Genomic DNA, 567,454 nt, shown 5'->3' with positions numbered 1-567,454 from the left:
ACAACAAGGCTTATCAGCCTATGAGCGGCTCGAACCATTGAGGCATTGAGCAAATTGCACGAGTGAAGTGCACTGCTTTCTCTTTTATCCATTCAGTGCAAGACTTCATTCTTACAGTAAAAGCAAGTGTAGATACAGGGGGGATATCCATTGAATGAAAACAGTAAAAGTCATGTCTCTATTTTGTATAACTAACTTATAAAGTATAAAACATATGTTTGGATAAACCCTTTATAAAACTAAGGACCCAAACCTTTTATGGACAAATAGAAACAAAAGCTAATTCAATTGTTATTATTTCTACATTATTTGTAGTCATCATAGATTGCAAGATAAAAACAAAATACTATACAGGTGCATTCTGGTCCAAAAAGTTGAAAGATAGACTCAATTATGGCTCCAACTCACTTAGATGGATATCAGGCATTTCTTTAGTAACCCTTCAGTGGTTTGGTGTAAATATATGTGTAAGTATACAAGCTGAGACATTGTACAAAGGGTTTTGTACAGTTTCTGTGAGGCAGTTATGCACTATAAAAACAAATATTGAAACAAATGTTTTCTTTTATTGTATACCACTTCCTTGTTTTGTACAGACAAATAGTAAGTGTTGCACATCTGATAAATTAGAAAGAGGGCACAAAGGTCTAATGACCAAGTGTTCTCTTAGAAATCAAATTGACTGCACTATACTCCCTATTCAAAATGGTGTACCTATTACTCTGTTTAGTATACTTATAAATGACAGACAGGGTTAGGGTAAGTTGACAAATTCCCTTAGCTTTTCATTGTCTTGGATCAAGAAGTCTGGTACTAACAGCAGGATGGCACCAGAGAAAGGACCCAAGGTAATGACCACCTTAGATAATGTAATATCAAAGTTTCACTTGCACACTCCTGGATACCGCTGAAATATCTTATGAAAATGGGGTCAGTTGCCGAATGCTGATCATGGTAAACATGGATTGATCAACTATTAAATTGGGTAAAAAGATAATAAAAACAAATTGACTTTCTCTCAAATAAGAAAGAGAAGTCAACTGGGGGCTGAACATCCCCTTACCTGCCCACCACACCAAATTTTCTTCCTGCTCAGGTAAATGTCAAAACACTTTATGGATTTTTGGTTAATTCTTGAACAGATGTACAACAGCAAATAGGCACCTGATGGTTTCTGCTTATGTTTAGTTCTAATGTCCTGCTTTGTTGTGTGCTATTTTTCAGTACAGAACTTACAAAAACATATTATTTTCTGCAATGTCTTTTCTTACTGTCTTCCTTTCCTCTTCTCCCCATTTTAGGTGCTTCTTTCCAGAGTACAATGCTCTTCATATTTCCCCGAATGTCTGATTGAAATACGAATCATGTTACCGGCCAAGAAAACTGCGAAGAAATGAGGCAAAATCGCTCCACGAAACATGTTTTCTAATAATAAATATGCTGACGTCATCAAAATACAAAAAATATTTCATTAAAAAAGACATCGTGTGACAACAAAACTCGGTAGGTGTGATGTATGTCTCAAGTGGGTGCAATGAGATGATCACGTGACGTCATCGATGACGTCAATAAATTAAGAGTACGTACCCTGACGCCGGAACATCGTATTACAACTACACTTGTTATGTGTCATGTAGATGTGGGGGGAAGGGGGCATAACAAGCTGGTCGCGTGATCTGTGAAATCGTTGACGTCGTCCAAAAACAGAAATCTCATTGTACCCCACTTGAAACATATTTTTTTGATGACGTCAGCATATTTTTGCTTCTAGTGACGTCAGTTTGATGACTTCACAATCACGTGACCATATTGGTGCACTTCCTTGACACCTTCATGACATATACCAAGATTGGTTGTTATATGATGTTTTTTTTCATGAGATATGGATATTTTTCTTCTTAATGAAATCGAAATAGTTTTGATTTTAGTGACGTCCTCGATAACGTCACAAATCACGTGACCACTCACTCACCTACCGAGTTTGGTTGCCATATTATGCTTCCTTCGTGAAATATAAATATTTCTTTAATTTCGTCAGCATATTTTTGCTTCTAGTGGCGTTATCGATGACGTCACAAATCACGTGACCACAGTTTTGCACCTCCCTTGACATACATAACACCTGCCAAATTTGGTTTATAAACTTCCGCGAGCGCTGTTTCTTAGCGGAGCTAAGCGAGCGCCGCATGAGCGGAGCCCCATACCTAAGAAAAAGTGGTAACAAATATTGGTAACCCATCGACTCGAGTTTTCATGACGCGACGTCCGTCCGTCCCTTAAAAGCATCGTAAGGGACGGACGGACATCGCGTCACGAGAACTCGAGTCGATGGGTTACCAATATTTGTTACCACTTTTTCTTAGGTATGGGGCTCCGCTCATGCGGCGCTCGCTTAGCTCCGCTAAGAAACAGCGTTCGCGGAAGTTAATAAATGAAATTATTGCCCGAAGGCCGAACTGTCATATTATAGCTGGTTGATAAAATGTCGCTATAGCTGAAACGCTCTCTGACCTTCACCATATAAAAGAAGATGCAATAGCCAGAGCTCAGCCAATTCTTCATAGAATTAGCGGGCACAAAAAACTTTCAGGTAAGAGCGATTAATGTTGACAAACCATGCAATTTGTGTGATGCAAAATTTTAAATCGAAATCTTAGTTGAGTAAAATTATCAAATATTTTTTTTAAAGAATTCATTTGATTAAAGAAGAATGCTTACACTATGTCTATGAAATCCTAAATAGTATACTATTTAGATTTACTTTCATGGAAGAAGTGTTACATCGATATAATTTTTACCTTCGCGCTGATCAAAGTTGTCTTAGACTGGTCTTTATATTAGACGGCATAAAACAGACAGACTCGGCTTTATATTAGACGGCATAAATAACAGACAGTAAAGAACTTACAACGGAAGCATTATCCAGCTGAATCGGCGAGACGAGTTTCTAGTTAATGAAATTTTTGGTTTCAGAAATAATAAACATTGCAAGTCGCTTTAATTTCGACCTCGCACAGCGTGAGAACTTTGTCTAGGGCCTAGTTTAAAGGCCGCATTAACGTCGCGCCGTATAAAATTCGAATTTTAGTCGACGTAAATATAGCGGTGGTTTAAGACGCCGTTTAAATTAGGCGTAGGTAAATAATTTAGTTGTAGCGGCTAGCGATTAGTGCCTGCGCTATTACAATGACAGCGGTACATGGCTCGTTTGGCGGGTTGAAACTTCATGTAGCCATCAATATAGTAGGAAAGCAGGCATGCAAATTGGCAAAAACGAAATAAGTGTTCTGTGTGCTTGAATATAAAATTGCGAGTTTATCGAGACCTGGGTTTCTGGTACGTCGCCATTTGATTTCGAAAAAAAGAAGAGGACCAATAAATAAAATGTTCAATACGATGTCGTAAAGCGCACATGCGAAAGGTTTTAGCTAAAACCACAGGCTTCCCACCCGCGTAAGTGAAGGATTTCTAAGGACATACGAATTCACGCAAATAAACACATCTATGAGTTATATTCTCGTGCTCTATTCATGAAATAAACTTAGTTGGGATGTGAATGGATCCGTCTGTGGTATTTTTTCTTCCCAAGAAGCTCAATTTTACGAGTTTAGAGCGATATAACTTTGTCTCGCATTTTGAGTCGATACTAAGTTTAATATTATTTGTATTTATTATAATAACTTTATGCATTCTATACGGCGCATGGATAATACGGCGTCTAAAACCAATCTGACTAAAGCCGTACTATGCACCTGGACCAGGCGTATTATCTCGCAGACCCGTATTTAATTCGACCGGCCGTATAAAATGGTTTTAGACGCCGCATTAACCATGTATAAAATTGTAAAAAGTTAATACGGCTGAATTTAATGCGACGTAAATGTGGCCTTTAAACTAGGCCTAAGAAGATAGCTGAGTTAGATTTTAAGAGGGAGCTTACTCTAAATCATTCCTCCTCTTTTTAGTTGGAGGACAAGCGATGAAGGTTGACTTGAAGCTGGTAATTGTTGTGACCGTCCTGATAATGACGGTCGGCAATGGCGACGGGTGTGGATCGGGATCAGGGGGCGGCGGTCACCGGTAAGCCTGACATTGCCTGAGAGGAGGGGTAGGGGAAAAGAGTTGAGGGGGGTGGGGGCGAATAGGATTGCAAAACAAAGTTGTTTAGAAGGGCTAGATAGCTAAAAGATGAAAAAGGGATGGTACTGTGTAGACTGTTCCTGCGTGGAAGTGGTCAAGGAAGGAATGGGAGTGGACTGAGTTGAAAGGCCAAGGGGGGATGGGAGGGGGAGGTTAAGGGTGTTCTATATGGATAGGAGGGTTTCTAACTAGAGACTAGGGAAAAGGCCTATAAAGTTTGAGAGGAGGGGCTAGTGGTGAGGATTTGTTGCTCAAGGGTAGATAGTTGAGCTGATCTGCTTTTTGCGTGAGATGAAGAACTGGGCTGTCACTCGAAAAATTACTTATCGTTTTCAATTTAAATACCACCACCTAGCCTCCTTCACAGGCATCTAAAAGAGCAGAAAGAGAGAAAAAAGTGGTTGGGTTTCCTGTGGGAACAAAACGGGAGTGACAAACCGTCTTAGTCTCCCCCCTCCGCAATTTCCCCACAGGTAACCTGTCCCCTTCTTTTCTTCACGAGTTGCCCCCGGAGGAGGCTAACCACCACCATATCTCCGCCAAGCTCACACACTCTTTATACTCAATGAATTCATGGATAATACAATAGGCGAAGCTACCCACATGACGTCAGAAGCAGAGAGAGACTCACTCCGATCTATAACGAGCCTGTTGTCAAGGTGACGGAATACGAGCGACCTTTGAACGGCTGGAAGAGAAAATACGGACCTCTGAAACACAGCGGAGTCGTCGTTCAAACAAAAGACGGTTAGGAGATATGTTTGTTTTAGCCAAGCTAATGCGCCATGTGACATGCGTACGTGTGTGCTCACCAAGAAACATTCGTGCCTATCAGCCTCTACCGCAAGAATCTCATGCTGAGGGACGGTTTGTCGTTTTTCGCAGAAAAACCACATTAAAGATGGTTTTGCTCGTTCTTTCCACGCTAGCCCTCTTCCGGTCAATTTTCTACACTTTCGTTTAGTGGAAAATTTGTCTTGCGTTCACCTTTTCGAATCCTCGTTAAATTCTTATTAAAAACACCGTATTGCCATTATAAAATCTACGGGCAATTTCACTACCAGAAACCTTGTTTATGAGGATGTTCAGAATGGGGAGAATTTAAAATGTAAGACCCTTCTCATTATTTCTTATAGGAAAAACCCATCTTGTCCATAAAGGGAACGATTATGGCAGGTCTAGTAATACTGTCGTCGTAGACACAAAGCATATGAGCTCAAAGTGGGAGAGAACAGGAAAGAGTAAGTAAGGGAATGTCAATAAACGGGACAGCACTATTTCAAAAATTGAAATATTTCAATTTTTTTGTTTCTTTTTACTTTTACAACGCAACCAGTAGAACCGAGAACACCTAAAATATGTGTGGAATGTTTATTATCTTCTGACGAATCAGACACAGGAATTCAGACACCCAGATTTGTTGAGACATGTTTCTAGTTGACTGTTTGAATATCTCGCGAGTGATTGGTCGCAACAAACAATCGATACATTCTGTGTGGAACTCTGGACAATGTTCGTTAACGTGAGACTGTCTAATAGCAGTTCTACACAATATTGTTGACATGAATTGTTTTCTTTTGGCTATAGGCCGAGCAGGGCGACCGGGAGAGACTGTTGGCGATTTCGTGAAGCGAGGCGGGAAGGATTACAACGCGATGAATGACAACTGTCATGATGCTACCAAGAACAACATGGACCCGAAGGGAAAGACACCATAGCCCCCAGAAGCACGAGAAACGTGACGCCATAGACCCCTAAAACATTAACAAAAGTGTTTTTTTTCGCTCATTTCCCAATTTTTCCCCAATCCTCAACAAATTCCCTTAAAACTCTTCGGAACCTCACAATATACTACAAGTGTTGACAGACGCGGATAACGGAGACCAGGCACTTTTTTCTTTTTTTTTTCCTATTGTAATATGTTAAGTGATAATTTCTGTGATCTAAAGTTAAAATAAATGAGTAATCAAAGCAATAAATGGTCAGAAGCATTCAAAATACGTTTCTCGTGTCCATTATGTGTTCATAGGGGATACTACATTCAACAAAAAAATGAAGCAGGACCCGCGGTATAAAAGGCGCTGACCTGGTCCAAGTCGTCATTCCCGCTACTCCACGTCAAGTCCAGAGCTCCGTAAATATCTAAAAAGCAGAGCCGTAGATTAACTTTGATCATTTCGAAGTTGAAAATAACGTTCTGTATACACAAGGCAATAACGGCGAGCTTCTTGGGAGCAGTTTTCTACGGCAACAACGACAAAAACTGTGATTGAAAATTTAATTAAAATTCAGCGCGCGCCTGAAAATAACGAAACCTGAAAACTTTTTTGCTTTAAAATCGCTCTATTCTCTATTTCTTATCTGTCCAGTCACCAGAGAAGATTAAAAATATAGTTGTCTTCGCACCATTGATGTTTAAGACATTATTTCGAACTTTATCATATCTCTTTTGCTTCTTTTTATGGAGCTCTGCTCTCGACAAAGTCTAGTGGGAATGACGACTTGGACCAGGCGCGCGCCTTTTATACCGCAGGTCCTTGTGTACCCATGATTGGCTGACGGGCGCGGAGGGGGGGGGGGGGGGGGGCGCAGTCATAGGTTTCACATGGAAAAAGCATAGGATTTTATGATTCCTTAATACGAAATGACCCACTTTCTGGCCGCCAATGGGGCCCCTTGTATACGCGCCTGATACATAATGATAATCATCATAACAGACCCAGGCCGAAAATCGTATATACGAAAGCGACCCTTATAGAAGTTACCTTTGTAGCGTTTCTTGTATTGTACGGAAGCGGAATACTAATAAATCTTGCTATTGCAGTAAGATTTGGGAGAAATGATTTTTTTTTACGCGATAGCTTATATTATTTCTCGTCTTAATTCTGCATATATGACTCCTAAGTTAAACATATTATTTTGTATGTCATTTTTCTACTACAACTAATTTGAATGATACAGATCTTCGATTGGTAAACGGCTGGTGTTTTGGGGAGTTTTAGCGCTGCTCTGTGAAAATTGAATTTCCCGTAGGGAGTAATAGGGGATAAACAGGAGACCCACCGAAGGAATGCACTGCGTTGATGCACTTCACAATTTTACACTAGCGATCGCTAATTTAGAAGCGCTGCAGGCGAACTGACGAACTGTAAAATAGGGGGATGAGGACGAAATCCGCTTTTTTTTAGTTGTTTTTTGTTGGTGGGGGGGGGGGGGGGTGGGGGTTGCGGACAAAATACGCTATCGGTCATCAATCAACTATGATTACGCCACAACCATGTGTGTGTTTTCCTAGATTCGCTCCCTGTTGTAGGGACGCATTTCACTGGCGTATTTGGTCTATCCAAAAGATTTTGGAGTGATTTTGTGTGCTGTTAGCGTGAGAGCTTTGTGCAATTTAGGATGATGATATTTTCTACAGTGGGAGAGAGGAGAAGTGGATATGTTTGGTTTGTATTTTCTTTAAGCGGAAAGACGCCCCAAAAGATAATCAAGTAATAGTATAGCTGCTTTAATGAATGATAGAAGGGTCATAACAACCAGCGCTGTTGGTAACACAAACAACATACAATACAGTGCAAAATAATAACAAAAATTTAGAAAACTGTTAATAACTCAAAAAGGAGTTAAGCAATGGTCCGAAACGTTGATTGAGATTCTTGTATTTTTTTTCTTTTCTGAAGAAAATATTTTAGCAGTTGCCTTCTCTTGCGCTTGCGATTGCGTTCTATAGTGAGAATCGGAAAATTACGTGCGTTGCGCTTGCGCTTAAGTCCGAGTGAGAACCAACCTTTAAAAATACTTCGCTAGCATTCATACGTGAAAAGCTTTTTAACGATTGCGGACTAGAAAAATAAACCCTTTTCCTCGATGGCTAATAATGCATGTCGCAAAGTCACGTGATGCGTAAACACTGTCGGTATCTTTTATTCAAACACAAAAAACTATGAATTAAGGACAGTTCCTTTTATTTTGTTTAAACTGATTTTTACTCGATGAGCTATAAATGAGAAGTTTTCATGATAACAACTTGTAAGGAAATTAAGACTAAAATCTAGACAAAACTTAAAAGAAAAACTTACTAGAAAAAAATTAAGCACTTCTACAAAAACACATGCTTTGTTAGAATGGAGTGCTAATTCCCAAACATATGTTTGTTTCAATTTAATGAAACTTGCATCAATTAAAACATCTTAAATCGAGCCCCCATGGAGTACTATATTTTGCTCAGTACAGGTGTGGTTTCTTAGTTCTTCGCTTCGCCAATGATACAAAACCACAGGCTTTGCTAGCATGGAGTGCTAATTCCCCAACATATGTTTGTTTCAATTTAATAAAACTTGCATCAATTAAAACATCTTAAATCGAGCCCCCATGGAGTACTGTATTTTGCTCAGTACAGGCGGGGTTTCTTAGTTCTTCGCTTCGCCAATGATATGATTATCAGGTATGTTTCTGTTTGAGATCCAATTAAGTGACCACAAGTGATGTATCCTCAACCTATGGATACTGAGCCTGATAAATGTTACCTTGGAAACCGCTAACCCAAAAGATGCATGTTCGCTATTAAATTCTAAAATGTTTTCGAATTGTTGCGTGAGAGCTTTAATATGAATCTTTAGTTCATCCTCTGCAAAGAACGGGAGTCACTTCTCCAGTCTTTATCACAAGTCAGTACAGTCCCTAGTGTTTATTTTTACTGTTCGTATTCTTTCGCTTTATTAATTCCCGTTAAGGAATTCATCGTAACACAAGAACTTATGGTTTGCGGATAGGGATGTTGTTTGAATTGTCATTTAACTAATTCAATCAAAACATTAATGCCTAATTCTAACAAAGAACTGAGAGATTTAGAAACAAAGTATTGATACAAGGCTGAAGAGGTTAACAATTTCGTTAGGATATGTCGTCAGGGAAAGATTCAGCCGACGAAGGGTTTGCTGAGGTGCCTACTGTGGAAAACATTCGGCTTATGATACGCCAGCAGTTCAGGCAGTCGAACGATAACCACTGGGAACGCTTACAGGAGAAGGTAGCAGCAAGAAGGGCTTCTGAGCGAGCAAATGCCCCAACTATCGAGGTTCCCGAGGAAGAAGACCAAATGAGCCGACCGATGACAACATCGCTTGCATCCTCCAGGAGCGCATCCAGGGACGCTTCCCCTTCCCCTGATGTTCTAGGGTTAAAGAGTAAGACTCTACCGGTTATGGGCCCAGGTAGTGCGCTTTCAGTTGGCGGGTCCCGCGAAGCCTCGAGGAGTACAACTCCAGTAAATGATCAGGATATGACAGACGTCCCGAAGAAGTCTTATACCTTTACATCTACGAATGTTCACAGTACGATCCTGAACAGGAGACTTTCCATGGCAGAGAACGTGAAGAAGAATTATGGCAAATACATACGAGACCAGGATCTGGAGAACAACCAAGAAACAAAGGAGGACAGGACTGCAAAGAGTGGGCGCCCGAGAGGTGAGGGCGTGTCGCTGCCATCAACCAATCGGACTAAGGCGCATGTGTCCATCCCTATTCGCGATATCAGTCTTACTCCACTGTTCAAAGAGAACTCCTCTTTAGAAATTAGTTTGCCGCAAATGGAACGCACGCGGTCCGTTCCAGATTCCGTGCACATCCTCATTCCCGATTCCCCAAAAAGACCACGGTCCACCGAACTTCAATACCAAGGTTCAAAAACTGAGAAAAAGTTGTTACCTAAATCTGCGGAGCGCAGTCGACAAGCCAAAGGAAAGCAAATAACAAAGGAAGAACTTAAAAGCCTAATGGAAAACGAAACTTCAACCATTCGATTCATCGCACGCAAGGTAAAATCAGGAATGGAAAATACAGAGCTGGAACGACTGGAATTCTCCCGGAGAGTGGAACAAGCACGAAAAGACGTCAAGTGGTTTTATTCAGAGGAAGGGATAGAAAGGCGCAAAAGGGCGATGCAGATGTTCTCCTCAGACATGGACAAGATTATGAGACAGTTGCATGAAATCAACATGCGCTTGGATGAGAGGCTCAGGTGCCTGGATGGACTCGAGACGCTACCGCCTGGAAAAGCCCGCAAGCCACAACGAGGCTACTAGATTGTCAATCACCCTATGAGTGGCCTATCACAGTGCTCTTAAAAAACCTATGAGCCACAAAGAGGCTACTAGACTGTCAATCACTTTAAATCCACAGCTCAATGGAGAATGGGTTGTTCTTGAAAGCTACTAGACTGTCTATCAACCATCTAATGGGGTTGGGCTAGTCTCATTGCATCTGAGTTTCAAAGCAGTCTTTTAACCGATAAGCTCTTTCTAAAGGCCTGAGCGCGCGCTAGTTTGACACCCAAAAATGTCAGGTTTATCCTTAGGGTTATCACAGGGTTATCCGGAACAATGTATATAAGGATACAATATGTACATAAGCTGCAACTATAAGTCTTTTTTTTGTATTTTTAATATTGTATTTATTACTGTAATAGCTATTTACAGAGATATCTATATAGAATGCCATCTGGATAAACACATTTTCAAAATTATATACAAATTCTAGAAGAAATTGTCTATACCAAAATGTATCTTATTATTCAGATAATGTACCTAAATATTTCATAATGATTGTAATCGGGACCGTTTGTAGCTAACATTTTTTGCCTGCCCCCTCTCCGCTTCCCTATCAATATCGTCCTAAAGCCTTAAACCTCTGTTGGTCACAGGTGCTCGATGGTGGTCGCAAATGGTTGAAAACAGCCTGGGGCGAGCGAGCGCGGGATACCTATGATAATCCATAACGTTAGCGTCCAGACCTCTTTTTCAGGACCGCGGCTAGCAGTAAACAACAATTCCGTGGTAACTCTCAACTTACACTGTTGTTATATTGATAATAAGCATTATAGTAAACTCCCAAATATGGTATGTAGTGTCCTAATAAGGAATGGGCCGAGAAGTACGTAACATGTTGTTTTCGAATCCAGAATTGCTGGAGTTTGATTACAAACTGCTCTTTGTAAACTCAAGCCAGCTTCGCTCAAGGATCTGGAACAAGGAAACCGTTTCTCACACTTGACTGGAAAAGCTCAAAGGTGTTTTTATGTATCATTGCATTCTCTTTTCAATACGTCACCACGATTCAAAAGGTGCCGGGGACCAAGTGAGGCGCTTGTTTGCACTTGTTGATCAGTCGGTTTTACTAACATTCAGATGATGAATTTCCAGCGAGCTACTAGGCCGTTTTTTTTTTCAAAGAGAACAGTTTATTCGTGGAGAATTGATGCTTTTCCGTATAATTGAAGGCTAATGCAGTCCATTAATCTACTAGAAGGTCTGATATTTAAAATAGTTTTTCTATTTACAAAACATCAAAAAAGACTAAGAACGATGTTAGGAACTGCGTGCGTAGAGCTCCTTTGTTTGTAGACCCAGCGAGACTATCACAAACTGTGTACATGAAAATATTAGTAAGAAGACGATTACTGTTCTTTTCTTACTTCTTCCCCGGCTTTCCTTTCAATAGCCCGGGTTTGGAATGCCAATAAAGAACTTGGAACGAGGGCATGGAAATTAGACTTTCAAATGAATGGTTTGCTTCCCAGCAAAAGCACTTTAGCAGCTGTGTTTTCGCGGTTTATGCGACAGTTATGTACCCAGCGCCTCCTGTATAACTCATATTCCTAGTAAAAATCACTTTTGTCCGAATAAGAAGATACCCTGCGAACGATATTGCTTAAATTGCCTTGGGTTTAATGAAAGGATAGGTTTACAGGCCCACTACTCAATAAGCAAATGATTTACCGCATCACTATGTGACGGTAGTATCACTTTGTTATAGATCGGTTAAACAATCTCTCTTCATTTTCTTGCTGGTGCGACAAAGGTGTTGGTCATTTTAAGCTGACGCTTTTTCCAGTCCCCCTCCTGTATCAGTGACTAACTGACGTGCTCGGAGGCTCGTTATAATGTGGTTGAATGTCTGAGGTATTTGATATCACTGTCGTCGGACGAGATGTGGTTGAACGTGTTCCGCTTGGTGTCGCTCGGGATCTTCAGCACGTTCAACGGGTTCTCCACCAAGCTCAAGTTACTCCCATGATTCAGAGTACCCCTACTGCCCCTATCACTTCCAGTGCTACCATACCCAACTGACCTATCACTTCCCCTGTGATCGCAGATGGCATCTTTTGCTAAAGCGTTGTCATATCCGGTGTCTGTTTCATTATCTTTGTTATGGTTTTCGTAGATAAGCTTGTATTGTGTTTTGACGGGTCCAGCTATTGTATCACACTTGTTTCCGGAAATACTCCCTTCTGTATGCTTATGACCGCCGCACGCATTTGGCCTCGATCTGCTCGATAAAGAGGACAGTCCAGTGTCCAGAGAGTTTGTCCGCTGACCCATCTCCTCTGGCGGCGGAATAATGGCAATAGCCGGTCCGCCCGTGGAAAGCGGTGACTCCGGTTGAGGCGGGGCCAGGCTCTGCGTACTAGTGCATATTTTGATCGTTGGGTTATTCAACACATATGGCAGCATGTCGCACACGACTGGAGTCAGCGCTGCAGAGTCATCTGCGCTGTGGATGTGCACCTCTGATTTCATGGAGGTGCACGAGCAAGCCAGTGAGGGGTCTATGTGGTTAAGCGTTTTTAAGTTCTGCATACTGAGACTATGGCGTGAAAGGAATAAGATTGGTCGCCGTAGGTTCAGTCCGTCGTTTGATATGTTTTTCAGCAAGTGATTAATACTGGAGTTTGTGGAATTGCTTTTCAAGCTCATGGATGCAGGGGTGACTGCTCCGCGTCTGAGGTAAAGCGGATATGTCGAGGTGATCTGTAATGAGATGTTACTTGCTTGAAGCTTGCTGCCTTTTTCAGGGACGGTTAGAAAGAAGTCCTCAAAGCTGTCATTATTCCGGCTAGTGACCTCTGAAGCGGATGATGCGCGTTTAACTGGCGGGGCCAGCTCATGTTGGTCTTCCACTGATGGATATTGAAACGCTGTGGCTCCGAATTCCGGGCAAAGTGCGTTTGGTGATTTGGTTTCTGTGTTGCTTTTAGGTGTGTCCATCTGAGGGAGGGAGCTATAAGAGTTGAGTGATTTGCGCGACATGGCAGGGGATGCGGGTTGACTGGATGCAAAGTTGAATGACAGCTCGGAGGCATTAAGTGTGCGCTGTGTGTTTCGCCTTTCCATGCTTGAGAAAGAGTTGTGATTAATGCTCGGGTATCCCGCGGGACGGGAAGTACGCGGGATTTGCATGGATGTCAAGGCATGCGATAGGGCCACACGCCTCGTCTTGGTGGGGAGATTAAGCCTCGCCTTGGCGTAGGTGTAGAAAATGCTGAAGTTGCTGGCCACAACTGAAACCGGAAGTGCAATGACGAGGACACCGCATATTGCGCATGCGCTTCCAACGACTTTTCCCATCCACGTCTTTGGCGACACATCTCCATAGCCTACCTGTGAAAAGCGCATGCGTGAGTCAGTTGACACTGCACTTTACATACTCTATTAACAGCCATGATTTGTACAGTAGAAGTAATTATTTTTTTTTTGGGGGGGGGGGGTGGCATTTATATTTCATCGACATTTTTTATGCGTACGTCTCTGTGTGTGAAACCTTTCTAAATTTCTCAAATCAGTCATCAGTCAATGGCTGTCGTTTTCTATTTACTTATAAAAAAGAATGAGGCGAGCGCGCGAGAAACCTGGGACGTTCTAGAACGCCAGGCACTTGGCCTGTTTTTAACAATGGTGCCTTGCAAAATCGTAGTTAGTGAAGACCTGGGCTTGTTGTAAACACGAATTCCTGCAAGTTTACGAGAAAATTATCGACGTACACATTTCAAGGGCGATAAAAAAAAGCGAAAAACCCAGCGGACTTAAGCCGATTTCCAAAAATTGGTATGTTAAATCCTAATGAGCAACTGACCGATCGAGAAGAATGACAGTTATCAAAAACAAGATTGATTTATATGTTGAAAATGGATCCATTTTAAAACAACCACAATGAATGAATTCTTGTAATTTAATATCATAAGAAGCTTAAAGTTAACCGCACTTCCTTGAAACAAGATTCGGACTTTGTATCACCATGGTGAGATTTGACGTACCGTTGTCATGGTGATAATGGCCCACCACATGCTACTGGGTACGCTGTGGAAATCTGTGTCAGGCTGACGGCGCTCTATAAAGTACAAAATACTGGAGAAGACTGCCGTCTGGAATGCCATGACAATCAGCAGCATCGCTAGTTCTCGTAGGCTTGCCGTCAGGGTATTAGTCAGGACCTGCAGACAAAAAAAGCCAGAGAAAACGATGTAAAAAAGAAACGCGTCAGTGGGAATTGTGTCAAAATGAATTGTGTATTGACGTAGGTAATGTGGGATAATTTGGTTCACATTTCGTCGATAAAGCAGAAACAAGCCACTTACCTATAATGCGTAGGAATGGTTTACCTGTAGTAAGTAGATAAGGTTTACCTGTAGTGCGTAGATAAGGTTTACCTGTAGTACGTAGATAAGGTTTATCTAGTACGTAGATATGGTTTACCTGTAGTACGTAGATATGGTTTACCTGTAGTACGTAGATATGGTTTACCTGTAGTACGTAGATATGGTTTATCTGTAGTACGTAGATAAGGTTTACCTGTAGTACGTAGATAAGGTTTACCTGTAGTACGTAGATATGGTTTACCTGTAGTACGTAGATATGGTTCACCTGTAGTACGTAGATATGGTTTATCTGTAGTAAGTAGATATGGTTTACCTGTAATACGTAGATAAGGTTTACCTGTAGTACGTAGGAAAGGTTTACCTGTAGTACGTAGATATGGTTTACCTGTAGTACGTAGATATGGTTTACCTGTAGTAGGTAGATATGGTTTACCTGTAGTACGTAGATATGGTTTACCTGTAGTACGTAGATATGGTTTAGCTGTAGTACGTAGGAAAGGTTTACCTGTAGTACGTAGATATGGTTTACCTGTAGTACGTAGATATGGTTTACCTGTAGTACGTAGATAAGGTTTACCTGTAGTACGTAGATATGGTTTACCTGTAGTACGTAGATATGGTTTACCTGTAATACGTAGATAAGGTTTACCTGTAGTACGTAGGAAAGGTTTACCTGTAGTACGTAGATATGGTTTACCTGTAGTACGTAGATATGGTTCACCTGTAGTACGTAGATATGGTTTACCTGTAGTACGTAGATAAGGTTTACCTGTAGGGCGTAGGTAAGGTTTACCTGTAGTACGTAGATATGGTTTACCTGTAGTACGTAGATATGGTTTACCTGTAGTACGTAGATATGGTTTACCTGTAGTACGTAGATATGGTTTACCTGTAGTACGTAGATATGGTTTACCTGTAGTACGTAGGAAAGGTTTACCTGTAGTACGTAGATATGGTTTACCTGTAGTACATAGATATGGTTTACCTGTAGTACGTAGATAAGGTTTACCTGTAGTACGTAGGAAAGGTTTACCTGTAGTACGTAGATATGGTTTACCTGTAGTACGTAGATATGGTTTACCTGTAGTACGTAGATAAGGTTTACCTGTAGTACGTAGATATGGTTTACCTGTAGTACGTAGATATGGTTTACCTGTAGTACGTAGATATGGTTTACCTGTAGTACGTAGGAAAGGTTTACCTGTAGTACGTAGATATGGTTTACCTGTAGTACGTAGATATGGTTTACCTGTAGTACGTAGGAAAGGTTTACCTGTAGTACGTAGATATGGTTTACCTGTAGTACGTAGATATGGTTTACCTGTATTACGTAGATAAGGTTTATCTGTAGTACGTAGATAAGGTTTACCTGTAGTACGTAGATATGGTTTACCTGTAGTACGTAGATATGGTTTAGCTGTAGTACGTAGATATGGTTTACCTGTATTACTTAGATATGGTTTACCTGTAGTACGTAGATATGGTTTACCTGTAGTACGTATATATGGTTTAGCTGTAGTACGTAGATATGGTTTACCTGTAGTACGTAGATATGGTTTACCTGTAGTACGTAGATATGGTTTACCTGTAGTACGTAGATATGGTTTACCTGTAATACGTAGATAAGGTTTAGCTGTAGTACGTAGATAAGGTTTACCTGTAGTACGTAGGAAAGGTTTACCTGTAGTACGTAGTAAAGGTTTACCTGTATTACGTAGATAAGGTTTATCTGTAGTACGTAGATAAGGTTTATCTAGTACGTAGATAAGGTTTACCTGTAGTACGTAGATAAGGTTTACCTGTAGTACGTAGGAAAGGTTTACCTGTCGTACGTAGATATGGTTTACCTGTAGTACGTAGATATGGTTTACCTGTAGTACGTAGATAAGGTTTATCTGTAGTACGTAGATAAGGTTTACCTGTAGTACGTAGATATGGTTTACCTGTAGTACGTAGATATGGTTTACCTGTAGTACGTAGATATGGTTTACCTGTAGTTCGTAGATAAGGTTTATCTGTAGTACGTAGATAACGTTTACCTTTAGTACGTAGGAAAGGTTTACCTGTAGTACGTAGATATGGTTTACCTGTAGTACGTAGATATGGTTTACCTGTAGTACGTAGATATGGTTTACCTGTAGTACGTAGATAAGGTTTACCTGTAACTACGTAGATATGGTATACCTGTAGTACGTAGATATGGTTTACCTGTAGTACGTAGATAAGGTTTATCTGTAGTACGTAGATAAGGTTTACCTGTAGTACGTAGATATGGTTTACCTGTAGTACGTAGATATGGTTTACCTGTAGTACGTAGATATGGTTTACCTGTAGTTCGTAGATAAGGTTTATCTGTAGTACGTAGATAACGTTTACCTTTAGTACGTAGGAAAGGTTTACCTGTAGTACGTAGATATGGTTTACCTGTAGTACGTAGATATGGTTTACCTGTAGTACGTAGATATGGTTTACCTGTAGTACGTAGATAAGGTTTACCTGTAACTACGTAGATATGGTATACCTGTAGTACGTAGATAAGGTTTACCTGTAGTACGTAGGTATGGTTTACCTGTAGTACGTAGATATGGTTTACCTGTAGTACGTAGATATGGTTTACCTGTAGTACGTAGATATGGTTTATCTGTAGTACGTAGATATGGTTTACCTGTAGTACGTAGATATGGTTTACCTGTAGTACGTAGATATGGTTTACCTGTAGTACGTAGATATGGTTTACCTGTAGTACGGAGATATGGTTTACCTGTAGTACGTAGATAAGGTTTACCTGTAGTACGTAGATATGGTTTACCTTTATGACGTAGATATGGTTTACCTGTAGTACGTAGATATGGTTTACCTGTAGTACGTAGATATGGTTTAGCTGTAGTACGTAGATATGGTTTACCTGTAGTACGTAGATAAGGTTTAGCTGTAGTACGTAGATAAGGTTTAGCTGTAGTACGTAGGAAAGGTTCACCTGTAGTACGTAGATAAGGTTTACCTGTAGTACGTAGATATGGTTTATCTGTAGTAGGTAGGAAAGGTTTACCTGTAGTACGTAGATATGGTTTACCTGTAGTACGTAGATATGGTTTACCTGTATTACGTAGATATGGTTTACCTGTAGTACGTAGGAAAGTGTTACCTGTAGTACGTAGGAGAGTTTGAATAGCTGGAATATCCTAACGGCTTTCAGCATGACTAGCATTTCCAGGTATTGAAGCGAAGGTGAGTCCGGGAAGAACAGGAATACGTAGAGTGGGAATAAAGACATGAAGTCTGTCCAGGTGGGAACGCTCTTGAGGAAGGCACGCTTGTTGGGCGAGAACACGACTCTGAGGGCAAAGTCCATTGTGAACCAGGCGAGGCACACCATGTGAATGATAGAGAGGGCCATGAAGGCACGCGATGAACGATCCTCGAAAAACTTGAGGGTGGAGAGGGAGAACTTGATGATGTAGATTGAGAACATGACGAACGAGATGATACCGATAACCTGCAACGGAAAGACACGATAATGGTGATGATGATGATGACGATGATGATAATGACGACGACGATGATGATGATGATAATTAACTAATCTCTATCCAGGATAGCCCCTTTAGCTTTGCTGATATCAGTGGAAGTTCTGGTTGTTACATTAATTAAAAATAGCTGCAACATGCGCTGCATAAATGTGAGAGTGGACTTAGTTTCCTTTGCACCGCAAATTGCCATTGAGCTTCCTCGAAATTAAGCATTAGGGATGGCGAACTAGATGACGCTGATAATCTACAATAAAAAGTCTCTATAATGATTATGATTATTAGTGATTAGGGATGGTTTTGAGGAGGATAATCATGATTAACGGCACAGATGTTTACACAGAGAAGTGTAACAAGCTAAATTTTTGGTTTAGACCAACAATGACCACTCTGACCACTTGTTACAAAACCACTATGACCCGCTTGGCTGGGGGAGGTACCGGTTTTTACTTGTTCGCTGTTACAAAGTCTTTACAAGATCTTTCTCTGTCTGTTCTCATTCTCATATGTCATATATGTGTTGTTTAAGTGTTAATGTGAGTCTTACAAGTGTTTTCACATGTGGGTTTCTTCAAGTTCCTTAGTGTCTTTTAAGACTTAAAAGTGATGAGTTGGGGCTTCGGTACGCACCCATATTTATATGCTACTAAGACGGCATGTCCTTTAGGATAATCGACCCTGACATCCCAAAGGGCTTTAAGCGCTGTTTGGACAAGGGTTTAACCAATGGGTGTACGAGGGACGACCTTGCTACGTGGGTGTGCCAGTCGCTTACCCTTGGGCTACCGTGACTTACGTAATGTTTACAATGTTGCTACTGACTACGGATGTCACACACTAACCTGTTACACTGCTAGTACGCATGACAAGCTACACACGTGATTAATATGATTGACAGCATTCTAATCATTTTTGCACTCAAACTCTTTAAATGTACTATAAAAACCTAGTTTCACCGACGGCTAGGTCTGAAGCTTACTTAGGGTGAACTCAGACCTAACTTTCCGTATGTAGCTAACGGATACAGGACTAAAACAAATGCTCAAAACTCTGTTCTCCAGTACCACTTGAAAAGGGACGCGGTACGCCTATAAGTTTCCCGAACAAAAGGTCAATCTGCTAAAAATATGAACTGCTTGGCTAAGCAATTCCCATTCGAGCGTTTTATATTTCCCTGTCAAACGCGATAGGTTAACTAAACAAAATGCTTTTAGTTGTTCCGTGGACTTCAATATGCTGACAGCCGATCAGTATATAATTTCTAGATGCTAAATGTCACTTCACTACATGTGTGACTTATTCCTGCGTGACAGAAGCCATGATAAACAACACAACACCAGCGAAACGATACTTGTCTTGGTAGTGTAGTCGTACTGTTAAAAAATGCATTTTTTAATAAAAAAAACTTTTAAATTAGAGGCAGCTGACAATAAATGGCGAGATAATAAAACCATGGCGAACATTTGTGTTTATCTCTAGTACCACTTGAAAAGGGACGCGGTACGCCTATAAGTTTCCCGAACAAAAGGTCAATCTGCTAAAAATATGAACTGCTTGGCTAAGCAATTTCCATGCGAGCGTTTTATATTTCCCTGTCAAACGCGATAGGTTAACTAAACAAAATGCTTTTAGTTGTTCCGTGGACTTCAACATGCTGACAGCCGATCAGTATATAATTTCTAGATGCTAAATATCACTTCACTACATGTGTGACCTATTCCTGCGTGGCAGAAGCCATGATAAACAACACAACACCAGCGAAACGATACTTGTCTTGGTAGTGTAGTCGTACTGTTAAAAATGAATTTTTTAATAAAAAAAACTTTTAAATTAGAGGCAGCTGACAATAAATGGCGGGATATTAAAAACATGGTGAACATTTGTGTTTATTGATTGGCTTTTACCAAATAACTCAGGTTGTTTTGTCTTCGCTTGATTAAAACTTCCCGAAAACAAACTGTAATCTGCCAACAAGGAAAAAAAAACCGGACTCCGGAAGTCTTAATTTTGTTTTTTGCTGCAAGCGTCTATCGTTTATTGCTTTTTAGTAATTTTCTCAAGCCTTTGTTGTGTCAGTTTTTAATGTTGTGTTATAATATTAGGGGACTGGTGTTTTCCAGTTTTAATTGTTAGCCCGAGGGCCAGCACAACAAATAGAACTAGTAAGAATAAACGGGAATAACTAAAATACAGATCTAGACTTGCTGTATTTATTATACGCTAGGACCAGACAGTTCAAGAAGGAACGGGGAGCATTGGATACATTTGACAAAAAGAAACCAATTAGCCAAAAGCGTAAGGGCGTGAAATCACAAAGTTGTTCTCTCGTCCCTGCGTATTTACAATATAATTAATGAAGTCAAGATAACTATAAAATAGAACTAAGCAACTATGACTAAGCAGCTTAACTAGAATGCGCATGCTCAAACAGCGCAACTACAACAATTTCCCCTAAATGAAATTACGATACAAATACACGACGTCTTAACCAAGAGGTGAAGGTGGCATACAGTTTAGAAAGAAGTCAAGAATTTAACTTCTCAAACAACAAAATTTCCGAAACAAGAAGGAGAAACCAAAGATTTCGCCACGTATAAGAAACTGGACACTCCCTGGACACAAAAGGTCATCGAAGTGGAGGGTCCACGGGCGTGCTACAAGTTAGACTGAGGAAACCATCAATTGTAAACAAAATCTAAATTTTCCTTAAAAGTATTTTCCTGTTTATATGAGAAACACAAATTGCATAGGAAATCGCAGGCTTCTTGATTCAAGCATATGATTAGCGGTCAAGGCACTATATAGCTTATTACGTTTCATCCAGCTTGATAGGAGGTGTTTAGACATAACCATATACTTAAAGCAACCTGCGCAAAAATAACAAATACTATTGGCAACCACGTGTACATCTGCGCCTAACGAGCGCCACCGGTAACCACTTGTAGACCGCACCTACCTTAGCTAGCGTCACCGGCAACAACTTGTAGACCGCACCTACCTTAGCTAGCGTCACCGGCAACAACTTCTAGACCGCACCTACCTTAGCTAGCGTCACCGGCAACAACTTGTAGACCGCACCCACCTTAGCTAGCGTCACCGGCAACAACTTGTAGACCGCACCCACCTTAGCTAGCGTCACCGGCAACCGCTTATATACCGCACCTACCTTAGCTAGCGTCACCGGTAACTACTTGTAGACCGCACCCACCTTAGCTAGCGTCACCGGCAACAGCTTATATACCGCACCTACCTTAGCTAGCGTCACCGGCAACAACTTGTAGACCGCACCCACCTTAGCTAGCGTCACCGGCAACCGCTTATATACCGCACCTACCTTAGCTAGCGTCACCGGCAACCGCTTATATACCGCACCTACCTTAGCTAGCGTCACCGGCAACAACTTGTAGACCGCACCTACCTTAGCTAGCGTCACCGGCAACCGCTTATATACCGCACCTACCTTAGCTAGCGTCACCGGCAACAACTTGTAGACCGCACCTACCTTAGCTAGCTTTAACGCTAAACACGTGTATAACCCTCCCACCTTAGCTAGCGTCAACGGTAAACATGTGTACAACCGCACCCACCTTAGCTAGCGTCAACGGTAAACACGTGTACAACCCTCCCACCTTAGCTAGCGTCAACGCTAAACATGTGTACAACCGCACCCGCCTTAGCTAGCGTCAACGGTAAACACGTGTACAACCGCACCCACCTTAGCTAGTTAAACGGTAAACACGTGTACAACCGCACCCACCTTAGCTAGTTAAACGGTAAACACGTGTACAACCGCACCCACCTTAGCTAGTTTAACGGTAAACATGTGTACAACCGCACCCACCTTAGCTAGCGTCAACGGTAAACACGTGTACAACCGCACCCACCTTAGCTAGCGTCAACGGTAAATAAGTATAAAACCGCACCCACCTTAGCTAGCGTCAACGGTAAACACGTGTACAACCCTCCCACCTTAGCTAGCGTCAACGGTAAACACGTGTACAACCGCACCCACCTTAGCTAGTTAAACGGTAAACATGTGTACAACCGCACCCACCTAAGCTAGCGTAAACGGTAAACACGTGTACAACCGCACCCACCTTAGCTAGCGTCAACGGTAAACACGTGTACAACCGCACCCACCTTAGCTAGTTGAGAGGAGTGCGGTTCCTCTAGACTCTTCCAGATCTTGGGTTGCACGCGAGACCACCAGGAGATCACGTCCTCTGCTTCGAAGAGCCCAGAGTCTTGAGACGTCAGCAAGGGGCTCTCTTCTGTGTCGTCGAATCCGGGGAGTTTAAAGCACTTGAGTTTTTCTTGTTTTTCCCTGTGCTGCTTGTAAAGTTCCCAGCAACACGTCTCCACCTGGTGAATATACAGTTTTGGCTTATTTTGAATTTAAGATTTAGATTATAATTACAGTAGACAAAACAAGACATTAAATTAAATACCTAAATAGATGTCAAAATGTGTACAAATCTTTCTGTACTCTACTTTTCCATGGAATTATTATTTTCATTCATTTCATTTTCAATTTTGACCGTTTTGCCATTGGAAAAGATGAATGATATACGAGAACCTAATGAACACCTCTTCTTTTATCTAAGACCTCAATTATATATACATTTTGAAATCGAAATTAAAAAGAAATCGGAAGTAATCCATCTTCTTTGAGTTCATGTTTTTCTTGTTTTCGTACGTGTTCAGTCGCTGCCATTGGGATATAAACAAAATAATTCCTTTCCGGCTTTCTGGGATATTGCTGATATATTCATTATCCATAATATGGTCTTTAATATTTCAAGCCACACTCGCGGCTTCGCTTATCTACCACCTGCTTATTCCAGTTCATTTTCCATCCATGGGCAATTATCAGCCGATATTAAAAGGGTTGATTTTATAAATGCCACGCCAATTGTTAAAAAAGATATCAGTAAAAAGTCAATAAAAATACCAGTAATAAGTCAATAAAAACAAGCGCGCTAAAGGCATAGATAAACACGAAAAGGTATGTTGTATGAAAAGGGTTCCACTTTGATTGACCAGTTTTGTACGGAGATGTACATTCATCATAAGGACTTCGTTAGTGTAAAGAAACCAATTAAAACTATTTCAAATTTCACACAAAAAAACATACATTTTACAAAACAATACCATACAAAGTATAGAGGCGAATATGTAGTAAGTAAGTTCTGATAAGAAGGTAGGATATACTTAATCTGAGAATCGAATAAAGTAACGTCTGCAGGGTCGTAGCAGGGGGTGGGACACTCAGGGCATGTACCCCCCAATATTTTTAAAAGATTTTACAGAAATGACCAGTAGGGGCGTGACTGTGCTCTACCCCAATATTTTCTTAATGTTTCTGTATTGTGCCCGCCATGATTTCTAGGCGGCACTTGTCTGGATAGTATAAAAAACATCTGGTTTTAAAGGTAGATAGAGTGGATTTGTTAGCGGAAATTATTCCTATTTACTGAAACCGTTTATATTGTAAGAACGCAATAGCATGTTGCAGCTTGCTGTTCTCGATAAACTAGCCCAAGCCCTATTTTGTCTTCCCGTTTTTGGAATTAATAAATAATCATATTTACCCGAGCAAGTTCTCTTTTAATAATACACTATCATGAAATGGCCTTATGTAACTCAAATTAATTTTATATTAATATTATGGGTTACTATATTTTCTTCTATTTTGATAATCATTTTTTTATTAAATAAATAAAAAATGCTGGATGATTGCACGCGATCAAATAGTAATCGGCCCCCTTGAGACCTTACAAGAGTAATTTGCATCGTTCCTGAAAATCCAATGCGATCTGACTCGCGAAAAGTGCTTTTCGTAATAATTGTCCTTGACTTCATAATAGGCTTCCTGCGTTTCGCCATTTTAATACAATATACAAAGCGGAAGTTACCCTCGTGTGTGATGTTTTCGTTCAATTAGGAACTCACCATCGTGCAACAAACATCTAATATAACCATTTAAAACACCCTTTGTTACAGAGGCTTCGGCTATGGTGCTTCGTGGGGTTTTCGGAACTACATGATAATATTTTCACTCCTCTAGAGATATTTGAATTATAGTGGTCAATTCTTAGTTTTACGTTATGACGTCATTAACCCCTAGTCATAAAATGTAATTGATTTTTTCGCAAATTTGTTACAAGTGATAAGTGCTTGTTGAAGTATATTTAATGAATTTATTGCAGTGTTTTTAAAACAATTAAATGATTTTTCTCACTTTTGTAAACATTTTACCATCAATGTGGAAGATGTTTACAGTAGAAAAAAACCTTTTTGTAATGATGTGAATTTGTCAAATAAAAGATTAAATTTCCTTAATGGAATTTCGCGCTTAACCTTTATTTGTTTTTTGATATGTCGGCAATTTTTTGACAACTTACGCACAAACTTTGGGCGAGCGATGTCAAATTGAAAATTACATAGCAGCCATCCAGGCGAAACATTTAACCAAACGAGACTTAAATATGGTCTATTTTAAATTGAAGTGTTTCAGATGACTATTTTGATATAATAGATAAAACACGTCAAGGTTTTTCGAACGTAGACAATTTTACGGAAACACGTCCAAGCGGTGTTTGGCTGAAGAGGAGAAAGGTTTGAAATACAAGACATCTCAATAATTGATTTGATCTAAATACGTAGTTTTGATGAGAGCAATGCCGGGTTTATTTGACGAATTAAATCCATTATTTAAAAGCATCGATAAATCTTAAAGATATGAAAAAAGAAAAAAATGTTAAAGATATAAAAATGTTATTTTTTTGGCATTTATGATAAATCCTTGATTAGAAGATGATGTAACAGAACAGCTGTTAAGAAATAGATAAAAAAGAATACAAATTAATTCATGTAAAAGTTCGGGTTTCCCTTCTTACATGTTTGCCCATCATTCTTGCACTAGCCGCTTTTCATTTCCCAGATGGCAATAAATATTGCAAGAAAGTCAAAATTGCGTGTTATTCATTAAATGCATTCATTCTTGTATTTCAAACTTTGCTATGTATATATACTGCTTTGAAGAGGCATTAAATATTGCATATCATTATAACTATTTTTTTCAATTCCCCTGTCAATTGTGCAAATTAGCGGTGAGAGGGCAGAATCAAAGTGTGGAGAACCCTTTTTTCCGCAATTTTGAAAATAGAAAATATTATCATTTATTTGCATTCATTAATTTTTTATTGCCTTTTTGAGTTGCTGTTTAACTTTTATTTACTTATTTACTTTTATTTACCATTTACTCTATTCACTTGTTCCATATATATGCCATTCTGTTTAATTATGACTTTAGTCCTGAAGTAGAGACCCCGTTTTGAATTAGCATTTTGCCTGAACTAAACATTTATTTGATTTATTGCCAAAGCCAAGCCTCCCACTTTTAAATAACGCAAAAAGAAATAGATGAGAAAGTCTGATCGTGAAAGCACTTGCCTACGTAAAATACAGTCATCCAGATACCTGCTTATACACCCTAGCCTGGTCACACATGAAGGATAAATCTTCCATGAATTAGTTATCAATCGATGTCTATCAAATCGATGAAGTCTAGCTCAAACTCCCCTGAAAACAGCGATATAGCTGGCAAAGATAGCCCGTAGTTTGCCCAGTAATGCTGCCGCTATTTGCTACTTGGTTCTGCAAAGTAGCCCGCCAATAAATCTTCTGACTTGTGGTCAGCTAAAAGAAGCGATGAAAGCAATTCTGCCTTGAGTTGTGGCATTCTCGAGGCTCTCCCTCAGACCATATCCCATATCACTCCAATAAATATTCTGCCTTGTGGTCAGCTTATCGAGGCGATGAAAGCAATTCTGCCTTAAGTTACACGGAGTTGTGGCATTCTCGAGACTATCCCTCAGACCATATCACTCCATGACCATTTCTCTGGCTCTATAGTGTTGCTTTTATCCCTAGCAACTTGCTCCAGTAATTGCTTGGCGCGGTTTTCCCGCCATTTACGTTGGAGTTCGCGCATGCTTTTCTCCGCGTATAATTCACACCACGACCTCCTAAACAACATTAAAGCTTTAAAAGCTAAACGGGCTCCGCGGCGGGTGTGAAATAAAGAAAATCACCTGCTAACTCGGTGTATTGTTTTTGTATTTATTTTGCTCTGCACATATAACAATGTTTCGCTAAGTTATTCCAATGTTTTCATTTTATCGGAATGTTTTTGTTGAATTATTTACGAAGGCTATTAGTCATTCTTGAGGTAATTTCGGTCGTGTTCCACCAAAAATTTTACCGACTTGGAACATTTATATCAAACACCTTCCATTGGATGATAATAAAAAATGGTTATTTGACAAATCCAATGTAATTCTAAAGCTGGCGGCTTTTCTACAAAAAAACATAAAGCAATAGTTGTGGGTGTATTACCCTTTTCTCTCTCTTTAACCTCCAAGACAGTATACTCATAAGAGCATAACATCAAATGTATTATGTATAAGTACTTTTGTTTTTCATTAACCACTAAAAACCCCTTAAGCTATAATGCTTAGCTACCACTTTCTTTATACTTGCTTGGGTACCTGAGCCGTTATGGAAGGAAACCAGGAAAATAGAAATTAATTTGCAAAGAATTATAACGCCTGTAAAGTAAAAAGATATTCTGCCTACGGCAAAGCCGGATCAATAACAGAAATATAAAAAGAGAAAAAAAACCTCGAATTATAACCAAGGCTGTAGCGAAATCGAATCGACAATGTGTTTCTTGAAGGATAAAGTATTGTAGAATCGAACATAGTTTACCGCCTTTTTTTCCGCTTCGCTACGATAAGGTCATTAACTGATTACTATGTTTAAGATAAGGAGGGTTGAGGTTAAGGAAACGTAGGTTTTAGAAATGTTAGTCAATGTTATGTTTTACCGCGTATTTGATAACGCGTGTTTAAAAGCTGGAACATGTAAAACAATGACAGCCATACTAGTTATATGTGTATTAAGTGAAAACAACAGGTGCACGATCGACGCATTATTATTATTATTATTATTTCCTTTTAGCATGGATCTCTGCCTGGATTCGAAGATTTCTCATTTTATATAAATGTAACTGTTTAAAAGAAAAAGAAAAAAACTAGAGTTCTCATCGGAAAAAGGATGTGCTAGAGTCAACATTTAAGGAAAACATTATTTAAACTCGCCCAATTGTCTATGGAACATGAATTACGCATACCGAAAATAGAGAGTTAAGAAACTCTATAGTGCCACACTAAATGGGAATTTGTTAAGAGGAAATATAAGTAGAATCTAGAAATTTGAATGAGTGGATGTGTGCCTATTCTTGATATTTGCTCCTTCTTTTTATCAACTTCGATAACATTTAACCAAAAATATTGGCCTTCGAAATTACACTTTAATTAAAAGCGTATTCCAAGATGCGGAAACCAGTAGCATCTTTGCATGAGAAAGAACGACAACAACTTCAAATTGTGTATTGCTCCTCTTATTATAAAACCACCTTAAAGTGGAGATCTCTGGATGATTATTCAGGCAATACGTACCTGCTCCTCGTCAATACCCCAGTACTGAAGCTCTTCCTCAAAGACAGGACCGCAGACGTCATTCGGGCAATGTAACTTGCCCGTGCGATAATAGTTTAATATATGCGCAAAAACTCCTGGATGGCGGTCAAAAAAGTATTCGTTCTTGTTGGCGTCGTATTCCGAAGCCTTGTTCATGCTCTGGTGTCTTTCACCTAGGTTACAAAGCCTTGAGTCAGGGATGTTACGTAGCGTGCTGATATAGGTCTCATGTTTGAAGCCTCCAACGTTTAGTACTATTTTACTCGATGAGCTGGTCTTTTTAGTCTTTGAAGACGGCATTTCCCATTCAACAACCTGCGGATGAAATAGAATAGCACTGGGAACTTTTGCAAACGCATATATGGCAATTAATCTAAGGGGCACTCAACTATTCTATTTCAAGTCTATTCGCTGTCTGAGACTTAAATGAATCTCAATTTCGGTTAACTCAATGCGAAATCTCATTATAACTGCGGACGTTTCAATCCTTGCTTGCGCATGTCGAGAGCTTTGAAGCTGCCAATAAAGCGCGCGATTAAATGTCTCGGTGTGTCATGAGGTTGTTTTGCTCATCCGTGTCTGCTCTCGCGAGAAAGCACCGCTACTTAGTCTGCTTTTAGCCAATCAGAGCTCTGGAAAACTGGCATACCGCGCGCCGGAAACTATTGCAGCTGGCGAGAAATGCTGCGGGTGTTTTGATGCGATGGTGAGCGGTGTGTCTGCAACTCAACGGGATTCCGGGAGATTCGGATTCATACTGCTCGCATGCCGCGCATTATATTTGAATTTAGCAAGTATTAATCTAGCAGATTACTTGTCATAATCGTGTAAAAGATGCATAGACACATTCAGTTGGCAACCTGTTGGGAAAGAAGAGCATCGGAGATATAATATCCTCCCAATATGACTTCAATGTGACCATTCAAAGTACAAGTAGAGAATACTTGAATATCTAGTGGCAATATGGACTCACATTTGGCCAGGCCGTGATCCTGCTGCTTAATATGCTCAGTAAAAGCAATGCTTGTCGTTTGTTATTAATGGCTTAGTGTGTCCCCTTTTATTCGCTGCCTGCTGCTTCCTCGCATACTAATAACCGCTTCTCAAGTCGCGTTTTACTCTGCTTCTCACTCAGCCTTCCGCAATCTCGCGTTAGAGAACCTAACCTAATGTTGAAGATGATGCTTTTCAACAATACTCGTTATTCTTGCATTTCCGTATCCCGGCCCGTTTCTTGCTTTCTGACATCAACAGCCCTATTTGAATATCATTGAAAATAGTTTCTTAAAACCTTCAAAAATAGAATAATGAATTCCGAGAGACATATTTTTTGGCAGTTACTCGATTGGAAGTCACTTTCATTTTCTTTTTTTGGTCTGAAAAGTAAAGTCTGCTCAATTGACTGAATGTAAATGCTAGTTCCAACATTGAATGATTAAGAAATATTTTACCGTTTCTCTACTTTTCTCGTGTTAGAGAACCTAACCTAATGTTGAAGATGATGCTTTTCAACAATACTCGTTATTCTTGCATTTCCGTATCCCGGCCCGTTTCTTGCTTTCTGACATCAACAGCCCTATTTGAATATCATTGAAAATAGTTTCTTTAAACCTTCAAAAATAGAATAATGAATTCCGAGAGACATATCTTTTGACAGTTACTCGATTGAAAGTCACTTTCATGTTCTTTTTTTGGTCTGAAAAGTAAAGTCTGCTCAATTGACTGAATGTAAATGCTAGTTCCAACATTGAATGATTAAGAAATATTTTACCGTTTCTCTACTTTTCGAACATTGGTTTGCTTTCCTTAGCGGAAGTTCTATCAACGGGCACTGGTTGACCACCCCCACCCTACCCCAGACAGAGCCAAGCTATACCATAATAGTTCTTTGTCTATTGGACCGCCCTACCCTACCCCAGACAGAGCCAAGCCGTACCATAATAGATCTTTGTCCAGTGGACCGCCCCCACCCTACCCCAGACAGAGCCAAGCTATACCATAATAGTTCTTTGTCTATTGGACCGCCCTACCCTACCCCAGACAGAGCCAAGCCGTACCATAATAGATCTTTGTCCAGTGGACCGCCCCCACCCTACCCCAGACAGAGCAAAGCTATACCAAAATAGTTCTTTGGCTTATGGGCCCCCTTCCCAGCCCTCACTGTAATGACATTTACAAGCAATAACTATTCAATGCCAATAATATCCCTCCCCCTCCACTAGCAGTGCAATGCTTTGTACACTGGGTTTTGACGACACCAACCCAGTTCAAAGCTACTCGACCCCCTACCCCCTCCTCCTATACATATCAAACTATTTCGTTTTGAATGTCGTTTTTCCAGCTCGCGCGGTCAATTCCTCATTACTACAATACATACAATCTATGTCCAGTCAGCTTTGATGTTTCATTTTTTTCACTTTTGTCCTCTCTCTAAGAACAGGGTAAGTCGAGAAATTCCGCGTACACTTGCTGAAATTCATGCTTACTTTCAGGCCTCCATTTTGAAAAAGACCCAGACCCTAAAGTTTGAGTTGTCACGTTATCCCTGTCACGAAATCCCTGTCACGCTATCTCTGTCACGTTATCCCTGTCATTTTATCACTGTCACGTATCACTGTCATGTATTTACAGACCTTTGGGTTCGAGGGAATCTTCTAGAAGCCCTAAAATGAGCTGATTATCACGTTTCCCACGCGCTTGCCCCAGGCTCTCCTAGACCATTTAGATAATTACACAGCCATACCGATCGTACAAGGGACCGACCATTTGATATCTGGCGGGAAGTTAGCTGTTTTTCCTGCTTTATAATATATAATTATCTATGTGTCGTAACCGGCGGTGCTCCATGGGTATCAAATAAATCATAAAATAAGCATAAATAATTACAAAGACAGGTTTAGAAAGCTTTAGCATTCTTGTTTATGTAATTCTAAACGTTCACACGGCGTTAAGAGACCAGGAATTAGCCATTTATGCGTTACCAAGAACCGCGGGTTACGATACATTGATTGCAAGTTGAAGTTATAGAATTGTTCATTTAAATTTATATACATTGGTAATAGAATTGTTCATATAATAAACATACAGAATGTATAGACTCCTTTTAAGTGCCTCATTGGAAAACAAACATTAAATTTTTTTTATTTGTCAAATGTGGATAGAACTCACTTCATTAGCAGGTTTTGAGTTCGAGTGAATTCGAGTTATCAGGGTTTTGAACTCGTGTGATCAGGGTTTTGATTTCGAGTGATCAGGGTTTTGAGTTCGAGTTACCAGGGTTTTGAGTTCGAGAGATCAGGGTTTTGAGTTCGAGTTGTCCGTGTTTTGAGTTCGAGTGATCAGGGTTTTGAGTTCGAGTGACCAGGATTTCGAGTTCGAATTATCAGGGTTTTTAGCTCGAGGGATCGGGGTTTTAGTTAGAGTTATCAGGGTTTTGAGTTCGAGTTAACAGGGTTTTGAGCTCGAGGAATCAGGGTTTTGAGTTCGAGTGATTAGGGTTTTGAGCTCGAGTGATTAGGGTTTTGAGCTCGAGTGATTAGAGTTTTGAGTTCGAGTGATCAGGGTTTTGAGTTCGAGTTATCAGGGTTTTGAGTTCGAGTTATCAGGGTTTTTAGTTCGAGTGATCAGGGTTTTGAGGTCGAGTAATCAGGGTTTTGAGTTCGAGTGATCAGAGTTTTGAGTTTCTTAACGTTTTTAATCGCATTTCGAAACATGCCAATGACTCGGTCAGCAAGGGATTAGATAGGCGAGAGTACGAGTAAAAAAGACAGCGTTAGAGTGCTCAGCTTCTTTACGAGTGTTTTCTAAACCTCAGCGGACGACAACGTAACTAAGCAACACAACACAACCTTACATCTCTAATGACAATATGATTAAATGAAAACATAAGGCAATGATCCGCTACTCCTTCCAACGTCAAACCGTAATCTCTGAATTTCCGTAGATCCGTACGGTACATGGAAAACAAGAGTTCTTAATGAAACGGCTGCACTAAATGTCAAATGAAAAAAAGATGTTATAGCTCATTAAGAAAAATAACTATTGGAAAAGTGTTTAGATTCAGGCCCGTAGCAGGGGAAGTTCGAAGGGTTCTTAAGAACTCCCCCGCTCGACTGGAAGGTCCGCTCTAATAAACGAAAATTAACACTGCGAGGTAGGACGAGCTGCCTAAGAGAAAATGGTCCGTTTTATGGGTAAACGAAACCCCCCGCTCAAAATCCTGGCTACGGGCTTGAGATTGTTCCCTCTGTAAATAAACGCTACTCTAATTTATTGTCAGGTCCGCACAACATAAAAAAGAAAACCTGCTATAGAAAAACAGTTTCTAAAACTGTGGAATAAATACGAGGTGTTTTATCCCGTTTTCCCAAAAAATAAATATGGTAACCGAACTATCCTCTTATTCAAGAATTGAATAGCTCGAGAGCTGTTGTTTCCATATTTGCTCTACAGGGCACAAAGAAGTACGTGTCGCGTCGCATTAGGCATGCTTAATCTAAAAGCAAATCTTTTAAGTATAAATATAAACAGATAATAGAGTAGCGCATCTAAACGCTCATCTGCTTCCATTTTTTTAAAGTATTTTTACGATAGAGTATTTTCAACTTTGATACATAACCATGGTTTACGTTATAATGTCCGAATCGTTATAATATTCCAAGTGTAAGTCGTAATAATTGCGATGGTTGACTCGTACCTTGGAGAGGTTTTTTTTGTTCCTGAAGCATCCCTTGGACCTATGGAAGAGCGCTTCCGATTTCCCAGTATGTTTCTGAGCTATTACAAAAGGCTAGATCAACAAAATTGTGATTGATCGACATTAATTCTACATTTACGGTTTTTGCTCCGAAAAAGAAAAACAAACTAATTATTTATACTTCTCGAGTGCGGTTTTTTATCGTAATTTCTTTAAACAAATCACAAGTGTGAATAATCTCCTAGATTTTCGTATCTGTTTATTGGCAAGCTACTTATCGGTATATTTTCTGATTCTCTCAGCATGCTAATTGAATTATTCACTCAAAGTGCAATTCGAAAACGGAAACTATAGCTTAGCCAATTGTGTGCGCGTCTAATGTTTTGCATTATCAAAACAAATGTTGTGAGAATAGTAAATATAAAAAAATATAAAAAATAGACTTGCTGCAGTAGATATGATGGTAAGTGCGAGTGATCGGGGCATTAACATATTGAAAATACTTAAGGGAATAATTGGGGCGGTAACATACATGGCAAAGAGGACTTGTAAAGGAGATTTCGAGTTATCGATTGCTACGGGTAGAAAATTACCGAAAACGTATGTGGTAAATCTGAAGACATTTATGTTCAAATTAACGGGATGTTTAAGTTTTAGATTTAATGGTGAACTGTATTTGACTAATTTCTTCATCACTTGTAGGTCCAATTTATCGAAAGTCAACGCTAACCTTTAAAAATTATTTCACAACAACGCAAAGACAGGGGCGTGGTCCCTAACGAAAGACCTTGAAATGTATTCACGGTACATTTTTGTTACATAATCTCATACAAAACCTGTTAAGTGCCTTTTATTTGTGCGGTCTTTAATGTACGTTCCGTATAGTGTATTCCTCACGCTTGAAAGGTGAGATTTTCAAATGACTACGAAAATATTATTACCAACTATATTTGTGGTCTAACGCACCGGCTGCAATAACGACTTACAACACGCGCGTTTGGCTAGGCAGCCAATTAATTGACTAAATATCGCTAACCTTGCGAAGAATCATGAGTTACATAGCTCTAATAACTAACTTACTTACATAAAAAGCTAATTAACTAAAATCTACTAGCCTAGATAGCTAACCAAGCTAAATCTAGAACCCTATATAGTTTAATTAGTTAAAAATAGCATGCAGCAATTTGGGTAGTGACGGGTTGAGCAAACACGCTAATCATACTCCTCATCTCAAACTAATGCATAGTAACGAGATCGAGTATCAATTTATTTATGCTCTATTTATCCGAAAGAGACAACTATCGCTAAACTTCTTCCCGCGCTCTCACTAAGCAAGTGGAACTCGCTTTTGTCGCATATACGGCGAACGAAAGGGACGGAAGGGACTGTAAGGGACGGAACCATTAGAAAAGTGAAAGGGGGGGAAGTGGTTCCCGTCGTGCACTGTTTAATATTGTCTCCAAGACGTGCATGCTTTTTTAATCGTTGTATATTCATTTTTTTCTGTCTTTTCATCGTGTATGATTTTTTTTGTTCTTAAGCCCAGCCCCCCACCCCCCCCTCACTTTTCTAACTACTCAATGTTTTATTGAACAAGCTTGGTAAACTTGGTACGACTACTGAAGCGACAAATTGACAAAACGCTATGAAGAATTTTTCAGATCGATAATCATACAAATGTATTATCTACTATTGTTATGAGCTAGAAGTTATCGAAAAGAAGTCTAACACTTTTGCAAAGAACTGTAGATACTACGTTGGCAAAACCGAATTTGTTGCAGGAAACAAGATTATTGATTTACATTTTAAACAGTAGCAGATCGAGGAAGGTGATGTTTGAGCCACGTCTGGGGAAAATTTTTATAACATGCGGAAATTTGATTATTTTTTTCCCGAAAATATATATTTTTGTGCAATCTAGCTATATACCAAATATTGATAGAAAGGCCGATCTAAATATTAAATTTCTAGACTTACTGGTTATTGGAAATCGGTTAACAGCTCAAATACACACAGATATACGATGTGCCCTGAAGTAACGCTTGAAGCTATCACTTACCCAATGATTTATGGCCGCTTTATTATCATTAAAGATACTCTTTTTCACCTTTGATTATAACTATATTTTAGTTGCTAAGTAACCAGGACTTTGGTCAAATCTCGTGAACAGGGAAACAGTAGTCATAATTTTCATTTTATTTTACTTTTGTCTCGATTCTCAGATCAAATTGGTCAAGACAGGTCTTTATAAATAAAAAATAAACTTGCCAAAAACATCAAAGACTGATATCTCTACAAGTTAGCCTATTTTAATGCCTTAGAATACCAAATGATTTGTTTCAAGTCATCTTCTATAAAACATTCGTAAGGTTTAAGAAAAAATGACTTAACAGCCATCAAAATTTCCTCTATTCTATCACACAAGAAGAACTAAGCATCTAAGCTTGCAAACATTGACCACAAATAGCTTCGAATTGACAGCCTTTCGGCTCATTGAGTTAAAAGTGACTATTTCTCTCTCAAAGGGCGACTGGTGATGCAAAACTACACATTATATTCTGTGTAAACTTTTGCTGTAAAACGCATATGAATATTGGCTAGGATACTTACAATATTAAAGTTGTCTTACAAAACTCTTCTCCTCGTTTCCTTTTTCGCAAAAAAAAACTCGCTTTTGATTCAAGGTTATTACGGTGTGACGTTTTGCCTCTCAGTTAATTGGCTTCACAAGTGTAGCAAAATAATTATGACTTTATCTCACATCCGAAAATAACTGCAAAATGACATTCTAAGTGCATCGAGAAGATTAAAAATATGTGTACTCCCCTAGGACATTTAATCTTCAAAGAAAACAACGATTTTCCAAATAAACGGGAGCAAAATCAAATGATTTGCTGAATATCAGCTGTCAGTGCTATTAAAACATTATTATTGTTAGGCAGTAGCAGGAGGTGGGGCACGTGACCCCCCCCCCCCAATATTTAAAAAAAATTAAAAATTAGAAGGAAATGACAAGTTGGGGGGGGGGGGGGGGGCTATGCCCCCCATCGTTTATGTATCGTGCTCCCCCCTAATAATTCAAGGCCTGCTTCGGCTATGGTTGTGCATATTATCACACATGTGATTGGCCAGTTTGAAGTCTCGTCTTTCATTACGACGCTAAAAAAAGTACGTTTCTACATTTCAAAACACAGGGTTTGTCAGAGTTCATATCTACTGCAGGTGCAATTGTATGACTCAATGGAGCATAAGATAGCTAGCTCTCTTAAAATTTCATGATTGGTGCAGACAACCCCCAGCATGCATTTCTCTCCCGGTGACCCTTCCTCCAACTCCTTCTGGATACCCCGGACACACTTCCCTCCCCCTCCCCCTAAGTGATAAGATATCTCATGCTCTCTTGGTATTTTCTTTTCTTTTACGAACACTAAAATCTCAGAACACCGTTAAGAACATATACAAATATAAGAACGTAGCCTGCATACAGGCTGTCCATTTTTTTTTCCGGAAATAGGGATTTCGGGTTTGGGATTCCTATGGCGCGCGGGAAATCTGATCTTCATCGCCTCTGTTTGCTCGCGCAACTAATATTGGCTATTCTAGCTGGGCTAACTAACCTCGGCTTCTCTGTTTTTCACGCAAATAGGGCCTGTTTAGCAGGCTAATAAAAAAACGGCGTAGTACGTAACTGAGATCGCTCGGGCTACCTGTTGCAAAGTTGATACAATAAATAACGGAGTTTCTTATTGGCTGGCATAAGATAAACCAATCAAAACCGTTTGATCATTTTGTCGTTTCCCATGATCCCCTTCGTTATTCCCATGGTGATCGCCATCTTGGATCTACACAAGACCAGTAACAACTTTGTTTTTGTCAAACTAAAGCTGAAAGTTCCTTCATTTTAACCGACAAAACAACAATGGTGAGTGAGGTTGTGTAACTGCATTTTTTTCTAATTTGCTAAGTTTTTTTTTTCATCTAAAAGCTAACATTTTTTCGTGAATCCTTTGTTTAGTCCAAAGGGACTACAATCAAGGATGCCCTGAGCAAATGGGTAAGTTATGGTTTGTTTTGTCGCCATTTATTATTTTGTTATATTATATCTATCAACAACTACTTTTATTCTTCCGACAGTAAGGGACCAATTTTGCCAAAATAAATAATTCCTTTTTATATTATTCTGCAAACATCGCAGATTAAATCGTAAACTGAAGTTCCGTTGTTAACCTTCGATAATCAAGTAAATTTACCGGAGTTACCGATTTTCTAATAACGAAAACAAAATGTTGGTGTTGTTTATTGATATTCTTAGGAGGAAAAAAATGGAGCGAAGGCGTCAGAGTCAAAAGAGATCAAACTTATTGCCCAAATGCCTCCTGTAGAAAAGATGGATGCCTCCCTGTCTACTTTGTCAAATTGCGAGTAAGTTTGAAAAAAAAACCCTGCAGTTATATGTCACGTCAACAGGCCTGGATTGGTAGAACATGATTTACACCTATTTCAGAAAACTCTATTAGTGCAAATGGCGAATGACAGTTCTAAGATAGATAAAAACCTGACATTTACCATTGGCCATTTGCACTTGTTTATTTTTTTTCTAAAAAAAGTGCAGGGGTTTTATTAAGTTTCAGAGTAGGCAGTGCAGATTGGTGAGTAGGGGATGGAAGATATTTTTTATTAGTTCAAATAAAACTTAAATCAAAATTTAAAAAAATAGTGGAAAGAATGGTGGTTCCGCCGGCCAGGGGCCAAATGAAACTTAGATCAACTAAGATTCAAAGTAGTCCCTACTATAGCTCTCTATTATGATAGGACTGCTTGATATTCCTGGCAGTGTCACATCAATTTCAGCATGACATTTCATCATTTCATCATTTGAATGTGTGCACTGCAATTGTGTTGGTGCAATCTTAGGTCTAAATTACCCTATCATATATATCATATATATCAGTATTAGCAGTATTGTGGGGTGTAAAGAATCGGCCAGCAACATTGGCTGGTAGTCTTATTTTCAATGACACAGTGTTTACATGTTTACATGCTATAATATAAATTTTGTTGAGCACTCTTGAACAAGACTTGCAGGGAGCTGCATGTGAAACCCATTTGATAATGTCATATGTTTAAATATGCTACTAATTGTAACATTCAATTTTACATTTTGTAAAGTTGTTTGTGATAATGTTAAGTTACTTCAAAAGGACTTAAGAGTGGTCTTGGCCCCATGTCATGCTACTAGAAGTCAATTTTGCAAATCTTGCACCCTTCTCTTTGACATCTTGTAAAATATGGGATTGAACTATGTGTGAAGTCTGTTTTTCCTTCCATCATATGTAGTCAGTGGTAGTTCTTAAGCAAGAAATATAAGTAAAATGTCCATGTTTCACTTATACTCTCCACTTTTTCAGAAAGCTATCACTCTCAACCAATTGCATTGAAAAGATTGCAAATCTCAATGGTCTAAGTAAGTGAATAACATCATCCACCGCTAAAGATATATTCCAACTAACCAGTAGATTTTTTTAACAGTAAAGCCAGTAGATAGTATTTAATTTAGATTATTATTCTATGTTTGTCAAAGGTTGTCCCAATCCCCCCATCTCTCTTTCCTTTTTTGTACTTCAAGTCTTTTGTACTGTGTCTAGTTGAATAACCTAAATCTCACTTTTGCTTCATAGAAAATCTGAAAGTCCTATCATTAGGACGAAACAACATTAAAAATCTTAACGGCCTGGTGGGTGCTACTAGCTTACATTACTGAATTGAGATGTATTTGAATCATACAATTAGTTTCCAGTATTTTCTGTAGTAATCTTTATTGTAACCTCCTAGGAAGCTGTAGCTGACACTCTTGAAGAGCTGTGGATTTCTTACAACAATATAGAGAAACTCAAGGGAGTTGGTGTGTTGAAAAAACTCAAGGTATTCAAATTTTTCATTAGAATACCTGCAAAGCAGATACAGGTTCTCACTTCATGTTCGTAAATCAGTGCAAAGGAGAATTACAACAGTTCCTTTCTGGCATTACATGTTTCTTTCTGCATTTTGGAACCAGCACATTTTGAATGCAGTGGTGGAATGTGGTATAGGGGTAGCGATGTTATACAAGGATTATAATTTATTTTCAAAAATAATCTATCGAAAAATACATTAAAATTTTTTTTGTTTCTTTCTCTGTTCTAAACAGACTGGTAGTTTGCCTTAATACTTTTCAAAAGGTACAGGCGATCAGTTAAAACCACTCATTCTGTTGTGACTTGCTAAAACAACATCACTAAGGCTAAGTTGAAACGTCGTATCATCCATGAGCTGTATTCAATGCAAATGTATGCAAAGAAGTGAATTAATCGACTCAATTCATTTGCATACATTTGCATTGAACTTAACCTAAGCGCAAATGTGCTACGTTATTTAACACACATTTGACCCTCGGTCATGATGCATTTTGTATCAAATTTCCGTTAAACGTTCCAGATAAGTCACAAAAAACATACTGTAAAACATCGCTCTCAGTTTTATCGTGCAGAGGGTGTGTGATTTTAACGTGTCCTTCTTGTGTACCTGTGTAGACAAATAAAAAATAAAAAAAAGAACAAAGTATTTTACAACTTATGAACCTATTACCCATTTAACACTTTTTCTGTGTGTGTGTAAACTTGCAGTCATCCTGGACTTGTCACGCTATGTGGCGATTGATGGGGCTACTTCTAGCGTGACGAGTCCAGACGACCATGAGGTTACGAAGCTGGCGCTGTTGTGTATTTGTAACTGTAATTGTATTTGCTCGCTTAGATGCAGCCTTATACGGTGAGGATAAATCTTAAAGAACAGGACTTTTTGGAGTATAAACAATTAGAGAAGTAGTCATTTGCTCTTGACTTATTCGATATCGCTACTGAAAAAAACAAACAGATTTTTTGAAAATAATTTGTAATCCTTGTATTACATCCTTACCCCCCCCCCCCCCCCCCCCCCTATATCCACCTTCACCCCTGGTTTTGCCAGTTCTGCTGGTTCCGCCAGTTCCTCCTTTTAGTAATGCCGGTTCCTTCCCCTCTCTGCTTTGATTTTCACCTGCACATAAGCTCTATTACATATACATCAGCCTGCTTCTCTGTATCCATCTCTTTCTCGGCTAGGAGGGTTTTCATACCTGTCAACTCTCCCGCATTAGGCGGGAGTCTCAAGATTTTGGACTTCTTCTCCCGCTTTCCCGCATTGAGCACCAAATCTCCCGCTTTTTAGCGTTTTTTATCACATCCGAAAAATTATTCTATAGAAAATCGTCATTTTGCCTATTTTCTATTAAAATATTTAAAACAATTCCCTTGCGCAGCGCAATTTATCTAACACCTTCATGAGATCTATAAGTGGATTTGTTCGCAAAAGCTTTCTTTACGGCAAACACCTGCAAAGTATATGCCCACCCCTCCCCCAAAAAAATGAATATACCCCACCCCTCCCCCCAAAAAGTTCTCAAGCCTTGAGATTTTCGGAGGTTGGGTTTTGGATGAATTAATTTTTGGTTTCTTAAGGAATCAACTGATAATCATGTATCGTACCAATTTCCTTTTTCAGGTTTTGTACATGTCTAATAATTCTGTCAAGGCTTGGGAAGAGTTTACAAAACTGGTATGTCAATAGAATATTTGTTTTTTTATGATCATTTCATTGCCTAAGCTTAGTACTAATGAAACACAGTGATGAAAGATTTCTGTAACAATAGTGTTATCCTTCAGATTCACCAGGAAAAAAGGCATTTTGAAATTTAAAAAAAATGGATTTACTAATGAATCTATATAAATAGATATGTAAAACGCAATATGTATTTTACAGCACCATATGCTTGACATTTAAAAATTCCTTTCTAGGGTGAACTCCCTGCACTTGAGGATTTGCTTTTTATTGGTAAGTGATTGTTATGCCTAGTGCACACTAGCAACATAACAACATAACGACATGGGCACGCGCACTATGTTTAGCCCTACATAACGACATGGACATAATGACATTATGTCGCTATGTCCATGTCGTTATGTCGAAGTTAAGAGTGCGCGCGCCCATGTCGTTATGTTCATATGTCAGTAGTGTGCACTAGGCATTAGAGAAAAAAATGGTATAAGTATATTGCTAAAGTTGTTTATTGCTCGTTTGATACTCATAAAGCTCTATGGGGTAATGAATGGACACATGGATTCTATGAGTGCAACCCTCTTAAAATAGTTGTATTTAGAAATAATATGACCATCATTGAATAGCAGCCGCAGTAATATTTTTCTCATTTAGGAGTCACTTTTACCTTGGAAAGCATGTTCACAAATCAAAAATAGACCCTTGTGACCCTATGCAGTATTTATCATATGTGTTTGTACACAGGTAACCCACTTGAAGAGAAACATTCATCTGATGGAGACTGGCGTGGGGAAGCTACTAAGAGGCTCCCGAAATTGAAGAAGTTAGATGGTGGGTGGCTTGTTAAAATAATTGATTTACACTCCTTATTAGGCAATCTTAGAGGAAAAAGACATAGTTGAGGCTGAGGCATTTTATTGGGTGTACTTAAATACATGGCCGAAATTATTTTGTTGTGGGGCTTTCAATAAATATTTTTTAATAAAACCACTGCACATGGCCACTATGTTCACCTTCTTTAATACACTCAAAGTATAACCGTTAGGCTTCCAGCATTCCTGTTACAATATTATTTTTGCAGCAATAGAAAGAAATCTCTATTTTGTTGTTGCTTTAAGGTGTGCCAATCGTCAAGGAGGAGGAAGGGGATGAGGAGGAAGACTCCTGATAGGTGGGGCAATCCCCCTACACCCTTCATGTAATATAGTGTACCATAGAAGAACTTTTGCAGACCGCTAGGTGCCATTTAAGCCATTATTCGATGGCCTGGCATGCTCTAATCTGCAAACCATTTGATAAGAAACATCACAACATGGATTGCTAAATTGTATGAATCCTTAAACACTCTTATTAATGATAGAGTAGTAAATGATTTTTTAAAAATAAACGTTGTTCTTGAAAGTGATACTGGTACATTTAGATATACCATCATTGCACGTGGTACAGGATACCAAAGCCTAATTTGTAACCTAAGGAGATCTCACCCAGGGCTTGAGATGATAGGTGGATTTGCTTGGATCTGCTGTAATTTAGGCGACTGCTGCTCTACATTTGTCCTTATGATCCTCTGGTGCCCAGGGGGCGTACGTACATCCTCCCTCGGCTGCCCAAAATGTGGGTCTTTTTAAGGCCTCTCGCAGGTAGCCTGCGTAGCTGCTCAAGGGAAGGGGAAGGCCGTGCGCACGCTTTTTCTTCTTTCACCCTCTGTCCCTCTCCATTGAACCGCTACGCAGGCCATCTTGCGTGTAATTGTTTTAAAAAAATTTGTTTAAATATCAAGCCTGTTTAGTAGCCCATAGTTTTAGGGGTTTAGTACATAATCGAAAAAACTATAGTTGTAAACCATAGGTAGCCCAAGCATGATGTTAGTGAACTGCAATGTACTTTAGGGCTTGTTACATATTATTGTTATTATTATTGTAGTGCTTACTTGTATCTCTGACTCACCTGTAATCCAGTCTATACTGCGAAAGGTTGAATTAAACTTATTATTATTATTATTATTATTATTATAGGGGATTTTTATACCTCAAACTTTATAAGAAATTCTCACTAAAATTGTACGAAACAGATCATGCGGTTATTCCGTGTTGTCCTTGATGCTAATGTGAAGTTTAAAGAATCTACCTTCAATCCACTGGAGAGGTGAATTGGAGGTAGATTTCGTGAGTTTCGGGCAGTTTTATTGAGAATTTCTTATAAATTTTGAAGTATAAAAATCCCCTATATAATAAGCCCTAACTATAGTATATTGCAGTCCACTAACATGCTTGGGCTACCTGTGTGTCAACCCCCCCAATTGCCATATATGTGGTCAGTCCCTCCTTCTCATATACCCCTAACTACTGTAAACACTTTTTTTGAAGCCAAACTTTTAATTACCGCCCCTCCTGACACAAAATACAGCTCATGAAATATTATTAGATTCTTTATTAAGATCTTGGTCAGTATATGTACATACATATTTTATAAGTTTAATAACTTGATTGAATATTTTCATGGTTCAAATATAGTTGCCACTTAATTTGTATTCTTTCATTCTTCTATAATGACAAAGATACTTAAATGGGTCCCTACTAAATTAATATCACAATTAACATGAGTGCATCAAACACAGCCAAATTTGTTGTTGCTTGTTCCGTCTCGTTTGGGAATAGCACGTAGTCAATCGACCGTCTAAACCAATCATGGCTTTTGTCGTGTGATGAGCCATTTGACTGCACACAGCAAGGGAATTGATTGGTCACGGTGGTAAACACCACTAAAACAATCATACAACCTTGGGATCGCCCCATGACAGGTTCTCCAATAGGGTTCTGGATTCCGGATTCCATGTGGGTTTTTTCTCGTGGATTCCGGATTCCAGCAGCATGGATTCCGGATTCCATATCTCATTTTTTAATGGATTCCGGATTCCATATCTCATTTTTTCATGGATTCCGGATTCCATATCTCATTTTTTCATGGATTCCGGATCCCATATCCCATTTTTTCATGGATTCCGGATTCCGGATTACCTGTCATGGGGCGATTGGGAGCACCTGCAAAGTACGCTGGATCCTCGAGCATGCTTATCAGGTACCAAAAGGGTTCTTGTGTATCCCCTGTTGGGATTCCTGTTGAGATGTCTGCTTCGTCCAGCCAAACGATCCCACAATCCACCGCCCTAGACCCATTCTCCCACTCGTTTTGCAAATGGTGAACCACCTATCGTTCTTGTAACTGTCTTTCAAGGGATGACAAGGGATGACAAAATGCTGTTGTCTGCTGGCTTTATTAATATTGCAGGCGTTTGTCAGGCCTACAATTGCATCGTTTTTGTATCATGTCGTATATAAATTAAACTGGCTAAGACGCCCACATTTCGTTTTAGTCTCCTTGGTTAAACAAAGACACGTAAAACTCTGGTATAGACATCTCGCGGCGGTATTTCTTGACAATGTCTTGTATCTTCAATTTACGACAGACTTTGGGAGGGGAGTATCTGTAGAGAAAAGATTTTGAAATGCGTTCAGTGTTCGACCTAAGGATACATTTAGTTCTTCCAGTGCGCAACCCAGGCTCCTAGATAGCTTTGGAGTGTATTGTTACTCACGTGTCAATTTCTAGTCGTCTGCGGTGAAAGATGTTGATTGCCGTCTGACGAACCATACTCCCCAAAGCACGACGACTTACGACCATACCGTCCACGAGGGGACCCCCCACGGGAGACCTACACAATATACATACATAAGTACATAAATAAGAGCAATTCACCAAATACATATTTTAACTCCGACCGCCCATAAGAAGCTATAAGACCAGGCATACTCAGCTGATAAAGATTCTCAAGAAAATACATTTCTGAGTGACGACAACCGAAAGTGGATTATTTTTTATGGTATTGCAATGCTATCAGGCAATATGTTTTAAAGCTGCATTGTCACCAGTTTACTTCCGGTCGATTACGGAAACTGAATTTTTTTTTTTTTTACGGAGACGGAAAAATATTTCAAAATAGTGAAAGCAGTGTGTCTATTGGAAGTTTCTTTGAGGATGTGATTGATAATTGAGAACGGATGGCCTGTTAAATAGCGGGGATTCTAATAGATTTTATTGTCTTTTAACGGTTGGGGTTTCTGCGGACCTCCGGAAGTAAACCTGGTGATAATGCGGCTTTGAGTATGCGTGCTGGAGCTCCAGCCCATTCCTCCCGCAGTATTACTGATTGCGCCTGAGCTGAGCTTTTTAGTGTGTGGCTTACTTACCTAATGGTAGAGCGGATGTGGACGCGGTAAAGACCGCTCTTGAGCGAATTAAGAAAGATGACTACAGTGTCCTTTTCTACCAGGCCTGTTGACGAGGTTCCAAAGTCCATCTCCATCAACAGGTCGTCCACAGGCAAGCAGGCGTGGTCGCTGAACTGCTCCAGCCACGTGACAATGACGTTTACTTCCGCTGAAGTATTGTGCGGGCTTACCTTGGTGGGTTTGCTGTAAAGAAAGGTCATGTGCTCAGTGTCGTGTTTTTATTGTGCGGGCCTTTAGCCCTGTGCAAACAGCGCCAATATTGCTGGCCAAAACGCTGTTTTAAAGGGGCAGTGTCATAGTAAGAGCTTTGCAATATCTTTTTGGCCCGGATACAATGAATTTCAGTCAAATTCTAATATTGACTTAACAATGAGCCTTTGGTACACGTGGAAGACTTAAATTCAAAGGAAATGACCACAAACTGTCAATAAACATAGTTTTCAATAAAAAAAATTGCATATTATTTTAACAAGGCATTGACAGCTTGAAGTTCAACTGTTAATATACAATTAAAAGCCTACAATAAACACTGACTCCAGACATGCGCAGTACCATGACGCTGACCCTTTAAGTACGTTTAGATAATAAAGCATAAGCGACTCGTTGTCAATAGAGATGACATTTCATGTTTCACCGTATTACTGTCATAACACCTTTTACTTGCGTGCGATATCATTGTTCGCCAAGCTGAGGGAAAGAACAAACTGCACTTCAATTTTGATCTCCAACATGAGGGGATGATTGCAAGTGAACAATAAAAAACAGCCTTGGCACGGAAATACTGCCACATCAACGTCAATCACCTTCTCCACCGCCGCCACAAACCCTACAGCACAACTTATTTTATTTGTTTTTTAAAAAAATCATACCTTTCGCTTATGTCCGAAAATCGCCCAGTCCGACCCTCAAACGCGGCGAATCCGTCGGACGACTGACGAGCCAGAGGTTGTCTTAGCTCCATACTACTAGTACTGCTACTCTTAATCTCCAAGCTCCCCATACTGCCCGAGCGCGCACGCCGATGACCAGTCGGGGGCTCATCGGCTTCCTCCGTCTCCTCCTCGGATGTCTCCGCCTTAACAATCATTCTACGAAACCGCTGATACTGCGGTAGCAGTGCAGGCGCGACGAAGGCGACCTCGCTGCGAATGTCTGCGTAATAGAGAATCTGATTCACCTCCTTGTCGACGCTTTCCGGCTCCACGATCGCGACGTTTTCGTCCAGGGACTGTGGTCGCGCGAGTTCTGGGTGACTTACGGCTGTAATAGACGCGGCTCGAGTTGCAGTCACGTCATCTTCGGAGCTTATTCGTGCCATTAAACGGTCTCGGACGAATATGCCCTCGTCGTCGGAGCTCGGAGTGTACTCGTCGTGTCCCATGGTGGAAGTGCTGCTTGTGATCGTTGACATGCTGCTAGCGCCAAGACCTGCACCACCCCTCCCCACCAAATGGCTTCTTTCGCGCGTCGAGGTTCGTACCCAGGCTCTCTCTACGTTCCCAGTCCACCCAGGGTGCGTCTCGATATCTACAGGCCACCCAAGTGAGAGTAGGAACTCGACAAATACTTTGCCGTGTTTACAGGTGTTGAGCTGAAAGGTGAGGCACTGATTTGACAGTCTGTTCAATTAGTATAAATGTTAAATAGGGCCAAACATAGAGAAGGGTTGAGTGTTGGGTGGTGAAATCAATTCGTTCCCATCAAATTTAATACCCGTATAATACCCTTATAAACCAGGTTGTATTCCTCGACTAGTAATCGCAAGTTCTCAATAAAATCACAAGGTTTTTTTACGTATCGTGAAATCAATTCAAAAGAACTTACTATATAATCTGAGCTGACGTTCGCACACAAATACAAAAAAGTCCCGAAGAACTAATGGATGTGAAAAGATCCCTTCTTTGAAGGACATTCTGTATGAAAAAACTCACTGATAGAAAAGCAGGGGTTACACAGCTCGAGTACCTCGTTTTCGAGAATAGCATCAGCCTCGTTCTGATCAGCCTTGACGTAAAACACAAAGACAGTATCCTGGACTCGCGTTGGAAGCCTGTCTAGATCACGAAGAGCGGCCTGGAACCCAGCTCGTGACGAGTCGAGTGCTACGAGTGACGCGTCGTCGAATGAGTTGTTCGGGTTACCCTGCAACGCGAGACACAAAAACAAACGGTTCGGGTTCAGCAGCCTGGGTAAGGTAAGGGCCCCAATTCTAGCAGCCGAAAACAGCTAATGTACGGGATATAAGAAATAAGATAAAGTGTTCTTTGATTCGCCTCTGGCATATGAATATGTAGCCTCTTCCGCAGGCGTCTCGAGTGGAAAAAGGTTCTTTTCGAATTCGGGCTTCCTGTGGCGTATTCAAGAAGGGCCTGGGTTAGTGTTCATTTCTCCCCCTCCCCTCTTCCGGTTCCGGTTCAACTCGCCACAGGAACCCAATTCATAAAAATACTGTAAAATTAGAAAATCACTCGAGATGCCTGCGGAGGAGGCTAATGTGTATGGTTGAGTTTGAAAAAGCTTTGACTGCGACTTTGAGTACTGGACAAACAGTAGACGGGGGTGCTCGACCTATCTTTTAGGGTATAAAATTCTTACCAACTGCTATCTCTTAGGGGGTGTTTTAGGATTTTTCCGATTCTGCTATTTTTAAGGGGTTTTCATGCCCGGGGAAGAATATTACCGATTCTGCTATCTTTTAAGGTGTTTACAATAAAACACCTGTCAACTGTCAACTGATCGGTTGATACTTCTGGACTTATTGTCGGTAACATAATCATACAGGATCCGTCAGCCAATTAAAACGGGCATTGTTTTTTTAAAGCTATTTCTTCTTAAACCACACCCAATGTGCTATTACTTAAGGCAAAGAATCGTTGTTTACCACGCCCTTAGTGCCTTTAGGGTTAAAATTGATTTTGCTGTCGAGCACCTCCGTCTGTTTTTCTCGAAGTCCCGTCCTCCCACCCCGGGATCGCTCGACTGCAAAAAAGCGCCAGTACTTTACCGCTGACACAATGGCCTGTGAACGAGATTGAGCGAATCCTGGCTATGCGCTTGATTAATAATCATAATATTCTCCTCACCTCCAGAGCATCTAGTGTAAGTAAACCAAGGTGTGACAGCAGCAGGCGAGAGGCGTAGAAGTTTTCAACAGGTCTGTGCGACAGAAACAATATCACACAATATTACTGTGAATTCCAATCCACCTACAATAACATCACAGATCCATTCTATTCTGGAGCATGAAATAGTGCACCATTTCAGAATGAAACAAAACGGACGTCACTGCAGTTTAAAATTTTCTACGAATTCTGCCGGCGATTTCGAGTAACTAAACCATTTTCTGACTTCCGTCATTCAAAGTCCTTGAAGCGTTTCCATTGGCTAGCACTGAAATGGTTTCAAATCACGCCACCTCTCCGCAAAGCGCTGACCAATCAAAAGCACCAAATGCAATTCCGTTAGTTTGAATGACGGAAGCCAGAGAGCGGTTTGGGAATTGACGGGAATTCAGAGAATATAAAAAATCGCGGCAAAACTGTGCATAATGAGGGCCGCAGGACATGTTAAAGCCGCATTGTCACCAGTTTACTTCCGGTCGATAACATAAAGCCGCACTGTCACCAGTTTACTTCCGGTCGATTAAGTAAAGCCGAATTATCACCAGTTTACTTCCGGTCGATTACATAAAGCCGAATTATCACCAGTTTACTTCCGGTCGATTACGTAAAGCCGAATTATCACCAGTTTACTTCCGGTCGGTTACTTAAAGCCGCATTGTCACCAGTTTACTTCCGGTCGATTACTTAAAGCCGCATTATCACCAGTTTACTTCCGGTAGATTACGTAAAGCCGCATTATTACCAGTTTACTACCGGTCGATTACGTAAAGCCGCATTATCACCAGTTTACTTCCGGTCGATTACTTAAAGCCGCATTGTCATCAGTTTACTTCCGGTCAATTACGTAAAGCCGCATTATCACCAGTTTACTTCCGGTCGATTACTAAAAGCCGCATTGTCACCAGTTTACTTCCGGTCGATTACGTAATAATCTCCGATAATTTTTAACGGAAAACGCGAAAAATATTTCAAAATATTGAAGGCAGTGTGTTTATTGGAAGTTTCTTTGAGGATGTGATTGATAATTTAGATCGGATGGCCTGTTAAATATCTCGGATTCTAATAGATTCTTTTGTTTTTTAACGGTTGAGGTTTCCGTCGGACCTTCGGAAGTAAACTGGTGACAATGCGGCTTTAAGTACCTTGGGGGCTTGCTCTCGGTGTCTGCGCTTGGGTACTTCAGCTCGGACATCTCTTTCTCTGCCTTGGCCTGGACAACACTCTCATGCTCGGCCTAAACAGGAATCAACTTGTCAATCAAAACAACAATGGGTTTGATGGGCTGTCAATCTAAGAAAAAATACCCAAGCGAATTTCACATAGGACATCTGTCAATCAGGTACGTTATTGAATGAGCCAAGTGCAATACGACAAACTTGAAACAAATTATAATTAAACAGAAAGCGTCAGAAATCACTTGACTTGTCGGTCGGCAAATTCGTCGCCCATTTTACTTTCGGGTCATAGCGTTCTTATTTTCCCATTTTCTCATGTACCCGCTGATGTAAAAAGTATTAAAAAGACAATTCTAAGTCAAGAAGGACGATGGTGTATCGGGGACGCATTTCTGTTCAACTCACAGTGATTTGCAGACCTGAAAAATTTGCACTAATTGACAAAATTTGTACTAATTGTCAATCAACATGTCGAACACGTGTACCTGTTTTTGCATCAGCGTGCGCATGTGGTCCTGAACTTCACACAGTTTCTCGTCCAAGATGTTATCAAGCTCTGGAATACTGCGATCACTGCGGCAAACAAACAAACCGGTCAACATAACATATCAGCTTCCTAACATATCCGAACAACAACAATATGTAGTACACTAAAACTATGTTGATTTCCTTTTCACCCCGTATATTTGAACTGAACCCTGACCAACAACAACACCCAGGCAACACTCAGGCAACATCCAGGCACATAGGTAGACGCTAGGATTGCGCGAATCTCGAGAAAACGGGGTATTTGGGTATCGAAAGATAAAACACTATCAGACCCCCCTCCGTATAGGATAACACAGGATACCCACGCTTGTGCAAGTGGCACAGCCTCGGCGGATACCGGGAAGTTTCGGTGCTTGGTGTTCATGCGAGCCTGTGGTGGGTGGGCAAGGGGCGAGGGTCTGCCTGGATTTTCAAGGTGTGCAGCTACGAGATCCTATAACAGAAAGACACGTAAAACCGTAAACAACGTGAAACGTGACGACGTGGACGCGTGAAGCGTGACATTGTTATGTACTAAAGATGACACCCTGAAAAGGGACTGAAATAAAAGTAAAAATGGAGGCTGACACTTGACTGGTAGGTACTGCCCGTGCTCAAAAACACAAGACTAGTTCCAGTACCGCGCGGTTAAACCAGCCATTTTGTTTTGAAATGGCGGCTTTTTACCGGCGAACTGTCACATTTTGGCAAATGCTAAGAAGAAAACTTTATGAATCCCTCATTATCAAAGAAATCTGTCATCTTTTGTACGGTATGGTTTTAATGCTGTTCACATAGTAAAGTCAGCCTTTCGTCTGTTTACTCAAACAATTCAACGATTCTGGTTTTTGCCAGAGCACGCGCTTGCGCATGAGAAGTGTCTGAGTTGCATGAGACGTGCGTGTTTGTTGCGAGAGAAGTGTCTGAGTTGCATAAGATGTACGTATGTTGCATGAGAAGTGTCTGAGTTGCATGAGACGTGCGTGTTTGTTGCGAGAGAAGTGTCTGAGTTGCATGAGACGTGTGTGTTTGTTGCATGAGAAGTGTCTGAGTTGCATGAGACGTGCGTGTTTGTTGCGAGAGAAGTGTCTGAGTTGCATGAGACGTACGTGTTTGTTGCGAGAGAAGTGTCTGAGTTGCATGAGACGTATGTGTTTGTTGCATGAGAAGTGTCTGAGTTGCATGAGACGTACGTGTTTGTTGCAAGAGAAGTGTCTAAGTTGCATGAGACGTACGTGTTTGTTGCGCGAGAAGTGTCTGAGTTGCATGAGACGTACGTGTTTGTTGCGAGAGAAGTGTCTGAGTTGCATGAGAAGTACGTGTTTCTTGCGAGAGAAGTGTCTGAGTTGCATGAGACGTACGTGTTTCTTGCGAGAGAAGTGTCTGAGTTGCATGAGACGTGCGTGTTTGTTGCAAAAGAAGTGTCTGAGTTGCATGAGACGTACGTGTTTCTTGCGAGAGAAGTGTCTGAGTTGCATGAGACGTACGTGTTTCTTGCGAGAGAAGTATCTGAGTTGCATGAGACGTACGTGTTTGTTGCGAGAGAAGTATCTGAGTTGCATGAGACGTACGTGTTTGTTACGGGAGAAGTGTCTGAGTTGCATGAGACGTACGTGTTTGTTGCGAGAGAAGTGTCTGAGTTGCATGAGACGTACGTGTTTGTTGCGAGAGAAGTGTCTGAGTTTCATGAGACGTACGTGTTTCTTGCGAGAGAAGTGTCTGAGTTGCATGAGACGTGCGTGTTTGTTGCGAGAGAAGTGTCTGAGTTTCAAGAGAAGTACGTGTTTCTTGCGAGAGAAGTGTCTAAGTTGCATGAGACGTGCGTGTTTGTTGCGAGAGAAGTGTCTGAGTTGCATGAGACGTACGTGTTCGTTGCGAGAGAAGTATCTATGTTGCATGAGACGTACGTGTTTGTTGCGAGAGAAGTGTCTGAGTTGCATAAGAAGTAAGTGTTTCTTGCGAGAGAAGTGTCTTAGTTGCATGAGACGTACGTGTTTGTTGCAAGAGAAGTGTCTAAGTTGCATGAGACGTACGTGTTTGTTGCAAGAGAAGTGTCTAAGTTTCAAGAGACGTACGTGTTTGTTGCATGAGAAGTGTCTGAGTTGCATGAGACGTACGTGTTTCTTGCGAGAGAAGTGTCTGAGTTGCATGAGACGTACGTGTTTGTTGCATGAGAAGTGTCTAAGTTTCAAGGGAAGTACGTGTTTGTTGCGCGAGAAGTATCTGAGTTGCATGAGAAGTACGTGTTTGTTGCGAGAGAAGTATCTATGTTACATGATACGTACGTGTTTGTTGCATGAAAAGTGTCTGAGTTGCATAAGACGTACGTATGTTACATGATAAGTATCTGAGTTGTATGAGAAGTACGTGTTTCTTGCGAGAGAAGTGTCTGAGTTGCATGAGACGTACGTGTTTGTTGCATGAAAAGTGTCTGAGTTGCATAAGACGTACGTATGTTGCATGATAAGTATCTGAGTTGTATGAGAAGTACGTGTTTCTTGCGAGAGAAGTGTCTGAGTTGCATAAGACGTACGTGTTTGTTGCATGAGAAGTGTCTGAGTTGCATAAGACGTACGTGTTTGTTGCGAGAGAAGTGTCTGAGTTGTATGAGAGGTACGTGTTTGTTGCATGAGAAGTGTCTGAGTTGCATGAGACGTACGTGTTTGTTGCAAGAGAAGTGTCTAAGTTGCATGAGACGTACGTGTTTGTTGCGCGAGAAGTGTCTGAGTTTCATGAGATGTACGTGTTTGTTGCATGAGAAGTGTCTGAGTTGCATGAGACGTACGTGTTTGTTGCGCGAGAAGTGTCTGAGTTTCATGAGACGTACGTGTTTCTTGCGAGAGAAGTGTCTGAGTTGCATGAGACGTGCGTGTTTGTTGCGAGGGAAGTGTCTGAGTCTCAAGAGAAGTACGTGTTTCTTGCGAGAGAAGTGTCTGAGTTGTATGAGAAGTACGTGTTTCTTGCGAGAGAAGTGTCTGAGTTGCATAAGATGTACGTGTTTCTTGCGAGAGAAGTGTCTGAGTCGCAGGAGACGTACATGTTTGTTACGAGAGAAGTGTCTGAGTTGCATGGTCCACACGTGACGACCTGACGGAGACCGCACGATCGCAGAGACTGTGGGAAGAACATCTGCGACAATACATAAACAAACGTAAGTAAACTTGAAGCACTTGGGAATATCACAGAACGGTGTCCCTTTCATGACATCAATGCCACGCTATGCTAGTCATGCTATTCGTGTCACACAATCCGTGTCACGTTTCTCCTATCACATGATTCCTATCACAACATTCCTGTCACGTTATCCCGGTCAACTGATTATGTCACGCAAACTTGTCACATTATCAGTGTCACGTTATCTTAGTCACGGTACTCCCGTCAATACTATATCCCTGGCTCGTCGAGGATTTATAGACTACGAGTTTATGGTATATAATATTCCTGTCACATTATCCCTGTCACGACATCTCTGTCACGTTATCTCTGTCACGTTATTCCTATCATGTTATCACTGTCACGTATCACTGTCAATGTATTTACAGACCTTTGGGTTCGAGGGAATCTTCTAGAAGCCCTAAAATGAGCTGGTTATCTCGCAAGACGAAGTAACGAAAGCGGCGCTCGCTCTGCAAGCGAAAATACCAAATGTTACTAGGTAACAGGGCCACTAGGTCTTCTAATTTAAACGCTACATACTAAAGAAATGCCAGACAAAAACCTATCAACGCTTTTGAGTGTGCTATCCGTGGAACATTCTTCTGTAAAATCTGAGCCTTAAGAGTTCCTTGCATTCTTTTACGTATGTTATGTGAATATTATATGCACGCCCTTTGAATTGAGTTTAATCAGGATGATCCCAGAACGTGGAGTTCTGTGTCCTGAGTGCAACGCTTTCTAATATGGCAATGTTTTACATGTTCTTAATGTATTGGATTACTGTGAGTTGTTTATTGGTGTAACAAATAAATAAGTCCATCTCTACTCACGTGCACAAGTCCTTTGTTTGCACGTGAATATGCAAGCAGAGCTTCCTCGTCAAGTAACGACGACAGAGCAACCGGACCACAGGGTGGGGGGAACGCTCCCTGGATGGACGACAAAATATAAATCGTTTAGAACTCAGTAAAAATACAGGATTTGTTATGCCACACTTTATCACCAGCCAAGTTCATCGATATTCAAGATTCTTAGATACTTTCAGGCAGCTCGCACAAACACTCCAAACCTCAACATTTGTGTTTGAGCTCGGAAAGATAAGTGTTAAAGGCCCATAAACAACCAAGCCTACATCAGATTGAGGCTCTATTTAAGCGCTGCGCTAAAATAGAAAGTCTACAAATTGTTTCAAACTTTTAAGCAAACTCTATTGTCAAAATCGTCGAAATGCGGCTCAAAGTTTAAAATAGTTATTACTTTATCGTTTTACAACAATACCTGGCAAATAATTCTAAGATTTATCTATATGCTGGCATTTATGCGATGTCTTATGAAAGCGGTTTTACCACCTCGAGCCGAAGGTCAGGGGAAATTGAAGTATGTAAAAAGGTTCGTGAAACTTGTATTAACCGTTCACTGACGTCCAAGAACAATACACAATTTCTTTTGCATTTTATGAATTTTTTAACACAAGATAAGAACAGTCTTTTTTTTGCGTTCGTGTCGATGCCAGTATCTTGCACGCATTGCGTGATAACAATCACAACGACTACAAAGGAATTTCCAGTTACATGATCCTTGGAGTCCACTTGAGTAGTGACCTCACGTGGAACGTGCATGTAGAGTACGTTATTAAGAAGGCCAGCAAACGGTTATATGCCTTAAGATCACTAAAAAAATCCGGTGTTCAGTCTAATGACTTAGTCCGCATATACTGTGCGTTGATAAGATCGGTACTAGAATATGCAGCACCAGTGTGGGCAGGTCTACCAGTTTTCCTATCAGATTTTCTGGAAGCGGTGCAAAGGAGAGCGATGCGCATTATTTTCACGCATACTGATTATTGCACGGCTCTTACTAATGCAGGGCTCATGTCCTTATCTGCTCGTCGTGATAGCCTCTGTGAGAGTTTTGTCACCAAAGCGAAAATATCGCCTCTAAACTATATCATTCCTAAAGCTACAGAAGTCAACCATAGCTACTCACTCCGGTCTGGCTACATGCGTACCGATAGGTTTCAAGGAAATACAGACAGGTTTAATAATTTTGTTAGTGTGCGATTTCAGTAATATTGCGTAAAGTAGTGGCGTGCATGACCCTTCACTGTAATTCAGACTTTTGTCTGCGAGAGTGTCGTAATAAACTATTATTTTTATTATTATTATCATTATTATACCCAAACAGCGCCTTTGCTGTCTTTGTGGATTGTTACGCAATAGTCACGATCAACTCTTTTGCGTGACGCCAACAAAGTTCGCGTGGGAACCTGGGACAAGGCTCACTTACCACGTGTTCCATGATGCAGGTCAGAAGCCCTTCAGCTGCTGCTCGTACACGGAATGACACCGGCTTCAGCTCCTTGTCGCCTGGGGCAATCAATCAATCAATCAATCAACTAATTAATCAATCAATCAACCACGTTATAATTGTCACGCTATCCCTGTCACGTTACCCCTGTCACGATATCCGGGTCACGTTACTCCTGACACGATATCAATGCCACGTTATCCGTCACGTCACCCCTGTCGCGATATCCCTGCCACGTTACCCCTGTCACGATATCTCCGTCTTGTTACCCCTGATACAATATCTGTCAGGTTGTTCACACTGTGACGTTTGTACAGTATGTCGTCTCTCACCTTTCAGCATTGGTTCCTCATTATCAGATCCGGGATCCTGCAGCACAAATTAAAAACCGTATATGAGAACCTAGTAAAACCTGTATAGGAGAAACTAGTATAACAATGAGAACAAGTACTACTTCCTGTTGGCAGTCAATAGCGGTCAGATAGTCATTAAAGACGCGAAGAAGAGCAGTCTCTGTGCTGTGGAAGGGGCGATAAGCAGATTGTAATTTAGCCAGTAAGCCGTTGGGGATGAGATAGTTCATCGTCTGGTTAGCAGCGACACGTTCAAGTGTTTTTGATAGGAAGGCAACGTTTGTAATCGGTCGGTAGCTTGGATATGCTTCGCGGTCAAGACTGCTTCTTGATGGAAGGGTTGATCACTCCACCCTTGAGAGAGGTAGGGAAAACACCAGATGACAAAGATGCGTTGACAATGGAAGTGATGGCCGGGGCAATAGCATCAATGGATTGTTTTAGTACACTTGTCGGCACAGGATCTAATATGCACGATTTAGGCTTGGGTTGTTGTAAAATTTCACGTATATAACTCACTGATACAGCAGAGAACTCAGGGAATGACGCCACACATTGTGGCTGAGCTGGCATCACTGACATCTCCATCGTTTACAGGGGCGATGATCGTAGGTTATCCTTTAAATGCTGAATCTTGGTAGTGAAAAATGAGATGAAATCTTCTGCAAGAACTTGAGGGGATTCATATGATGGTAGCAACGGAACCGGCTTCACCCTGAAAAGGCCCTCAATTAAACGAAATAACTGCGTCTGATTGGAACCAGATATTTGATCCTTGTAGAAGTTCCGCTTAGCTACATTCAGTGCAGTGCTGTCAGCTCTACACTTCTCTTAGTACATCTGGCGGTGGATTTCTAATCTCGATGAAACGTATCTCCGTTCTGCTTTGCGTTTCTGTCTTTTCAATAACCTAAGACTATCATCATACCAAGGTGAATAGGGTCGCAGTGTAACTGAAAAAGTGCGAACAGGAGCATGTTTCTCGATGAAGTGGTTTAGCACAGTGTTATACTGGTCACATAAGACGTTGCAGTCAGAGTCATCACTCGGAGCAGAACTGTAGATGGCGGAATCCCTGATGCCATTGCACCAAGAGTCGAAGTTAATTTTCCGTAACGGACGCCGATGCAGTATTTTCCTGGAGGCACATGGCTTTGGCATGTCAACATCACAAATAATGGCACTATGGTCAGATACAGAGTTAGGGAATGCAATTATTTCAGGACGTCCGCGCACTGACAAGTCGCCGTCCCGCACAACAACTAGGTCAAGGGTGTGGTCTTTTCTGTGCGTAGGGCCTACTACCTTTTGCTCGAATCCAGCTGCATCGAGGATATCCAACATTCTGACAGCATCAGCGTCACCAGGGCGATCAATGTGAAAATTAAAGTCACCTGTTATAATTAATTTCAAAGAACATTCGAGTAAGCTTGTTTACTTTAGACGGTGGAGGTCTATAAACGGTGACTAGACGCATCGATGAGCTCGATGCAGTTATAGAGAGATCAACATATTCCAGAGCCTTAAAGACAGTCGACGTATTAGGTTTAACATTTAAAGCCTTTCTAAGAAAGAAACCAATGCCGCGACCTCGTCCAGCACGCGGTAGGTGAATGAAGTCGAGGTCCCGTAGAGTGTTTATTACATCGGCAACAGTGGGATCTGAGCAGTTAGGAACAGGCAACCGGGTACCTGTGTCATCAACCACGGTAGACTTAGAGTTGTTTTCAGCAGTCAGCCAAGTCTCCACAAGGGCTAAGACATCAATTCGTTTGGACATGACAAGATCACAGATAGATGCAGCTTTCCTGTTCATGGCACGAATATTCCAAGTAGCTAAGTGTAATCGAGGCGCACTGTCCGGTGTTATTTTTCAAGTATTTATTTTTAAGAGATTAGATGAGTTCCTGGCATTATGAGTGTTGGCGCTGGTCGAATAATAATGGCGTGTGGTGATTAACACAGGTAGGTGTTGGCTATTGTTCTCGCAAAGCTTAGTTCCATGAACAATAGAATGGTTGTGGCCAGGATCACTTGAGATCGCGGTGTTGACATGAAGTTGTAACTCAAGTTGTAAATTAGCTTCAGATCTCTTCCTCTTTCCAGCTCTTTTCCCTCTGAATCTGAATATACCCAGGTGCTTTAGTGTGCGAAATAATGAGATATTAACAGGTTTCAGAAACAGATTCCTTGTTCTCATTTGGCGGCGAATACTGTAGAGGGGCTCACGAGAGAATGTTGGTGTTGTTTTAGTGTACGAAGCTGTATGCAAATCCATAGCAGGTCTCGAAGAATAATCTAAGTGAATTTCTGGGCCAGGATTTATAGAAATGTCCATAAATATTGTAACATCTATCGGAGGATCATGTCCTGGGATTGCTAGGGATGTCTAGCCATGTTTTGATATCTTGGTGACGGAACGCGTCGATCGGTGAAATCGGTGATTTATAGAAATGTCCATAAATATTGTAACATCTATCGGAGGATCATGTCCTGGGATTGCTAGGGATGTGTAGCCATGTTTTGATATCTTGGTGACGGAACGCGTCGATCGGTGAAATCCTGATGGCGCCAAGCGCAATAAGACTGACAAAGGCTTTAAAACAGTGCAAAAAAACCCGAACTGGTGTTGGCTTGGGCGTTTCGGCGAAGACGAATCCATTTCATTGATTGAGAGATTTTCATGAGGAACAGTACCGATCATACACAAAATTAAACACAGCGCAAAAAACATCGTGGCAGCCATGATCGGCGCCTGCGCAAGTGCTTAAGGGCCCTTAAGTACTTACCGCTCGCGGGCCCTCAAGTACTTATCGCTCAAGGGCTTTTAAGTATTTAGTGCTCACAGGCCCTTAAGTACTAACCGCTTGAGGGCCCTTGGACTTGCTCCCAGATATTCCAAGCTCTACAACCTCCATCACCGCTTGTAAACAGTCCTTAAAAACACACAATAAACTAATTGACACACACGGAGAACTTATTGGTTAAGGGTACTTGATTGACAACAATACATTTCATGCAGAAATAAGGATTGTTGGTGGCAGGGATGCAACAAACTTGTAAACAAATGTAAACAGCAAATCTTCAGGGACAAGATCCCCCTTGTTACACCATAAATTCACTTTCTGTAACCAAATGTTTCTTGGAAAATACCTCTGACATTTCTGCAAACTCTGCATAGTAGAGGAATGGGGATGGGGTGGGTGGGGGAATGGCAAAGTGGGGATGGGAAGGCAGGCATGCAGGGAAAGCAGGAAACTCTGGAGGCCACTCTAGCAATGTCTACAACACTTGAGGTACAATTTTTACCTCTGCATCCATTAGCCATGCGTGAGACATGATCCATGTCTTGATGCAATGAAAGGCGGCCACTATCATGGAGTGTAGGTCACGTGAGTGGTGCGTGGCTGGCTTGTTGGCTTGATATGTCACATAATCACACAACCAGTGAATGGTGCTTTTACATTCGGTTTTATCTGCATCAGAGAACCAGGTATTGTAATATTATCCCTGAAATGTCTGTACCATCTTCCCTATCTTTTCCCATCACATTATCCCTTTCACAGCCAGAATATGTGTTACATTATCACGGTACCCCTGCACGTTATCCCTGTCACGATATTCCTGTCACGCTATGATTGTCATGCTATCCCTGTCACATTACCCCTATCATGTTATCCCTGTCACATTACCCCTTTCATGTTATTCCTGTAACGTTATCCCTATCACATTACCCCTGTCACGCTATGATTATCATGCTATCCCTGTCACATTACCCCTGTCATGTTATTCCTGTAACGTAATCCCTGTCACGATATCCCTGTCACGCTATGATTGTCATGCTATCCCTGTCACATTACCCCTGTCATGTTATTCCTGTAACGTTATCCCTGTCACGATATCCCTGTCACATTACCCCTGTCATGTTATTCCTGTAACGTTATCCCTGTCACGATATCCCTGTCACGCTATGATTGTCATGCTATCCCTGCCACAAGATCCCTGTCATGTTATTCCTGTAACATTATCCCTGTCACATTACCCCTGTCACGCTATGATTGTCATGCTATCCTTGTCACATTACCCCTGTCATGTTATTCCTGTAACGTTATCCCTGTCACGATATCCCTGTCACGCTATGATTGTCATGCTATCCCTGTCACATTACCCCTGTCATGTTATTCCTGTAACGTTATCCCTTAGTGACATTACTGTACCTGTCGTGTTATTCCAGTCACGATATCCCTGTCAAGTTATTCCTGTTACATTATCCCTACCACGATATCCCTGTCACGCTATGATTGTCACGCTATCTCTGTCACGATGCCCCTGTCACGATATCCCTGTCACGCTACGATTGTCACGCTATCCCAGTCACATCACCTGTCGTGTTATTCCTGTCAGGCTATCCCTGTCAAGGCATCACTGCTGAAAACTTATTTACTGTTGTAAATTCACCTACCCAGATGCTGGGTGCTTAGTTGTGCCAGCCCAGACAACACCTCAAAGGCAGCCAAGGTGACATGGACATCCGGCTTCCACTTACTGCTACGTGTGACGACAAGTTTGTTACAAAGGATGTGGGTGAGCTGCACAAACAGCCCGCACACAGTCGAGGGGTCTGGTAACAAGTAACATAATCAGCAATAATAAAAACAGCCTGCACACAGTCAAGGGGTCTGGTAACAAGTAACATAATCAGCAATAATAAAAACAGCCTGCACACAGTCAAGGGGTCTGGTAACAAGTAAACAATCATAGAAAAGGCTCTTTCCAAGAAAAATTCAACTTAAATGCTAATCATTTTGCCATTGCATGATTTAAATGTTCAACATAAAACAACAACCCTGTGTTGATGACTTATTTCCGTTCAAAAGCATCTAAAGACCAAAAGTCTTTAGTCTCTCTGGTAATCTCAAGTTTATAATGTAATGATGTGAGAAATAGAGGGTTCTTTGTATTTCTTGGTGTGTAAATGCGTTACATGTACTATAACAGTGCACACAAAGTTTATCTCACCATATGACTGGGTTGACACCTTTGCAAAAGTGAGCTTAGCTTCTGTTTCTGCCTCCAATTGTGAGAAGCTTCCCTCTGAAATCAGACTGCTTCCTCCAGTGCTACAGCGCACCCTTCCCTTAGTGGCAGCATCCACCAAGTCTGTCTCAGTACTGCTGCTTCCTACTGATCCTCCATGGCAAGGGTGGGATATCCCGAGAGAGTCTGCCGTCTCACAGTCTTGTATCAGTAGCAGTATTCCTACAGTTTTTTAAAATAATTTGTGCGTATCAATTTATATGCCAAACTAGCCAGTGCATAGTTATTTATTTTGTGCCCAGTTCTAATTGCCAATTGTCCCTGATCTGTTAATGAATCATTTTTTAACAAACTGTGTAATATAATGTTGGAAAACAGATCTCTATGCAGCTCTTATTTCACATTACAAAATCTTGTTACTGTATACATGAATCATTTTGCACAGCATGGAATTATGTGACTGTACCTCCAAGAAGGATTTGCACATTAAAGGAATCTGATTCAAACTGCAGGGCTTCCAGAAGAAGGCGTGTCATGCGCGGCTTAAGTGACAAAAAGGTCAATGGGGAAGGAATGGTGGATCCTTCCTCACATGTCTTGTTCTGGTAATAACCTGTCATATCTAAGTAAAGAATGTTGAAAAAACCCTTGGTTACAGTAAATGCTGGGGTACTAATGGGGCAATGAATTAAGGAACATTTACAAAAGCCCTTTTCAAAATTGAATTCTATAAAATAGTTGTGACATGCTTTTTATTTGTTGGACTACTGTAATTTAATGGCATGTCTTAATTTGATAAAGTTACAGTGGCTATTAAAGCTTAGACTATTTGATTTCCTTTCAAATTCAACAAACAATCAGGGTTAAAAACAGTTCATGTTAAACACAATATAGTGTAGTATTTATCATGATTGGGGAAACATAGTATGGGTTTGAAAGGGAGGGGAATTTTTACTAAGGTCTTAAGTAGTTTTTTTCAATGAGGAAAAAAATATTAAGCAGCCAGGGAGCCAATGTGAAGTGTGTAGGTGTGTGTGGGGGATTGTATGCCCCTATGAACTCACCCAGGGACTAAAGTGGGACCATCAATGACAAAATATCACCACAGAAGAGGTTTATGCATGAGCCAATCTCTTCCAGTGGCAGATCCAGGGGGTCCTTGGATGGTGACCCCTCTTCCCTATGGGAGCTAATACCCATACATTCCCTTTCTCCCAACATGTTGGTGCAGGATGCCCCCCCCCCTCTTCAAGAAACCATTCATAGCTACGGTAATGCACTTGACATTATGCACAGAGTAAATATGTCTGGCTATGGATATCGACCCCGGCCTCTCTTACATGATGCACTTGACATTATGCACAGAGTAAATATGTCTGGCTATGGATATTGACCCCTGCCTCTCTTACATGATGCACTTGACATTATGCACAGAGTAAATATGTCTGACTATGGATACTGACCCTGGATTGGCAGAGACTGGAAATGCAGGGGTAAACACAACATGGAGAGCAGCAGGTGAATGGCAGAACGTCTTAGCTCTGTCGTGGAAACAGTACACCTGATAACAGCCAAAATAGTCAGTCAAAAACCCGGAATTGCTAACCAAATGTTGCAAATTCAATACATAAGAAAAAGAAGAGGTCTGGTGACTCTAATTCAAGCTTTATTATCTGTTAGTGACACAAGGGTAATTTTTTTGGCAATTCTGATTTGTATAAATTACAGTATTTCTTTTATTTCTGGCTAAGTTACAAACAACAAAATCTCTTCTGAACCATTGCAAATCAGTTTTGATTGGATTTCAGCAGAACCCCTTTTGCCTTTCTGAACCTCATTTGCATCTATAATTGAATAGCCAAAATCATATAATAAAAAATAAGCTACTGTTAGTTAATTTGCTTCTGTTTGCTTTACCCTAATTCCTCCCCCTCCCCCCTCTTTAACTCAAACTCATTTTTGCTACTGCAGTTTCCTGTTTCCTAGTTTCCTGTGTTCATACAAACCTTAGCTGAATCTGTCGCTTGGGAAGCACTATTTCCAGGGCTGACAGCAGGTGTGGAAGAAGGATCTGGACACCTTGAAGATTCACTCGAAGCAAGTCTGGCGAGTTTAGTAGGATGCTACAGAGCACATGACCTGTGCAATTCTAGAACAGTGCAAATAAAATATTGGCAAGTTTAGTAGGATGCTACAGAGCATGTCGATGCAAGCCCAGGGCTTCTTGAATTACGCGGAAAAAAACTCAAAATTACGTGGGATTCTTTGCTAAATTACAGGCTAAATTACGCAGAAAATCAATCATTACGCGCTAAATTACTCGGGATTTTGCAATACATTTTTATTTAAAAATCAAAATTTTGCGGGATTCTTTTACTGAATTACACACTAAATTACACGGAATATTAACTGTTACAAACTAAATTTTGTAACGAGGGAAAGCACGAAATAACTTGAAAAGGTTAATTTTTTGCACAAAAATATCTTAGGCGAGTTTTTATTGGCTCCTAGCCACCAGCCAATTAAAAAAGGTATTTTATTATTAGTCATAGGCCTTTCTGGTTTAGCAAAGAACAGTTAGTCACTTTATTTGTTTTAGAAATTCAGTTCGAAATATCACACTCTTACGAAGAATATCTCTCTATTTTTTTACGAAAAATAGAGGTAAGAACCCTAAAAGAACACATCAGCTGGGCACTTAAATGTTTTGTCTTTCAAAATTTAGCCAAATTACGCTGGGTTCGAGGAAAATTTGTGGATTACGCAGATTATGCGGATTAAGCGGAGCAAGCCAAATTACATGCTTCAGCACAAGCGCGTAATTCAAGAAGCTCTGAAGCCAGGACATTTGGATCAATGAAGAAACTAACCTTTTATCATTGGTGTTTTGTTCTAGTCTTTAATTTTTTTCGAAATTATGCAGTGTCTATTATTATGTGTCTTTTATGGGCCAAATTAGCAATAGGGTCTACAGAATAATGTGTGTTGTACATCCTACCTCATTATATAGCAGTCCAGTGGCAATAGACAGGTAAAACCTCGACAGATATACTGGTCTTATTTCCTGGCCAGAAGGCTGACTGCAAAAGATACGGCACAAGGCACCATACGCTTCTGCCCTACCAGGCTCAAAGCTTTCTTCGTCCATTATCTCACGCTTGGAAAGGCTGCTTGTGCTTCCAGTACTGCAAGTTTCAAGAAGGCACAAGGAAGTCATATTGGCATTGAAGGTAAACAAATCACATTGTAGTTTAAACACAAGTAAGCTCCCCTAATAAACCGATATGTACAACTGTCATATGTACAAGAGACAATTAACCATGCAAGTGTATTTTTTTTGTTATCTAATTAAATGATTTTCCCATGTCACATTTTTTAATATTCTTAACATTTGGTAAAAAAAGCTTTTCCCTGCATTTCACTGTACAAACCTCATTCGCCTTGTCATGGAGTCCCCTGTCGTATTAGCAGTGATGCAGAAGCTCTCATACACCTCTGCCAATGCAGTGTAACTTGACTTCATATCAGTCTTAGCAAAAGCTGCCTCGAATAACCATGCACCAAACAAATCCAACAAGCTGTCGACAGAGGGAAGATTTGAAGAGACCGGAGATTTAGAGAACAGGGAAGAGGCTGGTGGTGTTTTAGGGGTGGCAGTCACTCCATTGTCTTTTAGAGACTCAAAATTAGTCATGGGGGAACTTCCACTGCTGTGTCGAGAAGGCATTGTCTGGGACCTCATGCCGATCCCTCGATAATCCCCCAAGCCCAAAGCCAAGCCAATACTCAGTGACTTATGCTCACGCTTCTTAGCAACAGATGGGCTGGAGGATTTGATTGGCGCACTGATTGGCGTGTGCTTCACAGGTTGCTCCTGTGTTATTGTGACACCAAGGAAGTTATTGACTAATACTGATACACCCTTCATTGCATGCAGAAATATCTGAGGTAGCCCATCCAAGCAAGGGTGCGCAGAAGGGTTCATAACTTCTTCAGAGGCGAGCGCAAATTCTTTAAACTTTGGAGTATCGCTTATTAATTCCCTATTACATAGATCAACAGGGTTTCCAATTATGTGCAAAATCCTAAACCAGCTTTGTAGAAGAGTATCCTTGTTTGTAATGACAGGCACTTGCACATCATTCTTCTTCTTGTCGACAGGTGGCAGGGAAAAAGTTGAGCCATAGAGATATTTGATAACTTTCCTTGTAAGTGACAAGGATGTGCTACTCCAGTACTCAATCATTGAGTTGTGGTGCCGCCAGGCCATGCATAGTTCTTGCAATGTTTTCCACATTGATGGAGCTGGGAAATACTGCACACATGCATTAAGCCAAATCTCAAGTAAACTATTAATCAAAATATCACACAAATGCTGTGACAGCCCCCCTGGGGAGTAGGGTGTGGATAACAGCTGTTCATTGATTGACATCAAGACACACAGTAATGTCTCCCACGTGTCAGGCTCTAGTTCTCCTTCTGACGTCAAATGCTTGAGAAACTGAAGTACCCGTATACATAATGAAGCCTGCATTGCAAGATTACTGCCATCATCGACTCTTATTTTAAACAGATTTCTTAAATGATGGAAAACTCTCTGTGAGTATTTGTCTGGTTCATGGATTAATGGATCTGGGATGCTTTTTCCTGGGTTGGACTTCAGCAGCACTGATAACCACTCGGTGTACACATTGACGCAGCCCTTAATGATCTCACCATCAGCCTCTGTCATGGGTAGAGTCAGACCATAACAGAAAACCTCCATTGCCCAGTCAACCTCAGATGGAGTTGAGAGAACTTTCTGTTGTGGCATTCCTTGCTCATGAATAAGTGTCTGGACAACTGAGTGTGCAACATCACGCCCGACAAGTGTTGGGAAATGATTCAAAACACTTTTGTTTCCTTTATTGGAGTGTAAAGAATGGCGCAATGAAACCCACTCAGAATACATGACCCTGCAAAATTAAAAAGAAATTTTCATTTACACTCAAGAAAGATATGTATTAAATGTACCCTTGTATGACAATATAGGTTGGTTAAGAAACCTGGTGAACTTCAAAGAACATAAACAATTGGGTGCTCTCTGGTGTTGAACCACCCTATAATGTCATCACAACCCTGCACAAGAGTACAAAACAAGAAAACATTTGGACAAAATTTATTAATATTCATATTCCAACACATATTGCTTATTGACGTTTGAAACTTTGCAATTTTATTCACTGTCTTTTAATCTTCGTTTCTATCACTATCATCACCACTGCTTCCTGAGCTCTACAGCCCTGGAAAATTAGTTTATACAGCCAAGTTTGCTTTCTACAAGTTCTGAGCAGCAGCTCTATCTCAGTGATCTTACACAGCAAGCATAATAGCATTTGTACAAATCTGCACCAATTCTGTGGAGTTTAAAAAAATGAAAGAGTGGTATTGATGAACGAATGACTATTCTTATAATCTCTTGCACTATTTGTCTGATCTGTGCACAGTCAGTATCACACATTGTCACATCTACTGTAAAAAAACTCATCTAACTAGATTGATTTTTAATCTTAGAAACAAAGAAAAAATACATTTATACAGGGTAAGGGAGGGGTGGGATCCCGGGGTGGTTCCTCCCATGTCAACATTATAGGGATGCTCGTAATAATTTTTTTGGGTCAAAATCAGGCATCAGGTACTTTTTAGGGGGTATCCAAGAAAAAAAGTGCTTTTTTCTTAGAAATGGTATTTTATGGCTTCTAAGGTATTTTAAGGATAGTAATTCTTGGTTTTGCAGGTATTTTTTTTCGAATTTCTTGTCAAGCACCCCTATCACTTTTACCCTAAAGACCCCCCCCCCCCCCCCCCCCCCGGGGGTGTGATGCAGAGAAATAGTAATGATGAGGCTGTATTTTATGCTGACACAGATATGGCACAGGATATGGTTATCCAAACGAATTTTAATTTGCTTTCGACAGTAATACCTCAGATAATTGGCTCAAATAAGTATTACGTGGTTTGGCTAATGAGTACAGTATATGATCTTATTGAGAGAGCTGTTTGATACCCGAAGTGCATAAGTTATATGAATAGCATACGAAAAGAAACTTTGACTCTATTTGTAAGCTTCCAAAGGAGCCGCTTGTATACCAAGTCAATGTAACGCAACGCATACGATAACGGTTCAATGAAGTGCTTTAAATCCTCTAGAATTCTCGCGGCTTGGATCTAGCAACAACACAAATGGAATAAAACACGAAACTTGCTTCGTATTTTGACAAACAAAACTCGAAAATCTCTTCCGATCTTTATGTAATCGACACTTACCCGCCTTTACTTTAGTAGCATCATTCAAACAGTTGCTCTTTCCCCTTTTGAGACAAGAAGCGTCTTATTTAGAGGCATTGTTTCCGTAGTCTCTTCGGTTATCCTGCCACAACCCTTCAGTGCCAAGAGATGTATGTGTTATCGTTATCGAAATCCAGTTAGCATGGAGACTGGGTCTAGTTTCGCGGGTTACCTGTGTTCCTCGAATTTCAGCTGATAGAGACAAAAGGACATTTAGATATTTCAAAGTTTAGGTATGATATCATGGAAATATTTTTAAGAATTTAGTTTTAGTTTATTTTCATTAGAAAATGCTTTGGTTTCTTAGTTCATTCATATGCTCTTTGGGAGAAACCACAGGTATCCCATCTCTAGAAGAAGTTATTCAAAGTGGGTTTGAGAACCAAAATGTCGGAACAGAGATTAGCGTACAAAAATTGATTGTGTTTTGTTACCAAATTACGTTGTTGTGGGCAGAAACAAAACCTGGTGCAGCAATCATGAGTTTTGCAAGGCTGCTTTCTCGATGTGCCTCTTCTGTGGGTAACAGTTATAACAATATAAATTTTCTTTACAATGTTGGCTCAAAACGTTTTCTTTTTGGCTTGTCGAAGTCTTGTAGATGTCGTTTATACTCACCTAAAATCCCAGGAAGTATTTCAATGAATGAATTTGATCAGAGAAACGCCGTAAAGCTGAGAACAAACGAGCACCCGGGAAAAAAACTGCGAGATAAGATGAGCAACACCTATACCTCAAGGGAATTGCTGGAACTGTACAAGCGATTTAACAGCGGTGTCGCGGTTTCTGATCGTGTAAAGATTCTTGTACGCTTAGCGAAATTTAAATATGATGCTCAGCTACAGAAAAACGATCCATCGGAGATTGAAATACTAGATTTACTTCTTGAAGAAATCAAGCATAACGCCTCAGAGCTGAAACCATTTGAAGTTGCAGATGTTATTTGGTGTCTAGGAAAACTCGAAGTTTTTCCTGACACCTTTTACTATTTTAGCAGTCTGCTAGACTCAATGGAAATTGAATCATTTTCAAACACCGACCTTGCTATGATAATGTGGGGTCATGGTAGATTTGCTGGAATTTCGCCCATTCTTTACAGCCGTTTAAAGAGAGAGATCCTCACCAGGGGTGTTGAGAATTTCCAGACACGAGAACTCTGCCAGATTGTATGGTCTGTGGCAAGGACGCTGAAAGGGAGTGCTAAGCTGCTGGCTGCCATTCGGGATGAAATCCAACAGCAAGATATCTCAAAATTTAATAAGCAAGATCTCTTGATGTTCATGTGGGCTTACTCTGAAGCAGGGTTGAATGTCAAACCACTGTTCCGTTATTTCAAAGCAGAGCTCCTAAGTGGCAATCACCTTGAAGTGTTCAGCCTTCGGGACATTTCCCAGGTAGTTTGGGCTTTTGCTAATCAAGGAATTAAAGCTCCAGAGTTATTTGCCAAGGTTGAAAGGGAACTTTTGCTAAGGAGGGAAGTTCACTTTGATGCTCAGAGTTTTGTTGTAATTGCATGGGCATTTGCCCACACTGATAATGCAACACCAAGACTTTTCAAGTTCTTAGAAGGCAAACTGATAAATATAAACTTGAGAAACTGGTCATTGCATAGGCTTTCAAGGGTTCTATGGGCATTTGTGAAAACAGGGCATTTGACCATGAAAATACTAGAACAGATTTCCTTGGCAATGCTTGGACATGATTTTGCGGAATTCAGTCAGTCTTCCCTGGAAGAGCTAGTCTATGCCTTGCAAGAGACATCATTACGACTCCCGCCTCAACTTGTATCTGTAGTTGAGGCTGAATTGGTAAGGAGAGCTAATGGCCAAAAGTCAGGTTGATGTTGTGTTTGTTGTATTTTTAGCAACATCATGAATATTGGAAGGAGTCTGTAAGAAAATACTGCTTGTCTGACTAATTGCTTTTAAAAAGATTACAAGTGAAAACTTGTGAAATTTAATGGATGTAGAAAAATCATATATTTTTTTGTGCTTTTAAGGGCCCTGCAACAAATTTTAATCAATGTTTGTACAAGCCTCGGTACAAGGAGCCATCATATCATTTTTTTAGATTTAAGACTGATAAGGCATAGAGAATGTTATCAAAACAACAGAAACAAACAGTGACAAGTGATAAATATAAGTAAAATTTAGTCACTAATGCTATTCAGAATCTCTGATTCTTAAAAATGATATTGCATCAATTTTTATTTTGAACGGAGCTTGAAATAACTTGTCTTATAGCTTCGTAAGCGGAGCCCCATAGGTATAGAAATGGTCTATAACTAGGCGACTCAGTTTTTTTGGTCGATGACGTCATTGTCACAAGCTGCCAGCCAGCCAGCCGCGATCTGCCTCGGCACAGGCCACCAGAGCACGCAAAACATTATATGGCGAGTGAGTATTTTTGCCCCTCTCATAAACACACGAAAACTGACTGCAGAAAAGCCAAGAATTGTCGAAAAAGAAGTGCTTGAAAAAAATCATTCGTGGGAATGCTAACCTCTGATATGAACTTGTCTAATTATGTGCAAAAGACTGTGTAAAAGCATGGTTGAAAGTTTTGAAGAGTCAAGACTCAAAATATATTAAAATATATTAAGAAAGTACTATATAAAAGTTATGCAACATTTTGGAGAACCCAGGCACAGTTAAATCAAAATAGTGGAAAGCTACGCACTTATTGCAAGATCAAGACAAATTTTAAACTAGAAAAATATTTATCAGAAGCTAATGTTAGATGCCGACAATCTATGACTAGATTGCGTGTCTCGGCACACAAACTAGCAATTTAAACAGGCTGCTATTAAAATTTACCTTATGAATTAAGGATTTGTGAAAAATGTACCATACCTTAATGGTATGCGACTATGTCAATGATATACGTCAAGTATTTTTTAATGATCAATTTGCAATCAATAACTCTTTCAAACTGTTAAGGCCAAAAGACCTTTTTTTGTATATTATGAGCTTAACAGATGACTCCATTACGAGCCTAGTCCTGAAATTAAAATTGAGAAGTAATTAAATATTATGAATAGAGGATAGGCATATAAGCCAACCTACTTTGTATATTATCCTAATATACCTGTATTGGTATTTATTGGAATAAAGTTATTATTATTATAGTCTTGTGCTTGAGTCAAGGTCAGCTGAAATGTCAAAGTAAGCCACAAGAAAGAAAAAACAAGCTAATTTTATGGACACCTTCTCCGACAAGTGCTCCTATGTATTTGTCTTTGCACTGGCAGATGTAGGTAAGTTAGCGTATTGTATTAAAGTACTTAGCGGAACGATCTTTCGGAGTTGTTTTGTTTTCAAACTTTGAACACCTTTTTCATTGTTGAATTTAATTTACTTTAAGGAACTTACTTACCTCAGGGAATAAATATTCTAGGCTGTATGTATCAAATTCGATCTCTAAATCTGCCATTCACCATCTATCATGGAAAAATTATAACTACTATTCATGAATGAATTGAATAAAAGTTACCAGAGCCGTCAACTTTGTCACAAGATTTTTGAACTCATCATAAACCTAATTTTTGTGAGAATGTTCATACATTCTCTGTATTCATCCGCATTGGCTCTCTTGTTCTTCCCCCCCCCCCCCCCCCCCCCCCACACACACACACATATTTGCTGTATTTCATCCGATTTCAGGCTTAAATGAATTACTTGGGTAAACTCCAGCTTTCTTTGGAGAAAGAAATAGAGAACCGGTTTCCTAAAACCTTAAAGAAATTGAGAGCTGGTCTCCTAAAACCCTAAGTATTAGTAATTTGTGAAAAACAGCATATATTTGATAAACACTTGAAATTTAAATCAACTATTCTAGAGTTCTGTTTTGATTTAAAAAAAAGTGCACATACATAGGACCTTGAGGATCTGTTATTACCTAAAAAATATGCCTTGTTGTTATACCACCTACAATATTTTCAATTACCCTGGGTACCTCAATGTTATCTTACAAACCTTGAAAAACTTTTTTTTTTCTCGTGTCACAATATAATGTGGTCCAAAAGTAAAATTCATGTTTCATATAAAGCCAAGACAGCTTTTTTGCAGAGGAACATTTGCTCAAAGGCAATGTTTTTTTTCCCTCTGCAGCTTCTCCTTTAAAAGCTCTTTCAACCTCTGGCTCATCAGATCATAGAGCTTTATGAGACAGCAAAGTGCATATGTTCATTTTCTGTAATTGGTAAATCATTTTAGAAAATTTTAATTGGGACTATTTTTAGGTTTTTTGAATTAGGTTTTTGTGGTATAATATTTGTATCCTATTTTTAGTTTTAGGTTTTATGAATTAGGTTTTTGTGGTATAATATTTGTATCGTAAGCAAATTACCAGTTTTTTCTTTTTTAATGCTTTTAATGCTTTTCTCCAAACTTCTTCAGGTTAATCTCAGCCAGAGATTATGAAATCAAGCTGAGACACAAGCTGCTGGATAAGAGGCATGACCCAGGGCAGGATGTACATATAAGGCATTGGTATTTAATGTACGTCACCAAAAATAAACACAATATAAAGTAACAAAAAGTAAGATAATATTTTTTTTCCAGTTTTTTCCCAAGTTAGCCTGACAGGTTCTTGTATAATGTGTGGTTAGTGACATTTTGACTATTATAAATAGTCTCTTGCTATTACAATGACTCATGGTGAAGTAATTGAGGTAGTAAGTTAATCATAAAAAACAAAAACAGGTCTCCTATATGATCCCTTAAGATCATATTTAAAACTATTTAGAAATCAATTTTCCTATTTCAACCTATTTCAAATATAGGCTAAATAGATGCTTTATAAAAAGGATTCTAATTTGATAATTTTAGGTTAACAAGACTGTTTATTGTAGGTTCTTATATGTGGTTCTTAACTGTATAATAAAATAATGTACTCAGAAGTTGTTTAAATATGTTGGAGTGCTTTTAATCCACCCTTAGCAAAGTTACATTTTAAAGCACAAGAGAGAAGGAAAAATATATTTTTCCAATATTTGAATTGCTTACTTTAAAACGTACGCAAGAATAAGAAAATGATGAAGCCCTATATTTGCAAGTTAAGTAAAGTAATTTAAAGAAGTAAAAGGAATTGGTACAGTACAGGCAGGGAATGAGTACTTTTACCTCAAATCCACTATAATAGTGTGATTTGCTGATATACTTTATGTATAGGAATTTGATATGTATTAGTTTATTGTTTTAAATTTTGAAGAGAATAAAATAGCACCCAGGAACTTTAATTGTTCTTCATTTTAAAATAAATATGACCTCCCTTCACACCTGAAAGCCTTAATCCCTGTTAATCAAAGCATAAATTTATTTTGCTAATTTTGCTGTATCAGTTGTCTATTAAGTATAGTTTAGTTAATGATATCCTTAGTAATGTAAATAAACACTTTTTTTACCTAGAACAAAAAACATATTTGTTCTAGGTATTCCCTAGGAGGATTGGGAGGACACTTTTAAGGTACTAGAACCGGCTATTTTTGGGGTATTTTGGGCTTGTTTTAAAATTGAACTGCCATGGAATTGATCAAAACTGACTACAGATATAGAAAGAATAGATACTAAAGATCAGTTTGGAAAAGGGTTGTTGACGAGATTGACAGCTGAAGGTGTTAATTGAATTAAATAGCGTGTGTCCTTTTTTCACTATATTTGCATTTTTTACCTACGCTTTTGATAATAAAAAGAATTTTTTTAGCAATATTCAATTACTATGATAAAACAAAGAATCTAGCGGGAGTTTTTTTAAACATTTTTTTGCGGAGAAAATAGAGCAATTAAAAAAATTCAAAATATCAGAAAACATCATGCATTTGTTTTATTGAATTTTGGAAAAAAACTCCTGCTTGTCTCTTTCTTATTAGCTCTACTACACACATGGCAAGTTTTATCGCAAAGCCATTTTTCTTCTTGGAGCAAAATGTGTTTGACCTTTCCTGTATAGAAAATGATATTATAAATCTGCCAAAAAAAATTATAATCGCTCAACGAAACAGGGTTTCAAAACTCTTTACTTGTTTACCTCAATGCCCCTAGCAGTAACTGCAAATTTTGGCTCAAATACTTTATTTATCCTGTAGATAAACAACAAAGAATATAGCTCGAATCCTTATAATTCAATTATTTTGCCGAATAAGCATGCATTTTGCACAAAATTCCACTAAAACTCCAGCAAAACTACAAGCTAGCATCACCTCAAGAGTATTTTTGGTGACTACTTCATGTTACCATATTATAGTATATCATAATGGTATTATATTATAGTATTCTAATTAATTTGCATATCTTCTCCTTTATTTTCCTGTATTTCCCTATATTTCCCTGGTTTACCATGTTTTCTCATGTATTTCTCTGTATTATCCTGTATTTCCTTGTATTCTCCTGTATTTCCCTGTATTGCCCTGTATTCTCCTGTATTACAAGCATGACCTTATCTAAGTGTTGACAGATGTGCAAAGCTATTGATGATTCACATCCACAAAACAGCTTTATATTTTACTTGCTTCTAGAGTGAGAACTTTTTGATGTAAAGAAAAATAAATAGCAGATATGAAAAATAGATGGTTATCCAAAACCACTCGAGTAGGATTTTTTTTTTAATTGCACGCCATCATTTTTTGCCGGTGCAAGAATTTATAGAACATGCATTCTTTATATGTTTTACATATGGTGCCATTTTTGAGGGTGGTGGAACATGATGCATAATGAAAGTGCAGGGAAGGGGGGTTCTACACAAGTTTATGCTGAAAAAAGTCATGCTGGCTCCGCTTTTAGGCAGTGCCTAAATCTATATATTAGCTCGCTTTATTGTAAGCACTGTTTTACGTTGAGTAAAGCCTTACTGTGGTTACTACAATATGCACCCCCACTTCCCCCACACACAAGTTTTTCTAGCTCCGACTATTGACGTTGTAACTTCTTGAACACAATATTAGTCGATTAAGAAACCGTGGGTTGAGAAAATTTTTTCGCAGTGAGTGGGCGTAGAGGGTTGAAGTGACGATTGATGAACGCAGCTAAGATTATTAAGATGCAGTATTAGAAATTAAAGGTGGAAAAGACAAAGAAGGGGTGGATGGCTATGAAGTCTCTTTAATTGTATCAAGATTATATCATCTCTTTATTTTTATTAAGCACATGGCACACTTGATTTTCTTCCACAAAAGTGAAATGAAACAGAAAAAAAATGCAAGACTAGAGGCAGTAATCAAAGACTAATACAATTCATTATCACACCGATCTAATTGTATTGTTTTGATGAAGGTGAATTCTGTTTCCTGACATTCTATTAAATGTATTCTCTCTAAAACACACGTCCTTATAAACAGTTAATGTCAACGCGCTAAAAAAGTAGGACGTCAATTTTCCATTGACCAAGCACGTGATCTATCATCTTTGCTTCGTTACCGCGTCTGATTCGAGAGCTTTACGCGCCGTGGCGCTTAAAATGGCTTTTAACGTTCTTGAATGTTTTTCTGTTACACTTCGCTGCCGTGTATTTCCTGTGTGTTTTTCTGTTACACTTCACTACCGTGTATTTCCTGTGTGTTTTTCTGTTACACTTCACTACCGTGTCTTTCCTGTGTGTTTTTCTGTTACACTTCGCTACCGTGTATTTCCTGTGTGTTTTTCTGTTACACTTCGCTACCGTGTATTTCCTGTGTGTTGTTCTGTTACACTTCGCTACCGTGTATTTCCTGTGTGTTTTTCTGTTACACTTCGCTACCGTGTATTTCCTGTGTGTTTTTCTGTTACACTTCGCTACCGTGTATTTCCTGTGTGTTTTTCTGTTACACTTCGCTACCGTGTATTTCCTGTGTGTTTTTCTGTTACACTTCGCTACAAAACAAAAAAACAAAAACATCTTTTATTTGCACACAAAATTAAGTGTTACATAGGTTGTTTTTTTTTTTTTTTTTTTTTTTTTTTTTTTTTTTTTTTTTTTATATATTCATATATTTATTGATAGGGAGAGGAGAGAAAAAAAAAAGAAAAAAAAAACCCTAGAGTTGCATACCAAGGGGGGACAATACTTCGGTGCGGGCACCCTAGAATAGCTTGAGAGCTAAACGGGCTAGGGTGCACTTAAATGTTAGGGAAAAATCCTAGTTTGGAGATCTGGAGGCTGTGTGCATAAGCAAGAATGTACGAGAAAAACACAGATATAGAGACACGACAAGGATACAACAAGGATACGACAAGAATACAAGCTGGTACAAGCAGAGCGGAAACAAAAACAAAAGGAAGGAATATATGGCCAAGAATTAGGTGATAGTATGGGTTACAGGTGAAGATGTGGGTGGGTTAATAGGTGGCGATTAGGTCGTCTGATAATTTTTTTTTGAAGGATTTCATATTTAGGTCTTTGTCATTTTGGGTGAGTTCGTTCCAAATTTGTACACCTCTAAATCGGATGTTGAATTTCCCGTAGTTGGTGCGTGCTTTGGGTAGGGTGTAACTAGATTTGGCAGAAAGTCGGGTGTTGTATTTGTGGGAAATTATATGAAAGAAAGAGTCAAAAGTTGTGGGGAGAGTTCCAGAGTGGTGTTGGTACATAAATAGCGCTGTGTGGAAGTAAACTATATCTTTAACCTTGAGAAGTCCTAGTTGTTTGAAGATGGGGGAAGATGGGGCATCGAATTTAGAAAAAGTCATAATTCGTATCGCACGTTTTTGCATTAAAAAGAGAGGTTTTAGTGTTGTACTATAGGTGTTGCCCCATACTAAAATTCCGTAAGTTATATGGGGGAAAACAAGTGAATAATATAGTTGTTTCAAAATGTTAATATTGACAAAGTAACGTATCTTTGAGAGTGCTCCTAGATTACGTTTAAGTTTTTTGCAAAGCTCCGTTATGTGGCATTTCCAGTTAAGATGTGAATCAATCATTATTCCTAAATATTTTATGTATTTTTCTGATTTGATTGGTTTATTGTTTATCTTCAGTTTTATAGGATGAGTTACTTTTTTCTGAGGGGGATGGAATAACACAAAGTTAGTTTTATCTATATTTAGAGAGAGTTTATTGGCACAGAGCCACGTATATATATGTTTTAATTCGTAATTCACGGTAGATTCTAAATTGGTTAGGTTTTTGTTTGAATAGAACAAATTGGAATCATCTGCAAATATGTTAAAGTCTAGGGTTTGGGAGGAGTTGTTAAAGTCGTTAATGTATAGTAGAAAAAGAACCGGACCAAGCACAGACCCTAGGGGAACTCCGTAGGAGATGGAGCTCAGTGAAGATTTGCTGCTTCCAATTTGTGTGAACTGTTTTCGATTTGTAAGGTAGGAAGAAAACCAGTCATACGCGATGCCACGAATTCCATAATGTTCGAGTTTGCGTAAAAGAATCGAGTGGTCTACAGTATCAAAAGCTTTACTAAGGTCAAGGAAAAGTCCGCACGAAAATTGGCCCAATTCTATGGCTTTCTGTATTTTGTTGCTACCGTGTATTTCCTGTGTGTTGTTCTGTTACACTTCGCTACCGTGTATTTCCTGTGTGTTTTTCTGTTACACTTCGCTACCGTGTATTTCCTGTGTGTTGTTCTGTTACACTTCGCTACCGTGTATTTCCTGTGTGTTTGTCTGTTACACTTCGCTACCGTGTATTTCCTGTGTGTTTTTCTGTGTGTGTGTCTTTTTCCCGTAAAGTACATATGTGGAACTATCCACCAAGAATGGAAATAATGAAACTTCTATGCCTTTCTATTCAACCTAATATCTATGTCTATAGTGCCATCTATATTATGAATGCATATTGTATATAATTGAAATTAAATATGTAAAGACTCGTGCCTAAGGGAAAGTTCATTAAATACACCCAGGGGGGGGGGGGGGGGGGGGGGAAGGCTCCGAAAATTTTGGGGATTTTGAAAGTGGGGGCACCGAAACAAATTTACAATGAAAGGGCGGCCTCCGAAATTTAAAGGTGTCTCGAGTAAAAATCTTCCCTCCTCCCCCCTCGGCGTATTTAATGAACACTCCCTAATGGAGCTTGGAAAAACATGTCAAGAGTCAGGGTTTACAAAGGACACATGGGCCAAAATGGCGTCTGCCCCCTGACTTTTTAAATGTATTCTAAGACCCCACATCGTTTTAAGACAGTTTTAAATCGACCTTGTAAAAAGTCTTTTTTATGCCAAAATGGCCCTGTATATGAGGGGGTTCCACTGCACGTCGCAGTGAACACAGTTGTGACGTCTCTTGAATGCCATTAGCCCCCGCCTATTAACGATGATAAAATTAAGGTAGTGGCTGATAGAACCAGTACATGCCAAAGACGAAACCTGCGACAAACATGAGGTCATGGTTTCTGTGCCTCGCTTTATTAGCGGGCACAACAAAATACTCAAGATGAACAGACCCTGGAAATGGAGGACGATTTTCATAAGCTGATGAGACAATTGTCCTTAGAACTTTCGGGTGAGCCTTTGTTAGTTTTCTTTATTTGCGTTTTTGTTCATAGTGTTTTTAAGACAAGCCTAAACATTGAGCATTATGGCATAGGATGGTACCTGACTTTTCTTATTAAAATTTTGACAAACCTAAAAAAAAAAGGTTTTCGTGCTTTTGGTCTTTTTTAAAGGCATGTTCCAATAGAATATCGAATATCAGTTTTCGTCAATGTCATCAAAAATCTTGTAACCAGATAATTTAAAAGCATGCTGCTTTCGTTTTGGTGTCTTTTTTAGAGGTAAACATGTCAGTAGGTATTTGTAGTTCGATAGGTATAGACTATAGTCAAATTACTTTATGAAATTATAGAGGGAAAGCTATAGAGTTGAACTGTGCTTTTGAAGATTTTAAAATAGCAAAATAGGTGCCTTTTTCTGTCCCAATATTTAAACAAATATAAGCATGGATCACTTTTCAATTGGTCCCTAATAAGCGATATCTTTTATAGTAAAGAAAGAATCTAGCTGAAGAGAATACAGTAAGACGAATACCGATATATGGCATAAGTTAAAGTCCTATTTACGTTCTGCACTTTGGGCATACCTTTCGGGTGCACGCCCAACTGGACTCGGTAGGTAACAAAGCATTCTTCTGTTATGTTCACCAACCCAGATCTAACCCACCCGCCATGTCCACCAACCCTGATCTAGCCCACCCTATGTCCACCAACCCTGATCTAACCCATCCGCCATGTACACCAACCCTGATCTATCCCATCCGCCATGTACACCAACCCTGATCTTACCCATCCGCCACGTCCACCAACCCTGATCTAACCCATCCGCCATGTCCACCAACTCTGATCTAACCCATCCGCCATGTACACCAACCCTGATCTAGCACATCCGCCATGTACACCAACCCTGATCTATCCCATCCGCCATGTACACCAACCCTGATCTAACCCACCCACCATGTTCACCAACCCTGATCTAACCCATCCGCCATGTACACCAACCCTGATCTATCCCATCCGCCATGTACACCAACCCTGATCTATCCCATCCGCCATGTACACCAACCCTGATCTATCCCATCCGCCATGTACACCAACCCTGATCTAACCCATCCGCTATGTACACCAACCCTGATCTAACCCATCCGCCATGTACACAAACCCTGATCTAACCCATCCACCATGTACACCAACCCTGATCTAACCCATCCGCCATGTACACCAACCCTGATCTAACCCATCCGCCATGTACACAAACCCTGATCTAACCCATCCGCCATGTACACCAACCCTGATCTAACCCATCCGCCATGTACACCAACCCTGATCTAACCCATCCGCCATGTACACCAACCCTGATCTATCCCCTCCGCCATGTACACAAACCCTGATCTAACCCATCCGCCATGTACACCAACCCTGATCTATCCCATCCGCCATGTACACCAACCCTGATCTAACCCATCCGCCATGTACACCAACCCTGATCTATCCCATCCGCCATGTACACCAACCCTGATCTATCCCATCCGCCATGTACACCAACTCTGATCTAACCCATCCGCCATGTACACCAACCCTGATCTAACCCATCCGCCATGTACACCAACCCTGATCTAACCCATCCGCCATGTACACCAACCCTGATCTAACCCATCCGCCATGTACACCAACCCTGATCTATCCCATCCGCTATGTACACCAACCCTGATCTATCCCATCCGCCATGTACACCAACCCTGATCTATCCCATCCGCCATGTACACCAACCCTGATCTAACCCATCCGCCATGTTCACCAACCCTGATCTAGCACATCCGCCATGTACACCAACCCTGATCTAACCCATCCGCCGTGTACACCAACCCTGATCTAGCACATCCGCCGTGTACACCAACCCTGATCTAACCCATCCGCCGTGTACACAAACCCTGATCTAGCACATCCGCCATGTACACCAACCCTGATCTATCCCATCCGCCATGTTCACCAACCCTGATCTAGCACATCCGCCATGTACACCAACCCTGATCTAACCCATCCGCCGTGTACACCAACCCTGATCTAACCCATCCGCCGTCTTGACTTACCCTGTTCTAACCCATCCGCCATGTACACAAACCCTGATCTAACCCATCCGCGATGTACGCCAACCCTGATCTAACCCATCCGCCATGTCCACCAACTCTGATCTAACCCATCCGCCATGTACACCAACCCTGATCTAACCCATCCGCCGTGTACACAAACCCTGATCTAACCCATCCGCCATGTTCACCAACCCTGATCTAACCCATCCGCCGTGTACACCAACCCTGATCTAACCCATCCGCCGTCTTGACTTACCCTGTTCTAACCCAACCTACAATTAGACTGAAACCTGTCTAGTTTATCCGCCGTTTAGACTAACCCTGATCTAACTCATCCGCCATCTATACCAACACTTATCTAACGCATTCGGCATTTAGACTAGCCCTGATCTAACCCATCCGCCATATATACAAACCCTAATCTAACCCATCCGCCATTTAGACAAACCCTGATCCAATCGCTATTAAGCTGTCCCTTTGCTCGGTTCGTGGGGTGGCCGCTAAATTCCTCTAGCTCTTTTAGTTCTTTTATATGAATATCGCTCGAATTAAAGCCGCATTGTCACCAGTTTACTTCCGGAGGGTCGTGGGAAACCTCAACCGACAAGAGACAAACAAACTATTAGAATCCGCGCTATTTAACAGGCCACCCGCTCTAAATCATCAGTCACATCCTCAAAGAAACTTCCAAAAGATAAACTGCCTTTACAATTTTGAAACATTTTACACGTTAAAAATCAACGGATATTGTTACGTATTCGGCCGGAAATAAACTGGTGACAATGCGGCTTTAATGGATAGTACATTGATGATGAATTTTATTTTCTTTGCAGAAAAGACAAGAACGACCAAGGAAACGAATAAGCGATTTTTTATAACATGTTTAACGTAAAACATTTGCCAATGAATAATTACCGAATGATTCCTAATATTCCTAGAATTAGAGCCCTTGCTTCTGCACCCCCCCCTCCCCGACAACGCCCTCTTGTTTTCTTAGAAACAAAGGTATCCAGTAGAATAAGAAAGTATCCATCAAAATGTAAAAGAATTGAATCGGGTTTCGGATAGCGTTTAAGCTTGTCATCAACCCGTAACTTATTTTTGTTAAGAATAAAGAGCATCATCATTTCGTTGTTGGGTCAAAGTGAAATTTGTTAAAGAAGACCAGATTTAAATAGCCTGGTTGAAACTTGTAGGATAACAGATGTATTTCAATTAATTTATAAGAGTCTTCAACCCGTTGACACCTCAACCGGCCTGTACCGGCCTTGAGAAATACCCACAATCAGAACAATTCATCAATGCAAAATAAACAAAACGAGATGAAGATACTCAGGCATCAGTCTAAGGGATAAATATGGTATTGAAAATATGCATCCAACCAAGGTGATAGCAAGTACTCTATAGCCAATAATAACTCAGGTTCTTTGACAAATTTCAAATCGAAAATACAAAATACAACACAAGGGAAATAGATCAATAAGCACAGCTCAAGACACAAATAGATACCTTTATTCTGATCCTCCATTTCAATGGCTCAAAACCTTTATTCTGATCCTCCATTTCAATGGCCTCAAAACACAATGCCCACTCCTTGAAGACCTCTAAAATCATCACACTGCAGAGCCAGCCAACACTCCTCTCCCAAAAGTCAGACAGTCTTTTCACCCAAAGCCAAACAAATCAATTTCAGGTCACACAGACCCAGAATAGAAGTGTAAACAATTTTGCAATCAATTTGGTTTGCAGAAAAGACAGCATTCAGGAGAGCTGTCGGTGACTCATTAGAAAATCATTTTCACAAATCTCTACCCCCAATATGCTAATATCTGCCAATATGAATCATAATAATGACAAAAGCTAGGATGAATTGTACTCTTTAATAAGATGTGACCTTTGAAACAAACCCGATAGCTAGTGCCTTTACATCTCTTAAGATTAACATTCATTATTACAAAAACTTGTAAATTAGGTATAAGAACAACATTATCCGGGGAACTAGCAAAGTATCTCTAGGTATCTTACCCTGTACAAGTATCTCAGCTACTGTGGACAAGACTGTAAAACAGTGAGTTCTGATTGGCCATTAGCGTGTCGGGCTTTTCAAACTCGGTAACAGTCCCTTTGTTCATCACCAGCACACGGTCGCTGTCCATAACTGTGTCGATTCTGAGAGAAAAGAGTCTATGTTAGCCGCCATTTTTGTCAACCTGGCAAAATCTGTGAACGTCTATTACCATCGGCTGAAGCTAATGCAAACGTCGCAACTGAAGCATTTAACTTCGTTATCGCGTTATAAAATAATGTGTCACTAAATATTGGACGAGAAGAAGTACAAAGGTCGTCACGTCACGCCAATGAAACCAATGAACCTGTTTTTTTTTCAGGGTGTGATAGACTCTAACACTTAGACTTACTCTAACACTTAGACTTACTCTAACACTTAGACTTACTCTAACACTTAGACTTACTCTAACACTTAGACTTACTCTAACACCTAGACTTACTCTAACACTTAGACTCACTCTAACACTTAGACTCACTCTAACACTTAGACTCACTCTAACACTTAGACTTACTCTAACACTTAGACTTACTCTAACACTTAGACTTACTCTAACACTTAGACTCACTCTAACACTTAGACTCACTCTAACACTTAGACTTACTCTAACACTTAGACTTACTCTAACACTTAGACTTACTCTAACACTTAGACTTACTCTAACACCTAGACTTACTCTAACACTTAGACTCACTCTAACACTTAGACTCACTCTAACACTTAGACTCACTCTAACACTTAGACTCACTCTAACACTTAGACTTACTCTAACATTTAGACTTACTCTAACACCTAGACTTACTCTAACACCTAGACTTACTCTAACACTTAGACTTACTCTAACATTTAGACTTACTCTAACACTTAGACTCACTCTAACACTTAGACTCACTCTAACACTTAGACTCACTCTAACACTTAGACTCACTCTAACACTTAGACTCACTCTAACACTTAGACTCACTCTAACACTTAGACTCACTCTAACACTTAGACTCACTCTAACACTTAGACTCACTCTAACACTTAGACTCACTCTAACACTTAGACTCACTCTAACACTTAGACTCACTCTAACACTTAGACTCACTCTAACACTTAGACTCACTCTAACACTTAGACTCACTCTAACACTTAGACTCACTCTAACACTTAGACTCACTCTAACACTTAGACTCACTCTAACACTTAGACTCACTCTAACACTTAGACTCACTCTAGCACTTAGACTCACTCTAGCACTTAGACTCACTCTAGCACTTAGACTCACTCTAACACTTAGACTCACTCTAACACTTAGACTCACTCTAACACTTAGACTCACTCTAACACTTAGACTCACTCTAACACTTAGACTCACTCTAACACTTAGACTCACTCTAACACTTAGACTCACTCTAACACTTAGACTCACTCTAACACTTAGACTCACTCTAACACTTAGACTCACTCTAACACTTAGACTCACTCTAACACTTAGACTTACTCTAACACTTAGACTTACTCTAACACTTAGACTTACTCTAACACTTAGACTTACTCTAACACTTAGACTTACTCTAACACTTCTTTCATTCCTGCAGACCCACAAAAAGTATTAAATTTTAATGAATCGACCAATCAGTTAATCACCCACTTCTTTGTTATTGTTTATCATTTAAAGTATAGCGGTTTATTCGCAAGGAAACTTCAAAATTCCAATCTACGAATGAAGTCTGATATGTTATTGGCGATATTTGATTTAAAATACCTTGGTTACTTGCTTGAATTAGCCAATGGAAATGTATGCTTTGTGTGACTCTCCACTGAGCGGGAGCATCAATGGCTTCACATCAGTTATGTCAACAGTTCTTTGAAAATAGGTTTGATGAGCTAGTCCCTAACGCGGGTATCGGGGTTTCTGTGGTCATAGATGATCAGGAAGCGCAGGGTCTTGTGCGAGCTCATTTTTGTGACGTCATTTCAAATTACCCACCACAGGGAGCCCGTTCAAGGGAACAAAGCTTCTATTACCTGTGTGCTATTGTTAGCACTGTGCTCGTCCTGAATGCCTCCCGTATGGTCCGCTGGATAAACCGGTCTGTCTCCATGTCCACGCTAGCGGTCGCCTCGTCAATACAGAGAATCTTGAAAAGTCAAACTGGTTTTAAGACAAAGGTCTGATCGCCCGAAATAAGTTCCAAATAAGTTTGAACAGGTTAGAAGGGCTCTGAAGTGGTACTTACGGTAGGTAATAAGTTTTTTTATTTGCATCATATGAAGGCAATAATATAGTAGTTTGTACACCTTATAAGGGATAAATGACATTTTGATTTAAATTATCAATTGAGGTGCGCCAAGGCGGATTTGTGTGAAGGTAGCCAGGACACTTTGTTATCAAGGCAGTTTCCTTAAACGCCCCAAAACAAAAGCTACATCCATATTCTGTTCAATATCACAGTTGATTCCCAAAATCAGCCGGCGAAAATGAATGCTTTATCGCACTTGGATTTTGGTAGGGAGTTGGCGACTGACAGAAACCCAACGATGTCCTTATTGGAAGGGTTCCACTGTTTCTTGTTTCATAATAGAGTCCTCTCCGATAATTGGATTGGCCTTACCTTTGCACGAGTTAGCATAGCTCTTGCGAGACACACTAGCTGGCGCTGACCAGCGGAGAAATTACGCCCGCGCTCACCAACTTCAGCATCAAGGCCACCTGGATGTTCAGAAGGGATTAAAGATTATACAGGGTATTCGTCAAGACACCACCTAGGGGTCAACAGGGATAGGCAAGTTATGAATACAGGGCATTCATCAAGACACCACCTAGGGGTCACCAGGGATAAGCAAGTTATGTATACAGGGTATCAGGGCATTCATCAGGACACCACCTAGGGGTCAACAGGGATAAGCAAGTTATGTAAACAGGGCATTCATCAAGACACCACCTAGGGGTCACCAGGGATAAGCAAGTTATGTATACAGGGTATCAGGGCATTCATCAGGACACCACCTAGGGGTCAACAGGGATAAGCAAGTTATGTAAACAGGGCATTCATCAAGACACCACCTAGGGGTCACCAGGGATAAGCAAGTTATGTATACAGGGTATCAGGGCATTCATCAGGACACCACCTAGGGGTCAACAGGGATAAGCAAGTTATGTAAACAGGGCATTCATCAAGACACCACCTAGGGGTCACCAGGGATAAGCAAGTTATGTATACAGGGTATCAGGGCATTCATCAAGACACCACCTAGGGGTAGGCAAGTTATGAATACAGGGCATTCATCAGGACACCACCTAGGGGTCAACACGGATTACAGGTCATGTATAAAGTTGCCTTCACCAGAAGCGTAACGCTCGCACAAAAAGTCACCAGGTGGACCATCATGGCCACGAAATAGGATATAAAATTGGCAGCTTTGGTGCTTAATTACGAGAGTGCAAATACAGCATGGTCGATTCGAAGGTGTCTCAAGTATACGACTTATGTCTGGCTACGGGGCACAGCTTGGATCCATTTATTTTTCATTTTGTGGAGGAAGGGAAACCGGAGAATCCGGGAAAAGACCCATAAAAATAAAAGATTAACGGTTAAAATATTCTCTCCCATGCCGGTAGTGCTTCGTACCTAGATCGCTGACTGGTTGCTGGAGATGGCATCGCTCAAGTGTCATCCATAGGTCTCTGTCCGAACACTGAGGATATGGAAATAACTATTAGAATAGAATCAAAAAGCCCAAACTGTCGCGATCTCGTACCAGAACAATGAATACGATACACCAAAAACTGGAAATCGACAGACTCTGTCTGCCCTGAAGAAGTCTTATTAAAGACGAAAATTTGGCAGAGTCGATTTCCAAAAAGCCCAAACTGTCGCGATCTCGTACCAGAACAATGAATACAATACACCAAAAACTGGAAATCGGCAGACTCTGTCTGCCCTGAAGAAGTCTTATTAAAGACGAAAATTTGGCAGAGTCGATTTCCAGTTTTTGGTGTATTGGAATAACTATTAGAAGGTATTTGCACGAATACTGAGTATAAAAGAAAACTAAACATCAAATGCATGAATCCGCTAAAAGAATTTTCAGTGACGTACAAGGAGATATAGCTGCTGGGAATCCTAGTCGATAAAGATTTCGCAAAATACTAAAAGTTTCAGGCAGCAAGGAAGCAACTAAGGAACAGGAAACCTTTTGTAGTACTTTCCCCCAAACTCTACTCCCTCTTAACCCTTATTTTCCAAGACTCACTATCTCTTTAACACCCAACCATTGGACTTTTCCTACTACGAATGATAGGCAGTCGTTCTACCAATAATAACAACAAATTAACAGTAAAGACTAGATAGATAGACTTTATTTAAGACACGCTTGGTTTTTTGTAAGGAAAAATCTTACCTTTCCCCACGGGTCGATGTTGTCGCGTACGGATCCACTGAAAAGAAACGGATCTTGTGGAATGATGGCTAGTCGAGACCTGCAAACAGGTCATAGCTTATAGTTGGCATAGGGTGAGAAGCCTGGAGTTCTCGTAACATGGTATACAGTTATAATTAGTATAGGGTAGGGCGCCTGGCTTTCTCTTAACACGGTATATAGTTATAGTTGGCATAGGACAGGAAGCCTGGCTTTCACTTAACACGGTATATAGTTATAGCGGAGCCAAGCGCGGCCGCAGGCCGCGCGCGTAGCTCCATAGGCATAGAAATATGGTATAGGTACGCGACTTGGTTTTTGTGGTCATCGCGCGGGTACCCTGTGGTGTCACTCGCCAGCCAGTCAGTCAGCCGCGCAACTCCCAGGTCCCACTCGGCCCCGGAATGGCGACTAAATACAAGCACGGAGCAAGGGAAAAAGTTCTTGTCGATTATGCGATGATTATTTATTTTGCCTCAAATTTTGTGACTTAAGGATAAAGTCAACTAGAGGAGATCTACTGACATTCATTAACGCCAAGATTTATCTGGTTTTAGCTAGTAAATTTAAGCAAGTAGCAGTTCACATTAAAAAGCGAGCACAACCACAAGAAAGCGAAAAAAAAAACAATGCAAGGTGAGTTTCGGACGACGATTTGTATTGTCTATTGAGGATATGACAGTTATTGGGCTTTTGTTGTCCTTTTTGTTTGCTTTAAGAATGCGAGTACTTATTTAGTAATCAAATTATTTGAGCATAACAGCTTTTGTTTTGGCATTCTTCGTTTCTATCTTGGTTGTGTTGAATAAAATACAATACACCAAAAGAAGATACATATCCTTAGAAGATACAGCAACTTATTCAACTTACAAGAGAAATTTTCCTTACCGAGGATAAAAAAAATCAAGCCCTATTGTCAATATGTATTGTTGTTATTGTCTGCATCTTGCATCTCATGTGTTTATTTTTTTCGAATAGTTGTGGAAAATTGGTTAGATTATAAATGGCTTGATGAAAAGATTGTTATGAAAGATATAATAAATAATTGTTTTCACTCTTTCATGAACAACCTGAGGGCCAAGATGAATGCTAAAGACTGGAAGACATGGGAATTAAAAACCATGTCTTGAAGAGAACAGTAGAGAGTTCTTATTCACTAGTCATTTGGTACCCCCACATCCATGGTTCCAGGAAAGGGTGGGGGATTAGACTTTTTTAAAAGCATGTTTCCAAGTTAAGAGTAAAAAAAAGTCAATACCACCACCCCTCTTGACATATTCTGGTTAAAAAGTGGTCTAAAACCCCACATTAACCCCTGGCTTCCGCGGGACCATGAGGGAGGGGGCTCAAATGACTAGTTCATTACTATGTGATTCAGCAGTACACACTCAATATGTTTTTTTTTTTTTAGAACAAGATACTTATATAATATAAAACTAAAAACAAACTTTTGCTTTTTAAATAATAAATCTGTAAAGAAAACAGTTTTTATCAACCTAAAGATAATGGGAAAGGGGATATTTTAGGAAAGTACTGAATATAATTATCATATAATTTTTGTTGTTATATTTTTTTTTCAAACATTTAAAGAAGAGTAATATTTCTTCCTTTTACTTCTCCTACTTCTCCTATTTTTATGCAATTGATGCTATTTGCTATTTCCCCTCTACACAAAAAATAAATTAATGAACAAATTTGATTTTTAAATTAGAAATTTTCATTTAGTACTTTCACTTATATCTTTTTTTTTAGGATTTCCTTTCCAAGTCAGTCTCTTTCCCATTACATTTATTTTAGAGGTTTAGTTTTATTTTACTGGAATGGTTGGATCCAGGGTTTCTAAAAACACCAAAATATAATGCTTTACTGGATGTATATTTGTAGATGATATTAATTCCCATGAGGATAGGAAATCACCACATGGAAACTTCAGTATTGCATCTCATCTAAAACTGTGTTTGACACTATATAATATCTTTGGAATCCTGTTTAATCCATTACTTGTTCTTAAGGACAAAGCTTGTCAGAATGTAGCTTTACAAATGTACATTAATGGGACTTTTATGAGGGGAAGGGTTTTTTAGGACAAGATACTTAAACTATATAACACTAAGCAACAACCATGTTCTTTTTCAATAATAGAATTCGAAGCTATGTTCATATAGCTTGGATAGCATAGGTTTGGCCTCTTTAGAGGCCTGTGGTTGTGAAAGGGTTAAGATAATGGGAAAGGGGAAATGTCAATAAATGCCCATTCAAATTATTTTCATTATTCTCATATTTTTTTTACCAAACCTTTCAAGTTGAGTAGATTTCCTTTATTTCTCCTCTCCCGTCGACTATTTTTTGGTCAATTGATATTCTTTGCTGTTCCTCTCTACCCCAAATATAGATCAATGAAAGGGTTTGGTTTGAAATTAAAAGTTAGCATTTTAGCACTGTCAGTGATGTCTTAGATCTATTTTTTTAGGGTTTGCTTCCAAAATCAATCTGTTTTTTTCTCCATTGCATTCATTTTGGAGTAGGCCAACAACAACAAGGCCACTATATGGTAAGGGTGGGTGCACCAATATGTAATGCATTGTTTGTGGATTTTAATTTCCAGACATTTTTCTGGATATTCAGTCCAATAAAGGAGAGAATCACCACTAAATTGATACCTTCAAATTACAGTATGGCATTTAAACAGTCTAAATATATTATTTGGAATCTTTGAAATTCTGTTACATCCGTAGCAGGGGGTGGGGCACTGGGGGCATGTGCCCCCCAATATTTTCAAAAATTATGAGAAAATGACAAGTTGGGGCGTGACTGTGCCCCCTTTGTTTTCTTAATATATCTGTATCGTGCAAAGTATGTATACATGCCATTCATCAAGACCTAGGAGTCAACAGGGATTACAGGTTATGAATAAAGTTGCCTTCACCAGAAGCGTAACGCTCGCACAAAAAGTCGGTAGACCATCATGACTGCGAAATAGGATATAAAATTGCCAGCTTTGGTGCTAAATTACGAGAATGCAAATACATCATAATTTGAGGCCTGCCACGGCTATGCAGGATGAGATACAGGAAAATTCTGTAGCGGTGCGCAAATCGCAATGTTTCTTTTAGTCAAGCATGATGCATTAAGATTTTTTTGCGAGATTTTGGGGTTTGAGGTGGAGATTATGCCTCAGCATTGTTACACAGTACAGCCAAGCTCGAATTCTGAGCGGAACGTGCGAGGAAAGTTACACAAATAAAAGTAAAAAAAAAAATGCAGTTTAAAGACCATTAAATTGACGCCTTTTAGCAAAGATTCTCGCAAATTGACGCAAAAAGTACGAAATACAATGTAGTTCCTCGTCTTCCTCGTCATTGCATTTTTTGGCAAAAAAAAACATGTATGCTTAGTACCACTTTCGTGATGTCACACAAACCTTCTAGTTACAGGCCCGACATGGGAAGACTCACCTCAGCTTGTCCAGCGGAAGCGACGCGATATTAACCCCATCCAGTATGACCGCACCCTCAGCCACCTCCACCATGCGGAACAAGACCAGGAAGAGACTTGACTTACCAGATCCAGTCCGGCCCACAATACCAACCTAGGAGGAGGGCAGTCAGGTATCATACAAAGCAATGGCAAGGAGAGGATTAGATAGTGTCGCCAAGATCAATAGCTTAATACTTTCTAGACACCTATTCTAAAACACGGCTGCACTGTGGGATCAACGGTCATGTCATCTGGGATCAATCCAGGTTGTGAAATTGTAGTAATACAACATCCTTTTATATATATATATTTTATGCTTCTGTTGAATTCAGATACGTTGGTTTTGTTATCTTTTTGTTGCCCATGAGACAACGAGCCTAACAAACGGGTTTGTACTCTTTTTTATACGTCATTGTTTACACAAAAAGGGAAATTTATGTTAGACAAGAACTGTTCGCATACCTTTTCTCCAGCGTGGATTTCTAAAGACACGTTACGCAATGCCGGGGGGAGCCCAGGTCTAGTAAAGATAATATTCAAATATGAATATACCACAAAAAGCAAAAAGTGTTGGCTTCCTCTTCTCTTTTTATGAATTTAAATTATATACAAAGATTAGAATATAAAAAGCTCTTTCTCACCTATAGACAAGAACTATGTTATGGAAGCGAATACGTCCATGGGTGGGCCATGACGAAGATAACTGTAAAGTAAACAGCTAGCATCAGGCATGGGTACTAGACGGTGGTGATATGGTTTGGTATGATAAATTCATAATAAGACTATTGAGACACTAACCGGGAAATATCGCTTAAACTCGAGAGCAGCAAGCTGTAAGATTAGCTAGGGGTGTGGTTTTGTGGGGTGAGAGAAAAATATTAGGCATTTGTGAGTTTTTCAAAGCAAAGTATCAATAGCTCTGTGATTATATAAAGTAGTCAAATCAAATCATTTGAATGGAAAGCGTAGCTTGGTTGAATGGAAAACGTTGCTTGGCTTCCCGAGGGGGAGGCGGACCATGTGGCTATGCGAGTGTGGATGCTTTTTTGTTTTTTTAACCTTACCCCATGAGTGACTCGTGATTCAAAGGAACAGACTTCGCAATCAATGGAATAAATTTAACGAGACAGTGGTATCTCTTTAAGTATTTATATAAGTGGTATCTCTATAAGTATTTATATAAGTGGTATCTCTATAAGTATTAATATAAGTGGTATCTCTATAAGTATTTATATAAGTGGTATTTCAATAGGGTGGTCACCCTCTGGACCGTGGCTGCTTAATAATTAAGTTCAAATGAAAAGCAATGAGGTAAAATAAGGTATACAGTACCATACGACAAGAGCCGTCGCACAATTTACATTTGTTAATTATATACTCGTTTTACATCACATATCTATCTCCATCTTCACTCTTATCTTTTTTTTGCCAAAAAAACTCCGAGCTCTGTTAAAGAGATTTTAACAGAAAGATCGTAACAGTTAAAATACGTTTGGAGCTGGAAAATGCCTGTACTTTTATAGGCGTATAATGTTTGAGTGACCAATATTGCAGGATTTAGGAAGTGGTCGGTTAATAGATGGTCTCCATTGAATAGTTGGCCGCCTAATAGAGGTACCACTTTATTTTGGTATGGTTACTATGGCTACACCAATATATCCCAGGCGAGATTTCTTTACTATTGACGTCGAACAAGGTGAATAGATTACATTTAGCGAGGCGTAACTGTAGACAATAAGAGCAACCCAGTGTCACCATGAATCAGCTGATACACATGAGCATGACAAACCTTCGAACCACCAGGCTTTTCCACAGGTATCCTGGTAATGTACTGCTCGGCACGTTCGACGCTGACCATTTGTTTCTCTGTCTCAGCGAAAGAGTTTACCATGTCGGCAATACTCTGGGTGACTGACAGAGCATAAGACATGGCCAGCCCAACAAGCCCTGAAAGATGGAGGTATCAGTATGGTATTTGAGGAGGGGTGTTATAGACAGGAGAGTCAGTGTGGTAGGAAAATGGAAACGTAATAAATGACCAGCCCATTATGACACCTGAAGAAAGAAAAAAACATCATTATGATACAGGGAGGGAATATATGGCATGTACACCAAGCCCTGCAGGAGAAAATATGAGAAGTACGATAAGGCAGAGGAAAGGAGAGAGCATATAACACTTGCATTCATAAGGGCTTCCTGCTTGTATTAAGATAGCTTTTTGCTGTTTAATGGCTATGGACTTTTTCAGGTTACCTGGATCAACTGTGTGGAAATGATGTTCGAGCACAGCAAGGAATGCCACGCCCGCGTTGATGGCGACACCAATGCCCTGTAGACGCAGCACCAGCCACACATACACCACCATCTCTATATAGGGCAATTACAAAGAATTGATAGCCACACATACGCCACCATCTCTATATAGGCAATTACAACGAATTGATAGCCACACATACGCCACCATCTATATATAGGGCAATCACAAGGAATTGATAGCCACACATACGCCACCATCTCTATACAAAGCAAAAACAAAGAATTGATAGCCACACATAAGCCACCATCTCTATATAGGGCAATTACAAAGAATTGATAGCCACACATACGCCACCATCTATATACAAAGCAAAAACAAAGAATTGATAGCCACACATAAGCCACCATCTCTATATAGGGCAATCACAAGGAATTGATAGCCACACATACGCCACCATCTCTATATAGGGAAATCACAAAGAATTGATAGCCACAAATACGCCACCATCTCTATACAGAGCAATAACAAAGAACTGATAGCCACACATACGCCACCGACTCTATACAGAGCAATAACAAACTAATAGCCACACCTATTTCACCATCTCTATACAGAGCAATAACAAAAATTGATAGCCACACAACTTCTATCATCTCTATGATAGCCAAACTGATCCCAATTTTTTTTTAAAACATTTACGGTGATAGACACACATATCCCCCCCCCCCCCCCCATCGGCAACCCATCTGCTCTTCACCTACCACAGTAATTAGCTCGTTGGTTCACCTCCAAGCGCTCTTCATTCTCAGTGCGAAATCTTTGGGTGTGGCGCAGAGCACGAATGGTACTTAGCCCTGTTAGGGTCTCGGAGAAGTGCGCGTATATGGGAGACTCGGTGACGGTAATAATACGCTTTAACTCTCTACAAGCAACAGAAAGAGAGGTAAGAACAATCAGCTACACACAAGTAGGCAAGAAAGATGGCATGCTTCGACAAAGAGAAAACATGGGGTGAAAACATGACAACACAATACTTCAAATACCCAGACATGAAAAAGAACGAAATAGGACATGAAAATTCAATGTCCGTCTAAACAGATATAACAACTGTTGCCCTTTGGGACAACACCTCGCCCAATGTTGCCTTTAAAATTCCTGAATCCTGCACGTGATGACACGTGCCTTTCTCACAAGCAATCCGTAGTTAGTCACCTGGAGGTCTTCCTATAGTAACCCTGTAGATAATAGTAGATGATCATGAGAGGCGCCACCAACAGCGCCATCCAGGGAAGCCCATAACACGTGATCACCATAGAAGCTACTACAAAGTACGCCTGGGCCAGGAAAATGTTGAGCATGAAGGGCAGGCTGTCATCAATGGAGTACTACAAACGGGAGAAAGGTTAAAGGTTAGAGGTATTAGATTAAGAGAAGAACAGGAAGTCGTGTTGTTTGTGAAAATGATATTTATAAAGATGATAGCACAACTACTGATGAGGAAGAGAGGGAGATGATGAGGACAATGCGTAGGTGACACCATTACACTGTCAGCACAATCCAAAGTATTAATACAACTGATGAATAATGGTGATAATATAGGGCCTTGTGCAAACCGCTCCAGCTGCTCTTGCAAAAACAATAAGCACCATTGGCCAGGTTTGTGAACATGTTGGAGGATAGTAGGGCCCTGTGCAAACCGCTCCAGCTGCTCTTGCAAAAACAATAAGCACCATTGGCCAGGTTTGTGAACATGTTGGAGGATAGTAGTTTGCAAACATTTCCTATGTCTTGCAGTCAGCCAATAAGATGGTCACAAACATTCTTTTTATCTTGTAGTCATCTAATGAAATGGTCGCAAATATTTCCCTTGTCTTGTAGTCAGCCAATGAGATGGTCGAAAACATCCCCTTTATCTTGCAGTCAGCCAATGAGATGGTCGCAAAGATTTCCCGTCTTGGAGTCAGCCAATTAGATGGTCGCAAACATCCCCTTTATCTTGCAGTCAGCCAATGAGATGGTCGCAAAGTTTTTCCGTCTTGGAGTCAGCCAATGAGATGGTCGCAAACATCCCCTTTATCTTGGAGTCAGCCAATGAGATGGTCGCAAACATTCCCAGGTCCTGTGTGCACTGGGCTGGGGCTCAGCATGCAGGTAATGACTATTGTCAACTTACAACAGCCTAGTGATATTCACCCACTTACCACGTCAGAGGAGAATCTATTGATAATTCTTCCAATCTGAAAAACAATAGCAACATGTATTTACCAACTGACAAATTAACACAACATTTCTCAAGCTGTGTCCATGTTAGGAATCTAATCAAGTGGCTGCTTGATAAAGGCTCGCAAAAAAAAACTAAAAAGAGGTAAAAATGCCGTTAAAATTGCACTCCGATTCTCCGATTCATAGAATTATAAAACCCAGTGATTGAGTGGCCAATATTTACAGCCCTGGGAAAGTAGGTGTCTAATAGAGGGTTGACACATAGGTGTCAGATAGATAAATCAGAGTTACCACTGTAGTTTCTTGTCAGGGGATCAAAATAGAGTTACCACTGTAGTTTCTAGGCCTACCGGCGTAATGTCGAAAAAGGAAATGGGTGCAGCCAAGATGCTGCTGAGAAGTCGCTGATGTATGGTCTTTGCAGCCTTGATACCACCATAAGCAAACAGGAATGCGCGGAACAGAGTAAACACCTGAAATATATAACACCAACAACCGAGACCTTAAAAAGGAGATACATTTGGAGCGTTGTTAAGAGCGCTAATAATCCTAGTAGCAGAAATGCTGAATTACTAGTGCACAACGTGGTCGAAGATGACTCATGTCTGACCGCGTATTACAAAAAAGATCGAAATAGCTTTTGTAGAGAAAGGAAAATTATACAGTCGAAGCTCTCGTAAACAACCACCCTTGGGAACTAAAAATCGTGATCGTCAACGTAGCTGGTCATTACGCGAGCGGTCGCTCAGAAACCTTCGACTGTAGAAATTAAAATATCAATCCATGAAGCCAACAAAATCAATTTAATTTGAGTCCCAGAGCCTAGTAGTGAGAGGAGTACTACAGACACATTGCCAACTGTGCTACCTTTCCACCCCCCCCCCCTATGAACGCTCGCTCTACTCCCTCACCGTGTTCGCCACAGCGATCCCTGCATACACAACAAGATAGAAATTGAGAGTATTCTTCTTGATGTTTACGCCCCTTAGCAACGGCGCAGCGTAGAGGGCCTCGGGATGCGTGCTCTCATGAGCGTGATGCGTGATAGTCGTAGCGTTATCTGTGTGATCGATTTTGGAGTGGGATATCCAGTATGCGAGCCACCAATCACCGATGGTGCGTGATCCTGAATGAGGAATTTAAACAAAGACTTAGTGCAGCAAAAGTGTTCGTTAACTTACTGGAGGGGGAGAGTCAGGGCAATATTTCTGTTTCCCGATTATTTAAGCCAAAATTAGTTCGGAGATCGGAATTAAAATAAGGCTTCATTTTCTTTAGTGTTAGAAGCTTTAAAAAAGACACGAGGGTACCAAGAAACATGCTTATGTGCCTGTTTAATACTTACAAACAAATACTGTAATGTCTAAATCACGTCTAAAGGATTTGAGCTGAGCAAGCAATATAGTGCTCAAGTACCTTGCATTAAAAGGAGGGATAGCAGTATACTGGTTGCTAAGCAATGACCAATGGCACGCCAGTATGAACCATACACGTGCAGCCTGACAGCGCCCACATCCTTCGCCTCCTCTTCCACCAGCCTCCCATCACCAGTTGGCTCATCAGCATTTTCTTCCCCATCCTCCCCTCCCTCCTTTCCGTCCAGCGAACGCTCACGTGATACGTCACGCGATATTTGCCTCAAGATTCGCTCGCTGCTGAGGATCTCGCTAGGCGGCCCGCTGTGCATGACGGTGCCGTTGCTCATCACGATCACGTGATCGGCGCCGGAAAGAAACTTGGTGTGATGCGTGCAAAGAATGACGGTCTTATGACGTAGGAGTCCTGTGATGCAATGCTTGTAGAGGTGAGCCGCCACGTGTGCGTCTACGGCGGCCAGCGGGTCATCCAATAGATAAATACTCTTATCCTGGGAATGACATGGCGAGCTTTTTATGTCATCATTGTTCATGTGACAGTCAGGGGCCGGTTGCACAAAGCCTGGATAATTTATCCGCCGGATAGGCACTACTCACCGGTTAAAAATCCCTATCCAGCGGATAGTTATCCGGCGGACAAAATAGCGTTGCTTAAAACGTGGATGGAACGCTGGATAACTATCCGCTGAATCGTCGTCATTTACCACTAAATGGCTTCCCGTTTCCATGGTAAATATGCAAAGCATGCGTTGTTTTTCCTTCAAACAAAATGGCGACCGTTGAAAGAGCTACTAAAAATGCTAAAAAACAAACAATTTATCGAGGCAAAATACAAGTTAATCATGGAATGATCAAAGGGGGTAGTGTGTACCTCCTTCTGTCTTTGGGGAGTCAAATTTCTCGACAGACTGGGCAATATAGTTTGATTCCAGTCCTGCCAGAGCTGCATGTAAGGTCATAGTTCACTGTGAAATTTCCAACTGCAAAATTCGTCGTTTGCATGTGTTTTAACTTTCACTGTGTCTGAAACTAATCTAAATTCTGACAATAAATTAGAAAGCAAGACACCATTTTGTTTTTTCTTTACATTTATTCGGTGGATAAGATTTTATCCGACCTCTTTCTTCCGGATAACTTTATCGGCAGGATAACTTTTATTCGGGCTTTGTGCAACCAAATCACGCGACTCGAATAACATTTATCCGCACGATAAGGATTTAACCGGTGGATAAGACTAATCCATGCTTTGTGCAACCGGCCCCAGTAGGATAGTACTGGTTACCTGATATACTGCTCGTGCAAGGCCCACTCGTGCTTTCTGTCCTCCGCTCAGGTTGACTCCGTTTTCTCCGATCTCAGTGTCATCCCCTGCGGGAAGGCTTTTCAAATCCTAGAGGGAACAGATTGGAAGCAATGCTATAAGAGCATCCAGTCATTTTTATGCTCCAACGAAGCACTAATGATACAAAAAACAACCTCAATCCTGTATTGATTTACTTAAATATGAAACAAATATTATTAAACTGTATAAAATACAAATCACTAAATCATAAGCGTCATGAATAACAGAACTATCATGTCATGCAAATTGGTAAATAAAATGTAACAGGCAGTTTTTTTCTCAAAAACTGCACCTGCGCCATCTTTTTTATTTAAAATTCCAACCATGTCTCATTCTTTTTATAGTGGCAAGCAATTTGTTGAGTATATTCATTTGTTTTAATATTTATTAAGCTAAACTCTTACAAACACCAACAAGAGATATACCAAGACAAACTTGTATGAAGGACACTACAAAAGTATCCAAAAGGGAAACCGTTGGAGTAATAGCCGCACTTCAAAATTACTGAAATATATCTTATATCAATCAGCACATCCTTACCTTTTAAAGCGTGTCTCATTTAAACTATGTCGTATTTCACTAGAAAGTAATCTTACTTTAAAGTTTCTTCTGTGGTTGAACGGCAATAACAACTGATTGTAATCTAAAACGTTATCTGTTATTGTAATCTAAACCGCTATTCGTTATTGTAATCTAAACCGTTATTCGTAATTGTAATCAAAATCGTTAATTAAATCGGTATCAAAACTTTAGTTTTTATGTTTTGAAAATCAACCTTTTTTCTAGCATTTTATAAGTTTGTCAGGTTTTTGTTTCATTTTAGTTCCACAGAAGTGTGCCTGAGAGGTCTATAATCAAACGCAAGTTTTTTGTCACTTCCCCACCTAGTAACATTTTCCGCGTCAGCCGATTACGCTTCTCTAATGTAATTGATAACACAACAAATTAACAAGTAAACAAACCATTTAAACTCGAGTTTTTTTTGTCACTTTTACACCTAGTAACATCTTCCGCGTCAGCCCATCACGCTTCTTTAATGTAGTTGATAACAAACACATTAACTAGTAAACAAATCATTTAAACTCATCACAGAAGAAGGGAAATTTTTGATTAGCCTGAGCGCTTATATTCCTAATCACGCGAGTTAATGAATAACGTTCGACATATGACTGTGAAAACAGCACATGGTTCAGTCACTGAGGGTTTCCTTGAATGATCGCTTTATTAATAAGAAACTACTTGGTTTGGAGTGGTAGATTTGTGATAGTACCTCTCTCAGTGCGCATGCGTTGATGACGTCACTGTACTTGTCCACGTCATAGGGTTTGCCAAATAGAATATTCTCCTTCACAGTAGCATGTTGAATCCAGGGCTCCTGCAATACACATGTTTGAGAACAAGTCATGGTCATTTCTGGTCAGGCTTTTGTTAGCTTAAAATTACTATGCGACTCAATTTCAATTTCATAATATTTCGGTAGTAGTAATGTCAAGATAGCTTAAATACCTGAGCAACAAGTCCAAATCCACCATCCAGTCCAGCCACGAATACCTGCCAAACATACAGAACACAGGGTGACCATCACTTTGGGGTATCGTCAAACTAGGAAGTTGCTTATAGCACAGGGTGACCATCAATTTGGGGTATTATCACACTAGGAAATTGCTTACAGCACGGGGTGATAATCACTTTGGGGGAAACATCACATTAGGAGGTGCTCAAAGCACAGGATGACCATCACTTGTAGGGTATCATCAACTAACCTATTTCGTTACAGTAAATCAGCATGACCATCAAGTCAAAATGAGGTTGTACCACAGCATGACCATCAAGTCAAAATGAGGTTGTACCACAGCATGACCATCAAGTCAAAATGAGGTTGTACCACAGCATGACCATCAAGTCAAAATGAGGTTGTACCACCGGATGACCATCAAGTCAAAATTGGGTTTTATCACAGGATAATCACCAAGTCAAAATATGGTTTACCACAGGCTGACCATCAAGTAAGAAAGAGCATTCTATCGAGAGTTGCTTGTTAGCCTCACCTGGCCAGTTAGTTTGTCCATTTCCGCCGTCAAGGCAGACAGCAAGGAGCTCTTACCAGAACCCACTCCACCTATCACTCCAATCAACTGACCCTAACATTTAAACATAGATACAACAATAATATGAGCATTTCTATAGTTCTTATTTCCATTTTTATTGTATTCTGCTAAGGCCAGCGAAGTCTTGCAAGGCAAAAAAAAGCAAATCAAAATTGCCTTGAATTGCTTACAAAACTGGAAACCTTTATGGTTTCAAGCATGAGGAAGCATAGCAGGAATTCACCGCTGACAGAGCCGAGTTTGAAATGACAACGTTCATGCTTGATAGGTTCAAGGTGTCCATCGGTGTCGGCAAGCCCCCTGGGGACCCATGGAAAAGATATTATGCAAGCATTGTTATTAAAACTGCATGTATGCACGGTAGGTTTACCTTACGAATTGAGAGGTTAAGGCCACTCAGCAATCCTACTGTTGACTTTACTTCGGTCTCAATCTCTGGTAAGTTTTCAACATCTTTTGTTTCTTTAGCCTCCTGTTGCGGTGGCTTGTAACGCCAGCTAAAGTGCCCATCAACAATCTGGACAGCATCACCAGCTGAACGAAAAACGAAACAATATGACAGGTATGTTCATGAGGTTTATATCATATTATAAAGTGAAGTGGTGGTAGCATGCCTGGCTGATGTCGGTGCTGTGTACAGGGCTTTAGTGTCTTTTAATTATTCTCTAGTGCTTTCCAAAGCAGATCCAGAAAAAACTCAAATAACCTTTTACAAACGTGGCATTATACTTCAAAACAGGGCATTCATAGCCAAACAGCCAAACCAACTATGAGCAAATATATTATTTTTGTTATTGAATTTTGGCCAAGAATTACCTCCTAAAACAACAGATTTATCGTTTATTAACAATTAAGTTAAGTACACAAATTACACATTATCCAAAAACACCTACAGCTGCACATCCCTCTCCCCCTTTCCTCCTCAGCAAATCCTGGCTATGTGCTTGAAAACAGTGACTTACTTGCATTACTTTGGGCTGACATATCAATATAATAGTTATCAGGGTCTAGCTCTTCCAAAGTGAGAAAAGCCTGGAGGCGCTTGACTGAGACCCAGGCCTCCATCATGCCATTAATGACCCAGGGAAAGGCATTCAGAGGAGTGATGAGCATTTGAAATAGCGCCACACTGGTGAAAACCTGTAAAATACACAAAACAACACTTTTATTGGTTGTTGATTATTATGTAGGCTGTGCATAATTGAGTATTATGTATGCTGAGGATGGGTGTAAATAAGGTGGCTGAGGATTTTATGGGTGTAGATTAGCTGGGTGAGCATAATATGGGTGTAGATAAGGTGACTGAGGATGATATGGGTGTAGATAAGGTGGCTGAGGAAGATATGGGTGTAGATAAGGTGACTGAGGATGATATGGGTGTAGATAAGGCGGCTGAGGATAATATGGGTGTAGATAAGGCGGCTGAGGATGATATGGGTGTAGATAAGGAGGGTGAGGATGATATGGGTGTAGAAAAGGTGGCTGAGGATGATGTGGGTGTAGATAAGGAGGGTGAGGATGATATGGGTGTAGATAAGGTGGCTGAGGATGATGTGGGTGTAGATAAGGTGGATAAGGATGATATGGGTGTAGATAAGGTGGCTGAGGATGATATGGGTGTAGATAAGGTGACTGAGGATGATATGGGTGTAGATAAGGTGGCTGAGGATGATATGGGTGTAGATAAGGAGGGTGAGGATGATATGGGTGTAGATAAGGTGACTGAGGATGATATGGGTGTAGATAAGGTGGGTGAGGATGATAAGGGTGTAGATAGGGTGACTGAGGATGATATGGGTGTAGATAAGGTGGGTGAGGATGATGTGGGTGTAGATAAGGTGGGTGAGGATGATATGGATGTAAATAAGGTTGGCTGAGGATGATATGGGTGTAGATAAGGTGGGTGAGGATGATATGGGTGTAGATAAGGTGGGTGAGGATGATATGGGTGTAGATAAGGTGGGTGAGGATGATATGGGTGTAGATAAGGTGAATGAGGATGATATGGGTAAAGATAAGGTAGCTGAGGATGATATGGGTGTAGACAAGGTGGGTGAGGATGATATGGGTGTAGATAAGGTGGGTGAAGATGATATGGGTGTAGATAAGGTGGGTGAGGATGATACGGGTGTAGATAAGGTGGCTGAGGATGATGTGGGTGTAGATAAGGTGGGTGAGGATGATGTGGGTGTAGATAAGGTGGGTGAGGATGATATGGATGTAAATAAGGTTGGCTGAGGATGATATGGGTGTAGATAAGGTGGGTGAGGATGATATGGGGGTAGATAAGGTGGGTGAGGATGATATGGGTGTAGATAAGGTGGGTGAGGATGATATGGGTGTAGATAAGGTGAATGAGGATGATATGGGTAAAGATAAGGTAGCTGAGGATGATATGGGTGTAGACAAGGTGGGTGAGGATGATATGGGTGTAGATAAGGTGGGTGAAGATGATATGGGTGTAGATAAGGTGGGTGAGGATGATACGGGTGTAGATAAGGTGGCTGAGGATGATGTGGGTGTAGATAAGGTGGCTGAGGATGATGTGGGTGTAGATAAGGTGGCTGAGGATGATATTGCTGTAGATAAGGTGGGTAAGGATGATATGGGTGTAGATAAGGTGGGTGAGGATGATATGGGTGTAGATAAGGTGGGTGAGGATGATATGGGTGCAGATAAGGTGGCTGAGGATTATATGGTAATAGATAAGGTGGCTGAGGATGACATGGTTGTAGATAAGGTGGGTGAGAATGATGTGGGTGTAGATAAGGTGGGTGAGGATGATATGGGTGTAGATAAGGTGGGTGAGGATGATATGGGTGTAGGTAAGATGGGTGAGGATTATATGGGTGTAGATAAGGTGGCTGAGGATGATATGGGTGTAGATAAGGTGGGTGAGGATGATATGGGTGTAGATAAGGTGGGTGATGATGATATGGTTGTAGATAAGGTGACTGAGGATGATATGGGTGTAGATAAGGTGGCTGAGAATGATATGGGTGTAGATAAGGTGGCTGAGGATGATATGGTTGTAGATAAGGTGGGTGAGAATGATATGGGTGTAGATAAGGTGGCTGAGGATGATGTGGGTGTAGATAAGGTGGCTGAGGATGATATGGGTGTAGATAAGGTGACTGAGGATGATATTGCTGTAGATAAGGTGGGTGAGGATGATATGGGTGTAGACAAGGTTGGCTGAGGATGATATGGGTGTAGATAAGGTGGGCGAGGATGATATGGTTGTAGATAAGGTGACTGAGGATGATATGGGTGTAGATAAGGTGGCTGAGAATGATATGGGTGTAGATAAGGTGGCTGAGGATGATATGGTTGTAGATAAGGTGGGTGAGAATGATATGGGTGTAGATAAGGTGGCTGAGGATGATGTGGGTGTAGATAAGGTGGCTGAGGATGATATGGGTGTAGATAAGGTGACTGAGGATGATATTGCTGTAGATAAGGTGGGTGAGGATGATATGGGTGTAGATAAGGTGGGTGAGGATGATATGGGTGTAGATAAGGTGGGTGAGGATGATACGGGTGTAGATAAGGTGGGTGAGGATGATATGGGTGTAGATAAGGTGGGTGAGGGTGATATGGGTGTAGATAAGGTGGGTGAGGATGATATGGGTGTAGATAAGGTGGGTGAGGATGATATGGATGTAGATAAGGTGGGTGAGCATAATATGGGTGTAGATAAGGTGGGTGAGAATGATGTGGGTGTAGATAAGGTGGCTGAGGATGATATGGGTGTAGATAAGGTGACTGAGGATGATATGGGGGTAGATAAGGTGGCTGAGGATGATATGGGTGTAGATAAGGTGACTGAGGATGATATGGGTGTAGATAAGGTGGCTGAGGATGATATGGGTGGAGATAAGGTGGGTGAGAATGATATGGGTGTAGATAAGGTGGGTGAGGATGATATGGGTGTAGATAAGGTGGTTGAGGATGATATGGGTGTAGATAAGGTGACTGAGGATGATATGGGTAAAGATAAGGTGACTGAGGATGATATGGGTGTAGATAAGGTTGGCTGAGGATGATATGGTTGTAGATAAGGTGGGTGAGGATGATATGGGTGTAGATAAGGTTGGCTGAGGATGATATGGGTGTAGATAAGGTGACTGAGGATGATATGGGTGTCAATAAGGTGGGTGAGGATGATATGGGTAAAGATAAGGTGACTGAGGATGATATGGGTGTAGATAAGGTTGGCTGAGGATGATATGGGTGTAGATAAGGTGACTGAGGATGATATGGGTGTCAATAAGGTGGGTGAGGATGATATGGGTGTAGATAAGGTGGGTGAGGATGATATGGGTGTCAATAAGGTGGGTGAGGATGATATGGGTGTAGATAAGGTTGGCTGAGGATGATATGGGTGTAGATAAGGTGGGTGAGGATGATATGGGTGTAGATAAGGTGGGTGAGGATGATATGGGTGTAGATAAGGTTGGCTGAGGATGATATGGGTGTAGATAAGGTGGGTGAGGATGATATGGGTGTAGATAAGGTTGGCTGAGGATGCTATGGGTGTAGATAAGGTGACTGAGGATGATATGGGTGTAGATAAGGTGACTGAGGATGATATGGGTGTAGATAAGGTGGCTGAGGATGATATGGGTGGAGATAAGGTGGGTGAGAATGATATGGGTGTAGATAAGGTGGGTGAGGATGATATGGGTGTAGATAAGGTGGTTGAGGATGATATGGGTGTAGATAAGGTGACTGAGGATGATATGGGTAAAGATAAGGTGACTGAGGATGATATGGGTGTAGATAAGGTTGGCTGAGGATGATATGGTTGTAGATAAGGTGGGTGAGGATGATATGGGTGTAGATAAGGTTGGCTGAGGATGATATGGGTGTAGATAAGGTGACTGAGGATGATATGGGTGTCAATAAGGTGGGTGAGGATGATATGGGTAAAGATAAGGTGGGTGAGGATGATATGGGTGTAGATAAGGTTGGCTGAGGATGATATGGGTGTAGATAAGGTGACTGAGGATGATATGGGTGTCAATAAGGTGGGTGAGGATGATATGGGTGTAGATAAGGTGGGTGAGGATGATATGGGTGTCAATAAGGTGGGTGAGGATGATATGGGTGTAGATAAGGTTGGCTGAGGATGATATGGGTGTAGATAAGGTGGGTGAGGATGATATGGGTGTAGATAAGGTGGGTGAGGATGATATGGGTGTAGATAAGGTTGGCTGAGGATGATATGGGTGTAGATAAGGTGGGTGAGGATGATATGGGTGTAGATAAGGTTGGCTGAGGATGCTATGGGTGTAGATAAGGTGACTGAGGATGATATGGGTGTCAATAAGGTGGGTGAGGATGATATGGGTGTAGATAAGGTGGGTGAGGATGATATAATAATAATAATAATAATAATAATCTTTATTGCCTTAGATAAATCAACATGTCTAAGTTTACAAAATGTAGGAGAAACCGATTATAAGTAAATGCGCTACATCAATTATATGTCACTATATTTAAAGACAAGCCTATTGACAAAAGTATTTTTGAATCGCTCTGAGTGAACCCTAGGATAAATCACATTTCTTTTTCTGAGGTTGTATTTTTGGTCTTTTTTCTTAGGCAGGATTTTGCTCAGTGGATATTCAGGTTGATCTAAGCGAGTACGATAAATCTTCTTATCTGCCTCCTCTAGAAGTTTACGGATGTTTACAATGTTTGAAATGTATTTCCTTTTAAAGCATCTCTCTAGGAAGTTCTGTATGTTTGTGAGATCCGAGTCTGAGGCACCAAAAACGGACAAGCCATAAGTGAAATTAGGAAGGACAATAGACTTAAAGAGGTGATCGAGTTCTTCTTGACAAATTCCTTCCTTTCTTAAAGATCTTAAAATGTAAAGACACTTATTTGCCTTTGTTAACTTGGAACGCACATGTTCACTGTATTTGCCGTTAGACTGAAAGGTAATCCCTAGAATCGGTAATACCGTACATTGCGGAATGTTGTTCACTAACTCGATATTCTGATTACACCCTTTCTTGTGGAAAACTAGCTCTTTGCATTTAGATGAATTACATACCATGCCATTGTCCTTTGTCCAAGTTAAAAACAAATCTACTAAGTCCGTGCGACATTCGCCATTGGCCCAGACAGGAATAACAATATTTGAGTCGTCAGCATATTTAAACAGAGCGGGCTGATTACATAAATTGATTTCTAAATCATTGATAAATATGTTAAAAAGATACGGGCCACTAACGCTGCCCTGCGTTGTACCTCGATTTACACATTTCCAATGACACTCAAACCCATTGTATACCACGCGCTGTTGGCGGCTAGCCAAAAAACTCAGATACCAATTAACAATAAAGGGACTTAATGGTAATTGTTTAAGCTTACATGACAAATTTACGTGTTTTACGCTATCGAACGCTTTGGAAAAGTCCATCGCAAACAATCTGACGGCTTTGCATTCCGGACTATCTAGATAGCCGTAGACCGAGTGCTGCATGCATAGTAGCGCGTCTGTGCAACTCCCGCCAGTTCTATATGCAAACTGAGTGGAACTCAGAAGTTCTTCTACGGTTTCTCGCACGTGAATGTTATAAACAGCTTTTTCGAAAGCTCGGGCAATAACAGGCGTAATGTTGATTCCTCTGTACTCGGTCTTGCCCTTTGGTACATCCACTTTAGGTAGGGGGGTTACATGGGCACGTTTCCATGACGACGGCCAAACACTTGATTCAAGAGACCAGTTCCAAATCTTGCAGATGATTGATGTAAATATTTCTGCGTGTTCTTTCCATATCCAAGATGGGATGAGATCTGGTCCGGTTGCAGTGTTCTTCAAATGCTGCAGACATTGCCATATGGTTGTAGATATGGGTGTAGATAAGGTGGGTGAGGATGATATGGGTGTAGATAAGGTTGGCTGAGGATGATATGGGTGTAGATAAGGTGACTGAGGATGATATGGGTGTCAATAAGGTGGGTGAGGATGATATGGGTAAAGATAAGGTGGGTGAGGATGATATGGGTGCAAATAAGGCGGCTGAGGATGATATGGGTGTAGATGAGGTGGATAAGGATGATATGGGTGTCGATAAGGTGGATGAGGATGATATGGGTGTAGATAAGGTGGGTGAGCATAATATGGGTGTAGATAAGGTGTCTGAGGATGATATTGGTGTAGATAAAGTAGCTGAGGATGATATGGGTATAGATAAGGTAGCTGAGGATGATATGGCTGTATATAAGTTGACTGAGGATTATATGGGTGTAGATAAGGTGACTGAGGATGATATGGGTGTAGATAAGGTGGGTGAGGATGATACGGGTGTAGATAAGGTGGGTGAGTATGATAAGGGTGTAGATAAGGTGGCTGAGGATGATATTGCTGTAGATAAGGTGGCTGAGGATGATATGGATGTAGATTGGGTGGCTGCAGATGATATGGGTGTAGATAAGGTGACTGAGGATGATATGGGTGTAGATAAGGTGGCTGAGGATGATATCGGTGTAGATAGGGTGGGTGAGGATGATATGGGTGTAGATAAGGCGGCTGAGGATGATATGGGTGTAGATAAGGTGGGTGAGGATGATATGGGTGTAGATAAGGTGGGTGAGGATGATATGGGTGTAGATAAGGTGGGTGAGGATGATATGGGTGTAGATAAGGTGACTGAGGATGATATAGGTGTAGATAAGGTGGGTGAGGATGATATGGGTGTAAATAAGGTAGCTGAGGATGATATGGGTGTAGGTAAGGTGGGTGAGGATGATATGGGTGTAGATAAGGTGGGTGAGGATGATATGGGTGTAGATAAGGTGACTGAGGATTATATGGGTAAAGATAAGGTGGCTGAGGATGATATGGATGTAGATAAGGTGGGTGAGCATAATATGGGTGTACATAAGGTGGCTGAGGATGATATGGGTGTAGACAAGGTTGGCTGAGGATGATATGGGTGTAGATAAGGTGACTGAGGATGATATGGGTGTAGATAAGGTAGCTGAGGATGATATGGGTGTAGATAAGGTGTCTGAGGATGATATGGGTGTAGATAAGGTGGGTGAGAATGATATGGGTGTAGATAAGGGGGGTGAGGATGATATGGTTGTAGATAAGGTGGGTGAGGATGATATGGGTAAAGATAAGGTGGCTGAGGATGATATGGGTGTAGATAAGGTGGCTGAGGATGATATGGGTGTAGATAAGGTGACTGAGGATGATATGGGTGTAGATAAAGTGGCTGAGGATGATATGGGTGTAGATAAGGTGGCTGAGGATGATATGGTTGTAGATAAGGTGGGTGAGAATGATATGGGTGTAGATAAGGTGACTGAGGATGATATGGGTGTAGATAAGGTGGCTGGGGATTATATGGTAATAGATAAGGTGGCTGAGGATGACATGGTTGTAGATAAGGTGGGTGAGAATGATGTGGGTGTAGATAAGGTGGGTGAGAATGATGTGGGTGTAGATAAGGTGGCTGAGGATGATATGGGTGTAGATAAGGTGACTGAGGATGATATGAGGGTAGATAAGGTGGCTGAGGATGATATGGGTGTAGATAAGGTGACTGAGGATGATATGGGTGTAGATAAGGTGGCTGAGGATGATATGGGTGTAGATAAGGTGGGTGAGAATGATATGGGTGTAGATAAGGTGGGTGAGGATGATATGGGTGTAGATAAGGTGGCTGAGGATGATATGGGTGTAGATAAGGTTGGCTGAGGATGATATGGGTGTAGATAAGGTGACTGAGGATGATATGGGTGTAGATAAGGTTGGCTGAGGATGATATGGTTGTAGATAAGGTGGGTGAGGATGATATGGGTGTAGATAAGGTTGGCTGAGGATGATATGGGTGTAGATAAGGTGACTGAGGATGATATGGGTGTCAATAAGGTGGGTGAGGATGATATGGGTAAAGATAAGGTGGGTGAGGATGATATGGGTGTAGATAAGGTTGGCTGAGGATGATATGGGTGTCAATAAGGTGGGTGAGGATGATATGGGTAAAGATAAGGTGGGTGAGGATGATATGGGTGCAAATAAGGCGGCTGAGGATGATATGGGTGTAGATGAGGTGGATAAGGATGATATGGGTGTCGATAAGGTGGATGAGGATGATATGGGTGTAGATAATGTGGGTGAGGATGCTATGGGTGTAGATAAGGTGACTGAGGATGATATGGGTGTCAATAAGGTGGGTGAGGATGATATGGGTGTAGATAAGGTGGGTGAGGATGATATGGGTGTAGATAAGGTTGGCTGAGGATGATATGGGTGTAGATAAGGTGGGTGAGGATGATATGGGTGTAGATAAGGTTGGCTGAGGATGATATGGGTGTAGATAAGGTGACTGAGGATGATATGGGTGTCAATAAGGTGGGTGAGGATGATATGGGTAAAGATAAGGTGGGTGAGGATGATATGGGTGCAAATAAGGCGGCTGAGGATGATATGGGTGTAGATGAGGTGGATAAGGATGATATGGGTGTAGATAAGGTGGGTGAGCATAATATGGGTGTAGATAAGGTGTCTGAGGATGATATTGGTGTAGATAAAGTAGCTGAGGATGATATGGGTATAGATAAGGTAGCTGAGGATGATATGGGGGTAGATAAGGTGGCTGAGGATGATATGGGTATAGATAAGGTGGCTGAGGATGATATGGGTGTAGATAAGGTGACTGAGGATGATATGGGTGTAGATAAGGTGGCTGAGGATGATACGGGTGTAGATAAGGTGGGTGAGGATGATAAGGGTGTAGATAAGGTGGCTGAGGATGATATTGCTGTAGATAAGGTGGCTGAGGATGATATGGATGTAGATTGGGTGGCTGCAGATGATATGGGTGTAGATAAGGTAGCTGAGGATGATATGGGTGTAGATAAGGTGGCTGAGGATGAAATGGGTGTAGATAAGGTGGCTGAGGATGATATGGGTGTAGATAAGGTGACTGAGGATGATATGGGTGTCAATAAGGTGGGTGAGGATGATATGGGTAAAGATAAGGTGGGTGAGGATGATATGGGTGCAAATAAGGCGGCTGAGGATGATATGGGTGTAGATGAGGTGGATAAGGATGATATGGGTGTCGATAAGGTGGATGAGGATGATATGGGTGTAGATAAGGTGGGTGAGAATAATATGGGTGTAGATAAGGTGACTGAGGATGATATGGGTGTAGATAAGGTGGCTGAGGATGATATCGGTGTAGATAGGGTGGGTGAGGATGATATGGGTGTAGATAAGGCGGCTGAGAATAAGGTTTGACCTTCTATAGGTTTTCTAAATCACACCTTTGCAGCTGTGAGCTGGTTTCCCATCAGAACGTATGTCGTGAAGGTAAGGATTGAGATGATTATAGGGGTTGTTGCCCAGAAGTAAACACACCACGCATCTAGATACTTGCGCCCCTTTAAGCTCTTCAACTCTGCATTCCTGCAACACACCTTTCATTACATGTTTTTGCAAGCCTAATCAGTAATTAGCTCTGCGGTGGAACAACTCATTTACCTGAATGTGTTGACTTTATTCTTGAAATTATTTTCCCATGCGTAGAACTTGATGACCCGTATGCCATATAGAATCTCATTCATTATCTACAACAACGACAACACCACACAGTTACAAAATTGGACTTGTAAGAGTATAACTGCACCCAGCCAATAATAAACAGATTACCCCTCAGGAGCCCTCCTATTTATTTTAGAATTGCATGGGTCTCAAAACTTGAAGGAAATAGTGTGATTGTCCCCACCTTAACTCTGCTGTCCTTTTGAGTCATCATCTCTGTGCTATACTTCTGAATCTTGATGGCTAGCCATCGATTCAAGGGAATAAGAAGAAGAGCAAATCCCAGTCCTGCTAGGAATGCCAAGCCAACCTAGGTCGACAAAATAAACAACAGTAAGACACCTGCATATACAAAAAACCTGTCAGCCTAAAATCATGAAATTCCAGGCTTATTCTAAAAATGGAAACACAGTGCTCAAGCTGGCACAAAAAGTGGTGTCTTAAGGGTAACTATCCATTCAGAAATCGGGGAAGACTGTTGTATTTTAAACATTCACCAACCAATACTAGGCACACTTCTAGTTCAGTGAGATTCCCATATCTGAAGTACAATATTGACACGTGATGCCAAAACCATACCTGCTGGTAAAGTAAGTAAAGCGAAACTGCAATTTGAAATGGCAGACTCCAGAATTGATGGAAGCTATTAGCAAAGTTAACAACCCGGTCGGTATCTGTGCTCATGAAGTTTAGCACCTGAAATAAAAACAAGTTCAGTACACCAGCAATTCAGACACCTAAAACGGATGGAATATAGGCTGAAGTATAGGAAGTTTGTGCTTCATTCAGGCCCTACCCTCCTCTGCTGGCATTTCTCTTTTGAAGAATGAAAAAGAGAGAAATGCAAAATCACTGTCTCTGGCTTTCAGAGATTTTTTTTTACTCTGAGCATTTTTTGATCATAGAATTGCCTGCAGAGAGGCCCGAGGATTGTAAGTTGTATAAAGTAGTATACAGTACACCTGTCGCTCATAAAAAGAAAAAAGGGGTAGCACATGTAGGCTTTGTCTGACTGGAACATGGACAGGAAATCATTTTACACATAAATGATACCTCTCCAGATGAAAACTTGCCAAGTGAAGTGGTGCTGACAGCCAGGGTCTTGTGGTAGACTGTCGTTATGATGGCTGCTCTGATTTTGTAGCTGATTTTATGCACCTATATCCAGAACAGCAGTAAAGAAAATAATGATATCAGTACCATCATTCAGGTCTAACATTTTCTATGACAGTTAATTATGAAAAAGTGATAGAATTATCAAATATTTATTCAGCATTTAAGCACTATGCACAACACACAAGTGCATGGCTAGGTGTGTGTGTGTGTGGGGGGGGGGGGGCATATGGGGAAATAACATGTGTAACACACCCTTATGCATTGCTAGGGGGTGCAAGGGGAATGTTCACCCCGTTTCACCTAAAAAGAGGATTTTACTTATTGAAAAATAATCAAATGCTACATTTTTTCAATGATATTTACGACTGTTGTACTAACGCTCCCTTCCACAATATCCTAACCGCTATCAGCTGATGCTACTAACTGCTGCATAGGCCTTACATAGTTTTACAATACTTATATTTCCAATGTTATATATATTTTTTTCTATTACATGTTCTTTTTTCTTTTCTTCTATATGTCTATGCCATATACAATGTATGCAAGTACAAGCACACTTAATTTGGGGCCCCGCCCTTTTGTGTGTTTCGCACAAAAGAAGCTAATAAATAAATGAATAAAAGACTGTGCACCCCTTTCGGCAAATCCTGGCCATGCTCTTGACACCAACTTACTGAAGCACTACAATTTGGTTTACACTGATAAGATAATCAAATGAGAGAGGCTAACTAACCCAATAAGTAAAATGACAGTTGGTGAGAGCTGTCAGCAAGGCAGAAACAAGTACACCCATAGCGTAGTAGTATCCGTGAATAACAGGCTCCTATAAATGAACACAAAGTTTCAGCTCATTATCAAATTGTTATCATTGACATGAATATCAATATTATGAAGTTTTCATCATTGACACCAATCCCATATTTCATCAATTTGTCATCATTGACAATATTTTTATATATTATCAACTTATCATCAACATCATCTAATACATTATCATCAACATCATCAAGGCATTATCATCAACATCATCTAAGGCATTATCATCAACATCAACTAAGGCATTATCATCATCATCATCTAAGGCATTATCATCAACATCATCAAGGCATTATCATCAACAGCATCAAGGCATTATCATCAACAGCATCAAGGCATTATCATCAATATCATCTAAGGATTTATCATCAACATCATCTAAGGCATTATCATCAACATCATCTAAGGCATTATCATCAACATCATCAAGGCATTATCATCAACATCATCAAGGCATTATCATCAACAGCATCAAGGCACTATCATCAACAGCATCAAGGCATTATCATCAACATCATCAAGGCATTATCATCAACATTATCTAAGGAATTATCATCAATATCATCAAGGCATTATCATCAACATCATCTAAGGCATTATCATCAACATTGTCTAAGGTATTATCATCAACATCATCTAAGGCATTATCATCACCAAAATCATCATTATCATCATCATCATCACATTCATATTTATCATTATCATTATCATTGTCATCACAATAATAATATTATATTTTTTGCCATTATCACCAAAATCTGTTATTTTTACATTCTAAAAAAGCTTTCAATGAAATTAGTTTGAGGAATGAATTCCTTTAGAATTTGGCAAAGGAATTCTAACCATTTTACTTTCACAAAGTGTGTGACTTTGATAACAAAGCATACCGTTTTATTTTCCATGAAGGAGACAAGAGCATGCAGTAACAGAGGCCCAGAAAACCCAAGGCAGTCACAAAACAGCTTGAGAATCCCAAGAGAAAAATACTGTAGACCAAATGCATAGTGAAGACCCCCCAACAGAGTTCTTTTTACTATTGTTCCTTGCTCAAAGACTTCATCATTGCCACTGAATCCAACATCAATTTCCCCACTGTCACTAAACCCAGATGTTTCACTACTTGTTGTCCTTCGTTTGCTTTGGGCCTCAGGAGCTGGCGATTTAGAGCAGTAAAATTCCTTTAGAAACTTTTGCCTCAAGTGAACAGTCTGTAAGCTCTTTGGCAAGAGGAATAAATCCTCTGCATTTTGCAGGTGACCTTTGGCACCCTTATTCATCAACCCACGCACCCACCAGAATGATAGTTTAGAAATGCAATTAGCACCATCTTCGGCTATCCCAAGGTCATCCGAAACACACTGAGTACTGCTATAAAATGTTTGATTAGATATAGATCTTAGTAATGATTGTCGCTCACTTGATTGTGCATCACCTTGGATTTGACCAAAAGATGTGTACTTATTATTTGCATTAGTGAACTGTAAAGATCTGCAGGGAACTCGTAACACCAAATAGACCAACTGCAATAAGGACCTAATGATGACGCCATAATCTTTTGCACTCAAGTTTTTGTCATTGAATGACTGTTCATGATGTAAGGACAAAGAAACAGAATAAACTTGGAACAGTGATGCCACAAATGCGACGACCGTTGCCAAATCTTGTGGAAGGGGTAAGCGATGCCCAGGTAAGAAAAAATTTTGTAGTTTCCAGATGGCAATGGTATTGACGGTCCAGGCAATGCAAATAAGTCCATCGGCCAGTAGCAAAGCGGGAGGATGGTAACTATCTAGAAGTGCGGTGCAAATACATTCGATTAATGCTTCGAGCGAAATCAGACACGACAAAGGCAAACTGAGTTTGGCCAACAATGGAAGATGAGTGATCAGCGAGACTCGAGGTGTCCTTATAATAAAATAAATACTTGTGCAAAGGAGGAGACTATTCAGCGGGCTAACTAGTGCTAAGTTTTCAAAACATTGGCCAAAGTCTTTTCCAGTAGTATTCCACACCACAAAAGTTGTATTCTTTTCCCCGCAAAATTCGCTGAATGATTGCATTTTATCGTGCACCAAGAACTTCAATCAAACAGTATCTTTACAAAACGCGAAGACCTCAATTCAGCATTGGTGGCAGTAGAGTTATTCTCTTGGCGCCGAGTCATACGAGCGGTTCATACATAAAAACATCTTTCTTATCCGGGGACCGGACAACGTACAACATTCAACAAAGCCGCCATATTTGTGCCAGTACACAGACAGCCCAAAAAATGATTGCGTAGGAGCACAGGTAACCCGCGCCACGTTAACGCTCAGCTAGCTCAGCAGCCTTGTGTGGGCGCAAGAAACACTCGACTACAACCAACGTAAAATGCGCACGTCTGTTTACATTTACAAAACCTGGGTAATCTAGTTATTATGGTGGTATTTAGCCAATTTGGCAGCTGATAGGGCAACAGGATTGTTCTGTCTTGGGCCCGAAATAAATTGGGGATCATGGACACATCGCTCAAGTTGGCACAAAATTGACATGAAATGTAGCCCTCCGCCCCTTTTCTTTTCCCTCTGCAATTCATAAAGGGAGATTGTTTTCTTCAATTGAAAGTTCCATTGTGGGCGTTTAAGACTTTGTGGTTATATTTCGTTCCCTTTAAATAAATGGTAAAATGGACATTTGACACGTCGTCCACCCACCCACTCGCGTATGAACTGACAGAGCTAGAAACCTAGAAGGTTGTGATTGTGTGATCTCTTCTCTATACAGTCAGTGTATACTTTGAGAGATATCCCGAATATTGTGCAAAACAGTCTCTGAAAGCTTTACTCGGTGCGATTACGTAACAGTCGACAGAGGGAAATTGTTTCCTAAACTCAGCCAATACTTCCTGCCTTCCTCGCACTTGAAACAGCGGAAAAACAATTTCGTCAAGGTATTACGAAAAGCGATATATATCTCTACTTTTTTAGAAATACAATTCGGCCACTAAAGCCTTATCAGAAAGCATTTTTTAATTCACCGGGAAATTTCCCGAAAAGTGATGCGCTTTTTGCTGATGATGATCTGATGATACTCCTCGTTTCCTTATAGCAATGACGTCACACCAGCGTATAAACCGCAAGACGGAATGATTGCGGGCGAAATTGCTAGCCGCGCTACGTAACGGCTGCCTTCGCCGTTCTAGTACCAGTATTTTATTTCTCTCAAACAAACCCAGAACACTGTCTTTACAAAAATAGATGGCCTAGGGCTACGTGTGGATATCAGAGGGCTGGCTGTTGCTAGTCATTGTTCTTGTCTGGCGCTTTTACTATCGTCAGGGTGATTCTAAAATGACCATGCTAGCCGACTGTTCGTGTTAATGGCGGATTTGCTCAAGCCGGGTGATGTTGTCAGACAGCGATGGAAAATTGTGAGTTTGAATAACAAATCATTATGTAAAAGTGTTTTAAAATAGATTTAACAATCTAAAGTGAGTTCTGGCTGACTCTATTCCTTAAGGCAATCAATGGATGTTCTATATACCCCGGCGCTCAATCAGGAAAAATTCCAACATTTCCTTTTCAATTCGCTTTCGCGTGTTCCTCAGCTGTTACGACTTTAACCTTGTAAAATTACGCAAGAGTGGAAAATTTCTAAATCGGCAAACCATAACACCTTACAAAAAGCTATGTAAAAGTAGTGTAATACTACGTAGTATAGTAAACTCAGCTCCGATGCCATAATTTTTGTGAACATAAGTTAACGCAGGAATTCTAACGCCATCAGTGATAATACAAACAGCCATTGCCTCTGCCAAGGTAAACTTCGACAAGAACTTCTGGGATGGCGTTAGAATATACAAACTTATTTTCACCCCAAATATATATCATCTAAAAGAATAAATGAAACTTATGGTATACATTTCGGGGGATTTTCGCTGGATTCTTTTTCGCGAAGATTTTGCGTGTTCAATATATTGATGAGATGGAGAAATCGCGCAATACATCTTCCATGAAACTTTACCCAGACAATCATGGTTTCCTCTCCAGACACAGAAATAGCGCCAGTCTAGACTTCTGTATAAAAAAAGGTCTGTCCCATCGTTTTTTAAAAATATTTTATTGGTGCGATTTTTTACTATGATAGTAAATTCGTTCGGCTGTTTTGTTTGTTTTGATTGAGCAGGGTTGTATTCCGTGCAAGAAATATATCCAACTGCGACTATCGGAAGTCGCATTTACGACTCTAAAACACGTAAATATTGAAAGTATTAGCTTGCACAGCGTTAAAAGGGCTATATCTGTCATTTTTCTGGTTTTACTTTGTTTTGTAACCCATACCATCTTTTGAAGTATAGTTCTTAAATTTGCATTACGTTGTATTATAAATATATTTAGCCCGATAATAGTAGATAAGTACATGCTTTTTACATAAAGAAAAATATGCGAATGATCTAGATCCCTTTTATTCACAATTCTAACATCACGTCTTTGGTACACAGAATAGTTTTCCATATACAGTTGTTGAGCACGTCTTTTTGTGAGGAGGAGTACAACATATGCATATCAGTTTTTCACGATCTTCCTCATGCAAATTGCGAATGTCAACAACCCTGCCAACGGAAAATAGATTTATGATATTTTCTACTTCAAATTGAAGCAGCATCTCATGTTTGGGGTTTTCACCCAGCCTAGTAAATTCCACTGATTGCCATTATTTAGTCCGATATTATGAGCATCCAAGACTATCGTGTTGATGTTTTCTGTTGCTATTGTCTATACTAATCACTCCTGTAGTCTTGTAAAAGTCTATTTGACGTTTGTCTAGTGTGTTATTCTGATTCATGTAATGGAGGATCCTACTTCTGATACTAATAAGGCAAGGTTTAGACATTTTCCAACTGAAATCAACTTCCCTATGTCAGCAGATGCTTATAGAATATATAATCACAGACTGTTGTTTTGGTTCAGCAGCATGGTTACTCAAATATAACTAAAATAGTAGGTAAAATATGACGTTGGAAAGATTTCGCGTATGGGCAAGAAAGTTTATTAATATAAGGAGAGCTTGCCACGGCAGGCAAACAATTTGCCTTTTTTACACAGTTACTAAAGGTTTAGTGTCAAACACTTTTTAACTCTAAGCAAACAAAAAGTGCACATCATGTTATGTGTCCCCCATATTATTATGACACTATTCAACAAAGGATGAGTGTGTGCCAGGTGATCTAGAAGATTTATACTACATCAGCCTGCGCCAGTAGCAAACAGTGCAGGTCATGGCAATGTCATGAGAGAGATATTCCTAGGGTTGATTTCTATGTATTGTGAGACATCTCCCAAATAACAATTGTGTTGCTCTGCAACTAGCAGAGTAATGATGCTTATATTACTAACCACATTCCTTGTTTAGAAGTAATCTATAATGTATGTTTCTATACATGCATTTTATATTGTATTAACCACCATTAATAATTTTCATTATGGCTTGTGGATTAGTGGTTATCATCTTATTCTATTTTTATGTTGTGTTTTGGTGTGGTATCTGACATCTGTGGTAACCTGGTAGGTCTTGTTTCCATGATTTTCCTGATAATTATCATAGCATATGTTGATAAGTCTAATTCTTGAATTCCTTAGTTATTGTCAAGGTCTACATCCAAGATGTGTTGTAAATAGCCCTTTTGACCTATGGTATTATTTATAGTTATTGAAAACCCTTAAAGCCTGAAGGGACCAAAAGTATGGACTATTCTTATATATTTGCATAGCTTTTAGGCCTTTCAATTGTCTGAGACTCTCACAAATGGTATGCAAATATTTTTAACTAGTGGGCACCTGTGATACATTTAAGTTAAGCATAAAGTTTTTTATGCCTTTTTTTATCTTGTAATATTTTTATTTTCTATTTTCAGATAAAGAAAATTGGTGGTGGTGGTTTTGGTAAGTGTCTTTCTTATTTCATTTTATTTTCTACAAAGAGAAATTTACATTTGTACTAGGAGATATTTATTATTTACTGTCACCATGCATTAATGGAATTAATCTTTTTTTAGGGGAGATATACCGGGGCTTAGACCAGGTAACAAAGGACTATGTCGCCATCAAATTGGAGTCAGTTCATCAATCCAAACAGGTCCTCAAGATGGAAGTTGCTGTGCTCAAGAAACTTCAAGGTGGACTATTTTTTTTTTCATTATTTCTTTTTACTAAAAGAATGTTGTTACACTCTTTTTTTTAAAAAAAAACTTCTAATTTTCAGTTGAGGTTGGGCCGTTCTTATTTTTGGGATATTTTAAGGCTGAATATGTTTTAAACAGTGTTCTTAAATTTTATTGCATAGAAAAATTTAATACCCAATAAATAATTAGGAAGAGAATTACACTAATGATAAAAAGCAACAATAAGGCTGTTACTATGAGCACAATTTGATTCTGCATTTTTAAAACACATCAGGACTAAAAAGAAAAATTGTTCTGTTACCTGAGCCTCGGGCAGGTTCTTAGCATGTTCTTACAATCTGGTGAAATCTCAGGCTGGATGTTCTTATAAAAAGGTTCTTATGAAAAAGAGTGTACTCTGTGTATTTTAATCAGATTACTATTTTGTCTAATCAGTTGATCCATGTTTTTTTTATAAATGGCCAAGTTTGCAAAGTCATTCCCTAATCTCCCTCCCTTTTTTGCGAAGAATAGATAAATAAAAATATATGGTGTCTTTCCTCCTTGAAAGAAGAATAGTGTCTTCCACTATGCTTAATTATTGTGAAATAGACCCTGGTATAAAATTAAGATGTATTATACAATATAAAAAAAAAATAGGTCATGTTAAGGCACCAAAAAGTAAAAAAAAAAGGCTTTAAAAGCGATTATGATAGTTTGCAAGCTTCTTTTAACTCTTTGCTCTTTTATTGTTATAATTGAAGAGTAAAGTGTGCCTCTTCTCTTACTTTGTGGGAGCCAATAATATTTGCAAGTACAAAAAAGGCTTTAAAAGCGATATGATAGTTTGAAAGCTTATTTTCCCTCTTCTTTCCTCTTTTATTGTTATAATCCAAGGGTTAAGTGTGGCTCTAACTTTGTACATAGGAGTCGATCATATTTGCAAGTTCATCAGTTGTGGTAGGAATGAGAGCTTCAACTACCTGGTCATGTCCCTGCAAGGATCCAACCTTGCTGAGTTGCGCCGTAGCCAGCCCAAAGGCGTGTTTTCCCATAGCACCATGCTGCGTCTTGGTACCCAGATCCTAAAGTCTGTCAAGTCAATTCATGAGGCAGGCTTTCTCCACCGCGATATCAAACCTGTAAGTTTTTAGTAGGTAATTAAGGTAGCAGGACACTTTAAAATGTTTATTTCTCCTCCCCTTCACCCTCTTTTGCTTCTTGCTACAAAATGGTCAGATGGGTTTGTTTTCATGGAAGTCCAGTTCTCTCCAGTATTGAATACTGTAGATGAAAAGGAAAAAAATGAATCCATACTACTGAGTGCAACATCTTCCCTTCCCTACTCTCTCTCTCACACACACACACACACAAACAATTCTCTGGTAATTTGGGAATGATCGGGGAGTTGTTTTCCCTTGGCACCTCCCCCCTCTCCAAATCCCATGCACACACAGGCTTCCCCCTTGTTGCTTTTAAAAAAAAGATCCTATTAAAGTTTTCTGAAATTTTGAAATGTTGTCAAAACAATTCTTACATAATTCGCGGCATAAGAAAGTTTGAAACAAATTGCATAATTATAACTCGAACTTGCTCTATTTCAAACTGTAATTGTTCAGCCTTATGTCTAGTTATTGATTTATAAATGCTTGCAGTGTAATATCATGTTTTTCTCAGAATGATAGTTTTGCTTCTCCTAGATTGTTAATGTGCTCGCTTAATATTGCCTGTCAGTATCGGGACTGTTCGTGTTTGAAATTTGAGTTTCTTTTAATGTCGAGGAAGCTGAAATTTGGCATGTTTTCCAAATCCTTCAATACGAAGAAGCAAGCAGTTTAAAAAAAAGTTTTTAGACTTTAGTGTATTGATTATAGCATCGACCTTGAGAACAAAGGTACCTGGTTCAAGTCCCACATCATGACATTTTTTTTTTCTTTTAGACTTTTTGCGAGCTTTTCTTTTCTCAAATAAAAATAGTATCCCATTTATTAAATTCAAAATCTGTGAATGCATCTTGCTCACTGCTGTCTTATCTTGTCTAGTCTAACTTTGCCATGGGGAACACTCCAGATACAGTGCACATCTGCTACATGCTGGACTTTGGCCTGTCTCGGCAGTTCACAAAGGCAAATGGTGAAGTTAGACCAGTAAGTGTGTTGATTCATTCCACCTCTGCCCCCCCCCCCCCCCCCCAACTTATGCCATCAGGCATGACGGAAAAACCTGGAAACCGCGCAATTTGAGATAGAGAAAGAAGACACAATTTCTTACAATGGCTATAGGTTCCTCGTACTATGGACTGGTTTTCAAAACACAAATAACGTGAGGCCGAAGTGCACAACCAGATTTTGGCTTTTTAAGATAATTTCTCCTTGATCATCATTGCCCTGTGTATAAGCTCAGAGACGAAAAGCTCAAATTTCAATGACACTTTACAAAAAGTCACATCAATTTAAAAAAAAGTCGCACTTGATATTTTGTTTGCTATAAGTTACTAAGTACTCAGATAAATTCTCCACCTTATATGATGTGAAATGGGCTTATTTGAAGTGACACGTCATGTTTTCCCGTCATGTCCTGCCATCACACTAAAGGGTGTGGGTGCAAAGTACTTGTCGGTCCTTGTGCTTACGACAAATTGATTTTATTTTCTAAATGGCATAAACAAAACCTTCCATTTGTCAGTTCTCCATAAAAATTATGCATGAATGCATCCTATCCAAGGTACTGAAGTAATGCACTAGAATACTGATTCTTTACCAGGGACATGTATATGTCCTGTACTTGTACTTATACGATTCTATTTATCTAACAGCCCCGTAACACAGCAGGTTTTAGGGGAACAGTGAGATATGCTTCAATCAATGCCCATGAAAACAAGGTCAGTGTCCAGTAGTCTAAGATACATATAGAGAAGATATACCTGTGTTGTTCATTCAAGAACTGATGTGTAGTTCTGTCTATGTATGAATGGTCATTCCAGTTTTTTCTCAGATTTAAAAAAAAAATAACTTCACAAGATCCCAAGTTAGAGAGTAGTAACATTACAAATCCTGTTGTTTTTTCTGCTTGTAGGAGATGGGTAGGCATGATGATTTGTGGTCATTTTTCTACCTCATGGTGGAGTTCACAGTTGGGCAGCTCCCATGGAGGAAAATGAAAGACAAGGTATTGCTCATATTTTCTAAGAATGACCATAAGAAACAAAACCTAATAAATATTACATAATATTATAGGAACAAGTTGGAAAAATGAAGAAGACGTATGATATTGCCAATCTTCTGAAGTCAATGCCTGGAGAATTCAAGCAGTTTGTTGACCACATCTCCAAACTGAAATATGAAGACAAACCTGACTACAAGGTCTGTACAACCCACAGACATACAGGTCCACAGACATACTTCCCCCTGAAACATTCACATTACATAAATCCAGCTAAAACTAGTAAGCTTGACAGCGAGTCGTTTTTAAAGTCGTTTGCTTTTTGCATTAAAAGGAAGACAATAGCACTTGCTCCAAATGAAGAAAGGCTCTTGAAACAAGAATCCATTTTTGTACAATTTTTTTCTATTTTGGCTAAAACATCACAGAAGGAGTTGATATGAAGTAAAAAAGTATTGCTGTCTCTTGTTAACAGATGTTGCTAGGTCTGTTAGAACAAATCATCAAAAGAAAAGGAATCAAGGAATCAGACCCATATGACTGGGAGACAACCCCATGTGACTGCTCCCAAACCACCCACACAACAAGTACAGGTGTCATGGCACAGATCCAGACAACCGCACCAGAGAACCATCCCACACAAGACCAAGACTTGATAGAGGACATAAGCGACCCATTCAAGAAAGGCTCAAAGCAGGCAGGGCTCAAATTAGCAGACACGAAAGGGAACAGTAAACTTGGGACAAATGACAAAGGTGTTATTCAGAAGATCCGCGAAGTACTGGATGCAGTGGAAAAAGAAAATGGAAAGCTTGTCAAGGCTAATGACCCCCATATCAAAGAGGTAAGTAAAATAAAAAGCTTGTCATCTCTTATGACCCCCATATTATAGAGATAAGTATAGTGGGCAGTAAATCCATGCTCGGACTCCCAGAAAAACTGGACTCTAGGGCAAGTTGTTTTCCATAGCTAAGATGCGACATCTTTCACATGGCCTGTGTTTCACATACGGCATGTGACCATAAACTTGAGCTATCATTGGTTCGTCACATGACACACGACCCTAACCTTGAGCTTTCATTGGTTTGTAGCATGACACATGACTCAACCTTGAGCTATCATTGGTTAAATTACATGACACATGACCCTAGCCTTGAGCTATCATTGGTTCATTACATGACACATGACCCTTGAGCTATCATTATTTTTTTTACTTGATACATGACCCTAACCTTGAGCTATCATTTGCTCATTGCATGACACAAGACCCTTGAGCTATCATTATTTTTTTACATGATACATGACCCTAACCTTGAGCTATCATTTGTTCATTGCATGACACAAGACATGTGAGATAAAACCGTTGGTTGGAATTTGAGTCTGTGTTTCTCTTTTTGTTTGTTTGATGGTGAAATCATTGAATGTTGACTTCTCTTATCCCACCATTTCACATAACAGGAGAAAACAAAGAACGGTGACCCTAAAGGCCTGGAGACCCCTGCCATCATATCAGCTATCGTGAGAGATGTCCAGGAATCGGGCATGACAAAATCGGAGGGGAAAAACACAAGGTCCCCCGAAGATGAGAAAGAAAACAGCAATGTTAATGAGAACAGGGCTGAATCAGGAAACGTGCGCGAAAGTTCAACCAATCTGGCAGGGCAGTCCCCCTGGGAAGAAACTCAGAAGACTCTTATTCTCACCCCCTCGCCTTTGAACATTACGAAGGAGGCAGTTGATGGCGCTGTCATAGTTTCAGCCCCAGAAATTGTCGTTGTGTCCGCTCCAGAAGTCCCAGAATGCATTGTTCTGACCTCCTGGGTGGATGACACCCTTCAGGACAGACCAGTGGTCATGCCGATGCCAGTTTTCCATGGCGACGAGGGCACGCCGGAGCGAATCAAGCACCTCGAGTTCAAGCCCAACCTGGATAACCACCACTCGCTGTTGTCATCTGATATGAACGAGTTGCTGCCTCCGGACCACGAAGAGGGCTATCCTCACGCCACCTGGCGACGTGCCTTGAGCTTTGAGCACCTCACTGCTGGTGACTCCCCCGCGGCTAAAGAAAACACTCTCCAGACCTCGACCTCCACGCCCGACCTCAACGTGAATCTAGACCTGTACCGTGTTCCCACTGTGCTGGAACAGATGGAAAACGAACCGCCCGCCCTGAGCGCACGCAACGTCCAGGTGCACGGCAGCCAGGAGGTCAAAGAGTATAAACTCGATTCGGCAGAATTCGCATCCGAGAAGTCGTCCACACATTCCCATCACGCCATCCGCGTGGCCGAGTCTAACCACGTGACGGCTACCACGTTGAATGACGTGCAATTTGAAGACGGTCGTGGGATATTCTACATCTCAGAGCATTCAGACCAGACACCTGGTGAAATGTACGAATCTAGCTCTGAGGACACAAAGAGCGAGATGCAGGACGTGCGAGGCCATTTGACCAGCGACGAGGACTTTCCTACACACTCAAAGCTCCCGCTGGATGAATTATCCATCGACCCTGATCCGATGGCAGCAAGAGGAGCGCATCAAGTGTGCATGGATAAAGATCATGGCTTAGAATTAAATGGAGTGTGTGAACAAGACGACGAATTCGATGATGATCAGTTTCAAATTAAAATTGGTGAATCTTTTGAAATTCCGGATAGAGACCCTTTTAATTTAAACTTAGATGTAGAGACGCCTCGCGCAGCTGAATATCATGCACCATTTACTGAACACAAGGATGACCCAGACGCGAATGCTGATGGAGTCGATCCTAACATGAGCCCGGACGATTCGGACTCAGAAGGGTTCTTCATGCGGGACCGTGCAAGCACCCTAACGGATCAGGGAGGTGTTTGCGACGATAGGGACGATTACTCAGCAACACCGGTAGTTCCCTCGCTCGGCCAGGGCGACTACATTGATGATTCCCCCGAGGTACAATGCCGGGTCCCAGCTCTGACGGAGCTTGAGGATGTGGCGGAGGAAGAGGACGAGGAAGAGGAGGAGGAGGAGGAGGAGGTAGCTGGGGCCCGCTCCCTTAGTCCACCTGATTACTATGACGAGAACTCTTCTGAGTCCAAATGTCGTGTACCGACACTTTTCGAGTTGGAGGCGGGAGGTGGCGGGACGGTACAGGAGGCGTGCACTAGCCGAGATATCCTTGCCGGTCGAAGGTACTCCGGGGAATATAGCAGCGGTGAGGAGGAGGGTAACATGAAGGCTGACACCGGGATCCGCCCAAAACCGCCCCCGGGACGGGCAGGCAGGGGTCGCTGCGTTTCCGCCAGGTGAGACGATTTTCGTTCTTCTTCTCACGGACGAGAAGACAGTGTGTACTGAATTTAGTCTGTGGTGCTTAATTCATACTGACTTTAGTCTGTGGTGTTTGCAGGCTGAGACGTTACAAACACAAGAAACATGGCGGCCTAGGATTCATCCAGCCTCTGGTAGCACTCAGCGATAAACCAGTCATCATCTAACGGGTCTACAACGCTGTTGTTCATAATAATTAACGTGATCGCACCAATCGATTCCAACCCACTCCGCCCGTTATTATGAAAAGTCAAACCTGGGGGCAAGAGGGGGTAAGGGGTTATCTAAGTGTGCGAACTCCGAGAACTTTGATCCGCGCTAGATTATAGGCAAAGCTAGGGACAATTCTTATTCTTAAAGCACTGCGTGTGTATCTGGAGTTGGCGGCGGCCTTGTAGTACGCCAAGATCCGCAATGTTTCAAATAAAAGTTAGTATCGGCGTGTTGAGGTCATTCGGGACTCGACAAATAGTGCGTTCATGATTACAATACTTATAATATCAATATAGTGCTTGCAGCGTTTGTTGTGTGGCTTTGAGGTAAAAAGGCTCATTCATTTTTACGTCGTAGTTTAGCACACAGGCCAGTCAACGCTGTTCAAGAATGTGTATTTACAATATCTCTGCACAGGTATATCTTATCACTAAGGTTCCTAGAAGGGAGATAATTCCGCCGACCAAAAGAGAAAGGATTGCGTAGCTCTTTTGTCCATAAGTCTATTTTGTTGCGTCTAGACTTGCTGTTGGGTCAACTTGTACGCTAATTGATATCACTCTAGTAAATAGACGACCCTCATGCTGACCTTGCTGGCTTGTACCTCTAGCACCTTGACAAAGCGCTGCACGGCATGTTGCTAGTCACCAGCTCCAGATACAGGCGTAGTACGAATGTTTTTATTATGAATAAGGTATATAAATATTTAATCCACGATTTTCAAAGAATAAATTGAATAAAGTTGCCAAACCTAGACCGTGTATTTAGAGGTCTCTCAAATTCATGCAAATGTTTAAAGGCACTTTCCAAGCATGGATTATTTGCCTTTTTATTTGATACCAATGGTCCACAGCTTGTTGTGTTTTGGGTTGGAAAAAAATTCACGCAAGGCCTCCTCACAGGGGTGCACCCAGGATTCCCTTAAAAAGGTGGGGGGGGGGGGGGGGGGTGAGGTGGACTATTTACCTTCGGGTGGGCCTAACAAAAAATCCTGCATATCGTTTGGAACGAGAAAATAGCCCCACAGCATGACCACAAATACCCTGCATGCTATCGATAAGAGAAATCCTCGACAAAAAAGCCTCGTGAATTCTTCGAGTGCATCCTTATTTGAAGTAGGTGTGCGAGTCCTTAGAACGCACTCGAGAATAAAACAAGCAAAATAAAAAAAATTGATAAATAGAAAAATTGTCAAATGGAAAGGAAAAAAATATGTACGAGTTAGGAGGATTTCGATTTACTCGGGTTTTGAGCTCGAGTATAGATGACTGAAAGTTAGTTATTAGTTTACCAAAAGCGATGGGAAATTGATCGAGTTTGCCGGGAGTTTCAATTTTTTGACTTCTCTACTGGGGATAAATTGGGAACTACGCACTACAAATTTCTAGGTTTGTGTTTAATAGTTTAGTTACATCACTTCGTAATATCTCTTTTAACTTGTTTTAGTGTAGGCGGAAGCAATATATCATTTCGTTTGATAGGGTGGCCTTCTTGAAGACCTTCAAAAATTGCAAAGCCGACTATGTTTCAAGTCGTCTCGCGGGGTATTGGGAAAAGTTTTCAATCAGCAATAACCGCGCCTCGGATGAACCTCATCAGCTACGGTAATGCCACTGCGCAAAGCTAACTGGATGAGCCTATGAAAACTGATCTGATTATTAATAGTGAATTAAACCATGTGGGATGCTATTTTATGCAAAGACAGAAAGTAGCCGAAATAGGAGGAAAGTGTTAAGGAGAACACAAAAAAAAATTTAAAATTGACTTTAATTAAGAAAATAATAGGGATTGGAACCAAACAAATGTGTTCTTGTTCGCGCGTGCGCAGTAGCTGACTTGTAACTTTTTTTTTGAACAATTACCATTTTGGCTTTTATTTAAAGTTACTTTATTTTGACTGTACCTTTTAAGTTAAATATACAAGGAAATCAACATTTCCAAATCTAAAATTTGTCGTCATTCATATAATATTATACCTTTTGGGTGATTGTGTGAGTTATTTACTTGAGTCTTTTTGTTAGATTCGCGCTTGTATCGGCGCGCAATAGTCGCTTTATTCCTTTAGTACTGCACGATTCGTTTATGCCCCAGAATTTTCCCAAATGATTATAGACTTTCACAGGTGAAGACGGATCGTTCAGCTTCGCGCACATTTGACATGTCCACGGCTCCGAGACTTTAACCTTGAAATGCCTCCTCCAACGAAAATACTCATTATACGCCGTATCATTACGATCTAGGTAATCTAAATACTCAGCTAGAGCTTGGACCGAGGAAAAATCCAGTATATTGATAAAAGACCCGGGTATAGCGACCTTTGAATCGTAATTTGATCCTCCAAGGACTATGGGGACAGCGGTCGACTCAAGTAGTGTGTACCAGTATTTTTCCGTGACGTAGTCAACGCAGTTTTTATTTTCGAAAGCCAAGTAGAATTTGTATTGATTTTTAATCCTCCAGCAGTTACCCGACGCCTTGTCGCAGTGATGTGACTGGTTAAATTTTCTCCCACATGGACCATACACATCGACTTGGATGTATTTCAACAGTTCGCGCACGACTGTCTCCCGAAGCTCTCCACAGTGACTAACCATCCATGATACGAGCTTGTGCTTCCCCTCGGCGTAATTCCGTTCCGAATTCGACATGTCTTCGGGTTTTAATCGACTATAGTAATTATACGGAACAAAAAAGTCCGAATCTCTTCGGTAAGTCATCGTCCAGTTGAACAGCCCGTTATAGATAGCTGGGTCGTAGTACGTATAATGTGGGTTTTCATGCATAAAGTATACCCATCTTTGAGTGGGAGTTCTGCTTGGTAGAATTTGTTTCATTTGTGTCATCGTGAGCATATCTCTTCCATGAAAAATAACTGCATTGGCTTGCGGCAGATCGGACTTGTTGTAAGAAATCCGGCAGTTGGACACAGGACACAGTTTATCATCCCAATGTATGAAATCGTACGTGTCTTTCATCCCCTTCCACGGCATTCGACCGAAAATCGGTGTATACAGAAGTACAAGCTTTGTCTCTACATTTACATCCGAACCCTTCACTCGCTGTTTTTTGTAAATGCCTTTTTCGGCACTTAAAAACTCTTTCTCGACAATAACGGTTTTCCTTGCGACATTCATCGCTTGGATTTGTAATTTATAAAGCACAATAACTGTGGTAGATATATAAGCGAGAAAAAATATTAACATCTTACGTCTCATTTTTAAGTGAAGTTCACTGTTTCCGCTACGAGAAACTTTTTGAAATTATAAATTCAGCGCTCCTAGGTAACCGAAGTTCGCCCGGGAAAACGCGACCGCGTGTCAATTTCAAGATTACATCCAACACAGTAAAAAAAAATATATATTTCAGCCAAATTCATTCGTTACGCGGCCTCGGCGAACCCAAAATCCTTGTCTCGTTCACAGGGAGCTCACCTCTACGGTTTCAATAAAGTTATAGTTGTTTTTTAGCTTTGCGTTGTTGATTATTTTTAGTGCGTGTGTGCGTTTGAATCTCTTGTCTACTTTTTCGGGGGCCGGTGATTTCCGGCGCTTTTTCATTGGTTAGCGGTCTAACGGCCGTCTCGACTGCGAAATGGAGAAATGGAAGCCCGCTCGTTTACACGAACCGTTTAGGGAAGCCAGCTCAGTCTACACGAACTGCTCAGAGAAGCCCGCTCGTTTACACGAACTGTTGAGGATAAAATTTTAGGAAGATCTCAAAAGTTCGGCACTCCCATCGTTTTTATTAAAGGCCCGTTCGCCGACACGCTGACACGAACTGTTTAGCGATGACATCCACCAATCTTACTCATCCCATCGGGTTTCTTTTCTCGGGGCCCGTTTGCCTACACGAACTATTTAGCGATGACATCCGCCAATCGTTTCGCCACATCTCGGCCCTCGTCCCATCGGGTTTTTCTCGGGGCCCGTTCGCCTACACGAACTGTTTAGCGATGACATCCGCCAATCTTTTCGCCACATCTCGGCACTCGTCCCATCTATTTTTACTGGGACCACTCAGCGATTCCATGTTCTGTGAACACTGTTGAATTCGCTTTAAAGACCTTAAAATAATAACAAGTTGCAGTTAAAAATCTCATACCTTGACACTGACATAAGATCTGTGGAAAATAAGCGTGTGCTGACTTGAAAATATTTTTGCATTTTTTGCTCAAACAAGGGTCATAGGAGTAAAAGGAAATTTATCGTCCTTGCCTTGAAAACAATATAGGAAAAAGAGAAGCGGTCGAAGGCCGGGAACCTGTGGCGATATGCGACTAGCGCGCAAATTTGTTTATCACCGAAAGCACGTATAGCCTATATATACGCGAAAATATAAAAAAATAAAGCATTTTTTTCCAGATGCGACGCAGGCTAAAAGCACGTATCGCTATTTCAATTCTGCTTCTTCTTCTATGTTTTTTTTTTTAAGTAAAACGCATTGTTTTGAGAGAGAGAAAAAGGGACGTTTCACGTTTTTCGAGAAAAGGACGCTTTGATTAAAAAAAAGTTTTTTTTTTTTTTTTTTTACAGCTATATGGTGTTTTGCCTCCGGGTTAGAGTAAGGAATAAAAAGAGTGGCGCAAAATATTGTTTATATTTGATAAACAATTACTCGCTCGGCAACTTAAGAAGCGCGAATCATACTTGATGTATTGCTTCCTGTTGCCAGGCAACGCCTTTAAGGTAAGATCAGCCAAATGTTGCGCGACCACGCCAACTGTTAGCTTCAGTGTGTCCCGGATGAAGGGGAGATGGGCACGCAAGCGCTTGTAGTTGGCTCTTTGTCGCGAGTGCAGTTCCTTGTTTATCCACTGTGCGTGGCGCTGTTTGACGGCTGCCAGGACCTTGGAGTTGAAACAAGACTCGTGTGTTTAACAAGAACCGTCGGAGTTTGAAAGAGGGGGGAGGGGAGTAAGGAGGGGGGGGGGGGGGTGAATAGGGGTATGTAAATCCGCCGATCCGCAACATTTTCGGGGCAAATCCGTGGATCCGCAGATATTTTTAGATCCGCATGGTTTGACAGATAAACAATAGCATCGACTGAAATTCATTTAAAATCCGAAATTCGACCGTCAAAGCAGTCAAAATCCGAAATCCGTGCCCAAATTGTCAACAGATCCGTGATCCGCTGTATTTCCAAAATCCGCCAATCCGCTGAAATAATCATCAAAATCCGTAATCCGTGAGCATTTCGGGGCTGAATCCGCCGATAAAGTGTGTGTACTGTTGGTGTGGCGGGGAGCACCTAAGCATTTGAGCACCAGAAAATGTCAACCACTTCACACAAGCTCGATGCTCTAGTAGATCCGGATTTAAAGTAATGAAACCATCTTATTTGACATGATGAATTCAGAGTGGAATCTTTTATCTAAGGCACAAAAGTAATTAAAGGCACAAAATAAGGCAAAAGTTATGTTAGGCACAAAATAAGGCAAAAGTTATCTTAGGCACAAAATAAGGAAAAAGTCTGGCACAAAATAAGGCAAAAGTCGGTTCGCGCACATAACCTACGTAGACGTCGTCTCAAAATGTTTATGAGCTCTACATAAACTCACCTGTTCTGCAGTTGCGAGGCAGCGATCAATGATAGAACAGAACAAGGAGACGATTTCAAGCTCTGGGCGAGTCCTGTACAGGGTAGTTACTCTACCAACTAAAGCCGCTGAAACTATTGAGTCATATAGATCTGTACATGACTTCTCCAAAGGTGCTGCAAGGGCATCGCTTATTGAGTTAAGTGACACTCGGGAAGCATTCGAGACTTGTCGGGTGATGGCCGAAGAGTACCCGGAACCGACTCTGTGCAAGTCGAGCCACAATCGGAGAACACTCGGGGAATCTGCTGACTCGGTAACAAAAGAGCCATTATCAAAATCCTCATCTTCTGGGATAGGAATATTCTCAAATTTCTCAAAAAATTGTAGGAACTTTTTGATGCGCCTTTTCAGTGCCTGTATTGGGTGGAAAATCGATTCATATTTTTCTGCAGCATCTAAAATTGTACCAATGACTCCGTTACTAAGATTGTCAAGCAGACCGCTTTGAGTCTCTTTTGAAGATTGTCTGTCTACAATACTTAAATAACATGGATATACTGTCGCAGTTTCGTCTTCATATCCTGAATTCTTTGACTGCGACGTACCAATTGTTATATGTTGTTGTGTTTCCTGTTGCTGTTGACGATGACAAGGTGGTGGGTTCCCCTGTGGTTGCTGCACATGCTCAGAAGCACAAGTGCGATGCTCTTGCTCCCTACCAGTGTTTTCATTCCACTGAAACCCATCGCATTTCCTCATACTAGTAACTTTGCTACCTCCAGACTTCAAATCATTATCATCAATAGCTTTACTACCCTTGACTTTCTTGTAAAAGCGTATGGCGAACGCCACACAGACACACAGGACATGGTTAGCAAGAAGCTGAGGGAAGTCGGTCAGACTAGCTTCACCATGACTTACGCGATCCCGGACACGTGGTCCGTCCGGATAGACCAGCATGTCCAACAGAATGTCCATGTACGTGTCACCAGCTGCACTTCGAAGAGAGTTAGTCGTCCCGTCTGGTAGAGTCTCCGCTAAAATCTTACAAAAATTAAAAAAAAAAAAAAGTTGTGAGATGCTATTTGATGATATACCAGACAATGTGCAATATAAAAAGTTTGTCGTGGCACAGGCAGCCCAGGCTAGAAGCTGGCTCTGCACATATTTTTTGCTGTAAATGACAATAAAGTAGTAGTGTATGTAATGGTTTGTGATGTGTTTGTGACGCGATTTAGGGTTTAATAATTTTGAAATAATTTAAAATTTCACGATTTTACCATAGGGGAGCCTGAGTCGAACACGCTCGCTTTTATTATTTTTTTATAATGTGATAAAGTATCCATTTCCATCGGCTGTTTTTAGGAAGCCAAGCGATATTTTTTATTAAATTTGGTAGGTTCTTTAAATGTATCTATCTTTTTTTAGAATAACAAGGCACTGACATTAAGATGCCGTGATTAGAGTGTAGCGCTGTCTGCTGTGAGTGCTCTAGGTGCAGTAGTACCTCATCAAATGTAGTGTAGAGTGTAGCGCTGTCTGCTGTAAGTGCTCTGTAAGTGCAGTTGTTCACACAAGCAAACACTTGACGCAAGGCGTGTTCCAGCTGAGGAAGCAACAGGGTGACCATCAATTCAAATCTGCAGAGGATATTCACAAGCTAGGTCAGTTATTTTAAAGTTTTTGGGTTTGGGACATGTGGAAGGGATGGGAGGAGGAGAAAGAAGGATATGCCCTTTGCTAAAGGGCTAGTGTTTTAATGTGTGCAGAGGTTATCTACATTTAGCCAGGTTAGTTTTTGCTTGTTTGGGCCGAAGCAAATAACAGGGGGCATTGTTACCAATTAATCAAGTACGATAGGATAGATAATTGGTGGTTATGTTTCTTGTAATTGTGGTTCACCCTGGCCTGCAAAAACTGAAGTCTTAAAATAGGGGGCAAAACGGTTCTCTGTTATCCTTGGTTACACCCAAATTTGCTCAATGATACACAAAAACAGAGAAAATGTTATTTTTTTAAACCATTTGACTTCGTAAACTAAAAAATATAACCAATTTATCTTGCATGAGTAGTGATTTCAAACCTTAGTGGAACATAGCATCTAAATACTATTCAAAATGTTAACTGTTTGACCTTCTCAAATTTGCATTCTGAATTCACCAGCAGACTTTGTTTCCGGTTTAGTTTGTACATGTTGTTGTTACAAGTCATGTGTCATGTATTAGTTTTTTTTTTTTTGCTAGGTGAATGCTCTCTGAGCCACTATGCCATCTTTTAATTTCTTGGATCCAATATACCATTGTTATTTTGCTGTCCTTTCTCATCCCTCCCCTATTGGCCTCTGTTTTTTTTACATTTTCATGGCCATTTAAAAAAATAACTCTGAAATTGGGAGCTTCACAAGACTTGCTTTGGAATAAAAAAAAGAGCATAGGAAATTACCACAGTTAACCACTCTTTTAAACCAAATGCATAGGGGAAACCAATACCATTCCTATATTAATTTCTTCCACACTACATGTCCTATTTTGAACAGTAGTGAATTAGGCGTAAAATAAATTTCAAACCTTTGATGTTCGAAGAATTCCAATGCCTTTATCCATATAGAAGTCATATTTGATGAGACAAAAGCACTCCCTGAGACCAAGCACTTGATGGGAGTTAACTCTTTAGCAGAAAGAGAAGGAAAAACCTCATAAAGCAACGACTCCTTTGGGAAGAGTATCAATGGGCGTGGAGCTGAGCCTAAAGTGATGGCACAACTCTCTCTTAAGGTTCTTCCCATCAGCACAACAAGGTAAAGAAGAGTTATGGCATACCTTGAAAGAAAGCAAACTATCGGTGAAATATTTCTTGGGGCATAAAATATTTTATGTTCAGTCATACAAATCATCAGATCACTTATTTTTTGCTACTTACAGTATATTTGTGTTATGAAGTTTCTTTCAAATTTAAACATACATTTTAGTATCCCAAACTTTTTTTTTCCATATTAAAAAATGTTATTGTTCTGGGGAAGAACAAATTGTTTCTTTTCAAGAACCATCTAAATGAAAAAATATGATCATAATTATCATTGTCATTATCAATATAAATATTTTTTTACAGTTTACAACTGAAATCTAAATGACTTCAAATCGAAGAACCCCCAAGATAACCACACATTGAAAACAAAAAAAACAAACTTGCAGCTTTCCAAATAAGGAATTCATTACTTGGATGGACATAACTGATTAATATGATCATAGTTAGTCTACTAACTATGATTTGATTGATAGTTTTCAAACTCAGACATGAGTTCTTTGAGGAACTCCTGTTAATAAAAAAAACTTTTGTTTTTCTTATACTGTGCCCATAACAAAGTCACTTACTTGCGTGGAATCTCAGTTGGCACCACAAATCCATGCCACAAAACATTCCGCAAGTTCAAGCTCCCAGGTGGGCCTATCAACATGCGAAGGCATTGCATCACATCTTCATTAAACACTTCCTCTAGCTCTTTTTTATACAACAAATCTTTCAGGTGCTTTGGGCATTGTGAATCTTTACTGTGCATTAAATAAACATCACCCATGCAATGCTCAAGAGATGAAGTGATCAACAACATGGCGGTCAGTAGCAAGATATGGTCCCCAGACTTGATAAATTCAAAGCATTCCATTAGTTTATTTTCACAGCCAGTCCATCCTACATCCTTTCCATAATTGTCAATAAAACTCTCAAGGGGCATTTGCAACAATCTTGAGTCAATTTTCTTGCAAATTGGAAGGAGTCTTTTGATGTCATCTTGAAAATCATGTAGTGCTGCAATCAAAGCAGAGTTAGTATGCCCAACTTTTTATGTCTGTCTGTCTGTCTGTCTGTCTGTCTGTCTGTCTGTCTGTCTGTCTGTCTGTCTGTCTGTCTGTCTGTCTGTCTGTCTGCCTGTCTGTCTGTTATTCTCTGTCTATGCCTATTTATCTTTGCATCTCACTAACTTTCTGTAACAAATGGAGAGCTGACCACTCTCCATCTTATTTTACTCCTGCTATAACTTATATTATGCCTACCATTTCTGTTTGTTCCTCCGAGACGAGCTAACTCAACTAGAATTTCGCCATCAGAGCCAAATCCTCTGCAAATCTCAGTCTTAGATAAAGACTCTTCAAATTCTCTATCGAGCTCTACTATCATATGACGAACATTTGCGGACAAAAAGCTCGTCATATTTGCTTTCATGTGATTGATTCAAGCCTAGAAATCCTATAAGTTAAACAAAATACAAAACACAAAGCACAAATTCTAATTCTGTTCAGAGGCCTGGATCCCCACCACAGGATGACCGCGTCATGGCTAGTCCCATTCCCTTTCGACCAAAGGTCCGAATTCAATTTCGAACGAAAAGCTCGAGCTAAAACTGGAGGCTTTGAAGACCGGTAAATCCCGCTGCAAAACTCAAATCGTCTGACGTGGCTAACACTTCTTTATGATGTGTTTATACTGTTCACACCTCCTCGTCTATTTGTCACAATTATTTTGAGATTGTTGAAACAGGTAAGTCGCGAGATTTCACGCCGATCGCGTTAACTCAAGGTGTTCATCGTTAATTGCGTTTCATTCGTTGAAAAACTGGGAAGTCATCTTCGATCTCATAGCCCTACGTTTTTGTTATATCAGTACAGTTCACCCGGTGTACTTTGTTATTCGTGTTCTGTTTGTTTTCTCGTTAAGAAATGGGGTTACTCGAGAGATAAAGAAACTCCACAGCTTTTAATTTTGTGTTTAATACTGTGACAATACTGAAATCATCACCACCTTTCCATATTTATTATATAGGAAAAGTATCAGTGGACATTCGTATGTTTTTATTATTGACGCCGTTAAGTTTCCTCAAATAAATTATATTGTAAGAAAAAGGGATTATTCGAAAAAACACGTGCTTTTTGTGCTTTTGGGTGCATAGGGAGAAATATTTTGCATAATATTGTGCATAAATAGTGATTAATTATTTACACTGATGTTTTCAGGTTGTTTGATATGGCCTCAAAATTTCCAGAGAAGTTTGCAGCAGGAAGAGGACGGGCATTGCAAGCAATGAAATGCATGCCACTGGAAGCAGAGGTACAATAACCTGTTTGAAATATTTCAAGTTGAAGCTATATATCAAAATAAGGAGTCCAGAATTTTATTATAATGTCTAATTTCTTCCATTACTCTTCTTTAGAAATTTGCTAGAAGGAAGAAAATGCAAGAGCTATTTATCAAAGGTGAAGTATCTCTCAGGGTAAGTAGTATTTGTTGCATAGCTATAGCAGGCCTCAAATTATTGGGGTAGGGGGCACGATACAGAAACATAAAGAAATATTATGGGGGCACAGCCATGCCCCAACTGGTTATTACCTAATTTTTTTTTAATGGGGGCGCATGTTTCCCCAGTGCCCCACCCCTTGCTACTGCATTGTGATGGTCAGATCAGATGGACTGACACCCTCCTTCAGGTGAAAGGAGGACACCAAATATGAAAGTACTTAACCAGAGTTAGAGGAGTTAGCCAGCAACCTCTTCTTGAACCCTGTGAAAGGGAAAGACAGGAAAAATATGGTTCAATTCCTCATTTGACCCTTGATGGATTAGGGGATCACCTTGCTTGAGAAACCAACCTTAAGCTCTAAAGAGGTTAGATCTTTTTTGTATGTCATGCATTTCTATGATTGTTTAGGACTGGGGTTGATCCACACTGAAAGTTATACTAAACTTTATACTAAAACTTAATGTATACCATAACTGAGCTAACATGATCAAATTTTTGTGTTTTTTTTTTTAGGAAGAAATCCCTGAAAGTCTACTACGTCTACAAACACCACACTCTATTAAAAAATCTGTGAAAAGAAAAACATCAGAAGATGGGAAGGCATCAAATAATTCTAACATGTCCAAGAATATGGATGACAAGGCTTCCTCAAGAGAACCTGCTTTATCATCAACAGTGAAGCCTGAAATAGGAAATGGAATTCATCATAAGGGAAAAGATATATTGAATTATCAAGATACTGTAAAAAGTGATTCAGTTGCTGTTACAAGAAAAACTGAGGGTGCAATAAGCAGTAACACAAGGCCATTACGGAGGCCAGAGAAGGCAACAACTAAATCAATGAATGCCATTAAGTTTGAAGACAAAGAGTCTGTGCCCATCTCTACAAAAAGCAAGATTAGATTGACACAAAAAAGCAAGAAAGAAAGTGGTGATGACGAAGGTGCCATTGGCCATAAGGCTTGGCTTGAGTGGGAGAAAAAGGTTGTGGTTAAGGGTTCTTTGGATGATGATGACCTGCAGGAGATTGCCATAGTGGAGGACAATGATGATATCAGTGATGTCATAGTCCACCAATACATTGATGCCTTGCATAAAAATCAAAAGAAAAAAGGGCTTAAACATAACAATAAGATCACTCCAAACCAGGTGCAACAGCTAAGTAAGCTCAAGTCAACTTCTAACGCCGACTGTGTGCGTGTAGCACCTGGCACATTGCCTAACCCCCCTAAGGGAGATGATAGGTGGGGCGGAGTAGAACTGAAGTCCGTCAGCGCACCCTCAGGGTGGGGCAACCTGGAGAGTGATGGGTTGAATCGGTACAATGACGGCTCGGCTTGTTGGTCATCACAAAGTAACCCTTACGGTGGTGTCAGTTGGAGTAACTGTTCTTGATGAAATGAATTAAGATCTGATTGTGACTCAAAGTTCTGACAATGAAATTGCCAGCATTTTCTTGGTCAAGCACCAAAATATCTTAAATATTCTTTTTAATTAAAAAAAATCTGTCTTGCCTTTTCAAAGTTTTTTTTATTATTTTATTGCCAAAGGACTTATAATAGACTTATTGGCAGATCAAGACTATAAAATGGATGGATAATAAAAAAAACTTCAAAATTCAAATAAATGGGGGTAGATGGGCAACCAACCCCCTGGATCTTCCCTTGACTGCTGTTATACACTCCTTTTTTAAAGAAATTTTAAAACTAACTCATCTGTATTTTATTTTACAATACAATTTAAGGTAATATCTTAATGGTTTTATCTGTATTTTTAGCTACAAAGTAGCAGAATAAAGTCATAGCAGGACAGTTGTGGAGTTTTGTAGTAGTTATTTAATTGCAATAAGCGGTGGAGGGCTAATTGGGATGCTTTTCCGCAGCCTTTTATTAGAATTTCCTTTCCGTTTCGCACATACTTAAATTCGCAGTTTTCGATTCGCTACCTTTAAGACTTGCAGAAAATTAAATATAAGTCTTTCATTGCCATAACGCCCTGAGACGCCTGTAAAATATAGGCCCAACTCCAAAACGTCAAAAATGCAAACTAAACATCACCAGACCTGGATACTCATAGATTCATCCAAGGCATAGACGACTTTCTAAAGCGCATCTAAGCAATGTAATAGAATTGACTCTTTTCTCAAAATATCAACCTTAACCCATTGACTCCTGGCTATTTTTGAGCTGAATTTACTGAAAACAGATACCTCCCCCCCTATTCTGAGTTTTATACAGCCCGTCAAAGTCAAACACAGCTGCACCTAGTCAGCGGTATCCAAGCTTTCCAACAGTGCTTTGCGGTCCCCACTTTTAGTCCCTCCTCGTTGTGCTGAAGCCAGCACAAGTTGATGGTTGCTTGTATTTTTCATCAAAAATACAGCTATGAGCATATTAGGAGAGTGTCTCAGGACATCATGAAGTCTTTTGGGGCATAATTGAGTGCTTTCCTTTCGGATATTTGCAAAGGTGGATTCATGATGATTTTTTCTTGTTTGGCTTTGCCTGAATGAGAAAATAATTTTCTAATGAATCACCACAGCTCTCCTAAATGCTGTCTTTTCTGAAACCAAATTGATTCCAAAATTGTTTACACTGCTATTCTGGGTCTGTATGACCTGGAATTGATTTGTTTGGCTTCGGGGTGAAAAGACTTATAAAAAAACCATCTGACTTTGGGGAGAGGATTGTTGACTGGCCCTCCCCTCGTGAATTTTTCCCTGGATCTCCCAGAATGCTTTTCAATCCGTAGAGGCATCTTCGTGGTTTACAAGCTTTCAAGGAGAGGACATTGTGTTTTGAGGCCATGGAAATGAACCTGGAGGATCAGAGTAAAGGTATCTATTTGTGTCTTGAGCTGTGTTTGCTGATCTCTCTTCCTTGTGTTGTATTTTGAGCGTTTTATTGAGAGGGGTGATTCTGCATTTTTTTTCTTGTTCGATTTGAAATTTGTCAAAGAACCTGTGCTATTATTTGGCTTAAGAGTAGTTGCCAACACCTTGGTTGGATGCATATCTTCAAGACCATTTATCCCTTAGACTGATGCCTGAGTATCTTTATCTTGTTGTGTTTAGTTTGCATTTATGAATTTTTTGGGTTGTGGGTACTTCCCAAAGCCGGTACAGGCCGGTTGAGGGGTCAATTTGTTAATTTCTGACCAATTCGTAAACAAATGCTTAAACTTAAAAACATTTCTTAGCAAAAAAGACACAAAATTCCGAACTACAAATAGAGACAAGCAAACACAGATCAAGTCACCAATAGATACCTTTATTGCGCTCCGTCAGGTCCCATTTTACAGCAATCAGTCACAATAATCAGAGCTAGAACCTCTATTAGAAGCGGGTCACCATGTTTAGCCTATTTTGCATGCCTGCACTGCATCACGGGAGTCTTGGAAACACCTTGACAGACAGGCGGGCAATCTCTTCCCCCACAATCATAACAGTTTTTTTTTTTTGCCCCGAAGCCAAACAAAACATTTCCAGGTCCAAGGAACCCAGAATAAGCCTGGAAACAATTTTTGAATAAGGTTGGGTAGCAAAGATGGCCCACATTGGAGAGTATGAGGCCATTCACCAGAAAATTCCTTTCTCACTTGGTGAAGCCCAGACAAGGAATTTTCCCATTGACATACCTGTCAACTCTCCCGCATTAGGCGGGAGTCTCAAGATTTTGGAACCCTTCTCCCGCTCCCCCGCGTTGAGCACCAAATCTCCCGCTTTTTAGCGATTTTTATCGCTTCCAAAAAATTATTCTGAAAATCGTAATTTTGACTATTTTCTATTAAAATATTTGAAACAATAATTCACTTGCGTAGTGCAATTTATCTAACACCCTCGTGCGATCCATAAGTGGATTTGTTCGTAAAAGCTTTCTATACGGCAAACGCCTGCAAGGTTAAACCCACCCCTCCCCCAAAAAACGAATATACCCCACCCCTCCCCCCTAAAAATTATCAAGCCTTGAGATTTTCGAAGGTTGACAGGTATGCATTGAATCAACCTCAGCGTGCAAACATCCATAAGCACAGCATTAATTATGCCCAAAAAGATTTCATGATGTTCTAAGGCACTCTCCAGATGTGAAAAAGCTGTAATTTTTAAGCAAATTACAAGCAAAACTGTTGTAAGCAACAGGCTGTAGCAGTGCCGTCGCTAGAAGGAAAAGGCACTGCAGTGCATTGTTGGAAACTTCAAGGCATACCGTCTTGGGTCAGCGGTAGCTTAGCTTAACTGTAGTGTTGGACTCTTTGTGGTGGTTTCTTTTTTTCAGTCTGTTTTTCTTACAATGTTGCTCAAAAGTACCTAGGAGTGAAAGGGCTAATCACGCCGCCATTTTACGCTGTGTCTACTTGCACGGCTTCCGGTAAAGGAGAAAAAAAAAACTAGCTGCACGGCTGTCTCCCATTTTCTCGTTTTTTAGCCTAAATAACAAGTTTCTGGCTTTAAAACACTTCCACGATTAGATTATTTAGAACAGCCAAGCGACGATTTTTAGCCTGAAAAGCTATGCAACAAGCGGCCCGCAAATGCTCGGCAAAGTATGTACGAAGCGTGGAGTTCTGTACAGGACCCGAAATGATCCCAGGACATTTTACGCTGTGTCTACTTGCACGGCTTCCGGTAAAGGAGAAAAAAAAAACTAGCTGCACGGCTGTCTCCCATTTTCTCATTTTTTAGCCTAAATAACAAGTTTCTTGCTTTAAAACACTTCCACGTCCTAAAAATCGAGAAAACTGGAGACAGCCGTGTAGCTGTTTTTTTTTTCCCTCCTTTACAGGAAGCCGTGCAAGTAGACACAGCGGCCATTTTCTGCTCCCGCTAATACCAAGTCACACAAAAAGCCTCCATTTCTATCGGCTAATAATTAAAACAAGTAAACAAGATATTTTCAATCAAATATCATCAATAACATATCAGAGTTCATACGTAGATCAATATTTTGAAGTTACCTTGCGAATAAACCGCTGCATTTTCAATGATAAACAATAACAAAGAAGTGGGTGATTGACATTCTTTACTCATCTCGTGTAATGTATTTGAGAAAAACCTTAGGATCAAAACGAATAAACAGTAATGGCGGACTCTCGTTGTTTATTGCTGCTACCCAGAAAACCTTGCGGTCATACAAAACAGGAATCCCAAACATTACATACTGCCCCACCCAAGTTTACAACTAAGATATACTTGCTTGCTGAGGCCAGTAAAACTATCAAATTTATACACACAATATGTCAACAAGTAAAAAAAACAACAACAATGTCCATGACAAGTTCTTGACAAGTTGTCAATCCATCAGATCCGGAAAAATGTACACAGTGTGTGATATGCTGCTTAAAATTAACATACATAGTCTTTGAGGTGAGTAGGTGTGGTTTTGAGTCGAGTACTTCTTCGCAGAGTACTTGCAGGTTCAGAAGCTGGAAGCTCTGTCTTCTTCGGTTCCAATGAAGGTTCTGGAACTGTGATCTCAGGTTCCTTAAATTCCTCTGGAATCTGCTTGGGTACAGTTGTTTGCATTGGAACTTGGGCCAATTCTGTTGAACTCTGAAGATCATTGGCGACTGTGGGTGTGCTTGTCCTCAGGCGAAGATGGTCGACATGTCGTCGAAACACTCCACCTGAACTGAGTTGAACGACATACGAAACCGGTCCTGACTGTTGAATAATTGTTCCACATAACCACTTTGGACCATATGAAAAATTCTTGACAAATACTGGGTCATTCACTTGAAATTCTCTGAGTGGCACTAGATTGTCGTGTTGTTTCTTCTGTGCGAGCTGTTTATCTTCTACACGAGTGCGAATTGTGTCCTGACTAAGGGGGTTTACCAGGTCCAAGCGCGTCTTCAGCTTCCGGTTCATTAATAGCTCACCAGGTGTTTTACCAGTGGTTGCATGAGGTGTGGTACGATAGCTTAGTAGAAATCTGCTTAACTTTGTGTCTAAGTTTTCCTTTTCCCCTCCCATCTTCTTCATTGTTTCCTTGAAAGTGCGAACATATCTTTCAGCAAATCCATTGGATGCTGGGTGTTTAGGTGCTGAAGTGATGTGTTTTATGCCATTCTCAGACATAAAAAGGGCAAATTCTTCACCTATGAAGGCAGTTGCATTATCAGATACAATGATATCAGGCAGTCCATGTACTGAGAAGCATTCTCTTAACTTCTGGATGGTTACTGCAGCAGTACTGGAGTTTGTCTTGAATACCTCGATCCACTTACTATAGGCATCACCGATCACCAGGAACATGTGTCCTTCGAAAGGTCCTGCATAGTCAATATGTATGCGAGACCAAGGTCTAGACGACCACTCCCACGGATGTAGGGGTGCAGTAGAAGGTGCCTTAGCATTACTTTGGCAGCTTGTGCAATCTTTCACCTTTTGCTCAATATCCGCGTCCAGGCCAGGCCACCAGAAATAGCTTCGGGCTAATATTTTCATGCGAACCATTCCAGGATGTCCATCATGTAGTTCCTGGAGAAGCTTGACTCTTCCTTGAGGAGGAATGACTACGCGAGAGCCCCAGAGTAGACAGCCATCCTGACAGCTAAGTTGGTGCTTTCTATAAGAGTAGGGCTTGAACTCAATGCGATCATTTGAATTGGGCCAACCGGACATTACTTGGTGTCGTACTGCACTAAGAATAGGATCTTTTGAGGTCCAACGCTCAATGTCCTTGACTTTAACGGGTGTGTTGACTTCAAGATGATTCATTACAAACATAATGTCGCCAGGCACTGGAACATTTCTGGTTTCATTTGGCAATGGCAGCCGGCTCAGGCCATCGGCATTACCATTTTTCTGGCCTTCTCGATATACTAAAGTGTATGAGTAGCCTGACAGGAATACCGCCCACCTCAATATGCGTGGTGAGGCTGAGGTCGGTATTTGTTTAGTTGACTGTAGCAGACCCAGCAGGGGTTTGTGATCAGTGTAGATGGTAAAACTCCGTCCATATAAGTATGAGTGGAACTTCCTCACCCCGAACATGATGGCTGCTGCCTCTTTGTCGAGCTGTGAATAGTTCTTTTCGGCTGGGGACAGAGTACGTGAGGCATATGAAATAGGACGTTCAGTCCCATCATCCATCACATGTGAAATAACACAACCAAGACCATATGGTGATGCGTCACAAGCAAGGGTTAACTCTCTTTCCAAGCTGTAATGCACTAGAAGTTGTGAAGAGTGAAGTGTGGACTTGGCTTGGTTCCAAGATTTTTCATGTGCTTCACTCCAGTTCCAAGGTGTGTCTTTGACTAACAGCTGATGTAAAGGAGATAGTATTGTAGTGATGTTAGGTATGTAACAAGCGTAATAGTTAAGCATGCCTAAAAAGGCTTGCAGTTCTTTCAGATTAGAAGGTCTCGGTGACTCTTGAATTGCTTTGATTTTCTCGTCAAGGGGGTGGATACCATCTTTGTCTATGCGGTGTCCCAGGTAAGTGACTTCAGGTGCTTGAAAAATGCACTTCGAACGTTTAAGACGGACGCCAGCTTTGTCCAGACGTGACAGGACTTCTGTTAGACTTTTGAGATGATCTGCTGATGTCTTCCCGGCAATGAGAATATCATCTATTCGTACTACAACATTCGGAATACCCTGCAGTAAATTTTCCATTGTGCGTTGGAAAATCCCAGGGGCTGAGGCAATGCCGTAGCACAGTCTATTGTACTCAAATAGGCCTTTATGAGTGGTGATAGTGGTGTACTTCTTTGATTCTTCATCTAACTCAAGTTGTTGATAAGCTTGACTCAGATCTAGTTTTGTAAACTGCACTCCACCTCCAAGTTGAGCTAGCAGATCCTCTGTTTTAGGAATTGGGTAATTGTCAAGTTTGCTAACTTGGTTCAAAGTAACTTTGAAGTCTCCACAAATGCGTATAGACTCATCAGATTTGACAATGGGCACAATGGGTGTTGCCCATTCCGAAAATTGAACTGGACGAATTGTTCCTTCTTCTAACAAACGGTCCAATTCTCTCTCTACCTTCTGACGTCGTGCATATTCTAACGTGCGAGGTTTGAAGTACTTGGGTTTGGCTTGAGGATCAACGTATATCTTTGCTTTCACTCCTTGAATTGTCCCTAGTCCTTCCTTGAATAAATCTTCATGTTTCTTTAGCAGGTCAGACACATCAGGGGATACCACTTGAACTAGGAAAATCTCTGGCCATGACAACTTAACATGTTGTAACCAATCTCGTCCAAAGAGACTGGGCACCTTGCCTTGTACAACTATAACTGGCAAGTGTTCAAAGAAGTCCTTGTACTTGACTTCCACTACAAGCTTTCCTAAAACTGGAATTGTCTCCCCTGTGTATGTTTTCAAGGTTAGCTTGGTATCTTGCAGATTGAGAGATGAACCCTCAATGTTCTTCAATTGATCAAAAATGTCCTCTCCGATTACTGAAAGTGATGCACCAGTGTCCAGTTCCATTTGAACTTTAAGACCATTTAATTCAACATCTACTACATACGGATTTTGGCGGTTGCCTTGACTGACAGCAAACAATGGATATATATCTTCATCTTCTATTTCTTTATCAGTATCCAGGACATGAATTGCTGGTTTCCCTTGTTTTGGATGGTGGTTTGAATTTGGCTTGGTTGTCTCGGACGACTTTTTTGCTTTTTTGAGACATTTGGCAACAATATGTCCTTTCTTTTTACAATAATGGCACGTGGCCTCCTTGAAACGACATTTTGACGGGTGGTGATTTTTTCCACAACGATAACACTCTTTATTTTCGCTTTTAGAACGCGGTAAGGGCGAAGAAACTGACCTTTTTTACAGATGCAGACGTTGAACTTAACGTAGAAGGAGCAGATTGAAGATCGGCCATGTGCTGTGCGGTCGTTTCCATAGACGAAGCAATGTCGTAAGCTTTTTTGAAAGTTAAGTTCTCTTCTGATAGCAAACGCCTTTGGATTCTTTCATTGTTAATTCCAGACACCAGACGATCACGCAGCATATTTTCCAGACTGCCACCAAAATTGCAGTATTCTGCCATGTTTCGTAGAGCCGCTACAAAGTCAGACACGTTCTCCCCGCTCAATCTGAAACGGTTATTGAACTTGTGCCGTTGCACGCTTTCACTCGGTTTTGGGTTGAAATGGCTCTTTACCAAGGTGCACAAGTCAGCATAAGATTTCTCTCCAGGTTTCGCTGGGGCCAGCAGGTCAGACATTAATTTGTAGGTTTTTTTTCCTACCGAACTGAGGAGGATTGCACGGCGTATTTTCAAGTCATCGTCAGACGTAGTTACTCCATTTGCTTCAAAATAGAAGTTTAGACGCTCGATATACTGTTCCCATGAATCAGAATCTCTGTCGAATTCGTCTATTTTGCCGTAGGTTGCCATTTCCGAAATCCTCGTCGCCAAAAAATGTAATGTATTTGAGAAAAACCTTAGGATCAAAACGAATAAACAGTAATGGCGGACTCTCGGTGTTTATTGCTGCTACCCAGAAAACCTTGCGGTCATACAAAACAGGAATCCCAAACATTACATCTCCCAAAAGGATAGGGGTGGTTAGAAAAGACTTTGAGCCACCGGAACCCACGGTATTAGACCACACAGTTATGACAAAAAATATATGCTTCAGTACATACCGCAACGCAATCGTGTTTTTCCTTCTTTTTTTTTTCTGCCGATCTCATGGGACCCCTTTTTACCACAGAGACTAAGTGACCAATCATAGGCGTTGCATCAAGTCGAGGCTTATTCAAACTCCCGGCGCCATTTTGTAAGCGTCGTATCGTCTTCACATGTAAAGCACTTTATTCTGCACTTTTTTTACACATATTTCTCGAAAGTTATGAGTTGAATTCATCGCAACAAGCTTATAAGCAGTGGAAAGGCTTGTAATGAGTATTACAGATGCTTTTCCGATGAGAAAGAAGCGCTCTGTTGACAAGACTCCCAATCGCTCGACAAGCCGGGGTAAGTTTGCGTTCAAGTTCCGAGCTCGCCTCGTTTTTTTTTATTCTGCGTTCTATGAACCGTTATATACCGAATATTTTGATAGACTCTAGTTATTTTAAAACGTGTGCTAAACTCGACGAGAATTGACCGATAAAGACGTTTCTATTAACCTAAATAAAGCAACGACTCTTTTGTTTATTATCTTTGAACTTCTGTGTGTTTTCACGGATTCGTTTTCACCTTTCGCTGATATTACCGAGCGGTTTGTGCTTAAAGTAATACTTTATAACAGTAACTTTATTTCTTTTTCTCGCATTTAAAGAAGTACCCGAAATCCATCATATTCCACTGTTTTCTTGACAGGAAAGAACGTTCAGTGCACCCCAAGACGTGTTACTTCCAATAACTCATTTCTTGACCATGGTCTCGATATCGTATGGGATAACAATTCTCCTTCGCCTTCTAGCACGCTCAATCTAGGTGAGTCATAGTTGTTACTAAGTGGGAAGGAAAAAAGAAATAGTATAGTTGGTAAAATGTTGTAGTGTCCATATCTTCCTAGTGACAGCTGGGTTGATTTCTTGGGTTTCTGGGTACCAGAGGCTTGAGCTTCATTCGTTTACTGTCATGCCAAGTGAAGCTCAAGCCTCTGCTAGCCAGGGTATATACAAGAAAAACAGTGATATTTACAAGGGAGCTACTGTAACATACCAAAGAACTTTGGTTAAAACTTTGAACTATGGGAGTGTCAAACATATCACAAAGGACTCACTTTGGTATTCAAGTTGAACTATGGGTTAGGTGGAAGGGCTTGACTTCAGAGATGTCTGGTACACACGTTAAACTATAAGTTAGTGGAAGGGTCTAACTTTAGAGATTTCTGGCATACACATCAAACTAAGGCCTATTTTCCCTGGATAAAAAAAGCAGAAATGTTAGGTGCTTACTGCCCATGTAAAGGAAGAAAAGGAATGTCACTTTTCATCTTTCTCTGTCCCCCATAATTTGTTTACATGTGATTCTCACATCTGGGAAATTCTTACATCTGCACTTTCTTCTCTGTCTTCTATTTCTTCATAAGTGAAAAGTTAGTTCTAGTAAGGTGATACGAAGGCAAAAAAAAAACCCAGCAGGACCTGTAAGGCTCCAAAAATATTAAAACAATTAGTAAGTAACCTTATTTAACTTTTGTACCATATAACTTGAAAGAGCCTTTGGCCCTTATTATCTAGTTACAGTGAGGCTTGACTTTCTATATTATCACTTGGAGGAATCACCAATTACTGTGTTCCTTTTATTTGCTTCAGCAGGCAAAAGAAAGAAGCATGCAGAAAGTGGCAGTAGTAGTAGTGGAGGGGAGATCTCGGACTTGGTCAAGAGACTTGCTGACAAGGTAACATCATATGGAAGTATGTTAAATGAGAAACCGCACTATAAAAGGAGTGTGCCCAGGGCAGCGACACCTTCAGTTGTTTCTCAGCCCTTCAAGCTGTCAAGACGTATCAGATTTTCTTATCGAAATCGAATATTTTGTTACATATAAACTAGCAAAGCTAGAAAGAAACATTAAGTTGAGAAAGATGAGGAAGTTATTTGGGTTTTAAAAGGACGCATTCAGAGTTTTATTATGCAATTTTGTGTCTATCGCTCTGCCTAATGGTTAGTCCGCCATGTTGGTTCTGATTTCAAACTTCTCGAGGTGTGAAAAGGGGCATCCCTATCCCTTTAATAGCGCGGTTTCGCGTTTAAAGGATAGACATGCTTTTGGGAGTTTTTAAAGGTTTAATCTTAATTTAAACTAAGCTGTAACATGTATGCCTCCAAAATATAAATCAACAAATAATAAACATAGTTTAATAATTAGCCTAGCCTTATCCTAACAGGTTGTTATAGGTTAGGTTCATACTGTATATGCCGGTTTTTACTGTAATGTCTGTATCATTGTATTCAGACAGGACAGACTCCTGAGGGAAGCTCACTATTGAATTACTGGATGCAGCGTGAGGCTGCCCAGCCTGATGATGAGCACAAGAAGGCAGCTGGGAGGGATGGTAGGAGGAAGAGTGTTCAGACACCTGCTAGAAGACCAAGGTCCGTTTTGTTTCATGGATTTCCTAGGCCAAGAGTCAAGCTCATTTCTAAGCTTTGCACCCCACCCATAAAAAAATAAGTTTATCTATCATATTAATACTATTGTGCTACTTTAAACCAAGGGCACATTTTTTTCCGATCATTCTGAAATGGGAATGGTTGGTGGAGAATGTTCAGAGTGGCATTCAAGGCATTCTGCTACAGGTAGCAGAATGGGTGTAATGGCCTTCATTCCATTCCGGAATAGGAACACGGAGTAAACGAATGCATGCTTTTTCTTTTCTAATCATTCTCATTCTGGAGTAAAAGAACCACCCTTAGGTTGTGTCTTAAGAGGCATTCAAATCTATAATTTCTTGATTAATTCAGATTGTGATTCAAAACCTACGATTTCTTGATTAATTAAGATGGTGATTCAAAGAAAGGAATAATTGGAAGTATATTAATCTCTTCGAATTAAAGTTTATATCATTGTCTGAAGATAAAGATAAAATCATTTTTTTGAAAGTTTCAACAACTTGATATTTATAGGTTCTACTTTACTCATTTGTAGAAGAGGTTTGCACAGAGGCAAGAGGACAAGTGTCAAGCAGCTGACCAAGGAGCTGGAGATGTTGGCCAGCCAGATGCAGCCCGATGCTACTGGTATGTGTTCATTTGACTACCAGATGCTACTGGTATGTATGTGTTCATTTGACTACCAGATGCTGCTGGTATGTGTTCATTTGACTACCAGATGCTGCTGGTATGTATGTGTTCATTTGACTACCAGATGCTGCTGGTATGTGTGTGTTCATTTGACTACCAGATGCTACTGGTATGTATGTGTTCATTTGACTACCAGATGCTACTGGTATGTATGTGTTCATTTGACTACCAGATGCTGCTGGTATGTGTTCATTTGACTACCAGATGCTGCTGGTATGTATGTGTTCATTTGACTACTAGATGCTACTGGTATGTATGTGTTCATTTGACTACCAGATGCTGCTGGTATGTGTTCATTTGACTACCAGATGCTGCTGGTATGTGTTCATTTGACTACCAGATGCTACTGGTATGTATGTGTTCATTTGACTACCAGATGCTACTGGTATGTATGTGTTCATTTGACTACCAGATGCTGCTGGTATGTGTTCATTTGACTACCAGATGCTACTGGTATGGATGTGTTCATTTGACTACCAGATGCTGCTGGTATGTGTTCATTTGACTACCAGATGCTGCTGGTATGTGTTCATTTGACTACCAGATGCTGCTGGTATGTGTTCATTTGACTACCAGATGCTACTGGTATGTGTTCATTTGACTACCAGATGCTGCTGGTATGTGTGTGTTCATTTGACTACCAGATGCTACTGGTATGTATGTGTTCATTTGACTACCAGATGCTGCTGGTATGTGTTCATTTGACTACCAGATGCTGCTGGTATGTGTTCATTTGACTACCAGATGCTGCTGGTATGTGTGTGTTCATTTGACTACCAGATGCTACTGGTATTTATGTGTTCATTTGACTACCAGATGCTGCTGGTATGTGTTCATTTGACTACCAGATGCTGCTGGTATGTGTTCATTTATTCACACCCATAGAAATGTGCTGATTTTTCTGTTTCTTTTCAGGATTTGGAATGGATATGGAACCTCCTAAGCCAAGGTTAGAATAAACTTTTTTTTATAAAGAAATAACAGCAGGGTCTGTAATACAGTGGGTGTAGAATGGTAATTGCCTTCTAACAAATCACAAATGAAATTGCAAGCGTCAAAACTTGTTAAGACTTATGTGATTGTTCCAAACAAGCATTCTATACATATTTTGCTTGTTCATAGGTATAACTGTTTGTAATGATCTCCTGGTCTTGTCAAATTGTTCAAAATCGTTAGGGAAGTGCGGAAATTGATCATACAGTAAATGTTAGAAAATTTGCGGATCAGCAGGTATTTTGTAGTTATTTTGGAATATATATTGGTAAAGTAGTAGTTTTTTTGGGGGTCCTAGACTTGAATAAGAATTTTCAGTGTAATTTCCAACATTTACTATATTGTTTCTTTTGATTTATCAAATGTAAACAGAAACTTAGAAAAGCACAATGACAAGGCAGACATGATAGCCAGCAATGTAGGTGTTTTGCTGGTGTTAATATCGACAAAAACCAGACTTAATGATTCTTAGCCACCATCTTGGATTTTGAACAAAAATAAAAAAACAGGGCGAAGAGGAAAAGGAGTTAAAGACACCGGGTTAATGCCTGCGTTGCAGGCTTAACGAAGTCGGGTCAATGTCTTGCAAAAATTAAGTCACTTGTTTGTGAACTTGATTAGCGACCATGGCAAGTTTTCACCTCACCTCAGTCATCCCAGTGACCGCAGGGATGCTTGAGAAAACAACTACCTGGGAACCCCAATACATGAGAATTCAATTCATCAGTTGTAAAGTGCAGTCGATGTTTAAATTCAATAATCGATTCAATAATTCGATTTTTAAATTCAATAAAAATCAATTAGCTGTCATTGTTTGTTTTCGATTTATTGATTGCCTAATCGGTATCGAATTTTAAACAATTGACTAGACTGGGTAATCCTTCACTTAAAAATAAAAAATAACTCAGCATAGGCATAGTGAAAATCACCAAAATTGACCAACAAACCTTTTTCTGCAGTACTTCTTGCAGCTTCCCCAAAGTGCATCGCAAACCACTGACGCCATTGCCAAATGGTACCACTACATCAATGGTCCCAGACAAAGGCAAAGACACAACTGGGGTTGTCATATCACCTGTTCTACTGCCCTCAGATTCTGATGGCTGCTTTTGGGAGGAGGATCCAGATGATGACATTTTACTTAGTCAAATTGATATTTCTGGCATGTGTGAAACTGAGACTCAAGTGTTTTCACACACACAAATGCTTGATAGTGGAGGGCAAAAGGAGGCTTCAGCCACAAACCTAAAATCTGCGGGCAAGGGCGAGGAAATGGTTGCATTGGATGATAGCATTGTCACTGAGTCTTGGGACTTCACAGATGGTCTTGAAGATGAGGATAGCATTCTGTTGAGTACTCTACAGGAGGTTGAACAGTCACAGACAGTCAATAATATAAGGCATATTACTAACAATGCTTCTTGGAATATACATGCTTCCAAAAGCCAAAAGCTAGGTCAAAACAATGGTAAACAAACTGACAAAACAGGTGCAAAACATTATGACACTACAATACATCCCCTGCAAACTAGCAGATTTACTAAAGTTAGCAAGTATTCAAAGGAAGATATAGAACGTAAAAGGGCTGAAGCCCTACAGAGAAGAAGATTGAGATTAGCAAAATGAATGACATGGCAGGCCTTTTTTTTGGGGGGGGGGCATAGAAAGACAAAATCAAAAAAAAATTGAGCTATAACAATGGGTTTATGTTCAAAGTTTATTTTATGTTTTTCATTATAAATAAATCAAGAAGAGATTTATTTAGTCTTTTGCTTGTATAAATACTTACAACAATACTAGAATGGTTTTGGAAAACCTGTGAAATACTATTTAGTTTATTTAGTACTAATATACTGTAGTGTCTTTGATCTGGCTTATTACACGTATTACACATTAACAATTACATTTTGTTGCACAGGATTTTAAAAACCACTCTATCACATGAACAGTAAAAACCTGTGTATAAGAACCTAGAGATTAAGAATATACAGGCTAAAATGTGTCATTTTGATAAGCACCCTTCTTATAGAGACCTTATCAGCCTAGTGGTTAAGAATAGGTTTTTATTTGAAAAACAATTTGAATATAACATAGGCTACATGTTGTGCTCCGCATTGATTGTTACTGTTAAAGCAAACATTCTAAATAGAGACTGTTATAATTCAGCATAGTACTGTAAGTATATAAGAAATAAATAAAAAAAATGAAAGGTATCCTGTTTTATAAGAACCGAATCAGCCTGATCTTGAAAATTCTAGGTTCTTATAAACACCTGTTTACTGTTCTGTAAAACATATTATGCTTGTTGAAGTAATACTACCAGCTAATATCAAATACATCAACAACAACTGATTTCTTTGTGTACTCTTGATTACAGCAACCATGGTATTAGGGCCTTGCGAGACTTTGGATAATCCTCAAACTTTTCCACATAAAACCTGGAAAGAAAAAAATAAAAACTGAGTTAATACTTACTATGGCAGTAGAATATGAGAACAGGTTTGTGGAATATCACATTGTTTGGATGAAACTGCGCATTAAAAATCGTACCCTTTGAAATGCTATAGGACTAAATTACAGCGCAACCAGTTAAACCGTGAACACCTGAAATATGTGTGTAATGTTTATTGTCTTCTGACGAATCAGACGCTGAGAGATGTTTCTAGTTAACTGTTTGAATATCTCGCGAGTTATTGGTTGGAACAAACATTCCATACATATTTTTGGTGTTCACGGTTTTCTTGGTCGCGCTGTAAGCCTTTGTGTGTTGCAGTATTATTCCTAATGAATGGATATGGTAACGGGAACTGAACAACTCAAAATTTCCATGTCTACAATGATTGTCATACACCTTAACTGCATAGCCCAACATCAATGCATTATTTATCCTTTTGCTTACTTGTGATGCTGTATTGCCCTGGGTCCAACATTGCATAGGGTGAAGAATGCATATGTGAAACCTGGATAACTAAAGCTTGCAAGTGCAAAGCCGCTCCACTCTAAAATCTCAGAGCAAAAGTTTGCACCTGACACATACTCGAAAAGACCACCTGAAACAGGCCAAAGCAAAAGGATTTTATGGAAATCATTAAATGCATGTTCTATGAAATGTTTAGGGAGAAAAAGTGGTCTTGACTAATAATTAAGTGAGCATAATTATTAATAAGTGAGCTTGATATTTTAATAAGTAGTTTTGATTTTTAGGTAATAAATGAGATTTCAGGGGTGGATCCAGGCTTTCAAAATGAGGGGTGGATAATGCCAGATAGACGGCTTATAACTGATTCAGTGGTCCTCGAAAGGTCACAAAGATCTCCCCTTCCCATATCCGCCTCTGTGTTTCAAGTTTTCAGGTCACACTGTATCAAGAAAAGGGGTTTCCAAGGCAGGATTGCTATCTGCATTTCCTACATTTTATTGCATTATATACTAGTACAAAATTAAAGAGATACATCAGTTATCTTTTATATAGCTGACTGTTTTTTGTTTTTTTTTGGACAAACATGCACATTGCTTACCAGTCACAAGTTCGCTAGAAGTTCTTCCCTGCAAATTTGAAATTTATCCCTTTCACATATGTTGCAGGTCTGTTACAAAAAAATGCTAGTGGCAACAGTGCTTTTTTGTGACAGATGCAAAGGAGACCAAAGGTAAACCTATAGGGAACTAACAAATCAGATATCAGAATACACACTTACCTCTAAAATAACCCTAAGGGCTCAAGATTCATTAGTAATAACAATAAAAATCTGCCTGGCTTTGCTCTCAGGTAGCTTAGGCTAGTCAAGCAGAGCTTCACATCATTACATGAATTATAATATAATCTTCGAGGAACTAACCACCAAAAATGTAGATATCTCTCACCTCTTGGGATCTTATATCCGACCTCTCCTGGCTTTCTTAAACTAGTAAGAATATTATCCGACTGGATGTTAAGAAAAAGCCCAGTAAAGAACATGAGAGTTCCACACAAGAACCTTGGATCTGAGAGCCATTTTTTGTCATATTTAGCATACTCTGTGAAGTAGCGGCCATGTATATATCCATTGGTTAGGGTGTATACAATACACATAAGCCACAGGGAAATTGGAGTAGGTTTTCCTCCTTTCAGCTGGAAACTGTAAATGAACACCCTAAGAAAGCAAATCATTATAATTTAGTTTGGACACAGGTAGGATAGGTCTTGCCAGTCCTGTGGTTAATTGGTCATGGCAATATTCAACCTGTATTTCAATGAGGATAAAGTGACCCCCCTTAACCTGTTCCTTATACATAGTCCCCCACCATGTGTTCTGTTTTGCTTTATATGCCATCTATGCTTAGGACAATTGGAACCACCCAGGACATGTGAAAGGGGGGCTCAAGCCAAGAGGGTAGGTCTTGTCATCCTTTATTGGGAATCGTCAGTGAAACCTTATCCTTATCATTAGTGTGTGTAATCAACCTTTAATACAATAATAACTATAATAAGAAAGTTATGTTATTATTCCCCCCCCCCCAGCATACCCTATTGCATAATCAAGACTTACCGTCGAAAATAATGAATAATGATAAACGATAGTAACACAGAATTTGGATTCCATCCCAAACGGCCTGTCGACAGCATATAGTACACGGGAAGGGCCAGCATTGGAGTCTCTTGTGTGAACCAAGCGAATTTCGCATTAACCCCCCAGCCCCACCGGGCCTCCGACTTGGAGTTGAAATATCTCCCGTATTCCGCCTTTAGACACTGTAGCAGCAGAGCTGTTAGAATTCCAAACGCATTGATACACGTGCATAAGAAAAATATGACCTCAAGCTCAGTGTATTTGTCGAGAATCGCTCTAATTGCATCCATTGTAGGGGTATTGCGGACCTTTTGTTATTTCTCTTCTTGGACACACAACACCGGGAAGTCTGGGTCCAATAGAAGTGACCACAGGCTTCCCGGTCTATATTTTGTTACGACTTTTTTCTCGAAACCACCGCTTTTATAGCAAGTATGAAGCATAATACGTGATATTATCATTTACTATTTCAATCATGCTTCATACAGAACTTCGATTTTCAGCCTTTGAAGTTCAAACTGTATTACTTATGTATTTGTGATGGGTTACCTGTGTTGAGTCTCATGCCTCGCGCGATTTTCAAAATGGTGGGTGCCGTAGGTGCCGTGTGGACCGATTTGATTGCGAATTGATGTTTTGCGCACGGTTCCAAGAATGAAGCTCGAGATATATAATCAGATCCTCTCTTTGATGCATACTTATGGATCCCGAGAATGTCTCAAATCAATCGCACTTCAATACCCAGGGCAAGTTTCATTCAGTAATAAGCTTATTTCCGTTCAACAGGTTGTTATTTCCCTTGCGCCAGAAGGAGCGAAAGGGGATATGGATAAGTAAGATAAGGAAGGACACTATTGGAAGAGATGTTATAGCTTATTGGTTTATGTATGATGTCGCTTATACTCCATCTACCTTGATTATATTAATCACATAGCTGCCAACCCAACTTGGCAGAAATCTTGTGAACCCGGGTGAAATAAGGTGAAAAAAAAAAAAAAAAAGAGAGCCAATGCAGGTGAATACAGAGAATGTATGAACCTTCTCACAAAAAATTAAGCTTGTGATTACATAATATTGTGACATCCGCCTAATGCGGGTGAGTTGACACCTATCAGGGGTTTCATTAAGTTTCAGAGATGGTGGTGGAAATTGATAAGTAGGAGGTGGAAGTTATTAAATTTTATTAATTAAAATAAAACTTAAATCATTTTTTTTAAAGTGCTCAGTGGAAAATAGCTGGCTATGTAATCAATATATGTGAAAGAACACAAGTTCACTCATCCATTCTTTATTTTCTTGCACAGTGTAACCTACAACACTCTTATCAGTATCTACTCTCAAGACTACCAGGTAGAATAGTAGATAGTCTACTTTCTCTTTGACTCTAAATTAGGGTTTGATATTGACTGTTGTCCTTCCTTGATATGGGCTCGAGAAGGAGACTCCCATAAAAACTGCCAGGGGTGATTGACGGCAAAGGGAAAGGGATTTTGTGTGGTGAACAGCAATTTGGACCCCTTAGAGATGGCGCATTGGGTGTGGTTGAGGCAGCTTTTATCCCTAAAAGATAGCACTAGTAATACTAGTACTACTGGTTAACTGTAAAATAAGTTTGGGGCGATTCCAGACATCATTAGCATGAGACCTCCTAAAGAACTTCCTGCTTCTTGCATGTACCAAGGATTTGGTGAGGAGGGAGGAAGAGGGGATAGGGGGCTGTGCAGGTATACAGTAGATACTTGGTAAAATGTGTAGAATCTGGCAACACTTGATAAGATAAAATACCACTGGTTGTTGTCTGAGCAATTCCTGTGTCAACTCCTTATATACCTGCCTTGTAAAACACTAAATTTCTGCTTTCTTTGACCATGTTTTATTATCTTAAATACTAACTCAGTCCACTTCTCCCTACGATGTTATAATGTTAGTTGGATTACCATAAAAATATGTAAATGGTCTCTAAATATGAACATGAATAAGAATTTTGAGAAAAAGTGAGAAGACAAGGTATTGTTGATGTTATAGACCCCAAAATTCTTACCATTTTGTAGGTACATACATTAAATTGATCCTGACAGTTGCAACCATAAAGAGTGGTTTTTATATTACCCATGGAATACTCTTTAGTTTATTTAGGCTTAAAAGATACTCTAAATGTTTTTTTTCTCTTTTGTGCTGCCTTGACTTTTAAACTTTGACTATTATTAACAGAAAAAGACGCGCAAGAATCACCACAGACATCACAAACCAGATGTTATGGAGCGCTACTATCAAAGGTTAATCATGACTTTATTTAGAGTTCACTTCCATTCACTATCCATTTTGTGCCAATTGGATATTGTTGAGTGGGTTTAATGACTTTCCTCTATTCAAAATGCATCCTTTCCTCTGCCAGGCTAGGCTGCAGAAAATATTTTAAAAGACATTTGTTCTGTCTTTTTTCTCAGATATTTGTTAGAGAAATCACAGAATTCAGATGAACCAGTTATGCTTCGATTAGCTGAAGAGGTATGAGTTTGCTTCCTGTTTTTTTATAAAATGAGATGTTAGTCCATAAGACCAGAGCTTGCTGGTAAAACAGACTCATTGCCGGTATTAGGGTGATTTAGATCCATAATGCCAGAAGGAGGACACTGCCTCTCGCTCATTGGATTGCGCACACACTGATTTTTGCAGGCATCCCATCCTGAAGAAGACATGTAAATGCATAAAATGCCATCCTGAACAGGACTCGATACTGGCAAGAGATGCTTGTGCAGGCAATCGATTGGTTTAGACAGTTGATTTACTACATGCTATTCCCAAATGAGACAAGGATTTTGGATTCACAGAGGTCACGCAACAACAAGTTTGTCTAAAAGACTTATTGCAGTGCTGGCTATCATTTTTTGGTGTATTATATCGAAGAAGTACTCTGGTGCAATAATTTTACTACTTGATAAGTATTTAATACTTATAAGTATTTGTGTTATTGTATTTTTTAGGTTGATCTGTCACACTCATTGTTTGCAAGAATCATTCTAGAGAGACATCTTGCCACAACTTGCTATGAAGGAGACCACCGTAAGTATGCACTTTAACAGTGAACATTATTTTCAAGGGGTGGTGGTACTCTGGCAGAGGTAATGGAGGGGGGGGGGGGGGTGAAAATGACAGGAGGTCCCAGAGATGTTTTTAGGTTGATTTTTTTGGGGTAGTAACTTTGATGATGTGTCCATAACTAGCAAAAAAATAAATTCAAAGTGTTAATCATCTTTACAGCACCTAAAGCAGTTGTCAGTCAAATAATGAAGGATCCATTTCTTTTGGAAGACAAAGTTTTGGCTTATGAAATACAACAGGTATATTTGTTTTATCTACATTAGTTGTTTGCTTTGCTTTAACCCTTCTTTTCTCATGTTTTCCTATTTGTGAATTGTTTGCAGTGTATTCTGAATGACCCAAACTATGGTCCTCTAGTGGATAATATCAAGCGGTATCCTTTACAACATAATGCCTGGTTTCCTTTTCATCTGAATTCTTTCCAGTTTGTTTGTTTTTAACATGGCAAGATTCCATAAATGACTAAAAAAATATGGGATACTCCTTAGTCTGTACTCCAAAATGCAGGTGGAAGTTCCTCTTTTCCTTTATTGCACAAGCACAGATTTTCAACCGGCCCCCACAATCCAATAATTTGCGGGTCATACTACCTGGTTTTGCTATGAACTCAATCAATTGTACTTTTCAACATATAGCTGAAAAGTTTTAATAATCAGATGACCCCAAACAGCTCCATGGTGACTACTGATTAAGGTTGTGTCTGTTTTTGATATAGCCTTTATGTTTTGAGAGTTTTTCTACCAGGTGGAGGACTGATAAAAGTAAAGAAAGAGGAGGAAAGTGCAAGAACTTGTCTTGCATTTTTGTCTATTTTCCAGAGGAGGAGGAGAGGAAAAGAAGATTAGATAGTTTCCATCTGTTCTACCTTTTAATTTTCGGAGGTCTCAGGTCTTGAGAACTCTTTACCTGCATATATATTTTTTTTAATTTCTAACAAAAATACCTGAAGCCTTAGAAGACACTCCCGGACTTACCAGCAGTTGCAGGCCAATGTACTGGCCTTTAATTATTTGTCTTTTCCAAGAACAATACGTACCTGGAACCTTCTTTCTGACAAAGTAGTAAATGCTGCTGGCCTGCCCTTATTGAAATCGGCAGTAGCACCTGCAATAAGTCATTTTAAGGTGCCCAGTCACCTTTGCAGGCTATTATAGACCAGCCCTGACTGTCCCTCTCGTTATTAGAGCAATCTATTTAGGGAGTACCTATTTTAAGTTCTAAGGAGGAATAGGAAGTAAAGACTATTCCTGTATTATCTTTTAACCTCCCCTCCCCTTTCATTTCACAAACTGCCCACACCTTGGGTCTCTGTAGATGCTGTGTGGGGCACTCACTCCTTGACACTACTCCAGATCTGTCGGCTATGAGTATGAGTTCATTTTGAAGGAGAAACTACAAAACAGAAATATTGAATTTATTGGTAAATATTGGAAAACTTTTTGGTATGACACTACCATACATGAAGACTTGTTTGTTGCATAGCTATTTGTTTCTACAGTACCATTCGTGTTTTGGAATATTTTCTTGTATGCAACAGGAATCATTTGTGTGTTGCCAAATGTTCTTGCAAGCAACATATATAATTTGTGTGTTGACAGATTCTCTTGCATGCAACATGTACCATTTGTGTGTTGGCAAATGTTCTTTCAAGCAACGTGTATCATTTGTGTGTTGACAGATTCTCTTGCATGCAACATGTATTATTTGTATGTTGGCAAATGTTCTTGCAAGCAACGTATATTATTTGTGTGTTGGCAGATCTCTTGCATGCAACATGTATCATTTGTGAGTTGAACAGCCAACTCTTTGCATGCAACATGCAATATGTATCATTTGTGTGTTGGCAAATGTTCTTACAAGCAACATATATCTGTTGGTTGTTGACAGATTATCTTGCATGCAACATGTATCATTTGTATGTTGACAGATTCTCTTGCATGTAACTTGTATCATTTGTGTGTTGACAGATGAGGATATTATGAGGGCCAAGGGATATGACAAAACTCCCGACTTCAAGCTGGAAATACCAATAGGTACTCAAAAAAGAACACCAACGCAGCGCTTTTATCAAGTTCCTGTAAAATCTGTGAAAAATAAAGCACCGTGAAACAGCACCAGAATCTGTCGGTATTGCTGGACTGCCTTGCTGGACTGACATGGACAAGACAAGACAAGGGGATGTTGGTCAACACCTACCAACATGGTGTCCAAAACATGACAGCAATTCTAGCGCTTTTTGTTTAATGCATAATATCACAATTAAGTACCTCTTTGATTTAAGTCTGAATCCCAAGAATAAACATCTTGCCTGTAACTTGATTATTGTTTATTGTTAACTCTTTCAAGACTCTGTTAATCAAAGTTATTTATGCCTTTTAGCTGTAGATGGTCACGTTGTTAACTGGATTGAGAGTAAGGCGTCGTTTGGCGACGAGTACAACCATCAGGCGTACCTCAAGGAACAGTTCTGGAGCTACTGGAACAGGTAATTCACGAAGCCCACTTAAATAATGAATAAAAGCAGTTATAAATACAAGAACTTTGATGCGATGTACGCACCTGTACAGTGCCGTAGCCTAGATATGGAGTACTGGAGGGGGGGAGGCATATTGTCTTATTGGGAATTGTGTGTCCCATGGTCAGACATAAGCCATGGCAGCTTCATGGGGCCTCCTTTTTTGGTTTCGGCTCGACCACGTTGTGGATGCTCCCTCATTATTCAGTATTCAAGTTGCAAAGATGACGATTACCTTCCCAAGTTTAAGACTTATTCAGTGTATGCTAATATTTATTTATTTATAATGTGTTCATTTAACAGTGGAGTTAATCAAAATACCCAAATAGTCGTGCTCTCTTACCATATTAATCAATGTATTCCACGGAAAACTGGTAGTCGACTCTGATAATTTTCGTCTTTATTAAGACATCTTCTGTGCAGACAGACACTGATGGAAAACACCGAATGCCAGACTATATTTGTTTTCATCACTTGGTGGTATACATATCCACAGTACCCCCTCCCTTTCCACGCCCATGCTGTTAAAGACATCAACCGTGTTTATAATTTTGAAAATAAATTATATGGTCACACGGAATACTTCACTGTTAGGATCCATCTTTTGCGTTTCGTTTTGCTATAGCGCGGGCTGGTTTGGCTTATACTAATAAAAATCACGTTACTATTTCAGGTTTGGTCCTGGCCTGGTCATCTATTGGTTTGGCTTTATTGATGAACTGGACTGTAACAGAGAACGAGGGATATTAATCAAAGATGAGTTTCCCGTAGATATAGTTACACTCGACGCCCTGTTGGACTAAACCTAGTCTACTCTTATCACCATAGAATAGTTGAACTCTTTAGCTCTTAGCGGACAAAGTATATAATCGGTAGATATGGGAATTATGCTCAGTAAAAATTTATACACCCATTTCATGATCAAGATTGTAATCGAGAAACCGGTGTCGTAAATCGTGAAAAGCCTACTCCGTTTCGTAAAGCTTAGGCATATAAGTTTAGGCCGAGTCCAACGGGTAAAGAAGTGCGTTTCAAGATCCGCTCGCTACGGACCGTTTAGTATTTTTGTTTTTTTCATTCTCTGGATTTTCGCACTCACTTCTTATAGAGACATTCGCATGCAAGCAGGACTTCTGTAAAATTGATAATGATTTAATACCCTTTTCATAAGCAGTTCTCCCAATATGTAATTTTCACAAAGAGTCGTGCGGTCTGCAGCGGGAGTTTTTAGTCGTGCGACTTCTTGGAATCGCGCGGTTTCCAGTCGGAATACGTCGAACAATAATGATGTCTGTCTTGTACTTTGTCGAGCGGGCAATACGGTACGTATTATCAAGGGATTTGTTTTTGTTACTTACGGGGGTTCAGAGGTGCAAGATCTCTTGGTGTTCACTTTTGAAGCCGAAATATACTTTCCGTTATTTAACTACGTTTTGAAGAGACACATTTTTTGCGCATCGGGTTTCGTGTCAACAGAAATTGAGTCATTTTCAGTGTATTGCTTCGGGTTTCGTGTCAACAGAATTTGCTGTACCGGATGCAATGACAAAGTATATGATAGACTTTGCCCTATGTACTAAACGTTTTCATCTAACTTTTTTCACTATGTACATTTGTTTGATGATTAGCATGGTTGTCAAGTATTTTATGTAGTATTCTTCTAGTCTCCATTAGCTTTCCTTCTCTTTCCTTTCCTCGTCTTTCCATGCTTCCCGCCGCCCGTACTGGCCGGGGAGGGACTGGGTTGCGCTACTCGCATCTGGTAGTTAGGGAATTTGTCTAGTTTGTTCAGAAGAGGTACGTATGTGATGTCCTGTGATGGCGAGCTGTTCGGCTCGCTTGTTGAGGTCTGTTGCACGCGCTTCTCCACCAGAATGTACTCGGCTTTCTGTGTGAGGTATTTGGACGCGTTGTCACTCTGATGGTCTGTTAGCTCTAAGACGAGACCTGCGGATCACGATAGCAAGCACAAACACTTTAGTCTCGTGACACACAATAGGCGTTCCCCTTCCCCACCCTGCTCCCAGAGCCTCGACGCCTCTCAGTCGCTGACGCTAACCACTTCGACAAGCCTGTGGCAGACTTCTAGTAATCGACGCGCAAATTCGTTTTTAAAGCCGCATTGTCACCAGTTTACTTCCGGAGGTCCGACGGAAACCTCAACCGTTAAAAGACAAAAGAATCTATTAGAATCCGAGATATTTAACAGGCCATCCGCTCTAAATTATCAATCACATCCTCAAAGAAACTTCAAATAGACACACTGCTTTCAATATTTTGAAATATTTTTCGCGTTTTCCGTTAAAAAACATCGGATATTGTTACGTAATCGACCGGAAGTAAACTAGTGACAATGCGGCTTTTACTAAGGCTAGCTACGATAGAGAATGTTGCGGGTCGGTAACAAAATAAAAAATACAATAATTTCTGGAAGGCACTCTACAAAAACATTGAACAAGCAAACCCTTGCCTAGCGGCACGGCGAAAGTCCAGAGAAAAACAATCGGACAAGCCAATTTGCAGCGGAAAAAAATATCGAACACATCCTCGGGGACACGGCGTCGAAGGGGTCAGCGCTTCCTCTGATCTCCGTGACGCCTTGAGGATGTACCGAACAGGGTATTAATCTGTTATCTCCTTCAGACTGCCTGTCGGAGTGGGGTCCAGTCCCCGCTGGAGTGCCTCAAGGTGCCAAACTGGGCCCATGGCTGTTCCTTCTTATGATAAACGATCTTAGGCTAGCCGACACCCACACTTGGAAATATGTGGACGACACCACAATTGCTGAAACTGTTCCCCGAGGCTCCCCTGGAAACGTGCAATCAGCAGTATCCGCTGTTGAGGCCTGGTCGCAATCTCGGGGAATGCAACTTAACGCTGAAAAGTGCAAGGAGCTGAGGTTTGACTTTAAGAAAATCATCCACAACTTTCCTCCCCTCGTGATTGATAATCATGAGCTCCCCGTTGTCATGAACGCGAAGATCCTTGGAGTCACCATAACAGAAGACCTCAAATGGAACGCCCACGTCTCCGAATGTATTAAAAAGGCCAATAAGCGATTATGCTTCATTGTAATGTAAAGAGCCCACTTCCCTGTTATGGACATTATTGCCTTTTATCTTTCCACAATTAGGCCAGTTTTAGAATACTGCGCGCTTGTTTTCCACAATGCCCTCCCGGCATATCTCAGTGACGAGGTCCAGAGAGTGCAGAAAAGAGTAATGTCCATTGTGTCACCACAAGCTAACTACCAGGACTGCCTTGCCAGCTATGGCTTACAGTCTTTGAAAGACAGACGGGGTGAACTCTGTCTTAATCTGTTCTCGTCTATTTCCACCTGCTCTAACCATAAGCTAGCGAACATCATACCACCTAAGAACCAGTGTATAATCTTAGACAATCCAGAACATTCTGAATTCCGCGCTGCCGAACCGAACGTTTTAGGCGATCTTTCATCCCGGCCATGGCATCCAGTCGCACCACTAAATTTAACGTATAATCCTAACTGAACATATCATATCCGCTCATTTTATAGTATATAGCTTTCCTCTTATCATAGTCGCATTTTAGTCTATTACCTGTAATAAATATATATAGTTATATTTTTATTCCTTTTTTTTTCTTTTTTACTCGATGTAAATTGTGCAATTCAGCGTTTTTTAGCTGCCATGCAATCTTTTTGAAATAAACTATCTATCTATCTCCCCGTCAGGTAAAAATGGTCTCTAAGGATGAAGAGAGACCCCCTGGAATCGGCGCGAGAGGGGGGCGGAGTAAAAAACGGTGTCATTGTTATCGAATATGTTACAAATATTTGACGCCCGATTTCATTTATATATATAGATAAGGAGAAAATTTAAGGCAATAAGAGGAAAACACCACATTCTTCTTCGTTTAAAACTTATGTCAAAAATTAAAACATGTGGGACAATTTGGGATTTTGAAAAAACTGAGAACAAAGTGGATAGGACACCACGCGAATAGGTGCTGAAAAGAGCGTTAGCTAAATGATCTAACTAATAAACCATGAGCACACATCATAATACTCAAGAGTATATTATCATAAGCCTGTACAAACCCCCCTTTGCTTATGTTTGCGTCCCGTCTGAATCCAAAGACAACATAGTGTCTCTATCGTTCAATAACTATAAAAGCAAGTGTTTATCACTCCCGCTTTAGTGTTATTAACACACCCTTGGCCTATCCGCAGTGTTAGCCGTCCTTTTGACTCCATTAGCTTTTGTGAGTGCGAAATATATGTATTTATCCTTAGTAATAAAGAGTAGGTAAAAGAGGTACTTTGGCGCTAATCTCTAATTGTGTGCATTGAGCTGTTAATAAGCCGTAACTGGACTAATTAACATTTAAAAAGACTTCGCCTCGCCAGGAAATGATCAAAAGAACATTTCTAATACATGTTTATGGATGCTAACAACCTCTAAGATGTGCGAATAACTGGTGCTTACATCTCTTGATGCGGAACCTTAAAAAATTACAAGCTAAAGGTAAATAAGCGAGAGATACCAACTTGATCGTCAAGGTAACAAATAATACCCCACTAGTATCATATTAGTCAAGTTTCTCATAGTGCGCAATATTCAACATCGCATAGTTGACTTCATGATAACGGCGGCTCATTGCTTATGGAAATTTCCTCTTTCTTTGCGAGCATCACAGCGGGTTTTCTAAATCAGGTCTTCAAATTTCCGATGATATCAAAAGCAAGTCACTGAATAAAGTCAAACTGCTTTCCTTTCCCGCTACTTTACAAATTTTTTGTTTACTCTTCGCTTTGTGGTAACACTTATCAACACGGTGAAATAATTTAGTATCTAAAGACCCCCAACAACCACACGCCAACGGCAAGAACGAGTTTGAAAACCCGATCGTAGCCGTGGTTAAAGGCCTTTTTTCAGTACGCATTCTTTGTTATTATCATTTGCCCATACTCGCTGATCCTTTGACCGGACAACCGTGCTGTTAAAGTATGGTTCAACTCTCAATTTCTTAACGGGGGTTCAGAGGTACAAGTTCTTTTGGTGTTCACTTTTGAAGCCGAAATATACTTTCCGTTATTTAACTACGTTTTGAAGAGACACATTTTTTGCGCATCGGGTTTCGTGTCAACAGAAATTGATTCATTTTCAGTGTATTGCTTCGGGTTTTGTGTCAACAGAATTTGCTGTACCGGATGCAATGACAAAGAATATGATAGACTTTGCCCTATGTACTAAACGTTTTCATCTAACTTTTTTCACTATGTACACTTGTTTGATTATTAGCATGGTTGTCAAGTATTTTATGTAGTATTCTTCTAGTCTCCATTAGCTTTCCTTCTCTTTCCTTTCCTCGTCTTTCCATGCTTCCCGCCGCCCGTACTGGCTGGGGAGGGACTGGGTTGCGCTACTCGCATCTGGTAGTTAGGGAATTTGTCGAGTTTGTTCAGAAGAGGTACGTATGTGATGTCCTGTGAGGGCGAGCTGTTCGGCTCGCTTGTCGAGCTCTGTTGCACGCGCTTCTCCACCAGAATGTACTCGGCTTTCTGTGTGAGGTATTTGGACGCGTTGTCACTCTGATGGTCTGTTAGCTCTAAGACGAGACCTGCGGATCACGATAGCAAGCACAAGCACTTTAGTCTCGTGACACACAATAGGCGTTCCCCTTCCCCACCCTGCTCCCAGAGCCTCGACGCCTCTCAGTCGCTGACGCTAACCACTTCGACAAGGCTGTGGCAGACTTCTAGTGATCGACGCGGAAATTCGTCTTTAACTAAGGCTAGCTACGATAGAGAATGTTGCGGGTCGGTAACAAAATGAAAAATACAATAATTTCGGGAAGGCACTCTACAAAAACATTGAACAAGCAAACCCTTGCCTAGCGGCACGGCGAAAGTCCAGAGAAAAACAATCGGACAAGCCAATTTGCAGCGGGAAAAAATATCGAACACATCCTCGGGGACACAGGGCGTCGAATGGGTCAGCGCTTCCTCTGATCTCCGTGACGCCTTGAGGATGTATCGAACAGGATATTAATCTGTTATCTCCTTCAGACTGCCTGTCGGAGTGGGGTCCAGTCCCGGCTGGAGTGCCTCAAGGTACCAAACTGGGCCCATGGCTGTTCCTTTTTATGATAAACGATCTTAGGCTAGCCGACACCCACACTTGGAAATATGTGGACGACACCGCAATTGCCGAAACTGTTCCCCGAGGCTCTCCTGGAAACGTGCGATCAGCAGTATCCGCTGTTGAGGCCTGGTCGCAATCTCAGGGAATGCAACTTAACGCTGAAAAGTGCAAGGAGCTGAGGTTTGACTTTAAGAAAATCACCCACAACTTTCCTCCCCTCGTGATTGATAATCATGAGCTCCCCGTTGTCACGAACGCGAAGATCCTTGGAGTCACCATAACAGAAGACTTCAAGTGGAACGCCCACGTCTCCGAATGTATTAAAAAGGCCAATAAGCGATTATGCTTCATTGTAATGTAAAGAGCCCACTTCCCTGTTATGGACATTATTGCCTTTTATCTTTCCACAATTAGGCCAGTTTTAGAATACTGCGCGCTTGTTTTCCACAATGCCCTCCCGGCATATCTCAGTGACGAGGTCCAGAGAGTGCAGAAAAGAGTAATGTCCATTGTGTCACCACAAGCTAACTACCAGGACTGCCTTGCCAGCTATGGCTTACAGTCTTTGAAAGACAGACGGGGTGTACTCTGTCTTAATCTGTTCTCGTCTATTTCCACCTGCTCTAACCATAAGCTAGCGAACATCATACCACCTAAGAACCAGTGTATAGTCTTAGACAATCCAGAACATTCTCAATTCCGCGCTGCCGAACCGAACGTTTTAGGCGATCTTTCATCCCGGCCATGGCATCCAGTCGCACCACTAAATTTAACGTATAATTCTAACTGAACATATCATATCCGCTCATTTTATAGTATATAGCTTTCCTCTTATCATGATCGCATTTTAGTCTATTACCTGTAATACATATATATAGTTATATTTTTATTCCTTTTTTTTTCTTTTTTACTCGATGTAAATTGCGCAATTCAGCGTTTTTTAGCTGCCATGCAACCTTTTTGAAATAAACTATCTATCTATCTCCCCTTCAGGTAAAAATGGTCTCTAAGGATGAAGAGAGACCCCCTGGAATCGGCGCGAGAGGGGGGCGGGTTAAAAAACGGTGTCATTGTTATCGAATATGTTACAAATATTTGACGCCTGATTTCATTTATATATATAGATAAGGAGAAAATTTAAGGCAATAAGAGGAAAACACCACATTCTTCTTCGTTTTAAACTTATGTCAAAAATTAAAACATGTGGGACAATGTGGGATTTTGAAAAAACTGAGAACAAAGTGGATAGGACACCACGCGAATAGGTGCTGAAACGAGCGTTAGCTAAATGATCTAACTAATAAACCATGAGCACACATCATAATACTCAAGAGTATATTATCATAAGCCTGTACAAACCCCCCTTTGCTTATGTTTGCGTCCCGTCTAAATCCAAAGACAACATAGTGTCTCTATCGTTCAATAACTATATAAGCAAGTGTTTATCACTCCCGGCTGTAGTGTTATTAACACACCCTTGGCCTATCCGCAGTGTTAGCCGTCCTTTTGACTCCATTAGCTTTTGTGAGTGCGAAATATATGTATTTATCCTTAGTAATAAAGAGTAGGTAAAAGAGGTACTTTGGCGCTAATCTCTAATTGTGTGCATTGAGCTGTTAATAAGCCGTAACTGGACTAATTAACATTTAAAAAGACTTCGCCTCGCCAGGAAATGATCAAAAGAACATTTCTAATACATGTTTATGGATGCTAACAACCTCTAAGGTGTGCCAATAACTGGTGCTTACATCTCTTGATGCGGAACCTTTAAAAAATACAAGCTAAAGGTAAATAAGCGAGAGATACCAACTTGATCGTCAAGGTAACAAATAATACCCCACTAGTATCATATTAGTCAAGTTTCTCATAGTGCGCAATATTCAACATCGCATAGTTGACTTCATGATAACGGTGGCTCATTGCTTATGGAAATTTCCTCTTTCTTTGCGAGCACCACAGCGGGTTTTCTAAATCAGGTCTTCAAATTTCCGATAATATCAAAAGCAAGTCACTGAATAAAGTCAAACTGCTTTCCTTTCCCGCTAATTTACAAAATTTTTGTTTACTCTTCGCTTTGTGGTAACACTTATCAACACGGTGAAATAATTTAGTATCTAAAGACCCCAACGACCACACGCCAACGGCAAGAACGAGTTTGAAAACCCGATCGTAGTCGTGGTTAAAGGCCTTTTTTTCAGTACTCATTCTTTGTTATTATCATTTGCCCATACTCGCTGATCCTTTGACCGGACAACCGTGCTGTTAAAGTATGGTTCAACTCTCAGTTTCTTGCTATCGAGTGTAGTTTTTTCTTCAAAATACAGGTGCAACTCGTCGAACGTGCCGGCACACAATCATCGTTCACAAGTATTATTTTTATTATTATTGCAATAATTATTCGCTTCTTCCTTACCTGTCTGATCTGTCAGGTCCAGAATATTCCCACTGTCGCTGAATCCGCATCTTTCTCTGATATTATCGGGCAAATTTACCACCGTACAGCTCGGGTTGAACAATAACGACTCCTCGTCCCCGTAAAGTACCGTGATGAACATTTTACCAAGTCAGTGAGTTATTGCCTTTGGTGCACACAAGCTCTATCCGACAGGTAAACTGGCATCTAGCTACACAAATACCAATTATCAAGTCGAGGAAGCCTGTAATTGGTTAGTTTAAATAATTCATAAATGAATTGACTAGTCTGTATTCATTGTAACCTTACTGTAATTCAACTCTAAGAAGACGATTTCTCGTGCAAACCTCCAGGAGCGCGCTCGGAAGCTAATCAAGTGGCGTATGGAGTCTTGCGCGCTGTCGTAATGACACAGATACTGTATGCAAATCAAGGCAGGTGTCTTGTGACTAAATGAGACTCCCAGATGAAGTCTAGCCATCTTCCCAAAGATAATAACAGGGCTGGAAATTACGTTTTTCAGTCGTCTACATACTGCATCTATATCTCGTCGAATAAATGTGTCAGTTTAGACTAAACTATTTCCATTTACACTTTTTTATTCGTTAATCTGCGGTTCATAGTATTTTCAATTTTATCCCTATATCAAGTATAGATATGAGCGCCACCTGCCCAGCTACAACTTGTTAAGATTATTGATATTTGGTTATTGTAAAGTACAGTATATAGGGATGTGAATGTTATGAAGGTGGAATTTAGTTTATATCTACGGCACGATGTAGTGAAATTGAAGATGAGTTGTTGGCATTGCAAAACATTGTTTTTTTTTATGTTGTCATTTTGTTACAATGGAGGAAAAGATGCCTTTAAAGCATAATATTTTAGAATTGCTCTCACTGAGCTATCTTCATATTGGAATAAAAATAAACTTATTTGCATTTATGATTAATGATGGTGTCCCCGCCTTTATCGGATTCTACGGCATCCCTCCCTCCCTGTTTTCTGAGTCAACAACGCCTCCTGATTGTCGTTTTCTTTCTGCTGTGCACTTCCTGATTTGCGTTAACGGATATCCGTCCCGTGACTTGGTGTTTTTCTAACGGTTTTCCGTCTCCTGATTGACGTTTTTCTTATTGCTTCCGTATCGTGATTGCCGTTTTTCTTAGGATATTCTAACCGGGTTTGATATTGAGAACGTCCTTTGACGGTACATCCACAAAGGTGTAATCCCCTTCATGATTTGTTGCAAGTACAGAATGATCAACATAATCCCTGCCATTTCCCTTTGAGTGTCTCTCCACCCCAGTGAATCTATAAGAGCCTGTACAGAAGGCCCTATTAGCCAATCCCTGCTCCCTTACCAGTAGCCAATAAGCGATATCTTACAGTATCATGTTGAGAATGCAACCGGCTCCAGTGATGAAAAGGACTCCATATGCGAAATATGTGTAGACGATACTAGAGACAAATGAGGGGTGTTGCGCAGAGTGAGGCGCTGACCAGAGCGAGTTTTGAGACGGGGCAATTGCAACGGGACTTATCATGAATGTGAGAGACAGTGCGATAAATCCTGTCCAGGCTGTAACAAAATTAACAAGCGTGCTTAAGTTACCCTGGATGCCACGTACCTAAGTTGCCCTGAGTGACAGCGTGCCAAGTTACTCTGGGTACTAGCGTGCGTATGTTACCTTGGATACTAGCGTGATAAAATTACCCTGAGTGTCAGCGTGCTTAAGTTACCCTGGATGCCACGTACCTAAGTTACCCTGAATGACAGCGTGCCTAAAAATACCCTGAGTACTAGCGTGCCTATGTTACCTTGGATGCCAGCGGGCCCAAGTTACCCTGAGAGTCAACGTGCTTAAGTTACCCTGGATGCCAGCGTGCCTAAGTTACCCTGAGTGTCAGCGTGCCTAAGTTACCCTGAGTGTCAGCGTGCTTAAGTTACCCTTAGTGTCAGCGTGCCTAAGTTACCCTGAGTGTCAGCGAGCCTATGTTACCCTGAGTGTCAGCGTGCTTAAGTTACCCTTAGTGTCAGCGTGCCTAAGTGACCCTTAGTGTCAGCGTGCCTAAGTTACCCTGAGTGTCAGCGTGCCTAAGTTACCCTGAGTGTCAGCGTGCCTAAGTTACCCTGAGTGTCAGCGTGCCTAAGTTACCCTGAGTGTCAGCGTGTCTAAGTTACCCTGAGTACTAGCGTGCCTATGTTACCTTGGATGCCAGCGGGCCTAAGTTACCCTGAGAGTCAACGTGCTTTAGTTACCCTGGATGCCAGCGTGCCTAAGTTACCCTGAGTGTCAGCGTGCCTAAGTTACCCCGAGGTCAGCGTGCCTTAGATTCCCTGAGTGTCAGCGTGCTTAAGTTACCCTTAGTGTCAGCGTGCCTAAGTTACCATGAGTGTCAGCGTGCCTAAGGTACCCTTAGTGTCAGCGTGCCTAAGTTACCATGAGTGTCAGCGTGCCTAAGGTACCCTTAGTGTCAGCGTGCCTAAGTTATCCTGAGTGTCAGCGTGCCTAAATTCACGAGGTCAGCGTGCCTAAGTTACCCTGAGTGTCAGCGTGCCCAAGTTACCCCGAGTGTCAGCGTGCCTAAGTTACCCCGAGTGTCAGCGTGCCCAAGTTACCCCGAGTGTCAGCGTGCCTAAGTTACCCTGAGTGTCAGCGTGCCTAAGTTACCCTGAGTGTCAGCGTGCCCAAGTTACCCCGAGTGTCAGCGTGCCTAAGTTACCCTGAGTGTCAGCGTGCCTAAGTTACCCTGAGTGTCAGCGTGCCTAAGTTATCCTGAGTGTCAGCGTGCCTAAATTCACGAGGTCAGCGTGCCTAAGTTACCCCGAGTGTCAGCGTGCCCAAGTTACCCCGAGTGTCAGCGTGCCTAAGATACCCTGATTGTCAGCGTGCCTAAGTTACCCTGAGTGTCAGCGTGCCTACGTTACCCTGAGTGGCAGCATGCCTTAGATACCTTGAGAGTCAGCGTGCTTAAGTTACCCCGAGTGTCAGCGTGCCTAAGTTACCCCGAGTGTCAGCGTGCCCAAGTTACCCCGAGTGTCAGCGTGCCTAAGATACCCTGATTGTCAGCGTGCCTAAGTTACCCTGAGTGTCAGCGAGCCTAAGTTACCCTAAGTGTCAGCGTGCCTAAGATACCCTGAGTGTCAGCGTGCCTAAGTTACCCTGAGTGTCAGCGTGCCTAAGTTACCCTGACTGTCAGCGTACCTAAGTTACCCTGAGTGTCAGCGTGCCTAAGTTACCCGGAGTGTCAGCGTGCTTAAGTTACCCTGAGTGTCAGCGTGCCTAAGTTACCCTGAGTGTCAGCGTGCCTAAGTTACCCTGAGTGTCAGCGTGCCTAAATTCACTAGGTCAGCGTGCCTAAGTTACCCCGAGTGTCAGCGTGCCTAAGTTACACCGAGTGTCAGCGTGCCCAAGTTACCCCAAGTGTCAGCGTGCCTAAGATACCCTGATTGTCAGCGTGCCTAAGTTACCCTGAGTGTCAGCGTGCCTAAGATACCCTGATTGTCAGCGTGCTTAAGTTACCCTGAGTGTCAGCGTGCCTAAGTTACCCTGAGTGGCAGCATGCCTTAGATACCTTGAGAGTCAGCGTGCTTAAGTTACCCTGGATGCCAGCGTGCTTAAATTCCCCCGAGGTCAGCGTGCCTTAGATTCCCTGAGTGTCAGCGTGCTTAAGTTACCCTGGATGACAGCGTGCCTAAGGTACCCTTCGTGCCAGTGTTCCTGGCGAGGAAGAGAATATGCGCACAAAAAAGTACTTCATATATGTATTTATTTATGTTATGTTATTATGATAAAAAAAGCTTATGATACAAGGTAATGTCATTCATGAAACATAAAACATTTGATTGTTTTCTTTTCTGAAATATATGTATGTTGTTCACATTATCAATGGGCAAAAGTAGTGGAAGGTTCGAACAGTGCCACATCCAAGAGATTTTACCAATAGAATCAAAAAGCCCAAACTGTCGCGATCTCGTACCAGAACAATGAATACAATACACAAAAACTGGAAATCGACTCTGCCAAATTTTCGTCTTTAATAAGACTTCTTCAGGGCAGACTGAAGAAGGTGAATCGTTACAAGCTTATTTACATCAGAATAGTGGCGCGAGACGCAAAAAAATTACAACTGACAAAAACGCGCATTTTCTAGAATAGCGCGCGCTATGGAAAAAAAGAATTTACACATCTCTGCGTGGGTTCCTACTACAAAAAAAGTCATCACTATTAAGACCCCGCGGGTAGATAGACCTAAGCCGATAAGCCCACTGGCCTTCCCTTTCCCTAAGCTGAGCCTCAGAGTTACACTTATCTATAAGTTGTACCATTACATTATTAAGACCTAAATGATTGTCGCAATGAAAATGTTGATAGATAAAGGTCATCCTTAACATTTTCACTAACCGGTAAACTAGGGTGCTTATTTAACCTACTTTAATTCATATTAACTTTTTTGCTAATGTAAATAAGCGTAGTTCGAAAAGAAAATCCTATATATAGAGATGTCATTTTCCTAAGGTATTATTTCGAGCCATTTTTTTTCTTTCCCTCGTGCACTCAAAAATGTATTTCGCCGTTTCTCTGTCAATATCTTCCTTTTTCCATACTTCTAATAAAACGAAAGGCCCTTGTGTTTGTCATTTCGCTAATATCTATATTGGTTTTGTTTTTAATTATGGCATATCATGTGTTTTTTTTATTGAATTATATGCAGGGCCCACTACAAGAAAGTATTGAGTCTGGAACTGATTACCCCCTCCCCCCAAAGGGTTCTTTTGGATCAGCCAACTGAGGAGAAGGTAGAACATCACTACGAGCCCGATAACTCCATACTAGCTGGTGGATGGTATAATTTTTGTTACGGTATCCGATGCTTTGTGTTCTCTGAGCCCACGAGGGGAAACACACACTTCTTCCGATTGTGCCATAGGGTGCCTCTCATCTCTGAAGAGGCACAGTATCCAAGGAAACAGGGCAGCGGCGACATCTACGCCACCGAGAACATAAAACGACGGAATGTAGGAGCCAAACTTGTCTGCTATTAGACCTGGAATCGCAATCATATATCATTATCACACACATCACAAGCACACGTCCATCAGTAAAGAGGACCCTTTCGAAGGGTGTCACCCATGCTATGTCCAACACTTTCCCAGTGATGGCTCGCCACTGCAGATGTGACTTCGATATAGGTGAAAAGCCAGGACGCCTTGTAGCCTGGGGCGAGCATGGCACCCCCCTCCCCCCCCCCCTCCTAATTTCATAGATTGTCTTTAAAATATTAAGAGATAAAAGAAAATCCATGAAAGAACAATAAATCATCCCCCTGAAATCCTTACTTTGCCCAACCCTTCCCAACCCCAACCCTTCCCAACCCTCCATTCCTGACGGGTAAAGATGCTCTAAAATATCTTGACGTAGTGTCTTATCAATGAGCTTAATGACTTACCGCAAATTGGAGGGCCAATTAGAATAGCAACTGAGCATGTCATGAACCCCATCCCCATACCCATAGCACTCTTGCTAGGTGCAACACTAGTCTGGAAGAATACAGCTTGTGTTGTTACAAAAATACCATTTCCGACACCGTAAAACACTGCAAACACCACAAAGTGAGTGTACTCAGTAGCTGATCCGAGAGCTATGATAGACACGCCCATCAGTAAAGAGGAAATCTGTACCCCTTGTAAGGGTGTCACCCATCTCATATCCAACACTTTCCCAATTATGGCACGACACACTGTGGATGTGACTCCGATATAGGTGAAAAGCCATGATGCCTTGTCGCTTGATATGTGGAGATCTGTGGCAAACCTGACGATGTGTATGTTAGGCACAAATAAGGGCAGATACGCCAAGAAAATGGCAATCGCACCGATCACAAATAAGCGGTTATTCCAAACGGAACAGTCTATGAATGTTTCAAGGCAATGTGTTTTGTGTCCTGAAGGATTGGTTTGGTTATCTGCTGGCGGAACATCAGGTGAAGCATTGTCAGTATCTAGATTGACATTCTGCTGACCACGATCTATCTTCTCTTTAACATTATCTGTAAAACTTGAAGAATCCGAATCTTTTTTAGCATGGCTGCCCACCATCTCATCCAGCTCATTGTTGGCATTTTTTTCATCTGCCATTTTATCAATGTTTTTTCTTTCACCGTCAAACACACGACTGGAGTTGTTTTCACTCTTTCCTACCTTGTAATTCGCATTTTGCTTGAGGCTGCCAATAACACCTTTCTCCTCATTACTGTCTTCTTCAGGATTGGCACTTTTCTCATACTTTTCTGCCTCACTACAGATGCTCTTTTTATTGGAGTTATCCTCACATTTGCCAGCTTTTTTATTTGAGTCACTCCCTTGTTGTTCCAACTTGGGTTCAAGTTGATTCAATGAACCACCCTGGTTGTCTTTTGAAAGATCCTGGACTCCTCCCAAAATCTCATCAGCATTTTTGTTCAAGACATCAATATCATAATTTGTAGAAAGTACACATATAATCAGCATGATCCCTGACATCACCCTTAAGGTGTCTCTCCACCCAACTGCATCTATAACAGCCTGAAGTATAGGTCCTGTCATAATAACACCCACCCCTGCACCTGACGCTATGACACCAGTAGTCAATGAGCGATATCTTGAAGTGAAGTATTGCCTTGCCACAGCATAGCCCATGTTGAGTATACAACCGGCCCCAGTGCCAAAAAGGACTCCATATGTGAAGTATATGTATACAATACTGGTGGCAAATGAGGTAGAGAGAAGAGATGCTGCACACAATAATCCGCTGACCAGAGTGACTGTGCGAGGGGAGAAGCGTTGAGACAGGAGGGCTGCCACAGGACCAACCAGGAATGTTAGAAACAGTGCAATGGATCCTGCCCATGCTGGTAAAATGATAGATGTACGTAAGAATTAGGTTAATATGGCAAACTTGTGATGTTTAAATGTAAAAATATAGATCAAGTGGGGGAAAGAGGGAACTTGTGTTAGATGTGGAAGGCATTTAGTTCCTGAATCCCCTTCCCATGAAAATAGCCGAATGGCATGCAATACACTGAAACAATAACTTTTATTTATTGAATTTCAACCAGTTCTGGTGCAGAAAGGCACATCAGAGCTAAGCTCCAAATCAAGTACCCCCTTGAGTGTATTGTTAGTAAGCATTTTTTTTTACTTTGCCTCAAGAGGCAGGTATACGGCAACAGCATAGCCATTTACTGAGGTACACCCTGCTAAGTTTATCTATAAAATCCAACCTAGTAATCCACTGTACCCCCTTGTCAAGGGCTGATTCTGTGTATTCTCTGAGATCCACAATTGTACCAAATACAGCCTGGTTTAAACACTTTGTAACATTGAAGTATAGCTTAAAATCGTATATTTGTTGCTTTATTAATGTATCCTTGACTGACACTTCAGAAGTGCTATCAAACTATGTTTTTATTATCATTATTATTATCATCATTATTATTATAATTTTTATTATTATCATTAGCATTATTTGTATAATTATAGTATACATTATTTGTTTAAAAAGGATATTTACCTGTTTTTTCCCTGTTTTCATTAAACACTTCAGCAAGAATAGGTAGAAAGACTCCAAAGCTTTGTGTGAAACCAAAGTGAAGCGAGTTGCACACCGCAGCTGAAAGGCAGCAAAGCCACGCCCATGCACCATCTTGGGGGTGGGGAGCACGCCCACACACCATTGACGGCCTATTTAGTGGAATGCAGTATTTGTGAGTAAAATATTCGAAATATCCATTACCTGACTTCATAGGCCTCAGTGAATATGGTGTTGTGTAATTAACAGACATGTAGCCAAGATTGACTGATTTACAACTTCAGTAAATACCTGCACATAATAACATATATAGATCAGGCTGGTCAGGCTCTTATAAAAAGGTTGCTAAGAATTTTAGCCTGTAGGTTCTTAATTGTTCTTATACGAGGGTGTTCACTGCATTTAAAACACATCATACTGTTAATAGGGGAGGACAGCTGCAAAAACTCTACAGATCTGAGTAATGCAAGACCCTCCCCTCCCCCAATATTTACTTTGATTTATATAAGCTGGCCCCATGTTTCAACTAACTCTAACCCCTCTGATCTATGAAAGCTGACCCCAATTTTTAACTAACCCTGAACCCCTCCTATTTATAAAAGCTGGGCCTATGTTCAAACTCACCCTTACCCCTCTAATTTATTAAAGCTGACCCCATCTTTAAACTAACGTTTACCCCTCTTATATATAAAAGCTGACTCTGACTCTGTGTTGAAACTAGCCCTGTGGAGGGGGAGGGGCTTGTAGGGCTGAAGGCCCACTGATTTTTGTCCCTCCACTGTATAAAAAGGCTGACCCCATCTTTAAACTTGTGCTAACCCCTCCAATACATAAAAGCTGACCCAATGTTCAAACTTACCCTAACCCCTCTGATTTATAATAGCTAACCCCAGCCACTAACCCTATAGCTAACCCTAGCCACTCTTTTAAAAACCTACCCCAAAATATGGGAACAATTATCTGATAGCACAGTGAAGCAGGTTTAAGTGTATATTGAATCTGGTTTTAAAATATTTGAGCCAACATCGCAATGAACAAAGTAAAGCTGGTTTATATGTTAAGTTTGCTCTGAATATATTTGAACCAATATCATAATGAACCAACAACATAACAGGAATGGTTCCCAAATCAAGTCTTCTCTTTTTTTCCTATGAAAATACTTATAATCAAGAGACTAAAGTTACTCGTACATATAGCTGTCAACTCACCCTCATAAGGGGAGCATAAGATTTTAGACCTCATCATAAGCCTAATTTTTGTGAACTTAGAACTTAGAAAAAATACTCTCTAAGTAGATTGCTTTATAATAACAGGAGGGACAGTCAGGGATGATCTATAGCCTGAGAAGGTGACTAGGCACCTTAAGTTGACTTATATTGCAGGTGCTATGCCTGAGAGTATGTTCTTACATTATTCTCCGTATTCACATTGGCTCTCTTGGGTTTTTTCACATATTTATTGTATTTCACCCGATTTCACAAGATTTCTGTCCAAGTTGGCTCGACAGCTATGCAATTCAAATATGAACCGAACCTTTGGCATACCTTCCAAAATTAGGCAAGAATTAAAAATACAATGAAAGAAAAATCGAAAACTTAAAAAAAAAACTTCAAAACTACTACCCCATAATGTGAGTTCTATTTTATTATCTATCCCTGTGTTGACCACCTTTATTTCAGCTCAATTAAACTTCTCTTCTGGTCAGTGTAACCGTATGATCACACGATTTTTCGATAAAATATCTACTCAAAATTGGGCTATTTTGATAACCAGATTTAAATATTTAATTCGCGCTCGCTTTTATGGCAGTGAGGCTGGTACCTGGTACTTATTCACAATGCAATCAGATAATATTATCTTCTATGTTCCACCTAGTGCTAGCGAACGGACTTTGAGTTAACGTGGTCATATACGGTAGTTTGTTTTCCGTACATTGACTGTAAAGAGTCCACGAGTCTTATACTTGCTTTTAAAGCACTTAATGTCCTTACCTGAAGCACAATCTAGGGAATAAAAGCTGTCTTTTTCAGCCTCCAAACTCGTCAGCCTACTATGCGAGCAATCGACAGATGAATCACAGATTGAGTTGTAAAATTGCCTCAGGCGCCAAATCAAAATTAACCAAATTATTACGATTATTTACAATTTTCGCGCGTAAAACAATTTCTCTAAGTCATATGATCAATCGAATATCAACTTCTAGGCATGCAGTTCAGCTGTTTGATACGGAAGCCCATGAGGGCCACTCAAGGTTTTTGTTAACAACATCTCACCTTTCGGTCACGACTTTGAACTATTTGCGTCACGACAACTCACTTTGAGTGTCACGACAAAGCACTATTCGATTATCGCTTAAAACATTGCAGGTTTAGTTCACCATATCGCACTTTGTGTCTCAAAACATTGCACTTTGTGTCTTAAAAAACTCATCATTTTGCCATTACTTAAAACACATTCCAGTATATCGTTCACGACATTCAACTTTGTTCCTATAACATACACTATTTGTCTACTGCATAAAATATTTGACTTTGTGCTTCATAACACGGTACTTTGTGTCTTAAAAAAATCTCGCGATTCGCGAATGCGCAAATCATTTCAGGTTTTGCTATTGCATAAAATATTTAACGTTGTGCTTTAGAACTATATTTCACAATTTGAAGATAATTATCTAATAACTCAGCGTCAACAAGGACTAAAAAACCCAGAACTTCAGGATAGGCCAAGGGAGCACAGCAGAATGTGTTTCATTTACTACGAAAATAAACCACTTTGTTATGCAACACGTCATGTGTGTTTGTTTTGTAAGGGGAGATATCAGTTGCGCCGTTGGGGGTGTGGGGCTCGCATCATGAAGTGGATGCTAATAATATTAACTTTTTTGACAATAATTTACAGCATTCCATAATATCTTAGACAACGACTCACAATGGGTCGCAATGCTGAACTTTTTTACTTTGTCTTATCAACAATGCTATTTATTTCAGAGATATAGCCTTTTCAAGAAACGTTGTCGGTGCCAAAGGGTAAAGACAAAAGAGACAAGTGTATACCGAACAGAATCACGGGTAGAAAATTGAACGTATCTAGTCTAGATCGGTCACAGGCTTCTCACCCGCGCCAGTGAAGGATTTCTAAGGACATACGAATTCACGCAAATAAACATGTATGAGTTATATCTTTATGCTCTTATTCATGAAATAAACATAGCTGGGATGTAAATTTATCCGTCTTTGGTGTTTATCCCTCTGTGGTTTGTTTTGGGACATAGCAGCTGGTCAAATGGCATCCTTGGAATGTAGGACCGTAATTTGCATAGACAGCGTAGTCCCATTTAGTCCCTTTTGCAGCCGGTCTTTGTGTCGGTCTCGGGATCCTCCCCATACAAGCTAGAATGGGGAGGACCGACACAAAGAGCAAAGGAGGCTACTGTTTTAGCTTCCAAAACTTCCGCGATGATCCAGCGTGCGAGCGCTCAGGATTTTCGTGGCGCTGGATCCTCGAGCATGTAAGCGTTTCTTTTTCCCCGCCATTACTGTTATTTCTCGCCTGCTGAATCGGACCCGCAAAATATCATCAAATCCAAGTTACTTATACTTATTGTGTGAGAGTTTATCTAAATCAAACCCGCAATGTAGAATCGATTTAAACGCCGCAATTTTCAAGCACTATTTTTGGCAACAGTTTGGTACGGCTCATGATAAAAGAGCGGATGTACTAGGTCTAAGGGATAGCAGATTTTTTAAATACCCTAAGAGATAGCACTTGGGGCGAATTTTATACCCTAAGGGATAGGAAATATGTACATTTTTAGGGAGAGTCCCCGGGAGACCCCGAGATTTTTCGGGCAAGATTCCGAAGAGGTTCCACTGCATTAGACAACAAACAAGATAAAAAGTAAATCAAATCCTTGTTTCTAATATCAAATGAAGGGACGTACTTATATTATATCTTCCGTGTTGTGTTCACGGAAATGCGTGATTGCACTCAACAATAACAATTGCAACAATAAATATTGCGTTTAAAAATACTTAAACCTAAACGAATGCGAAACAACCGCGCCTGCCTGTCAGGTTCCGGCTTTCCTTGTCCTAATAAAATTGGTAAACTTGGACAGCGGGTGACTCATAGCGGGTCCGATTTCAGCACGCAAGAAACAACAGTAAACAGCGGGAAATACTCTGCAAAAGAAACGCTTATTTCGTCCAAACATCTAAAAGTTTTGGAAACTGAAACCTCAGCCGATAAATAGTACTTTTTATAAATTGAATGAATTTTAAAATAGTATACTTAAGAAAAATACTTTATTTATTTTTTAATTTATTTTTTATTTATAACTCGAGTCCTGACTCGAGTCCTAACTCGAGTCCTAACTCGAGTCCTGGCTCGGTAAATAGGCACACTTTTTATTTCACTGAGCTTTATGGTTCATAATCTTGATTTCATATTAATATTTACTTACATATCTCAATTAGAGATATGTAGAATTAGCTCAGGTTCTTTCTTATTCGCAAAGCATGCTGGTCTATGTAGAAAAAAACTCACTTTTTGCAAACGCACTTTGTGCTTCACAAGATTGCACTTTTTGCGTTACGACATTGGACTTTTTGCAAAACGACATGTGACTATTTTTCACACACGATTGGATGTTTGGGCTTGCGTCATGGCACATTACGCAAATCGCCAACAACATCTGACCCTTGGTGTCGGGACAATTTGCTCAGAACAGTGTACATTATCTCTCATAATATGGCCCTTTTTCGCTTATAACGTCGCACTATTTGCGTGATATCAAAATAAATATCAGTGTATGACTTATGATATCGTGCTTTGTGCTTATAACACCGCACCTTTTAAGCAGTTTAAGCTTATGAAACACGAGACCAACTTGACACGCCACCCAAAACCTCATACTCGAAGACCCAGCGGTCTAATCGGCAAGGGTCAATTTTTCTCCGCCTAGAAAAGAAAAGGAAGCACTGGATCCTCGCATAGTGGTATTTTGTTAACATAAAGCACCCAAATGGGTTGTAGGAATTTATAACTATCAATTTTCCATATTATATTAAACTCATGTCTCTTGTTTCTTGACATACCCACACCCACGACTTGATACACACACCAACTACTTTATCCCACACCCACGACTTGATACCCACACCCACGACTTTATACCCACACCCACGACTTGATACCCATACCCACGACTTGATACCCACACCCACGACTTGATACCCACACCCACGACTTGATACCCACACCAACTACTTTATCCCACACCCACGACTTGATACCCACACCCACGACTTTATACCCACACCCACGACTTGATACCCATACCCACGACTTGATACCCACACCCACGACTTCATACCCACACCCACGACTTCATAACCGCACCCACGACTCCATACCCACACCCACGACTTTATACCCACACCCACGACTTCATACCCACACCCACGACTTTATACCCACACCCACGACTTTATACCCACACCCAAACCTTGATACCCACACCCACCGCTTCATACCCACACCCACGACTTTATACCCACACCCACGACTTTGTACCTACACCCACGACTTGATACCCACACCCACGACTTTATACCCATACCCACGACTTCACACCCACGACTTGATACCCACACCCACGACTTCATACCCACACCCACGACTTCATAACCACACCCACGACTCCATACCCACACCCACGACTTGATACCCACACCCACGACTTTTTACCCACAACCACGACCCCCCCTCCCCCCACACACACACACACAAACACATACATATCAAAATGAGAAGCCTGGTTCGCACGATTTCTGCTTTGAACAAGTCGGGTAACGGTATGACGACGATTTATTATAGAGATATTATGAAAAGAACTATTATGAGAGAGATATTATAAAGAGAAATATCCTTACAAGCAACAGCCTAGGTGTGTTGTTTTCGTGAAATCTATTGGTAATTTACAAATATCAACGGCGTAGCCAGGATTGTTAACAGGAGGGGGCCCAAAAAGCCCTTTCAAGGCATTTTCTTATGTATGTCTCATAGAATCACTGCATTTTTGGCTGCTAGAAGATGTGGGCCCCTCCCCTGGGCCACCCCCTGAATAGTATGTCATTTTGATCGAGACTTTCTCTCGTTAGCATAGCAGGGGCTGGGGCACTGGGGGCACGTGCCCCCGCACCCAATATTTTCAAAAATTATAAGGACATGACCAGTAGGGGCGTGGCTGTGCCCCCCATTGTTTTTTTAATGTTTCTGTATTGTTGTCCCCCCCCCCAATAATTCGGGGCCTGCTACGGCTATGCATAGTTGATTTGCGCATTCGGAAAATCGCCAGATTTGTTAAGACACAAAGTACCACGTTTTAAAGCACAAAGTTAAATATTTTATGCAATCGACAAAACCTGAAATGATTTGCGCATTTGGCAAATCGCGAGATTTGTTAAGACACAAAGTATCAAGTTATAAAGCACAAAGTTAAATATTTTATGCAATCGACAAAACCTGAAATGATTTGCGCATTTGGCAAATCGCGAGATTTGTTAAGACACAAAGTCCCATGTTATGAAGTACAAAGTTAAATATTTAATGCACAGAAAAAAACTGAAATAATTTGCGCATTCGGCAAATCGCGAGATTTTCCAAGACACAAAGTTGAATATTTTAGCAATAGACAAAACCTGAAATGATTTGCGCATTCGGCAAATCGCGAGATTTTTTAAGACACAAAGTACCATTTTATGAAGTACAAAGTTAAATATTTAATGCACAGAAAAAAAACTGAAATAATTTGCGCATTCGGCAAATCGCGAGATTTTTCAAGACACAAAGTTGAATATTTTAGCAATAGACAAAAACTGAAATGATTTGCGCATTCGGCAAATCGCGAGATTTTTTAAGACACAAAGTCCCATGTTATAAAGCACAAAGTCAAATATTTTATGCAATAGACAAATAGTGCTATGTTATATTTTAATATAAAAGCACAAAGTTGAATGTCGTGAACGACATACTGAAATGTTTTAAGCAATGGCAAAATGATGAGTTTTTTAAGACACAAAGTGCAATGTTGCGAAAGTGCGATATGGTGAACTAAACCTGCAATGTTTTAAGCGATAATCGAATAGTGCTTTGTCGTGACACTCAAAGTGAGTTGTCGTGACGCATATAGTTCAAAGTCGTGACCGAAAGGTGAGATGCTGTTGCTTCAGCTGTTTGAACCTGTATTATAGATTTTAATAGCGCCCTCCCCCCCACGCAAAAGTTATGCCCCCCCCCACGCAAAAGTTATGCCCCCCCCCAAGAAAAATCCTGGGTACGGGCCTGTAGGTTACCACTAGACACTGATGTAGAGGCAGGAGCATCAAAAAGTCTGTAATATCTATCGTTTTTAGCGCTATTCACATCTATAACGACACAACTCCGTCTGTTACCAACAAGCACTGTCAGCAACTTGAGACCTCTCGTATTTTTTACGCTAAGCTTTTGGGTGACAGTCACGCAAATTGCAGAGGTCACCAGAACGATAACATTGCGTAACGCCCCATTTTTCGGGCGGCGATATCCCCCGCTCGCTATCTATTCCCACTGAAACTCCACAGAAACGCTTGCTACGCAGGCTACGTAACGTCCCACCTACCAGCATCTCGCAGGCGATGGAGCAGCAAAATGAAAAGGCTAAACTACTGTGTCCACACCCTTTAGACATACAAGTCCTACATCGATCAAAGAGAAAGTCTTGTGCACGAGATCTTATCTTACTTTTCTTGGCTATCGCCGGTCAAACTGGACAAAATGTCATGTTGCCGATGTGGGTCGATTCCGCCGGATCAACAAACGCGTCTATGTCCTCACATGACTTCCCGTCACATGATTTCCGTCCCTTCACCGATCAGTACTTTATTTTGTTTATATCGTCATTAGTTTTTGCATTGGTGTTTGGACCGATTGCCTTAGTTAAGGTATGGCTTTATCCAGTGCAGGAGTATAAATACAGCCGTGCACCTCAAAGGTATCTTGTGCCTGTTGGTGCCGTGTATGGGCTAAGCGCTGTTTGTATTGTGTTTGGAGCAAGTGGGGAAAGGACAGCGCCTTATTTGCAGTCAATATTATCCACTGCTAATATTCCGGCTACACTATTGATAAGGTAAGGCTGTTGTACTATGTACAAAAAGATCCTAATTGACACGTTCTCGAGCACCAGGGAATCATGGCAAGGGAAACCGGAAAAGCGACACCTTCTGGACGAAGCTACCGGATTCAAACCAGGCTCACCTGACAAAAAAAGAAAGACCCGGGAGGGGGAGGGGAGACTGCTCGCAGGCGGTACTCGGCGTTATAATTGCGGAAAACTCTCTCCGTTCGGTGATCAGACGCCATCTTGTATTTTAAGCCGCGTGGTTCCTGGGGGCGAGCGCCGAAGGGCAGGGGGGATAGAAGAGAAGAAGGGCGAAAAAACTATTGCACTCGCCCCCAGGAACCACGCGGCTTAAAATAAAAGATGGCGGCTGATCACTACCCTGGGTACCAGTTGCTCAAGCTTCACTCGTTTACTGTCACGCCGGTCGTGGCTATGAGTCGCTTCTCGTAGCCAAGTCCGGCGTGACAATAAACGAATGAAGCTCGAGCCTCTGGTACCCAGGGTACCCGATCACTGAACGAAGAGGGTTTTCAGCAATGAAAACACCGAGTACCGCCTACAGGCAGGCTAGTATTAAAGCTGTGGCAGTTTTTTTTTTTTTTTTTTTTTTTGGGGGGGGGGGGTGGGGGGGGGGAGGAGGAGACAAAATACAGAAACATTTTAAATAAATATTGTTAGGGGGAACAGTTGTAGAAAACTTCACCACAATACACCACAATTTAAATCACAACAATGTGTAGGTGTGTCTCTTGACTTTTGGATTTAAGGAGAAAGGTTTTTGGGAAATATTAGAATTTATGTGTTTTTGGATGGTTTCTATCCTTGGAAATTTTTGGGTATGAAATTTTAGGTGTGTCATGTTTCAAGATTTTTTTCCTGGGATTAAAGCCGCATTGCACCAGTTTACTTCTGGAGGTCCGACGGAAACCTCAACCTTTAAAAAACACAAGAATCTATTAAAATCTGAGATATTAAACAGGCCATCTGCTCTAAATTATTAATCACATCCTCAAAGAAACTTCCAATAACACACTGCTTTCAATATTTTGAAATATTTTTCACGTTGTCTGTTAAAAATAATCGGATACTGTTAGGTAATCGACCAGAAGTAAACTGGTGATAATGCGGCTTTAATGATGGCACCTGTAATGTACTGCCTTCAGTGCACTGCTTTCAGTTGCAAAAGGAGACTACAAGGTCAAAATATCATAATCCAATAGATAATACGAAAGATAATGAAAAAATAAACTTGCCTTCCATTTATTTCATCCATAACTTTCAGGTTTATAGCACTCAAGAAAATCCCCACAAAAAGGAAATTTGTGTGTGCCATAGTGACTCTGTTATCACTATCTCTCTGTTTAATGCCATCGATAATACCTACAATTGACCCCCGCCAGCATTCTGACCAGGGGGGTGCAAAGGGCGTGGCTGGAGTCCTATGGCCCATGTGCTTCATGCTGGGATTTGTAAGTTTTCTTTATACTTCTTCCCTAAGGGGTACCAACCAGTGTCACAGAGAGGGGGTTGAGCACAACATAAATATATAGATTTTTTTCTGGAGAATGGGGTGAGAATTTTGAATTTTTCATCCTCAGTAATGTTTCTAAGTTCAAAACTTTGCCATTTTAATGGGGTTGGCATTTGTCACTTGAAGCAGCTTAATAAATAAATAAAAACAAACAAGTGCATCTTTGCCACATGATGTTCAACCACATGGTTCTTTACTTTTTTTAAGGGTTTTCATCTGAGGATCTGGTATATTTGGGCATTGGACATTTTTAGCCTGGGGGTTGGGGAATTTTCAGGTGTTTTTTTATTTTATTTGTGTCTCTGTCCTCTCTCTCTCCCTTCCTGTAGATGATTTATGGGTGTTTTGATACATTGATCTAACTATCATATTTTATTTTATTATATGATATGATATGGATTGTGATAATAGGTGATATCAGAATGATAAGACTGGAATCCCCACTACCACCATATTTATCAGCACATGTGGTGATAACAAGCTCTCAGTATTTTCGTGGGCATCTAAAATATTGCATATAAGATTTCATATAAGATACAGAACATTTCATGGCTGGATACAATTTTATTTTTTCATGCCAATATTATTTATCACTCGTACACTCAGCAGTCATTCTTCAACACTTTGAGATTTAAATTGTGCGCAACCATGTAAAATCCTCTATACATTTTCAGAGTATAACTGTGCCCCTCATCAACTACGATTTAAATTTCCTTTGTTACCTCCTTTCAATCGCCAGGTGCTTTTAGCTGTGGCTTACATTCTAATAGAGTATGCCGTCTCAATGGTGTCTGCATCTTCTAGTAAGCCTCCTGATGTCATGCATATGATTGGCTCAACCAACTTCTATCAGTTTCTGACGCTGGCGCTTTGCTTCTGGGTGGATGCCATCCCTGGGTTTGGAAGCACAAACAGCATAGCCGAAGTCTGGAAAAAGTAAGTGCTTACTACTCGTAACAGTAATGGTATTAGAAACATACCAGGGTTTGAAGGGTGTGTTCTACCCCCTTGGTCACTAAAAAGTGGGTCATTTTTTTAAATGACCATCAAAAACAATCCATTTTCCATGCAATATCTCTTACTGCACTGCCACAGGCAACAACAGGATTAATATGATATTTGATATATCCAAATTATTGTGCAAATATGACTGTAATTTTATTATTTTTGTCGCAGTTTTAAATTTGGGATGCAGTGCTTTTTTGGAGGTGTTGGTTGCTCTTCATCCTGTGGGTTGTTGGGAATGGGGTTTATGTTCTGTGCTATCCTAACCTACATTGGTACCCTCTATCTCCTGGAAGGCGAGGGCGCAACTTATGTAGCCATTGTACAGGTAATGCTATTATAACCTACATTGGTACCCTCTATCTACTGGACGACAAGGGCGCAACTTATGTAGCTATTGTACAGGTGATGCTATTATAACCTACATTGGTACCCTCTATCTCCTGCAAGGCGAGGGTGCAACTTATGTAGCCATTGTAGAGGTAATGCTATTATAACCTACATTGGTACCATCTATCCCCTGGAGGGCGAGGGTGCAACTTGTGTAGCCATTGTACAGGTAATGCTATTATTATATAATCTACATTGGTGCCCTCTATCTCCTGGAAGGCGATGGTGCAACTTATGTGGCCATTGTACAGGTAATGCTATTATAACCTACATTGGCACCCTCCCCTTTATCGATTGAATGGCAAAGGTGCAGATTTTTATACCTACATAGGAAGGCTATCATAGCCTACATTGTTTTCAAACGCCTTTTTCGCCACATTTGGTAATGAACGTCCCTTGTTCGTGTAATTTGATTAGTTATTTTATCCTAAGGGCGGTGCCCCGCATGGGACTCCGTGTCCCCTTGCACCTTTCCTATTCGTTGACTTCCAATAGGCCATTCCAGCTATAAGCATGCGCGTGCACTCACCATAAGAACCTGACTCAACTACCAGCATGCAGCGTGCGCTTCGTTTGATGTAAGCTGCGTGCTGCATTCTGGTAGTTGAGGTAGGTTTCTATGGTTATGCGCGCGCATACTTTTAGCTGGAATGGCCTGTTTATTCGTTTTGCATGTCTTTATTATTTCTTTATTTTGATTTTTGATATTAAGGGCTGCATGTGTTGCACCTTAGGTTTGCTCATTGCATGTTTTATGGTTTCTCGTGGGTCTTGTTCACTCATATAACGTAGGATTTTAGTGGATCTCCTACATTTTGCTCCAAATCGAGTATTTAGGTAACCCTTTTTTTGTTATGATTTACCCATATTTCCTTTTTTTCCTCATACTGGTCCGGACTCGATATCTGTTTATGTTCCGCTGCAGGCGATCGTGACGCCGCTTGGGTTTTTGTTTTGGACATTGTTCAAGGAACAGCCAGGCTTCCATTGGCAACCAGAAGTCAGTATCACCACGTGGTTTAACATCGTTGGTCTAGTGATCATGGTTCCGTCTATCTATATCTACAACACGGGGTGAGCGTGACCTCTATATCTACAAAAAAAAACATCTTTAGATAAAGAATACAAGCCAAACAGCTCCTCTTTTCAGTTTTCAATATTTTGCTAGCTCTCACCGACAGCTTTCCAACAGCTGAATCGCCTTCTAGCACCCGTCATTCAAAATTCTTGAAGCGTTTCCATTGGCCAGCACTTAAATGGTTTCATATCACGCCACCTCTCACTAGGCGCTGACCAATCACAAAGCACCAAATGTAATTCCTACAGCTTGATTGACGGAAGCCAGGAAGCGGTTATGCATTTTGAACAAGATTGTTGACGAGAGTTCTCAAAATATTTAAAATTGCAGTAAATGTCAGGAAATAAAACAAAAAGAATAGAAAAATTAGTTCTAATGATACCGCACAACCACATACACAAAAAATGTGTGGTCGATATTTTATTGCGGTGACATAACAGTTTAATTTACTATTGTTTATTTCGCCCCAAAGGCCTCCAGACAGAACGACTGCTTCCACAAAGAAGTTAAAGAGACTTTCGATCGAAGGAAGTCGTGAGTCCAACGCATCCATCGACATGTCAACCGAGCCGCCCTAGATAGCTCTTAAATCTTCATAGTAATTACTAATTTTGCTCTCGTCATATGATATCTGATAATACAAAGAAACACTTAATAACGCCGTACCTCAATACCATAATGCGCTGATAGTGGTTAAGATTAACTGCTCAACTTCCAACCAACAGCGCAAAGGTCTGATCCGCAACAACGCAGCCGGCATAGGAACATTATACGATTTAACCCACCATGTAACAAGAACGTAAGCACTAGTATAGGTAGAGTTCATTTTAGTTGATAAGTGTTTACCATGTTGGTGGTACCCTTAGATATAGCTATATGCCAAACTGCTTGCAGGTACAATAAGAACATTTTGAAGAGAAGTAACAATGAACAGGAGGATAACGATAGATGATGTAATTGCAGGAAAAGGGCCGGAACAGACGCGTACCCAAGATTGGCTGGGGGGGGGGGGGGGGGGGGGGGTGTGTATCATATAAAAAAGGTATCATATAAAAAAGCATCGTATTTGAGGATTCCTTAATAAGAAATTACCTACTTTTTGGCCGCCAAGAGGGGTGGGGTACCTTGGGCATCCCCTGTGTACGCGCCTGGGTTGAATGTTCTTTAAACGGTTAAACTTCCAATAAGTTTGATGGTCATAGCCTAAGGCGCGTTTCAGACAAGATTGAGGAATCATGCTTCTTCAGAATTGAAAACAGAAGAAACGAGACTGAGCTGACTAAGTATGTATTACAGTTAAAGAATAGGGGGCACACTCGTCCCACGAAATCATATATATGTACGTAGTTGTAAACTTTGATGTCAGTTTAGCTTAGAAGCGGATTCACGAATTGGGTCTACGAAAAAGAACTATATTAAGCTGCATCGAATGCACTGAGTCTTACTTAAGGGATTTTTTTAATACATATATTAACGTGTCGTATGGGGCGTTGGACGCTCTTTACTCCTCGGGATCAAAGTGTCCCTGCAATTTATGCACATGTTATTTTTAACTCAGGTAAGATGTATACTAAAACAGTAAATTGTAATAATTTAGTAAGCTCTTATTTGCATACCAGTGTACAATGCTCTGTTCGTGGCGTACTTCATCGCGTTCTTTAGATGGCTGCATCATGTCCCATCAATTTTCCGAATTACTTTTATCACGTAGTTTTTATAGTTGTATGTATATCAAAATGGTTGGCTACACATATAAATCGGTTGTTTGTCAGTTTATACGACGAGGGCCATCTTCTTATCCTTAGGCTTTAAAAGTCTTGCCCGGTCGGTCCGCAGATGGCTGGAGAATCCAATCTGAGCCCGGAACAGTCTCCGATAGTAAGGACAGGAAATGGTGGAAGCTGTTGCAGGGTTGCTGGCTCTGTTCTTCCTGGCCTGCCTCCAGTCTACAGCAACACTGATTCTGTTGGCCTCGCACCCTTGTGTACAGCTGATCGCCATACTCCCCTGTCTTGGGCTACAATGTACCATTGTCGAAAGCCTTCAGTGAGGTTTTCAGCGTATCATTGAAACGCTCCTTCTGACCGCCTTAGGATTTTTCTTGCTGTAGCTCGCCGAAAGGCATTTTCTTGGGGAGAGGTTCATCTGGCATACGAGCTAGATGACCTGACCAGCGAAGCTGAGACTGAATCAGGATGGTGTGGGTGCTGGGCAAGGCAGCCCGTTAGGAACTTAGTGTCGGGGATCCTGTCTTGCCAGATGATGCCGAGAAGTTTAATGGTGGTGGTGTTAAAGTGGTTCAGCTTCCTAAACGCTAATAGACAATCCGGGTTTCACACCCGTACAGCAATGTGGTGAGAACAACAGTCCGGAACTCTTTGGTGATCCCTTTCCTGTTGCAGACGTTCTTGTGTAGTCCCAAAAACGGTGCTCGCTTTGGCGAGTCTGGCGTTGAATTTGTCGTCAATGGCTACATTCCTGAAGAGTATTCTACCAAGGTAGGTGAACGTGTCCATCGAGTTCAGCCGCGGCCCGGAGCTGGCTGATGCATTACCTCATCCTTTTTTTGTGTTGATGGTTAGGTTTCAGAGAAAAGATCATTACTGTGCAGCGTGTCAGCTTCAGTGGCGGCGTTGAAGGTGAAGCCATATCGGCAAACACGAATTCGTTGATGTTGTCCTGAGCTTGCCCGGTACTTGACCCCTATCTTCTATCAGCTGCTAGATCTTTGCAGGTCTCATTTAACCAGTTCTTGTGTTTCCTTGCCTATGGCCAAAGTTACATCATGGCTGTAACGTACACAGCCTCACGGAGCGCAACCCTCGCTGTCTCAACATCCTGTGTAGGGAGTTTGCCTATGGCCAAAGTTACATCATGGCTGTCGTACACGGTCTCACGGAGCGCAACCCTCGCTGTCTCAACATCCTGGGTAGGGAGTTTGCCTATGGCCAAAGTTACATCATGGCTGTCGTACACGGTCTCACGGAGCGCAACCCTCGCTGTCTCAACATCCTGGGTAGGGAGTTTGCCTATGGCCAAAGTTACATCATGGCTGTCGTACACGGTCTCACGGAGCGCAACCCTCGCTGTCTCAACATCCTGGGTAGGGAGTTTGCCTATGACCAAAGTTACATCATGGCTGTCGTACACGGTCTCACGGAGCGCAACCCTCGCTGTCTCAACATCCTGGGTAGGGAGTTTGCCTATGACCAAAGTTACATCATGGCTGTCGTACACGGTCTCACGGAGCGCAACCCTCGCTGTCTCAACATCCTGGGTACGGAGTTTGCCTATGGCCAAAGTTACATCATGGCTGTCGTACACGGTCTCACGGAGCGCAACCCTCGCTGTCTCAACATCCTGGGTAGGGAGTTTGCCTATGGCCAAAGTTACATCATGGCTGTCGTACACGGTCTCACGGAGCGCAACCCTCGCAGTCTCAACATCCTGGGTAGGGAGTTTGCCTATGGCCAAAGTTATATCATGGCTGTCGTACACGGCCTCACGGAGCGCAACCCTCGCTGTCTCAACATCCTGGGTAGGGAGTTTGCCTATGGCCAAAGTTACATCATGGCTGTCGTACACGGTCTCACGGAGCGCAACCCTCGCTGTCTCAACATCCTGGGTAGGGAGTTTGCCTATGGCCAAAGTTACATCATGGCTGTCGTACACGGTCTCACGGAGCGCAACCCTCGCTGTCTCAACATCCTGGGTAGGGAGTTTTCCTATGGCCAAAGTTACATCATGGCTGTCGTACACGGTCTCACGGAGCGCAGCTCTCGCTGTCCCAACATCCTGGGTAGGGAGTTTGCCTATGGCCAAAGTTACATCATTGCTGTCGTACACGGTCTCACGGAGCGCAGCTCTCGCTGTCTCAACATCCTGGGTAGGGAGTTTGAAGACTGTATTGGTAATAAGAAGGCCATGCTCTGTGCAGGTTTGGAGGAGGAGTAGACCCTTTTTTGGGCAAAAACTGCCGTTGCTCAATACTCGTCTGTGTTATAACAGGTTGATAAACTACCGTGACGCTAGCCTAACTGTGGTTCAGCGCTCTTAGACACCCAAGACATGTAAAGATGGAATCTAGCCCAATATATATTTTTTTCATTTGGCCTTGTTCTAACATTTGGCGCTTTTTGATTGACCAGCTCCTTGCGAAGCTGAGGACATTTAAGTGCTAACCAATGAATACGCTTCAACGATTTTGAATGACGTAAGCCTTAAGGCGATTTAGCAGTTGGAAATCGCCGATGGGTTTGCAGGATGATAAAAAGTGCAGTTATAACTAGGGAGGGCCTCTATATCAAACTGGATTACAAGTATACGAAACAGATTAGCAATAAACCTCCTTGAGGGATTACTTCCCGCTATCGTTGTATTGAGCGTCCCTCGACGAATGCTTGTCGGAACGTATCGAAACTATTTCATTTAGCATGTCTATCAGTTTATTATTCAATTTAGCATGTATACTTTTTCATAATTATTAATAAAATATTGAACCGCTATTAACTCTAGCTTGTTATTAGATTTGCTAGACCGGAAGAGAATGGAGTGATCGAAACTCGACTTCAATACCATCTAAGCGAATATAAACTGACGGAAATAATCATACTATTTCCGTCAGTTTATATTTGCCTGCGTGAGTTTGGCTTTGGCACGCCTGAGAAATGCACAATTCTAAACAAAATAATAATGGCCATGATAATGGCTTAAGAAGTAAATAATTCAAAACTCACTGCTTATGTTTCACTCCGTTGCTGATTGAGGCGCAGGTTGATAAGAAATTGAAAACCAGCGATCGTTACGCACACATCACTAGAATTTTGTTTGATAAACGCCCAGCGATAAGGCTTTGGAGGCACTATTCTATACATCAACGCAAGGCACGATTTGATACACCAACGCAAGCGATCGCTTCGCCCTCGTACAAGGAGGCTTCGCGAGGCACGATTTGATACACCAACGCAAGCGATCGCTTCGCCCTCGTGCAATGAGACCTAGCGAGGCATGATTTGATACACCAACGCAAGGCACGATTTGATACACCAACGCAAGCGATCGCTTCGCCCTCGTACAAGGAGGCTTCGCGAGGCACGATTTGATAAACCAACGCAAGCGATCGCTACGCCTTCGAGCAATCAGACTTCACCTGCGTCAGTGAAGGATTTCGCGATTTTCCTATTTTCGTAAAAACATAGCAGCTGTTCAGATGGTATCCTTGGAATGTAATTTGCATATACCTGTCTTGTCCTTCTCCACCCTCTTTTAGATCGACAGGTCGCAAACATCGACAGTCCGCATCACTCCCCTTAGCTCTAAAAGTTACTTTTCACACAACAGCTCGCAACTTAGATATTAGTGCGGAAACTTTGAGAAAGACAAGTCGGGTTCTATGTGGTGTGAGGCTATGCTGTCTATGGAAATTACATTCCAAGGATGCCATTTGACCAGCTATGTCCCGATCATCGACGGATAGCTAAAATTGACGTTCAAAAAATCATTTCTCGCAGGGTTTTTTTTAGCAGCTTGCTTAAAAAATCGATTCGGGGATAGTTTCATCCCTGTCCCATCCTGCACCGGTGTCAGTGATTTCTAACTTTTTAAAAATCCTGCAGAAAATCGCGCTGAAGCTGAGGTAGTCAGAATTAAGTTGCCAGCCTTGTCTCATTAACATACTCAACATCCGAGACAAACTTATATCGTTCTAAACTTCTAGGGAAGGCCTTGTGAGGCATGATTTGATACACTAACGCAAGCGATCGCTACGCTCTCGTGCAATGAGGCTTTGCGAGGCATGATTTGATACACCAAAGTAAGCGATCGCTACGCCCTCGTACAAAGAGGCCTTGCGAGGCATGATTTATGATACACCAACGCAAGTTATCGCTACGCTCTCGTGCAATGAGGTCTTGCGAGGAATGGTTTTATACACCAACGCAAGCGATCGTTACGCCGTCGTACAAAGAGGCCTTGCGAGGCATGATTTGATACACCAACGCAAGCGATCGTTATGCCCTCGAACAAAGAGGCCTTGCGAGGCAAGATTTGATACACGCATGATTTAATAAGATTATTCACACGCGCTCTGGAGTGATACCTTGAGTGGCTATTACCGGTTCTTAGCAAACCCCCTTAATTATCCACACATCACGATTAGTATCAATCCCAAACGATATGACCCCACGCACAAGAGCCTGCTGCACCCACATGCAGACTAAACACTGCGTCTCCACAGACCTACACCTCGTCACACACACGCGTGGGGAACCAGGTGCGTGCACGGGAATCTTGAAGTCTGCCATGCGCGCCTGGTGAGCTACACCGCGCAGCACAAGGAGTGAACGCTTGAGGTGTGAGTGAACTTAAGCCTAAAGACTCGCCGACGGCTCTTTGGCTGGATCTCTCCATCTGACCTCATCCTGAAGAGCCAGACAAGACGCACTCTGATCTGCAGTGTGGGGGGTTAGCTGGTGCGTGTTTAATACTACTCAGTTTGATCCAGTGTGCGCCTTGCAACAGCGCAAGGACTTCTCCAGGCTTGCACGGATTAGTATTTGAGGTGCGCGTAGCGAGATGAGGAACAGTACGAGAGGAGAGTCAGAAGCGTCTAGAAGACCTGATCAACCCCAAGACATGGAGTATTTTGTTATCGCGGGTCCCGTGACGCAAGACTGAGCTCGAAACTGTCGATTCTAAGTGCGATACAAAAACGATGAAAACCTTGTACAAAAAAGATGTGAAAATCCAAACATGCAGGATCCAAAGAAAATAGAAAACAACATTCCACTTTTGAGGTTTGTTTTCTCAAGTACAAGCGTGCACCTATGAGTTGAGACCGGTCCGTTATACAGAGCTGTTTTTTTTTTCTATTTGTTAATTTTCATGAAAGCTTATCAACACGATAAGCATCAAAACACTCAAAGGAAATTAAACGCAAATGAAGTAACAATAACAAAAAGATCTGAAAACGCGAAACATGGCAGGTATCTCTCCCACCACCACGCGAAATCCCTGCTGCGAATATTATTAGCTCGACATATTACATGCGCTGAACAAACGCCTTAAAGCACACAAAGCCTACAGCGCGATGAAGTTTACTCAAGCTAGTTTTTACTCGTATGTCTGTCACCGATCTTGACAATACATGTTCGCTTCTTGTCACCTATGGATTTAAGCAAATCTCTTCGCATCTCTCGTGAATCTTGGAGGTTGGCGACGCCAAAGCTTTGCTCCCCGGTTGATAGCTTTGCTGTTTAAAGTGCACTATTATAGCGCCACAAAGGCTATTACAAATGCAGCAATTAGCGCTCGTGAAAACCTTCAGTTCACGCCCTTGGGCTAATTTACCGGCGCATATCCGAAGGTCTTCCTGTCACTGATTGAGCCTGTGTCCTAAGCGACCTAGTGGATCAATTTGATATCTTCACGAAGACACTATAGTCCCCACAGCCTGCGGCCATTGTTATGAAAATACAAACAGACATGTCATAAAGCGAGTTGCTTTATACCCTTATAATGTTATGGGGAATAAATGACAGTTTGTGCTATTAAAGTGCATTTTGTCCTGTGGAATACTTATTCGGCTATCCCAACACCATAAGCCTTTTAAAGCATCTATTTGACGCCTTATCTAGAAAAACGCCATCAAAATCCTTTACAAATCGACCCGTTGTGTTATGTTTGTATTCTTAACCGCCGATTCGCCTATTTGTCTGCGACCAAATGGTTTACTCGCAAGTTTAAACAGACGGGAGTTTTCTTCTCACTTCCAGCTTAATTTCTCCCATGTAATGTAATTTTAATACTCGCGAGAAATACAACCAATCACAAACTCAAACCCTGGTTCGGTAAATTAAGCCTTCAAATAATGCGGAATGCGGAGAGAGACTCGAGACTAATGGCTAAACACTTTCCGCCGCTAGAACAGCTCCACTTTATTACACATCAATGCGTTCTATGTCTAGATACTGGTCTCCGCCAACTTTAAAATGTATTTCACAAAAGCACTGTTGCGATGCGTATCACGAACGGGTTTCGAGTCAGTCCGAGTCTGCTGGGCTTATCGGCGTCTCTCGCACCACACTAGCATGAGACACGAGTAGAAAACATTATTGTACGGCCTACGCAAATGACTTGACCGTGTTTTGCCTTGGTTGATTGCGCGAATGATTCTTAAACCCGCAACAGCCATCGCCTAAGTCTGCTGATGGATAAACTATGGAAATTAGATAATTAAACTTGAAAAGTATAAAAAAAGTTCAACCGAGAGGCATAATTTATGGTGATTCGTTTCGAGGTGATGTTGTATTGTCCCCAGGGTGTAGGCCGTATGAATGTGCTGATTCTATGTCATGTAAAACCCTCATTCATTCTTAATTCATTCACTGTTTAGCATTGCATTCTTTATTAACACCGCTCGCAGAACAGCTCAGTACTTGGCACGAGCGCGGGAATTGGGCGCAAGTGTCTTTGCGGTCTCACAGTTTTTCTCGCCGATTAGAGCGATCGCTAGTACAACCATGGATAAACAATAGCTCGTCTCACGCCACTTGGCGCATGCGCACTGCACGACACGCCTCTCGAGAGCTCATTAGCATGATGATAATTATTTGCGAGTTTGTCAATAGCAAGAGCGTGAACGGCTTTGCTATTCCCCTCGGCCAGTAAGAATGGCGGCAGCTGCTTAGCCTTTGGATGCTGATTTGAATTTGAAAGCCATAACGTTGCTTTCTGTGAGTAAACGCACCCGAGGTGAGCGCTAGTATTTCGCTCCAATCGCGCTGAAGGTTCGGAAAAGCTGCCAGAGGCTGACAATCACCTAACAACAACAAAACCACCGGTGGCCGGCCGAGTGGAGCGAACACAACGCTTGAGCGAATGAAAATAGTGTGAAGACCAGATCGACATGTTAGGAGCGAGTGTACAACAGGCGAGGATACGCTCGTCAGTGCTGCTACTAGTGTTAATATGCTGGCTGATTGATCAACCGGTTCTGGCGAGGCAGGACTGCGACTTGAATACGGAATGCAAGGAGGGAGTGATATTACCGAAATGGGGTGGCGATCCGAGCACAGGCGCTCGTATCGGTCGAGCTTTCGTCTATCTCTTGTCCCTGCTATTTTTCTTCCTAGGCGTTTCGATCATTTCGGATCGGTTCATGTCCTCCATCGAAATTATCACGTCCAAGGAGAAGGATGTAAAAATCAAGGACAAGGTTTCTGGCAAGGAACGAGTCTTAACCGTGAAAATCTGGAATGAAACCGTTTCGAATCTAACGCTAATGGCGCTAGGATCGTCCGCGCCTGAGATTCTCTTGTCGGTTATTGAGATTATAGGTAATAATTTTAAGGCAGGGGACCTCGGCCCGTCCACCATCGTAGGATCTGCCGCGTTCAACCTGTTTGTGATTATCGGAGTGTGCGTCTATGTTATCCCCGATGATGAAGTGCGTAAGATCAAGCATCTGCGAGTATTCATCATAACCGCTGCATGTTCCGTGTTCGCGTACATCTGGTTGTACATTATCATCGCCGTGAGCAGCAAAGGGGTGATCGAGATCTGGGAAGGCATTCTAACTTTCCTTATGTTCCCAGCTCTGGTGGGATGCGCGTATATTGCAGACCGAAGACTGCTGTTCTACCGAGCACTACGCGGGAAAAGGCGCAAGCAGAAACGGGGAGGGGTGTCTGTGATCCAGACCGGGGATTTTGATGTGATCGGGGTAAGGATCAAGCAGGACGGGTTGACGCCTGAGGAGGGGGCCGAGGAAAACGGCTATCCACTACAGACGGTAGAAGGAGCCGAGGACCTGGAGGACGATTATGCCCTTCATGACCTGACCGAAGAACGCAAGGACAAGGCCATTCAAGTGCTTAGGGACATCAAGGCTAAATACCCGAATGCCGACCGTGAGACAGTGGAACGCCTGTTGGAGCAGGAAAACCTGCGCTTGCAGCCCAAGAGCCGCGCGTTCTACCGCATCGAGGCGACCCGTAAGATGGTAGGCAGCGGAAATATTGTCAAGATGAAGCATGACAAATTGGAAAAAGCGAGCTCATCCGTGGCAGACGTAAAGCTCGAGCTGAAAGACCTGGAGTATGATGACCCCGAGGTTGTCAAGGTCTACTTCTCCCCGGAAGAGTACGAAGTCAAGGAAAACTGCGGAAGCGTGTTTATGACTATAACGCGAGCTGGCGGGGACGTCAACAACACCGTATTCGTGGATTTCAAGACCGAGGACGGCACCGCCAAAGCCGGCGACGACTATGACAAAACCGAGGGCACGATCTGCTTTAGGCCCGGCGAGACCGAGAAAACCATTTCTGTAGTGATCATTGACGATGATGTCTTTGAAGAGGATGAACACTTCACCGTGGCCCTCAGCAACGTTCGCATCGCTGGACCCGATGGAGACTTGGTGAGAAACACGTACCGAGGCCCGGCAGGCAAGGTCGCGAAGGGTGGCCGGGCCACGATTGTGATCTTGGATGATGACTACCCCGGCTTGTTCACCTTCGAGGACGCGTCCATGGAGGTACCCGAGGCTGACAGAGTCGCACGGGTCAAGGTGACGCGAAACACGGGTGCGCGAGGCACGGTCCGGCTACCGTATCACACAGTGGAGGGGACTGCGAAAGGAGGAGGTCAGGACTACGAGGATGCGGTAGGGGAGCTCGAGTTCCTCGACGATGAAACTCAGTAAGTAGCTATAAAAATCACACTTTGTGGCCTTACCTCTGTGCTTTATTAATTCACACTTTTTTTGTGCAATGTAACGTTTAACGTAATGCACCTGCGAAAGCGCGCGCTGTTTTGGTTGTCATATTTTGGGCACGTCCAACTAGTTATCTCGAACATTGTTTTAATTTTAAGCCTTGAATATTGATGCCAGTGTGAGGCCTTTGAGTACGGAGCCCCCAGTGCTTGCATCATTATACTCATTCAAACAAATGCAAATTCATTGGTTTTTAGTGTCCAATTTATAACCGAGACAAAATACTATCTGTTGCGCTTTCTCGATGCTGGGTACCGACAATTCGCTTCTCCGTGTGTTTTTCTACGGTGAACACATTCTATAATCGTTTATTCAAGTGGACATCTAGATTCTAGGCAATCCACAATGTGTGTACAAACATAATACCCTGACATAAAACAGTTTGTTTACCTATGTTACTTTGTCTTCTTTTTAAAATTTCCGCGAGTAATTCAACTCATTTCGAAAATTATTTCCCTCCGTTTATTGATAAAGCACACAGCTTAAATGAAGTCCGCAATGCGATATTCGGATTACAGGAAAGAACGCTTGCTCCAATTTATCGAGATTCATATTCCTGTAAACTCGCTTTTCCGTCACTCCCTACATGAGTGGGCATATGCCCGTGTACAGGCGACTTTTAAGATATTCGTCTCTGGTTTTCCGCCACTAAACCTCACTGACCGCAGTACGGGGGCGTACTGAACCTATTATTTTAGGATTAACATTTAGAAATGTAAATAAATTCTATGCACTTCCAACTTGACTGATTAGTCGGCGTTAGAAGAGAAAAAACAATCTGCTTCTCTGTTCTGCATTTTTTTTCCCGGGTGCTCTATCGGCCGGAGGTGCGTCTTGCTATAAAGATAACCGATAACTCGAGCCGTAAGCAGTTGATTTCTGATTTTTTCGTTCAAAGGCGAATAATTGTCGAGATCTTAACCGCGCTTCCCGGCAACAGGATCCGGAGTGCCAATCATGTCTCCCCCTACATGACAATAACAGGGTGACTAGTGAATCAACATGCTTTGTCCACAAAGAACCCTCGATAAATATTAGCTGCTAACATTTCCTCGATAGCCAAATAGCCGTGTTAGAATGGCTAAAGAGTACCTCTGAATAGCTCAATAGCTTCATGAATTTATAAGCCATTACGTTCACCCATGCAAGGACTGTGATTTCAATGTTATTCAACTAGCGATTCGGGTATTGTAAAGCGCTAATTAAATTTTCCATTAGTGAAATTTTCTCACGAGCTTTCCTTTGTAAGCGAAGTAGCCCTAAGTCAAAGCGCTTAATACTATTACCAAACAACTTTTTTATGGCTTGCATTAGGAGCCTTTAGCCCAGGGCCTAGCGTGTGACTTTATCAAGGCTAACAGGCGAAGAATTAGTTGTTATGACAATAGAATTCACTCATTTCCTGTCTGTCAAAATTTTTAACACATCATAATAATAACCATAACGTAACAGCAACAATAAATCATACAAAAAAATCCGTTCGAAATACGGCTTTTACTTAGCAAACTCATAACACGTTTTTTACAGGCGTAAAGAGTGGGCAAAGAGAATTTGATCTTCTACGAGCTATTAAAAACCGGGCTTTTGTAATGTGAAATCCTCCGTATTGAACATTCGACTAACCAAGTAACACCTCTAGTTATTGTTGTTTCAAAAGATCCGCGTGAACTTAGCAATTAGTGGTAATATTTCAAACCTTTATTCATTTTAATGCCAATAAGAATCTCTACCCTAGAGTACTGTTGCCATGACTACATTACTTTAAATTATCCCCGTGACAGTGCTAGGATAAAGCGAAGATAAAGAGTGTCGGTACGAGTAAAATAGTTATCTGCTTGGCACTCTGTGGGAGACATATCTGTGCACGATAACACTCACTTGTAAGCCGGACTATTTTTTTTTTCAGACAACAAAATCTTACCTAAGAAGAGCATTACTATATTCTAGTGTTTCTAACCCATTAGTAGATAAAATGTAAAGCTGCTGTCTTGATAACCCTGTTATCTAAAGCAAAGGGTTATACAAAGGACAATTGAGGCTGTTATGAGGGAGGGTCTACAAAGTGAGAATTATTTTTTATCTTATTTTCTTTGTTGTACCACTATAAATTTACAACTGCAGCCATAATGTAGGTGCAATCCAAGCTATGTATCTGTCTAAGATTGTTAGGGAACAACCTGCTCATTTTTTCTCTCTCTTCATTCTGACTATGCTTTAAAGTTTACTGGCTATGTTGTGGCTTGCCCATGTTTTTTGTGAGGGAGGCAAGCACATTCACACAGGGGGGCGCACACACCCCACCCCCCCTTGGTGACCAAAGTGAGTTATTTCTTATTAAGGAATCTTCAAATACTATGCTTTTTATAAAACCTATGACTGCACATCCCCCCCCCCCCACCACACCCCCTCTAAGCCAATCCTGGGTATGCGCCTGGGCGCTGGGGGGGGGGGGGGTATTATGAACCATCCATTACCAATCACTTAGTATTTTTTTTAATTTCACCCTGGAAACATAAGTGAAGATCAGTAATAATTCTGAGGCAGATGGTGAGCATAATTGAGTGTTAAAGCCAATAAATAATTCAAATCTGGTCTTCCACAAACAGTATGCTTCTCAACCAAAAACTTTTGTAAGCAACAGGAGTCACTGTTCCAAAAAGTAAACAAATTTTAGTACATACAGGCAGTACACAACAAGAACTCATAACTGATAAGTCTAGCGTAAACACATAAGGATCTATATTTAAAACCTGCTAATTAAATATATGGCTTGAACTTCACCTATGCCACTAATATGCCAAATCTAGTGTAAATAAATGTAGATTGCTTTCTTAAAACATCTAATTAGGATATTACTAACTCTCCATTCTGTAGAGTATTGTGTATTTACAAAGTTTTTTTGTTTCATACTCAGTAGAGTTCTTTTTTAAACATCCAAATTCTTGATCTATATCAAAGTGACAATTGTTTCATTTGGTCTTTGCTATTTTCCCAGAGCACCTTGGTGGTCTGTTTTCACCTTTATATTTCCTTTGTTCACTGTGTTGACTGTGCTGTCATGCTAGACAAACTCTTATTAAATCCATACTAAACTTTGTGTTTGCAGCAAGATCATAGACATTGCCATAATTGATGACGAGGATTATGAAAAGAAAGAGACATTCTCTGTCATTCTTGGCGAACCTTATGTTGTAAAGGAGGATGCTCACTTTCCTACTGATCATGATGAAGAGATGGATGAGGAAAAGAAACGCATAGAGGAGCTGGGAAAGCCCCGACTGGGTAAGAATTAACAAGATGTATGTGAATGGTACTCTCAACTGGGTTAAAGAGCCATGCAGCAAACTAGGGTGGGTCTGGTATTTTTATTTTTTTTTTTCAGAGAGTTGCACTACCAAAATTGCTGGACTAAGCACTTCTTTCAAATAAGCGCCTTCCATGAATAAGCTATATAAGCAGTCACATCCTTCAGGAACTTCCAATAGACACAATATATTTCACAAATATTGTGAAATATCTTTTGTGTTATGTTAGAAATCATCAGTGTTAGGTATTTTTTGTCACTTTAAAATGGGCCTCTATTATGCAAACATAGACTGAGATATGTTTCCTGGTCACCACAGGGGAATTTCCCAAGATTGAAGTAATTATCATAGAAAGCAAAGAATTCCGCAACACAGTTGATAAGATGCTTGCCAAAGCCAACCTGGCTCTTGTAGTCGGCACATCTTCATGGAGGGAGCAGTTCAAAGATGCCTTTACTGTTGGTGGCAGTGATGATAATGGTGATGATGAAGGCGAACCAGCTCCACCAACCTATGGGGACTACATGATGCACTTCTTGACAGTGTTCTGGAAGATTCTATTTGCATTTGTCCCACCCACTGATATCTGGGGCGGATGGGCATGTTTTGTTGTGTCAATTCTCTGGATTGGTGTTCTGACTGCAGTTATTGGTGATCTAGCATCACACTTTGGTTGCACCATTTATCTGGCCGACAGTGTGGTTGCTATTACATTTGTTGCCTTGGGAACCAGTCTTCCAGGTAAGAAAATAGCCCTGCAAATCGTAAATGTAGAGGTACTGCAACTATTATTTCAAGTGTTTCACTTTAATTTCAATAAAAATGATAGCAAACCAGTTTTTACTTACCTCTTTACAAGTTGCTCCAACATGAGCAGAAGCAACACTTACACAACTCTGGTGTCAAAACAACAAGAACCCATTTAGTCTATCATACTACCTGAGCTTCCTGTAAAAAGTTAAAAATGACATGTGTTGACTAATAGTAGCTACCACAAACGAGTGCATAGCCTTTGGAAATAGTATTGCTGTTTTGCAAACACATATTTATTATGCCAACCTTTTAGTATGTCAGGCTGCATGACATACAAAAGTAACCATCCACTGCATTGAGTAACTGAGTCTCAATCAAAATTGTTATTTACTTATCCAGCCTCTATTGTGTATAATTCAAGGTAAAAATTAAAGTGGTTTAACTTACTTATGATAAAAAATTCTATCAACAGATACCTTTGCCAGCAAAGTTGCTGCAATCAATGACGAAACAGCTGACTCTTCAGTGGGAAACGTCACCGGTAGCAACTCTGTCAACGTTTTCCTTGGTATTGGCATTGCCTGGTCTGTAGCTGCCATCTACCATGCAGTGAATGGAAATGAATTCAAAGTGGACCCTGGATCTCTAGGCTTCTCAGTTTGTGTCTTTTGTATTGGTGCCGCTTTTGCAATAACTTTAATGATGGTTAGGCGAAGCGCCAAGGTTGGAGGAGAGTTAGGAGGGCCACGGCAAATCAAAATTATCACCTCTATATTACTGGTGGCTTTGTGGGTTTTATATATCTTGTTATCGTCTTTGCAAACATACTGTCACTTTGACCCAGGATTTTAGGTATTTTAGAGGCATTCTAGATCAATAAGATGAATCCTAGAGCTGCGTCAGGCAACATGGGCTGCAGTTTCAAGGTCGTGGCCATCAATTTTAAAAACAGCTGGGATGTTGATGCATCAGTTCATCACATGAACTGATGGTGAGACCCATGAAATAAACTAAAGTATAACAAACATTGGGTAGACTTGGTTGGACGCAGTTACAAGAATGCAATGAGTTCTATGAAAAAGTCTAAAAAATCTAAGAACAATCTTTAAAAATTATCAAAGTTAGCAATAGTTGTTTAAGGCAATAGGTTATGCAGCCAGCTTTGGTAAATTATCCCTCCAAGTGAGTTTGACTGGTCTCATAAAATATGAATCTACTTTATAGGTATAGTGGTCCAAAGGCCATTAGGAAAACCCTTATCAGGCAAAAATTTTGACACTCCCAATTACACAGAGATGCAGAAATTTTGATTCTGTTAAAAAATTCTCAGAGACGTACCAGCATTGTTCTGCACAGTAGTTTGTGAAGTAACTAACAATAACTATTCTAATAACTATGCTAGTTTTAAACTGTATATCCTTTCTAACATCAGATTTTTAACATTGCAATGACCATTATTAATAAAGTCATTAGTGAAATAGGTGCTTTCCATGAGGAAGTTTCAGTAGCCAGATTAACCATTAGATATAGAAGAAAGTGCCCTACTAGAGAATTTGTGGTATTTTGATAAGCCTCATAATGATTTTGGGGAAGGAGCTCTTTACGAAAGTGATGTAGGATGAGTTTTGGTATTAAGTTATTTCTGTATCCAATTGTCATCACGATAAAAATATCTCTTACAAGGAGTAATTTATTTTCTGTCAAGCTTAGTCTATCAAAAATGTATAAAACTGGCATGACCTGCAATATTTATAGTCTGTCTGTATTCATAGCCTGGGTTCCAAAGTTTGGTTTTGAATTTCTATTCTCAATTATGGTAAATAATTGAAATATCACAAAAATTACCAAGCAAATAATATACGTAACTTTGGGCAAAATTATTCTGAGCTTAAAGCTATATGGTGTTTCTGTGTTGCTGGATTCATGGAAACACCACATTGCCATCTTATTATGTATATAAGAACATGGGAAATTCTAACTGTTGCATTAAATTGCATTAAGTTTTGTTTGAAATGTGATGTATTACGAGGAATCTAAATACACCGGCCAACTAGTTAAGAACAAAATCAATCAAATAATGCTGCAGATATCAATAGATAGACCGTGCGACAAGGAGCAGTATTCCCAGGAATCAAAATAGACATTTATTGTGAAATTTGTACTTCAATGATTGAACATAAATGAATCCAAAATTGAGGACACAGATTTTATTTGGGAAAATATATGGAACCTATGGAAACCCCCCTTAAGAATGAAGTAGTTGGCAGGTATATAATTATAATGTAGCACATTCACAGCTTATTTATTTAATTTATACCTTAAGTATACAGTAAGTCTAGTAGGATATTTAGTGCATTTGACACTTGGTGAGATGTGCAAGTTAGGAAAAATATAAGACAACAAAATTTCATGAAATCATTTAATGATTTCAAGATAAGAATGTTGAAAACTAACCATGGCAGGGTCCATATTAAATTGTTTAGTTTGTATTTGACTTTAGTACATTATAATACTATTATACAAAACAGCTGAGCCAAGCGTAATATATTTTGAAAAGAAATAAAGGTACACAATTAGTTTAGGTATTACAACTTGATGTACTTTGCATATAGCAATTTACAATGGTATTTCTAGATACATTTCCTATGTGCTATAATTAGACAGAACTCCCCTAGATGGCTGTTTAATATTGTGAAATCTTGAGCTCTAGGTTTAAGTGGTATATTGTATTAAAAAGTTTGTATCCATCACGTTGTCCTTTTTGTTTTGCTTCGATAAATTCATGTTCCTTATTTTTCTTGAAATCTGGAAAGCTGGATTATGAAGGCTGGCATTTACAGTGAGAACACACGGGCAATGCTGAACAGTCTTGACCAATCAGAATTGGCTTGAACACTGTGAAAATTTGAGCTATAGCGATCCAGCCAATCAGGTAAGGGTGTTGCTGCGCTCGATCGACAGACAAAATAGAAAAGTCAACATTCTGAGAGTAACTACTTTTGATATACACGCTGTGCTATGAATTATCTGGCAGAACTAAGGTTTATTTCTGTGTAATGTGAATGAAAAATAGACCAAACTCTAAAGCAATCTTGCCCAATAGAGCTATCCAATAAGGCCCTAACGGGCCAGTGTTTCCTATTGGTTGTTTATTTGAACTAGGTCAAATAAACAACGTCCAGCATTTCTCACAGGCTTTACTGTTCTTTTCTAAATGTTTACGGTGTTCAGGGCAAATCTAATGGGTCGACGTTGTTCAGTTCTAGGGTTATTGTTTACCCAGAGGGGACTAAAAAACAGATGGGAGTGATTGTCGACCAAAATCATGTTAACTCTAAGGGATAGCACTTTGGGTGTGATCAACAATGGAAGGAATTTTTAACCCATAAGGGATAGAAGAATCGGAAAATCCATCAACTAAGGGATAGCAGTTTTTACGCTCTCTGATTTAGGCTTTAGACAGTGAAAGTCTGTCACTGTTTTTTTTTAACTCATTGGGTTTGAAACCAATCTGGGTTATTCAAATTTGCTTGAAATAATGAAGTGTAAAAAGTTTGGTTATGTTTTATTGGTACAACTTAAGACTAAAATAAGTACAAATTGCACAATTTAACAAAAAATCATTTGATAATATCACTTCACTGAACAGGTGACATCTTCCGATGTGCCGTTTCAAATGCAAATACATGCAAATGCGTAGGTTGTTTATCTTCATTTGCATTTGGAACGTCGCATTTAATAAGGAGAAATGTATAGACTTGGAATTAGAATTAAGAAGAGCTTACCTTGAGAGAGGTATACGGGTATAACAGCCAAGTTTCGAACCGTTTTGAAGACCTTTTTAGTTTCGCGCCCGTCGGGTCGAGATCACGTGGTCTGAGGTTCCTTGGCGCTGGCGCCGTTTGTGAATCACGTGACCAATAGCACCTTTACCCAGGCGCGTAAACAGAGGGCTGCGCAACTCGTTTACAGAGCCCACGTACCTTTGTGTCACTTTTGGCATAAAGGCACTGGGCTCTGGGAACGAAATTGGAAGTGGGTAGTTTTTAATTGTCATATAGTTTTATTTTTCCATGTGAACTATGACTGCGTCCCCCTCCCCCCCCCCCCCCCCCCCTCCTTAGGATTGGACAACGATTCAAGGTGTACAAATATTGTATTGGGAAATCCAGGAACCCCCTCTAAGATACCACGCATACAGCGATACGAAGTGAAAAGTTCAAAGGTCGATAATCATAATTTATTTTCCATTATATTTTTACATTATTTTTAAATACCCGATTGTGAGCACATCCGAATGCTTGCGCGTAAGTCGTGCAACTCTTTTGACACAGCTTACCCTTCTACCCTATATCTAAATCTTTGTGAAAACAAGTGTACGCGTTCACAAAAAATGCTATCCACAAAATCATTAGACGTGTCAGACGTAGCTATCTGCCACACTTGGAAAAGGCTAAATAACCGCTCCTTGCCCAGCGGGCGCACGTGTCGTGGGTTTGTTGTGGTATGACGCTAATGCCCATCCCTCTTCACACCTGACCCATTTACCCTTTCCTGAGCAGGAAAAACACCTGATTTAGCGAAGTCACTGTGGGTGGGCTCCCACATAATCGGGTTTTGTCATGGCTCTTGATCCTGTCTTTCATGATGGATGATCTCATTCCTTGCGCGAAGGAGGTCCCCTGCAATTTGGTTTTTCAGTCGTTTCTTATTTAGTTGACACTTGTGCTACTGGGGTCCCTGTGGTAGTCCGGGAGAATTTGATGTGTGGATTTCAGGTTTGTACGTCATAAGGACGACCAGGACCCACACGTGAAGCAAGACCTACAAGCAGAACAACAAACATCACCCACACGTGAAGTAAGACATACAAGCAGAACAACAAACATCACCCACACGTGAAGTAAGACATACAAGCAGAACAACAAACATCACCCACACGTGAAGTAAGGCATACAAGCAGAACAACAAACATCACCCACACGTGAAGTAAGACATACAAGCAGAACAACAAACATCACCCACACGTGAAGTAAGACATACAAGCAGAACAACAAACATCACCCACACGTGAAGTAAGACATACAAGCAGAACAACAAACATCACCCACACGTGAAGTAAGACATACAAGCAGAACAACAAACATGACCCACACGTGAAATAAGACATACAAGCAGAACAACAAACATGACTCACATGTGAAGTAAGACATACAAGCAGAACAACAAACACAGCCCACACGTGAAGTAAGACATACAAGCAGAACAACAAACATGTCCCACACGTGAAGTAAGACATACAAGCAGAACAACAAACATGACCAACACTTGAAGTAAGACATACAAGCAGAACAACAAACATCACCCAAACGTGAAGACCTACAAACACAACAACAAACATAATATCTTACCATGTAAAGTATGACGAATAATCTCGCGATGGGGTACCTTCTTAGGAATAAACCAAGACGGATACTGGGGCAAAAGAAAAATACACAGGAGAACGTGAACACATGAGAACGTGAATCTCGAACGTAGTTCAGAATATGTTGGTGTTCAGGTCTGGATTTCTAGTAGGAAAAGGCAGTTTACAATCATGAGTGTGGATGAGTGTGTAAGTATTGTCACTAAAGAGGGTACCACGGGTCAGTGTCCACAGCGCTTCTTTTACATCCCCAAATACAGGTTAATGACGTGCGGTGGAAGACGGGGCCGGTTCATGAAAAGAAGAATAGCGCTAATCCAGGCATAAATCTGCTCTATTCTATGTTTAAGCTTTCACCGCATAGAGGATTTATATTTAGAATAGCTACTATTCCGAGCATAACTTATGCCTCTTTTTAGGAACCGGCCCCTAGAACCTAATGCCCTTAACCGAGATGACGAGGGATTAACAGAACCCAATGTAAAGCTTCCTGTTTTTACAACTGTTGACCTGACCTGGGATCGACTTCGGTCCTCTTGCTCGAGAGACAAGGGTCGTATCATTGAGCTATCGCTCAGTTTGTGACCTAACAGGAAAGCACCCCCTGCTGTCGTTTGATTGGTTGGCTTACCTGCACTTGTCGATCTCGTTGACGGCTCGCTTGACTCTTCGCGAATCGTTTATTTGTGATGGCATAACCGATGCTATCGACTTCACTCGAGACACTAAAACAATATGTAGATATTATAAGCAATCGTTAGACAAAAGTGTGTGTGTGTGTGTGTGAGGGGGGGATTTCTCCTTTTTGGGATTCCTTTGGGAACGAGAAAAAGAGGGGAAGTAGGGTTATGGCAGAGCGCGGGCGGGAAAGAAGAAGATGGTAAAGGCGGATATCCTCTTTCCCTTCTTTAATCCTTTCGTTCCCAGGTGGTTTGTAGGGTGACCAAAAAGAAATTTCCTCTTATGACTCCAAGAATATAGCTCTTCTTCGGTTCAACACAACAAGCCTAACACAGCAAGAGTAACACAAACAAAGCGTAACACAATAAGCGTAACACAACAAGCGTGACAAAATAAGCCTAACACAATAAGCGTTACACAATTAGCGTAATACAACAAGCGTAATACAATTAGCATAGCACAATAAGCGTAACACAACAAGCGTAACACAATAAGCGTAGCACAATAAGCGTAACACAACAAGCGTGACAAAATAAGCGTAACACAATAAGCGTTACACAATTAGCGTAATACAACAAGCGTAATACAATTAGCATAACACAATAAGCGTAACACAACAAACGTAACACAATAAGCGAAGCACAATAAGCGTAACACAACAAGAGTAACACAAAAAGCGTAACATCAGCGTAGTGCAGTGGCCTACCCAGGGATTTCCTCTAATAAATATACCACGAAGATGCACCAACCCACGAACACGCCATGACTTACGTGTGTTGTCGTCACTGTCGTCGGCATCTCCCATATGCATGGCTGTTGCATTCATGTGTCTGTTCGCTGAAGCCTGCACGTCCCGATACTGCTGCTGTAAAACAATTGAGAAAAAAAAGGTATAGCATAGGGAATTTATAGGGAAAATCATAACAATAAAATCTAAAATGATGATAGCTGAGAACAAACTAGGCTGTGGGCTAAACGAAAATCTAGTCACAAATATCTGTCACGCAATCTTAGCATGTGCCCACTTATGTATCATGCAATCTGTCATGCAATCTTACCTCTAGTCGCTCTAACTGTAGCACAAGGGAGTTCTTTTCGGTGCTGAGCGCCTCGATGACTGTCTGCTTTTGGATCAAGTTCTCTGTCAGCGCACGTACTCTGTTCTCCAGCTCAGCCTCGCTTGTTGACGTCAGTGCTTTAGTAGCAATCTGCCACACAACACCAAACATCACTTTTCTTTGAGAATTAATAACAGCCCAACACTTTCCATTGTCTTTATTCAATATTGAACCCAATATTGACCAAAGGATGCTCTGAATGCCACCTTATTTGAAATAGGTGCCCGCTTTATTTACCAAATTCAATAGAATTATAATATTGCAATAGCCTTCCTGAATTAGTTGCTGGCAATGGATGCTTTCTCACACTTGGTATTAACTGCTTTGATAAAACGCCAACTAAATTCGCTTTGTAGCCGATAAAGGAATCTTAATGACCTAGTGACACAATATAAGGCTTTTCGGAATTTTATTTATGTCAATAACTAACCTTCTCAGGCCAAGAACATAAAGCCTTTCACCCTTCCCTATTTTTTGTGTCCCTCGCTTTATAATAAATGCCCTGAGCCCAGAAGAAAATGACTGAGGGCCAAAGAAAAGGGAAGGGAAAAAAGGTTTGAAGTACCTGGTTTTTCAATCGCTGGATTTCTGTTTCTCGTTCCTAAAAAAATAACAATTTGTAAACAGATTAGGGGTAATAGTGATTTGAAGTTTATGTTTCAGCAAACTTTGAAAAGATAACAGTCAGGGCTCACACTGACTTGGTGAATGATTTCTTAAGTTCATTAATGCACATTTATCATTTCGTTGAGGAGGTGTGCACAATTAACATAAGGGCGCAGTTCAAAGAGGATAAAAATTAGCCTCCCTCGATATATCTAAGACAAGCATGAGTGACATGGGGCCATGAACTGCTTACGAGGATCCACGTGAAATAAAGAGATGTCTCATCCTATACAGAGGGAGGGAGGGGAGGGCATTCCATAGTTCCCGCAAATAAAACCATGCAACTTAACCTCAACTAACACGTTTACAATGCATCTTGTGAAATCTCACAAGATGGGACTCAACAATACACCATCCCTTTGCTTCACATATACAGAAAATAACGCCACCCCACCCCCCCACCCCCTGTAGGTGTCAGATAACCAACCTGGATCTGATTCATAAGGCTGGTCTTTGATCGTTGGAGCTCACTCTGAGAGAAGCGCAGATCCTGTGAAAAGAAACATTTTGTCATGAGCTAATGAAAAGCCTTTTTGGTTCACCTCTACTCAAAAGAAGGGTGACAACATGATGGGGGGGGGGGGGGGGCGGGAGCAAAGGGACTACAGAGGGAAATATAGGGTGGGATTTTGCTGTTACTTCTGTCAATACGTTTACCATAGTGCTCAAAAAAGGAAAAGAAAAACACAAAGTTGACCCAAATTTTGCAGTAGCAATCGCCCTAGAGGATGAAACACCCCATTCATTTCCCCAATATTGATTTTCTGGACAAAGCACCCCCTTTTTTGCTTTGTGTCTATGTTGAAAAGGGTATCTGGGTTTTGGGGCGGGGGAGGGGATATAACTCAAGGCCACCATTTGCGGTACACAGTTTAATCTTGAGCTTAATTGGACCTTAATCCCTGTCCATTATTATCCAAGTACCAACCATGTATTTGCTCTTGCCCCTGTTATTTACCTCCATATGTTGTCTTATTTCCTGCTCACACGCCTCTCGTCTCTTGCGCTCCTCATCTAGTGCACTCTCTAGGCCTTCCACCTTCTCCTGTGCTATATCAGCCTCTGCTTGCTGGTGTTGCTCTGCATCCTACAAGAGAAGGCAAGTGTGATATTTAGGAAAATTAGGTCTGTATGTATTAACTTTACTTGGACCTAAGCAAATAAGATCATTTCAAGTACCTGTAGGTCTGTCTTAACCTGCTCCATGCGGTACCGCGTTTGATTCAATTCTTCTTTTAGGGCATCCCGTTCTTGGCAAACCTCATCAAATTCTGCTGATGTCACGGCACCCATGGATTCGTCACCTTGCTTACCCTCGCGCAAGGTGCTGATCACTTTATCCTTGGCCTGCAAATTAGCAGAAAGTCTCCAATGTGCTATACAGTTAAAGTTATACCCAAACAACATAATCAGAATTACTGCGAATCATAGCAGAAAGTAATGTGTTACACACCTGTAAAATTTTCTTCAAACACATAATTAGAATTACTGCTTGATCAGGTCTAGTCAATCGTCAAATCAAGAGATTTCGCGACATTAGGGTTTTTAAAATCCAAGAATCCCACTTAGAATTTTCTATTTTCAGAAACCTGAGATTCGGAAGTTAAAAAGCACAGAGCAGTGTTTTAAATACAAGAACATTTACATCAACAGGGCTGGTATTTCACCCCGACAAAGGTACGGTATTGTCCTTGTCGGCAATGGATAATGCTTGCTGTCTGACCTCAGGCTATAGGATGGATGAATCAGCAATTTGGAAACAGTATAAAAAAGAGTGAGATTTGATGATTTCAATACATTTTGGTAATTTTTTAGACCCATTTGTCCTCATATAACACCAACCTGTAAAATTCTTCCAGCTTTCTCTTTGTAGTCCTTCATTTCTTGTCTTGCAGCTTCAAGATTGGCTTTTGCCATCTTCAATGCTGCAGTTTGCTCACTTGCTTTATCTGTGCCATGTATTAAGGATGACAATGTCTGTGGGTAGTATAGAATACATTCAAAGGTGACCACAACAAAATAAACAAGGGTGTGAAAAGGTTTACTGGGTTTTTACAAGATTAACTTGGGTGTGACAAGGTTGACTGGAGTGTGACAAGGTTGACTGGGGTGTGACAAGGTTGACTAGGGTGTGACAGGGTTGACTGGGGTGTGACAGGGTTGACTAGGGTGTGACAAGGTTGACTAGGGTGTGACAAGGTTCACTTGGGTGTTACAAGGTTGACTAGGGTGTGACAAGGTTGACTGGGGTGTGACAAGGTTGACAAGGGTGTGACAAGGTTGACTAGGGTGTGACAGGGCTGACAAGGGTGTGACAAGGTTGACTTGGGTTTGACAAAGTCGACTAGGGTGTTACAAGGTTGAATAGGTGTGTGACAAGGTTGACTAGGGTGTGACAGGGTTGACTAGGGTGTGACAGGGTAAACAAGGGTGTGACAAGGTTGACTAGGGTGTGACAGGGTTGACAAGGGTGTGACAAGGTTGACTTGGGTGTGACAAGGTTGACTACGGTGTGACAAGGTTGACTTGGGTGTGACAGGGTTGACTACGGTGTGACAGGGTTGACAAGGGTGTGCCAAGGTTGACAAGGGTGTGACAAGGTTGACAAGGGTGTGACAGGGTTGACTTGGGTGTGACAGGGTTGACTTGGGTGTGACAAGGTTGACTAGGGTGTGACAAGGTTGACTGGGGTGTGACAAAGTTGACTAGGGTGTGCCAAGGTTGACTGGGGTGTGACAAGGTTGACAAGGGTGTGACAAGGTTGACAAGGGTGTGACAAGGTTGACTTGGGTGTGACAAGGTTGACTAGGGTGTGACAAGGTTGACTTGGGTGTGACAGGGTTGACAAGGGTGTGACAAGGTTGACTTGGGTGTGACAAGGTTGACTTGGGTGTGACAAGGTTGACTTGGGTGTGACAAGGTTGACTTGGGCGTGAAAAGGGTGTACCAAGGGTATGACAAGGTTGACAACAGACCCATACCCGGGATTTTTCTTGGGGGGGGTGCGAAATCCTAAAAAAATGGACCTTATTTTTACTGGGGGGGGGGGCGTTCTCTGATGAAAATCTGACCACCCCTAAAAGAACAAAAAGGGAATTTTTTTATGCCTATGCAGTATCTACAAGGGCGATTATTTTCGGATTTGGCTACAAAATAGTCTGACTTATGTATTGTTGACATGCTAGAGTAATCTAGCTAATGCTTTATAATTTTGTCTACAAATAGCATGTCTATTGAGAACCGAAAGTGGACTTTCGACCGTTGTGGGGGTGTGCATTCGCACCCCCCTGGGTACAGGCCTGGACAAGGGTGTGCCAAGGTTGACTAGGGTGTGACACAGTAGACATGGGTGTGACAAGGTTGACTAGGGTGTGACAAGGTTGACTAGGGTGTGACAAGGTTGACTTGGGTGTGACAAGGGTTTGACAAGATTTGATCTGCGGCTGAGTCAATTTTAGGGATACTTTCAAGGCTTTCAATTAAACCATAATGCAACATTTCGAATTTGACATTTTCGATTTTCAATTACAGTAGTTTAGATCTTCAGAATTTTATAGAGCTCTTAAGAGAATCAAAGCATTGTAACAATGTTATTTTAAAAACTGTCATTAGGTTTGTAGCATTTATTAAAAGGATACTTTTCTCTTCCTGGACTTTCTTCTGTAGTGTTTTCATGGATTCCGCCATTGATTGTTGTTCTTGCTCAAGTCTGTTCTGCCTATCCATGGACTCTTGCTGTAAAAAGCACCAAACAAGGTAGCGGATAACAAATTAAAACAGCTCACATGTTACATTATGGTATCAGAGCCATCCACTAGTCAAGTTGTCCGCTAGTCGTCACATTAAACAACCATCCACTAGGTAATTGTGCTAAGTCGTTAGGCAACCGTCCAATAGGCAACTGTGTTAAGTCATTATGCAACAATCCACTAGGGAATTGTGCCAAGTCATTAGGCAACCGGTGTCCTAACAACATAAGATGGTTGCCTGGTGACTTTCTTGACAATGACATTTTCCTGATTACTTTTCAAACTCCAGTAAAGAGAAAGCACAACAGACAAACATACAGTATTTATCTTTTTCCCACTGAGATCTAAGTGTGATAAGGTATTTTGCAAGTAGCTACCTTATAGCTCCTGTAAATACATCATGATGTTATTCCAGTAATTTGTTAATAAATTCCAATAGAAAATCACTTTGTTTGCATCAAGTGTCAAAATTCTTGTACCTGGACTGTTAAAAGACTACAGTTATCAGGGGCCAGACCCAGGAGTCCCGAAGGGGAAGGGTTTCAAGAAAAGGGGGCCGGATTTATTGTTTTTGGGGGAATTTCCTTATATTTCTTGTTATGGAACAGGGGCCTGCTCTGCCCACCCCTAGATCTGCCCCTAGCTTTGGTTACTTTTGGTGTCTTTAGAAAGATAAAATTAACACGAGGTAACCATTACAAAATCTCTTTTTGAAGATTTTAAACACTTGTTTTTAGCAATGTTTTTCAGGATAACCCTACAGCTGGTGCAAACAATATTAAATTAAAGCTATCGTCTAAAACTATATGAAATCATTGTAATTATCTTGCTACATTATTTTCAGCCGGTGTCGACATGACGGAAAAACAAGACTTGACGTTTAAGGCGGAAAATTCCCCTAAGTATTTAGTGAGCAATATCAAGCATAATATCAAATGCGACTTTTTGTTAAGTGTCATTAAAATTTGAGCTTTTCGGCCCTGATCTCATACATAGCGCCAAGAATGATCAGGGAAAAAATTATCTTAAAAAGCCAAAATCTTGGTATGTGCATTTTGGCCTCAAGTTATTTGTGTTTTGAAAAGGGAAAATCAGTCCGCCATACAAGGAACTGACGGCAATTGTAAGAAATTGAATCTTCTCCATCTCTTTGAAGTGTGCATGTTCAGGGTTATTCCTTCATGTCGCTGGTGTCTGGTCCTTGTTCTGAGGAGTTCTCTCTTACTGTAAATCACCTGCACATTGTGTCGTGCCTCTAGTTCCATCGCCAGCTTGCGTTCTGCGTCCTCTAGTCTTTCTTTCATAACATCAAGAGCATGGCTATGCACACCAGCAGAGTCTGTATGGTCTTGAAGGAGCCTAATTCAGAAATACCATGATAATTAATCACCCTGAAGATACATGGATAAACACATGAAGGGGAACTCCACAATAGGTTATGCCAATTATCAAAGAAGAAGACACAATAGAAATTAAAGGTGTTATGAAGAATCTCACTTTGTGTCATTTAACACCAATGCTCTTCAGTAGTAATAATAATAACACTAAACTAAATTTCCCAATTCCCATTGAAATTGAAAAAAAAATTTTCTCCCAAACCATGAAAACATCTGGCCCCTTTTCGATCACTGTAAGTAATTAACTTGTGCAAAACGATACTCAACTGTTCAATATCTAAAAGAACTCAAGATCAGAGCACTTAGCTGAAGCATTGCAAGTCTAGTTGTATTGTAATATGCTGATTTTAGCATGTACTTAATTGTTAAATTTATCTCAAGTCAAGCATACAGAATTGTATTTACACTTCTTCTATCCTTTTACTTGCACTTCAAAAGCAAAAACAAAGCAAAACATGATTTAACTATGTTGGTGTTTCCCGATTAAACAAATAGAAATAAGTTAAAAGCTAGCACAGGTTGATGGCATCATACCTACCACTCAGCCAAAGAAAACGTTTGCCTGACAGACGTAACACTTTTAATAGTATAGGTGTAGTAATAGTAATAATAATAATAATAGCAATAATCTCTCTGTGCAACTTGTTTCCTTCATTGGGTGTGGTAGTTTTAATAAGTGCTGATGAAAGTCACCCTATACACAACATGAGAGCCCCTACCTTTCACGATCAAGTTGGTGCTCCTGAAGAGCACGTTTGGTGGTTTGCAGTTCTTGGTCTACTTCCTGAATTCGTACTCTCAACACAGCCAGCTGTGAGTCCTTATACACAACATGAGAGCCCCTACCTTTCACGATCAAGTTGGTGCTCCTGAAGAGCATGTTTGGTGATTTGCAGTTCTTGGTCTACTTCCTGAATTCGTACTCTCAACACAGCCAGCTGTGAGTCCTTAGCAGATAATGCCTCATTGAAGTCATCCTCTGCTTGACGCAGCTGTCGAATGATGCCCTCGTTGATTGACAGCTGTTGTTGAGCATGGTCAAGGTGCCGATCTGTTTCTTGTGCTCCTAGTGTAAAAGATAAAGATAGAAAAATTTCAGACAAATTCGAACATAACATCAAAGGTTTTTACTCTATACTTCTGGCAAAAATCTTATGACAGAAAGTCCACATAGAGTGACCTTCATCGATAAAAGGATATCTTAAATGTGAGAGTTAAAAGTCTGGTCCTAAATTTAATCATACCATATCCTTACATACATTAGTTTATAAATAAAGCAATAAATTTACATCAGGTAACCAACAATTACATCAGATGACCCTAGAACTTCACTTTGTAGAACTTTAGCACCATCCTTACGTTTTTCTGCATCCTTAGCTCTCTGCAGTTGTGAAACCATTTCTTCATTGAGTGACGACACCTCTTTCCTCAATAGCTTGTTCTCCAACTCAAGGTTCGACACCCTGTCATTACCAGGATGGTGGACGGCAGGTGCTGCTTGATTGGGTGATTCATGTTCCATTGTCTGAGATGGGGGCTCATGGGTGGGGTCAATATTAAGGGTGGAGGGTGGAGTTGGATGACTGGGCTCTGGGGTGCTTCTTAAAGATATGTCTGCAGGAGTGCCTAAGAAATTGATGAAAATAATATGAAGATAATATTTGCACACAAACATTACAGGGTAGAGGGTGGAGTTGGATGACTGGGCTCTGGGGTGCTTCTTAAAGATATGTCTGCAGGAGTGCCTAAGAAATTGATGAAAATAATATGAAGATAATATTTGCACACAAACATTACAGGGTAGAGGGTGGAGTTGGATGACTGGGCTCTGGGGTGCTTCTTAAAGATATGTCTGCAGGAGTGCCTAAGAAATTGATGAAAATAATATGAAGATAATATTTGCACACAAACATTACAGGGTAGAGGGTGGAGTTGGATGACTGGGCTCTGGGGTGCTTCTTAAAGATATGTCTGCAGGAGTGCCTAAGAAATTGATGAAAATAATATGAAGATAATATTTGCACACAAACATTACAGGGTAGAGGGTGGAGTTGGATGACTGGGCTCTGGGGTGCTTCTTAAAGATATGTCTGCAGGAGTGCCTAAGAAATTGATGAAAATAATATGAAGATAATATTTGCACACAAACATTACAGGGTAGAGGGTGGAGTTGGATGACTGGGCTCTGGGGTGCTTCTTAAAGATATGTCTGCTGGAGTGCCTAAGAAATTGATGAAAATAATATGAAGATAATATTTGCACACAAACATTACAGGGGAATTTGAGATACATATTTCTGTAAAAGTTAAGTAGAAGGGAAAGTTTAGTTTAAAGGAATAGATCTCAATCCTCAATTATGTGTTGTCGTATGTTATGTGAGGCTTGACCAACTTTTGACACAAATTTCAACAAAAGGTCATTCCTTAAAATGGGTTGTATTTAAAAATAAATATATTTTCTTTTACTTTGCCACTTCAAAGAAAATTATTATGTATAGACAGATCTCTACTTATAATTTTTTTTAAGATTATGTTAAAAAAATAATTTTTGCTACACTTTGCACTTTTGCAATTTTGCACTTTCTTTTTAAAAAATCCTATCTTTACACTGTTGCACCTCAAGCAAAAAAAAATGGTGAGTAAGCTTTTTTTACACTGATGAATCAGCCATATGACAGGCAAACTTGAATCAATTTTAATGTTCATAAATTAAATTGAACACCTATTAAAAACAAAGACCAAACATGCCTGGTCTATGCCATTCCCACTAGACTTCCTCAAGTGTAGAGCTCCATAACAAAAAAAAAAGAAAAAAAAAAGAAAAAAAATTTGATAGTGCAAAACAACTGAAATTTTCAAACTTCTCTGAGAACTTGACTGAATAGAGAATGGAAACTGTTTAGAAACAAAAAAAGTTTTCAGATTCCTTGCGTGCACTAAAATAACTTAGCGGATGCTCTGGTTTTGAATATTATTTTCAATCACATTTGCGTTGTTGGTGTAGATAAATTCCAAGACAGCTGTTATTGCCTCTTGGATACTATCCTCCTTGGGTTTAAGACTCTTACTTGTTTCAGTAACTACATGCTCATCACCATCCCTACTGTCTATAGACGTCTGTGAAGGAGACTCAATAGACTTTCTTATCGAGTTTGGACTATCCAAAGAGGAACGCTTTTTTTCCTTGGCAGACGGAGCATTGCTGTTTAGAAATTCAAACAACAGATCATCTGTCTTTTCTCTAGGCTTGGGTGGTGGCTGCCTTGGGGTTGAAACAGGGAGGCGTGGCCTTGTAGGTGCAGATGGCCCTGAATAAACAGATGTAAATAATACACAGTACATTAAGAATTTACACTGAGTATATATGATTGGTTAAATGCAGTATATGCAATTCTAAATATTTGAGATGTTATACATGCTCTTATTGGAACAATTGCTCCCTTTTGAACCCCAATGCAGAATAAAATCATGTAAGAGGAAACTGTGCACTATCAGTCAATAACCATGTGCATCCCTACAAACGTTTGCATATTATCCCTAAAAGCAATCATTCTTTTGGGGAGAAAGATGTCCCATTTAAAAAAGGAACTCAAAACAAGTCCAAAAAGAGGAAGAACCAAATGATGGAGATGCTGTTTAGAATTTAAAGCCAAAGTTTTCCATTTTAAACTATCTTATGCATGCACTGACATGCATTGGAATAACGCTATGAGCATACTCTGTCTTGTGAATTATTCAATCATTTTTGGGAAAAGTAAAAGCAATTATGTAAAAAAAATAAAACATGTATGGTACATAAATGGTACACAAAATGAAGTAGAAATAAAAAGTGTTTTCATCAACACAACATTAGAAATGTTAATCAAAAATCAGCTACAACTACACTGAAGTATCTATCTATGGGTGCTCTGGAAGCCATATACACCTATTTAAAAAAAAAAACATCAGTGCAAATGGCAAATGGCGATTGACAAATGGCAGTTCTACGACCAAAAAGACCTATGAATCCCAAAATATTTGTTCCAAATTTAAAAAAAAATTGATAAAACATACAACTTTCCATTAAATGTAATCAATTTATGGTTTGACATCGCTTGAGTTTACCACCTTTATTTTCACATATATAAACAATACCCATAAGCACCCCCGGTCGTAGAACTGACATTTGGCATTTGCACCGACAACGTTAATTGGGATAGCTGTATGTCAAGGCCAATAAAAACAGCTCAATTGTTTAGACTGACAAAAGCCAAAATGTATTTTGTTGCTTGGAATTCATTAGTGTGAGTTCAATTACTCAAAATTGGATTAAATGTACAAGAAAAAACCGCAGGGTTACCTATCTGACTTGTGTCTTTGACCCTAGTGGATGAGGAACTCAAATCTGCTGGTGGCTGTGATACACCTTCATCGCCAGACTCAGGGACATCTAGAGGGATATTCCTAAAATACCCTTGTTGCTCCTCTTTGGTGAGAACATTTGCTGCGGTATTATCAACTTTCTCCAGAAGGGATTCAGCCTTCACTGCTAGCTCAGAGAACCAGGACATCTTACGGCTGGAACATTCCCAAGTACAACCTCACCTAGAAAGTAACAGTAAAGATTGAACTTTATTATAAGAGTGTGCTATCCAAGGGGTAGATACGATAAAAAATACCTACATTCCTACATTCTATTTCATTGACATAACTGTAGTAGAAAACAAATCCAAAAGCAATTGTGTGTATTTGTACTGTACTTGACTGATTCCATGCTGAAATGCTCTCAACCTAGGTCTATACAAGTGTCATTGGAAACAGGTGTATAAAATCAGCAGAGCTGCAAATCATCTAAATATTTATGAACTTTTTAGGTAGCCACTATTAAAACTGGTAGTATTAAAAACAAGTAAGCTCATATTTAGATTTATTTTAGTAACAATAACAAATTGTCAGGAACAGTTGATCTTTCTATGCAACTTTTGTATTAGAAGAACTTCAAAAGGGATTTTAAACGAGAAAATCCTTCAGAATCCCGCGATCATATACAGCATACCAAAGCAATCATTGTCAACAAGGTTTTTCAGTGTGGAAGGGTATTTTTCAAGTACCGTAACTAAAGAAGATCCTAAACAATAATATCCTCACCTGGTACAGATATGTATTGCAGCGATATCACAGGTGATATTATTCTCTGAGTAAAAACATTTGAATTTCCCTTTTTTTCAGATTGCCAACATCACAAATAAACAGCCGCCATCTTGAATATACGTGTCACGAAGTCTGCGCATAGGCTTCGCCAAGATACCGCTGACTAGCACAACTTTCTCAACTTGTGTACATCGCGGATTCGCACTTTGCTTTAGGCCACTAGCCAGGAGGAGGGTACGGGGATTCGGAAGAGCCCCTTCCCCTACTCGACTGGAAGGTACGCTCTTATAACGGAAAAATTTTGTTTGAAGAAAGAACAGCGCGCGCTTCGCATATTTACCATGGAAACGGGAAGCCATTTAGTGGTAAATGATGGCTATTCAGCGGATAGTTATCCAGCCTTATATCCACGCTTTGTGCAACGCTATTTTATCCGCCGGATAACTATTCGCTGGATAGGGATTTTATCCGGCGGTTAGCGCCTATCCGGCGGATAACTTATCCAGGCTTTGTGCAACCGGCCCCTGCATAATATAAGTGTCACGGCGTTTCCTAGGATCAGTCTATTTTTAGACGCACGCGCACAAACGGGCCAATCAGCTACGTTGACGTTGGTCGCGCGCGCGAGTGACGTGAGGCTGCACGCACAAATTTCAGTTAGGAAGAATATTTCTTTATCCATAATCCGTCGGTTTGGTTTGTTCAACAAAAGAATTGCAAGCCAGAATTTAAATTCGTAGGTAAAACAGGATTCATAATTGAAGAAGCGAGCAACAAAAGTCAAAGTGCCGAAGAGAAAACATAGCTTTTCGTCTGAGACTGCGCGTGCAGTTGAGCTCAGACCCTTTCCCCACGTATCCGCTTTTGTTTGAAAACGCAACCTTTTTGTTTCCTTTTTCAAAAAGATCCGCGTCCACACGAAGCGTTTTTATTTTGATACGACCCGTCCCCACGAAAACGCAGAAACGATACGAAAACAAGTTTTACAGCGCATGCGTACTCGCGCGCCACCTGGACTGGACCTGAGTTATCACGTCATCGTTTTCGAAAGGTTACGTTTTCGTCCGTCCCCACGGCTCCGAAAGGGTATCTTCTTCAAATTGTTCCACTCTGGAGATCGTTTTCAAATTGTTCCGTTTTCCGTCATCGTTTTCGCGTTTACGTGTGGACGATACCCGTATCCGTAACAAAAAGGTTGCGTTTTCAAACGAAAACGGATACGTGGGGACGGGGTCTCAGCCAAAACGTAAGCACTAAAATCGCATCTGATTGGCTAATCCGCGCGTCTAAAAATAGCCTGATCCTAGGAAACGCCGTGACACCTATATAATTCAAGAATATGAGGAAGTTGATTGCCCCTACTTATGAGCCCCTGGTCCATGTCGTTATGTCGGGCTAAACATAGTGCGCGCGCCCATGTCGTTATGTTGTTAGTGTGCACTAGGCGTAAGTGAATGTTTTTCCGGTTCAAAAATTCCGACCCGACCCTCCCCCCCATTTAAAGCCCAAAAATTGTGACCCTCCCCCCAAAAGGCGACAAAAAAGAACAAAAAGAAGTTCATGTAAATTTTCGGTCGTTTTCACACTATTGTGTCGCGAAAGGGAGTGAATCAAATATTCAGGTACATCACTGTTTATGCCCCAGTAATGCCTAGTGCACACTAGCAACATAACAACATAACGACATGGGCGCGCGCACTATGTTTAGCCCGACATAACGACATGGACATAATGACATAAAAGAAAAAACATGTTTTTTCTCTTATGTCGTTATGTCCATGTCGTTATGTCAAAGATAAGAGTGCGCGCGCCCATGTCGTTATGTCGATAATAATAATAATAATAACTTTATTCCAATAAATACCAATACAGGTATATTAGGATAATATACAAAGTAGGTTGACTTATATGCCTATCCTCTATTCATAATATTTAATTACATCATCACAAAATTTCAGGACTAGGCTCGTAATAAAGTCATCTGTTAAGCTCATGATATACAAAAAAAAGGTCTTTTGGCCTTAACAGTTTGAAAGAGTTATTGATTGCTAATAGATCATTAAAAAATACTCGACGTATATCATTGACATTCCATTAAGGTATGGTACTCATTCCATTGGCATTCCATTCCCCAACCTTATTTTTTTCACATTTTTCACAAATCCTTATTTCATAAGGTAAATTTTTATAGCGGCCTGTTTCAATTGGTAGTTTGTGTGCCGAGATACGTAATCTAGTCATAGATTGTCGGCGTCTAACATTAGCTTCTGATAAATATTTTTCTTGTTTAAAATTTGTCTTGATCTTGCAATAAGTGCGTAGCTTTCCACTATTTTGATTTAACTGTGCATGGGTTCTCCAAACTGTTGCATGTCGATATGTCGCTAGTGTGCACTAGGCATTATGAATTTTCACGCGCGCTCAATGGTCAATAAGGGTCACGTGCACAAATATTAGGCGATAACGTCCAGACAAAGTGATATCTGTCCTGTGTGAACATTTTTAGTGCAGTCAAAACTCGCTTTTCGTGTGCTCAATAACTCCTCAAACAAACACCAAAGTTTAAAACGCAACGAAGGCACAGAAGAATGTTTGATTTCTTTTATAAAATTATCACCAATATATTTTTTTAGAATTTATCCTGAAACGCGAAAGAAAGATCAATGACAAAAAAAATCACAACAGCGCGCGCTCGTGGCGTCATTTCGGTGCACGTCAGCGCGTACGCAAAATTGAAAACTTTTACTTCAATTTCTATTCCAGCTCTTAGCAGAACACTAAGATAAAAATCCATCAGTTAAAATGCAAGTATTGGGCTTGTTGTTTTTGTTTTAATAAAAAAAATTGTTGCCTGGATTTTTATGGATTGCGAACGGCAAAAATAATAGCGCGCCCGCGGCGACATTCCAGTGCACGTCAGCAGACACTTTTCGCATTTTCAGTGTAGTCACTGGGATATGAAATAAATAAACCCCTTCTCCCTTCTTTGGCTCAATAAGATATCGGCAGATAGTGTCCGCGGATGAGAAATGGTCCATGTTTATTTTTCGTACCATTTCTCATCCTTGGACATTATCCGCCAGCGGCCAGAAGGGGTTTATTTACTAAAATATTATTGTTGAGCTTGTAATGAGGTACCCTCCTGCGCAGAGCTTTCTTTGTCGCTCCTTTACTTTGCAAAGATTTTTAGAAACAACAAAAATGCTACCCCATGCCGACAGAACATAAAGGTTTAGTGTGTTCAGTACAATTTTTAACATTCACTCCATCGCACGATCACGTGATCGTTCTTCCGGGGTTCTTGGAGGTCACATGTCCATTCCTGGGACTACATCCATCACCTGAGTCCAAAAATGGCGGTGCTTCATAGCGGCTTCAAAGACGTCGTCGTTCCTAGTGATATCCACTCATTCCCTCGCTATGTCCTCAAACATATGGAGTCATATGGAGAAGAAACTGCTATGGTAAAAGACCAGGCTCTTTTTATAGTTTAACGAAGTTGTTTTGGCCTTGCAGCGGGATTGAAGCCTTAAGTGATTGCAGGGATTTCACAATCAATAAGCCTTTGAAGTAACCAGTCATGTTAATGTTTCGGATGCAGATTTTGCTTAAAAATGTTTTGCGAAAGATGATTTCTACTCTCTATTTCTCAACTTTTATGTTTCCTATGTTGCCCTTGCAGAGCCGTAGAAGGCCACGTAAGATTGGGGGGGGGGGGGGGGGGGGGGTGGGGGCACAATACAGAAAAATAAAAAAAATATATAAAATATTGGGGGCACAGTAACGCACAGTAAAGTATTGGGGGGAACATGCCCCCAGTGCCCAACCTCCTGCTACAGCCCTGCTTGATTTGAGTCACTAAACCTATACTTGAAGCCACATCAATTTTGAAATATTTTTGTGTTTTCCATTTAAAATCATCGGAGATTGTTACATAATCAACCGGAAGTAAACTGGTGACAATGCAACTTTAAGTACTCCCACCCACAAACCAATCAAGATATCAACAATTGCCCCTATCTTGATATTTAATGAATCTTGAATTCCAGGTGGACAGTACATCTGGGAGGTCTTACACATATAATAAACTCACAGAAATGATAAAGAAATGTGGCTCAGCTCTCATCAGACAAGGTCTGCAAACCAAGGACATGGTAGCTGTACTTCTTCCCAATATGCCAGAATACCCTATTGTGTTTTATGGTGTCACTTCAGTGGGTGGAATAGTGACTACAATAAATCCAGCATACACAACTGATGAAATTATCTACCAGCTAAAAGACTCAGGTGCAAAGTACCTTGTGACAGTACCTCAACTAGCACAGAAAGCTAAGCAAGCAGCTGACCAGGCTGGGGTTAAACGTATCTACACATTTGGATATGTAGATGGCTGCAAATCTCTCTTTGATTTGCTGCATGAAGATGATGGTGGATCATATCCTGTTAGTGTTTCAGTTAACTGGAAGGAAGATGTAGTGTGCTTGCCATATTCAAGTGGGACCACTGGATTGCCTAAAGGTGTCATGCTGACTCATTATAACTTGATCCACCATGCTGCCATGTTCTCTAACGATGATGTTATGTCCAGTGAAGATCTTATCACTCTTGGACTGTTGCCGATGTTTCATAGCTATGGCCTGAGTATTCTTATGGGTGTCTGTCTCATCAAAGGTGCCTCTGTTATTTGTATGACACAGTTTGAGCCAACTCATTTTCTAGAAGCCATACAGAAATTCAAGGTAAAGATCTGTATTACTAAAGCAGATTTGATGATATTTTTATGGTTATTTTTATGCTGGGGTTCCTAACCTTTTTACATGGAGGTTAAATACAATTTAGTGCATAAAATGATGAATTTACTCAAAAAATTGCTGCTAAGTTACTAGTAAACATATCTCTCTAGAAAATTTACTATTTCTCTCCCTTCTTTCAAGGAGTGTGGGACTCATTGACTCCTTCTCAGCCAACAAATTTTGATTACTAAAAGAATTACCTGCGGTATAAAGGCTCATGCCCATGGGCAAAATGGCTTTATAGTTGTCATTAGACCTCCAAGCTGGGCAGAGCTTCTAACATTAATGCAACAGTTATTTTTGGTTTTCTCTCTCAAAATATATTTAAAAAAAACACACACAAAAAGGCTCCATATTATCAAAGAATAATAATCACCAGTCCCTTTTTGTTATCACCATGTGAAGATAACTTCATAGAAAATATTGGACTTTAGCAACTTCTTCCTATAGTTCAATTTATTATTTTTTTCTTCACCATTTTTTAGAGTTTATGACACATAGGATAGAAAGTTGGTAGGGCTCTGCACTACTTAACAGTTTGAATGAGTTACTGTCTGTCCATTGGTGCGTTTTTTGGGGGGCAGGTGTTGCCCCAAGCATTCTCTACCGCAGGTCCATCTTTTAGGACATTGGACCTTTACCCTCTCATGAATACCCTAAGCCAGAACTGACACAGTGAAGGCCAAGAGTGTAGCCAGGGTAGCTTCTCCTTGCTGCACCCCTGGGGGCTACTGACAAAATGCAAAAAGCTTAAAATTTTTCACACTGTCATTTTGTTTGCAGAGGACACAACAGTTTTTGGGTTATCAAAATAATTGCCACCTATTGTTTTTTCAGATCACTATGTTACCAGTAGTACCACCAATTGTCCTCTTCCTGGCCAAACACCCACTTGTTGAAAAATATAACTTGATGAGCATAAAACAAGTTACAAGTGGTGCAGCCCCACTTGGCGCTGAGCAGATAAATGCCTTGATGACAAGAATGCCATGGATTACAATTTTAAGACAAGGTTAAATGTCTCCACTCAGGCCCCTAAACCTAGTTACATCAGCCCCTAAACCTTGTTACATCAGCCCCTAAACCTAGTTGCATCAGCCCCTAAACCTAGTTACATCAGCCCCTAAACCTTGTTACGGCAGCAGCCCCTAAACCCTGTTACAGCAGCAGCCCCTAAACCCTGTTACAGCAGCCCCTAAACCTAGTTACATCAGCCCCTAAACCCTGTTACAGCAGCAGCCCCTAAACCTAGTTACATCAGCCCCTAAACCTAGTTACATCAGCCCCTAAACCTTGTTACAGCAGCAGCCCCTAAACCTAGTTACATCAGCCCCTAAACCTTGTTACAGCAGCAGCCCCTAAACCTAGTTACATCAGCCCCTAAACCTAGTTACATCAGCCCCTAAACCTAGTTACATCAGCCCCTAAACCTAGTTACAGCAGCAGCCCCTAAACCTAGTTACATCAGCCCCTAAACCTAGTTACATCAGCAGCCCCTAAACCTAGTTACATCAGCCCCTAAACCTAGTTACATCAGCCCCTAAACCTAGTTACATCAGCCCCTAAACCTAGTTACATCAGCCCCTAAACCTTGTTACAGCAGCAGCCCCTAAACCTAGTTACATCAGCCCCTAAACCTTGTTACAGCAGCAGCCCCTAAACCTAGTTACATCATCCCCTAAACCTTGTTACATCAGCCCCTAAACCTAGTTACATCAGCCCCTAAACCTTGTTACAGCAGCAACCCCTAAACCTAGTTACATCAGCCCCTAAACCTTGTTACAGCAGCAACCCCTAAACCTAGTTACATCAGCCCCTAAACCTTGTTACATCAGCCCCTAAACCTAGTTACATCAGCCCCTAAACCTTGTTACATCAGCCCCTAAACCTAGTTACATCAGGGAAGTCCCTGGTAACAGTAGGCCCATTTCCCTTGCAGAGCAAAAGCCATCAGCATGGTTCCAACACAACTGTCTCTGTGCTCCTGTGCAGAATTCAGAATAGTTTTTTTTTTGCCTTTTTCTTCTCTTTTCCAAGGTCTGTCCTCCAGCTGATTTGTTTCCCCAAGGGGTGTTCGTCTTTTAGGCATACCTTTTCATGTTATGTCTAGGCTTCCATAGCTCTAAGTGACAATCTAGACATTTGAAAATTGTCTAGATGATCGCAGGATATGCTCACATGTGCTCTCCAATGATAATTTGGTGGCCTTTCATTGATTTTCTTTGAAAATTTCATGTGTTTCTCTCTTTTTTTTTTACATTTGCATTTAAGGGTAATTTATTTTTCTTGCAGGATATGGTTTGACTGAGACTAGTCCAGCGGTAACCACATCTCCTCTTGGCAAGTGTAAGCCTGGTTCAGTTGGTGTCTTACTTCCAGGTCTTAAAGCAAAGGTATGCCTGATATGGGGAAATAAGTAATCACAGGCTTCAATTTTTACGTTTGTTAAACTGTCTGAATTATTTCGTTTTGAGTCTCTGTCCTTCTTTAGAGCTAATTCTCTGTATGATATGGTTTGAATAAAAAGAGCAGATCAATATTTAGTTCATTATTTCTCAAACAATTGACTTATCAAATGGGGGTGGAAGTGAAGGGTGATATATTCTGCTTTGAGTCTATAGGTCTTCCAATGTCACACTGACCAATCTTTTGTTGTTATATTGTTACTCATCAGATATTTCTAGGATTTGGGACAGGTGGTTGTCATCATTTGAATCCTGGATTCGTCTACTCTGCAACCAGCTACGGCCCTGAAAAATTAATAGTACTTTTGGCTCAGCAGAGCCCTTGAGGGCTCTGAAATATTACGGCCCTGAAAAATTAATAGTACTTTCAGCTCAGCAGAGCCGTTGAAGGCTCTGCTAAGCCGAAAGTACTGTTAATTTTTCAGGGCCGTAGCTGGTTGCAGAGAAGACAGGAGGTAAAGACGAATTCAGGATTCAAATGATGACAACTACCTGTGCCCAAATCCGAGAAATATCTGATGAGTAACAATATAACAACATAAGATTGGTCAGTGTGACATTGGAAGACCTATAGACTCAAAGCAGAATATATCACCCTTCACTTCCACCCCCATTTGATAAGCCAATTGTTTGAGAAATAATGAACTAAATATTGATCTGCTCTTTTTATTCAAACCATATCATACAGAGAATTTACTACCGTAAATGACCTTATATAAACACCCTATCTAAAGAACACCTCTGATCTAATGAACGCACCCCCTAAGCTTACAAGTTTGTAATGAATGCCCTCCTCTAATAAATGCCCATCCCCTTCCCCACTCCCTTTCCTGCCAGCTTTAAAACAAACGACATAGGAATTCTGGAAATATAAATGGTAATTCAGTAGCGTCTTGTTCAATGTCAAGTTCAAAAGAGGGTACCGCTCTCTAATGTTCCTGGTCTCATTGCTTAGGATGTCTGCAATTTTGTTTCGTTTTGTCCTTGCAGTGTAGCATCCAGTAACAAGGCCTACTTCTCGTTTCTGTTTACGGCATACTTGCACCGTTATATCATTGCAATCATTGTAAAGAATGCCCGTTCCTAATAAACGCCTCCTATCTAATGAATGCCCCCCCTTGGACCATCAAAATTTAATAAATTAGGTCATTTATGGTATTCCCAGATCATTCTAATGTTGCTGCCTTGACCTGGAATCTGTGTTTTTTTTTTTTCAAAGGTTATTGATCTAAAGACAGGGGCATTACTGCCACCCAACCAGGATGGTGAAATATGTGTAGCTGGCCCAACTATCATGAAAGGTGAGCAACTGATACAAGGCATAGTGCAGATCCCCATCTCTAGTGATTGAATTGGACGAATAAGACTGGGCAAGAAAACTTGCCTCAGGTCTGTGTTCCTAGCAGATCCGTGTTCCTAGCAAGCCCGTGTCCCTAGCAGGCCTGTGTCCCTAGCAGGTCAGTGTGCCTAGCAGGTCAATGTCCCTAGAAGGTCTATGACCCTAGGAGGTTCATGTCCCTGATTAAAAAGTATCACTTTAGTTCATTTTATCATGACTGAGGCCGATAATGGGTGGACCAGTATAAACGTCTTTTAATTAGATTATTAGACTTTTACTAAAAATCATAATTGAGGCCTTGATTCAGGCTCATGGTGACTGTTAACCTTCCTAAAATGCTCATATTTTTCAGGCTACTACAACAATCCAGAAGCCACAGCAAAGACAATTGACTGTGAGGGTTGGCTCCATACTGGTGATGTTGGTCATTATGACAATGAAGGACATTTCTATGTGGTTGATAGAATCAAGGAGCTTATCAAATATAAGGGTTTCCAGGTACGATGTGACGTTTGTATCACCTACAGAGAAAGGGTTTTAAAATATTGTAAGGTTTTCAAAAGATGGAATTGCTTTTGATTGGAGCAAAGATTCAACTGGGAACTGACTTTTTCTTGGAACTAGGAACTGACTGAAACGCTGACCTTTTGAGTTCACCACACATACAAAGCGTGATTTTTTTTCAGCGCTTTGAGAAAGTTTACAACAACTTGCTTAGAAACCCTGGGTATACGGTGCAATAAAAAGTTAGGGATAGAGGTAGTTGAAAATGAATACATAGAAAGCGGGTAGAGAAAGCGAGGACATGGGGCGAGAACACCAGATAAGTCACCACAAAAACATTGTGAGATTGAAAAAGACAGATTTCTTAACTATAAGAATTTTTTGAAAATAACACACACTGACTTACATCACAGTTATATATTTGTAGTATCGGCCATTTGAAAAAAAAAAAACACAAAAGAGTATATGGAACTGACGCAGCTTGTTGATAAATCAATGTCATCCGAAACACTAGAATATGGGCGTGGTGTGATAAAACAGCACATTTAGGGGCAGCTGAACCTAGTAACCATCATGCTCTAGGGTCACACGCGTCCACCTAGGCCTCCCGCCTCATTCTGACCGACTGTCCACATTGTTTCTATTGTTTTAGTTGATGATTGACATTCATTGTTTTATTGTCCACCTTTTTAGGTACCACCTGCAGAACTTGAGGCGCTGCTTCTTTCTCATCCTAAAATAACAGATGCTGCTGTCATCGGTGTACCTGATGACGAAGCCGGCGAGCTCCCGAAAGCTTTGGTTGTTACTAGTGGGGCTATAACAGCTTCAGAAGTCCAGCGGTTTGTTGCAGAGCGAGTCGCATCGCACAAGAGGCTCCGAGGAGGTGTGGAGATTGTGCAGAGTGTCCCTAAAAATGCAAGTGGAAAGATTCTAAGACGTCAGCTAAGGGAACGCGAGAAAGAAAGACTTGCTCTGAGACATAAGCTTTGAACTTTTATAGAAACTTTTGTAAACCAATAGAATTCACGTCGATTGTCATACTAGTTAAGGGTCGTAAATCATCTTAGAAAGGCGGATAGATTAGGGGAAGGGCTAGATAATCTTCCCTTGTCGTTTTTGGGTAAAATTTCTGTGATGCCTGAGTTTTCAGCCAACCCTATAAAACCTCGTTGACGAGTTTACGTTTTCACTCACCAAAATCGCCAAATCCCTTCAATCAGGGTCTTGGGTGTTAACTCTGTTTTAAAATGTTATATTTTTCGCAAAAAAAAAACATTTCTCGACGACAATCGAGCCGATCTCAAACAATATATAGTGTGTCAAGATTGTCAAATAAACTGCTATTTGAAGTTATTACCAGTTTTATGTGCCGGTTTTTGTGGCTCTGAAGGCTTCTGAATGTAAGTAATTTTAAATTTATCCAATGTAATTAACTAGCTTATTAATGGCATTGCTCTTTCCTATCGTCTTATGAAAGAAAAAATGCATTTGATATGTCTTGGGCGCCATAGATCCGTTTGTTCCTTCCACTACTTTTTCACTATTCAGTTGGCTATTGCGAGGTCCTTAAGGGTAGTAACAAGGATTTGCTGAGATGATTTGCTAACATCTCATGGAAAAGTATAGACCCTCACGATGCGGTCAAATGCTTTGCGCAACATTTTGCCCTACCCGCCTGCCCTTACATGACCAGGGATAAAAAAAACATAATATGAATATGAGACCAGAAAATAAGAACATGAAACAATAAAAACAGATTTTTTTGTAGTCATAAGGATATAGGAAAGAATATAGGAAACACAGTAATTCACCGAAGAATATAGGAATCAGTAATTCATCGAAGAATATAGGAATCACAAATAAGAAAAACTGTCAAAGAAAAGAGAATCAATTGATTAAAAAACGTCATTCGCCACCACACCGTCCTTCGCCAATGTAACGTGGAAAATTTCAAGACATTTTCATTTGTTTTTTGGTCACTTGGGAACAAGTGTAAGGGTCTATTGACACAGGTACAGTCGATTGACAAAGTTTGTCGTCAACCAGCTTCGGGACTTCGCGACACGCCCGCATATGTAAGCATGGGTAAAAAACACTGAATCGCCTAACACTGAAAAGCCTTAGCCACCGCATAACTTCAGACTTAGACGCGGTGGGGGTGCGCAGTCACATGTATTATATGGAAAAAGCATCGTATTTGAAGATTCCTCAATAAGAAATGGCCCACATTTTGGCCGCCAGGGGGGAGGGGGGTTAAGTATGCAAAACCCTCCCCCTTAACCCTTATTGGTTATTGGTTCGTCAGAACTCAGAGGACTTTTCTCTAGAATTGCAAAAGAAAAAAAGCACTGTCCATCAGTGTTATAACGAGGAAATACCCATTTTTAACTGCTTATAAAGCTCTTTTCTGTGTGCAAAGTCGAGCAGAACAGTAGCGGATCTAGGGGGAGGGTTTAGGGGGTTTAAACATCAGAAAGCAATATGTAACAAAAAAAATACCCCCTCCCCCTTTGTCACTGAGCCAACCTCCCCCCCCCCCCTCCCCAGCCCTCTCTAGCAAAAAGCTAGATCATCCCTCTCTAGCAAAAAGCTAGATCATCCCTCTCTAGCAAAAAGCTAGATCATCCCTCTCTAGCAAAAAGCTAGATCATACCTCTCTAGCAAAAAGCTAGATCATCCCTCTCTAGCAAAAAGCTAGATCATCCCTCTCTAGCAAAAAGCTAGATCATCCCTCTCTAGCAAAAAGCTAGATCATCCCTCTCTAGCAAAAAGCTAGATCATCCCTCTCTAGCAAAAAGCTAGATCATCAAATAACGTTGCACTCCAATCCATGTGGTGCTTCATGGGAATCAAATAAAAGCGCAACTAAAAAACAAAACCAGGATTAGAAAGCTTTAGCAATCTTGTTTATGCATCTCTAAACGTTCACACGGCTGTCAAAGACCAGGATTTAGCCATTTATACGTTACCCGTGAGCTACTGCGGGTTACGATACATTGATCCTGGGGGGAAACTTTTATTGAAAATAGGTGTATACAGGGGCTCATAAGTAGGGGCAATCATCTGTATCATGTAAGTGTCACGGCGTTTCCTAGGATCAGGCGCAAGTGCTGAAAAACGCAAGACTAGTTCCAGTACCGCGCGGTTAAACCAGCCTTTTTGTTTTGAAATGGCGGCTTTTTACCGGCGGACTGTCACATTTTGGCGAATGCTAAGAAAACTAGACCAAACCTGAGGCTATAATTTTCTTTATGACTCCCTCATTATCACACAAATCTGTCATCTTTTGTACAGTATTGTTTTAATGCTGTACAGTTAGTCAAATCAGCGACGTCGACTGAAGTCAGCCTTTCGTACCTTTTTTCGAACGATTCAGTTTTCGCCAGAGCACGCGCATGCGCATACTTTTTTCAGCACTGTCGGATAAGGCTATTTTTAGACGCGCGCGCACGAACTGGCCAATCAGCTACTTTGACGTTGGTCAAAGTATCTATCAAATCTATTATCTATTATCTATCAAAAGAATTGCAAGCTAGAATTCAAAGTCATAGGTAGGGTTGGATTCATATTAAAGAAGAGAGCAACAAAAAGTCAAAGTATCGAAGAGAGAACATAGCTTTTTGTCTGAGACTGCGCGTGCAGTTGAGCTCAGCCAAAACGTCAACACAAAGGTTGAATCTGATTGGCTCATCCACGCGTCTAAAAATAGCCTGATCCTAGGAAACGCCGTGACACCTATATAGTACCAGATACGAAAGCCGAAAAGGGCCATCAGATTTCCGAGATAATAATTTCAGAGATAATAATTTCAGAGATGATAATTTCAGAGATAATAATTTCATAGATAAATATTAAGAGATAATAACTTGAGATGCTAATTTCAGAGATTATAATTTCGGATAAAGAATTCTGCCGGCTTACTGAGCATGCAGCACACGATCAACACAACAATTCCCCCACAGCTACGTTTGGTCCTGAGAAGTTTTTCAAGTTTTCCCATATTCTGCCCTTACTTAGGTTTGTTTATGTTCATAATTCATATTAAAAAAATATAATATATATCCCACGTCAAAAGCGCCACGAAGTCATCGGTGGCCAAGCTGGATGTGCTCTTTTTCATGCCGGAGCTATACAATACAGAAAACTATCTACGCCATGTAGACTTAGACGTGCAAGCGTGCAAGCGCATGTATACTGAATCCTGTGAAGACTACAGCGGAAATATGGAGGAGCTGGTGAAACTCATAAAGCCAAACTACACCCACCAACTAAGGCAGCTGAGGCTCTAGAATTATTTTCAGAAATCACACAGAAACTTAAAAAGTTTCACCAATTTTAATGTAGCAGATGATGAAGGAGACCGAGCATTCAAGTAACATGAAGACCATATTTATCCCGTTTCAGAAATGTAATTGTTTCGTTTATACAGAGACAAAATAATGTTGTTGTTTTATTTAACTGGCTTTTTTTAACTGGCTTTTTCGATGTATTATATTCTATCAACCAAGGGCGGATCCAGGATTCCCAAAAGGGGGGGGGGGGGGGGGGCACCGACGGAAGGTAAAAGTGTGTAAATTAGTTTCCATACAATACCACGGAGGGCATCGATATTTCCAGTGGAATCACACAACATCCTAAAGTTATGCTACTATTACGCATTGCTATTTTTACGGGACATCGAAATACTGCGGTATACCTACAATAATTCCACACAATCATGTATTATGTAAATGAGATATGAGTGTCTTACACAGACACAAGGTCGATCAATCAATCAATTTTATTTATCACCTTTATGTAACTCTTTTAATTTTAATGTTTCTCCGCGTGATCATCTCATATCCTCTATCGTTATTGCTTGAATGTAAATTTCCTAATTAAAGGTCGGCGTTACTTAGTAAAATGATCAACAAAACAACATAACCGTGTTCTTGTCAGAAATGTGATCCAGCATCTTGCCACTACTGGACATAGTAGTCTGTGGGTTGGGAATCATAGGTGGTAAAAATGTCCGCCGCAGTTGGTCGGTCCGCCACCGTGTAACCTCAGGCAATTCCCTTAAGCATTGAAAGAAGCTGGGCATGCACTTGCCTAAAGGCTTGGAGACCTGGCCGAAACTGTTATCTGGAATTATCTTCTCTGAAATTATTTTCTCTAAAATAATAATCTCTGAAATTATCATATCTGAAATTATTATCTTTGAAATTATCATCTCTGAAGTTAACATCTCTGAAATTATCATCTCTGAAATTATTATCTCTGAAATCTGATGGCCCTACTCGGCTTTCGTAACCAGAATATGGGGAAGTTGATTGCCCCTACTTATGAGCCCCTGGTGTATAATAAAAAATCGTAGATCAGTCGTAGGGCCCTCGCAAAACGCATAACTTTTGAAAAAATAATGAAAAGAAATCTTTTTGAATATGCTAGTACAAGAGAGCGTGCTCTCATGGCCAATTCTAAACAAATTGTTCTCAAAATCTTTATTGATCCTTTCTAGCGGGTTACCTGTGGTTTTATTTGCGCCTGCGCATTGCACATCTCTCCGCGTGTAATACAAAATGGCGTCGCTGCGAAGAGGAGCTACAAGTTCTTCTCGAATTGTCAGACAAGTAAGTATGATATCTGTGCCAAATCTCCATTAACATTTAAAGCAATGAAATAAGTTGATAATTCCTTTGTTACAGGTTGTTACAGCGTCTAGAATGAATGCTACGCGTATTTCGTTAGGTGAGTTGTGTAATGTTTCTAAGTCCATGATGGTTCTACCACGCTAATCTGCCTGGCCCATGTTGTAAGGAAACGATCGAACGAAGATGAGCTTTGTGCGTGTGATAGCATGAATGTTAAGTGGAGGCTGTTGTTTTACACTGTTGTTTTACACTTTTACCTGCAACTATATAGCTGAAACTATTGCCTTTTAGCTAGAAAATTGTGTTTTTTTGTATTTTGTTGGCGGAAGGGGGGCTGAAGATTATTCCCCTTCAGTTTAATTCTTGAGTTTGTATTATCAAGGGTAACACACATACAAGCTATTTCATATCCAATTATCGGTGACATTTGAGACCATGTTTGTAAGCTATGTCTACCACAGTGAAGTTGAAAGTTGGATTTTTACATTTACGCTGAAATTTCAGTCGAAAGTTGGACTTGGACCCCCTGGCCACTCATTTGCTAAGACAATAGAATAAAGCATGTTAGAACACAGTCAACTTGCAGCAGTTCCTACTTACAGGTCATAAATCTTACCATTTGTGGGCCTTTTTTTACATTATGACTTTGAGCACCCCCTTATTACATTTCCAAGTTTTATTTATATTGACAATTTTTTTTTACCCCACAGCCAACCATTCCAATATCTAAAACTTATATATTTCCTACACAGCAAGGGTGGCAGCATGCTTACCTGCCATCCACAGGAATGCAAGCGAGACAAACATGTAAGGTGCCATCTGTTAGACTAAATGCATAATACTGTTGAGGTACAGTAGACTCCCTTCAAACAATCATACACAAAGGGGCAGATTTTTAAAATGCATTCTACCCTTTTAACGGTTGCAAAATATTAAGTGTAAGAAACCATTCATTCTCATCAGCTGATTTGGGAAAGTTATTGCTCTATTTTTTATTTAATGTGCATTTCCAGAAAACATCCATACCCCTCCCCCCCCCCCCCTCTGCCGTTAGTGACGAGCTATAAAATAACACAATAACACCCTGGAGCAAAATCAACCCCCTGGAAATGGTAAAATGCACTAAGCCCCCCTCCCGCCCCCTGGAATTTCCTGGGGCTTTGATCCCCCACCCCCCGGAATTTCCAATTTCCTCCGGCGGGGAGGGGGGTATGGATTTTCTGGGATTGCACAATTTTGTAAAAAAAAAATATATAACTTTTTTGGATTTTTTCATAAAGCTTGTTGTCCAATGTTGATTGAAAACAATAACAAAAGCAGGCTGACAATCACTCTGTAAGATGATAAAGCTTTTCAATCCAAACTATCAAATAATAGCAACATTCCGTTGCAATGTACCAATTTACTGTATAAAATAAATATGGTAACATTCAAAAAACATTCAAACTCTTTGTTTATTAAGGCATCAGACAATGTTGTTCCCTAATTGTCCTATGTATTCTACCAGGGTGAAGCAAGCACATCAAAAGTACTTTAGTTCTTTCCCAAAGTTTCCTGCAGCAACTATAGTCTCGTGTAAGTTTTAATTATCTTTAGCTATTCAATCATTTTTATGTCTAAACAATAAGTAGTTCCCAATTTTAACAATTTCTTATCTTTAGTAATTCCAACAATAGAGGGAAGCTCATTAGAAGAAGGCGGATCAGGATCCAGTGAGGTTTTAGAGTCCCCTAGTGGTGAGGATGAGGGGCTAGTAACTCCGGCGGCAGGTGTTTTGGACGACTTATGACACTAACTTCACCTGAGAGAATAAAGCGCCAAGCACTACCTGTCTTTACTTTTCGGATAGATGTTTAAAACGGTGAATAGTTACTACAATTTGAAACAAGCCATGTAGTGGGACAACTTGTATCTCTGTACACTTCATAGGCGCTCATCATGAATTTGAGCATGCATATTTTTAGGTAATATTTCCCATGTTCTTATTTCTTTCTATTTGGCCTATTTTGGCCAATAAAAGTTCAGGAAGTATGAAGGCTTATTACGAAAGCATGCATGCTTGATTAAAAAAATTGCAAACAGTTCTCATGGTTTGATGCAAAAGCTAGTGTAACGTGTGGGTAGTAGAAAGAACTTGTGAGAAATACTGTTGCTTGCAGTGCAACATTGGTGTGTTTTCCATTTAGTTTTATGTAACATGTAGTTTTGTGGCAAGATTCTCTCAGGTGATGCACTAATCTTGTTTTGACAAGAGATAATAAAGTTTTTAAGCCCAGTAGGGGATTTTGTCTTGTAAATTTTAAGCCTAGAATAATATTAAATATATTTTCTGTTAAATCATTGTGTGTCAAGTTTGATTGTTTTATTTTTTATGAATTTGCACTATAACTCCATAATTTATGACAATAAACTTGTTACTACAGTAAAGTCTGTAACAGTAATAGTTGTTTATTTACCCATAATATTTTCTATACAAAGTTTACAAAAACTTGCCACACAAGGAAATTCTTGCTACTGCCCTAGTGTATTTATCTGAAATGCTGATAATAGTTACATCTTAGCTTGGTGTGAGACATGTCTAAGCCCCTTCATATTTTATAGTGAGGGATGCTTTTTCCTTCTGTTTACAATGAAACTCTGGTTTTAGAAACTCTTTTTGTCACAAATCCTTTGTGTCACATCTCTGTAGGCCTACATTTTGTCATCCTGGCAAATTATCAAGTGTAAGAAACCATCCATTCCCTTTGGCTGGTTTGGAAAGTTTTTCAATATTTTTGATTGAATTTTGTAAATGAATTATAAAAAACTGTTTCTAAATGGTTGTTTTAAGATTTGTCTATTTTGATAGTGTTTTACTATTGAATAAAACAATAATAATGGTATGGATAATAATGGTATGATTTGTTCTCAGTAACAGTCTAAAATGTCTATTTATTTTAGACATTCCCAAATAGCTAGAGATTCGTAAACCTTTTCTCCTCGAAGTTCCCTATTGACAGTAACAATGGATTAATTTATAACGATAAAGCTTTTGCAATATTGTTCTTTGGGTTACGATTTGATGAAGTCATTCAAAAAGCTACATTAGTACTTATGATACTGTACAATAATATGGTAAAAGTTTCAATTGACTGTGTTAGTAATTATTCAAGTTCGTGAATTCTGCAAACTCATTCAAAACTATCGAAACCCTTGCAAATCAAATGTTTTTTAATTCCTCAGTGCGAGTTTGCAAAATACACAAAATCACAGTCAAATAATTGACCTGCATTAATGTACTGAACATCTGCCATCAGGAGGTTTTGAGGGTTTTACCAAGCTTTTTGCAGCAATGACCATTATGGCTTCAACTGGTACTACTTAACAATTATCTAGTTGTTCTTTTTTTTCTTCAAGGTTTTTATATCTTGTTAAGTTATTTGTAGACTCCATTTTTGGTGTTAGTATTACATATCCCATGTCCTTAGCATCTGATGTCTTTCTTTAATCAGGAATGGCCACTATTTGGAGATTGAAGGTCCAGTACAATATAGTAAATGTGAAGATTGTCATCTGCCATTCTTGGCTCAGTTTTTGTCAAGGTTTCTAACACCACCATTAAAACTCAGTTTTTGTCATGGTTTCTAACACCACCATTAAAACTCAGTTTTTGTCATGGTTTCTAATATACCACCATTGCAAACCATCACATGCCATAAGAACCTTATCTTTGTGACCAGATATCAATCATTTTATCAAGTCCCCATAAGTATCCATCTTCATGGTTACCCTCTTGCCAAGGGGTACGGTGGTCTAAGACACGCCCATCCGCAACTGGGACAGTCTTTCCAAAGTCAATCATCCACACACTGGCATGCCCGCTAGAGTCGTGAACAAAGAGAAGTGAACTGCCAATAACCTGAGTGCCACAAAAAAAAGAGAGAAATGTCAGGTTTGAATTTGAAGATAAAAAATGCACTATTGGAAAACAACTAAACAGCATTCTTTGAGCTTTATTTTTTATTTTTTGTGCTTTATATGATTATTGAAAAGGTATGTTTCTTATTTGCCAAGCAAATCGTCATTTTAGCAATGCATACTCTTCGTTCTCGCCTTTGCCATTTATCCTGCCTCTGCTCAATAATAACAATGGTCCAAAATGGTGGCCATGAAGAGCGTGAAAGGGAAAATTTAAACATGATGATTTGGGAGGGTTGGTCCATTAAAAGTATCTACTGCCACTGCCACATGAACTTACATTGACATTACTTTAAAGCCGCATTGTCACCAGTTTACTTCCGGAGGTCCGACGGAAACCTTAACCGTTAAAAGACAAAAGGATCTATTAAAATCCGAGATATTCAACAGGCCATCCGCTCTAAATTATCGATCACATCCTCGAAGAAACTACCAATAGACACAACTGCCTTAAATATTTTGAAATATTTTTCGAGTTTTCCGTTAAAAATCATCGGAGATTGTTACGTAATCGACCGGAAGTAAACTGGTGACAATGTGGCTTTAACTTAGGAAGGTCAAAACTTGGTCAGCTCTCAAAGTAACAAACATTTTTTTTTTCTAGTCACTGGCTCCCTAGCTTGAGTTGACATCCAAACTTTACCCTGGAAAATACCTTTTCAGGGGTAAAGTTCCGCTGCATTTCTGGGTTAAAATTAAATTTTTTAACACAGGTTATGGCTCCCAGACTCATACCTGCCAACCCCGAGACTTGAAAAACCGGGAGATTATTTTAGGGGGGAGGGGAGGGGGTACGGGATCAGGGGGGGGGGGGGGTGGGGTGATTAGCAAATCACAAGAGTTTTGCTCGAGGATGTGTGTGTTCTTTTGTTCTCTTATTGTTGTTGGGTACCCTGTCGTAAGGCGAAAGAAAAAATGATTAGTAAAATAAGTCTGTTTTTACAGAAATTCATTCAACTTTGTAACAAATATTTTGAATAATATATTCAATCGATATTATGCTTGTACAATCTCAGTTAATATCTATTTTATAAAATATGATAAAATGGCAAAAACTTTAATCGAAATTTTCGCGATGTTCCCTTTCGAAATTACTTGTGTTGCAATTACTTTTTGGTAAAACACTAGATTGACTGGACTAATGGTTCGATGTCAAGAACATCAATTTCAACTACTTTTTGAGAAGCCAGCATTTTTATTCCATTGTATCCTGACCACAGAGTGCCTAAAAATTCTCTTTGATGAGCCTTGAAGTTTGTATTGTGGCCAGCATGATTTACAACGCCAACTTACAAACTCGTGCGAAATTGGCTCCAAAGTATGAGCTAATTTCTCAACAATTTGCACGATAATGGTCAAACTTGATTGGTCGATATATGCAAGCATTTTGGTATTGCGGTAGTCCTGTGGTCTACAAGAAACGCCTGCAAAAGGCTCACTGATTATTTAGATCTTAAGGTCTTCGTAAAGGTAAAATTTGGCACCACTGTTTGTTTTTGAGGTTTTTGTAAAACCTGTATTAATAGTTCTTAAACTTTATTTTTGCAAAAAAAAAATTTTTTCCATAAATCGCATTCTAAGACGACTGTGAATTGACGCCAAATATTTGACTTTTCTAGAGTATTTTTTTAGGCGAGAACTCGAGCTTGTCGGCCGTTACCTTGCGACGGGTTTTAAGATATCGCCTTCAAATTTTCGGGATCTGATAGATAATTACGCCATGTCATAAAGTGTGTGAGGAATTTTCGATTTTCGACTGAAGATCACTTTTATAGCACTTTTGGTGTCCAAATTTCGCCACGTCCTTTACCTTTACCGAGACCTTAAAAACTAAAAACGTCATAACTTGGATAGAAACTACAGTATAAGAATTGCTGAACTTTTTGGCTAGGATCCAACTTTTACTTCAAAAACAACTAGACTGATTAAAATTTGGTCATAAACCGGGAGATTTAAGGTAAAACCGGGAGACCGGGAGATTTGATAAAAAAACGGGAGTCTCCCAGTAAAACCGGGAGAGTTGGCAGGTATGCAGACTAGACAACTTAATATCAATAAACCTACCTCATGGGAACTAAAAAAAGCTGATGCTTCTAGTGTTGCTCGTATTGCTTTAAGTCTTCTTAAATATTTAGACTGTGGAGAAAGGCAATATAATTACATTACTAACCATACCATCAACCATAAACACCTGTAATCCATAGGATTTATAAGATAGAAACTGTATAATACTTACTCTAAGCTGATCATCATTTTCTATGTAATCCGTAAAAACACTATAAACATCATCTGTTGTTTTTGTTTTCTTAAAGTCCTTGTTTGGCTTTTCATTCCCTTTCTAAAAAGAAAGCAAAAGAGTATTAGAATTAAGGCATTCATCTTTGCACCTTTTGGAATATTGCTACACTATAAGGAAGCCAATTCGATCCAGAGAAAAACTAAGTCAGTAGCATGTCACACTATGACACTGTAGCACTATGAAATAATCACAACTGCACCCAAGTATCATTATTTAACTTGCCCTTGTAGCATCCCTTGATTGGGGGAGTTGGGGTTCTTGGTTGTCAGCATGTTGGGGAGGAGGAGGATAAAATTCAGGGTTTGGTTTTTTTTTTTTTTTTTTTTTTTTTTTTTGGGGGGGGGGGGGCTAAGAATTCAGGGTTTGGTATTTTGGGGGGCTAAGAATTCAGGGTTGGGTATTTTTGGGGGCTTAGAATTTAGGGTTGGGTGTTTGGATAATACATTTATATCATTACATTTACATTAAATTCCAGGGATTTTATTGAGAAAGATGGCAATTTCATGACCTTGGAACCTTGTTATTCTTTTGGTCGTGAAATTTTTTGCTCTATCCAAGCTCACTTCTCCTCATCATGTTTGTAGCTGAGTACCCAAATCCACCCACGCCCCCCCCCCCCCCACCCACGCCCCCCCCCCCACCATGGAACCGGGAGCCATCTTGCCATTGTCGCTACTTAACTGCTTGATCTTTTTTAACACACCTTGATTCCCTCAATCCTAAACCCTAGACTTGCTGATGAACTTAGTCTTTCTCGCCACTGCATGTATCTTGGCTTGGTTATCGCGCCCTCATTTCGTTCTTCCTCTGTAGGTTCATTTGGATCAACATCTACCATCTTTTGGTACAAATCCTGAAGTTGAACAAAATTGGACCAATCTAAGCAAAGTTAATGTATCATCTGCTGCTACAAATTATATATGTACCTTACGTGGCTTGGATTTTGCTTTTGCTATCTCATCTTCCAAGTATGTCCTAGAACAAAGCAATACATGAACAACAACACAAGACTCTATACATGCATTGTGGCCTAGCTTACAGGGTAATCAATAGAATTTGCAAGTCACTAAAAGCCAAAGTTCAATATACCTTGTTTGTACCAGTGAAAGCAGATGAAGTCAAGAATTTCAAATAAACAACACAAACACAGTGCCCTTAAATATATAAGATTTTTAATTGCAAAAAGCGTCCAATTCTCCAAAGAGAGAACAACTCAAGTTGTTAGCCAAAATGCTAACTATTTGCCATAGAGCCTTGATATCCAAATGTTATTGTGTATTGTAAGTGATTTCAAAGAGACAAACCTGATGCCCATTTTGCAATCCATGACACAGCAAGGTGTGTCAAAATCCTGAAGAAGATCTTGCATTTCAATGTATTCTGAGATAATACAGTCAAGGATTTTTTCTCAAGGTTTTAAGGGTAGAGAGAGTCAATAGGGGCACACAGAAGGCTACGAAAAAAGAGTAATATTATTTCTTTATTTGTTTCCAATCTTCATGTGTCCTAATTGATGTATTATTCATTTCAAAAGGATACTCTCTCCATTTTTCTCCACCTCTCTCTTGTATTCTGGAACATAAGGTCTCAGAATGTCTCTCATGAGTTTGATAAGGGACTCTCTTTCCCTGTCACAAGATTTTTTAAGAATGGCACCATTTTCTCCTGGCTTGAAACACCCTGATCCAAAAAATAAATAATGTGAGTTCCTTGGAATATTGGGATGGGGATGGGCCCAATTCAGAGACTTAAATAAAATTAGGGAAACAGCTTTAATGACTATCTGATCACCTTTAACATATTAGGCACATGTCCCGCATGCCCTTCTCAAATACAGCCTTGGCATAGGAAAGACATTATATAGCTGAATTATGCCTTGTAAACACTTGATATATCTTATTTCACTTGACACCATATCTAGCTTGCTCAATTTCCTAACCATAGCAGACAAATTCGTTTGAGACAACCATATCATCCTTCAATCTTCAAGCCCCAACAACCTAGTAGGCCTGTGTATGGGGTTTAGAGGGTTTTTTTTTCTTTGGGTCCTTTTGCTCTGGAGTTAAAGATGATAAATCTGGCATATTTTTACCATAATTGTGTGATTTACAACTTCTCATAAAAGGTGATATTATTTTGCAATGGAGACCTGTTTATACCATAAAAAGATAAGTGTTCTTCTAAAATAAAGGAAGGAGATGAAGTGTTACTATAAAACCCAGATTAACATTATATTTTGGGTTATAAACATGGGTTTTATTACATTTCAATGAAGCTGACACAATGTTCGACATAGCAGAACAACCAAACACATGTATTCCTATTTAGATTGCTATGCTGCTGTAAAAAGACACATATCACATGTTTGATGCCCTTGTTGCATACAGATGGTACCTTGGTGGCCTGCTAGTTGAACCCATGGGTATTTCTTTTTAAAGCTCTGTACAAAGGGAGACCAATGGATCATATTTCTTATCTTCTTCCACCTCTGTTTGTGCTGGAGAAACCAATAAAGTTATCCGATGAGAAAAGGTAAAATCATATCAAAGACATCTGAAAATTAGCTGCTATAACACCTCGTAAAGAACAGCTCATATTGTAGGGTATAATATCAGGAAAATGTCACTGTAGTATTGTGCCTTGTTATTGTATAGTTAACCTGGCCCTCCTCCGATTGTGAAAACACAAAGAATATCTTAATAATGGTATTCAAATTAGCTATCAGACCGGGATTACCTGAATTTATAATCAGCTGTCAATACAAATACAGTATAAACTCTGTGTTTGTTAGCAGGATCTCAGATAATCGCGGAAGGTCAAACGTTCAAATCTAAATTTACAAGAGGTTCCGCCTACTATAGAACAAAAACTAGAACTACTACATCAACAACATCGCAAAATTCCAGTAATACGCTGAATAAATTCCACCTTTAGAATCCCTCTCTTGCAGTACGTAAGTGCCACATTGCAGCAGACACTCCATAACATGTCCAGAAGAACAGAGGGGAGGTAAAAACAAGGCGAAAACTCCATAACAACCGAAGACATGGGCGGCCATGTTGGTTTGGCCATGGCCGAGTAGCCTGGGCCCCACTGAAGGCAAACTCCAAAAGCTTCACAAAGAAGCACTTTCGCTAGTTTAGGATTTATTTACCGAATTACAGCGTTTTAAATGAGTTCAAGTCAGTTATTGGGGAACTATATCATGGCTAAGTGGCAGAGGAGCACATTACTATCTCAAATTAAACTTACAGGTAGGAAAAACTTGGAAAAATGGGATATATACGCTCGCTCTTTTAGACACGTGGTACAGATTGGTCATCGAATGAATTGACAATATATATACGCTCGCTCTTTTAGACACGTGATACAGATTTGTCATTGAAATGACAATATTTGGCACTTCTATCTGAAATCGTATCGTAAACTTATCTAGTATTGCACTTGATGGACATTAGAAATCAAGAAATAATCCTTATCTTCATATTCATATTCTTAAAAATGAAATTCCTACCTTGGAAATTAAACACAACCACGCATATCTTCTTTTCCCTGAATCAATACTTAAGTTAAGTACCTCATTTAATTTTACCCAGTATCACTTTCCTAACCAATCACTTGGCAATACCTGAGGGGACTCCTGATAGCAGCGGTTCCTACTTATTTACATTACCTTATTACACTTAATTTTCGCGACGTCAAAATGGCGATATTTCGCGACACTTTATTATCGCGATCTTCCTGTTTTCTTAAAAACCAGATCACTTTATTTTCGCGATTTCGCGATTCTGGGATAATAAAATCAAGCAAAACAAATGGAATTAAAATGTGCTTTAATCATCAGAACTGAAACAAAATGGAGAAAAAGATGCGTGGGCTAAATTTAGTTTCATAAAAATCTATAAATACATGTCCAACTCAACCCATTACGGTACTATATGTACATTAGATGACTAAATAGACAAGGTGTTTCCATAAAGCTTATTAAACGGCCAATATTCCCCCAAAGGCTTCTTGTGTACTCACTTAATTTTCACGCATCCTAATTTTCGAGACACTTAATTTTCGCGTCACTTTATTTTCGCAAATCTTTTAAAATCACGAAATTCGCGAAATTAAAGTGAAAAAAACACACTACATACATTCAAATCAAGGCCTAAAGATAAATATTTCCGCACAAAAAACTAGCTAAACAAAAAGCAACACTTAATTGCTGGCATCCTACTATGGCAAGTTTCCATTAATTATGAATGATTACTGGGATTTTGTACCTTTATGGCATCAAGGTTTGAGGTTGAAAATGAAGCATGGTATTATATATAACCTAGGTGTTTATTAACTTATAGACGGGGTGATTATTTAGGGTATAAAATTTCGGCACACTGCTATCCCTTAGGGATGTTTAAGGATTTTTCCAATTCTGATATCTTAGGGTATGAAATTTGACCTACTGCTATTCCTTAGGGGATGTGCAACGGTTTTTCCGGCTATCCCTTAGGGTTAAAATTGATAAATGGCTTATGGGTATTAATAATTTGTAGAATTAAAGGTGTTAAATAAAGTCCAGCAATGTCAGAGCCAAGCATTGGTAACCTTTAATGGAGACGCATGGTTACTTTCGGTCATAGAACTACCATTTGCCAATCGCCATTTGCCATTTGCACTGATAACCTTTATTGAAATAGGTTAATATCTATATAATTTATGTGAAACCTATAAAATATAACATGGGAGGACAATTTGTATATAATATGGGCTATATGTTGTGTTCAGCATTCTGACCAGAGTCTGTTTTTGTTCAGTGTATAATGAAAAAATAAGAACCATTTAAGTACCTAAACAGCCTGATTTGTCAAAAGTTACCCAGATTTATAAAAACCTATTCAGCCTGATCTTGAAAATTCTAGGTTTTTATAAGCAGGTGTCTACTGTATTATAATGTACAATCCATTCCTAGTGTAAGAACATTGTTTGTATGCTTTTATAAACAATCGCTCATGATCTTGGAAATGAAAGGAATTCATTCAGAATATAGTCATGATTGTCATTTCTTGGGCTTATTCTTTTCTGTGATTGGTCTAACATTCTAGAAACAGCTTTGTTTATAGTGATGTAAAAAAAGGTCCCAAGACTGTCACCGCTGAGAATGATTTATCAAAGACAAAAGCAGTTACAATATTTATTTATGAGCTTATGATTACAGAGAAACCCAAGCCTGCTGAATTGTGCAACCCATAAATCTTTGATTTCAGTTATTGTGTATATATCTACACAGAATTTCAATTAGTATGTAATCATGCTTGAAAGGATTCTGAATTGCAGCGGATAAAGCTATTAAATTAACTATTATCTAGTAATAAGAGCAATATAGCTCAGCAAAGCCTGCTCCTAGTATAACTAATCCTTTGTTTGGTAGCCAATATTGACCAATTTTAGCATTATGGAGATTCGTGTTTAAATTTTGCTGATTACAAAACAGACATTGCTAGACCAAAAAGTTCAATCTAGAGAACATCAGGGGGTAGAGGCAATCAAACAACATTTTACTAAACAACAAATTTAGGAAATTGTGTCAAGATCTTTCCTAAAAAGGTTATGTAGTTAAGTAGCTTTCAAGCTTTCTTTAGTTTAACCCAGCAATTACAGCAACGAAGAAAATAATTGAAAATAAAATGTAAATTTTGTAGGAAAATTGTTTTGCATGATGTACATTTTTACCATTGATGATAAAACTCAATGTATATTATATTTTATATAAATATTATGTTCATTGTGTTTATCTTCGGCTGTAAGTCGACGCTCAACCAAAGAATATAGCAACCACTTATCGGGTGTGTAAAATATCATAAGTGATATTTTTATGCTGGTGATATACATGGGTATCAAGGAAAAGGATTAACTTCTTGTAATGTCATGTGTGTAGATATATGTAATAAACTTCCACTCTGGCCGACGATATGCTAGGACTGTATCATGATCGGCCGTCAAACTTCAAGTATTACAAATAAAGAAATGGTGTTTATTTCTGCCTAAAGCATATGCCCTCTCAACGAGATGAAACCCAAGCAACGCCAGAAAAACATACTAATGCGATCAACACTTAAAAATACTTTATCCAAAAATATAGAGACATAAAGAAACACAAATGAGACGTCAGTTATATACTTTACGAAAACTAGATGTTTTCCTTGCGTTTAATTCGGTCGGACGCCATTTTATCGCTGCAAAAGTGCTATCGACCTAGTCGAGTGCATGTAGAATACAAACCTTTTCTGTTTGCTCCTCCATCGGGGGCGAATAATCGCTCTCTGACGGTTCATCATCTGTCAAAACGCCATCATCGTCTGAATATATACTGCTCCCAGAGAGAGAGAAATTGTCCTGCGACTCAGTAGCGCTGTCGAGCTGGTCTCCGTTTGTTTTGACTCCAGAATCGATACTTGTACACTCCATGCTAGCGTCCCAATCCTCCCAATCCTCACTGCCAGCCGAAGTGATGACTATCGTAGGAGTCTCGCGAGGTTTATTGCTCGCAGCTTTGCACTGCTGCTGGGCCTTCGTGTGTAGCTCCAACTGTGTTGCATCCGCGGCCAACACTTGCTCTCGGCGACTGCTCAGGCAGCAATGCCCCCAGCTCGAGTTCAGGCTTGAATTCCCCCTCACTCCGATCTTTCGTATACCTAGCTCGGAGGAAAGTAGCTCCCTCGTTGCACCGCTATTTGCGCTGTTTTCTGGGTCGACAGCGTCCCCTATGCCATGGAGACTCGAGAGCTGTTCCGTGGAAGACAGTTTTACGCTAGTAGGAGGGGCCAGTTCTGACGAGTAAATCTTTGAATTCGGTACACAATTGGACTGCTCTAGACGCTCCACTAATGCCTTATTTGTATTTGAAAACACATGCGCCTTTAACACGGCTATTCTTTCAGTCAGACTCTGGTTAGACATGCTCAAGAAGTAGTTTTCATTCGAGGAGGATGTGTATTTCCGTAAAACTTCTTCCACATAGCATTTCTCTCCCATTTGACTTCTATATATATGGTCAATATTTATGATTTCTTAATTTCTCACGAATTTGTTCCTTAGCTGCTTCATCCAGTTCCTCTTTAGCTCCACGAATTGCTATTTGTGAAGATAGTTTTAATTGATCCTTGCGCATCCACACGATCTTCTGCTTTGCAATCGGTTGAATGCGCCAATTTTACTTACTGTCCCGTATTGTTGAAAATCAATGAATTTTCCTAATGCTTCTCGCCTTCCTCCTTAACATCCGTGTCAAACCACCAATTACTGTCTCTCTTGATAAATTCGCTGCCTTGATTTCTTGGTTACATACCTCTCCTAGCTTCACGTACTCATTTTGCGGCCCAATATATTCCCTATAAAGGGCTGTAGGGCATTTTTAAGAATGCCACAAATTATTCTCGTATGTCTCAAATATCGCCGCAGCTGTTAAAAAAATTATTCGGCAATCTCGTATTCAAACACCACGGTGGCAATTAGCATTACTACTCTAATATATATTCTTCCCTTGTTGTTATTCGAATGAAGCGAAGACTTTCAGATAGAATTGTGATCGATCGTCTTTGATATCCCGAATTTGGGTTATCCAATAGAAATCGCTTCTATTCTTCCCCCCTCTGCGTCAATCGTCTATAGAACTAGAATTTGATTCAATAGGAGGCGGTATATCTTCATGGACCACGTGGAAGGTACGATTTGGAGCGCTGTGACCAATTTAGCAATGTCGGGGTAGATTTTCTTGGCAAAACAAGTTGTCTGATGTGGGATTGTCTACTGTTGCGTGACGCTGTTATGACGCGACCGTCAATATTATATGCTCGTTCGCACTCTATTCCGTCACGCTTGCCCGCGTAACAAAACAAACTAGTCTCTTTTCGAATTTGACTAAACTAATGGTGCAAAAGAGAAAGAAGTGCTTGAAGGTGGGTAATTATCTCCCATCAAAAGAGTATTGGATTGTGCTAAGAGGGTTAGGCTAATTTGAATTGTGCAACACAAGGTAACTTCGTTCACAACTCTTCTACACAGCTCCGGTCTACCTGTGGATTCCGTTATACTATCCGCGACCCGAAACTATCCCCCCCCCCCCCCCCCCCCCGGGACCTGAAACGATCCCCAAAAGTCCCGTAACTGGTCCCGGGACCCGACGAAACAAGCTAGAGAAGTACCCGAAATGGACCCAAGGAATTGCAGGGGGCTATTCTGAATGCAGGCATTTCAGGTCTGGGTGTGCATGTTCCTCCTAACACCAAATACGCGCAGTTTATTATTAAACTTCCAAAAACTTCGGGGGGGGGGGGGGGGGGGGAGTCATGACCCTAAACCTTCTAACATGTGCATACGGTTTTAAACATTTGCGTATTTGCACACCCCTCCTAAAAATTCGCATATTCAGTTTATTCCATTGAAAAGAATATGAAAAAGGGGATAATTATCCTTGGTACAATGAACATTGTGATAAATTTTACCTCGCACACAGCTGGCCTCTTTCCACGGGCCTAATATCTTGGGAGCTAGCGATGTAGCAGCATTGGGGGACTTCCCCTAAGGTCACTTATGATCGTCGAGAAAATAAATCATAACTCCAAGGGATAGTATAATATGTGTGGTCAACACCTTAAATCTTAATGTTTTTAGTTTTCAAATAACCCTGTTGCCCCATTTCTTGACGTTTCTAATGCTTAGATGATTTATTGCCTGTTTCTTCTGTCTTGTAGAAGAGACGTTACTTTATACAGGTATATAGTCCTGTGGTACAAACATATTGAGGCGTAACTATTTTTTACTTTCTTACAGGGAAGGAGTCACCTTGTCGCGAGCATTTGGTCAGGCTGTCTTATCGATGGATTTTCAGCCCCGGTTCTTCCTGTGGTAGATATACTCTGCAAAAATCCCTAAAGTTAGGGTGTAATATTTTCCCATGGAGCCACGCGGCTCGTGGTCTTTGTCGCAAGTAATGAATGAGAGGCTTAGGGGGTCCACACACGACGTTTGTATGTGTCTTGGAATCAATCAATATTGACCAACATCCTAGCTTATTCTCGTGGTCCCTGTGGCCGAGCCGCCAAGATCCCCCTCCCGAGGATTTTTTTTCTCTCTCTTTTTTTCTCTGGGACGACTTAATGAATAGAGAACACAAGCGTGAATAGTGATGTCTTTAGGGTATCAGCAAATCAACTACATCAACTACAGTGACAAAAAGTCTTAACGCCAATTAGTCACCTTTAAAAATAAAAAATAAAACTGCTTTTCCATTTTTTTTTATTGTATTTGATTATTCCGATTCAATTGCTTTTAAGAAAAAACAATCTAAATAGCTCTGCGTATCAAATAAAACCCTAATGTGTGAGCTTCTCATTTTTAATGACGTATGTGAGTGACCTTTTCTTCCTAAGATGTCACGGAAAGTTTACACACGAAGGGTTGCGCTTGACAAGAAATATGCATGGTAATTTGTATCACGCACCGCGAGTCTGCGAGTATCAGCAGACGCGGTATACCACGCTATCGCTTCCCCTTAGGTCTTGCCAACCACGATAACTACTACCTTTACCGCTGCCTTTACAGCTCCTTCGAGTCCTACAATAGAAGGTATCATTCTATTATGGGGTCTTGCTTTGTGTATTCGGTTGTTATAGAAAACGCACTTGAATTCTGCTTGTGAATATTAGAATATCAAGGCCCCGGAAGTAATAGTATTACCCGGAAAGACATATCACAAGTGCGTTGCAAAATCGCTACTCTTTACGTCTTTAAAAAAGGGTACTTCTATGGGACTCTCGAGAGATGTCATGTTATTTTAACAAACGTAAATAAGCTGTACATTTTATGCCGGATTTCATAGTGAATTACTCTCACTCTCACTAGTATTTTGATTGTGTTCTAGAAGCTTCGTGGAAGCTTTCGGAAGCCCGGGGATTAGAACGAAAGACGATCAAATAACACTGTAAATTGTGCGTGGAAAGCCTGAAGAAGAAGCGTGGATAGGAACTAATCTAAATTACGAGATGTTTGGTGAAAACGAATGCACGAAAGTGACAGCGCCCTCCGAACTCTCGTTCTCAACCGCGACTCTGTCTATTCTTATCACCCTTACAGCATTTCCCGGTAATCTCCTTGTCATACTCGCCATAGCTATCGATCCTAATAAAAATCTAAGAAGTCCGTTCAACTTTCTCGTCGCCAATTTAGCCGTAGCGGATTGTCTTGTTGGATTACTGGTGGGCCCCATATCTGCCGTGTGGCACATGTGCGAGGGCTTGGGCAGATGTGCGGAGTACGAGGCGGGGGTCGTTAGATCCATTCACATGTCCTTCTTCATCTCTTGTACGGCTTCGTTGTTCAGTCTAGCAGCTCTTGCCATTGATCGTTTTCTTGCCATCACAACTCCATTAAAGTACCGGCTGTTGCTGAGCCCGTGGAGGATCGCCCTGGTGTCTACGGTTATCTGGACAGTGGCGGTCTGTTTCCCATTGATTTATCTTGAGGTCGGCTACATTGCGTACACTTTTGTATTCGCGAATACGGCCGTCTTGGCAACCTTTGGAGTCTTGGTTTTCACTTACGTTAAGGTATGGCTTGACTCATTGGTTTGTAGCAATTTGTAATTACGACATTTGTTTTTCTTTATAAACCAAAGCGGGGGCCCGACAAATCGCAAGGTGCTGTTCCAGAGTCTTTTTAAACAAGCTCTCCTCCGATCATTACAACGTTATTTACCTCACATTATAAACCTACCTTTCATTGCCTACATTATCTACCTTTTTTACTAGCCACCCATTTCAGGTGCTTCAGTGTCTTTGCTCACAAGTTCAACACCGATCATAAAAACATTATTTACCTTTCTTATCAGCCACACATTACAGATGTTCCAGAGACTTTGCTCACAAGTTCTCCACCGAATTATAAAATTACCCACCATTACAGGTGCTCCAGTGTCTTTGGCCCCAATTTTCAACCCATCATTATAACATTATTTGCCTTGCTTACTAAATCACTCATCACAGGTCTTCCAGAGTCTACGCGCCCAAGTGCTGCAGTGGGACCAGCTAGGAAATAATCGCAGTGCTAACGGCGTGCGACTCAGGGCCGTCCGATGGGAGCAGAAGATCACCAAGACCTTCCTGATCATGCTGGCGCTATTCATCGCGTGCTACCTTCCCTCGTGTATCGTCATCTACGTCATGAACCTCTGCAATCACTGCAGTTGCGTGATGATTCACGTGTTGCGTGACATGCAACTCATTCTCGTCATGGCCAACTCAAGCATGAATCCGCTGGTCTATGCCTACAGGCTCAAGACGTTCAGAAGTGCCTTCAAAAAGATTTTACAGCGGTGTTTCAATGCCTATCGCCGCGCAAAGCAGGGGTCCTTTTCGCTCAGTCAGTCGCAAGAGTCAAGTGGGCTATAATTTGTACAACTGTGGAGTACGGCGCTCTGGCTCTGTTAGGGTGACATCGCTTATCTTAAACACGAGGTGCTGCTATAAAAGGGAAAGCTCCTCCCACTACAGGGCTCAAATTTGCAATTATAATCAGAACACTGCCAAGCCAGGAGTCACAAAGTGTCTCTGAGCCTCAGTCGGATGGAAGACAGTTGTGTGAAGAGATTGATAAAGTGATTTGCTATCCATTGTGCAAAATTTTAAATTCGCGTTTTTCGCGCTGTGATAAAAATGCTCGTAATTAAGAGTGCACACAGCTTGGTATAGCATTATTTTACTATAAATAGAACCATTTTAGATGGACAACTCTAGGAATGATATTCAATTTGGTTTCGGATATGAAATTTGAATTAAGCTCTCAGAACAATTGTCTTGACATGTTGGCAAATTGACGGATGATTGATAACTGATTGTTCTTTAGCCCGGGGGCGGGAGGATCTTTCCCTTTTATAGCGGAACCTCGTGTTTAAGGAATGTGAGAGCGGGAGGGGAACACATGATGATGGGGAAAAATCTCTTGAGATGGGGGTTGTATTGATGGTAGTGGAAAGGTGAGGACATCACCAACCTTAACCATACTGTTTAGGTAAAGACGCTTAATACCTGAAGGCACAATAGCCTGATCCTCCAAGAAATGTTGTACATTTTTATGGTCTAAAGCGCTTAATATCATTTGAAAAGGTGTTTGAAGAGCAAAGCAACAAAACGTAAGTTATAGAAAAATATAAATATTTTAATTAATGTACAGATTTCTAATACATTTTCGGTTTTATACTCTTTTCAAAAATACCTTTCTATGATTATCACAACATCTTATAAAGCATTTCCTTTAAATAAAATGGGCACAGATAATTGGTTTAATTGATTTTCTAATAAAAAGGATGAATATCTTCTTTTGTCTCCTGTTGCAGTTCAAACTGAATGGACCAGTACTATCCAAACTAATTACACAAAACTACGATTGACTGTTGGGGCTTTAGGGTTAGGTAAAGTTCTGGAAGTCGTTTATATCAGTGCAAATAGCGTTTGGCAAATGACAGCTCTAAGACCAAACGCTGGTAATGATAAGTAAACTTATCGCATATCGCGTGCGTTAATTATTTTTTCCTGCAATTATTAAAAATTAACGAGACCATTTGCTCCGACAACGTATTCTAAAATGTGGTGTAAGCCGTTATAGTTCTGTTGCAAAAGGATTGTGAAGAAGGATCTAGCTTTCAATGTCAGCAAAGTCCAAGCATTTGCTAAAGACCACCCATGGGTAGTGATGTTTACTGTTGTTACTTCAATAAAGAGTATGAATTCTGCGGTACTCAACCGAGCCTTAAACTTTTACAAATCCCTTTTTGTAGGCTCTATTTCCAGCCGTCGCTAGGCCTCATCGAGCACGTACTGAGGGCTTCAAGAAACAAGCTGGAAATCGAGCATACACCACGGTCCAATAAAGCTATTACGTCTTCAAGGGCACCCAACGACGAAAATTTCACAACCGGCCTAATGAGTTAAGATACCGTTTTTATTCGTTTGCAGTCGTTTTTTTTATCTGTTCGGATTTGCTAGGCGAAATTACAGCCATCCAAAAAATCTAGTTACTCATCCCGAGCCATCCGAAACTCCTTGCGATTCTAAGATCCTTAAGGTAATGTCCCTTGTATACTCGCTCCCGAAAATACTAGAATTCCTTTTTTAAAGCATGTCGGACGTAAAATCTCCTGAAAATGGTGATGGTGGTAACAAAAGCAACTCCGAAAAACATAGGTGACCCAGCTCTCTTCCCGAGAAACATAGGTGATCTAGAAATACAAATTCCGAAAAGAGTAGACATTTCTAGGCCGACCCCGAAATCCGCAGGTGACCTTCCTTCCGAACAGATATTTGACCGAAAATGGTCGTTGGGTGCCCTTGCGTCTTAGTCGTAACGTGTCAGTTGAAAACGAATGTTCTTGTGAAATCACTTTGACCCCCACCCCTCCCCCTGGTTTCGCCCCTGGACACTTAGGGGGCGTTTCTTTCCGATCATTCTGGAATGGGAATGGTTGGTAGCGAATGTTCAGAATGGCATTCGAGTCACTCTACTGGTAGCAGAATTGGTGGAACGCGGGATGAACGAACGCGCGCTTTTTCTATTCTAATCCTTCTCATTCCGGAATCACGAGTAAAAGATCGCGCCCTTAGATTTGAAGAACATTTTTTTTTACATTTCTCTTGATATGAGATATTCCTTCCTAGGCCCAACTAATCCATGATGTACAGCTTTATTGGCCATATTCAGTGCCAACCATTATCAAATTAGGCCATAAGTATTTGCGCACATTCACCTTAAAGCAGGTCTCGAAAGTCGCAAAAAATGTAGATTTAGGACCCTTTAAAATTTCTACGAAAGGGCGTAAGGAAAAATGAAATAAGATCTGATATAGGATAGATAGGATTATACAAGGTACCGCGGAGACCATTTTAGGGCTAAAAATTGGTAGGGCTAAAATTTGGCCAAGACGAACAAGTATAAATCTGGAGCCCTGAAAAAAAAATCAACCAAAGCTAAAAAATGCCCCGCAGTCCCTGTAAACTACGATTTGAACATTGTACTAAACAGTAGCAATTCCAAAACTACACCTACTGGAGTTCATAGGCTTGACGGAGTGCCAGGTATTTGAGATGGTGTCATAGCACTGGGTGAGATTCAGATAGCCGGAGCCGTCATGGCCTCCAATAGCATACAGCAGTCCATCAAGTACAGCCACACTTAAACCTGTGCGAGGACGGCCCATCGGTGCAACCATGGACCACTCATTAGTGATGGGGTCGAACCGCTCAACACTCTGCAAGTGGGAGACTCCATTATGCCCACCTGAGGAAATTGATATTGTACAGGAATCAATTAGTTAATCATGTTGTTAAAAGAAGAAAATAAACATGCTCCTAAAAAAACATTATACCACTGTTATGCAGGAATAGTGCAAAAGTCGTTTCTGACATGTAAGTTAGATATTTACTTTCCCTTTCCAATCGACATTTCGCTATTTACATTACTTAGATTTCTTAATTGTTTGACTAAGCATGCATAGTGTTAAGAAAAATTTAATTTTGCATACAACTATAGTCAAACTCTTCCTTTTATCTTGCTCTTGTTGTTTCTATCGAAGGAATTTAGTCTTAGTTATTTATTATTTGGTAGTTAATGTACTTCCCAAAGTCAGAATCCGATCTTCTTTCTTACATTATCCTTAAAACCAGTTTGACCAGTTTATTAATGAGGTTAGTATAAATTAAGCAGCATAGTAACTAGGATTGTACTGTAATTTGTTGCGAGGACACTACACGGCAGTGCTCTAGGTTGATTTAGTCAGGACTCTCTAAAGTTGGCTTCGTCAACTTTCCGGGATAGAGATGTCCCTTCCTTCCTACTTGCCTTCTTACAGACAACCTCCCGCTAGTCAGACTGGTAATAGCTCTACCGCTTGTAACCACTACAGCGGTGCAATAAAGAACAAAGAAAACGGCCAACCCTTGCTCATCGTGTACGATCCCCGGCTACCCCCCAACACAAAAAAGGGTGCACACAAAACCTTGTAACACCACCTTATATGCTGATGTGTGACATGCCAGGTGCCTTATAACAAAGTTTCCCTCTCTTAACGAGATCTCTCAGTGTAGACTCATAGGCGAATTTGTGGTTGCACGACCTCAGCGAATCTAAAATCCTTGTCTCGTTTGGGAAAAGCGCATGGTCACTCAACGGTCTAAAACAACGGCTTTCACGTTTTCACTGTCGCGTCATAAGCCATTTGACTGCACACAGCAAGAGAGTTGATTGGCCACGGTGGGATGATTGACTACACGCTATTCCCAGACGAGAAATGCATATGAATTCTTGGTGGACAAACAACAACGAATTTAGCTATAAACTTCCAATATGTCAAATGTCCAATATGTTTGTTTTGACATACCAACAATATATAGACAGCCAGCGACAACACCAACACCAGAGTTGATACGGACCATGCTCATCGCTGGCATCATCTCCCATGCGTCCATACTGGGGTCATACCTCTCTACTGTGCTCAGGTAAGATGGGCCGTACCCACCGAATGCATATATGTACCCATCTGCGACTTCTGCCGCAAAACAACTACGACTGAAAATCATTGGAGACACCATTGTCCATTCCTTGGTCTTGGGGCAGTAACGCTCCACAGTATTCAGATATGAGTTCCCATCGTAACCACCAAGTGCATATAAGTAACCACCTGAAAGGCAGGAATATAAAGCAATCTTTCATGCATACCACTAAACACACAGATAGTCCCAATACTACATAATCATTTAGCTGGAAAATGAATAAATAAATGGTAATTATGTGAGACATAGCAGGTCTCAGTCCAGGACCATGAAGGTGAATGAGCACCACCCTTCCTCACTGGCTGGTACGTGTTAGTGAAATTAGCCAAATGGGAGATGATTTTACACTATTAAAGAGCCCTGATCCTTCACACCTTTTTATTGTTTTCATTCAGCACTCCGTAAGAAAAATCATCTTAAGAAATCCAGAGTTAGCCATCTTTAAACAAACTGTTATGTTCTAATAACTTATTCAAATAAAAAAAATTATAATAGCTTATCGCTAAATGAGTCAATAGAAACATGGTAGCTGACAAACAAATGTTAAATGACCTTCTCTCCCTGCTCAAATCACGATCTGAGATGCCATAAGATGGCAAGATAAATAACTGTCGCTTATTCCATTTTCCGCATAACCCCCCCCCCTCATTTCATATAGTGAGTTTCAGTGTTTCACCTTTAAAACTATCATCTGTCGCTTCAGCCGCACTAACTCAATAACAATCGTGAATCTGCTTCTGACTCAACACAGAATTGGGACATAGGTGGGTCATTTCTTATTTAGGAATCTTCAAATACTATGCTTTTTCCATATGATACCTATGACTGACTGCGCACTCCCCCCCTAAGCCAATCCTGGGAACATGCCTGGGACATGTCACTGTATCTCTGTAATATTTTTCATTGAATCAAAAGTTCCAATGATTTGTAATACCTAAAGTTAAAACACTGTGATTGCTTCGGCACTGATGCATGGGTGGAACCCTTGTCCACTCCCCATCCCTCACAAGGTCATAGCACTCAACGCCATTGTCACAGTAGCGGAAAGGTGCCCTGCCTAGGTTGGTTCCTGTCCCGCACACAAGTCCCCCTACTGCGTACAGCTTTCCTGAGATATAAAATAATAACAGAAATTAGGATATGGCAAGCTGCAGTAAACATTCACCATGTATGTAATTTTGCAAACATGCTTTCTCATTCTAATGGATAGTTCCCCCGGGGGTCGACCCCCAGGATAGCCAATGATAAGTGCATAACGGTTACAAGAATTGGTGAATTTGTCACAAGCATAACGAAATTCACATTAGAGAGAAAAAGAGTACAGACAAGTTACTAATCAGCTATTGATCATGTACTCATTAATCATGAAGATGCAATCAATCAATGATTTGTCATTTCTAAATTAATGGTAAAAAACTGGAAAGTAATGTTTAGAAAAAAATTAATAATTCCATGCTTGATCGACATCACTTATGCTCCATTGTTTATAAGGAAAGCTATAAATAACATTAGACCTTGCGAGAACAATCAACTAATAAAAGTCAATAAGGTTAAAATTACAGGGGGGTAGAATGCCTTTTGTTCAAATTCAAAACAATATGTAAAATTGTTAAAAACAAAACCCCTGAGCCTCGAAGACATATTTTTCATTCCGGAAGAAGTTTACTCGTTACCTTCAAGAAATGATGCTCCGAACTCGAATCGTCGCAAATGCATCGGGACGACTTCTGTCCATTTCTCAGTTCGCGGTTCATAAAACTCGACGCTGTTAAGTGTGGCAAATAAACCATTTTTTCCCCCAACAGCAAATATTCGAGTAGGAGCCCTCCTCTGTGTTATCAACGATTTATGGGATTTTCTAGCGGGTAATAAGCGTTTTTTGAGAGCGTCTTTGATTATATTTTGGCACTGTCTGTCGGCCTTGACAAGTTCATTCGTGTCAAGACACTGAGAAAGAAAGCGAATGTTTAGCAGACATAGCCGGACATACTGAAGAAGGTTGGATAACAGAGGACCTCTTTCTACTATCCTGTATTTGATCCAAGAAACTGCAGCCTCGAATACCACTGATTCTGAATCGACACATAAATTGTCGTCTTCTAAAAGTTCCGTAACATGAGAATAGGGCAGAAGTAAAAACTCTTCTTGTTCAACCACACTCCTGAAATTATCCTGAATAAATTTCTTCGCCTTTTTAACCAAAGTCTGACACGTGAACGCCTCGGCAAACTTACTAATCCCCAAGCAATTTGAATAATCTAGCTGATCAGAAAGGAACTGGCAACAAGCGTCTTTCACTTTGTAAAGTTGAAGCATATTTGCAGCCGGTAAAAGCAATTGAACGTTTTCCTGGGTGATCTCGGCTTTACCAGTATACGCAAAATCCACTAATAATTGTAACGCCGTCTCATCTATTCCCTTAATGTATATCACCTGCTTTTTGCTTTCTAGTAGATTGCCGGTGAACATAGCGTCAAAATAGGCGCTGCAAGCAGAAAGAACAACCCGATGTGCCGAAATTTGTACATTCCCAACACACAACTCCACATCACAAAGCTCTTTTCGTTGACGGAGCTGGTTCAATCCGATTAAAAGCTGTTTTGAATGCAAAAACTCGATACCTAGACCATCGCTTTCGTTGACCATGACATATGAGCTCCTAACGCATGCCGCTCACATATAATGGAATATTTTTACTGCAAAACCCACCGCCATTTCCTTCTTTGCCGACTTTTGCTGTTTTGTAAAAGCAAAGGTATGTTTATGAGCCCACGTTAGGGAAACTAGCGGTACTAGCTTACAAGGTATGTACTTCGTGTAACCCTGTAACTCTAGCCTCTTCCGCAGGATGACAGGATTTGAAAATCAGGCTGAGAATTTCACTCAAATGGCCGGCCCACTGGAACCCAATTTGAGCGAAGCGAAAGAGCTCAAATCGTTGTCGCTGCGAAGTTGGTGCATTGGACATTCCTCCAAATTGCATATTTATTTCATTTTTTTTTTCAGGATAGCATACCCTCGGCAATAGTGTATGCAGGGGCTCATAATTAGGGACAATCAACTTCCTCACATTTTGTATTAGGGTGATTTAGATCCACGACGCCGGCGAAAGGACGCCGCCACGCGCAAGTTCGATTGCGCGTGCACACTAATTTTTGCCGGCGTCTCGTCCTGAAGAGGACGTGAAAAAGCATGGAATGCCGTCCTGAACAGGCGCCCGTTTCTCGAAACACCCGGGAATTCTTGGGCCCGAAAATTTATTTTGCATTTTTGCTCAAAATTTCGCATGTTTTCGTTTTTGAGAACTAATTTCGTGTTTTAGAACAGTTTTAACTTCCACTTTTAGTTCGTAGCCTGCTTGCAGGCGGTACTCGGTGTTATCATCGCGGAAAACCCTCCCGTTCGATGATCGGGCGCCATATTGTATTCTAAGCCGCATGGTTCCTGGGGGCGAGCGCAAAAACGGAGAGGGTTTTCCGCGATGATAACACCGAGTACCGCCTGCAAGCAGGCTACTTGGTTCGTATTCCAAATGATTATGCTCAATAGGGCTATTTTCGATGTTTTGCTGAAGCCAGAAAGTTACCCGAAAAGTCTCGGGTGACTGCGAGGTCCCGAGAACTTTCTTCATATTTTAGCCTGTGAATTTTGGGCCCGAGAAGTTCGGGAAAGGATCAAAATCTATAAATCTATAAAGAGGATAATCCTTCACATGAATCTTTGTGGTAAAATACAATGTTTGACGATATTTCAACACATTATAAACCATAAATTTTATAGGAATTAGCCAGCTTTCCAAATTTAAGGAATAAAACGTTTTTGGGCCTGAGAATTCTTGGGTGTTTCGAGAAACGAGCCCCAGGACGCGACGCCTGCAAGAAAAGCGTGCGCGCGCAATCGAACGTGCGCGAGGCGGCGTCTTCTTGCCGGCGTCGTGGATCTAAATCACTCAATTATATAAATGTGGACTTTAAAAGCACACTAGCATACACACATTGGCACCAGTCGCCCTGCAGTTTTTTTGCCGATGAAGTTTAACTGAGGCAAACCGGCTATGCCATGCTGACGAGTCCTAATAAGGACGAAACAGCTGTCCATGGTTGCCGAACTGCACGGGTAATAGACTGTGCTAGCGTCCCGTCTTGGCCCGTGCTTCTAAAGTCCAATTATATAGGTGTCACGGCGTTTCCAAGGATCAGGCTATTTTTAGACGCGCAGATTAGCCAATCAGATGCGACCTTAATGCTTATGTTTTGGCTGAGCTCAACTGCACGCGCAGTCTCAGACAAAAAGCTAGGTTTTCTCTTCGGCACTTTGAGTTTTGTTGCTCGCTTCTTCAATTATGAATCCTGTTTTACCTACGAATTTAAATTCTGGCTTGCAATTCTTTTGTTGAACAAACCAAACCGACGGATTATGGATAAAGAAATATTCTTCCTAACTGAAATTTGCGCGTACAGCCTCACGTCACTAGCGCGCGCGCGACCTACGTCAACGTAGCTGATTGGTTCGTTCGTGCGCGCGCGTCTTAAAATAGCCTGATCCTAGGAAACGGCGTGACACTTATATAATGCAGATGATTGCCCCTACTTATGGGCCCCTGTGTATGCTAATATAACGGTCTATTCTATAAAATTAGCCTACAACAGGCGCGAACACAGGGGGTTGCGCGCGCACCACCCCCCTTGGCGGCCAAAATGATGGTCATTCCTTATAATGGAATCTTTAAATGATATGCTTTTTCCATATGATACGTATGACTGCACAGCCTCCATCAGCCAACCCTGGGTACGCGCCTGTGCAATGCATATAAAATCCGCTCAAATATCAAGTGATCTCTTTCGCCATACTGTCCCGTCTGCACTGGCCCCTCCCTGTTATTACTGTATCGATACTGTACCCCAGTCTCTCCCATGCCCGAATGATTTACTATGCTATACTGCCTACTCCCGGGGGGTTCTTGTCTGTATACACCTTCACTAGCATCTCCTTTGTCTTGTGCACAACAAAAGTCATATACACGTATGAGAGGTCAGAGGTCCCAGGAAACAGGGTAGAGAGACAGACTTATAGGCTTCTTTGAAAGGCAGCGAAGATAGTTTTTTTTGTTGGTTGGGATGGCTTTAAAGAGAACGTGACACGAAATTCTCTTTTGCTTATTTCGACAAATTGACTAGTTAGTATAGTAGCGTAATATCCCAACAATAATTCCTCCAATTTTCGATACTTGATTTAAACGGAAAACTGATTTTTGATCCTTTCAAAATGGGCAATTTTGGCAAATTTTCTCACGAAACCGGCGACTTGTGACGTCAAGAGTTGTACAAGTGGGTGATAAACATTAGAAATTCCCCTACATAGGACGACCTCCACCCAAAATACACATATAATTGATCGTGGAGTCCGTATCCTCCCCAGAAAATAGCTTAGTGTAACCCTGGGCAAAGCATCCATAAGGAATCCTGCAGCAATTGGAGCGGGTTTTTTTTAATATTTTCATAAGCTTTTGAACACCATTTGCGCGCGAATCACCCAACTTTTCGGCAAACTCACTCCTTTTTCGATCACAATTGTGATCAAAGCAATAGGATATACGTTGTTAATAATTGCGAAACGATATTACAAGGCAAAAAGTAACGCATCTATATTTTTGCAAAACAGAATGCATATTTTGAAAGCGTATATGCTTTCAAATAATACAGAGAAAAAAATGTTTATATTTTTTTTGTCCAATTTATTGCGAATTGTCGCAATAACAAAACATGCTCTTAGAAGAACATTTTTTACGCACTAAATAATGAAACCTACAGATTACAAGGGAAGCAAGCTATAAATCATCTACACAAAGAGATAAAATAACGTCAAGATATTAAACTTAAACAGAAACGACTGGAAATCTAGAAACTAAAAAATCAATGAATAAACGGCAAAAAAAAAACTCGATTGTATTCAATTCTCTTTTAATAAACGAACAAACAAATGCAGTAGATGGTACTAGCATTATAATCCCTGAATAGTTCTAATGTTTTTTAAAGAAAAACTGCCATCAAGACTTGGTATATGTGAAAGGGAATGCACAACAACCGCACAAATGTACATTTACTAGCAAAACAAAGCGTACGGTGCGATAAGAAAACACTCACAAGAAAACTTGCACCCTTCACCGTGCTTTCCTTGGCTCTAGAACAAATTCGTATTTTATGTTTACCCTTCCTCCCTCCCGATTGTAATGACTGATAATTGTCGATAATTCGACTGTTCTTTTTGTAGAGAAATATCATGCCTTGAATGATTGAATCAAATCCTGTTGTCAGTCGGCGCGGTAAAACAAACTATTTCGCTTTTCCGGTTTGGCAATCTGTTGTACTTTAAGGCTCAACAGTGAATCGGATTATTACAATTGCATGTGGTTCTTTCAACATTCTCCATCCCGGGGTGCTGTTTTGAAGGTGAACTGGTATTTTTTGCGAGTTTACTAACTTTAGTGAAGTTGTTTGCCCGGATTGGTTTTATGGCCGTTCGCATTCGCACGTGAAAGAAATCGTACAACTCAGTTTGCGAATAAAAATGCATTGAAATGAAGAACAACCCAATAGAACATATTCTAATAATAATATTCTAATAATCCTTACCGGTAAAAATAGTAGTGTTCAAAACAAGCCAAAATAATCCGTTTGAAATCCATTTGCTTGAATGAACCGACCGACTCAAACAGGTAAACACTCCAGAGATGTCTTTTCATTCCATTCACTTCAAGTTTCAATTAAACCCCTATCTTAGTGATAGAAGAAAGTTAGTCTTGGATCCATTGTTTGAACATTGTAATCATCTTTCTTTACCAAGTCTTACCAAGTCTTGAAAAGCGAGGAAATAGAAAAAAATACAAGAGATATGCTCGTCCTCATCTTTACAAATCTACAATGGCAAGCGAATAAGTTCGTCTGGAACCCCATCAAGTGTGTACAACTCTTGACGTCAGCCAATCAAAAAAAGGTCGCCAAGACAAGACATTTTCAAAACACGATTACAAAAATTCCTGTAATCAATAAGCGCAAAGGCATTTTTAAAACCAAACATCGATAGCTATATTTTGTTATAAAAGCTTATGTATTTTTCGTGTCATAGTCTCTTTAAAGATTTTCACTCCTCGAAAAGCGAGCGACCTACTACCAATTTGAAGTCAAATTTTATAAGTCTTCGGCTTCGGACTTCCTTGCCTACTTTATATAAATGTAATTGTAGAAAGAAATTATTGGTAAAATAAAACTGTAACTGTAATGTTCTGAAGTGAAAGGGTCAACATTCTGAAATTGAAAACAGGGGCGGTAAAAGGAGGGTCCCGGCACGTTTCACGAGTTTCAAAAATCCGAAATGATAAACTAACGACAAGAATCAATCTGAATTCTAATTGTAATTTGAACTAATTAGCGGTCGCCTAGCAACAGACATAGCTCTCTCTCTAGTGCTCGCGGGTTTATTTGCGCAAACATAACACCGCGAGCGCTTCGAGAGAGGAATAACACCATTTTGTGGCGGTTTTATTTGGGATTTAAACGATGGAAGGGTTGCTAAGGTTGAAAGCAAATAACAGTTTATACGGCCCAAATAGAATCAGCGCTGGAACCGAGATCAAAGATTTACTATCCCGCGATCACATATTGCAAAGAGGCGAATGGCAAAACCAGCATGACGGACTCAATCCATGGAGCACTACGTTCGCTTACGCTTTCAAGGTAAACACATGATTTAACTCTTCTGTTTAATTTTAACGTAATGACAGTATTTAACATTTTGGATGTGTCTTTGTTTGGTTATTTGATTTCACAATAAAAGAGCAAGCAAACTCAGAGTTGTGTTTGGCAACTTAGCTTATGTCAAGAGGTCAAAGTACTGTTTATGACTACGATAAAGAAAATAATTATATAGTTATTTACTTACAGTTATTACTATTTGCCTCTGGCATCCTCAAATCACTTAGGATAAATAAGCGTCTGTTTGTTAAGCTTTTGGGTAAAGAAGAATTACTTTTGGGCTCCATGACCTACCCTTTCATTTAACGTTTATGAGATCAACATATAGAATTTGGTTATGATTTAAATACCCATTATTTCTTCTCTAGCCGACTGCTGGTTATCAAAGTCCGAGAAAACTTTTGCAGTCTTCTGGGAGTCAGGTACGGTTTTACAACAATCGCATACAAAAAACAAACATTAGTAATAAATGTCACAATAGCAAGGTGACGCGAAGGGTATAACGCATTCAAATTGTGGGAGGTTTAGCAAGCGTAGCAAGCGTTTCTCTGAAGTTTCAAGAACAAAACCGAGCGATCAGTATGACAGCGTGCGCTCGCCCCATTTTTCGCGCGGCCATACTCTTTGCTCGCTCTCTATTCCTGCTGGAACAAACGCTTGCTATACAGGCTATGGGAGGTTGGGCTTGAGTGAAGTGCCCGTGAATATTGAGGATGTGGGGTGTCTTGCGCGCAGTTCTCCCATACATAGGCATACAACTTATTTATTTGTAAAGGTCTTTTCCCAAAAACTCTTGAATTAATGGTCTCGAACTATTCGTCCCTCGATCAGCAAATTCTACTCGGATAACTGGAAATCCCCTCTGCTGGTTTTCCTTCAGTTCGAGCTAATGGTATTTCACTGTACTGACAAAATGCAAGGAGCTAGTAGAGGAAACACCCTAAGGCCTTTTTTTTCAGCCGCTAGCCCTCTTGGATTGCGGGCTCACTGAAACGAAATGTCAACCACTCTAAAAATCAAATTGAGAGCTCAAACTTTTTACGGCCACAAAATACCGTTTGTCGCCATATAACTAAGTCAAGGTTCCTATGGTTGGTCTACCTGTGATACTTTAGTCCAGTACCTGGAATTTCCTCAGGAATCAAACGCTCAATCTTGCGCTACAGAGCGAGGCATTGCCAACATTGCCACCCAGGCTCTGAATAACTGAATTTATGTACTTATTAACTCACAGAAAGCAGCATTTGTACTTGGGACGGAGAAGGACGTTATGCTGTCAACTGTAACTAAAGACTTTGACAGGAAATGGCTCAAAACACCGAAGAAGGCACACCCCGATCTCGGCACCAATAAACCAGTAAGGAAAGAATTCCATTCTATACGGGGGCGATGTTTTTTTTCTTTTTTTTTTTGTATCGTGACATGACTGGTGTTTCTCGCATCACAATGTATTGTGGCATGACACGGTGTTTTTAGCGTAACAATGTAATGTGGCAAATGGTGTTTTTCTGCATCACAATGTTTCGTGACAAGACATGGTGTTTTTCGCGTAACAATGTATTGTGACATGCAAGAGACCTTGATATAAGAGAACGAATCCCCGTGGTCCATGATGTCGTCCATGAAAGCTATTTTTGGATTGCGCGAGCTTGTCAATCATAGCATCCATATATGGTTAATCACGCCATATTTGGTTATGGGCTCCTCGCGAGCTAGTACATTTTCACAATTTTTTTCCCTCTTTGCACTTTTTACTTCGTTCGGTACCTGTTTTTATCCTTTTAGCTGCTTTTTGTAGCTCATGATGACAATGCTACTCTTAGGGTTGTGTCCTGGTATCTGTTAAGTTATCTAATGTTAAGTTGTCTAAATGTTATATAAATAATTGAACGGAAAGACGTCGGAAAGACGGCGAATTTGGAATTTATTTAAGATGCATTAGGCTGACTCCTAAAAAGTTCTTTTTCTCTTCAATTCGGTGAGATAGAATACCTAGGCATTCTCAGAGTCTATGTTATGTATTTTCATACAAGTAGGCCTTTATTTTTTTTATTTACAATATTTTTAGATGAATGAACTTCAATTTTTCACGAAAATGTCCAGAAATCATGTCACTCAAGAATCCCTTATCACTGGAATAAGATTTACTTACTTCATTATAAAGAAATATTTTTTATTTGTGAAATACCTGTCTTAATAACCACAATATCGGTGTGAATATAATGGTATTAAGTTCTTAATGTATCTTTTTCATTGATAGGGAATTGGAAGAGAATTGTGTGTTGTTAACACAGATTTATGATTGTTTGTTGTTTTATAATTTGCGAATCAGCTGTGGAAACTTTTACTGGGTAAGTTAATCCCCGAGCCTACAATCACGCAGTCTATGCATTTCAATGTTCGAGAAACGGCTTATTGGATCCAGCGTACTTTATGGAAGATAATTTTCACAGCGTTTGTAAAAAAGGATGGTATTTTCGGTCATAAAGATTTCCATAACAGCCTTTGCCGGTTTACATCGCTCAAGATAAGATAGCGCGATCGCGCGTAAGACTAGTGTTGATAGGATACGTGAGCGCTAGCCAATCAAAGGCGTATCTAAAAATAACTGCTTGTTTTAAAAATAGCTTTCACGGACGACATCATTGGAACCCACCCTAATACTGGGAATTCTTTCTCTCACATCATGGTCTCTTGGACATGACATGGTGTTTTTCGCGTAAAAATGTATTGTGACAAGACATGGTGTTTTCCCGCATCACAATGTATCGTGACAAGACATGGTGTTTATTTGCGTAACAATGTAGTGTGACATGACATGGTGCTTTTTGCGTAACAATGTATTATGACAAGACATGGTGTTTTCCCGCATCATAATGTATCGTGACAAGACATGGTGTTTTTCGCATAACAATGTATTGTGATATGACATGGTGTTTTCCCGGTGTTTTCTCTTCTGTATAAATCTCATTTTTGATTCAGTCACGAAGCTTGGGCCGTAACAGTGTAATGTGACAAGACATGGTGTTTTCCCGCATCACAATGTATCGTGACAAGACATGGTGTTTATTTGCGTAACAATGTAGTGTGACATAACATGGTGTTTTTTGCGTAACAATGTATTATGACAAGACATGGTGTTTTCCCGCATCATAATGTATCGTGACAAGACATGGTGTTTTTCGCATAACAATGTATTGTGACATGACATGGTGTTTTCCCGGTGTTTTCTCTTCTGTATAAATCTCATTTTTTATTCAGTCACGAAGCTTGGGCCGTAACAGTGTATTGTGACAAGACATGGTGTTCTCCCGTATCACAATGTTTCGTGACAAGACATGGTGTTTTTCGCGTAACAAAAAATTGTGACATTACATGGTGTTTTCGCGTAACAATATATTGTGACAAGACATGGTGTTTTCCCGCATCACAATGTATCGTGACAAGACATGGTGTTTTCTTGTAACAATGTATTGTGACATGACATGGTGTTTTTCGCGTAACAATGTATTGTGACAAGACATGGTGTTTTCCCGCATCATAATGTATCGTGACAAGACATGGTGTTTTTTCGCGTCACATTGTATCGTGACATGACATGGTGTTTTTAACATAACAATGTATTGTGACATGACATGGTGTTTTTAACATAACAATGTATTGTGACATGACATGGTGTTTTCCCGGAGTTTTCTCTTCTGTATAAATCTTATTTTTGATTCAGTCACGACGCTTGGGCCGGTAGGGTAAATTAGAAAGGCTGTTACTCGAAATATGGCGCACGCCTAACACCAAAGCATACCGCGCACAGGCACAAAATAGAATGCATACGGTATATATGCTTTTCATCGATGCATATATTGTTACTTTTTACAGGATTTTGCACCAAAGTTCATGTCCAACACAAACTTTGGAGAAGATGGGTCCATTTACGCAAATCCCTACAATGAAACTAAGGTAAAAATTTTCATGTTTGGATAAGACATCAATTTACGGGGATGGATGTAAAAAGCAAAGTGTAGTACGGCTTATTATTTATACAGTCCATTTTTACATATACACCTATTTCAGTAAACGTCAGTGCAAATTTAAAATGACATTTATACTATCACAAAAAACCTTGGGTCTCATATTATACGTTTATTTATCTTCTTCGTTCTTGCAAATAATTATAAAAATTAGTAGCCTCGTAATATTAGAACTACCATTTTGGACACTTTCCATTTGCACTAGCAACATTTTTATAAGTGTACATCAATATGTCCATTTTTTAATGGTCTAAGAGCCTTATCTATCTTTCTACCTGAATAGAGAGCCGATACATCACAGAACACTCGCGAGAGGAGACAATATACACACGACTTGCGCTCCACTCATTTCATGCTGGGGTCATCTGAGCCAAGGTGAGACGTACTAAGTGTTGTACACGATGATTTGAATACACAAGATCCACATTGATGTTTTTGAACGCTCGGTCACACAAGACAAGATGGCGGCCACTACCCTCACGATTCACGAGGGGGGCCAGGGAAATAGGGGACTTGACATCCACCGATTTGCATTCCCCCATAAATTTTACCAAGATATCTTAAAATGGGAAAGATGGGAATTTACATGGCGCGCCTAATACCCAAGATTCCTTCTCTCTTTTGATTTTTTTAATTGGTGCCCCTCTCTTGAGCTGGCTCGAGAAATCCTGGCTCCGCCCCTGCGACCCATCGCATAGATAAAGTTGTTTATCTTGCCGGGTGTCGTCATATTTCCTTGGTTTAGGCTTCGCTCATCAAGCTATATAGCACGTGTTCGAACCCGAGTCAGATCAGCTTGGAACTTTTCTCTGAGGTGTAAAACGCGGCTCTGTTGGGGATCTGCCCTGGGGGTCTACCCTGTTATTAAAGGGATTTTAAAGGATTTTAAACTGGGTAGTCGAATGAGAGGCATATTAAATCATATTTCGCGATCTTGATTTGCGCTACGTACATTCTTGTATTTGAAAAAAGTCCGTATATTCACAAGAAAAAAAAATCTCTGGATTGTCCATACATGTTTTCATCTCTGGTGTTAATATCTGTTATGACTTAATCAGGTTTAACACGGAAACCACCCACACATTTCGCTCTATTGACGCACCCTCTGACGTCACCCCTGCCCGGGCCACCGAGGCAGCCCGCGCTACTCAGCGCTCAAGCGTGTTCCGCGATGGAGACTGGAACCAAATGGGGAGACCTTGCGTGACGAGTTCTGTCACGCGTAACGATTTCCATGTCAAGCCGTTCACGACTGGTGGTAAACCAACTGGAAGACGTCTCTTGAAAAAGTGAGTGGTCTAAAAAGTATATTAAGGATGGAAACACAGGCGGTTGCCATAGTGACGAGGCTACTTCCCCTTTTTGCAGATTGACGCATGCTGAAGAGGAGCAAGTGACACCATTGCGTGACGTCATGCGGGAGGCCATTTTGAAGCGTCATGATGAGAATGACCAGATCTCTTTGCTTCAAGCGTTTGCAATGCACGACCTAGACAGGTGAGCACCACCTAGACAGGTGAGCACGACCTAGATAAGAAAGCACGACTTAAATAAGTGGGCACGACCTAGATAATCGAGCACGACCTAGATAAATGAGCACGACCTAGATAAGTGAGCACGACCTAGATAAGTGGGCACGACCTGGATAAATGAGCACGACCTAGATAAATGAGCGCGACCTAGATAAGTGAGCACGACCTAGATAAGTGAGCACGACCTACATAAGTAAGCACGACCTAGAGAAGTGAGCACAACCTAGATAAGTGAGCACGACCTAGATAAGTGAGCAAGACCTAGATAAATGAGCATCTACCTATCTACCTACCTACCTACCTACCTACCTACCAATCTACCTACCTACCTACCTACCTACCTACCTACCTACCTACCTACCCACCCGCCCGCCCGCCCGCCCGCCCGCCCACCCACCCACCCACCCATCCATCCATCCATCCATCCATCCATCCATCCATCCATCCATCTATCTATCTATCTATCTATCTATCTATCTATCTATCTATCTATCTATCTATCTATCTATCTATCTATCTATCTATCTATCTATCTATCTATCTATCTATCTATCTATCTATCTATCTATCTATCTATCTATCTATCTATCTATCTATCTATCTATCTATCTATCTATCTATCTATCTATCTATCTATCTATCTATCTATCTATCTATCTATCTATCTATCTATCTATCTATCTTCAGATGCGGACACATCTCTAATATATCCCATTATCAAATATCCTAACCATCACCCCCTTACATTGCTCAGATGAGGACACATTTCTAATATATCCATGTAGCATATATTCTAACCATTACCTTCTTACATTGTCCAGATGCGGACACATCTCTAATATATCCCATTATCAAATATCCTAACCATCACCCCCTTACATTGCTCAGATGAGGACACATTTCTAATATATCCATGTAGCATATATTCTAACCATTACCTTCTTACATTGTCGAGATGCGGACACATCTCTAATATATCCCATTATCAAATATCCTAATCATCACCCCCTTACATTGCTCAGATGCGCATACATCTCTAAAGCAGACGCGAAGGACGTGCTGCTCCGATACAGACCCTGTCTCACTGATGTCGAGTTAGATAGTCTCATCGCAGAGTACGTATGATCCTAGCAATTCTCCTTACTGTATTGATGCGCTCTTTATCGATATGGTGGAGAGAGATTATTCTCCTTACTGTATTGATGCGCTCTTTATCGATATGGTGGAGAGAGATTATTCTCCTTACTGTATTGATACGCTCTTTATTAATATGGTGGAGAGAAATTATTTTCCTTATTGTATTAATACGCTCTTAATTAATATGGTGGAGAGAAATTATTCTCCTTACTGTTTTGATACGCTCTTTATTAATATGGTGAAGAGAAATCATTTGACGTTTGATGAACTAATTTTTTAGGGATCATAGCGTGGAGCGGTTTGTGAGTTCATCCTATTTTAAGTCAAATGATCCAAAGATTTCTTGACCAGGCCCTCTTATACCCAGTCTCGCACTCTTTTTCTCATAAAGCGAATTATCCTTCGAGCAGAACAGTTTCTTACACAGCATAATGTTAGTACTATTGCTCGACAATGGGAGACGATTGGCGACCTCCACTAAAAACACATTACTATTGATTTGCCGTAGTGCAAAGCTCTAGTGCGCGCGAGTTTACCACCAACAATACACGCGAAAGTCGCCTATCATTTCAACTTTGCTATATCCTACGCATAGTCGCATAAATCCTCTCGTGGGAAAAGATAAGGTTATACTAAAACCTTAGAACAGTCTGTAAAGACTTTGCTCTAGCATTCCCTAGCAGCTCACTGGGTTTATGATTGACAGGTGTAACCCAGGGCAACAGGACGGCAAGCTGGATTACGGTGCCTTCGCCATTTTCTTGGCAGGTGGGTAACGTCATGACTGATCATGACTGATTATCTATGAAAGGGTTAAGGGCAAGCACTTCCTTACCATAAGATATTGTATTCGTATTTATCATTGAAAATTTCCAATAATCCACATTCAGGAGATATTGCGAAATGATATATGAGTTTGTTTGTAATCACTAATCGTGAGTTGTCCGACTTTTCGAGGCACTGTTGCCTTTATCAGGGATAACGGTCCCTTTATTCCTGATTAAAACAGATTGCCGGAACGTCAGTGCGAGTTGGAAAATAATTATTTATATATTCGTAGCTGTTCGCGGTTTTGCGCGCGCTCTATTGTTTTGTTCCTCCTTATGGGATTTCCTCAGTGTGGCACCCTTTGTAATACTTATTTTCTATAGATACTTTATAATTTATATCCTCCCAATAATGTTTTAGGGTTCTCAAGACCCTTATCGATGGAGGACGCTATTCCCATTATTCACAATGAAAGCTACACCGGTACAACCTACATGAAGACCAGCTACCCTGACCCGAACACGGACAAACCCAAAGGTGTTATGGCGCATATAAAGTGTATTAGTATATAAAACTCGGGAACCTCGCAAGAACAAGCGATTTGATTGGTTGAGAAACTCGGGATAAAATGCAATATACACCTCCTAGTGGGTGGATATTTTCCTGCGCCCCGAAATCAAGCAAATGGCGGGTGTAACAGCCGATTTGCAAGTATTTCCAAAAAGAAAATTGCTCTAAAGGTCGTTTTATATACTGAAACAATTATACCATTTCCATTTCGGAGGATAGTGGCTTTAAAAATATCTTTATTTCGCCACTATCCACCTCAATGGAAATGTATAATTGTTTAATGGCCTGCGTACAACAACATAACTTTCAGTTTAGTTTAACAGTTTCTTTACTCCGTTTTTCAATATTTGATGAATTCTCCACGATTATTCCCAACAGCTAGATCGCCTTTTGGTTGGCTTCCGTCTTTAAAACTCTTTGCGGTTTTATTCAGCTAGCGCTGAAATGGTTTCCAATCATGTCACTTCTCCACGCACTGTCCAATCTGCTAGTTTGAAGGGCGCAAGCCAGCAAGCGGTGTAGCAGCTATCATAATGAGAATCATACTTTGCGCTGGATCCAGCGAATCCTGATACCTGAAAACGCCATCGAAAGTTAATCAAAATGAATCCGTATACTTTGGTCCGTAGTGTGGACTAACAAATCAGTATCAAAATGAAAACAATGGCGTCATATCACAGGCGCGTCTGTTGCTTTGAACATGCGCATATAAAAAAATGACGTCACCCCGTACCTTTCAGCGTTTTCAAAAGTTTGAATCAGTTTTAGTGTGGGCGGCTGGGTAAAGGCGAATACGCTGCGAAAACGATTGTATGGACGCGAATCGGCGAAACGAATCCGGATACTTTTGAATCCGTGTTAGTGTAAACGACCCCTAATATGAGAGTAATCAGGAGAACATGTTCTCCTGAAGTAATACATCGGCCTGCCTCTTGATATATAATTGCACACATGTTTAAGCTAAAAATTGTACTTGTTTGACATTTTCCCACAGATAACCCACATCATCGACATTATCAAATAAGTACGCATTTCGAGGTAAGACAACTTTTGCGTCTCCACCCTTTTTTAAATATAAAAATTATAAAAATATTCAACTGTTTTTCCTTTCCTTTTATTTTCGCAGCTTGGTGATGATTGTACAGGTCCTAAGTCAGTTTACCACAAGGGTAAGCACTTTGAAATGCAAATAAATCTCTTATTTATCTACTCCAAGAATTGTATTTGTTGATTCAATCAGAGAGTTGAGCTTAGAGATCATGTGACCTTCTTGAGTGGCTAATTCAAGCCAAAATAAACACAGAAATGACGGCGCCCGTCACACAAGAGAACAACGAAAAAATAAAATATTCAAATGAAAATAAACCCTTTCTAAAAAAACTAAATATTAATTGGTTTTTGTTGCTGTTATTTTGCCGCTCAAAGGCTGAGCGCGCGCTAGTTACCATCCAAACAGTCACGTGATCTCTTAGCGCAAGTCACCTATTGATTCAATACGCGGCAGATGATCTCGAAAAGCTGAAAATAAACAGCTTTACTCATAATTTAAGATTAAGGATGATGTGTTTATTCAAATTTCATAGATTTTATGATGGGTAAAAGAGATCCTCGTACCAAGCCCCTCCCGGCTGACCCTCCGATGTCCTCGCAGGTAAGAGGATGATAGTCCAGTAAACGTCCACGAAAAAAAACCTTTGTAAGTTTGTTATTGTCTCTCGCTATTAAAGATTTTGTATAATGGCCGCCATCTTGGATTTTCCAACGGTCATTAAAATAGAGAGTGGCAATATTCTTACAAGGGTTTTAGTCAATGTACGTCAAAAAGGGAACAAAATAAAGAGATCTCATGAGAAAAAGTTTTGTTTTGTTTTGAGATTTTGTTCAATGGCGGCCATCTTGGATTGGCGGCCATCTTGGATTTTCCTACAGTCAACAAAATATAGGGTTCCCAAAGAAAGATTCGGGTGGGTTTTTTATGTGCTCTTAACTATCGATAAAAAACACATTCCAGGTGAAAAAGCTTTCATCCTATTTTTGTCCAACTTCGGTCATTCGTTTACAAGCCTATCTCTGCCAAATACTTATCCAATGTTTCCTGTCGTATGTGTTTCTGGACGATAAGCTAAGGCAAGCCTCTTCTATTTACTCAATGTCTTCTGTCGTATCTGTTTATGTCGGTCATAGGATAACCCTTACAATGAACACAAAATTTGACTGATGTTTTTTTATATCTTCTCTTTTTCATGATTACCTTCGCGGAGGTGATGGTTATTTTTCACACTGCTGGCACAGCCTCGCTTAGTTGTCGATAAGACAAAAGCACATCGGAATGCTACCTCATGGCACCTCCCGAATTCCATTGTTTTAATGTCGTCGTAATTTACCGTTGATAAATTCACAGGTACTACCTCTAGATGAACTGCCCGCGACACGCTCTACCAAGACAGCGGACTACGTGGACCCCGCCATGCACGGTGCTCGTCAACTAGTTCAGGTACGCATCAGGATCGCTTTTCCTTTTGGCCACACCTCGTCCCTCGATGGCGGGCATAGATATCATATACTCTTTGATTTCTTGTGTACTCGCCTGCTACCGCTTGTACTCATTCCCCTCTCGCTTGCAGATCCGAGACGAAGAGGCCAAACGAAATCAGGTAAAATTTCAGAGCAAATTAATTATATTAAATTGTATTTTGAATATATGCACAAATGCCTTAATTAACTTGTAACGTCATAATAAACAGGATACTGGTCTCATTGCATAAGCATCCATTTCTGTCGGCTTGATAGGGCCCAGGCGCCATTTTGTCATCCTAACAAAGCGCAAGAAAGCATGCATTCCCATAGGCTGATTTGTGATACTTTTTATGAAATTTAAACAATTTAGTTTAAACATTATAGATGGTTATTTCTAAATTTTATCAAATAATTCATTCTCCAATGTTAAAAAAACCGAAGGCGCGGCTGACAATGGCTCTATATTGTCTGCTTCAGAATCGCTTGTCTAAGCTTTCGGTGAAGATATCATGTGACCCTCGCCATGGTGAAACCTACAGACAGGCGTCCGTGTCTGGAACTGATTACCCCACCCCCCCTGGGGATTACCCGACCCTAGGTCCACGCAGGGCTCCTCAGAGTAGATACAGATTCCTGGATACGGATGGCGCTCTTTTGCAGCCTCCTGCGGGCCCGCCACGCTCAGAAATACAGGTAAGACACGCTCAGAAATACAGGAAAAGCATGCTCAGAAATACAGGAAAAGCATGCTCAGAAATACAGGTAAGATACGCTCAGAAATACAGGTAAGACACGCTCAGAAATACAGGAAAAGCATGCTCAGAAATACAGGTAAGATACGCTCAGAAATACAGGTTAAGCATGCTTAAAAATAAGGTAAATCACGCTCAGAAATACAGGAAAAGCATGCTCAGAAATACAGGAAAAACATGCTCAGAAATACAGGTAAGACACGCTCAGAAATACAGGAAAAGCATGCTCAGAAATACAGGAAAAGCATGCTCAGAAATACAGGTAAGACACGCTCAGAAATACAGGTAAAGCACGCTCAGAAATACAGGTTAAGCATGCTTAAAAAAACAGGTAAATCACGCTCAGAAATACAGGTAAATCACGCTCAGGAGTACAGGTAAGACATGCTCAGGAATATTCTTCATGCTATGTCTATTTCAGGACCAGTTTATTCTACTGTCGGACCCAGGTTCCTCTCGAGAAAAGAACACGGAGTGTCAGGAACGCCTCTCAGATAACCGCAACTCTCACTTTGCCCTTGGCACGGACTTGGAACCCAAAGGCTCGGAGCAGGTTGGTCACGTAATAAAAGGCGGGTAAATGCACGCGATCGATTATCTGGTGTATTTCAATAAAGAAATTGGCAGGTTGTCATGGTTACAAAAGTTATCTCTGGTCATAGTTGTCAATAGCTGTGCTGCAGACTGATGACTCCCTTCGTTTTTACTTCTTCGCTTCCACTTGTTTAATGGCAGCCCGCTAGACTTGTTTTTGGACATGAAATACTCTTGTCCCTATTCCAAGTGCTAGGAATGAAAATGTGTGGGATGGGGGAAGATAACTAACAGCTTGTGCCTATGCTTTATACGCTGATGAACTTCCAGAAATACTAATTTCATTTCGCAGTCTTTCGTCAAATGTATTCTTCCTTTTATCCAGATTGTTTTCATGGTCAGGCATACTAAAAGGCATTCCAAAGCCGTTTTGAAGGCGCGCATCGGCGTGCATCTTAAAAGATGTGATATTTATCATTCTTTGATAGCAGTTTTTGCCGAAAAGTAATATCTAAGAAGTCCTTTGAGTCCAAGACTAACCCATTTTGCATTTATTTTTATACATCTTGCATATATCTTCTTTTTTAATTTTATGTTAATTTTATGCTCTCACTTTTTCTTCAAGCATCATCAATTCGCCAAAAAATCCCCGCTCGACCCGGCCATCCCAGCGGCAGGCAAAACTGAGACAAAGACCAACACCTACTCTCACGTCTTCCCAAGGTAACCATATGATACGATAGATGTAACACACGAGAAAACGTTATTACCAGGATTATATATACTAACTCAATGTCAGCATTTCACGCAAAAAGAAACTACAGACGCTTTTGCGTCGTGAAATTGAACGTAGATCCGCTGATACTAGGGTGATGTGGATCTTCAAGCACATATCGGTTCGACTTGCATGATGCGTGTTTTTGTAGGCTATGAAACCCTGTGCAAATGGATGCTCATCTCAGTAGTGAATTAAATCCGTTTGAATCACGGTGAATTTCAATTAATCTATCCTGCAATGCAGTCGTTTACCCGGTGTTTTTATAGCGAAAAACCGTCCTCGAGCGATTCGTAGCCGCCATCTTGGATTTTTCTTTTTTTCTCAAAATCCAAGATGGCGGCTATAAAAACACCGGCAAACGCCTGCATTACAGGCTACAATCCATGCTATAACCAAAAAAGACCAATTGTGCTTTAAACGTATTAAATAATACAGGGAAATTTGAATTTTGTAAAATGATGCAAGTTTTAAATATTCAAAACAAAAACATTGTCACGCATGTTGGACTTTCAACCACCCTTTTTGGCTCTCCTTTTTGCATGAATCGACCGATACGAGTAACTGTTCTTTTAAATAGATAGGCGTCGACATAAACAGAAATTTAGAACAGAAGCTTTTCCTAACTCTCTTCTTTATCGTATTATCTGTAGTGACTCCGCTGACCGCGGTACAGAAGACGCACCTAAAGACGAGGCGGCTATTATCCAAGCAAGGATACGCGAGATGAATAAAATAAGGTAGCTAAGCGTGTGGCCACTCCAAGCGTTTCCCACATTCACCCTGTACTGGCAATAGTAAGGGCTGACCGAATCCTTCATTTTTGTTTATTTAAAAACTTCTGCCTGCCGGACACCCCTTTATTCCGGACACTCCGTTATTCCGGACACCTCGTTATTCGGAACACATCGTTATTCCGGATGTCCCGTTATTCCGGATACCCCGTTATCCCGGACACCTCGTTATCCCAGACACCTCGTTACTCCGGACACCTCCTTATTACGTACAGATATGCAATCCCAGGCGAGAGGGAAATACAATACAATGATTGGAAATATGTGGTATAAAACAGGCTATAGTCGGTTCAAAGTCGTTGTTGTTTCCCCTCCCCCACTTAGTGGGGAGGGGCGAGACCCCCAGCGAGAACTCCACGGCTCGGTAAACAAACCTGCCAAGCAACCATATGATCTGGGCTGATTTTTTTAAAATCAACCTTTTTGTTAAACATAGTTTAGACACAGTTTTTACCATGCACCGTTCTAAATGCAAATACATATTGTAATTAATAGTTATTTTTTTTTTTTCAGAAAAGATATCCAAGGTTACGTGGACAGAACAACATCCGAGACTTTGACTGGTCCTAAATTGACCATGACGTCTGTCATGAAGAGCGATTACTGCCCTCCCGAACAACGCAGGTAAGAAGAAGATAAACAAAGCCAAGAGGCAGAGGGGGAAAGCAGGAGGGATATAAATGGGTATAAGCGTTTGTCACTACTACCCCCTCCCTTCCCCCATCTTTCCCTACCCCCCTTATCCTTAGTGCCCCGTTAAACCTGAGGGGGGACTAAAGCGTATGTCTCCCTCCAATCGCCCTCGCTGAAATTACAGCCTCCAACCAGTCGTTAAACGAGCAATAAGTTGAAACAATTTACAAAGACGGCTGTTAAAAAAACTTTCAAACCCTTTTGATCTCAAAATTCCACAGCACCTTAATTATTTGGAGATGACCTATTGCATTGAAATGTCACTTGCACAGCACCATTCTGACCCTTAGGTCAATACCCTACAGCGATGTTATCCTGTTAGTACCCAGTGACAGATTTCCAGGCCTACCTGTGGATTGGACCTACCGGTGGATGGGTTAGGCCCCACCGCTTTATCGTAAATTATCCTATTTTTTACAGCTTCACATCAGCCCAGCAACGCACGATCGAGGCTGCACACAGTAAACCAGTCGCCATGGAACCGCACTACTTTCACCTTAAATACAAACAAGGTGGGATATTATAATTATCATCATTACAATACTAGGGGGGGCGTAAAGTTGCGGTTTTTCTTAAAATCTGGCGCGGCTTTTCGTTTTTTCGTATTTTATTCCGTGGTATTGCGGTTTCTTATCATCATCATCATCATCATCATACTGTCCAAGCTGGTCAGTATTGACGTCGTTGTCATCATCATGATGATCACCATCATCGTCACTACCACAATCATCACCACTTATCATAATCATCACCTTTTTTATAATCAGCACCATAATCCTCATTATCACCATCATCGTCATCACCACATTCATCACCATTATCATAAGCATCATCATTTCACATCATTATAAGTACTGTCGGCGTATTATTATCTTCACGATCGTAGCAGAAATCGGCATTGATAGCTATCGCATTTTTTTTTAGATGGGAATACGCTGACCACCACAGGACATGACTTCTCTCGACCTGACAGGCTTCCAAGTGAGTTGACAAGATATTTATAAGTTATACCATGGCACGAGAGGATGGGTGGGAGAGTTATACCATGGCACGAGAGGATGGGTGGAAGAGTTATACCATGGCACGAGAGGATGGGTGGAAGAGTTATACCATGGCACGAGAGGATGGGTGGGGGAGTTATACCATGGCACGAGAGGATGGATGGGGGAGTTATACCATGGCACAAGAGGATGGGTGGAAGAGTTATACCATGGCACAAGAGGATGGGTGGAAGAGTTATACCATGGCACGAGACGATGGGTGGGAGAGTTATACCATGGCACGAGACGATGGGTGGGAGAGTTATACCATGGCACGAGAGGATGGGTGGGAGAGTTATACCATGGCACGAGAGGATGGGTGGAAGAGTTATACCATGGCACGAGAGGATGGGTGGGGGAGTTATACCATGGCACGAGAGGATGGATGGGGGAGTTATACCATGGCACAAGAGGATGGGTGGAAGAGTTATACCATGGCACGAGACGATGGGTGGGAGAGTTATACCATGGCACGAGACGATGGGTGGGAGAGTTATACCATGGCACGAGAGGATGGGTGGGAGAGTTATACCATGGCACAAGAGGATGGGTGGGAGAGTTATACCATGGCACGAGAGGATGGGTGGGAGAGTTATACCATGGCACGAGAGGATGGGTGGGAGAGTTATACCATGGCACGAGAGGATGGGTGGGGGAGTTATACCATGGCACGAGAGGATGGGTGGGAGAGTTATACCATGGCACGAGAGGATGGGTGGGAGAGTTATACCATGGCACAAGAGGATGGGTGGGAGAGTTATACCATGGCACGAGAGGATGGGTGGGGGAGTTATACCATGGTACCAGAGGATGGGTGGGAGAGTTATACCATGGCACGAGAGGATGGGTGGGGGAGTTATACCATGGTACCAGAGGATGGGTGGGAGTTATACCATGGCACGAGAGGATAGGTGGGAGAGTCACACCATGGCACGAGAGGATGGATGGGGGAGTTATACCATGGCACAAGAGGATGGGTGGAAGAGTTATACCATGGCACGAGACGATGGGTGGGAGAGTTATACCATGGCACGAGAGGATGGGTGGGAGAGTTATACCATGGCACGAGAGGATGGGTGGGAGAGTTATACCATGGCACGAGAGGATGGGTGGGAGAGTTATACCATGGCACGAGAGGATGGGTGGGAGAGTTATACCATGGCACGAGAGGATGGGTGGGAGAGTTATAGCATGGCACGAGAGGATGGGTGGGAGAGTTATACCATGGCACGAGAGGATGGGTGGGAGAGTTATACCATGGCACAAGAGGATGGGTGGGAGAGTTATACCATGGCACGAGAGGATGGGTGGGAGAGTTATACCATGGCACGAGAGGATGGATGGGGGAGTTATACCATGGCACAAGAAGATGGGTGGAAGAGTTATACCATGGCACGAGACGATGGGTGGGAGAGTTATACCATGGCACGAGAGGATGGGTGGGAGAGTTATACCATGGCACGAGAAGATGGGTGGGAGAGTTATACCATGGCACAAAAGGATGGGTGGGAGAGTTATACCATGGCACGAGAGGATGGGTGGAAGAGTTATACCATGGCACAAGAGGATGGGTGGGAGAGTTATACCATGGCACGAGAGGATGGGTGGGAGAGTTATACCATGGCAGGACAGGATGGGTGGGGGAGATATACCATGGCACGAAAGGATGGGTGGGGGAGTTATACCATGGCACGAGAGGATGGGTGGGGGAGTTACACCATGGCACGAGAGGATGGGTGGAAGAGTTATACCATGGCACGAGACGATGGGTGGGAGAGTTATACCATGGCACGAGAGGATGGGTGGGAGAGTTATACCATGGCACGAGAGGATGGGTGGGAGAGTTATACCATGGCAGGAGAGGATGGGTGGGGGAGATATACCATGGCACGAAAGGATGGGTGGGGGAGTTATACCATGGCACGAGAGGATGGGTGGGGGAGTTACACCATGGCACGAGAGGATGGGTGGGAGAGTTATACCATGGCACGAGACGATGGGTGGGAGAGTTATACCATGGCACGAGAGGATGGGTGGGAGAGTTATACCATAGCACGAGAGGATGGGTGGGAGAGTTATACCATGGCACGAGAGGATGGGTGGGAGAGTTATACCATGGCACGAGAGGATGGGTGGGGGAGTTATACCATGGCACGAGAGGATGGGTGGGAGAGTTATACCATGGCACGAGAGGATGGGTGGGAGAGTTATACCATGGCAGGAGAGGATGGGTGGGGGAGATATACCATGGCACGAAAGGATGGGTGGGGGAGTTATACCATGGCACGAGAGGATGGGTGGGGGAGTTACACCATGGCACGAGAGGATGGGTGGGAGAGTTATACCATGGCAGGAGAGGATGGGTGGGGGAGATATACCATGGCACGAAAGGATGGGTGGGGGAGTTATACCATGGCACAAGAGGATTGGTGGGAGAGGTTATACCATGGCACGAGAGGATGGGTGGGAGAGTTATAGCATGGCACGAGAGGATGGGTGGGAGAGTTATACCATGGCACAAGGGGACGAGTGGGAGAGTTATACCATGGCACGAGAGGATGGGTGGGAGAGTTATACCATGGCACAAGAGGATGGGTGGGAGAGTTATACCATGGCACGAGAGGATGGGTGGGGGAGTTATACCATGGCACGAGAGCATGGGTGGGAGAGTTATACCATGGCACGAGAGGATGGGTGGGAGAGTTATACCATGGCACGAGAGGATGGGTGGGAGAGTTATACAATGGCACGAGAGGATGGGTGGGGGAGTTATACCATGGCACGAGAGGATGGGTGGGAGAGTTATACCATGGCACGAGAGGATGGGTGGGAGAGTTATACCATGGCACGAGAGGATGGGTGGGAGAGTTATACAATGGCACGAGAGGATGGGTGGGGGAGTTATACCATGGCACGAGAGGATGGGTGGGGGAGTTATACCATGGTACCAGAGGATTGGTGGGGGAGTTATACCATGGCACGAGAGGATGGTGGGGGAGTTATACCATGGTACCAGAGGATGGGTGGGGGAGTTATAACATGGCACGAGAGGATGGGTGGGGGAGTTATACCATGGCACGAGAGGATGAATGGGGGAGTTATACCATGGCACAAGAGGATGGGTGGAAGAGTTATACCATGGCACGAGACGATGGGTGGGAGAGTTATACCATGGCACGAGAGGATGGGTGGGAGAGTTATACCATGGCACAAGAGGATGGGTGGGAGAGTTATACCATGGCACGAGAGGATGGGTGGGAGAGTTATACCATGGCACGAGAGGATGGGTGGGAGAGTTATACCATGGCACGAGAGGATGGGTGGGGGAGTTATACCATGGCACGAGAGGATGGGTGGGAGAGTTATACCATGGCACGAGAGGATGGGTGGGAGAGTTATACCATGGCACAAGAGGATGGGTGGGAGAGTTATACCATGGCACGAGAGGATGGGTGGGGGAGTTATACCATGGTACCAGAGGATGGGTGGGAGTTATACCATGGCACGAGAGGATAGGTGGGAGAGTCACACCATGGCACGAGAGGATGGATGGGGGAGTTATACCATGGCACAAGAGGATGGGTGGAAGAGTTATACCATGGCACGAGACGATGGGTGGGAGAGTTATACCATGGCACGAGAGGATGGGTGGGAGAGTTATACCATGGCACGAGAGGATGGGTGGGAGAGTTATACCATGGCACGAGAGGATGGGTGGGAGAGTTATACCATGGCAGGAGAGGATGGGTGGGAGAGTTATACCATGGCACGAGAGGATGGGTGGGAGAGTTATAGCATGGCACGAGAGGATGGGTGGGAGAGTTATACCATGGCACGAGAGGATGGGTGGGAGAGTTATACCATGGCACAAGAGGATGGGTGGGAGAGTTATACCATGGCACGAGAGGATGGGTGGGAGAGTTATACCATGGCACGAGAGGATGGATGGGGGAGTTATACCATGGCACAAGAGGATGGGTGGAAGAGTTATACCATGGCACGAGACGATGGGTGGGAGAGTTATACCATGGCACGAGAGGATGGGTGGGAGAGTTATACCATGGCACGAGAAGATGGGTGGGAGAGTTATACCATGGCACAAAAGGATGGGTGGGAGAGTTATACCATGGCACGAGAGGATGGGTGGAAGAGTTATACCATGGCACAAGAGGATGGGTGGGAGAGTTATACCATGGCACGAGAGGATGGGTGGGAGAGTTATACCATGGCAGGACAGGATGGGTGGGGGAGATATACCATGGCACGAAAGGATGGGTGGGGGAGTTATACCATGGCACGAGAGCATGGGTGGGGGAGTTACACCATGGCACGAGAGGATGGGTGGAAGAGTTATACCATGGCACGAGACGATGGGTGGGAGAGTTATACCATGGCACGAGAGGATGGGTGGGAGAGTTATACCATGGCACGAGAGGATGGGTGGGAGAGTTATACCATGGCAGGAGAGGATGGGTGGGGGAGATATACCATGGCACGAAAGGATGGGTGGGGGAGTTATACCATGGCACGAGAGGATGGGTGGGGGAGTTACACCATGGCACGAGAGGATGGGTGGGAGAGTTATACCATGGCACGAGACGATGGGTGGGAGAGTTATACCATGGCACGAGAGGATGGGTGGGAGAGTTATACCATAGCACGAGAGGATGGGTGGGAGAGTTATACCATGGCACGAGAGGATGGGTGGGAGAGTTATACCATGGCACGAGAGGATGGGTGGGGGAGTTATACCATGGCACGAGAGGATGGGTGGGAGAGTTATACCATGGCACGAGAGGATGGGTGGGAGAGTTATACCATGGCAGGAGAGGATGGGTGGGGGAGATATACCATGGCACGAAAGGATGGGTGGGGGAGTTATACCATGGCACGAGAGGATGGGTGGGGGAGTTACACCATGGCACGAGAGGATGGGTGGGAGAGTTATACCATGGCAGGAGAGGATGGGTGGGGGAGATATACCATGGCACGAAAGGATGGGTGGGGGAGTTATACCATGGCACAAGAGGATTGGTGGGAGAGGTTATACCATGGCACGAGAGGATGGGTGGGAGAGTTATAGCATGGCACGAGAGGATGGGTGGGAGAGTTATACCATGGCACAAGGGGACGAGTGGGAGAGTTATACCATGGCACGAGAGGATGGGTGGGAGAGTTATACCATGGCACAAGAGGATGGGTGGGAGAGTTATACCATGGCACGAGAGGATGGGTGGGGGAGTTATACCATGGCACGAGAGCATGGGTGGGAGAGTTATACCATGGCACGAGAGGATGGGTGGGAGAGTTATACCATGGCACGAGAGGATGGGTGGGAGAGTTATACAATGGCACGAGAGGATGGGTGGGGGAGTTATACCATGGCACGAGAGGATGGGTGGGAGAGTTATACCATGGCACAAGAGGATGGGTGGGAGAGTTACACCATGGCACGAGAGGATGGGTGGGAGAGTTATACCATGGCACGAGAGGATGGGTGGGAGAGTTATACAATGGCACGAGAGGATGGGTGGGGGAGTTATACCATGGCACGAGAGGATGGGTGGGGGAGTTATACCATGGTACCAGAGGATTGGTGGTGGAGTTATACCATGGCACGAGAGGATGGTGGGGGAGTTATACCATGGTACCAGAGGATGGGTGGGGGAGTTATAACATGGCACGAGACGTGAAGAAAAAAGCGTCTGCAACCCGAAGCAAATAAAATAAATATCTGAGGTTTGCCCCCCCCCCACCTGAACAAAATTTTCTAGTTACGGCCTTGTCCAGGAGAAAATGAAATTGATCGCCGTGATGCATACAACTATCTTATTGTCTTTTAGGTCGGCAATCGAAGCTGAATTGATATTTTCTAAAAGGACATAAGTACGAGCTCCTTCCTGTTAAGTCATCTAAATGATAGACATCTATCACTCAAGTGAAATAAACTCGAGCTCTACATCCTCTACATCGGTTGTAATCCGACCGAAAACGACGTTGCAGACTTTCGTGATTCATTCAAAGTAGTCATTAGGAAGGAGACGTGTGAAGCAAAGAAAATGAGCTTTTATTTCAAATCATACCATAGATTGAATAATACACATCGTTTTTTGTTCTCAATTTGAAGGACAATTATTATTAAACAATTACGATGACCACTAGTTTAGTATAATAAATCATGAAGTCAAATTAATAAGGTGGATCTTACTTAAGCTAGATTGTCAAACATGATAGGAGAACCAGGGAGAACCAGGGAGAACCAGTGGTCTTAGTAGATCCCCAAAGGTACATACTTCTGGTACTCCCCCAAAAATCCCTACCGCAGACACATTCTCTCCAAAAAGGCCCCTACCACAGACACAGGTACCTTATGTGCCTCGTTTACAAGATGGCAGATTAAACGGCCAACGCTTATAAGATCTCGTATCCTTGTATGAATGTCCACATATTCGGCCATCCGACAGGCAGTTTCTTACCACACGCAGACCCTCCCAAAGTCCCCTACCACACGCAGACCCTCCCAAAGCCCCCTAACACACGCAGACCCTCCCAAAGCCCCCTACCACACGCAGACCCTCCCAAAGCCCCCTACCACACGCAGACCCTCCCAAAGCCCCCTAACACACGCAGACCCTCCCAAAGCTCCCTACCACACGCAGACCCTCCCAAAGCTCCCTACCACACGCAGACCCTCCCAAAGCCCCCTAACACACGCAGACCCTCCCAAAGCTCCCTACCACACGCAGACCCTCCCAAAGCCCCTTAACACATGCAGACCCTCCTAAAGTTCCCTACCATCGGCGAAGACGACAAAAACATATTGATGAGGGGGACTGCCGAATATGTTTTAAATTAGCCGTTTCTCTTCGAAGGAACGCCTTGTTGCAAGTAACTACTCAATTCCACTTTCGAAATGCAAAAGCCCACTCGAAGACTTGTCTTCCCTTTCGTCCATCATATCTTGATCTCCTTGTCCACGAGATGTGTTTGTATCGGATTTCGTAGAGAGAGCCCAACTCCCCTTACGTGCTCCAAAAGCTCTCGAGTCGCGCTTGCTAAAGCAAGGGACACCGCTGAGCAGTTTGTGCAGATTCAGCTGTCCCATATCGCCTTGCGGGCCGATAGTAGCGCAAAGCGCTTGGAAAAAGAAGATGGAGAAAAACCAGCTTACTGCCATGACGAGCATGAGGAAGTGACCCATCTGGATGTAGGAGAGCACGTCTGAAGGCATCATCATAGCACCTGAGGAAACAGGATATATCATGACTTAGCGACATTTTTATAGATCACAAATCGTTTTTAGTCCCTGAGGAAACCGGACGTATTATGACATGGCAATATTCTTTTAGACCACATATCGTCTTAGCACCTGATAAAACCGGACATATTACGACATAGCAACATTCAAATATAGACCATGTATCGTCTTAGCACCTATGGAAACCGGACATATCATGACATAGCAACATTCTTATAGACCACGTATCGTCTTAGCACCTGTGCAAACCGGACATCTATCATGATATAGCGACATTCTTATAGACCACGCATTGTCATAGCACCACGGTGTATTCCTTTAAAACACCTGCGTATGACGCCATACCTGCAATGAATGTCGTGACCGCTGCCATGGTGATGGCTGATCCCATCCTGGACATTGAGTACCTGACCCTGGACTTGCGGTCATGCTTGTCTGGTGCTAGGCAGAACGCGACGCCGAAATGCATAGAGAAGTCGATGCTGACACCCACCGCTACCGACATCGTGATGGATTCAAGAATGTTCAGCTTCCATCCATTCAGAACCAACGCTCCTATAGTCACTGAGATGGTACCGATGATGCTAAGGATCGCATAAACGCTCACAAGCACATTCCAAGTGGTCAGCAGCATCACCGCGAAGGCCGTTGCTATGGAGATGCTCATTGACAGGAGGGTACCACGTGATAGGCTTCTTTGGAGGTTGTAGTACTCCAAGTCACTCATGAACCAGCCTTTGCGCATGCCCGGTGGCGCCGAGCGCATTTCCTTCTGAGCCCACGATTCAATGCGATGCCAGAAAGTGTGTGCAGGTTGGTATGCGCGTGAGAGCCTTATATTGCTCATGATGCGCACCCAGAGTCCTTTAAGGTTCCCGGATGTATCATATATGAAGCTACCCAGGGTGTTATCCTGTGCTCTGAATCTCAAGATCCTTTTTTTGTACGCAGATGATAGTGTGCAAAAGTTCAAAACATCAAGCGAATACGGAAAGAATGAATTCCTACAACATGGGTAGTTACAGAGCTCAGGCACCTGCTCGTCCATGCAAGACTGGTTATAGAATACTTCTAAGAAGCACTGTTTTTCGGAACCTGCTTTCTTAGCAAAGAACTCTTCTCCGCGAAATCTTCTGCAAAATTCCATGAACCATTTTTGCGAGTCAGGGTTTATAAAGTCGAAGGTTTTATCCCAGCCAAACTTGCCGTAGTCGTAAGGATCCAGTGAATCGCCATAGTCCTCAGGCTCAACCCCCCAAAAGATATCAATAGGGAATGTGACGCTTTCCTGGGACGGACTCATCTCAAATCGGAATTTTTTCTTGAAGTTAAGTTCGTAAGCTTCTAGCGGATGCGACGAAGAAAACATCTGAAAGTCCGCTGACGTGGGGAACTGAAGGCCCGGGTGTGCAAGCAGGACCATCATACCTAGCGCGGTGAGAAGCGAGCAGATTGTGATCCAGAGGAACCGGTACTTGATGACCATATTTGGTAAGGCTTCCTCAAACACGTAACGCGAGTACTGGGTCACGGTGGACTCGTAAAAGACACGGAACTTTGCAAGACTACTGTCAGCCTTAACAACTTCATCACCATTATCTAAAAGGTGTTTGCGACTTTGGTAGTTTTCTTCTGTCTTAGTTGTCGCACATGAGCTTCTATTGCTTGTTGCGCATGCACTGTTTTTATCTCTTCTACACCGTTTATTTCTACAATATGTATCACGTGTTCCACTTGGATTGTTTTCACTTGTTACACAAGCACTGGTTTTAATTTCTTCGCACCGGTCGCTTTTAAAATATGTATCATTCGTCCCACAAGGGTCCATCTGGGTCAATATCTTATCTTTTTCCTTGGAAACCACCTTACAGCAACAACTCTCCATGTAGGAAGCCTCATCCTCGCGTTTCTTACAAGCCCTTCGCGAACAGTACCTCTCGTTAATTACCGCCATTGCTGGGAACCACGTGACCATGAGCAAGAACTTTGCCAAGATGGCCACCCCCGCGTACAACCCAAACAACTTAATGGTGGTTATCTCTGAGGAGAAGTTTGCAACAAACGCCGCGGCTGTCGTGAAGCTTGTGACGAACATGGACGTAGAAGCGTGCCTTAGGGTGGTGTACGTAACAGTTTTAAGCGACGCACCGGGATGGTCTCTTTTGGATTGTCGCCAGACGTCGCAAAACACAAAGGCGTCATCGGCACCTATTCCCACGAGAAAGATCAGCGTTGTGATGTTCAGGAAGGGGAAGAAGTTAAGCCTCAAAATTATCATATTAACGAAATACGCGAGGATTAACGCGCTGACGACAGACACGGCGAGTAGTATTGTGATAAGAATGGACTCCGTGTAGAACCACATTATGATCAGGATGATCATCAACGCGATTGAAGGGTAGATTATGTCAGCCAAAAGTTTGGTGTTGAACATACTGAATTTCAGGAAGTAAAAGTTGGTACCGACTAGTCTGACGGGGCCATCTTCCATGGTCTTACCCTCAAGGTATCTATAGTAGATAGCTTTGGAGTATTCTCCACGATGCCAACGTGGAGTGAAAGCTTGTGTGTAGCTGAGATGTTCTTGCATGTCCGTCCCGAGGAATTCTTTGTCCGTGAGGTAGTAGAGAATAATAAAAACTGCATTGTCTTTGACACAGGCTAGAGGAATATTAACGCAGTAGGGGTAGGGTAGGGAATTTTTGTAATCCCAACAATTTTCTTTGAGTGTTCCGTTATTGAAAAACTTCGCGCAACTTTTGAGTCGTGTCATCACCTCTTTGACGTCTTCATCTGTTACATCTTGGCATGTTTGTCGTCCGCTCAAAGATGCGACATAGTTACCAACAGACCAACTAGGGCAACACTCCTCTTTCCTCAGTCCGTGTATCGTTATATTCCGTCTAAAGCACGCCTCCCTGAACCCAGTAAAATCTCGCATTATTTTACTCTCGAGCCTGCATACAGCCTTTAGACTTTCAGCGGTCATGATATTTCCGTTGGTTTCTTTCGGCCCATATATGGTCTTGTACTCAATCCGGGATTTCATGTACACGTTAGGGCTATCACACATGCGCAGAGGTCCTGGTTTTTCTGGGATAGTAGACCGCTTTTGTCTCGTGAATCGCGGGCTCGCTTTTGAGTTGATGAAGCTTAGGTTCAGATGAGGGCAGTATTCAGGAGAGTTTGCGAAGATCTCTCGTGGAATTTTGTTGAGAGGGGGGACAGGGAGAAACATTTGGCGGTCGATTGCGAACTTGAGAAATAGCCGAGTTCTCCACCGCTTATTGATCATTGTTCCTCGAGCTTCAAATCCCTGATAAAAAAGTATTCAAATTAGGAATTATAGTATGCATGTGGTACTCATTAATTTTTATTGTTGACTTGTTGATTAAAAATAATTAATAAATTACAAATAAATTAATGTATTCGTTTATTTATTTATTTTCAGTTAATTTATTGATTGATCAAAAATTATATAACTATTAATTACATATGATGAAGCTGGTTTAAATGGGGTTCTGCGATCTATCAAAATACATGAAAACAATACAAATTACATAGCACTATAAATAAAACAGAAATGATTAAATGCACTGTGAGGTCGTGCTTTTTATAATCGATTTAGGTCATAAATATTGCGAAAGCTTCTAGGAAGGGGCCTAACGGAAACTTTGATTCTTAGCTGTTTTCCCGGCCCACGGGCTTGAGATAAGAACTACTAAGACCAACCATAACAGGAGTCGAGAAGTCGGGAAAGTCGGGTGCGCCAAAGAGAGGCACAAAATCGCACAGTGCGCAGACGATAATCACAGCCAGTGTGACGAAGAACACGACGAACGGGTAATCTGCCACAAGCACGGAGTAACTGAAAGATAAACATCAAAATTAGCACTTGATAGAGAAGGACCGTAAAGTCTCAAATTCTCCCTTTAGGTTGATGGGGATGGCTATTAAGAATATTTCTCTAGAGAAGGGGGATTGAAAGGAATGGGTTATGGGCTTAATAGACGTTTTTACTACATTTGATCAGATGGGCTGTAAAAAGCTGATCATATGTTAATGGTTATATCGAGAAGATCGTTATATTGAAGACATTGTTATATCGAGAAGATCGTTCTATAGAGCTTCCCCTGTAGTTTTATTTACTGTCATACACCAAGCCGTACCATATTTAACCACATGAACACAAAAGAGATCGCGGACATTATGAAATCGCGGAGAAGAAACATGCTAGATGAAATAATATTTGGTCATTTTCTGCCAATTAGCGCAACGCAATATTATTTTTCTAATTTTTTGTATAAGATTCAAACAAGTCGATTATTTTCTTTTTAAAAAAAAATATTATAAGACATTTTGTTTAATCAAAAAAGGATTTCCCCTAGAAATAAAACAGAATAGTGAAAAGAGCTCACATAACTCGAACTCCATACTAATTCGATCTGTTTTCTTGTTTTCATGAGAGCTCGAGTTCATGTGGTTCAGTTGGTGATCACCTCTCTACGCACCTGAAGCGCCCAAAGTGCTGTTGTTTTTCGCTTTGACTGTCTTTTTTCTCAGTGCATGGGTCGCGATGGATTCTGGGACTTGCAGCGGGGTGGTGCATCTCATCTCCAGGGCTTCTGCCTTCCAGGGGTCAGCGGCGGTCAAAGGGTTATTAGGATAATGTGCATTAGAATAATAGGGGAACATTATAGATAATAAGCATACGTACTAAGCAGCTGAAATTTGTAACCATTATCAGATTCTCAAATATATAGTTCGACGCGCGATACCGTGGCCACTTTAACAAAAGTTCAAACACGAGGTTCTGCTATAAAAGGGAAAGCTCCTCCCACCCCCGGGCTTGAATTTGAAATTTTAATCAGAACACTGCCAAGCTAGCAGTCACAAGTCTACTGTTAAATTGTATATCTCTGAGCCTCAGTCGGCTGGAATAAAACTATTTTTGCACAGGTAACAAGACAGTTGATTTAAGAGATTGATAAAGTTATTTGCTGTCCACTCACGTTTTCAATGCAAAATTTAAAATTTTGAAAATGCCCGTATTTTAGAGTACACACAGCTTTGTATAGCATTATTTTACTTTAAATAGAACCATTTCAGATTGAAAACTCTAGGAATGATATTTAATTTGGTTTAGGATATGAAATTTGAATTTAGCGCTCAGAGAAATTGTCCTGACATGTTCACGCATTGACGGATGATTAATAACTGATTGTTCTTTAGCACTGGGGTGGGAGGAGCTTTCCCTTTTATAGCGGAACCTCGTGATTAAGCATGTTACTTAATTATCATGGGAGAATCATAGTTTTGCCTGGCCCGAGAGCTTTATAACCAGGATGATTCCGCCGTGCTGTAATGTGCGCACTTAAAGAAGTCCAGTCACGCCGCCACGCTATTTTATGCTTCCGCTCAAAGCTGAGCCACACAAAGCATCCATTTCCATCAGCTTATTTAAGCGAGTACCTAAGATATTTTAAATGAAATTTAGTCAATAATGTATCAGACTACATTCTTAGATTGTTATTTTCTTTCGAATAAAGCGATTTACTTTTAATGATAAACAATAACGAAAGAGGGGTTGATCGTCATTCTTTAAGCATTTCTCTACATCGCTATTAGGCTAGTGAAGTTCATGTAAATCAGATATTACGTTTCTCCCATCTTTATTGGTTTATCAGACTACATTCTTAGATAATATAATAATAATAATAATAATAATAATAATAATAATAATAATCTTTATTGCCTTAGATAAATCAACATGTCTAAGTTTACAAAATGTAGGAGAAACCGATTATAAGTAAATACGCTACATCAATTATATGTCACTATATTTAAAGACAAGCCTATTGACAAAAGTATTTTTGAATCGCTCTGAGTGAACCCTAGGATAAATCACATTTCTTTTTCTGAGGTTATATTTTTGGTCTTTTTTCTTAGGCAGGATTTTGCTCAGAGGATATTCAGGTTGATCTTTGTTGATTGTTATTTTCTTTCGAATAAAGCGATTTACTTTTAATGATAAACAATAACAAAAGAGTGGTTGATCGGCATTCTTTAAGCATTTCTCTACATCGCTATTTGGCTAGTGAAGTTCATGTAAATCAGATATTACGTTTCTCGCATCCTTATTGGTTTAACTGATTTAGATTTACTTCACAAAACTGTCAAGGTGGTCACGGTAGCGCGCGTCGCAATGGACAACATCGCCCAGAATTGCCCAGGCCTAGCCTACTAGTAGGCGTTTGTTGGTGTTTCCGCGACGAAAACCCTGCTTTCCCGTGTTTTGGGCTCCATCTTGGATTTTTGGCCGGCGCGAGCTGGATGCGAGAGCAAAAGGCAAAAGCTGGGGGAAAAGGCTGGAGGGGGGGGGGGGGGGGAGGAGGCGAAAGAAGTTCTTTCTCTCTCCGTCTCACTTTCTTGCTTCGCATGATAATCGCATCTAATGAACTAGAAAAAGATGCAAATTTTATGGAGAAAAGATTTGCAAGGTTGAAGACTCTTCGTGTGTAGATGGTCGTTTGCTAAAGCGGTTCATATGTAAGGTCTTACATTCAGAAAATAAATATTTCCAAAGAATACATTCATCCTGACTCTCCTGGCATTATGAGAACTCACTTTTACTTACGCATCTTATTTGCGCATATAGTTTTTTACCCAACACTAAGAACGGTCTATATGTTTTAAATCAGGCGCAATAGCGACTAGTGACAGATACGTTTTGGAGAGAAGAGGATTTGATTGGACAGGATTGGAGACTTATTGTGAATATTATTTACACTATGCTAAAATAGTGATTAAAATCACTCTTCTCAGCTCTTTTCAACAGTCTTCTAATGACACAGAATAATGATTCTCAGAATAAAATAAATATCAGACTTTGACCCTTCAGGGATGTTTTCTATCTTATATATGATATGCAAAAAACAATCTTTGCTTTTTAAGTTTAATTTTCTTTCCACACCACAGAACAGGTGCATCTTTAAATACAGGCGGTATTTTTTGGTCATTATTGCCGAGAATCAAGTATGAATTTTCGAAGAACTTCTAATAAAATTTAATAGTTTTTTTAAGAGAAAGTTCTTAAGGTAAATATAAAATTCATCCAATGTTCATCCTTCTGAGTCAGGAGAATTACTGCTCCTTGTGTTCCTGTCAAACTGACGTGACGACGGAGCTTTGGAAAATTTCAAAGTTGCAAACTTAGTAAGTAAGAGATTCTATCCTAAGACTTTTAAAAAGACGATCTAACTTCGCCTTACCGTTTGGTAGAAAGGTCACTTTCTCGCTGTAGGAACCGGCGCTAAGAGTTTTACTCTCCTTAGTTGCTCATCTCGAATGGTGCACCTGGCGACCTTTTTCACAATACACAGAAAAGTTGTATTCATGACGTCACAATTATCACGATGAAGGTGACTGGTTATATCGGCTTACAAATGAAAACGCGCTAAAACAGTTCACTCTTGACCGATGAAAAAAGTCCCTTTTTTATTTAAATTTTTCCATTTTATTTTGAGTTTCTATGAAGCCGCTGGATGCTACTTTAAACGGAAACTGTAATGGAAATATTTTTGATGGGGGGGGGGGGGGGGCAAAGGCTCCTGCTGTCCTTTTTCAAGGGGGCTATCCGTAAAATTACCGAAACTAGGAGCTGCTGTTATCAAAAAGTCATATTTGCCTTCCAGCCTATAGCTCATCGGATTTTATATATTTTTTAAACTATTATTTAAGCGCAAAAACCATCAATAAGGGTTTAAACCTATAGGGTAAATTTACTTTCGCCGTATATTCAACCGGAAGTAAAATTGCAATCGCCGAAATGTCAAATTTTATGCCGAAACAGGCAAAAAGACCTCGATATTCGTAATCTGCCCCAGAAATTCTGTTAAATATTGACAAAATAGATTAGGGGCTTGCAGGATCTTTAACTTTCCATTTCATAGCAGCTTAATTTTCAGAAATGAGAAATCAGTATTGAATACGGAAATTTAATTCGGGGAAGGAAGTGTCTGTTTTTTTTTTTTTTTTTAAATAATCGTTTTCCTCCCGAGGCTGCAATCGGATGAGATACAAATGGGCATAAATCGAAGTAGACCTACTTTTTAAACGATCGAAGAGGCGACAATAGTGGACTTGCGCCAAGAGATCACGTGACCTTTTTGGGTTGCAAGTTCATAACAAAATAATTAAACAAAAACATCAGAAATGACTGCGCCCGTCACGCCAGAGAACGACGAAGAAATTAAATCGTTAAATATAACTAAACCTTTTCCGAAAAAAAGAGTTCTGGTTGTTTTGGTGCTGAATAAGTTGCTTTTTGTTGCTGTTATTTTGCCGCTAAAAGGCTGAGCGCGCGCTAGTTTGCCACCCAAACAGTCACGTGATCTCTTAGCGCAAGTCCCCTATTTGTCTACCCTCCTGCGCGGAGTTTTCTGTGTCGCTCGTATACTTTGCTCCACATCAAACAAGACTTCCAATAAAGACAGATAACATCATACTCCTACTCTTCCACGGCTCTAGCAAATATTTTTTAACAAAGCAAAGCATGTTGATACGGAAAGTATGTTGTGAGTTTACATTCGAAGAACGACTTTATTTCTTCCTCGGACTTTTCGTACAAATAATTCGAGGGCGCTATGGAAGGCTGAAATAACCAGACAAACGTACTGGAATGACGGATATAAACAGGATTTAGCTAGATTTAAATTTACTACCTCGTTGAAATCAGATAAGAAAAAACACATGAACATTTGGTACTGTGAAATAATCGTTGAATAATAAATAGAGAGTTTTATTAATGTCTTATTGATGTCTAGCATTTGCATCCTGCTGCAAAACATTTGGTACTGTGAAATAATCGTTGAATAGTAAATAGAGAGTTTTATTAATGTCTTATTGATGTCTAGCATTCTCATCCTGCTTACAAAATGGCAAGATGTTTCTAACAATGTCTCGGTTCTATACAGAAATATACTACAAACTATTGCGACCTCCAAGTTGTAAATAATGTAACAGCCCTCCATATAATTCTTTAGCCCTAACAGTGTTGAATTATCTTTGGGAGAGAGATTTTCTTCGTGGTGTTTTACACGCTTTACACGTTTTAAACGCTTTGCCGATTCGAGTCCGCGAAAGGAGAGAGGAAGTTAGCGGGGATCTGGATCTAGCCACTGAAACTTAGAAGGTTCGCTGTGATTGGTCAATTTATGGGACGCGGAATCCAGCTCGTTTCAGCCACAGGGAGCTCACCTCTACGGTTTAAATAATGTTAACTTTTTTTTTTAGCTTTGCGTTGTTGTTGATTTAGTGCATGTGTGCGTTTGTATCTCGTCTACTTTTTCGGCGCTCGGTTCTTTCTGGCGCTCTCTCATTGGTTAGCGGTCTAACAGCCGTCTCGTCTGTGAAATGGCTTCCATGTCACGACATAGCCATTTCGCAGTCGAGACGGCTGTTAGACCGCTAACCAATGAGAGAGCGCCAGGCCAGAAAGCACCGGGCGCCGAAAAAGTAGACAAGAGATACAAACGCACATACGCACTAAATCAACAACAACGCAAAGCTAAAAAACAACTCTAACTTTATTCAAACCGTAGAGGTGGGCTCCCTGTGTTTCAGAAGAGGTTGATGTGGAGCAAAGTAAACGAGCGGCACAGAAAGCTCTGCACAGGAGGGTACTATTTGTCGGCAACAAGCAATTTCATACAGCAGTCTTTGTGTTGTCATAAAGTACTCTTCTTTCTAGATGTCTAAGAATTATATTAAAAATTACCCAACATACTACAAAGGACAACCGATGGCAGAGAGGGGCTATAGGCAAGAGTCAAATCCCCCATCACTCCTTGCAAAAAGAACATGGCGGAAAGCGCGCGAAATTCGATTCAAAGAGTTTCTTAAAAGATTATTCACTAACAAAGGCATCTATTAACAAGTCCTTGCTTTCCAAGATGCAACCTTTATTAATTGATAGACCAATGGATTTGAGATTATAGCACGATAGCTAGATTTTTTTTGATGGTTCAGAACCGTTCAGAATTTCTTCTTCTTTTCTATCGCTTTCATTTGACGGGCTCTGAGGATCAGAATTGGGTGAGGACGAAATCAAGCCGTAAAGGTGTCAGAGGCAAGCATCGTATCTTCTTTTGTTTTAATTTGTGCGTTTTTGAAAGGGAAGTTGCTGAAATAAATTAAGTAATTTTGAGAATGTATTTGTTATTGTTTATCACTGAAAATATTACTAATTTACTTTACGTTATTTACTTTCACGATACGGACCGACCCTTAGCTGGTAAATAACATATTTATTTTTTTCCTCAATAGAATTTCCAACGTTGTTTACCTTACGGGCTTACGGTTGCACGAGGCGAGGTTTCGCTTCTAACTTTCGTCGATGTTCGTGAAGATTTTGTTCGCTGATGATCATTCAATGAACTCCATTTTGTATTTCCACAAAACGCTTTAAATCCTCCAGAAAGCAGAACCTTCAAAGAAGAAATTCTCTGAGTTTTGACCAACAATTTTGTAGAGTAATTTAGTCCAGATTGATACGTCGTTCTCAACTCGAATTGATCGTAGAAATGTCTTCTTTCGCTGTAAATCCTCCACAGACGATAAGATATATCCACTAAAGAAATTCTCTTGAATGTGGATACGTTTAAGCTGGTTATGCAGGTAGATTACTAGAGTGATTTGTGGTTTTTCTTCGTATGAAGAGACGATTTGCTGCATTTTCTATCCCAAATAAACTTTCAGCAAACTCAGAAATTGTCGCGCCCGTTGCAAAATCATTATGGCGGGAAATTGTCAAAACACAGGGAGTTTAAAGCCGATTTTTCGTAAACTCAATAATTCTAGATAAAATAACAAATAAAATGCCGTTTTAAGGTAAAGACCTATAACTTTGGAAGTAAAAATCCAGTTTTCGCTGGTCATTTTACAAATAAACTTACTATTTCGAGCTTTGGAGGTATCGCGGGCGTCCGGATCGTAGGATACCGGCCCTCGCGAGAGCCAAGCAAAGCGCGCGATTTGATGGATACCGGACCCCAAAAAAAATAAAGCGATTTATTCACAAGGTAACTTCAACTAACGAAGTCTGATGTGTTATTGACAATATTTGGTTGAAAATATCTTGGTCACTTGCTCGAAATAGAAGATTGAAATGGATGCTATGTGTGACTCGCCATTGAGTGGAAGCATAAAATGGCGGCGTGATTGGCGTGATTTTCCTTTATCCAACAAGTAACCACGAAAAGCAAATCTTACCAGCCCTTTTATGGATTTAAAATTACTTTTGGCTTTGATAACTTTTGATGACGTTATTTGATATTTTAAGCCTGAGGGCCTAGAAGAAACATAAAAAGTACGATAACGTTTTATGTGTAAAAACTGGGATATAAAAATTAATTAAATCATCTAACACTATGTGATCTATGTGACTGCACAAGATGTCAAAACTTCACCATTATATTGACATCTCTTGGTTGCCACAGCAGCTAGAGTGCTAATGACCTAGCCACAAGCGATTCTTTAGAGTGTAGTAAAGGCTCATGATTTAATCATCCACCATGTACATCACACACAAACCTGCTAGGCGATCGATCCTTCGGTCCCCAGATTCACCATGAAAGGTTAATCCCCAGGCTACGAACTGACGCTACTGAGGAACAGAATCTCAAGACAGGTACTGTTAGTAGTAACAAAAGTTTGTTTATTATCTACAGTTCAAATTACTAACTAATTCGCTCGTTCATTGAGATACAATGACAAGAGCACTTTATGTGTTGTGAATCAACATAAGTGAAAAATTGACAGTGAGAATTGTTAAAAGGAGCGACAAAACTTTGCGATCAAATCGTCTTGTACCATTTGAATCTTTTGCATTTCTGTTTTTTTACCTGTAGGAAAATATTCTTGTTACTCTGTCTGAAACTTTCAAATCCTTTTTTGTGAAAGTCTCGCGCTTTCCATTTTTTCTTCGTGGTACAAAAATGTTTCTTTGCTTTAAAATTTTACCCACTTTCCATGGTTAGTATGATAGTTTGATTTGCGCCATTTATACACTTTTAGCGCATTTTGTGTAGTCATATTTTTCAATTAAATGGCAAATGCCCAATTAAATATTAACCACTCCAGGCCGTCAACCCAGCAGAATGGAGGAAAACCAAGCCAGAATTATTTTTTCTTGACCCTGATAAACGCAATCCCACTTAAAAGGCGTCGACTATGCCGTCGTCGTGAGATGTTAAAGTTTAGTAACGTTTAGTTTCTATAGTACGAGGGAAAATATCTCCTGATCTATGAAGGTGGTTAACCAAAATACACACTTTATTTTACTTATAGTATCCCTCAAAACGGCATCAAAACATCTTTACATCATCAATTGTGCTTATGTCTGTGAGTAATTGAGATCGAACAAGGCGGCATTGATATCGTGGTTTCGAAAAAGATATTTTTGAACGACCATTTTAGTTGACTTGAATTTTATACTGACTGACGTTTGTCGAATGTTTTCGAATACTTGTAAAAATACTCTGTTATATTCAATATATTCATATAGGAAATATATTATATACATATTTTATAATAATATAATATTGCATTTATTAGCGTGAATCACCACTCTATGACCTTATCAAATGGAATAAACTCGACGAAAAGGCATTATACCCAGTTGAGAAATTAGTAGAACAACACGTCGAAGAAATCGTGTAGGGTAATGGGCGCTAGGACGATTTTTATATTCGCGCGTATGTTGTTTTGCGCGCTAAATTTTTGACATATGAGACATTTGTTTCCCTTACATCGATTTTCAATAGTATGCGAGCTTTTGATTGATTTTGTTGAGAGCTTTTGAAAACTTAATTTTTCAAATCTAAAACTAGCCAAAGAGGTTGTAACCAGATTTTATTTCATTATGAAAAACCTTTAGGGCAAGATGAACAGGCGGCAGGCAGAGCTTTTCAACAATTCCAGAACAGAAACGACGTAAAATCATAAAAAACCGAGGAACAATTTTTAAAGTAGAACTGCTGTCAAAGACCCGCACCGCCATAACCCTGTGATCACGTGATTATTCCAAAACCGCTGACCAAACATTTAAGACAATGAAACGACGGCAGACTTATGTCGCTGGCGCAATCGTTTTTACGAATCTAATTATTATCTTATATATGAAAAATGGCATAGTTGTCATTGGGATATCCGAAGTCGTTATTTGCTAGTGCTTGTTATCTAAAACAAAATAAAGTTTACAACAATAGTTATTTGTTCTCCTTAGATTTCATAGCTTGATTTCTTGCGTAAAATGGTAGAGCTTCAAATACGCTTGGTATATTTAAATAGATTATGTATTCTTCCATTTTTTGTTAGCCTCTCAGTAGACAGTTCGAAAGTAAAACGCATGTTTGGTTACAAGCACGTGAGTGAATAATTAATAGATACATCCTGCGGTGAATGTAGGACCGGCTGAGTTTACATTTGAATCCCTCTCAACTCATTTCGCCGTTAATAAATCACCCAACTCGCAAAGTATCTGGAATCTTAGACAGCTTAGTTTTGACACACGAACGCAATTGGTTAACATAGTTTGATGGACGATACACGGTGTAACAGGTTTCCTCAAGTATACCCTTAGGTTATGTGGTTTAAGCATTTTGCTGGCAAGAACTACCTCAGGATTGTGTTATAGTTGATAAGGGGCGAAGTGGAAATACGGAAGCAGTTATTGGCACAAAACAAGGTACGTGAAAATTGTGTAAACAAACAATTATTGCTTTTTCATGTCTGAAGATGGGAGAAATTAAGAGATAGATAGGAAGATATCCATATCTCCCTCTGTCGAATTCTATATGCTATTTTGCATGCTATGAAATTCATATGAGCTACCTTCGCTGGTAATCACAAGAGAAGGATTTTAATAAGCGTGCAAGCGAAATGAATAACGGAAACCTTATGATTAATGTGGGAACGCACAGTAAGACAAAATGCCAGCACTATCGGGGTCCTAACAGTTTTTGTCATGCCACTGGAAGTATAGCCAGAAGTATCCAAAGCACATCGAGATCCAAGCCTATCTGGATTATTTTGAAGAGAAATAATACAAAAATTAATCCTTCCCAACCAGCAGGTAGACAGCCGTGTTTGTGGCGAGAGTCGTGTGACAGCTTGGCAGGACTCCTTTAAGGGAAAAAATGTTATACTGAAAAGGTGAGATCTGAATCAAAAGGAAGTTTAGTTTTCTTGGAATTACCAAAGCCGCGTATTAACTTTTCTTGGATTTGAAGCTTGCCCAAGTGACAACGCTCCGAATGTCAAGGTAAATAATGCACAAGTAATTTATTGTGCTTTCGAGTTAACACCAATTTAGCAAATGGTTTCATTCTACGTGTTAGAGTACCCAAAAGTCGGGAATTGTTCTTGTAAACATTTGCATTGTTATGTCAAGTGTTCTGTTTGGCCTGCACCTGTGACGTCTTGCCGGGTCCCTTCCTGCTCATGTACACAACTCTCATTTTCTCTTCCACCGGCTAGCGCACGCAGGAAGTTAGGAAGGCATCTTGTATAGCAATACTACAGGCGATAGAGCTGTTCGGACGTCAACTGGTTTTTGTATTTGCCAACCGCCAAACGATATCATCAAACTTTCGATTGCTTAACCAAACGCGTCGGCGTATATCAAGGAAAAGATCCAAGAAAGAACTCATTTTACAGTATGAAAGTTTCCCCTTACTTTGTAAAAGCGAGAAGGGATCTTGACAAAAACACTACAGAAGGTATCTTAGAGTGCTATTAATAACAACAATATACCAAAAAACTGGTATCCGACTCTGCCTCTGACTCTCTTTGGCAGAGTCGACAACCAGTTTTTGGTGTATTGTTTTTATTCCTCTGGTTCACGAACACGACTTTTTGTGCTTTTTGTATCTATTAGAATGCTAGTAAGATAGTGTTAGTTTGTGATGGCATCGTATTAGTTTCTGTTAAATTATTGATAACAAACTTAATACCAAACATGTTTTATAGTAGCTAATCGCAGATTGTCAGATTGTCATCTTCCTTATGCGCGCTACCTAGATAATTAAATTGAGTAATTTCTGCCCAACTAGAAACTTATCTTAACAATTACAATATTAGTTCAATTATATTCCAATTTTTCACAAGTATGTACACCTATTTCAATTAAGGTTGACTATAAGAAAATGGAAAATGATGAATGCCAAAAACCTCTGGTTAGGGAAAACAAGTCTTCTATCTGTTAATGACATTCAGTGAGGCTAATTTAAATTTGTAGCGAGGTCCTTGTAAAGAACGAAAGAATTTGAAATACAAGGAAACATAATTATTGGCCAAAGTTTGTTCCATTTTCCATTCTCTTATCGTCAAACTTTTTTAAATAGGTGTTACAAATGTCTGTGCTCTTTTACGAATATCGTCCTACATGAAATTCACATCGAATAAGTTTTTGCTCTGTATGTTTGCTCTAGCTTGAACGCATGTACAAGCGCGAAACTCAAGAGAGAACCTGGTAGAAAGCAAACTCATGGTGCGAGAAAATCAAACAGTTGCGCTTAAAGCGAATGCTTTTTATAAATCCAGGATTTGTTGTTTTGCGCATGCGTGCTAGAATCAACCAACCAAATCGCTTTGTCGTTTACTGGGATTGTTTGGTTGCACTTTGTGAAATCTTTCTCTGTAGCTAATATATATATATATATATTTTTTTTTTCGAATTTTGAGGTTTTGGGTCCAGGATGTAACTATTTTCATAAAACCACATCTCTCACTCAAGAAAGTATAGCGACACAGTTACTATATCGAGCGCCTGTGTCGCTGAATTTTTTAGCCACGACTGAGAGAATGCTTGACACTAAGGTAAGAATGATGCACACAAATTGACTGTAATGGTACGTCGACTAGGGTCGACGAGGTTCTTTAAATTTAAACACTTTTACTCTCAACGGTATGTAAAACAATTGCAATCCATCAAATATATGGGTGAAGTTGATTAATTGGCTTTTATTAAGAGACATAAATATCTTCTAGTTAATGATGGCATTTTTACTCACCCTACCCTAGTGCGTCTTGTTTTGTACGCAGTTTCAACAGCTCGTTTTGAAACCGTAAAAAAGCCCATGTATTCGCACTAATACCATCTTCAAAATTAATTTTTATGTCACGGATAATTACAACTTTACAATCGCTAGTTTATTTCAAAAGGATTTCTTCTAGTTATTATATTCAAGTATATCAAAAGTATATCCAAGTATCATGTTTATATAAGAAAAAGACAACGTTTAGTTTTTCACAGCAGGACTGAAATAACATAGCCTGCGTGCATCCGGAAATAGCTCAACAAAACTCTGAAATTAATTTTTGACTGCGGTTCTTTATAGAAATATCTTAAGCATTCAATTTTCCCACAAGGTGTTAACGAAACGGGTGTGTGGCTGCCGCGTATGAGTGATTAGTACGTAAGGCATGATGGGAAGAGAGGCCCTACCCATGGTCCTTCGTTATGCTTGAAACTTCCCATGAAGCACAGCGCAGAGCTTTGTTTTACTGACTCGGGTCGCCTTTGTACAAGGCGGTTTGCGGTAGAGTTGGGATAATATCAGCAAGTAATTAGTTCCAGCCCTCTTTTAATCTTGTCAGTGAAGGGAGCCCATGAATGTCTTTGAGGTATACCCGAGCTTAGATATTGCGACTTTTACAAAGTTTGTACAAAAAGAATTCTATAAAACATCAAAGAGTGTGTAACAAAACAAGGTTAAATTTTCATGTTTTCTTCATCAAAGTAAAAGTGAACCAATTTTTGTAAAATGGATCATTAGCGGAGGATGTAAATTTGTTTTGTTCTTTTCTGTGTAATTCCAAGGTTTGGGTAAACATGTACAGCCTGTAACAAAACCTTAAAGTAATATTTTATTCGCTCGAGGTGTGGGGCTTTGATCATGGATTCGACCTCATGGCATAAACCTTGAGAAGTTATTTCAGTTATTCTGCATGATTTGGCTTGTTTCGAGCTTATCTCGGAATATTACAAGTGTTACTCCAACTGTTCAAGTACCTCTTTAAAAAGCCGGTCACTTCATGACGACGAGATTAACAAATAATACATAACCTTGCGAATGACGTCATATATTTTCCTCCAACGGCACAGGTGTAAGGGATCTTAGCGAAATCGCTCGTCCATGATTAGCGCGGTGAAGGAGATTAAAACACGGTAAAATGATACAGGCTTCATAGGAAGCTTCGTGCACTGCAAGTCTTTAATTATGAGAAGGTTCACCGACGGAGATGAAGTCAGTCTTTCGGGTAAGTTTCTCCTCATATTTTTGCTCTGTGTCGTGTGCTTGCTTCTAAAATTGGCGCAAGAAACTCTGAAAAGAAGTAACCTAGATTGAAACCCCCCTTAGTGAAACTTCTCATTTTTTCTGGTGATAATTTACGTCCAACTTTGGTGCTTAAATTCGATATTTTATATCATTATTGGTTTCGGCAAAACAATCTAAATCATCAACTAAGAAACGTTTATCGGAATAATAACAGTTAATTTACTCAACAATCAACATTTAGACAATTGTGAAAACCTTCACAAATCTTTCAAGTGATATTTTGAATTGCAGTTTATTTCAGCTAAAGCTTACTTTGTTTATAGTACCTTTGTTTGTGAATTCGACAATCAGTTATCTTATCTTCTTCACCGCGTAATGGTCTACTATTGAATCAAATCACTCCCGTTAGGAACATCCTTGCCGAAGGCTATTCACATATAAACCGCGACATATACTAATCACGGCGCTAATCTCTAGCCTTTTGCACGTTTTGATACTTTATTCCGTAACTCCGGATTCGAATATCGCTGGAAGATTCTCCATAATTTATTATTACCTGACGTTTGGACTTTGTTTCACAACTGAGTGTTTTCAGCCGCGGGGGTTTGACATGAGTTTCGGTACACCTAAGGGGAAATGTAAACCAAAGTGCGTCGGGTTCTCAAAGAAGATGATTCTTTCGATTACAGTCGTATTTTACTTTCTACAGTGTTTTTCTAAGCCATGAAAATATTTTAATTAAGTACAAGTATGTACATATAAATATATTTAAAGGTCATTCGCTGTAATAATTTTATAGATAATTGTCGGGATATATTGATTTGTTTGCGAGCTTGGTCACTTGCCATGTTGGTAGAAAGTCGAGGTCGCGCGTGCGCTAGAGGAGATACGAGATATGGTTGAAAATAGGAACCGATCAAGCTGCCAACTTTAATGCTTTCCCCTCCCATTGGCTCACTTCACTTTTTTCTTTTATCGGATCACCTCACCCCATCCAAATCAACCACACCCCAACTCATCTTGCCCCACACCTCGTCATACTGTACCTCTCCCTCCCTCACCTCACACTTTTCAGCCTCACATCGGGTCATTCAATCCCTGCATCATAACCCCGATCCTCACCATCATCACATTTCACCTGTCATTTCCAAAAAGAACCCCAGATTACGTAATACCTCACCAGCTCGCGACCTTGGCTACCAATTTTCGCCGACGAATTCGCCGCTCAGATCGGCACGTATTACTTATCTATCGAGTTTTAATTCATATCTAGTTCATTATTCTTATCGTCTCCGCGCCACACTTTCGAGCCCATCCTTTTCTAAATAAAATGCCATTCAAAACATTAAAATTTTCATTAAAGTTTTCCTAATTATGCCTCTTTCCCGTTATTGGCATGGCACAATAGTAACTTGGTTCTATAAATACACTCTATTTTTCTAACTCCCATGACACAACAAATACTGTTACTCTGCCAAAGTTTCGTCTTAATGCAAACTTCTCTCTCAAGTGAAGTAGCAAGAACCACCGTCATGTGTCCGTACCATATTCTGGTATTAAGATCACACTACTGTTTTACGTTTTCATAACTCATAAATATAGAGCGAAATCCACAGGAGAGCTATGGAATCATGTAGTCGCAGTTCTTAATGCGTCCTGAATAGTGCTGCACTCCTGGTCTGGTGTTTATTATTTACTCCCTTATTGTCGTCTAGACGGGCTCGATCCCAAAACAAATTGGCTCATAACTTCTATTTCTCTTTCACTAAACTGACAACAAAAGTTGCTCGTCGGTGAAAAGTAAAGATATAAATGGTATACAGATATGGATATAGGTATAATATGGGGCATAAACGTTGCATGGGTAATCGAGTCTGGTAGAGATTCTTGTATAGTCTCAATATTTTAACGATGCGCCAGCACCTTTTCAGCGTTTTTAATAGATAGTTCTCCATTCGTAATATTTATAGCCATGACAGGGTGTTCTTATGTGGTTAGCAGGGAACATATACATTTCACACCCAACAGGAATATTATATTCCTTTCTAATTGCTCCGCAATGTTATGATTAAGAGTACATCAAACAAAAAGTCATAACAAGATACATTTTCCGCCATATACCACCGAACCACTTAAAACGCTTAAGGTTACCAAGTTCAACCATAGACGGTGCGTAATCTGTTTCCATGGTGTTTCACTCCAGACACTCAAGTTTATTAAGTCCTGTGGTTTTTTTAGCGGTTTAGTTGTAATTGCTCGGCTGAGATGATTTTGTTAACAAACGTCATTTTCGGGGGGGGGGGGGGGGGGAGGGGGAAGGAGTATTCGCAGGTGTTTCTTTAGTCATTAAGAAAGGCTTGTAAAAGTTGCTGTAATTTGGGCACTGAACATAGCGGCCTGGAAGGGTAATCCGAACGAACTTCTTCGTCAAATGGTGCGTGGCGGGTGTAGAAAATGTTGTAATGCTTTGCGTCTTGTTGGCAGAGAGGTAAATATCATCATAGCCTAGAGACATCTCACGACTTTACTCATTTCGTCACATCATGCATTCCTTATCTCGGCAAGACAGTCTTTTCAAGTCATTCGCGACTGAGCTTTTGAGCTTTTTTCTAGATGTTGAACCGAGGAAATCTGTCTTCTATCATCAAACATAGCCCGGTGAGTGACACCAAAGAGTTGAAAACAGCTTTGAGGTTGAAAGAAGTGCTTCACCGAATATTAACTGCTAAAATATGTTGCTAATAACGATTAATGATAAACGTCACATTGACATCATAAAACCGCTACTGTTAGTCTTGGAATAAAACAAACCTATATATTCAACCAGTTTTTATTTGGAGAGAGGCCAAGGATTTATTGGTTTTAAGATTGCTTGATAAGTCATCTACGATTAGCTTTTCTAATGGATCATAGAACTCAAACACACCAATCTACTCCTGGTGGATTCAATGAAAATAGTGTCACATTACAAAATTAAGCCGAAACCGAAATGCCACTTATTCGAGTTTTATTTTTCAATTGCGTAGTGACGGGCGGCGGATCAAGATTCTAGATAGAAGAACAACTCGCATATTGCATTCCTATATGTTTTCTTTTATTGTTTTGTGTTTTACCTTAGCCAGCTGGGCCACGGAAGTGTTTTTAGTTTTAGTTTTTTTGTATGGGATCACGCATAGTCGCACTCTTCTTTAAAACTGTCTCTTAAGAGACATCTTAAATAGACCCACTCTAATATCACATATTAAAGCCAGTTATCCCGAGTTAAAACTGGCGTTCTATCCAAATTTATCCAATTTTCTTTCTGTGTCGCGTTTGGATCGAGCTAAATGGTATCCATTAGAATGTTTTAGGAATTTCGCTGAATGTTTTATGCGTTATCTTAAAAGGCGTTTCACTAGCAGTATCTAGTTTTCTCTCATTCTCGTACGAGTTAAAATAGTTACAAAACATTTGTTTATCGGTCGTTATTTCCGCAAATGCTGTGTTTTATGACATTTTCACCGATTACCAAATAAGTCACCTAAAAGGATACAAAAAAGTGAATTCCAGAAGGACAAAAAACGTGTACCACTAAATATTTCTAAGTTCAAGCTTCAAACGGCCAAGTCAATTGATCTTTATTACTTATTAGTAAAGATCTCGCTCTTCGTTTTACCTTATTAATGTTTTATGAGTCGTAGCAGAGTTGTTCCGTTGTAATCCAGGCTGCATTGTGACGAGAAAACCATTCATACCCCTAAGTCAGCGCTCAAAGCTCCGCGCTTCAATAGCGCGCCACGCTGTGGTAAAAACATGCACTACAAACCGGTAAAAAACTTTTCTTCCGGGTCTTATCTTCCACAGTTAAGGGCTAACATGCCCACAGACGGTCCAGAAGAAGACGAAGGGCATGAATGCGCAAAGCGTGTGACCTTTGCTCTTACCGAAGTCAAGAAGCCACAGAATGAAAACGTTTGTCGATGCGCGAAAAGTGAAAAGAGGGGAAATAAGCGAAAGTGGAAGCGACGCACTCAAGTTCCGTCTTATCTCCTTGGGCATCCTATTGAAGACTACGACGCATCCGGGGGAACGGTGGGTTCATATCTTCATTCACTACACTACGAAGCTTTCCTACTTCAGAGCACCTGTTTATCAAACACCTCGTTGTGGTCTCCTTTAACTCGGCGACGACATTTAAAAAGAGCGAGTAAAAACGTTTCACGGAAATAAAACCAAAAATATTTCTCCTACCGACTCAATCAATTGATTGAGTGGAATGGGTTCAATGTTTTGATAACAGAAGGAGTGTGTTTGAGTTTTGAAGAGGTCAGTACGATAATAATGGGTAATGTACGCAGTGTTAACTAAATCATGGCCTATAGTTTCGTGCATACCTTCGATTGACTCACCTTGCACCGCTGTGTGGTTGCCAGTTTTCGTGAATTACCGGGAATTCGAGTTTTAAGTTAATCACTTTTTCCCTAAATTTCGCCCGACGGTTGACCGCGCTTGGTGATAAAATCTCAGGACCATTAATGTTATTTGCGAGAGAATAAATACTGATGACTTAGTGTGAGATTTTCTATTTCTGCGGTTCAACCTCTCGGTCAAATCAGTTTACCTACTTTTTAAATATTCACATCCCCTAGCCATAAAGCCGTTTATTCTTTAGGTTTTTCGTCTTTACTATTCCTGTTAGTCTCATCTATCCTTTATTGCTCCATCGGCAATTGTCCAATAATGAAGAGAGCTCAGATGTGTTTTCCAGCCTTTATCAGGGATCACGGTATATTTAGTTGGCTCAGGTCTGGTTTCATGCCGAGTGAATTTTACATTTATTGTGAATGTTACTGGATCTAACCATCCATTTATATAAGGTGCTTACCGCAGCTAAAGATAGAATAGTGTTGTGTTATTACTTTGAATACAAAGCCAGTGAGTATGCTATGACAAACTCGTAAAAACAAACGATTTTGTTTTTACAAGACCTGGGGAAATGCAAACAAAATAAAACGAGTTGTGACTTGAATAATTCAGAACAGAAATATAGCATGATAAGCAACATATATAACAAATGAATGTCGAAAAAGAAAGCACGGCGTTTCTGAAAAAAGAAAAGAATCTAAAAAACAAAATACGCACTTAATAAAGTCTAGGCGAGGAAGCTTCGTCGCCTCTCTGTATCTGTAGGCCTTCTTTCTTCCAAAAAAAGCCCCTGAAGAAGAAAATTTAGCAGAACGAGTACTAGTTTTTGGTGAACCATATTCAATACTCTTGTTAACGAACACAACTATTTTGATTGTTCCTTCTGTTATCTGACAATACCTAATGTGGACTCGAAAAAACAGTGCCCTAAACAACCTTGGATACACGCTATGTATTTCCTCGACATGTAGGATGCCGCCAGCAAAGGGTGCTTTATTATTATACGCCTTCGTCTGCACAAAACATCTTCTTCACTCGACGCAAGAAAGGCCAACAAAAATACCCATTTGGAGTGTTGTAATTTCTTAGCTACAGGCATTACATTTTAAATTATCTCTTCGATGAGGACTGTTTTTAGTGGGATATAAATGTTAAGAAGTCAAGTGCACTCATGTTTTATTATTTTTATTGCATCCCAAACTTCACGCCCAAGTATTCCTTACATCCCTAAATTAAACGGGAATCCTACAGCATTTTAATGGGATCAACACGTCCGATTCCTGTCGTCTTCTTCCGATATAAATAATACCATCTTGGCTATTTGATAAATGTTTTTTAGCTTGTCTGACTCGATTTATTACCTCCATTTTGCATTATCATCGTGCATAAAAATCGTGTTTTGTTTACAAGCGTGTCATGAAATATTAAAAGGCACGCGTGAATCACCCGCTGGCGACACGTTCCTTTGTGTCACGCATTTCACCTTTGTCGCACACCATGTCTCGTTGTGTTGTGTTCTTGCTGAGAAACGCACGAAGCCGACACGGATATCTCCCATCAATCGTGCATGGAAATAATAGGGGAAAAAGTAATGAATGTCTTCATGCTTGAGGGATTAAGTCTTTTTTTTCCAAACATTTGCTTAGGGCATCTCAGACATACAGTTAATTCAATTAAGGTTGCACTCGTAAATAAATGTATCATAACCAGCAGTGGTTCATGGGTAACGTATAAATGGCTGAATCCCGGTATCTTAACGCTGTGTGAATGTTAAGATGTACATTAACAAGAATGTAACAGCACCCTTTTTAGTTTCTTTTTACGCCACTAATCTTTTTAATTTGATACCCATGAAGCACTCCGGGCTACGACTCATGGATTTTTCCGAGTGCAGCCTAATTTTAAATCGGTGTGAATCCCGGTGTAAAGACCTCCATGAAATTAAATAAAAAGTAAATTCACATATGAAAACTCCCATTGGCCGCCGTAAAGTGGACCATTTCCTATTGAATGATCGTCGAATACTATTCTTTTTGCATAAGATACCTTTGACTGCGAACACCCCCCTCCCCCTCCTTCGGCAAAACTTGGAAACCTCCCTGAATCCTTTTGTAAATATTTATTGTAGCTATCCTCTTTTACAATTATCCCTGTCCGACCTCCATGAATAAAAGCACACTAGCATACACTCATTGGCACCAGTCGGGCCAAGACGGGACGCTAGCACAGTCTATTACCCGTGCAGTTCGGCAACCATGGACAGCTGTTTCGTCCTTATTAGGACTCGTCAGCATGGCATAGCCGGTTTGCCTCAGTTAAACTTCATCGGCAAAAAAACTGCAGGGCGACTTCGACTCGAACGAAGTGCTTTAAACCACAGCTTAGATCCATGTGGGATCTAGAGCTGCGACCGGGCTAGCGTGATGCCAATTGTGCGGATCACGCATGCGACCTTTGCTAGTCTAAAACTCCATCGGATAGCCAAACTATCCTTGGCTATGTATGCTAGTGTACTTCTTAAGTCCAAAAAAAACATCCGTGCAACAATGAATAGAATCCGTAACAATGAATAGGGGGAATAAGGGTGAATAAGTCTCTGTTGTAATAGATATGCTAAATTTCTCTTGCTTGTGTATTTCGCAGCACCCTTCTACAGCGACATTCCTCATACTCTCAAAACGGTTCAACTCTTCTGGTTACCAGGCCTACCGGTTCAGTCGAACCGCGTCGCTCTTGTGCCTGGGTCCAGTTCATCCACTGCGCATGTTTTGCATTCTTCTCATCACACATCCGTATCCTTTAACTGGTACTCAACTGCAATTTGAGCCCTTTGATTGGTTAACAGATGAAAACTTTGAATTCGTTTATTGGTTTCAACTGCATTGTTACCGTCCTTGTATCCTTCCTTAACTTATGGCTCAGATATTTCGAAATCATAGTAACTCTTGTTATTCTAGTCAATTGTATAATTCTAGGACTCAACGATCCTCCCGAGGAGGCAGAGTAAGTAATTTGTTAATTTGTAATCCTTGATGATAAAAGTGGAAGCAGGCCTTGATGTAGGCCTTGATGATAAAAGTGGAAGTTCCAATCCAAGTTGTCTGGTATTTCATTAACGATATTTAATTGGCCATTCCAGCTATAAGTTTGCGCGCGCATAACCATAGAAACCTACCTCAACTACCACAATGCAGCGCGCGCTTTTTTATACATCAAACGAAGCGCGCGCTGAGTTTTCCATGGTTAGTGCACGCGAAGCTTATAGCTGGAATGGCCTGTTAAAAGAATCTCAGTTAATCGTTTATATCTTGCGAGAGCATCAAATGGCTGCGTTTGTTACGATTTGCAATATTCTGCAACCCCCATAAATGATGTGTAACTGCTGATCCGGTTTCTGGATTCCGTCATTCAAACTTACAAAACTACAAAAGGTTTTTTTTAATAGGCCATTCCAGCTATAAGTTTGCGCGCGCATAACCATAGAAACCTACCTAAACTACCAGAATGCAGTGCGCGTCTTTTTAAGCTTACATCAAACGAAGCGCGCGCTACATGCCGGTAGTTGAGGTAGGTTCTCATGGTGAGTGCGCGCGCATGGTTATAGCTGGAATGGCCTATTGGCAATCACCTTGCGTAATTGACACCATTTCAGTGCTGGCCAATGAAAATGCTTCAAAGATCTTGAATGACGAAAGCCAGAAGGTGATTCCGCTGTTGAAAACGAGAACTCATAGAATCATGAAAACTAGTAGTAACGATTAGTTGGGAACTTAGAGAAGGCGAAACTAACTTCGATAAAATAAACTCGTTTTTATAGACCCCAAAAGGGATAGAGAAGTCTAGAATCTTATTTCTACTATAGCGAACAATGAATGTCTGGTTTTTAGCGCATGCACACGTTTCCGTATTAGCTAGACCATGAAACCTGGAGTTTTCACGTTTTAGTTTAGATGATGGTTGAAATGTATCAGACAGAGTTATTTCACGTCTGGCTCTTTGAATGTTCATTTGTTTTCCGCCGTTTTCGTCGGCTTACCGTCGTCCTTGCTTAAAGGTACGGTAATACGAGCAGCAAAATCGTAGCACTGCTGCAAAAAAAACGATAGCGATGTTGAAGTTGATGTTTTACAACGAAACTCTGAGATTCAGCCCGCATTCTTCACACAACCCATGTTGTCTCGCAGAAAAAAGACGTCATTAGCCGATCAGACATCAGTATTAATTCAACGAGTCCCCTCTATGCCTGCGCAGCCACGTCAGCAATTCCTTGCTTCACCTCTGGCCCTTTCTCTACACCTCTAAAGTTTCATTGTCTCTCCCCCAGGTATATATTTACAGCTATCTACACGTTAGAGATGATCTGTAAAATCATCTCTCGTGGCTTTGTCAAGGATTCATACGCTTACCTCAGAGATACGTGGAACTGGCTAGATTCCCTAGTGGTGTTTTTAAGGTAGGTGTTTAAAATTAGAACTGCCTCTTTTCGATATTCGGTATTTACACGAAAGTGCACCATGTTGTTAGGATTAATAGGTTTCATTAAACGATTATCGTGATTAAACGTATCAGGAATTGTTTTCTTCCTGTTTGTAACTGTTAATTAATCATTTTTATGACATATTTTCCATGATTGTTATGTTCTTCTTATGCGGTACGCATTGGCTTTACTTTATCATTATCTTTTTATGATATATTTGTGTAAATATTAATGTTTTTTTTCTAGTTATTTATCGCTAGCTCCTGACATTGCGAGTCTATCAGGCATCCGTACACTTCGTGTCTTAAGAGCCTTCCGCACGATATCAGCTCTTAAAGGTGAGTGAAGATCTCCCGCGCAATGGACATTCTCCTCTAAAGCAAACAAAAATGGGAACGCGGAGAAGCCGAATTATCTCACTTGCACGATTTTGATTTTAATTTGAACTTTGCCGCGAAAAATAGAGACGTTGATTGATTCTTTGTCTGAGTGAGACAATTGTTCCTCACTCAACTAAACTATTGATAAATTTGCTCACGCTAGCACAACGTGACTAACCAAGTATAGCATGATCTCACGTGACCGGATTATTATTCAGGTTTGCGCGCCATGTCTGCGTTAACACAGCGTGACCTCACGTGACCACAACGATACTGAACCTAACTGTAGCGTTAAGTGTTCCCCCCTGACCTCATCGTGATAATAACGCAATTATAGCGTCATCTTGCCAATCACGCCGTAATTTTATGCCCCCGCTCAATGGCAAGTCACACAAAGCATCCATTTCCATTATTTTTAAGTTTTTTTTTACGAATAAACCGTTTTTTTTTCAATAATAATAACAAAGGAGTGGGTGATCGACATCATTTAAAGTGCAAATCTTGCAGGTCTGCGCGCCATGGTGAATAGCCTTCTACGCTCACTCAAGCTACTCACCGACGTCTTGGTTCTGTTTCTATTTTCCCTGTGCGTGCTGGCGCTTATTGGTCTGCAGCTCTTCACGGGGGAGCTCAGGAATAAGTGCGTCTTAGAAACGGCCAACGCAACAACTATAAATAACCCGAGTAAGTATTAATAACCCGAGTAAGTATTAATAACCCCAGTAAGTATTAATAACCCCAGTAAGTATTAATAACCCCAGTAAGTATTAATAACCCCAGTAAGTATTAATAACCCGAATAAGTATTAATAACCCCAGTAAGTATTAATAACCCCAGTAAGTATTAATAACCCCAGTAAGTATTAATAACTCCATTAAGTATTAATAACCCCAGTAAGTATTAATAACCCCAGTAAGTAGTAATAACCCCAGTAAGTATTAATAACTCCATTAAGTATTAATAACCCCACTAAGTATTAATATCCTGAGTAAGTATTAATATCCCCAGTAAGTATTAATAACCCCAGTAAGTATTAATAACCCCAGTAAGTATTAATAACCCCAGTAAGTATAATTATCCCCAGTAAGTATTAATAACCCGAGTAAGTATTAATAACCCCAGTAAGTATTAATAACCCCAGTAAGTATTAATAACCCCAGTAAGTATTAATATCCCCAGTAAGTATTAATAACCCCAGTAAGTATTAATAACCCCACTAAGTATTAATAACCCCAGTAAGTATTAATAACCCCACTAAGTATTAATAACCCCAGTAAGTATTAATAACCCCACTAAGTATTAATAACCCCTGTTAGTATTAATAACCCCAGTAAGTATTAATAACCCCAGTAAGTATTAATAACCCCAGTAAGTATTAATAACCCCAGTAAGTATTAATAACCCCAGTAAGTATTAATAACCCCAGTAAGTATTAATAACCCCAGTAAGTATTAATAACCCCAGTAAGTTTTAATAACCCCAGTAAGTATTAATAACCCCAGTAAGTATTAATAACCCCAGTAAGTATTAATAACCCCAGTAAGTATTAATAACTCCATTAAGTATTAATAACCCCACTAAGTATTAATAACCCCAGTAAGTATTAATAACCCGAGTAAGTATTAATAACCCGAGTAAGTATTAATAACTCCATTAAGTATTAATAACCCCACTAAGTATTAATAACCCCAGTAAGTATTAATAACCCCAGTAAGTATTAATAACCCCAGTAAGTATTAATAACCCCAGTAAGTATTAATAACCCCAGTAAGTATTAATAACCCCAGTAAGTTTTAATAACCCCAGTAAGTATTAATAACCCCAGTAAGTATTAATAACCCCAGTAAGTATTAATAACCCCAGTAAGTATTAATAACCCCAGTAAGTATTAATAACCCCAGTAAGTATTAATAACCCCAGTAAGTATTAATAACCCCAGTAAGTATTAATAACCCGAGTAAGTATTAATAACCCCAGTAAGTATTAATAACCCCAGTAAGTATTAATAACCCGAATAAGTATTAATAACCCCAGTAAGTATTAATAACCCCAGTAAGTATTAATAACCCCAGTAAGTATTAATAACCCCAGTAAGTATTAATAACCCGAATAAGTATTAATAACCCCAGTAAGTATTAATAACCCCAGTAAGTATTAATAACCCCAGTAAGTATTAATAACCCCAGTAAGTATTAATAACCCCAGTAAGTATTAATAACTCCATTAAGTATTAATAACCCCACTAAGTATTAATAACCCCAGTAAGTATTAATAACCCGAGTAAGTATTAATAACCCGAGTAAGTATTAATAACTCCATTAAGTATTAATAACCCCACTAAGTATTAATAACCCCAGTAAGTATTAATAACCCCAGTAAGTATTAATAACCCCAGTAAGTATTAATAACCCCAGTAAGTATTAATAACCCCAGTAAGTATTAATAACCCCAGTAAGTTTTAATAACCCCAGTAAGTATTAATAACCCCAGTAAGTATTAATAACCCCAGTAAGTATTAATAACCCCAGTAAGTATTAATAACCCCAGTAAGTATTAATAACCCCAGTAAGTATTAATAACCCCAGTAAGTATTAATAACCCCAGTAAGTATTAATAACCCCAGTAAGTATTAATAACCCCAGTAAGTATTAATAACCCCAGTAAGTATTAATAACCCGAATAAGTATTAATAACCCCAGTAAGTATTAATAACCCCAGTAAGTATTAATAACCCCAGTAAGTATTAATAACCCGAATAAGTATTAATAACCCCAGTAAGTATTAATAACCCCAGTAAGTATTAATAACCCCAGTAAGTATTAATAACCCCAGTAAGTATTAATAACCCCAGTAAGTATTAATAACTCCATTAAGTATTAATAACCCCACTAAGTATTAATAACCCCAGTAAGTATTAATAACCCCAGTAAGTATTAATATCTCCAGTATATATTATACGAGTAGTCTCAAGTAGTCCTCATGTCTAAATGAGGGCTAGTAATGATTACACGGCTTAATTGGTTGGTGACGGCTGACTTAATCTTGCAGGCTCATGGTATCATAGAGAAGGGGAGCCGCTACTCTGTGGGTTTTCAAGCACAGCGGGGTAAGTTACAATGCTACTGTAAACAGCGGGGTGAGTTAGAATGCTACTGTAAACAGCGGGGTGAGTTATAATGCTACTGTAAACAGCGGGGTGAGTTATAATGCTACTTAAAACAGCCGGGTGAGTTATAATGCTACTTTAAGCAGCGGGGTGAGTTATAATGCTACTTTAAGCAGCGGGGTGAGTTATAATGCTACTTAAAACAGCCGGGTGAGTAATAATGCTACTTTAAGCAGCCGGGTGAGTTATAATGGTACTGGAAACATCCGGGTGGGTAATAATGCTACTTTAAGCAGCGGGGTGAGTTATAATGGTACTTTAAGCAGCGGGGTGAGTTATAATGGTACTTTAAGCAGCGAGGTGAGTTATAATGCTACTTAAAACAGCCGGGTGAGTTATAATGCTACTTTAAGCAGCGGGGTGAGTTATAATGCTACTTTAAGCAGCGGGGTGAGTTACAATGCTGGGCAAGTTGTAACACGCTACTGTAAACAGCGAGTGATTTATAACACTACTATAAAGAGCCAAATGATTTATGTTTTTCAAGTGCGTAAAATAGAATCTCGTGACAATGTTGATATAGTCACGCAATGCGACAATGTTGATCAGTATCTGTCTTGTTCGTGACGACAATGTGATTGTAACGCAACTGTAGCGTGATCTTCTCGCGTGACCATAGAGTGAATGTAACGTAAGTAGTAACGCAAGTATAGTGAGATGTGTTAATGTTACGACTGAATCGACTAACTACATATGTATGACGTACGTGCGCCTCACAATCTCCCAACTAATTTTTAAATTTCTACATTTTCATAACTGTAAATCATGAAGTAATCTTGGCTTGACCTTAGGAGGTGTCCGGCTAACTACACGTGTGTGGCGCACGTGGGACCCAACCCCGACCACGGCTTCACCAACTTTGACGACATCGGCTGGTCTCTTGTCATGGCTTTCCAAATCCTTACAATGGACTTCTGGGAAAATCTCTACGATAGGGTGAGCCCGTGAGCAACTCAGCGGTGTAGGTCTTTGCTTTTGTCTAATCTCTCGATATGTTTCGAAGAAAGGTGACTCTGAGGGAGAGTGCTACTTGTGGAAGGATTCAACAATCGGCGATCTTCTCCGTTACTAAAAACTATATTGAAATATGATTATACAAATTCCCTCTTATAGGAGGGCCGATGATTTCCTCTTTTGCAATGGCCGATTATTCCCTCTTGGTACGTCCGATAATTCCCTTTTTTGGTATGGCCTATAATCTCCTGTTTTGGTACGTCCGATAATTCCCTTTTTGGTATGGCCGATAATCTCCTGTTTTGGTATGGCCGATAATTCCCTCTTATAGTAGGGCCGATAATTCATCAAAGATTTTCCTGCTGATTGTGTTTCAGGTTTTGCGCTCCATGGGAGAGTGGTACATGATGTACTTTGTGGTTGGGATTTTTTCGTGTTCGTTTTATCTGCTGAATCTAGTTCTTGCTGTGGTCTACATGTCATACCATCACGAGATGAACCTCACCGATAACGAGGTAACGCAGTCACAGGTAACGCACTCACCAGTAACGCAGTCACAGGTAACGCACTCACCAGTAACGCAGTCATGGGTAACGCACTCACCAGTAACGCAGTCACGGGTGTCGCAATCACGGGTAACGCAGTCACTGGTAACGCAATCATGGTTAATGCAATCACTGGTAACGCAATCACCAGTAACGGAGTCACGGGTGTCGCAATCACGGGTAACGCAATCACGGGCTCACCCAAAAACGGTAATGCCATCATAGCCAAGAATGCCTATTATTCTCTGGACATTTTCTCGTTTTAAGCTCAACGGATCGAATTAACACGTTCGAAATCCCCGCGCTCCGAGTTCAAGCGCTGTGATTGGTGCGCGTCTAATCACCCCCATGGAAGGTGCACCGATCCGTGCCCTAACTACCTGTCAATCATTTTTATGATTGACAGCAAATAAAGAAAATGCTTCACTGAACATGGGCTTACTTTTCGCTTGAGGCATTTGGCGGCGGCGCAGTCCGAGTAAGACAATGCAAAGCAAAGACATAGCCGACATGATATGATAGTCTAATATCAGCGCTACTTCTAAAGTAATGAGCGAGTTACCCGAAAGGAAAGCTTGAATAAAACACTTCTTCCATAGATTATTGGGATTTATCACTGTGTTTCTGATAAAGTAGCGAATTCTTTTTATAGCGCAGTTTTTGTGTTTAACTGCTGACAAAACCATGTCATTTTATTAAGAACTCAAAAGTAGCCAAAACACTGGAGATTATTTTTGATGCGCTTGGAGGCGAAACTCGAAAATGTTGCTGGCTTACAAATAGACAGACAAATCAGGCAAATCATGCGAGACAAATGATGGGAACCTTGTCTTTTCTTTGCGAGAGTAAGATGCCATCTTTTTGTTTTGGAGGACAATAAAGGCGGGTCTGCTAATTAAAGAAAGACAAACGTATTGTTTTAAAAAGTGTTTGATAGAATCCTTTTCAACTTGCAAACAAACACTTGAAACAACACTAAACATTAAACACTTGAACCAATAGCCGTTTGCGAAACATATAAACACTTGCTGCCTATGGGGGGTTTATGAGGACATATCAATCCAACGACCGAGAATCATTAACTACAAAAAAAGGACGTCTGCCAAACCTCTCAAAACAGAAATAACGTTTGAAAGCTTTCTTTCCGCGTATTTTTTAGTTTTTTTTTTATTGTTTAGTTTTAGGAGAATTTACTGAATTGTATATTTATTGTTGTCTTGATCTTTGAGTCGGTTTTCTTTTTTAGCCGATATAGGTGACAAATTCCCCGCAGTGCCGATAATCTTGATGAGCTGTCGATAAAGCGCGCCTCCAAAGCAAAAACAAAAAAGGAACGATCTTCTAGCCAATGTTAATATTAAGTAACTTTTGTAAAGTTAGCTTGAGTATAATTGTCTTCGTGTTTCTATTGTCGTCTTGATCTTTGTGAAAGTTTTCTCTGTTCACCGCGAAGGTGATGAATCACTTCACTGAACTCATTGAATTAGCGCAGACCATTGTTGTAGTTTTCTACAGCTTCACTGTAGTCCTTCTAGTTATACCACATAGTTTGCTCATTTAGCACTATTTCTTATCCTCTTATTATTTTCGTAGATATTTATCCACAGCATGAAAGAACCTATGTTAACGTTCATGTTGTTCTCGTGGCCGGCTTTATCTTTTAAGGTGGTGACAAACACGCCGAAATTCAGTGCTGTCAATATTTTCTTTGCAGCGCCAACCACTTCTAAATATCGCATTTTGATTGTAGTATTATAGTTTTTTGGGGCCGTGTTGTTTTAGAGTCGATTTTCCCTGTTAGGGCCCCTCTCTTTGGGTTGAAAAGCACTCTTATTGAAAGAAAAGCGCGTTAGCGACAATGAGACCCTCAAAACAAACCACACAAGTATTTACTTTAAACATAACTTTTGTTTTTCTTGTTTCAGTTTTGCAGATTCTAGTAAGTATTCTTTCTTCTACTTGAGTTCCTAATAATGCCAGTAATACCTTCAGGTTCATTTCTCTGATCTTTGGGTCTGTTTATCGATCTACAGTCTTAACAACTTTTGAAGTTAAAAACACTATGATTCCGACACACACAAACGTGGTATTTTTCGTCAAATAGAGATAACTTGTGTGCCAAGCTCAGGGATTTATTTAAGCTTTCTTATCGTTACTATTATAACAGTGTTCAAGGTTTTCGGACCTTTTTGTGTATTTTTTTGTGTTGTCGGCTTTTGCTCCCGATTTGACAACTTAGCCTTCTTCCCAATTCTCGATGTTTGCTTAGAATACATCGAGAGCGGCTTATGGGTTTTTAAATCTAGCGCCTTCGTACTCATAAGGCGGGGCTTGGTTTAGCCTGTGTTCCCTTGAGACATCTGGAGGCGGAGTTATGAGTGAGTTCACCTGTTGCCAAAATGAATACGAAATGAGCTTTTGCCTCATTACGCCTTATTAAGGTCCACGATCGTTAGTTTCCAACACGGTGTTAAGGCCCGTGTCTTACATTTTGCGCTTAAAACATGCTATGGATACCCCGGACAAATAATCCGTTGAAACATATTAGTACTTGTTTGAAGTTTTAGGAGTAAACCTAACTCAAAGTGGCGCTAATGACTACAATCTCCGAATCCCATACAGAAATCGCCAAAAAGTCTTCAAAATCTAACCTCGATTTCCAACACGGTGTTAAGACGTAAAATTCAACCTTTGATATTTTTAGAGTAAGGAATGTTTCTAGTTACATATTCCGTTGATGTATTTTAACTTTTCAATATACTTTTTGAGAAATCGAAGGGAGATTAGAACCAATTTGACCCATTTTTGCCCGTTTCTTTGTATTTTCGCTACGCTCGAATTCAAATTTGGCGCTCATAAACCGTGTCGGCACCATGCCGCCGCGCCGGTAACAAAATTAACACCTCGAATGTCCACTCATTCTTGGCTATGTCATATAATGAGACAGACATTCATGGATGACGCAGTCATGGGTAGCGCAATCATGGGTTCACAAAATCAACGGTAATACCATCATATAATGAGTCATTCATGGATAACGCAATCACCGGTAACGCATGACGTGGATAGGTAATCACGAATAACGCATTACTTGTAACACAATGACGTCAACGAGAAACGCAATCACGCGGTAACGCAGTACAATAAATTTGAAAGACTCGACATCGATACTTTAACATGAATAATAAACTTTATCATTTGATTCCAGGAAACGCAACGCAAATTGCGCAAGCGGACGGCAGTGTCGTACCTCGCGGACGAGGACACCATTCAAGTTCTAGAGCCACTGGAGAGCCATCTGTACCCCCCAGACGAGGAGGAAGAGGAGACGAAACCCCTTACCCCGCCCAGCTTGAATGGTATAGTCCTGGGCGAAGACCAAGAGAAGGGGGTCTTGTGCCCCAAGTACCCACGCTTGTCACGGGCGTGCTCTGCTTTGGTGGAGTTCATCCAGCGGCCGCTGTTCGATGGGATTATCACGGGGCTTATCTTACTGAACACCGTGGTGCTCACCATGTACTACCACGGGATGCCTGACGATCTCACCTTCGTGCTCGATATACTCAACGCGGTAAGGCCCGATTCATACGTCGTGCCTCTACCGTACCGAATGCATTTTTTTTCATTCGGCACATAAATAGTTTGAAGTCTGAATCATTTAAGTTCGGAAGTTCGGCACGGCACTAAACACGGTTGCACGGCAAAAGCATGACACCAAATTTTCGAACGTAGAGCTTCTGATCTGCCGAATCAAGTACAGTATTTTTTCATTTTATGCAACAAAAACTCCGCATCAAGTTAACTTTTACTACTCATCACAATCTATTGAACGCGACGTATTTAGTGCGACGTCTGAATCAACGTTGAACACTATGTATTTGTGTCGATACAAATAGACAATTAGACTCGGTACGGCATGCGACGTATGAATCGGGCCAACTTATTTTTTTCATCCGAGGGTGTTGTGTATTCATTAAATTCATGACAGGTTGTAAGTCCTCATTACAATCAACAAGTGTTTTATGACGTCATCAGACTGATTGGGTGTTCTAGACATGACGGAAAAACATGACGTGACGCTTCAAATAAGCCCACTTCACATCGAATAAAGCGGATAATTCCTCTGAGTACTTAGTAACTTATAGCAAACAAAATATCATGTGCGACTTTTTTTAAGTTGATGCGGCTTTTTGTAAAGTGTCATTGAAATTTGAGCTTTTCGTCCCTGAGCTGATACACAGGGCAATGATGATCAAGGAAAAATTATCTTAAAAAGCCAAAATCTGGTTATGTGCACTTCGGCCTCACGTTATTTTTGTTTTTAAGATCAGTCCGTAATACAAGGAACCTATAGCCACTGAAGAAACTGTGTCTTCTCTCTCTATCTGGAATTGCGCGTTTTCCAGGTTTTTCCGCCATGTCGGTGTTCTATTGAATATCTTCATAACATTAAACAGGCGCTTACCCAGGATTTGATGAGAGGGGGGGGGGGGGGGGGGGGCGCAGTCATGGGTATCATATGGAAAAAGCACAGTATTTGAAGATTCCTTTATAAGAAATGACCCACTTTTTCGCGGCCAAGGGGGGATGCGCGCACCCTGCGCACCCCCCTATGTACACGCCTGTTGAAGATGTGTTTTATGATGTCATAAAATATGTAAAAAGTTGTGCAAGTCCTCATACATTCAACATGTGCTTGATAACACCATTCGCTATATCATGCTATCGCAATCGATAATCGTTTCTTTCGGTTCACATGGAAGAGTTGCATAAAAATGCCACTTTGTTATTGTTTTGGGTGCTAGTCTTTTAAATTGTATTATGAGTTGAATTTCAAACTTTTTGTTGAACACGTATATCGCTGCCCATGAGCTTCTCATTTGCTCTTTGCCTCTCAGATCTTCACGGGTTTATTCATACTAGAGATGATTGTCAAGATATTCGCGTTCGGGCTGGTTAAGTACATCTGCAACAAGTGGAACTTGTTTGACAGCGTTATCATCATAACTAGCGCAGTCGCCTACTTCCTAGGTACTTCCACGGGCGTCAGTATATTCCGCATACTACGACTGGTAAGTCTAATGGGGAGCGGTGCAATACCTATTGTTAGTGCCTAGTTATAAGGAAATCAATCAAAATACCTAAATAGTCGTGTTCGTTAACCAGAGTCAGGGCGAATACGAGGGGGGGTGGATTGGATGGATATCCACCCCCCTTTTTGACGAAAAAAAGTTACCTCGTTTGAAGAAAATAAGAGTCTGAGGGACTAGAGGTACTGTCCATGTGCCTTCGCCTGCTTGACTTTGCTGACGCGACAAATCCAATTCAGCGCGAAGTATGTATGTAGTGGTCTACCAAGACTCCACGTGATCAGTTAAAAGCCGTCTATCCGGCCATCATCCACCCCCCATTTTGAAATCCTGAATCCGCCCCTGAGAGTAATGAATACGGTCTACCAAAACCTGGTACTCGGCCATGCCAAATTTTCGTCAAAAGTCGAAAATTTGGCCAAATCAAGTACCAGTTTTGGGTTGACCGTAGTTACAAGAGGATTCAGTTTTCAGCTACTTGTATTGATTAAACACTTCCCTTCTGTTTTGTGTAAAGCTTCGCGTGCTGTACCTGGCACAGTCCTGGGAGACGATGGCTAAGTTAATCCGCGCAATTGCGCATAGCGTCGACCCGATCTTTAACATCACGTGCATCCTGGGCGTCATCATCTACGTGTTTGCTGTAGTGGGCATGCGCGTCTTTGGACCGCATTATACCGCTGAAGCGTTCGGCTCACGAGGTATCCCGAGATGGAATTTCACAGATTTCACGCACTCCTTTATGATGGTGTTTCGGATCCTGTGCAGCGAGTGGGTGGAGCCTCTATGGGACTGTATGCGGGTCACCAACACCGCGGCGCTGCTGTTTTTCCTGCCGGCTCTTATCGTCGGTAACTTTATCGTGAGTTCTCTTTGTTCTCTTATCCTTTTGTTAAAACCTACTTTTTTCCACCGATCGGCCTTCCATCGCATCTATTTACTAGACTTAAGTATCGAGGGTGTACGTAACATTTAGCGTTGACTGTATTAACAACACTAGACTAAGGTCCCGAGGGTGTCCGTAATATTGAGAATTGACTGTATTACGGACACTATACTTAAATCCCGGGGGTTTCCGTTATGTTGAGAGTTGACCGTATTAAGAACACCAGGGCAAGGTCCCAAGGGTGTTCGTAATATTGAGAATTAACTGTATTAAAAACACCAGGGCAAGGTCCCGAGGATGTCCGTAATAGCGAGGGTTGACTGTATTACGATCACCAGACTAAGTTCCCGAGGGTGTCCGTAATAGCGAGGGTTGACTGTATTACGAACACTAGACTAAGGTCCCGAGGGTGTCCTTAATAGCGAGGGTTAACTGTACTACGTACACTAGGTTGATAAAGTGTTTGTGATTTGTTTTCAGGTGCTGAACCTGTTTGTAGCGTTGTTGTTGAACTCGTTCGCCAAGAAGGAGGAAGATCTGCACAGAGAGGCATCAGAGCAGCCGTACGTCAACCCCTGCTCGTGCCTCGCCCACCTCACGCGCACACGCAAAACGCGCATGTACGTAGCCACCTTCAGCGAGAGATACAAGTTCTACCAGGTCAGTAGTACTATTCATGGAATCGTCTCCTTGTTACACCACGGGAGATAGAATAGTTTAGTAAACCATGTATGGCGATAGATGATATCATTAAATGTGATATGTTATCTTGATTTGTAGGAAAATGTGATATCTTATCGTGACTAGTAGTTTAACTGATATCTTATCTTGTCTCGTAGGATAAATGTGATATCTTGACTTGTAGGAAAATTTGATATCTTATCTTGACTCGTAGGTTAACTGATATTAACTTGTCGTAGGATTAATGTGATATTTTATCTTGACTCATAGGTGAAGGTGCTGGAAAGCAGTGGCGCACCAGAACAAGGCATGACGTCACCACTTCAGGAGAAGTTCACAGTTGCCCAGAAAAACCGCTTGTCCGAGCCAGTACCTAGTATGTATCCAACAGATAAAACACTCAACAAGACAGGGGGCCTTGAAATGTGTTAGTTGAATCCATATTTGCGCACGACTCCACATCTCCCCATTATGGCTCATTTTTGTTGCCTCTGTTACCTTTATAGTCTCGCGATCGCCGAAAATTCAAAACGTATTGTCTGGAAAAAAGCGACAGTCAATCGACTATCTAAACCAATCAGTTGTGCATAGCGACAGTCAATCAACTGTCTACAACAATCAATGGCGCATAGCAACTGTCAATTAACTAATCAATAACATAGTTAGTAGAGTAGGATACCCCTCTACTAGCTATGTCTAAAACAATTCAACGGCTGACCATAGGCCATTTGACAATATCACTGGCAATTGATACGCAAACGTATGAATTCGGCTGAAATTGATTGAGGCATGGCTGTTAAAAAGGTTTATACCTTGTTCATTCATTCATATTGATATTCTCGCTATGAGGTAGACTCGCGCTGTAAAAAAACGTGATTTTTTTCTGGTTAAGTTTTACCGTTTTCTGAAAGTATCTTATACCATCACTAATACCATGTATTTATGCACCTTGTTACACTATCAAACAAACGCCGTTATGCACATATTTGCTAAAAGCCAGACGGCTTTTAAAACGGAGGCCAAGCGTGCTCAAGACTGGCTGGTTCTTGTACTGAGACTGCATTTAATTGAGCATTGTCTCGTTTTGGATCAATGGCTACGTGAGATCGAGGTTCGTCTAATCGTGCAAAGCACTGTGTGTGAAGTCATTGTCATGGTCATTTTTCAGCATCTTCCATCGTACCATATACCAGCGTGACGTCATCGACCTCATCAAGCCGCTCGTGCTCATGTAAGGCCCGCATTTGTCTCAATGTCACTGACCCTCCCCTCCCCCACAGACAGTGAATTAGGATGGCATACATAAGGAGCAACGTGAAGATAATTTGATTTTTGGACCCCCCTTGTTGATTTACCCAGCGTGATGACAGCGCACTGCATTGTTTTCAGTGCGGGGCTGTGCATGCTAGTCACGTGTCAGATGGCGCGGTGCATGCTAGTCAATTTCGGGTGGCGCGGTGCATGCTAGACAGGTGGCGCGGTGTATTCTTGTTAGATGTCGGGTGGCGCGGTGCACGCTAGTCAGGGGTGGCGCAGAGCATTATAGTCACATCGGGTGGCGCGATGCAGGCTAGCCAGGTGTGAGGTGGCGCGGTGCACGCTAGTCAAGTGTTTGGTGGCGCGATGCATGCTAGTCAAGTGTTTTGTGGCGCGATGCATGGTAGTCAAGTGTTTGGTGACACAATGCACGCTAGTCAGTGGCGCAACGCATGCTAGTCACTCTTTCAATACTACAAGGAATTCATTCTTTGCGTTTCTCTTTCCCAGGCGAAAAGATTTCTCGATGTAGCCACGAGTATACGCAGGCAGTCAATAACAACAAAAACACCAAGCGCTACATCGTGGAAATTGACGACTGCTTTCCTGAATGTTGCATGAATGCCTGCGGCTGCACTTCCGGCCAGCAGCACTTTTGTTGGCTAAAGTTTCGGTGCCGCGTGCGCTGTTTTGTCGAGCATCGCTATTTTGAGTGGTTCATCTTGTTCACCGTCATGGTCAGCAGTTTTACACTGGTAAGTTAGATGACTCTTTACCTACTCTACCCTAGTCGGGTTACCCTTTCCTAGTCATGCTACCCTTCCCTAGTAGTGCTTGCCAGTACTCTAGCAGGCCTTGAAATATTTGGGGGGCACGATACAGAAACATATTTTTTATTTTTTTTTTTTTGGGGGGGGGGGGGAGGGGGCACCGGGTGCTTTCTGGGAACTGCTGCCGAAAGACCGCTTGCATTGTAAGCCCGTTGTTACCCTTTTAGGTGTTCGAAGACATTCATCTTCATCAGAAGCCCGACCTGGAACGCGCCCTTAACTTCCTGAACTTTCTGTTCGCCGCCATCTTCAGCTTGGAGTTTATCCTAAAGGTTATCGGTTTCGGCTTCGTCTCCTACTTCACGTCCGTCTGGAACTGTCTCGACGCACTTATAGTCTCGGTATGTGTCATTTACGATCATCGGTGACCCCCCTTCTGCCCTGTGCACAAAGATATAGCCTTTTTTAAGAAGCTTCGAGTTAAGGGTCCTGATTATTTAGGGTTCGGTTTTATTGTGGGGACTTTATTATTTATGTTCGGTTTATTGAGGGGTCTTGATTTTGAAGGGTTCGAGTTATTAAGGGGTCTTGATTATCTAGGGCTCGGCTTACTGAGGGGTCCTAATTATCTTGGGTTTGGTTTATTGAGTGTTCCTAATTATTAAGGATTTGATTTATTGAGGGGTTCTGATTATTAAGGTTTTTATTTATTAAGGGGTCATGATTATTAAGGGTTCGCTTTAATGAGGGATCCTGATTACTTAGGTTTTAGTTTATTGAGGGGTCCTAATTATCCAGGGTTTCGTTGAATGTTATGTTCCAAGCATGTGCCACGTGTTGCTCAACATCGCAGAGGGGGACGTACTTTACAGAAAAATAAAATCTTACGTATTCGGCCAAAACGTTTCTGCAAAATGTTGTAGCTAAATTCCTTAAACACGAGCTGCTGTAACCTAATAAAAGCTACCTCTTCTGTTCTCAGGTTTCGGTGGCTTGCTTGTTCGAGAACCCAAACCTCTCCGTGTTCCGGTCATTTCGGACCGTTAGGGGACTGCGACCGCTTAGAGCTATCTCCAGACTTGGTGGGATGAAGGTACTATAACAACAAACAATATTCTATTTTGCTCAGTCCTCAAAATGTATTTGTCGTAAGAGATATAGTGGATTCCTTTGCTGGATTTAATATACTAACACTTCCCACATTCATGTGAACTGCTTGGCTCATGCGTGGCACAAATGTTAATATTGTCTATTCAACAAAAAAACAGCACATTGTTGTGTGATACGTACCAGTTTATTGGAGACCATATACAAGAGTGAGAACAAATTACAAATGTAAATGTGAATAGAATATGTCAAACATGTCAATGTACAACTAGCAGAAAACTGGAGAAATAACCCCGCGATATGCAAAACCGGTGAGTTCAAGTAAAAGGCGAATGTAATTAGCTAAATGTATAGGCACGAGGGAACCTCTAGGGAACGCGCGAGGCGCGAATTCCGAATGCCCAACATAAACACATTAACGTTTGCTGTCGACAGGTTGTCATTAACGCGCTGTTCGCGGCGATCCCTGGGATTGGCAGCGTGCTCGTTGTCTCCATGCTCTTCTGGCTCATGTTCAGCATCTCAGGCGTGCAGCTTTTCGCAGGTGAGAGTATCTGGCCTGTCTCGAGCGCAATACATCAATAATTAGTGAACTCAGGGGCGTAGCCAGGGGGGGTGGCCCAAGGGGAATATATAACTTGCAAGGGAAATATATAAAAACAGGACAGAACGCATTTTTTAGTGAAGTATTGTATTCCACAACCAAGTCCATTGCTTTGTGCGTCTCTGACCTTTGATGCAAGGTCCTTCAAGGACAAAAGTGTACATTACTTTTAAAAGCCCCTCTTTAATTTAGGACACCTTATCGTATCGCGAGTGTCAGAGGTGCGCAACTGACTAAACATGACCCGCAATAATTACCAATGATGCAATGCTATCACCCCTGTTTTCCAGCAATGATGTAATGTTTCCAGGCAGATTCCTAGCAATGGTGTAATGTTTCCAGGCAGATTCCTAGCAATGATGTAATGTTTCCAGGCAGATTCCTAGCAATGATGTAATGTTTTCAGGCAGATTCCTAGCGATGATGTAATGTTTCTAGGTAGATTCCTAGCAATGATGTAATGTTTCCAGGCAGATTCCTAGCAATGATGTAATGTTTCCAGGCAGATTCCTAGCAATGATGTAATGTTCCCAGGCAGATTCCTAGCAATGATGTAATGTTTTCAGGCAGATTCCTAGCGATGATGTAATGTTTCTAGGTAGATTCCTAGCAATGATGTAATGTTTCCAGGCAGATTCCTAGCAATGATGTAATGTTTCCAGGTAGATTTGTATCAATGATGTAATGTTTTTCAGGTAAATTCTACAAGTGCGTGAACGCAGAAGACGAGAAGCTGTCACCTAGCGTAATACCGAACAAGACCGCTTGTTTGGACCACCCGGATTACAGATGGGTAAACGCTAACGTGAATTTCGACAACGTCATAAATGGCTTCCTAGCACTGCTGCAAGTGGTGAGTGTGGCTTGGTATATTCAACCCGCTGGGCCATATGCCAGCCTTTACCGGCCTCTAATATTAACCTTGTGCCTTGACAACTTTCTTAACGGCTTCCTACTACTGCTATAAATGAGTGTGGTATGGTATATTTAACCCATTGAGCCCTATGCCGACCATTTTCGGCTAATAATGTTAACTTTGAAAATTTTATTAACAGCTTCCTAGAACTGCTATAAATAAGTAAGGTTTGGTATATTTAACCCATTGAGCCCTATACTGGCAACTAATGTGAACAACGTCATAATTTTTTTCAAAATGCTTTTAATTTTAACATTCTTCCAGGCAACATACGAAGGGTGGATGGAGGTTATGGCAGACGCTGTGGATTCGACTAAGGTACTAGACAATAGGTACACCCTAGATATTCGGTCTGTGGGGAAAGTTTTGTGTAGGTGGGGACGGAGGTGGGGACGGAGGTTGGGACGGAGGGGGGCAGATACTATAAATTCGACCAAAGTTTCTTTAGACTTTCTGGGGTCCTGATTAATAGTATGCTTATGATACGAAAAGTGTGATGCATGCATAACGCTACTAATGTACTCGTACCCTCACCTGTCCCTCTCCATTCTTTCTTGACATCCACATAGACTTGTCACACCTGTCTCTCTCCATTCTTTCTTGACATCCACATAGACTTTTCACACCTGTCTCTCTCCATTTTTTCTTGACATCCACATAGACTTTTCACACCTGTCCCTCTCCATTCTTTCTTGACATCCACATAGACTTTTCACACCTGTACCTCTCCATTCTTTCTTGACATCCACATAGACTTTTCACACCTGTCTCTCTCCATTCTTTCTTGACATCCACATAGACTTGTCACACCTGTCTCTCTCCATTCTTTCTTGACATCCACATAGATTTTCACAGCTGTCCCTCTCCATTCTTTCTTGACATCCACATAGACTTGTCACACCTGTCTCTCTCCATTCTTTCTTGACATCCACATAGACTTTTCACACCTGTCCCTCACCATTCTTTCTTGATATCCACATAGACTTTTCACACCTGTCTCTCTCCATTCTTTCTTGACATCTACATAGACTTGTCACACCTGTCTCTCTCCATTCTTTCTTGACATCCACATAGACTTGTCACACCTGTCCCTCTCCATTCTTTCTTGACATCCACATAGACTTTTCACACCTGTCCCTCTCCATTCTTTCTTGACATCCACATAGACTTGTCACACCTGTACCTCTCCATTCTTTCTTGACATCCACATAGACCTTTCACACCTGTCTCTCTCCATTCTTTCTTGACATCCACATAGACTTGTCACACTTGTACCTCTCCATTCTTTCTTGACATCCACATAGACTTTTCACACCTGTCCCTCTCCATTCTTTCTTGACTTCCACATAGACTTTTCACACCTGTCTCTCTCCATTCTTTCTTGACATCCACATAGACTTGTCACACCTGTACCCCTTCAATTTTTTCTTGACATCCACATAGACTTTTCACACCTGTCCCTCACCATTATTTCTTGACATCCACATAGACTTTTCACACCTGTCCCTCACCATTCTTTCTTGACATCCACATAGACTTTTCACACCTGTCCCTCTCCATTCTTTCTTGACATCCACATAGACTTGTCACACCTGTACCTCTCCATTCTTTCTTGACATCCACATAGACCTTTCACACCTGTCTCTCTCCATTCTTTCTTGACATCCACATAGACTTGTCACACCTGTACCTCTCCATTTTTTCTTGACATCCACATAGACTTTCCACACCTGTCCCTCACCATTCTTTCTTGACATCCACATAGACTTGTCACACCTGTCTCTCTCCATTCTTTCTTGACATCCACATAGACTTTTCACACCTGTCTCTCTCCATTCTTTCTTGACATCCACATAGACTTGTCACACCTGTCTCTCTCCATTCTTTCTTGACATCCACATAGACTTGTCACACCTGTCTCTCTCCATTCTTTCTTGACATCCACATAGACTTGTCACCCGGAAACATCCTTTCCGCCTCGCTCTTTATCCATCGTCCTCCTATATTGTTCATCTGTGTACTTCCAGGCTCACCGAAAATAGGTGTTTAGTCTAAAGTACAATGTCTTCTTCTTACAGATTGACCAGCAGCCGTCATACGAGGCAAACCTGATTGCGTACGCATACTTTGTGGTGTTTATTATCGTCGGCTCATTTTTCGTATTGAACCTGTTCGTTGGCGTAATCATCGACAACTTTAACACTTTGAAGAAAAAGGTGATTTTACTGATTATAACATGACACGTGATGACCACGTGAAGGACACGTGATGACCACGTGAAAGACACGTGTTAACCAAGTGAAAGACATATGATGACCACGTGAAAGGGCATTTTATATATAACACTTGCTTTATCTACAGGACACATTAAATCAAGTGATTTGTCTCGGTGTAGTAGCGATAAATTTTTTGTCGTTTGTCATGTGTGTCCTAGTTTAGAAACAATAACTTATTTAAGTGTGCTGCATAGTCTGACCTTATAATGATGGCTCACGCTTTATAGCATGCCGTAGCACATAGCTTTTCACGGAGTTACGAAACTGTGAACCTCGACTATCAGTAGGCGCCCTACGTGCCGCTGATGCGAAACCCGATACAGATATCTATCAGAAGGTTCAATACGTGCTTTGACTTGCCAAAGCGCGCGTATACAGTCAATTGACAAAACGTTGTCTTCAACCGGCTTCGCGACCACGCAAACCCGCATGCAAGCATCGGTAAAAACCTCTGAAGCACCTGGCTGCATATATTCGCCACCGCTACACCGTCTAAGCCTGAAGCTATGCAATGGCTAATATATGCAGCTAGGCGCTTCAGTGGTTTTTACCCATGCTTACATGCGGGCGTGTCGCCTAGTCGCGAATCCGGTTGACGACAACGTTTTGTCAATCGACTGTATTGAATCGCAGACTCGCTAGTCTAGTATATTGAGAGGCTAATTTATGATTTCTCTTTTTGTGGAGGGAAAGTGAACAATAACAGCCTTTGTTGTGACGCTTCATTGACATGTTTTTTGTGAATATTCAGTATGAAGAGATTAACAGTATGGGGATGCTACTGACTGAGTCGCAGAGGAAATGGGTCCAAATACTGATGGCTGCAGCCAAACGAAAGCCTCCCTCAAATCGTCTTAGACCGACGGTAAGCACTTTCACATCACAGCCCATCTGGCTGTCATTCGCCTATGTTTTTGTTAATTTCGTGGGCATTACTTTCCAGTCTGTGTCCAGTCTTACGTTATTTTACGTAATTTCTAATGGTATACTATCGCACGGGGACTGTCCAGATAATACTTATGGTGTAACATCCAAATAGTGGAGTCATTAGTATTGCATTAATATTGCGAGAGGACAGTCCAGGACAGATATAGTAATGCACCAAAAAATATCCAAATATTACAAAATGACTGTCCAGACATTACTAATAAGGTATTACCATACCAAGACTTTCCAGACATTACTAAATGTATTTTACCGTACCAAGACTTTCAAGGCATTACTTATTACAATGCCAGGACTATACAGACATTACTATTGGTGTTATACCATACCAAGACTGTCCAGACATTACTAAATGTATATTACCATACCAAGACTTTCCTAGCCTCCGTGTAGCCGCTGACTCGCGAATCTCGAGTCAGCGGCTTCACGTAGGCTAAGACTCCCCAGGCATTACTAATTACCATACCAGGACTGTCCAGGCATTCCTAGTGGTGTTTTACCATACCAAGACTTTCCGGGCATTACTAATTACCATACCAGGACTGTCCAGGCATTCCTAGTGGTGTTTTACCATACCAAGACTTTCCGGGCATTACTAATTACCATACCAGGACTGTCCAGGCATTCCTAGTGGTGTTTTACCATACCAAGACTTTCCGGGCATTACTAATTACCATACCAGGACTGTCCAGGCATTCCTAGTGGTGTTTTACCATACCAAGACTTTCCGGGCATTACTAATTACCACAAAACATTACTAAATTGCTGTCAAGACATTACTAAATGTGTATTACCATACCGAGTCTTTCCAGGCGTTGCTAATCACCATGCCAGAACTTTCCAGGCATTTCTAATGGTGTTTTACCGCTCCAGGATTGTTTCCGCGGCAAGCTATTTGATCTGGTATCCAGTAACCAATTCGAGGTGTTTATTCTGACTGTTATCATGTGCAATATGGGTATGATGATGGTGCAGCACTACGACCAGCCTCCACTCACCACCGTCGTGCTTAATATCCTTTTGTGAATAATAATGGTGGCTTGATACCCCTATGGTACTTACAAATTCTTACACTTAATGTGCTTAATATCCTTCAAGTGCAGTCTTTGAAATTGGTAAATGTGCTGGCGCTTATTCAATTTAAGGAGAGGCTTATTTGGGGAAGGCGCTCATTCGTATTTTTATCTTAGGCAAGGTGCTTATTTCGGGAGGGGGGAGGGGGTAATTATTTGGGGAAGGCGCTTATTTGGGGAAGGCGCTTATTCGTATTTTTCTCTTAGGCAAGGTGCTTATTTGGGGGGGGGGGGGGCGCTTATCAGGGGAAGGTTCTTATCACTGTAGCCCCAGTTTGTTCGAGTAGCGTGTAACACCTTGACAATGGCCCTATGGGCTACCACAGATTGGTAATTACGTGTTAGTCGGCATCTTCCTGTTAGAGGCGATTATCAAGATCATTGCAATGAGACTTCATTACTTTAAAAAGGCCTGGAGCATCTTTGACTTTGTGGTCGTCGTGTCTTCCATAGTAGGTATGTATCTAGGGGTTCTTTTGGCGGAGAAATAGGCCCGTAGAGCGTCATGCGGCTACACTAATTTATCAGACAGAAAATATGCAAATTGACGAAGATGATATAAGCTTTGTGTCGGTTCTTGTGCAATATCGAGAAATCGTATTTCTTTGCTTTAAGGTAGCAGACAGTAACGCATTTCTTCATAACATAAAGTTGTTTTCTTCTTTTTCCTGGCTACTTTTCCTTGCCATCTTCGCCTTTTTCGTCGATTTTTTAGCACGACACAAAAACATAGAATATAATAGATACCTCCTTATATGGAAGGAACAAAGGTTTCAAAGTTTCACAGAACAGTCTCTGTACGTCGCCCATATTTTAATCCGAGCAAAATTCTAATGTGTGAAAAATGTATGTATTTCAATCGGATGATTTGGGTAACCTATTTGCGATATATTTGATAGAATCTGGTAATGCTTTGTTTTTAGATGCCTATTAGGGTTTTCTTGCTAGTATTTCTCTTCTGATATTTCCCGTCTTTCAGGCACTGTTCTGGACGAGATGAGCACGGAGTCAGCGGTTGTTAGCCCAGGCCTCTTGCGAGTGCTTCGGGTATTCCGCGTCGCCAGGTTACTAAGGGTGGTCCAGTTTGCCAAGCGAATCCGACAGCTATTGGTCGCCATCATCATATCGATGCCTGCGCTTTTCAACATCGGTACCCTTCTCTTTCTAGTCATGTTCATTTACGCAATTATCGGAATGTCCTCGTTCGGGAACATAAAGAAACAGGGTGCATTGAACGATCTGGTCAACTTTGAGACATTTAGTAGCTCCATTATCCTGATTTTCCGGTTGGGAACCGGTACTGGGTGGAATGACATATTAGACGCCTTGGTGGTTCAGCCTCCACACTGCGACCCCAACTTCGGAGGACTTCCTAATGGGAATTGCGGGTTCCCGATCGGTGCAGTCTTCTATCTCGTAACGTACATCGTATCCGTGTTCCTGATAATCGTGAATATGTACATCGCCGTGTTGTTAGATAATGTAAATCGCGCGCATGAGAACGACGAGTTCGGCCTATCCAAAGATAAATTCAAAAGTTACTATCACACATTTGCGAACTTTTCAATGGGCAAGCAGTTTCTGCCGTTGCGTGTGTTGCCCGAGTTTCTCGCCGCGCTGGACAAACCCTTTAAAATTGCACATCCGAGTGAGGAGCTAATACGCAAGATGAAGATCCCCGTCCGCGAGGGGGATCTTGTGCACTGCTTTGATCTGCTCAAGGTACTCGTAAAGAAGATTCTAGAACAGCACGGCGAGTCACCGGAAGTGTTCGAGCAGATCACCATCCGTATGGAAGCTCAGTTCCGGAAGTCGTTCACCAAGAAGGTGTCGGCTGCGATCATTGGTTCCACAATGTTAAGGTTTCACACAAATTTTGCAGACACTTCCGGTGAGAGATCCAGCGGTGACGTCACTTGATGTAAACGGCGAGACAACACGGGCTCAATCAGTATTGCGTTTTGTATTCAACGCATTTTTAGCGGTGACTACTCGAAAGTCATGTGCAAATTTAGCTGAATTTGTATCACCATGACAACCGCAGGATTCATTCCTTATAACAAATTGGTACTGTTACATAGAATGCAATTTTGTCAACACACAAACGTTTATATGAAAGGGATGAATCTATTGAAGGGAAAACACTTGAATTTCTATTTATTCAATTATCGCGCGGCAATTGAACGGGATACTTTATAATCTTTTATAAGAAATAAGATATAGAGGAGAAAAAAAAGAAGCAATTTTTTTGCTTCTGTGCATGTGGAATTTTGTGATCGTGCGATATAAAAGAAAAACGAGATCCATTAAGCCAGTAGATTACTTTGTCTACTCTCAACGGAAAGTAAGAACCTCACGAGAAATTAGTCGAAAACGCTTCAAAACGGACTACTATTACGTTTACATAGTTGATAAGATTTGAAAGATTAATCTTACTTACCTACTAATCTACTAATATTGCTAACGTCTAATTATTAAATTGTCAGTTAAACATGTAGTAACTAGGTTGTTTCTAATTAACTTAATATGGTTGATAATCGTATATCGATAATGTATCCTAACCTATTGCATTTCTAACTCAACTATCGTGTCTAATACTGTGTCTAGCCCAACTTATTGTGTATCTAACCCAGACTATCGTGTGTCTAACCCAACTTTTAGTGTATCTAACCCAGACTATCGTGTGTCTAACCCAACTTATCGTGTATCGCTAACCAGACTCATCAAGTGTCTAGCCCAACTTATCGTGTGTCTAACATAGACTGTCGTGTGTCTAACCAACTAATCCTGTGCTTAATTCAACAAATAATGTCACCGACTAATTGCGAATCTAATCCACTTCATCGTGTGCGTAACCCAACTTATCGTGTTTCCAACCCAATTTATCAAGTGTCCAACCCGAATTATCGTGTGTCTAACTCAAGTTATCCTGTGTCCAACCCGACTTATTGTGTGTCTAACTCAACTTATCGTGTGTCTAACTCAATTTGTTGTGTGTCTAACCCAACTTATTGTGTATCTAGCCCAACTCATCAAGTGTGTAGCCCAACTTATCAAGTGTCTAACCCAACTTATTGTGAGTCTAACCCAACTTATCGTGTGTCTAACCCAAATTTTCGTGTCTAACCCGACTTATCGTGTGTATAACCCGACTTATCTTATGTCTAACTTAACTTATCGTGTGTCTTTTCCGACTAACCGGGTGTCTAACTCAATTTTTCAAGTGTCCAACACGAATTATCGTGTGTCTTATCCGACCTATCGTGTGTCTAACCCAACTTATCGTGTATCTAACCCACTCATCAAGAGTCTAGCCCAACTAATCAAGTGTCTAGCCCAACTTATTGTGTATCTAACCCAGACTATCGTGTGTCTAGCCCAGCTCATCAAGAGTCTACTCCAATCAATCAAGTGTCAAACTCAATTTTTAGTTTCAAACCCGACTTATCGTGTGTCTAACTCAACTCCTCGTGTGTCCAACAACCCGACTTATCGTGTGTCTAACCCGAATTATCGTGTGTCTAACCCGAAGTATCGTGTGTCTAACCCGACTTATCGTGTGTCTAACCCAACCTATCGTGTATCTAACCCAACTCATGAAATGTCTAGCCCAACTCATTGTGTATCTAACCCAGACTATCGTGTGTCTAACCCAACTCATCAAGTGTCTAATTCAACTAATCAAGTGTCTAACCCAATTTATCAGTGTCCAACGCAACTTATCGTGTGTCTAACTCAACTATCGTGTGTCCAGCCCAACTTCTCGTGTGTATAACTCAAATTATCGTGTGTCTAACCCGACTTATCGTGTGTCTAACCCGATTTTTCGTGTCTCTAACCCGACTTATCGTGTGTCTAACCCAACTTATCGTATTTCTAACTCGACTTATCGTGTGTCTAACCCGACTTATCGTGTGTCTAACCCAACTTATCGTGTATCTAACCCAACTCATCAAGTTTCTAGCCCAACTTATCAAGTGTCTACCTCAACTATAGCCTATCTAACCCCGACTATCGTGTGTCTAACCCAGCTCATCAAGTGTCTAGTCCATCATCAAGTTGGACCTAATTTATCCAGTGTCCAACCCGACTTATCGTGTGTCCAACCCGACTTATTGTCTATCTAACCCGAACTATCGTGTATCTAACCAAAATACCGCGTGTCTAACTCAACTTATCGTTTGTCTAACCTAAACTGTCGTGTGTCTAACCCGACATATCGTGTGCTCAATTTAACCAATAATGTCACTTACCCGACTAATTGCCAGTCTAATCTACCTGATCGTGTGAGTAACCCAAAGTCTCGCGTGTCTAGCCGAGTTTATCAAGTGTCAAGTACAACAAATCAAGTGTCCAACCCGACTTGTCGTGTGTCTAACCTGACTAATCGTGTTTCTAATCCAACTCATCGTGTGTCTAACACAAAATATCGTGTGCCTAGCCCACTTATCGTGTGCTTAATTCAACTGATTATGTCGCTAACCCGACTAATTGTGAGTCTAATCTAATCATTGTGTGGCTCGTCCAACTTATCAAGTCTAGCTCGACTTGTCGTGTTCTTGATTTAACCAATGTAACTTACCCGACTAATTGTAAGTCTAATCTACCTTATAAAGTGTCTAACCCAACTTGTGGGTCACTCGTGAGTTCAACTTATTGCACTAATCCTACTTAGCAAACAATTCTAGAGTCAGGTCCATAAATAAAGCGACTTTTTTCTAAAGGGTCTATACCAACTAAACCTTTTAATTCTAAAAAAAGCGACAGCTAGCTGGAATGTGCCGTGTCGTTTTTCCTTTAGATTTCTATAATCGTACCTTACGAAATACATTACTATCAGCTATATAATAAAGATTTATGTATTACGTTACTAGCTGATAAAAGAGAACAATGCCGCCCCTAGGTGGGCGTATATTTGTATCGAGTATCGATTGAAAGGCAAAACGCTTTGTTGAATTAAAAAAATGTTATTGGACATAGTTATATGTGGAAGCACATTCCATTCCTCTTCCCCCAAAGTCAAAGTTCATGTTACTAGAACCCCCCTCCCCACGCCATCCCCACCCCAACAGAGAGCTCATATCTAAGGAGGATAACAACTTTTTCAGATTTCAGCAGCCTGTTGCTTGGTGTAATTACATTGAATCATGGATGCGCAGCTGGGTGCGCATTCACACATTCACAAATTAAAGAATTTTTGTAAAAATGACCGCTTTTTGGCGACCGAGAAAGGGGGAGGGATAGGTGTGAAGGTACTCGCGTGTCGCGCTCATCTATCCTATCAAACGTAAAAGTAATTACTTGCACTATTAAACTGGCGAACTAGCCCAAACAACGGAATTGATGTTTTGAGTGGCTTGTTTTTGCCCACAGAGAGCGGCGCCATATACAGGCTCCTGCCGAGGAAATGCGTTCCCACCGCCTCCACTTAATGTCTTTCGCGGCTGATTGAAAAAAGCGGCTTCTTTTGACAACAGTTCAAATATGGACTAGCCTTTAACCCCCCCCCCCCCCCCCCCCATGCAACTTTGCGTCCAATCACGGTCCTATTCTGTTTAAAAACTGGAGAAAATAGAATTGTAAAATTTTTGGGGAAGTTGATGCCGACGTAAATTATACGAAAATTATAAAACGAGGAGGACGACGCTCGAAATTCTCTTACTAACAAAGTTCCCCACAAAGGCATTTTCGAAAACAAGATACTCTCAATATTTCTCAAGCGCATCGATAGTTTTTTAGCCACTTAAGACAACGGTTTTTTTTTTTCAGCAAATCATTAACGCTTTCGTATAGCCCATTTGTAGATAATATTTTTAAAGCGTGAATTCCTAAAACAATTAGAGACGAATTTATCCCACAAAGTATTCTTAAAAAATTGAAAGGCAGGACTGTGTCGTGTGAGTGTGTTTTAATAGACAAACAGATGGTATTTTCAAATAGACAAAAACCCTCAGCACCGCCGCGTAAATTGCTTTTAATCACTTTTAGAAGAATGGTCATATTTCCTTCTTCAGTTCTTGGAACTTTGAGAGCGCGCATATTTTTCTTGGCAGTAAAATGAAATAAAATAAAACTAACGCTCCTTTGCGAACATGTGTTTGCTTCAAGGGGTTCTGATTGCAGAAACTTCCTTAAATTAAAATTTCTCACTGCGAATTGAATTGAAAACTTTCAGTGCGAATTTAGTTTCATTTGCAATGCGTTTTTTTTATTTGCAGTGCGATTTTGCTTGATTTCAAGTGCAATTGTGTTTTATTTGCCGTGCAATTTTGATCCATATGCAGTGCGAGTTTTGCTTAAAAGACGATATCTCATTTGCAAAAAAAACAAAAAAAAACGACAAAACTGGAATTTCACACCAAAAAGCGTCGTAATGTAAAAGAGTTTCACAGTTATGTCTTTCAGTTTAAAACTGAGAGAAAACAATAGAAATAGAAAAGCAATCGTCTCTGCAAACCGAGAGTAACTCAATTGCATTTTCAGTTCCTAGAGATGTTTCCTGTTACTCATGGCGTTTTAGCCAAACCCGATGATACCATTAAATATTTTCCTGTCGCTAAGTATCCTGTTTATAACCACTTCAGAGAAAACTGTCTTCAACAATAATTTTGATAAAGAATTGGGCAAACCGCAAATTGTTCGCGTAATACCTGAATAAAAACTTTTGGTTTAGGATAGATTTTTTGCTTATCTCGATAAAAACGCTTATTTAACTAATATGTTTTTAAAAGATGACTTAACACTTTTCAAAAGTTCATTTACTTCTCAGGGGTGTATTATCAAACGTAAGATATTTAATGTTAGGGTGCAGATGTTCTTTAAAACCATGAGTTAATTTCTTAATTTCCCCTCGAGAAAAATTCACCTAAAATATGAACTATACACTCTTTTTTTTATTAGAAGCTTTTTATTAAAACGTCCAGGCTAAGATCTCACCAAATTTTAAGAACATGCCCAGAACATGCCGTGCTTTTTTAGTCTTATGTGTTATAATAACAACCTTAAATGTGATATTGCTGTTGATCATTTGTGTAATTCTCCTCCTAATAAATTCAAAATTTCTGAAAATTAGACGTTTTTATAAAAAAGGAGTGTATAAATTCTTGTTGAAACTTTGCTCAAATAGCATTCTCCGTTGGGGTGAAAAAGGTAAGCTTATGTTTGCTCACTTTTCTTAACATTCGTAAAAACGCTCCACGTTGACAGGTGAAAATCAAACAGATATAAAATTGTACAACAAGTAGACTATTATCCACGGATGAATAAATTGCTCAAGCTAATAGTTCTTAACGAATGTATTGACGGTCAACAAGAATATCGAATATGCTCGCTGCTCGCATTTATTTAAGCCAAAATATTCGATCCCCGCAAAAAAGGCTTCTACTCAGACGCTCGCTAACCACTCGCTGACCCTATAGTTCTCACACTGCATTTCGTGTCTTTTAACTTTCCGATTATGTTGTTTTAAAAAGTTTTTATTTTCTCCAGGCTTTTCCATACAGAATACGAGTAGAAAAAAACCCTCCAAAAATAGCTCAAGCAATCAAAGGCGTGTCGGTTGTTCATTTGACGTCCTAATTTGACAAACAACACCTGCATGTTCTCCTTATAAGATCTGATCTTAACACGGAACATTTTAGATTTGTCCAAATCACAAAGTTGACACAGCTAAGACCCGTAGCTGAATATCGTCATAAGCTTTGTCTAACAACTTCTCTATACGAACATTAGAGGAGTAAGAATAACTGACAAGTTGTCTACCCGTTTCGGATTGCAAAACCAGACAAAGTGATGGATGCTAACAACACTACTGGTGATATGTGTCCTGGCTATAGGATAACGCGAGTAGCATTTGCTTTCGAGGAGTCATATCCAAACATCTACATCAGCATTATCTCCACCATAATTCTCGGCTTGACGGCTTTTTTTCTGAACGGAACTGTGTTGTTGGCAATTGCCAAGACTGCATCGCTCAGAACACCTTCGAACCTAGTAATCCTGAACCTTGCCTTGACTGATTTTGCTTTTGGTATTTCGCTGCTAACGCTTGTATTTGCAAGCAAAATTGCTTTCAGAAACTCCAATCCTGGCGTATACTGTCTCTTATTTGAGATATCAGAAGTGAGCTTCTTTTGCTTTGCTGTGGCGTCGTTTTTAACTCTCTGTTTTTCAGCCATAGAAAGATTTCTATTTCTTCATCTCCATCTTCGCTACCAAGCCGTCGTCACGGTCAAACGCATTGGGGTTATTGTGTGCGCTATTTGGGTTATATCTATATGTTTTCCCATATGGCGACTAACTGGTATTGCTATAAATTATCTTTTCATCTTGTCAGCTCTTTTGTTTGTCGCAGGGGTGACCGTGTCCGCATTTTGTTATGCACAAGTTCTTTTTATTTTGCGTCGACATCATAATCAGATACATAGCCAAGAGACAGAAAAGAAAAACAACGAGTCAACCAAAAAGTTGAGAAATTCTGTTTTGACTATGATATCTATCTGGCTGATTTATCTGCTCTCTTTTATTCCACATTTCGTATGGTTTATTGCCGCACTCGTAAGCAGGCATCCGCAAAATTCCCTCTCAATACTCCCTGTTGAGTTGGCATTTACTGGTATCATCTTCCTGTCTCTTAATCCAAGCTTGAATCCTATTCTTTATTTTTGGCGGTTCACTGAGGTGCGAACGGCAACGATCGTCACTCTAAGAACACTTTTTAGGTGTTCACGAGCAAACTAATAAGGCAGCGTGGGAACAAGGGCAATGGCAAATATTCGAAACATTAGCAAAGCAACTCTGTATTCAATGATTTTCCTGTTACCAACGCCTTCGCAGACAACTTTTTTCTCAGATTGTCTGTAGACTTTAATAAGCAAACACCTGCTCCTGTTTTTAAGTCAATTAAAACTAAGCTGTGCGAAGGATTGACTGGGATACCTAATGAATTCCATGTACATTTGCAATTTGTTTGAGCCCCTGTGTTGTGACATGTATGACAAAAACAAGCTATTATTTCTCCATAAAAATAAAATATGATAGAAATATATGTGTAATCTTCATTTTTATTGTAAATGACATATCATTACACTTATTAGCATTAAAGATAAGAATAACCAGCACTCTATGGGGCGGGGGGATGGGGGGGAACTCTACATGAAAGAAGTAGTATTGGGTGATCGTCTTTTTAAAATTTTACCAAATGCTATTCCTTAAGGGGTGCAGAGGGGATTGCGCTAAAATAGAGAGAGCTAATCCAAAGCAGAGCTGGTACCGTTAGAAAATTAAGGAAAACTGAAAATATAATTGTCACCCACCCTTCCTTCCCACAAAATATAAATTTGTCTGTGTGGTCCCCCTTGTCTGCCTAGGGCGCGTTCTAGTAACGTCTAGTGATGTCAGGCGCTCGGTTGCTTGATTTGAGTGCCGTATAGGACATGTGCACTTTTGTCACCCCCCCTCCCACAATTGGTAAGTGTGTTTCCCCTCGTCTCCGACGGACTCGTATTCTTAACGTCCCTATATGTCAGGCGCTCAGTTGTTTGTTATGAGCGCCCGTATAGGTCATGTTTACTTTTGTCACCCACCTCCCCCCACCTCCCACAAGGTATAAATGGATCGCTGTGGCCCTCCTTGTCTCCCACGGAATCGCATGCTCGAAGATCCAGCGCACTTTGCGGGCGCTCCCAAAGGTCGCCCCCGCCCTCGCATGACGGTAACTGGTAACGTCCCTATATGTCACGCGTCCCTATATGTCACGCAGGCACTGTTAGTAAGTTGATTTGAGCGTCCGTATAGGTGATGTGCACTTTTGCCACCCACCCGCCTCTCCCACCAAAAAATAGATCAGTGTGTTCCCCCTTGTCTTCCGCGGATTAGTATTCGTAATGTCCCTATATGTCAGCCGCTCAGTTGCTTGACATATAGTGAGCGTATATTTAAATTTGACGGACGTCCCTATTCACGCGTCCCTACATGACACCCCCTATGCGCCAGAAAGCGCTACGGATTTGGGCCCGTACTCAGAGATGGTGCAGGGAAGGGGTGTGTTCGCACCCTCCACAACGGCGGAAAGTCTACTTTCGGTTCGCAATAGATGTGCTTTTTGTAGACAAAACTATAAAGCATAAGCGAATTAGAAAAAAGGCATTCTCTGGTATGTCATTAGTCTTCAGACTTTTTTGAAGCCAAAACCGATAATAAACGTCCCGTGGAGATATCGCGGCATCCCTTTTTGTTCTTTCGGGGGTGGTCAGATTCTTATCAGAAAAATTACTCCTTTCCCACCCCGGAAAAACTTTCTCGGATTTCGCACCCCACCCCCTCCCCCCTCCAAGAAAAATCTGGTTACGGGCCTGTGGAACTTCGAGCATGGTAGGGAGCAGCGAGCGAGGGAGATGCCAATAAATTAGCATACTGCGACACTTCATACATGAAGTACCCACGTCGTCCCTTTACATCGATCGACTTGCATGTCCTATCGCAGGCTCAAGGACGTCTTTGCACGTGCTTCTCTGCAGGCTGGAGACGATGTTAACCACGAACCCCCGAAACTCAAGCAAAATACTCTCTGCGGTGAATCGGAGGTAATTATTCGGCCGCTAAATTCATGTTCAAAATAATAATTTACAGGAAATCACTTTTTAAGCCCAAATTTATCATTATTTTACTTATTTTGATGTCGACAAAGTTGCCGCGGGATTCATAGATCCGACGCGCGCACGAATAACCAATCAGAAAGCAGCAAATAGAAGCCAGCGAAGTGCAACCCAAATTTCCCACAAAAGTCCCACAAATTGTAGAACGTCGGATGAGGTCTGTGAATCCTGCTCGGGATTATTTAAAATATAGACGTTTATAGGGGTTTTCCTGCGACTTGGGAAACAAAAGACGGTCACCTAACAAACAAAAAATTAATTTGTTGTCCAAGTTTGGTGAAAATCTTGTAGAGAAGTATAGAAATAGATAACTACAAGTTTGGTTGTTGAATGGAAACTACCCGAATCCAGCGACAGGATAAAAAAATGTCGTGCATGCGCAGTTGTCAAAGCGCGACTAGCGAATTCGAGCATGGCGGATTTCACGATTGTTGGCCGGAATTTGGCTAATTTTATGCCGATAAAAAGCAGATTAAAACATAAAGAACTAATATTTCCTATGTGATTTAACTAAAAAACGCCTTCGAAGGATTCAAAAGGCAATCTGCTACCGATTCGCTGAACATTTTCCGGATTTTCTGCTATCAATGAGAAGAATGACAGCAACATGGCGCGAAAACAAGCATGAAGACATTGTTTCGTAAAGAAAATCATCCAGATCAGCTTAACTGTTCTTATGAGATCACTCTGAAAATAGTTTAACTTCATTATAACTTAATTACTGACTAGATACTACGACTATGGACTTTTTGCCTCACCTGTTGGTATCAGATTTTGAAGTGAACAGCGGGTGAGATTTCCGGAAACAGCCGAGGTACTGTTGTAGTAAGCAATGTCACAAATTTTCTGTATCGTTATTATTATTAAAATCTCTGACTTAATAAAACCTCTAAGGTCGCCAAAGATATTGACCAGCTTATCTTGTGAAACGAAGATTCGGAAATTTGGGCGAACGCAGCTTCTGACTGTTCTTTTCAGAACGGTTGTCTCCCTCCCTCTACTAAACTAGTACTTATTGAATAGGAAAAAAAAGATTACTGCTATGTATATTCAACTTCGGTTGAAGCTAGTTACTTACACTAATTCATGTCATCTTTGAAATTAATGTTTAGATGTTATAACTATTATTGTTGGGATGATAAAACTCTACAGTTCAATTAAATGTTTAGTATCACATTTAATTCTAGGTATGACTACTGTTTTGGCCTCTCTTCCCTAGGACCAATGCTTTATGTGGTTGAGATGGACATACTGGCTCCCAGGTGATACCCCAAGATTTTGGTTTTGGAGGGATCATTGCAGAAATAACACTAAGTACCTAAATGGATGTATCTCATACCCTTTTAAGATGTCAAAAGAAAACAAATCAAAACACTATTATATGAACTCTTTACAATTTACTCATTTTTTCAAAGTATCTATTTACAAACAGGCATACCCATATGATAATTGACCTGATAATTTGACCCAAAATGCAAAACAACAACCCAAAAGATAACACACATTCCCTGAGTTGTTAATTATATTTATAATAGTTCAATCTCGAAAGATTTGTGGATACCAAAATCCTAATGGAGTAGCTCCACCCCTCCCCCCAAGTGAACTGGCAAATCCCCATGTCCAGAAGCTTGGTGGCCATATGATCTTTGGGGTCATTGAGTGTGTAAGTTGCATGGAAAACTGCCAAATCAAACTCTCATTCAGTGGCAAAATGTAAATACATGAATAATGCTTAAAATTAACTAAAAAAGCTGGAAAGTTCTTAGTCAAGCAAAGCTTATGACATACAACCTTTATATGGGAATACAGTACCATTGTGTAATGAATATACCAGATTGTTCTCCCTTACAACTTTTGAGGAATAATTTACAACCATACTGTTTTTCGATCTATCGCTGTTTTGTGATGTTAAGCAAATATCAACACTATTCCTACCATCAACCCCTGTGAATGTTCCATTGCCAGACAAAAGGGCATTATCTGTGAGGAGAGCTTTCAATTGTTAGTCCCACTGGCCCTCGTAATATGATCTGACTGTAGTAAACCAAGCACCATGCTAGCAGAGGCCCTTTTCTCTGTATTACGCTGGGCTGGCGTTTGCGGGGTATAAACCAATTAATATATTTATTCGGGCCGCCATTTTGTTTCCTTGCATTGAATTTCTCTCTAGTGCGCATGCGTGACATTTTTTGATCCTGTCGAATCCAGCTCGAACACAGGCTTACCAACCTCTCAGTCAGTCTCCAGTCAATCCCAGTAACTAGCTCGAATATTTTCACGGTTGATCACTGTGGTGTTCGGCAAGGAACAAAGCAAAAAGAAACAGACTCGTGGTCTTCCACATTTAATACAAGATGGCGGATCTCTGACATGTGTTCTACCATGGTGCATTGCGCACCTTAACAATCCATAATGCAATGCGGCGGACACTACATCCCCCCCTTACTTAGCATTAAAGTCCATACTAGGAGCTAAATAACTATAACAGCTATAGTAGGGGTCCTACGCATGTATGTAAAACTGAAAAGAAAAATAAAACTAACAAAACTTATTGTAGCACATAATCCTTAAAACGAACAGGTTGTTGCCTAGTGCGCGCAGGTCGCTGATTGGCTAGAGAACCAGGAGACGCTGGCATTTCAGCTGTACAATCAAGTGTGGACTGGTTCTGGGTCTCAGGTGCGGTTTGGTGTTCCTGCGCGATTTCAGGTGGAGTAGGCAGCATGTCTGCGGCGACTGCTTCCTGTGGTTTGATGAACTTCTTCATTTGTGCTACATTCCTCATCTTCCTATTTCCATCAGAATCCTCCAGTACAACTGCATTACCTGTCTTCTGCAAAACCTTGTAAGCTTCAGGCTCAAAAACTGGAGAGAGTTTGTTCTCGCGGCGAGTCTGTCGCAGCAGTACTTCATCGCCTTCATCAATTCCACTTGGCTCAGCATGTCTTCTAGCATCAGCATACTCTTTCTGTCTGAGTTTTGATAGAGCGTCTCTGTCCCTAAGTTTGTGTTGCCACTCTGACTCTGTCGCTCTATCCTTCGGAATCTCTACACTAGGTAGCTTGTCTCGGAGCTGCCTTCCCATTAGGAGTTCGGCTGGCGAGCATCCAGTTGCGGCATGGTTTGTTGTGCGATACTGAAAAAGGAAATCATCAAGCGCTTTCTTCCAATCATTTCCTTGCAAGTTTGCTATCCGAATCACTTTAAGAATTGTTCTGTTACATCGTTCCACTTCGCCGTTGCTCTGTGGCCAATATGGAATTCCTTTCTTATGTTCTATGCCTAAGAACTCTAAGAAATTCTCAAATTCTTTCGAGGCAAAGGGCGGTCCGTTGTCGCTGCGAACCGTGTATGGTATGCCATGTGTCCTGAATATTCCCTCCAATGCCGTGATGACGTGTGGCGCATCGGTTTTCTTAAGGAGTACTACCTCTGGCCATCTGGAGTAGTTATCCACAACTACCAGCAAGTGGTTTCCTCCAGGTATCTCAGTCAAATCTGTGGCGAGGTCCTCCCATGGTTCTTCAGGTAGTTCTGTTGATCGAACAGGTTCCGGTTTGCCACGTGGTCCAACTAGCTGGCAGGGGTAGCAGGCCTTGATGAACTGTTCAGCCTGTGCATCCATCTGCGGCCACCATAGTTTGCTTCGCAGGCGGGATTTTGTGCGCACCATTCCTTGGTGTCCCTCATGAGCTAAAATAATTGCTTGCTTCCATAGGGATTCTGGTAGCACAATTCGGTTTCCACGCATCACTAATTGTCCGGCAATCCACAACTCCTTTGACACTGCTTTGTACAAGGTACCTGTGAGGCGGGTGAAGTCTCCACTTCTAATTGCTTCGCGTACCAGAATAAGGGTTGGGTCCTTCTCTGAAACGACCTCTACATGTTTTGGGGTCATGGCGACAGGTACTGCGGCCTTTGCAGTGCTAAACACATACTCGCTGGTTGCTTTAGAATCAGCTGTCTGTACTGGACCAACTGGTAAACGACTCAGGGCGTCGGCTGAATTTTCCTTTCCGGAAATGTGCCTGACCACATAGCTGAATTGCTGAAGGTACAACAGCCAGCGTTCAATCCTAGCAGACGGGGGTTTAGACTTTGGACCTAGGACTGAAATTAAGGGTTTGTGATCAGTTAGTATTTCAAAATGGGTTCCATAAAGGAACATGTGAAATTTCTCACAGGCCCATTTGACAGCAAGGGCCTCTCGCTCGAACTGTGAGTAGCGCTGTTCAACCTTACTAAGCTTACGACTTGCGTAGTACACTGGTCGAAATTGACCATCACCAGGTTGTCTTTGCTCTAGTATGGCCCCCAGGCCAACTGGTGAGGCGTCAGTGATAATCCTGGTCTGGGCTCCCTGTGTAAAATAAGACATGACTGGTGCACATGTTAGCAAGTGCTTAATTTGTGCAAATGATTCTGCCTCTTTGGCACCCCATTTCCATTTAGCATTTTTACTGGTAAGATCCCACAGGGGAGCAGAAATGGTTGCAAACTGTGGAATGAATTTGGCACAAAATTGAGCAGAACCAAGGAAACTTCTCACCTCTGATTGGTTGGTTGGTGCAGGTGCCTCGACAATTGCTTCGACTCTTTTGTCAGATAACTTAAGACCATCTGCAGAAATGGTGTCTCCCATGAAATCCATACTCGAGGCTCCTACCACACATTTCTCATAGTTGAGGGTGAGCCCGCTGTCTTGCAGCTTTTGGACAGCTCTTTCCAGGTTCTCGTCATGCTCCTTTTGGTTCCTACCCACTATAAGAATGTCGTCATGCATGTTGAAGGCTCCAGGGCAGTCTTTCAAAACTTGCCATATCAGGTTCTGGAACTTCTCGGTAGCCATGTTCACACCGAAGAGCAATCGACAGTAGCGATATAAACCTGTTGGCGCTGCGAAAGTAGTTATGTCTCGGGACTCTGGGGATAACTCGATTTGATGGAAAGCCATGTTTAAATCCAATTTGGTGAAAATCTTTGCATCTGAGATTTCTTGTAGGGTTTCTTGCATAGTAGGTACTGGGTGTCTTTCTCTTAAGATAGCCTGATTGGCCTGGCGCATGTCCAAACAAATGCGAACATCTCCATTTGGCTTTTCGACTGCCACAAGGGGATTGATCCAACTTGTAGGACTGTTTACCTTTTCCACCACACCAAGCTTCTCAAGTTCCTCTAACTTGTCAGCGACCTTCTGCCTGCGACTAAAAGGAATCCTACGCAATGGTTGTGCTACTGGCTTAATATTCTGATCAATATGTAACTTGAGTTTAAAACCTTTAAGCTTGCCCAAACCATGAAAAACATTAGGAAATTTGGCCTTAAGCGCTGCTTTGCTGTTTAACTGAGTATTTATAGCTGAGAAATCTGAGCTACAACTATTAACCTGAACTCCTACTTTGAGTATGCCTAGAGCTTCAGATAATTCACGACCTAACAAAGTTGACGCTTTTCCAGAGACAATGAAAAACTTTGCGCGCTTATCCACATTTGTTTCTGGTACATGCACATTAAGCATACAACTACCCTTAAGATTTAAAGCATCACTAGACGAATATGCAAAAATTTGCTTGCTACTTGGCTTCAAAACAATGTCTCCTTTTGATAAGTCATTGAATGTCCTTTCTGACATAAGGTTACAGCTTGCACCCGAATCAATGATGACATTCTGTATAACACCCCCAATAGATATCTCCATAGTACCAGGCGGTGACTCTGTGTGCGTGCAGAATACATTAAAAACATCTTCTTCCTCTTCGCTATCAGTTTCTTGAACATCAACAGCTTCCACTTGTCTTACATGAGATGGCTTCCTGCCCTTTGATTTTGGTCCACTTGCAGACTTTGCTTTTCCAGATGTCTGCTTTGATTTGCAGCAGACCTTGAAATGTCCAATTTTCCCACATTTTTCACATTGGTGATTTTTGCTACATCTGCAGTCAGCAGCTTTATGACCCTGCTTATTGCAACGATGACATCTGCCATCAAACTTGGGACCAGCACTGTCAGGCTTCTGTTGTACTCTCAATTGGTTAACACCACCTTGATCTGGCACAAGAACTAGTGCTTCTTTGTCATGGTACGTGTTGACAATTTCCAGGAGCTTGCTGAGAGTCAGACCTTCCTCACGAAAGAGTTTTGCTTTGAGGGGTTTATCCAATATGAAGGTCAAATCTCGAATTTGACTGTCCTTTTGGTCGTTGTACTCGCAGTGTTCGCAAAGGGTTTGCAGTCTAATTGCAAATTGATGAATCCTCTCACCGGGTTTTGGTACCGCTGTCAAGAAGGCTTGCCTGGCCATCGGTACGTTTTTCTTGAGTTTGAAGTGTTGAGTGAGGGAGTCCATGGCTGTTTTATAGTCCTCCCCCTGTTGTTCAGCCGTAAAAGCGTGAAAAATTTCTCGTATTCCAGCTCCTGCTAGGTGAAGAAGTATTGCTCGTTGTTGTTTCGAGTCTTTGATGCCAGATGCAGTGCAGTAGAGCTCAAATTCGGACTTCCAGATTGTCCATCTTTGTTCCAGCGTGGCTGGTTCGCCAATGCAGTCGAAGGCTTTTGGCGTTGGTAATCCTGATAAACAGACGGCCATACCGGCTTTTTTTTGACAGATTTAACTTCAGTATGTGTTTATCCAGTTGTTGATCCCATCCTCGTCGCCAGAATGTGGTGTTCGGCAAGGAACAAAGCAAAAAGAAACAGACTCGTGGTCTTCCACATTTAATACAAGATGGCGGATCTCTGACATGTGTTCTACCATGGTGCATTGCGCACCTTAACAATCCATAATGCAATGCGGCGGACACTACAATCACCTCCTGTAATTGTCCTATAATTGTCTTATATCCTAGAATAAAGGTCACAATAAACTCTCATTGCTTTGTGATATGTATTTATTCAGAATAACCGGTATTTCTAACGTTTGAACAGTTGAGGGTTCCGCGTTACTATATACCTATAAAAAGAAGTTAAGGCAGGCAGGCTTCGGAGACATGCGATCAGATCAAGCGGCCACAATTTGGAGTACGAGTAAAATCTCGAAAATCAACCATCACACGGTAGAATATAAATATCTCCATGTCCCCAGCGATTTTCGGCCTCCCAAACAAACTCTTTCTACCAGAAAAGGCTAAGTTTTTACACATTTCGGCAACCCAGAGACGATAGAGGAATCCGTGGATGCAACATTCGAATGCTGTCGGTAAAGCGACGCGCTGATTGGTTAATTCAAGCCACGCTGTCAAATTGAATTCGAATGTTGTTAGTTATATCTTCATGCTCAACTTCATGAAATAAACTTAGTTGGGATATCAATGTATCCGTTTGTGGTGTTTTTTCTTCCCAAGAAGCTCAATTTTACGAGTTTAGAGCTATACAAGTTTGTCTCGGGTTTTGAATTGATACTAAGTACATTTTTTTATAAGAACCTTTTTTGTAAGAACGTCCAGGCTGAGAGCACCAAATTTTAAGAACATGCCGAGGCTGAGATAGCAGAATTTTCTTTTCTTTTTTTAGTCCTGATGCGTTTTAAAATGCAGAATCGAATTGTGCTCATAGTAACAACCTTATTATTGCTATTGATCATTAGTGTAATTCTCTTCGTAATAATTCATTGGATATTTATTCTTATATACACTAAAATTTAAGAACATCGTTAAGAACATATACAGCCTTACAATCTCCAAAAAATAAGGACGGCCCAGCCTCAACTGAAAACTAGACGTTCTTATAAAAAAAAAGTGTATGTTTATGAGACAAGGCTGACTACCACAGCACAGGCGAACCAGGATTAGAATAAGTCCCTCGTGATCCTTCGGGAAAATAACATATAATTTGAGGTTGTTGTAACATTACTATAATAGCCTCGTGTGTGTTCTTAAGGGGACTTGTGGCGCAGAAAGGGATTTAGTCCCTCGAGAGAAAACTGGTGGGGGAAATCACGAGGGACTGATTCTAATCCTGGTTCGTCTGTGACCTCTGCTTCAGCGCGTTTTTCTGCTACTCGCGTGTCGCGCTCATCTATCCTATCAAACGTAAAAGTAATTACTTGCACTATTAAACTGGCGAACTAGCCCAAACAACGGAATTGATGTTTTGAGTGGCTTGTTTTTGCCCACAGAGAGCGGCGTGCTATACAGGCTCGTGCCGAGGAAATGCGTTCCCACCGCCTCCACTTAATGTCCTTCGCGGCTGATTGAAAAAAGCGGCTTCTTTTGACAACAGTTCAAATATGGACTAGCCTTTAACCCCCCCCCCCCCCCCCCTGCAACTTTGCGTCCAATCACGGTCCTATTCTGTTTAAAAACTGGAAAAAATAGAATTGTAAATTTTTGGGGAAGTTGATACCGACGTAAATTATCCGAAAATTATAAAACGAGGAGGACGACACTCGAAATTCTCTTACTAACAAAGTTCCCCACAAAGGCATTTTCGAAAACAAGATACTCTCAATATTTCTCAAGCGCATCGATAGTTTTTTAGCCACTTAAGACAACGGTTTTTTTTTTCAGCAAATCATTAACGCTTTCGTATAGCCCATTTGTAGATAATATTTTTAAAGCGTGAATTCTTAAAACAATTAGAGACGAATTTATCCCACAAAGTATTCTTTAAAAATTGAAAGGCAGGACTGTGTCGTGTGAGTGTGTTTTAATAGACAAACAGATGGTATTTTCAAATAGACAAAAACCCTCAGCACCGCCGCGTAAATTGCTTTTAATCACTTTTAGAAGAATGGTCATATTTCCTTTTTTCAGTTCTTGGAACTTTGAGAGCGCGCATATTTTTCTTGGCAGTAAAATAAAATAAAACTAACGCTCCTTTGCGAACATGTGTTTGCTTCAAGGGGTTCTGATTGCAGAAACTTCCTTAAATTAAAATTTCTCAGTGCGAATTGAATTGAAAACTTTCAGTGCGAATTTAGTTTCATTTGCAATGCGTTTTTTTTATTTGCAGTGCGATTTTGCTTGATTTCAAGTGCAATTGTGTTTTATTTGCCGTGCAATTTTGATCCATATGCAGTGCGAGTTTTGCTTAAAAGACGATATCTCATTTGCGAAAAAACAAAAAAAAAACGACAAAACTGGAATTTCACACCAAAAAGCGTCGTAATGTAAAAGAGTTTCACAGTTATGTCTTTCAGTTTAAAACTGAGAGAAAACAATAGAAATAGAAAAGCAATCGTCTCTGCAAACCGAGAGTAACTCAATTGCATTTTCAGTTCCTAGAGATGTTTCCTGTTACTCATGGCGTTTTAGCCAAACCCGATGATACCATTAAATATTTTCCTGTCGCTAAGTATCCTGTTTATAACCACTTCAGAGAAAACTGTCTTCAACTATAATTTTGATAAAGAATTGGGCAAACCGCAAATTGTTCGCGTAATACCTGAATAAAAACTTTTGGTTTAGGATAGATTTTTTGCTTATCTCGATAAAAACGCTTATTTAACTAATATGTTTTTAAAAGATGACTTAACACTTTTCAAAAGTTCATTTACTTCTCAGGGGTGTATTATCAAACGTAAGATATTTAATGTTAGGGTGCAGATGTTCTTTAAAACCATGAGTTAATTTCTTAATTTCCCCTCGAGAAAAATTCACCTAAAATATGAACTATACACTCTTTTTTTTATTAGAAGCTTTTTATTAAAACGTCCAGGCTAAGATCTCACCAAATTTTTAGAACATGCCCAGAGCATGCCGTGCTTTTTTAGTCTTATGTGTTATAATAACAACCTTAAATGTGATATTGCTGTTGATCATTTGTGTAATTCTCCTCCTAATAAATTCAAAATTTCTGAAAATTAGACGTTTTTATAAAAAAGGAGTGTATAAATTCTTGTTGAAACTTTGCTCAAATAGCATTCTCCGTTGGGGTGAAAAAGGTAAGCTTATGTTTGCTCACTTTTCTTAACATTCGTAAAAACGCTCCACGTTGACAGGTGAAAATCAAACAGATATAAAATTGTACAACAAGTAGACTATTATCCACGGATGAATAAATTGCTCAAGCTAATAGTTCTGAACGAATGTATTGACGGTCAACAAGAATATCGAATATGCTCGCTGCTCGCATTTATTTAAGCCAAAATATATTCGATCCCCGCAAAAAAAGGCTTCTACTCAGACGCTCGCTAACCACTCGCTGACCCTATAGTTCTCACACTGCATTTCGTGTCTTTTAACTTTCCGATTATGTTGTTTTAAAAAGTTTTTATTTTCTCCAGGCTTTTCCATACAGAATACGAGTAGAAAAAAAACCCTCCAAAAATAGCTCAAGCAATCAAAGGCGTGTCGGTTGTTCATTTGACGTCCTAATTTGACAAACAACACCTGCATGTTCTCCTTATAAGATCTGATCTTAACACGGAACATTTTAGATTTGTCCAAATCACAAAGTTGACACAGCTAAGACCCGTAGCTGAATATCGTCATAAGCTTTGTCTAACAACTTCTCTATACGAACATTAGAGGAGTAAGAATAACTGACAAGTTGTCTACCCGTTTCGGATTGCAAAACCAGACAAAGTGATGGATGCTAACAACACTACTGATGATATGTGTCCTGGCTATAGGATAACGCGAGTAGCATTTGCATTCGAGGAGTCATATCCAAACATTTACATCAGCATTATCTCCACCATAATTCTCGGCTTGACGGCATTTTTTCTGAACGGAACTGTGTTGTTGGCAATTGCCAAGACTGCATCGCTCAGAACACCTTCGAACCTAGTAATCCTGAACCTTGCCTTGACTGATTTTGCTTTTGGTATTTCGCTGCTAACGCTTGTATTTGCAAGCAAAATTGCTTTCAGAATCTCCAATCCTGGCGTATACTGTCTCTTATTTGAGATATCAGAAGTGAGCTTCTTTTGCTTTGCTGTGGCGTCGTTTTTAACTCTCTGTTTTTCAGCCATAGAAAGATTTCTATTTCTTCATCTCCATCTTCGCTACCAAGCCGTCGTCACGGTCAAACGCATTGGGGTTATTGTGTGCGCTATTTGGGTTATATCTATATGTTTTCCCATATGGCGACTAACTGGTATTGCTATAAATTATCTTTTCATCTTGTCAGCTCTTTTGTTTGTCGCAGGGGTGACCGTGTCCGCATTTTGTTATGCACAAGTTCTTTTTATTTTGCGTCGACATCATAATCAGATACATAGCCAAGAGACAGAAAAGAAAAACAACGAGTCAACCAAAAAGTTGAGAAATTCTGTTTTGACTATGATATCTATCTGGCTGATTTATCTGCTCTCTTTTATTCCACATTTCGTATGGTTTATTGCCGCACTCGTAAGCAGGCATCCGCAAAATTCTCTCTCAATACTCCCTGTTGAGTTGGCATTTACTGGTATCATCTTCCTGTCTCTTAATCCAAGCTTGAATCCTATTCTTTATTTTTGGCGGTTCACTGAGGTGCGAACGGCAACGATCGTCACTCTAAGAACACTTTTTAGGTGTTCACGAGCAAACTAATAAGGCAGCGTGGGAACAAGGGCAATGGCAAATATTCGAAACATTAGCAAAGCAACTCTGTATTCAATGATTTTCCTGTTACCAACGCCTTCGCAGACAACTTTTTTCTCAGATTGTCTGTAGACTTTAATAAGCAAACACCTGCTCCTGTTTTTAAGTCAATTAAAACTAAGCTGTGCGAAGGATTGACTGGGATACCTAATGAATTCCATGTACATTTGCAATTTGTTTGAGCCCCTGTGTTGTGACATGTATGACAAAAACAAGCTATTATTTCTCCATAAAAATAAAATATGATAGAAATATATGTGTAATCTTCATTTTTATTGTAAATGACATATCATTACACTTATTAGCATTAAAGATAAGAATAACCAGCACTCTAGGGGGCGGGGGGATGGGGGGGAACTCTACATGAAAGAAGTAGTATTGGGTGATCGTCTTTTTAAAATCCTACCAAATGCTATTCCTTACGGGGTGCAGAGGGGATTGCGCTAAAATAGAGAGAGCTAATCCAAAGCAGAGCTGGTACCGTTAGAAAATTAAGGAAAACTGAAAATATAATTGTCACCCACCCTTCCTTCCCACAAAATATAAATTTGTCTGTGTGGTCCCCCTTGTCTGCCTAGGGCGCGTTCTAGTAACGTCTAGTGATGTCAGGCGCTCGGTTGCTTGATTTGAGTGCCGTATAGGACATGTGCACTTTTGTCACCCCCCTCCCACAATTGGTCAGTGTGTTTCCCCTCGTCTCCGACGGACTCGTATTCGTAACGTCCCTATATGTCAGGCGCTCAGTTGCTTGTTATGAGCGCCCGTATAGGTCATGTTTACTTTTGTCACCCACCTCCCCCCACCTCCCACAAGGTATAAATGGATCACTGTGGCCCTCCTTGTCTCCCACGGAATCGCATGCTCAAAGATCCAGCGCACTTTGCGGGCGCTCCCAAAGGTCGCCCCCGCCCTCGCATGACGGTAACTGGTAACGTCCCTATATGTCACGCGTCCCTATATGTCACGCAGGCACTGTTAGTAAGTTGATTTGAGCGTCCGTATAGGTGATGTGCACTTTTGCCACCCACCCGCCCTTCCCACCAAAAATAGATCAGTGTGTTCCCCCTTGTCTTCCGCGGATTAGTATTCGTAACGTCCCTATATGTCAGGGATCAGTGTGTTCCCCCTTGTCTTCCGCGGATTAGTATTCGTAACGTCCCTATATGTCAGGCACTGTTAGTAAGTTGATATGAGCGTCCCTATAGGTGATGTGCACTTTTGCCACCCACCCGTCCTTCCCACCAAAAATAGATCAGTGTGTTCCCCCTTGTCTTCCACGGATTAGTATTCGTAACGTCCCTATATGTCAGGCACTGTTAGTAAGTTGATATGAGCGTCCCTATAGGTGATGTGCACTTTTGCCACCCACCCGCCCTTCCCACCAAAAATAGATCAGTGTGTTTCCCCTTGTCTTCCGCGGATTAGTATTCGTAACGTCCCTATATGTCAGGCACTGTTAGTAAGTTGATATGAGCGTCCCTATAGGTGATGTGCACTTTTGCCACCCACCCGCCCTTCCCACCAAAAATAGATCAGTGTGTTCCCCCTTGTCTTCCGCGGATTAGTATTCGTAACGTCCCTATATGTCAGGCACTGTTAGTAAGTTGATATGAGCGTCCCTATAGGTGATGTGCACTTTTGCCACCCACCCGCCTCTCCCACCAAAAAATAGATCAGTGTGTTCCCCCTTGTCTTCCGCGGATTAGTATTCGTAATGTCCCTATATGTCAGCCGCTCAGTTGCTTGACATATAGTGAGCGTATATTTAAATTTGACGGACGTCCCTATTCACGCGTCCCTATATGACACCCCCTATGCGCCAGAAAGCGCTACGGATTTGGGCCCGTACTCAGAGAAGGTGCAGGGAGGGGGTGCGTTCGCACCCTCCACAACGGCGGAAAATGTTTAGTATCACATTTAATTCTAGGTATGAGTACTGTTTTGGCCTCTCTTCCCTAGGACCAATGCTTTATGTGGTTGAGATGGACATACTAGCTCCCAGGTGATACCCCAAGATTTTGGTTTTGGAGGGATCATTGCAGAAATAACACTAAGTACCTAAATGGATGCGTCTCATACCCTTTTAAGATGCCAAAGAAAACAAATCAAAACACTATTATATGAACTCTTTACAATTTACTCATTTTTTCAAAGTATCTATTTACAAACAGGCATACCCATATGATAATTGACCTAATAATTTGACCCAAAATGCAAAACAACAACCCAAAAGATAACACACATTCCCTGAGTTGTTAATTATATTTATAACAGTTCAATCTTAAAAGATTTGTGGATACCAAAATCCTAATGGAGTAGCTCCACCCCTCCCCCCAAGTGAACTGGCAAATCCCCATGTCCAGAAGCTTGGTGGCCATATGATCTTTGGGGTCATTGAGTGTGTAAGTTGCATGGAAAACTGCCAAATCAAACTCTCATTCAGTGGAAAAATGTAAATACATGAATAATGCTTAAAATTAACTAAAAAAGCTGGAAAGTTCTTAGTCAAGCAAAGCTTATGACATACAACATTTATATGGGAATACAGCACCATTGTGTAATGAATATACCAGATTGTTCTCCCTTACAACTTTTCTCATCCTTTAAGTAATGTCGAGGAATAATTTACAACCATACTGCTTTTTGATCTATCGCTGTTTTGTGATGTTAAGCAAATAACAACACTATCCCTACCGTCAACCCCTGTGAATGTTCCATTGCCAGACAAGAGGGCATTATCTGTGAGGAGAGCTTTCAATTGTTATTAGTCCCCCTGGCCCTCTTAATATGATCTGACTGTAGTAAACCAAGCACCATGCTAGCAGAGGCCCTTTTCTCTGTATTACGCTGGGCTGGCGTTTGCGGGGTATAAACCAATTAATATATTTATTCGGGCCGCCATTTTGTTTCCTTGCATTGAATTTCTCTCTAGTGCGCATGCGTGACATTTTTTGATCCTGTCGAATCCAGCTCGAACACAGGCTTACCAACCTCTCAGTCAGTCTCCAGTCAATCCCAATAACTAGCTCGAATATTTTCACGATTGATCACCTCCTGTAATTGTCCTATAATTGTCTTATATCCTAGAATAAAGGTCACAATAAACTCTCATTGCTTTGTGATGTGTATTTATTCAGAATAACCGGTATTTCTAACTTTTGAGCAGTTGAGGGTTCCGCGTTACTATATACCTATAAAAAGAAGTAAAGGCAGGCAGGCTTCGGAGACATGCGATCAGATCAAGCGGCCACAATTTGGAGTACGTGTAAAATCTCGAAAATCAACCATCACACGGTAGAATATAAATATCTCCATGTCCCCAGCAATTTTCGGCCTCCCAAACAAACTCTTTCTACCAGAAAAGGCTAAGTTTTTACACATTTCGGCAACTCAGAGACGATAGAGGAATCCGTGGATGCAACATTCGAATTGTACCAGATGCATGCTGTCGGTAAAGCGACGCGCTGATTGGTTATCCGTTTCGCTCATTTTCTATTTTTGTTTCGTTTTATTTATTTTTGATTTTATTTCTTATATTTATTTTTTTGTTGCATACACAGTTATTACAGTAAACACTACAAGTGGCTTCGTTGTTTTGGATAAACTCTTTAACTCAATTCGTGAAAATGGCTAAAATATTTCTCTTTAAAATATGTAATTTTCTTTAGATATTAATTAGGAATTAAGAATTGCTCGTTAGTGTGAATCAGTTTTTGTTAATTCGATGGAAGATTGTCCTTTTACGTTTGACCATATTATCTATATTATTTATCTAACTCATTTGTTATGTAGTTTTTTTCTTCATTCATTTTATTTGTTTTTATCAATGTTTTGTTTGTTTATTCTTTATAGTCGGCATTACAAATGGCTTCGTTGTTTTGGATAAGCTTCCAACTCCCGTCGCAATGACAACAGCAGGAGAAAGGACATAGAAACAAGAAAATTGGAACCGGACCAGTTTGTGAATTAGATGATAAAATGTTGAATATTAAAATAGCTCTTAATATGTCACAGTGTGAACTAAACACGTATTGAAGTTAACTCACGAGAGTAACAGTAGTTGTAATAGAGGAAGTTAAGAAAAAATAAATAAAACAATGCACATTTACCCTCTAACGTCATTCATATGAACTGGTCGAATAACCCACCTCTCCCATCCCTCCCCCCACGTCTCTCTACACTCTCCTTTGTCGCCCCTTGATGTGAGAAACAGCATTGGCTATGTAAAAATCACAGGGAGCCCAAGCTGGTTTTAAGGATTTGTAAGAAATTCACAATATAACACACGAGACTCATTGAATTGTTAGAAGGTGATCATTTTAATTACCCATGTGAAGCATAAAAAAAATCGGCTACCTTTGCCTCACTTCACATATGTAATATATTACAGTAAATGTTGGAAAATTCGCGACCGGAAAATTCATAAAAACTAAAAATTTTCTGTCAGGTCTTGGACCCAGAGGTTTTTTTGACCCCCCAAAATACTACCAATTTACAAATATAAATACAAAATAACTACAAAATACCCGCTGACGGTTCAAATTGCAGATTTAACCCATGGACCCCAAGGCCCGGGAATTTTCCAACATTTACTGTATGTGGATTTTTAATTATTAGGGTCTTGATTCCAACCAGGTCAATGTTTGTATCCTTCTAATAGATATTTTTTTAGGGGGGGGGGGCATTCTTTTCTTTGTGATAATTCCAGTCCATCACTGAGAGCAAAGTTTGTGGCACTTCACATCTTTGGTATGACAAGTCTTGTCTCCCCAACCAATATCACCTAGAAACAATGATAAATATAAACCAATAAATTATTTTATGGTCAACAAATATTTTTTCAGTAAAAGAGGCATGTGAAGTGTATCGAATCTAGGGAGAGTTGGCGGATGGTCCTTGAATCTTCCCTTTGTTTACAAGTAAAATTGATCGGGGCCAAAGGTGTGCCATCTGCAATTTGTTTCTATTTTTTCTCTTTTGATAGTTTGACGGAAACATTTGAAATCTTTTGAGTTGCATCAGATGTTTTCAGAAATCTGACAGATATCCTATTAGCATCATGTGGTACCTCATTCCTTTCTGTAGCAGTACACCGTGCACTGCACTTCATGATATGGTGCCTGTGACTCAGTATCTCCACCTCTGCTCTCACTTCCTCATCCACATATACTTGGAAAGAAAGGGGTATGATAAGTATCCAGCCACGGGGTTGCCACCAGGGAAGGTGCAAAGCCAGGGTTTGGGACAGGGGGGAAGGCTGTAGACATACATAGATCGGATTGTTCCAGAAAATCTGCATCACAGTAAGGGGTGGCAAAAAATTATCCAAGAAATTCCGAGATGGAAAGTAGGACATTAAAAAAAAAAAAAAGAGATCAAGGAGTCAAATTTCTAAAATTTGAGATAAAGAGAGAAACCCAATAATTATTTCTAGGGACCATTTGCCACTATATTACTTTAACACTCAGATGCAGGGGTACATGCTCCTCCCCCCCTTGACTGCCAGAAAAGAGGTAATCTCCTTAGTATACAATAGAACCTGAACCCAAACTATACTCCTTCCAAAGCTCAAGTAAGTGGGTAATTGTGTCACTAATGCCTGGCACTCTATCTGCAAATCCTGGCTATGTAATTGGTTTATCTCTGAATGACAAAACAAATTTGACATGATGACATGTTGCATTGCTTCTTACAAGGAGACATAAACTTGAGCTGCTGTGAGACCACAATGCATCCTGGTCCAGGTAAAATGGTGCCGTGCAGAGCAGAAATCAGCCTAAAACAAAACAAAAATGAGAGTAACAGGAAAAAGAGAGTTGCAGGAAAGAGAGAGTTGCAGGAAAGAGAGAGTTGCGGGAAAGAGAGAGTTGCAGGGAAGAGAGAGCAACGCAATTCGTGATTTTTTTCGCTACGCGATGAAAACATTCGACACGCAAAAAATATATAAATGCCAGAACCAATCTACAAATTAAGAAAAACTAAGAATAAGACGTGAAATAAGACTTTCGTTAAAGTGTGAGGCGGACTAGCTTTTCGATTTTTCGGTGGGACGGTTGTACGTTGGGGCGGTCATTGTGTGGGGCGGACATTAACCTGTATTCCAGGAAAGAGAGTTGCACGAAAGAGAGAGTTGCAGGAGGACAGGTCAGGAGCAAACAAGCATAGAGGTAAAACAACTACAATGGCAGTAAAAACTCTATAAACCAGCACTAATTTGTACTCAATCAGCAGCTCACCCATTCACCAAGGCCCCATGAACCACGCATCGACCAAACTGTGTTGATGTTCGAGCATATTTCTCATCCAAATGAAGTGGGTTTGTGTCGCCGGTCAAATCGGCAAACTGACAGACATCGCTCGCAGAAAACACCCGAAACAGCTCAGCCTTCCTGCCAACCTTTAAGCTAGTATTGCTGCAAAGATGCCTAGAAAATGTGTGTAGTAGAAATCTTGACTGAAGGAACGAGGTCGCCATTCGTACCTTCGTGAAATGGCAAAGTAGAAGCGGGTTTCCTGTGGTGGCCGTCGGAAATGTTTTATTAGTTTTCGCAGAATTCCGAAATCCTCACTAAAAACAAAATATCAATTATAGTTTTTGTTTTAATCAGAGCATGCTTTCTGTCTCTTGTCTCTTAGTGTATTTTTTAACGGTATGTGAGTTTGCGTGAAGTTTAGCTTTCGGAATCTTTCCGAGTTTTCGAGCAATTATCGACTGTTTAGCCAGGAACGCCTGACCAATACGAGTATTTCATGTGCAATTTTCCACATGGTGTCTGTATATGGCAGAATGGATGAAGAAAAATTATGTTTAAAACTAGAATATGCCATTTTGGGGCAGGATCACGATGGAGTTAAGCATTTAGTCGAATTACTAAAATCACATGACGAGGATTCCGGTAAGAAATTGTCAAATGTTGTCCAAACTAGAGTGCGATTTGAACGGGTTTGAACGAATTATGAAATTGTCGATCACTGTAGAAATATATATGTTATGAACTCTACTCTGTCATCTTTTTAGAGCTGACAGAAGCTGTCGGGTACTTTGCACAATGCTTGATTCTCGGAGATTATATACATGTCGTCCGTTCTTCTTTGGCTAGAAGATTACTAGGGAATGGAACAGAAGCACAATCACTAGCAGGTCAGAACTTTGCAACCATCTACCGTCAAGTGATCAAGTAGAAAAGGATTTAAAGTTATCCAATTTATTATATAATTCATTATCAGTGAATGAATCAAGCTAACCATGAATTTTACTTTTTTGCAGAATTTGACAATCATATGATGGATTGTGTTTTGCAATTTTTAAATGAGGATGGTGGGAGTTCTAGATTAAGGTAATTGTATAAATCAAATAAATCAAGTGATACAGCTATCAATTATTATTTGCATCTTCATTTTATTGTTGTTGTTCTCATCAATGTAATTTTGATAACAAACCTGTATTGTCGAGTCATTACCATAAGCGATCTACTAGATAAACTAACTTTTGTGTTTTTGAATCAATGCTCATTTTATCATATTAAATGCTGTTTTCCCTGATTAATTAATTTATTAACAGGCAGCTGGTTGCAATGTTTGTTGGAGTGTCTTACCTTCAACTGTTTGTTCAGCAAAATTGGTTGGGTCCACCTTTGATAGAAAACACAATGGAACTCCTTCCTTCCAGTCTTCGAGGTGATACAGAGGTACAGAACAATCTAATCTCACAGAACCAACAGAAAGTAACGCAGCTAAAATCTGCTAGATATATTGGCTGAACATGTGTCTGTTGTTCTCAATCTGATTTTTTTTAATCACTGGAAATTTGGCTCTAGTTGTTTCTCAATTTACACCATCCAAATTTCAGCAAAGTTTAGGGTTATTGTTTTAACTTTCATTTCAAATGAGATCTTAATCTGTACACTGTACTTTCTCAAGACAAACACGGAATAAGCATTTCTTTCTGTTTGTACTGTCAATAATCATTACATTTTTTCAATATTAAAAGTTTTTTTTGCAGAATTCTGTTCAAGAGATATCAATTGACAAATTGAATAAGGAAGGTCAGGTAGGTATTAAAATAAATATTGTCATTCCATTTGACATTCCTTTAGTATTGTGGTTTATTAATCATTAGATTAAAACAAAAGTCACTGTTAAGTTGTTTATAAGATTCATTAATGATTCAAATTCAGAGATATTAACTGTCTTGTTCTACCTTCTAGTGTATCTACAAGCTGGTATTGGACCCTGCCTTTCTAGTCATAGCTTCCACTCTGCTTGTTGATGCAATGGATAATTTAGGAGCACATAAGGTGAGAATTACTGATCGCCAAACCTATAAGGAATACAGTCCTAATCCCTTACCTGCTTCCTAGTTCCCTTCCTTCTTAGTTTCTTCAATTTTTAAGGGTTCCCATCACATCAAGACAAATTTAAGTGTTTCTATTAAAAACTCAAACAGGACTTCATGTTCACTCAGTGGGATGCTGTTTGATGGGATTTTCCAAAAACAAATACATGCAAATGCTCCAATTTTATTCTTCTGTTCATTTGCATTTGGAGTGTTACTGTACATGGACAGGCCTGACCATCTTTACTGTACCATTTGACACTCTTGAAGCTTTTAGCCATTGGCAAACCTTGTCAAGCTATACAGTACCCTTATGATCCCTTCAATTAAAAAAATTACAAAACAAAAGAAGTATGGGCTAAAGTGATATTTTTGTCAGACATGTAGCACATGGGCATTGCGTTGTATGTCTGTCAAGCAGCAATTAATGGAGGAGCTTTCAAATGATGTCATGGAGAAAACAATCAATCTTGTCACTAAAGGTATTTCTAAGTTCTAGTAAAGTTTGTTCAATTCCCTGAGTACTAGTAATCTTAGCGGGGAGATAATTGTTGGTTATGGTATACTGTAATAAAACAAGTCTATAAAAAGCTAAGCTTTAGATAAACCTGTTAAACATTGTTTTATTTTTCGTTTTTTATCTTTAAATTGAAAAAGCACCTTTACTAAAAAATTTTTTTTTCAGTTGAAAATGACATTTTATTGATTGAAGAAAGTTACAAGTAAGTATGTGTAACAGAAGCATAAACTTAGTTAGATCTATGAACTTATACTTGTTTTAATGAATATTATGGGTTTTGATAATTATGTCAATGTGTTTTTTGTGTGACTCTGTAGGAATTTATGGTGTGAAATCATGCTGGAATTAGGTCATCTGTCTCTTTATTACTGGAAAATTTCACAGGCAAAGGTACTCACGGATATACTGTATGCTGTGTACTTTCTACATTGAGAATTGTTTTGTTATGTATGTTATGTATTTTTATGATTCCAGGAATACTTTTCTAAAGTGCAAGAAAAAATAGGAATCACCTTCAATTTAACAGGTAGGAGAGAATCAATGGATGTTTGGTTTTGCAACGTTTTCCAAGTGTTTAGCTAATTTAATTATTGTCTTTGTATATAAGGTGCTCTTGGTAAAAGGACAAAATTTCAAGAAAATTTTATTGCACAGCTTAAGATCCAAGTTGACAGTAAAGCTTCAAAAGGTGTGTGAAACATGCATGTGGTTTATCTCTATACTCCACTCATATTTTAAACTGGTTAATAATTTTCCTGTATGCTATACATTCAAGTGTTTACTGTATTTGTGCTGTTTCCTTTCAGACAATGAGCCATCACTTGATCACCTGGTTGGCCATGGGTTACCAAAGGTTGGATTTTTTTTATTACCTGATTTTCTTTTTGAGTTGGTGTTGGCAGAGATGAATTGAAAGATGAATCGAAATCCCACCTAGGGCTGTCAATTACACCTGAAGTCCTTGTTAAATAATATAGTTTTCCTTTATCTGTGACACTTTTATAATTTAAGTAATGCTCTGTGTAAGAACTAGGCAACCTAACAGCAAATGCACGCTGCCATGTCAAAAATGCCTTTTTTTATTCTAGAAATTTGATTGGCCAAGACAAAACATTATAGCATAAGATACAGATAACACAACATGATTCATAATATATTTTTAATATTTTGGTTATAGGGTTAATTACTATGTCAGATCCAGCTTTTCAGGTAAATTTTATGTGGGGAACCTTGTAAATATAAGACATCTATTGTTCTGGCTTCTAATTGGTTCACCACATAAAATGTATATACAACGGTACAGTTGCAAAGGACATGTTTCACACAACTTCTTCAAAATCTTACTATCTTCTATATGTCCTGCTTTTGCATGTTTGGTATAAAAAAGATCCTATGTGGGAAAGCTAAAATAAAGGTTTTTTTCCGAAGGACAATGGGACTTTGCCTAGTTCTTACATGGGGCATTACTTAATGCCACAAGTTTATAAAATAAATAGAAATATTTTGTCAGCTCATCAGCTATCCACACTTAAAAAAGGTGGATTTAGGGGAGTAATAGCTCTCTTAACTTACTTTTTATCATAATTCCATGTAAATATTATATTGAGCTGTATTTTGTGTTGTGATTTTGAGCAGAATGTAGCCCTTGATGATGACACTGTTCTTGAGTCTGTAATGTTCAAGGAGCGAGACAAAGTTGTCAAAGATGTCCAGCTGTTACCTCTAGAGCAAGCCATGATGCTGTCACAATGGTATAATGTACTGTTCATTATTGACAGAAGTTTTAGAGCCATTGCAATGGTATACAGTAGTTTATATAGCAGGGCTTCTGGAATTACGCGGAAAAAACTCAAAATTACGCAGTATTCTTTGCAAAATTATGCTCTAAATTACGTGGAAAATCAAGCATTACGCTGGATTTTGCAATACATTTTTCTTTAAAAATCAAAATTTTGTTGGATTCTTTACTGAATTACGCGCTAAATTACACGGAATATCAACTGTTACGCCCAAACTGCATTTTGTACTGAAGGAAAGCACGAAATAACTTGAAAAGGTTTATTTTTTGCCCGAAAATATGTTAGGCGAGTTTTCATTAGCTCCTAGCCACCAGCCAATTAAAAAAGGTATTTTATTATTAGTCCTAGGTTTAGCGCGGTTTAGCGGAGAACGCCTTGTCATTTTATTTGTTTTCGAAATTCAGTTAGAAATATCGCACTCTTACGAAGAATATCTTTTTTTACGAGAAATAGAGGTAAGAACCCTAAAAGAACACATCAGCTGTGCACTTAAATGTTTTGTCTTTCAAAATTTAGCAAAATTACGTGGGATTACGCAGAAATTTGTAGATTACGCGGAGAGAGCCAAATTACGCGCTTCCACACAAGCGCGTAATTCCAGAAGCCCTGATATAGCAACTGTAGAACAAGCCATAGTGATGTCACAATGGTATTGTGTATATAATACCTCTAAAGCAAGTCATAGTGATGTCACAATGGTATAGTGTATACAATACCTCTAAAGCAAGCCATAGTGATGTCACAATGGTATAGTGTATATAATACCTCTAAAGCAAGCCATGATGCTGTCACAATGGTAAAGTGTACTGTACATTATTGACAGAAGTTTTTGTGCCATTGCAATGGTATATGGAATTGTCTATAGCAACTGTATAGCCTGCCATATTGCTGTCACAATGTTATAGTGTACTGTATTATTGACATAGGTTTTAGTGCTATCACAGTAGTATAGTGTAAAGAACTGTAGCACAAGCAATAGCATAGTGTATATAGCATATAGAAGTATACAGTACAGTGTATCACCCTTGTTTTGTATTATGTTATGTGTTTATTATCTTTATTTTATTTTATTTTATTAGCTTCGCCACAATAGGTGGGGTAGCCGCAACAGCATGGTCATTTACTGCGGATTATTTTCATTTTCATTGCTTTGTTGTAGTGTTTTCTGGAACAAGTCTAAAGCACATGACAATCTTTCCTCACAGGAGCTTGTTACCTATATAGAGGTGGGTTGTACAGTATCATGGCTTTATAAAAAAAACTGTATATTAGACATAACTTATTAGATTTATATTACTGTATCCTTTCTTTCAACCTAAACGTGAACCAGTAGATTTGTACTTTTCAGAGAGTTTTCTTTGTCAATCAACACAGAAACCTATGGGAAAACAGCAGTAGATTAGAAGATTTATAGTAAAACCTCTGGCTAAACCACGGGTAATAGGTGTTGGTAATAATGTGGCGAATTGTTGTGGAGTTATTAATGCCTACTTCTTGCTCACAATAGCTACAAAGTATTTGTTGTCCTTTTTGGCAGATCAGTAATCACTGTTTTCTACGGCAATGTTGCTGTTATGCTTTCATTACTAGTTTCTCCCAGCAATATGGATCGTGTCAATTGCGTCTTTCTATGCTGTCATACCTGTTGTGGTTCTTGAGTTGTTATACCAAATATATATATTTTTTATAGAGTGTCACCAGATACCCCACCACGTGGTGTGTCCACTTCCTGGCCTTGTTCATGCGTAGTAAGCTTGAGGAAGATAAGACCAGGAAGAAACAACGCTCAATGATGCAACTCGAGGTAAGCAGGCAAAAGGCCAACAAATACAGTAGATGGAAAAATCAGTTGAAGGTAGTTGAAGAAGGAAAATATTTTACATGATTGTTTTCAGACTCTAGTCAACGCTACAAGAGAAGCCACACCCAAGGTAGCGCCATTATGAATTAGTAATGTTTACTTTTGTATCAAATGTGACATGTTTATTGTTGTGTCATATTTTCCATGTATTTTCAGGCTTCAAGTAGACACTACTTGTTCTACTGTACCCCACTACCGCCAAAATGGAAAGTCGAGGTATGGTTCTTATCTATCACTGATGAATACTGATTGGGGTGTTCAGAAGCGCCTGCCCACTCTTCTGGAAGGTCTGCTGAAATGAAAGAAAATGTAGCACTCTTGAAAATGCTTTACTGAAGGAAAGAACGACCCCCTCCACAGGTCTTGGCTACGTAGATAGATGTAGAAAGCTGAATAATATTTGGATAGCACATCACTTTTCAGCTATCATACTGAATAGCCCTAAATGGAAAATTGGACTTGGCTACAATGCAGCACAGACATTGAATTGTGTCTTTGTTCATGTACGGCTGTTTCTCTCCATTAAATGCTTTAGCTATCGCACGCTTCTGGTATCCCCGCACTTCTTCAAGAGTGTTGATGTGAATAATTACCTTTTTGATATACGCCTGTTTTCCCCTTTGACGGCTTCACACAGTGCGCTCTCAATGTGAAATATAATGTTGTTGATATACGCCTATTTTCCTCTGTTAAAAGCGTGAATTAGCGCAGGTGCTGGTATCATTGCACGCCTTCAAGAGCGCTCTTGACGTGTTCTTGCGCCTGGAGTTGTGGGAAGATGTCATTTCTTGTTACCAAATTCTCGGCAAGCACGAAAAGGTATACCAATTCTAAAACACCGCTCTCTCAACAAGCTGGTTTTTATGTCTTGGAAAAAAATACAATCCATTTCAATATGTACGGAAGCACGGGTGGCCTAGTGTGTTAGCGCGTCGGCCTCTCACCGCTGTGGCCCAGGTTCGAATCCTGGCTCAAACTGGGGATTTTTCCGGGTTCCTGCCTTGAAACGAATTTGTCACAAGTGAGTTGAAGTTATTCTCCCGTGTTTCCAGTCTTCTCGGATAAGGACACTAAACCGGAGGTCCCGTCTCTTCAAGCTGTACTACACTAAACCTGAACCGAAGGGACGTAAAAGAACCACTGGGGACGCAATAAACCCTCTGGCAGTGACCACCCCCAGTGACAGTGCTTACTAACCGAGGTTACACTTGAGTTGGAGCCGTGCTCTGTTGTGTCAACCTTACCGCTATTTCATATGTGTAATAGTGGTAGAAGCCTCATAAATCATATGTTTTTGTGTTTATTCATCGTTGTCTGGTGCTGTGACTATTATATATCCTTGTTTGTAAATCTTGATATCTCATGTGTTTGAACTTCGAAAGGTTAAGTGGACTATGTCATCAGTTACGAAGTTCGTTCCAGCAGAAGTTTTAACGATATAGGTCCAAGATATACGCTCATATTGCGATAAACAATTTTGTCATCTTCATCAAAACTGTCATCTTCCTATGTGCATGGAGTTAGATTTCATTTAGTTAACTACATTGCACGTTGTTGAAGGAGAATTTGCTTTCAGGCCGAGAAACTCGTGCGTCAGCAGCTTGCAGTTAATGAGACTGTCACCCTGTGGTGCCTTTTGGGAGACATCACCAAGGTAACATCAATTTACATAAAGAGTATATATTGATTGATTATTTGACTGACGCCAGATCTCCAAATAAGGAAAATCAGTCTTGCCAACTACCAACCCTTTATTCCTGGCAATTAACTTTATGCTTTCCACATGTATGTTATCTGTTAGCCTCCTCCGCAGGCGTCTTGAGTGATTTGAGAAAAAGGCTTTTTTTCTATTTCGGGCTTCCTGTGGCGTATTCAAGAAAGAGTAGGGGCCTGGGTTAGTGAAAAAAGCGATTTCCTTTCTCCCTCTTGCCTCTTTCGGTTCCGGTTCAACTCGCCACAGGAATCCCAATTCATAAAAATACTGTACTTAGAGTAAAAAGCACTCGAGATTTCTGCGGAGGAGGCTAGTTATCTGTATGTTCAGGAAGCTGAGCATTACGAAAAGGCATGGGAACTGTCCAATCATCGGAGCTCACGTGCCCAAAGGTCCCTGGGACTTCTCCACCTACGAGCTGTTAGGGTAAGGGTGCCGATATATCCCATGATAAACAAGGCTGTGTTAAACAAGTTGGATTGTTGGGTTAGGTGTACTATGGGGGTCTTCCCTTGGACCACCATTATTGCTTTGCAATACGTACACCATGTAGTTTTTGTATTACAGTATTCAATGTCAATATTTTCATGTTATTAAATATACTACTTTTTTAGTTTGCAGAATGCATCCCTTGTTTCAAGAAGTCCTTAAAGATAAATGCGATTCAGGTAACTTTTGTGGCCCATAGCTTATTAATCGGTAGCCCAATACTTCCACTTACAGAATTTTTTTTTCTTTAGGATGGCGTGTGGTTTTCCCTCGGGTGTGCTGCCATGGCAACAAATGACCTTGAACTTGCCAATAAAGCTTTCCATCGCTGCGTCAACTTGGATTTTTCTGTAAGTAGCGGAGTCTGTCATACAGTATGTTATATGTATTTTTTTTATGTATGTATGTATATATGTATGTATACTATGTATGTAGATTGTTGACTGTGATCTCAAGCAATATTTTTATTATAGAATGGCGAGGCATGGAATAACTTGGCCAATGTCTGTATAAAGCTCAATAATAAGTAAGTGAATTCATTTTATAGGGGCACATTCCAACAAAGCATGCTGTTAATCTGATGTTACTCAGTGTCAACATCAATCTGCATTTTTTAGTGTATCATACTGCTTTCACTTGAACTACCAGCATTATTCCTCATTCGAATTTATACTACTCTGGTACGAAATGCTTACACCAATTCGCATTTGAACTTTTGTTCGGGCTATTAACATCAATCCCTAAGTGTTTTAGTTTTACTGTAACTGCTCTGTCTTGAAATGCCAACATCAATGCACTATTATATTGCTCTAACATGAGTATTTTTTGGGCTACTTGCAGACCAAAGGCTCACTCGGCACTGCAGGAAGCACTCAGGTGTAAATACGACAGCTGGCACATGTGGGAGAACTTCCTCCTAATTAGTATGGACATAGGGGCATTCCGGGACGCCATGAGAGCGTACCACCGGTTAATGGACCTTAAGGACAAGTACAAGGACGTCGAGGTAGCTCAAATAACTAAGTATCAGTATTTTAAAAAACTCAGTGTCAGTATTTAAAAAAAACTCAGTATCAGTATCAGTATTTGAGTCGTAGCAGGCCACGTAAGATTGGGGGGGGGGGCACAGTCAGAAACATTGAACGCGAGGTTCCGCTATAAAAGGGAAAGCTCCTCCCACCCCCGGGCTCGAATTTGCAATTATAATCAGAACACTGCCACGCTATCAGTCACAAATTATAAGTCTCCATGAAATTGCTTATCTCTTAGTCTATATCGGTTGGTATAAAGCTATATTAACGCATCTGCATAAATTATTCTCGCGTTGTGATGGAAATGCTCGTATTAAGAGCGCACACAGCTTGGTATAGCATTATTTTACTATAAATAGAAACATTTTGGGTGGGCAATTTTAGGAACGATATTTAATTTGGTTTAGAATATGAAATTTGAATTTAGCGCTCAGAGCAATTGTCCTGACATTTTGACTAATTTACGGCTGAATGATGACTGATTGTTCTTAAGCCCGGGGATGGGAGGAGCTTATCCCTTTTATACCGGAAGCCTCGTGTTTAAGAAAATATTGGAGGGGCAAAGCCACGCCCCAATTGGTCATTTCCATTTCCCCCAGTGCTCCACCCCTGCTACGACTCTGTTTGTGCAGAATGCGTTCTGCACTCCGTAGCATCGTTAAATCTTCAATGTCGCAAGATTATATTGTCCAAAGGTTTTGAGATATTTGTACCTTCATCAGTGGAAAACCTTTTGTCTTCCATCGCCTATAAGCATTTATATTAGATATATGGAGCTAGGGTTACATGATCTAAGATTTGCCGTAGTTGTTCCAAATGATATTGGGCGTATTTCATTTTAGGTGCTGGGTTATCTGGTTAAAGTAGTGACGGATGAAGCTCCTGATGTTAATGGCGTATCTGGTAAGAGATGAACTGCTTCTACACCCATTTTCGATGACAGCGAGAGATCAAGGCAATTTCATTCTGATTAGCTGGTTAAACTGATTTAACTGGTATTATCACCAATTATTATTATATTTTCATATTTACTATTGCTTATCCTTTCATTAAAACCTGTTTTGTTTTGTATTTAGCGTCAAAACTGAGACCAGAACTTCTTCAGCTCATGGGTCGAGTTACCAGCCAGGTAGATTTTGGTATCTTTTAGTTAAAAGTAATTTTTCGCGGTATAAATCTTCTTTTTGTTTCAGATCACCACCAATGCTGCAATCTGGAAAATGTACGCCGACCTGTACATGAACAAAGACTCTGCTGAGGATACGGAAAAGGTAACTTCCAAGAACTCTTTCCTCCTTTATTCAACCCTAGGCGAGGACTTAATTTTTTTATTTATTTCTCTACTTTGGTCTCTCCACATGCCTGGTTCATTTTAATGCTTCACGTTCTTTAAATCTATTCCTATTCCCTTCTCCTATAATGAACCTAAGCATTTATTCATTTAAATGCTTATTTTTCTAGGCCTTGGGGTTTCTCGTGAAAGGTCACCGTTGTAGAAGCCAGGACCCGTCTGTCGCTAATAACGTTTCAGCGCTCAAAGAATTTGTGAAGGAGACAATAGATCTCTCAGACGGTAAGGGGTTTTCCTGTTAAGAGGATGTCGATCAACCACTCCTTTGTTATTATTTAAATTTGACAGCGGTCTACACTGTTCTTTTTTGGAGAAAGTTAAATTTTTCATTAGAGGGCAAGCCGTTTTAAGCATTTTAAGGGTGACAACGTTCTTACGGAAGTTCTTTAAGATTCCAGTAACATCGCAACCTATACACTTGCTATTGTATATAAGATTGATACAGATAAAGTATGAGAAAGAAAATCACACAAATGATAAATAGTATTAATCTATTGATTAATGTTCGGCATATAATAACGAAGGGACGACAGTTACAGTGGCTGCCTGTGGGTTATTGTCAGTTTGCTTCTTAATATAGACGTTTTACTGCAGTTTGAATTGTCAATTATTTATATGCTGGATTTGCTTCTCTAGTCTACGAGAAAGTGGCCATAGCCAAGGACAGTGCACAAGCCATTCAGCTACTATCGTCCGCAAAGATGTCCATCAAACAGCTCGTGGCAAAAATCAAGGTATGCTTGGCTAATGTCATCAAGGTATGCTTGGCTATTGTAATCAAAGTATGCTCGGCTAATAACATAAAGGTATGCTTGGCTATTGTCATCAAGGTATGCTTGGCTAATGTCATCAAGGTATGCTTGGCTAATGTCATCAAGGTATGCTTGACTATTGTAATCAAAGTATGCTCGGCTAATAACATAAAGGTATGCTTGGCTATTGTCATCAAGGTATGCTTGGCAAATGTCATCAAGGTATGCTTGGCTATTTTCATCAAGGTATGCTTGGCTATTGTCATCAAGGTATGCTTGGCTAATGTCATCAAGGTATGCTTGGCTATTGTCATCAAGGTATGCTTGGCAAATGTCATCAAGGTATGCTTGGCTAATGACATTAAGGTATGCTTGGCTAATGTCATCAAGGTATGCTTGGCTAATGTCATCAAGTTATGCTTGACTATTGTAATCAAAGTATGCTTGGCTAATGACATTTAGGTATGCTTGGGTATTGTCATCAAGGTATGCTTGGCTAATGTCATCATGGTATGCTTGGCTAATGACATTAAGGTATGCTTGGCTAATGTCATCAAGGTATGCTTGGCTAATGTCATCATGGTATGCTTGGCTAATGTCATCAAGGTATGCTTGGCTAATGTCATCATGGTATGCTTGGCTAATGTCATCATGGTATGCTTGGCTATTGTCATCATGGTATGCTTGGCTATTGTCATCAAGGTATGCTTGGCTATTGTCATCAAGGTATGCTTGGCTAAGGACATCAAGGTATTCTTGGCTAATGTCATCAAGGTTTGCTTGGCTAATGACATTAAGGTATACTTGGCTATTGTCATCAAGGTATACTTAGCATATGTCACCAACGTATGCTTAGCATATATTATCGAGGTATGCTTCGCTTTTGAATAGACTTATGAAAACTACATCTGGTGTTCAGGGTACTACAGCCTTTGTTGCTAGCATTTAATGTTTAAGCAGTATGGGAGATTATATCATTAAAGGTATTTTGCGAAAGGTGCATTCTAAATGCAACCACGAAATCACATTGCATATAGACCAGGATCAAATTGGAAAGCTTTCATCGTTATCTTCTAGAAACACCACACTGACGCAGTGACTGGAGGTGTCATCGACGAGCTAGCAGGCGCAGTCAACGACTTGGAAACTAGGCTGCAACAAGTAACAGATAGGGTTACGTCATTAAAAGGCTGAACAGTAGCTGTCAATCAAAAACCTGACTATAGTGGTTATTACATTTTATTTTGTAAAATGGAAACATCAAACAGGGGTCAGCAGTAATCAAATGGCTTGCGGTTTGATTTACGTTTATTTACGAAATATGATCGTTTTCAAAAATAAGCATAATACTACTCTAGATGTGTAGATAGTTTTTAAAAACACGGCGCCGCTTTTCGACAGGGTTTTAGTAGTCCGGTATATAACCTCAGTCGAGAACAGTTCATACCTTCCAGACTATTGCATGTGATTGTTGGGTATGTCCCTGCGCATTTTGCTAGACATTACAAAGGGCCCTCCTCAGTCATAAGCCACAAACTAACTACTGCATAGTACAAAAGCTACAAAAGCTTACCACCCCAGCCATTAATCTCAACTAAGAAAAGTGAACTTAGGGATCGCTGTCCCAAAGCCATGTACTGTGCGATCGGTACAAATCAGGGAAAGCTTGGCGCCGTTCGTAAAGACAACTTTACAACCAGTGGTACCGACCGTAGCAGTCAGACTCAATCGTACTGCAGGGCTGTGGCAGGCCTAGAAATATTGGAGGAGGGATTGGGGCACGATACAGAAATATTAGGGGCGCAGACACGACCCTACTGGTCATTTCCTTGTAATTTTTGAAAATATTGGAGAGACACGTGTCTCCAGTGACCCATCCCCTGCTACGGGCCTGTACTGATACCTCTACACGCAATTCTACCGATCAGACAGACCCGTAACTTCCAGGCCCGTACCCAGGGGGGTGCAGTGGGTGCGATCGCACCCCCCCCCCCCTCCCCACAAGGGCCAAAAGTCCACTTTTGGTTCTCAATAGACGTGCTATTTGTAGACAAAACTAAGAATCATAAGCTAGATCCCTCTGGTATGTAGCCAAATCCAAAAATAAACGTAAATAAAAATAATACTGCAAAGGCATGCTTCAAAGAAAGCCTTGGTGGTTAGATTTTTATCAGAGAACTCCCTCCCTCCCCCCCCCCCCCCCCCCCCCATCGGCAAATCGGGGATATGTGACTTGATTCAATTGTTCAATTAAAATGTTTGTTTCCAAAGTGTTTTGGTGGTGGACTGACGGCTGGTTGATTTTACGAGTTTTATCCCGCTTGCAGAGGCCTTTTGCATATCATTATTTACAAAAACGCGGGGAGTTTTTAGTGTCCGAGCAAGGAACTCTTACAGTATGTGTGAGTAGGGAACACTTTATAGTATGGGTGACTTTTTGGAGCCCCCTCCTGAATGAATGCTGTCTCTGTAATTTGTCTATTCTTATCTTATGCTTTAGTTACATTTTTGACAGGAAATCTTGGTTGGTTTAAAACTTTGTCTTTTTAAAGGTTAACATTTTCTGAAGAATAACTGTGCTGCAAGACTGAAGTAGGAAAAGGATATTGAATTAAAACATTTGTATTCACAAAAATATATAGTTGCATTTTCTATTGATTTAGTACTTGAACTTAGAAAAAGTGGTAAAAAAGGACTGGCAATTTTCATCATGGGTATTTTTGGGTATGAGATCTTGGGCTCTCTTGCAGCAAACATCTGCTGAATTTTCTTGATCTTCAAAGCTGTACTCAACAAAAGAACTGATTAAAATGCCTGCTGAAGTTTCTTGACTTTCAAAGCTGTACTTAACAAAATATCTGAGTAAAATGCGGGTTCGGTTTGTGAGGCTCGCTGCTGAGCATCTAGCTCCCCCTTCTATCATAAATAACTGTATAACCAATAAGTATTTCCCGCGCGCTTGAAAACTGGCACGGATCAGTCCTATCCCTAAAGTGGACTCGCCTACTACAGAAGATCAGTTGCGGCCGGTATCTATCCTTCCCGTACTCTCTAAGGTTTTCGAAAAGCTAATCGCCACACAGATAGCAGGGTACTGTGAAGAGAAAGCAGTTATTAGGGACACTATTTCAAGCTTTAGGAAAGGTCACTCGACTACCACTGTCCTTCTTGGCCTACGGGATGATTTAATTCGCGCAATGAGGAAGAGGGAAGTGACCCTTGTAGTCCTGGCGGACTTCTCGAAAGCGTTCGATACCGTTTGCTTTAAAACAACAATAAGCAAGTTACACCATTTCGGTTTTTTTAGGAATTTCCTGCAGTGGCTGGCCAGCTACCTCTGTGGGAGGCAGCAACACGTTCAAATAGATGATCGCAAATCTTCATCGGCCCGGGCCGAATTTGGAGTACCGCAAGGGTCCATTCTCAGTCCAATGCTTTTCAATCTTTATGTTGCGGATCTACAAGATGACCTCCCTAACACAGTTCGTAGTTTTCAATACGCAGACGATACAATCCTCTACAGCAGCTGTCCAGTTCCAGGCATACCATCAGAGGTTGAAATCATGAACTCAAGCCTAGCCAACCTCAGCAACTGGTCAGACGAATGCAACCTTGCACTGAATTCCAGTAAGAAGAAAACGATGCTGATAACAACTAAGCAGATGTCATAAAGGCACTCCCTGGACCTGCTCAACCTTGGCCTGTCGATATCCGGCGTCAACCTAGAACGTCAGTCAGTCACCATGCTCCTTGGTGTCCACCTAGACTCCCATCTTAAATGGGACTATCACATAAACTATATTTTGAAATCATGCTATAGAACACTCCGGACGATAAGGAAAATTGAACACTTCACTGACTTTAAATTACGTAAATATCTAGTCGAAATTCTTATTTTATCTAAATTAAGTTACTGTTACACTGTATTTTACCCTTTGCCTAAATATCTGTTTGTAAGGTTGCAACGACTACAATTTGCAATGGCTAGTTTTGTAACTGCTCACTATGTAAACAGTATCTCAACAATCCTGGACCTGAACTGGCTGACTATAATCGAACTGAGGGACTACACCTTGTTAAAATAAACTTTTAAAGCACTTTATAGTACTTTCTGGCCTTCTTATCTTAACTTAGATATTATAAAGCCGACAAGATGCCTTAGCTCTGGAACAAGACTAGTAGTTCCGTTCACAACAGATACTTTCCAGCATTCTGCAGTTACTCTCTATCTCTCCCCGCCAGCATAAGAAACTGTTCTGATTTTCGTCCATTTAGTACTTTAACTGGGAAATTTCTGAAAACACGCGCTGCGCAGCTATGAGCTATGTATATTTGCGCCACGCAGCTATAAGCTATGTATATATTTGTACATATTGTATGTTTTTGTATTATTATTATTATTATTATTATTATTATTATTATTATTATTATTATTATTATTATTATTATTATTATTGTTGTTGTTGTTGTTGTTGTTGTTGTTATTATTGTTATTAAATGCCAGGCACATTTTTGTTAGACTATTGTAGAAATGTAAAAGGAAAATATCTGTTCAATATCAGTTGTCTATCAAATGCAGCTACACACAGCAGCTCTCGCGCTATTGGTAAATGATACCCTTGTCATTATAAATAATACTAACATCAGCAATATTTTTGGGGTATGCTGCAAAAGAAGTGGATTGGGCGAAGGTCAATCATATCATTACGATGTGGGAAATAGTTAATAAAATAAAGCCTGGACCATGCATTTAAAACAGGTTGTATGTAAAAGTGGGTGGAAAGGATATATCAAGCATACAGAGGTAAAGGTTGTTATTAATGGATCTTTTTTATTCCCAAAATGAATTGCAAAACTCTAGTCTTTAGGGGGGTCAAACCCCGAAACTGCCCAAGGATTCATATGAGAATATTGTTATAAAGCTGACTCCGCTTTTAGGCAGTGCCGAAATCTATATATGCTTTTCAGCTGTTTCAGATAAAGAACTTTTCAATTTCAAAAACAGTTCAATTTCAATGGAGGATTATTCATTATTGAAAATCTCTCACATTAAACCGCTCTATTGTTCAACTGTTTGTTTGCCATTTGACAAACGATGCTGCTTGAAAGCAATTAGCCTTGTCGATGGTAGTGACGATGATTTAGAAAAGGCCGTGAAAGCATATATGTTTTTGGTCTTTGTATCCTTTCTTCCTGCTCGCCAATATATTGTCTTACCATGTCAGCCAGTTTGAGTTTTACTGAAGTAAAAGGAGGGGTGGGGGGGTGGGGTGGGGGTAGATGACAAAGTTTAACTCAATAGCCCGAATATAACTCTCTATTCTTTCTGCTTATATATTGATTTTTTTTCAAAGGCGTTCGTTTCCATGGCTTGCGTGCATTGCGTTCTGATCTGCACAGGGCTAACCAATGTGTACTAGTAGAAGACCCACTTTTACAAATTACACAAAATAAATTAAATACACTTATCTCTTGAAATATATTAACTTGCTAGACAGACACAAAAAGGCAAGATTTTCAATTTACGGGAGGAAGAAATAGAATAAATGGTTTTTAAGAAACTGTTTGACCACTTACTTGCTAGCATTACATAAACGTTTAAGTCGCAATAATTGTCTTGAAAGGTTTTTTTGTATTTTTAATGCATTGAATCCCCTCTTGAAAAGGCAATAATCATTAATCACGATTGCAAAAGTATGAAGAAATTAAACGCATCTATTCCAAAAAGTACGATATCCTTATACACCCCATAAGAAGGTCAGTATCGATGTTTTAGGCTATTTTAAACAATTTAATTTTCTAATTTTACAATGTGGTTGCACTTTTCAGCTGCCCTAGATTTGCCAATTTGTCATGGAAACCGTTTCGTTATTTCTTGAATATAATTATCACATCTATACCTCTGGCTCTTGTTATTATAGAGCCTTGTTAGAGATGAGCTCTCAGTGCTTACTTAAGCAATTCTGCTCGGTTCTAGTCAGACCATTTAAAGACTCGCATATGTCATATTTTTCGTCTGTTTATCTCTGAAGTTTTGTAGCAGGTATTTCGCGCAGTCATCCAGGATGGTATACTCTCTTGACACGTAAACTTAGAGGGAAATGAAAATATCACCGTAAGGACAGCTTCTTCTCATTATGACAAAACCGGTCGCCTACTGCAAGTTCGTTCTCAACTACCCCAAACTGTCATTCGGTGAGTTTTTATTCTGAATATGTATATGCTATTTCCCTAGCAAAATACTGTCGATACATTCAAGAGTGTTTGCACAATATTTTGAAATTTCGTAGACATGATAATCTCACTCGTTTTTGTGTTCTTATATTCTTTATATTATGGGTGTAGTGCCCTCGCACTGATTTGCAGTCAATAAATTTTAGGCGCTTTCGAGCCGAGAAATATGAGGTATATTCAAACTCTGCTATAACATGATTCGGCATTTATATAAATATAAAATAATATATTATTCAACAAGGTCGCAAAATAGATCGCTAGAGCTGGCTCGAAATAAGACAATAGTGAACGATTTCTAGATAATTTTATTCCATCGCCAGATACAAACAAGCTAGAGTCACCAGAAGTCTTCATCCGTGAAAGATTTTACTTTTTACTAGACATGAAAATTCGAAATCGATGCTAGAGCAACAACACCGGCCGGCGGCATTAAATTTTTAAACCGAGTGTACAACACGTATAACTGGTGATTTATAACAACCCAGAGAAGTCCTTGCACCCTGCTGGTAGAACCCCTTTTCTCTGTATTTCGCTGGGCTGTCGATCGCGATCGCAAATTATGTTATATTTAAGCTATTGCTCCGAGTTTTATTAAAATACTAGATTTTCTTCTCTTTTTTATGTCACTTTTTTATTCAGAAAAGTTAAAATCTTTTTGCCCATCGAGACTCGTTCTCGATAAAACTTCGTCAACGATATCCAACGATATTGCACCGTTATGTATTATTTCTTTCTTCAAGTGTGAAAAACTAATATCAGAATACTAGGGAACCATCTAACCCGGCTAACCCGTGGAAGTTGTGGGGATACTTCGGTAGAAAAAAAAACTCTATTAAATGTTTGGGAAAAACTGTCGTGGTAATTATTTCTTAGCCCTGAAGAAACTCCCTGGCTGTTTAAGTAGTCTTTCCGTCTCTTCCCTCGCTGTTAAGTGAAAGTTCTTGTGAACCACCTGCTCCTCGGCCCATTGGCGGATTATTTTTTACGCATTTTAATTTTTGATTACACAACGTGCTGGGAAAAGGGATTCTTCTTTGGTCAAACAAGGGCATACAACGAGACCCATTTCCCAAACACGTTAAAATGGCATATTTCGTCGTTTAAATATGTTCTGATGCCGAAAATATCCATTTTAAAAGTTGCTGGGGAAAAATATCTGTTCCTTTTTCCCAGGAGGGACCATTCCCAGCCAGCAGTGGTTAGGCATTTTAGCACACTTTTTGTCAAGCATCGATTTTTTTCCCAAGCATCCGTCCCAGCGCCCCAAAAAATATCCCCATCACAATTAGTTCGACTACACAAATTGCCTCCAGAGCCATTCGGGACGATTTTATTTTCCAAGCAACCGTGGGCTCTAACATCTTCCAAGCCAGCAAATAAACGGGCTGCGGAACAGATATTTTGCTATTGCAAGAATGGGGAAAGTGGGATTCTTCTTGGTCGAAGCCATATGATAAAAAACGTGTGTTGTACGATAAAAAACGTGTGTTGTACGATAAAAAACGTGTGTTGTACGATAAAAAAACGTGTGTTGTACGATAAAAAACGTGTGTTGTACGATAAAAAACGTGTTTTGTACGATAAAAAATGTGTACAAGTTTAATGATAAAGATACTGAGAAATGTATAAACTGACAATATTTTGAGCTTTGACTAAGAGTAGCTTCTTGCCATTTATGTTTAGTCGGTCGTCAAGCTGGGACGTAACACGGACATGAAAAACACTAACACAAGTTTAGATTACATGGTTTTGCTATGGAACTTTTCTGAAAATAAGCACATATTTCAAAATTTACATGCTGTCTTAGCGCTTGATTTTATCTTGTCGATCACTATTTTATTATCATTTCTAATTTTGGGCGGCGAACGTGACCTGCAATCAGGAAGCCGGAGGGGACGAAATAAAACAATGCTTTTTTTTAAACTTAAAAATCAAGCCTACCTGTCTTGTCTCCCTATCTATTGCGTCCTGCATTATCAGTGGCTGGTCCAAGGTGATTTCGTAAGGCCTAACAGGATTGGCTAGATTATCTCATTGTTCTATTGTATTCTCGTTCGTCGTCTGTTGTGTACGGATCCAATGTGTGGAAATCTTCTGATAGCTTCTACATGGTCATGTTAGGAAATGAGTTCAACTCCGGTGATAACCCAGTAATTGGTAGCAAAGAAGAAGATTAATTTTATGTGTGGATTTGAATAGAAAAAGTTTCTAAATGGATCTAGTGACCTATGACCAGAGCTAAGGAATGATGTCGATTTGAAGTACATTGACCCATAGTCAGTGAACTATTACTCTGGACCCCACCCTGCATTTTTTTCACACCCTTTTATTTACTGTCACTGTTGGTTAAGTGTTAACATGTGTATCTCTACCAGCACTAGCTCTCAGTGGTCACGTGCTTGCTATCATGGTTACCATGGTGCTTCAGGGTAGTGGCTATGACATCCTGCCCATGGACTTCACCAAGGTTCCAATGGATCTGTACACAGATGAGACCAGGCTTCATCCTGACGCGTGGAACGAGGCAGCAAGCGACTCGCGCGTTAATTGGCAAATAAACACTGCAAGCCGGGTCCAGGACGAAAGGTTAGGCAAGGTGTACTGTAAAACAAAATAATAGAGGGTCTACTCCCTATTTTCATGGCGTTATTTTGTGCAAAACGGCTAAAATCTTTCAAGTAGCATGGCTCTTTGGATTTCTCATCGGTTTCTGTCTGCGTTGCCTTTGTTGTTGCTTAACTCTGTCATGAAATGCGATACAGGGTCATGATTGCAGTGTGTGGTGGGAATGGTAATGGTGTTGGTGTAGGTTTTGATGATTATGTTTTAGTAATTATAGTGGTCGCGGTGGTGGACATGGTGAAAGTGTTTATGGTTATATTACTAATGGTGTTGATGGTGGTGGCGATTTCGATGATCATGTGTAGGTATGGTATTGAAGATGGTGAAAGTGTTGTTGTTGGTGGTAATAGTGGTGGTGGCAATGTTGATGACCATGTATAGTTAAAGTGGTGGTGTTGGTGATTGTGGTAATGGTAATATTACTTGCTGGTAATTGTAATGGTAGACGTGGTGTTAATGATTATTGTGATGATGATGATGATGATGATGATGATAGCTAACATTCCCTGATGTAGGTCTCAGCGTCAAGATGTGTTGATACTCTACTACGAAAGCCAGAACAAAGCGAACGTAATAACCAAGGAGAACCTCATCACTATCAAGAACTTTGAGGATTCTTTATTCAACAATTCTGCCTACCAGTCCAAGATATGCTGGCTGGAGAAGAACAAAGTCTGTAAGAAGCCCCTCTCATTGGTCCGGTTCTTTGACGGTACATTTCGTGCACTCAATCCAGTGTTCTACGACCCGAATTTTGATAACATTCCAACAATTCTTGAAGCAGCCAAGGATCTCCCTGTCACAAGAGGTATTATTGAATTCCAGCTGGGCAAAGATGCGTCTGTTGGAAATGGAAAAGCGACTGCATCGATCATCCGCTCTAGCCTGTACGCAGGGTACCCACTGAAAGGGTTCAGAAACACCGCGGATCAATCACTGACGCAGGAAGAGAAAGCACGAGCCAATGCCAAAGAAGCGTTCAGCAAAATACTGGATTCCACGTACAAGAATGGACTCGGAGGAATGAGCTTCCGGTACAACATGCAAATACTGTTCGCGGAAGCTATCGAGTCGTTGGTGATTGGTGACCTGCTACTGGTAGTCGCTAGCTTTCTCTTCATCTTTATCTTCATGCTCTGCCAGACGCAGTCCCTTTGGATCACAAGCTGGGGTCTCTTCAGCATCGTCTCGTCGTTCTTCGGCGCCAATCTTATCTACCGGATCGTACTGGACTATCGTTATGTGGGCGTCTTCCACGTCCTTTCTGTGTTCATCATAGCTGGTATTGGTGCCGATGACGTCTTCGTGTTCCTCGACACATGGCGTGCCGCCAAGTCCACGCATCGTGACCATTCCTTCCTGGACAAGCTTTCATTCACGTATCGTCACGCAGCGGGCGCCATGTTGATCACGTCAACTACTACATTCGTGGCGTTCATGTCTAACGCTCTCTCTCCGCTTCTCGCGGTCTCGAGCTTCGGCGTCTTCTCTGCCTTGATCGTGATGGTTAATTACTTATCTGTTATAATCTTCTTCCCGACGGTGGTGGTGACGCATGAGCTGTTCTGGACAAGCTGCAAATGGCCTTGCTGCAGACTTCGATGCTGCCGACACCGCAACAATGAGGTTTGTTAACCGTCTGATGATAACTCTTATGAGGTTATTTAATTCTGAAATTCTGAAATACTTTGGGAACTAGATTACATAACAATCTCCGACGAAACACAAATGGTTTTGGTTTTCTGTTTCGTCAGTAAAACCATTCTCAGCAAATCAGAGTCTCGCTTTGTGTACTTCCCTGGCTATCCTCTGGACGAAAACCAGATAGCGTCGCGACAAAAAGCCAGGCAACTGCACTAGGCGAGAGATGGCAAGATTCTGATTGGCTTAGAATAATTTGACTGGCGGAACAGAAAATCCCAAAAAACAAATCCATGTTTTGAAAATGCGGCGTCGCGATACAACGGATTCGACAGTAAAATTGTAAAAGCAGTGTGTCTATTGACTGATAACTTAGGGCGGAAGGCCTGTAAAATAGCGCGGATTCTAACAGATTCAGTTGTCTCTTGTCGGTTGAGGTTTCCGGCCCACTGGAAGTAAACTGGTGACAATGTCGCTTTAAAATGGAGTTCTTGTATTTTGTTCCACTTCATCACATTCATTGTAAAACTGCGTGGAACAGCCAATGAAAGGATGTAAAGCGCATTTGACCATGTCATGATCTGACATTGGCGTCTACGTTCTGTATGTGAACAGGTTAGAGACGCTTCTCTGGACGCCGAGCAACCCCGGGACATCACACAGACCATAGCACAGTTCCTCGGCGATGTGTTCTACAGCAAAGTGGTAATTCATCGTATCGTGCGATGGGTGACATTGGCGCTCTTTGTTGCCTTAGTCGTGTTGGCTACTGTCTTCGCCACCAAGCTCAAGCCAGACGAAGAACAGGTAACCAGTAACCTTGAGATATCAACAACCTGGCTGGGAGAGGAGGGGGGTGAATTGTATCAAGCTCGATTTAATCTAGGCATTTTAACCTCTTTAACCGTATTAAGTGGTCACGTATTATATGTCCACCCCACAACGTTCTCACGTGCAACAAACAGTATTTTGGATAGTTCGGCCACCGTCATTTTGAAGTATCCTTCATACTCTACTTTTATAAATATTCCTGTTAAAAGTTAGTAACAACAGGAAAGCTGAGTAGTATAAATAGATGTAAAGCTCTTACAGCACGTTACAAGGCTCCTGCTTCTTCACCAGTGCGTAATGTCAGCTCAAGCCACTATTATAACAGTCTTTGGGGCGAGACCGCTAAAAATTTCTACTCATTCTATTTTTCACAGATTGAGATAATAGGGCCAGGAACCAACTGGTATGACGTCAGAATACTTCAAAACGAGGCTTTCCCTCCAAGCAAGGAGGACCGCGTGGTGAAGGTCTATATTGTGTGGGGGCTGCAGACCCGTGACCGCAGCTCCTGTCACTTTACGGACTACAAGTGTACAGGGTCCGCGCGGTTTGACGAGAGCTTCGACATGAATCCTCCTCCCTGCCAGACCGCTATGCTGGTACGCACCAACGTCTGTAATGCCCCGGGCAGAAAACGCCAACATAAGGGTCTTTACGTAACTATGACGGCGACGGCAGAGAAAACGTTACCCTAAATTCTAAACTAGTCTCGATAATTTAGAATTAACTAGTTTTTGTAGTTCCAAAAAAGTACAGACAGGCCTAGAACCTTTAATAGCGAGCAAATCTAAACTAGTCTCGATAATTTAGAATAAACTAGTTTTTGTCGTTACAAAAAAGTACAGACAGGCCTAGAATCTTTAATAGCGAGCAATTCTAAAGTAGTCTCGATAATTTAGAATTAACTAGTTTTTGTAGTTCCAAAAAAGTACAGACATGCCTAGAACCTTTAATAGCGAGCAATGATTTATTAATGTATTAAAACAACTAGAATAACTAAAGTTTAACGATAGAACGGTTTTTTCTCTTATCAATATATAATGTTAGGGGAAAAGTCGAGATTTAGGAGAAAATTTAGAATGTTTTTGCATTTTAGGGTGAATTTCCGGAAAATTTTTAAAACTTTTTTCGGACCCTATAAAAAAATGCTTTGATGCTAGGCGCTCAATTCTTAACTAGTCTCGATAATTTAGAATTATCTCGTTTATGTAGTCCCAAAAATGTCTAGACAAACCCTTTTTTAACGCAGCGAAATAATTACAGTATATTTCACCGGCTTTCAATTAAAACAAACTAAATCATTGACTAATTTCTCATTCTTAACTTACTTTTGATGTTTTCGCGCTTAGAAACTGTGTAAGAAGCTGAAGTCACTTCCCGCCAAAGATATTGATGAGATGAAGATCCGACTGGACCCGGTCACCATGAAGCCTGTTGTACGGTGTCACGTGGACGCCATGGAAGATTATTACAAGGTAAAACCAGGAAACAACAACCATAATAGGAGTGTCAACAAATGCTACAGCAAGCAGCTACACTTACAACCACTATTACTACAATGACAACCACCACCACTCCAACAACAAGACTACAACAACACTTACGACCAACATCACTGCAATAACAACAACTACATATGCAATAAAAATGACCACAACACGCTTACAACCAACATTACTCCAATGACAACAATAACCACTGCAAAAACAATAACTACAACACTCTTACAACCAAAACATTGCAATGACAACAACTACCACTAAAAAAACAGTAACCACAACAATACTTACGAACAACATCAATGTAATGACACCAATTACCACTGCAAAAACAATAATCCCAACACTCTTACAACCAACATCATTGCAATGACAACAACTACTACTGAAAAAAAAAATAACCTCAAGAACAATTACAACCAACATCACTGCAATGACAACAACTACCACTGCAAAAGCAATAACCTCAACAACAATTATAATCAACATCATTGCAATGACAAAAACTGCTACTGCAAAAACAATAACCTCAAGAACAATTACAACCAACATCACTGCAATGACAACAACTACCACTGCAAAAACAATAACCTCAACAACAATTACAATCAACATCATTGCAATGACAACAACTACTACTGCAAAAACAATAACCTCAAGAACAATTACTACCAACATCACTGCAATGACAACAACTACCACTGCAAAAACAATAACCTCAACAACAATTACAATCAACATCATTGCAATGACAACAACTACTACTGCAAAAAAAATAACCTCAAGAACAATTACAACCAACATCACTGCAATGACAACAACTACCACTGCAAAAACAATAACCTCAACAACAATTACAATCAACATCATTGCAATGACAACAACTACTACTGCAAAAACACTAACCTCAAGAACAATTACAACCAACATCACTGCAATGACAACAACTACCACTGCAAAAACAATAACCTCAACAACAATTACAATCAACATCATTGCAATGACAACAACTACTACTGCAAAAACAATAACCTCAAGAACAATTACAACCAACATCACTGCAATGACAACAACTACCACTGCAAAAAACAATAACCAAAACAACACTTACGAACAACATCACTGCAATGGCAACGACTACCACTGCAAAATCAACAACAAATACAATCGCCACAACAACAAATAGTATCATAACAACAGCCCAAATAGCATCAAGACAACATCAGCAGCAATGATGACGACCGACTCTTTTAACCTTACTACTGTCTCGCATGTGATTGATCCAGATCTCTCTTGCTTTCAGACCGAGAGCCTTAACCCTAAATACCCGAACGAAACCACTTTCAAGATACCGCTGACCAGCAACAAAGTGTATCAGCTGATGCGGTACAGCCCTCCGCTGTACAACATGTCAGCGGTCACCGATGACTTTTACCGGTACTATGAGGTGGCGCTCGCTCATTGGTTGACTCGCGGCAACACGACTTACACTGACGACTATGACGAGTACAGTGGGCTACTTGGAGGAGAGATCGACACGACTGCAGTGGACGATGGGACATTTCAAGGTTGGTCCAACAGAAATTGATATTTTCGAAATTGATATTTTCTCTGTCATCTCTAGCGATCGCTTGAACGTTTCCATTTAATCGTCCCAGTCGCGTTAAAAAATCTGAAGCGACATAGACCATGATTATATGGAAACAAGGTCTACGTTTCCCTTCTTTGCCTAAGAACCACGATAGAGTGCTAAATCTTGAAGTCGCTTTCTACATGAAGACCTTTTCAGCCGAGATCTTACGTTGATGCTAAATATTTATCGTGTCAATCGAAGGTTTAATGATAGTGTTCTCTTGTCTTTAGGTGGACATTATGGTAATCACCTTCTGTATACGTCCTTCGTGATCGACACAATTCTCACTAACAAGGATCTGGCATACGCTACAGGTTATCCTGTGTATAGAGCCTGGGAAGACTTTGTTACAAAGGAGGTAACTTTCAATGGTCCTTTAACCTATGCCTTGTCTGTATCTGGCCTTTTTATTTGTTGTTGTTGTTGATGATACTGTTATCGTTTATTGTTTGCTCAGGGCCGAAGCAGTGGGTGGGGCACTGGGGGCACATGTTCCCAATATTTATAAAAATTATAAGGAAATGACCAGTAGGGGCATGGCCCCCCAATATTTTCTTAATGTCTCTGTACTGTGCCCCCCAATCTTACGTGGCCTGCCACGGCTCTCCTGCTATTGTCACTGTTGAAGAAGTTGCTGATGCAGCTGTTAGCTGTTTATTGTTATAATTTTTGTTATGTTGTTATTGTTAAGGTTTTACTGTTTATGTTGTCATGTGATACCGACGCCATGTTGGATTGCGTCCCCTAAATTGTTTCCAGCAGGGTGTTCGGTTATCAACTCGACCCAATCCCCCGAAATCCCAGTACGCTGTTTGGTTATCAACTCTGCGCAACGTACGAGCGGCGATTTGCGGCGCTTGCTGTTGTTTTGGTATCTGACGCTCAATCGATTTAGTATATCAGTTCTTCCTCTTTATTTTTGCTTTTGCTTGTCGATGTGATTATTAGAGATAATTAGATAATTATTTTTTTATTATTTTTTATTTCAATGTAATATTCTTGGATACTCCTTTATCTAGATGGCAACATTTCCACCAACCTGTAAAAACGCCTTCCAAACCACGCCCCTTCCTCCATTCGCATGGCACTGGATGAAAGTTCAAAGGGTAAGTTGTTACATCGACATGTACAAGTCTCCCATTACCCATACACATGATCAAGTCTACCATTACCCATAGACATGTACAAGTCTCCCGTTACCCATAGACATGTACAAGTCTCCCATTACCCTTAGACATGCACAAGTCTCCCATTACCCTTAGACATGCACAAGTCTCCCGTTACCAATAGACATGTACAAGTCTCCCATTACCCTTAGACATGGACAAGTCTCCCATTACCCTTAGACATGTACAAGTCTCCCGTTACCAATAGACATGTACAAGTCTCCCATTACCCATAAACATGTACAAGTCTCCCATTACCCATAGACATGTACAAGTCTCCCGTTACCAATAGACATGTACAAGTCTCCCATTACCCATAAACATGTACAAGTCTCCCATTACCCATAGACATGTACAAGTCTCCCATTACCCTTAGACATGTTCGAGTCTCCCGTTACCCTTAGACATGTACAAGTCTCCCATTACCCTTAGACATGTACAAGTCTCCCATTACCCATAGACATGTACAAATCTCCCGTTACCCATAGACATGTACAAGTCTCCCGTTACCAATAGACATGTACAAGTCTCCCGTTACCCTTAGACATGTACAAGTCTACCATTACCCTTAGACATGTACAAGTCTCCCGTTACCCATAGACATGCACAAGTCTCCCATTACCCATAGACATGTACAAGTATCTCATTACCATTAGACATGTACAAGTCTCCCATTACCCTTAGACATGTACAAATCTCCCGTTAGCCATAGAAACGTACATTCACCTCATTACCCCGGTATCTTCATATTCATTGCGCTTGCTTGTTGACTGTTCTAACTCTAATAAAGCGAAATCTTAGTAACGAAAGTCAACATTTTCCATAAACATTTATCTATCCCCCTCTAACTTCTAATAGACCCAGACTCTCATGGTTTGCCAAATTTTCAGACGCTGCAGAAACATATCAGCTTCCTTATGTTTACTCGTCTACCACCGCTTCTTCCACAGGATAAAACGATCTTTATTTAACTAATAATCGTTCCCTCTTCCTCTCACTCTTTGAATTTCAGCCAAAAAAATTCGCACCCGTGGGTCATTATGGGTAGGGTACACAGGAAAGCCACGCGGGTATAACAACAACATAAAAACGTTTGCTGGATAGGGCAACTACCCCTAACCTTCTTTCTCTGTTTACTCGTCAGGTTCTGGTAGAAAATGCCACCCGTGGTATCCTTATCAGCCTTTGCCTCACCTTCCCCATCTTGCTGCTGATGCTGGGGAACTGGGCCGTCGCCCTTCTGTGTATTCTCACCATCTCCTGTATCACCGTTGGTGTCATCGGCTTCATCACGATGTTTGGTTGGAAACTCGGAGTCCTCGAGTCTCTAAATCTTACGCTCGTAGTCGGGCTTGCTGTGGATTACGTGGTTCATCTGGCGGACTGCTACGTCAACTGCCCGTCCGCTTGCAGACTGGATCGAGTCAAGTTCACGCTAGGTCACGTGGGCATCTCAGTGATTTCCGGTGCCTGCACCACGTTGGGAGCAGCAATGTTTATGTTTGCCGCTAAAATTCTATTTTTCTTTCAATTTGGGGCTTTTATATTTTGTACGATAGGTCTATCCCTTTTGTTTTCGCTGTTTTTGTTTACGATCCTTCTGGGACTGGTCGGACCACAAGGGTCCTTTGGGTCCCTGGCCCCTTTTTACGAGTACATAAAAGACTGGATGCGAGGGAAGGGTAAGAATGATGTCCCTTGTATGCAGTGTGACGGCAAGGGTTTCCATCATTCCGAGAAAAAGACATGTGATAATAACAATCCAGATTTCTAACAGAAACTAGCCTCACTCTGTATCAGTTATGTCCTATATAAATGTAAATAGAGGAAATCATTGAATCAAACCCGTGAGACTCTTAAACTAGCTGCTTGGGGACACAGCCAGGCCGTACTGGTCATTTCCTTATAAAAAAAAATTAGAAAAAATATTGAGGGGGACATGTGCCCGCAGTGCCCCACCCCCTTGAAGGGGAGTAAGCAGTCATAGGTGTCATGGAAAAAGGATGGTATTTGAAAATTTCTTTAATAAGAAATGACCCACTTTTTGGCCGCCAATAGGAGGTGTGCGCGCACCCTGCGCCTGTTCCCCAGTATAAAAGTCCCTTTCATGGGAATTCCTTTCTAAACGTTACACAGTATTACAAGGAAACATGAGACAAAAGTTAAATAATGTTTTAAGGCTTTCGCATTTGCTAAAAAGTACTTTTTACATCTTATCGTATCTCTGTGCATAAAAGACAGTAAATGCTAACCCATTCTTACTCTGCCTGGCAGATATTGAGAGCAGTGTCCTTTAGAAGGAATAAAATAATAACCTTTCAAATTAAAAAATCACTTGGCACTTTGGGCTAGCTCCACGGTCAGGCTAACTCCAAACGTTGAGTTATTCATGAGCTTTATTCAATACAAATGCATGCAAATGAACCAAGTCATGTCAGTCGTGAAATAGAGTAAATGTTTGTGGTCTGTATTTTGCTATACACTCTTTTTTAATAAGAACCTTTTTAAAAAGAACGTCCAGGCTAAGATTTCACCAAATTTTAAGATCTAAAAACATGACGAGGTTCAGATTGACCGCGGTGATTCTAGATACTAAAATTTCTTAGATACTAAACAGATACTAATCAGAAACTAATCAGATACTAAACAGAAACTAATAGCAAGGGGGTAATTATTGATAACAAAAAATATTCAAAGTTACCTATTTTTTGCATAAAATTATAGAGTACGGCTGGAGATACGATTTTCCCGCTATTTAGCGGATTTATGCTAAATTTCTATTTCATTCATCACTAGTGTGAAAAAATCAAAAGGCGATCCTACACATACACATAGTTTAAAACAACTGATTGTTTTTTGTTTGAACAGATCAGAAACTGGTAAAAAAATTATGCAGATCCCGTCTTTCGGATGATTTTATTTAATCCCGGTCAATTCGAGTGCAGTTTATATTTAACTCTCCATAATTGTTGCGATGTAGCGCAGTTGCTGTAGTTTATGTAGCTAGCGTGACTTCCAAGCGCATGATCCCAGTGTGACTTTCACTTGGGTGGTCTTCAACGTCGACAACATTTGTTATGTCGGCGCCAAAAAGTACAAAAGTAAACGTTTGCTGTTTAAAAATTTAGCAATAATATAGCGCTGAATCGATATAGAAACGTTTCAGAAATGAATATTATAGCTATTTCATTGTGTATTGCATAGAAATTTGCATGCGCCTAAACCAGAAACCAGACACAATATTTTTATCAGACATTAGTTTAGGATCCACACAAATTACAGAAGTTGCTGTACATAATTTTAGAAACCGTAATTATAATGCTTTTCCATCGATTCTAGCTGATTTTACTCGGTAAATAGCTATTTTTTATTTTATTTTTTTTTATAAAGTACCCCCCTGACCGTTTTTAGTATTTGTTTAGTATCTGATAAGTATCTGAGTGATTAGTATCTAGGATCACCGCGGTTTCAGATAGCTGCTATATATTACCTTATTAGTCAGATGTGTTCTAAAATGCAGAGGAACGTGTCCAATGTCGAATGAAAATGCATTTACACATTATGAGAGACCCAATACGCCAAAGTGTATTATTGCCCAGATATATGTATAAGTTGAGAAACACTTCTCTTATATTCTTATATGTTTACTACTGATGCAAGCGTTTTCAATTTGTATTCAGGTGTACTTGAGAGGAAAATTTGTGGGAAGCAGTAAAGTACGTAAAATCGAACAAAAGCCTTTTACACTCATTGTATATAGAAAAAATGTGTCATCTATGTAGTTTGAATGAGATTCCTATACTATTTACACCTCAGAGTAACTGACGCATATTTCACTTTCGTATTATTCTAGTTATATCTGAGTTTAGCGGGAATTCTAGACTAAACAATTTCAACTTTAAAAAACAAAAACGCTCTTGTTCAAAGGCAGAACATGACTCGTTCCGAAGACAATGAATAAATAAAATTGATACCTTGACTTAATGTGTTTTTAAATTACATTTTTCGTGTTTAGAATTTTGCCGAGTTTTATCAATAAACAATAATTGGAAAAAGGAACGGATAGGGTGTTCACGCCGTACACAATGCCCCCTAAACAACAGGTGTTTACCCCGTGACAGGAATTATCATGAAAAAAATAACAGATAAAGAACTCTTTATTTTCTAAACCTTTCTTACTAATGGTTGAGGAACCGCCATACAGAAAAATTGGAAAAATACTAATTTTGTGGTTTTATATTTTCGTGGACCGTCGTATCAGAGAAGGCGGATCGATGTAAACATTTGTCTGGCGTGACATTAGCGCACGACGGGTGAATTATGCAAATTTCATTGCGCGGCCACGCAGGAGAGAATAAAGAAATAGAACCGGCGAAATAAAAGCTGGGAGAAAAACAGGGCCGGAGAAACCGGAGTCTGGGTTTTTTGCCTATAACTCTGAAAATGACGGCCTACATATTCAGACTTCTAGTACAAAGGCCTAAATTGTGCTTCGGTATGAAGAATTATGGTGAAGAATTTCATTTTGTTATTTTCTGCTGCATGTGACTTTTCAATGACAGTTGTATATTCATGTTGTTTTGTGTTCAAAGGTTTTCTCTTGGGAGCCCATCTTGTACTTATAATCACTACTGCTGCACTCTATTTCTCTGGATATGATATTCTTCCGGCGGATTTTACTCAGGTGCCGTTGAATTTAGAGACGGACGAGCGAAAATTGCGGGCAGATGCTTGGAAATTCGCAAGGCAAGATTCCCTTGTTACGCTAAATCCCATCATAGTTGGTGATCAAAGCGAAAGGAGTGTACGTCGGGATGCACTTGAAATCGTCTACGAGACTAGAGACGGGAATGTCTTCAGCAGGAGGAATCTTAAAGTCATCGAGAAAACAGAAAAGGAGATTTTCAACAACAAAATATACAGGGACCACCTTTGTCTACTGGCGGGAAAAACGAAATGTCAAGCTCCATTGTCAATAATAAGATTTTTTGACGGGAGTTTGAAATCAATTCATCCGGATTTGTATGATCCGGAGTTTCGAAGAATTCCTAAGGTGCTCGCAAGGGCAAGTAGAATCAATTTCACTCGAGCTATGCTGACATTCCACCTCGCAAAAGACGCAGTCATAAGTTTAAAACAAAACAAAGCGTCATCTCACTATACTCGCTCGCTGTTCTACATCGGTGCTCCACTGAAGGGATTTTTAAACGCAGAGGATCGCCCGGATGAACAGTGGGAAAAAAACCAAGAATACGCAAAATCGGCTTTCGCAGACCAACTAGAGAAGAAGTACAAAGATGGGCTGGGATCTATGAGAATGTACTACTTTTTAATAGCGCTATTTTTTAATTCAATTTCACAACAAGTTATTTACGACCTCCTTCTTGCAGGCGCAAGTTTCACTTTCATCTTTCTGTTCATGCTTTTTCAAACTCAATCTATATGGATCACAAGCTGGGCTGTATTTAGCATTTTAAGCTGCTTTTTTGGCGCGAATTTCGTGTACAGAATGATTCTCGACTGTCGGTATATAGGGATTTTCCATGTTTTGTCGGTGTTTATAATTCTAGGCATAGGGGCGGACGATGTGTTTGTATTTCTCGATACTTGGCGCGGGTCGGACCAGCGCGCTTTTCCTAACCTCGCAGCAAAACTCTCCTTCGTTTATCGTCGTGCCGCTAGCGCTATGTTTATAACTTCTGTGACGACAATGGTCGCGTTTACCACAAGCGTTTTCTCCCCGTTACTCGGCGTGTCTACCTTCGGGATATTTTCTGCTCTTCTGGTGTTTGTAAACTACTGTTCGGTCATCACTTTTTTCCCTACTGTTGTCATCACTTATGAGCTGTACTGGAAAAACTGGAACTGGAATTGTTTCTCTTCGCTTGGATGGACGGAAGCGCAAACGAGGGAAAATGAGTTTGTGGAAGAAAGAGAAGTGGAAATGAGCTGGCAGGAGAAATTTCAGCAACCGCATAAGTTAATCGTGCGATTTTTCGGGGGGTTATTCTACACCAAAGTTATTGGACATAAAATCTTCCGATGGGTGATAATTGGGTTTTTCGCCGGTGTTATATCTGTATCCGTCTTCTTTGCAGTGCAGCTACAGCCGGACGAGGAACAGGTATGTGCGATAATCTTAAACAAGCTTAACGGCACTTAGTCCCTTGTAGCAATAACACACTGCCTTGACCGCTTCTATTTTCAATACTTTCAAATAAAATTATCTAACATCTGTATTGCTTGAGACACTCAGAGATACTCTTGTTAATTCCCTTAGTATTTATTCACCATCCTTCGACACAACAAAAACTTTCTTTTCTTTTAATATTTAATGTCGCGAGAACGAATCCATTTGTCATAAATTTTTTAGCTCATCATAATACAGCATTTATCTTCGAATTCTGTACAATCTACATGTTGCCCTAAAGGCATAACCCACCTGCTCGCCCATGCCATGTGGTCTCGAGAAACTACCCAAGCGTTAAGATGTTTATTGTCACTTTCTCCTCAAGTGGTTTGTAGTAGTGGTAGTGATACATTTGTACTTTAATTGCCGCCCCTTCTCTCTGAGCTTTAATTCGAGAGTTTCGTGTGATGCCCCAAAAGCCATCACAGTCATGGCGGGGGGTTCTAGTATATAATTTTGATAATCGCCTTCCTAAAATAAATAGTCTGGCATAAAAAGAAAACGATATCTATAGGCTGTTTTGACTTTTCCCAATGTGGATAAATGATTCAAATGCTTTTTATTGCTTTTCCTTGATGCCTTTTAATCAGATTTACCCTTTGCGAACTCGTTCCAGACTTGTTGCGAGAACTTTACCTCAAAAGCCATTTCCCACCATGCTGACCAGGGCCAGGGGGAATATGGTGAAATTAAGATACCTTTAAAATTTATCCTCTGTTTTTATTTGAATAAGGCTGTCGTAAAAAAATAGGACATGTGTGTACCCCTTTTCTTGTCTATGAAACGTTGACTATAATTAAAATAATTCCGTTTTATTTTTAATATTTTATTATTTGGCAGAACGTATAATCCGATGGGGAGCATAGAACCGCGAGAAGCTGGTCTGAATAATTTAACGATTCCAAGGGGGGAGGGAGAGGAGATGAAGCTAGTCTGAATAATTCAACGATCCCAAGGGGGGAAGGAGAGGATATGGCTAGTCTGAATAATTCAACGATCCCAAGGGGGGAGGGAGAAGAGATGAAGCTAGTCTGAATAATTAAACAATCCCAAGGGGGGAGGGAGAGGAGATGAAGCTAGTCTGAATAATTCAACGATCCCAAGAGGGGAGGGAGAGGAGATGAAGCTAGTCTGAATAATTCAACGATCCCAAGAGGGGAGGGAGAGGAGATGAAGCTAGTCTGAATAATTCAACAATCCCAAGGGGGGAGGGAGAGAGGATGAAGCTAGTCTGAATAATTCAACAATCCCAAGGGGGGAGGGAGAGAGGATGAAGCTAGTCTGAATAATTCAACGATAATCACCTAATAGCAACTTGACATGAATGTAGTCAGAAAAGAGATCTTTAAAAGAAATTTTTAAAAAAAATACTATAATATACTGGTGGCGTCTTCAGCGAGTAAAGTTTAAAATTGATTCTACCCACACCTGATGTGCTTTTATCGCCCTCCCCCCCCCCCCCCCCCCCCCCCCCCCCCCCCCCCCCCCCCCCCACCTAGCTTGAATTAGCCGATGGAGATGCCTTGAGTGACTTAGTATTACAGAAGAGCACAAAATGGCGGGCTGGTTGGCCATAATTACTTCTTTGATGTTTTATGACTAACCGAATATAGATTAAATATTCTAACAAGCACAAGTTATTTACTTTTTTTAAACACCGGTATAGAACTTTCGAACCGCGATAAAAATACATTTTCGCGAGCTATGTTTTTTTTCCCGCGTTGGGGTAGCTAGAATTGTAGTATTATCCCTGGAGACAACACTGCTGCTATACCTAAGATAGCCTATTGACGAAATTAAATTTTTCATAGTCTAAAACGAGCGAGTTGCTACTGGTGATTCTTTGGTGGTAAGATGGGAAGAATACCATTGACACTTTACCATAGTAATATTGAGAGGGAAATTTCCATAGGGTTTTCCATAAGTTGAATGTGCTAGAAAAAAGGGGAATTGTTTTCTAATTAAGGTCTTCGAGTCCAAATTTCGCCAGAAATGAAAGTTCCAACTTTGATTTGTGATATTTTGTTGACAGTGTTAAATAACAAAAATTCCTTACACACTTTAGTAGATCATCTATCTGTCATTGAGATGCAATTACGTGCAAGTGCATGCGCAATAACGCGAAGGTGCATTACGCTCTAGAGTAAACTCCGTACTTTTGAGTTTGAGGCCTCAAAACTTAAACACGGACTTAGCTATTGCAAAAATAAAACTTGCAGGAGATAATTCAACCTTTTATCTTTCATTTAATGTATAGTTTGTACATGTAGTGAAAATTGCGGCGCGACAATATTTTTTTCCCGCGGACACGTCGTTTAGCTTTACCGAGACCTTAACGTGATTCTAGAGAACAATGTTTAGTCCAGCCTCCTCCGCATTCATTGCCCATGGTTACTGGGGTTACTGAATATGTGAAAGAGCGCATATAGCGCGCTGGGGGATACGAGCGAAGATAATTATGAAATTTATCATTTCTTGCTCGAGAGTAAAGCGCATTCTTTGGAGCGCATACAGGCGGCGTTTCATGTTGTCGGTATAAACGATATATACTGTAAGAGCTTCCAAAATGGCAGACTTTCAATTGTGGGGCCTACCTCCAGACCAACCCGGGCCAACCCAACACTTTCTTTATCAGTAAACCTACGTCTGTAAATTTTGACTTGAGCGTTGAGGTCAAGGTATAAGATCGACAGTTCGCATTGGTTCAAGGTTTTTATTTTGTATCCGACCAAGGCGACATTTTTACCAGGATGAGGGAGTCCTTTTACTGGCTTTTTTTTAAAGAGCTGAAAGCCATATTTTAGGTTTCGCAGTTTGATGCCTGATACACTCTTTTCTTTTATAAGAACATCTAATTTTCAGTTTAGGCTGAGTTCTTTATTTTGGAGCATTTTAAGGCTGAATATGTCCTTAAAGATGTTCTTAAATTTGAGTGTATATAAGAAAATAATACCCAATTAATTATTAGGAAGTGGATTACACTAATGTTCAATAACAATAATAAGGCTGTTAGTATGAGCACAATTTCTGCTTTTTTAGAACACATCAGGACTAAAAGGAATTTTTTTTCTGCTATCTGAGCATCTGCATGTTCTTAGCATGTTCTTAAAATGTGGTGAAATCTCAGGCTGGACGTTCTTATAAAAAAAAGAGTGTATTTTTTTCTGACTTAAAGTTTAGTACTTGTTTCACTAGGGTTCGACCAATATTCGAAAGTACCCCTGTCCGTTCCCACTCTTCCCTCTATTCTAAGCTCACAAGAAGGTTTTCTTGTTACCAGGTCGCGGTATGGGGCAAGGGGACTAATTGGTACAGCATCAAGCAGCTTCGAAAACTCGCGTTTCGCCCGAGTCAAGAGGACAAAGTGGTCATCGTGAATCTCATCTGGGGACTGCAGCCGCAAGACCGTCGCTCGTGTCACTTTACCGACTACAAGTGTAAGGGGAAAACAGTGTTTGATCACAGCTTCGATATGAACCCTCCGCCTTGCCAGATGGCTATGCTGGTGAGTAAAGGGAAGATGGTGTTTGATCACAGGTTTGACATGAATTATCCGCCCCACAGATGGCTATCGTGCTGAGTATGGGGAAGAAGGTTTTTATCGCAGGTTTAATATAATTCAACCGCCTTGCCAGATGCTGCGAATAAGGGGAAATGATTTCTGAGTTAATATTTACTGGCTCTTTACTTACGGAATTCATAATCGACTCTCGATTTTATTCCTTAAAACACTTATAGTTTATCTATTTCCCCTGAAACTCCCTACTCTATACTAACATTTGTCTGTTACTTTATTGAAGGAATTTTGTCACGAATTGAAGACCCTCCCACAGAGCGTGGTCGATAAGCTGAGAATTCGTCGAAGTGCTGTGACGGGAGAAATAGAAGTTCATTGCTTTGTGGACAAAATGAATAAATATCTCAAGGTAATAAACAGGGCCGTATGGGGGCACAATACAGAAACCCTTGGGGGGGAGGGCAGGATATCGCAAGGTAGAAGGTAGGAGATTAGGTGAAACACTAGAGGGGGAGAGCAAGATATCGCAAGTTAATGACTCAAAGAAAGTAGGGGATTTGATCTCGAGTTAGGAATCACAGACCCATGATCTTTTGGACTTTGACCCACATAAACTTCTTAAACGAGAGGCCGTAATCTGAGTAGGGATAACCCCCTTATTAAAGCAATCTGTGATACACAATACTACTCACTTCGTAATAATTTCCCTTACTTTAGAAAGAACAGAAGAAGCCGATGTACCCAAATAACACAGTACTAACCCTGCCGACCAACGGGGCTAAGGCGCAGATACTAATGCGTCACAATGGAAACATTTTCAATGTGTCACAGCTGACGGATTCCTACTACAGATACTATGAGGTATAACCTTGCAACACTACACATTTACTAGATACGGTAGAAGACATAACGATATTTCAATTTGTACTCGTAATCTGAAGCTTCTCTCACTTTCTCGGGACTTAGGACATTAAAACAAGCTTTTATTTTTAACGCGTCCTGTAGACATTATGAATCCCAAGCTAAACGAAACGCGCAAGTCGGCACAAGTTGTCGCAAGTTTTGCTACTTGTGACAGCTTGTGTTTCGTTTGACCACCAACTTGCGTTGACTTGCTTCGATTTTGAACCATCCAATCATACTAACCCCCCAGTATTCTTGATTACTAACGCGCGTGGGATGTACATCTGACATCGCTACAGACAATGTCAGTTTGAGGGAATCCAACAAATTTACCGTAAGAGGGAATACTTATTGTGCTTTATCATTTTCGTCTCCAGGCTTTAATGGCATTCTGGTTGACTCAGGATAACACCTCTTACTCTAACCCGGACTATATCACGTACGGCAAGCTGATTGGTGGACAGCTCGACGAGACCGAGACATCTAATACGCCGAACTTCCAGGGTGCGTATGTGTTACATCCCCAGAGCTAAGTAGCTAAATAGGTAGCTCTAGATAGCTAGCGCCAAAAGCAACAAACTTGCTGTCATCGTCTCACAACAGTCTGCGCAAGCATGATATTCAGGCCCGAACGCACGCACCCCTCTCCCCCCCCACAACGGTCAAAGGTCCACTTTCGGTTCTCAATAGACGTTTTATTTGTAGACAAAACTATAAAGCATAAGCTAGATCAGTCTGGAATGTAGCCAAATCCGACAATTATCATGCCGTGGCAATCCTACAAAGGAATAGAAAAACACCCCGCCCCCCGAAAAAATTAGGTTCACTTTTTCGGATTTCGCACCTTCTCCCTCCCAAGATAAATCCTGTGTACGAGCCTGATATTGACACCCAGTATTACGGAGAATGATCGACTAACAGGGAGATGCTCCTGTATATCACTGATTTCTTCCCACTCTCAATCCTCAGGTAACAGGTACGGCAATCGACTACTCTTCGCGTCTATTGAGATCAACACGACCATCGTACCTACTCGCATGGGCCACGTGGAGGGCCTGGAGGTGTACGACCACTGGGAGGCCTTTATGCAGGAGAAGGTAACACATTACACATATTAGACACATTACACATGTGTTACACATGGGCCACGTGGAGAGGCTAGACTGCTTGGAAGCCTTTATGCAGGAGAAGGTAACACATTACACATATTAGACACATTACACATGTGTTACACATGGGCCACGTGGAGGGTCTGGAGGAGGTGTACGACTGCTTGAAAGCCTTTATGCAGGAGAAGGTAACACATTACACATGTGTTACACATGGGCCACGTGGAGTGTCTGGAGGTGTACGACCACATGGAAGCTTTTTTGCAGGAGAAGGTAACACATTACACATATTAGACACATTACACATGTGTTACACATGGGCCACGTGGAGGGTCTGGAGGTGTGCGACCGTTGGGAAGCCTTTATGCAGGAGAAGGTAACACATTATACACATGACACACTGTTCACATTACACATGTGTTTCACAGGTCATGTGAATGGACTTAAGGTAGGTGTACGATCACTGGAAGGCCTTTATGCAGGAGAAAATAAAACAAATGACACATTTTACACACTGTACACATTACACATGTGTTACACAGGCCACGTGAAGGATCTGGAGGTGTACGACCACCGGGAAGCATTTATGCAGGAGGTTACACATGACACATATTACACGCTGTACACGTTTCACATGTGTTACACATGGGTGAAGTGGAGGGTCTAGAGGTGTACGACCACTGAGAGGCAGGAGTAGGTAACACATGACACACATTCACACTGTACACATTACACATGTGTTAAACATGAGTCACGTGGAGGTTCTAGAGGTGTACGCCCGCTGGGAGGCGGCTTTTTTGCCGGAGAAGGTAACATTTACACACTGTACTCATTACACGTGTTGTCTCGCTGGAAGGATTTCAGATGGGAGAAGATGTCACAGAAGAAAATCACATGACATTACACTGCTGCCCCCTCTAATGACACTGGTGTTTGATGCCCATTTCAGATGAAGAAAATGCCGCCATCTTGCCGTAATGGATTCCAAGCCACACCCACGGCGCATAACGCCTGGCACTGGCTTAAGGTCCAGGAGGTACGTGTGGATTTCAACTATAAGCATATGTCATGAGTGTCTTTTGATTACCAACATATGTTCTTTGATAATCAACATAGGTTACAGGAGAGATTAACAAATAGTCGTAGTCTTCACAAGCGTTGCATCATTCGTTTCCCGTTTCACCCCTGAGAAGGTTATCTCACAGTAGTAAAGTTAAATTGTTTTAAACATTGCAAAATTCAACCCCATCATAAGATCAAACTTCACACTTTCCATAATCTCTCCCAGATTTTACCTTTTTCATCATCAAGTCATTTCAATTTCACTTTATGTTTGCTAAATCTCTAACCCAGGTCCTCGCGAGCACGGCTGTCCGTGGAATACTTATGAGCCTTGGACTAGCCATCGGTCTTTTAACTCTAATGACCACGAATTGGATCGTGGGTCTCATGGCGGGTGCTACCATTGCTTGCATCACCGTCGGCGTCGTCGGCTTCATCCCATTGGTCGGCTGGAAGCTCGGAGTCCTCGAGTCCCTAAATCTAACGCTCGTGGTCGGGCTTGCTGTAGATTACGTGGTCCATCTGGCGGACGGCTACGTGCGATCCCATAACCACTTTCGCGGTGACAAGACTCGTGACGCGCTAGGGAGTGTGGGTATTTCGGTTCTGTCAGGCGCTTGCACTACCCTCGGCGCCTCAGTCTTTATGCTCGCGGCAAAAATAGTCTTCTTTTTTCAATTCGGGATTTTTATGTTTTGTACAATAGGCCTCTCTATATCCTATGCTCTATTGTTCTTCACGACCCTTTTAGCGTTGGTTGGACCCAATGGTAACACGGGCTCTATGCTGCCCTTATGGCGTTACTTCCGAGATATGTTCGCTGGGACTCAGGAAGAGACAGAACCTGAAGTGCTTTGTGAGCGGTGTCGCAGCCGCGTGCCTTACAAATCTCCAGAGAAACTTATGTATGGAACAGCCACCTATACATCAGCAGTATAGCGAATCAAGACTGTCTGGCATTATAGTGTAATCATTTTTTCAGTCTTGCATGTAGGGCCCTTGGTTTCCAGAGAGCAACAAAGGGGGAGGGGGGTTCGAAGGGTGAAATGGTTTGCACAAAGGTATGAATTTTTCATTTTTTATTTATATACAAATGAGCGTTCAAAATGACGATTTTATGTAGCGAAGCAGTAGAATAATGATAGATATAAGAAGAAAAAATGAATATAAAGATAATAAGAAAAAGGGAAAATGGTACAATTATGTAAAAATATGTGGGTTTGAAAAGAGAAGTAACGCTGGCGTAACTTCTTGGTAAAGGGTAGACGCGTGTCGAAAAAGCTGGTCTTTAGGCATGTGTGCACATAAGAATTGATAAAAACAGCCACGATAGCGGCGTTCAATTTGGGATTCCTGTGGTTCACCTAAAGGAACTGGGGAGAGTCCCTTACACCACAAGATTCTCGATTCGAGCACCTTTTACAAAAGCTGTGACAGATGGCGATTAAATAGGAACAATAAGTCGAAGACATTTTATTCGAATTTTGAAAAAAATGTTATAATAATTAAGACATGGTATTTTAGAGATCCGAGCAATTCTTGGCCAAAAATATTGTTATTGATATTAATATGCATGAGAAATGTTAGTAGATAACAGAATAAATATGCTTCTATATATTGCTTCTTCGTTTTATTCGAAAATTGAAATGCTTGTTATTGTTGTCAAACATCATGAGTTTTTACAAGAATAAATATATGTTATTTATCAGCTGGGAGGTCCGTATCGTGAAATTACCGTGACCGAGGTCAGTATTTTCAAGGCCGAGGTGACGTTATTTCACGATACGGACCGACCCTTAGCTGGTAAATAACATATTTATTTTTTTCCTCAATAGAATTTCCAACGTTGTTTACCTTACGGGCTTACGGTTGCACGAGGCGAGGTTTCGCTTCTGACTTTCGTCGATGTTCGTAAAGATTTTGTTCGCTGATGATCATTCAATGAACTCCATTTTGTACTTGCACAAAACGCTTTAAATCCTCCAGAAAACAGGACATCCAAAGAAGAGATTCTCTGAGTTTTGACCAACAATTTTTTAGAGTAATTTAGTCCAGATTGATACGTCGTTCTCAACTCTAATTGATCGTAGAAATGTCTTCTTTCGCTTTAAATCCTCCACAGACGATAAGATATATCCACTAAAGAACTTCTCTTGAATGTGGATACGTTTAAGCTGGTTATGCAGGTAGATTACTAGAGTGATTTGTCGTTTTTCTTCGTATGAAGAGACGATTCCCTGCTTTTTGTATCCCAAATAAACTTTCAGCAAACTTGAAATTGTCGCGCGCGTTGCAAAATGATTATGGCGGGAAATTGTCAAAACACAGGCAGTTTGAAACCGATTTTTCGTAAAGTCAATGATTCCAGATAAAATAACAAATAAAATGCCGTTTTAAGGTAAAGATCTATGACTCCGGGAGTAAAAATCCAGTTTTCGATGGTCATTTTATAAATCAACTTACTATTTCGAGCTTTGGAGGTGAGCGGGCCGGTATCGCGGGGTCCGGATCGTACGATACCGGACCTCATCAGAGCGCGCGATTTAATGGATACCGGACCCCGAAAAAAATAAATTGCAAAATTTCATTGTAAATATTGATAATGATAATGGGATCTCACGAGTGGCGACATGCACTAAGAAGTGAAGTGACTTTTTGAGTGGCAAATTCAAACACAAATAGTGGCGCCCGCCACGTCAGATGACGACGAAAAATAAATATTTGCTTTTTAAAACAGTGTTTTCCGAAATACAAATTTTAGAATCAATAAGTCATGAATAAAGCCATAAACGTGAAAAAAGGAGAAGAAAAAAAACAGAAAAGTGGCAAAAGTGCGGACTGTGTCCTATCGGTGTGGTCGCGATGGCGATAGCAGAAGCGTGGGCGATCTGCAGGCGTGCGCTCCGCTCTGCGCGTGTGCTGCTCCGCTAACCGCTGACCGTGCCTCCCTCTTCCGCCTCGCCCCGAGCGCTCCACAACCGATAGTTCAATGCCCTAGCCTCCAGTTACAGCTGGATCACAGGCATGCGCCACTACGCCCGGCTTGCCACAAGCAGTCACATAAAACCTTTTTATGTTGACGAAAACTTTGTTCACGTGACTATGAGCTCAGAGAACTTGAGCGCAGGTGGACAGCAAAACAAGACCATTTTTGGTCAGCGGGGAATCAACAAATGACGGGTAAACTTTGGATGTGAAAAACAAAACCTTTGATGCTCAGGAAGAATAAAAAAAACATGGTAAGCATGGTAATCAGGTAATCTGCAGATCTCAATAAACTCGAATATACTCCCGGTTATTTGAGCTATGCACTTTAGGGGCGGATCTAGGGGTGAACCGATCGCCCCATGCACTTTAGGGGCGGATCTAGGGGTGAGCCGATCGCCCCCTCTTTCTTAAACCTTGTTTCACCCCCCCCCCCCCCCCCTTGTTTCTAGATCTGCGCCCGTGCACTTGCGAACAGGTCGACCATGTGTATTTTAAACCCCAATAGCTCGAACCCTCAAAATCGAACATTTCGCTTTTATATTCTAATACTATCATATCAATTCTCGTAACCCGTGAATGGAATGGATTGAAAGGTACGCATCCTAATACATTTTCTTTGATCTCTTTGTGCTCTAAGTTAAGTCATGTCAGAAGACCTCGTGTAGCCTAAGAAATAGCGGGGGCGAATCTTGTAAGGGGGGGGGGGGATAAGTACGCAAGAATTAAACCGGCTTGTACGATCCTGGAGACATCCGTCCGATCACGGCGACTTGTAGAGACTAATACGTTAATGATGTTATGCTAATAACTTGCTCATAATCGCTCTAATAATCTACTCTCCCACTTGTCCTTGCACATGCGCGTTAGGGTCTTGGAACAACTTAGACCAATCGAAATTGAGATTGGACAAGAAAAAAATGTCAAATGACAATTTAAAAGTAAATCAGGAGGTAATTTGGAGCTGAATTTCACATCCATTTTTTTAGTATTTTCCACCCTTTTTGGGGCTCATTTCCAAGTTTGCCCACCCACTTTTAAAGTATCTGGTCCATTATTGGAATTACTGACACATGAAAGAGGACTAAGCCTTTCAATTCTTAGCTCCTGCAGAGAAGTGCTTTGCAGAAATTAAGAAATATTTTCATTATTTACATTTCATTTTTTTCTCAGACAGTTGCTTTTTTAAAATTAAAATTTTTTTTAAGAAGATTGACAGAAAATTTGTCATAGGTTGGTACACATACCCCAATTTCGCATAACAATCAACTAAAAATAATTAGTTGTAACGTTTAATCTTGTCCGGAAAACAAGAGCACAAATTTCCAATTTTCGTTAAAAAACGGCTCTCAGCTGATGTTTAGTCCAAACAAATCATAAACTTGGATAGCAATTTAGTTAGAAACCCTGTTATGAATGGTCGATTTAGGCGGGCAGATATAAAGAAAAACTAGCACGGAGCAGGTGTATTTCCACGCAGCGGGCATTTTGGAGCTTACGAAATAGAAAGCTGAAGGTTGTTGACTTTTGAGTACTGTGCGAGCCGGTTGAGTGCGACTTAGAACTTTCCGGGAATTTATTCCCTAAAGAAAGCAGTTCCTTCAAGGCATGTTATAAACGCTCACTAAGTGGATATCGAACAGTTATCGAGTGCCGCAAAGTGGTTATCAAGTGTTTGTAAGGTAGGTGAGATTATCATGAAGTTTGGGATTTGTAAAGTAAAGAAATTTCTCTCGTTTTCTGCAAAGGAATTTCACATGCGTATCAATTCAGGGAAATAACTAATTTTACATTAGGCACGGGCCGTCATGGCTTGTAAACCATAATGAATCCTTAAAGTTTGCTTACTTCTTGGACGTTCCTCAATTTCTTAGCAACGATAATTATTTTGATCATTTTTTCGTAGGGTTAAAAAAATATATTCTTACAAGAAAAATAATCAAATAGCTATCCAAAAGACAGAACTTTTTTGTTTCAAATGTATATCACTCTGTACGATTAATTTTACAACTTTTTTAAAATAAAAATGTTGAAAAGATCACGAATATCATTGATATTCCGTTTGTATGAGCCCGATGTTCACAGCTTTACACTTTAAGAGATTTCATAATGTATTTCCCATTCATATTCAAATAAAGGAGTTTTCGCTTTGAAAGTGGCTATAATAAAGGCAATAATTTTTGGTGAAATGAGTATGACACAAAGGTGTTTTGGAATCCATAAAATTATCATACTCATGCCACATTTTTATTCTAGATATATTTCCTTTGAAAGACAAAAACGCGACTTTCATTTTATGCTTTTTGCTATACGTTTCCCTAAAAATATATTTTCATTTCCTATTATTTTTAATAGATTTTTGAGGAAAAATGCATTTCATTATTCTGCTCTGACTCTGTGACATACTTTCAAATGTTGTTAGGTGAAGAGTACCATTGAGCATGCGCAACTGCAAAAGACTGCTGATTCTGCTTGGTTTATTCATTATAGTGGACTCGGCGCACGTGGAAGGTAATGGACTGGTAGAAAGCAGTGCGAGGAATCTCTTTTATCCAGCCTTGCATATTACATCCTTCCTCTCATTGCCTTCTTTCTTGCGCCTGTTTTTTTTTTTATTCCTTTCTTTCATCTGTTTTTCCCTTCCTTTCTTGCGTCTCTTTTCTTTCCTCCCTTCCTTGCGTCTGTTTTTGTTCCTTACTTTCTTGCATCTTTTTTCTTTTCTTCCTTTTTTCCGTCTGTCTTATCTCCTTCCTTTGTTGCGTCTGTTTTATTTTCTTTCTTTTTTTTCCCGTCTGATTTATTTATTTCCTTTCTTGCGTCTGTTTTCTTTCCTTCCTTTCTTTCGTCTGTTTTTTTTCCTCCCTTTCTTGCGTCTGTTTTCTTTCCTTCCTTTCTTTCGTCAGTCGTATCTTTTTTCTTTCTTGCGTCTGTTTTATTTCCTTTTTTTCTTCTGTCTGTTTTCTTTCCTTCCTTTCTTTTGTCTGTTTTCTTTTCTCCCTTTCTATCGTCTGTTTTCTTTCCTTCCTTTCTTTCTTCTGTCTTATCTTTGTCCTTTATTGCGTCTGTTTTATTTCTTTTTTTTCTTCTGTCTCTGCTTTCGTCCTTTCTTCCGTCTGTTTTATTTCTTTCCTTTCTTGCATCTGTTTTCTTTACTTCCTTTCTTGCATCAGTTTTCTTTCCTTCCTTTCTTTCGTCTGTTTTCTAACCTTCTCCTTTAACCGTTACCCTTAAAAGGTTGGGGTGGGGCTTTGATTTGCAATTCTGAGATGGGGCAAAGAAAGAAAAATAATATCTGGGAAAGGTAGAGAGGGTGTCGGTGTTCTGGTTTTTTATCAGTTTACATAAGCGATTTTGCATTCAACTTTCCCTTGTCTATTTGCCGTCCTGTTCTCTTCCTTTACTTCCTTATTTATCCTTTATTATTCCAACCTTCTGTTCCTTCTCAATATCTTTCCCTTCCCCTCTCCCATTAGTAGTATTCTGTCTCCTTCAGTCTCTTCCAGTTGTAACCTATCCCATCTCACTTCTGTCATTTCAGATCTTACTTTATATTCCTCTTTTTTCCCACATCTTAAGGCTATTTTATCAATGTCCCCAGATGAAATCAACAAGGCACAATGTGGAAGACAGTTTCGCCGTTCCCTGACGCACATACGCAAGAGATTTCTTGGGTTGATCGACAAGAGGATTGTGGGCGGGGTCGTGAGCAGTGAAGGCCTATGGCCATGGCAAGTGGCACTACTGCTGAACGATCGTCAGGTGTGCGCGGGCTCGCTGATCGAAGCTCGATGGATAATTACCGCTGGCCATTGTTTTAAAGGTATGATGATCGGAAATCTCTCTCTAACTCGCCTGGAATGTGGCTTGTTCAAATACCCATATGTTCCATACAATGCGAGTTTATAGGAAATTCTTTATAGTACACACATCTCAGTTTGCATTTTTAAAATGACACCCTCTTTATAACGAGCGTATCAGTAAATGTTGCCCAGTTTCAACCCTTTCCTTTTTTTTCTTGCTTTCCTAAGCCATGCCCATTGAGTGGAGTAAATCCATTTATACATACGTGACCCTATCAGAGGCGCAAACAATATATGTTTGCAGGCGAGTTCCGTGAGGGGGGGGGGGGGGTGGTCTGGGAGGTGCGGACCCCACCCTGCTCGCTCATGTGACGAGATGAGTTGGACTCCGGTTTACCTTTTTGTTGGTAGTTAAAAACATCGTTAATTTCATGTGTAAATTTGGATGGAACAACTTTTTAGATGGATCCTATTGATCTCTTGACCTATTACCAGAGCTAAGGATGCCGATTTGAACTTGATTAATCCGTGGTCAGTGGCTTACTACACTGGACCCCACCCTGCGTTTTTCTCTAGACACGCCTCTGGTTCGTGTTAGAAGATACTCATCCATAAAACAAATTTGCCGAGCAAGGTTGGCAATCCTGTCCTTTCTTGGTCGCTTGCTTGTCAACATTATTACCCAGTTTCTCTCTAAGCACACTCTTAGACTGTCTCAATTGTAACCTTGCTCTTTACGATATCCTCTACTGTAGATCCTCGCTCATCCGCTGATCCCGACAAGTGGAAGGTACTTCTCGGTGAAAGGCGGCGTCACTCATCCAAAAGACACTTTGAGCGCGCCCAGCAAGTGAAGCGAATCATCGTACATCCCAAGTTCAATGGAAAGTTTGTGAATGGCGACTTTGCCGAGCCTATCGACTATGACATAGGTAATCTGTTATCATCTTTTAATTATGGTTTGTTTTATCTAAACTTTGTTCTAGACACCCGAAATGCATTAAGTCTTTAGGGACTAATTCTTTGTTAAGCAACCCCAATAACGGTTCAACCAATGCTTCATGCCCCTCCCGCTTAGCATCACTTATTGAATTTTATGTTCATTTGTAGCGCTTCTGGAATTAGAGCAGCCAGTGCTGTTTGACAATCGCGTTTATCCGATATGTCTTCCACCGTCCAACATGGAGGAGCCTGCTGGCAAGATCTGCTACATTACCGGGTGGGGAAGGTAAGCAGTGTCATCAGCATCAGTATCGTCATCACCATCACCTTACCATCATCCCCATCACCGTCACCATCATCACCATCGTCACCGTCACCACCATTACCATCACCGTCACCATCATCATTATCATCATCACCCTCTCCATCATCAATCATTATCAGCATCACCATCACCTTACCATCATCACCATCACCGTCACCATCATCACCATCGTCACCGTCACCACCATTACCATCACCGTCACCGCCACCGTCACCATCACCAATCACCATCACCATCACCATCACCATCACCATCACCATCACCATCACCATCACCATCACCATCACCATCACCATCACCATCACCATCACCATCACCATCACCATCACCATCACCATCACCATCACCATCACCATCACCATCACCATCACCATCACCATCACCATCACCGTCACCGTCACCGTCACCGTCACCGTCACCATCACCACCATCATCATCATCACCATCACCACCATCTCACCACCGTCACCATCATCATTATCATCATAACCCTCTCCATCATCAATCATTATCAGCATCACCATCACCTTACCATCATCACCATCACCGTCACCATCATCACCAATCACCATCACCATCACCATCACCATCACCATCACCATCACCATCACCATCACCATCACCATCACCATCACCATCACCATCACCATCACCATCACCATCACCATCATCATTATCACCATCACCACCATCTCACCACCGTCACCATCATCATTATCATCATCACCCTCTCCATCATCAATCATTATCAGCATCACCATCACCTTACCATCATCACCATCACCGTCACCATCATCACCATCGTCACCGTCACCACCATTACCATCACCGTCACCATCATCATTATCATCATCACCCTCTCCATCATCAATCATTATCAGCATCACCATCACCTTACCATCATCACCATCACCGTCACCATCATCACCATCGTCACCGTCACCACCATTACCATCACCGTCACCGCCACCGTCACCATCACCAATCACCATCACCATCACCATCACCATCACCATCACCATCACCATCACCATCACCATCACCATCACCATCACCATCACCATCACCATCACCATCACCATCACCATCACCATCACCATCACCATCACCATCACCATCACCGTCACCGTCACCGTCACCGTCACCATCACCACCATCATCATCATCACCATCACCACCATCTCACCACCGTCACCATCATCATTATCATCATAACCCTCTCCATCATCAATCATTATCAGCATCACCATCACCTTACCATCATCACCATCACCGTCACCATCATCACCAATCACCATCACCATCACCATCACCATCACCATCACCATCACCATCACCATCACCATCACCATCACCATCACCATCACCATCACCATCACCATCACCATCACCATCACCATCATCATTATCACCATCACCACCATCTCACCACCGTCACCATCATCATTATCATCATCACCCTCTCCATCATCAATCATTATCAGCATCACCATCACCTTACCATCATCACCATCACCGTCACCATCATCACCATCGTCACCGTCACCACCATTACCATCGCCATCACCGTCACCGCCACCGTCACCATCACCATCACCATCACCATCACCATCACCATCACCATCACCATCACCATCACCATCACCATCACCATCACCATCACCATCACCATCACCATCACCATCACCATCACCGTCACCGTCACCGTCACCGTCACCGTCACCGTCACCGTCACCATCACCACCACCACCATCATCATTATCACCATCACCACCATCTCACCACCGTCACCATCATCATTATCATCATCACCCTCTCCATCATCAATCATTATCAGCATCACAATCACCTTACCATCATCACCATCACCGTCACCATCATCACCATCGTCACCGTCACCACCATTACCATCGCCATCACCGTCACCGCCACCGTCACCATCACCAATCACCATCACCATCACCATCACCACCCTCTCCATCATCAATCATTATCATCTAACCGTAGCTATTCACCCCTGGGCTTCTTGTTCATTTACCTGACAAATTAACATAGTTCAATCCCTTTTTTAATCCAGGAATGGCTGGCGAGGACACAGATCAAAATTCCTCAAACAAGCCGCTCTGCCGCTTGTATCACGTGACCAATGCAACCGCATGGAGTCGTACAATGGTCAAGTGCACAAGACATCACTGTGTGCGGGGTTTAATGACGGCAGTGTTGACGCATGTCAGTCAGACAGTGGCGGGCCGCTGGCTTGTCAGGACGGCGGGCGCTGGTACTTGACCGGTGTAATCTCCTGGGGAAAGCAGTGCGCACGGCCGCTCAAGTATGGCGTGTACGCAGATGTGAGGGTCCTGGGACCGTGGATTAGACACGTGATTCAGGACGTGAACAAAAGTGAAATGTGAAGCGACCAGCTCACGCTTCCCGTAATACATTGCTATAGCAGTCAATTACTGGCGAAAGCAAATATTAAAAGAAAAAATAATTAAAAACTTTGTATATTCCTTTATGGCAAAAGTCTGCGGATTATTTAGAGTTTTGGTTGATCATAGAACCTTAAGGTATGGTGAGGCGTGTCATAAAGGGGTATACGCCCGGGGCATGCGATTTTTGGATTTTTTTTTTTTGCTTAACCAACGCTGTATCTGTCTTGTGATGTATAAAATAAAAGTATTTAAAACTTTTATGTCACGTTTCTGATTATGTCATTAGAGTGAAATTTTGTTTTTTGTCAAGCTGCCATTGGCGAGCATGCGAAACTTTTTTTTGCTCGGAGGGAGCGCAGCGACCGGAGAGCAAGTCTAATCTTGGTATCGCATATAATGTCCACACCACAGGCTTCCCAGTCGGTTGATTTGTATTTTTTTTCATGCAGATCAGCGGTCTTTTTAGCGCATGCGCGAGTTTTATATAGTGGATGCAATTTTTCGTGTCCACACCACAGGCTTCCCAGTCGGCTGATTTGTATTTTGATTTCATGCTGATCAGCGGTCTTTTTTGAGAACCCCTCTACTGAAACATGTTCGTCCCGTCCTCCGAGCATTCACTTTCTATTAGAAACTTCTAGTCGTATTTTTTTCTTATACAAGGGCATGGCCTGTTAGGTAGTCCAGATCCTAATAGAGGTTTTTTTCAGCCTAGTCCCACAGGCGTTCTAATCGGGTTTCCTGTGGATGAAAAGAGTTGTGACGCTCGTCCTAGCCTCAGGCTGCCTCACGGTTCATCTCGGAGCACAGGAAACCCGGTAAGAACGCATGGGACTAAGCTGGGTTCTTTTATCTTTTGTCGATTGAGTTTTTCATCGGCCCGACGGAAGTAAACTAGTGTGATTGCCGCTAACCAGAATTAAAATAATTACGGTTCGAAATACTTCCGGTTTGGGGGATGTCAAAACAGCCACACGTTAACAATATGGGGATCTTTTGTTCATTATTTGTGAGCCCCCGACATTTTTCAAAAACCTCGGCACGAGTCGACGATATTAATGCTAGGACTGGATGCAGCGGGAAAAACAACGATTTTATACAAATTCAAGCGCCCAAACAACTCGACTACTACAGAGTCAATGCAGCCAGCCAAAAATGTACATTTTGCAGTATGGGATATCGGAGGGCAACCAAATCTACGAAAACACTACTTTACAGATGATAAAAGTGGGTTGATTTATGTTGTAGACAGCACCGATATACAGCGATTAAACGAAGCTCAACTTTTGGGCATTCTTCAGGAGAAAGTAATGGTAGATGTTCCGGTTGTTGTGGTTGCGAACAAGCAGGATTTGCCGAATGTGCTAAAAGCAGGCGATATTGCAGAACATCTGGGGCTACTTAAGCTCAAGAGGAACCCTTTGCATGTACAGGAAGCGTTTGCCTCAAATGGAGACGGCTTGTGCGAGGGTATGGATCATATAGTCAGGGTGGTCGAACAACATCATGATAAATACCCAAAGAAAAGACCGATTGTTGATAAAAGAATATAGTTGACATAGATTGCCTCCTTTTATTATCTCTGTAATCATCTTTTTGTCCAGTTGTCCAATCATATTAGGTATGATTACTAAAAATGTCAAGCAGATTGCGGAGAAATGTCAGAAATTTCACGCCTTATAATTATTTTACATTCCTAATAAATTGTTCGCACTATGCAATTATTATGTCATAGATGCTCGCGCATGCCGCGAATAATTATTTTGTAGTCCAGAGGATGATATTCTTAACACTGTAACAATTCAATATCAATATGTATCTATCACCAGAATCAATTATTCTGGAAAAGAAAAAACTTAAGAAATTCAGAGAAAGATGTAGGCAACATGAGTTTATCGAAGATAAATCGTTCGAATTTCAGAGAATTGGACTTTGGGAGGTTGAAGATATAGACAGGGAAAACGAAACAATGTGAGTATTTATAGAAAAATAAATAAATGTCGATTTACAGTCTATAAACAGGTCATATCTATTTTTTTTGGCGGGAAATGTAAAGTTAAGAGCGAGTGGCGTCCTTGACAACACAAATGGGAGAAGCCAATCAACTGTTTATATTCCGTCACGTGACCTAGCACACAAATGGCTTCCTAATAGCAGAGTTTCCCGATGTTGCAGAAGTTCCAGCATGGTGTATAAAAGTGCATACCAACGCTACTACCGGTCGCCGAAATGGGACGACTTTTCCGTAGAAGAGTACAAAGCGAGAATGAACTATCGTCAACAAAGACGGAGTGTTGAACACAGACATGAACCGTGGCTATGGGAAAGCGACATTGAAGACAACGACATCGAAGAAATAGAGTCGGCCAGAGATGCGGATAAAGTAGCCGAATTACCGACAACTCCGCCCGATGTAAACAAAACGAAACCTGTAGAAGCGTGGTTAGAGAGAAAGGAGCAAAGAGAAGATTCTTTGAGTGAACACAAACGAGAGGAAGTAAAGAACAAGCACAAGTCCATGATAAAAGCTGACGCTACTTATAAAGTCAAAAGCGATCAAGCAAGACCGAATCGTGAACGTAAACAACGCTCCCCAGAACGTGTAAAGAAGCGCGAAACCCGTCGTAGAACTCGCAAAGACTCTCCTTCTAGAGATATAGAGGATAAACGGCGAAATCCACCGTTTTTACCGTACGGTTGGGCGAACGACGGTCCCGTAGAATACAAGAAAACACATAATGTGTTAGCTTCAGAACCGGAGGTATTGTTGTAGTTGTTTAAGCCTAATTGCCCTGTTTATTTAATTAAATCATACCCAAACTTCTCCTATGATCGATCGGTTTCCCCTGTCACAACTTGTGGGCCTTTGTGATCTTTATGAACTATGCGGGTCCAACTATGCTATTCGAATGAGCTGTATATTTATGTATAACAATCGGTCTTGTGTCAAAATCAATCTTCAAAACCCTTTCAAAGTCAAAGATCATTAGTTAATTGCAAAAACAAAGTTCTGATTGTACTATATAGAGCTGTTGTCAAAACAAATATTTCTATCTCCATCTAATAAGTAATACATAAATTGTGTTTTTTGCTAGAGTAAGACTTATACACCCTCAATTAATGATAGCATAGCCTATACCTCGGTGTATTCTTTAGCCAGAATTTTTGGGGTTTGGGGTTTCTGGGTTGAGGGTTACCAGTTTATGATTATATTGTCTGGGATGGGGAGGGGGGGATAGCTGCATTTTCTTCAATGTCCTTTAATTGTGATTCATGGTTACCTGAATCTTCTAGGTGAGGAGGGAGAGGGGCCAATCATCCTTTGTGAAATTTTGAACCTACCTAGGAACAGTCCTCCCCCTGCTATTATTACGACCCTGGTATATATGTGCATATGGCTACCTTTCCTCTCACAACTGATCCATCTGTTTGCTAAGTCACTGTTATTGATCGGTACTCATTTCTTAAGGTGTTTCCTGCGGCTCTGCGTGCAGCCAAGCGCCGCCAGCAAGGCATCAAACAGAAGACAATGGCACATGAGGAAGCCATAAGAAAAAGAGAAATTGTCCCCCCTGCTGTTGTTGATGAGCCTTTTCCATACTACCCTAAGGGGCTTTGGATGACAGAGTACCAGAGGAACTTTTGTAGGCAAGATGATGTCAAAAAACATTTTTTTAGGTGAAATTATATAAAGCTTGTAGAAAGAACTGTAGCATAATTGTAAAAATGTTATTTAGAAAGTTTCACGGCTGGTTCAAAATTGTTCTTAGTTAGAATAGAAATATTTTAGCATATTTACATTATGTAGTGTTTATTTCAATAAATATGTTATGGTATAGTAAAACTACTGGTGGTTACCATTTTTACTCATATTAACACCCTGTGGCTTATTAAATTTTTCGACTATCAGACAAGGAGCTTATTCGAGGGAGGCCCTTATTCAAGGTAGGCGCAATAGCTGAATGTTTTTTTTCTTTTAATCTCAGTACTTCTACATCAGTGTCTCTGTCTCTATATCCGTACAGCTCAGAGTAGCTTTTTTCAATAAACTTTCAGCCATTGAATATTTGTCTCATTCTTGTCCAGAGTGTGAGCTTATTTGAGGGAGGGGCTTATTTGAGTAAATATCGTATTGACATTTTCTTTAGGGTTTGATGTTTGGCTAGGTTTGGGGGAAGGGTTGATAAGAGTTTAAGGCAGGTTATTAATAATCCTTTTATTTTTTGAAATTTACTTGTTATAAAATGGTCGAGTATACTGAAGAGCCATTGCATCTATGAGTCGGAAATCCCGTACGTTTTTGTCCATGTATAACAGGCCCGTACCCAGGGGGGGTGCGAACGCACCCCCAACAACTGCCAAAAGTCCACTTTTGGTTCTCAACAATAGACGTGCTATTGGTGGAAATCGGGTATGTGGCCAAATCCGATAATAAACGTCCCGTGGAGATACTGCAAAGGCATAAAAATTCCCTTTTTGTTATTTCGGAGGTGGATAGAATTTTATCAGAGAACTCCCTCCCCCTCCCCCCTGGAAAAATTAGGTCCACTTTTTTGGATTCCACACCCCCCCCAAGACAAATCCTGGGTACGGGCCTATATGAGTGCATCGGTATTTGATGTAATTTTGATGAACTTTAGACAGCATTATCAGGCCCGTACCCAGGGGTGTGTGCACAGGGTGTGCGAACACCCCCCCCCCCCCCCCCCCCCCACACACACACACACACACACAACGGCCGAAGGTCCACTTCCGGTTCCCAATGGGCGTGCTATTTGTAGACAAAACTATAAAGCATACCGTAAATGACCTAATAAACGCCCCCTATCTAAAGAACGCCTTTGATCTAATGAACGCCCCCCTAAGCTTACAAGTTTGTAATGAGCGCCCCTCTCTAATAAACGCCACCCACTTGAAACGCCCCTCCCCCGCTCCCTTCCCTGCCAGCTTAAAACGACATAGAAATTCCGGAAATATAAATGGTAATTTAATTGCCTTCCTGCTTAATCAACACTGGTAAGCGAGTATCGCCTTGTTCAATGTCAAGTTTAAAATGAGGGTACCGCTCTCGAACGTTCCTGATCTCATTGCTTAGGATGTCTGCAATTTTTTTTTGTTTTGTCCTCGCAGTGTAGCATTCAGGAATAACAAGGCCTACTTCTCGTTTCCGTTTACCGCATACTTGCCCCTTTAATCATTGCATTCGTCGCATGGTAACGCTTGCTACGCAGGATATAAGTGATCCTGGCTGAGACTAGAACCCCACTGCACTTGGGCAGGGCCGTAGCCAGCATGAGGCAAATAAGGCACTCATCGTCTCGGTAAAATGTTTATGTTTAGTGTTTCACAATTGAAAAGTATAATCTAAAACACCTGCTTTTGTTGGATTTATCATCCAGTGGCTAACTTTGCCTCGGTGAAATTTTCACTCTGGTTAGGCCTGTTGGATTTGTTATATTTTCATAGTTTGTAAAGAACGCCCCTTTCTAATAAACGCCTCCCCTAATGAACGCCCCCCTCGGACCACCGAAATTTAATCAGGGTCGTCAACTTTTCAGTCAATTATTAACCCATAACTAAGTATTATCAATATGTTATTAGTTACTAATCAATCCTAAATAATGTTTGATCTTGTTTATACGTGAAATCTAGTACAAAAGCGAATACAAGCTTAGATTCACAGACTACCGACAAAGACCGATAACTCTCACCGACTACCGACAAATTATTGAAATTTTAACTAACTACCGACATGCAGACCCCCCCCAATCCAGACCCTGTTTAATCAACGCCCCGAGCGTTTATTAGGTCATTCACGGTAAGCTAGATCACTCTGGTACGTAGCCAAATCCGACAATAAACGTCCCGTGGAGATACTATAAAAGGCATAAAATAAAACCCCTTTTTGTTCTTTCGGGGATGGTCAGATCTGTACCAGACAACTTATTCTCTCCCTCCCCCTTCCCCAAGAAATTAGTTCCACTTTTTCCGGATTTCGCACCCCCCCCCCCCCCCCCAAAAAAAAAAAAATCCTGGGTACGGGCCTGAGTATGTAATGAACATTCCAATATATTTCTTAAAATAACAGGGTTTTTTTCTGAAGAGACATTACTTATACTGAGACATTACTTATTTAGATCTCGAACCCGCTCTGATCTAGCCTGAGGGCCCCCGAATGGTCTTTGGCGAGAATTTGCGAGCTTGCGAGCACCCCGCTTTTTATGCAAGACCGAGCGTTTTTAGTTTTTGAATAAATCGAGCAGCAAGCACATCGAAAAATACAATGCGAGCACGGCGGAAAAATGGGCGAGCATGCGAGCATTAGCCGAAAGCTGCGAGCACATCGAGATTTCGGGGGACCCTTCGGGGGCCCAACCCTGAGTAGCGGCTCAAGAGGGGAAGGGGGCTACTCTGATCATCCTAGAGCCCGTGGTTTGGCCGCTGTGTTTCCGTGTGTCCGCGTGAAGACTAGGCACTAGTTACACATTGCGCCATATCAACATGGCGGACACGAGCGAATGCCAGAGCGACAAAACAGTAAAAGAAGAACCATTTCAATCCGTTAAAACCCGGAAAAGACGAAAAAATGATAAAGAGGAAGAAATGGACACAGTTGAAAGTAGAGCTAGACCGAGTTTTCCGCCGGTGAAGGCGCAGAAGTTAGCGGTAGGTCCCGAAAACATGAGCTTGTTTTTCCTCCGCAGAAAGCACGTGTCTTGGTCATATTACGGCACAGTTCCCAACGAAGCCTTATTTTAAGATTATGTCTGCTGTGTGTTAACTATAGAACAACATGAATTGAGTTTTTTTAGTGTTAGTTGTGATATCACAACTAATCTTATGTCACAGGCAGCCCAAGTACATTATAAGTAAATTTTTACTATATTATGAATGAGATGAAATACAGTGTTTATATGGCTTCGTAAGAGGGTTTCCGATAACTGGAGAACTTGCTTGAAAATCATCACAGAGTTCTTGAAAATAGTGATAAATAAAAGTATAAGTGATAACTTAACCTGTCCTGTTGTTATTTGATTATTTGGAAGCCTGGAAGCTGGTCGAAGATATCTTCCTCAAACCAGAGGGAAAGGCTACAGGCTGATATGTTCGAACACCGACGCTACGACCAAATTTTTTCAAAAAATATCCACTCGATCGGCGGCTTTTCCACTCCAAACAATCCATCTTGGATGTTTCTACTCTACATATAAGAGCTGCCTCGGAAATGCATCTGGAACATGGTAATTACGGTAAAACACTGTAAAATTTGCCTCAGCGAGAGCCTCGGAATGTGTGGTCAGACCCATCTCGTTCATCATACAGTAAAAATTTACTTATAATGTACTTGGGCTACCTGTGCTTATATTTGATAAGAAGATATCTTTATTGTAATAAGTACAGTTGTTAACCTTTGGTGCCTGCCCTAAAATGGGCCATTTTTTGTGTCTCTTATTGTAAAATATCCTGCCACTTCTGCTTTTATCCGATTTGCTTGTGCTATATGTCTATGGAAAGCGTACAAAATGGGCTACACATTGGTTCCCTCATTTTTAATTTTTTAACCATTTACTAATTATTTTTTGTATTAATTTATGCTAATTAAGGTGTTACGTAATATACTATTTACAAGAAAATATCACATTATACACTTGAAATCAAGTCAGTCAAAAAATGTTGAAAACAAAATTGTTCCCTATCATATAATACACACTTGCTATAAATTCTAGCCTAATGCACAAAAAGAAGAGAAAGTTACAGCAGAAAAGCTTAGCATATGTAAATTATGCTATTTTGGGGACGGGTAATAAAAATATAATTTTTTTCTGAAATTATCAACAATATTTAAAATAAGAACACTATATCATGGTTCAATAGTGTCTTTTATACACTTATAATCAGCTTTGTGTTATTCTGCCTAGCATTTCTTGCTTACAATTGCTAGTATTCACTAAATAAATTATGAAAAACAAAAAAAAAATAATGTACACAGCATTGTCCTTGCAAACTATAGATAACTAAACACTCTTACTCACGGAACTCCTTGCTGTGCCATATTTTAAAACAGTTCTGGGTGCTGGTGAGGTGCAGGTATGCCTGGCATTGGAGTGCTTCGCAGTAGGTCCTGACCTTTAGTTCCTTTCCCGTGGTTGCATAATAAACCTTACAGTTTCTCTTCACATCCGACATCATTGGCATGTGGACAGTCTCAAACTGGTTAGGTGCCTTAGTTGGTGGCTTGTGGGCAGGTGGGGGACCAAACTCTTCTAAGCCTAACAGCTGTCTCACTAGTTCTTCTCTAAACTCAGCAACTAAATACTTCTTCGGGCGATAAAGTGCTGTGTTGTCAGGGTTCTGGGCACGGTGAAGCTGGAAAAGAATATAGCTATTTACAACAGCTATATCAATCATGTGGAAGAAGAGGACTTTCCACCATCTTCTGCACTTTGAAAGAGCGATGTGTGAAAGTTATCACAATACAGATGGTATCCTTGATTGAGTAGGGGTGATAATAACTTCATGACCACATCATATGCAAGCCCATTAGTACTCCTCTCCTTCGCCCTCCGCCTCGTCCTCTCGCTCGAACAGGTCTCGACGCCGAAGATGTCGCTTCTTCTCCCACACTCTCATCACTACTCGAGGACCCTTCAGGATGAGCCTCCTCATCACCAAAACTAAAATACACAGCAGAGAAAATATTAGTTTTTTTTGTGATGATCTTATTGGTGTGTTGTAAAAATTATTGTGAAATTACACATGTTGGAATGAAAACATAAAAGCGCATCGAAACTATAAATGTCAAAATAAAACCATAAGGGCGAATCGAAATCAGTTTTAGTCATTCAACACTATAAAATATGGATAAAGAGAAGCGTTTTAGCACCTAGGGTACCGATAAAAATGTTTTTCAGGCATTTCTTATTCAAGAATTTCTTCGGCTATATGTTTGTTTTTGTATGATCTTGATAGGTGTGAAGTGCGATTCCCGGGAAAATTACTCGGCACACATCTAGGTAAAAATATGGCAAAACAAATATATCCAAATCGAATAAATACAATATAAATTATTCAGCTAGTAAAATGGAATAATAATTTGAGAGAAAACACGAGGTAAATAACATCAATTTAGCGAAGTAAAGAGCGAGTATTTCAAAGCGTCTCTTGTTTACGATAAACTTACCTCGTGTTCGATTCAGCTTCACTTCCTATTTCCATTTCTTGGCCCAACTCGAACTCTTCACCACTAGAAATCCCTCCTACCTCACTGTCCACATTACTCTCTACATCGCTCTTTTCATTCATAAGAATTTCTGCAACTTCTTGAGCTGTAAATCGCTGTTAATCGTTACGTGGTCGCTTACTCGAAGACGCCATTTTAGATTTTGACCAGAGCAAGCATGAAGCAGGGATTATAATCAAAACTATGGCTAGCCAATCAAATCCCTGTATAAAAAAAAACTCTGCAGTCTGATTGGGTATATCTCATTAGCCATTGTAAAGACTTTTTTGTTTTCAAATAATAACAAAAACATTGCTATGACAACGGATACGTCATCGTTCCATATGGAACAATTTTAGCAAGGGCCGGCACCAAAGGGTTTATATAAGCTAACATTAAGTAATTACATTCTATTTGGGGTTCTGAAGTGTATAATGATGAGGCTGTAGCCATGCTAATTGTGAGGGCTCAGTGCTCTTATCTGGTCTTCAGTCAGACTTGTTCTGGTGGGCTAGATGATGAGGCTGAACTCGCTGACAGCAAACAGCTCAAACACTGAAAGACATTTCAGAACCATTTATTACCAAGAACTGCTACCTTTCACCCAACTAGCCTTGCATGCCAGGACACTGTGCACCAACTAAATAATAAGTTAAAGCCAACGAAAAGCCAAATCCCCCTGGTTTTTTTAAGGTCTACAGATGGACAGGATTAACCTAATTTGGGATTCGCCCATTGTTTGTTTTAGGTCTATAGGCTTGCATCAGCTAGGGATGTGCTTTTGGTCACTGAAAACACTATTCTTTCTTCTTAAAAAATCAACAAACTTTAAACATGATATATGTATGATGTGTACATATATCATATATACATATAAATGATGATGTACATATGATATATTTGACTGGATGACCTCCATCTAAAAAGTGGTATATTGACTTTTTTCAGGGTGGGAAATCAGAAACTAGAAAAATCCCAGTGCCATCTCATCGTTACACACCCCTTAAAGAGAACTGGATGAAAATATTCACACCTGTGGTTGAGCACTTAAAGCTGCAGATTCGGTTCAACCTCGGCAGTAGACATGTTGAAATCAGGGTAAGAACAAGATATGTAAAAAAATCCGATAATTAGTTAATATTTCATGTCCCAGGAGAGGTACTGTACTTAGTGATGGGAGGCACAAATGTTTTTTTACCATGTGGAAAGAGTACAAGTCCTCTCAGTACCATAACAAATTGACATTCAATAACAATGTTGTGGTTGGTGGTACTGTCAGTTTTCATTAATTCCCTTCTAAAATAAAGTCCCCTTATCATCAGAATCTATAAAGTGCAAAGCATTTAGGCGAGGCACTTATAAGGGGGATGCACTTATTCCTATTTTTCCTCTTAGGCTTTATTATATTTATTATCTTATTACATAGAAGAAGCACTTATTAAAGCAATTATGGTATGTAGATGGCTTGTTATAGGCCTTAGGATCAGCCTTAAGGATTCGATGCAGTTTGTTTGCTAATTTTTACATCTGTCATCATCAAACGCCCTTTACATCTTCACATGTGACAGACTCCAAGTACAGATCCTTCCAGTTTACATTGATAATTGTAATTTGCACTTACTTAAGATGACACCAAAGGCCAGTATCCCATGGTCTATAATAATGAAGTGTGGTGAGAGACACAGCCTTCTGCTTAACATGCCACAAAGGCAAAGGACTGACACTCCTAAATGAATAAAGTCAGATTATTTTGCCCCTGAAAAAATCCCAAACTTACCAGATCCAAGGTTCTAGATCTCTAGTCTTTTGATAAATGAACAGTCTGCTACTATTTGTACTCCTAAAAAAATTACAGTGGTATACCTTTTGTAGCCATTGATAGCATTTTACTTGTTATGTACATAATGTAATCATTGATAGCATTTTGCTTGTTCTTTACTTTTTTTTTTCATTGGTTTGTTTGTTGAAGGCATCAAAGGAAACGTCAGATATTGGGGCTGTTCAGAAGGCGGCTGATTTTGTTCAGGCATTCATTCTTGGCTTTGAAGTTGAGGTCAGTATATTTTGTTTGCTTAGTGAACATATGAAGTCTCGAAGGAAAAAGGGTCCCTGCTTAGAGTAGAACTTGTCTGTTAAATATGTGTGGCTTATTCTTAATTGCCTCATTAAAAGTGTAAGTCTTGATTACAGAGTGTCAAGTTTTTAAAAGGGCTTAACACTCGCGAGTGGAGGTTATGAAACTCAGTGCCAGTCCTGTACAAATTCACACTTTAGTGATCTCACAGGAAATGCTTTGTATATTGTTTAAGCACTTATTTGAGATGAGACGCTTACAGTACATGGCTCATGCCATAGAGCGATCTCTTTATTAGAGGGGATACTTGGCATTGTATGGATGGGTACTATATAGGTGACATGTTTAATGATGAGGCTGTAGCCATGCTAATTGTGAGAGATTAGTGGTCTTATCTGGTCTTCAGTCAGACTTGTTCTGGTGGGCTAGATAACAAGGCTGGAACTCGCTGACAGCAAACAGCTCAAATACTGAAAACATCTAACAACCAGTTTCTTAATATTTGCTGGCTGTGCATCAGTTAAATTCAAGTTAAGGTTCTGTGTTTTATTCCTAGGATGCCCTCGCCCTTATTCGACTGGACGATCTGTTCTTGGAATCATTTGAAATTGCTGATGGTATGTTTGCAGATCTCAAATTTATACTTTTAGGCCCCTTTTACAGTGGTACCAGTCAAGTTTCCAACCATTTACATTAACCCACAAATGTTCAATATGGTTTACCAAATGCACAAAAATTCACAGTTTAAAAAAAAATGTCCAGCCTGAGATTTAACCAGATTTTAAGAATATACAAAGAACTTGCTGAGACTCAGGTAGCAGCAAAATATTGTTTTGTTATAGTTAATGCATTCTAATGTAAAATCAAATTGTGTTCATAATAGCAACCTTTCATATAATTGATCACGTGTGTAATTCTCTGTAAATCCTGCAACATTATACACATATTTCAATAAACGTTGTCAGTGCAAATGGCAATTGGCAGTTCTACGACCAATCACTGCTTATGGGTATAATTATTTCTAAGAATAAAGATGATAAGTAATATAATCGCAGGAATTATACACATTTTCCTACATTTAGTAGAAAGTTGACGAGTTCAATAGTATTTTTAGATAGAAGAACTGCCATTTGACAATCTCCATTTGCCGTTATTTCAATATACGTTGACTTTTATGAACATCTTTAAGGTTCATTTTCAGCCTTAAAATGCTAAAAAAATAAGAACAATCCAGCTTCAACTGACAATTAGATGTTGTTAAATTTAAACAAGAGTTTAAACTTTGGAGTGGTCAGTACAGTTTGTATATAGTAAAAAGGGCCTCAGACATTTTCTTTTCATGAAAAACTGACTTCCCCTGTAACAGGAGGACAACTTTTGTCTGCAGACATTCTTGTCTTTCTTTTCAAATTCTTAAATCATATTTTCTTTACAATAATTTCTAATAATTTCTATTTGACAGTAAAACCTTTAAAAGGGGATCATTTATCCAGAGCAATTGGCCGAGTTGCAGGCAAAGGAGGGAAAACAAAGTTCACAATAGAAAATGTTACAAAAACGAGAATTGTCCTTGCTGAAACGTGAGTACCCAATATTATTTGACAATTTCAATTATTTTAGTAAAACAGAAAGAGTTACACTGGATCACTGCTCTACTACTGTATTATTTGTCATGTCTGAAAGCAATGGAAATTATTATCAATGTGTTATGCCATTATAGATAAAATCAAATCAATAAACAGTATTCCACTGGTGGTATGTCATATTTTTCTTTATTACACTTTTTTTTCACTATTTCAGTATTTCCGTAAAAAAAAACAGGTCAGTTTATTTTCTTGTACATCTTATTTTCAGGAATTTTTGAAAATCATGAAATTTATTTATGACAGAAAATTAAGTGTAAAATGTAGAAATTCTTTATAGTAGAACTACTGTATGGTTGAATGTGCTAATTAACCTTTTTCTCAACAGAAAAAAACATGTCAGTTTATTTTCTTGTACATCTTATTTTCAGGAATTTTTGAAAATCATGAAATTTATTTATGACAGAAAATTAAATGTAAAATGTAGAAATTCTTTATAGTAGAACTACTGTATGGTTGAATGTGCTGATTAACCTTTTTCTCAACAGAAAAATTCACATATTAGGGTCCTTCCAAAATATCAAGATTGCAAGAACTGCTATTTGTAATTTAATTTTAGGTAAGTAATTTTGCTTGGTATTCTATACTTTAACTTTACTTTGATCTTCATTACCTCCTGTATATGCAGTGAATACACTTCAGTTAAATGAAAAAATGTGGTCGTAACCTGTAGTCGTTCAGAGGTAACATAAAAAATGGCTAAATTTGGTCACCGAACTATACACCTTTCTGAACTTGGATTCATTTTGTTTACACTTACATCTTTTATTATAAATTGGTTTTCCTTGGAGCTCTGCGGGTTGTATTAGTTGCAGAAAACACAGATTCTCTCTCAGTATTTCACTATTTGAAGTAGTATATCTGTATGGTGTATGAATAATATTACACTTTGCTGATCTATCTGCAGGGAGCCCACCTTCCAAGGTCTATGGAAATATGAGAGCAGTGGCTAGCAGATCAGCTGAGAGATTTTAATTGCTTCCCGCTATGAAGACCTTGAAAGGAGATTTATTTTATGGAAGAACACAGAAAAATAACAACTGTGCTGGAGCAGACCAAGAATTTTTCAAAGGGGGGGGGGGGGCACATCTCCAAAGGAAATATGAACATAAGTTGGGCCTAACTTTCTAGATTTAGCTCCAATGCGTTCCCAAATGGGTTCCCTAAAGATCTGTCACTGCTTTTGCAAAGGATTAGTGGACCTTCAAGCCTAATTACTAGACCTATTTAGAAGTATTTAGCTAATGATCCCCAACTATTATGTATCGGTAATATGATATGCATGTGTGGCAGGACAAGGGCCTAAATATCGACAAGCATATAGTAGACCTTAGTGGTCAGTACTGGGGCCCATCACATATGCTCATTTTAAATTGGGCTCTTCTCAGGACTGTACATTCTAATACAATACTTTTTTGACAGCAAGTGTAAATAATGCTAAAAGCAAAACTGATTTTATCGTATAATAATGTTCCTATTTAATTTGAATTAAATGTAGTAAGACAGGTGCGTACATGGGGGTGCACAGGGTGCGTGCACGCCCCCCCCCCCGGCTGCCAAAAAGTGGGTAATTTTGTATAAAGGAATCTTCAAATACTAGGCTTTTTCAATAAGATACCCGACTGCGCCCTCAGCCAATCCTGTGTACGCGTCTGATGCACTGAATAGTTTTGTTATCTATATAGTGGATTCTCTGAGTTATCCAAGTGCAAGCTCATAAACGTATAGTAGAAAATTGTGGTTGGTGTGTTTGTATTTTATTCTTTTATTCTCACTACTAAAGTTGTCACAATTCTCAAATAAATATTTGGATTTTCAAATATTCATAAAAAAATTTATATATATATAAAAGAAACGTAAGAGATAGTGGCAAAAAGTTTCTCCTGATCAATGTTTTACTGTGCTGCAAGTATTTCTATCAATTTTCATCTCTGAAGGTGATGTTACTTTCCATTAAACAGTAATAATTTTAATACTTTTTATTTGTTTATTTTTGATAATTTTTATTTGTTACTATAGTGAAACCCCTTTAACTTTGGAACATTTCCCTTCGATCCATAGTCCTTTTTGTAGTTTCACCTTACCGCTGGACCTATAGTTCTTTTGGGTATTTCCTCCTTTCTGTTGGAGCCATAGTTATTTTGGGTATTTCCTCCTTTCTGTTGGAGCCATAGTTATTTTGGGTATTTCCTCCTTTCTGTTGGAGCCATAGTTATTTTGGGTATTTCCTCCTTTCTGTTGGAGCTATAGTTCTTTTGGGTATTTGCTCCTTTCTGTTGGAGCCATAGTTCTTTTGGGTATTTTCTCCTTTCTGTTGGAGCCATAGTTCTTTTGGGTATTTCCTCCTTTCTGTTGGAGCCATAGTTCTTTTGGGTATTTCCGCCTTTCTGTTGGAGCCATAGTTCTTTTGGGTATTTCCGCCTTTCTGTTGGAGCCATAGTTCTTTTGGGTATTTCCTCCTTTCTGTTGGAGCCATAGTTATTTTGGGTATTTCCTCCTTTCTGTTGGAGCTATAGTTCTTTTGAGTATTTCCGCCTTTCTGTTGGAACTATAGTTCTTTTGGGTATTTCCTCCTTTCTGTTGGAACTATAGTTCTTTTGGGTATTTCCTCCTTTCTGTTGGAGCCATAGTTCTTTTGGGTATATCCGCCTTTCTGTTGGAGCCATAGTCCTCGGTAGTCCCACCTTTTTGTTTAGACATTTTGTACTGTTTTAAAACTTCGTCGTCACTGCTGGTTTGTTTTAAGGAAGAATGCCAAAGAAACGTTTTTAAAGGTACAGTTTAATGTATCATGCCGTCATTGTCGTATTACGCCTATAGGTCGATCACGTGCGCACTTAAACAATAACATAAACAGCGCATGTCTAAACTCATTCAACCGCAGAACATACACCAAAGGGTTCCCAATCGAGTTGAGAAACCGCATCCCAGTCGCAATCCACGTACTTAAGGGCGTGACCTCGTTCACTGAGTAAAGCGCGAGTAGCACGGAGGTCGGGGTGAGAGTTAACAGAGAAAGGGCTGTTACGATGAACAACGTTAACGCCAGCCGTCTCTCTCGTCGCTGAGACTTGAGCTGTGCCGTGTCCGTCACTTGGCGATGCGCTCGGTTCTGTTGCTTGAAGGTGATGAGGATGATGGAGTAACATGTGGCAACAGTCACAAGGCCAACTACCAGAACAATACTGGCGACGATGAAGTACAGCTTCGGGGAGCGTATGACGTAAATACCAGTCAGAACTATCGCGGCTCCCCACTGGATAGCAATAGCCAATGAATACGCGCGATTGGTGAGGTTCCGATGACGTATTGGATAGACTATGGCGCACATGCGCTCTAGAGCGATCAGTTGCAGTCCAAGTAAAGAGCCAGCGAAAAATAGGACATCCGTAGTGTTAGTGCAATTAACCAATAACTCCTTGTTATGATTAAACTTGAATTTTGTTAATGTTAGTCCATGAATCGCGACCACTGCTCCAGACATCATGTCAGAGAAAGCCAAACTGAGGACAAAGTACACAGAGCGCCTGCGCAAATGAGCATTTACGGCAAACACAAGTATTGTAGTGAAGTTAAAGGAAAAGATCAGAGAGCCCTCTGCCATATAAACCACTGCAGCGGTGAGAGAGCCCGGTGTGTCGCTATCTGTATTGTTACTACTTTTGGAAGAATTGATTCCATCAGACCAGCGATGAAGAACCATAGCTGTGCTTGAATAAAAATGCCCATTTAAATCGAATGTGACGCACGATACGAAAATAGTATTACGCGAAGTCGCTTAGCTCATGAAAGTAACGCGAATAGGTGGGTTTCTGTTGTTATACTCTGTTGAAGGTTCGTTCAACGGATTGCCCTGTTACAGGCCAAATGGTGAGGTGGATGTGATTTGAGCGGAAATTAATCAAGCTTTTGTGATAAAAGACACCGCGCCTGTACTTCTAATTGACATATGCGGGAAATCCATCTTTACAAATCAAATAAATGGGAACAAGTCATCAAATAGAGATATAACTCCGCAATACCTTGGTACCCTTTATTTTACTTTGATGCATACGGAAAATAAAAATAAGTGACATGGCATATGGTATATATTGACGTTAAATTAGTAATTCGAGTATTGCAATAGATATTACGTTTCTACGGTGTCCTTTTTATCAAAGTTTGTATCGTGCTCTTCCGGTAATACATACTGTATTTGTTTTGCGATATATCATGCATTTCCATTCTCAACTAGAAGATTAGGCAAGTACAATATGATTCTTTTTTCTTTATAAGATATATATTTCTTTATAAGAGATATTTCATTCAATGCTCACACTTGAGTGTTTCAATTTTATCACTCAATTCAGTCAACACCACATTATCTACATGCGTATACTATACAAATTATGATTCGTTTTTTACTGCAATTTTCAATATACAGATTTCTGGTTTCCGTCATTAAAACTAACAGAACTACATTTGATGCTTTTTGATTGGTCAGCTCATTGCGAAGAGATGGCGTGATTGTAACCATTTCCAGTGCTGGCCAATGAATCCGCATCTAAATACACGAAAGCCAGAAAGCGATGAAGCTGTTGGAAATCGCCGGCGAAAATTTACAAAATATTGTGAAAACTGCGGTAAAAATAGGTATCAAATATCTTTTAAATTTTGCTCTATTAGGCCGTACACTATAAAAAAAGGAGTAATAAATATATCAGCTCCAATGTAGACAAATTTTCTCTTTTACAAATGCCAATTCACTGTTATTACCAATACACTGATAAAATTACCTATTTTTTGGCCGCCAAGGGGTTTGCGCCACCCTTCCCCCCTCCCCCTGTGTACTTCCTCCCCCTCTCCCCTGTGTACGCGCCTGCACAAATAATAATTCACGGTTAGAAAAGCATGGTTCAAAATCTAGGAATTGTTTTCTAGTGTGATTTTTTGTCGAATTGTCCTAATGATGAAGGACCTGGAAAGCTATTCAAACCTAGAAGTTCATAGAACTTTGCTAATGCTTCTCGCGCCCCGGCCTACATTTATTTAGTTTCATCGTATTACATTGCTTGATATGTGCTTCATATACAAGCGTTCGCACCCCCTGCACCCCTCCTGGGTACGGGTATGATATATGCACATTGTTTTATACGACTTGTGGGGCATTGCGTGACTCGGCTCTGGCAAACCTGCTTGACATTACATAAGGTATAATGCAACAGCTTATGATACATTTGTTATTGAGACATAGTTGCGCTACACGAATTTTGGTGTCCCCATTTTCTCCGTAGCTGTTTTTCTGCCATTGGCGTCGCAGGAGGAGTGCGATTTATTTGGTTGACCCAGAGTTGCTGGATTCCTGGTTTAGTTTCGCACGAGATTGGTCAGCGGTCCATGTAGCGGTAATGACACCTCTAATGCTGATTTCGCCGTACATGTAATAGATTCTTTAGCAATATTGTCAGTTTTCTTTGTTCAAAATAATCATTTTAAAAATCAGTCTGCATGTTGTGATTTCATTCATCATCATCATCATTAGCACAACCACCATCGCCATCACCTTACATTGTCATATTTTTACTTGTTGACCACACTAAATCTTTCATGAACCTTCAGGGCATGCGCTAGGCCTCTGTCACAAACAAGCACGCCCTGACAGAGATGACTACGTAGATATTGTTTGGGATAACATCACCCGAGGTTTGTCATGGTTACCATCAACTCGGATACCATCACCCAAGATTTGTCAGGGTTACCATCAACTCTGATAACATCACTCAAGGTTTGTCATGCGACCGCCTGTTACGCGACCGCCTGTCACGCGTCCTACTGTTACCCAGTCCCCATCAGGTAAAGTTGCCTCTTTTTCCTTAATTTTTTTTATGTTCTATCTGAACTTTCCAAATGCGAATATTCGACTTAAAATAAGGCGCAGAACTCTCCCAAGGATGCGCAATAAATAGAATGTTGACATCTCTTTGAAAATGTGAAGTTTCTCTTGTACTCACGCAAATACTGTATTCGCGCGTTTAGACTTTGTTTCAAAGTTTCACTCCATACCTAAAGTTAATTTTGTAGTATTCAATGAATAAAAGTTCTTCAAGAAAGTGGCCAAACAAGTAAAAGTTAGTACTTTATGGCTGTGGCTACATTAAAATATATTCGGGTGGGGAAGGGGGAGGGGAATCACGCTTTTTCTTGCATTTGCTATAAAGGCAGACAACAATATCCCTTTCGAAATGTTTCATTAAGCTTTTAATTTTATCGAAAAAAAAAGAAAATGAAATGTTGTTTCCAATACTTTTCAAGACAGTGTTCCAAACGGCTAACAAATCTTTATACAAGAGAACGCATTTAAAGGCATGTGATGATCCCGTTCTGTAAACTGACCGTACCATCCCCAGTATTAGCATAAGCTACTATTATACTACTACTACTACTACTACTACTACTACTACTACTACTACTACTACTACTACTACTACTACTACTACTACTACTACTACTACTACTATTATTATAGGGGATTAATTTATTCAGTATTAGGTATTAAGTATTAAGCATACAAATCGAGATTTGTCTAATCCTCTTGTAGCACAAGCGAATAACTGGAAAATGCATATATAATACATATAACGGATTCTAAGCCCCAAGTTCCATATCATCAATTGCTCTATGGTAAAATATTTCAAACATGGCAGCTTTTGCGTCAGAATATTTTGCGCATTTAAAATTGTGCATGATGTGATGATCCCGTTCTCGTGAAACCTCTATCGTCGGCCTCGAAGCGAAAAACTTACAGGCCTTGCAACGCCTCCAAAGAGCTTAAATGCTAGAGATCAAATATCCCAGCCCATATTGCTCTTATTGTCAATAGCTAAGGGATCTGTTAAATAAGAGACTAATCTAAAACTTCGACTTTACTGTTGTGCCTGGCTATATAAAAATAGCATAATGAAAAATAGCATAATTTTTAAAGGTGAGCACAATATGGGTATAATGTTTATGAAAAACTAGTAGTGCAACTTATACTAGCAAACTCTTCCAAGTGCTACAATTTTCTGTCCAGATGCCAGTTATAAGAGCTCCACCTAAGAATCATAGAGCTATTCTTTAAAACTAGTTACTTTTACGTGCTGCAATATCTCAATGCGCAATTCGATGTTCCAACAAGTCTGTAAACGTAGAATGAATCACCGCAGTTTCTTATTTGTATGTTGACGGACCAGTTACAGCAGTTACTACTCCAATGGAAGCAAACCTGACGAGTAACGATGCCCTGTGCAACTGTAGGATGGGCACCGTTGAGCCACCCGGTGGCGTCCGTTTTGCATTTGTTGATAGGGACACACGACGTAGGCATTCGAGTCCCGGCAGATCCAGTGAATCGGTACCATTTTGTCTCTAGGCTTTTGTCGCACACTGCGGCTGTCTTGGGTTGGTTGATATTACGTGTACCATCCGTTATCTGTGCGTAGGAGCTGCATTCACTGGGCACTAAAATACAATATGTCTATCTTAAAATACAGTGAAAACACTTTTAAAACGAGTGTTTTAAGGCTAAAGTTTGTAAATGCAAATAATACATCCGCAAATGATACATCCATCGGTATGTCCACTTCTGTTTTTCAAGAACCTGTTTGGGGTTTAGCTTATGTGCTTTTGATTTGTGGTGCCCAAATGGCGAGTTTTTGGCTCTCATAGACTGGGGTTTAATTTACTAATACATGCATTTCCTGTGAGAGGCATATGCGGTTATGATTTTTGGTTTGTATGTTATTTTTAGTTTGAATACAGGAAAAATGTGCATGCTTTGCGCGATCTTTAGAAAATACGGTAGAACTGGGACGAACCGTTTTTTTAGGGCCTACAATAATTGGTCGTTGCAAGAAACCTCTTACGATGCAAGTCCCTTTGAGATAAGTTTTGCTGTATAGCCGTCTTACCAATTGTTAATTCAATTATAGATAATACAGGTAAAATCGAATTCAAGCATACCGGTTTCACATCTTGTTCCTATGTAACCCGATGCACATGAGCACGTGTATTTATTCACGCCATCTAAGCACGTCCCCCCATTCAAACATGGATTACTGGCACACTCGTTAATGTCTGCAAAGAATAACAAAATTGGATTTTTAAATCCAATGAGATAAATCCAATCCAATCTTAATCCAATGCAGGACTTTATAAGTGATGTTAGTGTCATACTCACTGGTTTCACAGCGAACACCAATGTAACCAGGGACACAAGAGCAAGAAAACAAGTTCACGCCATCGTTGCACGTCGCTCCATTCAGACAGGGACTGCTTGCACATTCATTGATATCTGCAGAAGAAAAAAATGCTCACATCAGTTGTTTTGTAGACGTTCAAGATAACGCTACTACCTTTTTTTAAATATAATGCAAACGTCGCGTCATCTGATATTGGCAGATTCCTGCTCATACCTGTTTCACAATGTGTCCCTGTATATCCACCAGCGCAGGTGCATGTGTATTTATTGATGCCGTCGACACAAGTTGCGCCATTCTGGCAAGGGCTCCCCGCGCAGTCATCCATATCTGAAAATATACAATGAATTATACACAAGGAATACATTGCATAATACATACACTGTTTGTCAGTTTTCAGTGGTTAACATATTAAGGAAACGTTGTCGTTTTGGGGTCTGAGAAAACATTCTAAATTGGTCAAAGATGACCGTAAGTATTGTCTTGCTCTTCCAATTACAGGCTATACAGTTTACGAAGCCCCCTTGAGACGGACACCTTAAAAAAGAAAAAAATTGCAGGTATTTAAAAAAACCACAATGTTTTGCCAAATTTTCTTGATATGTCAACGGTGTGCCGCGGGCCTTCCTATATATTTGGTGCCTCCAAATATTTTAAGCATTTCCAAATACTTTGAGAAATCCTTGATATGCCTCTGAGATTCTGTATGCATTGCTGTCCATTTACGAGAGTAGTTCCTGCTAAAAAATACGGCTATTTCTCTTTTTATTTTTTCAAAACGGAAAAATATTTTTTAATTGTCATTTTCCTTTGGAAAAACAGTGGAAATATCTAATTTGTCTAACATTCTTGGTAATGCTCGATGTAACTCAAATCTTGAGATGAACAATGGATAGAAAAAATAAATTTCTTTCATAGTTTCTAGGAATTTTAACATTTCATGTTTAGAACTGTTTAAATTATTTCAAATAATATTCTGATAGATATCACGGATTTTGAAAATAAAATCATAATTTGTACGCCAGGGTAAGTGTCTCACTTGTTTCACAATTTGCCCCTGTGAATCCACTTGTGCAAACGCATTTGTAGTTACCAGATCCCTGATAATGGCACGTTCCACCGTGTTGGCATGGGTTGCCTGTACATGTCTCCATCACTACACGAAAATGAATAATGATTAGTGATTTGCATTCCAAAAAGAGAAAAAGTGCGGGCAGAACCTATACCCAATGGTTATTAGGTCAGGCGCGTACCGTATACCGGTAGCCCAAGTAACTAAACCTTGTGTAGAATTTCAGATAATGAGCGTCAAACAAATGACCAATTTCAATTATTTGAATTTAGTTTAAAGCCGGTTTTTTTGTCAACCTCAATTTTATGTATAAACGACGAAATCAAACGAAAACAAATGTAATAATAAGAAAAAGCTTTATTAAGGTTTGTGCTTACACCCTGTTGTTAGATTGCAATACCCCTGCATAACCGAGGAAGCGTTGATAAGCCAGAACACACCGCTGACCCCTGTGCTGGAGGCGCGCTTCAGCTCAGCACACGATGAAGCAGGCATCGATGGAACAGATCCGAGAGAAACTACATTAATAAAGAATATAGCGTATTGCTTGATTATTCATTTTTTCTAATTATTTGGTCTTATCATAACTGTCCCATGTTCCATGTTAGTATGGCCTGCCTATCTTGCCAGTTTGTTTTTAGGTCATCCCTTAAGGGACTTTGCAATAATTATCAGGAGTGGGAGGGGGCTGTAAAACCAGAGGGGCACCAAGTTAAAATGTTGCCAACATAATTAATGCAATCTTTTAGAACCTCTTTGCAGTTTCACTATAAGGACCGCTCTGTTCTAAAAATCAGTATTTTTTTCTCAACCCCTATCAGGAAAAATGAGCTTGCTGCTTCTCTTGATATTTCCCAGACACCTGAGCTCAAACTCAGAAAGAGGCAAACGATTTGCACATTTTGGTCCTAATTAGTCGAACTAAGAAAAGGGGTGTTGATGTTTATCCTCATGCGAAATACAATGCATTAGGAAGCAAGACGGGTAGAATGTAGGAGACTGGGGGGTGGGTCTTCGTAATTTTTAAAGAACGGGAGGGGGGAGGGGTAATTTTTCATTATTCGAAGCTCTTTTTACGGACCCCCCCTTGCACAGTCCCTAAGTTGCAACAGGAACAAACGAGCAGAACATCCTTACCTTTGTAGGGGTTCTCAAAGTAGACTGAGCCACTGTCCAGTCGGGCATCTTCCGGTCTGTGAGCGATCGTCCGGTTGCTTAGGTGACACGTGTTGCTGCTCATGTAATAATTCAAGCTCTGGCACTTAGCTTCTCCTTTACAGTGCTGAAAACACTGATGAATTTCCGTGTTTGACAGCATCATAAAGACGTAGCCAATAAGAGACGTCCCTTGCACTGACGTAAAGCACTTTGAAGCGCTTACACCTCGCGTGTTTAGGAATACATTAACGAAGAGGGCTTGACATATCTGGATAATTTTATATCCTTGATTAAATTTCTGCAAAACAAATTGTAAATGTGATCTCATTTTTTTTCTGCAAAAATCGCTTCCTTTTTTAATTAATTAGATAGAACTTTTAAATAGATTCTGTATTTCAGACACACGCACACAAATATAAAAATAATGGCAAATTCCAAATTGTTGTACTGTTCAATCCCGACTTTCCGACCAGATTTTGTAGAATGTTTCTCTTACTAATTTCCAAGAATTTTTTTAAAACTTTATTGAGTTAACAACATTACCTACTACAAAAAAGAACTTAGAAACAATAAATGGAAAGTCATGCAAAATGTATAAGATAACTCAAAAGGGAAGTTGCAACGGGACATTGCAAAACAACAAATTAAAAATTAAGGAAGATGAAAAACATGTGTTTTAAAATGCGAAAACGATCAGTACTTGAAGTGCACGTTAGTACATGGGCCTTAGAGTGAACTTTCCTTGGCAAAAGGATCACTGGACATACTCAGACTAAATTTAATTTTTTACGGTCCACTTTTTATTTTCGCAAACCAAATTATGACACTTGGCTAGAAAACAACATAACACTGAAATGTGTGCCAATATGAAATGAAAATTAGATTGTTTAAAACTGCCAAAGCTAGATAATAATTGTAAAGAGCCTACCATTCTGGCCTTTCTCGCTTTAAGGTTTCAACTGATGTGTAGTCTGCGCAATCCTGAAATGAGAAAAGGACTTCTTTTTGGGCCGCATAAGTTAACAATTAGATGAATATAAGTGGTGTAATAACGTTTTCTGTTCCTACGGAGAGTTGCCTCGGCGGCAGTTGGCGCAGGTGTGTTTGTTTTTAACGAAGTCAAAAACGAAATTAGTGGCTCTAGATTGCGGTCACAAACAAACTATCAGTTTCAAGTGTTCACAGAATAAATAAAGCCTTAGTAGTGGTGATAGAGTTTTTCATTCTCCTTTTGTATTATTGTTAGAAGGCTGCAAAAAAGTAGTGTTTTACGTTTTAAAATTTACCATCGGAAAAAAATTAATCAATCACAATAAAGAAATAAATACCTTTTTAGTAGCATTGTGTGGTTTAAATTTGAATATAACGAAAAAACAGAGATGATAAGGATGTTATATTTTTCGTGTGACGTTGTTAATACACAAGTTTGGAAAAATTAGCAATGTACACACTTTGCCACTTGCTGCATGTCATTTCTAATTCGTCAAACGATTTGCTTATGCACAAAATAACAGAGATACATAGCGGAAAAATGGTAATCGAGTTAATCTAATTCCTTAGAGAATATTAAGTCTTTTCATTTATCAAACAACTCATACGCGATAAACGGCTGGAAAAGAAACCTGAATTCTTGATGAGAAGCAAGAGTTTTCGCAGTTAAAAACGGTTGTTCGGGATATTAGTATTTACAGCCACAAGAACTTTCAACACTTTATTACAAAGGTTGCTGTACCAGCGAGATATTCAAAGAGCTCTCTCATGAGGTACTTAAAGAACATAATTAAAGAAGTAATTCTAGTATGTATATCACCAGGGAGGTTTTAAAAAATCCAATAAAAGTCCAAATTCAATTTAAAGTCCAATTTCACCAAACTTTCCTAGGGGTCACTTTTACTAAAACAAGAAAGAGAAATATTTCAGATATTACCTTACCAAATGTTACAATCCTAATCTTATTTATGACGTATTATTTTCGGTTTCTCGCTTTGAATATTTTTTTTTAGATACGCTTCTTGCAACTGTGAATATCTCATAAGAAAAATATTTCAGATATTACCTTACCAAATGTTACAACCCTAACCTTGTTTAGGACGTATTATTGTTGGTTTCTCGCTTTCACTTTTTTAGACACGCTTCTTGCAACTGTGACTATCTACATCACCTAGTACTTCTCAAGTACGAGAAAAAAATAGAGAGCACAAAAGCAAATTAGATTAAGGCCCCGTAGCCAGGAGGAACCGGACGACCTACCCAGCTCGGCGGGAAGGTCACTCAAAACTTGAGTTCACACTGTAGGCTTTAAAGAAAATAGACCGCAAATTGATGAACGTGCCCCCCAACTCGAAATCTTAATAATGCATTCATTATTACGAATGATAGCTGTCACGATAGTACCTGCAGACCGAGGATAAAAATATCCTTAAAATGTATAGTTTATCTTCACCTAATTAATTTAAAAAATGAAAATGTGTCTTTGTTTTGGACTAGTTCGATGTTTATTTCTGCTATATAGATGTGAAAATATAACCCTGCTAGCAGAGCTTTTTCCTGTTTGTTTCTTTCGCGTTCCCGTTTAACGAGAATTCCCCAATCTCGTCCCCAGAGCCCACGTACCTTTGTGCCAGCGGCAAGGTACAAGGCTCTGGGATAATCAATTTTTTTGTTTTGTTTTATCCGTAGCGCTACCTGACATATAGGGACGTGACATATGTGGACGCGTGGAATATAGGGACGTTCGTCAAAATTACCTATACGGACGCAAATATCAAGCGACTGAGCGCCTGGCTTTTTTGGTGACGTTCGTCAAAATTACCTATACGGACGCAAATATCAAGCGACTGAGCGCCTGGCATATAGGGAGGTTTGTCAAAATTACCTATACGGACGCAAATATCAAGCGACTGAGCGCCTGACATATAGGGAGGTTTGTCAAAATTACCTATACGGACGCAAATATCAAGCGACTGAGCGCCTGGCATATAGGGAGGTTCGTCAAAATTATCCATACGGACGCAAATATCAAGCCACTGAGCGCCTGACATATAGGGACACGTGACATATAGGGACGCTACGAATACGAGTCCGTGGCAGACAAGGGAGCTCCGGTTTTACTGCGCATGTTCAGACAAATTAGCGACCGGAACAATCTCGTTCCCAGAGCCCACGTACCTTTGGGCCAGCGGCAAGGTACGTGGGCTCTTGGAACGAGATCGGAGAATTCCCATGGTAACAGCAAAAACTAATTTTGCGCATGCTCAACGGGGTTCGATAGCGAGCGGCTGTCGGCAGATGTTTCTCCTGCTATACAAACAAACAAGAACGCAAAAGAACAGACTCGCGGACACGGATTTATAAGTGAACTGATAGGAACAAACAGAAAGAAAGCTCTGCTAGCAGGGAATGAAAATATACGCTGTCAACGCTAATGATAGTTGTACCATCGAAACATGCCATGATATCAATATCAATAAATATCATAGTTACTTTATCGTTACGAAATTATTTTGACGTTTCAACAAAAGCATCTGTTATCCATGTTTACGTAAAACAGGTAAAACAAAACTCAGAAATAAACCGTTCGCTCTGTTATGGAGATCTCCTACCCCCTCGTAAACACACACCACCAGCCCAAATAAGCTATCAAGTTTTTGCATTTGTAAAGTTTTATTTCGCAACGCAAACCGATATTAAATCATTCATGTCTATTGGTTGCTGTGCAGTCTTCTTTAAAAGTAGAATTGATGGGGAATTCTGAATATGGCTTGGTAAAAAGTTCCAGTCTATAATGGTTCTAGGGAAAAAGCTGTGAAGATAAAAATCATGTTTGCAGCTGAGCTGAATAAAGGCATGGCCAGAAAAGGACGTAGCTTTGGTAAAAAAATAACCTGAAAGTGAGTTTATCGTAATTGCTTAAATAAGCGTTATCCACGAATTAGGGCCTCCTCCTAATAAGGGCCTCGCCCTCGGGAAAGATATGGATAAGCGTCTTCACCGGATAAGCGACTCGCCTAAACGTTTTGCACTTTTAAAGACTTCGATGATGAAAGGGGGACTGTAAGTTGGAAAGGTTTCATGAAAACTGATAGTACTTCCTGACACATTATTGAGAGCTTGTTTTGAAATAGTTGGTGGAGGTAGGATTTTACCCTTGCACGTTGTTAAAATGCACTTAATACAGTTGAAAGGGATTTCGGAAATAAGCGCCTCCCCCTTCTCCAGTATAAGGCCTCGTCTGGGACATTAATTTTTTTTCCGGCAATTTGCCCCTTTATTTCATCTTATCCTTTTGCACACTCCTTCTGTAACAGACCACATAGTGGTCGCTGTTGTTGCTTTTACAATAAAAGTTCACCTGGTTAGCCATACATCATACCAGGTCTCTGGTTAGCCATTCATCATACCAGGTCTCTGGTTAGCCATACATGATACCAGGTCTGTTTTTTGTGTGTATCCCTGGACACCAGCATTCGATCTTGAGTTGGGAGACTTTGCCAAATCATCAAGTATTAAGTTAGTCCAAGAGATCATAAGATAACAGAGGGACACTTTGGTATTACCCGCGCGCCATGTCGATTCCGAATCTGGCTATTTTTTAGTAACAACTACCCAACCACTGCGCGTGAGCATTTTTACTCACCCTACCACCGCGCTTTGGCATTTACATCTTGTTGTTTGCCGCTGTTTTGTGACTTGAAACCGAAAAAAACACCCTATTTGCACAAATACCATCGAAAATTTCATTCTAGCATCAAGAATATACAGGCAGTTGCGATTTAAAGGGGATGTAGTACTTCGAGAATTGCAAGATTTCAAAAAGGTGTAAAAAAAAAAAAAGACTTCAGAGACTTCATTCAAAATCAGAGCGGAAAACCTCGTGCTTGAAACACCGCTTCCGCTCTAACTTGCTGCTTCTTCGTGGTTTCTCAACATTCATTATCTTCCTAATGGTCAAACAAAATCTGTAAGTTAGATATGATATTGATTTTTGTGAATATTCCGGTTAATTGAGAAGGAATCCAAGAAAAATACATTTCATAAAACTATCCTTGTAGCGAAGGAATGCTTTTTGTGATGATCAAAGCCAGCAATCTGAAGTATCTAAACTTCTCTAATAGTGAGAAAATAAAGAGGGAGATATTACTGTACTTCTTTGATGTTGTTTCTAGACATTTCTATAACTATTAAGTATATTATACAAGCTGGAGTCGGGATTTGAATCAAACGCGGTATCACAGCCATTTTTTCGCTCGGCTCTATTTACTTTCTTCTTGACTTGACTTCGCCGCTAGGACAAAAAAGGAGCAAATCCTATCCCGCATTGGTGGGGTGATGGTTACTAAAAATAGCCAGATTGGGTATCGACATGGCGCGCGGGTAATACCAAGAGAGCATATCTTATGCTCTCTTGGTAATACCTAAGTGTCCCTCTCTTATCTTATGCTCTTTTAGTAAGTATTAGCCGGGGCTCCATTTTACAACACAAATTTATATCATTGTTTTTCCACAAGTATATTACCATATTATTTCGCACTAACAACAACAGCGCCCCTGGAAGGGAAATTCTACAAAAAAGTCACTCCCATGGTCGTTGTGTTTTAATGCAAATACGAGGCCCATAGGATTTATCGTTGTAACTAGTAAAAGCAGGTATCAGCCCTATCTATACGAGGCCATAGGACCGATCGTTGTAACTAGTTAAAGCAGGTATCAGTCCTATCTATACTTTTTTTAGGCGAGCTTTGAATGTATCGAGATTTGACAGAGTTCGTGAAATATTCAACTTACTGGGGATTATTGAATTCTAGTGTCGTTTTATTGTTGCAGCGATTGTGAATTTTTGTTATTTTCTTACCGTGCCTTGATTCCTTGAGCATTTATTTCCATGTATTTGTATTGCATTCATTGCTGGCTGGTACTTACAGAAGAATAGTAAAGCTAAAAGATATAAGTAATTGTGGTTTGTGTACTCGAGCTCTGATTACAGGGGCTCGAGCTCTGATTACAGATTACACAACGAAACTTGACCGGGCTGGAGCGCGTTCAAATGAGGCACATCAGCAATATTAGAGGGAATTTAGTCTAACATACCGCCCTTGGTGTCAGCTAAAGTTTATTGGAAATTTGCGCGCCACAGGGCTCCCAGTGTTTTTAAAAAAACAATTATCTCCATGATGCTTTGCAGGCCACACGTCTTAGTAACCGAAACCCTCTGTCAAAGAAAACATGGCGGACACAAGCGAAGGTAAAAGAACTTTTATCGACCCATTTACCTCATTACTTCAAATTGTTTTCCTTAAAACCTTACCTTTTGGTTCATTTCTTAGTGCCATCAGAACAGGCGGCGGCAACAGGCGAAGAAAGCAACACAGGCCAACCGCAAGAGGTAAGTTTTTCTTTGAGTTACTCGAGATTTGACATAGTTCGTAAAATATTTAACTTACTGGGGATTATTGAATTCTAGTGTCGTTTTATTGTTGCAGCGATTGTGAATTTTTGTTATTTTCTTACCGTGCCTTGGTTCCTTGAGCATTTATTTCCATGTATTTCTATTGCATTCATTTCTGGCTGGTACTTACAGAAGAATAGTAAAGCTAAAAGATATAGGTAATTGTGGTTTGTGTACCCAAGCCTGTTTACAAAACTTGTGCACGAGATACTGTAATAAGATAATGTTGTTATGCCCGAGAAACTGTGTTTTAGGCGCTTATGAATACCCTAAACTAGATTTGTATGACCAAATGAGAAACTTGTGCTGTATGAATTCTACTTTTTTCGTTGAATAGCCATGGAGATAGAAAAGGCTTTTTACATGTACATTCCTCAAAATGTACACTAAAAGTGGTAATAGGAGATCAGGTATGATTATTTTATTGACTCGGAGAAAGGACTAGGTGGGCTCGAAACATCTTTAAAATCAGGATGCATATGAGATACTGTACAGAATAGACATTTGAATTATTGAGCATTCAAGCTGATTATGGGTAGCTGTTATGGATAAGCCTGAATAGCAGTTAGAATTAGAACCTTGGTTGCAGTTAGCCACTCATCTAGAATTTAGAAGAAAATTTAATTTCTTGTTTGCCGAAACAGCGTCTCATGACTAAATCTTGCTTCCATTCTCCCTCTCAGTGGTCCCTATTAGCAGACTCAGGGTGATGCAGAACGAGGTTTGTATGATAATGGTTCTGTTTTTTAAATCATTTTCAGGCTATGGATACTTCCCCTCAAGCTGAAATTGGTCTTACAGAAAACCTACAGGTGAGTTTTTTTCTTTAAACAATAGTTTTACTTTTTTATGGCATATATGTAATTCTTGATAATCACTACATGGGTACCAAAGATCCCTCCATCGGTGTGAACTTTTATACTTATAAAAAATACAGATTTCATTTGAAAGAAAAATCAAGAGCTTTAGTTTTTAACTCCTGTTTTTACTACTTTTTCTTCATGAAGTCTGTGTCACAGCCAAAAATGATTTGTAATAATTTACAGTTGCAATACAGGCTTCTTTTCATAACCATTGCACTCGACTCACATTTCCAGAAAATCATTGAGAAAGAGAAAGAAGAGGCCGACAAATCCACCAAGGCTAAAGTTGATCTGCAATCACTACCAACAAGAGCTTATCTTGACCAGACAGTTGTGCCCATCTTGCTTCAGGGTTTAGCAACACTCGCCAAGGAGAGGTGGGTGGTATTTATGATTCAGTGCAACCCAAATTGAACAATATCACTCCAGAGAATAAAAACCTAATATCAAATCAAGGAGTTATTTGAAGTCTTCCTGCGAAAAAAGAAAGAAAGGAAAACTGAGAACAAAATGATCTGCCTGCCTGATTGCCTCGCACCCTTGATCTGCTCTAGATAAATCAATGTGAATCACAGTAGAATTGAATAGTGCAGTGCTTTTGTGAACATCTTTTGTGTCTTTTATGTATTTCTTAATTTATAACCTGACTGTTTTTCCAATAAAATATTTTTCCAGCAAACAAAAAAACTAGAAATTAACATAAAACATATTTTCTTCTTTTCTTGTAGACCTCCAAACGCCATTGACTACTTGGCAGCCTACCTTTTAAAGAACAAAAGCCAGTATGAAGAGAGCCCTTAGATGTATACCGCCTCATATACTGCTTTATTTTGTATGTACATAAATACAGAGTTGCACTTTAAACAGCCTTGAAGCTTTGCATATTGCAGTTTTGGTGATATGGGTTTATGTACAATGTACATTGTTTTGCTAGAGTATTTGTCAAGGAATAGGGGAAGAAGTAAGTTTAAGGTATAGCCTGTTTGCCAGCTCTCACTTAGACTTAGCGAGGTTTATTTTGAAACAACAACAAAAAACTACCAAACACTATGGTTTACTATACAGAAGTGCTCTCTGAAACCATGCAGCCCCTACTTCGCTAGCAGAGGTTTCCCCCTCTCTCACTGGACACAAAAGTTGGGACCCCAGAATTAAAAATCATTTTTTACTGTTATATGCAGATAGCAGGCTAAACTGTCCAACAACAATCATCATATATTACAAGTGCATGATTTTTTCTTTCATAAACCACAAAATCATACTTTGATATATAAATGCATTCATATGCTCTGGAAACTCAATTTCCAGCTAGAACCAATTGATATGATCTGGATGTAACACATTATATTTCCGATGGTTTTAGTGAGATCTCCATGCATGTACATATGGTTTTAGCACCTCTCAAATGCCTTATCTTCTTGGAAAATTATGCAGAAACTATGACTAGCTGATACTGAGTAAAATTCTATATTATTTTATTGCTGATGTTTTGTTTTATTCTAAGATACTCTTATGTAATAGCACCCCCAAAGAATGCCCTAATTTCTATTTTCCACTCCACAGTTTACATTTTCTAAACACAGTCTTATATTTGACCTCTGTAATGATTTACAGCTATTGATAAAAATATACTTTGCAGGACACAGTTCAGAGTAGCTGGGAAGAACTTCATTTAGGATGTACCAGCAGATATTTGGGGTTCTGTGGTAATTTTTTTTGTATTTATTCATTTTTTCGCAGGCAATTTTTCAGTAAAAAATAAATAAAAAATGGGGTGATCATCAGCAAAATCAATTTCAACCGTAAGGCAAAGCATTTTGGGTGTGGTCAACAGCAATTCTTACCCTTAAGATAGCACATTGGGTGTGGTCAAAGCAGTTTTTAGCCCTAAGAGATAGTGATACTGTTACTTGTCGACAAGAAAGCTGTAAGTACAGGAAGGGCTCAGTTGTTTTATGGTTTACTGTAGACTGTAAAAAAAAATTGGGGGGAAGCATTAGAATGAGACCCTCATCCCAGTCTGTCCCAGGCACTCTTACTGGGTTTCCTGCCCTTGGAGATGAACCGTGAGGCAGCTTAGAGTATAGAAAGAGCTGTTACCAGGTTACCTCACAACTTTTACCAACCACAGGATGCCCAATCAGAAACTGGTAAGAACACCTGAGTCGAAGATGTGACAGTTGGTTAATTGAATACCTTAAAAGATAGGACTATCACATTCTTCAACGTTCATTGAGGGTGCCCTATGCTATCGCTGTTGTTGTTGTTTTTTTTAATTTGGAACTTCTCAGTCATTTCTGGTTGATGCATATAATTTTTCTGCATTGGGTACCCTGTGTTAATAGCATATTCAAAATGGCGGACGAGTTGGTGTGATGAAGCGATGAAAACGTTGCTGCTTTATTTCCGCTGTATACTGCGGCCCATGTCGCTGTGATGTACCGATTGATAACTCTTGATGCCACAAACACATTATTTAGAGTTCGAGGATCCGTTGGCTATCAGTACGCGAAATCTGCCATGGACCAACTCGGCTATCAACTGAGCGCTGCAAACATTGATAAGGAATTCCGGAAAGCTTACAAAATGTACTGGACCAAATACCCAAATTTTGGCGCAGCTCATAGAATCACAAGCAAACAGTGGTGGGAAAAGGTTGTAAGAAAAACATTCGACGGGAATATTCACTCTGAAGAAATTGAAGCGTTTTCGGTGCATCTGTACAACCACTTCGCCACTGGAGATCCATGGGAAGTATTCCCGGAAGTTATGCACGTTTTAACACAACTAAAGGGTGAAGAAGTCACTCTAGGAGTGATTTCAAACTTTGATGAGAGACTCGAGCAGATACTAGATAGTCTGAAGTTGAGGGAGTTCTTTTCTTTTATTTTAACTTCAAGAAAAGTTGATGTTTGTAAACCATCACCAGAGATATTTAGACTTGCTTTAAAAATGTCAGGAGTTCATTCAAAGGAAGCTTTGCATGTCGGGGATAATTTAGAGCTAGATGTTTTAGGGGCTTCTTCTGCCGGCTTTTCCAGTTTGCTGCTAAATAGACAGGACAGCAGTCACAAGCATGTCCTAGAGAATTTTAAGGTGATCCCAAATTTGAAGGCTTTGATAAAGTAATAGAGAGGTGAAAGGGAGTTTTGCTTTAAAAAAATGAATGACCGTTTATGATAGGGTACAAAAGGATTTAGCTTTCAAGCTTTCAAGATTGTTAACAGGTTTTAGTATGAGGCACAGTGGCAACGTCACATACAATGCTTTTTTTTGCTATATTCTACTAATTCCTTAAATCTCCAAAACTAACTTATTGTGTAGGTATTTTTTTATTCATAGATCAGCCAATTGGAAAATGCTTTTTCCAATCAGGGGAAAAAGATAAACCGATTAAATAATATATATTAAGGAACATCAGTAAAAGGCATATATCAAGTATACACAGTGATCACCAACTACCGTAATTGATCCAATAAGCACCCCCAAATATCTGTCTCACCTAAACATGATGTACTAAATAGCTTCAATGACAAGGGGGACTGTGACTTGGATAGTATACATGCCACAACATTCTATCATTCAAATGTTGTTTTTTGTTATGGCTCCGTAAAAAGGAATTAAGAAAATTAAGAAAACACTACCTTCTCTAATTTTCTTAGCCTGCGTAGCAGCATAAAAGGGGAAAGGGCTATGCAGGCTAAATATCCCAGAATTCTTACCCCATGATCCCATAATTCCAATCCACACAATCTGAGGCTCCACGCACCGCTTACGAAGTGTGTTCTGATTGGCTCCTGGATAGGCTATTGTTCAAGAAGCTTCTCTTGTGAAACGAAAAAAGCATGTGCTGGAAGGTGGGAGGTAGATTTGTGAATTTAAGCTACCCCCCCTCCCCCCGCCCTGGATCCGCTACTGTGCAAAAGGCTGGAGCAGATTGCAGAGTGAGACTCTTGTTAGGTCAGTTCTATGAATAAAGTCTGTAGACTAATCACCTCAGCCTAGTACCTCAGACATATACCCAAATTTACGTTAGGATACAAATCTTTAATGCGGTAAACGCTAACATCCCTATATAGACCCCTTTTCTTTTTGCGATGCCCCCGTCACATACACACCCCGGGTTGCCAGACGTTTCACTTGTTTTTTTCGTGATGCCCGCGTGTTGCTAGAGTTTCCCCTACCGGTCTATAGAGTTCTATCCTCGTACTCTCACATACACACCCCGGGTTGCCAGACGTTTCACTTGTTTTTTTTGTTTTTTTTTTTCGTGATGCCCCCAAGGTTGCTAGAGTTTCCGAGTTTCCTATACCGGTCTATAGACTTCTATCCTCATACTCTCACATACACACCCCGGGTTGCCGGGTTGCCAGAAGTTTCACTTGTTTGTTTTTTTTTTTGTTTTTTTCGTGATGCCCCCGTGGTTGCTAGAGTTTCCTCTTCCGGTCTATAGACTTCTATCCTCATACTCTCACATACACACCCCGGGTTGCCGGGTTGCCAGAAGTTTCACTTGTTTGTTTTTTTTTTGTTTTTTTTCGTGATGCCCCCGTGGTTGCTAGAGTTTCCTCTACCGGTCTATAGAGTTCTATCCTCGTACTCTCACATACAAACCCCAGGTTGCCGGGTTGCCAGACGTTTCACTTGTTTTATTTTTTTTTTCGTGATGCCCCCGTGGTTGCTAGAGTTTCCTCTTCCGGTCTATACAGTTCTGTCCTCGTACTCTAACATACACACCCCGGGTTGCCAGACGTTTCACTTGTTTTTTGTTTTTTTTCGTGATGCCCCCGTGGTTGCTATAGTTTCCTCTACCGGTCTATAGAGTTCTATCCTCGTACTCTCACATACACACCCCGGGTTGCCGGGTTGCCAGACGTTTTACTTGTTTTTTTTTTGTTTTTTTTCGTGATGCCCCCGTGGTTGCTATAGTTTCCTCTACCGGTCTATAGAGTTCCATCCTCGTACTCTCACATACACACCCCGGGTTGCCCGGTTGCCAGACGTTTCACTTGTTTTTTTTTTTTTTGTGATGCCCCCGTGGTTGCTATAGTTTCCTCTACCGGTCCATAGAGTTCTATCCTCGTACTCTCACATACACACCCCGGGTTGCCCGGCTGCCGGGTTGCCAGACGTTTCACTTGTTTTTTTTTTTGTTTTTTTTTTTCGTGATGCCCCCAAGGTTGCTATAGTTTCCTCTTCCGGTCTATAGACTTCTATCCTCGTACTCTCACATACACACCCCGGGTTGCCGGGTTGCCAGACGTTTCACTTGTTTTATTTTTTTTTTGTGATGCCCCCGTGGTTGCTAGAGTTTCCTCTTGCGGTCCATAGAGTTCTATCCTCGTACTCTCACATACACACCCCGGGTTGCCGGGTTGCCAGACGTTCCACTTGTTTTATTTTTTTTCGTGATGCCCCCGTGGTTGCTATAGTTTCCTCTACCGGTCTATAGAGTTCCATCCTCGTACTCTCACATACACACCCCGGGTTGCCCGGTTGCCAGACGTTTCACTTGTTTTTTTTTTTTTTTTCGTGATGCCCCCGTGGTTGCTATAGTTTCCTCTACCGGTCTATAGAGTTCTATCCTCGTACTCTCACATACACACCCCGGGTTGCCGGGTTGCCATTGACCTCACTTGACCTTATTTCCACCATCTGGTCAAGTTACCCTTGAAGATATTGAAAAGAGTGATTTAAAGTATACATCTTGGAGACTCAATGTTTTCTCTGAGTCATGTGTCGTAGGGGTGAACTAGCTCAAATTGGCAGGAAGGACACCACAAAGACAGAGTTGTTACACACTTTATTATTACAGCAAGAGCACAACTCAAAACGAGAACAAGATGGAAACAGGTTAGATCTCATTGAGTCTAGTGGTTGATTAACCTGGGAGGTTTGAAACACTAAAAATTAATGTTATTTTTTAATACTGTATTTTACTCTGGAAACGCCCGTGTTCCACTATGACATTATAAAGAAAACCACAAAAGCTATGATTTAGAAGCTGAACAAATGTATGTCCTGTACAAACACTTTCTAATATTTTTTTTGGTTTGGATCGGGTATCCGTACCAAGACGTAGGGGCCTAAAGTGGTGTGGTAGTGAGGTGGGTGTGGTCATATGGTATGGTGATGTTGGAGGTTGATGGTGAAGGATGGCTAGTAAGGTAATGTAGAGTGGAGATGGCAGTAATGTAATTACGGTGAAAAGATGGATAGGTTCGACTAGTAGGTGGTGGAGGGTGGTGAAAAGATAAAGTGGGACTATAGAATAGGTTGTGGTAAAATAATAATATGGTGTGTTATGGAGGTGGCTAATGGCTGTGTTGGTGGGGAAAAAAGTGGTATGGTGTATAGGTAAGAGTGGTGGTGAGGGAGATGTGGAGTAGATGAGGCTTTAGCTTGATGGGTGTGTGTGTGTGTGTGTGTTAAAATGGTAGTGGTGCGGAGGTCGATTTAAAATTTGTGAGGTTATGGTGTAAATGTGGGTGATAATATATCGTTATGATGTTAGGTGATCGTTAGGTGTTGGTTTGTGGGTAGGTAGGGTGGGTCATAGGGTGTGGTCGTTTGTAGTTGGGTTTTGTGCTGTGGGGTAAATGTTTGTATGGTGGGGGAGGGGGCTGTATGTAGGTGTTTGTAGGGGGGAATTGGTTGTGGGGTAGTGTCTGGTGTAGGGTGTGGCTGGTTGGTGTGTTGTGGGTTGGTTGGTATAGTCGTAGGATGTGGTCATAGGGTGTGGTCGTTTGTAGTTGGGTTTTGTGCTGTGGGGTAAATGTTTGTATGGTGGGGAGGGGGCTGTATGTAGGTGTTTGTAGGGGGGGGGAATTGGTTGTGGGGTAGTGTCTGGTGTGGCTGGTTGGTGTGCTGTGGGTTGGTTGGTATAGTCGTAGGATGCTATTGTGTGTATGTAGTAGGCTATGTGTGGAGGGGTAGATGTGTGTGTGGTGGGAGGGGGGTTGGGCTGTATGGAGGGTGTGGTGTTGGAGGGAGCGCTGGTTGCAGGACTAGTGGCTGCTGTAGGGTGTGGTTGGTTTGGTGTGTTGTAGGGTGAGTAGTGTTGTGGCCATGGAGGGGAAGGAGTGTGTGGTTTTGGTGTTGGCAGGGGTCTGGCTTGTGTAGGGTGTGTATATTTTAGGTGAGAGTGTAGAAAAGTGTGAGGGGGGAGGAGGAAGTGTATGTGTAGGTGTGTGGGGCTTAGGTGGGTGTTGGTGTTGTGTTGGGGCTTGGAATAATCGTGGTGGGTTGTATGATGGCGTGGTATGGGTAAAGTGGGTATGGGGCTGTTTGTGGGGTGAGGGATGAGGGGGTACTTGTTGTGGGGTAAGTGGGTGGTTGGGTGCGGGTGATGTGAGTAGGGGGTACTTGGGTGGTTAGCTAGGTATGAGGGGGGAGAGAAAGGAGGTTGTGACATGTATAGAGCTGGGTGGTAGTAGTGGGTAGGTATGTTGTGTGGTAAGGATAAAATAAGATTTAATTTGTGAGAGGGATGTGGGTATGTATGGTGAAGGGAGACGGGGTGGAGAAAGAAGTGGTGTGTGGGGGATTTGAAGGACGCCTCGGGATCACTATATGTGATACAGCACTTTCCCAGTATGGTAATCATAGTTTTGGTTTTAATCTGGTATTCGTACCGAGGCGTCGGGGCTTAACTGTGGCTGTGTGGGTTGATAAAATGTGTGGTAATGGACGTTGGTGCGTGGTTTAAAGTGTGTAAGTGTGGCTATTTTATATGGTGTATTGCATTGGGGGCTGTAAGGGTTGGAGTAGTGGCTGTATATGAGAGGTAGAAATAGGCTAGCAGTGAGATGTTAGAGGAGAACTGTGTGTTTGACCTTCGGAGGAAGGTCACCCCACACAGCCACAGTTAAGCCCCAACGCCTCGGTACGAATACCAGATTAAAACCAAAACTTTAACAAAATGTTTATAGATTGTTTATCCTGGAAAAGAACATAAGGAGGAGGAGCCACCGATGTCCCTTGAAGAGATGCTTAGGGCTATAAGACTGTACTGGCTGGAAAAGACAGTATATACCAGAGTTCTCAAAGAGCCCCGCTTTGAAGCTGCCACCAGTCATTGCACCAGCTATGAGGGCAGACAAAGTATTTAACAGCGAAGGGATAAAAAGCAGCATTTATCTCGGAGCTGGTTTTACTAAGAAAATGGAAGGTAAGACAATGTAGTAGTTAAGTTAGTTAAAAGTAACATATTTGATAGTCCTCCTCAGCAATATAACCCTGGCATGGTTGGAATCAACTTTTGAAATTTGTTAGCCGCCAGGGCATTAGCAGATCTAGTGGGAGGGTTTAGAGGGACCCCCTCCCCCTTGGGCTGCCAAAGAAAGTTGAAATGGAAAAAAAGATTCAATAAAGATGATTCCTCTAAGCTTGCCCCTACCCATCTCTTTTTTTTTTTATAAACTACCAGCATATAATAAAAAAGTATGTCCTTCTTGGGAAACACCCTGATGGGTACACGTTATCATAAAACTGCCTTCTTAGATTTTGATGTCTGTTTAAATCAGAAAGCCAAGTGCAAACAACAAATAATACCCCCCCCTTTTTCACTGTGTCTGTTTTGACCACCACTTCAACTTTGGCATATCTAATGAGGCGGATGTGACCTCATTTGCAACCCAAGAATTGTCAGGGTGTCAGGACCTGACACACGAAGCCACGGGAATTTCGTCCCCTAAATCGTGCACCATATGAGCGAGACGGAACAAAATATGATCTACACAGCAAAAATGTCAAAGTAAATTATATCGCTGTTTGTGCGAAAAAATGTGGGTCCTTTAGCATTTCATCTAGGTTTTGGGGGTTATACATTATGTAAATTATATGTAAGCTATATCGATATCTAAAGGACCCATCTGTTAGCGAGATAATCAGCATTTCGTACAACTAGTTTAGTAAACTATGATAGCGGCAATGGCACCATGTTGAGGCATGTAATGCAAAGTAAATAGCAAAATCATTTGAATTATCAATAAGGGGCTACTTTAAAATGCAAGCAGGATATACGTTCTATATTTGTATGAGGTTATATTTACATTTTAAGCCAGCTACCAAGAGGAAAAGCACTTTATTTCCACGTCTAATAAAGTTGCATAGGTAAAGACGCCACATGTAGCCAAAATTGTTTTTTCTCACGCAAAGTCACGCGAGCTCTCGCAATTCTTCTTATTTGGTGATCATTTCGCGCCAACTCGAGCTTTATCCGTGAGGGGACTGGGCAAGTAGGTGTTTTACAGACTGGTATATTCAAAAGGCTCTAAAAAATCGGGGATTATGGGAAATCGAGGATTTTTGGTAATTAAGATTTTTCTATCATAGCAGATATTAGATATCGATGGATGAACCGTTTTGGAGGATATTGCTTTTATTCCTTCAGGTGCACTTTAAAGCAATGGAATTCACGGATAATGAGTGTATTTTTGCTTTGGAGAATATGAGGTTATATGACAGGCTAAGCTTGTCCGGTTCAAACAATACAGATTCAATTTTCAACGTCAAACGTCACATCTTTTCCTTTTACCTGAAATAGCAAACATATTCAGATAACTAGTTAAACGAAGCTGACAACTCACACGAAGCTCAACTCTCCCTTGCTTACTTACCTTTTTGTTAAAAAAAACTCTGGTGCTGTTTACGTTCTAGGTGAGTATTGTTTGGTCTTTCAATGAATAAAGCTTGTAGTAAGATACAGGAAAAGCAATTATGGAAGAGAAGGGGAATTAACCAGGATTTTAGAGAAGATTGGCTGCAAAACAGAGTATGGAGGGTGAATTGTGACTTGGCGACCGCCCATCGTAAAACAATGACTTCCGGTAGCCAATCAGGAAGGACCTTGTAAGTGCTGCGTATTATCTGCACAATCTCAGAATCAGACTTCAAGTCAGTTTCAGAATTTCAACCCAGAAATACCAGAATCCTTATCCCAAGATGACCAATATTTGTATGACAGTCCAACTGAATGTGAACGGCTATTATGTTCTGCGAATATAAATAAAAAAATTGTTTATTTAATAATTGATTAAGGGGATGCCTGTGGTGTCGTGGCGCGGAGCCTCGGATTTAGCTTGATTCAAAATGGCGGGAGGCGTCCCGGTTGTAAGGTTGTATCAACTATTTATCATTCATTTCTAGATATCCATCCTTAGATTGACAAGTCCCTCTCAAAAACTCTCAGGAAGTATGACAATGGCGTTACACAGATCTGGCGAGCGACAATTTCAAAGAAATCATTCCCTGCCGGAAGGGTCATGGTTTCGTCAGAATACCGAAGCATCGACTAGTCCAAGAAGTGACGAATCTGACCACGATTTTGATTCAGACGAAGACAACAATGCCATGATAATAGATTATCCAATGGAATCTCCTGAAACCTCGATTAGTGCTAATGATAAGACTTTTGTACTGAAGCAACCACAACTTTCGCTTGACTACTTGAAGCATAATGCTAACCTGAATAATACTACCCCTTCTTCAAAAACACCGGCTAGCTCCAGATCTATGCAGATTGGAAGACCAAAATCATTTGGCCTGAAAGACATCGATCTGACTAAAAATCGCCGTGCTGCCGAGATCAGAGCAGCGAGAGAGAACAACAGGAATCATATTTTTACTCCCATTCGACAAAACTCCTGCCCCTCAATGACATCCGGGCAACATTTCAATTTAAATAATGCAATGATAGATAATTCAGAAGAAATGCATGAACAAGAAACCCCAAATTCTAGTATGTCATTTGATAAACACAGACCTGAAGGTAAGAATTGTGCTTATGGATCTTCGGCTAGCACACAGGGGCAAAGGCCAAAATATTTCCAGGATCCTAGGCCTAATGTTACATTAGCCATCAAAGCTATTAAGCCAATAGCGCTATACAGTCAAACGTTGCCTGAAGAGTCGTCTGGTGGAAATGAACTCAAAGATGAAGACAAAAGTAAAGATGTGATAGTGATAGCTGACGATGAAACTGAAAGTAATGTGGAACACAAGGATCAGCCCAAACAAAATGCGATTTCTCTCCCTGGCATTGCTAAAAATAGCATTTTGTTAAAGAGAAGAGTAAAAAAGTATAAAAGGAGCTCAGCAGATTTTAGTGAAGATGAAGACCAGTTGCAGACTGTACCAAAGAACCCAAAACAACAGACACCACAACAAGTAGTATGTCACAAGAAAAGTAACAGACTTCTGTATGTGTTCATGACAGTTGCCTTTGCAATTGCCCTTGGATCTGTGTACCTTCATCTTAATCCACATGGCTTATGCTTGGATGGTGAATTCACAGCGAACCTTACTGGTCTGGAAGCATCTTTCAAAAGAGAGTTCTATGGGCAGCATTTAGCAACCAGGGTGCTGCTATCCTCTATCAAGGGCCACTTGAAGACAAAAGGAAGCAAACCGTTGGTGCTTTCTTTGCATGGTTGGACAGGAACAGGAAAGAACTTTGCCACTGAGCTAATCGCACAGCATTTATTTAAACATGGAATACATAGCAATTTTATTTACAAGTTTATTATCCCATTACACTTTCCACACCAGTCACTTGCTGCACTTTACAGGAGTCAGCTTCAGCAGTGGATCACATCGAATGTCACAAGGTGCTCAAAAGGGGGCTTGTTTGTCTTTGATGAAATGGACAAAATTCCTCAGGGTATCGTAGATGTCTTGAAGCCCTTTCTAGATGCAAGAGGGAACCATTTCTGCAAGATGATTTTTGTGTTTCTTTCTAACACTGGTGCAAAGCTCATTAACCAGCATGCATTAGAATATTACCAGCTAGGACACGAAAGGGAAAAAATCGGTCTTGTCACATTGGAAGAACTTTTCCATCAGATATCTGAGAGTGACCCTAATATCTGGTATAATGATCTTTTGAGATCCGAGGTGATTGATCATTTTGTCCCATTCCTACCACTGGAGAGAAAGCATGTCAAGCAATGCATCCAAAGAGATCTGAGAGATAAAGGAAACCCTGCAGTTAAGGGACTAGTAGACCACATAGCTGATGAGATGACTTATTTTCCAGAAAGAGAGAAGCTGTTTTCTATTTCTGGCTGCAAGAAGGTCTCCTCGAAAGTTGATGTAGCTGTTGGGTGATCAAATGATGTTCTAAGGGTTTCTTCATCGCATAAGGAGAACTTTTTGTTGTTGTTTAAAAAGATAAAGAGTTTCAATAGTCCCGTTAATTAGAGCAGCATATGGGTAACCTCCAGGATTCATAGTGGCTGATACCCAATCAACATTAATTTATAGGAAGAGTTTGAATTATGTATTTAGCCTGAAAATAAGTATGCTTCTAGGAAAAAACTTCTAGAGTCTGTGTATGTATATATGTTCTCTGGACATATTTCTAACAAATTTTGGTCAATATGACCACATTGAATGGTGGATGTCTATTGGGCAACACTCAGCGTGATTATTTGATTAATTTGCAGGAATGAATACCCTTTGTGGAATATGTCAAAGTATACAATAAAATAACGGTATTTACTAACAAGGGAAGCTAATCAAGTTTGGCTTGCAACTTTACAAAAGAATGATGTTAAGGCAAAAAATTGTTTACCCTATTCCCTTTTCATCGACCTGTGACCTGGCATATTTTAAGAATCAGTGATTCTGTTTGATTTTCTCTTAAAATCTGTTATATCCACACCCGAAACCGCTGATATGTAAACCTATCCCCTCCCCTGCTGTTCGGTGCATAGCATGCAAAAACTACAAAGGCATGATGGTCCATTTCATCTGTTTATGTAAAAGTTATATAAAGAATGTTGAGAATTAGTGAGTTTCTTTCTCATCAGAAAAAAACAAGGTCATTGAGACAGTTTACAACGTTTTATGCAAATTGTACACTTCAACAAATGAATGAGTTATTGTCTACATTCCACCCCTTCCCCACACTCCCAAATAGCGTGCTTTGTTTAAAATTTAACCCAGTGCTAACAGATAATCACTAAAACTATTTTAAAAGTATATTATTTATATTCTTATTCTATTATCTTTAGTCAGAAACAGTTTTATAAATTAATATCCAACATGCGTGATGGCGACACACCGCTGACTGCTACAGTCTGATGATTGCATCAGCTAGTTGTGGTTTCCTTCAAATAAGCGATCAAGTCTGCTCGCTCGTTCTTTTTCTTTATTCCAGCGAAAACCATTTTTGTTCCTGGAATGTATTTCTTGGGATTCTCCAGGTAAACAAATAGGGTTTCATCATTCCAGGTGATTCCTTTGGTTAGATTGGCAGGCGTATATGTATAGCCCTCTGCTTGCCCGGTTTTCCGCCCAAACATGCCATGCAGATTAGGTCCTGTCTTATGCTTTCCCCCTGCTTCTACTGTATGGCAAGCCGAACATTTCGTCTTGAATATTTTAGCCCCCTTGGTAGCATCGCCTTCTGGTATACTCATATTGATTTGAATACCAAATGTAGTCCCTTTTTTCACTCTTTAGCCGTACGTTTTTTGGGGAGACATCAAGGCTCGCTAGCGAACGCCGGTGTTTCGTGAGACACAGGTAAACCATGTAAGTGCTCTGCTTTATATATTGCCTGTCACAAGCCGTCACAATGACTCAGCATAATAATTTAGCCCGGCGCACACTTTCGAGAGTTAAAAAAGGAAACGCAAAAAAGCTTGTACTGAGAGCCCAAACTATCTTATTTTTTTACAACGGATATCACCTAAAAGGAAATGCTTTGTAGTGAACAAATTCTACGTATTTTGTTGAGAGGAAAGGGTCAACGAAGCATTTCATTATTATTTGAATTTTTTGGCAGTCGTGAGAGACTACACGTTTTTGATTCAAGGCTCTTTGGGCTCTTGCATTATGACTCAGCAAAACCTTGCGTGACAGCCAACAATCTCACGAAAGACACAACGCAAAGCTAAACAGAATATACTCGATTTAATATCAAAATACTTGAAAATGTTAATATCTAATTGGCAAGAAAGCTTTAGCCACCATCTTGAATTGCCTATATGGTGTTTTTAGCGTAGATTTAAATCTTCTTCCGCGTCTTGAATGCGTGACCCCCTTGTGACGTCATCCTAATTGCGTAAGTAGCGAGAGCCATCGACCGAGAGATTCATTCGTGACAGGACTCAGGTACAGAAGGTTATACGAGTTTTATCGCTGCCATTCACATTTAAAATAATCATGCCTATCCCTTCTGAGACCAAACAACTGAGCGAGTCATGGCAGACGAGGGAAGAACGAGAGACAGAGACCGAAAAGTTGATAAGGAAAAGTAAAGCACAGCCATTCATACCAATTGGTAAGTATAAATTCCCAGTTTAAATTTCAATTCCCTTCGTTGTATAGCTAAATATTACATATTTTCTTTAATCATTCTTGCTTAATATTTGTTTTTTTTTTTGGCTAAACTTATTAAGAAAACAGTACTGGTGTATTACTGTACATGCTTTTCTCTATTGAAAACCCCTAAACTCAACAAAAAGCCGGTTGATAATGTCTTCTTCGTCAGCATCGCAAATCTGTTCTTGGAAGCGAACAAGCCATCCAAAGTCGGCATTTTACGCCGTGTATGTGCTTGTATGATATCACGAGGCCTCAAGCGCCCTTTACATTCCCCATTTTGCTTTTGAAGACTCGCTTTTAAATTCGTAAAAATTGAGATGTCTGTCTAATCCTGGGTTATGAAATAGACATAAATTACTTAAGTTATACGCACGTCAAATTCATTTAGTCGCCACAATAGTAAAGAAGGGCAAAAAGGAACTTAATAGATTCTGTTTTTTAATTCTGTCTTAGCGACCTTTAGTTGTGTATTTCTCTGGATCGATTCTTTGTTGCGTTTTTATAACTTATACAACCATTTGAAAAGTCGTGAGTCCTTTCACGCCGTCACTTCCACGTGTCACGCAATATGAAATGTACTTGTCTAAAACAATAATACAAGCTGTCTGTGCACAATATGGCACGGCGAATCTAAATTTGTCCAATTAACAAAACAAAACTATGGCAGTACTTAGCTGTAAAACTCCTAGTTCCTAGGTCCACAGGCATCCCAAGGCTAATGCCAGTCACTCTATGAAGGAATGGGGGCATTCTATAAAGGAATAGAGGCTTACCCCACAGGAAATTGATTAAATTACGTGTTTGAAACACGCAATCTGCATAATTTTTGGAGATGCATTTAGCATTATGGTCATTTAAAACTGAGTGTCTTCATTCATCGATTAGTCATATAATAAATACACTATTCTTACCTAATTCAAATTAGTTTGTGTTTCGAATGTGTGGCGTGGCAAGGACCAGTTATTCGTTTTGAATACCTCTTGGCAATATCCAAATGGCGTGATAGCAATATATAAAAAAAAAACCTCCCTCGCATTGTAATGTAGCTTGTGATGCAGACAGTACTTGTGCCAATAATTTACTCCATGACCTTGATTCAAAGCAATTTTACAGTGCATTATCTCATCTAGTTGCTGATCTATCGGCATTGCTCCTCTGTGTATTTTTCTCCTAGATTCATCCATTGGAGGCACTAGTGTACTGGGCAGCTTTGCTTGTGCAGTATCATACACAATTTTGCAAAAATGCCGCCTCCCCCCAGTAATTAATGACTGCTCCCTAAGTTGTGAGGGAAGAATGAGGGAGGTCACTTGGTGAATGTTCTATTATGCTAATTAGGTAATAACATTCCTTTTTGGGATAATACACTCATTCGGACATTATAAAATTTGTTTGTAGGTATCCTTGGGACAACTGCAGCTATTGTGTGGGGTGTCATAGCGTACAGACATAGAGGACCTATGAGCACAAGCCGTTACATCATGAGGCTGAGAGTTATCGCCCAAAGCTGTGTGGTTGGATCTATAATGGTTGGCATGGGCATCACTGCCTATCAAGGCAATTTATATGCCAATGATGACCAAAAGAAGTAATAATGACCTAAGATCTCCCTGTAGAAAAATTATCAGAACAAGAGGTGCATACAGTGATGTGGATTTTCATGGGATTGAAAAAGACTATTTTGTCCAGCACAGAAAACTTGGACATGAAAATATGTACTGTTGAGTTTGCAATTCATTTCCGTGTAAACTCTTGTTAAAAAGGTTTAATCTATTATGTGCCTTGGCAAAGCAAATTTTCAATAATAAGTTTTCAGTCAGTGATTTGGCCTGCACAAGAGTCTAGTGTTAATTTAAAAATAATAATATTGAAACACAAAGGGGTTATTTGCCGGGTAGGAGGTCTCTATCATGAAATACTGTGACCGAGGTCTTGAAAATACTAACCGAGGCCGAAAGCTGAGGACCTTCGGCAGATATAGGAATCTTTGGACTGCAGTGACCGTTAAAAATATGTTATTTAAATTTATTATTGAATATTTTGTTTTTCTTCAGAGACATTCATGCTAACACATAAGAGTTCATAGTGGACCTTGCTTGGCCATTTGTAAATAAACCAGAAGTTGTGTACTTCAATTTATTCCACAGCAGTAAACTTTAAAAAAAATGTTTTTAAAGTTGATCCCCTATAACTTTATAGCGGAGCCAAGCGCGGAGCCAAGCGCGTAGCTCCATAGGCATAGAAATATGGTATAGGTATGCGACTTGGTTTTTGTGGTCATCGCGCGGGTACCCTGTGGTGTCACTCGCCAGCCAGCCAGTCCGCCGCGCGACTCCCAGGCCCCACTCGGCCCCGAAATGGCGACTAAATACAAGCACGGAGCAAGGGAAAAAGTTCTTGTCGGTTATGCGATGATTATTTATTTGGGCTCAAATTTTGTGACTTAAGGATAAAGTCAACTAGAGGAGATCGACTAACATTCATTCACGCCAAGATTTATCTGGTTTTATCTAGTAAATTTAAGCAAGTAACAGTTCACATTATAAAGCGAACACAACCACAAGAAAGCGACAAAAAAACAATGCAAGGTGAGTTTCGGACGACGATTTGTATTGTCTATTGAGGATATGACAGTTATTAGGCTTTTTGTTGTCCTTTTGTATGTTCTGAGAATACCAGAGTACTTAACTTGGTAATTACCAAGTACTTAACTTGGTAATCAACTTATTTGAGCATAACAGCTTTTGTTTTGACATTCTTTGTTTTATCTATATTCTTGATTGTGTTGAATAAAATACAATACACCAAAAACTGGAGTTCGACTCTGCCAAATTTTCGTATTTAATAAGACTTCTTCAGGGCAGATTGATTGTGTTGAGATATTTCATAAAGGCTAACCAATATCGTGTTGCATTTGTCAAATACTGCTAAAGAAGACCGTTCTTGTCTTTATATCCTATGCTCTTAGTCCTAAGAAGATACATATCCTTAGAAGATACAGCAACTTTTTCAACTTACAAGAGAAATTTTCCTTACCGAGGATAAAAAAAAATCAACCCCTATTTTCAATATGTATTGTCTGCATCTTGTATCTCATGTGTTTATTTTTTTCAAATTGTTGTGGAAAATTAGTTAGATTATAAATGGCTTGATGAAAAGATTGTTTTGAAAGAAATAATAAATAATTGTTTTCACTCTTTTATGAACCAGGAACTACCTGAGGGCCAAGATGAATGCTAAAGACTGGAAGACATGCGAATTAAAAACCATGTCTTGAAGAGAACAGTAGGATGTTCTTATTCACTGGTCATTTGATACCCCCACACCCATGGTCCCAGGTAAGGGTGGGGGATTAAACTTTAATAAAAGCCTGTTTCCAAGTTAAGAGTCAAAAACAGTCAATACCACCACCCCTCTTGACATATTCTGGTTAAAAAGTGGTCTAAAACCCCACATTAACCCCTGACTTCTGCGGGACCATAAGGGAGGGGGCTCAAATGACTAGGGCATTACTATGTGATTCAGCAGTACACACTCAATAAATTTTTTTTTAGAACAAGATACTTATATAATATAAAACTAAAAACAAACTTTTGCTTCTTAAATAATAAATCTGTAAAGAAAACAGTTTTCTATCAACCTAAAGGTAATGGGAAAGGGGATATTTTAGAAAAGTACTGAATATAATTATCACATTGTTATTATATTTTCTTTTCAAACATTTAAAGAAGAGTCATATTTCTTCCTTTTTCTTCTCCCTGTTGACTTTTTTTATGCAATTGATGCTCTTTGCTATTTCCCCTCTACACCAAAAATAAATTAATGAACAGATTTGATTTTTAAATCAGTAATTTTCATTTAGTACTCTCATTTATATCTTCTTTTTAGGATTTTCTTTCTAAGTCTCTTTCCCATTACATTTATTTTAGAGGTTTAGATTTATTTCATTGGAATAGTTGGATCCAGGGTTTCTCAAAACACCAAAATATAGTGCATTACTGGATGTATATTTTGTAGATATTAATTCCCATGGGGATGGAAAATCACCACTTAAAATGGTACATTAAAACTTCAGTATTGCATCTTATCTAAAATTGTGTCTGACACTATATTCCATCTTTGAAATCCTGTTTCATCCATTGTTCTTCGCAAGGACAAAGCTTGTCAGAATGTAGCTTTACAAATGTACATTAATGGAACTTTTATTAAGGGGAAGGGTTTTTTAGGGCAAGATACTAAAACTTTATAACACTAGCAACAACCTTGTTCTTTTTCAATAATAGAATTCTGTTCACATAGCTTGGATAGCATAGACATGGCCTCTTTAGAGGCCTGTGGTGGTGAAAGGGTTAAGATAATGGGAAAGGGGAAATGTCAGGAAATGGTCAATCAAATTATTTTCATTATATTTATTTTTTCACCAAACCTTTCAAGTTGAGTCAATTTACTTTATATCTCCTCTCCCGTCGACTATTTTTTAGTCAATTGATATTCTTTGCTTCCTCTCTACCCCAAACATAGATCAAAGGGTTTGGTTTGAAATTAGAAGTTAGCATTTTAGCACTGTCAGTGATGCCTTGGATGTTTTTTTAGGATTTGCTTCCAAAATCAATCTGTTTTTTCTTCATTGCATTCATTTGGGAGTAGGCCACCAACAACAAGGCCACTATATGGTAAAGGGGGGTGCACCAATATGTAATGCATGAAAGGAGATATATTTTTTGATTTTAATTTCCAGACATTTTTTTGAATATTCGGTCCAATGAAGGAGAGAATCGCCTCTAAATCAATACATAAAAATTACAGTATGGCATCTAAACAGTCTAAATATATTATTTTGAATCTTTGGAATGCTGTTACATCCATGACATTTTCTGCACAGGGGCAAAGCTTGTCAGAGTATTGTTTTAATTAAAAAAAATATTCATAATGGAACTTCTATGATGGGACATAAGAATTTACCATTAGAATCTTGACAACTTTGACAGCCATATTCACACCAGGAATTGTGTTTGTTTACTTTGATGTACTTCATAATTTAAATTATTGAATAAGGCCTGGATCCATTTGGTTGGTACAATAAATAAATCTCAGTAAAGAGCAGGATCCTAGATCCCCCAAAAATACCTCGATCAGTCAACACAAAAGGTGTTATATTGGCAGTATTTGATGATATATTGGCAGTCGCATGACTTGTGGTCTGACGCTAGCACTCACGTGTTCGAGCGTCATCCAATAGGCTGATGTTATATTGGTAGTCACGTGACGTGTGGTTTGACCCCAGTCGGCACGGCAGGACGAGGCTAAGGCAAATCCTCCAGCAGTCTGCACAGCCAGGGCGATCCTCTGTTTTGCACCATCGGTAGACGTGCTTGATTATTATCCTCAGACATGCCACTGGGAAGGCAAGACAATATAGAAATGATGGAACCCTAAAAACCCGATAACTCGAACTCCCCGATAACTCGAGCTTCACGATATCTCGAACTGACTTACAAAGAGGAAAGGCCATTAAAAATTTGAAAGGGGACAAACTAATTATAAGAATAAGGGCATGCTCGGTTGAAGAAAAAAAAGACATAAAAAATAAAACACAGACGTAGAAAACACTTCAAGCTCCTTTCCAGGCCCCGAGAGCGCCCATCTCTACCACCCCCTCCCCCCTTTTGGGGAAAAATGGAAAAGATAACCTCACCTACGACAATGCCAATTACGGCAGTGTTGATAAAGATGAGCATCACAGAAACGCCCACGTCATCATTTTGATGGTTGATAACCGCCGACACCTCGTCATCCGGGGTCTTCAGCAAGACGCCAATGCTCAAATTCAAGAAAATCGCCATCAGAGCAATTGTTTGGAGAATGTTCTCGAATTGGTCGGCAATGGGCCGCAGGTAAACATACATAATAGCAAACAGCGCCGAGATGATTGCCCCTAGACCAACCTGAGTGCGACTATGTTCACCAATCAGCGCCAGACCGGAAGTCAAAATCAACTTCCGGCCCATCTCGACTGCTTCCCAGTACCAGCACTCAGGTTTGTAGTTCTCGTAAAACAATGTCAGCCCTGATCGAACGCTAGGCTCCGCGCGCGGCTGGGCGTAGCAGATGGCATTTGCACGAACACGCTCATTGGCAATTAGCTGCCCTAGCTCTTGAGGGTCATTCAGACTATCTTGCTCTGTACCCTGGTTATTCTGACCACGGTTGACCTGCGGTTGTCTGATGTATTTCCACACTAAGATTAGGATGACCATAGGGAACCCAATCGGGTAAACTAGCCACCCTGCCGCGACCCGCCAGTAGATATTGTACGCATGCGTGTGGCACTGCACTGAATAGTCGCTGCGGAGAAAGCTTGTGCAGTGCGCATGCGTGGATTCGAAGCACAGCTGAACGCAGTTCGGTGGGAGAATCTGAATGATCTTGGTGCAGGTCGTTGGGTACGTGGCGAACAGGAAGACGCAAATGTTTCTATGACAATCGAGAATGATAAGTAAACGCAAACGTTTCTATAGGCAAAGACAGTGACGAATTGACAGAAAAATCTTTCTCGCCGCAGTTCTACGTGTGTGTTTTAGGAGAATTTGCGCTATATGATACACACGTCAACTGACGCTTAGATGGAAAACATGTAGTGATAGTAATGAATCGACGCATATATGGTGTTTCAATAGAAAAGTTAAGTGATAAATAAGAAGGGTTTTTTTGTAGGAAAAAAGAGTATAAAATGGGACATCTGAAATTGCATACAACATAACCAGACACTACATTTCCTGCTTATACCTGATACAGGAACTTTTGGTTCCAGCCACGTTTTCGTACTTCTTTGCTTGGTCCCAGGCACTCTTCTTCTGAATAACCCTGATCCTAAGTCCGAGGTAGACTAGGAACAACGCCACGACAATCACGTTGATTGACAGCACAAGCGCGAACTGTTGTAGCGCGTCGAAGGCGAGTATTTCCGTCAAGCAGCTGATAGGCGCTATCTCGAGGATGTTGAGTTGAATGTAGTGAAGGGTCTTCTGCATCCAGACAACAGATGAAGGCCATTGGATGTTGGTGAAGGCCGAATACATGCCAGCCATCACCTAAGGGATGAACGAATTTTACGATTAAGACAAAAAGAATAAGGTCTGACCAATGCGTTACGTTCCTGTCTTGCCGAATCTGAATGTCTATTCAGATAATACACTGGGTTCGACGTATATTCAAAGGTCGCACTCCACGTAGTGTCGATCTTAATTCTGCCGTACTCGCTGGATTTAATTATGGACTTATAGATACGAGTACGGCGACGGTAGACATCAATGTTTCCTATCCTAGAAATAAGCTTACGGTTAATTTTTGTTAGTACCTGAATATACAATCATGGTAAAAATCATTAGGACATTGTCGGAATTTGTTCAAATTCCTGAAAGAGGGGGAAGGCGACTGAAGGGAGGGAGACGCGAAGAGGGGGGGGGAGACGAAAAGAGGGGGGAGAGACGGAGGGCGATGGGGATAAATGGCGCTTTCCATAAAGTATGTGAAAGCACCACTCAAGGCCTTATAACTTGGACGTTAAAACTCTTTTCGTGAAGTCCATAAACGCTAAGCTAATAGTCAATGGATTTAACCTTATTATAAAACAGTCCTGATTTGCTTTATTTTGACCTGTGTCCCAATGCAATGTGACCACGATTGTAGGTAATTTTATCGAAACTATTGCAAAGCGTTAAAGTGTTATCTCGGTCATTCAGTCCTAGCGGCAGCCGTTGTCCCTCAGACGTCGAATTGCTCAATGTGCCCAATCCATAATTTTGGTTTAGAAGGGTATTGAACCCACGAAACCACGAGGTGATCAGGTTCACTTACGGTCAAACCTGGGTGTCATACCTGATAAAAACCGACGACAATCTTAAAACACGACAAAATCACATCCGCCACGGTCCGCCTGCTGTGATCAATTTTCTTCTTGTCTCCCCACAGGACAGCCAACAACACAAGGACAAATGCCACAGTAACCCCGAGAATCTGGAATGACGCCCGCAGCTTGGACGGGCAGTGGATGCATCTAGAAATAAAAATCTGAATCATGGCTAGCTTAATGATACATGCAAAAGAATAATGAAGTAGTGTATTTCAAATGGTCGATAGTACGTCGATTTTCAGTACATGCACGCACGCCCAAATAATTGTTTATTTGTTGTATAACTGTTTACCCGTAGACCCTCTGTTAATAATAGGTTGCAGTCCTATATTTGCATCAGGTTTCAGAACTGATTGCAGTGAAGTGAAGAACATTTACGTTTTTTGGCAATGCTTTGTTAGCTCCATTAAAGATCGGCCGGCCGATAATACGTCACTAGAGCACGCTCGCCTAAGTGTATTAAACAAGAAACCGCTGTACCAGGGTTCATTTTTCTTGACACTCGATGAGATGATCAAAGCTCACCTATTCATCCTGTCAAAGTAGTCGCTTTTGCAGATTGCGCAAAGAGGCCCTTGATACCCTTCCTTGCATGTAGAGTCTAGTCCACCCAAACAAGAGTCGCGCGGACATTTGAACCGAGCCGGCAAGCTACCGCTGAACGCAGTGACACCTGTCTGGAACGTGCTATTCTTGACTAACAAGTTTAAAATAAAGCTGTCATACTGGACTCGTTTTGATTGATTGGTCCATTTCCAATAGTAACCGCTGACCAGGATTGCGTAGTCGTCCTCGCATTTGAGGCTCTTATCAGGACAAGGGCTGCATCGGCCGAATCGATCAAGCCGGTAGAAGTTGGGCAAACAACTACAAGCTCTGTACATGGCTTTGTCGCCCGAATTGGTACCTGCAAAATAAGACATCATGGAAACCGTGCTGATGGCAGTTGCAATACATTGGAGGTTTGTATTGTTTTCATCTATCAAAAGCTCAAAATAATCCATATTTAGATATACTTTCTTCCAATTGAGAGTGTACAATATTTGATTTCGCTGGGGACAAACATGAGTTGTGGGGCTTGTCACGAGTCGCCGGGGTGCTTTAAGTGTGTGTTTCAACTTATCGTATGACCAGGTGTTTAAGTGCAGGTGCTTAAATTACGGTGTAGTATGGTGTACTCACCTTGTGGGCAGGCTTGGCATGAGGTGGGCGAGGTGGCCGGGGTGTTATTAGGGTGTACAAACGTACCCATGTTGCACTCCTTGCATTTCGACTGACCCATGTCGTCCTGGTAGAAGCCACCTGAACAAGTATACAGTTGGTCATCGGTGGGAAAATAACTAGAAATTCCACAACGAGGGAACGTGACGTCCCTCAATTGGTGACAGCTTGGTGACAGCCTTTTTTTAGAATTGTAACACTTTGGAATAATCTGTTAAACAGTCGCCTACCTTTGCTAGTTTCAAACCAAAAGTCACAAATCTATACAATAATAAACTGCTTTTTGACATTGAGGCGAGTTTAAAGTCAGGAGAGGATAAGGTTAGGTGATGATAAGGTAAGGTGAGGATAAGGTAAGGTGATGATAAGGTAAGGTGAGGATAAAGTTAGATGAGGTGAGGATAAGGTGAGGTGAGGATAAGGTAAGGTGAGGATAAGGTAAGGTGATGATAAGGTAAGGTGAGGATAAAGTTAGATGAGGTGAGGATAAGGTGAGGTGAGGATAAGGTAAGGTGAGGTGATGATAAGTGGAGGTGAGGATAAGGTGAGGTGATGATAATGTAAGGTGAGGATAAGGTTTGGTGATGATATGGTTAGATGAGGTGAGGATAAGGTGAGATGATGATAAGGTAAGGTGAGGATAAGGTGAGGTGATGATAAGTGGAGGTGAGGATAAGGTGAGGTGATGATAATGTAAGCTTAGGATAAGGTTTGGTGATGATAAGGTGACTTTAGGATAAGGTTAGGTGATGACAAGGCGATCTAAGGTCACCTTATAGACTGCTGCTAGCTTTTATGCTGTCACATTATGTGTATTGATCTTTATTATATTTTTCCTATTTGTTCTGTAAAATTAGTCATGTCCTGTCACGTGTAGTATGTCGGGGATTGCGTCGCGGGACCGCGCGTCCGATAGCAGCCCCCTCGTCACCTTGTGACAGAAGCCTCTAAATGAATAAAAATAAATTACCAGAGAATACGTGACACTTGTATACAAATACGTGAAATGATAACATAGTGACAGCAAGCATGGTGACAGCTTTTCCTACGTTATAGCTTTCCCAAGATGCCTTACGTGCGAATGACGTGATACTTTACTTGAGAACACGTGTCATTTTACCTGCGGAGCACGTGACGCAGTTCTCTTTTTCTTCGTCGCCATATGTCCCAGCTGAACACAGGATGCAGTCCCAGTCATCTACATATCGCATCTCACAACGAAAACCAGATTTGCGCAGTGCCATTGCGACTTCATGCCTCTGACCAACTACCCAACTCAGGTGGTACGGTGCGCATACTCTAAAAAACAAAACACGCAGTCTCGTATCCTCCCATAAAACCTGCAATACTAAGAACATCGCTTTCTGGTCTGAAACTCATAAACATGGAACAAAAATAAACCTGAAAAAAAAGGGAAAAGCTACACTTCTAGGTGTTTTGTAAGCCACCCATTTTTGTTTTCAACCAAAATTGGAAGGCGAATTATGGGAGCATCCTCGGGAAACCCAGAGCATCGCAGAGATTGGGCACACAGGGAGCGCGCGAGAAAGATAGGGCACTCTTTCTTTTTCGCGCGTTCCCTGTGTGTCCGATCTCCGTGACGCCCTGGGTCCCCGAGGATGTAAAGGGAGGAAATCTCAAAGTAACCATTAAAGAATAAACTCACATGGCCTATTTACTAGATTCAATCGAAAATATCGCAACAACACCCCCAAATTAGTCGATGGAAATGGATGCTTTCTCTCACTTGGCATTTTGTGACGCAACAGCGGCTGACAGAGGCTCTTTGATTTTGAGTTTGATTTAACCGACTCAAAGAAGCTACTACACCACCATATTTGCAAAACCCGTACATATTAGATACGGCCATGCCACTGCCATTCTAACCTTGGAAAGGGTAGGTAATGGCCGAATATCTATCCAATGACTCTGCGTTATGTTGAATTTGTCTTCTTTTCTAGCATCTCTAACGGTCAATACAGACCACGTATTCCGACGTATAATTAATGTAATTCCGGTATAAAAAGTAACAGTGAATTTTCCTGTTTTTCTCCTATCACTTTAGGTGATTGAAGTAATACTTACATTTGAGGCGACTCTATTCCAAGATGTGGCAAATCCAGTAAGGTCTTGCAGTCAACGGCACTAGGGTACAATTTATTATGGTAAAACCAGGAGTGTCATAAGTATCACTCAGCCAATCAAAGCACATGTAATGGAACTAAGCCAAAAAGTAGTACCATCTTATCCACAAACCAGGTACTAACGTTATCTTACAATGTTGTTTCTGAATTGCAAATTGCAGGGACTTATTCAGATCTTTAAACGCAAAGCACATAATTTAAACTTACACGCTAGCTTTTTTCGCAAGTCCACTCAGAAAGTCATTGCTCATGTGGGCCACGCCATTCGCGAAGAGGTACCTGTAATTTGTAAAGGTTTTGAGTCGTTAATAAATCCTTATTCTTTAACCTTTACTTAGCAAACACCTCAGGCCCACTGCCAACATCCCTCATGCACCTTATCTCAGGTAGCAAAACCACACCACACATAAACCTTACGCCTTCTCGTCTTTCAACTAACGTTATGTCACCTCATATAGCATTATCCTCACCTCACCTTATCATCACCTCAAATTATCCTTACCTCACTTTATCATTACCTCAACCTATCATCACCTCACATTATCCTAAACTCAACTTATCATCCCCTCTCCTTATCCTCACCTCACCTTATCATCCCCTCACCTTATCCTCACCTTACCTTATCATCACCTCACCTTATCTTCACCTCCCCTTATCCTCACCTCACCTTATCCACACCTTACCTTCACCTCACCTTATCCTCAACTCACCTTATCCTCACCCCACCTTATCCTCACCCCACCTTATCCTCACCTCAACTTATCATCAACCCACCTTTTCCTCACCTCACCCCAAATTATCCTCACCACACCTTATCCTCAACTCACCTTATCCTCACCTCACCTTTTCAGCACCTCACCTTATCATCACCTCACCTTATCCTCACCTAGCCTTATCCTCACCTCACCTTAACCTCACCTCACCTTATCCTCACCTTACCTTATCCTCACCTCACCTTATCATCACCTCACCTTATCCTCACCTCCCCTTATCCTCAACTCACCTTATCCTTACCTCACCTTATCCTCACCTCATCTAACCTTATCCTCACCTTACCTTATCATCACCTCACCTTATTCTTACCTTATTTTCACCCCCCTTATCATCACCTCACTTTATCCTCACCTCACCTTATCCTCACCCCCCTTATCATCACCTCACCTTATCCTCACCTCATCTTATCCTCACCTCACATTATCATCACCTCACCTTATCCTCGCCTCACCTTATCCTCACCTCACCTTATCATCACCTCACCTTATCCTCACCTAACCTTATCCTCACCTTACCTTATCATCACCTCAACTTATCATCACCTTACCTTATCATCACCTCACCTTATCCTCACCTCATCTAACCTTATCCTCACCTTACCTTGTCATCACCTCACCTTATCCTCACCTCATCTAACCTTTTCCGCACCTTACCTTATCGTCACCTCACCTTATCCTCACCTCACCTTATCCTCACCCCCCTTATCATCACCTCACCTTATCCTCACCTCATCTTATCCTCACCTCACATTATCATCACCTCACCTTATCCTCACCTCACTTTATCCTCACCTCACCTTATCCTTACTTCACCTTATCCTCGCCTCACCTTATCCTCGCCTCACCTTATCCTCACCTCACCTTATCATCACCTCACCTTATCCTCACCTAACCTTATCCTCACCTTACCTTATCATCACCTCACCTTATCATCACCTCACCTTATCATCACCTCACCTTATCATCACCTCACCTTATCCTCACCTCATCTAACCTTATCCTCACCTTACCTTATCATCACCTCACCTTATTCTTACCTTATTTTCACCCCCCTTATCATCACCTCACTTTATCCTTACCTCACCTTATCCTAAAGTCACCTTATCATCACCTAACCTTATCCTTACCTCATCCTCATATTACCCTATAATCAACTCACCTTATCCTCACCTCACCTTATCCTTACCTCACCTTATCATCACCTCACCTTATCCTCACCTCACTTTATCCTCACCTTATCTTCTGCTCAATTCATATATCATCATTCCTCATCTCCCTTTATCTCATTTAACGTGACGTCACCTCCCATTAACTCATGACACTTCACCTCACGCATCTCATTTTAACTTCGGTCACAAAGTCTCATCATTTTATCTCACTATTGGTGCTGATTTCAAGCTTACTTACACGTTTGCCGCTGCGTTCTTTATTCCCTTAAATGGCGTACCAGTCAAATTGACAAATATATTACTGTGTAAAAACCTGGTGGAAAATATGATTAAATACAATTAGTTTTGTACATTTACCATGTAGGAAAAAACATAGGACTCCCGTTCAATATTTAGTCTTAATTGGTGAAAACTAGAAGGAAAGGGGCAGTGGAAGTATGAGTTTAAAGGCAAGGCTTTTCAATTACATTTATTTTGGGAGTAATCAAATTTTGTAGTACCATTCAGGAAACTTCTGAACGTGTGGTAATTGTTAACTATGTTGTTCAATGAGTGACCTTTTTTGCTGCTTCGTGTTTCTATTATTGGGTGTTTGCATTTCTTAATCAAAGTACACAACAATTGTATACTTACAAATTCGAAAGAACTAACCCAGAGAACGTTTCGTCATAAAGAGACTTTATCTTATTCTTGAACAAATAGCTGCAAATGATATTAAAAAATAATGATGAGGATGATCATTATGATTTTGGATATAATGATAATGATAATGGAAAATGATTGCCGTTTACTTACAGTCCCTGTAAGTTGTTCATTCCACGAAAAGCGTGTTGATGAATGTGCTGAATTTTGTTTTGGTGAAGAAATCTAAATAATATACAAAATTGTGAAAAGTCTAGCATAAAAGATATCGTCTTTCAGAAGAAAACTCTGTAGCCAATTAAATATGTGTGTGACGAACTTTGTCGAGTCTTTTAGTGCTCCAGAAAGGACTCTAGAAATGAGATGTACATTTCATTAGCAAACTAAATCCAACTGCAAATGGATTGTGAATTCAATCAATCCTGCAATAAAAACGACCCCGTTTTCTTGCTAAAGCATAAAAGCAAAAAAAGTCTTTGGGCAATAATATCTTTAAAAATGAAAATATATTGAATTTTCAAAATATGAATCGCCCCGTGTAAGGTAATCCAAGAAGCTTTCGGATTCTGGATTCCAGGCTCTGGATTCCGGATTCTGACCCTTGGATTCCGGATTCTTATCCATCGTGGATTCCGGATCCCAATGAAGTATAAACGAGATTTTAGTGCCACTAAAAAAGACGGTCTTCAAAACCCTTTTTTTCATCGTGCTGTAGTTTTTTTTCTGTTTGTTTTTCTGTTTGTTTGTTTGTTTGTTTGTTTGTTTGTTTGTTTGTTGGTTGGTTGGTTGGTTGGTTGGTTGGTTGGTTTGATAAAAAATAGAGAAGTAGACACGGATGCAGAAACTTTGGTGTTTCAAGATTTACAGATTCTTCTAGATGACATGAGTTTTGATGACTGGATTCCAAATATATGATTTCCGGATTCCAAACTTACATGGATTCTGGATTCCTGAGTGTGTGTTTCGGATTACAAAAGCTAAAAAAAATCTGGATTCCGGATTTGGGCAAAATTATCTTTAAAAATGAAAATATATTGAAATATTCAAAATATGAACCCAAACACAAGCGTCAGTATGTCATTATACTTACAGTTCATTGAGACGAGGTGAGTTTTCCAAGAATCCCTCAGGAATGCTCGTTATCTCATTGTTTGCCAAATTCCTATTAGAAGGAGAAAGTATGTCTCATAGAAAGGTCGATCCAATCGACCCTGGTTGACCGCTTTGATGTCTACCAGCGGCGTAGCCAGGATGTTCAGGGGGGGGGGGGCAAAAGGCCCTTTCAAGGAACTTTCTTCTCTATTTTACATAATGTCTTATACATTTACTGTATTTTGGCTGCCCATGGCTACACCCCTGTATACTATTGTTACAGCCCTTCTAATTTCCTGTTGCAATAGGTCTCTTCTCTTTGTCTCCTTTGTATTTCGCCTTTTTTATCTTCTCACTTCTACTTACAACATACTTACAACGTCCTTCTGATATTGACGGCATTGAACGTCTTGGAGGTTATCGTCCTTATTTTGTTATAACTCAGATCTCTAAAAAGCAAACAAAATAAAAGAATAACGCTTGGTCTCTCGGTAGGCTCCGAAACCGAAGACGACACACACGTACCAACTTCACTTCTAAACCAGAAAATATTAGTCACTCCCCTACAACCCCCCTCTCCCCCGCCTTACGATGCGTGGACCATAGTCTCAGTAGAGTTCTCTACTTACGCCATAGCAATTACATCACTTACAATTGGGTGATTGTTTTTACTCGCATAGAGCCGAGCTGGGTCAGATCGTAGATGAGATTACTGTGTAGATTTCTGCAAACAGGAGTCATATCAGCATTTCAATTAAAGGATGTTTATCGTGTAGGTGCCTTAGAGAGCGAGTGGTGAGGAGGGCGACACTTCTTTGACAATTCTCAAATTTTGTATGCTATTAAATACTGAAATGAAGGGTTGTTTGGAATTGATCAGGTGGCTCTATCTGTTATTGTCTGTGCATTCTTTAAAAAAAAAAAAAATCCGAGTACGAGCTCGTGAGGTTTCTGCAAGATCTACGAATACTTACAAGTTCTCCACGTTTTCTGCAAGACCTTGGAGGTCTGGGAACGAGACCAACTTATTCACGCTGAGGTCTCTGCGAAAGTAAAAACATGACACAAATAAGCGGGCAGGAGGGAGGGGAGGGAAACGTCGAGAAAGCATTTCTTGACAAAAGCTTTAAATGGAATCCTCTTCCTCCCCCCACCCCCACCCCCCCCCAAATTGGATTTCCAATTAGTGTATCAAGTCATTGTAGATGAAAAATGTACACTTAGATTTCGATTTTAATTATACTATGAAAAATTAGTTTTAATTGTAATTATACTAAAAAAAGTTGTTCTTTTGGCCACTCGTATTTCATTATAAGTATGTCCCTTTAAAATAATCAGAAATTGTTTAGCTTGAATTGCATTACCCGTTCTTATACGCCCCTAAGGTTTTATGGGTAAATTCAATATGGTATCCTTTATTAGCTGGACGCCATAATGAAAATTACCCAGAAGACTTTGGCGTCGCGGTTGTCATCCACCCTATGCTTGTTCTGTAGGATAGCTTGTACCCAGAGCCTCGCACGTCTCCATGGTTATTGATAGGCCGAGCTTGCGGCAAGCTTTTCACAAACTCAAGCTAGCTAACGTTAAGGGCTCTACTGTAGGTGGATCAGGGCCGTAGCCGGGGGTGGGGCACTGGGGGTACGTGGCTTAAAAAAAAATTATAAGAAAATGACCAAGAGGCGCCTAGCCTACCATTGTTTTATAATGTTTCTGTATCGTGCCCCTATCCCCAATAATTCGGCTAGGGCTATGTGGATTCACGGGATTTATTGCATATTTCGCTCAATACTTACAGCTTTGTGATACCCGCTACGTCTTCAAAGACTCCTTTTTCTATTTTAGATATTGAATTTAACTGTAAGGTTCTAATAGAAATGATATATATTAATAAATGTGTTGTAAAACTGCTACACAGAAAAAAGTTGTTGAATTTACTTTCGATTACTTACATAGCCAGCCTTTGAAACTCGTTGCCTACTATCCCTTTGAAGACCCCTTTCCTCAAAACACGGATCTTGTTTTCTCTCAAATCTCTGAGGGTAAAAGTTTGATGAGGCTGTTGTTAAAAAAGAAAAAAAAAAGCGATTGGACTTACAATTTTCCTAATGAACGCAGTCCTTGAAAGGTTCCTTCTCGGATATCTTCAAGTTTACATCCCAAAATATGGCTGAAATAAATAGGAGTTTTCATAAATATATCCAAAGTCAGTACCATGGAATATCTGATTTACTAAAGTGAAGGTCTGGCCACGGAAACTTTAAAAGGGGACGGTTTAACTAAAACAAATCTGAAAAGGTAAGTCAGAGAGTGTAACAAACGACGCGAAATCTCAAAGATTACTTGTACCAGTAATCTACTAAACATTACTGTCGAATCCGTTGTATCGCGACCCGCGTTTTCAAAAAACGGTTTGTTTTGGTTTTCTGTTCCGTCAGTAAAACCATTCTAAGCCAATCAGGGTGTCGCTTTGTGCACTTCCCTGGCTTCCCTCTGGACGAAAACCAAGTGTCACGACAGAAAGCCAGGCAACTGCACTAGGCGAGAGATGGCAAGAGTCTGATTGGCTAAGAATAATTTCACTGGCGGAACAGAAAATCACAAAAGACAAAAACAAATCGATGTTTTGAAAATGCGACGTCCTGACGGTGTTGATACAACGGATTCGACAGTAAAAGAGATAATATCCATGATATAGATATGGTTTTTCTCCATGTGTTTTGACCCAGAGTAACACCTGGTGGCCCTTCCCATAGCTGAAATCCTGGTCTTGTGTACATAAATTGTATCTCTCCCATTTTTGTAATATTGTAGTATTTTTTAAACTTCAAAAAATACGCTTCACCATTTTGTCCTCCCTAAAGACGCTTTTATTCGTTCAGGCTAGTAACAAAAGAAGAAAATTGGATGTGATTCTCCGCCTTATAGCTAGGTGTATGTGCGCCGAAAACTTCGAAAGATATTAAAAAGGCTAACGGAAAAAAGGCTAAAGGAAGCAAGCATCTAATGGTACTTACAGATTCATAAGAGACGAAAGATTTGCGAATGTTAACGGTTTGATGGTCTTGAGAGGGTTGTAATCAAGATATCTGCCATTCAAAAATAGTTCAAAGTAAGTTATATAAAATTCATGAATAGTAAAAATTCACCACCAGGGTTGGTGACGGGGGTGAAATGTCGCCCCCCTTTTGGGCGAAAAAAAAATTCAAACATAAAACGATAAACCGTTGCAAATTGTTATAGCCGAATTGGATGTATCGCGATGCTATTCACTGGACGAAAACCAGACGATGTCCGTGACAGAAAGCCAGGCCACTACACTAGGCGAAACAAGGCATGCATTTTGAATCAGAATGTTCTGACTGGCGGAACAGAATAGCACTTTTCAACAACATTTTTTAACCCCTAAAAGATACAAGCACATTGGGTGTGGTCGAAGCAATTTCTAATCCTAAGCTCTAAAATCACTGTGAGACCGGTGAGACCCCCTAATGGAAAGCAAAAGCGTAAGTGTTTATAGCAGTTGGTTGAACTAAATACTTTTATGGAGAGCCCTCCCCCTACCACTTGCTAGACGGAGCGCAACCGGAAAATTCATGCTATCACATATAGTGGAGTGGATAAGCAAACTGAAGCTTCGAGGAACTTATCAACATGCCCCACTGGCAAAGCTTTAGCAACAGCGATACAAGAATCCTTGGCAAAAAATGAGATTTTAACCCAACCGCCGCGGGCGTATGAGTTCTTAAATGAGCTCGAAGGAGGTTATGTGGGAAGAGCTAAGTCAGCACCAGACGCCGATTATCAAGGATGCTACCTTCATTCACTAAAATATAGTCGTTTGCCACGCCTGCAATATAGCACACAATATGTTGAGTTCTTACCATGAGCTTTTCAAGTTTTTTTTGACAGCTCGCCGGCAGAATTCCTTTAAAATTGTGTTGTGATTGATGCACCTGCACCCGAAAATAAAAATGGCAAACTGGATGATTTTTGCAAAATTTGCTGGGTTGCACGATAATAGTGTCGATCGACCGAATGGAGAGGTCTTTAGGCGTTTTATTGAAGGCGCAACCATGGCGGATGGCGTTGATTTTCTTTTCTAATTGTTCTTCCGGTAAAGTCCGTAGTAGGATGAGCTGTTATGCTTTTGGTTCTCTACTAATTTAAAACTTCAATAAGTAACGTGATTTTCACAAACAGGGAAAATAAATGTGTTCTCGAAATTTTGTAGAAGATTTTGTAACATGAAATATATATTCCTGAAAAATCGACCGGGGTCCGTAGCTCTACCTGACATATAGGGACGTTACATATAGGGACGCCTGACATATAGGGACGTTCGTCACAATTACCTATACGGACGCTCATAACAAGCTACTGAGCGCCTGACATATAGGGACGTTACGAATACGAGTCCGTGAGAGACAAGGGGAAACCATACTGATCAATTCATACTTTGTAGGGAGGGGTGGGTGGGTGACAAAAGTACACATGACCTATACGGACCCTCATAACAAGCCACTGAGCGCCTGACATATAGGGACGTTACGAATACGAGTCCGTTTGAAACATGGGGGAACACAGTGACCAATTTAGTCTTTGTGGGAGGGGAGGGTGGGTGACAAAAGTACAAATGACCTATACGGATGCTTATAACAAGCAACAGAGCGCCTGAATTATAGGGACGTTACGAATACGAGTCCGTGGGAGACAAGGGGGAACCATACTGATCAATTTATACTTTGTAGGGAGGGGTGGGTGGGTGACAAAAGTACACATGACCTATACGGACCCTCATAACAAGCCACTGAGAGCCTGACATATAGGGACGTTACGAATACGAGTCCATTCGAAACATGGGGGAACACAGTGACCAATTTAGTCTTTGTGGGAGGGGAGGGTGGGTGACAAAAGTACAAATGACCTATACGGATGCTTATAACAAGCAACAGAGCGCCTGACATATAGGGACGTTACGAATACGAGTCCGTGGGAGACAAGGGGGAACACACTGATCAATTTATACTTTGCAGGGAGGGGAGGGTGGGTGACAAAAGTACAAATGACCTATACGGACGTTCATAACAAGCAACGGAGCGCCTGGCATATAGGGACGTTACGAATACGAGTCCGTGGGAAACAAGGGGGAACACAGTGACCAATTTAGTCTTTGTGGGAGGGGAGGGGAGGGTGGGTGACAAAAAATACACATGACCTATACGGCACTCATAACAACCAACTGAGCGCCTGACATATAGGGACGTTACGAATACGAGTCCGTGGGAAACAAGGGGGAACACAGTGACTAATTTAGTCTTTGCGGGAGGTGAGGGGAGGGTAGGTGACAAAAGTACAAATGACCTATACGGACGCTCATAGCAAGCCACTGAGCCTGAGCGCCTGACATATAGGGACGTTACGAATACGAGTCCGTGGGAGACAAGGGGGAACACACTGATCAATTTATACTTTGCAGGGAGGGGAGGGTGGGTGACAAAAGTACACATGACCTATACAGACGTTCATAACAAGCAACTGAGCGCCTGACATATAGGGACGTTACGAATACGAGTCCGTGGGAAACAAGGTGGAACACACTGATCAATTTATACTTGCAGTCATAGTCATATTTTGGATCGAAGATGACAGAGGATCGTGTAATATTCTTAAATGTCTGACGCATTGACGCCAATTTCAAACCCAAAGGCGGGAGCTATGAAATCTTCACGGGGATGCGGGATGAGGCGCAACGCCCTCATTCAGCTTCTGAATGCTTTGACTGGAACTTGTTAAAACCCCGCGTACGCCCCTGGCCTGTCAAAAAAGCCCCCCCCTTTCTAATCCCTAGATCCGCCACTAGGCATCTAAGGCGCGATTGCACATAGTAAGTCAAATAGAAAATAAATAACCATTAAATAACCTCTCTATTCTACCAGAACCACCAAATAATACCCACAAAGCTTTCTTTTACAGAAAAATAAAGGGGGGGTGGGAGTTCGTCTAATACATACAAAGCCTTCAAGCGATGTAGATTGTCCATCATTCCCCACAGGTCCAACGATTTCAACTGATTGCTTGCTAGATTTCTGTTGAAAAGAGAACGACTAAATAAATTAAATAAATGTATTCTAGAGGTAGAAGATGTTTTTTTCGCATAGAATTCGATCCATACTTGACCGCCATGTTAGAATCGGGATTGCGCGAGATACAGAGGGCGAGCCCCACCTTATCTGTCCCGCCGCCCTTCCCCCTCCCATCTCTACACCGCTAGCAGCCTGTGTGACATCAAATCCAGGAACAAGTTAATAGATCGAGTTCCCCGTGATCAAACAGGCTAGATGCAGGTCCGTATCCAAGGTGCGAGCTGCGATATTTCTAAGTAGGAGCGGGAGGAATGTTTATTGAGTCAGGAATAATTGTCCCCTATTATCACAAACCTGTATTTCCTGTTTTTTTTTTTTATTATTTAATTAAAATCATTGCTCTCTTTGGGACTCCAATCCCTTCATTTTCCAGAATTTTTTTAACAAACTGAGAGATGTTGAGGTCGAGCGGTCCCCATGCCTCTCCCTCCCCTCCCTCCCCGAATAAAATACTGTAAATCTTGAAGGGGAAGGGTTTTCGAAATAACAAACATTTCAGTGTGGTTTTCTTAAACAAAAATCAGAACAAGTAGACTAATTATCAAAAAGCATTACTCACATATTCCACATATTGTCAGGGAGCCTAAACCCATTTGAAATCTTGTTGTTTTGAAGGTCTCTGAAATAGCAAAACACATTCAAATGAGTGTAGCAACCGGCCCCCAGTAACCTCCTTTCTCCAGGCAATCTGAACGGTAACAAAGGTCTTGGCTGAGAAACTGTGCAAAAATCATAAGTGGTTTGGGGGTTGTGCTTGTGTGTGTGTGTGGGGGGGGGGGGGAGGGGCTGCGAGCTGGAGTCCCTCATAGATTTTCAATTTAAAGATTTTCTCTTAAAAGAAAAGAAAAGACAGAAAGGTCTTTTTAAACACGAGGTGTTGTCAGGGGTGCAATGCCGTCCCGGTGGTCCTCTGGGTAATTTAGACACCATATTGAGATATCACCCTGAAGATCACCCTGAAGTTGACAATTCAGGTTTTGCTTTCGACTTGCCACCCATAAGAACGGAGGTGTCATGTGATTAAAGGAAACAAATCACAGGGGCGGATCTAGCTTTTCGCTAAAGGGGGATTTGGCTCAGTGACAAAGGGGGGGGGGGGGAGGATTATTTTTTTTGTTACATATGGCTTTCTTGCAGCCTAAAGGGAGGAGGTGGGTTAAACCCCCTAAACCCTCCCACTAGACCCGCTACTGAATCAGAGGCGCGCTTTGTCATACGCGCAGCCGCAGTAACCTAAAACACGGGCTATTCCATATGTACCCATGTGTATCACAAAATTTTTGATCACTGTTGATTTGTCCAAAGTGCCCCGCATGATCTCTATTTTGTATGTTTTTTTGTGTTTTTTTTGAGGTGTCGTATCTAGTTGCTATATTTTTTTTTTAGGCTTGGCTCAATATCAATCCCTGGGGGACTCTCCAGAAAATTAGACGGGGGTGGTGATCGCCCCCCTTTAGGGTATAAAATTTTGTCCAACTGCTATATATTAGCATGCGGGAGTATTGAAGGATTTTTCCGATTCTGCAATTAGGTTTAAAATATGAGCAACAGCTATTCCTAAGGGGGTGTTTAACCTTTTTTCCAATTCTGTTATCTTAGTTTAAAATTTCCTTCGACCACACCCTATTTGCTATCTTGGGGTAAGAATTTCTGTTGACCACACCTTAAGTGCTATTCCTTAGGGTTAAATTCGATTTTGCCGACGATCAACCCCGGCTGTTTTTATCGGTGCCCCCCCCCCCCCCCCCGGGATAGCTATATATATTTTACAAGATTTGTGAACTCTTAAAATAAGAGCACGTACTTTGAGTACTTACAAAGTTTGTAGATATTTAAACTGCTGTAGATAATCTCGAGGAACAAATCGTATAGCTCCATTGTTAATCGTCCTGAGACACAATGCATAGTATAATATTGATACAATTATTATTTCCCTTACTACTTCCCTTTACCCTATTTAGATAGGAGTCGATTGCCTCCCCCCCTCCCCCCTCACCGCCTAGAGCCGCTAGGCAAGCTACCTACTTGATGTATGATCGGAACAGAAGGAATATATGTATAACAATGGAAAAAGATAGCTTTTGATGTGCCTTTAGTTTGTCAGGGAGTGCGCATTTTCCTCAGTGATATTTTGTAATACGGAGAGGCTTTCTTAGCCTATTTCAGGTTCCAATGCATTACGTTTTTATAGTGTGGTGTAGCATTAGGTAAAGTCAGTTGGCTGGGTTTGTAGTTTGTCTTATGGTGTAACTTGCTGGAAATGTTGTATTTTTCTACAAGTGGGACCACTGTGCAGGGTCTGGATGGGGTTAACCGACTAGCGACAAATGGCTTAAAAAATAACCGAATACCGACAAAACATGAAAAAAAAACTAGTGACTAGTTGCCAATCGGTCAATCTACTTAAATTCAGCCATTTCAGAATATACAGTATGTATTTCCTGTTGCATCAACTTCCCTGTCAATTATTAATTCATAACTAATTTATTATCAATAAATTAATAATTACTAATCAATTCTAAAAAATGATTTATCTTGTTTATACATAAAATCTGGTACAAATGCGAACACTAACTTAGATTTACCGACTATCGACAAAGACAGATAATTCGTACCGACTACCGACAACTTATGGAAATTTTAACTGACTACCGACATGCAGACCCCCCATCCAGACCATATGCTCATATGCTCATACATCATATCCATATATCCATGCATATTTTCAAAGTTTCTGCTCGTGTGTCAAGTTGTGCCATGGCATTAAATTTAGTTCTCCCTAACCTTTCTCGAGCCATTCTATCGAACCAGTGAAACCCGGCCGTTACATATACTTGGCGTTCCTGGCGTGTGCACGGTAAACATTCGACTCATATTCATGTATCCGGTACTTACAGACTTGTTGTATTGATTGGCACATCGAGTGGAAACTCGTCCAGACCCAGACACTTGACATTCGTGTAGGAACCAGTCTGCACACAGGTGCAGGTACCCACCGCTGGCCGCGGACAAGGAGCGTGGGCTCCTGTTGCTGCCATAGCAACCATGACGTCGCAACAAAGTAATATACCAAATAGTTTCCAGGGCTCCATTGACTGAAAGGGGAGGGACGATATTGAGTGCTTCGGAAAAATAAATAATGCTGACCTCTCAACCAGTCGACGTCCGAGAATGTATCGGAATGAAATTACTAAGAGGTATTTCCCGAGCAATGATGATTCCACGCCGCTTTTTCTATTGTTTTCTATCCGAGAAAGTAATAAATTTTTTACGGCTTGGTATTTTAGGTCACCGGTTTTAGGTGGCGGTCACCCCTACCCTTTGTTATCCGAATTATCTGATTATCCCCCCCCCCACCCCCATTGAAGCAGCTGCGCATCAGTTTCGTACCGTCTATAGACGGCATACCATATGGGAAGTAGTAATGTTTTTTCTTTTTAGTTTACACCTTGCAAAGCCAAAAAATCTGGATATTCTCGATATTATATCCGCTTCCGCTTTGGCAAAAAGAAAAAAAAGGTCTATACTTATTCGAATATTATGCTGATATTTTTTATTCGTAAACTAATATACTGTATTTCCGCTTTCTGTGACATTTAACAGATTAACCATAATTCTTGAGTCCCAAATCACAAAGATGGGGTATGAAATAAAGGCAAATAATAAGCAACTAAGACAAAAGTGTTTTTGCAGAAGGTGATAATAGAATAACCCAAAACCACGTCGCAAAATACAGCCGACTCAGTTAAGTTTTATCAAAGCAAAGCTAGCTCCATTCAATGTTTAGTGAAAAAAAATAATTGTTATGTTGCTTAAATGCTCACCTTGTAGACGCTTGTGAAGGTAGTTTCAAATGTTCCTTGGGTATTCGAAACCAGAAAACAACTAAAACGATGAGGGAAGTCAAGCATTAAAAGCTTAGGAAAAAGTGAGTAAGTACGCAGCTGCTTTGTCTCCTATTATCTTTGTTCTACAAAGGAGTTCTTTTGTCTCTATTCTTCTCGTTCTTTGTGTCGAGGTGCGGATATTGTTCATTTGCCCAATCAAATTGCAGCTTGTAAGAGCTGACCCGAAAAAGTCCCTAGAATTATATTTGGATACAACAAAACAACAGGAAGTATCTGATATTGTGTTATGTTGTTAAAATTTAAAACTATTTGATGGCTTTCGATACCAAAAGTTGACATTAACTTCCGAAAAGTGAAGGGTATGTTTGATTTAGCTTCGCCATTCGGCATGAGCATATGAGCTGATGAGGTAGGAAATTATTTAAAAAAGGGGTTTCCCCGATAGCCTTTGGTATTAATAGTCTATGTTTGGGAATGTGAGAAAATTAAAAAGCATTATTCTTCAAGGTGACTTTTTAGCAATTTTAGAATATACTTCATACTTCAATTTCTAAAGAACGGGCCATTATAATACAATTGAACTGAAACATAAAACTTTTTTACTCTTTTATGGGCTTATCGTGACAAAGGTCAGGACGACTGGCGTAGAAGAAAACAAGGCCCAAATCCATACTAAATGTCTTTTTCGAATCACTCACATACTAAATAGCGCGGGAGGGCTTCGTGACTCCGACCGCTGGGCACTGCGGAGGAGACTAGCAGACCTTAGTTTATGTCCCAAAATCTGTCACAATAAACAGAATGCTTTTAAAAGTTCGTGAGCCTTGTCAAGTTGTCCTGCCTCGCTTTTATTTTGTGACCTCTGTTGGGTTACCTGTAGATGGACTCCCCGCCGGGGGTGGAGTAAAAGCGTCCATTGTCCGTCACGTGACCTATAGGGAACGGAGCTAGTTCGGCAACCATGATGGTACGAAACTCTTCAAAAATACACCTGAAAAGTTCCCCTCAACCCCTCAAACTTGCTCTAACGTTAACAAATACATTGCCTCCCTAGGACGCTGCAGATAGTCCCGACATGTTGGATGACGAGAAGGTAGGGGAGGATTTTAATGAGAGCTCGCGTTCCGTGCCTGTCTGTGTTAGCCCATTGAAGACACAAGTTGCTTTCTTCTTGTTTTTATATCTCGCTATTTCTCATTTTTTTCAGAATCGAACACAATCTGTGGACCTTTCTTCCGATAGCTCGCTGAATGTCGATATTTCAGATGCACTAAGTGAGAGAGATCGCGTAAAATTCACAGTGCATACAAAGGTTTGACTCCATTTGAAAGCATTTGATCCAGAGGGGGTGAGGTCGAGCGTGTTTTTTTATCCTTTTTCTCGTAGACCACGTTGCCGGATTTCAAGGAGAGCGACTTCAGTGTTGTTCGAGAACACGAGGAGTTCGTATGGTTGCACGATAGATGTGTTGAGAACGAGGAGTATGCGGGTATTATTGTAAGTATGATGATTGTTGTGGAACAAAGCTTATCAAACATTACCACTCCACTAAGCGTCTTATTATTACTACCTTAATAGATATCGTAATAATATTTTACTGATATCTTCTGAACAAATAAACAGAATTTCGACTAAATCATATCGTTTTAAAATGATGACAATATATGTATCTTGAAATCACATCTGATAGCTGCGTTTCCTTGTTGCATTTCATTTGAAATATATTCTTTTAGAGATTTCACTCAAATCCAAAAAAAAATGGTGTATTTTCTGTAATGTTCAAGAATAAAATCTTACTATATTATTTATTACTATATTACAATGGGTTGCCTTTTATTGGGGTCTGGAACTGCAATAACCTATCAAAATAAGAAATAAACTGAAACAGATAAATGGATAAAAACTGCAAATATTATAAGTAGACCATACATTCAAGCCGGTTGGCCCTTCCAAACCTCCTGCCTCCTACGACCACATGCCAGATTCAGGTCCCTAGCTTCAATCAGGGTTAAGTTTTTTCTGTTTTATCTCTAGATACCTCCCGCACCTCCCAAACCAGACTTTGATGTGTCAAGAGAAAAGCTGCAAAAACTAGGAGAAGGTAGTTGTTATTGTGTACACAATTTATCACACATAATACAGTGAACTATACACAGGGGAGCCGCAGTGGGTTCTCAAATATTTCCATGGCTAAAATTATTGGACCTGTTGGGAATTAAGGGCATTCTTTACCACTTGAATGTACTGTATCTTTTCCTGGACAGGAAAAGGTGTAGTTTTGGGGGTCATATAACTTTGGCTGAAAATTTTTGTGGTGTAGTAAGAGTTGTAGGCATTTATTTAGTTCAACATTTTCTTGTATTTTTCTGTGAACCAATCTCGTTCCCAGAGACCATGTACCTTTGAGCCAGTGGTCAGGTACAAGGCTCTGAGTTTTTTTCACCAAAAGATTTAGTTGGCTCCAGTTTTACTGCACATGTCCAAACAAAATAGCAACCGGAAAGATCTCTTTCATTTGATCTCTTTCACTGATAGATCCAATTCGTGCTTGACAAATTAGGAAAAGTTGAAGATTTTACACCGAAAGAAATTCAATCCCACATTTTGAAGTCAGTCGTTGTTAATAAAAAGGATGGTTTTGGTGTATATGGTGCCAACCGGGTACGGTAAAGCATTCCTAATTCCTAATTCACAAAGTGCTTGGATTCACCTACGGTTTGTTTTTGTCTCAAGGACAGCGCAAATCCAGTTATCAATCATTTTACTGATTTTGCCCTTAACCCTGGGCCCCCCTCCCTATTTCTTGTACCGCTTAGGCTGTGATCATCAAACTTACAGACAATGATCACCAGCATGTGCCACGCCCTATTTTGGGTGTGGTTGAATCAATTATGATGTCATAAATACGATGTCTAGCTATTCTTTCAAATATTGCCAAATTATCAGATCAGATATTTGAAATCATTTTGCATCATTACACAGAACTCTTTCAAAAAGTTAATCCACCAAGATCATGACTGGCATATATATAACAACTTCGCATGCTTCGTCATTTCCCATAATTTCCCATAGGCTTCCCTCGATGTTGTAAGACACAAAAAGCCACAAATGATTGGAAGTTTTCTCTGCAATTTTATTTTCAAAACGAAATCTCACTAGTAAGCACAGAATGTGTGACAAGTGTCGTGGACCTTTACATTGTTCTATTCAATTTTGTTTTATTTGCGCATGCTCACAGAAGTAAGCTCAAGAGCCAATAAGAATCCCCCTAGGAACCTTGTACCTTGGCGCTATGAAGGTACTGGGCTCTGGGAACGAGTTTGTCTGTGAACGTGAAGTAAAAGGACAGTGTCCTCTGTCTCATGTCAACTCCACAAATAATCAATGCATTTTACTGTCTGTTGTATTTACAGGGGAAGGAAACATGACAAAGGAAGAGTTTCAAAAGATGAAACAAGAGCTAGAAGCGTGAGTGAAAAATAGTGGTGGTTTTAGTGTCAATATAGTCTGGCTTGTCAAGAAGATCTTATATGATTCATAATTCCTACCTTGTAAAGAAGATCTTACATGATTCATACGTAATTTCTTCCTTGTCAAGAAGATCTTACATGATTTGTAATTTCTTCCTTGTTTAGAAGATCTTAAATGTTTAATAATTTCTTCCTTGTCAAGAAAATCTTACATGATTAATAATTTCTTCCTTGTAAAGAACGTCTTACATGATTCACAATGCATTCGGGATTCTTCCCACTTGAATTGTGGTGCATTGTGTTTCTTGTTTTTGCCATGAAGTGGCCAGGTTAATTCCCTCTTCCTCACCTTTTGTTATTCCCATTTTTTAATAAAAAACTTTTGCGTTATGAAGCTGATTTCTATCAAACTTAAGAATGGATTGACACTTTAAGTTGAGGGCCTTCAGTAGGAGGTAATAAGGCTTTTTTCTAACTTGTGTTTACTTTATTTGTCAGTGAGTACTTGGCAACATTCAAGAAGACAGTGGCGATGCACGAGGTATTCTTGACAAGGCTAGCATCCCATCCCAGCCTCAGGAAGGACAGTAACTTCAAAGTTTTCTTAGAGTATAAAGCAGAGGTAAGGTTGTGGAAAAAAATCATCAGGAGCTATAAAAAATCAATTCAGAATAAGCACTATGATGCAAATATTCAAAATGCCCAGAAATAGGTCCTGCTACTGTATGTTTTACCAACACTGGCTGTAAAATGATTGACACCTCAACTAGCTCATAGGCAGCTTCTTACACAATCAGATTGTATTTACTTTATTAGCATTAAAATTTTACTTGGATAGCTTTTATACATAAAAACACGTTGAGAGTTGTTAGATGTAATGAAATCAAATACAAAACACCCTTATGGTGCTTTTGTTTATGTGATAGCTCAATGTCCGTGGCAAGAACAAAAAAGAGAAGCTAGGAGGGCTGTTCAAAGGACTGGCAAAGGGGGTGGACGAAGTCCTGCTCTCAGGGCAAAAGGTAGGGCCTGGCTAAGAGTGTGGATAAAGTCCTGCTCTCTGGGCTGAAGGAAGGGTCTGGGTAAGGGTGTGGATAAAGTCCTGCTCTCTGGGCTGAAGGAAGGGTCTGGGTAAGGGTGTGGATAAAGTCCTGCTCTCTGGGCTAAAGGTAAGGTCTGACTAAGGGTGTGGATAGAGTCCTGCTCTCTTGGCAGAAGGAAGGGTCTGATTAAGGGTGTGGATAAAGTCCTGCTTTCTGGGCTAGCAGTCTCATATTCTGATCCTAATCCATTGCTGATCCTAATAATTGTTTTCTCACTATAAATGCTTTTACAAAGTCCTAACACTGGTTTTATGTTCCTCAGGATGTTGATGAGTTCTTTGAGAGTGAAAAGAAATTTCTTGTAGAATACCACAACAAGTAAGAAGTTGTCTTTGAAAGAATGTTGGTAAAAAGTGTATTTTTATTGGAGTATGAGATCCTTGTGAGAAAGGAGGAAATATCAAATTAAATGTTTAGTAACTGTCCAAACTGTAACTGGCCAAATTTGCTTAATTATCAGTAAATGGTCTGTTTCACACATATAACATACATGAGTGTGAATCAGTGTGTAAACACTGTTACGAATCGTCTGGTGCAGGTTAATGAAGTGTGATAAATGACAGTACCTTGTTATCTAAGACAATGGATTCACAGTCCTCAATGTATAGAACCAGGTTTATAGAAATCCTGCTCCTTAAAAAATCTGACTTGACCCATAATAAACCCACTCCATCAAATAAAGGAATTGTTGATTGCTTTTAATTTAGGCTAAAGGACTCTGTGCGCAAGGGAGACGTCATGACAAGATCACATAAGAACTGTGCAGATGTCTACATAAAAATATCCACTGGTATTGCAAGCATGGGGACCAGCGAGTACACAGGGCTAGACAAGTTTCTTAACAAGACAGGAGACTACTTTGAACGAGCACGTAAGCTTGAAGGTCGGGTGGCATCTGACGAAGACTTGAAGATGGTGGACCTGTTGCGATATTACATGCGGGACACTGAGGCTGCCAAAAATCTGCTCCACCGGAGAGCCAAGTGTCTAGCCGAGTACGAGAATGCTAACAAGGCCTTGGATAAGGCCAGGATGAAGAATAAGGAGATTACTGCAGTAAGTTGCCTTGTGATGATGCAGTAGTTGATTATGACTCTGCTGATAATGATGGCATTCGCAATGATAAAGGCGATGATGATGACGATGATGGTGTTGCTAGTAAGGACTGTGATGGTGATGGCAATGATGTGGAGTTGTTGATAAGAATGGTATTGATGATGGTGTTTGTGATAAAGACAGTGATGATGATGGTATTGATGATGGTGTTTGTGATAAAGACAGTGATGATGATGGTGTTTGTGATAAAGACAGTGATGATGATGGTGTTGTTAGTAAGGACTGTGATGGTGATGGCAATGATGTGGAGTTGTTGATAAGAATGGCATTGATGCTGGTGTTTGTGATAAAGACAGTGATGATGATGGTGTTGTTAGTAAGGACTGTGATGGTGATGGCAATGATGTGGAGTCGTTGATAAGAATGGCATTGATGCTGGTGTTTGTGATAAAGACAGTGATGATGATGGCATTGATGCTGGTGTTTGTGATAAAGACAGTGATGATGATGGCATTGATGCTGGTGTTAGTGATAAAGACAGTGATGATGATGGTGTTTGTGATAAAGACAGTGATGATGATGGTGTTGTTAGTAAGGACTGTGATGGTGATGGCAATGATGTGGAGTCGTTGATAAGAATGGCATTGATGATGGTGTTAGTGATAAAGACAGTGACGATGATGGTGTTGTTAGTAAGGACTGTGATGGTGATGGCAATGATGTGGAGTTGTTGATAAGAATGGCATTGATGATGGTGTTTGTGATAAAGACAGTGACGATGATGGTGTTGCTAGTAAGGACTGTGATGGTGATGGCAATGATGTGGAGTTGTTGATAAGAATGGCATTGATGCTGGTGTTTGTGATAAAGACAGTGATGATGATGGTATTGATGCTGGTGTTTGTGATAAAGACAGTGATGATGATGGTATTGATGCTGGTGTTTGTGATAAAGACAGTGATGATGATGGTGTTGATGCTGGTGTTTGTGATAAAGACAGTGATGATGATGGTATTGATGCTGGTGTTTGTGATAAAGACAGTGATGATGATGGTATTGATGCTGGTGTTTGTGATAAAGACAGTGATGATGATGGTATTGATGCTGGTGTTTGTGATAAAGACAGTGATGATGATGGCATTGATGCTGGTGTTTGTGATAAAGACAGTGATGATGATGGCATTGATGATGGTGTTAGTGATAAAGACAGTGATGATGATGGTATTGATGATGGTGTTTGTGATAAAGACAGTGATGATGATGGTATTGATGATGGTGTTTGTGATAAAGACAGTGATGATGATGGTATTGATGCTGGTGTTTGTGATAAAGACAGTGATGATGATGGCATTGATGATGGTGTTAGTGATAAAGACAGTGATGATGATGGTATTGATGATGGTGTTTGTGATAAAGACAGTGATGATGATGGTATTGATGATGGTGTTTGTGATAAAGACAGTGATGATGATGGTGTTTGTGATAAAGACAGTGATGATGCTGGTGTTTGTGATAAAGACAGTGATGATGATGGTGTTTGTGATAAAGACAGTGATGATGCTGGTGTTTGTGATAAAGACAGTGATGATGCTGGTGTTTGTGATAAAGACAGTGATGATGATGGCATTGATGATGGTGTTTGTGATAAAGACAGTGATGATGATGGCATTGATGATGGTGTTTGTGATAAAGACAGTGATGATGATGGTGTTAGTGATAAAGACAGTGATGATGATGGTGTTAGTGATAAAGACAGTGATGATGATGGTGTTGGTGGTGATTGTCAGTCATGTATCAGCCCGCTCATAAGGCATTACGTAACTGGCTGGATTACCTCATTGTTCTATTGTATTCTCGTTCTACTGTTTTGTTTCCCATTGTTTTGTCTGTGGTGTATCAATCTAATGTGGTGAAATCTTCTGAGAGCTGCTACACGACCTGTGATGGTGGTGGTGATGATGATGGTTCTGGTGATGATGATGGTGTTGGTTTTCTTTATGTGTTTGTGATGATGATGATGACGATGATAGGAGTTATGATAAATGGTACGGCAGCAGCTTGATATATAGCTTGAATCCCTTTTTTATGCCTCACTTAAGTCCAGTTCCCCAGAGCACGCAAACACATCATATAAAACTGCCAATTTGTATTCTATTTAAAAAACTCATTTCTTGTCCAATAATCCCATAGGCTGAGAGTGCCCAGCAAAATGCCAGTGAAAAATTTGAGCATATGTCTGAGATAGCTCGCCAGGAACTAACTGACTTCAAAGCCAGAAGAGTGCAGCAGTTTAGAAAAAATCTGGTGAGTATGGTGAATTGGTACTAGCTGTTTTAGGGCTACATCAATATGCTTAGTGTGCAAAAGAAACCATTTGCAAAGGGATCTCTGTGAACATTACATTAGGCTACACACTCATGTACTCAGAAATCGTTTAAAGCTTTATCAAACAGGCAATAAGAATATTATATTCAAATTATTAAATAAAATCCTGCACTGACTTGAAAGCATTTAATGCTAGTAAACCTTGCTTAATTGTCATGTTCTCTTTTTTTCTAGACTGAATTAGTAGAGTTAGAATTGAAACATGCAAAGGTAAGTTGATACTCATTCCCTGTTCCCTAATAGATAGTCAGAATACAGCAGTTTACCATGTGGCACACACTACTGTGGCCACCTCGACTGTTTTATTGAGCTAATGAGTATAACAGATGTGCTATCTGACTAGCATGAACATGAAGTAGCAAGCCAGCATGGCTAACAAATTCTCTATTTCACATCATAGCTGACAAGACCCTGCTAGTTGTGAAGTTTGTCTTTATTCGCTGACTTTCTTAAAGTGTGTAGTGGTGGCTAAGGAAGTGTGTATCTCTCTACAGTGACAGTTGCGTTTATATTTCTCTGTAATGATTGACATCATTTCCACATATAAGGAACAACACTGAGGGGGAGGGGGTGGTAAGGGATGGATGAATAGTCAGTTAAGGGAGGGATATTAGCCAGTACAATACAATATACTTAATTTATCGAGGCTATTGCCAGGGAAAGATGACAAACGCAATTTGCCTTAAACGAAAAATTCTCTTCCAGGCTCATCACCAACTTCTCAAGAACACAATAGCCGCTCTTGAAGAATTGTAGATTGAAGAATAACCAAACAGAGCACAATCCCAGCCATACTCCCAAGTTGCTCCATGTCTAGGTCTCTTGATGGAAAAGCTATTATTGCTGTCTAGATCTCTTCCTGGATAAGCAGTGATTGCTCTTGTCTACTAGATCTCTTCCTGGAAAAGCTGTGAAAGCAGCCGTTGAATTTTAAGCTCACCAAACAATGTAAGAGTGATTTAAACTAAGGAGTCTCATTCATTCTAGTCAAGTACCGAGTATTGGAAGGTAACGCTATTGCAATATTTCCATTCGAATTTGGTAAATGAAGTTTGAAACTTTGTTTTTAGATGATTATTTCGAATTTTAATTGTTCTTCCAATGTTGATTGAAAACAATAACAAAATATTAAAGGTGAGACTGAGTTGGGCTCCTTAATCCATGAAACGGTTTGGAAACGGTGCTGTGCACTAATACTAGACTATATTTCACTCCATTTGTCTGTTTTCTGTACTTCCCCTTTAGTTACATACTAATCACACGTCAGTGTCTCGTGGACCACTGTAACTTGATTTGACCAAACTTGACAATTCAAGAAAGATGAGGCTCTTACAAAATAGCAAAAATCAATTAGATAACCTCAGTCTCACTGTGTTGGTAATAGCCTACGTTAGCCGCTGACCCGCAAAAATATCCTGATAGCCTACACGTAGGCTATGTTGGTAATCAAATCTGTGCTTCTCGGGGTAAAATAATTATTATAAGCCTGGTGGCGAGTTCTACGGAAGTTAGACACCAACAAGGGGTCTGGCATTGTCTGTTTAGTTATTTGGGGACATGTCAGAGCAGGTTATATTTTGTACGTAAAAAATACCAATAAATAAGAGTTATAGCTGTAAAAGCATGTGTGTTTACTTTGCTGCGAGATGAGAAATAGCCAAGATGCGCAAGAACTCGTACAAATCTGATATGAGGCTCTAAATAAGGGTAGTGATCCACTCCAGGGGCGTACGCAGGATTTTAACAAGTTGCAGTCTAAGCATTCAGAAGCTGAGAGGGCGTGGTCCCGCATCCTGTGAAGATTTCATAGCTCCCGCTTTTGGGCTGGAAATTGGCGGCAAAGCGTCAGACTTATGAGAATATTACACGTTCCTCTGTCATCCTCGATCTAAGATAGACTTTAGTCGTCGCGTGGCACTGAACGACATAACAATACGTTTGGGAATCATCTGTAGACTACCATGATTAAGAAAATTATAGTTTTTTATCCTCATCATATATATAAAACTACGTACATAAAAATGAATGAGTAAACATTTTTTCCCCTCGTTATGCAAATAAGATCGCAAATGTTTTTGCAGTCCAGTGACTGCTGGCCTAGAGGCTGCGTACGCCTCTGGATGCCAGTCGCGCCCAAAACCCCTTTACACTAAGAGATAAACAACGTTCGAATAAACGCCTCTCTATAGCCTGCGTAGCAAGGACAAAGGGCTGGGGAAGATGAGGGATAGACCCCGCGCGCCTGGAGAGGGAAGAGTGAATATAGGGAGAGGGAGGGTGGTAGGCTTTTTTTCCATAGGATTCCTATTGACTGCGCACCCCGCCCCGCTCAGTCAATCCTGGGTTATGCGCCTGGAGGGAGGGGGGGGGGGGGGGGGGGGGGGGAGTAGAAACAAAGGGATGCGGAGGAAGACGAGCAAAAAATTCAAGTTGTGGTATAACCTTGCTCTGTGGCACGACCCTACAGAATCTGACCCGTCAAGTTTTGGGAATTTGCGCAAACTACTACGGGTTTAGCTTTTGGAAACAATTTATAGCACAAAGATAGATGGCCCTTCACTATTTCTGTCTTGAATTATTCACGTACCTTTTAAGGCCGCATTGTCACCAGTTTCTAATCTATTAGAATCTGCGCCATCCGCTCTAAATTATCAGCCAAATCCTCGAAGAAACTTCCAAAAGAAACACTGCTTATAAAATTTTGAAATATTTTCCGTAGTTTCCGTTAAAAATAATCGAAGATTGTTACGTAATCGACCGGAAGTAAACTGGTGAGAATGCGGCTTTAAGCAGTATGTTAAGTTGTAGCTAGTAGTAAGCAAACCTAAAGGGCATCGGTCATGTAACAGTAATATAGCTACACTTTTTTTAACGGCTCTCTATTTTTGGTCGTATTATCTTCATAGTTATGTTGACATGTTGTGCGTTTTTAAACCACATATTAAAACTTTAATTTTTTATAAATTCTATCTACATTTATTAAAAAGGAAGAATACAAAAGCAAAACAGTTAAAAAGAAACACCTTTTTTCTCGCAGTAAGTAGCCCTTTCTAGCGGAACCTTTATGCTTTATTTTCGCGCTTCTAAAATTTCTTAGCACATTTCGCGAGTCTTTAATTTCGCAAACGCGGAGAAAAATTGTGTTTACAGAGGATTCAATTTCGCGAATACGAACTTCAAGTAACTTCTTTCTTCGTTTTTACAAAAAAAGCCAGTCTCACAGAAATGGAAAAGTGTTCTTGTTCCTGAGACATTATCGATAATTTCGTTGTCCTTAATAGGAGATCAGTATTTAATAAATTTCGCGAGATTAAATTAAAGTTTTCGCTCTTTATTTTTCGCGAGTCTTTTCGCGAATTTTTTGAAATCGCGAAAACCGCGAATTTAAGTACGCGCGAAAATTAGCAGAACAAGGTAGACCCAGTCTCCCAGCCTGACAGCTTATGACGTCACAAGTCTGCGCCTTTTGACCTCATATAAAGAAAAGCTGTCATCAATTAGATTGAATATTTGAAATAGCTAATTAGTTTATCCGCATCCGATATGGTTTGTTACAAATCCTTACATAATCTTTCTTATCCGTGCAGTAAACACCGAGGTTATTTTTCCTTCTTGATGGGTTTCAACCTTAGCCGTATCTTGGCCACTTCGTCCATAGATTTGGGAACAATTTGTTCTTTGGCGTAGATCTTAGGGACATACTCGCTGAATCTGTTTTTGTGGAAGCGTAGAGGCTTGATGTTGAATCGCTGGGGATCTTTTGAGTACTTGAGCGCCACTTCACCCATAATGCACAACTTGGTCTCATCTTTGGCGCCAGCCACCATACACACATCCCCAGCCGGTACAACTACTACATAGTCGCCATCCCCGACATCTAATCCATCGATATAGCGTGGGATTAGCACCACAGATGCAGAGACGGAGCCCAGGTTATCGATATAGTACACCCCTACTCGGCTCTGCTTCCACGGGTCCACTCCGTTCATTTCGAGTCTCCGTTCCAGATTCCGTAAAGCAACATCCATGATAACTTTTTCTGTGATATTCCACGCTTCCAGATAACTCTTCAAAATGTATTGCATTGATCCATCTTCTCCTACAATTGCGAGGGTATATCCTAGTGCAGTGCCTGGGAGTGTTTTCACCGAGAAAAACAAAACATCTGTTGGTTTTGTCGGCTCGACTTTCTTAATCATATCTTTCGTAGAGCGCTCCCAGCTCTTCGGCTTCAACACTGGTAGTATTTGAGGCCTCACAAATGCGAAATTGGGTACATGTTCTTGATTGATGTTGATACGCGTGGATTTAAGGGTATTACCCCCGCTCGACTCCGACTTCTTAAAGCTCATGGAGAGGGAACCAGCGGCCTCAGAGCCAGAACTCGTGAAGGATTTACTGCTCGAGGAAGACTTATAGGAACTGCTACTGCTAGATGTCTTGAATCTCGCCATTTTTGAAATCCCGCCGGTTCAGAGATGCGCACTCTAGTGGTAATAGTGCAGATTGATTGCAAACCCGCACACTCGCAAAATTCGTAGGATGTGTCCGCTTGACCCCTAATGCAATCGTCTTTATGCAAGCTATAACGCTGTCATCTAAATACCCGCGAATCAGCCCACTCCCGGTGCTGCTCTCTTACGAGAGCATCAATTCTCTATTGTAACATTGTTTGGAAAGCAACTCAACCACATCAAACCCCGGGTAGCATGGAAATATTAAAAATCACAGCGAGCGTTGCATGACTGGTTCACCTACTTAGTTGAATCTCGAGTTTCAGAGAGTTACCTAGAGGTCACCGTTCTCAAAAGGCGAATGTTCTTCCAATGTCTAGCAGCATTTCGTGACAAGGTTAATAATTGCTTTCTACAAATTCGTTTATCGTTTCGTATTTACCGTTCGTGACAAATCACACGCATCGTTACGCTCTATTACGAGTCGTGTCAAAATTGAAATTCAATTAACGCCACTTCTGTCTAAAAGCAAATGAGTTGATCTAATCTTATTAGTGATCGCCTAGATCACACGTCCCTGCCAAACGCCCTCCCCTAGGCGACCTACACTAAGAAACCAAGACTTCTATCATTGGCTAGCAAGACCATTCGTTATTTTTTTTACTGCGAAATGGCTTCCGAGTCACGGTATGCCAAGTAAAAGGAAAAGGCAACGGACTAGACCGATGTTTCGTCAATAAATCGGGTTACTCGTTAAGGGTTGGCCCTTTCTTCTTAGGCCAACCACAAACAACGGAAGTTACTTTTTAGAGTTTTGAAAACAAACTAGCTGAGAATTATCAGGTTACTTGAAAGATAATAACTCGAACCCTAAGAAGGAAACGGAACACAGTTCGAGTTATTTGGGATTTCGAGTTATCCGAGTTCGAATTATCAGGGATTTTGAGTTATTCGAGTTCGAGTTATCAGGGATTTCGAGATAGTTCCCCAGATATAAGACTGCAGAAATACATTGATAATATTTACATGTTTGAATTTCGTCCACCAGGTGAACAACGAATAAGAAAGAACGGATTTTGTGATGAGCCCGCAGGCCTGTAAACATGCGGTTTCAGCAATCACACCAAGAGACGGTATGTAGGTAATGGTCTATCTGGTAGGTAACCAAATCCGACAATAAATGTCCCGTGAAGATACTGCAAAGGCTGGACAGATTTTTATCAGAGAAGTCAATCCTTCCCCCCCCCTCCCCACGAAAAAATAAGGTCCACTTTTTCGGATTTCGCACCCCCCCAAGAAAAATCCTGGGTACGGGCCTGTATACACCTAGAGCTGTCGAGGTGATCTCCAGACAAATAGTTTTACGGAAGCCAAGTCCATCACAAACCAAATCGCTACGTCTAAAAGGCCAAGTGGCAACTTAGACTAACTCGAGAAACATTTCCCAGCGTCGACTGCTGGATACGAAAATAACTGACATGTTTTAAAAAAAGGTTTCAGAGACGATGATATAGCGTATAGTACGACCATTTGCCATCTTATCTGTACTCTCATTTTTAAATGTTTGTATTAAGTCGAATGTATATGGTAATATCAAACCGAATGAAATGATCTCGAGAATTGTCTTTAGAGTGTCGTTAATTTTCCTGTTGAACCCTTAAAGGATTATTTTCGCTATCCGAATGGACCTCCGCATCACTAGCAGGACTCAGGTCCCCACGATCTTTGCGATCGCGTTTTCTGTCCGGGGACCTGGAACGTGACCGTGATCTTCGTGATCTTCGTCGGCTTTCCTTCGAGTGTGCCCTACTTTCCCTCGAGTGTGTTCGGGACTTTTTCGACGAGGGTTCGTCTTCTCTCGTCGATTCTTCCTCCGGGTCAACGTGCTCGAGATCTTTCTCGCTTTTTTCTGTTTTGATTTTCTTTTCTTTATCAAGGATCAGAAGGACGGATCTTGGGATATGTGCGCGCTGAAAGGAAAAGCAAGTTATATTTTACTATTGGCCAATATTCCTTATCTCGTACTTTAAGGCGTGCCTATTACCAAGGTTTCAAGCGCTTTCCATTTCAAATACATACTAAGAATGTCATGCTGGTGCCGAGGAACAGTGTTCGAGTACGGTCACATACGTTAAACAAATCAAAGTAAGGGCCAAGAAACAGAAAGATTCTCCCCATGTCTAGACCGAGGATCTAGCCCGTTTCAGCAAAGGTAAGAGGTCTTATACGCTGACGCGCAATGAGTCACCTGTGATTCTAATGGGGTTTCATAAATACTCGTCTCGGAGTGGCTCTGTTAACCACTTGGGAATACAGTGAAACGTCACTTTCTTAAGTTTGACCCTCGACCAGTTACAACACAAAGGCGCTAGCGCTAGTGTAACCGTATTACTATATCTCGTATACAGATGTTTACGTAGACTTCACCTGGTGGGGCGTGAACGACTGGACGTGCGCTACGAGGTTGTCGCGGAGCTCGGGACAGATCTTATACAAGGAAAAAACACGAATGTCAGTATATTATTATAAATCGAATATCTCACTTAAATGGATAAGTCTTACAAGAGAAAAGCACGAACGTGAATCAAACACAGAAGAACCTCCATACACCCTCGCAACCGAAAGTTGACGGGAGTTTGGGAGTTTGACTAAAACACTTTGGAAAGTGTTCCTTATATAGAGGGTGTCCGCTAAATGAGGGTTTGGGGGCGGATTCAGGACGTACCGACCCAGAGGAGGGGCATTTCTTCTAGAAATTTGGTCTGAAAGGAGGGGGGAGGGGGTGGGGAGCAGCCTCCGTGTCCCTGCCCCCCCCCCCCCCCCCCCTGGATCAGCCACTGGGTTTGAAATAAGGTTCTACTGCAACCCAGTCAGGTGGAAAGGTCTCATTAAATAAATATCTCAGGTGACGAATTCAAGTCACAAGAGCAAATCTTTTGCAAAAATTTACTAATATGGATACAACAAAAGCAAAACAATCGCTTCATTTTTCCAGACAGACGTAACCAGCAAGGTAATTTTGTATAATTTCTCAATACATTCTTCTAAAATTTGTATTTCAAGGGGGGAAGGGGGATAGGCAGCCCTTTAGACTCCCTGGACCCAACAATTTCCCCCCTCCTATTTTCTGAGCACACATATTAAGTTTCAAAAGTAGAGGGGTGTTGACATGACGTCCATATTCACTTGCTCCCTCTCTCCCCACCCCGAGCATGTACACACGCGTCACAATTTTTGTTGCTGACCTCGAATGCACTCTCCAGCTGACGGGGCGGTAGTTGTAGCAGCACTGAGAAAGACTGTGGCTTTGTCATCTGATAACAACACAAATAGAATATAGGTACAGGGGTGTCTGGCCATACTGTCACAGGGGGTTTAGGACAACGTAGGTAGAACAAGATAGGACAGCGTAGAAGTGATGCTTGCTTTATTTCCTCGTTGAACTCTCTCCAGGTCGTCTGCTCTGATCCTATCAATCTCTGCCTCCTTTTTATACCTACACTTCTTTGTGTTGAAAAAGGTGAAAGTCGGTTCCTTTGCGAAAAGGACGGGTGTTGGAAAATGAAAGGATCTCTTTGATGGGAGCAGATGTTGGAGATCTTAATATGAACATTTATTAAAACGATGAAAGAATTTCTTTAAGGTAAAAAAATGCTTGAAATTTATAGCATAATAATGATTGGCCATTCAGGCAATGGTGTCAACGAAGTAAATGGGACATGAGGTACCATGTAAATTTCTATGCCCCTTTGTTGAGAAAGTGCTATTATTATGTCAGTCACTTGACAACAGTTGTGTGACAATACAGTCATCCCAAGAGGATCAACGGCTCGGCCACTGGTCATACAATCCTCGAGTTCAGGTCGACTAGCTGGCCACTGATCATACGATCCTCGAGATCGGGTCGACTAGCTGGCCACTAATCATACGATCCTCGAGATCGGGTCGACTAGTTGGCAACTGATCATACGATCCTCGAGATCGGGTCGACTAGCTAGCAACTGATCATACGATCCACGAGATCGGGCCGACTAGCTGGCCACTGATCATACGATCCTCGAGATCGGGTCGACTAGCTGGCCACTGATCATACGATCCTCGAGATCGGGTCGACTAGCTGGCCACTGATCATTCGATCCTCGAGATCGGGTCGACTAGCTGGCCACTGATCATACGATCCTCGAGATCGGGTCGACTAGCTGGCCACTGATCATACGATCCTCGAGATCGGGTCGACTAGCTGGCCAGTGATCATACGATCCTCGAGAACAGGTCGACTAGCTGACCACTGATCATACGATCCTCGAGATCGGGTCGACTAGCTGGCCACTGATCATACAATCCTCGAGATCGGGTCGACTAGCTGGCAACTGATCATGCGATCCCCGAGATCGGGTCGACTAGCTGGCCACTGATCATACGATCCTCGAGATCGGGTCGACTAGCTAGCAACTGATCATACGATCCTCGAGATCGGGTCGACTAGCTGGCCACTGATCATACGATCCTCGAGATCGGGTCGACTAGCTGGCCACTGATCATACGATCCTCGAGATCGGGTCGACTAGCTAGCAACTGATCATACGATCCTCGAGATCGGGTCGACTAGCTGGCCACTGATCATACGATCCTCGAGATCGGGTCGACTAGCTGGCCACTGATCATACGATCCTCGAGAACAGGTCTACTAGCTGACCACTGATCATACGATCCTCGAGATCGGGTCGACTAGCTGGCCACTGATCATACGATCCTCGAGATCGGGTCGACTAGCTGGCCACTGATCATACGATCCTCGAGATCGGGTCGACTAGCTGGCCACTGATCATACGATCCTCGAGATCAGGTCGACTAGCTGGCCACTGATCATACGATCCTCGAGATTGGGTCGACTAGCTGGCCACTGATCATACGATCCTCGAGATCGGGTCGACTAGCTGGCCACTGATCATACGATCCTCGAGATCGGGTCGACTAGCTGGCCACTGATCATACGATCCTCGAGATCGGGTCGACTAGCTGACCACTGATCATACGATCCTCGAGATCGGGTCGACTAGCTGACCACTGATCATACGATCCTCGAGATCGGGTCGACTAGCTGGCCACTGATCATACGATCCTCGAGATCGGGTCGACTAGCTGGGCACTGATCATATGATCCTGGGGATCGGGTCGACTAGCTGGCCACTAGTCGATCGTCAAAATCTTTATTTTGCAAAATAACAAGCTATTTCGTCCGATATTTCAATAATGTAGGGACATTATTTTTTGAAAAATAAAAATTCTGACGATCGTACGTGGAATCCTCGGGAATGGTTCGACTGGCAGTTGTTGTCCGGATAAGGTCGTAATTACTCGGGATGGATCGACTGGCAGTCGTTGTCCGTGTACGGTCGTTAAATCCTCGGGATTGGATCGACTCGTTGCCAGTGTAAACCAACAATACCAATATCTTGTATATCGATAGTGGATGGGTCAACAATAGTAATATCTTGTATATCGATAGTGGATGGGTCGACGAAAGGTAGAAATACATACCTGGCAGCACTTGACGAACCCTTGCCAGACTTTCGGCTGCTTCCAGACCTGCAAAGTGCCGATTGACAGTTAACGGTGAACACAGTGGAGATGACAGTAGGCGGCGAACACAATGGTGATTGACAGTTAACGGCGAACACAGTGGTGATTGACAGTTAACGATGAAAACAGAGGTGATTGACAGTAAACGGCGAACAGTGGCGATGATTAACAGTAAACGGTAAACAGAGTGGCGATTGACAGTAAACGGTGAACACAGTGGCGATGATTAACATTAAACGGTAAACAGAGTGGCGATGGACAGTAAACGGTGAACACAGTGACGACGATTAACAGAAAACGGTAAACAGAGTGGCGATGATTAACAGTAAACGGTAAACAGAGTGGTGATTGACAGTAAATGGTGGACACAGTGGTGTCCACAGCAAAATGTGAGATGCTAAAAAATGGTCATGAATTTTTCAAAATGGCGGCTAACAACATTGTAGTAAACGTTAGGCAATAAAAAAGCGAAAATGATAAAAGCGGACTTCCAAATATGGTATGAAATGTCCAAATACGGAAATGACCGAGAAAGCTAAAAAAAAAGTTTTCAAAACAATAATTGATATGGAAACTACGGGGAAGTACTGCGTGGGAGAGGATAAATTATGATGAAATGAAACGATAGGAGGAGACGTAGCCCCCCTCTCTGTGTTATCCCTGTCTTCCTTTACCCGTGATGCTTCGGGTTACCCGTTATCCTTACATATCTTTACAATTATCTTACTTGTTTCGTGATAAGCTTAGCGAGGATGCTCATGACAAAGCCAATCAGTCGAGGGCAGATACTCAACGACTGGATTACCTGTAATTAGCACACAAAGGATGACCACAAAGGTAAGTGCCTGGTCCCTGTACAAGAAGCACACACACCCACACACAGATATGTGTCTGGTCCCTAACACAGATAAGTGTCTGGTCCCTAACACAGATAAGTGCCTGGTCCCTGTACAAGAAGCACACACACAGATAAGTGTCTGGTCCCTAACACAGATAAGTGTCTGGTCCCTGTACAAGAAGCACACACACAGATAAGTGTCTGGTCCCTAACACAGATAAGTGTCTGGTCCCTAACACAGATAAGTGTCTGGTCCCTAACACAGATAAGTGTCTGGTCCCTAACACAGATAAGTGTCTGGTCCCTAACACAGATAAGTGTCTGGTCCCTAACACAGATAAGTGTCTGGTCCCTAACACAAAGATAAGTACCTGGTCCCTAACACATAGATTAGTCCCCGGTCACTAATATAAAGATAAGTACCTGTTCCCTAACACATAAATAAGTGTCCGGTCCCTAACACATAGATTAGTGCCTGGTCCCTAACACATAGATTAGTGCCCGGTTCCTAACACATAGATAAGTACCTGGTCCCTAACACATAGATAAGTGCCCGGTCCCTAAAACATAGATTAGTGCCTGGTCCCTAACACATACATAGGTTTCCGGTCCCTAACACATAGATTAGTGCCTGGTCCCTAACACATAGATAAGTGTCCGGTCCCTAACACATAGATTAGTGCCTGGTCCCTAACACATAGATTAGTGCCCGGTTCCTAACACATAGATAAGTGTCCGGTCCCTAACACATAGATTAGTGCCTGGTCCCTAACACATAGATTAGTGCTCGGTCCCTAACACATAGATTAGTGCCTGGTCCCTAACACATAGATTAGTGCCCGGTTCCTAACACATAGATAAGTGTCCGGTCCCTAACACATAGATTAGTGCCCAGTCCCTAACACATTGATTAGTGCCCGGTTCCTAACACATAGATTAGTGCCCAGTCCCTTACACATAGATTAGTGTGTGGTCTCTAACACATGGATTAGTGTCTGGTCCCTAATACATAGATTAGTGTCTGGTCCCTAATACATAGATAAGTGTCTGGTCCCTAACACATAGATAAGTAAATGGTCCCTATACAAGAAGCGCACACACACATAGATTAGAGGTATGCACGCAGGGATACACAAAGAAAGCACACAAATAATACTAGTGGGGTCACACACACCGTCCTCATGAAGAGAGTAGGGAGAGGATTGATCTCCATCAGCTGCTGTAGGACTATTGCCAATACCTCCTGGGTGTAGATCGCCTTCTCGGCGAAACATAAACTGATCGCTACAGAGAAAGTAAAAAGATAATAAGATCTCAGTCACAGGCTACACGCCTATGACATCACCCAACCACCTTGATACCAAAGCACACTAAGATGGCCTTCATGTCACACAACAAGCCTACCTTTCATGACGGCCTTCATGTCACTCATCCAGCCTACCTTTCATGACAGCCTTCATGTCACTCACCCAGCCTACCTTTCATGACAGCCTTCATGTCACTCACCTAGCCTACCTTTCATGACCGCCTTCATGTCACACAGCCAGCCTACCTTTCATGACGGCCTTCATGTCACACAGCCAGCCTACCTTTCATGACGGCCTTCATGTCACACAGCAAGCCTACCTTTCATGACGGCCTTCATGTCACACAGCCAGCCAACCTTTCATGACAGCCTTCATGTCACACATCCAGCCTACCTTTCATGACGGCCTTCATGTCACACAGCCAGCCTATCTTTCTAACGGCCTTCATGTCACACAGCCAGCCTACCTTTCATGACGGCCTTCATGTCACACAGCCAGCCTATCTTTCTAACGGCCTTCATGTCACACAGCCAGCCTACCTTTCATGACGGCCTTCATGTCACACAGCCAGCCTACCTTTCATGACGGCCTTCATGTCACTCACCCAGCCTACCTTTCATGGCGGGCTTCATGTCACACAGCCAGCCTACCTTTCATGACGGCCTTCATGTCACACAGCCAGCCTACCTTTCATGACGGCCTTTATGTCACTCACCCAGCCTACCTTTCATGACGGCCTTCATGTCACACAGCCAGCCTACCTTTCATGACGGCCTTCATGTCACTCACCCAGCCTACCTTTCATGACGGGCTTCATGTCACTCACCTAGCCTACCTTTCATGACAGCCTTCATGTCACACAGCCAGCCTACCTTTCATGACGGCCTTCATGTCACACAGCCAGCCTACCTTTCATGACGGCCTTCATGTCACACAGCCAGCCTACCTTTCATGACGGTCTTCATGTCACACACTCAGCCTACCTTTCATGACGGCCTTTATGTCACTCACCCAGCCTACCTTTCATGACGGCCTTCATGTCACTCACCCAGCCTACCTTTCATGACGGCCTTCATGTCACTCACCCAGCCTACCTTCCATGACGGCTTCATGTCACACACCCAGCCTACCTTTCATGACCGCCTTCATGTCACTCTTGCCCTCGATGCTGTGAAGTGCAACAAGCAGCTCGGACGGACTGAGGGGACTGGTACCAGATAACTTGGACTCGCCTGAAATATACACCACAAGAAATCTAGTACAATGGCCTTCCTACAGCTTGAATCACCCAAAATTTGCTAGTCAATCAAATGAGTAAGCCAAGTAAAAGTGGAGTCAATGTTTTCCTGAAGGGGAATCTGGTCCATTTTTCTTTTCCTTTTTTTTTTTTAGCAAAAATTGATTTTATGCAAGGAAATCAGAAGGCGATACACACTGTGAAAACACCCCAGTAACCGATTGAAGACCTCCTTGACCACACTAGGGGATTGCTTGATGAGTTTGGGCAGCACAGCAATGATCTCTTGCTTCTCAAGGCCAGTTAGCACAGGAATCAGGAATCGCACATCAGATACACGCTTATGATACAAGTCTTTAACCCTTCTAACCAGGTCACTTGATGGCGCGGCTAAAAATGAAATAGGAGAACATTAGGAACATGAACACATGCAACATGAAGAGATGTGACAAGAAAATATGAAAAAAAACACACACAAGATAGTACGAGATTTACACCAAAATATGAGTGAGGTTATGAAGATTGACAGCATTTTTACCTATCGTTTTATCAAGCTTTATCGCCGAAAGTCGTCAAAGGCAATAAAGCACTCCCTGTCTTTTGCCAGTAACACACCAATTTGATTTTGGTATTATGCAAATGGCCATTTCCTGTTCGCTAAATGATATTGAATATTCATTTCCTGTTTGGATATAGTTTTTAATGATTAGGTATTTTCTATACTAATTTTATGGAAGCGATAGTTGCTAAGGTCCTCCTGTGTTATTGTTGTTAATGATTACGTATTTCATTGATAATATTGTGAATGCTGCAAGGGTGTATATTCACAAATACCCATCACCTTCTAGAGTATTGTTGTTGATTACCTTTGTCAGTGATAATATTAAGGATGCGAGCGATCAGTGTCTCTGCTCCAGTTGGGCAGTTCTCCACCAATTGAAGCAGTTCAGGGGAGGCCATGCCGATAGCGCGAATCTGCGGGAATAACACACACAAAAAGTATTATTATCTTTTATCACTTTAGGCCCAGGATAAACCCTTCACACAAGGTCTTGTATCATTGGGAGGTCTGGAATTTGAAAAACAAATCTACAACAAATAGCAGGTAGCATTTATGGATTGTTAAAGAAGGCCGGTCACGCCACATTTCATGCTTCAACAGAATACCAAGTGACTCAAAGAATCCATTTCAACAGGCTAATTTAAGCAAGGACCTCTGAAAAAATTTCAATCAAATATCATTAATAAGTATCACACTTCAATCGTGGCTGGTTATTTTGAAATTTTCTTGCAAGTAAACCACTATATTTTCAATTGTAAACATTAACAAAGAGTGGTTGATCAACATTCTTTAAAGATGTTTCTTATTTTTCTTTCTAAATAGGCTGAGGATGTTTCCTCTTTAATGAAGGTTTTGGTCCAGCAAATGCTGTTGATAATTAAAAAAAATCCTCTTCAAAACTCAGCTACATACCGGGTGCTCAAGATGTCGGAGGATAATCCTTTTGATCATTTGTGACGATGCAGTGTAGATGATGGCAAGTCTGCAAAAAGTAAACAGCAAGCATTTACTAAAAGAGACGAGTTAGAAAGCATCAAATACAAGTATAGTTACTAGAGAAGACTGGCAAACTTCAAAGGACTAGCTTTTTGTTTAATTTTTGGACCTGACACGTTGTCTAACTAGGTGCAAAAGTTAAGCATACAGTACAAGAGACGAAGAATCATTGCACTTTGCATCAATACCACACTTTTTTTTCTCCACAGTATTAATGCAGTCTCGAACAAATGCTTGTCGTGTAAGCTCAATGAAATTGTTCATTAGAGCCCTACTCTCTATAGAAGTTTAGCCTCGCTCATCACTTGTACAAAACAAAAAAGGCTGTATAAAACCAATATTCTAGGGTTTTAATGCTCAGGATACGACGATAAAAAAATGTTAAGATTAGGTTAAGATAAGGTTACATAAACTCACTTGTGAAAGAGCTCATGATTTTGCGGCAACAGTGCTAAGTACAAATACAGACACAACTTGATGGTCTCATCTGTCCATTCTGAAAAAGCATGAAGCACTGTCAGTTATGCATCTATTTTGTCATTATCCTAACAGCACAACCATTAGAATGCTATTTTCAAGATCTAACCTTTGGGTGACTGTCCTGCCTCCACTGGTGCTGTTTCATTCAGAAGAAGTTCCAATGAGGCGAGTGCATGGGTCTACAATAAAAAAAACACTATACGTTAATATAGATAATGGTGCATACCTCTAATTCTAGTGCTAGTTCAGGCCTTGTGTGTAGCTTCTTGGTGGTATGTATGCCCCACTTCACCCCTCCCCCTCCCCCCACTGTACTGTACCTCTATTTCTAGTGCTAGTTCAGGCCTCGTGTGTAGCTTCTTGGTAGTATGTATGCCCCACTTCACCCCTCCCCTCCCCCCTCTGTACTGTACCTCTATTTCTAGTGCTAGTTCCGGCCTCGTGTGTAGCTTCTTGGTGGTATGTATGGCCCACTTCACCCCTCCCCCCTCTGTACTGTACCTCTATTTCTAGTGCTAGTTCAGGCCTCGTGTGTAGCTTCTTGGTAGTATGTATGCCCCACTTCACCCCTCCCCTCCCCCCTCTGTACTGTACCTCTATTTCTAGTGCTAGTTCCGGCCTCGTGTGTAGCTTCTTGGTGGTATGTATGGCCCACTTCACCCCTCCCCCCTCCCCCCTCTGTACTGTACCTCTATTTCTAGTGCTAGTTCAGGCCTCGTGTGTAGCTTCTTGGTGGTATGTATGGCCCACTTCACCCCTCCCCCCTCCCCCCTCTGTACTGTACCTCTATTTCTAGTGCTAGTTCAGGCTTCGTGTGTAGCTTCTTGGTAGTATGTATGCCCCACTTCACCCCTTCCCCCTCTGTACTGTACCTCTATTTCTAGTGCTAGTTCAGGCCTCGTGTGTAGCTTCTTGGTAGTATGTATGCCCCACTTCACCCCTCCCCCCTCTGTACTGTACCTCTATTTCTAGTGCTAGTTCAGGCCTCGTGTGTAGCTTCTTGGTAGTATGTATGGCCCACTTCACCCCTCCCCCCTCTGTACTGTACCTCTATTTCTAGTGCTAGTTCCGGCCTCGTGTGTAGCTTCTTGGTGGTATGTATGCCCCACTTCACCCCTCCCCCTCTGTACTGTACCTCTATTTCTAGTGCTAGTTCAGGCCTCGTGTGTAGCTTCTTGGTAGTATGTATGGCCTGGGCGCGGACCTGCTCATGTGGACTGGAGCAGAGGTCCAGTAGCGTCCCTAGGAACAGCTGATGTGTGGCAGGGCGCTTGAGTATCAGCTCTCGTAGCGTGGATATGCCAACTTGAAGGCGTTCCTTCAAAAGATAATTTACACAAACTTATTAGAAACAGTCTGACTTATCGTGAAAGACTTATGTCGACAAATGTAGAAAAGATCAGACACCAAGCAACCAAATTAAGCCACAAAATTGCTATTCAGTGTTCTGACAAACGAAGGGTTAAACTTGTATATGTTTTCTTCTTAGAAAGGGATCCTGTTAAAGCACATCTTTTCTCGGAAGGGATGTGATGTGAAAATGTGGAATATTTCTGATTTTAAATGTTTTCTAAAGGAAATTGTCAGAATGTATTAGTTTTCTTAAGGTATGTGTCTGAATGTGGAAGTTTTCTTAGTAAATGTATTTGTGTGTGAATAATTTCTTTAAAATATGCTTTCAAAGACATACACTGTATGCATTAAAATCAAAATGCATTTATTTATCCATTCTTAGAAAAGAATGCGTTAATACAAGTCTTTTCATTTGTAAACGAGTCTCTTTTCTAAGAAAAGAGATGCCCCGGCTCTCACCAAGTCTTCACAGTGGTATTTTATGATGTGCATGGCTCCCTCTGTAATCACAGGAGCTTCCAACAGCACTCGTGTAAACAGCCTGGGGAAACAAAACCAAGCACCAATACTCATAACCTGAAGAAAGTACCTTCAATTTTCAATTGCTTTCTGCTGTGGCAACTCATGTCGCCCTTGCAATCACACCAAGTCCCCCACAATATACAAAGTCACACAAAGTATCGGCTGTTATCGGCTAATTCAAGCAAGTCAATAAGCATCAGAATAAGTATCATATCTGATGGCTATTTGAAGATTTCCTTCAAATAGACTGCTGTATTTTCACATGTAAACAATAACAAAGTAGGGGCTGATTAACATTCTTTAAGTTTTCATGATCATGATTTTGATCACAGGGACACATACTTGTCCTTTGGATCCATATGTTCTTGTATGCCCTGTAGGATCGTGCACAGCACCTGATCGTACGTGTACAGGTCAGGTTGGTCACCAACTTCCTCCACTTTCACTTCTTGCATAAGGTATTCCTGGTACAGCCATGTGTGGATTAACTCATACTGGGTCCGCGGGTCAGATAGCACATAGTCAAACAGCACTGCAAAGAGATGGATTTGATGTGAATTTGGGTGAAGAATTACCCCCAAAAAGTAGAAAAAAGGCATTGTGAAAAGAACAAAAAAATTATGCATTTCCTCACAATATTGAAAAATACCAAAACATCCTGCACAACAAAGTCCAACAAAAGAGAAATTTTAACAAACACACAGAACAGGTGGTAATAATGAGTCAGAGTTTGTCAAAACATCTGAAGTGGTTTTCCCTAAAAAGCCTAATATAGGAAAAGAAATCTTCCACTCAACCCCTTTGATATCCTCCCCTTTAACTGTATAGCCAGACCTCCACTCACCCCCTTTGATATCCTCCCCTAACTGTATAGCCAGACCTTCACTCACCCCCTTTGATATCCTCCCCTTTAACTGTATAGCCAGACCTCCACTCACCCCCTTTGATATCCTCCCCTAACTGTATAGCCAGACCTCCACTCACCCCCTTTGATATCCTCCCCTTTAACTGTATAGCCAGACCTCCACTCACCCCCTTTGATATCCTCCCCTTTAACTGTATAGCCAGACCTCCACTCACCCCCTTTGATATCCTCTCCTAACTGTATAGCCAGACCTTCACTCACCCCCTTTGATATCCTCCCCTGACTGTATAGCCAGACCTCCACTCACCCCCTTTGATATCCTCCCCTTTAACTGTATAGCCAGACCTCCACTCACCCCCTTTGATATCCTCCCCTTTAACTGTATAGCCAGACCTCCACTCACCCCCTTTGATATCCTCCCCTTTAACTGTATAGCCAGACCTCCACTTACCCCCTTTGATATCCTCCCCTTTAACTGTATAGCCAGACCTTCACTCACCCCCTTTGATATCCTCCCCTTTAACTGTATAGCCAGACCTCCACTCACCCCCTTTGATATCCTCCCCTTTAACTGTATAGCCAGACCTCCACTCACCCCCTTTGATATCCTCCCCTAACTGTATAGCCAGACCAACAAGAAGCTTTATTCTTTCCTGAAATGAAGAGCAATACAGACTTAATTCATGTAGGAATAGGACAGTTCTGGTTGCTAAAGGATATATAGTAGTTAAGGTCATTTTCCAGTGCCTGTTTTATGCAGAACACAATTTGGGCGACTCATCATGTGATCTAACCTGCGCAACTCCACTCCGCGATGCAACACCTAGAAGACAAGATAAAAAAAATTGTTCAAGTAATGCTACAGAGGGGGAGATAATTTTGGGGAATTCACAGTATTTTGTTAGATATAAACTTTGACTGTATTTTTCTGGATATAAAAAACACCATTCTTATAATTTTGGGTCTAAAATTTTACTGATAGATTGTGGACGTCAAATAATAAAAGCCTTTTGTGTTAAAATATTACAAAAGCAGATCACATTTGTAAACAATTCATTTCTATCCACCAACCTTCTGTATGGAGGATCCTCTCGAATGCAGCCATGATCATGCGATGCCTCTCATTCACATCCATCGGTCTAGTGACATCAGCAAGCTTGAATGCCTTGATCTTACGGACACGCTGGAACAAGAAACCATTTTTTTTAGTTCTTATATCTTCATATTCCTTGTGTTCATGTGTAAAAGACGTCCAGTGATAAATTGCTTTATTTTCTTTGCACCCCAAAAATGTGTAAAGTATATTATCCTGGTTGCGACATTTGGCAAAATGCAAGGCTATGCATTCAAAATGTTAGGGAATTTTAAGTCCTTTGGTATTGTTTGACATGGAAATTATTTAGTTCACTAACTTTGACTGAAATATTCACAGATGAAAGTGCATCTGTTAAACTTAAAGGATAGGGGTTTGCTCAAAACAAGATAATTATAATATGTATTCTCCTTTTATTAACATTTGTATAGAATTAATGTACTTTCTATTAAATGTGACATGTGTATCAATGTTTTCCTTGACTCTCTCTGTTAATGCACTAGTCAATAATTTAATGACTTGAAGTACTCACCAGTTGAGAAGCAGACATGTCCTTAGGAAGTAATGTTGGCTATAAAGAACAATATATATTATAAGCACAGGCAAATAAATAAAAAAGGCCAAATAGTTGTGTTTGTGAACCAGAAGAATAAATACAATACACCAAAAACTGGAATTCGACTCTGCCAAATATTTGTCTTTAATAAGACTTCCCCAGGGCAGTTTTGGTGTATTATGAGTACAAGCAACATACAAATGGTGTGAGAACCATAGTTAGTGAGGAAACAGAACATACAACAAGCAACTAAACAAGGACAAGTTTTCAGAGTTTATGCTGAACATGAATGGTAAAAGAATCATCTTATCAGCATATAGACGTTAGGCAGATAACCTAAAAATAGTAGTCATTCAGACCATACTAGTAATGCAAAACTGTAAAAAAGAAAAACAAAAATTGGGGGAGCCAATCTCTCTACTTGCAGTTGGGATGCTGAGTTATATGATCAAGGCAAATGGCATAAGATTCATGTGTGACCCCAGAAGAATAAAAATTTAATGTTCTTGTGAAAGGAATCCCATCTCGGCTCCCAGTTCTTTATTACTTACCCTTTTGGCTTCCCCAGTTTTACTGTCCTTTGATTGGTCCAGCTGCCCACCTGTCGGATAGAAGGAGATTAGAAATAACACAGATCATGTGTATACATTTCTATACCACAAAGGATAATAACATCCCTCAACATAAAATAAACACATCAGAAAAATGTTGATTGCTGATGTCAATCAAAACTATTCATAACTACTGTACATATAGTAATACAGATATTACTAACTGAATTTTGTTCAAAGAAAATTATCCATCAATCAAGTTTGAGTTTGCATGATTCTGACAACTAAGGTCAAAGAATTATAGACCACAATTCATTAACTCTTGTAACTTACTCAAGATTCTCTGTAATGCTGAGTCCTTCTTTCCTGTCTGAAAACCAATGAAATGAGATTCAGTGTGTCTTGGTTATTCTCATATTTATGGTGTACATAAAGGTTCCTACAGGGTTTTAGTACAGTGGTGCAGGGTTGTTTGAAGCTTTTTGGAAAAGAGGAAGAAATATTCTTATAGTTAGGTATTCAATCTGCTAGATTTACTAGATTTCCTAATTTTTAACATCATTTGCTGTTAGACATTTTTGTTACACATCCTAAATGGAATCTAGCATGTTTGGGTCCACTAAAACTCCTTTTGATAAATCTTTGATCTACAACTACATTAAGGGTTACATACCTCAGCACCAGTCTCTTGCCAGTGAGCACTTCCACCTATCACAGGAATACTTCTCTGATTCTCTTTTTTTATCCTTGGGTCTTGAGCCTGGGTAATCATCATCATCATCATCAGAAATGTAATAATCATAATTATCATCACCGGAATCATTAACACCACCATAATCATCATTATCAGAAAAGTAATCATCTTCATTATTAGAATCATGACCACCACCACCATCATCATCATCAGTACAATCAACATAACTATCAGAATCATCACTTCATCATAACCATATCAACATCATCAATACCATCATTACCAATACTATCATACAGAAGTGTTGTCTCACCAACAAAAATACTTTTTTAACAATAATGCAGAGAATGGCTGTATTGCATTATATTACAATCTGGCACAATTCACATAAACATCTGAAAAATCATTGTGTAAACACTGGGTAAACAGTGTCTGACCTGTGGATTAGATTAAGACATTGCTGTTATAAAATGCAGATTCTATGTTCTAATCTTAAAAAAAAGACTCAATCATAGTCTCATCATTATTTATCATTTAATTTAGACTTTACCAATATCACCTACAACATACTGTATCTACTGTACCAAACAAATGCAGTGGCAAAACCAGGTTTGTTCAAAGGGTAGTTTAGTTTATAAAAAATACTAGGTCTTTAAAGGCTTTAATTGTCTGCTTAAGGACAAACACCCTTTTGCATAAAAAAGGTGGTTCTATTGAACCCAAGAAACCACAACTGGACGCACCACTGATTGTCACCAGTCCAGCCCCCAAATAAGGCCACCAGACAGCTCAGCTTGTATTAATGTCACTATGTGATTTTCGTGTAACATAGAGAGTACCATTCTCATCCCAACTCACCTTTTTCAACTCTTCCATTCTATCAAACCCCACTCCAATACATGCAGTTGTCATCTGTGACGCAAGCAGCCGAGCCAGATGGGCCACTTGGGCCTGCCCACCGGCGGCAGCAATCGGGGTGTAAGTGTCGTTGAAGTGGGACGGCATTCGGTCTGGCAGGGTAAGCATACTGATCAGGACCAAGTTGGTGACAGCCTCCTTATCAAGCCGTGGTATCAGATCATTGGCGGTTAGATCGATTGCCTCGGCATTGGACATGGTGATCATGTCAATGTCATCATTCTGGAATATTAATCCAAGCTCCAGTGAGAATATTTGGGTGCATGAACCAAAAGTTACAGAGCATTTCCAGGCATTCATGGTTTGGTTCCATGGTCATTATCATTCCTTTTAGACACATAACAGGAATATAATTGGTTCTCATTATGTTCACTTACATCAAGTAGCTTGGCTTTCTTGTTAGCTGCCGCTGTATCACTCTCTGCTTTGAGCTTCAGTGACTCGGGTGTTGCTTTTGGCATATTCTTTTCCAACTGAGGGGGGAACAAGCCATCACTTGGTAACAACACCAACATTTCACTTAAAATTCAGATGAAATGTGACTATTTTGAAGTGACTTTTTGTGAAGTCATAGACATTTTGTAGCTTTCATCCCAGCGGTTAAGAAAAAATTCACTGAAATCTTGGAGGTGTGCATTTTGGTCTCATTGGTACATTAGCATTATATAAATAGAGAAATTAGTCTGGAATGTAAGAAACTGACATGGAACTGATTGTGGCTTGTCTTCACAGTGCACATGAACAGTTTCTATCATGTCCTTCAAAACAGGATCAGTGCTGAATATGTGCATATGCAAGGATTTTTTCATATAAAGTCATAGAGATATATTATATTGAAGGGTTTTTTCATAAAGTCATAGTGATATATTCACCTCTGCTTGTGAGGCTCCAAGATCAGTCAGGAGGGTTGTGATTTGTGGAAGAAATTCAACTGCAAAAAACACAAACACATACACTTAGTAAAATAATGATGGGACGTTTCTGAGTTACCAAGCTATATATATATATATAAGCTATCTATATTTTGTGTTTGCACACAAGCAAAAAATGTTTTGTTCAAAGTTATGCAAGTTATCAGATATATTCTTGTTAAAACATGTTAGTATGAAATAAAAACAATATGTTTTCTGCTTGTGCATACAAAAAAAATTTGCTATTCACGGTTGCTCAAAATCAATAGAAAGTGTCATATAACATGTACATACATGAGCTTGGATGTCTCAACAAGCTCATCAGATGAAGCTAAAAAAAAAACAGATTAAAATACATGGATTAAAATGATAACTAACCCAGTAGAGGGATGAATAAATGCTCTTACTGACTGAGTGCACAGACCACAGAAGAAATTATGTAACAGTTAATTTTTACATTGTTTTATGGCCCAAGAGCTAAGATGTTGGCCATAAACAATGGAAAGACCACACCAGAACTTATGTAACAGTTAATTTTTTCATTGTTTTATGGCGCAAGAGCTAAGATATTGGCCATAAAAAAGATGGAAACATTCAAGTACAATAGCGTTAAGTCCCATGCAAACTGCGCCAGCACCTGCCAGCATTGCTGGCAAATTTTCGCTTGACTGACTATAGCACAAAGGAAATGTCAAAATGGGAAAAGGACTTTCTGACATTTCCTTTGTCTTGTGGTCAGTTGAGCAAGAATTCGCCAGCAATGCTGGCTGGTGCTGGCGCAGTTTGCACAGGGCTTAAAATGTATTATACAGAGTGTTGAGCACAAATTCCACTGCAAAGTATTGCGTTGTTTCTGAGTGGGATGTACAAGGATGTATGACCAGCTAAATTACCAGTGTGTGTAGCACCATACAGTAGATGTATGATACAGGAAGTGCAAGTATATGCCCCACTAATCAACCAATGAGAGTTGGCATAGCCATGTAGCTCTGTATTATGAAAGAGATACAGTAAGTGTAGATACTACAGGGGTGAAATACCTTAAGGTTCTTCCGGACACTGCTGACTTGGGACTTTGACAAGGATGTGGGTAGATTGGCTATGCAGTAACACAATAACAAATCATTACATGTTAACTGATTCACACAATCTTTTTTGGCAAATTCTAATTACACAAAAGTTTAAGGCAAATTAAGAGAGGTATGTGACAGTGAGCACATGGCAGTATTGTGACCATATTGTAAGGTATTAATAATACAGAGCAATCCAGCTTTAATGAAACTTTTGAGAGCCTTAGAATTCTTAATGTGGCTTTGCTAAGTTGGTTGAATAAAAGACATCACTATAATAATTGCAGTACTACTAGTAAAGTTCTGAATTTTTATCTTTAATAAGACTTCTTCAAAGTAGACTCAATAAGTCTTGGACATGACTTAGAATTTGATGTGAGAGGCAGAGAATTGAGATTGCCCTGAAAAGGTTTTATTTAAGATAAAAATTTGGCAGAGTCGACTACCAGTTTGTGGTAAACTATATTTAACACTTTCCCATTTAAAAATGTACTTTCCCATTTAAATGTGTACTTTTGCGAGAGCGTTGTTTTCATGTCCTCAAAACGCGGGTCAACCAATCAGAGACCGTCACTTCAATAGCCTTAATTCAACGCGTCTGGAGAACGCCAGTCAGCCAATGAAATGATCTTGAAATTTGAGCCTTCGTGATTCCGCTTCTTCGACCGGACTTGACCAATCACACGGAATCATTCTTATCCCACAAAAAGGTCAATACAAATAGCCTTCTGTCAACAGATGCAGATTGCCGGTGATAACGATAATTAACGCGGACTAGGGGTCAGAAGAGATCAAATGGAGAAGATGACTTTAGAAAATAAAAGGAGTAGCCTTACATCTTCAAAACTACGTATAGTACTCGAACTTTAACAAGTCATTAAACAAGCTATTTCTAAAACCAACACCAAGGACACTCGAATTGGCTTACCCTAGTAATGACCTTTTTCTTCTTTGCACATCTCTCCCAGAATCTCTTTTCGCTATACCAAATATGTCATGTCTTTCTGTGAACAATTCACCAAGTGGATATTTTTAGTGTTCCCAGGTCGGACTAATCATACTTGATCTCAATGAACCAAAGACTTGTGATGGCGCGAAACGAAATTGGCGCCCTTTTAGTCCCGTGGCTTGGCTCGATCACGGCTGTATCCAGCCCAAATTTGTCTGCATCCAAATCAAATATTGTTCTTTTTGCCATCGGTTTCATCCAAGAATGACCCATTCGTATTGTTCTCATTATAAAAAGATGCAGGAGAGAAATCTTCTAGCTCACGCTGCACATGATGCCGTGTAACACGAGATCTCAGGGTATGGAATGAATTGATAAACAATTTACTGTTTCAACAGATTCGTATTATACAGCAAATCAAAGTGCGTTTTCGAACGCAGAACGTGCAATCTGTAATATAGGTGAACTCGAAAAATACCATCGTGTTTCGAAGCAATCACATACGGAAAACCCCTTTAATAAAGCAAACCTCTAACTACTGAAACATCTCACCGAAACGTGAAAGAGGAAGATAGTATACAACATCATCATTTATTGCAAGGAGAACGAATAAAAGCCAATCACATTCCCAATCAGTGCGTTTGCAGACGCAACGAGTGTCTAGGATCGATTTACAAAGCTACATAGGCATGGAAAGCCGGTAAAAATTTTAGTGTACTATGTATCTAAAGTGACTAGCCTTTAAACAATATATCGGCGTTTTCTTACTTTGTAAGTCAAGCACGCAAAATGTTTTGTTCATTTCACAGAGATCGGACATAGCCATGCGTTATACTTCTCGATAGACACTCAAGAGTAGGCTTTGAAAACAAACCGGAAACTGTGCGTTTTAAAGACGCAGGCTAGTCAATAGTGTGAAAGAATCTAATTTTCGGTACGAGAAACACATTATGACGTTTGTAATTGGTTGTTAGAAGACGAGGTTGATACAACTTTCTTATTCAAACATCAGAAGCAAGCTGTTATAAGTTGATTTACGTCTAGTTATGTGCTTTAGGAAAGCACCCGACTCCGGGACAGATGGAGCACCAAAGGTTGAGCTCTCTGTTGGTGGTCATATGATATGATTAAAAAACTGCCATCTTGTAAGCTAGGAGATAAGGCCCGAACAAACCGGAAAGTGTGCGTTTTAAAGACGCAGGCTAGTCAATAGTGTAGAAGAATCTAATTTTCGGTACAAGAAACACATGGCGCTTGTAATTGCTTGTAAGAACATGATATAATTTTTCTTGTTCAAACATCAAAGCAAGCTGTTATTAGTTGATTTATAGTTGATTTACGTCTTTAAAGCTAGTTATGTGCTTTTGGTTTGCTTAATTTTGGGTATAAGTTCATAATATTTCCTACATTCATGTCACCTTCCTGGGTTTACATTCAAAGTAGTGGACTACAATTTATTTCATTGAGCATTTTTGTCTATAGTTTGGTGAGCTTGAGTATAAGCAGGGTATAAATAACAATGTCAAGTAATTTATCCCTTAGGATAAAACCAATCGCATGTCTATTAGTGCGTTCGAAAATGCAACGGTCTAGATATTCATGTAAGCACGAGATCAAGAGACAGATATAGGCATGGAAAGCCAGTGAAAATATTATATCCTCGCAAACTTTAAACACCGCCAGATTACTATTTTCCAAAAGTAGTTGTTTATCCGAGAACTAGACATTTTGTTGCCAATAAACAGTGAACAATACGCTCTGAGAATAAAGCCGATGTTCTGGGATGTTGGCGCGTTCTAGAGACCCCTTTTAGGGGTAGCGATGAGTAAGTTCGAGATTTGCCGAGGCGCCGAGACCGCGTTTTAGAATCCGAGCCCGAGACCTTAAGTCAAATTTCGGAATCCGTGTCCGAGCTTTTACTAGCTTGTGTTCGGACATCAGATAACTTGCTCGAGGTATGTCATAAACATTAGTTGAAAAAGAATAGCTAGAGCGGAAAGGCTTAAGACTCGAGACTCGAAAAAGAGGGAAACCCTTATCAGTAACAACATAAAACAGATCGCGTTTAACAGAGACTCCGAGAACGTGGAACAAAAAGAGGCTCCAAGATCCTAAAATGTCGTGGGGAAAAACGAGACTTCGAGACTTCCGTAAAAACGCCGAGATTCCGAGACTTTGCGAAATTTTTGCGAGATTTTCGAAATTTTAAGGTACCCATCGTTACCCCTTACGTATATTACAGATTGCACGTTCTTTTTGCAATTGGTTCCCTCCAAGAATGACCCATTCGTATTGTTCTCATTATAAAAAGATCCTCTAGCTCACGCTGCACATGATGCCGTGTAACACAAGATCTCAGGGTATGGAATGAATTGATAAACAATTTGCTGTTGTTGCAATTAAATATTGACAGATTCTGATTATACAGCAAATCAAAACGTAGCAAGTGCGTTTTCGAACGCAGAAACGTACAATCTGTAATATAGGTGAACTCGAAAAATACCATCATGTTTCGAAGCAACCACAACTTGAGTAAATAGCCGCGGGTATATGTGCTGGGGCTGCCACGTGCTAACTTTGTCAAGTTGAAAAAATGTAACACCAAGCTGTAATATCCGACTGTCCCTATGCATGAATCTACGATACTGTAGGATGATAATAGGCTAAATTCTTTTAAACAGATTATCTGTTCAAATCTTTTGATTTTTCTCTAGAATTATATTGATGCGCTCTTTTGCTCGACTGGTGCTTGGAATGCTTGTGTGCAAAGAGCAAAGCTCCCTAGCTCGGGCCTTATCTCCTAGCTTACAAGATAGCAGTTTGTTAATCATATCATATGACCACCAACAGAGAGCTCAACCTTTGGTGCTCCATCTGTCCCGGAGTCGGGTGCTTTCCCAAAGCACATAACTAGACGTAAATCAACTTATAACAGCTTGCTTTTGATGTTTGAATAAGAAAGTTTTATCAACCTCGTCTTCTAACAACCAATTACAAACGCCATAATGTGTTTCTCGTACCGAAAATTAGATTCTTTCACACTATTGACTAGCCTGCGTCTTTAAAACGCACAGTTTCCGGTTTGTTTTCAAAGCCTACTCTTGAGTGTCTATTGAGAAGAAAATATAACGCATGGCTATGTCCAATCTCTGTGAAATGAAGAAAACATTTTGCTTGCTTGACTTACAAAGTAAGAAAACGCCGATATATTGTTTAAAGGCTAGTCACTTTAGATACATAGTACACTAAAATTTTTACCGGCTTTCCATGCCTATGTATCTTTGTAAATCGATCCTAGACACTCGTTGCGTCTGCAAACGCACTGATTGGTAATGTGATTGGCTTTTATTCGTTCTCCTTGTAATAAATGATGATGTTGTATACTATCTTCCTCTTTCACGTTTCGGTAAGATGTTTCAGTAGTTAGAGGTTTGCTTTATTAAAGGGGTTTTTCGTATGTGATTGCTTCGAAACACGGTGGTATTTTTCGAGTTCACCTATATTACAGATTGCACGTTCTGCGTTCGAAAACGCACTTTGATTTGCTGTATAATCCGAATCTGTTGAAACAGTAAATTGTTTATCAATTCATTCCATACCCTGAGATCTCGTGTTACACGGCATCATGTGCAGCGTGAGCTAGAAGATTTCTCTCCTGCATCTTTTTATAATGAGAACAATACGAATGGGTCATTCTTGGATGAAACCGATGGCAAAAAGAACAATATTTGATTTGGATGGCAGACAAATTTGGGCTGGATACAGCCGTGTTCGAGCCAACGGGACTAAAAGGGCGCCAATTTCGTTTCGCGCCATCACAAGTCTTTGGTTCATTGAGATCAAGTATGATTAGTCCGACCTGGGAACACTAAAAATACCCACTTGGTGAATTGTTCACAGAAAGACATGACATATTTGGTATAGCGAAAAGAGATTCTGGGAGAGCTGTGCAAAGAAGAAAAAGGTCATTACTAGGGTAAGCCAATTCGAGTGTCCTTGGTGTTGGTTTTAGAAATAGCTTGTTTAATGACTTGTTAAAGTTCGGGTACTATACGTAGTTTTGAAGGCTACTCCTTTTATTTTCTAAAGTCATCTTCTCCATTTGATCTCTTCTGACCCCTAGTCCGCGTTAATTATCGTTATCACCGGCAATCTGCATCTGTTGACAGAAGGCTATTTGTATTGCCCTTTTTGCGGGATAAGAATGATTCAGTGTGATTGGTCAGGTCGCGTGGAAGAACGCGGAATCACGAAGGCTCAAATTTCAAGATCATTTCATTGGCTGACTGGCGTTTTCCAGACGCGTTGAATTAAGGCTATTGAAGTGACGGTCTCTGATTGGTTGACCCGCGGTTTGAGGACGTGAAAACAACGCTCTCGCAAAAGTACACATTTAAATGGGAAAGTACATTTTTAAATGGGAAAGTGTTATTTAAACTCTGGTAAACAGACCCAACCATTTGGGTATTTGATTGACACTGAAACGATATTCACTACCCACCATGAAGAGACTCAAATGTCTGAACCACAGTCGACATGAACACTGGCCTCTGACGGGCAATATTGGACAACGTGCCAAGGCCGGCCATTAGGTTGACACTGTGGGAAGATTTCAATATATCAGTAACATCTCACTGCTTGTTACAAAACCCACCACCACCACAACCATCACTTCAATCTTGCAATATTAATCATGCAGATGCTCTGTTGTGCCTTCGGCACCAGTATAACTGGTGGAAATTCAATAAATAAAATAAATGAGTAGTGAGGCAAAGATAGATAGAAAAGTTGTCAACATCCCAATAACTTCACAATGGTTGTGACATAAACCCCCAACACCAACACCTCTATCTTATATGTCCAGGGAAGTAACTAGAGAAACATGCAGCGTGGAGCCCAGAAAAGTGATTCACTGACCACAGATCAATTAAGTTCAAATTATCATCTTTGGCTCTGGAAATTGGTCACTAGACTCATCTAGAAACTTTTATACACACAAAATTAACAGACTTCTTAACTAAAGGAGTCAAAAGAAATTGAACTCATCTCATCAACAGTAGAAACAATGTTAAATAAATTCAGTCTATGTATTTTTGACCCCACAAAAATTAACTTCAAAGGCTTCAGTTTCAGGCAGTGTGAAATCTATATATTACATACTACATACATACCTAGATATAGTTGGTGATGCTATCAGCGACAGCAAAGCTTCCAGAGTAGTCCCGCCCTCCTCTCTCAACTCCTGCATCTTGACTAAGGGATGGGCCCGCGGCACCACGTCCAGGGAGATGTCTGCTTCCCCCTTCTTGCTCGATTCAGAGTCCTAAAAATGCAGAACAAATGTTCCCTTTTTAGTAAGTGTAAGAAAAGTAATTAATATTTTACCTCAAATTAGAAGAATAGCTTTCATAAAGCAAAAGCATAGGGTATGAAAACACATTTGATGATGATGTCCATGTGAAATTGGTACTTAAAGAGTGTTCCTAAGAGTACAGTATTTTTTGGAAATTTAATTCAAGTCGCTTTTTTGGGTGGAGGTTTCTATCCTTGATCACCCCCCCCACACACACACACACCATTTCCTTGAACAACAACACCCCACATCACCACCCCCCCCCCCCTTAATCTACACACCCCTTTGCAACTGGCTTTTCAGCCTGAGGGGATCTATACCTGTGACTTAGTGGATTGAACCAACACCAACATCTCCATAAACTTGATGGCATGTGTTCTTATACTGAAATACGGAAGAGAAAAAAAAGTGAGCTTATAGACTTATAGAGTCATTTAGTTGAAAGTGTAACCATCAGGGAATTGGAGGGATTTTTAGGCTTTTTAGACAGAGGGGGTTGAAGATCATGTGACAACAAAAGCAATGTGGTGATGGTAGTAATGGTGTTGGATGGTGATTTGCGGTTGTGATAGAGGAGCTGATGATGGTATTTAGGGTGATTATAATAATGGTGTGGTGATGGTGGTTGTAATGATTATGATAATGGTGACAGTGTTATCAGCGATAATGGTGGTTGTGGCGATGGTGATGATTATAATAATGATTATGACAACATACTGTCAGTGATGGTGATGTTGACAAAAGTGGTGCTGATTTTGATGACAAAGGTGATATCAGCAATGTTGGTTGTTATGATGATTATGTAGGCAATGATGATGTTTGCTGAGAAAAAAACCGAATATGAAGGATAATGGTAATTAAAAGGCTGATTTTGACTCCACATAAAATTCCTCTAAAGCCTACAATATAGAAGCAAGTAAATAAGGCATTTCTAACCCATATTGTTTCAAACAAGGGCTCTATAATCTTCAACATGTTTTTTGTTCTTACCCATCATTATCAGAGGCCAACATCCCAATAATTTGATTTTTCATTTGAGTCAGCAACTAAAGAAAATAAATGCATTATCAAGTACAGCATCATTAAGCAGGGATGTTCCTAAGTAATCTGTCCCATTGACTCGGAGATTGACCTGGTTAAATATGACACAAATTCAGCAAAAAGTAAAGCCATAATTTAGCTGGATTACTCTTTTCTATCTTGCTAAATTCTCTGTTAGCCAGCTTTGCAAAATAATTAAGTAAGTAAGTTCAGTATTTGCCGAAGGCACATGAACATTACTGTAGGTAACATGAATGCTTAGTTTTCAGGCTAGAAAGAATATAAACACATAGCAATGAAAGCTTTGGCAACATATTGTATCACATCTTCTAAAAGTGTCATCCTTAAAAAGTTATCAGCAGCCATTTTGTCATCTTAGCAAAATACAAAGTGGGGAATAACACCTATTTTTATTAGCTGATTTTGGGGAAGGTTATCAATTAAATTTGGCAAATAAGAATTGGGTTTTGGATTGAGATTGATTAAACTTAATTTGTCTTTTCAATACTGACTGAAAATATTAACAAAGGTTTGCCTGACAAGTGTCCTTTGGATCTAAATTATGGCTTTTTCTGGTAAAGAATAAGACACTTGTGTTCCGTACCTCCCACATCTGTTCTAACTCCTCTGATATGACCCTCTTTTTGCACACGTGCTGAAGGGCAAATTTGTAAAGTTGAGTGACACACAGCATCACCCGCTTCTGGACGGCAACATTGTCGTCACCCAGCGCCACTGCCAAGGAGCTCAGTACTTTGCCAAGCAACTCAATGTCTTTCTTGCTGCATGGAAAATGGTTATCATGATTGGATAGTACCCAGCTTCACAACACCCTTTTTATTTCCTTCCAATTAAAAAAAAATCCTTTTCTAGCCCTGCTAGATAAATTTTTTAACCCAAATAAAATACACACAAAACTGTACACACCTAAAACAAACAAGGCTAAGTTTAAGATAAAAGTTGTTCCCCCCCACAAAAAAAAAAAAAATTAGAACCCCTCCCATTATACTTATATCTAAAATATCTAAACATCTGTTTATTTTTACCATAATGCCAGTAACAATTCTATTATAAATATTTATATAGTATTTTATACTTACCAAGCCTCTTCAATAAATCCAACAACAAACTTACGGACCTCAGCTGATCTGTCTTGTTGAAATACTAGCATTTCCTGGCAAGAGGCACAGACAAATTAGTAATCCTTTGATGGAAAATGCAAAATCAGTCATCAATCAGCCTAGAACCTTATCTCCAAAAGATCGCCAGAGTTCTTTCAAGACATACCAAACCCGAGTTGTAAAAGTGTGTAATGCATGTTATGGAGGGAGCTGTGTTATGGGCTTCACTTTTTAGCCAGCATTGATAGATTAGAATCCAGGTTGGGTAAGCTTGAATGTAAAAACCTGGCTCTCTAAATTTGTAGTAAATCTGTCAATTTCTTGAATAATGTACTAAAATGGAGGTCACTGCACTTTACTGACATGTAATGGGGGAAGTGTCAAGTGCTTTATGCGAAAAAACAAAAAAATAATTTAAAATCATCTTCATGTTGGCAACTTGAGGTTACTGCAAATGCTCACTGTACTGGGCTGGATTCCTATGTAGAGAGCAGCCCAGGGATGAATGCTCTTTTTATTCAATCAAGATAGCTGTATTTATCTCTAGGTTAAAGCTAACCTGCTTTCTAGAAACCTGACCACGAACTTTAGGGTGACAGGCAGTAGCCAGGATTTTGAGCAAGGGGGGGGGGGGGGGGGTTGTTTACCCATTTAGCTTACATTTTCTCTTGGGCAGCTCGCCCTACAGTACAGCCTGGAAGAAACTTAACAGCATTGCGCACGTTTTTTGCGTGTAGTTTGAGTGTAGTGCATGCATGGATTTTGCATGTAAAACGCTGAGTTTACTACACGAACAGTGTGTTTAGTTTCCCTTTGTTATTCAGAAATGTTGGCTATTGTTCGTTCAAATTTTCAATGCAGGGAGAACTACTGGTAATGCAGAAAATACTTTCATACGAAAGCCACATGAAACGAGGACATTTAAGTTTAAGCGTACAACATGTATGCGTTAAAATAAGGTGATACCTTGTTCGTTTTCTCGCCTTGCGTACGGCAAAACTAATCGACTGTTTTACCTATTGCGACTTTCTTTATAACAAAATAAAGCTTAGATATAGGGGATTCTTTTTCGAAGGGTCTATTTGATGCGCGAGTTGAAAAGCAAGAGAAAACACTCATAGTTTAGTTGCCGCCGACATTGTTTCGCAAAGGCAAGCGAAGATCAATTGTCACCTTGCTCTCTCGGCTTGCGTATGGCTCAAACAAATCGACTGCTTTACGGATTGCGATGATCTTTATAGCAAATTAAAGCTTAGATGTAGGGGATTCTTTTTCGAGGGGTCTATTTGATGCACAAGTTAAAAATCAAGAGAAAACGCTCATAGTTTAGTTGCCGCCAACATTACACTGTCATTGTTTTGCAAAGGCAAGCTAAGATCAATTGTCACCTAACTCTCTCGGCTTGCGTAAGGCTCAAACTTATCGAATGTCAAATTTAAAACTACATGTAGTGCCCGACTAGCCAGCGAGACTTTGTGTACAGTGACAAGAAGTGTCATTTGGCACGTTTGTTTGTTATCGTAAAACTCGCAAACACAAAAATTCGCACATCTTGGAAATTAGACGAAGATACTTTCTTTGGCTCAAAAGCTTATAAAAAACAGAGTGAAAGCAATCTTTTTGTAGACGTGAAAATGCAAGGGATTTCAGAGGGCGATTCAGTAGGGCGCTAACAATAGTCCGACACGGAAGTTAATGAAGTTAATGAGGCAAACATGTGCGTGTAGTTTGGTGCATGTAGTCCACTCTAGGTGCGTGGAGTTTGAGTTCATGAATCTAATTACACTCAAACCACACGCAAAAAAACATGCAAAAAATGTTCTCTGCAGGCTGTATTGTAGCTCGCTGTGGTACTAAATTTTCCTTCATAAGAGCAGACCTTCCAGTCTAGTGGGGTGGTTCTCCCCCCATCCCCCCCCCAGGCTATGGGCCTGGGGGAGCATAATTTACAAAAAAATCACAATAACCTTGAAGGCCCACACAACTTTATACTCACATCCAAGAAGTTATCAAGAAGTGAAGGGTCCTTATTCACAATAAACTCTTGCACCTGGAACAACAAAAGCCATCAAGAGCTACTGCAAATATCATAGGGTTGGACATGAACGTCTGTTATCACTGAGTTCACCCTTACTTGTTTTAAGCAATTGAGCTTTCCCTCTTTTTCCAATTGTGCTTGATTAAGCAAATCAATAACCTGTGAATAGAATAGTGAGTATATACTTTAGTATTTTATTTGTAGCCGAAATACTACTCTCACATATTAAAAGACTAAGCCTCCAAGCCCTTTCTGTCCCCTCCACAATTCAAAAAAGATTTTTTTGGACCTGTAAGCAACACACTGAACTACGTGTGATCGTTAAAAGCATTGACGTTTCAAATGACATGTCCAAATTGAGAACCTTAGGAAACTTTATTTTCGCTTCATGTACCCCCTTGTTTGCATAAAACGCTAATTTTCTTGTCTCCAAAAACTTACCTTTTCCATAGTTGAGTCCTCAGCAGAGTATTCTCCCGCTGCAACCATGACATCCAAGTCTTCGTTGTGATAAAATTGAGAGGCGGACGAAAGCCGTGTAGAAGCCGCCATTTTGGAATTCGGCGTGCGAGATTTTCGTGATGGTAGTACGATTGGAATTGTAATAACCACAGGGTACCCAATTCCAGCTGACCAGAAGAAAATCCGAAGAAAAATAGTTAAAACAACGACTAAATTTAAACAAGAGAATGGATTGATAATCGGAAGAGAAAGAATTCAAAATCTTGCTTACTTTTATAATATTTTGTTATCTACAAATATTCTCAAATCTTTAAAGGGTTGGGTTGCCTGTGGTTTGCGCGGTTCAACCAAACCAACCAAGATGGCGGACAAGCGGGCAAGGATGTGGCATGCCGGTCTGTGAAATAGCTTAGTTAATGAAATCATCAAATTTGTTCCGATCGTTTGACTAACAAAAAACGAACATGGGGCTGTTAACCATACTCAAGAAAATGAAACAGAAAGAAAAGGAAGTTCGAATTCTCATGCTGTATCCTTTGGTTGCTTTAGAAAGATGGTTGTTCTGTCAAAACCACTTGCAAATTATGCACCAGTCATTTGAAGCCCCCACCCCCATGGTCTCGGGGAAGTGTGGGGTTAACATGGGGGTTTTGAGCACTTTTGAACGAGAATCTGTCCCAAGGGGGTGGGGGAAGTGAGAGTTTTTACTCTAAGAGTTGTCGCCACCCTGGGGCTTGAGACAAGCGAATAGCGTCACAAATGTCATGTCAGTTTCTGGCTTGAGACTCTGTCTCTTCTGTAGCAAGCAATTCCATGTATCAGCATGTGGCAAGCTGCATGGCAAAATGTGCAAAAACGCATCTGGCATTAGATAACTAATTCCAGATGAAAATGATTTATGTTTTCATCTTTTTTAGTTACTGTTATTTTCATAGTTATTAGTACAAATGTTATTGCTGAAGTGTACTGGCTTTGAAAGGTTGTTAAGCTTATTTCAGATGACTTGTTATGAAGTAGTTGCCTTTAGTTTGCATCCCGAGGGGTAGGGAAATTTGACTGCAGTTTTGTCCCAAGGGGGTGGGGGCTTTTCTCTGTTCTGACAGGGTCAAACTCTAATCCCCACCCTCCCCCTGGACCATAGGGGTGGGGGTTTCTATTGACTAGTGCATTAAACACTCAGTGATATATATTTAATAAGAGTAGCCCAAACAAACCTTCAAAATACTGACTGGTTGACAACGGGCCCTAAATAAATCGCTAAATGTTTCTGTGATCATTTTACAAGTATCGGTCCGGCTTACTTATATTAAGTTATCATTGTTCACTCTTTATTTTTCACGGAGGTCTCTGACCAAGAAATTATTTATATTTGTTAATCGTATTTTAATGAGACATGATGGTGTATACCTCTTTGTCAGACAAATGATAGAAATAGAATCCACCTAATGCAGGTGAGTTGACAGCTATGGTAACACAGTCTACTCTAGGTAGGGTGTGAGTTGCAGGTACATTAAGAGACATTCAGTAATAAGAACTTTCAAATCTGTTTTAAATTTAACTCCTTAATAAATAATTATAGTGGTTTAGATAATGCTGGTAAGACAACTATTTTAAAGAAATTCAATGGGGAAGATATCAACACAATCGAGCCAACACTAGGATTCAATATCAAGACTTTGGAACACAGAGAGTAGGTATTAGTACTTCTACTCCCCTTCTAAAAAAGGCCCTGAACATTTTTTTGTCCATTTTTTTTTTTACTTTTTTTTGGTTATTCTTAAATCACAGAAGAAGTAAATGGTGATGTACACTTCATTTTCTTTTTTTATAAGAACATTTAATCATGGGCAGATCTAGCTTTTTGTTAAAAGTTTTTTTTCTCAGTGAAAAAGGGGGGGAGGGCGTAATTTTTTGTTATATATGGCTTTCTGGCAGCCCAAAGGGGGGGGTTAAACCCTCTAAACCTTCCCCTAGATCCGCTTCTGCTAATTTTCATGTGCGGCTGGGCCATATTTGGATTTAAAGGTCGGAAGACTATATAATGTTTAATAAAATGCTAGAACTTGATGGAATGGACTTTCAAGGAGTGACTTTGCAAAGAAAGCAGCAAATTCTATAAAAACAAAGTAGGCAATACATAAAAATTTAACCTTTTTTTGTTGCATTTTTCAGTTTTAAGTTGAATATCTGGGATGTTGGAGGGCAAAGATCCCTGCGGTCATACTGGAGAAATTACTTTGAGAGCACAGATGGCCTGATATGGGTGGTTGATAGCGCTGACCAAAGAAGACTAGCTGACTGTAAGACGGAGCTGCAGGGACTCTTAGTGGAGGAGGTAAGACTTGCAGTGAATAACACTGAATATGGACACCAAATTAACACTAAATATAGGTGGTGGGTATCACTGAATATGGGTGGTGGGTATCACTAAATATGGGTGGTGGGTGTCACTAAATATGGGTGGTGGGTATCACTAAATATGGGTGGTTGGTATCATTGAATATTGGTGGTGGTATCACTGAATATGGGTAACTGATATCACTGAATATGGGTGGTGCATATCACTGAATATGTGTGGGGTTATCACTGAATATGGGTGGTGGGTATCACTAAATATGGGTGGGGATATCACTAATATAGGTGGTGGGTATCACTGAATATGGGTGGTGGTATCACTGAATATGGGTTGTGGATATCACTGAATATGGGTTGTGAATATCACTGAATATAGGTGGTGGGTATCACTGAGTATTGGTGGTGGATATCACCTTAAATATGGATTGTGGATATAACCTTGAATATGGGTGGTGGATATCACCTTAAATATGTGTGGTGGGTATCACTGAGTATTGGTGGTGGATATCACCTTGAATATGGGTGGTGGATATCACCTTGAATATGTGTGGTGGATATCACCTGAAATGTGTGTGGTGGGTATCATTAAATATGGGTGGTGGGTATAACTGATCATGGATGGTGGGTACCACTGAATATGAATAGTGGATAGGTATCTCTGAATATCAGTGGTAAATATAACTGAATATGGATGGTGGGTTTCACTGAATATGGGTAATTGATATCACTAAATATGGGTGGCAAGTTACTCTGAAAATGGATGGTGGGTATCACTGAATATAGAGGGTGGGTAAGTTTTGTATAGGAAATTAAAAAGCTGTGCACTCACAGAAATTCTTGGTTAGATTGTTACTAGAATCTGTTTTATGTTGTTTAGAGACTAGCAGGAGCAACACTGCTGGTATTTGCAAACAAACAAGACCTACCTGGAGCACTGTCTGCAGAACAAATCAAACAGGTGATGCAGATCACATTCTTTTTATTGCACTGGGCACAGGAAAAAAATATGATTTCCCAAAATGGGAAAAAAAGGGATTTTTTTTGGGGAAAAGTTGGGAATTTCAGCAAAAATCCCCAAAATGGGAAAGTGATACCAAAACCAATGTTGGGACAACAAAACCCCAATAATAACCCAACTTGGGGAATTTAATGTCCCAATAATAACCCAACTTGGGAATTTGATGCCCCAATAATAACCCAACTTGGGAATTTGATGCCCCAATAATAACCCAACTTGGGGAATTTAATGTCCCAATAATAACCCAACTTGGTTAATTTAATGTCCCAATAATAACCCAACTTGGGAATTTGATGTCCCAATAATAACCCAACTTGGGGAATTTAATGTCTCAATAATAACCCAACTTGGGAATTTGATGTCCCAATAATTACCCAACTTGGGAATTTGATGTCCCAATAATAACCCAACTTGGGGAATTTAATGTCCCAATAATAACCCAACTTGGGAATTTGATGTCCCAATAATTACCCAACTTGGGAATTTGATGTCCCAATAATAACCCAACTTGGGGAATTTCATGTCCCAATAATTACACAACTTGGGGAATTTAATGTCCCAATAATAACCCAACTTGGGGGGAATTTAATGTCCCAATAATAACCCAACCCAACTCAATTAATATCCCAACGTGGGAAATCTGAATTCACAATAACCCAATACAAGGATTGTTAGAGTGCAAACAGTAAAAGCGTGAAATACAAATTACTAAATAGTACAAAATAGTGCTAATTAAACAATAGAAAACAATAGGGATAACACTATTTAGTACAATTTAGTATTACTAAAGTTTCACAGTTATACATGTATTGTTTGCACTCTATTATATTATTACAAATTAATAATTTGAATATATTATAACAATACTTGTATTTGGATATAATATTTTGGACTTAAAAAGTGATTGCAAACAACAACAATACTTTCAAAACGTTTTATTTACTGTAACATAAATTCGTGATAAACATTAACAGCAGAAGTGCCATGTTTTGGTTAACTTAAATACAATATTAATTTGATGTGCAAGTGGGTGATGATTGTAATGCTATACAAATACCCAAGATTATTGCACATGACATGACATGAGCATCAAATATTGCCCATGTCAATACTCAGAAGTTACACAACAATTAATATCAACATGCACAGACCTATTAGATCAATATCACATAAAGATTTAAGCTGTTAAGCCTGCCTCACATCACTAGTGGCTACAACTTCAGCATATCCAATTCAAACATGCTAAATTTCTCAAACTATTTCTAAATCTTTTGAAGCAAATAACGAATTAAGCTTTTAGAAGATATAAAGAACCTAACAAAGACAAGTGTATAATTAAGTGTCTACCTCACATCAGTGAAATTTCCTTTAACACGTTTACATCATTAATAGATGTTATCTGAGACGGTGGTGTTTTAAATTCTACGTATTTTTGACTTACAAGTTTTCTAATAAGTACTGCTATTGCCTGACTAGGTGAGAGAGATGTTAAGGCATTGCTTTTCAAAAAGAATTTATTTTTAAGTACATCAACACACACCTCTCTGGTGAGTTGTTTACCAAACACTGATTTAATCACTGCCCTCTTTATTTTTAATGGTAGAGCTTCAACTTGATCACCTGCTTTCGCATCTTCTGGGCTTGAAGTGCTAGTGCTGGGTTTTGGAATTTTGGGGCTTATAGGGCACTGGCTTCCTTCCATCTCATCATCACTCAAAATCTCTGTGTCTCCAGCACTACTTCCATCCTGTTCTAAATGTTCATCCTGTTCCCCCTCTCTGTCTAGATCTACTGAGCTTTCCTGTAGTCAAAATACACATTATCAGCATTTAATACATTTTGCAAGGTTCATTAATGCTTTGAAAATACTTTAAAAATGCATTACAGTGTGGACATTTCAACTGGGACCACTTTGAGAATGTGATTGCATGACAAATTATGAATAGAAACAAAGCACTTCAACTTAGGAAACTTCAGCTTATTAAGTTTTTGTTCTTTGTGATCTGATTGGTCGACATTGTTTTAGTAAAAATGCTTTGTTTTAATTCACAATTGTCATTCAATCACAATATCTTAAAGTGGTCCCATTTAAAGTATCCACACTGCAAGTTTTCATGAAAATATGAGATAATACTTATATATAAGATATTTAGTATGATAACACATTAATACTAGATTCTATAAAGTATCAAATTTACTTAGGTATGCTAAAACAAAATTTACCTCTAGATCTGATGAGCTATGGTTGCTTTGCATCTCTTTTTTTATGGCCTGGGAACTTGGAATCTACAAAAGTTAAAAAATATTATAACTGAAGTGCAACTCTCATAGATACAAAATGACTACTTGTGTCTGTGTGCTTTGCAATTGATGGTACATTTACATTACATTTAGTCAACGAAATGCCAAGTGTACAAAAAAGTTGATCACTTCAGTTGACGAAAACTATTAACAAACCTGCAGACATGCAAAAGCACATAAATAAACAAACAATGCAATTAAAAGAAATATTTTTATTACCTTATAATCATCATCATAAGATGGACGTTTTCGTTTTTTGTTGTATCTACGTTGTTCATTGCAAAAACTCTGTATGTGCTTCTTTATTCCTTCCTTTCCAAAATTGATCTCTTTTATGCCACATTCTTTCTCTATGTTTTCGGCAAATGCATCTAGTTCAGCTTTGGCCTCAGGCGAGTTAAACTTTGGAAATTCAGTCCATTTGTTTGCTGCTAATACCCCTATTTTTTACGTCTAAATAAAATAAAATGCAATCAATGTGGGTACCATTTTTGTTGATAATAATATATTGGGTGCCCTGTGCCCATAAACATCGTTTGCTTTTTATATTTGGGCTTTCTGTGGCTGAAACTCTTGCACATGGCATGGGCTACTGCAGCTCGATGTACTTGCATGATCAGCATTGAGTTTTGTAATTTAATAGTTTTTATTTGTATTGGATTTTGTGAAATACAAAGTTTGTTTAGTTTCCGAGAACAATAAAAAGGACCACCAAAACAGGGGGAGTGTTTTTAACCTATTCTAAGAATCCAAATGTTCTGATCTTACATTTTAATAAAACAAGTTTACCAAAAGAAAACTTACTCAAATATCTTTGTTAAAACATAAATTGGCAACCTTAGAATATATTATGAATGATTCAAATGCATTAGTAGCTGAAACAACCTCGATGGAAATGGATTCGCTCACATAACAAGGCAGCCATTTTTAATACCTCGAGGTCCTCAAGACAAGATGACCATGTCATCTGATTAATCCATTGTAGTTGAATATTTGCTGACAAACAAACAAAATATTTGTAACACAAAATAAGTTAAATAGCTTACTTTGTAAGATATAAGTGCTTCATTTCTGGATTCAGCTGTTGTAAGTCGGCCATAGTCGGTTTTGGCGGAGGAGAAGGGGACGTTTTGGCGCCAAAAGATGCCTTTTGTCTTTTGAGAAAACTAAACTCCTTCTTGAAAATGACCGCTTTACCGTAACACAAGGAAAGTCTTTGAAAGATTGTGGCATCCGCTTTCCTTTCCAAGAGGTCTGAAATAGCCATCTCATTGACAACTTGTTCACCTAGTTCAAGAAAGAAAAAGTTGCTCTGTTGAGTGGGGTTTCAAATTTAGTTCAGTATTTTTGTGAAAGCAGTGCATGCATACTCACGTTTGAAAGCATTTAAAACTTCCTCGCCGAATAGATCTTTAATTTTCGATTCCAAATCGTTCTTGTCCGTAAGAATTTGAGCGTTTTCGTTCACCTGACTCGTACCACTCTGCCCTTCTTGTACAATCGAGTCATCCATCTTGGAATATTTGCAGTGAAAATACAGCAAGGCCGGGCAAGCTACGCTGTTCATGAGTCTATTTGCTATCTCATTGGTCAATTTTGCCCGCCTTTCCTTCAATTTTTCTAACAGCGGCATTGATTGGTAGTTTTTTCCCGCCGTTTTAGTTGTTGGTATAAGCTTTCTCACTATTGGCTAACAAGTGCTGAATTTGGGCTTCCTGTGGTAAACAAAGATGGCGGATGCGTGCAAAGAGCTACAAGAGGAATATATGGTGGATTCAACGTCGAAATGTGGTCAAGAAAAGAAGTATCCACATGCAGCTGTACTGAATTATCTTATAGACATGTTCATTGTAGGTGCTATCGCTGTAAAGGAAGAGCTGTTACAAGGAAAACAGAACTACGGCACTGGAACGAAGCTCGTATATCATCTTCATTTCACAACTCGAAAGAGGACGAAGCTTTTGGACAAATTACGTTTGAAGAACATGAAACATCTGATGTCACGATGGAAACTTCAGAAAATATCGATTGCGAAATAAATGTTGTCCAAGATGTATGTATGAATCATGACAATGAAAATAGAAATGACATGGAAGATGACTTCAATCAAGGCAACCCTTACAAAAGACTTGTTGTAAAGGCTGTTCTGCAAGCTATGACTATTGTGGATAATAGTGGGTGTTCAATAAAAACATTCGAGGATATTTTGAGTTATGGGAGGACAATGTTATTTACCAACCTTGATCCAGAAATTGATGAGGATATTTTGGCTTCTCTATGGCCAAAATCTTGGTCAGAAGTACAGTCGCTTTTGAAAGAAGAGGGATTCACAGACCCAAAGGAATATTATATTTGCATTTGTCGAGCAGAGAAGTCTTTCACAAGAAATGGTAAGACAACTAAAAAGTACCTGTATTCCCGTAAGTGGGGTATTATGGAGAGTAAAAATGAGTTATGCCCCAACTGTGGAAAATGTGGATATATAAAGTATTACTATCTTGGTTTACATGAAAAGCTAAAGAACTGGTTTCGGAATCTAAATATGTGTAGGAAAATGCTATCACATTGGCAAGAACGAGAACACTGGTTAAAGAGAAACACAAGTTGGCCCTTAAAAAAAGAGGTTTGGGATGGGGAAAGATGGTTAGAGGTGCAGTGGTTTTGGGACCCAGATCAATTGTGGACTGTCCCAACAAGGTGCGGGGAGTGTCTCACTGTTATTTCATCAGACTTAATCAATTCATCTCCAAAAGATATTGATGGTTTGTCATTGCTCGAATGTCCAGAATGTTTTAATAAATTTTCACATAAAGCTGAAGTAGCAAGGGGTTCTCCTTTGAATCTGGCATTAATCGGACACTGGGATGGCTGGCAGCCATTCAGTACAAGTGGCAGAAGTTGTGGTTCTCTTGAAGTTTCCATATTAAATATGTTCAAGACAGATAGATCACATATTGATGAAGTATATGTTATTGGTTTTGTACCGTGTACAACTGTGCCAAAAGGTGTACCAGAGGCTTATGATCCATTTATACAGCCACTCATTAATGACCTCTGTGATGGCTTCATACATGGCTTTGAAGTTCCTTATCCTTCAAATGCTATTACTGTTCCTGATTATGAAGCACATGAAATTGAAACAGTGCGTGTTATGTTACTGTGCTGGGCTGCAGATCACCCAGGACAATGTGAGTTTGGAAAGTACTTGAACCAGGGGAAATGTGCTTGTAGGAGATGTAAGATGGTAGGACAGCAAAGTCTTCAATCAACTCACTATTATTATGGTGATAATCGTTTTCATGCTCGGCATCCATGGGAGAAGAGAGATGTGACAGCAGAGGAGAGTACCTTTTATGATCTAGACAATGAAAACCGAGTAAGTGTACGAAAGAAACTATCATCACAGGAAGGATTTACTGGAACTCCAATATTTCCTCAATATTTGTATCCCCTCTATAAGTTTGACTGTTTATACCACATGGTTTATGACATTTTCCATACTCTGCCTTTGAATATATGCAAAAACCAACTTTCAAGACTGTTACCGCTAGAGTTATTAGATGCTGTATATGTAGATGAGCAAATTGCACAATTTCCTTGGAACACAGAATTTAAACAAGGACGTATTCCTACTTCAATTGGCAAAGAACACAAAGGCCTTGGACACTGGAAAGCAGAATCTTTTCAGAAATTTTTCTTTCCAATGCTAGGATGCATTGTAGAGGATAAGATTCCAGACCCTAAAGAACTTGAAATCATAAGTTTAGTTTCCTACCTAACTGAACTGCACTTCTATAGTGGGAGGAATGGCTGGACGGATAGCATGATACAGCTACATGAGAGACTTGCACAAACACTGATAATAAGAATTGAGGAGACACAAGGACTTGAAATGTGCACAATATCGGTACACAATTTGACACATGCACATGAAGACCTGGTAAACTTTGCAGCATCAGACAACTATTGGTGCGCTGTGTTTGAAAGAGCTGTAAAGAAATATGTAGGGCGCTCCCACAACTGTAAATGATTAGAAATGACATTTGCTAAAGCAGAATGTAGAAGAGAAAGCTTGAAAAGTTTGGAACAAGCACATGGTGATCTCCCCATTGAAGAAAAGGATGATAAGATTGAGGTATGTACTGTGTCATCAATGTAAATCTTTTTAGTCGCAGGACATTCCATTATTTGAAGTAATAATAAAAGTAAACAAATATGGACTGAATATATATAATCATTCATTTATTTGCATATTGATTGATTAACATCTAGAGCTGTTTATAGTCTTATAAATACCAGAATGCTTTGTTTATCACATTTTATGTCAAATTATATTCTTTTGAAGTTTTTACAATGTAAATAAAATTTAAAAGAATAAATTTGGCATCAAGTGCAAAAACCACAGCACTTTGGGATTTATCAAAAGGCTCTATACATGTAATCTGTTTAATGGTTAGTACATAAAAATGTACATTTTTTTTAATCAGGGCATTGTCAAGTCTGAGGATGAGGCTAGGAAAATCTGTACAGCCAGTAAATGTGAAGGATTGCTAATAGGCTCAAGAAAACCTCAATTGCAAGTAATTGAGTTAACAGACAATGAATGTTCTAGAATCAATTCCATTTTATCACTCCCACAGTCTGTTCAATCGGCATCTAGAATTGCATCTACTTCAGGGAAATGTTTTTTAAGTAATGTTGGATTTAATGGCTTGGTCTTATCAAGTAATGACAATATTATTGCTTCGTTGGAGGATGGTGAATGTATTGTCCAGATAAAGCGGTTCTTGTTGATAAGATATGGACTAGACAATAATCACAGTGTATTGATTGAAGGTTTTATAAAGCCTTTTAACAAATCCTCTGAAGGAGAAATTGATGTTAATGTATGGAGTGGCTTTCCTAAAGTCAAATTACAACCCAATGATAATTCAGTCATCTTTTCACATCAAAGTGTACAGAGAAAGGTGATGTTGTACAAGCATGCTCAGACAAACCTTCAAACTGTTGTGGATTATGATAGACAGTTAAAAGATGTTCCAAGGCTCTTGGTCCCTGTGTATCCAGAAAAAGATGACATGTTGTTCATTCAAGGCGAAAAGCAAGGGGATATTTGGTACGGAAGAGTGTCAAGTGTTGATTTGTCTAACAAGGCAGTTGAGGTGTATTTCTATGTGGAGAAACAACAACATCCCAATAGATTTGTAAGAGAAAGCTTTTCCAGGCAAGCAAGAAACACTGTGGTCTTTGATTCCATAATCGGTATTGCAAATGGTCACTGGATAAGTGGAAACATTTGGCAAAAGTCAGTATAAAATTCATCTTGGAATGTGTGCTGCACAGCTGAGCACAAAATGTACATTTTATCAATCTTATCATATTTAATTTTAATATAGACTTGAACAGCAATCTTACTTGGTTAATTAGTAATAATTGTATTACTTATTTTCAATGCAGAAAATATACACACATGTATTTGATTCCCTGTTTTGGGTATTTATTGTGTATGAATTCACATCCATTTCCCAGTACAGGGATTTTATTGGGAAAATACATGTATTTGATTCCCAGTTTTGGGTATTTATTGTGTATGAATTCACATACATTTCCCAGTAGTGGGATTTTATTGGGAAAATACATGTATTTGATTCCCAGTTTTGGGTATTTATTGTGTATGAATTCACATCCATTTCCCAGTAGTGGGATTTTATTGGGAAAATACATGTATTTGATTCCCAGTTTTGGGTATTTATTGTGTATGAATTCACATCCATTTCCCAGTAGTGGGATTTTATTGGGAAAATACATAAATTTGATTCCCAGTTTTGGGTATTTATTGTGTATGAATTCACATCCATTTCCCAGTACAGGGATTTTATTGGGAAAATACATGTATTTGATACCCAGTTTTGGGTATTTATTGTGTATGAATTCACATCCATTTCCCAGTAGTGGGATTTTATTGGGAAAATACATGTATTTGATTCCCAGTTTTGGGTATTTATTGTGTATGAATTCACATCCATTTCCCAGTAGTGGGATTTTATTGGGAAAATACATGTATTTGATTCCCAGTTTTGGGTATTTATTGTGTATAAATTCACATCCATTTCCCAGTACAGGGATTTTATTGGGAAAATACATGTATTTGATACCCAGTTTTGGGTATTTATTGTGTATGAATTCACATCCATTTCCCAGTAGTGGGATTTTATTGGGAAAATACATGTATTTGATTCCCAGTTTTGGGTATTTATTGTATATGAATTCACATCCATTTCCCAATAGTGGGATTTTATTGGGAAAATACATGTATTTGATTCCCAGTTTTGGGTATTTATTGTGTATGAATTCACATCCATTTCCCAGTAGTGGGATTTTATTGGGAAAATACATGTATTTGATTCCCAGTTTTGGGTATTTATTGTGTATGAATTCACATCCATTTCCCAGTAGTAGGATTTTATTGGGAAAATACATGTATTTGATTCCCAGTTTTGGGTATTTATTGTGTACGAATTCACATCCATTTCCCAGTACAGGGATTTTATTGGGAAAATACATGTATTTGATTCCCAGTTTTGGGTATTTATTGTGTACGAATTCACATCCATTTCCCAGTAGTGGGATTTTATTGGGAAAATACATCTATTTGATTCCCAGTTTTGGGTATTTATTGTGTATGAATTCACATCCATTTCCCAGTAGTGGGATTTTATTGGGAAAATACATGTATTTGATTTCCAGTTTTGGGTATTTATTGTGTATGAATTCACATCCATTTCCCAGTAATGGGATTTTATTGGGAATAAATCCCATCTTATTCCATTAAAGTGAATTTTTTGTGAAAGGAAGTTTTGGCTTAGATTGGAACTCAATAATTTCCCAATTCTTGTTTCAGTTTTCCCCATTTTTTCACATTATTGGGAAATTTTCCCAACTATAACCCAAAATGTTAGAATTGGGAAATCATATTTTTTTCCTGTGGGGTAACAAAGATACAGTGCAAAACTCGCAAATTTTATGGAATTGTACAGTCAACCACCTTAACATTGAACATGGAAAAAATAACTTTACTTATTTTGTAAAAACAATAGAAGGAACAATGGCACTCTCAATGCAATTCGTCATGCCAGGAATTCAAAGATTTTTAAGATGAGATCAGGCATTTGTGGGCATATCTGATTTAAAGAAACTGTCGCAATATTGTTTTTATTGAATTTGGTAAATATAAAGCAAAAGATAAAATGTTCAGGTGGCTACTTTGATATTTCTTCTCATAATTTGCCTTCCAATATTAAGTGAAAAAAATAACAAAGGTGTGTCTGACAAATGCTTTTTAATGTGTGAGCTGGACTGTCACTGCTGTGCTAAGATTTAAACCATGTTCTTTTGTTCTATTTTAATAACCTTAACCCTGTTTGTATTTCTTAGGCTTTGGACCTTGACTCAATCAAAAGCCACCACTGGCAAATTCAGTGGTGCAGTGCAGTTACAGGAGAGAAACTCCTAGATGGAATTGATTGGATCATATCAGATATTGCATCAAGGATTTTTACAATGGACTAAGGTCATATGACACAAAATGACCCAACATATTCAAATATATTCACCATTGTGTTAATTTTATGGCTGATTAGTTCAAGCACCTTATTTAATGCATTCCAAGAACGCCAAGAGGCATAGCTAAGCCTAACAACAACATGGGCTTGGATTGTTATACTGTATTGTTATATTAAAAAAAACAGTTTACAAACTTAACTATTTTATTATTCTAAGGGTGATATAAATATGACACATTGTTTTGATACACATAATTACGCATCAAATGTGTAAGTTAGTTTAAAGCTATTAGTGACATAATTACGCATTGATTCAAGTTTGTTTACCAAGGAATGACACAAAAAGACATTAGTTCAATGGTATTCACTGAGTAGTGACATTTACACATTAGTTCACGGAGCGACATAATTAGACATTAGTTCAATGGTATTTACAATGGATTGACAAAATTACACATTGGTTCAATGGTATATACTTATCTTTACATTATATTACACTGTGCTTCAATGATCTTGAAAAAGTGTCATGGTATCCCTGGAATACCTAGTCAGAACACCAAGTGTATGCTTTATTATATTATTAGAAACAATATTACTATTGTAGATAGCACGCGTAGCAAGCCCAAAGGGTTGGTGAAGAAGAGTGACTCCACAACATGGGAAAACTATGGGAAATGTGTTAATGAAACGTGATCTTACGCACTGGCTGATTTTGAGTTAGCTACGCACATGCTTTTATTTGAAAAACTTGAGTAAAACTGCATGCGCACAGCAAACTTGCACAACTAAGGGGCATATGGTTCACTCCTTTTTTTCTCCCTGACACGCAGGGTCTTTCCTAATCTTCCCTCAGCCCTCTAGGCTTGCTATGCAGGTAGATGTAAAAATGAAAACAACCCAAAGTCAACCGGTAACTGTCCTATCTGCATGTTATCTTAACAGAGATTAACTGTTATTGCAAAATATCCGTAAAAACATTGTTCTGCTAATATTTAAAATTACCCTATGTACTAAATAAAGCCAAAAAACGAAAATAACGTAATTTCTGAGCCTTGGTTTTTCAGATCTCGAAGTGTCTAATGAAAAAGACTGTTAGATCGGATCTGCATAACTTCACTTTTACTGAATTTGACATCGTGGCCTATGACATAAAATGGGGCCCAGTTTGCAGCACCTTTAAACTTCTCGCTCCTTCGCATCTCTTCCATGCTGATCCTTACGGCAGCACAGCATGGAAATCCTTCCAACAAGAACTTGTAGAAATTCTCCATGAAGATCTGCGTGGCGTCGTCTGAGATAGCCCACATGGTGACGAGCACGGCAGACGCCCCGGCCCCGAGGAACGACCTGGCAATGCCCACCACACCCTCTGACCGGATCTTCCCGCTGGCAGTCTGACAGCAGCTGAGGACGACAAGACGCGCCCGAAGATGGAGCTTTGCGATGTCAGAGCACGTGAGAAGGAAGTCTTCTTCACTGGGTAACGTCTCTCCACTAAACCCCTCCCTATCGGTTGGTGGTTCCAAATTTGTTGTCTCCTTTGGAAAGTGGGGCTCTGGGCTGTTTCTGTTGTCTCTGCCCTTTTCAAATTCAGAATTGTTGTTAGGCAACCCTGAGCTTGTCTCTTTTACTGAATGCTCCACCTTGATATTATTTTCTCTTTGGACGCTGCCTGATACAGACAAACCTCTAGCAGGCGCCACCGCAACAGAACGTCCACGAGCCTCCGGTGTTTGAAGAAGCGATTCAGTGTCATTCCTCTTCGCTGTGGAGAGGCTATCAGCTACTTGTGGCCTTGCACTGCACTCACTGTCTTCACTTATTTGTCCCAGCACTGATGCATTTGCTGTCAATTTCCCCTTTTGACCAATCGATGCACCTTTCTGTGGAGTATGGGGCGCCCAAGAAGGTGCAAGATAGATCTCCCCGCGGCGCGAGTCACCATGCGCCGCAATGTGGATGACACTAGCTCTTGGAAGGTACTGGAGTACCAGCGGCCTTGTTGCTCGGGCTTGAACTAAAGGGGTCGCATTGAAGCACTTGGCAACGTCTTGAGCCTCCTTCAACGCCCCAGGTAGGTCCCTAGGCCTAGTAACCTTACCCCTTACCATCACCTGCCCTAGAGTGGGGTTACCGATCACTAGTGCTCCTTCTAGATTCTCGCCGCCACCATTATGCATGGCCAGTGTTCGAAGAGATGTGGAGACCTGGACACTGAAGCGCTCAGAGAGGTACTTCCCTTGAGTGTCAACCAGAGCCGAGTAAGGTATGCAGTACAATGCGCTCTCGGGGATGATAAGTAAGTGATCTCCTTGGATACTTTCTTCCACGGGTTTGATCAAGATGTTGTACAACTCGCTCAGGGGGTTTTCCTCCTCTTCTTCGTCAGATTCTGGCAACACACAACGCGTTGAATCTTGGGCTCTCGACTGACCATCGCTCTTATCTTCCCTCTCGCTATATTGATTGCCGTCGGGAGTATGTTTACTGCAAGCTTCTCGCCCTGCTTGCTTATTTTCCTCATTTCCTTCCATGTCTACATGTTTTCTGGTAGGAAGTTTGTCTTGATGTAACGCGAAGAAGTCTTCCGCGAGCTCGTCGCCGATCTGGGTTTCCGCCATGTCCCTCTCCTCCAAGCACTCGCTATCTCGCGCGCTTTCAACAGAACTCAAGGCGGACCGTATCAGCTTCACGAACTTCTCGATGAACTCATCGCCAAATGGCACCGTCGTCACCTGTAGACCACCACGCCCAGCAACCCAGATATAGAGAGTTCCAAAAAGAAACGAAAATGACAACATTGTAACGTTGGTTAAATGATATAAGCTAGCTAAATGATCCTCAGTCTTTCTCTCTTCAGCTAGAACCAAAGCCTCATGGCTTTCGTCACATGTGACGTTGTACAGGCTACGTAGGAGATCGTTCAATGCCACTGCGCGTCCGCGATCCGCCGCCAGGAAAGCTTCTTTTAGTTTCTTCTGTTCCAGCAGTATCAGCGCAAGATGTTTATGCGCGCGCACGTGCTTATCACCAATAGAGACTTTCTGCGAGTCTTCGTTGCGCATGCGTACTCGAATCTCTTCGTATTTCTCGATGCATTTTTTCATAGCTTCGTAGGCGTCGTCCCAGTTTTCAAGGCTCTTATGCAGAGTTCCTACATTATAATAGGACGTTGCCTCCCCTTCTGAAGAGCCTATTTCTTTGGCGGATTCCGCTTGCTTTCGGTAGAACTCAATAGCTTTCTCGGTATTTCGCTGGAGCTTGAAGCAGTTTGCAAAGTTCCCGTAGCATCTGCTGACGTTTAATTTATCCCCAATCTCCATAGCGACCTTCAAGTGCTCGTTGTGCTTCTCAAGGGCTTTCTCAATATCATCAGCCCAATAATAGGCAATCCCCAAATTGCACAGCGCACGTGACTCGCCAGGCTTATTACCAACGTCGCGGGCAATTTCGAGATGCTTCTTGTGTTTTTCTATAGCATCATCGTACTTTTCCAGACCATCATAACAATTCCCGAGATTACCGTAAGTATTTCCCTCCTCTATCCTATCTCCGACTTCAACAGTGATTGGCAAAGCCTGTTGATAGTATTCAATAGCGTGGTCATACTCGCCCAGTGCGTAATAAACGTTTCCTATTCCACCAAGAGCACTTGCCTCCCCTCCCCTCGCCCCAATCGCACGCGCGACATCCAGTGCTTTCTTCTGGTGCTCTAAAGCTTGCCGAAAGTCATCCTGAAAATAGAACGTATTTCCCAAAGAGTGATAGACCATCCACTGATCCTGCTTGCTATCAAACTGTACCGCGATCTCCAAACACTTGTTGTAATACTCGCGAGCCTTGGTGTAGTCGCTTCGAGCAAACGCTGCATTACCAAGGTTTCCATAGCTTTTTCCTTCAGCCCTTCTATCCCCGAGTTCTTGGTCGATCTTGAGTGCTTGCTCGTGCAGGGGTATTGCAATGTGGTTATCACCGCGACTGTGGTGTACTAAGCCCAGCCCAGTGCACGCCTGGGCTACCATCTTCTTGTCATCAAGACCTTGTGCTATTTCTAGAAACTTTTCGTTGTGCTTAAGCGAGTCGTCAAATTTGGCAATAGAGTAGTAGGCATCTCCCAAACATGCGTGCGCCTGCCCTTCGATTCGCTTAAGCTTGTGTTCTTTGGCAAGAGAAAGAGCCGTTTTGGCGTGGTTGATGGCTTCCTGCGGCTTTCCGATCGAGTCGTACATATGGCAAATAACGATATAAAATTCAGCTTCGCTTTGAGCCCGTTGCAAACCCTGAGTTATTGCAAGCCCTTGCTTCGCGTACTGTATCCCTTGTGCAAAGCTCGAGATCATCTGGCACACGTTTGCGAGGTTTTTATAGGCAATAATCTGACTGTGTGTGTCTCCTTGAGCTTGTGCTAGATAAAGATGCTGTTGAAAAAGCTCTATTGCCTGCTCAGGTTTCCCGGCCGTGATCATCATTAATCCCATGCTGCATAGCGCACTCTGCATACACATCATGTTCCCAGACTCCTGTGCGAGCGTGCAACACGTGATCATATGGTCCATGGCACGTGATAAGTTCCCTTGGGAGCGGTAGTTCTCGGCTATCCTTAGACTCGCCACGGCGTCTGCACTCTTTTTCTTGAAGGTGACATGTGATCTCGCAGTAGCTGTGAGCCAATCAGAGTCTAGGAGTCCTTGGCATATTTCGGAGGATTTTCCGTGGTCACCTTTGTCATTGTAAAAGTCTGCAAGACGCAGACATACGGCCAAGACTTTTAGTGAAACGTCACTCAGGAGCTCTTCCATGGCTTGTTGTAGTCTCTGCAAGAAAAAAAAGCTGAATTTGAGTTTATTTTCTGCTGGCTTTTACGGCTGGATTATAGGCTGGGTTAGTTATGATAAATAACATAATAAATAAATAATCAAACGCATGGTTTAAGGCTGGTTCTCACTTGGAAGTAAGCGCAAGCGCAGCGCACGTAATTTCGCGATTCTCACTGGAACGTAATTTTGGCTGTGTGTCACTGGACGAGAGAAGTCTGGAGGCTCTGGTGCCCAGGGTACTCAATCTCGAAATTTATGTTGGAATTTCGTTACAACACTGGTCTGACCACGGGCGATAGGATAGTTTAGAGATGGTTGCTATTAAGCGTACTCATCCTTTTTTAGACCATTTCCCTTCGGATTTTTTAAGGACCTGAGCAACGTACAGGGTTACCAGGTTATGGTTCATTTCTTTTTATTGGTGTGACACCAGAAGCGTGACCCCATGGTCTGTCACGCACTCCCAGTGGGTAAACATCTTTTCAACGATGAGGCGATTCAATCGCTTGGTTTTACGCATAAAAAACGCTCAAATAAGTTACATGATTCCTTATTTCCATCCATTATCTCCATCCATCATCTCCTTAAAGATAACTATAAAAAATGAGGAAATAAGTGCAAAGAACAAGGAGATCTAATGCAGAATATGCGCATTTAGACCCTGTTTGGAAACCTAAAAGGCTTTGATCTAAATAAATAGCAAATACGGATTGTTCCTTTTATCATTCGTGGTTATCGGTTATTCTTTGCGGGGTACACACGTCTATTTAAATCCGACTAAAGACTTCTTGTTTCCCAGGCTATTTGATTTCAAAAGACTCATTTGATTTCAACACGGGCTTTCCATATAACGACATTATTAACGATTCCTTAGTATTTCCTTTGCACCACAGTAAACTATCTCTAAATTGCCAAAGATGTCGTCTCTTATATAGCTTACCTCAGGTTAAAACTGGCTGGCTTTCCCTTCGAATAAACCTCAGGATCATCTCACCTTGCGACCAACAAGGGTATTCCCGGAAAATGATATCATTCAAGAAGAACCGGAAACGGAAATAAGAAACTAAAACTCGGCAAATGTCATCGTGTCCATGTCGAATTCACCCAGTCTTGATTGTATAGCTTAACACAACAAAGGACCGGTACACTCTTTATTTTTATAAGAACCTGTTTTTATAAGAACGTCGGCCTGAGTTTACACCAAACATGCTAAGAACATACCGAGGCTCAGATTGCAGAATTTTTTTTAGCCTTGATGCGTTCTAAAATGCAGAATCAAATTGTTCTCATAATAACTCCTTTTCAAAAGTTATTATTTTCCCTAGTTCTTCTCAAAATATTAAGTGTCCTTGGTGAACTCATAATAACAGCTTATTTATTAAAGAAAGAGGTAGCACAATGTCTTCTGAAACTATGTGGTCAAGCAAGTCACCACATTAAACATCCTATTGAAAGTTCTTCTACATTTTTTATACCATAAAACTGTCATTTCTTAATACAGAATAAGGGATTTACATCTCTTTTATACCATAAAGTGTTCATGCTTAATAAGGATTAAACAAATTCTCCACTTTTTCACCTATGAACTGTCTTCTCAGCAAACCCAGGCTAAGTGTCTGATCTAAGCCTGATGGTCATATGATAAGGACAGATCCTGGCTGGGAATGATGCAAAACAGCAATGTTATGATGGCCATCCTAGGACCACTCTGTTAGCAATAACGAGGTTGCACTTCAAGCCCTAAGACCAATCCAAGACCACTCTGTTAGCAATAATGAGGTTGCACTTCAAGCCCTAAGACCAAGCCAAGACCACTCTGTTAGCAATAATTAGGTTGTACTTCAAGCCCTAAGACCAATCCAAGACCACTCTGTTAGCAATAATGAGGTTGCACTTCAAGACCTAAGACCAAGCCAAGTCCACTCTGTTAGCAATAATTAGGTTGTACTTCAAGCCCTAAGACCATTCCAGGACCACTCTGTTCGCAATAATGAGGCTGTATTTCAAAGCTCTTATGCCCTAAGCAATTGGCAAGCCCTTTCAACAATATTTATAACCATAGTATTTGTTTGTTGGGCTGGGTGTGATGCCACAAGAACTCCATAGGGCAGGTTACACACCAGTAAACCTTGGCTATTACCACCTGAGGTACAGTATGCACTAAAACAAAAAAAAAGCGGTAAGTCACAAATAAACACATGATAATTTGGTATTTATATTATTTCCCTACGTATGGAAGTAGCAGAATAAACCCAGAATAATAGTACTGTTGAGAAATAAGAACATGTTTCATGGGTTTTTGATGTGTTCATGTACAAGCGCATGACTACATTCCTGTAAGCAAATGCTGTTTTGGGAATTTGTTTTAATAAATACTTGCATCATGTAAACTATTAAGACATTTTGATCTTTTACATACATTGTATTAATACAGTGCTAAGAGTACTTAGATTTGCAAAAGTAAGTGAAAAGTAGAATACAAAAAATATTACAAGAACATGGTCCAATTTTGGGCAAATCAGGATACATTTTCTTGATGCAAAGTTTTAGGACTCTACCGAATAAGCAAAATATTCTCTACAAATTCGCCATCCATATCTAGCAGCATCACCGTTGCATTGGAAAAAGTGAATGAATCATATGGTAAAGTTTTGGCAAAGAACCAACAAACCTGCAGGGCATCTTGTGATAAACTTTATAGTGTGTTGATTTACCATCCATGTTGTAGAGCACAAATCCTCTTTTGCAAGCAGCTAATTCTGCATTAAATTCAGAGGAAAACAAGATATAAGAAAATAATATAAAAGCACAGTACAACATAATTGAGTTTTAAATAAAAGTAAAAAAGTCAACTCAAACTGCCCATGCCAATGTATTTGTGCAATTGGTAGCAATTTTCTATGTCAGAATACTGCAGCGAAATTTTACAGCTTTATAAAAGAAGGTCTCAATAAGTTGCTTTTTTGGGATATAGCTAGAAAAATCCAGCTTTACTGGGATATAGCTAGAAAGTCCACTTTTACTGCGAGAGAAGCTGCCCCACCTTACCCCTGCGCTACAAAGACTTTACAGTGCATTATGGGAACGGTTAGTTGGACCCTTTTTAAAAATCATGTTGTCAAGTTTTTACTACCTTGTTCTTCTGTTGATACGCTAAACATCTGCACAAACTGACCAAGCTTAGACTGCAAGAAAAGTGAAAAGAATTTGTGTGATTCAACTGAGGGCTAGTGTTACAAATAAAGCTTAGCTCATTGATATGCAACATAGGTGACTGGTTTTTCAGATAGTGCAATGCAAAGCAAAACTCTACTGTTCCTACTGCCCTTGCTCATACCTGATCAATTGAGTTCATCTTTCCATGAGAATATATTGCCTCTCCTCTTTTCGTCGTTAGTATAATACCATCTATGACCCCATACTTCAACAGATGCTCTAATAACATCAATATTTATTTAATAACAAATAGGCTTCCAAAGTAAGTTAGTACAAATAGGAAAAGATTAAAGAAAGAAATGAAGGTGCTGGAAAGGTTTTTGGGATTGCACGATAATTCTATAGGACACAAGAAAAGCAAAGTATTGTACCTTGTACGAAGTCTTTCCAGTGGTCATGGTACCCTTCCATACCAATACAAACGTGTAGAATAGAAGACAGTTGACAAAATAAAACTATCCGACCGCCATGTTGTACGAGTGAGAAGAGTGGGTAAAAAAACAGGGATCCCGAAAGAAATTATTTCAGTTCTTATCGCATGCAATACTTTGTGTCACACTATTTTTGCCACATTTGCGGCGACTGTGCAACTTCTTACATATAGGTTAATTGCTTGTATTTTGAGATAAAACAGATAAGCGCTTAGAGCTAAGTTTACTTGGGACATTTTACAGCTTTAGGAGGTGACGTCATGATGCATTATTACAAAACCGCATTATAGTGTTACATTTCACGGCGTCCTATATTATGCAAATCCACAGCTGACATAGACATGCAAAGACAATACCCAGGGAATATTTAGCCGTAAATGTAATAATCTAGAGTCGCAACAACCGAGACTTCGAAATTCAGAATTTTCCTTGAATTTATTACTTTCTGATCCCCTGCTAACATAAAAGTCGAAAAGAGGAACCCATAATTGTGCAGTTTATTGGCGTAATTCATTATTATGGAACTTTCACTTTGTGGAGAGAATGGCGCAGTGTCTTGCCATATGGCGCCAAAGTCAGAGGAGATTTCTTACGACGAGAGCACCTCGTGTGATAAAAGTACGGCGGTTAAGGCAAGTAAAAGAACTAGAAGATTATCAGCAGTGCCTGACGATGTTTACGACGCGTTACTCAAGCTAGCAACGGGAAGAAGCCTTCAGCCCGTGAAAGAACGAACACGAGCGGAAAAGACAGCGATTATTCGATACTGGAGGGCGAAAGGTAAGATAGCTTGGGGTCAGGAAGATGGAAAAGATGTGCTGTTTTTCGAAGGAATTCGGATTTTGCGTATTTCCGAGATAAAGGACGCCGTCGAGAAAAAGGTTAGAAGGTGTAGACGGAAAAACATAGCAGTATCTTGCCAAACGGCTTCAAAATCGGAAGATTTTTCTAGTGTCGAGAGCACCTCGTGTGATAAAGGCACGACGGCTAAGACAAGTAGAGGAACTAGAAAACTATCAGCAGTGCCTGACGATGTTTACGACGCGTTGCTCAAGCTAGCAACGGGCAAAAGTCTTCAGCCTGTGAGAGAACGAACACGAGCCGAAAAGACAGCGATTATTCGATACTGGAGGGCTGACGGAAAGATAACTTGGGGTCAGGAAGATGGAAAAGACGTGTTGTACTTCGAAGGACGTCGGATTTTGCGGATTTCAGAGATAAAGGATGTCGTCGAGGAAGAGGTTAAGGGTAGACGGAAAAAGGGAGCCAGACGTTTGCTTCATTCGCTCAGGGAAAGATATGTCGGCATCAGTTCAGCCAAAATACAACATATTTTAAATGATGCAAAAAATGCCACAATGTAAAACTGGATATGTATCATTTGCTGGGGAGGTAATACAAGTCCTCTAATCGGTGGATGCAGCCTTCTTGGGCTTGGGTTACCTGTGGTGCAGATGAATTTGTGCAGCGCGCGAACCGGTGAAAAGTGTAAAAGCTACGGGTAGTAATGGTTTAACAGGTTATTTTAAACTAAGATGATATATAGCAAGCCAGCAGAGATTGTCTGTATCTTTTTATTTTACCTAGTTAGAAGAATACAATAACAGGTTATTTTAAACTAAGATGATGTATATTAAGCCAGCAGAGATTGTCTGTATCGTTTTATTTTACCTAGTCAGAAGAATACAATACCAGGCCAGTCATTCAGGCCCGTACCCTGAGGAGGGGGTGGGAGATGGGGCATACCCTGTGCACCTCCCCCCCTTGTCTATGCGCCTGCATGCATTTATAAAAGTAACAAATGATTGGTTTAAGAAGGCCAATCAAGCCCCCATTTTATGTTCCCGCTCAATGGCAAGTCACACAAAGCATCCTTTTCCATCGGGTAACTCAAGCAAGTAGCCAAGATATTTTCAATCATATATCCTCAATAACATATCAGACTTCATTCGTACACTGTCATTTTGAAGGTTCCTTGAGAAAAAATCCCTGTTTTTTTCAATAATAAACAATAACAAAGGAGTGGGTGATTGACATTCTTTAATCCAAATTGTTTAATTCTTACAACATAGCACTAAACTTTACTTCTTCCATGCCTCCCATTACCCTTTTTATATCTTTCAATATATCAAAATAACCATCAAATAAATAACAGACTATCCATCTGCCTCTAAGAGTTGCTTGGCGTCTCTGGTAGAAGTTTTTGAAGGATCTTTTCCAGTTGTTGTTTGGCGGAAAGTAGGCCGCCAGATCTGTTCTGCAATAGGTAGACCTTCTGGTAATGTTCAATCAGACCCAGTAACCTGACGGACAGAAAACAATCAGTTTTGATACTGCCTAGCCATCCAATGCGTTCTTACGCAGGTAAAGCTCTTCCCGGATCATATGCTGCCTAACGGTTCATAAAAAAAGGGACTAGGTTGAACACAGGAAAACCGATATTAACCCCAGGGAAATAGCTAGTCACGCTGAATACATTAGAGCAGAGTATATAAGATTAGTGAATATGAATAAATTATCGAATTGCTCAACTGCAGCGAGGTGAACGGTAAATGCTTGGTCTGCTCTATATTTATATCGTTGTTGTACCGTTTCGATTAATTTTGTTTAAACTACTGTTTCATTTAGATGGCTGAAGTCTAATATCTAGTAGAGGTAGCTGATGTTGTTGTTGTTCGGGGCGAGGAGCCGGTAGCCCATGTGCTCGGACAGGAGAAGAAACAAGACCACGCGCAAGGCAGCCAAAGGCCTAGGCCGTAAGAATAACCGAAGGATTTGGAGGTGATATAAGTTGGTTTCTCTTTTTTTGGTTCTGCGTTTGTGTTTTTAGAAATTTTCAAACACGGTTATCTTATTATGGACTCGCCGTGTGTACTTAATCGTGCCTCCTTCGATATTAATTTTCTCCTGTAAACGTTTTATATGACAAGTGTATTACGAGCATCAATATTTCTTTCTTTTTGTGTCGGGGGCTAGTTTAGTTGTCGTTTTATACTTTATTATTAGACCAGGTGCACGGAAACCATGGACGACAGCTCGTGTTGCAAGCCTTTGTGAACACACAAATGCGGAGACAAGAATTTTGCTACGTAAATCTATGTATTGTATGGCAGGGACGAGAGTTCGTCACGGGAGTCTATGTACAGCCGGGTACGAGAGTTCGTCACGCGAGTCTATGTACAGGCGGTACAAGAGTTCGTCACGCGAGTCTATGTACAGGCGGGGACGAGAGTTCGTCACGCGAGTCTATGTACAGGCGGGTACTAGAGTTCGTCACGCGAGTCTATGTACAGGCGGGTACGAAAGTTCGTCACGCGAGTCTATGTACAGGCGGGTACGAGAGTTCGTCACGCGAGTCTATGTACAGGCGGGTACGAGAGTTCGTCACGCGAGTCTACGTACAGGCGGGGACGAGAGTTCGTCACGCGAGTCTATGTACAGGCGGGGACGAGAGTTCGTCACGCGATTCTATGTACAGGCGGGGACGAGAGTTCGTCACGCGAGTCTATGTACAGGCGGGTACGAGAGTTCGTCACGCGAGTCTATGTACAGGCGGGTACGAGAGTTCGTCACGCGAGTCTATGTACAGGCGGGGACGAGAGTTCGTCACGCGAGTCTATGTACAGGCGGGGACGAGAGTTCGTCACGCGAGTCTATGTACAGGCGGGGAAGAGAGTTCGTCACGCGAGTCTATGTACGGAACAAGAGTTTGTAAAGTGAATTACGTGTAACGAGTTGAGGATTCATAACTATTAAAGCGGAACGAGAGATCGTCGGGAAATTTAATTATTTTATATGCATCAAAGCCGGCGCAAGAGTTTGTCATGTGAATTTATGAAGCCTGGTATACCAGGGCGGGGACAAGTGTGTGTCAAGCAAATTCTTTGTATGAAGCATGTAACCGACCAACATGGAGATGGGACAGGACAGGAGCAGAACTTAATGCAAGCTATTTTATGTACGGGAAAATGAGAATCCGTACTGAGCTCCTTCTCAGCTGCGATGCTAGCAATAGCGATCCCATGTTTGTGCGAAAGTAATATCATTATGTGCAACTCGACGCTGACTAGTTGGTTGCTTTTTTGACGAATTAAGAGCCAGTAAGGCCAAGGGCGGAAAGGTGTCATAAAAAGTTTTAAGGAGCAGATTACACCCAAGGCAATAAGGATAACACGAATCGAGTGGAATTGATAATACATGGCATGTAATCAACATAATTAAGCATGAGCTCAAGCCTTATTATCTCGTTTTAGTCTCTGTCTATGTACTTGTGTACTACCTCCAGGTCCCAGAGGGGGGCGACAGTTTTGAAACAGGCTACCTTAACAGCCCCTCACTTGTACTGGGTCAAAACTGTCCTCCTCTGTGGGTCTGTACGGGGTTTCACTGGTAGTGAGGTATTGTTCTTTCTTTGTTTATCCCGCTTTAGAAGAGGTTGTAGTTTTGGGAGAAGGATACTGTTTTTGATATGGTAGTATCTTCCGGGGAATTTAAGGCAAATAAGACTTCTTGGGGTAAATGTCAAGGAAACCCTGTACCGACCCGCAGGGGGGTGACAGGAAACGACCAGTTGGTTGACCTGGCGACACGGGTAGAAAAAAAGGGGAAGTGATGGTTGATGTCGATAAATTGAATTTTAGAGACTCTGGCAGTTTTGTTGTAGGGCAACTCTAAAAGGAGATCATAAGAACGAGATTGCTCACTAGTTGTTTTGAAGGAATTTGATTCTCTACCCTAGCGCGAGGAGACACTTTCAGATAGGTTTGGGATAAGAAGATGCGCGCAGACGTATCTGTCCTGCTCGCGGAGTTGAGCATTATATGGAGGTTGCTCTTGCTAATGTCAATAAAGGACCTATTCAAGATTTGCAGGATATTAACTCAAACGTTGTTTGTACGCGTTCCCTGCAGGCACTTCTGGAAAACGTTTTCCCGAGTAACAACGACCCGATCGGGTTATTTAGGTTTGGGGAGAAAAGATTAGAATATTAAAGAGGTTGGATGAGTATGATAAAGCGTTGTCATGAATGCGCGCAATGCACTTCCTGGCGTCGATGGATTCCCTGTTAAAGATACTAAGGTTTGGGAAATAGGGAACCCATCGACATGTGTTAAGTCAGTGGGAGTGCACATAGTGCACGGTTGCCGGGAGCCAAATTTATCCCCAATCTTAATACGATGCGACAATGGATGCAGTGTAGAATAGGTTACTATTCACGCTGAATAAATTAGAGCAGAGTATATAAGATTACTGAATATGAATAAATTATCGAATTGCTCAACTGCAGGGAGGTAATAGGTTAAATGGTGGTTGATACTGGATATGCTGGGCGAGACGTGACTAAGGCCAGCACGCTGTTTACCCGCCCACCCACCCGTGTTCTATGCCTTTTTTTCACGCACTGCGTTCAGTGTCGGATCGCCAAATTTATCCCCAATCTTAATACGATGCGACAATGGATGCAGTGTAGAATAGGCTACTAAACACAGGAAACCCGGTAACAATACCTTAGACTAGGCTGAACACAGGAAACCCGATATTAACCCCTGGGACAAGGCTAAACACAGGAAACCCGGTAAGAACCCCGGGGACAAGGCTAAACACAAGAAACCCGGTAAGAACCCCTGGAACAAGGCTAAACAACACAGGAAACCCGGTAAGAACGCCTGGAACAAGGCTAAACACTGGAAACCCGGTAAGAACGCCGGGGACAAGGCTAAACACAGGAAACCCGGTAAGAACCCCAGGACAAGGCTAAACACTGGAAACCCGGTAAGAACCCCGGGGACAAGGCTAAACACAGGAAACCCGGTAAGAACCCCGGGGACAAGGCTAAGCACAGGAAACCCGGTAAGAACCCCGGGGACAAGGCTAAACACAGGAAACCCGGTAAGAACCCCGGGGACAAGGCTAAACACAGGAAACCCGATAAGAACCCCGGGGACAAGGCTAAACACAGGAAACCCGATAAGAACCCCGGGGACAAGGCTAAACACTGGAAACCCGGTAAGAACGCCGGGGACAAGGCTAAACACAGGAAACCCGGTAAGAACCCCGGGGACAAGGCTAAACACAGGAAACCCGGTAAGAACCCTGGGGACAAGGCTAAACACAGGAAACCCGGTAAGAACCCCAGGGACAAGGCTAAACACAGGAAACCCGGTAAGAACCCCGGGGACAAGGCTAAACACAGGAAACCCGATAAGAACCCCGGGGACAAGGCTAAACACAGGAAACCCGATAAGAACCCCGGGGACAAGGCTAAACACAGGAAACCCGGTAAGAACCCCGGGGACAAGGCTAAACACAGGAAACCCGGTGAGAACCCCGGGGACAAGGCTAAACACAGGAAACCCGATAAGAACCCCGGGGACAAGGCTAAACACAGGAAACCCGATAAGAACCCCGGGGACAAGGCTAAACACAGGAAACCCGGTAAGAACCCCGGGGACAAGGCTAAACACAGGAAACCCGGTGAGAACCCCGGGGACAAGGCTAAACACAGGAAACCCGGTAAGAACCCCGAAGCCAAAACATAACACAGGAAACCCGGCTTTTTCAGATTCACAGAGTATCCCGGATGCTGGTGTAGAAACCCGGGTACGGCGTCAGTTGCAGTGAAGGTTTATACGGTTATTGACTGATGATTCACCTTGCGGGTGTAATGACATCGTGTATGAAAGCAATGACGTCATAGACGTCATACCTGGCAAAGATGATGCACTATGTGGATGTTTAAATTTGATGACGTCATGTCTAGATAGGATGACGTCATGAAGGTGCTACTGACCTATTAGCGAGGTCTGTTCGGTTAATGGCTGGCAGATCTCTCACAGATTTCACTTCGGTGTTCTGTTTCTGGGCCAGCAGCATTGTCCTGCAGATCCTGTAAATAGATACACAGTACATGACAACAATAACAAAATCGCAATGCTATAGATTCTATTTTCAGGTGGTTATTCTTATATCTCTTCTCACTATCTGTCTTCCAATATTGGCTGAGGACAATAACAAAGTGTGGACAATAACAACGTTCCATAGTGTTTTGCTTCTCGCCATAAATATCTTTCCGTCTGATCTACAAAAGCATCTCTTTCTAAAAGGTTTTACGTGCCTGCATGCGAATAAAATGAGATCAGCGGTTGTGTCCAGCTCTTTGAGGATGTCCAGGCCGTGGGCGCACTTGAGCTCAGCGGTCATGATGGTGTTCTGGCACTGACGAATGTGACGCGTGGCTTGCTGCGGATTGAAAATCGAAAATCCTTTTATCTTGGTCAAATTTGACAATGGTAACAAGGTTGGCAATAACACAATCACTATAGGCAGACGGGTTTGAAAGCCTTTTCCACCTTGTCGTCACCCCAGTCATGATGGATGTTCAAAGTTAAATCAGAAATACAATCTCATGTTCACTTAGGAGTGCACTCCAAAAAGTGAGTTTGCAATATGTGTAGCACAATCAAATAAAGCCGACTGAAGGCAGACTTTGCAAATTGAATGTTTAGACTTTGCCCATGAGATTCCCCGAGATTCTATGAAAAAAAGAAAAATCATCATATTCATGGTGGTGGTGACTGGTGTGGGAACGCGCCAAAATCTTTGTCTATTTTTTCCCTGTCATGTGGTTGAGTATAGATGTGCGAATCAAGCGAAGAGTACAGGAGAATATGTGGAGTAAACAAAGAATCGTTGCTGTTTGCATCAAACCCGCACTGAAATTGTTCAAAAGAGCTCCCCGCATTTGAACAGAACATCAATGACTGTATAAAACTATTAAATAAAACTAGAGCGTTAAAACATGGAAAGCGTTACAACAAATGTTGGAAAATTCGCTAGTTTTGGGGTCCAAGGGATAAATCCGCGATTTAAACTGTCAGCGGGTATTTTGTAGTTATTTTGTATCAGTTGAAGCTCTCGTAAGCGACCACCTTGGGAACTGAGAATTGTGGTCGTTAACGGAGCTGGTCTTTTACTAGAGCTTGCTCTCATAAGCGACACCTGGGCGCCAAAAACTTGAACAATAGGTGTTGGTCGCTTACGGGAGCTTAATTAAAATGGAATCTAAAAGGTATCGTAATAATAAGAACGCTGTAATATTTTGGTTAATTGCTTGATTTTAAAACTAGGTATTTGACTTATCCTGAGAGTGAGTTGTTTTATTTAATAGCAATTAATTCTACGCAAAGTAGCTCGTTATGCTCGTTTATATCGACGACTTAAGCTTTTCGTCATTATAATATCTTCTGAGTCTACGACGATCGCATGGCGTCTTTTGTTAGCCGATTTCTAAATCGTGCAACAAACAAGTGGATGGCTATTGTAACTGGAAAAATGATAAATCGTGGAGCTGGCAATGGACTAGAGATTCCTTGCATTTACACATTTTCTGGAGACAAAGAAATGGTTGAAATTGAAGTAAGAAAATTTGAAATTATGAAATTCTTTAATAGTTGCCTACTGGAAAGGCAGCTTATGAGAAACATTACAACATTTCCGCTTTATATGTGATTTCAGCATGCATTGGATATGATGTTTATCAGGTGTTGACTGATGTTGTAAAGCCAAAAATCAATGTGGTCGCTTACGAGAGCTTAAAAATAAAAGAAAATATCAGTTGGTGTTTTGAAATTGTGGTCGTTAACGGAGCTGGTCGCACCGATAAGTTGGTCGCTTACGAGAGCTTAGAATTACAGAGTTTGTGTGACAATTCAATCGGTGATTCGTGATCGTGGTCGTTATCGGGGCTTGTCGCTTACGACAAGACCAAGACCTGACCAGTCCAAGACCTGACCAGTGTTCGCGAATTTTCCAACATTTACTGTATCGACAAAGATTTAAAAAAAAGATATTAAAAATAGCAAAGTTTCGAATAAATCAATAAGCGATTTGTGTCCAAATAAGTTTATTCATAAATCTCTTCCATGTTTTCTTGAACTGTACTCTTTGTTTGTGCACCTGTGTGATTGCGTGACAGGTATCTTGAAGTTCGCCGGCTTTCATAACCAGTCTCTTCTCCCTAACTATGCTGAAATTAATTAAAAGAAAAAAAAAACTACGCAAGGAAAAAGCAAACCTGTACTGAATCTAGCGTTACTCCTCTAAGGTCGGTTTCTCCACCACTCGACAAAACCCGCCATATCAAAGTTCCTTGCTGGTCATGCCCGAGTGGGTGCACGCCGCTGGTCTTCCAGTCGTCTTGCGCCCGCTCCAGATCATTTGTCAAAATAGCGTGAACTCTCCCCAGGTCACACAGAGCGTGGCCTATCTTGGCGGAGTTATCGAGTAGGGCGTGGGTACTAACGATTTCGGGCAGCAAAGATTTTACATCGGCCTGCGAGTAAAGAGGATTTATAACACATTACACCTAGAAATGTCAGGGATCCCGCAGAAGTACGGCAACGCTATTATTTACCAAATCAGTGTCCGCTTTCCAAGATAGCCCCGCCGTCGCAAGGAATGCAGGGATACTCATGCAAAGAGGATTCACGTGACCAGGGAGTGACCAATCACAGGTGAGAACACCTAGAGCGTCACACGCTATCGCAGCCTGGACGGCGTTGTTGGTCAGCGTAAGACTATCGTCTGTGTTTGCGCATGCGCTAAAAAAACAAATGGGGGATATCATGAAAATGAAATAAAATAGGAACTGAAAGTAGTGAAATTATGTAGGGCTGGGTGCTTTTATATAAGTGCCCTGCCTAGTCAGGGTAACGCAAAACAGCAATCGTAGATTTCTAGAAAAAAAGAAAATTTATTTACCTGTTCCATGTTAAAGTTCCTGGGCAAACGTAAAAACTCACTCTAAAAGATAGAGAGGACATTGGAAAAAAAACATTACACTACGATATTTCTACTACTAACTTGGGGAACATCAACATTTAACATTCATATGTTTGAGCCCCTATTTGAAAGCGCAAATTATCATTATTATCATCACTACTATCTTCATGATTATCATTCATCATCATCACCACCACCATCTTTATGATAATCACTCATAAAAATAAATAAAAACTCATCATTTATCACTTACCCCTCGTCGGACAGGGTTCGACATTGTTTCATAAAATCATAACCAGGCTGCAAATGAAAACGGCATGGAATTAATGTTATGAGTCTAAGAGTCTAATTGTGCATGTAACGTCCCCGGTTAAGGAAGCTTTTTCCTAGTCTCTTATGTAGACATAAGGAAGTGGCATAGTAACGTTGGTATCAGAATAGTATTCAGAGGTACCGTAAGGGCTCTACTAAGCCCCACATACCTAGTATTATCCCCTCCAGGGCCTAATTTTTTATTCAAATACCTCCCCCTCCCAGCTTCTCTTCATACATCTTCAAAGGCTTCAGAGAAACGATCTTGTTATACTTCAAAATGTTTTTCCCAACAGAATATCGTTATATATATTTCATAGGTATGATCCTTGATGAATTTATTTATTATTTGTTTTTGTACTACAATCGATTTTTCCAAATTCCAAGTCTCAATTATTCTGCAGTCAGTTTGCATTTGAAAAAGTTTTAATTCTCGCAAATAATGATCATATGGGAGCGCTTTGATTGAGTATTCTATTTTTGGAGAACAGCCGTTTTAGACGGTATAAACATCATAGATGAAATGCAATTCATCATGAAGTAAAACAGGGGAAATGTTATTTTAAATTCTGATATCTACCTGGTAAAATTCCATCATTATGAAGTCAAACTGAAGAAATGTTAGTGTTATATTCTGATATTCACCTTGTCACCGTACTCCATGGCTATGACGTCACAGGGCAGGTTAAGTGTGATCGCAGGCTCGTCGTGTAAGGGGTTTGCCCAGAACTGCATTGTTCTCCCATGCTTCCTGCATGATCGATACATGGCTCTCAAGTATGACAAGTAAAGCTCTTGCTCTCCTTTGGCCTGGAAATGAGACAGTATCCGCAAGTGCTAAGGGGTGAGGAAAAGGGAAGGGAGGGGGGGGGAGGAAGAAGGAGGGGGGGGGGGCTTCTTTGGCCTGGAAATGAGACAGTATCCGCAAGTGCTAAGGGGTGAGGAAGAGGGGAAGGGAGGGGGGGGAGGAAGAAGGAGGGGGGGCTCCTTTGGCCTGGAAATGAGACAGTATTCGCAAGTGCTAAGGGGTGAGGAAGGGGGGAAGGGAGGGGGGAGGAAGAAGGAGGGGGGGGCTCCTTTGGCCTGGAAATGAGACAGTATTCGCAAGTGCTAAGGGGTGAGGAAGGGGGGAAGGGAGGGGGGGAGGAAGAAGGAGGGGGGGCTCCTTTGGCCTGGAAATGGAGCAATATTACCTTGTCATTACGTTGCATCCCTTACCTTTACACGATAACTAATTAGGTAGCAAGGGATGTAGGGAGGAAGCCTTTGTTATGAAGATTTCCTTGGTCAGACATGAGACACAAGAAGGCAGTAACCATGGTTACTGCCTTCTTATGCTTTTAACTCAGCTTGTATTCATACTTCATAACTCAGCACCCCAACTGCAAGCTCAGCCCAAGAACATTATACTAAGTATGTTGGTTGTGTTACCTGCGCCATGACGTATGACTGCCCTCGACCGAATTCTTCCGTCACATCCACACCCACATGTGCAAACCTAAGAACAAGATAAGGGGATTTTTATATTTCTTATAATCTCCTGCAAAGGCAAACAGACAAAATTAAAATTCTCTCAGTTAATATACCTTTCAAAAACCTTTTCCCTAACTGAATGTATGTTCTACTGCTAGGTGGATATCTTTTCAAGTAAAAAAAATATTGCAGGGGTATTCAGTCATCTGAGCACCATAATATAGGTAAAATATCATTGAATTCAGAGAATTTTAATTTTGGCTCTTTGCATTTGCTGGTCAGAAACATATTGGGAGTAGGGCCTCAAACAAAAGTTTTCTGGGAGCCACTGTCCCATTCCACCACCCTTCCATTCTAAGATAGAATTTTCTTCATTATTGAGAGAGGGCTAGTCATTGGGCCAGGTGGTGGTCATAGCTATACCTGGCAGACACAATACTGGGAAAAGGGCCAGACATGGCGTTTGTGTTTTTATAGATCGATTACCTTGTAGATGCAAAGCTAGGGAAAGCACAGGAGATGATGGGGAAAGATGGTCCTTGAAAGAGAGGGTGGATAACCTTGTAGGCAATTGTAGGCAAGGAGATGATGGGGATTAATGGTCCGTGAAAGAGAGGGGGTGCTTATCTTGTGGATGCAAAACAAGGGAAGGCACAGGAGATTACGGGGATAGATGGTCATTGAAAGAGAGGGGGTGTTTACCTTGTGGATGCAAAACAATGGAAGGCACAGGAGATGACGGGGATAGATGGTCATTGAAAGAGAGGGGGTGCTTATCTTGTGGATGCAAAACAATGGAAGGCACAGGAGATGACGGGGATAGATGGTCCTTGAAAGAGAGAGGGTGTTTACCTTGTGGATGCAAAACAAGGGAAGGCACAGGAGATGACGGGGATAGATGGTCCTTGAAAGAGAGGGGGTGCTTATCTTGTGGATGCAAAACAAGGGAAGGCACAGGAGATGACGGGGATAGATGGTCCTTGAAAGAAAGAGGGTGTTTACCTTGTGGATGCAAAGCAAGGGAAGGCCTGGTCATGAAGTCCTCGAGATAAAGAAATACAATCATCATTTGATGGACATAGAGAACGTGGCACAGGGCTGAAAATAGAATGTGTAAATCAACATGCAGTATGGCATACAGTATAACAATGTGAAAAAGTTAATAGATGATGTACAAAGATTGTTGTACAAGCATTACAATAAAAAAACAATCACACTCAATCACAACAGTGACACTTTATGACTAATGTTACAATACCAATAATAATAAAATAATTATGACATGTGATATGGCACTTTTTTGTAACTCAATAAGTTTACAATTCTAATCAAAGATATGAAAAATCTGCAGCCAGCCTTATGCCATTTGACATTTTCTTTAAAAACTTCTCTCAAATACTCAATCTTGTATATCCACAATGTGCTATATCACTCAATATCTCTTTTACTTTCATTGTAAAATAAGATTACTTAAAAGGTGAGGGTTTGCCAATACAACAACAAATTTATCCATGGCATTGTCTGAAACAATTGAGGCCACTGGAGTATATTATAAAATGAGGTAAAGCGATGAAAGGGGACAATACCATGCATACATTTGTCAGAGTATTGGACTAGTATGTAAAAGGTATCACCTTAGTTTAAAGAGTTACCTTTCTATGGAGGTATCTACATCTGTGTGGCTTTCAGCTAAATGTGTGTATTGTTTATAGACAAACCTGAAAACACAAACATACAAAGTTATTTCTTCTAATTGTAAGGAAATCCCCCTCCCTGGCCAAGAGGCAGACAGTAAAAGTTTCTATTGCAGAAAGAGGGGCCAGTGTGTAGTCTACTTACCAGCGATGGAATCCGGATAGACTCTCAATATGTGGCACAAGCTCAATGTAGCGACGTCTACAATACTCATCAAGTTTGATTATATCACTACACACCAAAATAGAATGATCAGCAATATAACCACTTGCACATCAAAACATAGGCAAAACAGGTCACTGCCTTTTTATTGTATCCTTAATCTTTTATGTTCCTTTTAATAAAAGGTGATGGCAGAAACATAAAAGATATGGGAATAGTTTTCCTACATCCTATGCATGTTCCACTAAGTTTGAAAAATGTCACTAAATGTTAATCAGCTTTAATCCCTAATTTTTACCAAGTATTTTTGTCCTATTGCTCTAGATTTTCAAATTAGATGCCAGGAGATAACACACTTGACTTTCTCTGAAAAACCAACAAGCATCTCCAACATGAATTAAATAGCTGTCAACCCAACTGGACAGAAATCTTGTGAAACCAGGTGAAATACACTTTAAATATGTGAAAAATCCAAGAGAGCCAATGTGGGTAAATACAGAGAATGTATGAACATTCTCACAAAAATTAGGCATGTGATGAGGTCCAAAATATTTTGACTCCCGCCTAATGCAGGTAAGTTGACAGCTATGATAATAATAAATTACCCCTGGATCACTAGCAGGCCAGTACCCAGGAATTTTCTTGGGGGGGGGGGAATCCAAAAAGGTGGACCTAACTTTTCCTGGGGGGGAATGAGTTCCCTGATAAAAATTTGACCACTGCCCGAAAGAATAAAAAGGTTTTTTTTTAAGCCTTTGCAGTATCTTCAGGGGTCGTTTATTGTTGGATTTGGCTACATACCAGAGTAATCTAGCTGATGCTTTATAGTTTTGTCTACAAATAGCATGTTCATTGGGGAACCCAAAGTGGACCTTCGGCCGTTGTGTGTGGGGGGGTGCGTTCGCACCCCCTGCACCCCCCCTGGGTGTGTCCCCTTAGTATGTAGTGAGTTGTGGTTACATAAGACAGTCAAGGGGAGGGGTAGTCTCCCGGTCAGCCGTCCTTTGAGTTGGTCATGTAGTAGACCCAAACAAAGGACGGCTGCGTGGAAGACTAGGGGAGGGGGATATCTACCTTAGTTATAGGTATACTCATTAGAAAGCCATTAAAATACTTAAAAAAAATACCTGGAGATGAAAAATTAGTTGTGGCAATGTGGCCAACAACTTTTACCTTTGTGTGTAGGGAGTACTATTCCGTGACACACTCTCATGGCCTTCAAATGCGAAGGTATTTTGCATGTACAGCTGTAATTGGTTCACTTTGGCAGAGGAGAGGATGTCAACCAAGGACATAAGTGTTTCCTGTAATAAAAAAAGTTGAAGCAGTTATGACATGCATATAAAGAAAAACAGTATACTGTTCTTGTTATACTCTTGGTCTACTTATAAAAAATACTTATCTACTGCATTTATGTCAATGGAAAGCAACTGTAATAACTTGCCAAATCGGACTCCTGAAAAGAGTTGTTATCAGTTTGGGATTACAGATGGCACTTTCAGGAGTCGATTTGTCTGACTAAAGAACATTTTCAGTTCTTGTAGTAATCTTGAAAACATGATACTTGCTTACCATTTTGGGGACACGCCCAGTAGACACATCCAGCAAGATTCCCCTGTGTTTCACATCTGGCCAATCACTTATCTGTGAAAACATGTAGGACATGACACAATTCCTTGCCCAGGAGCTGTTTATGGGGGCGCACAATGTTATGTAAATAGGCGTAAAATACATTGATTCTTCTAAAGGAAAGCTCCAAGGGCCTGGCAATCTGCAGGTCTTTTTCTTATGTTTAAATCTTTATCAAATAAGTTTAAACTTTATTCAAACAATTGTCATCCCAGTAACCTGTTTTGGAGTATACTGTACATATGTATATCATGATGAAGCATTCAACAAAGCATGAACAACATTCGTCTAAAGGAGTTTCCTTACAGCAAGTTTTTTGGTGACTAAAAAAATACCATTTTTCAAAGATGGTAAAAACTTAAGCTCTATTTCCAGCCAAGGCTACGCCTCTTTGCCCCAATGTCTGCTCATAGAAACGAGGAGGAAATTGAGCCTTGTCCAAATTTAGAGTAAAATCAAGTTGAACAAACCCTTGACTGCGGGATTCCTTTGTTGTTGAACACACGCAACATCTGTAGCACAGTATTGACAGCATACCAAAGGGAGACTGCCTCACTTGCAACCAACAACACCTAGGACAAAGTGTATGTCAGCAGATTATCCTAAATGATTGTTATAGCACACAGCTTCATATAAATGCTACCTCTTGAATTAGCACCTGCCTAAGGCAAGGAATATCAAAAAAATAGCCTGATTCAAAAAGAAGATCTCTTCTCAGACACAAATATACAGTGGAAAAGCAACTAAATTCCAATCTTCTATGAGAATTGGACCTATATATAAAAGCACACTGTTTTTCAATTTTATTTTCAATGACATTTTGTTTTCATTGTCACTGTAAAAAAAATCCAAGCAGTCAGCCATTATTGCCTTGAATTTAAACATCCTTTTGAGCTCAGAATAATCAACATTTATCTGAAGCACTGCAGTTTTTTTATGTTGTTGGTGTCCATGCAAATTTGGTTAAACTGTACTTAAGACTGTATCAGCTTTTTCTCAGTAACATGTACTCTAAAGTTCTCTGTGCAGTACTAGCGATTGTACTCACCAATTTCTCAGTAACATGTATTCTATAGCTCTCTGTGCAGTACTAGTGATTGTACTCACCAATTCCTCAGTAACATGTATTCTATAGCTCTCTGTGCAGTACTAGTGATTGTACTCATCAATTCCTCAGTAACATGTACTCTAAAGTTCTCTGTGCAGTACTAGCGATTGTACTCACCAATTTCTCAGTAACATATATTCTATAGCTCTCTGTGCAGTACTAGTAAATGTACTCATCAATTCCTCAGTAACATGTATTCTATAGCTCTCTGTGCAGTACTAGCGATTGTACTCACCAATTTCTCAGTAACATATATTCTATAGCTCTCTGTGCAGTACTAGTAAATGTACTCATCAATTCCTCAGTAACATGTATTCTATAGCTCTCTGTGCAGTACTAGCGATTGTACTCATCAATTTCTCAGTAATATGTAATCTATAGCTCTCTGTGCAGTATTAGTGATTGTACTCACCAATTCCTCAGTAACATGTATTCTATAGCTCTCTGTGCAGTACTAGTGATTGTACTCACCAATTTCTCAGTAACATGTATTCTATAGCTCTCTGTGCAGTACTAGTGATTGTACTCACCAATTTCTCAGTAACATGTATTCTATAGCTCTCTGTGCAGTACGAGTGATTTTACTCATCAATTCCTCAGTAACATGTATTCTATAGCTCTCTGTGCAGTACTAGTGATTGTACTCACCAATTTCTCAGTAACATGTATTCTATAGCTCTCTGTACGGTGGAAGAGGCTGGGACAGAGTTGACATCTGATGCTACCAGGAGGGGAACGGACTTCCTCACTTACTGTCAGAAAATACAGTTTTGCTTAGGATAACTCTCACACAGGGACTTTCTAGGGGCCTATGTTGAACTAAAAATTTCCTTTTCCATTTGCCTCTACTATAGGGCCATCCTTTTAACTGAGACAAGTAGCAGAAACAATAAGATAATATTGGGGGTGGGGGTACAATAGAGACACATAATTAAAGAAAATATTTGGGGGCATGACCACGCCCCTACTGGTCATTTCCTTATATTTTTTTTATAAAGAGTGCCTCATCAGTTTTCAATGATGACCCTGCTTGTCATATGGTTTAGGAATATAATGTATATGAAATGAATCGCATTGCATAATTCAAACTTTTGCATGCTTAGGGTATGTACATTAAATACCCTGAAGGGGGGTGGGGAGGGAAGATATTAGGGGGCTCTGAAAAAAAGGTGGTGCACAAATATGGAGCTGAGTCTGACTGAAATCACTGAAGGAGGGGGCTCTGAAATTTGAAGGTGTCCTTTCCTTTCCCTAACCCCTCAGGTTATTTTTGATAAACACCCCCTTACAAAGGCACCAACATGAAGGAGCACATCCAGGAGTCCCAAAAAGGGGGGGTGAAGCAAGGGTTTCAAAAGAGGGGGGGCTGGATTCATTGTTCTTCCATGGATTTCATCATATTTCTAGTTATTTTTTTTAATAAATTTTTTTTTAAATTTGTACAAATTTTTTAACATTAAAAAAAAAAATTCGCTTAAAAGGCCAAATATCTGAGAAAGGAGGGCCAGGACCTGCTCGGCCCACCCCTAGATCCGCCCCTGTATTGTCTTCTAATTTTCATTAACCATATTCATTATAGAATCTACGGTTGACAGTTGTCTCTTGTTACCTGTTATAATCTTGATGTCTAAGGAGTGACCGGCCTGCTCAAACTTTTCCCCTAATGTTTCCCAGATGCCTGTCAACTCTGACAAATTTTCTACAAAGAAAAACATAACTGACTGTGACACATCAGTAGCCTGTCTGTATGGATCCTTCAAACTCAGTTTTGCCAATGTGCTAAATATTCATTCAACATTCACCATCATCATTTTGTTTATTTTCCTTCCCAAATATGTTTTCAAAACCTGGAAAATAACAAGATATAACAATATTTTTTTACCTTCTTTTATTTCTATTGTTCACTTTAGCCATACTGAGGCTTTTATCAGACAGTTTGATAATTAAATGCAACAATTAAATGCGCAGAAACAGAGCTTTCATAATTTAATATTAGCAAGGTAATGATTTATTTTTATTTTCATGTCATTTTGGATCTCTGAGTAATATTTTTTTACATTGTAATTTCTTAAAACAATCAAAAGGTGACAGAAGCTGTCATTTGTCATATGTCATGTACTTCCTACCTTTGGACCTTTCAATGTATACTGGAACAGTAGATGAAGGAAAAAACCTGGTTCCACTTATCTCTTGGATCCTCTGTGGTGATGGCCAAAGATGGAAAAACTTGGGGTCAATGAAAGTGGCGCTATTAGTTTTCGCTGAAAGTTGTTTGATAGTCACTGGTGGTGGTGACGGGAGCTGAGATATTGTTTCAACAGAATCTGAGGAATCTGTGGATAAATAAGGACTTAATAAGACTGGTTGCAACAAATGGATTGTTTAGCTATGGATGATATCAGGCAGTCAAAGGCGAGGGGCGCATACACTAGACTGAGAAGAATACTGAGCTCGAAAAATATCAAGTGTAGGGGGAAGATGATGTCAAGATGATGGAGGAAAAAACATCATGATAGCTAATGGAAGGTTTAGTGAAGGTCATTAGAATTATATAAATTGTTTTTCCATACCAACATCGGATGGTTCGTGAATCTCTCCATTTTGCAATGGTTTCGCTTTCACTTTTGTACTAGATGCCAGAATCGTTTCCAACTCGTCTGTTGATGCTAAATCTAATGCTGACTTCCCTTCAAGGGGTCTGTGCAATGAAAACCAGATACCAAAATCAAGGAAACTTTCTTGGACTTTTTAGAATAATTAATGATCTAATAAATGTCCCTATGTTAAAAATTCCTCCTATGTAATGAAGGCCCCCCCTAAGCTTACAAGTTTGTGTTGAACACCCCTCTGTAACAAATGCCCCCCTCTATAAAAGGCAAGTATTGTTCATTAAATGTGAAATGTGTATTTAACGTTTTTCCTTGACTCTCTATGTTCTGCAGTGCCACATGTGCTCAAAGCACCCTGTTTCTTTTGAATATTAATCCACATACCCACTCTTGGCAATAATACCAGTGTCAGCGCCATAATTAAGAAGTGTCTGTATGACCTCAAGATCCTCTCGAGTCACAGCATCATGCAGTGGTGTTGAGCCATTAGCGTTTAAACAGTTGGTATCAGCTCCATTCTCTACACATATAGCAACATATCATCACATATCAGCCTAGATTTCCATCCATAGGGGCCACTCGTGCATATATTATCATATGAGAGAATCATTGTATGATTAATATAAATCAAGATGACAGAGGAGCAGAGGAGGAAACCCAGCAGATACATTAGTGTAATTTAGATCCACTTTGCTGGCAAGAGGATACTACCCTTGGGCATGTTCTATTGCATGTGCCATTTTTTGCCGCAGTTTTGTCCTCTTCAGGATGGGATGCCAGCAAAAATCAGCATGTGCGATAGACGAGAGGTAGCATCCTATTGCTGCTGTGGTAGATCTAAATCACCCTTTTTCCCAGGGTGGTGGCAGGGGAAGGGGAGGATTTGTTTGTCATATTCATAGACGAGTGTCCTCTCTCCTACTGTAGGTACTGTAACAGAGGCTATCTCACCACACAAGAGTGCAATCACTTCAGGGGTACCAAAACTAGCTGCCCAGTGCAGGACTTTGTTATCGGTGGCTGCTCCATCGCTTGCATTTGCACTTACACCTGCCTTCAGTAACCGCCTCACCCTTGGAATACTGAGATGGAAGCAGTCATCAGTTTCTATATATCCATCTACTCAAATAAATGCTGCTATGCTAATTTAATCTCTCCCATATGAAAAGCAAAGTTTAATGGTGGTTCATTAATGGAAGCATTTTTATTAAAAAATCTATCATCATCATCTAGGAAAAATCCGAGATTATATAAAGGGATGTGGATTTGAGTTGTAAGTATGAGGCTTGATTCATTATTTCGCTTAAACAAAGCGAGAGAGAGAGAAACTTTAATCTTTCTATCAGAAAGGAATAGATATCCACCCAATTCTTTAGCTTCTTTTTTATATACCCCAGTCTAGTCTATATGGTCTACTGTATGTTAAAGCATCTTACTTTGCCCCTGCGGCAGCCTGAAGCAGCTCTTCATTGTAAACTCCAAGAATGCTTTTGTCAGTACAGTAGTCAAAGGGCGTGGCTCCCTCATTGTTTGTGATAGTTGGGTCAGCCCCAGCAGCTAGAAGTGACCGTACACCATCTGCAAACCCCATCTATGAGAAGACATATAGGATGTGAGGTCAGTTAGTGACCGTACACCATCTGCAAACCCCATCTATGAGAAGACATATAGGATGTGAGGTCAGTTAGTGACCGTACACCATCTGCAAACCCCATCTATGAGAAGACATATAGGATGTGAGGTCAGTTAGTGACCGTACACCATCTGCAAACCCCATCTATGAGAAGACATATAGGATGTGAGGTCAGTTAGTGATCGTACACCATCTGCAAACCTCTTCTATATAAAGACATATATGGGGTGAGGTCAGTTAGCAATGTAACCCTATCTGCAAACCCCATCTAAAGACATTCATCCATGTAACTAAATGATCTACAGTAACACAACTATAACAATGCAAGGGGTAAGGTCAGTTAATGATCGTACACCACCTGCAAGCCCTATCCATAGACAAGCAAGGGGTGAGGTCAGCTAGTGATCATACACCACCTGCAAGTCCATCTATAGACAAGCAAGGGGTGGGGTCAGCTAGTGATCGTACACCACCTGCAAGTCCATCTATAGACAAGCAAGGGGTGAGGTCAGTTAGTGATCGTACACCATC

General features: G+C 40.5%; 48 protein-coding genes, 13 long non-coding RNA genes, 1 other non-coding gene and 1 pseudogene across 87 annotated transcripts in view; 33 read left to right on the top strand and 30 right to left on the bottom strand.

Annotated features, from left to right (window-relative positions):
* The first annotated feature begins 2,435 nt into the window (after positions 1–2,435).
* On the top strand, positions 2,436–6,138 carry LOC5518976. Its single transcript, XM_048730053.1, has 5 exons — positions 2,436–2,590; positions 3,966–4,080; positions 4,730–4,887; positions 5,277–5,381; positions 5,728–6,138. The coding sequence occupies exons 2-5, from the start codon at positions 3,980–3,982 to the stop codon at positions 5,856–5,858; spliced, it is 495 nt and encodes a 164-aa protein (XP_048586010.1). The 5' UTR covers positions 2,436–2,590; positions 3,966–3,979; the 3' UTR covers positions 5,859–6,138.
* A 4,432-nt stretch (positions 6,139–10,570) lies between these two features.
* On the bottom strand, positions 10,571–32,546 carry LOC5518978 (potassium voltage-gated channel subfamily B member 1). Of its 4 annotated transcripts, none has more exons than XM_001638857.3 (6): positions 32,346–32,546; positions 27,629–27,964; positions 22,245–22,466; positions 17,723–18,073; positions 14,236–14,412; positions 10,571–13,582 (listed from the first exon to the last, which is right to left on the bottom strand). In XM_001638857.3, exons 2-6 carry the CDS (start codon positions 27,947–27,949, stop codon positions 12,080–12,082), a joined length of 2,574 nt encoding a protein of 857 aa, XP_001638907.3. In that variant the 5' UTR covers positions 27,950–27,964; positions 32,346–32,546; the 3' UTR covers positions 10,571–12,079. The 4 variants fall into 4 exon arrangements, with proteins under 4 accessions (XP_001638907.3, XP_032219581.2, XP_048586009.1 ...); XM_032363690.2 differs by lacking the exon at positions 32,346–32,546 and adding an exon at positions 30,283–30,375; XM_048730052.1 differs by lacking the exon at positions 32,346–32,546 and adding an exon at positions 28,623–28,662.
* A 3,361-nt stretch (positions 32,547–35,907) lies between these two features.
* Positions 35,908–42,501, top strand: LOC5518927 (dynein axonemal light chain 1). The gene is made up of 10 exons (XM_001638799.3): positions 35,908–36,267; positions 36,361–36,399; positions 36,658–36,767; positions 37,754–37,809; positions 38,024–38,079; positions 38,178–38,267; positions 39,924–39,977; positions 40,217–40,253; positions 40,722–40,808; positions 41,096–42,501. Exons 1-10 carry the CDS (start codon positions 36,265–36,267, stop codon positions 41,143–41,145), a joined length of 582 nt encoding a protein of 193 aa, XP_001638849.1. The 5' UTR covers positions 35,908–36,264; the 3' UTR covers positions 41,146–42,501.
* Positions 42,502–43,102: 601 nt separating this feature from the next.
* Positions 43,103–77,308, bottom strand: LOC5518928 (ral GTPase-activating protein subunit beta). Its single transcript, XM_048730049.1, has 25 exons — positions 77,278–77,308; positions 66,251–66,463; positions 63,376–64,899; positions 62,943–63,129; positions 61,951–62,093; positions 61,408–61,505; positions 60,411–60,566; positions 59,927–60,166; positions 59,370–59,528; positions 58,217–58,383; positions 57,772–57,843; positions 54,887–54,923; positions 54,534–54,613; positions 53,078–53,176; positions 52,636–52,717; positions 52,129–52,220; positions 49,418–49,545; positions 49,049–49,136; positions 48,531–48,622; positions 47,350–47,422; positions 46,232–46,408; positions 45,136–45,857; positions 44,225–44,449; positions 43,573–43,689; positions 43,103–43,461 (listed from the first exon to the last, which is right to left on the bottom strand). The coding sequence occupies exons 3-25, from the start codon at positions 64,893–64,895 to the stop codon at positions 43,347–43,349; spliced, it is 4,869 nt and encodes a 1,622-aa protein (XP_048586006.1). The 5' UTR covers positions 64,896–64,899; positions 66,251–66,463; positions 77,278–77,308; the 3' UTR covers positions 43,103–43,346.
* LOC125568258 lies at positions 48,592–49,641 on the top strand. Its single transcript, XR_007312205.1, has 2 exons — positions 48,592–48,727; positions 49,064–49,641. It is a non-coding gene; the product is annotated as an uncharacterized LOC125568258 (long non-coding RNA).
* On the top strand, positions 66,457–69,398 carry LOC5518979. The gene has a single exon (XM_032363664.2). It carries the CDS (start codon positions 66,562–66,564, stop codon positions 68,110–68,112), a length of 1,551 nt encoding a protein of 516 aa, XP_032219555.2. The 5' UTR covers positions 66,457–66,561; the 3' UTR covers positions 68,113–69,398.
* Positions 77,309–80,641: 3,333 nt separating the features above from the next.
* Positions 80,642–112,818, bottom strand: LOC5518929 (ATP-binding cassette sub-family C member 10). Its single transcript, XM_032363682.2, has 29 exons — positions 111,428–112,818; positions 110,458–110,547; positions 109,662–109,766; positions 109,188–109,304; positions 108,793–108,918; positions 108,549–108,634; positions 108,332–108,473; positions 98,998–99,175; positions 98,406–98,569; positions 97,976–98,068; positions 97,434–97,478; positions 97,198–97,302; positions 95,868–95,975; positions 94,626–95,076; positions 94,121–94,335; positions 93,560–93,682; positions 93,188–93,223; positions 92,199–92,371; positions 91,748–91,908; positions 90,983–91,096; positions 90,519–90,676; positions 89,371–89,432; positions 89,192–89,249; positions 88,708–88,841; positions 85,235–85,313; positions 84,463–84,529; positions 83,446–83,543; positions 82,859–82,971; positions 80,642–80,949 (listed from the first exon to the last, which is right to left on the bottom strand). Exons 1-29 carry the CDS (start codon positions 112,598–112,600, stop codon positions 80,820–80,822), a joined length of 4,704 nt encoding a protein of 1,567 aa, XP_032219573.2. The 5' UTR covers positions 112,601–112,818; the 3' UTR covers positions 80,642–80,819.
* On the top strand, positions 90,578–108,384 carry LOC116602307. Its single transcript, XR_007312204.1, has 6 exons — positions 90,578–90,689; positions 90,978–93,137; positions 97,705–97,933; positions 98,304–98,395; positions 98,504–98,597; positions 108,316–108,384. It is a non-coding gene; the product is annotated as an uncharacterized LOC116602307 (long non-coding RNA).
* Positions 112,819–113,668: 850 nt separating the features above from the next.
* Positions 113,669–124,123, top strand: LOC5518930 (rho-associated protein kinase 1). The gene is made up of 11 exons (XM_001638802.3): positions 113,669–113,949; positions 116,434–116,461; positions 116,575–116,694; positions 117,607–117,821; positions 118,722–118,826; positions 119,495–119,560; positions 119,755–119,847; positions 119,916–120,041; positions 120,317–120,685; positions 121,300–123,131; positions 123,236–124,123. Exons 1-11 carry the CDS (start codon positions 113,899–113,901, stop codon positions 123,321–123,323), a joined length of 3,093 nt encoding a protein of 1,030 aa, XP_001638852.3. The 5' UTR covers positions 113,669–113,898; the 3' UTR covers positions 123,324–124,123.
* A 732-nt stretch (positions 124,124–124,855) lies between these two features.
* On the bottom strand, positions 124,856–124,994 carry LOC116602336. The gene has a single exon (XR_004290387.1). It is a non-coding gene; the product is annotated as a U4 spliceosomal RNA (small nuclear RNA).
* Positions 124,995–125,240: 246 nt separating this feature from the next.
* Positions 125,241–127,282, bottom strand: LOC5518931 (alpha-(1,3)-fucosyltransferase C). The gene has a single exon (XM_001638860.3). It carries the CDS (start codon positions 126,582–126,584, stop codon positions 125,370–125,372), a length of 1,215 nt encoding a protein of 404 aa, XP_001638910.3. The 5' UTR covers positions 126,585–127,282; the 3' UTR covers positions 125,241–125,369.
* On the bottom strand, positions 126,854–133,126 carry LOC116602305 (endoplasmic reticulum membrane-associated RNA degradation protein-like). Its single transcript, XM_032363686.2, has 7 exons — positions 132,958–133,126; positions 132,280–132,712; positions 131,476–131,727; positions 130,416–130,548; positions 128,927–129,952; positions 128,016–128,215; positions 126,854–127,432 (listed from the first exon to the last, which is right to left on the bottom strand). The coding sequence occupies exons 1-7, from the start codon at positions 133,124–133,126 to the stop codon at positions 127,303–127,305; spliced, it is 2,343 nt and encodes a 780-aa protein (XP_032219577.2). The 3' UTR covers positions 126,854–127,302.
* Positions 133,127–133,265: 139 nt separating this feature from the next.
* Positions 133,266–136,009, top strand: LOC5518933. Its single transcript, XM_048730048.1, has 4 exons — positions 133,266–133,441; positions 133,915–134,008; positions 134,112–134,171; positions 134,712–136,009. The coding sequence occupies exons 2-4, from the start codon at positions 133,925–133,927 to the stop codon at positions 135,591–135,593; spliced, it is 1,026 nt and encodes a 341-aa protein (XP_048586005.1). The 5' UTR covers positions 133,266–133,441; positions 133,915–133,924; the 3' UTR covers positions 135,594–136,009.
* Positions 136,010–139,299: 3,290 nt separating this feature from the next.
* Positions 139,300–143,706, bottom strand: LOC125568257 (annotated as a pseudogene).
* A 205-nt stretch (positions 143,707–143,911) lies between these two features.
* On the top strand, positions 143,912–150,132 carry LOC116602309. Of its 2 annotated transcripts, none has more exons than XM_048730045.1 (7): positions 143,912–144,145; positions 144,491–144,607; positions 145,438–145,520; positions 146,079–146,218; positions 146,772–146,863; positions 147,842–147,875; positions 148,879–150,132. In XM_048730045.1, the coding sequence occupies exons 1-7, from the start codon at positions 144,070–144,072 to the stop codon at positions 149,543–149,545; spliced, it is 1,209 nt and encodes a 402-aa protein (XP_048586002.1). In that variant the 5' UTR covers positions 143,912–144,069; the 3' UTR covers positions 149,546–150,132. The 2 variants fall into 2 exon arrangements, with proteins under 2 accessions (XP_048586002.1, XP_048586001.1); XM_048730044.1 differs by having other exon boundaries at positions 145,435–145,520.
* On the bottom strand, positions 149,619–152,794 carry LOC5518934 (3-oxo-5-alpha-steroid 4-dehydrogenase 1). The gene is made up of 4 exons (XM_001638861.3): positions 152,449–152,794; positions 151,784–152,052; positions 150,819–150,969; positions 149,619–150,357 (listed from the first exon to the last, which is right to left on the bottom strand). Exons 1-4 carry the CDS (start codon positions 152,757–152,759, stop codon positions 150,291–150,293), a joined length of 798 nt encoding a protein of 265 aa, XP_001638911.3. The 5' UTR covers positions 152,760–152,794; the 3' UTR covers positions 149,619–150,290.
* A 232-nt stretch (positions 152,795–153,026) lies between these two features.
* Positions 153,027–159,729, top strand: LOC5518935 (CDAN1-interacting nuclease 1). Of its 3 annotated transcripts, none has more exons than XM_048730046.1 (11): positions 153,027–153,215; positions 153,774–153,819; positions 154,681–154,745; positions 154,917–154,977; positions 155,454–155,532; positions 155,731–155,810; positions 155,895–155,944; positions 156,924–156,991; positions 157,539–157,604; positions 157,951–158,056; positions 158,760–159,729. In XM_048730046.1, the coding sequence occupies exons 1-11, from the start codon at positions 153,124–153,126 to the stop codon at positions 158,887–158,889; spliced, it is 843 nt and encodes a 280-aa protein (XP_048586003.1). In that variant the 5' UTR covers positions 153,027–153,123; the 3' UTR covers positions 158,890–159,729. The 3 variants fall into 3 exon arrangements, with proteins under 3 accessions (XP_048586003.1, XP_048586004.1, XP_032219585.1); XM_048730047.1 differs by having other exon boundaries at positions 153,033–153,215; positions 153,774–153,827; XM_032363694.2 differs by lacking the exon at positions 153,774–153,819 and having other exon boundaries at positions 153,033–153,215.
* A 2,535-nt stretch (positions 159,730–162,264) lies between these two features.
* Positions 162,265–172,289, top strand: LOC125568216. Its single transcript, XR_007312136.1, has 2 exons — positions 162,265–162,591; positions 171,341–172,289. It is a non-coding gene; the product is annotated as an uncharacterized LOC125568216 (long non-coding RNA).
* On the bottom strand, positions 163,089–166,766 carry LOC5518982. The gene is made up of 2 exons (XM_048729735.1): positions 166,625–166,766; positions 163,089–163,687 (listed from the first exon to the last, which is right to left on the bottom strand). Exons 1-2 carry the CDS (start codon positions 166,764–166,766, stop codon positions 163,401–163,403), a joined length of 429 nt encoding a protein of 142 aa, XP_048585692.1. The 3' UTR covers positions 163,089–163,400.
* LOC125568215 lies at positions 164,588–167,562 on the top strand. The gene is made up of 2 exons (XR_007312135.1): positions 164,588–165,998; positions 166,641–167,562. It is a non-coding gene; the product is annotated as an uncharacterized LOC125568215 (long non-coding RNA).
* Positions 171,060–176,556, bottom strand: LOC5518983 (monocarboxylate transporter 5). The gene is made up of 3 exons (XM_048729733.1): positions 174,178–176,556; positions 172,076–173,515; positions 171,060–171,673 (listed from the first exon to the last, which is right to left on the bottom strand). The coding sequence occupies exons 1-3, from the start codon at positions 174,446–174,448 to the stop codon at positions 171,459–171,461; spliced, it is 1,926 nt and encodes a 641-aa protein (XP_048585690.1). The 5' UTR covers positions 174,449–176,556; the 3' UTR covers positions 171,060–171,458.
* LOC116602311 lies at positions 173,401–177,417 on the top strand. Its single transcript, XR_004290375.2, has 3 exons — positions 173,401–173,532; positions 174,211–174,370; positions 177,183–177,417. It is a non-coding gene; the product is annotated as an uncharacterized LOC116602311 (long non-coding RNA).
* A 4,154-nt stretch (positions 177,418–181,571) lies between these two features.
* Positions 181,572–187,956, top strand: LOC5518936. The gene is made up of 6 exons (XM_048729734.1): positions 181,572–182,362; positions 183,639–183,825; positions 184,627–184,823; positions 185,064–185,220; positions 186,208–186,356; positions 186,833–187,956. Exons 1-6 carry the CDS (start codon positions 181,872–181,874, stop codon positions 186,936–186,938), a joined length of 1,287 nt encoding a protein of 428 aa, XP_048585691.1. The 5' UTR covers positions 181,572–181,871; the 3' UTR covers positions 186,939–187,956.
* On the bottom strand, positions 184,432–192,243 carry LOC125568213. The gene is made up of 3 exons (XR_007312133.1): positions 191,097–192,243; positions 185,610–186,375; positions 184,432–184,814 (listed from the first exon to the last, which is right to left on the bottom strand). It is a non-coding gene; the product is annotated as an uncharacterized LOC125568213 (long non-coding RNA).
* Positions 192,244–194,053: 1,810 nt separating this feature from the next.
* Positions 194,054–203,939, top strand: LOC5518985 (sodium/calcium exchanger 1). Its single transcript, XM_001638806.3, has 4 exons — positions 194,054–197,058; positions 200,241–200,416; positions 200,758–201,180; positions 201,665–203,939. The coding sequence occupies exons 1-4, from the start codon at positions 195,266–195,268 to the stop codon at positions 202,042–202,044; spliced, it is 2,772 nt and encodes a 923-aa protein (XP_001638856.1). The 5' UTR covers positions 194,054–195,265; the 3' UTR covers positions 202,045–203,939.
* Positions 201,049–201,668, bottom strand: LOC125568214. The gene is made up of 2 exons (XR_007312134.1): positions 201,288–201,668; positions 201,049–201,194 (listed from the first exon to the last, which is right to left on the bottom strand). It is a non-coding gene; the product is annotated as an uncharacterized LOC125568214 (long non-coding RNA).
* On the bottom strand, positions 203,720–205,252 carry LOC116602310. Its single transcript, XR_004290374.2, has 2 exons — positions 204,978–205,252; positions 203,720–204,136 (listed from the first exon to the last, which is right to left on the bottom strand). It is a non-coding gene; the product is annotated as an uncharacterized LOC116602310 (long non-coding RNA).
* A 161-nt stretch (positions 205,253–205,413) lies between these two features.
* LOC5518937 (golgin subfamily A member 5) lies at positions 205,414–219,512 on the bottom strand. The gene is made up of 17 exons (XM_048730370.1): positions 219,355–219,512; positions 218,567–218,811; positions 217,296–217,535; positions 215,588–215,854; positions 215,075–215,294; positions 214,067–214,190; positions 212,721–212,817; positions 210,925–211,031; positions 210,262–210,429; positions 210,041–210,169; positions 209,510–209,572; positions 208,982–209,017; positions 208,357–208,506; positions 208,070–208,163; positions 207,249–207,342; positions 206,604–206,667; positions 205,414–206,016 (listed from the first exon to the last, which is right to left on the bottom strand). Exons 2-17 carry the CDS (start codon positions 218,775–218,777, stop codon positions 205,921–205,923), a joined length of 2,160 nt encoding a protein of 719 aa, XP_048586327.1. The 5' UTR covers positions 218,778–218,811; positions 219,355–219,512; the 3' UTR covers positions 205,414–205,920.
* A 3,153-nt stretch (positions 219,513–222,665) lies between these two features.
* LOC5518986 (4-coumarate--CoA ligase 1) lies at positions 222,666–230,379 on the top strand. The gene is made up of 7 exons (XM_001638807.3): positions 222,666–222,821; positions 223,407–224,096; positions 224,988–225,162; positions 226,443–226,543; positions 227,835–227,916; positions 228,307–228,452; positions 229,152–230,379. The coding sequence occupies exons 1-7, from the start codon at positions 222,711–222,713 to the stop codon at positions 229,449–229,451; spliced, it is 1,605 nt and encodes a 534-aa protein (XP_001638857.1). The 5' UTR covers positions 222,666–222,710; the 3' UTR covers positions 229,452–230,379.
* Positions 230,380–233,961: 3,582 nt separating this feature from the next.
* On the top strand, positions 233,962–236,521 carry LOC5518938. The gene is made up of 5 exons (XM_001638808.3): positions 233,962–234,073; positions 234,149–234,191; positions 234,847–234,901; positions 235,602–235,669; positions 235,756–236,521. The coding sequence occupies exons 1-5, from the start codon at positions 234,023–234,025 to the stop codon at positions 235,881–235,883; spliced, it is 345 nt and encodes a 114-aa protein (XP_001638858.1). The 5' UTR covers positions 233,962–234,022; the 3' UTR covers positions 235,884–236,521.
* A 5-nt stretch (positions 236,522–236,526) lies between these two features.
* Positions 236,527–248,105, bottom strand: LOC5518987 (inositol-trisphosphate 3-kinase A). The gene is made up of 9 exons (XM_001638866.3): positions 246,618–248,105; positions 242,745–242,847; positions 241,890–242,030; positions 241,655–241,730; positions 241,277–241,325; positions 241,054–241,203; positions 240,288–240,389; positions 240,116–240,187; positions 236,527–237,992 (listed from the first exon to the last, which is right to left on the bottom strand). The coding sequence occupies exons 1-9, from the start codon at positions 247,368–247,370 to the stop codon at positions 237,798–237,800; spliced, it is 1,641 nt and encodes a 546-aa protein (XP_001638916.3). The 5' UTR covers positions 247,371–248,105; the 3' UTR covers positions 236,527–237,797.
* On the top strand, positions 243,439–252,708 carry LOC5518988 (octopamine receptor Oamb). 3 transcript variants are annotated; one of them, XM_032363640.2, is made up of 4 exons: positions 243,439–243,604; positions 249,168–249,962; positions 250,239–250,942; positions 251,378–252,708. In XM_032363640.2, the coding sequence occupies exons 3-4, from the start codon at positions 250,379–250,381 to the stop codon at positions 251,780–251,782; spliced, it is 969 nt and encodes a 322-aa protein (XP_032219531.1). In that variant the 5' UTR covers positions 243,439–243,604; positions 249,168–249,962; positions 250,239–250,378; the 3' UTR covers positions 251,783–252,708. The 3 variants fall into 3 exon arrangements, with proteins under 3 accessions (XP_032219531.1, XP_001638859.1, XP_048586603.1); XM_001638809.3 differs by having other exon boundaries at positions 243,440–243,604; positions 250,258–250,942; XM_048730646.1 differs by lacking the exon at positions 243,439–243,604 and adding an exon at positions 248,166–248,293 and having other exon boundaries at positions 250,258–250,942.
* Positions 252,528–258,705, bottom strand: LOC5518989 (kelch-like protein 28). The gene is made up of 4 exons (XM_001638867.3): positions 257,608–258,705; positions 256,869–257,042; positions 255,763–256,062; positions 252,528–254,663 (listed from the first exon to the last, which is right to left on the bottom strand). Exons 1-4 carry the CDS (start codon positions 258,578–258,580, stop codon positions 254,401–254,403), a joined length of 1,710 nt encoding a protein of 569 aa, XP_001638917.1. The 5' UTR covers positions 258,581–258,705; the 3' UTR covers positions 252,528–254,400.
* A 4,678-nt stretch (positions 258,706–263,383) lies between these two features.
* Positions 263,384–285,018, top strand: LOC116602286. The gene is made up of 23 exons (XM_048730644.1): positions 263,384–263,667; positions 264,054–264,107; positions 264,920–265,042; positions 267,562–267,642; positions 267,997–268,088; positions 268,772–269,002; positions 269,082–269,210; positions 270,268–270,360; positions 271,089–271,150; positions 271,571–271,687; positions 272,715–272,758; positions 272,847–272,889; positions 273,304–273,371; positions 274,122–274,214; positions 274,345–274,374; positions 274,715–274,930; positions 275,411–275,542; positions 276,149–276,246; positions 276,952–277,038; positions 277,606–277,716; positions 278,206–278,297; positions 278,710–278,766; positions 284,669–285,018. Exons 1-23 carry the CDS (start codon positions 263,491–263,493, stop codon positions 284,689–284,691), a joined length of 2,253 nt encoding a protein of 750 aa, XP_048586601.1. The 5' UTR covers positions 263,384–263,490; the 3' UTR covers positions 284,692–285,018.
* Positions 284,876–297,486, bottom strand: LOC5518990 (protein dispatched homolog 1-like). 3 transcript variants are annotated; one of them, XM_048730642.1, is made up of 5 exons: positions 297,355–297,486; positions 290,595–290,712; positions 289,816–289,951; positions 286,429–289,399; positions 284,876–286,067 (listed from the first exon to the last, which is right to left on the bottom strand). In XM_048730642.1, the coding sequence occupies exons 2-5, from the start codon at positions 290,690–290,692 to the stop codon at positions 285,718–285,720; spliced, it is 3,555 nt and encodes a 1,184-aa protein (XP_048586599.1). In that variant the 5' UTR covers positions 290,693–290,712; positions 297,355–297,486; the 3' UTR covers positions 284,876–285,717. The 3 variants fall into 3 exon arrangements, with proteins under 3 accessions (XP_048586599.1, XP_048586598.1, XP_048586600.1); XM_048730641.1 differs by lacking the exon at positions 297,355–297,486 and adding an exon at positions 293,355–293,600; XM_048730643.1 differs by lacking the exon at positions 297,355–297,486 and adding an exon at positions 293,355–293,600 and having other exon boundaries at positions 290,595–290,708.
* A 155-nt stretch (positions 297,487–297,641) lies between these two features.
* On the top strand, positions 297,642–337,931 carry LOC5518940 (sodium channel protein 1 brain). Of its 8 annotated transcripts, none has more exons than XM_048730638.1 (30): positions 299,542–299,830; positions 300,218–300,297; positions 300,375–300,406; positions 306,039–306,083; positions 307,269–307,496; positions 310,473–310,621; positions 310,752–310,832; positions 312,154–312,282; positions 312,553–312,644; positions 313,194–313,370; positions 315,735–315,792; positions 316,644–316,788; positions 317,184–317,336; positions 320,560–320,922; positions 322,250–322,423; positions 322,959–323,303; positions 323,808–323,987; positions 324,279–324,384; positions 325,177–325,239; positions 325,776–326,020; positions 326,263–326,436; positions 327,018–327,128; positions 327,578–327,686; positions 328,442–328,599; positions 328,927–328,980; positions 330,741–330,878; positions 331,690–331,803; positions 332,757–332,895; positions 333,281–333,412; positions 333,936–337,931. In XM_048730638.1, exons 4-30 carry the CDS (start codon positions 306,039–306,041, stop codon positions 334,874–334,876), a joined length of 4,803 nt encoding a protein of 1,600 aa, XP_048586595.1. In that variant the 5' UTR covers positions 299,542–299,830; positions 300,218–300,297; positions 300,375–300,406; the 3' UTR covers positions 334,877–337,931. The 8 variants fall into 8 exon arrangements, with proteins under 8 accessions (XP_048586597.1, XP_048586595.1, XP_048586594.1 ...); XM_048730637.1 differs by having other exon boundaries at positions 300,215–300,297; XM_032363671.2 differs by lacking the exon at positions 325,177–325,239 and having other exon boundaries at positions 299,568–299,830; positions 317,184–317,321.
* Positions 337,932–359,434: 21,503 nt separating this feature from the next.
* On the bottom strand, positions 359,435–361,712 carry LOC116602303 (hydroxyacyl-thioester dehydratase type 2, mitochondrial). The gene is made up of 4 exons (XM_032363675.2): positions 361,376–361,712; positions 360,833–360,915; positions 360,208–360,308; positions 359,435–359,922 (listed from the first exon to the last, which is right to left on the bottom strand). Exons 1-4 carry the CDS (start codon positions 361,612–361,614, stop codon positions 359,878–359,880), a joined length of 468 nt encoding a protein of 155 aa, XP_032219566.1. The 5' UTR covers positions 361,615–361,712; the 3' UTR covers positions 359,435–359,877.
* A 62-nt stretch (positions 361,713–361,774) lies between these two features.
* On the top strand, positions 361,775–374,348 carry LOC5518991 (tetratricopeptide repeat protein 27). The gene is made up of 30 exons (XM_001638812.3): positions 361,775–362,035; positions 362,158–362,280; positions 362,407–362,476; positions 362,701–362,827; positions 363,142–363,189; positions 363,347–363,436; positions 363,854–363,956; positions 364,160–364,196; positions 364,312–364,384; positions 364,469–364,520; positions 364,602–364,682; positions 364,801–364,847; positions 365,630–365,745; positions 366,953–367,019; positions 367,484–367,597; positions 367,689–367,724; positions 367,811–367,870; positions 368,351–368,473; positions 369,231–369,308; positions 369,699–369,794; positions 369,983–370,036; positions 370,109–370,207; positions 370,331–370,383; positions 370,698–370,863; positions 371,731–371,791; positions 371,965–372,017; positions 372,082–372,159; positions 372,350–372,461; positions 372,876–372,973; positions 374,069–374,348. Exons 1-30 carry the CDS (start codon positions 361,906–361,908, stop codon positions 374,183–374,185), a joined length of 2,562 nt encoding a protein of 853 aa, XP_001638862.2. The 5' UTR covers positions 361,775–361,905; the 3' UTR covers positions 374,186–374,348.
* Positions 366,869–367,570, bottom strand: LOC125568341. The gene is made up of 2 exons (XR_007312256.1): positions 367,436–367,570; positions 366,869–367,171 (listed from the first exon to the last, which is right to left on the bottom strand). It is a non-coding gene; the product is annotated as an uncharacterized LOC125568341 (long non-coding RNA).
* A 4,524-nt stretch (positions 374,349–378,872) lies between the features above and the next one.
* Positions 378,873–392,596, top strand: LOC5518992 (protein dispatched homolog 3). The gene is made up of 10 exons (XM_048730369.1): positions 378,873–379,186; positions 381,601–381,811; positions 382,363–383,473; positions 384,104–384,295; positions 384,694–384,918; positions 385,669–385,794; positions 387,122–387,386; positions 387,682–387,809; positions 388,471–388,557; positions 389,762–392,596. Exons 1-10 carry the CDS (start codon positions 379,129–379,131, stop codon positions 390,389–390,391), a joined length of 3,033 nt encoding a protein of 1,010 aa, XP_048586326.1. The 5' UTR covers positions 378,873–379,128; the 3' UTR covers positions 390,392–392,596.
* A 355-nt stretch (positions 392,597–392,951) lies between these two features.
* LOC5518993 (protein dispatched homolog 3) lies at positions 392,952–403,013 on the top strand. 2 transcript variants are annotated; one of them, XM_032363679.2, is made up of 9 exons: positions 392,952–393,112; positions 393,210–394,741; positions 398,088–398,312; positions 398,608–398,733; positions 399,042–399,185; positions 399,605–399,731; positions 400,197–400,324; positions 401,286–401,372; positions 401,690–403,013. In XM_032363679.2, exons 1-9 carry the CDS (start codon positions 393,061–393,063, stop codon positions 402,335–402,337), a joined length of 3,069 nt encoding a protein of 1,022 aa, XP_032219570.1. In that variant the 5' UTR covers positions 392,952–393,060; the 3' UTR covers positions 402,338–403,013. The 2 variants fall into 2 exon arrangements, with proteins under 2 accessions (XP_032219570.1, XP_032219569.1); XM_032363678.2 differs by having other exon boundaries at positions 392,970–394,741.
* A 2,702-nt stretch (positions 403,014–405,715) lies between these two features.
* Positions 405,716–412,140, top strand: LOC5518943 (transmembrane protease serine 6). The gene is made up of 6 exons (XM_032363628.2): positions 405,716–406,065; positions 406,806–406,894; positions 407,982–408,203; positions 408,939–409,115; positions 409,294–409,411; positions 411,528–412,140. The coding sequence occupies exons 2-6, from the start codon at positions 406,825–406,827 to the stop codon at positions 411,859–411,861; spliced, it is 921 nt and encodes a 306-aa protein (XP_032219519.1). The 5' UTR covers positions 405,716–406,065; positions 406,806–406,824; the 3' UTR covers positions 411,862–412,140.
* Positions 412,141–414,003: 1,863 nt separating this feature from the next.
* Positions 414,004–415,726, top strand: LOC5518994 (centriole, cilia and spindle-associated protein). Its single transcript, XM_001638817.3, has 2 exons — positions 414,004–414,643; positions 415,352–415,726. Exons 1-2 carry the CDS (start codon positions 414,068–414,070, stop codon positions 415,562–415,564), a joined length of 789 nt encoding a protein of 262 aa, XP_001638867.3. The 5' UTR covers positions 414,004–414,067; the 3' UTR covers positions 415,565–415,726.
* Positions 415,727–418,306: 2,580 nt separating this feature from the next.
* LOC5518945 (RNA-binding protein pno1) lies at positions 418,307–426,554 on the top strand. Its single transcript, XM_048730474.1, has 7 exons — positions 418,307–418,548; positions 422,051–422,200; positions 423,072–423,155; positions 423,733–423,793; positions 424,639–424,756; positions 425,308–425,378; positions 425,727–426,554. The coding sequence occupies exons 1-7, from the start codon at positions 418,384–418,386 to the stop codon at positions 425,792–425,794; spliced, it is 717 nt and encodes a 238-aa protein (XP_048586431.1). The 5' UTR covers positions 418,307–418,383; the 3' UTR covers positions 425,795–426,554.
* Positions 426,555–427,616: 1,062 nt separating this feature from the next.
* On the bottom strand, positions 427,617–428,522 carry LOC5518995 (rhodopsin, GQ-coupled). The gene has a single exon (XM_001638868.2). It carries the CDS (start codon positions 428,520–428,522, stop codon positions 427,617–427,619), a length of 906 nt encoding a protein of 301 aa, XP_001638918.2.
* Positions 428,523–431,033: 2,511 nt separating this feature from the next.
* Positions 431,034–437,586, bottom strand: LOC5518996 (neurogenic locus Notch protein). Its single transcript, XM_001638869.3, has 10 exons — positions 437,516–437,586; positions 437,346–437,432; positions 436,194–436,246; positions 435,245–435,563; positions 434,485–434,625; positions 434,075–434,191; positions 433,252–433,365; positions 433,017–433,130; positions 432,800–432,913; positions 431,034–432,298 (listed from the first exon to the last, which is right to left on the bottom strand). The coding sequence occupies exons 3-10, from the start codon at positions 436,194–436,196 to the stop codon at positions 431,931–431,933; spliced, it is 1,290 nt and encodes a 429-aa protein (XP_001638919.3). The 5' UTR covers positions 436,197–436,246; positions 437,346–437,432; positions 437,516–437,586; the 3' UTR covers positions 431,034–431,930.
* Positions 437,587–441,112: 3,526 nt separating this feature from the next.
* Positions 441,113–441,780, bottom strand: LOC125568374. The gene is made up of 2 exons (XR_007312304.1): positions 441,570–441,780; positions 441,113–441,199 (listed from the first exon to the last, which is right to left on the bottom strand). It is a non-coding gene; the product is annotated as an uncharacterized LOC125568374 (long non-coding RNA).
* On the top strand, positions 441,361–444,051 carry LOC5518946 (protein dpy-30 homolog). Its single transcript, XM_001638819.3, has 5 exons — positions 441,361–441,506; positions 441,589–441,647; positions 442,472–442,522; positions 442,808–442,950; positions 443,302–444,051. Exons 1-5 carry the CDS (start codon positions 441,488–441,490, stop codon positions 443,372–443,374), a joined length of 345 nt encoding a protein of 114 aa, XP_001638869.2. The 5' UTR covers positions 441,361–441,487; the 3' UTR covers positions 443,375–444,051.
* An 826-nt stretch (positions 444,052–444,877) lies between these two features.
* LOC5518997 (haloacid dehalogenase-like hydrolase domain-containing protein 3) lies at positions 444,878–446,016 on the top strand. The gene has a single exon (XM_032363642.2). It carries the CDS (start codon positions 445,010–445,012, stop codon positions 445,700–445,702), a length of 693 nt encoding a protein of 230 aa, XP_032219533.2. The 5' UTR covers positions 444,878–445,009; the 3' UTR covers positions 445,703–446,016.
* A 5,747-nt stretch (positions 446,017–451,763) lies between these two features.
* On the bottom strand, positions 451,764–452,457 carry LOC125568373. The gene is made up of 2 exons (XR_007312303.1): positions 452,194–452,457; positions 451,764–452,111 (listed from the first exon to the last, which is right to left on the bottom strand). It is a non-coding gene; the product is annotated as an uncharacterized LOC125568373 (long non-coding RNA).
* Positions 452,458–452,649: 192 nt separating this feature from the next.
* LOC5518947 (torsin-4A) lies at positions 452,650–455,078 on the top strand. The gene has a single exon (XM_032363645.2). It carries the CDS (start codon positions 452,771–452,773, stop codon positions 454,679–454,681), a length of 1,911 nt encoding a protein of 636 aa, XP_032219536.2. The 5' UTR covers positions 452,650–452,770; the 3' UTR covers positions 454,682–455,078.
* A 1,571-nt stretch (positions 455,079–456,649) lies between these two features.
* LOC5518948 (HIG1 domain family member 1A, mitochondrial) lies at positions 456,650–458,741 on the top strand. Its single transcript, XM_001638822.3, has 2 exons — positions 456,650–456,863; positions 458,306–458,741. The coding sequence occupies exons 1-2, from the start codon at positions 456,746–456,748 to the stop codon at positions 458,497–458,499; spliced, it is 312 nt and encodes a 103-aa protein (XP_001638872.2). The 5' UTR covers positions 456,650–456,745; the 3' UTR covers positions 458,500–458,741.
* Positions 458,742–462,052: 3,311 nt separating this feature from the next.
* Positions 462,053–482,692, bottom strand: LOC5518949. 4 transcript variants are annotated; one of them, XM_048730527.1, is made up of 26 exons: positions 482,553–482,692; positions 481,831–481,891; positions 480,902–481,101; positions 479,824–479,895; positions 478,566–478,625; positions 477,875–477,949; positions 474,878–474,949; positions 473,959–474,030; positions 473,813–473,896; positions 473,657–473,728; positions 472,835–472,903; positions 472,513–472,584; positions 472,238–472,309; positions 471,859–471,930; positions 470,922–470,993; positions 470,760–470,828; positions 470,365–470,439; positions 468,392–468,463; positions 468,126–468,185; positions 467,161–467,339; positions 466,002–466,121; positions 465,345–465,726; positions 464,786–464,963; positions 463,694–463,998; positions 462,603–463,381; positions 462,053–462,304 (listed from the first exon to the last, which is right to left on the bottom strand). In XM_048730527.1, the coding sequence occupies exons 3-26, from the start codon at positions 481,096–481,098 to the stop codon at positions 462,114–462,116; spliced, it is 3,471 nt and encodes a 1,156-aa protein (XP_048586484.1). In that variant the 5' UTR covers positions 481,099–481,101; positions 481,831–481,891; positions 482,553–482,692; the 3' UTR covers positions 462,053–462,113. The 4 variants fall into 4 exon arrangements, with proteins under 4 accessions (XP_048586484.1, XP_048586482.1, XP_048586485.1 ...); XM_048730525.1 differs by lacking the exon at positions 482,553–482,692 and having other exon boundaries at positions 481,831–481,984; XM_048730528.1 differs by lacking the exon at positions 482,553–482,692 and having other exon boundaries at positions 462,603–462,727; positions 481,831–481,984.
* Positions 468,692–470,354, bottom strand: LOC125568372. Its single transcript, XR_007312302.1, has 2 exons — positions 469,942–470,354; positions 468,692–468,798 (listed from the first exon to the last, which is right to left on the bottom strand). It is a non-coding gene; the product is annotated as an uncharacterized LOC125568372 (long non-coding RNA).
* Positions 482,159–491,489, top strand: LOC5518999 (sorting nexin-6). 2 transcript variants are annotated; one of them, XM_048730530.1, is made up of 13 exons: positions 482,159–482,263; positions 482,909–482,947; positions 483,062–483,166; positions 483,241–483,351; positions 483,889–483,955; positions 485,268–485,322; positions 485,823–485,946; positions 486,251–486,346; positions 486,690–486,745; positions 487,135–487,483; positions 489,674–489,787; positions 490,043–490,078; positions 490,574–491,489. In XM_048730530.1, exons 2-13 carry the CDS (start codon positions 482,930–482,932, stop codon positions 490,622–490,624), a joined length of 1,182 nt encoding a protein of 393 aa, XP_048586487.1. In that variant the 5' UTR covers positions 482,159–482,263; positions 482,909–482,929; the 3' UTR covers positions 490,625–491,489. The 2 variants fall into 2 exon arrangements, with proteins under 2 accessions (XP_048586487.1, XP_048586486.1); XM_048730529.1 differs by lacking the exon at positions 482,159–482,263 and adding an exon at positions 482,718–482,821.
* An 891-nt stretch (positions 491,490–492,380) lies between these two features.
* On the bottom strand, positions 492,381–495,177 carry LOC116602290. The gene has a single exon (XM_032363646.2). It carries the CDS (start codon positions 494,320–494,322, stop codon positions 493,468–493,470), a length of 855 nt encoding a protein of 284 aa, XP_032219537.2. The 5' UTR covers positions 494,323–495,177; the 3' UTR covers positions 492,381–493,467.
* A 683-nt stretch (positions 495,178–495,860) lies between these two features.
* On the bottom strand, positions 495,861–524,958 carry LOC5504180 (symplekin-like). Its single transcript, XM_048730508.1, has 36 exons — positions 524,802–524,958; positions 524,457–524,519; positions 524,319–524,372; positions 522,302–522,375; positions 521,806–521,983; positions 521,151–521,206; positions 520,481–520,544; positions 519,979–520,130; positions 519,309–519,406; positions 513,829–513,887; positions 513,083–513,119; positions 512,750–512,808; positions 512,255–512,350; positions 511,818–512,099; positions 510,939–511,025; positions 510,599–510,635; positions 510,266–510,315; positions 509,691–509,729; positions 509,137–509,248; positions 508,860–508,888; positions 508,661–508,718; positions 507,543–507,732; positions 507,138–507,219; positions 506,461–506,643; positions 505,432–505,504; positions 505,263–505,341; positions 504,762–504,831; positions 504,154–504,262; positions 503,486–503,677; positions 503,181–503,282; positions 501,918–502,027; positions 500,633–500,710; positions 499,864–499,911; positions 497,568–497,636; positions 496,750–496,809; positions 495,861–496,292 (listed from the first exon to the last, which is right to left on the bottom strand). The coding sequence occupies exons 1-36, from the start codon at positions 524,910–524,912 to the stop codon at positions 495,960–495,962; spliced, it is 3,573 nt and encodes a 1,190-aa protein (XP_048586465.1). The 5' UTR covers positions 524,913–524,958; the 3' UTR covers positions 495,861–495,959.
* LOC125568366 lies at positions 514,568–518,761 on the top strand. Of its 2 annotated transcripts, none has more exons than XR_007312294.1 (2): positions 514,568–515,166; positions 518,708–518,761. It is a non-coding gene; the product is annotated as an uncharacterized LOC125568366 (long non-coding RNA). The 2 variants fall into 2 exon arrangements; XR_007312295.1 differs by lacking the exon at positions 514,568–515,166 and adding an exon at positions 515,826–517,017.
* A 180-nt stretch (positions 524,959–525,138) lies between the features above and the next one.
* Positions 525,139–539,100, top strand: LOC5504178 (ADP-ribosylation factor-like protein 2). 2 transcript variants are annotated; one of them, XM_048730511.1, is made up of 5 exons: positions 525,139–525,351; positions 526,402–526,512; positions 526,995–527,157; positions 528,055–528,166; positions 537,484–537,950. In XM_048730511.1, the coding sequence occupies exons 1-5, from the start codon at positions 525,287–525,289 to the stop codon at positions 537,582–537,584; spliced, it is 552 nt and encodes a 183-aa protein (XP_048586468.1). In that variant the 5' UTR covers positions 525,139–525,286; the 3' UTR covers positions 537,585–537,950. The 2 variants fall into 2 exon arrangements, with proteins under 2 accessions (XP_048586468.1, XP_001625094.2); XM_001625044.3 differs by having other exon boundaries at positions 525,142–525,351; positions 528,055–528,135; positions 537,931–539,100.
* On the top strand, positions 532,283–535,976 carry LOC125568365. Of its 2 annotated transcripts, none has more exons than XR_007312293.1 (2): positions 532,283–534,631; positions 534,984–535,592. XR_007312293.1 is itself a non-coding variant. In XM_048730510.1 (2 exons), exons 1-2 carry the CDS (start codon positions 534,533–534,535, stop codon positions 535,809–535,811), a joined length of 927 nt encoding a protein of 308 aa, XP_048586467.1. In that variant the 5' UTR covers positions 534,487–534,532; the 3' UTR covers positions 535,812–535,976. The 2 variants fall into 2 exon arrangements, 1 of the variants encoding a protein (XP_048586467.1); XM_048730510.1 differs by having other exon boundaries at positions 534,487–534,631; positions 534,984–535,976.
* On the bottom strand, positions 537,819–543,956 carry LOC5504173 (tetratricopeptide repeat protein 28). The gene is made up of 2 exons (XM_001625058.3): positions 543,816–543,956; positions 537,819–542,872 (listed from the first exon to the last, which is right to left on the bottom strand). The coding sequence occupies exon 2, from the start codon at positions 542,855–542,857 to the stop codon at positions 539,135–539,137; it is 3,723 nt and encodes a 1,240-aa protein (XP_001625108.2). The 5' UTR covers positions 542,858–542,872; positions 543,816–543,956; the 3' UTR covers positions 537,819–539,134.
* A 272-nt stretch (positions 543,957–544,228) lies between these two features.
* LOC116611844 lies at positions 544,229–546,663 on the bottom strand. Its single transcript, XM_032372447.2, has 5 exons — positions 546,463–546,663; positions 546,213–546,310; positions 546,009–546,060; positions 545,547–545,634; positions 544,229–545,035 (listed from the first exon to the last, which is right to left on the bottom strand). The coding sequence occupies exons 1-5, from the start codon at positions 546,500–546,502 to the stop codon at positions 544,888–544,890; spliced, it is 426 nt and encodes a 141-aa protein (XP_032228338.2). The 5' UTR covers positions 546,503–546,663; the 3' UTR covers positions 544,229–544,887.
* Positions 546,664–548,545: 1,882 nt separating this feature from the next.
* The window catches only part of LOC5504174, a 22,737-nt gene continuing 3,828 nt past the window's right edge, over positions 548,546–567,454 (bottom strand). The window contains exons 3-24 of the mRNA XM_048730509.1: positions 566,727–566,881; positions 566,242–566,372; positions 565,675–565,810; positions 565,252–565,379; positions 564,808–565,014; positions 564,291–564,380; positions 563,330–563,433; positions 562,044–562,145; positions 561,517–561,588; positions 561,118–561,248; positions 559,927–560,013; positions 559,740–559,805; positions 559,090–559,185; positions 558,046–558,112; positions 557,260–557,424; positions 556,556–556,602; positions 556,282–556,323; positions 555,935–556,121; positions 555,596–555,853; positions 553,637–553,761; positions 553,313–553,408; positions 548,546–548,825 (exon numbers count right to left, since the gene is read on the bottom strand). Of these exons, the coding sequence (XP_048586466.1) occupies positions 548,693–548,825; positions 553,313–553,408; positions 553,637–553,761; positions 555,596–555,853; positions 555,935–556,121; positions 556,282–556,323; positions 556,556–556,602; positions 557,260–557,424; positions 558,046–558,112; positions 559,090–559,185; positions 559,740–559,805; positions 559,927–560,013; positions 561,118–561,248; positions 561,517–561,588; positions 562,044–562,145; positions 563,330–563,433; positions 564,291–564,380; positions 564,808–565,014; positions 565,252–565,379; positions 565,675–565,810; positions 566,242–566,372; positions 566,727–566,881 (2,625 nt within the window). The 3' untranslated portion in view covers positions 548,546–548,692. The remainder of the gene's footprint in view (positions 548,826–553,312; positions 553,409–553,636; positions 553,762–555,595; positions 555,854–555,934; positions 556,122–556,281; positions 556,324–556,555; positions 556,603–557,259; positions 557,425–558,045; positions 558,113–559,089; positions 559,186–559,739; positions 559,806–559,926; positions 560,014–561,117; positions 561,249–561,516; positions 561,589–562,043; positions 562,146–563,329; positions 563,434–564,290; positions 564,381–564,807; positions 565,015–565,251; positions 565,380–565,674; positions 565,811–566,241; positions 566,373–566,726; positions 566,882–567,454) is intronic.

Source organism: Nematostella vectensis, chromosome 7 (assembly GCF_932526225.1).
Source record: "Nematostella vectensis chromosome 7, jaNemVect1.1, whole genome shotgun sequence".
Lineage (NCBI taxonomy): Eukaryota > Metazoa > Cnidaria > Anthozoa > Actiniaria > Edwardsiidae > Nematostella > Nematostella vectensis.
This window is presented reverse-complemented; position numbering and strand designations above follow the sequence as displayed.

Coding starts and splice junctions, on each gene's coding strand:
- LOC5518976 (XM_048730053.1), top strand. CDS start 3,980: ATGAAGGTTGACTTGAAGCTGGTAATTGTTGTGACCGTCCTGATAATG. Junction 4,081..4,729: donor TCAGGGGGCGGCGGTCACCG/GTAAGCCTGACA, acceptor ATAATACAATAG/GCGAAGCTACCCACATGACG. Junction 5,382..5,727: donor GTGGGAGAGAACAGGAAAGA/GTAAGTAAGGGA, acceptor TTTTGGCTATAG/GCCGAGCAGGGCGACCGGGA.
- LOC5518978 (XM_001638857.3), bottom strand. CDS start 27,949: ATGCCGTCTTCAAAGACTAAAAAGACCAGCTCATCGAGTAAAATAGTA. Junction 22,467..27,628: donor GGGGTATTGACGAGGAGCAG/GTACGTATTGCC, acceptor TATATTCACCAG/GTGGAGACGTGTTGCTGGGA. Junction 18,074..22,244: donor ACTCCTCTCAACTAGCTAAG/GTGGGTGCGGTT, acceptor TTTCCGTTGCAG/GTTATCGGTATCATCTCGTT.
- LOC5518927 (XM_001638799.3), top strand. Junction 38,080..38,177: donor TTAAAAATCTTAACGGCCTG/GTGGGTGCTACT, acceptor GTAACCTCCTAG/GAAGCTGTAGCTGACACTCT. Junction 39,978..40,216: donor GGGAAGAGTTTACAAAACTG/GTATGTCAATAG, acceptor ATTCCTTTCTAG/GGTGAACTCCCTGCACTTGA.
- LOC5518928 (XM_048730049.1), bottom strand. CDS start 64,895: ATGTATTCTGAGTGGGTTTCATTGCGCCATTCTTTACACTCCAATAAA. Junction 52,221..52,635: donor AGATTCCCTCGAACCCAAAG/GTCTGTAAATAC, acceptor GTATTGTCGCAG/ATGTTCTTCCCACAGTCTCT. Junction 43,462..43,572: donor AGACGACTAGAAATTGACAC/GTGAGTAACAAT, acceptor TTTTCTCTACAG/ATACTCCCCTCCCAAAGTCT.
- LOC5518979 (XM_032363664.2), top strand. CDS start 66,562: ATGCTTTGGTTTCTTAGTTCATTCATATGCTCTTTGGGAGAAACCACA.
- LOC5518929 (XM_032363682.2), bottom strand. CDS start 112,600: ATGCAATCATTCAGCGAATTTTGCGGGGAAAAGAATACAACTTTTGTG. Junction 97,479..97,975: donor TGGACAAACTAACTGGCCAG/GTGAGGCTAACA, acceptor TATGTTTGGCAG/GTATTCGTGGCTGGACTGGA. Junction 84,530..85,234: donor ACATCGACCCGTGGGGAAAG/GTAAGATTTTTC, acceptor CCATATCCTCAG/TGTTCGGACAGAGACCTATG.
- LOC5518930 (XM_001638802.3), top strand. CDS start 113,899: ATGGCGGATTTGCTCAAGCCGGGTGATGTTGTCAGACAGCGATGGAAA. Junction 119,561..119,754: donor TCAATGCCCATGAAAACAAG/GTCAGTGTCCAG, acceptor TTCTGCTTGTAG/GAGATGGGTAGGCATGATGA. Junction 120,042..120,316: donor AAGACAAACCTGACTACAAG/GTCTGTACAACC, acceptor TCTTGTTAACAG/ATGTTGCTAGGTCTGTTAGA.
- LOC5518931 (XM_001638860.3), bottom strand. CDS start 126,584: ATGAGACGTAAGATGTTAATATTTTTTCTCGCTTATATATCTACCACA.
- LOC116602305 (XM_032363686.2), bottom strand. CDS start 133,126: ATGAAAGCAAATATGACGAGCTTTTTGTCCGCAAATGTTCGTCATATG. Junction 132,713..132,957: donor CGGAGGAACAAACAGAAATG/GTAGGCATAATA, acceptor CTTTGATTGCAG/CACTACATGATTTTCAAGAT. Junction 128,216..128,926: donor GCCTCGCAACTGCAGAACAG/GTGAGTTTATGT, acceptor TTCAACTCCAAG/GTCCTGGCAGCCGTCAAACA.
- LOC5518933 (XM_048730048.1), top strand. CDS start 133,925: ATGGCCTCAAAATTTCCAGAGAAGTTTGCAGCAGGAAGAGGACGGGCA. Junction 134,009..134,111: donor GCATGCCACTGGAAGCAGAG/GTACAATAACCT, acceptor ACTCTTCTTTAG/AAATTTGCTAGAAGGAAGAA. Junction 134,172..134,711: donor AAGGTGAAGTATCTCTCAGG/GTAAGTAGTATT, acceptor TTTTTTTTTTAG/GAAGAAATCCCTGAAAGTCT.
- LOC116602309 (XM_048730044.1), top strand. CDS start 144,070: ATGAGTATTACAGATGCTTTTCCGATGAGAAAGAAGCGCTCTGTTGAC. Junction 144,146..144,490: donor CAATCGCTCGACAAGCCGGG/GTAAGTTTGCGT, acceptor TTTTCTTGACAG/GAAAGAACGTTCAGTGCACC. Junction 145,521..146,078: donor TCAAGAGACTTGCTGACAAG/GTAACATCATAT, acceptor CATTGTATTCAG/ACAGGACAGACTCCTGAGGG.
- LOC5518934 (XM_001638861.3), bottom strand. CDS start 152,759: ATGGATGCAATTAGAGCGATTCTCGACAAATACACTGAGCTTGAGGTC. Junction 152,053..152,448: donor ATTATTCATTATTTTCGACG/GTAAGTCTTGAT, acceptor TTGCTTTCTTAG/GGTGTTCATTTACAGTTTCC. Junction 150,358..150,818: donor AGGGCAATACAGCATCACAA/GTAAGCAAAAGG, acceptor TTTTCTTTCCAG/GTTTTATGTGGAAAAGTTTG.
- LOC5518935 (XM_048730046.1), top strand. CDS start 153,124: ATGAAGCTCGAGATATATAATCAGATCCTCTCTTTGATGCATACTTAT. Junction 155,945..156,923: donor CTAGTGGATAATATCAAGCG/GTATCCTTTACA, acceptor ACACTACTCCAG/ATCTGTCGGCTATGAGTATG. Junction 157,605..157,950: donor CAAGCTGGAAATACCAATAG/GTACTCAAAAAA, acceptor TATGCCTTTTAG/CTGTAGATGGTCACGTTGTT.
- LOC5518982 (XM_048729735.1), bottom strand. CDS start 166,766: ATGTTCATCACGGTACTTTACGGGGACGAGGAGTCGTTATTGTTCAAC. Junction 163,688..166,624: donor GGACCTGACAGATCAGACAG/GTAAGGAAGAAG, acceptor CGTGATCCGCAG/GTCTCGTCTTAGAGCTAACA.
- LOC5518983 (XM_048729733.1), bottom strand. CDS start 174,448: ATGTCTGTTAATTACACAACACCATATTCACTGAGGCCTATGAAGTCA. Junction 173,516..174,177: donor TGAAAACAGGGAAAAAACAG/GTAAATATCCTT, acceptor TCATTTTACCAG/CATGGGCAGGATCCATTGCA. Junction 171,674..172,075: donor AATTGGCCCTCCAATTTGCG/GTAAGTCATTAA, acceptor TTGCGATTCCAG/GTCTAATAGCAGACAAGTTT.
- LOC5518936 (XM_048729734.1), top strand. CDS start 181,872: ATGGAGCAGCAAAATGAAAAGGCTAAACTACTGTGTCCACACCCTTTA. Junction 184,824..185,063: donor ATAGCCGAAGTCTGGAAAAA/GTAAGTGCTTAC, acceptor TTTTTGTCGCAG/TTTTAAATTTGGGATGCAGT. Junction 185,221..186,207: donor CTTATGTAGCCATTGTACAG/GTAATGCTATTA, acceptor GTTCCGCTGCAG/GCGATCGTGACGCCGCTTGG.
- LOC5518985 (XM_001638806.3), top strand. CDS start 195,266: ATGTTAGGAGCGAGTGTACAACAGGCGAGGATACGCTCGTCAGTGCTG. Junction 197,059..200,240: donor TTCCTCGACGATGAAACTCA/GTAAGTAGCTAT, acceptor TTGTGTTTGCAG/CAAGATCATAGACATTGCCA. Junction 201,181..201,664: donor CTTGGGAACCAGTCTTCCAG/GTAAGAAAATAG, acceptor TTCTATCAACAG/ATACCTTTGCCAGCAAAGTT.
- LOC5518937 (XM_048730370.1), bottom strand. CDS start 218,777: ATGTCCTGGTTCTCTGAGCTAGCAGTGAAGGCTGAATCCCTTCTGGAG. Junction 210,430..210,924: donor AAGCTGGAAGAATTTTACAG/GTTGGTGTTATA, acceptor GCTAATTTGCAG/GCCAAGGATAAAGTGATCAG. Junction 209,573..210,040: donor AAATAAGACAACATATGGAG/GTAAATAACAGG, acceptor TTCTTTTCACAG/GATCTGCGCTTCTCTCAGAG.
- LOC5518986 (XM_001638807.3), top strand. CDS start 222,711: ATGGCGGTGCTTCATAGCGGCTTCAAAGACGTCGTCGTTCCTAGTGAT. Junction 225,163..226,442: donor GATTACAATTTTAAGACAAG/GTTAAATGTCTC, acceptor TTTTTCTTGCAG/GATATGGTTTGACTGAGACT. Junction 227,917..228,306: donor TGGCCCAACTATCATGAAAG/GTGAGCAACTGA, acceptor CATATTTTTCAG/GCTACTACAACAATCCAGAA.
- LOC5518938 (XM_001638808.3), top strand. CDS start 234,023: ATGGCGTCGCTGCGAAGAGGAGCTACAAGTTCTTCTCGAATTGTCAGA. Junction 234,074..234,148: donor CTTCTCGAATTGTCAGACAA/GTAAGTATGATA, acceptor CCTTTGTTACAG/GTTGTTACAGCGTCTAGAAT. Junction 234,902..235,601: donor AATGCAAGCGAGACAAACAT/GTAAGGTGCCAT, acceptor GTATTCTACCAG/GGTGAAGCAAGCACATCAAA.
- LOC5518987 (XM_001638866.3), bottom strand. CDS start 247,370: ATGGGAGAGAAATGCTATGTGGAAGAAGTTTTACGGAAATACACATCC. Junction 241,326..241,654: donor GATTGCAAAATGGGCATCAG/GTTTGTCTCTTT, acceptor GCTTTGTTCTAG/GACATACTTGGAAGATGAGA. Junction 241,204..241,276: donor CAAAATCCAAGCCACGTAAG/GTACATATATAA, acceptor GTTCAACTTCAG/GATTTGTACCAAAAGATGGT.
- LOC5518988 (XM_032363640.2), top strand. CDS start 250,379: ATGTTTGGTGAAAACGAATGCACGAAAGTGACAGCGCCCTCCGAACTC. Junction 250,943..251,377: donor TGGTTTTCACTTACGTTAAG/GTATGGCTTGAC, acceptor CACTCATCACAG/GTCTTCCAGAGTCTACGCGC.
- LOC5518989 (XM_001638867.3), bottom strand. CDS start 258,580: ATGGTCAACGAAAGCGATGGTCTAGGTATCGAGTTTTTGCATTCAAAA. Junction 256,063..256,868: donor TCACAGTGTTTTAACTTTAG/GTATTACAAATC, acceptor CCTGCCTTTCAG/GTGGTTACTTATATGCACTT. Junction 254,664..255,762: donor TGGCTGTCTATATATTGTTG/GTATGTCAAAAC, acceptor CAATTTCCTCAG/GTGGGCATAATGGAGTCTCC.
- LOC116602286 (XM_048730644.1), top strand. CDS start 263,491: ATGGAAGGGTTGCTAAGGTTGAAAGCAAATAACAGTTTATACGGCCCA. Junction 263,668..264,053: donor CGTTCGCTTACGCTTTCAAG/GTAAACACATGA, acceptor TTTCTTCTCTAG/CCGACTGCTGGTTATCAAAG. Junction 278,298..278,709: donor TCACCTTAAATACAAACAAG/GTGGGATATTAT, acceptor ATTTTTTTTTAG/ATGGGAATACGCTGACCACC.
- LOC5518990 (XM_048730642.1), bottom strand. CDS start 290,692: ATGCACCACCCCGCTGCAAGTCCCAGAATCCATCGCGACCCATGCACT. Junction 289,952..290,594: donor CAGCACTTTGGGCGCTTCAG/GTGCGTAGAGAG, acceptor TTTATCTTTCAG/TTACTCCGTGCTTGTGGCAG. Junction 286,068..286,428: donor GGTCACGACATTCATTGCAG/GTATGGCGTCAT, acceptor CTGTTTCCTCAG/GTGCTATGATGATGCCTTCA.
- LOC5518940 (XM_048730636.1), top strand. CDS start 305,857: ATGGTGCGTGGCGGGTGTAGAAAATGTTGTAATGCTTTGCGTCTTGTT. Junction 307,497..310,472: donor ACGACGCATCCGGGGGAACG/GTGGGTTCATAT, acceptor TGTATTTCGCAG/CACCCTTCTACAGCGACATT. Junction 333,413..333,935: donor CGTCGTGTCTTCCATAGTAG/GTATGTATCTAG, acceptor CCCGTCTTTCAG/GCACTGTTCTGGACGAGATG.
- LOC116602303 (XM_032363675.2), bottom strand. CDS start 361,614: ATGGCGACCTCGTTCCTTCAGTCAAGATTTCTACTACACACATTTTCT. Junction 360,916..361,375: donor CATGGGGCCTTGGTGAATGG/GTGAGCTGCTGA, acceptor GTTTTGTTTTAG/GCTGATTTCTGCTCTGCACG. Junction 359,923..360,207: donor CTGCTACAGAAAGGAATGAG/GTACCACATGAT, acceptor CATTGTTTCTAG/GTGATATTGGTTGGGGAGAC.
- LOC5518991 (XM_001638812.3), top strand. CDS start 361,906: ATGGTGTCTGTATATGGCAGAATGGATGAAGAAAAATTATGTTTAAAA. Junction 367,725..367,810: donor CAAGAGAAGCCACACCCAAG/GTAGCGCCATTA, acceptor ATGTATTTTCAG/GCTTCAAGTAGACACTACTT. Junction 370,208..370,330: donor GCGTCAACTTGGATTTTTCT/GTAAGTAGCGGA, acceptor TTTTTATTATAG/AATGGCGAGGCATGGAATAA.
- LOC5518992 (XM_048730369.1), top strand. CDS start 379,129: ATGACAAAACCGGTCGCCTACTGCAAGTTCGTTCTCAACTACCCCAAA. Junction 379,187..381,600: donor CTACCCCAAACTGTCATTCG/GTGAGTTTTTAT, acceptor TATCTCTACCAG/CACTAGCTCTCAGTGGTCAC. Junction 388,558..389,761: donor ACTGGATGAAAGTTCAAAGG/GTAAGTTGTTAC, acceptor TTTACTCGTCAG/GTTCTGGTAGAAAATGCCAC.
- LOC5518993 (XM_032363678.2), top strand. CDS start 393,125: ATGGTGAAGAATTTCATTTTGTTATTTTCTGCTGCATGTGACTTTTCA. Junction 398,313..398,607: donor CTTGCCAGATGGCTATGCTG/GTGAGTAAAGGG, acceptor ACTTTATTGAAG/GAATTTTGTCACGAATTGAA. Junction 400,325..401,285: donor AGGCCTTTATGCAGGAGAAG/GTAACACATTAC, acceptor TGCCCATTTCAG/ATGAAGAAAATGCCGCCATC.
- LOC5518943 (XM_032363628.2), top strand. CDS start 406,825: ATGCGCAACTGCAAAAGACTGCTGATTCTGCTTGGTTTATTCATTATA. Junction 408,204..408,938: donor CGCTGGCCATTGTTTTAAAG/GTATGATGATCG, acceptor CCTCTACTGTAG/ATCCTCGCTCATCCGCTGAT. Junction 409,116..409,293: donor GCCTATCGACTATGACATAG/GTAATCTGTTAT, acceptor GTTCATTTGTAG/CGCTTCTGGAATTAGAGCAG.
- LOC5518994 (XM_001638817.3), top strand. CDS start 414,068: ATGGTGTATAAAAGTGCATACCAACGCTACTACCGGTCGCCGAAATGG. Junction 414,644..415,351: donor TGTTAGCTTCAGAACCGGAG/GTATTGTTGTAG, acceptor TCATTTCTTAAG/GTGTTTCCTGCGGCTCTGCG.
- LOC5518945 (XM_048730474.1), top strand. CDS start 418,384: ATGGCGGACACGAGCGAATGCCAGAGCGACAAAACAGTAAAAGAAGAA. Junction 418,549..422,050: donor TGAAGGCGCAGAAGTTAGCG/GTAGGTCCCGAA, acceptor GACTTTTTTCAG/GGTGGGAAATCAGAAACTAG. Junction 423,794..424,638: donor ATCATTTGAAATTGCTGATG/GTATGTTTGCAG, acceptor TCTATTTGACAG/TAAAACCTTTAAAAGGGGAT.
- LOC5518995 (XM_001638868.2), bottom strand. CDS start 428,522: ATGGTTCTTCATCGCTGGTCTGATGGAATCAATTCTTCCAAAAGTAGT.
- LOC5518996 (XM_001638869.3), bottom strand. Junction 434,192..434,484: donor TTGCAATCTAACAACAGGGT/GTAAGCACAAAC, acceptor ATTTTCGTGTAG/TGATGGAGACATGTACAGGC. Junction 433,366..434,074: donor AGGGGCAAATTGTGAAACAA/GTGAGACACTTA, acceptor GTATATTTTCAG/ATATGGATGACTGCGCGGGG.
- LOC5518946 (XM_001638819.3), top strand. Junction 442,523..442,807: donor GTCTTACAGAAAACCTACAG/GTGAGTTTTTTT, acceptor TCACATTTCCAG/AAAATCATTGAGAAAGAGAA. Junction 442,951..443,301: donor GCAACACTCGCCAAGGAGAG/GTGGGTGGTATT, acceptor CTTTTCTTGTAG/ACCTCCAAACGCCATTGACT.
- LOC5518997 (XM_032363642.2), top strand. CDS start 445,010: ATGTACCGATTGATAACTCTTGATGCCACAAACACATTATTTAGAGTT.
- LOC5518947 (XM_032363645.2), top strand. CDS start 452,771: ATGACAATGGCGTTACACAGATCTGGCGAGCGACAATTTCAAAGAAAT.
- LOC5518948 (XM_001638822.3), top strand. CDS start 456,746: ATGCCTATCCCTTCTGAGACCAAACAACTGAGCGAGTCATGGCAGACG. Junction 456,864..458,305: donor ACAGCCATTCATACCAATTG/GTAAGTATAAAT, acceptor ATTTGTTTGTAG/GTATCCTTGGGACAACTGCA.
- LOC5518949 (XM_048730525.1), bottom strand. CDS start 481,917: ATGCTTGACTTCCCTCATCGTTTTAGTTGTTTTCTGGTTTCGAATACC. Junction 463,999..464,785: donor TTGTCGTCGGTTTTTATCAG/GTATGACACCCA, acceptor TTCATCCCTTAG/GTGATGGCTGGCATGTATTC. Junction 463,382..463,693: donor ACCAAAAGTTCCTGTATCAG/GTATAAGCAGGA, acceptor CGATTGTCATAG/AAACATTTGCGTCTTCCTGT.
- LOC5518999 (XM_048730529.1), top strand. Junction 483,352..483,888: donor AGGAGTATGCGGGTATTATT/GTAAGTATGATG, acceptor TTTTATCTCTAG/ATACCTCCCGCACCTCCCAA. Junction 490,079..490,573: donor TAGAATTGAAACATGCAAAG/GTAAGTTGATAC, acceptor ATTCTCTTCCAG/GCTCATCACCAACTTCTCAA.
- LOC116602290 (XM_032363646.2), bottom strand. CDS start 494,322: ATGGCGAGATTCAAGACATCTAGCAGTAGCAGTTCCTATAAGTCTTCC.
- LOC5504180 (XM_048730508.1), bottom strand. CDS start 524,912: ATGGCGGCTTCTACACGGCTTTCGTCCGCCTCTCAATTTTATCACAAC. Junction 513,888..519,308: donor GACATTTGAGTCTCTTCATG/GTGGGTAGTGAA, acceptor GTTACTGCATAG/CCAATCTACCCACATCCTTG. Junction 507,733..508,660: donor AGGGGAGGATATCAAAGGGG/GTGAGTGGAGGT, acceptor ATCTCTTTGCAG/TGCTGTTTGACTATGTGCTA.
- LOC5504178 (XM_001625044.3), top strand. CDS start 525,287: ATGGGGCTGTTAACCATACTCAAGAAAATGAAACAGAAAGAAAAGGAA. Junction 527,158..528,054: donor AGGGACTCTTAGTGGAGGAG/GTAAGACTTGCA, acceptor TATGTTGTTTAG/AGACTAGCAGGAGCAACACT. Junction 528,136..537,930: donor CTGCAGAACAAATCAAACAG/GTGATGCAGATC, acceptor TGTATTTCTTAG/GCTTTGGACCTTGACTCAAT.
- LOC125568365 (XM_048730510.1), top strand. CDS start 534,533: ATGACATTTGCTAAAGCAGAATGTAGAAGAGAAAGCTTGAAAAGTTTG. Junction 534,632..534,983: donor AAAAGGATGATAAGATTGAG/GTATGTACTGTG, acceptor TTTTTTAATCAG/GGCATTGTCAAGTCTGAGGA.
- LOC5504173 (XM_001625058.3), bottom strand. CDS start 542,857: ATGGAAGAGCTCCTGAGTGACGTTTCACTAAAAGTCTTGGCCGTATGT.
- LOC116611844 (XM_032372447.2), bottom strand. CDS start 546,502: ATGGAAGGGTACCATGACCACTGGAAAGACTTCGTACAAG. Junction 546,061..546,212: donor AGATGAACTCAATTGATCAG/GTATGAGCAAGG, acceptor CTTTTCTTGCAG/TCTAAGCTTGGTCAGTTTGT. Junction 545,036..545,546: donor TATCACAAGATGCCCTGCAG/GTTTGTTGGTTC, acceptor TTTTTGTTTTAG/TGCATACTGTACCTCAGGTG.